We start from the raw sequence: 440,037 nt of genomic DNA, 5'->3' as shown, positions 1-440,037 counted from the left end.
ACTAGCCGTTCTCTTTATTCAAACGTGTTCTGTAAGGTGCTGCTGGTGATCTCTTAAAAAAAGTTAGGAGGGGTTCGTTTTAATTGGAACACTTTTTAAGGTCAAAATCGGTTGGGAGCAGAGCTGGAGAAATGAGACAAACTTCACGGTCCGGAAGCCCTCTGTCACTTTCAGCCAGATCTTTGTACGTTGATTGCTGTTGGATAGTTTGCCACTGCCAGGACCATTCAGTGATAGCACCCTTGAGTGTCTCGCTTGGTTGGATTGTGATCTGGGCTTTTTTTTTTTTTTTAAGCAGAAACTCATCTGCATAAGAACATAAGAGAAGTGTATGGGCTCTTATCTGGGAGAACCATTTGATTCCCCACTCTTCCACTTACAGCTGCTGGAATGGCCTTGGGTTAGCCATAGCTCTCGCAGGAGTTGTCCTTGAAAGGGCAGCTTCTGGGAGAGCTCTCTCAGCCCCACCCACCTCACAGGATGTCTGTTGTGAGGGAAGAAGATACAGGAGATTGTAGGCCGTTCTGAGTCTCTGATTCAGAGAGAAGGGCAGGGTATAAATCTGCAGTCTTCTTCTAAGCCCTGTACATCAGGGGTGTGCGGCCTAATGTGCAAAGGAGTTGCATACAAAAAAAGCCCTGATTGTGATGCATCTTTCCCCCTCTGCCTTTGGAATGCAGATCCGTCAGCCTGGGCCTGCGTTTCCCTCCCTGTCTGCACCCGTACTCAGGGCTTTTTTTGAGTAGGAACACAGTTCCGGCTGGCTTGGCAACAGGGGGTGTGGTCTGATATGCAAATGAGCTTCTGCTGGGCGTTATGCTAAACAATGGTGATGTCTGGGGTTGTGGCCTAATATTAAAATGAGTTCCTGCTGGGCTTTTCCTACCCAAAAGGCCCTGCCCATACTGAACATCGCTGTATCAACAATGGGGCCTTTCTGTGAGTTTTGCAACCTTAGGTTTGTGAGTCTCGTTCCAAGGAAAAGCCTGAGGGAAATCGGACTCAACAGCAGCCACGAATCTTGCGATACAGCTTTTAAGTCAAGAAATAAGGTTTCTTAAATCCTGTGCGGCCTTACTCAGGGTTGGAATGATACCTGTGATGCTCCCAGGATGTTTTCAGCTTGATGCATTCTGTCAGCCATGGCTGACACCCTGGTAGTTTCAAAACCTGCTGGTGGAAGTGGGACAGGGATTGTGCATTTTTGTTTTCCTCTGGTGGGTTAGGAAGTGAACCAGCTGCTGCCTGCAGCCCTGCCGTGGCTGTTCAGTAGGGTCCGTAGTGGCATGACGAGTCAACTTCCACAGGGAGCCAGTTTGCTGTAGTGGTTAAGTGTGCGGACTCTTATCTGGGAGAACCGGGTTTGATTCCCCACTCCTCCACTTGCACCTGCTGGAATGGCCTTGGGTGGGCCGTAGCTCTCGCAGGAGTTGTCCTTGAAAGGGCAGCTGCTGTGAAAGCCCTCTCAGCCCCACCCACCTCAGAGAGTGTCTGTTTGGGGGAAGACGATAAAGGAGATTGTAAGCCACTCTGAGTCTGATTCAGAGAGAAGGGCGGGGTATAAACCTGCAGTCTTCTTCTCAAAGGAAGGATTGGCCACGAAAAGAACGACCAGTTCCTGACATCTCAAAAGCCACTTGTGCCTTTTTAAAGAGCTGAGTGACACCCCCGCCCCCAAAGTTGGGAGGGGGACTCATCTGGTTGTAATTCTGCAGTGGCTACAAGAACCAGGGAGTTTGGCCAAAGGCCCCAAAACATCGTGGAGGCCTTGCATTGGCAAATCTAGGGAAGGGGGTCAGGAAACTCAGAAGGTGCTCATGGGTAAATCCAATTGGCTCGTGGTCTGTTTGTTGGAAGGAGGGCAGAGGACACACAACGAAAGGCAAAGGGATTGAGCGTGGTGGCCTGTGAAGAGCAGGGAATCTGGCTGTCCGTCCTGCATTCTCCACAATGTTACACAATGGTCACAATAACCCCATTGATACGCTGCTTTTAACTTCCTGTTACATCCCTGTTTAACTTTGCTGTTGGGAACTCTACCACGTTAGTGTTTCTCCCCTCCCCTTTCCTCCTGCACAACACTCGTTGCAAATGCACAACCAGCTCTCCGGGAAAAGGCTGCTTTTTCTTACAAATAAAGGAAAAAAAGAACCACCTTGTGTGATGTATTTCTTACCGGAGTGGGGGGAGCTACAAACAACCTGTGGACAGAGGGGAAATGGATAGAGAAAGTGTGCAGATTTGGAGGTCGGTGTGTGTCATGTATGCCACTCTGAAGCTACGTGGGTAGGCCTTCCTGTGATGATCCCCAGCTCTACAGGGCCAAAGGCTCCAGGAAAGCTTGGTCTACATCATTTTCATCAAGCCTAGGCAACAGAGTGTCAAGCCTTGGTGTGGCACCCTCCCACACTGCCTTCTGAACATGACAGTAAAACTACTAATCAACTACTTATAATCAAGATTCAAGATCAATTCGAACACCCCTGTAATTGAGACAGCGAAGTCACCCGTATTTGCCTGCACAGGAAACAGCCCAAACAATGCTTTCTAAACAAAAAGAAAAACCACTGGTTTCACAGTTTCTGCAGAGATTAAACCTTCCTACGTGGGTAGGCAGCTGAGGGAGGGACATGATTACTCTCTTGAAGTATTTGATAGGCCGTCATGTAGAGAAGAGCAGGGCACTGCTCCTGCTGGCAGCAGAGGACAAGACTCACAATTTTGTTGTTTAGTCGTACAGTCGAGTCCGACTCTGCAACCCCATGGACAAAGTCACGCCAGGCCCTCCTGTCTTCCACCATCCTCCAAAGTCTGCTCAAATTCGTGTTTGTTACATCAGTAATGCTGTCCAGCCATCTCATCATCTGCCGTCCCCTTCTTTTGCCTTCTGTCTTTCCCAGCATCAGGATCTTATCCAGTGAGTGCTCCCTTCTCATTGGGTGGCCAAAGTATTTGAGTTTCAGCTTCAGCATCTGACCTTCCAGGGAACAGTCTGGGTTGATTTCCCTTAGGACTGACTGATTTGATCTTCTTGCAGTCCAAGGGACTCTCAAGATTCTTCTCCAGCGCCACAGCTCAAAAGTATCTATTCTTCTGCACTCGGCCTTCTGAAGGCAAAGAAGGATAGGCCTTACCCTGCTATTAGGCAAATTGAAGCACCCACCTCTGGCAGCTGTTCTTCATTGCTGTGAAAAGCTCCCCAGCAAATCCTGCGTTTTTGAAGAGCTAGAATCAGGGCAAGAACTCCTTTGCATATCAGGCCACACACTCCTGATGTAGCCAATCCTGCTGAAGCTTACAGGGCTTTTAGTACAGGGCCTACTGTAAGCTCCAAAAGGACTACATCAGGGGGTGTGTGGCCTAATGTGCAAAGGAATTCCTGCTATAAAAAAAGCTCTGGCTAGAACCAAGTCCACTAGCACCTTAGAGCTTCAAAATGTTATTCCTTGAAAGACCAGTTGGTCTTGAAGATGCTACTGGACACTAACCTAGCTGTTCTGCTGCAGACCAAACATGGCTACCCTCCAAAACTAATTGCATTTTGGGGAGTATTTTTTAACCGCAGGGCTAAGGAATCAAAGGAATACTTGCACGTCTCCCCCACTGTTGGGTCAACTCCCCCCCCCCCCCCCCGGACCTGCTTTACCATACCTGTGGAAATTTGAACCAGAACCTCAGAATTTCAGAGCAGGTCTACAGTGCTTGGGTGAAGGAACCTTTCCTTGGCTGTCTTTGTACCCACCTTGCATTGCAGCAGCAGTGGCCAAACTGTGGCTTGGGAGCCACATGTGGCTCTTTCACACATATCATGTGGCTCGTGAAGCCCCTCCCTGCCATCTGCTGGCTTGGAGAAGAAGAAGAACTGCAGATTTATTCCCCGCCCTTCTCTCTGAATCAGAGACTCAGTCTCCTATATCTTCTTGCCCCACAGCAGACACCCTGTGAGGTGGGTGGGGCTAAGAGGGCTCTCACAGCAGCTGCCCTTTCAAGGACAACTTCTGCCAGAACTATGGCTAACCCCAGGCCATTCCAACAGGTGCAAGTGGAGGAGAGGGGAATCAAACCCGGTTCTCCCAGAGTCCATGCACTTTACCACTACACCAAACTGGCTATATCAGGGGAGGGGGAGTGGTCTAATGTGCAAAGGAGCTCCTACTACAAAAGGCATGTCTCTCTTTAAATCATTTCGCCAAGACAGCTGACGGTTTGGAGAATGCATTTAAAGATAAAGTTGCTTTCCTTCCACCTCTCCTTCCCCATCTATCTGCCTGCCTGCCTTCCAGCTCTCAAACATCTAATGTTAATTTCTTGTGGCTCTCAAACATCTGCATTCGTTCTACATGGCTCTTATGTTAAGCAAGATTGGCCACCCCTGCATTATAGCTTGCTCTGCAGCGGCGTGTGGAATATGCAGTTACCTCTGTTTTCCCCAAAGAGCCCCGTGGCACAGAGCGTTAAAGCTGTGGTACTGCAGTCCTAAGCTCTGCTCACAATCTGAGTTCGATCCCTGGTGGAAGCTGGGTTTTCAGATAGCTGGCTCGAGGTTGACTCAGCCTTCCATCCTTCTGAGGTCAGTAACATGAATACCCAGCTTGCTAGGGAAAAAGTGTAGATGACTGGGGAAGGCAATGGCAAACCACCCTGTAAAAAGTCTGCTGTGAAAACGTTGTGAAAGCAACGTCATCCCAGAGTCGGAAACAAGTGGTGCTTGCACAGGGGACCTTTCCTTTTTCCCTTCCCTATCCAGAGCCCAAGGGGATATGTGTGTGTATGTGAAGAAGGAAAGGCAAACGGGAAAGGATGCTGGAGGGGGGGGGGTGCCTCCTTGTCCTGTGTTTGAAAGAGAAAGAGGAGGGAAGTAGCTGAAGTAATTTTTAAGGGCAGGATAGGGAGATAATCACAGCATTAGATTGCCGCTGATCTAGATGCAAAATCAATGTGGACCTCAGCATGAAGCTCTAGAAATGAGACAGTATCACACAAATTACATATCCAGCACTTTGCAAACATGTGCTTGGACACATAAGACAACTCCCATATTTCTGGCAGCCCTGCTTGGTCCTGATCCAACAAAGCTAAAGGGAGAAAAGGGTGTGAGTGGTGTCAGTGCAAAACTTGGTGCATCCTCTGGAATTTCTAAAGTCCGATAAAGAAAGGCAGTTTTTGTTGCAATGAGGACTGATTTGAGGGTATTCCCCAGAGGAAAGGGAAAATAATGGAGACATTCCCAAGTCCCTCAGCCTTTTCTCATAGGGCTTGGTCTCTGGAGCCTGGAGACCAAGCCTAATGAGGAAAAGCTGAGGGATTTGGGAATGTTCAGTCTGCAGAAGAGGTGGAGGGGAGAAATGACTGCTCTCTTGAAGTATTTGAAGGGCTGTCACTTAGAGGAGGGCAGGGAGCTGTTCCTGTTGGCAGCAGAGGAGAGGAGTCGTAATAATGGGTTTAAATTAAGAGTGGGAAGATATCGACTGGATATTAGGGAAACCCTTTTTTACCATAAGAGTTGTTCAACTCTTGGCTACCTAGGGAGGTGGTGAGCTCTTTCTCACTGGCAATCTTTAAGCAGTAGCTGGATAAACACTTGTCAGGGATGCTCTATGAGAGATGAGAGCCAGTTTGGTGTAGTGGTTAAGTGCGTGGACTCTTATCTGTGAGAACGGGGTTTGATTCCCCACTCCTCCGCTTGCACCTGCTGGAATGGCCTTGGGTCAGCCATAGCTCTCGTAGGAGTTGTCCTTGAAAGGGCAGCTGCTGCAAGACCTCTCTCCGCCCCACCTATCTCACAGGGTGTCTGTTATTGGGGGTGGGGGGAAGGTAAAGGAGACTGTGAGCTGCTCTGAGACTCTGAGACTTACAGTATAGGGTGGGATATAAATTCAATATCTTCTTCCTTCTTCTCTAGGCCAGGGATTTGATCTCATTTGTTATGAGGGCTGGATCTGACACAAATGAGACCTTCAGACCAGGCCATGGGATAAAACGTAATGCCAGGCAGCAGAGGTATAAACTTTATAAAGGACACAAAAAAAATTAAAGATCTTTTTTAAAAAAAACTTAAAACATGCTTAAAATAGTAGCACTCATTGGTCTGAAAGGTGCTTTCTTTGTATCTCTCCCATGGGATCCAGGGAACTGGGCAAAGGAAGCTCTGGCTCTTTTTTTTCTTGCCCAAGGAACCAGGAGGGGGAGGAGCCTCAGCCAATAAAAGGAAGAGAAGTTTGGCTCACTAGCTCTGCTGTGTGATCGATAGGGTCTGGCAAAGCAAGCTCTCCTTTTCCCCTGGAGAAAATGGATGCTTTGGAGGATGGATGCCATGGCTTTGAACCCGTCTGTGGTCCTTCCCCTCCCCAAACCCCACCATCCCCAAACTCCACCCCTAGGTTCTTCCGCCCAGGAGGTTCCCAACCTGCTGGCCTTCGAGGAACCACCATCGACATCACCAGTGCAATGACATCACCTGTGAGTGACATCATCGTGCCACCGACGTCACGCACCAGCCGCTATAGGCATTTCCGGGGAAACTCTATGGTTTTCCCAGATGCTCTAACAATTTGGGAGGGAAAGCTCTATGGTATAGCCAGAGGCTGTGGGGGGACTTGGCAACTCTATCCACCACCCATATCTCCAGAGATTTCCCTACCCAGAGTTAGCAATGCTAAGGAGCGATAATGCCTGCATAGTTTCCCTTGTAATTTTGTATAACAAAATTCTCTATAGAATTTTTTTCTTAAAGATGAAAACCAAATATTTAGGGAAAGGGTCTAGTATCATACAGCACTGGGGAGCAAGGATCTTCTCAGCACCTACAGTCTCAAAAAACCAACGTTGGCAGTGCCCCAGCAGGCCCTTGTCCAAAGATCTCGGCCTGGGAACCTTAATTTTTTTTGCCACTTGGGGTGGGGCCTTTGGGGTCTTCGTTGGGAAGAAGCCGCCAAGGTCTGTTTCCACTCAGGCTTCCAAGGCCTCAGCCTCTGTGTTGGCACCTCGACAGCATGAGGCGTGGATGTTTTGTTTCTCCTCATCTGTGGATTTTTGTCCCCGAGCCAAGGAGCCGAGATGCTGGTGGGAGGCCTCAGTAATTGGAACATTTGGGATGCATTTGGGAGCCAAAGGGCTGGGATGGCCTTTCGGCTTTGATGGAGTTCCTGGAGGAGGACCCGTGCCAAGGCTCTGTAACCCTGCTGCGGTTGAACGGCCCGGTTCTGGGATTCGGCGGCAGCCAGCTGCAGTCTGGAGCCAATTAGGCCTGCAAGTGAGTTTGAAAGGGCTTGGCCGAGCCCCTCAGTGAACATCTTTGTCACCTCAGGGGCAACAAAAATGGTTGCCCATCAGTGGCTGAGCTGTAGTGTCGCCCAGTCTATGTTGGAAAATACCTGGAGACTTTGGGGGTGGATCTAGGAGAGAGTGAGTTTGGGGTAGGATTCCATGTCTCCCAATCACTAAAGCATCCCCGCGTGAAACCATAGAGTTTTCAGCAAATTCCTAGAGCGTCCTGCACGATGTGCCTGGTGCAATACGTCACTTCCAGGTCATCATGAGACGTGGCCACAGGCTCTGTGGGGGGCAGGGATCCCCCTGGCAGCCTCCTCCCTGCTGGCGAGTTGGGGCCCACCAAACTGGTGGATCTCCCACTCCCAGTGGGAACTTGGGAGCCCTAGTTTGGGGAAGGGAAGCGCCACAGCATGGTACAATGCCATAGAGTCCACCCTTCAAATGAGCCATTTTCTCCAGATGAGCTGATCTCTGCCATCTGGAGAGCACCTGTAAAACCAGGAGACCTCCAAGCACCACCTGGAAACTGGCAACACTACAACAGCTGTGGCCATGATCCATTTCTTGAAGTGATTCATCTTATCTGTAAGCTTTGTTCCACCTCAGAGCTCAGGTGAGGGGCAGTGCTTCCTTTGACGGACAATATTTTGTAATGGTTAGATTGTTGGATTATGATCAGGGAAGATCTGGATTCAAATCCCCTCTTGGTAGGAAAACTCACTAGGTGACCTGAGGAGATGATAATCTACACTGCCTTGAATTCATTGGAGAAAGGGCAAGATAGAAATGTACTATACCTTCAGGAAGTCACAGGAGTGCACCACATCCTCAATGTAGTGCCCATAGGCATGATGGCACCTACTTCCTGGAGCCCGCTTCCTTCTTTCCCAAAACAACTCTTCCTCAAAGCTCACTGTTGTAGGAAGTTTTTCAGGAGACTCCAGGAGGGCATTGCTTTTGGGTCCAGACTCCAAGGCAGTATCTATTCAGGGGTGGAATTCTAGCAGGAGCTCCTTTGCATATTAGGCCACACCCCTGATGTAGCCAATCCTCCAAGAGCTTACAAAAAAGAGCCTTGTAAGCTCTTGGAGGATTGGCTACATCAGGAGTGTGTAGGCTAATATGCAAAGGAGCTCCTGCTAGAATTCCACCCCTGTAATCTATTCATAAACAGCTGCAGCTCTTCATGGGAAGATGTCTGGCTTGAAACCTCCCAATATCTAGTAATTGCCCCCTCATGGCAGACATTTTGTGATGGTGCCCCCCATCTCAAAATTCTAAAGGTATCCACCTTGGTTGACAAGGTTGGGAACCACTGCTGTACGCTTTTCCACCGACCTGTCCTGCCCTGGTTTCCAAGGGTGGATGTATGAGGCCCTCATTCCACAAGGTTTCTGTCAACTTCTGTCTCTGTTATGGGCCCTGTAAGATAGGTGGTGAGAAGTCACACAGCTTCAAACATAAAGAAGCTGAGAAAAGCAGGACGGGAAGACTATTCTCTGTATGGTTTCCTTGGATTGAAAATGAAATTGCGTGCCAAACCGAAGCCAAAAGAGTAATGCGTCAAAAGAGTAAGACCACAGTTTTACATTATTAGCATCAAATATGGAGATACAGAAATATACAGAGGTTACATACAGACTTTTAAAAATGCTATCCTTTTTAGGAAAGCTGCTGTTTGGAATCCCAAAAGACCACTGAGAGGAAAACAGGGCCAGCATGATTAAATACTATAGCAACGTTTCCCTCTGCAAAAAGTCTTGTGGCAAAAAAGCAGACTTTTATCCACTGTTGGTGGTGATGCAGATATATTTATGCATTTTGGCAACAGGTAAATAGACATATAAGCAAAATTACCCACACAACCTGAGCACTGGAACTTGATATTTTTTTCATAATTGGCAAAACCAAAGTTTAAGCTCCAGTACATCAGAATTAATTCATATTTTAATAGCCATGGCACGGCTAGTCATAGCCTCACATTGGGTAAATAAAACCCCATCCACATTAGAAGCCTGGTATCAAAGGCTGTGGGAAACGTTCATATTATGCAAAATTGTTTATAATTCATATGACATACCTTATGATCAATATGAAAGACATGTAGTGTCTGTTCGGTACCCCTTACTCACTTTTTCTTTCATTCCACAGAATCAATATTATAGAAAGTTAATTTATTTTTGATAGTCCGGTTGCTTATGTATATTATGCAACCAATTGTTAAACATCAGTTAGTTTTATGTAACACACAGTGAAGGTGAGACTTTGAAGGATTGTATTAGATTAGCTATAGCAATGTATCTATGCTTCCATTGGTGTTCTGTTTGATTTTCAAATGTAATACTGTTGAAATTAAAACAAAGATTTTAAAAGTCTCCTCTGCGTATCTTCATACGTGTCTCATATACAAAGAGTTGGTTTTTATACCTCCTCCCCCCCCCCCCCGTTCACTACCCAAAGGAGTGTCAGAGTGGCTTACAATCACCTTCCCTTCCTCTCCTTACAATAGGCACTTTGTTGTAAGGCAGATGGGCTGAGACCCCTGAGAGAACTATGACTGGCTTCACGTGGAGGAGTGGGGAATCAAACCCAGTTCTCCAGATTAGAGTTCACCACTCTTCACCACTACACCACTACCAGTAAGTGGAAGGTAATTAAAATAATGGCATTATCATCTGGCTTTCACTTAAACACAACAAACATCCAGTGGCACCTTAAAGATTAACAAAATCTATTTCAATATTAGTTTTTAAAGTATCACTGGACTTTTATTTCACTATAACAGACTGTAATGGTCACCCTGTTTCAATTAACATTTTGTTTCTTATTTGGTTCTTTTAAAAAGAAAAACTTTTAGAGAAATGGGGAAATTATGGTACTAGAACAGCACTATGAAGACCATTTTCTGACCTTTTTTTTCCTTGCAAAAGTCTGTTTCTGGAGGGCTGAGGGCAGTGGGTTAGCTGCCGTGGGCAGGATAACGGCAAGTCGAGATGCTGTTAGAAGCACAAGAACAGGAAAGGTTCTTGGTTTTGGTAAGTCCATAGCCCCAAACTAACCAGTACATTTGTCTAGTGATGTCAATATATTCTCTGCTTGACAGACCTCTAAAGGTCATTTAAAACTCAAGCGAGTTTAATGGAACATCGTTACACAATCCTCACATTTCCAACCGGCAAGAAGTCCTGGGGTAGTGCTATCTGAGGTAATTTGTCTTTGCCAGAAAAAACTATCCAAGTCTTAAAGTGGTTGTGTAATGTTTCTTTTATTTGTGAGAAGAGCATAAATGGAGGAAAATAGACACTTCTATTTGGCAAGAGTTTTGTTATTCCACATCAGATCCCTGGGGAGGGGGGACCACAGAAAGGTCCACCACTCCAATGGGCTTCAAGCCAGTATCTGTCTCCTTTGCCTTCTGTCTGTGTCCCAAATTTGAAGCCTGCCCAACAAACAAAAGCCATTGTGCCAGGGCACACACACCTGCCCCTTCCTCCCTTCTGAAAACAAGAACACCTTCAACACAATACCTTTCTTAAGGACCAATCAAAAGGGTACATCTAGTGTGTAAGCTTTTGAGGTTTTTAACATTTTTTTTTAACATCCCCTCAGATGACCAGTTTGGGTGAATTCAAAACGCTCACAAACTGTTCCATGTCATTTTGGTTGGTATTCATGTTCTTATTATTCCTCAGGGCTTTTTTTCTCTGGGGAAATGCAGCAGAAAACTCTTAGTGAAAACAAACTTCTCAAAAAATGTTTAAAAGTTCATGAGGGGCACTTGTGTGTTTCTCCATCATTTCCCTCTTGAAAGTTCCCACAGCTCTTTTTCCACACAAAAAAAGCCCTGATTCTGATGCAACCAGGAAGGAACTCATTTTCATATTAGGCCACACCCCCTGATGTCACCATTGTTTCACCTAGGGCTTTTTTGTAGAAAAAAGGAATTCATTTACATATTAGGCCACACCCCCTGATGCCAAGCCAGCCGGAACTGCATTCCTGTGCGTTTCTGCTAAGAAAAAAATTCCTGGATACAATTAATAATACATTAACATACTAATAATAGTACAGAAATAGTAAAATGCTGCTAGTAAAATATTAATAATAGCTGCCCTGAGCCTGCTTCGGCGGGGAGGGCGGGATATAAATCTAATAAGTAGCAGTAGTAGTAGTAGTAGTACAGAAATTGTGTTCTTGTTGGATTTTGGAGTTTTCTTCAGACAGAGCTGCCAACTGCTTCTTCCCAACTCTCATGAATACCTAATACAGCCATCAGGGGACTAACTTCTAACAATTATCACTCATCATTATAGGTCTCTCCATCTTGGCAACATGAGAGTATCTCATGTATCTCCATCCATCTTAGCTAATTAGACTAGGTTAGAAATCTATCTCTATCCTGTCTAGAATGGAGTTCCTTAAGGAAAAGGACTCATGCTAGTTTACCAAGATAAAGAGGTTCCGTGTGTAGCTTTGTTTTTGCTAAGGTTGCCAACCCCTAGGTGGGGGCAGGGGATCCCCCGGTTTGGAGGCCCTCCCCCCACTTCAGGGTCGTCAGAAAGCCCCCCAAGTTTCAAAAAGATTGAACCAGGGGGGCCAATTCTAAGAGCCCCCAAAGAAGGTGCCCCTATCCTTCATTATTTCCTATGGAAGGAAGGCATTGAAAAGGTGTGCCGTCCCTTTAAATGTGATGGCCAGAAGTCCCTTTGGAGTTCAATTATGCTTGTCACAGCCTTGATCTTGGCTCCACCCCTAATGTCTCCTGGCTCCACCCCAAAAGTCCCCAGATATTTCTTAAATTGGACTTGGCAACCCTAGTTTTTGCCTGCTCACACTGCACACATTGGACTCTGCAGTGCTATGTGCCTTGAGCATTCTAATTCCATCATACACTCCATTGGCCAGTCAGGGTTATCCATCATGACGGTCTTCATTTAGGTCAATTATACAGTTGCAATGCTAATAAGGGTGCAGCTACAACAGGCATTCCCAATCAACTACAGCCAGTGTGGAGTACAGGTTGAACTGGGATCTGGGAAACCCAGATTTGAATCTACACTCCTTCATGGAAGCATGCCATGTTCATCTCATCAGCTGGGAGCACTGGCAGATTTCCTAGGCTTTCCCAGGCCTGTTTTGTGAAATCCTTTAAGTGAGGATTAATTCTGGGACCTCCTGCAGTCCAAGCATGTTCTGGGATGTTGAGCAAAGGCCCTCTCTGCACTGCCAATATAGCATGCAGATGTTTCTAGAGCAACCTGCTCAAAAATTGCCCTAGAAATATCTGTTTTACTGTGCATAGCTCTTGATCAAGAATGGAGTAGAATTCTAGCAGGAGTTCCTTTGCATATTAGGCCACACCCCACTGATGTAGCCAGTCCTCCAAGAGCTTACAAAACAGAGCCTTATAAGCTCTTGGACCTAATATGCAAATGAGTTCCTTTTACCAAAAAAGCCTTGCTTGTGAATGTAAAGGATTTTACAGGCTTATGGTTTTATCCCATTCTGTTTTGTAATCTGCCTTGAACAGGTCTCTGGAGAGGTGGCATATAAATTTTCCAAAAACAAACAAAACTTTGCCTGGGATATCATTACCAAGTCATTCACAGCAGCTCATCCATTCATCACACATATTTTGGGATCTCTCAGCTTATGGGTCTAGTGCATTCCACATTCCTGCTTTCCTCTTATTTACTAGGAGGAAAAGAGTCACACCAAAAGAAACAGGAATAATACAATATGAGAGAATCTTATGCCAAATGGCTGAAGCACCTCAAGGTGCTGGATGAGGATCTCCAGGGCTTTTGTGTAGCAGGAACTCCTTTGCATATTAGGCCATGCCCCCTTGATGTAACCAAGCCTCCAAGAGCTTACAGGGCCTACTGTAAATTCTTGAAGGATTGGCTACATCAGGGGTATGTGGCCTAATATGCAAAGGAGTTTCTGCTACAAAAAAAGCCCTGAGGATCTCTCTCTTATTTGGGGATCTGATGTGGGATGGGAATCATCTTTATTTCTGTTTGTTTTTTTAAAAAATAATTCACCTTTATGCCTGTACAATTGCCATTGTTCCCTGTGCCCAACATGTAAATACAGATGGCATGAATTTTGCAGTCAAGGTGTTTGCCACTTGAATGTGGCTTGTTCGAATGTGACTGTCAGACCTGAGCTGCAGGATCAAATCTACATGTTTTTTGAGGGAGGGGGCAAAATTAAAAAATGACGCCCCCTTATGGGCCCATTCTATCTTATGGGCCCATAGAATAGAATGGACTCCATACCAAATTTGGCGCCGCCCTCTGGCAGCGCCTGGGGCAAGCACCCCCCCCCTGCTCCGCCCTAGATCCAGCCCTGCTGAGCCGATCAGTAAGTCTGTTAGTTTCTGCGCTGAATGATTCAAATACCTGCTGAAAAAGTTTGCATCAGTTTCCCCCCCCCCTCCAGACACAAATAGATTGGCAGCTATTAACATCACCGGGTACTACAAAGAGGAGCCTGGAAAAGCAGGGTTTTTTTTTTAAAAAAGAGCAGCATTTATTTATGCATGATTTATAGGATCTGTAACCGACTGAACTGTCTATTTAAAACAATGGAGGACTGGCACAGCAAGTACAGAGGAGAGTAGAACTCAATCGAGCTGTATGAAAAGATACATGCTTGAAAAAATGACTGCGCTATGAAGGAATAGTTTATTTCAGCTTGATAAGCAGCCGCAAATGGACTGACAAATCGATGAACGGTCAACTGAAAAACTGGCTCCCTGTTTGCGACTGGCCAACAGGATGAGAGCTGAACTGTTGGTGTTCAAGTGTTCCTACTTAGAAATTTTGCAAAGATACCGAAAGCATCTAGTGCAACGTTTCCTCTAAGTCACAGAGTCTTGTGATCAACAATTCTACTTTGTGAGCCACTGGTATCAAAGTTGTGACTACTGCATAAATTATTGTGTTCTGTGGTCAATTTTTCTGAGCTAAGACAAAAATGTGTGAGCTGGAGGCTAAAAATCCGTGAGCTAGCTCACGCTAACTCAGCTTAGAGGGAACACTGATCTAGTGTCCTCTGTTCCAAAGGGAACCAGCCTAAACGGTGCTGCCCAAGAAACTTTTCAGGGCTCACAGAAGTGGGATCATAATTCCCCTCTAAAAAATGTGGATAGTTTAATACAAGCATTGTTGCCTCGAGGAGGCATACTTATTCCATCCACTCACAGCTTCTACAGGTTTGGAAATAGTGTCCACTGCTAGAATTATCATTTTCTAAGGTCTCAGAAAAATCTCTGAGAAAGAGTAGAGCAATCTTCTTCAATATTCAAACACACTATTAATAACACACAAACCTCTTGTTTAACACACTATTACAGTATAATACACAAATGAAGTTGCCAGGTCTGTGTTGGAAAATACCTGGAGACTTTGGGGGTGGATCCAGGAGAGGGTAGAGTTTGGTGAGGGGAGAGACCTCACCTCAGCATGGTCCAATGCCATAGAGTCCACCCTTCAAAGCAGCCATTTTCTCCAGGAGAGCTGATCTCTGCCAGCTGGAGATCAGTGGTAAAAGTGAGAGATCTCCAGGTCCCACCTGGAGGCTGGCAACCCTATCACACAAACTTGCTGTTTGCTGCTGGAGTATATATTTGGGTGGGCATTGTAGAACAAATATGTTTTGCACATTCACATTTTAATCAAACAAACCTGAGCTAAGTTCTAAAACCAGTGATGAGTTTTGAAGAATAAATAGATACAGTAGGAAAAATAGAATCTTCTGTGATGTCTACTTGTGTAAGTGTGGGGAACAGGGCTCTCACACCATGAAGCATATGGAAATGCTAGCAGCATTTTTATCAGTGATATTGTAATGTAGTGAATTTAGCCATGGGTAGATGCAACTCTTTTTTATTTTGAATCGGGACAAGGAAACACACAGAAAAACAGGGAATATATACATTCAGGAAACACCAAACCACACCCGTTAAGTTGGCGGGAAACCGCCCTATTGGTCTCTTCAGGATCCTATTATTTGCATAATGAAGATACATGCCCAGCGCCTCGATAGGCTGGTTCACTGAGAACAGCCAATCGGAGTGTAGGTATTAGGATCCTGGAGGGCAGAAGCATGCTTTGTTACAGAACTATGTACAATACATAGCAGGTATATTGGAGGTTATGTTTCTAACACAATTCTTTCCACATTCTTAAAAGTACTTCCTATCTCTCAAGGCTATAAGACTGAAAGTGCAAGGCCAGCCAGAAGAGGGCAGTCATGACTATCTGAAAAGCATAACTGCCTTTGGGGGAAGGTTGATGCTCCTCCAGCTAATGACAGTTTTTTTCAAAAAAAAAAATAAAAACACATCTTCCCTATACGGTTTTAGGAGATGAACTCAAATCAGTGATTCCCTGCAGTGTATACCTCCACCCAGTACATATTTTGAACAGGGGCTCTCAAACACTACTATACCTTTTTAGCATTTCAGATGCAATTTCATGTGTAAAACAAAAGGGTAAAATCAGGACCTTTTATTTTTAGAAAAAGCCCAGCAGGAACTCATTTGCATATGAGACCACACACCCCTCATGTCAAGCCAACCGGAATTGCGTTCCTGTGCATTCCTGCTTTTTAAAAGCCTTGGTTACAATCAGAGGTGGAATTCTAGCAGGAGCTCCTTTGCATATTAGGCCACACCCCTTTGATGTAGCCAATCCTCCAAGAACTTACAAAAAAGAGCCTTGTAAGCTCTTGGAGGATTGGCTACATCAAGGGGTGTGGCCTAATATGCAAAGGAGCTCTTGCTAGAATTTCACCCCTGGTTACAATCTAGCTAAAGGTAAGTAGTTTAAGAAGAGGTGTAATTGAGTCACAGTTAAGTCATGGTGACTGCTTCCATGGTGTCTTCCAGGCAAGACATGAGCAGAGATGGTTTGCCCTTGCCTTCCTCTGCTTAGCAACCCCAGTCTTCCTCGGTGGTCTCCCATCCAAGGACTTATTGTGACCAATCCTGTTTAGCTTCTCAGCTAGGGTTGCCAAGTCCAACTCAAGAAATATCTGGGGATTTTGGGGGTGGAGCCAGGAGACTTTGGGAGTGGAGCTGGGAGCAAGGGTATGACAAGCATAATTGAACTTCGAAGGGAGTTCTGGCCATCTCATTTAAAGGGACCGCACATCTTTTAACTGCCTTCTCTCCATTTGGAATAATGACGGACAGGGGCACTTTCTTTGGGGGATGATAGAACTGGACCCCCCCAGTCCAGTCTTTTTGAAACATTGGGGGGGGGAGTGTTTTGAAGAAAGGCAGTTTTTTGCTGCCTCTACCTCAAAAAACAGCCCCCCTGAGCCCCAGACACCCACAGATCAATTCTCAATTAGACTTTATGGGAATTGGTCTCCATAGAGTATAACAGAGTGCCCAGCAGACATTTCTCTCTCCCCCTCCCCCACTTTCTGATGACCCTGAAGCGGTGGGGGGCTTTCAAACCGGGGGATCCCCTGCCCCCCACCTGGGGATTGGCAGCCCTATTCTGGCCTTGACAAACACAAGCCAAGTATTTTTAAGCCCTAGTAGTTTCAGTGGGACATTAACTAGGTACTTAATCTCCTAGGGAAACCTGTGGTACTTACCTTTGATAGGATTGTGCTATTATGGGCAACGCAACCCTACAGCTGTCTTTAGGTATTTTCAAATCATAGGCAGGCAGATTCAGCAGGCTTGGCACTTGCAAGCCATCTGGGGGTGATCTTGTTGATCCCTCCTAGTCCAGATGGCCTCTGGGCACTAAGAGCTAGGGAGTCCAAAAGAGTGGTTGCTGCGCAGGAATACCTGTGCTGGTTGGAACCTCTGTTTTGCCCTCTTTTTCAGTTCTGCTCCAGTCCGCTCCTCTTTTCTAGGGGCAAAATATTTATTTGTTTATTATTTCAATTTGTACACTGCCCCCTCCCCTCAAAGTGGGGCTCAAAGCACTTCACAACAATATAAAAGCAGAGGTAATAAATATAATCAGGGCGCTTTTTTTGGTAGCAGGAATTCCTTTGCATACTGAGTCACACACCCCTGTTGTAGCCAATCCTCCAAGAGCTTACAGTAGGCCCCGCAAGAAGAGCCCTGTAAGCTCTTGGAGGATTGGCTACATCAGGGGTGTGTGGCCTAATACACAAAGGAGTTCCTGCTACAAAAAAAGCCCTGAATATAATTAAAATAGTATAAAAATACAAAGTAGAAAATGGAAACAATTCACAGCTGATAATGGTGGATCCAGCATTGAGCCCCCCAAAATACACTTACCCAAAGAACAAAGACCTGACAGAAAAGCTCACCTTTACAGGCCTTGAGGAGCCTAGGGAGGTCCCATAGGGTCCAAGTCTCATCAGGGAGGGTATTCCACCAGGATGGGGCTACAATTGAAAAGGGTCTTGCCTGGTAAACATCAAAGATGAGAGCCAAGGGCCCGGCACCACCAGTAGGCCATAAGGCAACAACTGATCACAGCTGCTGCTGAGGAGGTAGTAGAGGGGCAATCACTTTACATGTCTTAGTAAAGGAGAAGAATGCAATGGAAAAACCAGGATGATACAGGAGAAGGACACTCCCTCAGATGGTTCAAGCTAGCCCAATCTTGTTGGATCTTGGAAGCGATGCAGGACTGGCCCTGTAGTACTTGGATGGGAGACCACCAAAGAAATCCAGCAACTTTCCACCACCATCTTAAAAATGACACTGCTTAGAGAGAAGTTGTACACAGCTGTACTCAGAATCATACTCAAGTCTATAGTGGGTCTTGTTCCCTAGAAAAGCATTCTTAGGATTATGGAGTTGTATAACATTTTGAGGCTTCTTCCAGCAATAACCCAATGACTGGATGTTTTCCTGATGTTTGTAACCAATCAGTACTTTACCAAAATAAAGAGCCTTCCACTTTGGATTATTTTTTCATCAAACCAGTCAAAATGCATCCCTAGATTTGGAATTCATGGACCAGAAGGTGCCTTCTCTTTTTTAAAGTATTTCTACAGGACCATTTTAAAGCATTATTCTCTCTTTTTTAAAAAACCATATCTACAGGAACTCCTCTCAAAATATACTCTGCTGTTGAGACATCTTCACTCAACCAAGTAAAGCCTTCTGAAGATGGCACCCTGCAAAGGGGTAAGATCAACAGTTGCCTGTTCCCCACCGTTCTCTGTTGTGGCTCCCAGCAGGGGAAATTAGCCTGCCCAGCAGGGTGAGGGAAGCTCTCACACTTTTGTCACTTCACAGAATGTATGAAACAGAACTCTTCAGAAGGAGAAATCCCATCCAGTAAGTTGCCGCTTGCCCCAGCTTCTCCTTTTTGACTCTTTCTAATCATCCAGTTTCCTCCCCTCCCTTCCACTCAACTGACTGCTTTCCCTTTTTTCTCAACTGTTCCTTAACCCCTGCATTTTTGCATAGCTAACCCAGCATAATTTAGTTATATCAGAACATAAGTAAAGCCATGTTGGATCAAGCCAATGGCCCATCCAGTCCAACACTCTGTGTCACACAGTGGCCAAAAAAACCCAGGTGCCATCAGGAGGTCCATCAGTGGGGCCAGGACACTAGAAGCCCTCATACTGTTGCCCCTCCCAAGCACCAAGAATACAGAGCATCACTTGTCTCAGACAGAATGCTCCAACTCTCTCCAGCTTACCTTATTGTAAGCTAGCTTTAAGAAATAGCCATGCAGAACTCACACAATTGAAGAGTGTACGAAAACAAGAACTGGTACAGAATCCCACATTCAGATTGCTGAGTGGAGTGGGTCGTAGGGACCATATCAGGTCTTGTTCTACCTACAGTAGCATCCAATTTGTGTTGAGACTCAATTCAAGGTTGCGAGTATCGACTTCTTAAGCCCCACTTAGCGTTAGATCAGCATAGAAGGACTGCCTATTGCCATATGAACCTATGTTCTTCAGGGGTCCTTCTTTGGATGCCCATCTGAAGCTAGATGGAGGGCAGTCTGAAAAAAGCCTTTCTCAGCTATGGCAGCAAAATTACAGAACTCCCTCCTCAGGGAAATTTCTCTGCCCCCTCGATTGTTGTGTTCTGCCAGTGGATGAAGACTTTTCTGTTCTGTGTGGCATTCCCCCAGTGACCCCGCTTCCTGCTTATATAGGAAGTATACATATACAATTTATGCATGTTAATAGTTTGTATGTTTACTTTAATGGTTGTTTTCAATAGAGTTGCCACGTCCCCCCTAGCCACTAGCAGGGAATGGAGAGGAGTAGGGTTGCCAGATCCAGGTTGGGACACTCCTGGAGATTTGGGGATGAATCCTGGGGTCCTCAGTGGGGCACAATGCCATACAGTCCACCATCCAAAGCAGCAGTTTTCTCCAGAGGCACTGATCTCTGTAGTGTGGAAATGAGCTGTAATTCCAGCCAGGGCCTCCCCAGGTCCCACATGGAGGCTGGCATCCCTAGTTTTCACTTGGTTTTATGATACATATTTTTAAAAGTTGTTTTAATGGTTCTGATTGTTCACAGCTTTGGGAACCCTAATTTGGATGGAAAGGCAGCATAAAAATGTTTATATATATATATATATATATGAATCAGGTCTCCTCTTGGAAAGTTGTGTGTGGTGGGTGAACTCTCTCTTCACTCCATGTTTTTTTCTGTCAAAAAGAGCCCCTTGGGCTGATTTTACCTCATGAAAGAAAAAAGAATGGTCCCTATAGGAGCTAAAAACAGCCATGGGGAGGGCCCATTTTCAGTCATAGAAATGGCACCACGGTGGAGTACTAAAAGAAATCTGTGCCCCACTTTGGTTTTTTTTATATACATTGGAGGATTTTGTCACAGATTCCCGCATGTCAAGTGTAGTTTTGTCTTTCTCTTCAGAAGGCCTCTAGAGAATGGAATTTAAGAACAGAGGGCTAGGGGGGGAGGGGAGGGCAGTTACTGAATATAATATTTTGCACATCTTCTTCTCTGCAAGGATAGCTTAGTGGCCAGAAAACAGCAGCCCCATTTTGTGTTGTCCCTTGAACAAAAGCGTGATCTTCAGAAACCAGCCGGTGGTGTTTTTTTCCGAGTTTGACAATAAAAGCATTTGCTACTGTCCACAGATGACGGTGCTGTTAAAACACAAGAACAGAGGCTTGGGGTGGTTTTTTCTTTTCTTTTTGGTCTTTTTTAAGTGCCAACTTTATAGTGTACAGACTGAGGACACTTTCTTCCCCTCTGCTCTTCCTCCAAATGTGAAGGGCTCCATCTGATAGATCCTCCTTTTTCATACTTTGCCATTCAGCACAACGGCATCCTTCTTGCCATTCAATATATTTTATTTCACCAGCAGTTATGTGTTAAGAATGTCCTGAGAGCACATAGCTCTGAGTCACAAAAGAATGTGCTAGAATAAATGGTGTTAGTCTTTGTTGCTGCTGGACTGCTTTATTGAAGGAGCTGTAAGCATTTGTCTGAAATTAATTGGAGCTGGAAATACTCACAATTTACAAAATGAAAGAAAAAAAATGTAACTCAAAATTGTGACAGAGATGTACTACTAAACGGCTAAAAGCCTGAGTTGCAGAATTCTGGATTCAAATTGTTTTCTTTTAGGCAAGAAATTGAAAGTCTTCAAGTTTTTCTATGCCTTGACTCCATCTTCAACCAAAAGAGAAGCTGCAACCAAGAAATCAGAAGGAGATTTGGACTGGGAAGAGCGATCATGGAAGACCTAGGAAAGATGCTTAAGTGTGGGGATGTGCTGCTGATGATCAAGTTAATTCAGACCATAATATTCCCCATTACTATGTCTGGGCTGTGAAAGTTGGACAATGGAGAAAGGAAACAGGAAGAAAGTTGATTCATTTGAAATGTGGAGCTGGAGGAGAGTTTTACAGATGCTGTGGTCTGCTAAAAAGACAAATCAGTGAGTTCTAGATCAAATCAAGCCCCAACTCTCCCTAGAAGCTAAAATGACTGACACTATCGTACTTTGGTCGCATTATAAGAAGAGAAGAATGCCAGGGGTGGGGAATAATGCTAGGAAAAGCTGAAGGCAGCAGGGAAAGACCCACCGTGAGGTGGGTGGACTCAGTCAAAGAAGCCAGGGCTCTCAGGGCAAGACCAGAGCAAGGCTGTTAATTATAGGATGTTTTGGAGGTCATTAATTCATAAGGTTGCCATAAGTTAGAAGAAGAATAAGAAGGAGGAGGAGGAGGTGGTTTGGATTTATACTCCACCCTTCCCTTGGAATCACAGAGTGGCTGACAATCTCCTTCCCTTCCTCTACCCACAACAGATACCCTATGTGGTAAGTCTATGTGGTGAGTGGGGCTGAGAGAGCTCTGAGAGAACTGCTCTTGAGAGAACAGCTCTGAGAGAACTGTGACTGACCCAAGGTCACCCAGCAGGTGCATGTGGAGGAGTATGGAATCAAACCTAGTTCTTCAGATTAGAGTCCACCGCTCTTAACCACTACACCAAACTGGCAGCAACTTGACAGCACTTAACACACCCACCCACCCAACCGCACACCCACACACACACATGCACGCACACACATACACACACGTTGCTATTGTCTTAGACTCCCACCTACAATATGGGGATGAACATAATACTGGCATCTCACACAGGGCTCTTGTAATGATTTTTAAAATCCAGAATGTGAAGCCTCTTTAGATACTTGAAATGTGATTTGCAAATGAGCATGGCTATCAAATGCAATTAACCTACAGACACCCTCACTAAACACATTGACTTAAATACAGGCCTATCATCTGCAATGCAACCCAAGTAAGATTTCGAGCTGCAACCTCAGTGGCTGTGAACTGGGGAGGAAACCACTCCCTCAATCCGGTTTCCAGTTATGTATCCATCCATGCCTTTTCTGCCTGCCAGACAGAGGCCAGGATTTTAAAAATAATGGATGAAAACCCACAAAATCTTCAGAAGCAAAATCTAAACAATCAAACAACCAAACATAGCCTTCTTGGAGATGTGGTGAAAATGTTGGGAGGCAACACTGAACATGGCCACAATCAAACATGTGGCGCTCCATCCCCCAAGGGCGCATCCCTTGAAAAACCATCCTGGTTTGGCCACTGGCATGGTAATCTCACTCCAAACTTCTTCCCCGGTTCTGAAATGAGCCCGAGGTTCCTGAAGAGGGCACTGCACCCAGGTTGCGCTCCCTGCGGGTGCGTGTCTGGACTGAGTACAGGCCGCAATGTGGAACACGTTAAAGGGGAAGGAGACGTTGCCTTTGAAGTGCATCTCTTTGATGTCTCTCTCTCTCTCTCTCTCTCTCATAATAAATGGAACCTTATTTTCTCTGTCAAACGGGAATCACCCCCCTGCAGCCCCAGGCACTGAAACACTTAGCTGCCCCCTTCTCCTGCTTACAGTTCACATGCCAGCAAGCCCAACCTGGCGGAGAGAGGGAGGGGAGAGAGAGCGGAGCCCCTCATGCAAGCCTGGCTGCTGTTTCTCTCCTGCTAGGCTGGAATCCGTGACACAGAGGAACCTTTGGAAGCACCCCCGCCTTTTTAAGCGCTGAGCACCCTCACTTAGGCTGCGATCACACACACTAAATAATGCACTTTCAATCCACTTTCCAACTGGGTTTTACTGTGTGAACTGGCAAAGAAGATGAAGAAGAGATTGGACTTATACCCTACCCTTGGCTACCCAAAGGAGTCTCAGAGTGGCTTACAAACAGGGCCGGATCTAGGGGGCGGGTAGAGGGGGGTGCTTGCCCCGGGCGCTGACGGAGGGGGGCCACCAAATTGGGTGTGGAGTCCATTCTATTCTATGGACCCAGAAGATAGAATGGGCCCAGAAGGGGGCCTCATTTTTTTTATTTCCTCCCCCCCCCCACTCAAAAAACATGTAGATCCGGTCCTGCTTACAAATCTCCTTCCCCTCCCCACAACAGACACCCTGTGAGCAGTGTTCCCTCTAAGCTGACTTAGCGTGAGCTAGCTCACAGATTTTTAGCCTCCAGCTCAACACATTTTTGTCTTAGTTCAGGAAGGATGACCCCAGAGCACACGAATTTATGCAGTAGCTCACAACATTAATATCAGTAGCTCACAAAGTAGACTTTTTGCTCATAAGACCTTGCAGCTTACAGGGAGCGTTGCCCGTGAGGTAGGTGGGGCTGAGAGAGCTCTGACAGAAACTGCTCTTGAGCAGAACATCCTTGAGAGAGCTTGTGGCTGACCCAAGGTCACGTCAGCAGGTGTATGTGGAGGAGTGGGGAATCAAACCCGGTTCTCCCAGATAAGAGTCCATGCACTTAACCACTACACCAAACTGACTCTGTTATCTAGTTGGAAAGTGCATTGAAACTGAATTGAAAGTGCATTATTTAGGTGTGTGTGGTTGCAGCCTTGATGTGCCCAAGAGCAGCCTAACTACGTGCCCAAGGAAGGCAAGTGAACTTGACACAAGTGGCAGATTTGGATAGCCATTAAAGGTAGCAGAGTGAAAAACAGGATCTGCAGTATGCGCCCATGGGCCCTCCCACACTCTTCTCTACCTTCCATTGTATTTTATGTTACGTGTGTTTCTTATTTGATGCTGTTAGAGCTGCAGATTTCATTATTATTAAATAATAATAATAATAATATACAAAGGGGAAAAAAAACAGTCAACCACATCATCAGTGCCTGCAGTAAAATTGTTCAAACTGACTATAAAGAACATCACAATACAGTTGCAGCTGTGTTGCCCTGGAATCTTTGCAAGAAGGATGGCTTGCCGTCAGCCAAAAATTCATGGGAGCACACACTAGACAAGATCTTGGAGAATGTTGAAACAAAGATTCTTTGGGACTTCTGATGAGACAGAGAAATACCCAGAACCAGGGCTTTTTTTTGGAGCAGGAACTCCTTTACATATTAGGCCACACCCCTCTGATGTAGACAATCCTCCTGGAGCTTACTAAGGGCTCTTAGTACAGGGACTACTATAAGCTCCAGGAGGATTGGCTACATTAGGGTGTGTGGCCTAATATGCAAATGAGTTCCTGCTATAAAAAAGCCCTGCCTGGAACATTACACCCCTGATATCAAAATTGTAGAAAAATTGAGAAATGGGGACTGATTCCCCACTAGGTTTCTTGCTCTACCTCAAAAAACAGGAAATAGCAGGGGACTTTGGGGGTGGAGCCAGGAGACTTTGGGGATGGGGCCAAGAGCAAGGTTCTGACAGCACCATTGAACTCTGAAAGGGAGTTCTGGTCATCACATTTAAAGAGACTGTGCTCCTTTTAAAAACCTTCCCTTTATTCCTCAGAGCCCCAGATACCCACTGATTGATTCTCCGTTATACCCTATGGGGACTGGTGTCCCTAGGGTATAATGGAGTGCCCTGCAGAAATCCCACCCCCCACTTTCTGATAACTCTGAAGTGGGGGAGGGCCTCCAAACCAGGGGACCCCCAGCCCCAACTGGGGATTGGCAACCCTAGGCTACAACCTTTCAACCTGGCATACTGTCTTTTAAAAATCTGCCGGACATTTTTAGACAGAAGAAGCGGGGCTTTTTCTGAGCAGGAACGCACAGGAACACAGTTCCGGCTGGCTTGGTGCTAGGTGGTGTGGCCTGATACGCAAATGAGTTCCTGCTGGGCCTTTTCTACACAAAAAGCCTTATGTGAAACAATGGTGACAGCAGGGGGTGTGGCCTAATAGGCAAATGAGTTCCTGCTGGGCTTTTTCTACCAAAAAAGCCCTGAGAAGTAGTATTATAAATATGATTCCCCCCACCTGTAATCTGAACTGAGACGTTTGCCAGCCTCCAGTGGGACCTGGAGATATCCAGGAATTACAGGTGATTTCCAGGGGACAGAGATCAGTTCCCATGGAGAAAAATGGTTGCTTTGGAGGATAAACTCTAAGGCAGGGGTGTCAAACTCATTTGTTACGAGGGCCTGATCTGACATAAATGAGACCTTGTCTGGCCATGTCAGGCTGGGCCATGTGTGTTCCTATTTAAGATTAGGTAGCAGAGATATAAACTTTATAAAGAACACAGAAAAACACAAAGATTTTTTTTAAAAATATATATATAAAATAAAACATGCTTAAAACATTAGTATAAAATAAAACATGCTTAAAACATTAGTACTCATTGGTCTTAAAGGTGTATTCTTTGTATTTCTCCAATGGGATCCAGGGAACTGGGCAAAGGAAGCTCTGGCTCTTTCCTTCCTTCCCCAGGGGACCAGGAGGGGGAGGAGCCTCAGCCAATAGAAGAAGGGAGGCTTGGGTCAGTAGCTCTGCTGTGAGATTCAGAGAGCCTGGCAAAGCAAGTTCTGCTTCCCCCCCCTCCTCCCCAAGGGAGGAGCCAAAGCCAATGGAGAAAGTAGAGGTTTTGCTCTATAGCTCCTGTGTGATTGAGCAAGCCTGGCAAAACAAGCTGTGATGCAGAAGGAAGCAAGAGAGAGGAAGAAGGAAGCAGATGACAGCCAGCTGCTTGGGGGCCTGATAGGAGCCTTTCGGGAGCCTGATTTGGCCCCCGAGCCGCATGTTTGACACCCCTGCTCTAAGGCATTATACTTTGCTGAGCTCCTTCCCCTCCCCAAACTCTGCCCTCCAAATCCTTAGAAATTTCTAATCTGAAGTTGGCAACCCTATGAACTGGTATAGTCCACTCTACTGTACCAGGATTCCACCACCTCATTCCGCTGTATATAGACTGGAGCCGGAGTGTTTGGTGAAACAAACTCTTACTGACACTCAGTGGAAATCACTTGGAGTGTGCGTGCACAGGAATGAGTCACCCATCTCCACAGACACCCTGGCTATTCATGTGTGTGCACTCAGCATGAGTAATACATAGGAACGGAGTGCGTAGGCTGCCCTGCTAGCGACAGTTTCAGTAACACACAAGACCACAATAGCACATTTACCAGTAAAATTGAAGAATTGACCTACTAGAATGGAAACTAAAAAGAAACGGGGGAAATTCCACATAGTAGTCTCACTTTTTCACATGCAGATGGGTTGCAGAGTCACTAGCTTTGATACTCACAAAACACCAGAAGCTACACGTGAGAAGTTTCTATGAGAACAGTAGGACCACAAACAAAGTACCTGGGGTGGGGTGGGGGGATAACCTTCCCAAGCAGTAAAAGATTGATAGAAACAATGTGGAAAGAGAGACCCTATCAGGGAATCCTTCTTGGGTTGCAAGATCTGTCTTATTCTGCTGATTGGAAAGGTTCCCTAGTGGGGATGGAGAGTGCTGTCAAATCCCATTGGACTTATGGCAACCCTATAGGACCCACTGTCAAACATGCATCCCGAAAGCTGGATCAGGTTCTCCTGCCCGGGAGGTTCCCAACCCACTGGGCCACATTGGGCCAGTGGAGGGAACCTCCCCCAATGTTGCTGGTGTGATGAAATCACCTGCGAGTGATGTCATTGTGCCGGCAACGTTGCACATTGGCCACTCTAGGCGTTTCTGGGAAAATTCAATGGTTTCCCCTGACGCTCTAGTATTTTGGGAGGGAAAACTCTATGGTACTTTATGGGAAAACTGTATGGTACAATGATGTCATCGCTCCGTGCATGATTCACGCATGCAAAAACAGTCCTTCTCCGGAAGCCATGCCGGAATCAGGCCCCTGGAGGGCTCCTATCAGACCTGTGAGCAACCCACTGTCATTGGCTTCTTTCTGCATCACAGCTTGCATTGCTAGGCTTGCTCAGTCGCACAAGAGCTACAGAGCAAAGCCTCTATTTTCTCCATTGGCTGACCAGCACATGAAGCAACTTACGTACAGAAGCTTGCACTGCCCAGCCATTTCATGTTTTCCCCAGGATCGTAGGCTCAAAGCATTGACCATGAGATTTCTGTAATGAATGTCAATAAATCAAAAGCAGGTTTGGAACTTACAGAGACACACCTGAACAACACCTGAACAGCATACCTAAGATTGCTACTGTACAGACATTGTCTCCAGGTTTCGATGCAATAATTCAGAGCAAGAGGTGTCAGTGCTAGTCTTCTAAGCATGTTTTATTTTAAGCTTTAAAAATCTTTAATTGTGTTTGCATCCTTTATAAAGCTTATATCTGCGCTACCTGGCATTACATTCTATAACACCTGCCAACCATAATTGGCGCACATCCTCTGAGGTTCTGTAATTTCTTGTGTTCAGGGCCTCTTTTTTTGGTAGAAAACACCCAGCAGGGACTCATTTTCATCTTAGGCCACACCTCCTGATGTCACCATTGTTTTGTACAGGGGGTTTTTTTGTAGAAAGAACCCAGCAGGAACTCATTTGCATATTAGGCCACACACCCCTGACACCGAGCCAGCCGGAACTGCGTTCCTGTGTGTTCCTGCTCAAAAAAAATCTTCATGTGTTGCAGGAACCAGTCCCTATAAACATGTTCTACGGAAGAACCGCTAGGTGAAATTCTCTGGGACAAATGACTGGGTGCGTTCACATTCACTCTTACGAGTATTCTATGAACAGCTTCTTGTTATAAAGTGTTCGGTGAAGTCAATAAAATGTCAAATCGTACTCTCTTTCTTCTTTCTCCCCCTCCCAGGACAGTTGTATCTTTCACACCTGGTTTTATGCGTTTGATATTAAAGAGATTTTTTGGGGGGAGGGGGAGTGGGGAATTTTTTTTCAATGATTTATATATGTATGTCCACATATGTGTGAGGAGACCATAAGTTTAAAAGTGGGCCATTAAGGTTTTTTTTTAAAAAAAAATGCATGTGGAGACTCTGTGCAGATGTGTGGATGGAGCAGTGGGCATAGTGTGCCTGCCTGTTAGGGTTGCAAACTCTGGGGTGGAAATTCTTGGAGATTTGGGGGCGAATTCTGGGGAGGGCAGGGTTTGGGAAAGGGAGGGACCTCAACAGGGGATAATGCCATAGAATCCACCCTCCAAAGCAGCTGTTTGCTCTAAGGGATTGGATCTTAATCATCCAGAGACCAGTTGTAATTCTGGGAGATCTCCAGACCCCCACCTGGAGGTAGGACTTCCAAGCCCCTGGTCTGGTACGGCAGGAGGAACCTCCCCTGACATCACCGGCACGATGACGTCACCCGCGAGTGACATCATCAGGCCGCCAACATCGCACGCCATGCGCTCTAGGCATTCCTGGGAAAACTCTATGGTTTTCCCAAATGGTCTAGCAATTTGGGAGGGAAAACTCTATGGTACACTCATGGGTGATGTCATCACACCACTCACATGAAGCGCGCACGAAAGAAGTCCCCTGTCAGAGGCTGGGGGGGACTTGGCAACCCTACCTGGAGGTTGGCAACCCTGTAGCATAGGTTTATTGTAATATGGATGGAAGCAGGCCTCATTTTGGACAGGAGCTCACAGGAGGAGAGCTCCAGAACCTCTAGATTTTATTGTGCTCTTTCTTTCTTATCCCCCCCTCCAAATATTTCTGGGCTCCATTGTTCAAACCCCCTGGGAGAATTTTGCTAAACTCTAAGGTCTAACAAACTTTCTAATATTTTCCCCCACAAATAAATGGGAGAATAGCCAAAACATATAAAGCAGACAGATGGAAATCTTCCTCATGCCACTGTGGCCACATAGGAGAAAATAATATAAAAAGTGTGATGGGAGTAAGGTTTTATTGTGACAATTCTAATTCAAGAAGCATTTTAAGGTAGATGCTGAGCCGATATAATCTGGTACACCTTCTGGAGATGTCAAGGATATGTGGTGTAGGCAAATAAGTTATGCAAATGAGTTGTGCTAATGAGCTCTGGCACTTCTTTTTCTAAGAAATGACCCCTGGGTAGAAATCTTATTAGGGCTCTGAATCAGAGAAGGAAAGTTAACACTAGGATGATGCTCCAGGGGTATCCTTCTTCCATTTGTGAGGGCTGTTGACCAATCCCATTGCAACGTATCCACCCACATGACCAGAAAAAACTCTGTTTTCTGGGGCCGCTGCCAGCTGAGCTGTGGCCACTAACCTAAGACTCTTTCAGTGGTCAGATGCTGAGCCTCTCTGGCCCTTGCTTGTCTTTGGTTTCATCTTATATGGGACCTCTCTTCCCAGAGGGCCAGTTTGGTGTAGTGGTTAAGTGCATGAACTCTTACCGGAGAGAACCAGGTTTGATTCCCCACTCCTCCACTTGCAGCTGCTGGAATGGCCTTGGGTCAGCCATAACTCTCTCCAGGGCTTTTTTTAATAGCAGGTTTAAGAAAGAAAAAACACAATAACATTTAGAGGTTCCAGAGCTCCGATCCCGTGCGCTCCTGCCCAGAAGGAGGCCTGATAGTGGGAGATCTCCAGGTGCTACCTGCGGAGGGGGGGCGGTAACCCTATAAGAGAGTGAAATGTGTCCCTTATCCTTTAGAAGAATACATATACTGTAGCCTGCTTATGAGCATGTGAGGAAACTTCCTGCCTTTGTACTCCTCCTGGGCTGCTTTCCTTTTTCAAGTAAGCCACTTCTCCAAAGACAGAACAATTCCAGCTGGTCCCTGCAATTCCTTCTTGCTTCCTCCTGATGTAGTCAATCAATTAAGGCAACTGCAGAGAGAGAGAGAGAGAAAGGCAGAGGCCATTTCCCCCTTATCCCATTCCTTCCCCCCTTCCCCCCCTTCCTCCATCCACATCAAACAGAGTGTAATTGGATGAGAATTTCCTCTGTCGAAAATAAATAAAATCTGTGGCTCCTAAAGCCAGAGTGGCAGCTCGTCAGACTCACAGTCACTGGCAATTTCGGCATGTCTTTGGGGGAGGTGACGGAGCCATCTTGAGAGAGCGTGTGGGTGGGTGTGAAACGCTGAAGTATAGTTTGTGCAAAACGCCATTGCCGGAGGCAACACCCCCTACTGCTGCTGCCCGAGGGCAATGCCACAGCCGGTCCTTGAGCCCCAAGGAGTCTGCTGCCGAGAAACCAGGGGCCAAGCAGAAATGACAGCTGTGATTAGATTCTCTAGAATGTATAATTTGATTCTCTAGATGTGTAATTTGGTCTCGAAAAGCAACTCGAAGGGAGCTTGGTATGATTCACTGGAGAAGCCAATAAAGCTAGGACAAATTGAAGGCAGCAGGAAAAGAGGAAGACCCGACATGGGATAAGAACATAAGAGAAGCCATGTTGGATCAGGCCAATCTGTCTCACACAGTGGCCTAAAAAACCAAGTGCCATCAGGCGGTCCACCAGTGAGGCTAGAAGCCCTTCCACTGTGCCCACAAGCCCCAAAAATACAGAGCATCACTGCCCCAGACAAAGAGTTCCAACAATACCTTGTGGCTAATAGCCACTGATGGACCTCTGCTCCATATGCGTATCCAATCTCCTCTTGAAGCTGTCTCTTGAAGCTGAGGGATGGTGGCTCAGTGGTAGAGCATCTGCTTGGGAAGCAGAAGGTCCCAGGTTCAATCCCCGGCATCTCCAAAAAAGGGTCCAGGCAAATAGGTGTCAAAAACCTCAGCTTGAGACCCTGGAGAGCCGCTGCCAGTCTGAGAAGACAATACTTACTTTGATGGACCAAGGGTCTGATTCAGTAGAAGGCAGCTTCATATGTTCTATGCTTGTAGCTGCCACCACCTCCTGTGGCAGTGAATTCCACATGTTAATCACCCTTTGGGTGAAGAAATACTTCCTTTTATTAGTTCTAACCCTACTACTCAGCAATTTCATTGAATGTCCATGAGTTCTCATATTGTGAGAAAGGGGGAAAGGTACTACTTTCTCTACCTTTTCTATCCCATGCATAATCTTGTAAACCTCAATCATGTCGAGTCCACCCTCCAAAGCAGCCTTTCTCTCCAAGGGGATTAACCCTGTCATCTGGAGATCAGCTGTAATTCTGGAAGATCTCCAGCTCTCACCTGAAGGCCAGCAACCCTATGCGCTGATCCGTTATCTTCAGAGAATCCATAGATATGGGACAATGTTCCCATAGCTATACCACCTCAGAATGCAGATAGGGGAATTGCCTGCTCAAACAACCCCCTGAATACAACCAAAATGGTGTATTTGGAGTTTCAAAATGTCATATTTCGGATAAAATAAGATAGACCTGCATCATACTTTCTGGCTCTGGCTCACACTAAATAATGCACTTTCAACCCACTTTCAGTGCACTTTCCAACTGGATCTTGCTGTGTGAACTGGTGAAATCCAGTTGGAAAGTGCACTGAAATTGGATTGAAAGTGCATTATTTGTGGATTGAAAGTGCACCTCTAACTTGTTAACTTTCCATGAGTGGATTTTAAAAAAAAAAGAGCATTCAAAGACACATGTACACACAACACACACACAAACACCATCTGAATTCCAAAGTTATAATAGTCCCCAAGGGTTTTTGACAATTGAGATCTTGGCTGTGAGTCACCATAGCCTTCCTTGATTCAATGGGAGTTAGGGGATAGTTTTCTCCCAGATCAGAGGATGTGGCTTTAAGAGAGGTTTAAGTCCAGGCACCTCTTGTTTTCCTTTCATCAGGCCTTGTTAGCCCACCGCTGTGAACCCTGACCACCAATAACTCTCCAGGGTCTCAAGCAGAGTTTTCCCCCCACCAGCCTGGTGTCTGAAATCTACTAACAAGAGATGTCAGACACTGAACCAATGCCTGGATATGTACTTGGAAGCTGAGTCACAGCTACTCCCTAAGCAGTGACTGAACAGTGGTATTTATCATGTGGATATAGGTACATTTTGGAGAGTTCTGTGGCAGAATCTATGCTCATGCTACTCGCACAGGCACAAGTGGTTCACACATGAAGTTACCTTATACTGAATTAGACCCTAGGAGCCAGAGGTCATTCAACATCACCTGCAACTTGGTCCCTTATTGAACTGGAGATGCTGAGGATTGAACCTGGAACCTTCTACATGCCAAGCAGCAGTTCTTCCACTAAGCCACAGCCCCTCCTTGGGTGTCATTAGACAGTTGAAGAATGAAGGCTTGAAGGCAGATTCCTGATGTACATAGGACAAGTACTTCAGGAATTCTTTTTCTGTAGATCTCATAGGCTGAAATATATGATAAGTAGGTATTTGAAGCAGCAGTTTTACATTGGATCCTCAAGGCAATCTTACCTTAGGAGTCCATTTAACGTGTGTCCCAAAAGTTTATTTTTTATTAGGCCTTTGAAATAGGTGGCCATTTTAAATAAGTCTGGGAGGTAGGCTGCCTTGTTACTTGGATCCCATGATCCAGGAAGGCCTACCTCAGGAGTTCTTAAAGATTTCAGGTTTTCACGGCTGGTAACATCAGGAGTTCTTATTCTGTAGATCTCATTGGTTGAAGTGTATTTTAAGTAGGTCTTTGTCAGGTAGCAATCCATTTTAAGTAGGTCCTAGAGAAAATCCTGCCTTCACAGACCATTTTACACCCACCGCCCACCTATCTAAAGTAGGCTTTTGACATAGGAGGGCATTTTAAATAGATCTGTGAGGTAGGATGCCATTTTAAGTAGGTCCTATAGGTAGATGCCTATTTTAGATAGGTCACTGTGGTATGAGTAAGGGTGCTCAACTATCATCTATGTTTTTCCTTTTACTATTTGTTTATATCTTTGCCAGAGGTTAGGTTCTCTGCTTTTTTGGTGTAGTGAGAGAGCCACTTTGGTGTAGTGGTTAAGTGTGCAGACTCTAATCTGGAGAACCAGGCTTGATTCCCCACTCCTCTACTTGCACCTGCTGCCCTTCAGTCAGCCACAGCTCCTGAGAGAGCTGCTCTCTCAAGAGCAGTTCTTGAAAGAGTTCTTTCAGCCCCACCCCCCCACCTTACAGGGTGTCTGTGGTGGGGGGAGGAGGGGAAAGGAGATTGTAAGGCACTCCAAGACTCCGAGTGAAAGGTGAGGTATAAATCCAATCTCCTCTTCATTTTGTGGCTGATCTTCTAGATAGGCTAAGTTGTATGATTTTATATGGATCCAGAGGGTAACCATGTCAGCCTTTGGTAGAACAGCTAAAGGCAAGACCAGTAGCACCTCAGAGACCAACAAGGTTTTACAAGGCATAAGCTTTTGATACAAGTCAGAATGGAGCTATCTTAGTCTTTATATCCCAGTCAGAAGGTAGGAGGGATGTAGCAATAAAGGAAGTCAGGATGCAAAGGTACAGGACAAAATGTAATTTGCTTGATTAGAGTGGAGGGGAAATGCTTAGGGGCAGAAAATTAGCATCTGTAGTGAGATAAGAATCCTCTGTTCCTACTTAGCCCTGGGGAGGTTTTATATGTAATTTATATGTAATTTAACCAGTATTTATATGTACAACATGTGTCATTTATATAGTCATGATTTAAAACTACTATTTAAAAATGAGTGCATTTTATAGGGAAAATTTGGCATGATGACAATAAAGAAAATATTAAGACTATGTGCTCAGTTCATACAAGGCAGAAGCAAAATTGAAATGGTAATTCGGGGACTGAAATGTTAGTGAGGAAAGATTTGGAATCATCTCTAGGAAGGATATTCTGCCTTAGGAATCTACATTTTGTAAGCCCCACACTAGGGTTGGCATTTACCTAATGGCAGTGGGCAGCCTCCTGCCACCACCTTCAGTCTCTGGCTCATACTTATCTAAGCAATGGGAGAAAAATGGGGGAATGGTATCTATGGTGATGCTCTAACTATTTCTTCTAATCTCTATGGTGAAAACCATGGAGACTGGGGAAACTTTTAGAAGGGCACGGAGGAAGTGATGTCACCCATCCAAATCCTGCTTCCCCAGGCTCTGCTTCCAAAATCTCCCAGCATTTCCCGAAGTAGCACGATGACATCATCTGGTAGTGGCATCATCATGCAGACACTCTAGGATTCGTGGTAAAACTCTATGGCAACATTACCTGCATGATGACATCACTTCCAGGTGACATCATCACTCAGGGCACATCATGTGGCAATGGGACTCTGAGAGCGGAGATCCCCCCAGCAGTATGCTCTGTGCCAGCAGGTTGGGGCCCCCCAAACTGGCAGGAGTTTGGCAGCCCTATGGTAGCAAACACTGATTCACATAGAACTACCAACCTCCAGGTGGAGCTTGGAGTTCTCCCAGAATCACAACACCTCTCAACTACAGACAGCTCCCCTGAAGAAAATGGCTGCTTTGGAAAGTGGGCTTTATGACATTATACCCCACTAGGTCCTCCCCTCCCCAAACTCCACCCTCTCCAGGATCCATTCCTGAGTCTCTGGGAATTTTCCAGCCCAGAGTTTTCAGCCCAAATCCACAGTGTGGCACCGATGAACACCACGGTGTTTACCAATATTGATAATAATGCCATAGAATCCATCCTAGCCATAGAATTGGTACCTAAAGTTTCTGTCCCTTTCAGGAAAAAGTTCCAAAGAGGCGATGTTACAGTGACAAGGAAATGAATGGCAAGGCCATCCGTTGATCAGGGCTGCAGGCTTCAGCATCAAAGGGCCACTGAATGCTCAGGTTCTCACTTGCGGGATAGGGCAGGGTATAAATTGAAATTGAATTGAATCCTCCGGTAATAGGGTTGGCAGCTCCAGGTTTCAGCAGGGATTCCCCTGGTTTTGGGGGCTTCTGCCCACCACCTGCCAGCTGGCTGGTAGGGGAAACCCCTAACAGCGACATTGCTGTGGGACATCCCCAATACAATGACATCACTTGGAAGTGACATCATCATGTTGGGGACATCACACGCCGACACCCTGGTTTGAGGGCAAAATTCTATTGTTTAAAGCCTGTTTTACCACATAGTTTTGCCCCAAATCCAGAGCATTACCACATGACATCCCCAACATGATGACATCACTTCCAAGTGAAGCACTATATTGGGGACATCCCAGAACACCCCCACCCCAAATTGCCCCACCAGAGCAACAAAGGGACCTGGCAACCATATTCAAAGAAGCCATTTTCTCCAGGGGACCTGATCTTTGTTATCAGGAGATTGGTTGTAATCCCAGATCTCCTGGAGACCAGGAACCCTACTTTATGTAGGATTGGGGGGAACGAGCAAGCCTTGAATGAGCTTGGCACCTATCTAGTTTCTGTCCCTTTCAGGAAAAAGTTCCAAAGAGGTGATGTCACAGTGACAAGGAAATGAATGGCGAGGCCATCCGTTGATCAGGGCTGCAGGCCTCAGCATCAAAGGGCCGCCAAACTCTCAGGTTCCCATTTACAGTTAGCCTCTTTGGGATCTTGCATGGCCACGTTCCCTGGGGTTACCAGAGCAACAGCACGCTCCAACGGATGCTTTGCATTTTTATTCACACCACATATGTTTTCACTCTAGCCCAGGAATAATAAGAAAAACCTGTGAACCCAGATCAGCTCTTCGTTCCCCGCCCCCAGCTCCCAGTGCTCACCCCCAAGGCAGCAGCTATTTCTGGCTTCTTCATGTTCTCAGCTCAAGGCAATTAGTCACTCTGGTCACTTAGAGATGATTCCCGACTCCCCGCCAGGTGTTGCTAAATGTCCTGGCTTTGTTGCAAAACTCACTGTCCCAAATGGCTTTCTGGAAAGAGATAAATCAGGAAATCTGTGAGGAGTGACATGTCACATGAGCTCTGGGGGAAATCAGTGGCTGACCTTTGTGGGCAAGGGTATCGCAAGTCAAGTTCAAAGATAGCGCATGTAGGGGTCCCAGGAGGTCTCTTATCCGGGGACTGACCATACCCAGACATCCTCTGCTTCTGTAAGGCTGCTGCGTCATGAGCATACTGTGAGTTACAGCACATATGTAGCCCCCCCCCCACTACCTTGGTGTGGTTTTGCATCCGGTCCAATAGTTTTCAGAGTTCCTCTCTTGACTCATCCGAGCAGAGCACCCACAGATTCCTTCAAAGGATTCTAGAATTTGTCTTAAGTAGGGTTGCTGACTGATCACTTCTGCAATGGGATGGCTAATTTCCCCCCTTTAAGGGAGAGTTCTTTCCCTAGGGTTGCCAGCTTTTAAGATGGCCCCTCTAACTGCTGACTTCTTAATATCAGATTGACGGGCAGCAAATACCTGAGCTGATTCCATGCGGGATGGTTTTTCCAGGGATGGACATGTTGCCAGAGCAATTGTCCATCAATTCGCCCTTGCAGCAGAGATTCTGCTGTTTCAAAACAATTTATTGTAATAGCATATTTTCGTTTGTCATTAAATGTTAATACACATATATCACATTTTCTCCATCCCACCCCCACCCTTTTGTGACCCCCAACAGTGCATGTTCCCCCTTATCAAACGTCTCCATATTATTATTTAATCTAATTTGTTATAAGGTAAAAAGCTTTGTCTATTAGAAATCTTTCTTCAAAAAACTCAAAAGTTATAATCCATCTTCATGGTATTTCTTCTTAATCATTGTCTTTTGAACTATAATCCATACAACGTTTCCTTAGAGATTAATCATTGTCATAGATCACCAAATGTCCTTTAACATTCCATTGTTTTTCAATAAATTTTTGAAGCTATCCCCAATCGTTTTTAAATTTCTCTAAATCTTATTCTTTTAAGATTCTCATAAATTTGTCCATTTCACTCCAATGCATAAGTTTCAAAGTCCATTCCCATATTTCTGATATTTTGTCTTGTTTCCACATTTGCGCATACAATGTCCGTGCAGCTGAAAGCATATACCAAATTATTTAACTGTTGTCTTTGGCAACAGTGATTCTGGACAGCCCAGGATAATCTGATTTCTTCACCATTTTTATCCATGGCTGCCCTTTCACACCAGAGGTGTACCGCATTCTCCTACCCATTGCTATGCTGCTCTCATGAGTCTCTGTCCGCCCCTTTTAAGAAATAATCATGCATGTGTAGCACTGATCAAGAATATCATAATGCTAACTTCCTTCCACTTTTTACAAAAAGTACCACTGAACGCAGGGCCGGATTAAACCCTGTGGAGGCCCCTAGGCAGCCACAATCTTGGGGGCCCCTTGCAAATTATCTCAGAGTTGGAGCGGCCACCCCGCTGCCTTGTGGCCTCTGCTGCAGCCACCTTCTCAAAAGCCCCCTTGACAAAGCTGCAGGGGAGAGGCAGAGAGAGGCAAACTTGGCAATGATGCCAGCATCAGCTGCACCAGGCAAGTCAGGCAAAGAGCAGCTCAGTTGTTGGCTGTGGGTGCAGGGTGTGAGGGCTGCAAGCAGGGGAAAAAACGGCAGGGGGGAGAGCTGGCCCGGGGCCCCTAAAGGTGTGGGGGCCCATAGGTCAGTGCATACTTGGCCTAATTGTTAATCTGGCCCTGACATTGTGGCAAATTCCTACCTGCCGCAGTGTGTAATGAATGTTTTTCTCCTATATATGTGAGCTCAGTTTAGCACTGACCAAGATGCTGCCAAAACCCGCTCTCCCAGCTTTCCTGCTTTTGTATTGCCATATTATAGTAACTGCACTCCACCCCCCCAGCATTGCCAGTTCTAGATTGGAAAATACAAGGAGATTTAGGGGGTGGAGCCTGAGGAGGGAAGAGTTTGGGCAGGGGAGGGACTTCAGTTGGATTTAATACCATAGAGTCCACCTTCCAAAGCTGCTGTTTTCTCCAGGGGAATTGATTTCTGCAGCTTGGAGATCAGTTGTCATCCCAGGAGATCTCCAGCCAACACCTGGAGACTGGCAACCCTACCCCAAAACAACCCTTGGCAGGCAGTTCACTGTGAAAATGCAGAGGGCAGGGGGGGGTAACTCCCATGCAAACACATGGCAAACAATCACTTTCATACACAAGAAAAAGATTATCCTGATAATGTTATGCCAGCAAACATAATTTTTCTACACACAGGTATTTAAGAAGCAAAGGTATTTAAAAAGCAATGGTCTGTTCATGGTATGGAGGAATGATGCCATGTGGAAATGAGAAAAGTGCATGAGTTGGATAGCTGCAATGGAGAAAATCCTCTATGCCAGGGGTGGCCAACAGTAGCTCTCCTGATGTTTTTTCGCCTACAACTCCCATCAGCCCCAGCCAGCATGGCCAATGGCAGGGGCTGATGGGAGTTGTAGGCAAAAAACAGCAGGAGACCTACCATTGACCACCCCTGCTCTATGCAGATTCAGCTCAGCTGATGTTATTTACCTTCACAAAACACTACACCTGCTATTTCTACACATGCTATAAAGGGACAGGACATTCTTGTCCAAACCTAGTGGTAGGATGGCTAGGCCTGGTCTGGCCATCAGCAGGAAAATGGGGTGGCAGGGAAGTGGGTTGTGGCAGTAGCATGGCATCACTTCCTGCAAAATCTTGAAGTGATGTCAGTTCTCCATAAGAATCACTGGAACTTTCTGATAATTTCTAGAGATGCATTATGTCACTTCCAGGTTTTCCTGTGAGGGACATCACAGTTTAGGCCTGACAGCTATTTTTTTAAATTTCATTTTTCTAGGGTTGCCAGATTCCCTCATTGCACTGGCGGGGGGATTTGAGGGGCATTCTGGGATGTCCCTAATGTGATGACATCACCCAGAAGCAATCTCATCACATCGGGGACATTACGTGGCAACACTCTGGTTTGGGGGCTAAACTGTTTGGTAAAACTAGCTTCACACCTTGGAGCTTTGCCCTTAAACCAGAGCATCACTTTGCGACATCCCTGATGCGATGACTCTTGGTGGTGTCATTGTGTCAGCAATGTCATGCAGTGATGTCGCTATTTGAGGGCAGCATTTCCCTTGCTGGCCAACCAGCCAGCAGTAAGGAGAAGCCTCAAAAAACAGGGGAATCCCCTTCCAGGACCCGGAGACTGGCAACTCTACATTTTTCTCCTTCCACTGCTCATAATGGCAGGGAACATACAAGGAGCTAGTTTAGAACCCCTCTCTTAGCGCAGTTTTTATGGACACTGAATTTCTACACAGCAGGAACATTTCATACATCTCTCTCCCCACCTGTAACCTGAAGTGGTACATCCCACTGTGCCATCTCAGGATCTTTACCTCATTTTCCTTCCTACCTAAACCGAGCCTAAGCACATGATGTAGAACATAGTTAGTATCTGGTCAGGGCTCTTTTTCTAGCAGGAGCCACTCTGCATATTAGGCCATGCCTCCTGATGTAGCCAATCCTCCAAGAGCTTAGAAGGCTCTTAGTACAGGACCTACTGTAAGCTCCAGGATGATTGGCTACATCAGGGGTATGTGGCCTAATATGCAGAGGAGCTCCTGATAGAAAAAGAGCCCTGACTCTGGTTGGTTGTGATGGGTAAGATACCTTTCAAGTAAACTTCTCTGTGACTATTCTCATTGAGGAACTAATGACAAAGTTTCCAAGGAACATCTAAAAGTATGTTTGAAAGTTCTGTCTGAGTTGACCTTGTTGTGACTTCAGCACATCACCATTCCCATGTAAGAACAGTCGTGCAATCTGACCAAGGGGACCCTGGCTTCCTCGTTTTCTGGATAAAAACCTAAAGCAATAGATCTACTGGCAGAAACTAGTTTCTGCATATGGACTACTACATTCCATACTACTGACCATTGTGTTCTGAGATATTTCAGATGTTGTGGCTCCATCATTACATAATTTATATCAAATAGTTATTGTACCATATCTTTCATTCCTCTCCTGGACATATTTATCATCTTTTGACAAAGGAAATTCCCAAAACAGTGCACATTGAACTCCGTAGAGAATTTAAGAGAACTTAATATGGGAGATGCAATATTATTTATAATCAGTTTATTGTGGAATCATTTGACTTTGACATTGATAGACAATTTCTTGGAAGGTTATTTCACTGCCACAGGAGGTGGTGGCGGCTACAAGCATAGCCAGCTTTAAGAGGGGATTGGATAAAAATATGGAGCAGAGGTCCATCAGTGGCTAATAGCCAAGGAATATATGTGTGTGTGTGTGTGTATACACACACACACAAACATATATTGGCCACTGTGTGACACAGAGTGTTGGACTGAATGGGCCATTGGCCTGATCCAACATGGCTTCTCTTATGTTCTTAAGGTTCCTGTGAAACAAGTGGAATCCCTTTTATACTAAGTGAAGTCTTCAATTTTAGTTCTGTTTCCAGTGAACTGTTGTCTTTGAATACCATGGACTATATTGATATTCTATTCTATTTTGTATGAATTTATGCTTGCCTCTATTGCACTTTGTGATTTATACTGTTTTCCATTGTTTGACTCCTTTTCGTTATACTACTGGTTGCATATACAAGGGAGTGATTTTTGTGTTCCTTGGATAAAAACCTAAAAACAGATCTACTGGCAGAAACTAGTTTCCTCACACGGATCACAGTTGTTAGAGGAGGGCGAACGTGTGCCAAAAAAGCCAATTCTTTGAGGCACTCCTGCTGACAATTTAATGGGAAAGGTTGAAATGATAGCCAAATTGGCTATTGCTACATCAGCAAGAAAAGTTAGTTCCTGGCCCGTGCAAGAGAAGGAGAGTGAATTGAGAAATAAGCATGATGGGAATTGCAGTCTTTGTATTAAGTTTGGAAGAAAGAAGAAAGCCTAATGAAGCAGCTTTGGAGGACCCTTGGAACTTTCTCAAAACTGGGGAAGAACTGACAAAAATTATTATGTTTGCTTGGCAATCTTAGCATTTGACTCCCCGCAAAGATCTTATTAATATACTACTGCATTTCAGATTTTTCTCAACAGCAACTCACCCTTCCTCTTTTGATTTCTCAGTCTGAGACTCCCTTGTATCAGCTCCCAAGAGTCTGTTGTTAATTTCTTATCATCATCTCCATTGTTGTGATGAAGTTATTTAAGGGATACAAGCCCGGATCATCAGTTCCGGATGTTGCCCAACCGCACATCCAGCTGTCTGCTGTATTTTGAAATCTGAACCAGTTTCCCTCTGTGTTGTGTTGAACAGCGGCATATTTGTCAAACTCGTCATCCGCCTAAATTTCCGTAAACACTTGGACATTTTTCCAAATGGATCCAGCTAGTTAAATAAAATGGCCTTTGAAAAGTGTTCGTCTGTCCAAAAATTGTTGTTCTTTATCCTCCCCAGAATGTAGGACATTCCAGAAGCAGAGGGCTGATGAGGAGAGATTATTGGAGAGTTAAGATTGTAATATTGATTTGCAAATATACAACTTCATTTGGAGAAGTCAGGGTAACCACCGGAAAACAGCCATACAATATTAGTTCAGTGCAACCAGTTCTGCCTGGGGCTGTTTCCGCTCAAGAAAATGGTGCAGGCAGAAGGCTGAAGCTCCTCCCCCCACACCATGGTCCCCATCTGAACTGGGCCCTCCTGATGTTTTGGGGGATGTTGTTTTCTGCATGCCACCTTTGGCCTTGAGAGTCTCAGAGTCAGGGAACCCTGACTCAACTTGTGCAAAATATCTCATGCCATTTGAGCTTTGCTCTTGTCTGCTAACCTGAGTTCAGAAGAAGAAGAAGACAGTCAATTTATACCCCTCCCTTCTCTCTGAATCAGAATCAGGGTGGCTTACAATCTCTTTTGCTTTCCTCCCCCACAACAGACACCCTGTGAGGTGGGTGGGGCAGAGAGTATTCTCACGGAAGCTGCCATTCCAAGGACAACTCTTGCAAGAGCTATGGCTGACCCAAGGCCATTACAGCAGCTGCAAGTGAAGGAGCGGGGAATCAAATCCGGTTCTCTCAGATAAGAGTCCATGGACTTAACCACTACACCAAACTGGCTCTCAGACATTTACCCAGACGATTCATTCATATGACTACCCTCTAGGACAGGGGTGGCCAACGGTAGCTTTCCAGATGTTTTTTGCCTACAACTCCCATCAGCCCCAGCCTTGGCCATGCTGGCTGGGGCTGATGGGAGTTGTAGGCAAAAAACATCTGGAGAGCTACCATTGGCCACCCCTGCTCTAGGATATTGGCCTGCATCCCACCAGAACTTTCCCACAGATTGAGAGATTTTCTCCTAAGGAGTGCAACTTTCTGGGCTGTTCCCCCTCCCAGTGAAGGTCTAATGCCCCTGAAATTAGGGATCATTTGGAGGTTCAGTGGGAGAAAGGAAATGAAAAAGTCATACTCTACAAGTAGAAATCCTTATTTTTTCCAGGAAAGTTCTGATGGATCACAGCTGTAAGCCTCAAACAGAAGTTTTTTGTTTTTTTAAAAAAAGGAAGTTTGAGCTCAGATCAGACTTCATGTAACACCATCCTTTAATTAAATTAACAATGGTGGGAGTAATTGTCCAAATGGCAAGCCATTCCACTAACTATCATTAGTTGTGTCCGGGGTGAAATTCTAGCAGGATCTCCTTTGAATAAGGCCACCCCCACTTGATGTAGCCAATACTCCAAGAGCTTACAAAAAAGAGCCATATAAGCTCTTGGAGAATTGGCTACATCAGGGGTGTGTGACCTAATATGCAAAGGAGCTCTGGTTGTGTCTATGTGTGTGTGTAAAGTGCCATCACAACCATCTTATGGCAACCCCAGCAAAGGGCTTTCAAAGCAAGGAAGAAGCAGAGGGGGATTGCCATTGCTTTCCTCTGCTGAGTCTTCCTTGGTGGTCTCTCAACCAAGTACCAACCCTGCTTAGCTTCTAAGATTTGATGAGACTTGGCCATACTATGCTTCCTTCCCTTCCAACTATCATGAGTTAGGTTCTATAAAACCAGAACCTGAAACCGTGTTTTAGAGTTGGTTTATTTATTAACCTTGGTTTATCTTTAACCATGGTTTGGTATTATGGTTTCTGATGGATCCCAGCTGTCAGCAGCAAACAGAAGTTTTAAAAAGGAAGTGATGTCATTGCATCGGGGTGACACTATTTTGGGGGTAAAACTCTATATAAAAACAGCTGCAAAACAAAGAAGTTTTGCTCCAAAAGTAGACCGTTGCACCCCATGTCACTGACTTGATGATGTCACTTCTGGAAGGGACATCAGTGCATCGTCAATGACTGTCTGGGGGTGGGGTTTTCTACTGCAGTTGTTTGATGAGGTTAACCTTCTTTATGTTATTCTAGAGGATACAGTTATGCCAACTGGACAGACCAGCAAAAATTGGGATGTATGCTTACAAGTGATAGTAAAGACTTCTTCAAGACTGGTTGCCATGTTAGTCTATCTGTAGCAGTAGAGAAGAGCAGGAATCCAGGAGCACCTTAAAGACTAACAAAATTTTGTGGCTGGGGAGGAGCTTCCATGAGTCACTGCTCAGCACTGTATTTGAAGAAAAGTGAGCAGAGACTCATCATGAAAACGCCTGCCCTGCCACAAGCTTTGTTATTCTTTAAGGCAGGGGTGTCAAACATGCAGCCCGAGGGCTGGATCAGGCCCCCAGAGGGCTCCTATCAGGCCCATGAGCAACTCACTGTCACCTGCTTTCTTCTCTCTCGCTCGCTTCTTTCTGCATCACAGCTTGCTTTGCCAGGCTTGCTCAATTTCACAAGAGCTATAAAACAAAGCCTCCATTTTCTCCATTGGGTGGCCAGCACACAAAGCAACATGTATAAAAGTTTGCAGTGCTCAGGCATTTCATGTTCTCCCCTGGGTCTTAGGCTCAAAGCATTGACCATGAGATTTCTGTAATGAATGTCAGTAAATCAAAAGTAGGTCCGCAGCTTAACAGATACACACCTGGACAACACCCGAGTACCCTACTCAAGACTGCTAGTGCGCAGACATTGTCTCCAGCTTTTGATGCAATCATTCAGAGCAAAAGGTGTCAGATATCACAAACTGTTAAATAAACAAAATATTGCAAGAGTGCTAATCTTTTAAGCATGTTTTAAAGTTTTTTTTAAAAAACAGAACCTTTGTGTTTGTCTGTGTCCTTTATCAAATTTGCATATCCACTTGTCCAGATATCCTACCTGGCATTACATTTTATTACACACGTGGCCCGACCCGACAAGTTCTCCTTTATATCAGATCCAGCCCTCATAACAAATGAGTTTGACACCCCTGCTTTAAGGTATTCTTTAAGGAGTCTTTAAGGACTCTTGCTCTTTTCTACCACTAAAGATATCACGTGTCTTGTGTGTACTCATATCCACAAACATCTATGAATGTTGCAGTCTCTGTAAAGGACAAAATGAGATCTATTATCTTGCTATTCTAGTCCAGCCAAGAGGCTGGACATTTGATTTTTGTGCTGTTGGTTATCTGTGCTTGATTTGTACAGTTTGTTTGCAATTTCATATGCAAAATACCTTATTTCCATTCTGACATCACACAGCCAATATCGTAATGCTGTAAAGTGACGTCAGTGTGCACATCTGCATGCACATAACATCCCAATTGCAAGATGTCATAGTCCTGCTGTACACCACATTGGTCAAGCCACACCTGGAGCTGTGCTGAAAGTGACGATTCTCCGGTCTGTGTAAAGCTGTTCTTTCTGTTGCAATGCCTCTGAGGAAGCAGGTGTGATACAAATAAAGAAGCCTGTCTTTTCTTGAGGTTGAGTATAATGACAGTGAAGCTGAAGCTGCAAGCTAGAGGCAATTTAGGCCGAAGGCTGGACACAAAGAAGGACTTTAATCAGACTACATCTTATTTAAACACTGTATGCTTCTATCTTTAAGAACTGGGGCCTTTTTGTTCCATTGTAAAATGACTAAATGATCTAAGATGTTGCACTGTCAAGTGAATCAATGTAAATGTTTCTAAGATATATACTATGGACAGAATTTCCAAGCAAGCACTTTGGCACTTTTGAGGTAGCGCTTTAGATTTTTGTATAAGTAATTAGTTCAGTTCAATTACCTTTATTTATTTACTTATTTCGATTTATATCCCGCCCTACCCCACCGAAGCGGGCTCAGGGAGGCTTACAATATAAAACTCTAACAATAAATCAGCTTAAAATATATTAATAATTAATACAATAAAATACATTTCAGTCACATGAACCTTAGCAAGGATTCTATTGTTGTTAAGACACTTAACTCAGTATAAAATACAGCATCATAAAATTAGCCCAAAGTTAATTTAAGAATATCACTATGTAAATAGACAGCTGCTTGAAGAAACCTAGCCACAGTTTCAGTGACATTTATTTCGGAATTGTTGAGAAGAGATAATAATTTGTAGGAAGAAGGTAAATCAGAGATGCCACTTAAAATTGGAGATAAAATACTCTGCTGAATGTTAGAATAATAAGGTCATAAGTAATTAGTTTTCTCAGTCTGAAGAAGAGGCAGCTGAGGGAGGGACATGATTGCTCTCTTGAAGTATTTAATAGGCCGTTATGTAGGGGAGAGCAGGGAACTGCTCCTGTTGGCAGCAGAGGGCAAGACTCACAATTGTTGTTGTTTAGTTGCACAGTCGAGTCCGACTCTTTGCGACCCCATGGACCAAGTCACACCAGGCCCTCCTGTCTTCCACCATCCTCCAAAGTCTGCTCAAATTCGTGTTAGTTACACCAGTAATGCTGTCCAGCCATCTCATCTTTTGCCATCCCCTTCTTCTTTTGCCTTCTGTCTTTCCCAGCATCAGGGTCTTCTCCAGGGAGTGCTCCCTTCTCATTGGGTGGCCAAAGGATTTGAGCTTCAGCTTCAGCATCTGACCTTCCAGGGAACAGTCTGGGTTGATTTGCCTTAGGACTGACTGATTTGATCTTCTTGCAGTCCAAGGGACTCTCAAGATTCTTCTCCAGCACCACAGCTCAAAAGCATCTATTCTTCTGCGCTCGGCCTTCTTTATGGTCCTACTCTCAAAGTCATACTAATTGGCTTAAATTATGCATGGAAAGATACCTTCTGGATATTAGGATTCTTTTTCTTTTCTTTCTTTTTTTTTAACAGTAAGAGTACTTCAGGAGTGACATTAACTGCCTAGGGAGGTGGTAGGTTCCCTGGCACTGGCTGCCTTTAAGTAATGGCTAGATGAACATTTGTCAGGATGCTCAAGGCTGAACCTTCATTGAACAGGGGATGGGACAAGATGGCCTCTATGGCCCCCACCAATTCTATGAATATGCATCATGGAAAATATATCTGGGTCCCACTGAACAGGGTGCAAGCAGCTGCTGAAATTCAGGGCAGATCAGAACGTCACAGAATTCTTTTCTCCTTCGAAAATGAACTGGGGAAAGTAAGTTTGCTACGCACCATCCTTTGGCCTTTTCCTTCAAAATATTAGGGGATTTCTGACAAGTAATTATTCCTATAAGTATTACTTTTTTTTCTGAGACACTCATCTGCAGCTTGGTCAAGCCACCAAAATGAAGGGCGGGATTACATAACAAGAGATTTAAGCACTTGTCACTTTTTCTCATGTTGAAACGAAGCACCTCGAAAATTCTGCTTAATTATTGCCATGATTTCCACACAAGGACCGACTTGTCCATTGTCCCTGTTGCTGCTTTGGCTATTGATACCCTGCAATGGCAATGGAGTTTTCCAGAGGGGAGGGTTCCCTTATCTGCCCCAGCTCCCCATCTTCAGCTGTCCCTCCCACATGTTGCTGGAGCTTGTTCGTCTTTTGAAAGAAACAATCAGCAATGGAATAGCACTGTGCCACTATAATGTTAAAACAAACTGTGTTATGGGTCCTCTGAACTCTGAGCATTTGTTCTTTAAAAAGTATCTATTTTTAGTTGTTTATTTATCATACTTTGCCTTTCTCTCTTGGGCTCAAGGCAGATTATACAGAGCTAGTCAATACAATTGACAGGGCAGGGTATTTGATAAACTATACAACAGGATTAAAGGTAAAGGTAGTCCCCTGTGCAAGCACCAGCTGTTTCTGACTCTGGGGTGACGTCACATCACGACGTTTTCATGGCAGACTTTTTACGGGGTGGTATGAATCTAAAAATAGCACTGAAACAAAGCACAAGTCTTAACATGATACATTAAATTCTGCAAAAAATCACATAGTAAGACCCTGGTTTCATCAGCCTAACCAAAGTAGTAGAGACCACAGTCCTTAATCATTTATCTTTGTGAATCATTTGCTCCATAGCCTGCATAGAAAAGCCCTCTTAAATAATTCAGTTTTGCATAGTTTGAAGAAATCCCTACTCAGACTTATGCGGTGACCATGTGTGGATTGCTTAGACTGAATGGATGGTCAATCTTGTCAGATGAAGGTTATTAAAATAGCACAAATCATTCCCTAAGCTAAGCTGTAAAAAAATAACCTTTTGTAGGAGATCCCAACATCTTAACCATTTGACCTAGCAACATTCTCTATTTTTTACATGGGTTTTTTTAAAGATAACTTGGAAACAAAAAGAGCCCCGTGGTGCAGAGTGTTAAAGCTGCAGTACTGCAGTTCTAAGCTCTGCTCATGACCTGAGTTCAATCCCCGGTAGAAGCTGGGTTTTCAGGTAGCTGGCTCGTGGTCGACTCAGCCTTCCATCCTTCCGAGGTCGGTAAAATGAGTACCCAGCTTGCTGGGGGGGGGGGGGGGCGGGGAAGCATAGATGACTGGGGAAGGCAATGGCAAACCACACCGTAAAAAAAAAGTCTGCCGTGAAAACGTTGTGAAAGCAACGTCACCCCAGAGTCGGAAACGACTGTGCTTGCACAAGGGACCTTTCCTTTCCTTGGAGACAAATATTCAGATTAAGGGAAAATTTGGAAAGACAATGATGACTGTCAAAATCCACTGTAGCCTTGTGTGGAAGCTTGTTACATTTCACAAGAAATACTGTGCTGTTATTTCCCAGAACTGACTTCAGGACAATTACTGGAACAGGAGATTGTCATAGCTCCAAATTCTTCTTTGTTAATAGGCCTGTGAGAGGGAATATTGCATGAAACAGCAAGGATCATGCTGGTGTATTGTCATGGATGTCATGGTTGTAATGTAGGATTAGGAACGGGGGAGACCACAGTTCAAATTCCCACTCAGACTTACGAGGTGACTATGTGTGGACCGCTTAGATACTCCCAGGCTCAATTCCTTCACAAGATTGTTTTAAGGATGGTATGCTGGCAATAAAATAAACCTACACAGACATAACAAGACAAAATAAAAATTCTTCGTCTGGATCCACATTAGCGTTTCCATGAGTGCAGCCCACACAACATGATCTTTCAGCTTCCGCTGGGGACATAATGGCTCCTTAAATTCCTGTTCCTGTGGGCCAAGGTGCCCTTACAAATAAGATTGAGGGGGTATTTTGGGTTGCTACAGGAGTGGAGGAGGAGGGAAAATCACAATTTGTGGCTGGGGGGCTTGTCCCCATGGAAACGCTAAGTGTGGATCCAAGTAATTATCCTCAGAAGTAGTTACTTAATCTGTCCACTATGTATTGCATACTTTTTAATGTACTGTAATTTTTTTATTATTATTATGCAATTGGATAAAGCAGGCTATCGCTTGCCCACAGCTTCCTTGGCTTTTGTAAGGTGGATGTGAGGGTGATCTGGCTGCGACATCTGTCACCTCATTGATCGCCAAGGTTGATTCAGCTGATCTGGCTGGCTAGGCGGGTGTCCCCTCCCTCCCTCACCACTCCATGTGCATTCCTCCTGAAGCTGCATGCTCAGTGAAAGAGGAAAACCATCCCAGATAGAAAGAGTATACCATTCTTCACGCAGTGGTATATGATAGCTGTGCTCCCGCTAGAACCTCCAAACAAGCCCAAGGTCCATTTGTAGGCTTTTGTAAGGGAGCGGAACTCACATTCCTAATAAAGGCAGGTATTGATACATGAGCGGTGAAAAAGTGCTTTGAAAGCCTGCATCCTTCATAGGATTGTGCTCTGCCCAAGAGCTTCTGCTTTCTAATTCCAGTCATGCTGTTGGACCAAAATTTTTTCCACTGTCATTCTAGTGAACACTGCAAAGTAGGGATGCCAGGTCCCACTCATAGAATACCTGGGGACTTTAGGGGTGGAGCCAGGAGACTTTCTCATTCCCTAAAATAAAGAAAAACACAGCAGTGCAGTTCCCCTGAATACAGTTTTCATTTCCTTGTCCCCCTGCAGCTGGGTGTACTTCCACTAAATGAAAGTGAACACTTTTGTGATCTCACTGGGGCAATTTACTCATGGGAGCTGCTGAATGTAACCATCTGCTGTATTTCAATCAGCTTCTACATACCAACAGGAAAACAAAAGCAGAGTAGTTTAAGGGGTGGAGCTTTCCTCCAAATAAAGAGAGGGACATTGCTTGCTTCTCTGTGACTCTGACTATTTGCCCCACCCATTCAGCTTTCTTCTTGATCTACCATCCAAGTACTAACTACAGGATTTAAAGGCACGCACACAGTCCAAAACACAGGCAGTTTGCTGGCTTCTAAGCCTGCTGAGATATAGAGGCACATGGTGGTTGTTGGGGCTGGACTTCCCACCACTGGCCTGCTGGCTGGCAGTAGGCAGGAGCCTGAAAAAACAGGAGTTCCCCTCCCCAGACATGGGGACTGGCAAGTCTACTGCAAAGGACCTGAAAAAAATAAGACATTTTAATATGAATATGTTTAAAGTTAGGCTTGCCAGGCTGAGGAGATGGAGAGCGGGGACATGGGGGGGGGAGCCTTCAAAATTCCTTATTACCACTGCTGCATGTCTAGGAATAGAGCCCAGGATTGCTCAGCCAGGAGGTATAGCTAGCAATCAGGAAGGCTACAGTCCCCTGTGCAAGCACCAGTCGTTTCCGACTCTGGGGTGAGATTGCTTTCACAGCAGACTTTTTACGGGGTGGTGTGCCATTGCCTTACTCAGTCATCTACACTTTCCCCCCAGCAAGCTGGGTACTCATTTTACTGACCTCAGAAGGATAGAAGGCTGAGTCAACCTTGGGCCGGCTACCTGAACCAGCTTTCGCTGGGATTGAACTCAGGTCACGAGCAGAGAGTTCAGATCACAGTACTGCTGCTTTACCACTCTGCGCCATGGGGCTAAAGTAGGCCCTGCTTATTACCCTCTTTGACTTCTGTTCCATCCTCTGGCCCTTTCAAAATTCTCAGTAATCCTACCATTATTTTTTTTTTGTAAGAAATTAGAGTTGCTGTTTTTTTCTGGAAGCAAGATTTGTGCTCAGATCCTGCGCTGCACTATGGGGAGTACAAACAGACTGAGCCTTGCCACCATCTCCAGGATTTATTATGTTTATTGGTATTTATAGACCCTCGTTTCCACCTAAGGCTATTCGTAGAAGGAAGGTTTATTTGTGATTCAGCCACAGATCTTTGCTACAATAATGATAATCAAAAAGACAGGGATCCAGGAGCTGCTGAAAGGATAGATGGAAGGTGAATTAGCTATGGCTCTGAGTACTGGAGGCTCCACGGTGGCTGCAGAGCCTCTATGCAGGCATAACCTTCACCCTGCTTTGGGTCAACTTCAACCAGCTGTCTCAGATTTACAGATTGACCTGACCTAAGTGGGCTCTACCTCTAAGGGCACTGACAGGGTACCATCACTAAAAAGACAACATAAAATAATGGCAATAAAGGCTTACATAATTCATTGAAGTATCGTTCACAAAAAATGCGAGCTACGGTCAAACAGTGCTGGAAATCAAATTGACAAAATCAATTACAGACATATACAGAAATCTTGTGAAAAGTGCTAGAAGTTATGGCTGAATAGGACAAGTGCCCGGGTTGCTCCTTGTTTAAAAAATGTCAGCTTTGGAAATTTAGCTTCAGAAGTGCTGATAAAAATCAGCATTTAGCAATGCAATATGAAACTGCCTTAATCTGGAATCAATCTTTAATCCACAAAGAATTAGCCAGTTTCATTGAAAGCAGAAGCCTATAGTGCTCTTATAGAACTTTGATGGCCCCCACTTTAGCTAGGGTTGCCAGGTCAAAGACAAGAAATATCTGGGGATTTTGGGGGTGGGGCCAGGAGACTTTGGGGTGGAGCCAGCAACAAGGTTGTGAGAAGCATAACTGAACTCCAAAGGAAGTTCTGGCCATCACACCTTTTAAATGCCTTCCCTCCATTGGAAATAATGAAGGATAGGGGCACCTTCTTTGGGGACTCATAGAATTGGACCCCCTGGTCCAATCTTTTTGAAATTTTGGGGGGGTGTTTTGAGGAGAGGCATTGGATGCCATACTGCAAATTTGGTGCCTCTACCTCAAAAAACAGCACCCCCCAGAGCCACAGATACCTGCAGATCAATTCTCCAGAGCCAGTTTGGTGTAGTGGTCAAGTGTGTGGACTCTCATCTGGGATAACTGAGTTTGATTCCCCACTCCTCCACTTACCTGCTGGAATGGCCTTGGGTCAGCCATAGCTCTGGCAGAGGTTGTCCTTGAGAGGGCAGCTGCTGTGAGAGTCCTTTCAGCCCCACCCACCTCACAGGGTGTCTGTTGTGGGGGAGGAAGATAAAGGAGATTGTGAGCCACTCTGAGACTCTGTGATTTAGAGTGGAGGGTGGGATATAAATCCAATATCTTCTTCTTCCATTATACCCTATGAGAATTGGTTTCCATAGGGAATAATGAAGTCCCCAGCAGACATTTCCCTCCCCCTCTCTGCTTTCTGATGACCCTGAAGCAAGGGGAGGGCCTCCAAACCAGGGGATCCCCTGCCCCCGACTGGAGATTGGCAACCCTAACTTTAGCCAAGGTCCATGCCCAGAAAGTCCTGCACACATTTTTGGGGCAGACATTTAGTTGAGGTTTACTCAAAAGCATGGCTGCCTGGATTTTTAAATTTTTCTGTCTTTACCCAAGACTCCCTTAATCACATATGCCAGCCTCCCTAGGCTCCCTACCAATATGGGACTCTAACTAGGGATTATTTCCATGGCTTTCCAAGAAACAGGAGAGGGGTTTTTTTGGGCGGGGGGATTGGTCACTCAAAAACAACTCCCCCGGGGGCTCCCGATTCTGACAGGGTGCAGAAATGTGCAAGGGGTGATTCAAAACCCTGGGGCAAAGATCGGCTTATGCGCATACTGGCAACTGGATTTTTTTAAATGGCACACGGACAGAAGTGTGCAATCTGACTTCCCAAATGGCTTGATTTTGCAAGAGAGTTCAGACATCAAGAAATGCACAGTGAAACCAGTTCAATCCATAAAGACCAGACTTTCTCCAGTTTTGGGAAAGTTGGGGGTGAGAATGGGATGCCAACAACTGGGGAACCGGATATAGATGTCTCTATCTGAACAAGTGTTTTTAATTTGGAGGGAAGAAGCAACAACATTGGATCAAATGGCCCATCTGATCGCAGCCTCTCTATTGGCTGTTTCTTACAAATACATGTACATGCAGGACGTGCATGCATGCCCTGTAACATTTGAACAGGACTTAGAGAATCCAACCTCTCTAGAAGTGAAAAGCTACTTTACTTCCCCACCGACATAGCTAGAGAACATGGAAAGAGGGAAGTTTGGCATCTTGTCCCCCAAATACACTGGGGGAAAGTCAGAAACAGGTGGATAGATTTGTGCTGCTTCTGACCTTCTGCAAACTCATTACAAAGTTGTGAGACCTTCCATTTACTTCGAATCAGGGGTGGAATTCTAGCAGGAGCTCCTTTGCATATTAGGCCATACACCCCTGATGTAGCCAATCCTCCAAGAGCTTACAAGGCTCTTTTTTGTAAGCTCTTGAAGGATTGGCTACATCATGGGGGTGCGGCCTAATATGCAAAGGAGCTCCTGCTAGAAATCCACCCTTGCTTCAAATTATTTGTGTGTTTATGCCAGAGGACTTGCTGGATGAGACAATGACCACAGAGGAGAACTGACTCCAAACTAAGTCCTGCCAAATGTTGCCAATCCCTGGTTATTAATAGTTTAATGAGCCTACTATATGTTACACGTATAACCTGCCCATCACAGAGTTCAAAATGCCACATGTAAGGTCTGCTTTCTCCATCCAGGCTAGCATTGCCAAGCCTGTGATTCCCAGGAGCTGTTGAAGGAAGGCTGACCCCAGGAAGGGGAAACATTATTGCCTTGACATTGCCGCTACCACTGTGACACTGTAGGAACTTCCCATCTCTATGGTAAATACGCATGCGACTGACTGGGTCAGTTCCTACAGTGATGCAGAGGGGTATGATGTCACTTCTGAACTATCCCACTGAAGTCTACCTATGTGTGCCACAACACTGGCTTGAAAGAACCATCCCTTCTAATTTATAGAAGTTACTTTGCCTGATCACCTGGAATCAATTCATCATCATCACAGGCGACCAGATGAGCAGCCCTCTATAAACCAGCCCTGCACTGAATCATATTCTGGAATCTCAAACATCTACCACATATTTTCCCACAAAGACAACCACAAGTATGAGTCCTTCCTCTCTTAAAGAGCAAGAAAAAGGCCACTGTTCATTTGAACCTGCTGGCTTATTTCAATGTATGGGAAAAAAATCAGCGTTTAAAAAAAAAATTAGCACTGTGGTTCACCAACAGCTTTCAGGTCCACAGAATTAGTTCTGATTGGTGGCATGGTCATTGTGGGGAGGCATATGGCAAACTGTTCTATCATGTGGACTCCTTGATTATGAAGGCCCGAATGACGTGAATCACTTCATGTATGCTTATCAGCATTTTAAAAAGGACTTTTAGGGTGATAACAGATGGGCAGTTTGGGGTAACTGAGAGATGTTCTGAATTGGACTGGCTCAAAAAGAGCCTCCCTGAAGCTTCCGCATGCTCCCTGGAGAGAAGGCCCCATTCCGTCTGCAAGGTGACTTGGAGCATTCAGACGGAGAGGCACCTCAGGAGCTGGACTGCTCCTTTTCTCCCCTGAAGAGTCAAGTGCTCGTGCGCTCATCTGCTCCAATGCTCCTGTTAGGTTTTACACACACAAAAAAAGCCAAAAATGACTTTGGGTGGCTTGGCAGTTTCACACCACCAAGGCACCTCCCTTGCACCCTTCCACTTCCAGACGCAGCCGGGGCAACTGGCTGTCAGCTCAGAAATTTGCTACCACTTCAGAAGTGGTAGATTTTTGAGCCGGCCTGAGGAGGCCAGAGGGCAGGGTGAGTATGGGATGGGGACTAGCAGGAGATGTTTGTGTGTGGAAGAATTTTTTGGGTCAATTTCAGAGCCATCTAAGTGTCGGCCTGTAATCACCCTTAGTGTTCAAAGTACAGTCAACAGTTGGCATCTAATTTAATGGCAGATGAATGGGAAACTGGCTCAATTGAGTGTACTGAACATATTTGATGGCCATGTAGCAGCTGATGATAGGGTTAGAACCAGCAGCCTTTGTATCTGTGCTATTACTCCATGTAGTGAACCTACCCAGGATTAGAGGACTGAACATTCCTTAGGCCAGAGGTCTCCAAAGCGGTGCCTGTGGGTGTCATGGCATCTGTAGACACTTCTTGTGGTGCTCACTCTGTGTTTTTAGGAAGTGGGTGGGGTCAGATGGGGTTTTCCCCAGCAAGGCTTCCAATTTTTTAAAAAATGTTGCTTTGGCAGCAACTACCACCAGAGCACAAGGATCTTCACTGCATGACGGAAAGTAAGCTGTGGCAGCCATTTTGTTGGCTGGCTGTACCTCCCATGGCAGCCATTTTGTGGCAGTCATTTTTTAGCTATACCTACCACACTGTATCAGATTTCCAAAGGTGCCCTCAGGCTCAAAAAGGTTGAGGACTCCTGCCTTAGGCTATAATGTCTTCTTAGGTTCCATCCACCCAGAGAACTCATTGGTTTCCACTGATCAGAGGCTTCCAGGCTAGGCATGGTTTCAGCCAAAACAACAGCCAACCTTGAGGGCACCCATGAGACCCCAGGGAGATGTTACATTGACATCCCACCTTGTCAAATTTCCAGAGCTGCCTAAGGCCCAGCATCCTGACATATAGCCAGTTTTAGAATCATAAAAGTGGAAGGGGCCATCCAGGCCACCTTGTCCAACCCCCTGCCCAATGTAGGATTAGTCCAGAGCATCCCTGACAAGTGTTTGTGCAGCTGCTGCTTAAAGACTGCCATTGAGGGGGAGCTCACCACCTCCTTAGGTAGCTAATTCCACTGTTGAACAACTCCTGCTGTACAAAAGTTTTTCCTAATATCTAGCTTGTACCCTCCCACCCTTAATTTAAACCCATAATTACAAGTCCTCTCCTCTGCTGCCAACAGGAACAGCTCCCTGCCCTCTTCTAAGTGACAGCCCTTCAAATATTTAAAGAGAGCAATCATGCCCCACCCTCAACCTCCTCTTCTAAAGTCCCTCAACCTTTCCTCATAGGGCTTGGTCTCCACACCCCAGATCATCCTCGTTGCTCTCCTCTGCACCCACTGCATTCTCTCCACATCCTTTTTAAAGTGAGGCCTCCAGAACTACACACAATACTCCAGGTGTAGCCTGACCAATGCAGTGTACAGAGCGACTATGGCATCTTGCAATTTGGATGTTATGAGTCTGTTGATAAAAGATCACGTTAGCCTTTTTTGTTGCTGTATCACACTGGCTGCTCATATTTAACTTACAGTCCACCCATGCACCCAAGATCTTGTTCATTCACACTGCTATCCAGAAGTGTATCCCCCATCCAGTATGGGTATTCCTAATTTTTGTTACCCAGATGTAGAACTCAGCACTTATCCTTGTTAAATTGTACCTTGTTCACTTCCACCCACTTTTCCAGTATGTTCAGATCTTGTTGAGTTCTGTCTCTATCGTCTGGTGTGTTCACTGCTCCTCCCAGTTTCGTGTTATCTGAAAATTTAATAAGTAGCCCCTCCACACCCTCATCCAGTTCATTGATAAAAATATTTAAAAGTACTGTGCCCAGAACCAAACCCTGTGACCCCCTACTGGACACCTCCCTCCATTCAGAAGAAATGCCAGTGCTTTTTCTGTAGCAGGAACTCCTTTGCATATTTGGCCACACACCCCTGATGTAGCCAATCCTCCAAGAGTTTACAATAGGCCCTGGAATAAGAGCCCTGTAAGGCCCTGTGCGGCCTAATATGCAAAGGAGTTCCTGCTACAAAAAAATCCCCGTGAAGGATAATTGACAACTATTCTTTGAGTGCAGTTCTCTAACCAGTTTCCTATCCACTATCCTAGAGTCCATTTTGGGCCATGCAAATCAATCTGAACTTTTATGTCACCAGAAAGCTATGTTTTATTTGAATATATCTGCATAATCTCTGAAACTTAATCTGCTTGCTTTTCTGAAATGCTGAAGGAAGTCAAAGAATGTTTACTTTTAATAAACAAAAGAACTAGTTAAAAGGAAAGGCCGTGGTTAATTTTTTCCTGCTCCGTTGCAGATAACGGTAACTACAAGCCAGACCCAGAATAACTTTGTAAAAAACACACGTGTGCTTTGAACTCTCAGCTCCTTGGATTAAAGTCAACCCTCAACAATTTATCTGAAACTCTTCAATAGTTCAGCTGTCAATTAAGGTTGCAAATCTATGCGCACTCAGTGGAGAGAAAGCACCCCCCCCCCTCAGAACACATTGGAATTTACGGTGGAATAAAATACGCAGTGCTGGGGTTGCATTGCTCACATCTCAAGCGCACAAAATGGATTTCTAGATTCCATCAAAGCATTCTGTGCAATTCCGAAGGCCACATATTCCCTAGCAAACAGAAGCCAGCTTCATGAAGGGAATGCCTAACTGTCTCTGATTCCCTGGGAGGAAGGTGAGACCCACTGCATACCTCTGCCAATTTTATTGCGAAGAACACAAAGGGACTTCATCATGATAACTGCAAGACACCGAAACGGGTGACTCCCAAGTCCATTCTGCATGATGTGCCATTTTACTGCCGATTAACCACCTAAGGCCTTGCACGCAGTAAGGGCTGCCCTGCGATCTTCACCGACCGGGTTGTGGGCAAGGGTCAGCACGGCAGACCCCTGTCAATTAGCTTGGTGAGGGAAACATCCTCCGGCAGCCAGGCGTCTGGCTGAAGCATCTGTGCCTAAGGGCTTTGATGGGGGGGATACAAAGGAGAGAGGAAAGGAAAGCAATCTGGAACCCATAAGCTCCCTTGATGTTTGCATTATTGTGAACGGTTGTATTGGCCTGTGCATGGCCCCTCCTCCAGCACTATTTACCCTATCCGTAAAGGGCATTAACAAACTTAAAAAAAAAAATTATGTCCCTCCTCTCTTTAGCCCTAACGTAAGGAGGGGCGGTGAATAAGCAGATCTTTGAAGGCCGGAAAAGTTCAGAAAGCTTCTGAAGCCCCTGCAACACCCACGGCTGGAAGAGTTCCATCCCTGAGATTCCTCTGCATAAACCTCAGGTTGTCTTGCTCGGATGCACTGCGGCCTATCCGGTCCACATTCCACCACCCAGCAAGAACGAAGGGAAGCCAGTTTGCTGACAATGAAAGAGGAAAGCATGTGCCCAGATTCACCGGAAGACAGCTTGGTCACCAGCGAGGAAGAAAGCGAGAGGTTGCCCAAGAAGGGTCTTCGCAAGAGGAGCCAGCTGGGCAAGCTTCTGACATCTTCAGCTCCGCATGAATGCAGCACGCCTTCCCCACAGGGTAAACGCAGCAAACGTAGTCCCGTGCCACAGACCTTCGAGGACATGCACACACAGCGGGTGATCGCCAACGTGCGGGAGCGCCAGCGTACCCAGTCGCTGAACGATGCCTTTGCCGAACTCCGCAAAATCATACCCACACTGCCTTCTGACAAACTCAGCAAGATCCAAACACTCAAGCTGGCTGCCCGCTACATTGATTTCCTCTACCAGGTCCTGCAGAGTGATGAACTGGACCACAAGATCTCCAGCTGCAACTTCCTGGCCCACGAGAGGCTCAGCTATGCCTTCTCGGTCTGGAGGATGGAAGGGGCATGGTCCATGTCAGCATCTCACTGAGATCCGGTTGGAAGGTATGTTTGGTTTGCAGCCTTTCTCCTCCCTCTCCAGTGCAGTTCTTCCTCTTTAGATTTAAATCTGATAGCAGAGCTCCATTAGGGTTTAAACCACAGACCATATTTTCCAGGGCAGAACTCGGTTCTGGAAATGTTTAAAATAGTCGAGAATACAAGGGGTCAATTTAGGGCATGAGCTTTTTCATCATCAGTGAGTCATCACAGAGAGACTCAAGGCAGCTGAAATTAGGGAAGAAGGATTCCGGGTTTTAATGTATGACATGAAACCTAAACAATTTTTAGCCACAAAGAAATTATCAGTAAAGAGTCAAAAGCTGTATGATAGTGGGGTCATTGCCATACAGGGTACACAATTCTTTTTGTCAGACAGTTGCCTCTGGTTAAGCAGGTTTTTCTGGACTACAAAAACACTTGCAAAACCTACTTACTGAGAGAAAGTGTGTTGAGTATACATGTCTCTCTCATAACACTCTTCAGGGCCTGGAGGGAGGCTATAAGAAGGACCACCAACAGATAAACAGAAGATCTAATATAACCTGATCCACCTATGCTTTAAGATTCTGTATAGCACCTAATATCTTGTTTTAAATTGTTGATCTTTTATGTTTTATCATTTTATACTTCTAACTGAGATTGTTGGTTTTACTATGACTGTTAGCCGCCCTGAGTCTGCTTTTGGAATGGGTGGAATAGAAATCAAAGGTAAATAAAATAGACAAACAAACAAAAAACAAACAAACAAACAAACAAATAAATAAATAAATGATTTGTCCACAAATTGCATGGAATACAATAAAATACAAGAGCTTGAACCTGCAGACAGGCCCTGGATTTTATTTCAAATACGGTTTTACCCCTTCTAAAGTAAGCAGAGCTGTATTTGAGTTTGAGTAGAACAAAGATATAATAAGCAAATGATACTCCTCTGCTATAAAATAACCCTTTTTGATCAGACAGCCTGCCTGTCAGCTTTGTATTTTTTATTTGTTTGCTAAGGTCAGTCATCAATAAGATGTAATGGATGTCCACTCCCACCTACATTTATATAACCCTTATAAAGTAGGCCGGGGGAATTTCCATATGTAAAACACATTATTTAATGGCCTAATACAAACACAAAAATCTACGATTGCTGCCCTGTATGTTTGGTTTCTCTTTTGTATTCTTCCCTGCATTGATGGCATTTATGTGCATACAAATAGCATGGCAAATATGTTTTGTAGAACTGCTCGCAAAAAGTGGAAGACAGTAGCTATCTTTCACCCTTACAGTGCTTCTATAAGAAAGGCAGGTGTTATACCCACCTGATAGATGTGGAACGGATGCTGTGGCATAGCAGTCTTCCAAAAGCCACCAAATAGTCTCATACTAGCTGAGTTACCCTGTCAATTCCCCACTATCTCAACTTTGTCTACTGGACAATACTGGCAAAATGGATTAGCACAAACAAATGACGAATGATGTTTTCTTCTCTCAGTGCACAGAGATTCTCCAAACTTTAAAAAACACACATTCAGTATCATATACTGTGAGTAAAGATCACCTCTTGTTCCATACTCATAATCCCCATTACTCGTAACCCCCATTAGTCTTCAAGTTTCAGCTATGAGCACATATGGTTGCTGTTAGAGATGCTATGCATTAATTTTTATTCCATTGAAGTTTCTTTGCTGTGACTAAGTATAATTGTCAGTCAACAGCTAATTTTATTCCCTGATAATATTATTGTCAGGGCCGTTTTTCTAAAGGCAATGAAAGGACGTGGAAGTTGATGCCCAATGAAGTCAATTGCATGTGTGATGTGCAGCAGTGATTCAAACCTGCGCTGTACTGCTTAGGAGAGCGTGTTTTTGTATGGGAAGATATATAGTTAAACTTCTTGCACATATGTAGTACATTTGCTGACTCCCAGGTGACTGACTGTAAGATTGAGCCTCACTGCTTACATCAAGGACCAGCATTTAGAGTGGTCAGATGCTAGGAACTGTGAACAGAGGGTGGGATACAGGACACAGAAGAGTAGTTATGAAAGATAAGGTAGAATTTGTGTTTTGTGTACTGTCTAATCAGACCCTATAATTATCCAGATCAGCAGGAGAAAATACCATGTTTGTTTTTCTGGATAAATTATACAATGCCAGCATGCAGAGAAGTGGAAATAAAAGGGCAAGTTTTATACTTTTCTTGTTAGTTTCCAGGTTCAAATCCTCACAAAACAGCTGCAAAAAAGGAGAATTTCTTTTGATGCAGTTTCCCCGTCAAACTGCCATGATAATAAAGGAGCAAATTACACCTGGTGGAATTTCCCCATTCTTTACAAGGTTCATTGCCGCCTTCATATGGCTAAAGGTTTTCAGGGTATTTTATATACACATTAAGCAACTCTCTATGAAAAAAAAAATGAAATGGGAACATTTCGTATTTGTTATGTTCCATTATCAGAAAATCCAGCAGTCTGTGATGCAAATTAAACACATTTCATTGATTCCTTTGCTAGTGCCTGATTTATTCTGAAAGTTTTAGTAATTTACATAATTTATTCTGATTCCGCTAATCATCATGTGAAGACTGAAGAAATTATTACCAGGCTCTGTGAATCTTATTTGGCAAGCGAATATTCATAACTTTAATTACTAGAAAGGTGTTTAGAATTTTTTGAAGGAAGCAAGTCCCACTGAAGTCAGTGAGACATTCAAATATAGACTTGAGCCTTAGCAAACAAAAAATACCATAGTCTAAAGTCTTTCTTATGTAGACGCATGACACACATGTAGCAGTAACATTAAACAATCTTAAGTATTTATTTTGCGTTTAACGTGTTGGACTGGTGTGCTTGGAAGTGATACATTTCCTTTTAAAATGTAAAGTAATTAATCAATCTAATTGAATTATATTATATTAATTCAGATCATTAATTTGACAACCGAAACCATTTCAAATCAATTCTCAACTCTAAATCTTGCCTTTAAAAAATTCACCCTTGCCCTTTCAAAAAGGTCAATGAGACAGATCGGGGAGGTTCCACAAACTAGGGGCAACCCCCTTACCTGCAAGGGTTTGAGCATCTGTGAAAAATGACATGCAAATACCTCAGACTTCCAACATACACTCATTGAAAAGAGATGAAAAAATGGGAATTTATTCATAAGCGGGGCTGTGTCAATCAAGGTTGAAATTCAGGGTTTTTTCTTCTTACACTATAACAACAGAGAGCAATACTGTACTTTTACCTTTAGCTTCTCCAGGCATAATCCTTACTGAAATATTCTACCAATTTATTCCCTGTTTTGTAGCTCACAATTCTCCTAGCATCTGTTGAAGCAATTGATAACCTGCAAAAATACTGGCTCTGTAAATTTTTTAAAAAGAAACCATAACTTCTGAATATTACTTCCTGACTAGTGTATCCTATTCATTGCCTGATATCTGCTGGCATGGAACTGGGACAACTGAACCAGAGGGAAAGGTGACCACCCACTTGTATTGCTTTAGGCAGCACAGTGCCAGGGAAAAAGGAGACCTTTTCAGTCCAGTCTCTGACCTCTTTTCCTCTGGCCATCCTTCTCTCCCATGGGATGGTTGACCCACAGTCTCTCCTGATGCCCTCTCAGCCTCCCCCGAGTTTGCCCATTTCCGTATGCTGGGAAGTTATTATTTGCTCCAGGAGGAAGGGGAAATGCAGACCTCACCAACCCAGGACCCCCTTTCTCTTGACCTCGACCCTCAAGCTGTGATTAGGTTAGCTCACACACCATAGGTCAGGAGGGTAACAACCCTTGGTATGGGCCATTTGTTGAGGGTCTCCCTGACAGTCTCTCCTGCAATGAGAACTAATATGAAGCAGAGAATGAAGACCTATACAGAGTTAATTTTTGCCAGTGTTTTTCAGATGTGGGTGGCTCGTACTTCTTGGTACCTTGACAAAGATAATGGGTATCATCCAATCAGCACATTTGAGCTGTGGAACATTCAACTCTAACAAATGTACTGTGGCATGTATCTGTCAGAAGCCACAGTCTACTTCACTAGATGTAGGAAGCGTTCCTCTCAGTTGGCAAATATAAAAAGAAGGAGAGAAAGGAAATCTAATTGGCACTGTAAAGTAATCAGGATCGTGTATAAGTGATAGACCTTAATTTGAAGATCCATGTATTAAAATGAATTCTTGAGTAAGTAGCGGTGAATGTCAGATCAATTGTTATAGATGTATTTTTTAATGATGGAATCCTACGCACTGTTACACCCTTCTAAGCCCAAGGACTTCAGTGGACTCAAATGATTGTAACTCTACTTTGGATGGCAGCGTAATTGTTTTCTCTTTGATTGTTAACCTCCACGAGCAAATCTATGGAGAAGCACAGCTCCCGTGCATTTCAATGGACATCAGCTGCTCTTGTGATTTCTCCAATTTTTTTGTAAAATATTCCTTTATTTATGTGCTTAGGATTTACAGAAATTACAAAAAAAAGGTATCATTAATCACATTCGTTACAAAGAGCAAGTCCTTAAATATATACATTACAAATCTATACAATGCAAAATAGCCAATTTTCAATTAAAACATTTCATATAATCTAATATAAAGTCCAGATCTTCCTAGTTGCACAGTATCTAGCTGCTTCTGTCAATTACAGTAGAACAATTTGACGTATCTTTATATAGCTTCTATAACATGTTCTTTTAGCTTATGTCTAGTCCAGTTTCTAATAAATGAAGTCCAATTTCACTTGATTTCTCCAGTGTTAAGCACAAATCCAATTTTTGCCTGCCTTGTGGCCTCCATGTTGTACCATGTACTACTCCCACATTAACCACATTGCTTTGGATGTTGTCAGGAGCTACACAACCACCATATAATCAGAGTTCATCGATGTGACAGACATTTCTCTAGATTCCAGCACAGTTTATTGCATTTTAAAAATCCTTCCCAAAGGTTTAAGGTATTACCCAAGAAGTATATTTTTTAAAAAAAAGCAAAATGTCATCACCAAAATGATAAAAAGAGTACACAGTTGAGTGAACTATCAAGCCAACTTCTTTCTCCCTAGCCATTAAAATCAGGAACAAACAAGGGTGTTTCCATTGTTTGCAGAATGTACATAATAAGACTTGCACTCAAAGAAGATATCAAGAGGTGAATGGCCCTGCAATTTCAATATCTGTACGGTGAATTGACTATTTATAACTGTGCTTTTGCAAAAAAAATGAGATTAAAAGCTGAGGAACACACATAAAGGTTATGGGGTGTTGTGTTTGTATGGGGGGAGGGGGACTGATCCTCCTATATGCTCCCAAATGCACCCTCACTAATCTTTTGCAGACCCATCAAGTTAATGCAACTTGCAAGCCTGCTAGCTGTATGGTTGCCATCTTCTGCAAATAAAAATTTTCCACATGTGTTCAGCTTCCACTCATGCCAACCAAAACCCCGATTATCCTGGGTGCTAGCTTGTTGGAATGAAAGATGTATACCCATTGGAAAATCCACACATTGCCCAATTCACACCAACTGCATATACTGGGTGCGTTGTGGGGACCATATTCTCCCAATATGAGTGGCTAGCAGGTTTACAGATCATGTAAAAAAAGGACTGCCATGAAAATGTCATGATGTGACATCACCCCAGAGTTAGAAACGACCGGTGTTTGCACAGGGGACTACCTTTACCTTTACTATTGGGTGGAATACAAGCTTGGAGGATGTGAGGACCCACATGGTCAATCATCATCCCTTTTTGTCCCAAATTTAAGGCAAGCAAACTTGGCACTGACTTGCCTTCTCTGATTATTACAGCCTCCCAGTGAAGGACTCAGATCTGCTTGTTCCAGAGGAAAAGGCAAGGAACATGCAAAGTCCTACCTCACATAGCACTAATAATTTCCATAACATCCTATCGTTCAGGGCTTTTTTGTAGCAGGAACTCCTTTTCATATAAGGCCACTCCCTCCTGATGTAGCCAATCCTCCTGGAGCTTACATTAGGCCCTGTACTAAGAACCCTGTAAGCTCTTGGAGGATTGGCTACATCAGGGGTGTGTGGCCTAATATGCAAAGAAGTTCCTGATACAAAAAAAGCCCAGCTATCATTAACAGCCTTCCTCAGGACCTGCAAACTGAAGGCCGTGGCTTCCTTTATAGAGTCAGTCCATCTCATTTTGGGTCTGCCTCTTTTCCTGCTGCTGTAAGCTTTTCCCAGCATTATTGTCTTTTTCAGTTAGGTTTGTCTTCTCATGATGTGACCAAAGTACAATAGCCTCAGTTTAGTCATTTTAGCTTCTGGGGAGAGTTCAGGCTTGATTTGATCTAGAACCCACTAATTTGTCTTTTTGACAGTCCATAGTTTCTGTAAAATTCTCCTTCAACACCACATTTCAAATGAATCAACTTTCTTCCTGTCAGCGTTCTTTAATGTCCAACTTTCATGTCAATACATAGTAATGGAATACTATGGCATGAATCATATTGATCTTAGTCTCCAGGGTCCCATCCATACACTTAAGAATTAAGAATTCTTAATTAATAATTAATGGCTGCCCTTTCCTGATAATTTCCTGCAAGTTCTCTCCTTCTCTGCCCTCTCCCATTATGGATCTCAGTACATCTGCCATTCACTGCTATCTTCAGTTTAGCAAACAATTAAAACATCTTCAAAAACCCATCAAGATATGTAAACAGAAAATCAGGGCTGTCAGAGATAATAGGCTTTTTAGTTGCTTGCCAGCCTTTTAAGCAACTGGTCAATTAATTGAAAATGTGTTAGCATATTATCCGAATCTTGTTTTAGGACCCTTTTTTGAGATTTCAGGAAGGAAATATACGATCTTTTGCATTCTGATGAATAAAAACTGTTGCTTGTTAATATGCAGGTTCACCCAGTACACAGTTCCCACGTTGCCTGAAAGAGGAGAGGTGTGGATTTTCATCTTCGGTGCACCAGAACCTCAAAAAACCCGAGGTTTCGTTTAACGTGTGCAGAAGAGGAACATATGCGCAAAATCCAAACACTCCTTTTTTCAGGCAACATGGCAATTTCATTGATCAAGAGGACTGTGGATAGCATGCACTCTCAGCATGCAGAATTGCCAAGCTTCAGGTACATGCAATTGCAACACTAGGTGCATGCAACCGTAATAGCTGAGAAAACCTAGGGAAAGGCCATCTTCTGTACCTTATGTTTTATTCTGTATAGCTATATGCACATATTGCAGTGAATGTGGATATACCCTGCACATGCCTCTGTTTGAAAGAAAAGGCCAGTGTGCATTCACTTTAAAAATAAAATCTGTACTTGAGTAAAGTGAGGTTTGAATTGTGGGCTCAGCTGTATGTGCATCCGTAAGAATTAGTCAATACATGTACAAAGAATAGCCATGTGTATGTTGGACATGGACTGTGTACATTCCTTTCAAATGGGGAGGGACAGTGGCTCAGTGGTAGAGCATCTGCTTGGGAAGCAGAAGGTTCCAGGTTCAATCCCTGGCATCTCCAAAAAAGGGTCCAGGCAAATAGGTGTGAAAAACCTCAGCTTGAGACCCTGGAGAGCCGCTGCCAGTCTGAGAAGACAATACTGACTTTGATGGACCAAGGGTCTGATTCAGTATAAGGCAGCTTCATATGTTCATATATGTTCAAATACGTATGGGGCTAAGTAACATATCAGATCTCAAATGGCTAATAATATTAACAACAATAACAACAACTCTTAACTTTCAGACTAAAAAGCGTCACCAATAAATCATTGAACACTTTGATGAACTTCCATCACCAATATGCAGTTTATGTATTATATTGCTTTTAGAAAATTATTCGAGCTGGGGCTTGCTATTTTTATTATTTCTTTATTTCTTTATTTATTTTTGTTAACAGATTTTTACATCCCACCTTTATGGCCAAATGAAGCCATCAAGGTGGCTAGCCATTAAATACAAAACATTATAAAAATAATGTCAAGAATTAAATCCTGATTTAATATACATATGTGAAAAACACAAAAATAGCCATTACAGGGCAGGTGTAACTTTGCCTTCCATTTTTTTTGCAGCAGCCATTCTCACAGCCAAACCCTCCCCCTGGCAAAAAAAAACAACAAACCCGTTCAAACAAAAATGTATCTTGCCCCTCGGGGACTGCTGTCACAAACAAAACTCCAATATACACACAATTCTGTCCTCTGAGCTAATATCATATCTATGGATTCAGATCCTGGGCTTTGGTTAATATCTGAAAGGAAGGAAATTTCATAGCTTGGGGGAGGCGGTCACTGAGATCGCCTCTTTGTGTGACCGGGAGCTGCCGAGTGCTTTGGTACTTCTTATCCATTGTGATAAATTGTGACAGGGCTTTTTTTTGTAGAAAAAGCCAAGTAGGAACTCATTTGCAAATTAGGCCACACCCTCTGACACCAAGCCAGCCGGAACTGTGTTCCTGTGCATTCCTGCTCAAAAAAGAAAAAGCCCTGAATTGTGATGGGACAGCTTATTTGTCCCAAAAGTGCAGATTTAGCCTTAGGCAATGAACCCCCTCTCCCCACCTCTCTAATCCAAGTTTGGTCCTCCTCAGCATTTTAAATTTAAGACTTCTGAAGTGTCTGTGATTGTGTAGTGTGGAGAGTAGCTGGTTTCTAGAAAAAAGATGCACTGGCGATTGAAAACATTAAAAAAAAAAGCACCTTATTCAAGGAAGCTGTCGCTCAAACTGAATCCTGTGTGTTGGAAGCTCAGCAAATTCACAGGAGTTGTTTCTCAATGCTGCTTTGTCAGAACATCTAATAGCACACCCGGTAGTGTGCCACAACCAGGTCTGGTTCTGGACTGTCAGGGACCCTAGGCAAGGCTAACTTCTGGCACCCCCCTCCTGCACTGATAAAATCACCAAGTCACGTCGGGGTGCCCAATTTGGTCTCCCCAGAAGGCCGACACCCTAGGCAATCACCTACTTTGCCTAGAGGCACAGCTGGCTCTGGTCACAACACTCAGAAAGGCAACCAAACAAGGCCACTGATAGGGGAAAAAAATAGGCATTTTCTGTAATTGTGGAGGACATCTCAGACATGCAGATCCCAGATCTTACCTTGATGCTGCCTCTAACCACTACACCACATTAGCCCTGATGTGCATCTTTAGAATTTAATCCTCTCCCCAGTCTAGCAAAATGCAGACCGTTTGCGGGAAAGGTAGATTAAAAATCAAATAAATCAAACAAATCAAATTCTACGAGTTTTGACTCATTTGTAGCTAAAAGAGTTTGGCCAGACATATGATTTGGCCTGCACCCTAGATCTCCAGATCCGTGGTGCTTAGTCTTGGGCAATGGATCCCAAATAGTGGGTCACAAGACTCTTGCTGGTGAGTCACAAGGCCAGGAGGGAGAAGCTGGAACATGGTGAGCTGGGAGAGGAAGTTCTGGAAGGCTCAATGGCAAATTTGGATTTGCCTCAGCAGAATGCAGCCTTGAAATAGCTGTGAAACATACTAATACTATGAATTTATAAATGAGTGTGTGTGTGTGTGTGTGTGCGTGCATAAAGTGCCATCAACAGGGATTTTTTGTAGAAAAAGCCCAGCAGGAGCTCATTTACATATTAGACCATACCCCCTGATGATACCATTGTTTCACACAGGGCTTTTTAATAGAAAAGGCCCAACTGGAACTCATTTGCATATTAGGCCACACAGCCCCTGATGCCAGCTGGAACTGCGTTCCTGTGCGTTCCTGCTCAAAAAAAAAGCCCTGGTCATCAAGTTGCATATGACTTATGCTGACCTCAGCGAGGGGCTTTCAAGGCAAACAAGAAGCAGAGGTAGTTTGCCATTGAATTCATCTGCAGGTGTTCTTTCCAACCACCGACTCTGCTTAACTTCCCAGATCTGATGAGACTGGACTAGATGATGCCACCTTCCCCTCCCCCCACATATTTATAAGTATGAACAAATAAAAAAATATTGAAATGTTCAGTGCTAGCTGATGTGAGTTGGCAGCAGGGTTTTTTTGTGGCAGGAACTCATTTGCATATTAGGCCACACACCCCTGATGTAGCCAGTCCTCCTGGAACTTACAGTAGGTCCTGTACTAAGAACACTGTAAGCTCTTGGAGGATTGGCTAGATCAGGAGGTGTGGCCTAATATGCAAGGAGTTCCTGCTACAAAAAAAAGCCCTTGTTGGCAGCATTTACATATGGAAGGGGGGAAGTAGCATGAAATAATTGTGAGAGTGAGACTTCAAAAACACGGAGTCAGTTTATGTCAATCCTACTTTTTTTTTGGGGGGGGGGGGGAATGAGAAGATCGGCTGATGAAAGAAAATAAAATTCCGGGGGCTCTGCTTCCTGGGTAAGGTGGTGCTGGTGGGTCATTATAAATTCAATAGTCCCTTCAATGAGGGGAGGAAAAAGGGAAAGAACGTGACTTTCAACCCTTCACTTTCTGTCAGGGCCGAGCTACTGGTGATGGTGGCCATGCCTGCTGGTGCCATTTTAGAAGCATTTGTAGTTCTTTAAAAATTGCCACTTGGCCCCAATCAGGATCAGGTGCAGAATGTGGTGGTTCCAGGAGTTTTCTGCATCTGAAAAGGTGTGTGTCGGGGTGGGGGGACGAGCACCCAGGGCTGCTGCATCGCATGCCCGATCCGGAGTGGGACCTCAAGTCACAACAATTTTTTTAAAACTATAAATACTTCTAAAAAGGTGTCTGCAACCAATGGATGGACCTGTGTCTGCTGTCACTTGTAGTTTCCAATAATTTTTTTTAATTTGTTCAGGGTGACTCATGTCGACCAAAAGGGTTCAGAAAAATTCTTCAATATCAAAAATTAATTTCTACAAGGGAATGAAGCTGAGCAGGAAAACCGGTCTGTTTCCCTGTTTCGCTGTAAGCTTTATCTGAACATTTGATTCTTGGAAGTGTTAGAAATTTAGAATGAGACGTTATTTGAGAGTGGAAGTTGTATCATAAATTGAATAAGCCATGGCTTAGATAAAGCTTGCAGCGAAACAGGGAAACAGACCAGTTTTGCCTATCAGCTTCATTCCCTTGTGGAAATTAATTTTTGATATTGAATAATTTTTCTATACCCTTTTGGTCGATGTGAATCACCCTGAACAAATTAATAAAAATCATTGGAAAATTTTTCATATACTTTTTGATTGGTTCTTCAACGGTTAACTCTTCTACAGCAGTCAGTGGTACACGGTGCCAATGCTTGCTCTCCAGTTCCACATCCCGTGTGACTCTTTCTTCGGTTGTCACTTGTAGTTTGGCACTCAGCCTAACCAATCTTGCAGGGTCATTTTAAGCATAAAATGGAGAAAACACCTTGTACGGGTATCTTGAGCTTCTCAGAGGAGAGAACATATGTAAATGTGAAGAACAGAAAGGATAAATATTAAATGCACATTAACCAGTTTTTAGTCTGTTCATGCTGGTAGCAAGTCATATGATTCATTTTCGTAAGAGGCTTGCACTTGGGTGATAGGGGAGAGCAGACCGAAACATTGTTATGGGGCACAGTAGTGGCTTCCAGTAGCCCTGGGGTTAGAAGATTGGTTCAGGCTGCTGAGAAGACTGCTTGCATCTAATTCTGGGTTCCAACACCTCCCTGAGAAACCCAGAAGCCAAAGCCAGCTTGACTGTAGCAACTGTTCCACCAGAGGCTGATAAGGATAGCACATAATTCTGCTAAAGGCTTCCATTTTGTAAACTGCTTTGCTAACCTTTAAAGTTGAGTTGTGACTAATAAATGCCTACAATAACTAGGAATAGTTTCCTGTAATACTGATGTAGTGCTAAACTTCTAAGCAGCAGTGGTTTAGATAAGAAGGGAACTGAGCAGTCGCTGTAGGGCTATAGGGTGGTGATCTGGGGAATTTCCTAGTCTGCATGATCACTCCCTGCAGGGCTTTTATTTTTTTGAAGCAGAAACTCCTTTGCATGTTGGGCTACACTTCCCTGATGTATCCAAACCTCCAAGAGTTTACAAGGCTCTTCGTACAAGGCCAACTGTAAGCTCTTGGAGGATTGGCTACATCAGGGAGGTGTAGCCTAATATGCAAAGGAGTTCCTGCTACCAAAAAAGCCCTGATTTCTTGCAGTCCTTCCATGGTAGCTAAAAAAAGAGGCCGTGCAGAACTAAGAGGGGATTTTCTGCATAGGCAGGTATGCAGAATAAAATTGGGATCCGCCTTCACTGCCGGTAAGGAGCAAATTCCCTATGCCGTAAAAAATGTTTGGGTGTGTTGTAACGTTTTTGCATGCTGCTATTAAGGTGGCAACATGAAGCCAGATCATACCCCCTTCTCCTGACAAAGCCGAGGGATTTAAATTGGGAAAGCAGCATAAAAAAGTTAATCCCCTGTGCAAGCACCAGTCGTTTCAGACTCTGGGGTGACGTCACATGCGACGTTTTCTTGGAAGACATTTTTACGGGGTGGTTTGCCACTGCCTTCCCCAGTCATCTACACTTTCCCCCCAGCAAGCTGGGTACTCATTTTACTGACCTCGGAAGGATGGAAGGCCGAGTCAACCTTGAGCTGGCTACCTGAACCCCGCTTCCACTGAGATTGAACTCAGGTCGTGAGCAGAGTTCGGACTGCAGTTCTGCAGCTTTACCACTCTGCACCATGGAGCTTTAATGAAAGCAGCATAGAGGAGGGGAAAGTTCAGTAGTTCTGCTTGGGCTCTCTCTCCCTCCTTCCAGGCAAGTGCTACTGATATATTAAATAAATATGGAAAATCCAATCACGCATCTCACCAATTATGTTTGGTTCAGCCTTTGGCTTGCAAAACCAAAATGAAAAACATGGGTATCCTCATCTTAATGACGGCAGCATTCAATAGCTAAAAGACATAATAAGTAATCATCCTATACTGCTACCTCTGCTCATTGATACGTATTTAGAACAAGCAGGATATTTCCCCCTCCATACTGGTTCTCCCAGCAACTGAGGTTAGTGGATGGAGCAGTGAACTAAGATCTGGACATCTAGATTCAAATAATGCCCCTGCCATGAAGAAGAAGAAGATTGCAGATTTATACCCTGTCCTTCTCTCTGAATCAGAGACTCAGAGCGGCTTACAATCTCCTTTATCTTCTCCCCCACAACAGACACCCTGTGAGATAGGTGGGGCTGAGAGGGCTCTCACAGCAGCTGCCCTTTCAAGGACAACTCCTATGATCGCTATGGCTGACCCAAGGCCATTTCAGCAGCTGTAAGAGGAGTGGGAAATCAAACTTGGTTCTCCCAGATAGGAGTCTGTACACTTAACCACTACACCAAACTGGCTCTCTACAACTGAAACTGTCTGCCTGACCTGGTTGCAGGTCTCTCTGCCCAACCCACCAGGCAGAATTGTTGTGAGGATAAAATGGAAAATGGAGGACCTATAGCTTTACTAGGGTTGCCAAGTCCAATTCAAGAAATATCTGGGGACTTTGGGGGTGGAGCCAGGAGATTTTGGGGGTGGAGCCAGGAGACTTAGGGGATGGAGCCAGGAGCAAGGCTGTGACAAGCATAATTGAACTCCAAAGGGAGTTCTGGCCATCACATTTAAAGGGACGGCACACCTTTTCAATGCCTTCCTTCCATAGGAAATAATGACGGAAAGGGGTACCTTCTTTTGGGGCTCATAGAATTGGACCCCCTGGTCCAATCGTTTTGAAACTTGGGGGGTATTTTGGGGATGGGGGCTAGATGCTATACCGAAAATCTGGTGCCTCTACCTCAAAAAACAGCCCCCCCAAAGCCCCAGATACCCATGGATCAATTCTCCATTATTTACAATGGGAATAAATCTCCATAGGGAATAATAAAGTTCCCAGCAGACATTCCCCTCCCCTCCCCCTGCTTTCTGACGACCCTGAAGCAGGGCGGGCCCTCCAAATCGGGGGATCCCCTGCCCTCACCTGGGGATTGGCAACCCTAAGCTTTACTCATCAAATGTATTTGTTGATTGTGCTGGCTGACTCTACTGTTTAATTCACCTTGAGTCTCATGGAGAAAGGGGGCTATAAATAATATAAGTAAATAAATACACCAATCACAGCTCCTCAGGATAAAAAAAATGTTCTCCGTGGGCAGCCTCCCTCATCTTCAGCTGCAAGGAAGAGAAAAGAAAGCTTTCACACATCCTAACCATTCCCTCTGCAGCTGGGCTTCTTGTCTGGATAGTCCATCAGCAGCGCAATGCTAAGCTACATTACGCTTTTCTATAACCATTGAAAACAATGGGCTTAGAAGGGTATAAGTACTTAGGATCATAGAGATCAGGGGTCGTTTTGTAGAAAAATAGGTGGTGGAGCTTATTAGCATAACTCATTAGCATATATTCCCCCCCCCGCCAAAAGCAACCCAATGTAAGAAAGGAGAGCCCCGGGCGAGCGAGGCCTGCTTGGTCTGGCTTAGGGTTGCCAAGTCCAATTTAAGAAATATCTGGGGACTTTGGGGTGGAGCCAGGAGACTTTGGGGGTGGACTCAGGAGACATTAGGGGTGGAGCCAAGATCAAGGTTGTGACAAGCATAATTGAACTCCCAGGGAGTTCTGGCCATTACATTTAAAGGGACGGCACACCTTTTCAGTGCCTTTCTTCCATAGGAAATAATGAAGGTTAGGGGCACCTTCTTTTGGGGCTCATAGAATTGGACCTCCTTGAAACTTGGTGGATATTTTGGGGAGAGGCACTAGATGCTGTACTGAAAATTTGGTGCCTCTACCTCAAAAAACAGCCCCCCCCCCGAGCCCCAGATACCAGCGGATCAATTCTCCATTATTTTCTATGGGAATAAATCTCCATAGGGAATAACAGAGTTCCCAGCAGACATTTCCCTCCCCTCCCCCTGCTTTCTGACAATACTGAAGCGGGGGGAGGGCCTCCAAACCGGGGGATCCCCTGCCCCCACCTGGGGATTGGCAACCCTAGGCTGGCTAGAGATCCAACTGGTCCAAGCAGGCCTCACTCGCCTAGGGCTCTCCTGCCCACCCCCAGTCAAAAGGCCAGTAAGCCACCCGCCACCCAAAATCACATAAGAAGTGGAGAAAGGGTGACACAAGCTTCTCCAGGGTTCAATGAGGGCTGCTGGGGGTGTGGCAAAGGCAAAGCCCCTGGTGGCTGGCTGGCTGCCCTCTCCTAATTTTCCGTGTTTCTCTTTTGGGTTGCACACACTCTCTCCTAATCTACCTATGATTCAATGGACAAGGCTGGTGGGGAGGAAGAGGGGAAACCGTCAGAAAGGTTCAGCAGCAGTGCTCCTGTGAGCTCCTGCTGAATCTGAGGCCTGACGCTGATGTAGTCCTTGATAGCGCAGCTGACAAGAGGAGCAGAGAAGGGAATGGGCAGGAGGACCAGTTGCTGCCTATTCTCCTGCTTGAACTCGGGAAAGAAAGGACCATGTCTTGGGTTCCAGGGTAAGAGGTGGTGACAGTGCAAGACACAATAGAAGACACACAAGTTGTATGTTTTGCTCTGAGAATTTCATTTTAAATCAGATAGGGAAAGGAGCAATAGTAGAAAAAGTCAGATGAAGGTTCCACGCTGGGGCTATTCCCCATAATCAAGATTAGAGTTGTCACCATGACCTGGATAATCCAGTCAAGCCCAGTCTCATCAGATTTTGGAAGCTAAGCAGGGTCAACTCTGGAAAGTACTTGGATGGGAGACTTCCTTGAAATACCAACTCCAGAGGGCAAGGGGAGGCTTTATTTAGCCACCTCTCTGAATATCCTCTGAGCCCCCAGTAGGGGTCAGTCACCCAAGGTGTCCCTGACTTCCAGGTGCAGACACAATGGCTGTGTTCAGATGGGCAACAAAAGCTGCCCCAGGGACAGCAGGTGAGTGCTCCAAAAAAGTGCATCGAAACATGCACAGCTGCCTACTGTCCCGCTCCTGGCCTGTCCCCGACTTACTGGGAGCCAGCTCAAAAAGGCAGAAGGGGCACATGAGAGCTCTGAATGCTCCCCCAGGATGCCTGCAGCCTGTTCCTCTTCCGCAGGCCATCTAGGCACTCCAGGGTGCTCCAGTTTCTGCTCACTCACTTCTGGGGCTGCCCAATGCCTCCCTGAGCCGGTTGTCTGTACTCAGCCACATAAATACAAAATACAAAAAAAGGATTAAAATCGAGTAGCGCCTTAGAGACCAACAAAAGTTCATAACCCCAAAATCTTGTTGGTCTCTAAATTGCTACAGGACTCAGATCCAGCTGTTCTGTTGCTGATAGGGTTGCCAATCCCCAGGTGGGGGCAGGGGATCCCCCGGTTTGGAGGCCCTCCCCCCGCTTCAGGGTCGTCAGAAAATGGGGGGAGGGGAGGGAAATGTCTGCTGGGAACTCTGTTATTCCCTATAGAGATTTATTCCCATAGAAAATCATGGAGAATTGATCTGCAGGTATCTGGGGCTCTGGGGCGGCTGTTTTTTGGGGTAGAGGCACCAAATATTCAGTATAGCATCTAGGGCCTCTCCCCAAAATACCTCCCAAGTTTCAAAAAGATTGGACCAGGGGGTCCAATTCTATGAGCCCCAAAAGAAGGTGCCCCTATCCTTCATGATTTTGTATGGAAGGAAGGCATTGAAAAGGTGTGCTGTCCCTTTAAATGTGATGGGCAGAACTCCCTTTGGAGTTCAATTATGCTTGTCACCGCCTTGATCTTGGCTCCACCCCTAATGTCTCCTGGCTCCACCCCCAAAGTCTTCTGGCTCCACCCCAAAGTCCCCAGATATTTCTAGAATTGGACTTGGCAACCCTAGTTGCTGACCAATATCGCTACCCTGTGAAATGATCCCCACAATCAATTCATTGCATTTCTGGGATTAGTTGTAGTCTGAATTACTACGGGGGATCCACATGTCAGTGGATATTGTTCTTTGGAAGTAATTTACCTCCTGGGTTTTCCAATCAGTTCAGGGAGTTCTCTTCCACTCTGACCATGAATCTGCTTCCTCCTCCCAATTCCTATTGTATCTCTGTAATTTGTTTCCCAGTTTGAGCTGATTAGCACCTAAATATCCCCTAAAAGACAAAATAGAAACGGTGCCAATTCACAATAGTGTAACAGTACAATAGCCTCAATTTTGTTTGTTAAAAAATGGCCACGTCAGCAAGCAGTTCTGAAACTGACAACCAGAACAATGCTTTCTGACATGTGCCCAAAATCTTCACCATCTGGACCATATTGTGAAAGAGTCCTGCATAAACCATCTGCACATCACAGAGATCATTCTTCTAGTCTAAGCATAAGGGGAGGAAATCACAACAAATCACCTCCTTGCGGGGGGGGGGGGGGAATGACTATAATGAGGAAGAAATAGATTATTCTAATTTCAGTTTTGCTTTCCCTCATGCAAACAGAATTGGGGAAATCTTCGTTTTCATTTTCCTTGTGACGAATTTTTCACATTAAACGAACGTGTTGTATTTCAGTTTTATTTTTGCACCGGCTGCTCTTCAACTGCAAAAAAGTAAGAAACAGGAAACATCAGCAATGAAAATTGGTGGAACAGAGAGGCTTGCAAATGAAACCATACAGGAAATAAAAAAGAAAAAAATTATATTTGTGGATCACTAATATTGATTAATGTCCTGACCTGGATAGCCCAAGCTGGTACAATCTTGCCAGATCCTGGAAGCTAAGCAACGGTGGTCCTTGCTAATATTTGAATGTGAGACCACCAAGGAATAGCAAGGTATTCTCTCTGAGTCTGAGCTTCTCTTGCCTTGAAAATCCCATAGGCTCAGCTAGGACTTGATGGCACTTCCCACAACAAATCCTAATGAATAGAGTGTGAGAGGCACCCCCAGACATTAAACCCAGTTTATGGCATACTTTCACAATTTCTTTTATACCCATTTAACAGTTTCCCCTCCAAGGAACCTTAGAAATTATGATTTAGCAAGTGCCCTGAGAAATTTATGAAATATCTTTTATCTCCCCTCACAGAACTACATTTCCCAGGATCCCCAGAGGAAGAGGAAATGGCTCCTAAACCAGTTTAATTTTGCCATGTAGATAAAGCTGTATATGTTTGGAAATCAATCCACTGAGTTAAACGTGATAGTTAGCATTTATATAGTGCTTCTGAGCACTTAAAGCAGTTCACACTCATCGGTTCAAGTAATTCTTACAACTTACCCTGTAAAGTCGTCCAATAAAATTGTGTCAAGTTTCAGAGAGCAGCCATGTTGCTCTGCAGTAAAACAGCTAGATTTGAATCCAGAGGCACCTAACAAACTAAAAAGATTTTTGAGGTATGAGCTTTTGAGAGTCCAAGCTCCCTTCATCAGGTATCTGACAATAAAATTAAGTTTACATTGCAGTGGCAGACTGAAAATATAACTCTCCAGCTGGCAGAGATCAGCTCCCCTGGAGAATATAGAAAAATTATAACAAATCACCGGTCAACAATAAAGTATTCACACTCTCATTGTGTGTACATGCAATTGATCTAGTGCAATTAAAAGACAAAATAGAACAAAGGAACAATAAGGTATTTGCACTCCCCCAGTATATGCACTTCACAATTTCTACATAGGAACCCGCCTTAACCAAGTTCATAAGACAGTGCTACAGAGTGGTCCTTAAAAGTTCCACTTGTGACGTTGTAATGGAGAGAATAAGAAGAACTGTATAGAAAGGAGTCCTCACAGTTTCACTTATCTCACACTTCGTCAGCCTCTTTTCTCACCATTTTCTGGAGCCACAGTAACTTTGTTTCAAACACGGATCAATGCAGAGTGTGAATATTTTATTGTTGACGGGTGATTTGTTATAATTTTCTATTGTACATCGGTACCAGTTATTTATATTATATCCCCTGGAGAATATGGCTGCTTTGAAAGGTGAACTCTATGGCATTATACCATGCTGAGGCCCCTCCCCAAGCCCCACCCCCTTCCAGATTCACCCCCAAAGTCTCCAGGTATTTCCCAATACAGATCTGGCAACCCTAGCCTTTCCTGCCCTTTTAAAAGCTTAGTGTTTGGAAGCATGCAGATGGAGAAAGCCGAGCTCGGATTTTCAAAATGAATGCGAAATGAAATCCCAAATTCAGTATGTGCAGGATCAATACTGCATTAACAGAATGCATTCAGATTAGGCTGAACAACTTTTTACCCCAGTTCAAAAGCTGCTGGCAGGTGGTATTAAACTGAATAGTTAACCCTGCACAAGCAGGGAGGGGGAAGGGAACATAAGCACATAAAAGTAGCCATGTTAGATCAGGCCAATGGCCCATCCAGTCCAACACTCTGTGTCACACAGTGGCAAAAAAAAATTATATACACACACACACTGTGGCCAATAGCCACTGATGGACCTCTGCTCCATATTTTTATCTAAACCCCTCTTGAAGCTGGCTATGCTTGTGGCCACCACCACCTCCTGTGGCAGTGAATTCCACATGTTAATCACCCTTTGGGTGAAGAAGTACTTCCTTTTATCCATTTTAACCTGTCTGCTCAGCAATTTCATCGAATGCCCACGAGTTCTTGTATTGTGAGAAAGGGAGAAAAGTACTTCTTTCTCTACTTTCTCCATCCCATGCATTATCTTGCAAACCTCTATCATGTCACCCCGCAGTCGACGTTTCTCCAAGCTAAAGAGTCCCAAGCGTTTCAACCTTTCTTTATAGGGAAAGAAGGAAATCTGCATTTATCAAATGGGAGCTTTTATTATTTGGGGGCAATCAGAAATCCTTTCCCCATATCTGGGGAAGTGTTTTGCATGCAGTGCTTCCCCTCCACTTCAGTTTTATTGGGGTGTGATGCCTTTTTATGACCCTCAGGTTTTTTTGGGGGGGTGGGGGTGGAACCAGGGCACTTTTTTGTAGAAAAAGCACAGCAGGAACTCATTTGCATATTAAGCCACACACCCCTGACATCACCATTGTTTCACACAGATCTTTTTGTAGGAAAAAGCCAGCAGGAACTCATTTGCACATTACGCCACACCACCTGACACCAAGCCAGCTAGAACTGCGTTCCTGTGCGATCCTGCTCAAAAAAAAAAAGTTCTGGTCCCAAATGGGAGGGTTGAAATACCATTGATTCCTGAACTGTGGGAGAACCCATGGTTGTCACAGATTTAAAGGGAAAGTTCTACAGATTCATCTCTCTTTGGAATCACATATATAGAGTGTTATATTGGTGTCCTAGTAATTCTTGTTTGGGAATAAGCCTTAACAAGATCAAAGCAACTTAATTTTCAATAAAGATGTGTGAGGATTTATTTTCAAAAGGCATCTTGGATTGTTAGAGTATGTGGAGGGGGTACTGTACACCCCACCCCACCTGGTATTAAAATCTGGATTTTTACAATATGAATATCAGGTATTGGTTTCTAGATTCGCCCCTGAGAGCAGGGCCAGTGCTAGGGTTTTTGGTGCCCTAGGCAAGCTGCCCACTAGCGCCCCTTCAGAAATTTAAAAAAAAGAGAGAATTGTAGGAGAAATGAAGAAACTTGAAACTATTTACATTTTTAATTTACTTTTTAAATATTTTTATTTATTTATTTTTTTAAAAAAAGTTGTGAGATTAAGCACTAAAAATTGTGAAAATGCTACTTGATTCTTTTAGCTGGAGGTGCCAGGGACAAGACCTTGTGCATGTGAGAAAGATGCTCTACCACTGAGCTATGGCTCCCACCCCATGGCTCTGTTGAAGTAGAATAGGAAGGATGAGTGGCAACATACAACTTCAACAGGAGCCAATTTTTTTGAAACTGTAATTGGCTTTTCTTCAGCTTTTACAGTTGGTTAATTTATCCCTGCTGGGCTCTGAGGAGCGCACTGCTCAGGCAACGTCTGCTTTCATGTTCCCCGGGTCTGTAACAGACCCAGGAATGCAAAACCGGCCAGGTAGCGTCTGTGCTGCATGGAGCCTGCTTCCCATTGGGGAAGGCAGGCTCCAAGGAGCACGCATGCTGCGCATGCGGAGAGGGGCTGCCTACTTGGCCTACTCCCATGCACTGGCCATGCCGGAGAGATCCTGGAAAGTCTTAAGGAGAAGACAATGTTCACACTGAGCAGTTGGAAGATCTTGGCCTGCCCGTCTTCTGCTCCCTTAACACAATTCAAAGTAATTTTTTTGTTTGTTTTTAAACAAGGCGTGTGGGAGTGAATGCCACACATATGGCCACTAAGATGCAGGGTAATAATATTTGTCATGAGCAGAACCAGAGGCTACAGTTGAATACAGTCAGGGCTCTTTTTTTTTGTAAAAACAGCCAGCAGGAACTTGTTTGCCTATTAAGCCACACCCCCGGATGTCACCATTGTTTCATACAGGACTTTTTTGTGGGAAAATGCCAGCAATAACTCATTTGCATATCAAGCCACACACCCCTGACACCAAGCCAGCCAGATCTACGTTCCTGTGTGTTCCTGCTCAAAAAAAGCCCTGATATACAGTGCAATTCCAGAAAAACATGAAGGGTGTTAAGGAAAGTAACCATTCGTGGTCGGAGAAAAAAGCAAGAAGAACAAGCCACAGGGTGGAGGGAACAGCTTGTTATGTGCAAAGCATGTCTGATTCATTCCACTTCCCAGGATTTCAAAAGAAGAGGTTTCTTCCCACTTTAAGATTTTGGCTGTGCACCTGATGGTGGGAAGTGCTGTCAAGTTGCAGCAACTTATGGCAACCCTGCAGGATTTTCAAGGCAAGAGGCCTGCCTAGAGACTCCCACCTAGAGACTTGCCATTGCCTGCCTAGAGACTCCCACCGATGTACTAAGAAGGGCTGACTCTACTTAGGTGCTGAGATCTGATGAGATTGGCTGCAACTAGATGGCATTAATATGGACCATACACCTTGTTGCTGGGCTCATACATACCCATGACTACTTCTCCTTTCCCTTTCACATGGAGAATCCAACTAGAAATGGACGCTGCACTCTTATGCAGAGGTGTATCTTTCTGAACCTCCAAGTGGTCTGTAAATGTGTTTAGAGTTGCACTGTCACAATACTCAGCTATGATGTCAGAACATGGGCTTGGTAAATCACCAGTGCTAGTTTTTCACCAATCAACCAGGACTTTAAACTTGGGCACGAACCCTGGTCTAAACTCCTGCTGGTTTAAGAACCGAAACCAAGTCTAGCTAATCTTTGGCTGGTTACAGACAAGCAGTTTAAAGCAACCCAGGGATGTCTTAGAAACCAACCAGAAACGTGCATCCATATCTGCCGCCCACCCCAGTCCCGTACTCACCCTGTCCTCCAGTGTCCTCAGAGTGACTCAAGAAGCTACCACTTCCAAAGTGATAGCAAATTTCTGAGCTTCACACCAGTAGCCTCTTCTGTGTCTGGATGCGGAAGCACACAAGAGAGGTGAATTGGTGGTGTAAACCCACCAAATCACTCTAAGCACTTACCAATATTCTTTAAAAAAAAAAAAAAAAACCTGCCCAGCATGAGCGCATGTGTGCATGACCACTAAAAATGTATGGGGGAAAAAACCCAAACCACACCAAGGGAATGGTGTGCTACAGTCATCTGACCGTGCTAAGGCGCCCCGTGGGCGGGGTAGGAGCACCTTGTGGTGGAACGTGTGGAGAGGATTTGACTGCTCCTCTTTGAGCCGGCTGGTTCCAAACACCTCCCATGCACCCAGGGGTGGAATTCTAGCAGGAGCTCCTTTGCATATTAGACTACACCCCCTGATGTAGCCAATCCTCCAAGAGCTTACAAGGCTCTTTTTTGTAAGCTCTTAGAGATTGGCTACATCAGGGGTGTGTGGCCTAATATGCAAAGGAGCTCCTGCTAGAATTCCACTCCTCCTTGCGCCCCAAACAGCCTGTCTGGACTCAGCCCTTGTTGCGCCGTACAGATGGCAAGGACAATCGGAGAGACTTTCTCGTTGGCATTCTCCATGAAAGAAGGCAGGGATGAGCAAAGGGTTAGAGGAAGCGCAGCAACGAGTCAGACTTGTGAATACCCCAGCATAATGTTGGGCTGCGGGAATATCTGAAGGCAGCTTACGATTTGTAAGTTATGAAGCAGGGCTTTCTGATCTAACAGGCACCAGCATCCCCAAAGGCTCACTGACTAAGAAGGGAATTAGTCTACAGGGAGCGCAATTCCTCTCTTTCACAACTTTGATCTACATCCTTAGTCTATGCCCTCCGCTAAGCACATCCCCCTTTCTCACACTCCACCCAAGAGGACGGTGGGAAACTCTCCACTCCCTCACATATAGCACAGAAAAAATGGCTGCAAACTCTCACGGGGGAGTTTAAATCCTCCCACACTCCAGATTCAGTGGGTAGGTTATGTCTCCCCCCCACCCTGATTTTCCACATTAAAGCCTTTTCCTTTTCACTCCTTTGACACAAGGGGAAATGCTCCTGAAAAGAAAAGAAAAATAGCCCTTTATTCCCTACCCACTTCCAAGATGAAGAGGGGCTCTCTCAGCCCCACCTACCTCACAGGGTGTCTGCTGAGGGGGAGGAAGGTAAAGGAGATTGTAAGTCTCTCTGAGGTTCTGAGGGTGCAGTCACACTACACCAACGGAAGCATTTTATATCTGGATTTTTGCTATTCTTACTGTTATGTATGTGCCTTGAAATATGTGATTCCTGCCAGCTCATTAGAGCCAGGAGAGTAGAGCTTGGGAACTGGAGAAAAGTGGGAAGTGGGATCCAAATACCTGCTGCCCTACACCAATCACAGATCCCTGCCTGTTTGAATGAACCAATGGCAAGCTTGCGCGGGAGCTTAGAGTTGTATATAGGTTTGGCCTGCAGGTCGTCAGTCTTGTTGGGAGCAGTCATTACCATGCTGTCGCTAATAAAGAGCTGTTATCACGGTTACCTCGTCTCCTCAATGCTTTAAACCCACTATATAATACTTACACAGTAAAAACCCAGATGTAAAACGCATTAGTTAGTGTAGTATGAATTCACCCTGAAATTCAGAGTGAAGGGTGGGGTATAAATCCAATCTCTTCTTCTTCTTCTTCTTCTTCTTCTTCTTCTTCTTCTTCTTCGCAGGAGTCGAGTTGCACATTTAAGACCAACAAAGTTTTATTCAGAACGTAAGCTTTTGTGTGCTAAAAGCACACTGTACCTGATCCCCTCGTCTGAAGAAGTGTGCTTTTAGCACATGAAAGCTTACATTCTGAATAAAACTTTGTTGGTCTTAAAGGTGCGACTTGACTCCTGCTTTGTTCATCTGCTTCAGACCAACACAGCTGCCCACTTGATTCTTCTCCTCTTCCTCCTTCTTTTCTCCTGGGGCAGCAAAGCCATTTGAACTGACCTTGGTTTGAGGAGGAAAGACTGATTGGACATCTGATTGGAAATGGATTAAATAATCAAATCTCATCAGATGTGTTGTTACGGGATCCCAGAAGGGTATTCCATGACACCTTCTGCCACTCACCAGCTTGGGCTGGTACACCAGCCCAGGACTTTGCTTGCAAATCAAGGTCTGGTCGCCATTACTCTTGCTCTGAGTCTGATCACATCCTGGTTAGATTACTGCAATGTGCTCTCCATGGGGGCTGCCTTCAAAGGCAGTTTGGAAACGGCTGTTGGATCAAAAGGCAGCTGCAAAGTTGCCAGCTGGTAGAGATTATGAGGAACGTATCTTGTCATTGCTGAGGATGCACAGCTGCCAACATGTTTCTGGGCACAGTTCAAAGTGCTAGGCCTTTAAGCTAGGCCTTTAAGTACCAAAATTTACAAGGATAGCATGCTGTCACTGGAGCCTACCCAGCAGTTGAGGTATTCATCAGAGACCATCTCTCTGCTCCAACTTTGAAAGATAAGGTGGGTGGCTATTAGAGATGGGGTCTTCTTGGTGATAGCCTCTTGTCCCTAGGCAAATGTGTTAAGTTTTATTTATTTATTTATTAGATTTATATCCCGCCCTCCCCCGACAGGCTCAGGGTGGCTACCAACAGTTTAAAAACATTAGCAAACATATTAAAATTAGATCTATAAAAACATTTCCATATATATTAAAAATCTGAGATGGCAAGCTTCTGTTTTCCATTATATTAATTCAGTGAGATTGTCGATGCTGAAGGTAATAGCCACCTCCCCCTAACCATTAAAGGTGAGTTTGAAAAGTTCGGTCTTACAGGCCCTGTGGAATTGTGGCAGGTCCCGCAGGGCCCTGATGTTTTCGAGGAGGGCATTCCACAAAGTGGGGGCTGTTACCGAGATTGCTTTGGCTCTAGTGCTGGTCAATTGAGCTTCTTTCGGTCCAGGGGTCTTTAGAAGATTTTGAGACCCTGAACGTTATTTCTCTCTGGGGTATGTATGGGGAAAGGTGGTCCCGAAGGTAGACAGGTCCCAGGCCATATAGGGCTTTAAAGGTTATAACCAGCACCTTGAAATGAATCTGGAACACCACAGGCAACCAATGTAACGCTTTCAGCACAGGTTGAATGTGCTCCTGTACAGGTAGCTCCATTAACAATCCAGCTACTGCGTTTTGCACCAGTTGCAGCCTCCGAAGTTGAGTCAAGGGAAGCCCCATGTAGAGGGTGTTACAGTATATTCTCGAGGTGACCGTTGCATGGATCAAGTTGCCAAGTCGTCGCGCTCCAGGTATGGAACCAACAGCCTTATTCGCCTAAGATGGTAGAATGCGGATTTGGCAGTGACTGCTACCTGGGCATCCATTGTCAGCGAAGGCTCCAGGAGCACCCCCAAGCTCTTGAACTTCGATGCTGGCGCTAATAGCATCCCATCAAAGGATGGCAAGGGGATTTCCTTACCCAGGCCACTTCGACTCAGGCACAGGACCTCTGTCTTCATTGGGTTCAATTTCAGTCGACTCTGCCTGAGCCATTGCACTACGGCTTACAATGCCAGGTCCAGATCTTCCAGGGCACAGCTAGACTCGCCCCCCAACAATAGATAGAGCTGAGTGTCATCCGCATACTGGTGACAACCCAGCCCGTATCTCCGGACAATCTGGGCAAGGGGGTGCATGTAGATGTTAAACAACATTGGGGAGAGGACTGCCCCCTGAGGGACCCCACATACAAGAGGATGCCTCTGGGACAACTGCTCCCCTATAGCCACCCTTTGTCCCCGGCCTTGGAGAAAGGAGGTAAGCCATTGCAGGGCAGACCCCTGAATCACCACGTCAGCGAGGCGGAGGGACAGAAGCTGGTGGTCGACTGTGTCAAACGCAGCCGACAGATCTAACAACAACAGCACTGCCAAGCCGCCCCGATCCAGATGTCTCAAGAGATCATCCATGAGGGTGACCAGTACTGTTTCCGTCCCATGGCCTGGCTGGAAGCCAGACTGAAATGGGTCTAAAACAGAAGCGTCATCCAAGAATCCCTGTAACTGTACTGCCACTGCCCTCTCAATGAATTTACCCAGAAAGGGCAAGTTTGACACCGGCCGGTAGTTTGCCAATAAGGTCGGGTCCAAAGATGTTTTTTTGAGGAGAGGGTGTACTACTGCCTCCTTAAGGGGCATGGGAAAGGTTCCTTCAATCAGGGACCTGTTGATAATCACCTGCAATGGGGTTCACAATTCCATCCAGTAAGCATGTATCAATCAGGACGGGCACGGGCCCAGATCACAGGTAGTGGGATGTACAGTACAAATGACCTTGTCAACTTCCTCCAAGCTGAGTGGAGTGAAATGGTCTAGGATCAAACTAGAAGATGCACTTGGGGCCTTGAGTTCACTCACTGTGTCAAGATTGGCGGAGAGATCTGCAAAAAAATCTGCAAAAGCCCCACAGCCAATTTTCAATTCCTTATTGTTTGGTCTGCTCTGTGGCAAGTTTGTAAGCATCTGAATTGTTCTAAATAATTGGGCCGGGCGAGAATTCGCAGATGCAATCTAGGTTGCAAAGTAAGCCCTCTTTGCAGCCTTAACTGCCATCTCATAGGACTTCATGAACAGCCTATAAGATGTTCTTGTTGCTTTGTCACGGGCACACTGCCGTCTTAGCCATCTTAGTTGCCGTTTCATCAGCCGCAACTCCGGGGTATACCATGGTGCAAGCCTTGAGCGGCAATGAAGAGGGCGCCGGGGAGCAATCTCGTCGATGGCTGCGGAGAGTTGTTGATGCCACATTTCCGCTAGTTCATCCAGTGAGTCGCCAGGGGGCCAAGGATTCCGCAGAGCCATTTGAAGCCACATAGGGTCCATCTGGCTTTGCAGGCGAACCAAAATATGCTCACCGCCTAAACAGGGTTGTGGCGGCACAGCCATACGGGCCTTCAGGGCATAGTGGTCCGATCATGGCACTGCCTTGGCAGTAATCTGGTCCACTGTAACTCCCACCACAAAGATCAAATCCAGCGTGTACCTGGCCTGATGGGTGGTAGTTGTTACATATTGGGAGAGTCCAGTGTCGCCATGGATGACACCAGGTCCGTTGCCTGTAAGGACTTTGCGTTATCAGCATGGACGTTGAAGTCACCCAGGACTAAAAGCTGTGGCTACTCCAATGCCCAGCCTGCTATGGCCTTCATCAGGGATGGTAAAGCACTGGCTGGTGCAGTAGGCAGATGGTACACTAGCCAGATAGCCAAACTCTCCCCCACATCCCATACCAGGCCGGCGCACTCTATGCCAGTAATCATTGGGAATGGGAGCGCCCGGAAGGAGTAAGTCTCCCATATAAGTAGTGCCACCCCTCCCCCCACCCACTAGACCGTGACTGGTGAAGGACTGAGTACCCAGGTGGAGCCATTTGAGAGAGAGCTACCATCTCTCCATCTCGCACCCAGGTCTCGGTCACGTAAGCCAGGTCCATTGCCTGCTCCTGCAGGAAGTCTCGTAGGATTGCAGTCTTATTAATAATGGACCTGGCATTGCACAACACCAGGGACGGAGGTGGGTAATTTCTCTTGGCCCCACTACTTGCTACCATTGGGATGGGACATAGACTGGAAGGATAGCAAGCATTCCCATATCTCAGTCTCCTTCCCTTTAGTTTTTGCCTATTCCCACCGCTACACTTTCCCTGCCCCAGGAGCACTGGGATTCCCTGACCAGACATCAGCATTAGGTGATCTTTGCCTCAGTCACAGATCAATCACACTGTGATAATGTCCTCTTGGATCTCAGGTGAAGAGTTTTCCCCCCTGGGTGTTTGGTAGTAGCTAGCACCTATATTTTTGCCTTCTTTTCCACATTTTCTCTTGCTTTTAATGGTTAGTTTTATTGCTTCCATCTTATAGTATATTCCCCTGCTTTTGTTAATTCTGTTCTACTACTTTTATTTTGCGAGTTTTGCTAGTTTTGCTGTATTAATTGTTATGCACTTTTCACTGAGTGAGCAGGGAAGAAATGTGTTTAAACAGGCAAGAAGGGGTAGCTCTCATGCGTTGAGGATTTTCCATTGTTTCTGCAAATGCACAGGATTGCCCAAAAGCAACAAAATGCTTCTGCATGGGAGTTTTCTGCACACTTTCCTCCTGTGGCTGCCATTTCCCCTGCAATTTTACCCTGCTGCTTTAAAAACAAGAAAAATCACTATGGCACTACAGTGTTGAAATTGCTATAGCACTATAGCAATTACTACTTTTCTAAAAAAACCCCATCTAGTGTTAACATTGGGAATATGGAGGGCAGGAGGGGCTGAGAGCAGGGAAATGGCACTGATGCAGGTGGGACCATTGCAAAGCAAGAAGATTTGACTATTTCTATTTGGACAGCATGACAGTGTGCTAGGGTTGCCCAGTCCAATTTAAGAAATATCTGGGAACATTGGGGGTGGAGCCAGGAGACTTTGGGGGTGGAGCCAGGAGACATTGGGGTGGAGCCAGGAGCAAGGGTGTGACAAGCATAATTGAACTCCAAAGGGAGTTCTGACCATCACATTTAAAGGGACCGCACACCTTTTAAATCCTTCCCTCCATTGGAAATGATGAAGGATAGGGGCACCTTCTTTGGGGGCTCATAGAACTGGACTTCCTGGTCTAATCTTTTTGAAACTTGGGGAGTATTTTTGGGAGAGGCACTGGATAATATACTGAAAATATGGTGCCTCTACCTCAAATAACAGCCCCTCCCAGAGCCCCAGATACCCGTGGATCAATTCTCCATTATTTTCTATGGGAATAAGTCTCCATAGGGAATAATAGAGTTTCCAGCAGACATTTCCCTCCCCTCGCCCTGCTGATAACCCTGAAGCAGGGGGAGGGTCTCCAAACCAAGGGACTCCTTGCCTCCTCCTGGGGATTGGCAACCCTACAATGTGCTTGTACTGGACTGCTTCCGAAAAGTTTAGCACAAATCAGCTCTGGGAAAAGAGCTTATCAAAGAAGGGGGAAAGATGATTAAAACATATTACAAGTTTGCAACCACAAAGTTGTATGGATACTCTAAGTTACTCAGGTTTGGAAACCAAATCCAGGGGGTGGAGGGTAAGGAACCTTGCTGTGGAGGTATCAAAATCCAGTTTATTTTGTTTTTATCCCACCCTTCCTTTAAGGATCTCACGTTAGCATACACAGCTTTCACCTTTCCCCATTTGTCCCCCAGAATCTCTGGGTGAGGTAGTGGTTGACCAACATTCGCTCCGTGAGATTCGGAACCACTCCCCTATTTCAGTCTTGGATGTAGGACCAAGAGGAAATTGTTTTCATGATAGGAGATATTAATTTATTGTTTTGGTCCCTCTTCCATCTCTAGTGAAACATTAGCTTTGAATCTGTTTCAAAGACATGCTGGCGTCCAAGTTACTCAACCCAGCAGATTGCTTATATAAATGAAATAAGGCTAAAACTGTGTTGCTGTGTCTATTTGCCATTCTGAAATGCTTACCAGCTGCTTAAAAAAAAGGTAAAGGTAGTCCCCTGTGCAAGCACCAGTTGTTTCCAAGTCTGGGGTGATGTTGCTTTCACAACGTTTTCACAGCAGACTTTTTACGGGGTGGTTTGCCATTGCCTTCCCCAGTCATCTACACTTTCCCCCCAATAAGCTCGGTACTCATTTTACTTACCTCAGAAGGATGGAAGGCTGAGTCAACCTGGAGCCAGCTACCTGAACCAGCACTTTTATTACAGGGCCTACTGTAAGCTCTTGGAGGATTAGCTAAATCTTGGGGGTATGGCCTAATATTCAAAGGAGTTCCTGCTAAAAAAAAGACCCTGCTGCTTACACATGTGGACCCCTTATGAAAGCAGCTGTGTGACTAGCTTTGGAGCCGGCCATTGTTGCTGTGCTTTCGATGCACAGTCATTTGTCATTGCCTCTACCATAAAAAGATTCACCACCTATTTCTGCACTTGAAGTCAGGGTTCAAGGCACATGAGCTGACCAACCTATTCCCCCCCCACACACACCCATTCAGCTGGTAATGCTCAAAGGCAACATTCCCCCCTCAGATTGGCTGTTGCCAGATTGTTGAAATCAAATCAGACAATTAGCTTGGGAAGTGGAGGGTGGCTGTTCTGATTAACGGTGCAGGTATCGCTTTTCTTCCCTGGAGCTTTGTAGCTGCTGCGGTCTATTTCCAGTTAGGCTGAGCTTTCCCAAGTGAATGCCAAGTTTAAGAATTCAGGTTTGCAACACATTTTGACACATTGAATGCTGGGTAAGGAGAAGTTTTACCAGCCATAGAGAGCAGACAACTGTAGTCAACTTTAACTTGGACTGGTGCATCCAGGAATAACCTTTCGGGATTTTGGCTGTGAAACTAAAGCAGATCTTTGGATCAAAACCGGTTCCTCTTGCATCTACCACTTTTCTATACACATATTGAATGGCTTACAGCAGAGATTTTTACCTGACTTAATGACTATGTTGAAGGACTGATGATAAGAACTATTTCCAACAAACAGTGAATTAAAGATAGACACGAGTTGGTTTTCACAGAAATGTTTATTAAACCCCATTATCATGGAATTGTTTCTTCTACACAATTGTAAATAAGCAAGGTATTTTCTTGCTATTTTATTAAGTGCTACATGGTTCTGTATTCATTCATTCATTTGTTCAATTTTAACACGGTCAAGGGCGAAGCACAAATCAGGAAAAAATTACAAAAGCTAAAAAACAAAGCTAAAACACTTACAAAATATTCAAATGTCGCATAAGATAACAGTAGAAAATAGGGTACATAAAATAGCAATTAAAATTTGGCTTCAGAACATAATATATCTTTGCGGGCTTCACATGCAATTGAAAAGACCCTCGCACAAGGACCTGTAGTCTGTGTGTTCATTCCCATTAGAAACTTCCTAGTGACCTCAAAATTAGAAAGACTGGAATGGCCTTGAAATCTACTTATTCAGGGACTAATTAGCCTTGCCCGTACCTCCTGGTAAAATTGGCACGTGAGGAAAACATGTTCATCATTTTTGATGGCCCCTGTATGGTTCTGTATTGAAGTGGTTGTTTACTGTTGAACCAGGGTCTCTTGGGCTACCGGATGCTCATGATTGTAAAGAGGTGCTCACTTCCAAGTCGTATCAGTAATTCTCACCTATTTTTCGGCATCATCATATTAGTTACACATTTCAAGAACCTCTAATGGCTGTACAATAGTTCTTTAAAACCCTCCTGTCTCAGACTTAAATCAACAGGCACGGTTAGGGACAGTTATTAGTTACTTTGTGCTATCAAATCACAGCTGAAGATCCCTTATGAAGATCCCTTAGGATTTTCAAGACAAGAAGCATTGAGTTGGTTGCTTTCACCTGCCTTTTCATAGTGACCCTGGTATTCCTTGGAGGTCTCCCATCCAAAAACTAACCAGGGCTGATTCTGCTTGGCTTTCAAGATTTAACAAGATGAGGCTAGCTTGGGCTGTCCAGGACAGGGTGAGGGAACAGTAGACAACAGAAATCTTCCATAAAGAACAGAGCCCTATAATACCCTCAAAACATTAATTACAGCAGGAGCTTTCATAAGTCGGAATATGTTAGTTTTTCCAGCAAATGTGTTAGTCTTTTCAGTTGATACAACAAATGTGTTACGTCATTTCAGTCCTGTTTGCAAATGGACAAGCACAGCTGTCCTCTTGGGATTTGCCTGATTGGGAATCTTGGACCCAACAGATTCAAAATCAGGAAGTATGTAACATTTTCAAAATTTCAGAAACTATAACCAATACTCACCCTGTACCGTTTAGTAACAAAAACAACAGCCCAGTCCACCACGCTTCTGAAGAATTCTGGAGAACTTGAAAGCTTGTATGCAGTGCTACGTGGGCTGGTCTGTGTGGGTTTTCTCCACCCAAAATACTAGAACTTGAGGGCATCTAATGAAACTGATGGGCAATAGATTCAGGATGGACACACACAAAAAATACTCAATGAGTGGAATTTGTGGGATTTGCTACCCAAGAATGTAGTGATGGCCACAGCTTTAAAAGGGGCTTAGACAGATTAATGGAGGATAGGTCTATCAGGGAATAGGTCTATTGGGGGCTACTAGCCATGGTGACTAAACGGAACCATGTTTAGAGGCACTAAACCTCTGAATACCATTGCCAAGAGATAATATCAGGGGAAGGCCTCAGCCTCTATGCCCTGTTGGCCCGCCAGAGGAGCTGGCTGGCCACTGTGTGAGAGAGGATGCTGGACAAGGTGAACCACTGATCTGATCCAGCAGGGCTCTTCTGATGTTCTTATGAAGGCCTAGGCCTCTCTGCCCTGTTGTTGGCCCTCCAGAGGAACTGGTTGGCCACTGTGTGAGGCAGGATGCTGGACTAGGTGAACCACTGGTCTGATCCAGCAAGGCTCTTCTGATGTTCTCATGAAGGCCTCAGCCTCTATGCCCTGTTTGTTGGCCCTCCAGAGGAGCTGTTTGGCCAATGTGTGAGACAGGATGCTAGAAAAGATGGACCACTGGTCTGATCCAGCAGGGCTCTTCTGATGTTCTTATGTTGTTATTTTGGGTTGCTATGGAACAATGTGAATAGCTAATTCTTTAAATAATGCTATTTTGGATTGATTGATTGATTATACCAAGGGAATTTTTTTATAACAAACTTTTTACAAATAGTCTTGCAACAAAGGAGTGTAAATGATGTAAGTATGTCAGACGTTACAATGATAATCAGGTAGTAAAATAAAAATAACCATAAAAAGTCAAAGTATAACACAAAATAATAATTAGGTGGGAAAAGGTTGGTACAGAAAATAATACATCAATACAATATAAAGCAACAGTTCTTGTTAGGAGGCCAATTTTTAGTAAACTTGTATTTTTCTATGAATTCAAAAAAGGGAAAACATTTTTTTCCAGGTCATATGAGTTAAATAAGGAATTTTCATTTATTGAGATGCAATCAGATATTTTGTCCATGGCTAGAATTTCCCAAACTCTTTGGAGACATTGTCTAAATGATGAGATAGATGGGTGTTTTCCAAAAGCAAGCCAGAGACATTTTGGCAGCTACCAATGATATTGGGATTAGATCTTTGCATAAACTAGGAATGGAAAGATTGTCCCAGATGTTGAAACCAAGGGAATTTTGAAAAAGAGGATTAGACATATCTGCCTTGCAAATGGACTAAATCAACAATTGCCTGCATGGGTGCCTCCTCAGTTGTGGCCCCCCACATTATAAAAAGGTCTGCCTGAGGAAGTCTGACATAGATTATTTGAAATTATTGTTGATTTCGTTAAATTTATTAAAAATATATATATATATATCCATGCTTTTAAAGTTGGAGCCCCGTGGCACAGAGTGGTAAGCTGCAGTCCAAGTCTGCTTACAACCTGAGTTTGATCCCGGTGGAAGCTGGTTTAAGGTGCTGGCTCAAGGCTGACTCTGCCTTCTATCCTTCCAAGGTCGATAAAATGAGTCCCCAGCTTGCTGGGGGGAAAGTGTAGATGACTGGGGAAGTCAGAAATGACTGGTGCTTGCACAGGGGACTATCTTCACCGTTTAGTGCCTTAAAGACTAACGAAGTTATATTGAGAATGTAAGCTTATGTGTGCATGCACACATACTGTTCCCTATTTCATTGTCTGGCAATGCACATGAAAGCTTACATTCTGAATAAAACTTTGTTGATCTTAAAGGTGCCACCGGACTCCAACTTTGCTCTGTTGCTTCAGACCAACACGGCTGCCCACCTGGATCTATCGACATGCTTTTAAAGAGCAGATTTACTTATATCCATTTGTCCTCAACTTTGTAAAAACTTTTTACCAGTTGAAGGAGGCTGGCAATTGGAGGCGATGTGGGGGGCGGGGGAGGTCTTTGGCCTCTGTGCCCTGCTTGCTTGTATGCATCTTGGGGACCCTGGAAGAGCCAGTGTTTTGGCCTGTTCTAGCAAGGATTAATTTTCTTTGTGTGTCTTTCATCACACTGCAAGCTTGCAAACAAAATGTAAAAATCCAGGAGATGCAAGTAAAATGTAAGATTGGTGGCAATGAAATGAAAAACATCATAGAGAATACCAAGGGTGGAATTCTAGCTCCTTTGCATATTACGCTACACACCCCTGATGTAGCCAATCCCCCAAGAGCTTGCAAAAAAGAACCTTGGAGGATTGGCTACATTGGGGGTGTGGCATAATATGCAAAGTAGCTCCTGCTAGAATTCCACCCCTGGAGAATACCATTAAACTCGGGTCACAGGATTTCATGTAGATAGTTTCACAGGGAACCCGTGTAAGTCTGCAGTAAAACGACAATATTTCAGTCCAGTAGCATATTCAAGACCAGATCTGAATGCTACCTTTCCTGTGCCATCCAGATGAGCAATCAGTCCAGTCAAACTGGGTCACTTGCAATTTTAGTCTGCGGGGAAGGAAGGGGAGGGAATGACTTGCCTTTCTCTTACCATATCAAAATGCTCTTAAAACTCTGTTGCTTTTTAGAAGCAGACAGGAGGGAAAGCCTTGCTTCCTGTAATATGTCTGCTCATTGCTTTTGTCCCACTGCTGCCTCTGGCCAATCAGGGTTGGCAACTCATGGAAAACTTCAACACCAGTCTCCATGTGCCATTGCAAAAGGGGAAAAGTGTGTGCTGTTGAGTAGAGTTGTCAGCCCCCAGGTGGTGGCAGGAGATCTCCTGCTATTGCAATGGATCTCCAGGTGACAGATATCACATCACCTGGGGAAAAGGTCTACATTGACAGGTGGACTCCATGGCATTAGACCCCATTGATGTTTCTCCCCTGCCAGGGTTTCCAGATATCCCCTTTTTAGATGGCATGTCCTCTTTTTTTTTTGGAGTCCATCCTCTTTTGGTCTCTTTTTAAAAAAAAATGAAGAAAAAGTCTTCATCCGGGGTTGGAAGGTTAGGGATATTCCCTGTTCACATCTTAAATAGCAGGAGTATTTTATTTATTTGTTTGTTTGTTTTGTAGATTTATAGTCCACCCTTTCCCATAATTTGCTCAGGGCAGATCACAACATAGTAAAACAATTAAAACCAACAATTTAACAGTTAAAACAATTAAACCATTAAATCAAAATTAATTTAAGGCAGCATGAATGGTGTGAACACATAAATTAAGACATGATTGATGAAGGCAACTTAGATAGCCAAAGGATGTCAGCAGTATGGGCCCGATTTTTAGCAATCAAGATGGCAATCAGTGCTCGGAGGCCAGTTGGATGGTGTATTGAAATGAGGACGCCTGCTTGCCTCCATCCATAGGCCTGGCGGAACAGCTCCGTTTTACAGGCCCTCTGGAATGGTAACAAATTTAAGATGAGATTTATCAAAGTGATCACTAGTCTGTATTAGTCAGTCAGGAAATATATCCTCTTTTTCATTTTCCAAAATATGGTAACCCTATCCCATGCCCAAACACCACCTACCTTAGGCTTCAAAATCTCCATGTATTTCCCAACCTGAAGATGATGACCTTAGTGCAGAGACACATAGAGACCCCTGTGTGTCCCTAATGCAGTGACTTTTGAAGTATGGACAGGTGCTCTAAATCAAATCATTATCTAGAAATGGGTCACAAGACTAGGAAAGATCAAAAAGAATCAGTTGATCTGGGAGCAGAAGTCCGAAGGGCAAATTTGGGGTTGTCTCTGCAGAGTGTGCCCAAATGACTGCAAATGAAGTCTCTTGACTATTTACAGAGATGAAAAATAAGTCTAAACTTGTTCAGTGTAAATAGATGCAGTGGCGTAGTGTGGGTTGCCAACACCCAGGGCAAGGCAAGTATTGTGCCCCTAACCTGTGGACTGTTAGCACTCATTGAATCCCTTCCACCAGTCCAGTATTGAACCCCTTACCCCCCGCCCCCCAGCACATGTATTGTATTTTAAGAAAATACTGATGTAATGAAAGTAAAACAAATTTAATGCTGCAGCTAGGTTACTCAGTCTTTCTTGACTTATTGCAGATCTCTGATACGTTTTGATTATTTTAAGTTTTGAGAAACTTCTTTCACAACTGGCAGTTGAAACAGTGATCGTTAAAAAGGTTCTTAATGTCACAACAATACTGATGTAATTAAAGCAAAACAAATTTAATGCTGTAGCTAGCATACTCAAATTTATTTCATTTGTGCAAATTTGTAATAATAGTATTGAAATCTACATTGAATCTCTGTCAGTTGATAGTATTGTTAGGTTACTCAGTCTTTCTTAGCTTACTGTAGACCTTTGATATGTTTTGATTAATTTAAGTTTTAAGAAACTTCTTTCACAACTGGCAGTTGAAACAGTGATCGTTAAAAGGGGTCTTAATGTCACAACAGTTAGTCAAACTCTCTTGCAGCTTCCACTTATATACCCACCAAAGCAAATCTAAAGCTGTCCACTTAGCAATCTGCTCATCAGGACTGACTTCCTTATACATGACAACGTGGCACCAAAGGCGATTTATGTCAGCGAACATAGTTGTAGCATTCACTTAGTGTAAAATTAAGAATTTAAATATGATTTTTATACAAGTTATGGAACATTACAGTACCAGTATCTTCAAACGGGAAATCATGCTATTGATAGGCATTCTGTATGTAATTCATCGATAAAGATTTCATGAAGACAGTATGGCTATAAGTAGCAAGAAGAAAAATACTGTAAAATGTTATGTGGCAACGTTTATTTGTCCCCGTCATGTTGGAAAACTGTGTAGAATGTTTGAACATTGGGAGATTTTCTGTGTGATGGGGAGGGTGCACTATTTTTAAATTCTTGTCCTTCCTTCCACGTTGCACGCCTAAAAATTTTGCACCCAGGGCAAGTCCCTCCCCCCGAGCCCCCTCATGCTATGCCAGTGAATTGATGAGAGATTCCTACTTTTGATCCTGGGGAAGAGTTTCACGTAGACCTTCCAAGGCAGCTCACAAGCCAGCATTCCATACACAACTGGAAAGTAAAGTAGAGTTTGGCTTGAATCCCACAGTGAATTTCTGCTGATGGAAAGAGTGGTGGTGGTTTTTGCTGTTCCCCACCCTACACACACACATACAATACTGCACACCTCCAGTTGCCCCTCATACTAGTCTTCGAGTTCTTTGTCTCCAGGAGTAGCATTTGGGGGCTCATCTTGGACTGCAGAGGGATGGGGAGGCAAGGAAGTCTCACTGGTCTGATGGAAAAACCTTCTGCGAGCAAAGAGATGACACAGGATCCGAACCTTTGCAAGTGGGTTTAGAACTGGATCCTTCTTCAGAAAGTTTAATACCTTTAGTATGCAGTTTATTAGCCTTGTCTGTTCTTTCCCTCTAGTCTCTCTGTACTGACCTCTTTAATTCTATCTATCTATCTATCTATATCTATCTATCTATCTATCTATCTATCTATCTATCTATCTATCTATCTATCTATCTATCTATCTATCTATCTATCTATCTATCTATCTATCTATCTATCTGTCTGTCTGTCTGTCTGTCTGTCTGTCTGTCTGTCTGTCTGTCTGTCTGTCTGTCTGTCTGTCTGTCTGTCTGTCTGTCTATCTATCTATCATCTATCTATCTAATCTAATCTTCATCATCATCAATCATCTATTCTCTCTCTCTCTCTAATCTCTATCATCTATTTTATTGTCTGCCTTTCTCACTGAGATTCAAGGCAGATTACATAGTTAAGACAAAACTTGTATTTTAAAAATAAAGTATAGGCCCATCTTCACATACCTAAGTCTTCCTGGGTGGTGTTCCATCTAATCAGAACCACTTGGCTTAGCTTCAGAGATATGATGAGACTGCGATAGCCTGGACCATCCAGGTCAGGTATCCTGGGATAACAACAGCCAAAAAAGTGCTGCTCACTGAAACGGCATGGTGGAAGGACTCAGTGCTGTCCCAGCAGTCTGAATCATTCAGGCCCCTACAGTAATGCTATTTTATTTTTAATGGCGAGAAGGCCCATTTGCAGATCACTTAAGTTTGGTGTTCATTAAAATGGTGAAAAAAGTTAAAACATATTAAAATCTGAAATTATACTGCCACTTACAGGACATAGCACTGGGCAATCAACTTGGTAGAATGCATCCTCCTCATCTCCCCTTTTTCTCTGCCTATTTTCATTTGCAGAAATTCATTTCCTTGTTTTACACATTCCTGCAATTTCCTGAAATGTCTGCATCCACTGCTGGACACAAAAGCACTTAGAGGCTATCAAGGGCATTTAACAGTTTGTCTTAATGGCTGCATCAGGAGGGTGTGGCCTAATATGCAAAGGAGTTCCTGCTACAAAAAAAGCCCTATATATATAGGCATTGGGAGCAGCACATTTCATGGTGCATGCATTTCAAGATGCATGCTTTGGGAGCAGCAAGGACCTTTTTTGTAGAAAAAGCCCAGCAGAAGCTTAGTTGCATAATAGGCCATACTCCCTGATGTCAAGCCAGCCGGAACTGCGTTCCTGTGCATTCCTGCTCAAGAAAAAGCCCTGGAGCAGCACATTTCAAGGTGTTCAGTGGGACTATCTTGTGTCAAAAGACTGGAAACCTCAGCCCTCATGGAAGCAGGAAGCGATATTGTTTGGCCAAGACCTGTCCAGAGGGGTGGGTGATTGTGTGCATAAGCCCAGAGCTTCTCTTGGGCAAGCAGTCACCACTCCATGTAAAGTTGGCAGCTTGGCGGAGCAAAGCGGAGGTTTCTCTTTCGGCCTCCAAGGCTGGGCTTCAGCAATCCAGTTCCATGACAGTGTATGCTGGGGTCTTGGACTGTCTGTGGGGATGGGCTTGGGCAAGGCGGGGCAGCCACTTCTTCTGTCCAATTAAGGGCCATCCAATGCCGGCGTGACCAGGCAGGGTGGTGGGCAAGGCTGGGTCTCCAGTCAGGGGTAAGTAGGATGCCAATCCCCATGTGGATCAAAACATAGATGAAACCACAGCGTATAGATAATTATCAACACAGAAACCGCTGTGCTAAAGCATTACAAACGTCTATGTTATGTCAATATATACAAATTTATCATCACTCATTCATCTTTCTGCTAATTGAAATTGACAACCTAACGCGAATGAGAGCAGCTGCCTTAGCACTGGTTCCTAGTTCATAAATGCGGTCAGTGGAAGTCTGAATGCAACACAACTACAGCCGATTTCGTGTTGCCTCACGGGTTGGATTGGAGGATTTCTGCCTTGAAGAAAAACTGTCGCTTCATGGTATCACCTGTGTCTGGAAAAATTACAAAGGACAGCAGGAGTTGGTACCTCATCTTTTATTTTTAAGCATCTGGAGTGGATATTTATTTATGTTTATGCGCTTTGGACTTTGAATACAACAGAATGCTGAATTGTAGTAACACGATGAATGAGTGATGATAAATGTGTATATATTGCATAGCATGGACGTTTGTAATGCCTCAGCACAGCATTTCTGTGTTGATAATCCCCAGGTGGGGGCAGGGGATCCCCCAGTTTGGAGGCTCTCCCCCCGCTTCAGGGTCATCAGAAAGCAAGGGGAAGGGAAGGAAACGTCTGCTGGGAACTCTATTATTCCCTATGGAGCCTGATTCCCATAGGAAATAATGGAGAATTGATCCATGGGGGGGGGCTGTTTTTTGAGGTAGAGCCACCAGATTTTCAGGATAGCATCCAGTGCCTCTCCCCAAAATAACCCCCAGATTTCAAAAAGATTGGACCACGGGGTTCATTCTATAAGCCCCCAAAGAAGGTGCCCCTATTCTTCATTATTTCCTAGGGAAGGAAGGCATTTAAAAGGTGTGCAGTTCCTTTATATGTGATGGCCAGAACTCCCTTTGGAGTTCAGTCATACTTGTCACACCCATGCTCCTGGCTACACCTCCAGTGTCTCCTGGCTACACCCCCAAAGTCCCCAGATATTTCTTGAATTGGACCTGTGACCAGCCAGATATCTCCATTTCTACTCCTGTCTGACCAAGGGAGAGTGGACTGTTGAAAGCTTCTGTCCTAAAACTTTCTCTGAGGTGTTACTAGAATCAGATCTGTTTTACTGCAGACCAACATGGCTGCCCTCTGAAACTGAAAAGCAATTTCACTACAGATGTTCCCCTGCCCAGCTCTCCATCACCCTGCCAAGGGGTTTCAGTGGTCCCTTGATTTTCTGTTTATCAGATCAAGAGCCTTACATTCATGTTTAGGGTTGCCAGGTCCAGTTCAAGAAAAATCTGGGGACTTTGGGGGTGGAGCCAGGAGATTTTGGGGGTGAAGCCAGGAGACACTGAGGTGGAGCTGGAATCAAGGTTGTGGCAGGTATAATTGAACTCCAAAGGGAGTTCTGGCCATCACATTGAAAGGGACCACACACCTTTTAAATGCCTTCCCTCCATTGGAAATAATGGATAGAAAAACCTTCTTTTTGGGGCTCATAGCATTGGACCCCCTGGTTCAATCTTTTTTGAAACTTGGAGGGTATTTTGAGGAGAGGCACTGGATGCTATCCTGAAAATTTGGTGCATCTACCTCAAACAACAGCTCTCCCAGATACCTGCAGAACAATTCTCCGTTATACCATATGGGAATTGTTTTCCATAGGGAATAATAGAGTGCCCAACAGACATTTCCCTCCCCCCACTTTCTGATGACCCTGAAGTGGGGGGCCCCAGGGGATCCCCTGCCTCCACTTGGGGATTGGCAACCCTATTCGTGTTACATGAAGGCTAGGGAAGATGTAGCGAGTTCCTTCAACCTAAAGGGTTAGGATGATAGGTACTTAGCATGGGTTAGGAGCCGTTAGACGTTAAAAGCAAAATAAAATTACACAGCCTTGCCCAAGCTATGGTGGAAAATAATATTGGTCTGGTTTATGATCCCTGGAAGGAACTGGGATCTCAGCTGCTTTCATTTAAAGTAGAAAGGAAACACAGTTCAAAGGAGCCCGTCTCTCATCTCAAAGGGTTTTGTGTGTTTAATTTCCTTTGGAGAAAAATAAAACTGAGTCAGAAAGGAACTGGAATTGGGGCGGGGTTGGGGAGAGAAGTACTTAGTATGTGTCAGGTCAGCAAATCAAAAAAGCATAACCTTTGGATTTGAAATTTCCCAAAAGAATGAAATCTTCCTGGGGGCAGATTATCCTACATCTTAAAATCCCTGGAAAGTTTTAAGATTATGCTCCTGGGTCTCTGTAGGCGAGAAAAGCTCTTAATTCAGTAAAACAGCTCCTTTGTAGACTTATAGATGGGGAACGGCATTGTTAATTGTATTGCATTTTTAGCCACTGCCCAAATGTTATCAATTTACAATAAAAGTGATTCAGTTTTTTTTTTTAAGATGATTTTAAAACAACAATCGCAAAGCTAATTTCCTTGCACACTGGATGTCAGTGGGTGAGGGCGTTGCTAGTTAAACCTCTAATAGATTTCTTTATGTACTTTAACCCTCAGAGAGAGGACACTCAGTCAAGCAAACCTGCATTCAAAGCAGTACAGGACAGATTTATTTTTCATGCAATAGCCCAGGGGTCCCCAGGTATTTTTAAACAGTGAGTGAGGGACATTACCCGAACTCTGAATCATGTGAAACTTTAAGGCTGAGTAAAGTTGTTAATGGGGACCCCAAAAGGAAGCTATATACAAACTTTTCATTATAAGAGTGTGGAATTATTGTATTGGATAGAATTTCTTTCCCTGAAGGAGATAAGACTTACCTGATGAAGGGCCACTGAGTGAAACACGCTTCATATCCAGAAATTGCGTGGTGTGGAGTTATATCATATCTTGAAGCTACTATATACATCACATCATTCTTCAAGAATAGTGACTCATGTGGAGATAACATTGAGCACTGAAAAGAGACTGCTTGTTTGTAAGGACTTTATTGGAAGGAGATTTTTTTTTTTTTGTAGCAAGCATCGTGCCAATATAAAATATTTGGAAGCGTTTGTATGTACTTGTTAATTATGCCTTTTTGAATTTCGAATATTTTATATTAATTCATTTGTGTAGCGTTTTTGTGAACACAGGCTTTTGTGAGTTTGGTTGAATCATTTACGCTGTGTTCCCCCTCCTATTACATTTGAGTCGGCCATCTCTGTGTAGGCAGGTTGGAGGCCTCAAAATTGGGGGAAACTCCGCCGGGGGTGGGGGAATGGGAACCCTAATTCAGATATGGCACTGAGTTTTGTTTAGTGTGTGTCTTTTTCTTTTTAGGTAAACGCAGCAAGAAAGCCACCATGCGCCATGCTTCTGCCTCAGACAAGAGCAACGATGGGACGCCTATTGAGAGGAACTGAAGGCCCCTTTCTAGGTGCTTTTCCATCCCCAACATGATGGAAAGGAAGCTCAATGTGGATCCAGGAGTGGAGACTCCCATGCTTTCATGCGGTGGCTTTGGGAAGCACGATGCCTCAGAGCAGTGACCTCAATAGGCACGGATGACTTTGCTTGTAACAAGCCGATCTCAAAACGTCTACGGAACTCTTTCAGGAGCTAATTTATTTTTTTTTTTGAATTTGCAGGTTTTAAGAATACTCTTTTTTTTAATCGCTTTCTGTTTCCTAAGAGAGTTGGCTTTCTTCTAGAACTAAGCCCCAAACCCACAAGGCCTTAAAGCTTTTCGAAGTGAGCTGCCTCTTGCCCGTTTCCAAAAGCGGCATTGCTGGAGAGCTTACCCAAACATTAATCTGGAAGGCTGGTTCCCCCTTAAGGTTGCCAGATCTTAGCTCGCTGACAATATAAGAGTTTTTACCCAAATGCCATAGAGTTTTTACAATAGAGTTTTTACCCAAATTCTAGAACGTCCTTGCACATGACATTCCAGGTGACGTCCTTGTGCCAGGCATGTTGGGCGCTGATGGAACTTTTCAGGCCAGCTTCATGCCAGCACGTTGGAGGCCCCCAATGGGAGGCTGAGAACCTATTCCCTCTTCTCTTCTCTGTGAGGGTGAGGGCTGGCCCTTGTTACTTGGGCCAAGGGAAATGCATTTTGTACATGCTGAGGAACACAGCCTTTCAGAATTATCATTTCATATTCCAGCTATGCTGGTATTAAAAAGAGGGTCCACACTAGGCTCAATCCTTGCTTAAGCCTGGGTTTGCTTTTCAGAGGGTAGCCAACTATGGTGGTATGCAATGGGACAGCTAGATTCAAGTCCGTAGCACCTTAGGGGCCAACAAAGCTTTTGGGGACTGACTCTCGAAAACTGATACCCCGAAAACGTTTGTTGGTCTCTAAGGTGCTACAGGACTCAAAACTAGCTATTCTGGGCTTTACTTTACTCATTTGAAGACAGTTTGTTAGTTTAATTTCACAGTTAGGGTTGCCAATCCCTAGCTGGGGGTAGGGGATCCCCCAGTTTGGAAGCCCTCCCCCTCGCTTCAAGATCACCAGAAAGCTGGGGGGGGGGAGGTAGGGAAATGTCTGCTGGGCACTTCATTATTTCCTGTGGAGACCAATTCCCATAGGGTATAATGGTGGATTGATCTGTGGGTATCCGGAGCTCTGGTGAGGGTGTTTTTTGATGTAGAGGCACCAAATATTCAGCATAGCCTCTCCTCAACAAAAAAAATTAGACCGGGGGTCCAAGTCTATGAGCCCCCAAAGAAGGTGCCCCTATCCTTCATTGTTTTCAATGGAGGGAAGGCATTTAAAAGGTGTGTGGTCCCTTTAAATGATATGGCCAGAACTCCCTTTGGAGTTCAGTTATGCTTGTCACACCGTGGCTCCTGGCTCCACCCCCAAAGTCCCCAGATATTTCTTCAATTGAACATGGCAACCCTATTCACAGTGGTTAATTAAAAAAACAAACAGTATTAACGGTGCTGTATTATTAACCATAGTAAGTGGAATGAAGGTATGGCTGCCAGTCTCCAGGTAGTGGCTGGAGATCTCCCACTTTACAACTGACCTCCAGATGACAGAGATCAATTCACCTGGAGAAAATTGCCACTTTTGAAGGTGGAGTCTCTGGCATTATACCCCAGTGGTGGAATTATAGCAGGAGCTCCTTTGCATATTAGGCCACATACCCCTAATGTAGCCAGTTCTCCAAGATCTTACAAGGTTCTTTTTTGTAAGCTCTTGGAGGATTGGCTACATCAGGCATGTGTGGCCTAATATGCAAAGAAGCTCCTGCTAGAATTTCACCCCTGCTTTCCTCACCAAACCCGTCCTCTCCTCCGGCTTCACCCCCAAAATCTCCAGGTATTTTCCAACCCAGAGCTGGCAACCATAAATGAAGGGGAATCAGATGGTTTAGCTGGTGTAAAGGTCATTTTCTCTCCCTTGGGAATCCTGGGAATTGCAGTTCTGTATGAAGGGGTGGTGGTGGTTCGGAGTCCCTAACGAAGAATTTTCAGCACCCTCACCAAACCATAATTCTTGGAATTTCTTGTGGGAAGCTGTGATTTGTAAAAGTAAAATAAAATAAAATAAACAAAGTAAAATTTGTTGTTTGGTTATGCCATTTATGAATGCAACAGACTGCAGAGGGGATAAATGGATTCAAGATTGTTTCCCTTACTCTGTCTGACAAGCTGTTTGAAAGCTGTGACAATACTGAATCCTGCCCCCACCCCCACCCCAGTGGACTGTTTCCACCTGGAAAGGGGAATCCTTCCAGTAACTGCAATTTGGTTTTTATTGGAATCATTTTAAACGAGAAATTTGTTATTCAACCCCTTGTTGTCTTTATTGACTTTGTAAACTAACTGTTCAGTGATGGTACATAGAAGATAAGACAAGGGATATGGTTATTACCAATATATACCGCACCTATGTCAGGGTAAACCTAACCATTGGGGAACCATTGCTGCCAATTTCCAGGTGAGAACAACAAAAAACAAATGCACCGAAGAATAATGTCTTATGTTCAAACAGTACACAATTATTATATATTCTACACCATACATCGTAGCATTGGAAAAGGTGCAGAAAAGGGCAACTAGAATGATTAAAGGTTTGGAATACTTCCCCTGTGAAGAAAGGGTAAAACGCTTGGGGCTCTTTAGCTTGGAGAAACGTCGACTGCGGGGTGACATGATAGAGGTTTACAAGATTATGCATGGGATGGAGAAGGCAGAGAAAGAAGTACTTTTCTCCCTTTCTCACAATACAAGAACTCGTGTGCATTCAATGAAATTGCTGAGCAGTTGGGTTAGAACGGATAAAAGGAGGTACTTCTTCACCCAAAGGGGGATTAACATGTGGAATTCCCTCCACAGGAGGTGGTGGCGGCCACAAGCATAGCCAGCTTCAAGAGGGGGTTAGATAAAAATATGGAGCAGAGGTCCATCAGTGGCTATTAGCCACAGTGTGTGTGTGTGTGTATAAATTTTTTGGCCACTGTGTGACACAGAGTGTTGGACTGGATGGGCCATTGGCCTGATCCAACATGGCTTCTCTTATATTCTTATATAAATACAGAAAAAATCATGATACACTTTTCTCATTAATACACACTGTCCACACACCCTTTTCCTTCAATCACAATAGCCGCATTCCCAGGATCCTATATAAACACTGTCTCTTCAAATCCACGTGCTGACATTGCTTCCCCAGGAAATCATAACTTGCTTATGCTGAACAACCTCTGTGCTAATGCTGGAATAAAGCACGAAGAGCAGAAGAATCCACAGAACAATATAAACACCAATGAGAGATAGAGAACTCTTCCTTTCTGGAACTTCCCAATGGTTTTGATAGTCTTTGTCTGCTCAATCTCTTGTAAAATCACAATAACACACTCCCACATGGATCAACACATAGTTTTCCAAGTTTCTGCACATAGAGATTATGCGCTGATCCATGTCGGTAGGCGTTATTCTATTACAGTCAGCTTCATATCTTGGACGCTGGCTTGTGATATGGAGCATATGGAGCAACTGTTGGAGCTGGAAATAAACACAACTGCTTACTACTGTCTCCAATGTTTGTTCAAGACACAGGAGTGGAGGATGGATAAAAATTTGGCAACCCTACCCCCAGGGCTTTTTTGGTAGAAAAAGCCCAGCATGACCTTATTTGCATATTAGGCCACACCCCTGATTTCACCACTGTTTTACACAGGGCTTTTTTGCAGAAAAAGTCCAGCAAAACTCATTTGCATATTAGGCCACACCCCCTGATGCCAAGTCAGCCAGAACTGCGCTCCTGTGCATTCCTGCTTTTTAAAAAAAGGCCCTGCCTACCCCCACATTTTAGATCATATGTGACTCATCAGGAGCCTCGCTCTCTCAGATTGATGCTCTAGCTGTACAAACCAAATAACTGGCATTATATAATAATGACATGGCTCCTAAATGAGCATTTCAAATGCACAAATCCCTTTGCTCAAAAGGGTTTGTGTATATTATACTGTGTTAAACATTGGGATAGTTCTGGTGTGTAACAATGGACACAACAAATGGTTTTAAGTTATCCTTCTTAAAATTACCTATAACTATATAAAGGAGAGAGCCTTTGGATCCTTCACCCAAGGTTGCCAACAGTTTGGTGTAGTGGTTAAGTGTGCGGACTCTGATGTGGGAGAACCGGGTTTGACTCCCCACTCCTCCACTTGTACCTGCTAGCATGGCCTTGGGTCAGCCATAGCTCTGGCAGAGGTTGTCCTTGAAAGGGCAGCTGCTGTGAGAGCCCTCTCCAGCCCCACCCACTTCACAGGGTGTCTGTTGTGGGGGAGGAAGGTAAAGGAGATTGTGAGCCGCTCTGAGACTCTTCGGAGTGGAGGGCGGGATATAAATCCAATATCTTCATCTTCTTCATCTTCATCCTGCCCTTTTGGCAGAGGCTGAATCTGATTGTTATTTACCTCCATGCAATGAAACATTCCACCGGCCCATTTTTGCATATAACATTGCTATTTAAACACCCCCCTCTTTCCAGGCTGTTAACAATCGACTCTAGTCCATTAAAATCCCATTCCTTAACTATGCCAGAATCTGTGTTTCCAGACACCTTTACTAAAATTTAAGACTAAGCCAAAAAACACAGTATTCAGGTTAAATCTTAGCATGAGTCTAGGGTTGCCAAGTCTAGGCTGGGAAATTTTGTCAAATTTGGGGGGCAGGGTAGAAGCTGGGGAGGAACCTCAGTGGGCCATGCAGAATCTGCCTTTCAAAGCAGCCATTTTCTCCAGGCGAACAGATTCCTGATGTCTGGAGATCAGACTTACAGGGGATCTCCAGGCTCCAGCTGGAGGTTAAACAACAAAAAATGCAAGCTAGTGAACAATTTACTAAGAAGTATATAGAAATCAGTCAAAATGTCCAAAACATGTACATTGAAGTCCCAAAGTAGTGTGGTGACAAGCCAATCGATTAAGTACTTGTTTCTTTCCAGTCTTCATCAGACCAGGGACCAATATTGATTAAATTATATAGATTCCTTACACAATTTTCAAAAAAGAGGGATGCAGAGCGTCTCCAGCAGCAATTTCACATCGGCTACAGCTCAGTAAGTGGCTTCTTGTGCAAGAAAATTGTGTAAAGAATCTATATAATTTAATCAATATTGGTCCCAGGTCTGATGAAAGAAACAAGTACTTAATCGATTGGCTTGTCACCACACTACTTTGGGACTTGAATATACATGTTTTGGACATTTGGACTGATTTCTATATACCTCTTAGTAAATTGGTCACTAGCTTGCATTTTTTGTTGTGTAATCCATTATAGAGCCAGTTTGGTGTAGTGGTTAAGTGTGCAGACTCTTATCTGGGAGAATTGGGTTTGATTCCCCACTCCTCCACTTGCACCTGCTGGAATGGCCTTGGGTCAGCCATAGCTCTGGCAGAAGTTGTCCTTGAAAGGGCAGCTGCTGTGAGAGCCCTCTCCAGCCCCACCCACCTCACAGGGTGTTTGTTGTGGGGGAGGAAGGTAAAGGAGATTGTGAGCCCCTCTGAGACTCTTCGGAGTGGAGGGCGGGATATAAATCCAATATCTTCTTCTTCTTCTTCTTCTCAGATTGTGTTCTATTCCAGCTGGAGGTTGGCAGCCCTAGCGTGAGTAGCGTCGCAGATATTTTCCTTTCCCAGCTCTTTAACAGCAGCTCAGCGCAGTAGAAAGTGGTGGGGGAAGCTCCATTTGCTCCATGGGCTGTTGCTATTAGAAGCAGAGGAGGAGGGCCATTCAGAACACAACAACTCCATAGTAAGATAGCTAATAATTTTACTAGGCACACAAGTCTGGGCCCTCCTCCTACAGAGACAGTCCTCTAATCATTGTACCACAGAAGGGCCAGCTTGCTGCTAAGACCCTGCTCCACAGTTTATTCAGACTCTTGGGTCTAGTTCTGCTGAATACTCCCAGCTTGTTTCCATGCAAGTTCTCTTGGAATAAAGAATTCCAGATCTGTCCTGGGCAATCTGACCATCATGTCCTTCAAGAGATTCCTGACCTGAATAGTCCAGACAAGCTTGATCTCATGACTTGTCGGATCTCAGAAGCTAAGCAAGGTTGACTCTGGCAAGTACTTGGATGGGAGACCTCCTTGGAATGCCAGCAGTCGGGAGGCAGGCTTTATTCAGCCACCTTTCTGAATATCCTCCAGGCCCCCAGTAGGGTCAGTTCACCAAAGGTCATCATGACTTCCAGTGCACACACAGTCACACACATACAAATTACAAAAATGCTATATATCCCTCATGAGCCAGGGCTGGTAGTCTCCAGATGATGGCCTGCAGATCTCACAGAATTACAACTACGTAGTTTCCAGTTAAAAGAGATCAGTTCCCTAGAGAAAATGGCTGTTTTGGAAGGTGGACTTTATAGCATTGTACCCCAAGCCCCCCTCTCCCCAGACTGCGCTCCCAAAATCTCCAAGAATTTTACAACCCAGAGCTGGCAGTCTTATCTAGGACACCAAAGCACAGCCCAGATATCTTTGGACATTTAGTTTTGAAGCTGGCATCCTTTTGTATTTTAGGCTGTTTGGACAAACGCAGGTATGACTTTTGGCCTCTGACCTCCTACATCAGCCCCTCTTTTCAAACATACTTCATGCCATCTTTTCAAATGTACTTCATGCCATCTCCATCCTCATAGTGCCGAGTTGAGTAGCAACACAAAGGCAACTGCAGTAATTTCATGCATTGTGATATCAGAAGTAATAGAACCAATCATTAAGCTTCACACATTGTGACATCAGAAGAAATTGAACCAGTCAGCTTCGTCTTATTTTATCTTTTAAACCCTCCTCCCAGTTACTAAACCTCACACATTGTGACATCAGAAGAAACTGAACCAATCAGTTTTGTCTTATTTTACCCTTTAAACCCTCTTCCCAAGCACTGAGCAGCTTATAGTTACGCTCTAGGAAGATTTTTCAGATTCCCACTCATGTTTCTCAGGCTGACCTCGAGAGGGCCATTCTTTTTCTCTGTTCCACTCACTTTAACCTACCTCATAGGATTGTTGTGAAGGCAAAAGGAGGCAGGAAGACCAATCAAGGCAGGCTAAGATTTTAAAGAAGTAATATTCTCCAGCAGTGAGGCCCTCCTTCATTACTCAGAGGCAGGAAAATGGTGCTGTAGGCATGAGATCAAGGCCTCTCATGCACAGAGAAATTCAGCATTTTTATTTCGATGGTGTGGAAAGACAAAAACAGCAAAAGGTAACTGAGTTCACTTCCCAATCTGTCCTCTTATCCACGTGCTCAAGAATGAATCATAACACACTGAGTTTTGAACTCAGGAGGAATGGACCCGTGAGGAATGGAAAAATCCATTGCAAAATAAAACCCCAGATGCTTGCCCTGAGGGTATGCCTGTCATCTGACCAGAAAGAAAGCAGCTGTTTTAGGGACAGTGGTTAGGAGGGCATGGGGGGGGGGGGGTGGAAAGTACACCAGCAATGTCTGGTGTACAAAGAAGCAGAGAAGAAGACCCTACAGGCAGGGGTGGCCCTAGACTCTCTGGCACTCTAGTCAAGGCTAACTTCTGCCCCCCCCCGCCCCATACTGATAACATCACTGAGTTACACAGGAGGCACCCAACTTGGTGCCCCTAGAAGCCTGGCACCCTAGGCAATTGCCTTGTTTGCTTAGTGGCCAGGCCGGCCCTGCCTACAGATGGGCAGCAGCCTTCTCTCATGTCAAGTGTCATTCCTTGTTTGTTTCAGATTGCTAATTTCAGTCCTAAATGAAATCAACCCTGACTGTTCCCTGGAAGGTCAGATGCTGAAGCTGAAGCTCAAATACTTTGGCCACCCAATGAGAAGGGAGCACTCACTGGAGAAGATCCTGATGCTGGGAAAAACAGAAGGCAAAAGAAGAAGGGGATGGCAAAAGATGAGACGGCTGGACAGTGTTACTGATGTAACTAACATGAATTTGAGCAGACTTCGGAGGATGGTGGAAGACAGGAGGTCCTGGTGTGACTTTGTCCATTGGGTCGCAAAGAATCGGACCTGACTGTGCGACTGAACAACAACAATTTCAAGGAAATATCTTGCTTCTTTTCAGAAGTTCTCTCAGCTAGTGATGTAGTTAGAATACTGTCTCTTGCTTCTCTTCTTCACTATCAAGTATGTTGGTTCTTAAATAAAGCTTTATTTTAGGGCTACCATATTTTGAAAAGCAAAAAAGAGGATATACTTCTTGACTACTTCAGATAAGTGATCACTCTGACAAATCTCATTTTAAATACCCCTACTATTTAAGCTGTGATAATTGCTACTAACTAGGAAGATTCCTAACCTTCCGATTCCAAAAGAGGACATTTTCACGAGTTCGGGTTGCCAATCCCTAGTTAGGATGAAATAAAGACGGGTTTCAGTGTGAATATGAGCTGCAACAAAATTCACCAAAATGAACAAATAACAATTTTTATATCTTGTAAACTTGCACAATATAAATCTCAAACATACTGAACAATAATTACAAGTTACATTCGCAGAGACCAAATAGACCGCTCGTAATAGCCAGCTTCCAGGATTATATGGAACTACTGTCTTTAAATCTGCACAGCTTTGGTACTGCTTCAAAGGAGCTCCCAACTTCTATAATGTAGAAGTTCCATGTGAGCCAATACCTGCTTCTAAAAAAATAGGGAGGATTGATGACGGAAGAAACATTGAGGAGTTCAATGGACGTGAAGGAACAATGAGGTGTGGACGATGTGGCAGTCAGAAAGGAACTGAGCAGGAGGGCGCTTTCCCCTCAGCTCCAGGCCCCACACCCAAGTGTGAGACTTCACAGAAACCACAAAGAAAATCTGTCATTTCCCCCTCCCCTCATGAGTCCCTGTGTACCTCTCCTCCAACCAAACCTCTGGGGGTCTGTATGCATTCACCCACGATTCTTAGTTACAGTCATGGAGATTAGATACTACTTGTCATGAAAGTGCTGGATAAACTTGGGACAGTCATTCTCTCTCCCCCAACCTCCCTCATAGGGTTGTTGTGAATATACACAAGAGGAGGGGATAACCAAGTCCCTTGCCCTGAAGTTCTTGGGTTTTAAACAATGCACTCAATAACTGCAACAAGCTGAAGTGGTGCTTTATTGAGCTTGGGGTTGACTTTGGGAACACAAAAGATGTGGTAGCTTTTTGACAGGCCGTTTTCCCACTGACCTTACTCCGGAGCGACGTCCCTCTTCACCGAGCAGCATCTGCGCGGATTTCCCACCAACTGCTGCGCACAACCAGGAAGTGCCGCGGCTTTTGCGTCGCAGATGTAAACCGCTAAAAACCAGTTTACATCTGCGACGCAAAACCCGCGGCTCTTCCTGGTTGTGCGCAGCAGTTGGTGGGAAATCCGCGTAGACGCTGCGCGGTGAAGAGGGATGTCGCTCCAGAGTAAGGTCAGTGGGAAAACGGCCTCAGTCTTGGATAGTACTATGGCTGACAAAAATGCACTTTTCCTTGGCAGGAGATACATCCATGGGGAAAGTTTCACCTGTTGAAATGCTGCCCATGCATTTCATGCAAATGAGGGAGGACCAGTAGCCCTGACGGAAGAAAAGGGGTTACCCTTTGAGTTGGTTTCACTTCAAAATTTACCTAATGTCCTTGGGCCAATCATTCTCTCCTTGCCTAAACTACCTCACAGGGTTGCTGTGAGGATAAAAGAGTGGAAGAGAGATCCATGAGAGCTACCCTGGAAACTTAAACCAGGCTCCCATATTCCAAAGTAAGATGTAATTCCACAATCAGATCTTTCCTGGAAATCTGGATTATGAGAGTTACCTCAGCCCTGTTATAGTGAACACACATACAATCCATTTTTATTTTTCTTTATATCAGCACTCAGTATTTCTTGTGTTACATTCCCTTCAGGTATAGCTGAATATGCAGGGTTGCCAATTCTGGGTCAGGAAATACCTGGAGATTTGGGGGGAGGTGGAGCCTGGAGAGGGTGGAGTTTGTGGAAGTGAGGGGCCACAACATGGTATAATGCCATAGTGTCTACCCTCCAAAGCGGCCATTTTCCCCAGGGGAAGTGATTTTTGTTGTCTGGAGGTCAGTGGAGATCCCAGGAGATCCCCAGCCAGCACCTGGAGACTGGCAACCCTAGAGCCTGGACCACATGTATCTGGTAGTGGTCCCCAGTTTCATTTCTAAAAGGAATATGAGCTGGCTCTTCCTTATAAATAAGTGTACTTATGTATATACACGATGTTGCTTGCATTCAGTGTAATGGGAATAGGGAACTTGGTCTTGGGTGTTATGTTACAAATTCCTTGGGAGGCTTTCCTCAGTGAAACAGACCTTTCCTCCCGCCCTCCCCCCCAAAAACAACAGTCGGAGCAGTCTTGCTGACAGTTTCCTCCTGAGCAGTCAGTGTGCTAATGATATCACAGCAGTGAAGGGCTGCAGAGGCCCCAGCTGGGCAATCACCAGTTTTCAGTAGGATTGCCAAGTCTAGTTCAAGAAATATCTGGGGGCTTTGGGGGTGGAGCCAGGAACAAGGTTGTGACAAGCATAACTGAACTCCAAAGAGAGGTCTGGCCATCGCATTTAAAGGGACCACACACCTTTTAAATGCCTTTCTTCCACTGGAAATAATGAAGGATATAGAAGCACCTTCTTTTGGGGCTCATAACATTTTTTAAACTTGGAGGCATCGGACGCTATGCTGCAAATTTGGCGCATCTACCTCAAATAACAGCCTCCCGCCCAGAACCCCAGATACCCACGGATCAATTCTCCATTATTCCCTATGGTAGTAATCAGTCTCCATAGGGAATAATGGAGTGCCCAGCAGACATTTCCCTCCCCCCCACTTTCTGATGACCCTGAAGCAGCAGGAGGGCCTCCAAACCGAGAGGTCCCCAGCCCCTACCTGGGGATTGGCAGCCCTAGTTTTCAGCCTAGTAAATGCAGCATGTATTCTGACCACTTCTATGGAAATCCTCTTTCCTCTCTGAGTTATTGAGCTCAGCTGACACCATAATAAAGATTAATTTCACTGTGACATCAGCAGTGTCCAGCCAATTGCTGAAAGAGATTTTTCCCTCACCACAGTTTGATGGGTAGTAAGCTCAGGGCTGACAGGAGAAAAATTCTACTTTCCACAGACAGTAAGTAAAATGTGGCATTTGCTGCCAGAGGATGTAGTGATGGCATTGGCTACAAGAATAAATGGCTTAAAAGGGCGATTAGATAGATTTATGGAGGATAAGTCTATCAATGGCTACCAGCTACAGTGACTGAGAGGAACCTCCACTTTTAGAGGCTTCTAAGCTTCTGAATCCCAGAGCCAGGAGGCAACATCAGGGGAAAGCCTTGGTCTCTATGCCGTTGTCAGCCCTTCAGAGGAACTGGTTGGCCATTGGGTGAAGCAGGATGCTGGACTAGATGGACCACTAGTTTGATCCAGCAGGGCTCTTCTGATGTTCTCATGAAGGCCTCTACCTCTATGCCCTGTTGTTGGCACTTCAGCTAGCCACTGTGTGAGATAGGATGCTGATGGACCATTGGTCTGGTCCAGCAGGGTTTTTCTTATGTTTTTAACTACCAAGAAATCCCTCTGGATCCTACAGTCACCTTAGCAACATGCACCTTATGTGCAATTAATTCTGTAGCTGCCCCAGTCTGAAAACTCAGGCTTAGGGATTTGGGGGTGGAGGTTCTTGCGGCTTTTTAATGCCAAATGCAGAAAGTGGAGTGAGTGAAAATGCAGAAGCTGTGTGAGAATAGCAGAAATCCAGTTGCAAAATGCATAATTTAGTGTAGTGTGAACACACCCTTATTTTAAACAAATAACTCCAGACAGAAGGAACAAGCCTGTGTGTGCAGCCTACCACCTCCTAGCTAAAATCAGTCACTTCCTGCATTTTTACTTTGTTGTTAGCTACTGAGGAACATATGGGGTTGCCAACCTCCAGGAAAAGCCTGGAGATCTCCCAAAAGTACAACTGATCTCCAGGAGACAGGTGACAGTTCACCTGGAGCAAATGAAAGCCTGAACTCTGTGGCATTATAACTCTGTATAACTATATTATAACTATAATATATATTATAACTATAATAATGTTATGACTTTCCCTAAACCTCACCTTCCTCAGGCTCCAAATCTCCAGGTATTTCCCAACCTGGGGCTAGGGAGAGATATAATATAGTATAATATAGCTGCAAGCATGAACATGTGTTCCTGCTGGTTAATAGCAATGATCCCTAACCCTGATGAAAACGGGGTATTCCGATCTTCCAAAGCCCTACATTCCTTCCCATGTATGGCTGTACTTTGCCACTGTGATGAAACATTTTTGACTGGGTAACTATATGAGTGCTAGATGCAAAAAAAGCCAAATAAAACTGTCATTTTTCAGACTACTTTGGTAGTAAGCAAGGCTTTTTGGGTGGCACTACTCACTGACACTAACTGATAGATCTTTTGGGGAGGGGGTGTCCCAAATCAGTGCAACCTTTAATAGGGTTGCCAACTTCCATGTGGAGGGGATGGAGATCTCCGGGGATTACAACTGCTCTCCAGACATCAGAGATCAGGTCCTCTGGAGAAAATGGCTGCCTTAGAGGGTGGCATTATACCCAGCTGAGGTCCTGCCCTTCTCCAAAACCCAGCCCCCCCCCATTCTCCACTCCAGGTATTTCTAGGGTTGCCAAGTCCAATTCAAGAAATATCTGGGGACTTTGGGGGTGGAGCTGTATGAAGGAGAGGGGCACCTTCTTTTGGGGCTCATAGAATCCGATCCCCTGGAGAGGCACTGGATGCTATGCTGCAAATTTGGTGCCTCTACCTCAAAACACAGCCCCCCCCCCCCCCCGAGCTCCAGTTACCCATGGATCAATTTTCTATTATACCCTATGGGAATCAGACTCCATAGGGAATAATGCAGTGTCCATCAGAAATTTCCCTCCCTCCCCCCTCCTTTCTAATGACCCTGGAGATACCCTGCCCCCACCTGGGGAATGGCAACCCTAGGTATTTCTCAAGTTGGAGTTGAAAGAGCCCTATTTGTATACGAGTACTGTCCCCCCTTTTAAAAAAATATTATTACAAAAAAGCTCTGGTGTTAGGGCCAGATTGGGCTGCACGGACGCTAAATGCCAGCTTTCAAGCTTGTGCGGAAGTCCCTTAATAATGCTGATCCCCTCAAGGGTCGCTCTCTGTCTGGCATGCCTTTCTAACAAGTTAACAGGCTGCCTGGAAGCAATTATAAAGGCCGCCAAAACTCCTTTTCATCTCACTTCCTGCTGCTGCTGCTATGGGCCCGCCTTTGAATGATGCCGTCTTTCTGTTCCTTGTAGGGGAGGCTGGTGGAGGTGTGTGTGTATGTGGGGGGAGGTGGCTAGCGCCTGAACCCAGTGACCTCTCTGCATACTAGACCAGTCACCAGTGAGTCAGGTTTTAACACATTTTTCATTCAGTGTTCCATCTGGCCCAGGAAAGTCCCAGGCTGCCCAATCACCTTTGCCAGCTGAATCTCCAGGAATTCGTTGACAGTCTTGCATAAATCCAGCAAGGCCTGAAACCAGTTGGCTTTTCTCTTGACAAATCAACCGGGCAGGGAATATGCCTAATTCTCCTCTACTGCAGTCATTCCTGAACGAAGAAATACATCCATTCCTCAATCAAGGGCTCCACCCATAAGGTCCCCACTGGCAGGGCTCATTTTGTAGCAGGAGCTCCTTTGCATATTAGGCCACACACCCCTGATGTAGCCAATCCTCCAAGAGTTTACAGGGCTCTTTGTACAGGGCCTACTGTAAGCTCTCGGAGGATCGGCTGCATCACAGGGGTGTGGCCTAATATGCAAAGGAGCTCCTGCTGCAAAGTGAGCCCTGCCCACTGGTGTCTCTATAATTCAGTCTTTTGATTCAGGTATGTCTGAATGATCCAATCGTGCTCTTGTGCAGAGACACAGGGCCGCAGCCAGCGGTGGGAGAAGGCACAAGTACAGTGCCCCCTATAGAATCTGAGGAAGACTGGGTGGGGTTGCTGTAGATTCTTTGGGGGACACTGCCTCTGCACCCCCTGCTGGCTACAGCCCTGCAGACACATAAGAATTACACTCCAAGAAGGGTGTCTTGTTTGTCTCTGTCTTGCTCTAGGCTTTCCTCCTTTTAGCTAGGAAGGTATTAGGCCACTGTGAGATTCAGAGTGAAGGGTGGGGTATAAATCCAATCTCCTCCTCCTCTTCTGTCATTTCTTTACTGCTTAATACATCACGCGAGTCCTTATATTATGCTTCATTTCTTTCTGATGGTTCTAGACTCCTCAAATCCAGGGCTCACTTTGTAGCAGGAGCTCCTTTGCATATTAGGCCACATCCTCCTGATGTAGCCAATCCTCCAAGAGCTTACAGGGCCTACTGTAAGCTTTTGGAAGATTGGCTACATTAGAAGGGTGTGGCCTAATACTCAAAGGAGCTCCTGTTACAAAGTCAGCCCTGCTCAAATCCTTATGCATCGATTATTGAACATCCGATTCTATGGTTGTATTGGCTCATTCTGTGTAACCCACCTTGAGCTGCTGTGAGAAAGATAAGACAATCATGCAAATTAAACAAATAAATGAATAGTCATGGGGCTCTTCCAATTAATGGCAAATCAATCCAGTTGAGAGCCAATGTGGTGCAGTGGGTACAGTGCCGGATTAGGATTTGAGAGGCCTGGGTTCGAATCCTCGTTTGTGCCTTAGAAACTCGCTGAGTGACATTGGCCCAATTGTAATCTTTCAGCCTAACCTACCTCACAGGGCTGTTGTGAGGACAAAATAAAGAGGACAGGAGAATGATGTAGGCCGCACTGGGCCCCCATCAGGGAGAAAGGCAGGGTATAAATAAATAAAAATGAAATAAACAGGAATGTGGCTTTCTGCGAGCCATGGAGTGCTGCTGAATCAGGAGCTTGCTTTGGGTGCAAGGGACAGAGTTTGATCATATGAACGTAAGAGAAGCCATGTTGGATCATGCCAATGGCCCATCCGCCAGTCTAACACTGTGTGTCACAGTGGCCAAAAAACCAGATGTCATCAGGTCCACCAGCAGGGTCAGAATTCCAGAAGCCCTCCCACTGTTGCACTCCCCCCACCCCCAGCTCCAAGAATACAGAGCATCACTGCTCCGGAATGAGTATTCCATCTATAAAGGTAAAGGTAGTCCCCTGTGCAAGCACCAGTCGTTTCCAACTCTGGGGTGACATTGTTTTCACAACGTTTTCACGGCAGACTTTTTAACTGGGTGGTTTGCCATTGCGCTCCCCAGTCATCTACACTTTCCCCCCAGCAAGCTGAGTACTCATTTTACCCACCTCGGAAGGATGAGTCAACCTCAAGCTGGCTACCTGAACCCAGCTTCCGCTGGGATCGAACTCAGGTCATGAGCAGAGCTTAGGACTGCAGTACTGCAACTTTACCACTCTGCGCCACGGGGCTCTATACTGTGTGGCTAATAGCCCATGATGAACCTCTGTTCTGTATGTTTATCCAATACCTGCTTGAAGCTGCCTGGGCCCGTAGCTGTCACCACTTCCTGCGGCAGTGTGATCATGTAAAGTTTGCTTGATGACCAGGTTCATGCCAACGTTCCTGGCATCCTTGGTTTCTACCTAGTGACAGCAACAAATTACTGCAAAAACACTCCATCGAGTCAGATCCGGAATGAAACCGACTCCTTACAAAAATCAACCCTGCATAAAAAGCTGGTGTCATGCTCAGGTGTTTCAGAAAGGCGGGCTGGTGTCAGAACAGGTGACCAAGAGCCTGTCTCTCAACTATTAAAAAAAACAAAGAACACAGCTGGTTGCGGCAAAGGCTCAATTTACTGGTTGGTTTCAATCCAGCAGTTTTCTATACATAGTCTGTACAATGTGTCCTTCCCTCACCCCTTGCCCCGCCCCCAGGCAGTGATGCAGCCCCCTCCTCCCTCACCCCTCCCCAGGCAGTGAGATTTACAGCTTCTTTGAATAAGACTAAATTTCCCACAGTTCTGCATAGGGGAAGAAAAAAAAAAGCGCTGAATCCTTGTGCAGACCATTTCTGAGGGCAGCCAGGTTGGTCTGTAGTGGAACAGTAAAGATCCGAGTCCCATAGCACCTCAGAGACCAACGAGGTTTTCAGCGTGTGAATCTTCGAGAGTAGGGATGGGCATGAACTGAAAAATTGGAGGTTCGGGGATTTCTGTGAACCCCGAACTTGCATGATCTGGTCTATTTCACTGACTGGTTCGTGGTCAAGAAGGAAGCTCCAACGTCATTTAAATGCCCTTGAAGCCCACCACCTGCCCAAGGCCCAACCCAAGTGAGCTCGGAAGGCATTTAAATGCCTTTGGAACTCACTTCTGGCAGGGTCACCAAACCCAGTAGTAACCTGCAAAGGTATTTAAATGCCTTCATTGCCCGCATGAACCTCATAGAGGTTTGTGAGCGGATCTTGGGGGAGGGGAAATACCTTCTCCTGAACCCCTGGTTTGTGAAGCATGAACCAGCCTAATTCATGCTGAATTCTGATTCATGCCCGTCCCTATTTGAGAGTCAAAGCTCCCTTCTACAGATCAACATGGCTATTCTAACTGTTGCGCAGGCCATTATCACGGAGGCCTATTGCTCGCGTGCAATACTGACTGTCCCGTAGACCAGTCGCTCCCAACCTTTTTGGCACCAGGGACCGGTTTCATGGAAGACAATTTTTCCACAGACCGGTGTAGGGCGGCGGCGCTGGGGTTTTTGTCACCCTAGGCTCCCCCCACCCTGGCCCCATTCCTGCCCACCATGGGGGTCTTTAAATGGGGTGGAGACTGGGGCTTTTTCTGTCACCTCCCCACTAGGTGGCCAGGTGGCAGGTCAATCTGCCTCCCCCTTTCATTTAAAGACATCTGCCGACCATCCAAGTGAGGCCATGCTGCCTCTTTTGTCTGTCCAGGTCCTGGGAGGGCGGGAGTGGTGCAGCGACTCTGCGTCACTCCACAACCCAGTTGCTATCAGGCCGCGGACCAGTACTGGTCCGCGGCCCAGTGGTTGGGGACCCCTGCCGAAGACCATACAGCAAAATGGGAGCATGAGTTTTAGTTGTCTGCAGTGATCTACAGCATGCTTTCTTCCTACACACAAGTGCTTTGTTGGGGGAAAGGAAATTGGTCATTCTGGTGACAGCCCTTTGACGGGGGGAAAAATCAGCTACCTTTACATAAGGCCACGAAAAAGTGACAGCTAGCTACATAGGAGACAGAGCCTCCTCCCGTATGGACGATGGAGCATTTGCAGCAGTGTTTTGCAAATATATTCAAAATGACTGGAAATTTGGGGAGGGGGTGGTGGGTTGAACAAAGAAGCAAAACCAACCTGCGTAAAACAAATGAGAATCACCAGAATCCATTTTTTTTTGGTTGGGATAACAAAGGGGCAAATTTGTTCATCTCCTTCCCCACCCTTTCCCTTGTAAGTTTGTTCTTTGGAATAAGACTGCCTGCTTTGATGGATCAGGGCAAAAAAACCAACCGGCAATAGGCACCCTGGAGTTGTGTATGTACATAGCACGCCTTGATGCGGGAGGAACCGCCGTGTCAAAATCCACAAGGATGTGCGCGTGTCTTCCTCCCACATGTTTTACGGAAAGTCGACAAAAGTCTGTATATAGTGCAAATCGGGGGGGGGGGGGGATTCTAGACCAGGAATGTAAGGCTGGGACGGCGCTTAGTAGGAAGTGGGGCATGTCACTGATCCAAGAAGCTGCCACTTCCTCGACTCTTGAGTTTTGCCTTTTAAAAGTTCTCCCTACGACTCCCAGGGTAAGGTGACCCCGTTTGCTTGGAAAAGAGAGTTCAGCAAGGAACATCCTGGGCTCCTTCCGTGCCAGATGGCTCTTGTGGACCATCTTTGATTCTGTAGGGGAAAAGGCACCGCTCCAGTATCAGAACGCAGCTCTCCAGCTTTGCAGTCTGAACCCAGACTGTGTGGGTACCACCAGGTGGTCTCTGATTTTTTCCAATCCGAGTTTATTCCTAGTGGTTTGGGGCAGCTGCTTGCAGGGTGGAGTTCCACGCACAGTGGGCCCCCCTTGGGGAGGGGGGGGGGCTAATCCGCTGCAAGCCCCTGTCTGAATTCTGAGGCAGTCCTTCTAGCCCTGTGGCTCAGGTGAGCACAGGCTGTGCAGCGAGTAGGAGCCAGGATTCTGATATGGGTCACACAATGGAAGCTGTCAGAAGGTGGATTTAGACATCACTGGGTCATGAGCTCCTCTTCTTCCATTGGCTCATCCTGTTGCCTAAAAACACAGGGAACACAAAATCAGGGAAAATGCACCTGGCCAAAGCATGGCACCTGCAAGACCATATTGCCAAGGGCACAGCCAAGCCACAGATTTAAACTGGGTTAACAGTTATTTCCTCTCCCCAGGGAACTCTGGGAAATTGAAGTTGTCTGTATGTGAGAGGGGCAGGGCTTTCAAAGAAAGTTCCAAACCCTTAAAGAGTAAAGGCAGTCCCCTGGCAAGCACCATTACTGACCCATGGGGTGACGTCACATCATGATGTTTTCTTGGCAGGCTTTTTATGGGGTGGTTTGTCATTTGCCTTCCCCAGTCATCTACACTTTCCTCTCAGCAAACTGGGTACTCATTTTACTGACCTCATAAGGATGGAAGGCTGAGTCAACCTTGAGCTGGCAACCTGAACTCAGTTTCCCCTGGGATCAAACTCAGGTTGTGAGCAGAGCTTGGACTGCAGTACTGCAACTTACTACTTTGCGCCATGTGTGAGCCGGAGGCTAAAATACTGTGAGCTAGCTCACATTAACTCAGCTTAGAGGGTTGCCTCTACTTTGGCCCCCCCACCAGGCAAATCCCACAACAGACAGCCTGGACAACGTTATGCTACTTGGCCATTTTGCCAGCTTGTCTTGGCTCAAAAGGGGAAGACGCCCACTCACCGTTTCTCCGTCATCACGGAAAGCGAGGCCAGTGCCGTCACGGTCTCCACCTCCTCTGTGTCACGATGCTGTGCTTCTAAGAATGAGTAGCCCACAGCTGGGACAAAACGCCGCACCGAGGTCCAGTACTGGCCTGGAACAGAAAGGCAGGATCAAGCTTGGGGTCATACAGATGGCAGCTGGTCTAGATTGGACTCAATTCACTCCCAGGTAGGGGTGCCAGCTCTGGGATGGAAAATACTTGGATGTTTTGGGGGTGGAGCCTTAGGAGAGCGGGCCTTGGGGCAGAATGCCACCAAGTCCAAGTTCAAAGGCAGTCATTTTCTCCAAGGGAACTGATTGCTGCTGCCTAGAGATCAGTTGTAATAGTAGGAGATCTCCAGCCACCACCTGGAGGTTGCTAAGCAATAGCCATCACACCATTCATATCATATAAATGCTGTTATTGCAAAAGTTACTCAGAGAGAAAGCAGGTTCGTGACATACAACCTGGAAATATAAAATAGGTGACATACAACCTGGAAATATAAATTATGTTCACAGGCACCGAAGATTACATATGAGTACAAACAAATACACTTCTCACTGTTTCCCCAACAAAAAACAATATGTCCATACAGGGGTGGAATTCTAGCAGGAGCTCCTTCGCATATTAGGCCACACATCCCTGATGTAGCCAGTCCTCCAAGAGCTTACAAGGCTCTTTTTTGTAAGCTCTGGATACATCAGGGCTGGATGGCCTAATATGTAAAGGAGCTCCTGCTAGAATTCCAGCCCTGTGTCCATAGAAGGAGTCCACAGACTTCCAAAAACTCTGATGAAAGGGACATCAAACTTTGATGAAAGAGACAGCTGTGTGTGTGTGGGGGGGGGAAATCCAGTCAAGATGCCTTTTCCAGATATTAAACAAGGACATTTCAAATGTCTTCTTCGGTTCAAACAGCTGCTTCAACAGAACCTGATTTCTATATTTCTTACATCTGACACAAAGTTCACTGTGCTCATAAAGAATCCTAAGTAGAGATGGGCATGGAACGCAAAAACGGTGGTTCGTTTTATGGTTCATCGGTTTGCCCAATTCAGTGGTTTGTTTTGATTCATAGGTTTTTTGATTTTCGGAATGAACTGTGGTTCATTGTGTTCGGGAAGGCCAGAAAGCACGGGTGCATTGCAATGTGCCCAGTGTGATGATGTCACCTGGAAGTGATGTTATTGCACCAGGCATGTCTCCAGGGGATGCTCCATCACATGATAGAGCTCCCCCCCCCCACCCCGTGGCATGCCCAATACATGTCCTCATTCCAGGCATGTCATGGTGTGTGAGGAGAATCCCCTGCTGATAACAAGACAGATGAACCGTCCAAAACCCCAACCTGATTCATTTTGCAAATCATGCATAGTGCAAATACCCAAACCGATTCAGAATGACCCACAAATCAGCTACTTTAGGCACAAACTGCGGTTCATGCTTTGATTCGTGCCCATCCCTCCTGATCCTAAGTCTATAGACGCCTATCGACATATTATTTTTTGTTGGGGAAATGAGAAATGTATCGGCTTGTGCGTATATGTAATCTTTGGTGCCTGTGAGCACAATTTGTTACAGGGGTGGAATTCTAGCAGGAGCTCCTTTGCATATTAGGCCACACACCCCTGATGTAGCCAATCCTCCAAGAGCTCGCAAAAAAGAGCCTTGTAAGCTCTTGGAGGATTGGCTACATCAGGGGTGTGTGGCCTAATATGCAAAGGAGCTTCTGCTAGAACTCCACCCCTGATTGTAGATATGATTTGTTTGGGCATCGACAGAAAAGCTAACAAGGTGCACAAAGGAAAAAGCAGTATTGTGGTCTGACGTCCAATCATCCCTCCCTCCCCATCTCCCACCCAGTTGGACAGGAAGGACCGCCTTCTCACTTACTTTGCACCTGGATGACGTTCTCCAAAGAGCGCACTGCGTTAGCGTTGGGTTTCTGCTGCAGGGTCTCCTCTGGGAGGGGTTCCAGCTGTGGAACATAAGGCAAGACAGTTCAAAATGTGCCCTGAAGAATCCATAAGGTGTGGACATGCTTTGTGCACAGGCCCTCACAAGGAGCCCAGCTGGTCATTCGAGGATGCACGTTTGCTCATAGAAGAAAACAAGGGATTATTTGCTGGTAATGGTTAGATCTGAGGGACTGCCTCTCCTAACATGTAATCCAAAGGGTGCTTTGCTCAGCTAATAACCATCTGATGGCGATCTGCGGCCCGGAGGTTGTCTGGCTGTCCTCAACCAGAGCCAGGGTCTCTTCAGCCCTGGCCCCATCCTAGTGGAACACTCTGTTCAAGGAGACATGTGCCCTGTGAGACTTGAAACAATTTCACGGGGCCTGTTAAGAGTTTTCCTCCCAAATTGCTAGAGCGTCCGGGAAACCCATAGAGTTTTTCTGGAAATCCTAGAGCGGCTGGCATGTGACGTCATCGGTGTGATAATGTCACTTCTGGGTGATGTCATCGTGCAGGCAACGTCATGTGGGGATCCCACAGTGGACTGGCGGGTTGGGGACCCCCAAATAGGAGAACCCCCCCCCCCCATGAGAGCTTGGCAGCCCTAGTGCCTGTAAGACGGAGTCGTTCCACCAAGCACATGGTTGAGGATTAGTGGCAGCTCTCAACCACGGACCAATCCTGGATCTGCTTTGTTGTGCCACCTAATGTGGAACTGCCAACACTCAGATTGTTAATTTTAATCTAAATTGTACTTAATTATATGCTGATTTTAAGAACATAAGAGAAAGCCATGTTGGATCAGGCCAATGGCCCATCCAATCCAACACTCTGTGGCCAATATATGTGTGTGTATACACACACACACACACACACATACTGTAGCTAATAGCCACCGATGGACCTCTGCTCCATATTTTTATCCAATCCCCTCTTAAAGCTGGCTATGCGTGTAGCCGCCACCTCCTGTGGCAGTGAATTCCACATGTTAATCACCCTTTGGGTGAAGTACTTCCTTTTATCCGTTTTAACCTGACTGCTCAGCAATTTCACTGAATGCCCACAAGTTCTTGTATTGTGAGAAATGGAGAAAAGGACTTCTTTCTCAACTTTCTCCACCCCATGCATAATCTTGTAAACCTCTATCATGTCACCCCACAGTCGACGTTTCTCCAAGCTAAAGAACCCCAAGCGTTTTAACTTTTCTTCATAAGGAAAGTGTTCCAAACCTTTAATCATTCTAGTTGCCCTTTCCTGCACTTTTTCCAATGCTATAATATCCTTTTTGAGGTGCGGTGACCAGAATTGTACAGTTTTTCAAATGAGACTGCACCATCGATTTATACAGGAGCATTATGATACTGGCTGATTTGTTTTCAATTCCCTTCCTAATAATTCCCAGCATGGTGTTGGCCTTTTTTATTGCATTCGCACACTGTCTTGACATTTTCAGTGAGTTATCTACCATGACCCCAAGATCTCTCTCTTGGTCAGTCTCTGCCAGTTCACAACCCATCAACTTGTATTTGTAGCTGGGATTCTTGGCCCCACTGTGCATTACTTTGCACTTGGCCACATTGAACCTCATCTGCCACGTTGATGCCCACTCACCCAGCCTCAACAGATCCCTTTGGAGTGCCTCACAATCCTCTTTGGTTCTCACCACCCTGAACAATTTAGTGTCATCTGCAAACTTGGCCACTTCACTGCTTTACTCCAACTCCAGATCATTAACGAACAAGTTCAAGAGCATGGGACCCAGTACTGAGCCCTGCGGCACCCCACTGCTCACCGTCCTCCACTGTGAATACTGCCCATTTATACTCACTCTCTGCTTCCTATTGATTAGCCAGTTTTTGATCCACAAGAGGGCCTGTCCTTTTACTCCATGACTCTCGAGCTTACTAAGGAGCCTTTGATGAGGAACTTTATCAAAAGCTTTCTGGAAGTCAAGGTAAACATCTTTGTCCACATGTTTGTTCACCCCCTCAAAGAACTGTAACAGGTTAGTGAGGCAAGATCTTCCCTTGCAGAACCCATGCTGAGATCTGATGTTGTGACACACCCTGAGCCTTAATGCATAGGGGAGGGCAGGCTATAAGTCCTATTATTATTGTTCTTGTTGTTGTTATTATTCAGAAGTGCTTTGCATACAAGCGTCTTCCCCACAGAGATTTTATTCCTGAACCGCCTCACCACCAAATATTGCATTTCTTTTTCATCAGGCCTTCTTTCCCCTCCCTGTCTTGTGGCTCTCAAACATCTCACATTCATGTCTTGCAGCTCTCAAGTATCTAACACTTATTCTATGTGGCTCTTACGTTAAGCAAGTTTGTCTGCCCCTGCGATAGGCTCACCTCATTACCCAGCAAAGCAGAAATGCAGACTTCAGAAGCGTCACAGATGGCTGTCAAGTCGTGACCCCCCTCCAAGGCGAGGACAAGAGCACCTCTGGCCACTGTCATCAGCTGCCTGGTCATGTAGCCAAAACCTGCAGGGAAATCCCAAACTCAGACATCAGGGGGAGCAATTCCTGGGCAAGCAGGGCAGTTCCCAACTCTGCTTCCTCTAGGCCCACCCTTGCTGAACCGACAAAACACACTGCTTTCCTATTCAGATCCATCTCATCCCCTCTGCACCCACCTACCCATGGTCGTTTCATGCGATGACCTTTTTCAGTGTAGGTGTCAGTCCACAGACCGTGGCCGTGCTATGCAGGTCATCTGAGTATTTTCCTACTACATTATGTTGCACCCAGACGAGCGATTGTATCGATGCAGGAAAAACAGAACCCTCTGAACTCTCCCCTCAGCTGCTCGTCTGACATGCAGGGAGATGCCCCCTCTGGCCAATGAACTCCCCCCCCCCCCACACACACACACCATTACAGCATTGTGCTATTAATAAGGTAAAGGTGATAAATCCCCCATGCAAGCAGTGAGTCGTTACTGACCCATGGGGTGATGTCCAATACTCCCTCTAAGTTGTAGAATCTTGTGAGTGAAAAATCTACTTTATCAGCTACTGGCATTAAAGCTGTGAGCCAGAGTATAAATTAGTTTGCTCTGGAGCCATTTTTCCTGAGCCAAGACAAAAATGTGTGAGCCAGAGACTAAAAGACTGTGAAGCTAGCTCACACTAACTCAGCTTAGAGGGAACACTGGTGATGTCCCATCATGCCATTTTCTTGGCAGATTTTTTGTTGCAGGGTGGTTTGCCATTGCCTTCCCCAGTCACGTACACTTGATCCCCAGCAAGCTGGGTGCTCAGAAGGATGGAAGGCTGAGTCAACCTTGAGCCGGCTACCTGAACCCAGCTTCCGCCAGGATCAAACTCAGATTGTGAGCAAAGCTCGGACTGCAGTACTGCAGCAGATGCCAAAATGTTTTCTGCGCATCGACAGCGTGGCGTTCCTTTGCCCTGGCACGGGGGGGAAATGACTTACATTTAGCTGAAACTTTGTACCCTCCTAGTGGGGGAGGATGGCCGTCGGCTGCATCGAAGCCCGCGGACACCAGCACCACATCCGGCGAGAACTCGTGGGCGATGGGCATCACGACTGTCCTGTAAAGAGGGGGGGGGGGATAAAAGAGAACCAGGTTGAAGCGCCTCATTACTACTTGTGCTGGAATGTTGAGTGTTCTGGTTTCCATTCCTGGCACCAGGCCTCATCTTGGGCAGGAGCTCACAGGAGCAGAGCTCTGGAAGCTCTAAATTGTATTGTGCTCTTTCTTTCTTAATCCCAACGCCCCCCCCCCCCAAATACTTCCTTTGGGCTCCATTGATCAAACCCCCTGTGAGAATTTTGCTGAACTCTTAAGATTTGACAAACTTTCTAATATTTTCCCCCACACAAAAAATGGGGAGATAACCAAAACACATATAGCAGACAGATGGAAATCTTCATCATGCCACTGTGGCCACGTAGGAGAAAATAATTCAAAAAGTATGATGGGAGGAAGGTTTTATTATGACAATGATGATTCAAAAAAGCATTTTAAGGTAGATGCTGAGCTGATATAACTGAGTACACCTTTTGGTGATGTCAGGGTGTGTGTGGCATATGCAAATGATTCATGGAAATGAGTTGCACTAATGAGCTCCGGCACCTCTTTTTGTATGAAATGACCCCTGCCTGGCACCAACCCTTGACTCTATCTATGTTTGAAGCACACGGACCTGCCTTATACTGAATCTACCAGACCATCAAGATCAGCTCTCTCTGCTCAGACTGGCAGTGGCTCAGGCAGGGGCCTTTCAAGCAGCTACTGACAGATCCTTTTAGATGGCAGGGAGATGGCAGGGATTGAACCTGGGACCTTCTGCATGCCAAGCAGAGGCTCTTCCATTAAGCCACGGCCCCTCCCCTCTGTTGCTTCTAAGCACACCATTGGATAGGCTGTGTATGGCAAACAAGCTGGTTTTATTCAGGGTGGTGCTTAGTGTTAGAGTTTATTCTAAGGCAAGGGATGGTGGCTCAGTCGTACAGCATCTGCTTGGTAAGCAGAAGGTCCCAGTTTCAATCCCTGGCATTTCCAACTGAAAAGGGTCCAGGCAAATAGGAGTGAAAAACCTCAGCCTGAGACCCTGGAGAGCCACTGCCAGTCTGAGTAGACAAGACTGACTTTGATGGACCGAGGGTTCGATTCAGTAGAAGGCAGCTTCAAATGTCCATATATTAAGAACATAAGAGAAACCATGTTGGATCAGGCCAATGGTCCATCCAGTCCAAAACTCTGGGTCACACAGTGGCCAAAAAACCCAAGTGCCATCAGGAGGTCCACCAGTGGGGCTAGAAGCCCTCCCACTATGCCCTCCCCCAAGCACCAAGAATACAGAGCATCACTGTCCTGGACAGAGAGTTCCTACAACACGCTGTGGCTAGTAGCCACTGATGGACCTCTGCTCCATATGCTTATCCAATCCCCTCTTGAAGCTATCTATGCTTGTAGCCACCACCTCCTGTGGCAGTGAATTCCACATGTTAATCATCCTTTGGGTGAAGAAGTACTTCCTTTTATCAGCTCTAACCTGACTGCTCAGCAATTTCATTGAATGTCCATGAGTTCTCTTATCGTGAGAAAGGGAGAAAAAAATACTCCTTTCTCTACCTTTTCTATTCATTCAGACTGGGCACTGAATTCTGCTTCTTTGGGCCTGAACCCTCAGAATTTTTAAAACAAGTCAAACTTGCTTTCTTCATAGCCACACAGCATCTTCAGGGAACTAATTTTCAATCTTCAGGGAACTATGTTGACTTTCAACAGCTAGCACTACCTGTTTTTAAGTTTACACTGTTTTAATTATTGAATGATTGTGTTTCTGTTGTCGTCACGATCCGCCCTGAGTCTGCTTGCAGGGAGGGTGGGATAAAAGAACCAACAAACAAACAAATTAATGAAGCGCCATGGGGTCCAGTCAGGGTCTGGACCACAGTGCATGGCACACCGGGGCTTAGGGTTGTCAATTCCCAGGTGGGGGCAGGGGATCCCCCAGTTTGGAGGCCCAACCCCTGCTTCAGCGTCATCAGAAAGTGTGGGGGGAAATGTCTGCTGGGCACTCCTTTATTCCCTATGGAGACCGATTCCCATAGGGGATAATGGAGAATTGATCCATGGGTATCTGGGACTTGGGGGACCCTGTTTTTTGAGGTAGAGACACCCTATTTGCAGCATAGCATCCAATGCCTCTCCCCAAAACACCCTCCAAGTTTCAAAAGGATTGGATCAGGGGGTTTAATTCTATGAGCCCCAAAAGAAGGTGACACTATCCATTAATTCCAATGGAGGGAAGGCATTTAAAAGATGTCCAGTCCCTTTACATACGAAGGCCAGAACTCCCTTTGGACTTCAATTATGCTTGTCGCAACCTTGCTCCAGGATCCACCCCCAACATCTCTTGGCTCCACCCCCAAAATTCCCAGATATTTCTTGAATTGGATGTGACAACCAAGGTCAAGCCCCCATCCCCCCCCCAAAGCTGTAGTCCCAATTTGAATTGGGCCCTTGTAATGTTTAGAAAATGTGGATCTGGGGAAAAGCAAATTAAAAATATGTATTTTATGTTCTGGACCTGAGAAACATAGTTTTATTTATTTGAAAGCAAGCTTCTAGCCCAGGGGTGGCCAAATTGTGGCTTGGCAACCACATGAGGCTCTTTTACACATATTGTGTGGCTCCCAAAGTCCCCACTCCCCTTGCCGGCTTGGAGAAGCACATTTGTCTCTTCTCCAAGCAAGCCAGCCAGCCAGCCATCAGGTTTCCTTCCTTGTTTTGTAACCCTCAGACACCTGACATTTATTCTATTGGCTCTTACATTAAGCAAGTTTCACCACTCCTGTTCTAGAATCCCTGAGTCTCAAAATCTTGGGTGCGGTTATCCCTAGGACTGCAATCTCACCATGTTTTCCCCTTTTTTTACCAAATCCAAGTCTCAGCAAGAACCGCAGGCAGAGTTGCCAATTCCCATGTGGGGGCAGGGGATCCCCTGGTTTGGAGACCCTCCCCCCACTTCAGGGTTGTCAGAAAGCGGGGGGAGGGGAGGAAAATGTCTGCTGGGAACTCTATTATTCCCTATGGAGATTTATTCCCATAGAAAATCTTGGAGAATTGATCTGCGGGTATCTGGGGCTCTGGGGGGGGCTGTTTTTTGGGGTAGAGGCACCAAATTTTCAGTATAGCATCTAGTGCCTCTCCCCAAAATACCCCCCAAGTTTCAAAAAGATTGGACCAGGGGGTCCAATTCTATGAGCCCCAAAAGAAGGTGCCCCTATCCTTCATTATTTCTTATGGAAGGAAGAAAGTGAAAAGGTGTGCTGTCCCTTTAAATGTGATGGGCAGAACTCCCTTTGGAGTTCAATTATGCTTGTCACAGCCTTGATCTTGGCTCCACCCCTAATGTCTCCTGGCTCCACCCCCAAAGTCTCCTGGCTCTACCCCCAAAGTCCCCAGATATTTCTTGAATTGGACTTGGCAACCCTATAAATGAAATAAATAAAGAGAGCATGGAGAAGGTGTGAGCAAGAGCTTGCAGAATCCCAGAGGCCAGAGGAGTCACTGAATAAGACTGGAAAGGATCAGAAAGTACAGCTTCAATGCCTTGGGTAGTGTTTTTCTCCCTCCTGATTGCTAGAAAAATCAAAAAGGCAATGGGAAACTTTGCTTTGTTTAGCACAGCTGAGGGCCTCAGCTCCTTTTCTGAGGTTATCGGTGTGAGGCGTTTTCTGTTAGGCCCCTGGTTTTAAAAAATAAAATTCTCACAGGCTTTTGGCAATTAGTTTTTATGTGGGTTGTGGCTGATTAGTTCCCTCAGTAAACCTTTTTGCTTTTTCCTACTTGATTTTTAATGGCTGCTAAAATCATGTAATGCTGTTTATATACTGTTTTTTTTTTTTTAAAGCTCTTACCAAATGGATTCAAGTTTTAAATTTTAGGTGCAACTCCCCCCCCCTCCTGTTAATGTTATTCCTGATAATTTTAATAGATTTTTTAACGTTTGTGTCCCACTTTGACAAACTTATGGATGCAAGGCAAAACAAAAAGATTAATTTATAATCAAGTCAAAAGGGGATAAGCAAGTCCCCTTTTTGTTTGTTTTCCTCCAGAAGAAAGCCCGTGTTAAAAATATTTCAAGATAAATAGATGGAACCCATTGCTTTAGTCCAACGGTGGCCAATGGTAGCTCTCCAGATGTTTTTTTGCCTACAACTCCCATCAGCCCCAGCCAGCATGACCAATGGCTGGGGCTGATGGGAATTGTAGGGGGGGGAACATCTGGAGAGCTACTGTTGGCCACCCCTGCTTTAGTCTCTGGGCATAGTTCTTTAGTCTATGGGTATAGCCCAGGCTAGCTGAGTCTCGTCAGATCTCAGAAGCTAAGCAGCAGTGGTTGGCCCTGGTTAGTACTTGGATGGGAGGCCACCAAAAAGGAAGTCTAGGGTTGGGTAAAACACCTCTGAATGGCTCTTGCCCTGAAAACCCTATGGGACTGACCAGGCCTCGTTTTGGCCAGGAGCTCACAGGAGTGGAACTCTGGAACCTCAACATTTTATTGTGCTCCTTCTTTCTTACCCCTCCCCCCAAAAATACTTGCTTCTGGGCTCCATTGTTCAGACCCCCTAGGAGAATTTTCCTCAACTCTGAGATATGACAAACGTTCTAATATTTCCCTCCACAAAAAATGGGAAAATAACTGAAACATAAAAAGCAGACAGATGGAAATCATCATGCCATTGTGGCCATAGAGGAGAAAGCAATTTAAACAGTATGATGGGAGTAAGGTTTTGTTATGATAATTATAATTCAAGAAGCATTTGAAAGTAGATGCTGAGCTGATATAATTGAGTCCACCTTCTGGTGATGTCAGGGGTGTGTGGCATATGCAAATGAGTTGTGCTAATGAGCTCCAGCACCTCTTTTACTACAGAATGGCCCTGGGACTGACACAAGTTCACTATGAATTGATGACATTTTCCACCACATCCCTAGATACACACAGCCCCAGATTCAATGTTTTTATGTTTCCCCCGTTCTCTTTTAGATCTCATCACAGAATTCTAGAGTTGGAAACCTTCTTCAAGGCCTTGTAGCTCAATACAGGGAACCCAAAGACAGAGCATCTCCAACATATGGGTGCCTGGTGTCCCTCTGAAGACCTCCTAATGAGGTACAGTTCCCCTCCTCTCAAAGGTTCCATTTCTGAAACATCAGAAAATTTCTTCTAATGTTCCAATGAAGTCAACCTCCCTCAAACTTAAGTATGTTCCAGGGCTGGATTAACAATTTGGCCAAGTAGGCACCAGCCTAGGGGCCCCCACGCCTTTAGGGACCATGGGCCGGCTCCCCCCCCCCATTTCCCCCCGCTTGCAGCCCACCCTCCAATCTGCATGGGCTGCCAGCAACTGAGCCATTCTTTGCCCAACTTGCCTGGTGTGGCTGCTGGTGGTGTTGCCATGTCTGCCCCTCTCTGCCTCTCCCCCACAGCTTTGTCAAAGGGGATTTCGAGAAGCTGCCTGAAGGTTGCAGCGGGGCTGCGGGAGCATGGTAGGTGTCCTGACTCTGAGATAACTTGCAAGGCCCCCCCCCCCCCGCCGAGATTTTGACTGCCTAGGGGCCTCCACAGGGTTTAATCCGGCACTGGTGTGTTCATTTTGTCCCCTTTCCCCCACCAGTTCCTCATCTTCTCATCCTTCGGCTTGCTTTCTAGAGCTGCTTTCATGCCCTGCAAGCTCTCCTGGAAGCCAGCAGCCTGGAGGCCTCGTTTCCACGGGGAGGCTGTTCTCCAGTGCTCCCCATGGAACAAAGAGAGTACGAAGAGCTTGGCACCGTTCCAAGTGACACCAAGGGTAAGCTGGCTCCGATTCTTTCAAGCCGCCTCGCCATGAAAGCTTTGCCTCACCGCCCCCCCCCCCGCCCAGTTCTCTCTTGTCCAGAGAACCCAACAGGCCCGTGATCTTGGCCGCTGGGGTAAGATTCCCAGCCTTCTTGAGAAGACCATCCATCAGCTGGGTCATGCTTGGCAAGCAGCTCAAAGAGGCACGAGATCCACAGGGCCTGGGAGCTGCATTTCTGCGCGCAGCGAGGAGGGGCGAAGTGGGGGGGGGGGAGAATCCTATTTATAGAGTTCTTTCATGCACAATCAAAGCACATGTGTTGGGCAGCTGTGGAAGGGTGGGCCTGCTGCCAAAGCCCATGTTTGGCATGGCCCGGGTTTGTGATTCCAAACTGGGCCTTCGGCCAAACGCAGAGCTCTTGTTAACCCCGTTCATGGGCCCTGAGCCCTGAGGGGGCTGGCCACGTGGCAGAGTGAACTTCCAAGGTACACCCCCCCCTTACACTTTCTGCAGCACTGCTATTCCTTCCTGGGCCACAAAGGTAATGTGATGGGATGTCCTGAGCTCTGTTGGGATTGCTGGCTTGGAGAAGAGCCCCAGCATGGCTCCTCCCACATGAGATAGTATATGCTTATATATATCTAAGTATATTATATATATCTCTGAGAGCTAGTTTGGTGTAGTGGTTAGGTGCACGGACTCTAATCTGGGAGAACCAGGTTTAATTCCTCACTCCACCACATGCAGCTGCTGGAGTGACCTTGGGTCAGTCACAGTTCTTGAAAGAGCTGTTCTCTTAAGAGCGGAAAGAGCTCTCTCAGCCAAACCTATCTCACAGGGTGGGGATGGGAAGGAAAGGAGTTTGTACGCTTTTTTTGGGGGGGTTACACTGCTCAGGAAAGAACTGTGTACCCTGATCAGCCTGTCCAGAGGAGAGAGACTCTTCAGAAACATGGCTTTTTTGGGGTGGGAGCGCACAGGAGCAGAGTTCCACCTGGGCTGGCTAGGGCTTTGGCAGGCATACTTGGGAAGGTCCGAGGAGGCCTCCCTGATGGCTTCAGCACTGGGAAGGCACGGGGGAATTCCTGCTGGGCTTTTTCTAAGCTTGACATGTGGTAATTGCTGAAGACAACTTTGACTCTCGAAAGCTTATACCTTGGAAATTTTGTTGGTCTTTAAGGTGATAATGGGCTTGGATCCTGCTCCTCTCTGACACAGTTTAATTTATATGACAGCAGAAGCCAATTGCATTAACAGCACACAGGCAATGGAAGGCACTGCGAGACATAGATGGGCTTTCTCAAGGGCTCGCCTTGACCTTTTTCCACCTGCCGTATTAGCTGGTAGGTTCTCCCATCTACCAAGGCAGAAACGATGTTGTCTTTGTTCAGAAAAAGTAGCTGAAATGTCTCACATATCCTTCTTCACTGTGAACTTTATCAAGAGGAAAGATTGCGTCTAATCACCCCACTTTTATCTAAATTCAAACCCTTGGGAGTTTTATATAAATTTTAGAACTGAGGTACTTCAGAAATTTTTATTGGACGATACACAGAGCTCAATAACTCAGGCAGTAGCAAAATTTTGTTACATTGTAATTTGTAAGAGGAAATATTTGGAAGAGCCTTGACTTCATCGATTGTACGCTTATGAGTTGTTGTCTTCCTTTATTGCTGTTCTGGTCTTTGACTGAAATAAATATTGATTGATTGGGAAGCCGCATTCAGCCAGTAGCAAGCAGGGGATCCCAAAATGCATTTGAAGCTCTCCTTCATTGCATCTCCCTTCTTCTCAACATAATTAAAAGGATGACCAAGGAAGAACGAAACGCAGTGCCGGAAATGAAGGTTCAGTGACTGAGGTTCAAAACGGGGAGCCTACCTGAAAGCAGCCAAATATTCGGGGTCCCCCATTGGTGGGTCGAGGCCGCCTGTCCAAGCCACGTTGACGGTGAAGCCCTCACCAGCACCGGAGCCCACCTGAACGAAAGAAACACAGGGCACTTAAGTGGGGCTTATCCAGTTCTATTCATGAGAAGCCCTCAGAGAGGAGAAGGTACCCTCGCCACATCTGGTTATTGTGACACAAGAAGAGCATCCATTGCTGAATACCCAGAGAAGTGGTCTTCAGCCCGTCGGTTGGGCAAGTTGCAGAGCCCACACACTGCAACACGAGCACGCACACAGCCGCCATTTTGTTGCTACGTTCTGGAAGTGGCACGTAGAGTACAAGGGCTTTGTGCCTTCTGCCTCTCTTCACGTGCACCCAGACAGGAGGAGCGAGAAAGAATGGTGAGATCCGTCAGCGGGGGAGAGGATTCCACTTTAGCGCAGGCAGGCTCTGAAGCCTTTGGCCACACCACACCTGGTCACGTGACTGAGGTCACGAGATTTCCTGTCGTGTGTTTGATGGGGATCCTGCTGCTGTCTGGGGGCGAGGGTTGTTAAGGCTGGGTCCCAGGACCAGAAACAGTGAAGAGGCCTGACTTAACAGCAGAGGATCTCAACTGTTTGTATCTCAGGGGTGGAATTCTAGCAGGAGCTCCTTTGCCTATTAGGCTACACCTCCCTGATGTAGCCAATCCTCCAAGAGCTTGCAAGGCTCTTTTTTGTAAACTCTTGGAGGATTGGCTACATCAGGGGTGTGTGGCCTAATATGCAAAGGAGCTCCTGCCTTGTAAGCTCTTGGAGGATTGGCTACATCAGGGGTGTGTGGCCTAATATGCAAAGGAGCTCCTGCCTTGTAAGCTCTTGGAGGATTGGCTACATCAGGGGTGTGTGGCCTAATATGCAAAGGAGCTCCTGCTAGAATTCCACCTCTGTTGTATCTTATGTCCCACTGATAACTCAGTAAAAGAACCTGGTTGCCCCCGTGACAGCAGCAAAAAGCCCACTTTTTTCTTCAGTAAGGACATTTATACGTTTACAGGCACTCTGTAATTTTATTTATCATTTACGGTAAGTCTGAAGGGCATAAACAATTGCCATAGTACTGTTGGAAGCAAATTTTCTTGCGACAGATTTGATGGATAATCTCTGGCAGCCTGCAGGTAAGAAGTGAAATGCCAATTGCACTTGATGGTGGGCAGGGGGAGCAGGGGATTCAGAGAAACACCTCATGTTCCAGCTTACTCCTAGCATGGCAAAAAGCCACACACGGCAGACAGGGTTGGAAGGAGATTGCCCATCACACTAGCTGGTGGATAGGGGGATGGAGGGAGGGAGCATTCTGAGCAATTGCAGTGAAAACCTGATGTCCCACCTGGACTAGTTTTCGTGGTACACCTACCAGTGGTTGGAGAACCACTGACCTAGAATGTGCATCCTGGCATCATGTACACAGCAGGCACACTAAGGAATCTTGGGAAACTGATATACTGTCACAGGAGACTGATGCGACCGGCCACTGAAACAGACTAACGCAGGGATGGCCAAAAATGTCAGATGTTTTGAGAGCCACAGGACACGAACGTCAGAATTAATCCCTGTGGGGAAGCACCCAGACTGGAGAGGAGCTGGTTGAGGGCAGACATGCTTGCTGTCTTTAAGTATCTGAAAGTCAGAAGAAGAAGAAGAGGAGGAGGAGGAGGAGGAGATTGGTTTTATACCCCCACCCTTCACTACCCAAAGGAGACTTAGAGCGGCTTACAATCTCCTTTCCTTTCCTTTCCCCACAACAGACCCCCTAGTGGGGCTGAAAGAACTCTCCCAGAACTGCTCTTGAGCAGAACAGCTCTGAGAGACCTTGTGGCTGACCCAAGGCCATTCCAGCAGCTGTAAGTGGAGGTGTGGGGAATCAGATTTGGTTCTCCCAGGTAAGAGTCTGCACACTGAACCACTACACCAAAGTGGCTCTCTTAGAGGAGGGCAGGGAGCTGTTTCTCTTGACAGCACAGGATGGGACTCACAATAATGGGTTTAAGTTACAGGCAGGAAAGTACTGGCTGGATATTAGGATGTTTTTGCACAGTACAAATGGTTCAGTAGTGGAACAGGCTGCCTAGGTAGGTGGTGAGCTCCCCTTCACTGGCCATCGTCAAGGAGGAGGAGCATTCATCAGGGATGCTCTAGGCTGACCCTGACTCTATGATTCTCTTAAAAGGGGGGAGGGGCTAATTTCTAAAATGAGATCAAGTCACATACCCCGGTTGGAGCGCGAGAGAGAATGAGATCCACACTTGAGATTCCCTCCATCCTGAAAGCACGGCCACATCAAACTGAACTGTGTGACAGATGAAGGGAAAGGAAGCAGGGCGGGGCAGGGTGGAGAAGCCTGGCGTGATATGCCACAGCCTTGCCAGGGATCCATGAGGGGAGGGAAGCATCATAAAGACCCCACCCCCAGCCCCTTTGATATCTCCAGCTCAGAGGGGAAGATGGGAACCAGATGCGAGCGGACCTGGCTCTGGCCACTCTCAGCGCTAAGCCCCTTTGAAAGCAGGCTGTAAAACATGATGGATGAAGAGTTCTGTCTGTTTTCCCTTCTCCCCCCCCCCCGCCCCAGCTAGGAAACCCCATCACCTCCCTGCCAGCTAGCACAGTGAGAGGGTCTTCCAGCTCTGGGAAAAGGAGCCTCCTCCAAGAGCACTTCTCAGAAGCCATTTAGAAAAGGCACTTTTGTCCTGTAATTGGTTTTTTGCTTTCTAAAAACTTGCCAACACTGTTCCCCTATTAAAGAAGCCACGGCCCTCAGACTCAGATAAGGGCACTTTGGAGAACTCTAATGCATAGTCGGAAGTGACTGGCCGGCGTTTAACAGGCACGAACACAGCAGTACAAATGCTCAGAGAGGTCAGTTACGTGAATGACAGCTGTGTCTCCAAGGACCACGTGCACTGCTCTGGGCCTGTAGTACTGAAGCCCTGATAGTGTGAACTGCTAGCCACAAACCAACCAGCCTTCCTTCCTTCCTGAACATAAAAGAAGCCGTGTTGGATCAGGCCAATGGCCCATCCAGTCCAAAACTCTGTGTCACACAGTGGCCAAAAAACCTAAGTGCCATCAGGAGGTCCACTGGTGGGGCCAGGACTCCAGAAGCCCTCCCACTGTGGCCCCTCCCAAGCACCAAGAATACAGAGCATCACTGCCCCACATAGAGAGTTCCAACAATATGCTGTGGTCTAATAGCCACTGATGGACCTCTGGCTCACATGTCTATCCAATCCCCTCTTGAAGCTGTCTATGCTTGTAACCACCACCACCTCCTGTGGCAGTGAATTTCATGTGTTAATCACCCTCCCTCCCTCCCTTTCCTCCCTCCCTCCCTCCCCCTACCTACCTATCAATGTTCCCGCTAAGCTGCAGAGTCTTGTGAGCAAAAATTCTACTTTGTGAGCTACTGGGATTAAAGTTGTGAGCTACTAACATTAAAGTTGTGTGCCACTGCATAAATTATTGTGCTTTGGGGTCATCCTTCCCCGTGGCGCAGAGTGTTAAGGCTGCGGTACTGCACTCCTAAGCTCTGCTCACGACCTGAGTTCGATTCCCGGTGGAAGCTGGGTTTTCAGGTAGCCGGCTCAAGGTTGACTCAGCCTTCCATCCTTCCGAGGTCGGTAAAATGAGTACCCAGCTTGCTGGGGGGAAAGTGTAGATGACTGGGGAAGGCAATGGCAAACCACCCCGTAAAAAAAGCCTGCTATGAAAATGTTGTGAAAGCAACATCACCTCAGAGTCAGAAACAACTGGTGCTTGCACAGGGGACCTTTCCTTTCCTTCCTGAGCTAAGACAAAAATGTGTGAGCTGGAGGCAAAAAATCTGTGAGCTAGCTCACACTTACTCTGCTTAGAGGGAACACTGCTACCTACCTACCTCATCTATAGTCTGCCTTTCTCATTTGGGCTCAAGTCAGATTACATAGACCGAGTCAATACAATAGATAGAATGGGGTATTTGATAAACAATACAATAGGATTAGGGTTACAAATGGAACAAAGTTTTTGGGAAAATATGCATTTGTAATCCTACTTCTGCAGGCAAGGACAGTTTTGTTAGTGAGGTCAAGACACAAGCAAGGGCCCTCTGGGAGGAAGTGTGAGGAAAGCCAAGGACAGGACAGCAGATTGGGAGGGAGGCCCTGGAAATCCTAGAGCACAGGTGTCAAACATGCGGCCCAGGGTCCGAATCAGGCCCTCAGAGGGCTCCTAACAGGCCCCCAAACAACTGGCTGTCGTTTGCTTCCTTCTCTCTCTCGCTTCCTTCTGCATAACAGCTTGGGGAGGAAGTGGGAAGGGAGAGCTTGCTTTGCCAGTGTCTCTCAGTCACACAGCAGAGCTACTGAGCCAAGGCTCTCTTTCTTCTATTGGCTGAGGCTCCTCCCCCCTCCTGGTCCCCTGGGGAGGGAGGGATACAAAGAAAGCACCTTTAAGACAAATGAGTGCTAATGTTTTAAGCATGTTTTATTTTAAGGTTTTTTTTTAAATTTTGTGTTTGTCTGTGTCCTTTACAAATTTTATATCTCTGCTACCTCATTTTAAATATGTACACATACGGCTCAGCCCAACAAGGTCTCATTTATGTCAGATCCGGTCCTCATAACAAATGCGTTTGACACCTCTGTCCTAGAGCATAAAAGGTGCGAAAGTATGGAAGAAGAATATGCAGCGGACACAAGAGCCTTTGTGAAAGACAGGTGTGACACAGAAAAGGCCTCAGAAGGAGATTCTGACTTCAGCTCTGAAAGAGCACAGCATGTTCCAAGAAGGGGGAGGGACTGCCCCAGGGCCGTACAAAGCCAAGGACCCCCAACTTATTGGCTCATATTGCCCAAAGTTAAGTGGATAAATAACGTCGTGCCCATCTGACCTTTCACCTTTGGCCTCTAGAGCAGCATCTGACAACAGTGAAATAGGAAGCCTCTTGGCCTATCCAGCAAACTGATATTTGTGGGTCTTACTTTAGCATTTAATTTATCATTAAATGTTAAATACCTTTTGTATAGGAGGAGGGTCCCCCCCCCCACTCAAGATTATGTGTTTACCTCTCTGAGGCCATGTTTGCCCAGCATACATCAGACACCTTTGGCTGTCTAATGAAGATGCCAGCAGATCTCCAGTTTGGGACCTCCAATCACACGGACATTTCCCCACGCAAGCTGTCCCCTGAGATATTATACGGAAGTTCACCTCATCAGCTGCTCCGCTTCCAGGGAAGAAGTTGCCGTCATCATGGCGGTGCAGGGAGATGTAGAGGACATTTGGGTCCCGGTAGAAGACCTGCTGTGTTCCGTTGCCATGGTGAACGTCCTGAGAAAGGGGCAAGGAGAGGTGAGGGAATGTAGGAGGCCTATTGGACGTCTCCACACCACACACACACACACACACACACTCTAAAGCTCAAATTTGTATGCCCACCACTTCCAGATGCATAACAAGGAAAATATTTTGGGACTTGAGAAAGGGGAGGAAGACTTGTTTGAAACACCAGGACTCACCCAGTCAACGATAAGGATCTTGTTGATTTTCCCTTTCTGCTGCAGCTGCCTGGCTGCGATTGCCACCGAGTTGAAGAAGCAGAAGCCCCTGTTGAGGAGGAAGGAAGTAGAAAGAGAAGTTGGTCAACAGCAACTGGAACTGGCAGTGCTCTGGCGTATTGCCCTCTCCTGTGGGACACCTGAACTCCTCCCTTATCCACTGCTACAGCCCTTTCCTTCTCCCCTTGTGCAAAACAGCACTTTTATAGCATCCACACAAAGGGACCTGAGCCTTAAGAGACAGACATGCAGAGCCAACTTGAAAGCAGGGGAAGGAGGTGGAAATTTGTTTCCCCTTTCCCGTTGGCACAGCAATACTTACATTTTCCTTACATTTTTATCACACAATAATAGCTGCAATAACCACCATAGTACAAATAACAGCCGCCTTATATAAGCATGCGCATATAAACCATGATCTTTTGCCACTATATCATCTACAGTATCTAATCATACATAGATACAAAGACAAAAACTACATATATAAAAAACTAATCCAAATTGATTATTGATCAGAACTTACTTGCATTAAAAATTACTTCCTTTCAATTCAATTTAATTCAATTTATATCCCGCCCTCCCCGCCAAGGCAGGCTCAGGGCGGCTCACAAAAAATAAAATCACAAACAATAAAACAGTAAAATTTCACAACATGATTACATCGTAATTTAGTTTTAACTAAATTCAACAGTTAAAACAATCCGGTGCTAATATCAATTAGGCATTGTTTCACTTCTGATGGCTTCATATATAGTTAATTTTATATTTAACACCTGCCCAGTTATCACATTCAGCTAAAGGCATTTTTACTCCATTGTGTTGGGAGGGATGTGGAGGAAGAGGGGTTTATTTTCATGTGTGGTGGACGTGCCCGAAAATCTCCCTTTTTTGGTCTCAGGTCATTACTGAAATTTATTTTATTACTGGTGTCCGGATCCCACAATCCCCTAAAATTTGCCTTCTCAATCTCTGGGAGGACTTTAGGATATTGGAGCGGAAGAAGGAGTTGATATCCTTGCTGCTGACTGCAGCAAAGTTTGCAATAGCAAGGAATTGGAGGTGTCATGTTCTCAGGGTGCAGGCAGGAGTCCAAAGCCAGTCCAAGGTCAAAGTCCAGGAAGTCAAGCAGGAGCCAAGTCAACAATGCAGAATCACAAACCGGAATCAGAAGTCAATGTCCAAAAGCCAAAAGGTCAGGGTGCCAAGGAAATCAAGCAGGTCAGGATCAAGCATCAGGAAGGAGCGTGGATGCAAGCCAGAGAATAGACTTGTTGCTTCCACAAGGTTACCAGGCCCCGGGTGGAAGCTATATGGGAGTCTCAATCAGCCTGCTCCCTGGGTGGCAGTGACTCTGCTAGAACTCAGGGCTGAGAGATCTGAAGCATTGGTGTGCCTCATGTCTTCGCTCTGAAAGTTCTTTCCGGAGCCTGCTTCGAACTCTTGAGATGGGAGGAGGAGAGCTTGGAGATTGATCGTCAACAGCTGACACTGGTGCCTGGAGAGTGATTGATGGGCCAGCTGCTGTTTGTTCAGCTGTGGAACTGGCTGGCAACTCTTCCAGGTCTGTTAACCCTTCCAGCTCCTCCTCATCAGGGCTCATGACAGGAGGTTAAATTCACTTCCCTCACTAATTGTCTGGCTGAGTAAGTGCTGGGAATATTTTATCTTGGATAAAATTGCTCACAGTCTGGGTGGTAGGTTGAGACCAGGTTGCAGGTCTACCCTTCTTCTCAAGTGGTCCTCTCTTCTAGATTATTTTGCTTGTGGCAATTTGGTCAGGGTGTGTCTAATTCTAGTTTATTGGTTTGGCATTAATAAGTGCCAATTATTTTTATATCTTATATTAATATGTAACAACCTATTTGTAAAATGTCGATTTTGGCTTTTTATAATGGTTAGCGTATGTATGATTTCTGAAATAAAATCGTTCTGAACTTTTAAAAAAAATGTATTTCACAACAGCAGTACATGTCTTTTGATTACCCCACTGGTGGAAAAAATCCGTCTTCTGAGGCCCTAAACAGTCTGGGGCCAACATATCTACAGAACCCCCTCTCCTGGTATCCACGGGGTATTTTTGTAGCAGGAACTCCTTTGCATATTAGGCCACACATCCCTGATGTAGCCAATCCTCCTGGAGCTTACAGTAGGTCCTGTAATAAGAGCCCTGTAAGCTCTTGGGAGGACTGGCTACATCAGGGGGTGTGTGGCCTAATATGCAAAGGAGTTCCTGCTACAAAAAAAGCCCTGGGTATACCTCTCGAAGAGCATTATGCTATGGAGATAAGAATCTCCCGGTGATCTCTGGCCTGAAGGATATCCAGCTGTCCTTGACTACAGCCAGGATCTTTTTGGACCTGGCGCCAGCCTAGAGAAACTCTCTGCCTAATGACATCCATACCCTGCAGGACCGAATGCAGGGCCTGTAAGACAGAGATGTTCTGCCAGGCTGATGGTTCAGGACATCAACGGTTAATATAAAGCCTCCTTTATCTCTCTGCCCCTCCAAGGGATAGGATATAAACACTTTAACACCATCTGGAACAGTTTCATTGTTGTTTAAATTTTTAACCTGTTTTTGATGATTATTTATTGGAACAACAGATGGAATGCTGTGAACCGCCCTGAGCCCAGCTTGGGGGACGGAAGTCTAGAAATCAAATAAATAAATATGCTAAAGCCTGAGCACTGAAATATTCGGGAAGCACTTTGTATATGGGATAGTTTGTGTGAGGCCTGAGTTCAAGACTTCTTATCCAGGACCACCCCACCAAATGACAACTGGCATGTGTGAAGATTAGGCATGAACGCAAAATGGTGGTTCGTTTCGTTTCATGGTTCACTGGGTTACCTGATTCATTGGTTCGTTTTGTTTTTTGTTTTCTGATTTCCTGAACAATTAGTGGTTTGTTGGTTCATTCAGTTCGGGAGGGGCTAGAAAGCACAGGTGCATTGTGATGTGCCCAGAGTGATAACATCTCTTCTGGATAATGTCATTATGCCGGGCACACTGCGGTGTGCAAGGAGGATCCCCCACCAATAATGACACAGTCCCTCACAACAAGCAGTTTCGTTTTTATTTTATGTGCAGCTCCATTTTCTGAACTGATTCGTAACAAGCCACGAATCGGCCATTTTTAGCATGAACTGGAGTTCGTGTTTTGATTCGTGCCCAGGCCTAGTGAAGATCATGAATAAAACATCCCAGGAAGAACATCCACATCACAACAATGCTTTTTCATGGGAGGTTGTTTATTATCCCTGACCTTTGAGATTCATCCCCTGTCTTTCTACTTATCCAGGGTATGTTAAACCCAGAATCAGAAGATATTGAGCAATAAAACTGTTGTCTATGCACATCTGTACTTCTGCTGGAGTCTTTGCAGGGTAATAGTTCAGAAAACAGCTTATTTGGTCTGGCTTTGATAGATACCCATTTAGCGTTTTATCCCATCTGGGTGCAGAGAGGAAGGAGAGGCATGGAAATTCTTTCTTTGTCTTGTGTTGAAGAAAAAGAAGAGAAGCTGCCCCATTTCACAACCTGACCCTCATCCTTATCCTTTCTACCAGATGTTAAAATCTAGCTTTTCGGAAAGCTGCTTAGCTTTGATTATTCTGCAAGCGATTGTTTCTCCTTAATGGACAAAAGTAGCCACTCGCAGAATTAAGCAAGACCCAGTGGCTCTCCCAAAAGCTTGATATCATGGGTGCTGGCCAGGGTGAGGTTGGGATCATGTGGGCAGTGACATCTTCATTTTTCTCCTCCAGCTTCTCATCAGAGGGAAAGGCAAGAGCAATGCAGCCAGTCTCAGTCACTCTCTTCTGCCTGGTGGAATAGACTCTGCACTCTTCCACAGGAGTCCCAAACGAGAAGGATTCAGATAAACAAGGTGTGAGCCAGGGCTCAGATGTACAAGTCATTTCAGCTGAGAACGACATCCATAACGCTGTCTAGAATGCTAACAAGGAATATGTATCATCCACAACGGTAATGTGATGGTGCCACCCATAACAGCAGATGACCCTGAGACTTGAAGAAAAGAAGTCAAGTAGAGGAGCTGTCCTTACATGGCTGTCGAGGGATCCGCGTGGTGTCCCGGCGGTCGGACGACAGCGAAACCGTTCTGCAAGAGCAAATTTAAAAAAATGCCAGTTGAGCGAGCAGCTGTTATGGACAGTATTATCCCACACCACTACTAATCTAAAACCTACAGAGTGCTGAAGAACAGATGGACTCACTGCAATGTAACAAAACTCAAACCTTAATGTCATCCTAAATGAAGAGCTAGATCTGAGGCCAACAGCACCTGAACAACCAACAAGAATTTCAGAGCATACACCTTTCGATAGCCAAAGCCCCCTTTGTCAGATCTAGGTCTTCTATTTATTAATTATTATTATTATAATATCCCAGGTGACTGACAATCAATTCAAAAACATTCACAATTACAATTTAAAACGATAAAAAACAATTTAAAATACAGTTTAAGGTGCTGTTCAACCTCAGTATAGTTTGTGTGAGACCCGAGCGTACGCCAACTTCAAAACTTCTTATTCAGGGCCACCCCACCAAATGACAATTGCCACCTGTGAAGATTAGGCACGAACATGAAAATGGTGGTTCGTTTCATTTCATGGTTCACTGGGTTACCTGATTCGTTGGTTTCTTTTTGTTTCATGTTTTCTGATTTCCTGAACAATTAGTGGTTTGTTGGTTCGTTCAGTTCGGGAAGGGCTAGAAAGCACAGGCGCGTTGCAATGTGCCTAGCGCAATAACATCACTTCTGGGTGATGTCATCATGCAGGGCACATCGTCCTATGGCAAATGGCTACCCACTAAAATGATCATAAATTGAGCAGCATTCATCAGTACTTCTTTTAAATCGTGGAGTCATTAGCTGAAGAACTAGACTTTTTCTTGATGTTCCCTCCTCCTTCTCTCCCTCATCCCTCTCCTCTTAGATTGTACGGTGTCCTCTTTTTCATGCAAAGAGACAAAGGAGGGGAAAAAACCCCCAATGGTGCAGTGAGAAGAAAATTTTATTCCAAAATATTAATAACCCCTACTCATTTCACATTAAGCTCCCCCAGGGAGATCTGTGGAATATACAAGCAGCCATTCTCCCACTAAACCAGCTTTGAATGCGTAGGGGTTATTAATATTGTGGAACACAAAACAGGTGCACATTACATGTTGTTTTAATGTTTAAAAGTTTTAATGCCTGATGTTCACAACCTTGGGGAATGTGATTTGGGTGGAAAGACGGCTTATAAATGCTTTCAAACAAAATGATAAATAAAAATAAGAGAGTCAGAAAATGCAGTTATTTATTTAGATATTTATGCCTTGCTTTTCTCCCCTCTTGCACTTGATCCTCACAACAACTCTGCAAGGTAGGCCGAACTGAGAGAGAGTGACCTGCCTGAAGCCACCCAGTCCTGGGTCTCACAGTTGCTAGCTTGACACTCTGATCCAGGCATTCCCCATCCTTGTAGAGCCTGTGGGTCCATCTTGAATTCTGCCACAGCATGATGAGTGCAGCGACAAAATGGCACCTGCAGGAGGCGGAGCCACCCACAAAATGGCAGCTGCAGGAGGTGGGGCCAGCCCCAAAATGATTGCCACAGCTTGATTTCAGTCACACAGTGCAGATCCTTGTGCTGTAGTGGCAGCTGTGACCATAGCAACATTTTCAAGAAATCTGAGCAGCCGATCAAATCTCCAATAGCCAATCAGAAGCCTTGAAGGGCAAAAGCCCTACATGGCCCTCCCCACTTCCTAAAAACAATTTGCAGGTACCAGAAAAGATGCTGGTGGGCACCATGGTGCCCACGGCCACCACGCTGGAGACCCCTGTTGTAACCACTACACCACCTTACCGCTAAAATGGATAAGTAGCTCTGGGCAATACAGGTGCTCCCTCTCCTGTAAACGTCAGCCTTCCACAGTAGCTGCATTCGTGTTTTCAAAAAATACCACTCGGGGGGGGGGGGGGAGAACAATTCTTCTTTGTTGTTAGCCGCCCTGAGCCTGCTCCGGCAGTGAGGGCGGGATATAAATAAAATGTGAATGAATGAATGAATGAAAATATTACCTTTAGGAGACAGTCTTTCTTACAATACAAGAAAACGTGGGCATTCAATGAAATTGCTGAGCAGTCGAGTTAGAATGGATAAAAGGAAGTACTTCTTCACCCAAAGGGTGATTAACACATGGAATTCACTGCCACAGGAGGTGGTGGCGGCTGCAAGCATGGCCAGCTTCAAGAGGGGATTGGATAAACATGGAGCAGAGGTCCATTAGTGGCTATTGGTCACAGCATATTGTTGGAACTCTCTGTCTGCAGCAGTGATGCTCTGTATTCTTGGTGCTTGGGGGGGCACACTGAGAGGGCTTCTAGTGTCCTGGCCCCATTGATGGACCTCCTGATGGCGCCTGGGTTTTTTGGCCACTGTTTGACACAGAGTGTTGGACTGGATGGGTCACTGGCCTAATCCAACATGGCTCCTCTTATGTACAATCCTAGCAGGGAAAATAATCCTGCCTATAAAAGGTTCTCTCTTACCTTGAGCTGGCGACTGGCCACCTTGAAGGCCAGCTCGGTGACGCTGCCTGCGGCCCATCGCGCTGCGTTGCTGGAGTGCAGTTCATTCCAGATGGTATCGCTGTCCACCTGGGCGCAGGGAAGAGACAAACACAGGTTATCCAGCGCTGCATTTGGAGGGCAGGGAGGAGGGAGGGGGAAACCTAGCCTTCCATTTCTCTGCATGGAAACTTTTCCCTTGGAGCAGAAATACACAGCCAAAGGAAGGGACTGCAAGGCTGAAGAGCCAGTGAAAAGAACACTGGACAGAGCACAGGCATCGGACCAAAAGAGATCCAAACCCAAGTCTCAGCCTCGGGTGTCATCGTCTTTTGAACCCAGCTCCCCATTTGCAATGGAAATACTGAAGGGTCTGACCTCGGATGGTTGCTGTGAATCGCACACCAGAGCTGCCCGCTGTAAAAGCGAGCTATGATCAAAAGGTGACCGTGTGGCTAGGAGGCAGCCGTGTTTCCAGCTAATTCCAGTTTATTTATAACCCAGCTTTATCCCCAGTGGGGACTCATAGCGGCTTACGTTGTCCTCCTCTCCTCCACTTCATGCTCACAACAACCCTGTGAGGTAGGTTCAGCTGAAACTGTGCAGCTGGCCCAAGGTCAAGCAAGCTATGGCAGCACGGGGATTCGAACCCCTGGATCCTAGTCTGAAATTAATCTAACACCTGCAGGGTCTCCCACAGACTCGTATCTACTAACCCCGGGCTCAGGGACACAGCGGTGACTCTCGTTATGCCCTTCTAGGTAGCCTGGGCTGGGGGATAATTGGGGCGGAGAAGCAGGAGGAATCCATTCTTTTTACCTTCTTGATTCTATTTGGACTTTTTTTTTTTTTTTGGTCCTCAAAAACAAAACATCTTGGTTTGATCAGGATCACGTCATCGGCAAAAGAAAGAGCCGGAAAACCTCAGAGATTCTCTTCTGATCAACTCCATGTGTGAGCAGAACCCCCCTTCTGCCTGAATGCTCCAGGCGCAGGCCGGCTCTCCCTCTCTTGCTCTCCGGGTGCAGGGGAAGGCGGGAGGGCGGGGAGAGAGGAGCCGAGGCCCCTCAGCTAGGACGAGGGCAGGAAGAAAAGGGATGAAGGTACAGAGAGTGAGAGAGAGAGAGAGAGAGCCCAAGAGGTTAAGAAGAGAAGGAGAACAGGGATGGGTTGGGAGGCAGCGTCCTGGAAAAGAGAGCGAGAGAAAAAAAATAGAAAAAGAGAAAGGCACGCCAGAAGATGAACGAAAGTGAACGTGACAGAGAGCCCAGAGGGGAGGGACACGAGAGACACAGAGAAGAAGGGAGCAAGGGGTCCCCCACCACCACAAAACTAGCCCTAGCCCCACCCCTTGGGCAAGAGATCAGGCCTGGCTAGGGAGCCAAAGAGGGAATTGTGCTGAGATGAGATGCTGGATGACTGTAGGGACCGCCACACTGAAGTAAGGATTCTCCAGTTGCTGTGGGGCTCCCGCATCTCCGAGGCTGTAAATCTGTGTTTGAGCCACTTTTGACTGCAAGTAGTTCTAATGTTCTGTGAGCCCCCCCCAAAAAAAGTCCTCCACATAGAAAGTTAGCATGTCAGGAAGGCGAGGCTGAAAATCTTCACATCTAGCTTTCTATATGCGGGGATCTTTTTAAAAAAAAATGTGGAAGGGAGCATTGAACCACGGAAGCCCCCTCACCTGCAGTCTCAAGTGGTACAAGCCAGGTGGGTGCCTGCCACTTCAGTGACAACAAGAACTTGGTACCTGGGACAAAAGGGTGCATTGGTGAAGGAAAGGGCCATTCAAGGAGTTCTAAAGGTGAGGTGAATCGCTTAGGGTCTGGCTCCAGAAAATGGTTTAAAATTTCACTCCCTAACTCCTGGGCAGGAAATACCCGTGTCCAGTAGATTTCAGTGACATGTTCAGGGTCTGAAAATCTGCCCAGAATGACCTTCGGGGCTCATTTATGGCTGCTCAGAGACAGGGCCGGCCCTAGACTGTCTGGCACCCTAGGCAAGACTAACATCTGGTGCCCTCCTGCACTGATAACGTCACCGAGGCACATTGGGGGTGTCCAATTTGGAGCCCACAGAAGGCCAGCGCTCTAGGCAATCACCTAATTTGCCTAGTGGTAGAGCCGGTCTTTGGCAGGGATGTGACTCCTATCTTGGACCTCACAGTTTGCTGGAGAACTCTACAGGCTTAGCCTAAAAGTCTACAGGAACCGCTTGACCTGCCAACAGACTACGTTGGCATTGATCCATAACCAATTTCACCCAAGCTGGAAATTCCAGGTAGGGTGCAATGCGTAGGAATCCCTTGATTTGCCCTGCAGGGGCTCCTACCTTCCCCTGTCTTCCCTGACCAATCCTGTTGAGGTAGAGCAAGAACAGACCAAAGGGCTCTGGGTCGAATCGTCAAGTTAATTTCCCCATGTATTTTAGTAGGTGGTTTCCAGTCAGACCAGCAAGCAACCGGACGTCAAGGGATCTTTTTTTGCGGGGTGGGGGGGATAGGAACGGGCCTGCCTTCCCGAGAAGGAACTTACCCCAACTCCGCCACAGGGCAGCATGACAAACATCCGCTGGGAGAGGATTCCTGCGGGAAACAGACACACGATGAGAGACAGAAGGCAACCAGGGGTGGCACCTAAGTGCCTGTTGCTGACTCATCAGCAGCTCAGTGACACAGCAAAATGTAAAGCGCTTTTTGGTTAGAGGCTTCCCCCTCATAGAATTCTGGGAAATGTAGTTTTGTGAGGGAACTCCGTGTGTGTTGTGTTTCTTCTGAAGAACCCCTGGCATCTTTGCACATATACCGTTCCAAGGATTCTTGAGGGAAACTGTGGCCATTATCGTGGTTCAAAACCAATTCCCATCACTTACATCCATTCTGTGACTGGGAGCACGGAAGACTTTGGAGAAGGAAAAAATTTAAAAACACTTGACAGGGAGCACCATTTGGAATGGAGGAACAGGAATTTGCTTGTGTTTGAGGTGGGCTGTTTAGATTTACTTATTATTTTCATGTATAGCCCACATTTCTCCTTGGGACTCAAGGAGGATTAGAGCTACAATTAAAAACAACAACAACCCTTTACAATCCATTAGTAAAGAGATTACAAGATGCAATAACATTTGAATCTCATAGCAAAGTCCCCTAGAAAGACAAAATCCGATAGTGACCTCCAAAATATATCCATATATATCCCTAAACAGATAAAGGTAAAGGTAGTTCCCCATGCAAGCACCCAAGTTGTTGCCAACATGTGGGGTGATGTCACATCACAATGTTTTTATGGCAGACTTTTTTTACAGGATGGTTTGCCATTGCCATCCCCAGTCATCTACACTTTACCCTCAGCAAGCTGGGTACTCATTTTACTGACCTCGGAAGGATGGAAGGCTGAGTCAACCTGGAGCCGGCTACCTGAACCCAGTTTCCATTGGGATCAAACTCAGATCGTGAGCAGAGCTTGGACTGCGGTTCTGCAGCTTACCACTTTGTCACAGGGCTCCTCTGTCCCTAAATACAGCCCCTTCAATATTTCCAGGCTCAGACAGCTGGATGTCCCCCGTTCACTCTGAAATTGCTGCATCTCTGTTACAAGAAAGGGGCGTGCCTTTGTCATCCCCCCTCCCATTAAAGTCAAGAAGGTGCTCACTGAGAGGGCAGGCAGGTTCCCCGTCCCCTTTGCACCAGGGAACGGGCAGCAAAAAATTATTTTAGAAAATTGTATCCCATCTTTCCCCGAGCTTAGTGATAGACTTTAAAAATGGATGTAACGGAGGAGAGAACTACACTGTAAGCTGCCTGGGGTCCCCAATTGGAGATAATGGAGCATAATAAAATGACTGTGTAATAAAATGTCCGTAAAAACACTTCTGGGGAGATTTGAGCAGGTCTGCAGGATCCTACCAGGACCGATGGTATTGCTAATGGGCCATCCTTTCCCCTCTGGTTTGGTGTAGTGGTTAAGTGCATGGACTCTTATCTAGGAGAACCGGGTTTGATTCCCCACTCCTCCACCTGCAGCTGCTGGAATGGCTTTGAGTCAGCCATAGCTCTCATAGGAGTTGTCCTTGAAAGGGCGGCTTCTGGGAGAGCCCTCTCAGCCCCACCCACCTCACAGGGTGTCTGTTGTAGGGGGAGAAGATAGAGGAGATTGTAAGCCGCTATGAGTCTCTGATTCAGATGGATACATGGGAATATCTTTGGAAGAACTCTATGAAACTTTCGACATGTCAGAGTATTAAAGAGAACTGTTTTAAAATGATGTACAGATGGTATATGACCCCTAAAAAGTTGGCAAAGATGAACAATAAGATCCCAGATAGATGTTGGAAATGTAAAAAACATGAAAGTTCTTTCTACCACATGTGGTGGACTTGTGAAAGAGCAAAAAAGTATTGGCAGATGATTCAACAAGACATTTCTAAGATCTTGGGATATTAATTTAAGAAAGTAGCAGAAACATTTCTGTTGGGATTACAAATGGAAACATTTGCAAAAGAAGATAGAACTTTGATTTGGTACTTGCTTTCAGCGGCTAGGACATTGTATGCACAGTTATGGAAGCAAGAAAAAATACCAGAAAAATGGGATTGGATTACAAAAGTAATAACATGAAGTGAGATGGATAAACTAACAAGAATCTTAAAAGACTATGATTTGGAAGTTTATAGAAAGGAGTGGAAAAAGTTTAGAGGTTATGTAGAAAAACAATGGAAAATAAAAAGACATTGGACAATTTTTTAATAATTATTAAGTATTAGAAAAAAGAAGAACATGAATCTAGGCTTATATGGTTCATATGGTTTAAGGGTACCTTTAAGAGTTAACATTTTAAGTTTATAACATTGGTGGGAGTCAAGTAACGGAGGAGGGGGATTTAGAAAATAGCATATGGGGAAGATAAAAAAAAAGTTATTAATGGATAATGTTACCATATGTTATTAATAAAATTATTTAAACACAAAGATCAAATGGCAAAATAGTGTAATAAACTGGAAGACCATTTGGTCTGGATAGCTTACATTCTGAGTAAAACTTTGTTGGTCTTAAAGGAACTACCTGACTTCTACTTTGTACTTATACTAAGCAAGTTTGGCCACCCCTGCTCTACACTTTGGAGCATACACCAGGGGGCAGTGTTGCACTGTTCCTTACCTGCTAGCTTCCCGTTGTCCAGCTTCAGGCGATTGAGGGGGTTGGTTCCGTACAGCAGAACATGGCGTTCGCTATGGACCGACTGCAGCTCCTCCAAGGTGGCTTTGCGGCCCCGGAGACACTAACAGAGAGACAGATTCGGTGTGAACCAGAGAGCCAAACCAGAAAGTGAGGCCTGGGATGGCAGGAGGCCATGACTGACATTTGTGGTTGTTCTAGGAAGCAGCAGAAACAATGAAGGACTTTGCCTTACATTGAGTGCTTGGAGCACAACAGTCTACAGCTGCAGCCAGGTGGTAGAATTCCAGCTGCTCCGGGCTCTCCCCTCCCCAAAAGTGGGGCCGCTAGTACAGGGGAGCAGAATTGGGTTACTGTTACTGTTATATTGTGGCAAGTTGTGAATTTGGCGATGTTCCCTTATTGAACTGTTTAGTTATTTTCCCTTGGTCCCTTAGGGCCCAAAAGCACGTGCAGTTTTAGTTTCATTTTCCTCTGCTGGTTATTGGCTGTTATTCCCCCCCTCCCCAAGTTGGGGCCAAGAAAGGCCCTGCTTTTTGTTCCCACAAAACTTTCAATTCTTCTGGCAAGGTGGGCTTGTGGGGTTATTACAGTTATGAGTCCTGCATCTCACCGACAGGACAAGACTCAAGGAAACGGAACATACAGTTATGCTTTATAATGAGTAACTTCACAAACGTGTGAACCTGACTTATACTGAGTCTAGCGTTACCTGGTCCCGTCTTCTCCCCAGCGGAGGGACCTGGGTGGCGTTCTAAGTTGCGGCTTCCCTTTAAATGGTTGGGGAAAAAGCACATGCCTGCTCTGCAAGCCACTAATTCACTGCTTGCAGGGCATGAGTGGGTGGCCCCTGGTCTTTTCAGGCAGGGCTGTGGACGTCTGTTGAGGGTGGGGCTTCCATCCTCTGGCCAGTTGGCTGGCATCTGGGGGGAGTCCCAAAAATCAGGGGATCCTCAGCCCCCACCGGGGAACTATATAAGATAACCACCGGAAGCAATATACGTTTTAAGTGAAATTAAACAAAAACAGAACTAAGGAACACTGAACATTCTTGAAATTTTCCCCTCAAAGTCTCTCAACAGTCATAGAGAATGACAGCCTCTTCAAAGAGGACTTAGTGAAGACATGGGTGAAGTCTTTAATTTCATAGTGTTCCACTCGTGATGGTACGGAGAGAATAAGGAACTGCTTTTAAAAGGACTCCTCACGGTTTCGGTAGTTAGTTCTTCCTCAGCCTCTTTCTCCCGACATTACACAGAGCCACAGCTCTACTCTTTACAACATGGATCAACGTATGCTCTGATCTGCTGCTACTACCAGCTCTTCACGAGTGGAACACTAAGAAATTAAAGACTTCACCCAAGTCTTCATTAAGTCCTATTTGAAGAGGCTATCATTTTCTATGACTGTTGAGAGACTTTGTGGGAAAATTTCAAGAATATTCAGTGTTCCTTAATTCTGTTTTTGTTTAATTTCACCAAAACCCCATATTTACACGCTTTGTGCGAAAGTTTTATTGCTTCTAGTAGTTATCTTATATAGCTTACTTTCACACCAGTTCCAGTTGTATTTACTATCCCACCAGGGGACTGGCACCCCTAACTGAGGCAGAACATGTCACTATCGTCCAGGGGTGGTCAAACTGCAGCTCAGGAGCCACATTCGGGTCTTTCACACATATTGTGTGGCTCTTGATACCGCCACCCCTGTCGGCCAGCTCGGGGAAGGCATTTCTCTCTTTAATTTACTTTAATGCATTTAAATGCTCTTAAAATCATAGTTGCTTTCTTTCCACCTCCACCTTCTCCCATCTATTATCCTTACTTCCTTCTCTCCCTTGCGGCTCTCAAACATCTGACGTTCACGTTTTGCGGCTCTCAAACATCTGATGTTTATTCAATGCGGCTCTTACGTTAAGCAAGTTTGGCCACCTCTGCTATAGCTGGCAGTGGCTCTCCAGCGAGACGTCTTTCACATCGCCCAATCCTTTTAGCTGGAGATACTGGGGACTGATGAACCTGGGACCTTCTGCATGCCAAGCAAATCCTCTACTGCTGAGCCACAGCCCTGATCACCACCACTAGGTCATCTGAGTCAGGGTTATGTCCACTAGCTGGCAGCTGCTCTTCAGGATATCTGGCAGAGAAAGGTCCTTCCCAATACCTATTGCCCAAGGTAAGTGAAGATGCCAGGGACTGAACCTGGGACCTTCTGCATGTAATGCTGGTACTTTACCATTGAGCCACTCCGTCCTCTGCTTTCCAACTGCTAGCAACCTGGGAGGGAAAGTGGTTTTTCTGATCCCCCTCCTTCTCCCCTTCACCTACCAGGCTGCCATCAACCCTAAATGGCTGTTTCCCTGGTTCTGTGATGCAACAGAAGCATATGGATGTTGCCTAGTAACCACAGAGCACAGGGAAGTGTGCTACTGCAGTTGCTGAGCACTCACAACTCCTCCCTTCTCCCCATCACTAGAAAATAATAGTCAAGGATAAACCAAACTGCCCAGAAACAAATGCTAGAAAAACCCTGATTCACAGTTCAAAGAACTTAAAAGGAGGTGAATGGGGGGTATTCTAAAAGGGGATTTATACAACACAATCTATATGGGGTTTTCACTGTTCTTACAGAAATCCCTGTTCAAAAATTTCTCTTAATGTGCAAATGTGTGGGGGTTTTTTGTGAGACACACATCTGCTCAGCATCTGCAAAACAGGAATCCTCAGAAAATTTGGTACTGACTACAGCATGGGATTTACTGGGACTGAGAATGTGGGTTGCGCAACGGGTACACAGCCTTCTGAATTCATGAGGCTACACTGCAATGCGCAGAGCATCACTGCCCCAGACATAAGAACATAAGGGAAGGCAGGGCTTTTTTTTGTAACAGGAAAAAAGGAAAGGTCCCCTGTGCAAGCACCAGTTGTTTCCGACTCTGGGGTGACATTGCTTTCACAACGTTTTCATGGCAGACTTTTTATGGGGTGGTTTGCCATTGCCTTCTCCAGTCATCTACACTTTCTCCCCAGCAAGCTGGGTACTCATTTTACCAACCTCGGAAGGATGGAAGGCTGAGTCAACCTCGAGCCAGCTACCTGAAAACTTAGCTTCCACCAGGGATCAAACTCAGGTCGTGAGCAGAGCTTAGGACTGCAGTACTGCAGCTTTAACACTCTGCGCCACGGGGCTCTTGATCACACCTACTGATGTAGCCAAATCTTCCAAGAGCTTACAGGGCTTTTCTTACAGGGCCTACTGTAAGCTCTTGGAGGATCAGCTACATCAGGAAGTGTGGCCTAATATGCAAAGCAGTTCCTGCTGCAAAACAAGCCCTGAGGGAAGCCATGTTGGATCAGACCAACAGCCCCTCCAGTCCAACACTCTGTGTCACACACTGGCCTACACCCAAGTGCAATCAGGAGGTCCGCCAGTGGGGCCAGAACCCCAGAAGCCCTCCCAAGTACCAAGAATACAGAGCATCACTGCCCCAGACAATGTTCTATTTATATAGCTTGTGGCTAGTAGCCACTGATGGACCTCTGCTCCATATGTTGATCCAGCTCCTTGCCCTCACCTGCATAACCTGATCTCGTCAACTAAGCAGAGTCGACCCCGGCTAGTATTTGGATGGCCAACCTCCAAGGAATGTCCCAGGGCATGATGTATATATTCTGAAGCAGGGGTGGAATTCTAGCAGGAGCTCCTTTGCATATTAGGCCACGCCTCCCTGATGTAGCCAATCTTCCAAGGGCTTACAGGGCTCTTTTCTGTAAGCTCTTGGAGGATTGGCTACATCAGGGGTGTGTGGCCTAATATGCAAAGGAGCACCTGCTAGAATTCCACCCCTGTTCTGAAGACAGGTACCGTTTTCGCACACAGCTTACCTCGCAGTCACAATCCTTTTTTAAAAAAAATTTATTCAACACCACAGAAAGACGAACATAAAATAAAATTGTATACACACAAAATAGTCAAAAAAATCCTTCTTAAAAATATGTGTACATATATCCTCAAAAACCCCTAAACAAATTGTAACCAAATATTTCGAATTACAACCAAAAGGCCTGCCCAAAACTAACCATATTTACATTAGTAACAGAAATTTATAACTCTCACATTTCAAGAGTGAATTTACATAGCAAGGATCGTTGTCTAACTTTTCAATTATCGGAAACCATTTTGCAATAAACTTTTCATGGGCCGTGTAGGGGTATATAGAATTAAGACCTGATGCAATTTTTTCCATGGCCATATGGTCCCAAATTTTGGAAAACCATCGATCAACACTTAAATAATTAGGGCTTTTCCGTGTGGTAGCTATGACAGATTTCGCTGCTGTCAGCAGAGTTACCAACAATGAGCGATGCCTAGATGGAATTTTCGAATCTAACCAGTTATACAATAATATGAAATCTGGAGTATATGGAATGCGAACACCCGTAATTTCTGACACCTTTTGGATAATACATTTCCAGAAGCTTACGACTTTCTCACATTCTCACCAACAATGGAAAAAAGAAGCTTTCTGGCCACACCCTCTCCAACACAAAGGGGAACAGTCTGGTAAAATACGTGCTAAACGCATAGAAGTATAATACCACCTTAAAAGTATTTTATAATTTAACTGCAAAGTGTTGAGTGAATTGGTGTTAAAAGCTTCTGATGACCATATAGAATCCCAATGGTCTGCATCAAGAATCATATCATAATCTCTATGCCAACAACATAAGAAGGCGGCTGTCTAAAATGATCTACCAATAACATGCGATACAATTTAGAGATAGTATGTTTACTGTTTTGGTTAAAATTCATCACCAATCGTTCAAAATCAGTTTTAGGACATAATTTAGCTGCTAACAACATTGGGGAGTTTAGAAGGTGTGTTAGCTGAGTATACTCAAACCAAGAAGGAAGGCAATTTAGTTTCTTTCTCAGTTCAACCATCGACAAAATTGAGCTCCCAACAATTAATTGAAACAAGAATTTTATTGAGTTTCTGCTCCAAAAACCGTAAGAGTCCTGCTTTGCTGCTGGAACAAACCAGGGTTGCCTCAAAAAGGCAGCAATTAAAGAGATAGGAGGGGCCAATCTCTTGCGATTGTTATCCCATATACTCACTATTGCTTTCAAAAAGGGGCTCTGTAACAGCCAGCTTGGTCTGGATGGCAGTCACAATCCTGTTCCCTCCGCAGCGTCCGGTCGGATTTCGCACCATCTGCGCCGGAGTTACAGGAAGTGCCACAGCTTCGGCGTAGCAAACGTAAACTGGGTTTTAGCGGTTTACGTTTGCTACGCAAAAGCCGCGGCACTTCCTGTAACTCCGGCGCAGATGGTGTGAAATCCGACCGGACGCTGCGGAGGGAACAGGATTGTGACTGCGAGGTTAGCTGTGTGCGAAAACGGTAAGGGATTGGGCTGCCTAGCTGAACAATTTGGACTTTCTTTTTCGTGGCACAGATCTGGAGTTCTGCCCTGCGATTTCCTCCACACGCTTCCTGAAGCGCAGTGGAACAGTCTGTGGCAAATGCCTTTCCCTTTTGGTCGACCACCCCCTACCTCGCATTGGCTGCGTAGTCCACGTTCTTGCAGGCGGGACCAGATGCTCTGGATCCGGCCCGCGTGTTCAGGGTGGTTGCTGTTGTCCCCGCACGTGCACTGATGTTTCAGCATGACAGAGTCGTACACAATCCCTGTGACGAAACCAAAAACCAGAGATCAGGAAGGAACAGGGGCCTCTAAGTTGCTCTCAAAGCTATAGCTTTCTCTAGGCTCGATGACTGGACCACTTTTGACTACATGTGGTGGTGGGAGAGGGAAATCTCTTATGTGAAAACTGAGTTGTTAAAAAGTTCTCCACAGACTGAAGCCAAAGCAAACTAGGGAGAAGAACGTTAATCAAGATTTCTGTGTACAGGGAGGGAACTTATTTGTTTTTAAGATGTGGGCATCATTCAAACACATAATTCACACACACACGCCCAGAAGAGCTGGGGTTCAAGAAGGGCTATAGCAAAGTTAGGACCAATGTTCCCTCTAAGCTGCAGAGTCTTGTGATCAAAAATTCTACTCCGTGAGCTACTGGCATGAAAGTTGTGAGCTCCTGTATAAATCAGTGTGCTGTGGGGTCATCCTTCCTGAGCTAAGACAAAAATGTGTGATCTGGAGGCTAAAAACCTGTGAGCTAGCTCACGCTAACTCAGCTTCGAGGGAACACTGGCTAGGGGGTGAGAGCCAGTTTGGTGTAGTGGTTAAGTGTGCCGACTCTTATCTGGGAGAACCGGGTATGATTCCCCACTCCTTCACTTGCATCTGCTGGAATGGATTAGCCATAGCTATTGCAGGAGTTGTCCTTGAAAGGGCAGCTTCTGTGAGAGCCCTCTCAGCCCCACCCACCCTCACAGGGCGTCTGTTGCGGGGGGAGATGATATAGGAGGTTGTAAGCCACTCTGAGTCTCTGATTCAGAGAGAAGGGCAGGGTATAAATCTGCAGTCGTCTTCTTCTTCAAGAAGGGATCTAGCAAGCTTAAGATTGTCTACGCTGACTGGCAGTGGCTCTCCAGGATCCCAGGCCAAGGTCTTTTAAAATACCTAGTAATGGTAGAGCTGCTGGGGGTTGAGTCTGGGTCTTTCCACAAGCAAAGCAGATGCTCTAGCTCAGGGGTGTTGAACTCATTTGCTATGAGGGTCAGATCTTGACTTTGTCAGGCCAGGCCATGTGTGTCATAAAATGTAATGCCAGGTCAGGGAGATATAAACTTTATAAAGGACACAGACAAATATATACACAAAGCCTAATCCACCTCACCGGCTTGCTGAGCCTCAGTCAACAGAAGGAAGAGAGGCTTGGCTCAGCAGCTCTGCTGTGCAACTGAGAGAGCTAGTTCTCCTTCCCCCACTTGCTCCCCAAGGGAGGAGCTTTGCTCTGTTGCTTCTGTGTGATTGAGCAAGCCTGGCAAGGCAAGTTGTGATGCAGAAGGAAGCAAGTTAGGAAGAAAGAAGCAGACAACAGTGAGTTGCTCATGGGCCTGATAAGAGCCCTCCAGGGGCTTGATTTGGCCTCCGGGCTGCATGTTTGACACCTCGGCTTTGGCTTGAATGATCTTGAATGAAGCTGCTTCACATGGAGTGAGACCACTGGTCTTATCAGGATCATGACTGTCTAAGACGGACTGCAGCCAGACTTGCCAGGCCAATGCGCTGGAAGGGGGATTTTGGGGGGCGTTCCAGGAGTGGGTGGGGATGTCGCACATCCGTGGTGTCCCGGGAGTGACACTCTGCTTTTTGGGCAAAATTTGATGGTTAAAATTGGCCTCACACCATATAAGTTTTGCCCCCAAAGCACACTGACATCACTTCCGGGTGACGCCAGTGTGTCACATGTGGCCTCACTGTTTAGTGGGTGGAGGGGGAATTTCCTCCTGCTGGCCACTTGGCCAGAGGTGGGCAGGAGCCCACAAAGGTGGGCGATCACCTGGGGAAAGGTATCCCTAACAGCAGCTCTCCAGGGTCTCAGGCAGAGAACTTTCACACCCCCAACTGCCAGCTCCTTTCCACTGGAGATGCCAGGGTTTGAACCTGGGACCTTCTGCGTGCCACGCAGATGTTCTGCCACTCAACCATGGCTCCCATCCCCTACTATGCATCACAGAAGGGGATGGATTTTTGGCGGCAGTTCTGTGAAATGTCCCAATCCACCCTGAACTATTTGCCTCTACCAGCAGCCAGTATCATAATGCCCCTGTATAAATCAGTGGTGCAGCCTCATTTGGAGTGCTATGTACAGTTCTGGTCACCGTACCTCAAAAAAGATATTACAGCATTGGAAAAAGTGCAGAAAAGGTGCAACTAGAATGATTATTATAGCACTGGAACACTTTCCTTATGAAGAAAGGTTAAAACGCTTGGGGCTCTTTAGCTTGCAGAAATGTCGACTGAGGGGTGACATGATAGAGGTTTACAAGGAGCTGGGGATGTTTAGCCTGGAGAGGAGGCGGGTGAGAGGTGATAAGATCACCATCTTCAAGTACTTGAAGGGCTGTCATATAGAGGAGGGTGTGGAATTGTTTTCTGTGGCCCAAGAAAGTAGGACCAGAACTAATGGGTTGAAATTAAATCAAAAGAATTTCCATCTCAACATTAGGAAGAACTTCCTGACCATTAGAGTGGTTCCTCAGGGGAACAGGCTTCCTCGGGAGGTGGTGGGCTCTCCTTCCTTGGAGGTTTTTAAACAGAGGCTAGATGGCCATCTGACAGCAATGAAGATCCTGTGAATATAGGGGGAGGTATTTGAGAGCTTCCTGCATTGTGCAGGGGGTTGGACTAGATGACCCTGGAGGTCCCTTCCAACTCTATGATTCTAAGATTATGCATGGGATAGAGAAGCCATTGGCCTGATCCAACATGGCTTCTCTTATGTTCTGATGCATGGAAGGAAGCAGACGCCTTACCTGTGGTGAAGCGCGGCTTGGTGGCTTGTTCTTGCACCTGCAGCGGAACGGTCTTGGAAGAGGAGTCCTGGGACGGCAGGGGGGCTGTAGTGGCCGTGGGCAATGACCTGGCCCGGAAGAGTGGCCGGTGCCCTCCACGGGTAGTCGAGGCCAGCAGCGTGTCAGCGGGAGGCTGTCTGCGGAGGAGCTGGTGCTGCTGCAGGGACTGCTGCTGTTCCCACAGGTATTGCTGTGCCCGCTAAGGGAGACAAGGTGAAGCTTGCGTCAGCCGCAGAACCTTTCCGGTCCACTCGCTTCTCTCAAAACAAAACGGGGAGATGCTCCCGAAATGCAGAGCCTCCTTTGAGGTCCACGTCTTGGTGTCTGCTGCCCCCTAGTGCGCTGGCGTGGGATAGCTACAAGCTCCTTGGATTGCACAAATGGGAAATCTACTCTTGTCAAAAGGATATGAAACGGTTCTGGAATCTTGAGTGCGAACTGGAAGAAGCTAAGGAAACATCGAGCAAAACAGGCTCAAGATATCGGTGAAAATACACCAAGCTGCGTTTAAAAATATTCGTGGGAAAAGAAGGAATGAGAGGAGGGCAGGAAGTTAGTTCCCATGGCTCTTTCTTATACGCCCAGGGAAATGCTGATCGCCTATTTGAGGTCAGGCAGCAATTCTTCTCCAGGCCAGGGATACTGGAGACTTTTGCCATCTAGGCATGGAGCAGGGGTCATGGGCAATGCTCCCTCTAAGCTGCAGAGTCTTGTGAGCAAAAATTCTGCATTGTGAGCTACTGGCATTAAAACCATGAGCTGTTGCATAAATTAATTTGCTCTGGGGCCATCCTTCCTGAGTTAGAATACAAATGTGTGAGCCAGAGGCTAAAAAACTGTGAGCTAGTTCACGCTAACTCAGCTTAGAGGGAACACTGGTCACTGGGGATGTGACTGTGTGTGTGTGTGAGGTATTTAGGAAGTTTCTGCATTCTGCACTGACCTAGATGACCCCAAAGGTCCCATATAACTCTATGCTTCTATGACTTTTCATAAAATGTGGATGACAGAGAAAATTGTCTTGCGATGTTCACAACGTTACAGCACTCTCAGCTTTCTAAAGATAAAAATGACAATCCACTTCATTGAAAATGTCAAAAATGCCTCCTTGCAAAAAAAAAAAAAAGGGGGGGGGGACATGCGTAAAAGGTAAAGGTAGTTCCCTGCGCAAGCACCAGTCATTTCCGACTCTGGGGTGACGTCGCATCGCGACGTTTTCACGGCAGACTTTTTATGGGGTGGTTTGCCATTGCCTTCCCTAGTCATCTACTTTCCCCCCAGCAAGCTGGGTACTCGTTTTACCGGCCTCAGAAGGATGGAAGGCTGAGTCAACCTGAGCCGGCTACCTGAACCCAGCTTCCGCCGGGATCGAACTCAGGTTGTGAGAAGAGAGCTCGGATTGCAGTACTGCAGCTTTATCACTCTGCGCCACGGGGCTCTTCCTGGAACATGTGTAGATAGTTACAAAAGGGAGAGGCATGTTTTCTTTAAAAAAAAAATGTAAAAACCCACCTTAAGGAAAAGACACTCTGCACATGTTCATGAAACACATTTTTTTTTGGGGGGGGGAGCAGAGGCTGTTACTTGGACTCCTGCTGCTGATGCCATCTGAATGAACACTGTCCCAAAGAAACAAGTTATTTGTGAAATAGTGTTCTGTGCTGATTTTAAAGCTGCATGAGATTTTGGGTGCTGCTCAATGCAAAGGGTTTGCCAGAAGATGGAGCTCCTATGCCTTCCAGAAGATGGGACCACAGCGTCTGGAACAAAATGGTGGAAGCTACTGCCACCACCATCAAAAGATGTCCAAATGGAGTCAGGGCTGTAGGCCTCAAGGGGCTGTACAAAAACGGAGACTATATACTGAGCAACTGTCTCATCCCGAGCTAGCTCAGTGGTATCACGACCAGGGATGTTCATGAACCGCATTTTTGTGGTTAAGTTAGCGGTTGAATCACAAACGGAAATGCCAGTAGGTAGGGCTTTTTTTTGTAGCAGGAACTCCTTTGCATATTACTCCACACACCCTTTATGTACCAAACCTCCAAAAGCTTACAGTGCTCTTAGCACATGGCCTACTGTAAGCTCCAGGAGGATGGGCTACATCAGGGGTGGTGTGGCCTAACACGCCAAGAAGTTCCTGCCACAAAAACAGTCCTGCCAGAATGCAACTTAGGTATGCAACGCTTCCACCTCCTAACGAATTCTCCAATCCCTAATGGACACTTGTGGTACCTGCTGAAGGACATGTTCCTCTTGCGCCTGACCCAGCCGGGGACTCCTTTCAGCCTCTTTGGCGCTGCCTGGTGGCGAAGCCTCTGCCTGGCCCTGGGGCAGGTCCACCTGATCGTCCCCTGCCTCGGATTCCATATCTTCTGAAGAGGGGATCTGCTGCAGCCGCGGTTTCTCGCTGGACTTGGCCATGCGCTGCGGGAAGGAGGTGGGCGGGTGAGACTGAGTCGCAGGAGACTGGAAACGTTCAAGCAACCACAGCAGGGTACAGCCAAACAAGGCAACTGGCCACAGATTATTAACATTTCAATGATTCACAGGTTTGTAATTATTCTGTTTATTCTATGCCTGCTAGTCCTGGAGAGGCTGTCCCGCACCTGAACACTTGATGTCTGGTTCTAGCTGTTTCATTCATAGCATTCCTGGTCATTTCATAGAAAAAGAGGTGCTGGAGCTCATTAACACAACTCATTTGCATATGCAAACAGCTTGACATCACCGGAAAGTGGACTAAATTATATTAGCTCAGGATCTGACTCTTTTCTGTTGGGATTACAAATGGAAAAAGAAGATAGAACTGTAATTTGGTACTTGCTTTCAGCTGCTAGGACATTATATGCGCAGTTGTGGAAGCAAGAAAAAATACCAGAGAAATAGAATTGGATTATAAAAGTTATGACATGGAGTGAAATGGACAAATTAACAAGAATATTAAGAGACTATGATTTAGAAGTCTTTAAGACGGAGTGGAAAAGGTTTAGAAGATATGTAGAAAAAGAGTGGGAAATAAAAGGACATTGGACAATTTTTGATAATGATTAAGTTTTAGAAAGAAGAATATAAATTTTTGTTTTAATAGTTAAGGGTACCTTTAAATATTAGCATTTTAAGTAAATAACACAGGCGGGGGTCAAGTAACGGGGGGAGGGGTGGGTAGAATGTAATATATGGGATAGATAAATGAAGTTATTAAAGATGTAAGAAATAGATTACCATATGTTACCAATAAAAATTGTTTTATACAAGGATCTGACTCTTCTTGAATTATTATTGTCCTAATAAAACCTTACTCCCATCATACTTTTAAAATTACTTTCTCCTATGTGGCCACATAGCTGGCAGTCGTCACGGCCAAATACTTGCTTCTGGGCTCCATTGTTCAAACCTCCTGTGAGAATTTTTGCTGAACTCTTAAGATTTGATGAACTTTCTAATATTTCTCCCCACAAAGAAATGGGATAGTGACCTAAACATATCAAGCAGACAGATGGAAATCTTCCTCATGCCTCTGTGGCCAAAGAGGAGAAAATCATTTCAAAAGTATGATGGGAGTAAGGTTTTATGAGGACAATTCTAATTCAAGAATTATTTTAAGACTGACGCTGAAGTGATATAATTTAGTCCACCTTCCAGTGATATCAGGGGTGTGTGGCATAGGCAAATTAGTGATGCAAATGAGTTGTGCTAATGAACTCCGGCACCTCTTTTTCTACAAAATGCCCCCTGCTCAAGGATCAACCCGTGTGCACAATACAGCTGGCGGGAAAATGGCCACCTGAATCCTGCATTCCTTAAGAACGTAAGAGAAGCCATGTTGGATCAGGCCAATGGCCCATCCAGTCCAACACTCTGTGTCACACATTGGCCAAAGAAACCAGGCGCCATCAGGAGGTCCATCAGTGGGGCCAGGACACTAGAAGCCCTCCCACTGTGACCCCCTCAAGCACCAAGAATAAAGAGCATCACTTCCCCAGACAGAGAGTTCCAACAATACGCTGTGGCTAATAGCCACTGATAGACCTCTGCTCCATGTGTATATCCAATCCCCTCTTGAAGCTATGTATGCTTGTAGCCGCCACCACCTCCTGTGGCAGTGAATTCCAGGTGTTAATCATCCTTTGGGTGAAGAAGCACTCCCTTTTATCTGTTCTAACCTGACTGCTCAGCAATTTCATTGAATGTCCACGAGTTCTTGTATTGTGAGAAAGGGAGAAAAGTACTTATTTCTCTACTTTCTCTATCCCATGCATAACCTTGCACCTGGCCCCCGTGACCTGTTAACACCTGGCCCCTGTGATGCTGCATGGAAGATACACTGTCCTTCGGGATTGTGCGCAGGAGTCCACATGTTCTCTCCCCCCTCCAGCCCGCCAATGACCGAAGAAACCAAACCGGCCCCTACCTTGCCCAGTTGCGTCTGCTGCTTCAGCCGCTCGAGGAAGAGGGTGTGGTGCTGCTGGTAGGCCAGCTGTTGCTGCAGAGTTCTGGGGCTGGTGGGCAGGGGCTCAGAGCGTGTCCGCCCCAAAGGTTTGTGGTGGGCCGGCATCGGCAGCCGCTCCGGGGGAAGCAATGGGCTGAAGTGCAAGGGGACTGCTCCCAGCCCTGGAACTGCACGGGGAGAAGAGAAATGGAGGAATGGAAGCCTGAATACACTGGCACACCAGGCAACGCAGGAAGACAGAGACACCCTTTGAATCCAGAATGCGAAAGCTGCTCTCACACATTCTGGCCCAGCCCTTTGTCTTAGGATTAATTATAATTATTGTATGGCATTGTGTGTAGTAAAGCCAGGAGATCCTAAGACTGTCTGGCACCCGCACGTTTTAGCTCTTTTAGGAAGAAGAAGAAGAAATTGGATATACCCCGCCCTTCACTCCGAATCTCAGGGCAGTTTACAATCTCCTTTACCTTCCTCCCCCACAACAGACACCCTGTAGATGGGGCTGAGAGAGCTCTCAAAGAAGCTACCCTCTCAAGGACAGCTCTGCGAGAGCTTTGACTGACCCAAAGCCATTCCAGCAGCTGCTAGCGAAGGAGTGGGGAATTAAAACCTGGTTCTCCCAGATAAGAGTCCGTGCACTTAACCACTACACCAAACTGGCTCTCTGCAGAGCCTTGTGAGCACCTGGCAAACTTGCAGGCACAGTGGGGATCTGAACACAGCTCTCCCATCTCCTAGTCCAGCACTCAAACCACAACACTAGACTGGCTCTGTGGGACTGAAAGGAAACCAAAGTCCACTTCCTAGACCTAAATTTTCATCCTAACCAATGCAAACATTGGGTTTCCTTTACAGGTGAGGGAACTACAAAACAAAGAGATGCCAAGTGGCGCTTTGTGAGAACAATTCAATTTTTCAAGTTCCTAGTCCTCAAGATATATTTTTTTAAAATGATGACTTTCTGCTGATTCCCCGGAATCACAGAGGTCTGAGTGGGTATTTGAACACACCATCTGACACAGCAATATGTCCCCACAGCTCTTGTCCTTCTTGCTGTTTCTCACCAACAATACATGACAAGATTTAAAAGGATCAGGCAGGAAGCGATATCACACCTCCTGTGGCCAAATTCTTGTCCATTATACTATCTCTGAGACACTCTCCTGCTAAGTGTTAATATGACAATTTTCTGATTTTACTAGTGGCTCAATTTTCTTTTATCATTCTGTCATTGTTATTGATATTTGCAGGGGTGGAATTCTAGCAGGAGTTCCTTTGCATATTAGACCACAAACCTCTGATGTAGCCAATCCTCCACGAGCTTAAAGGACTTTTCTTACAGGGCCTACTGTAAGATCCTGGAGGATTGGCTACATCAGGGGTGTGTGGCCTTATATGCAAAGGAATTCGTGCTACAAAAAAAAAGCCCTGTCTGGGTGGAAGTAAGAACTGAGTGACTTAGCTTGTGTAGCTGCACACTTCTTCGGAGAGCCAGTTTGGTGTAGTGGTTAAGTGTGCGGACTCTTATCTGGGAGAACCGGGTTTGATTCCCTACTCCTCCACTTGCAGTTGCTGGAATGGCCTTGGGTCAGCCATAGCTCTGGCAGAGGTTGTCCTTGAAAGGGCAGCTTCTGTGAGAGCTCTCTCAGCCCCATCCACCTCAGAGGGTGTCTGTTGTGGGGGAAGGAGATAAAGGAGATCGTGAGCCGCTCTGAGACTGATTCAGAGAGAAGAGCGGGGTATAAATCTGCAGTCGTTGTCTTCTTCCTGCTACAAAAAGAAAGCCCTGAACATAACCCTCACTCGGCTCTTGTATCTTGCCTTAGAACTTGACCCTCTGCTTCCTGGCTGAACTGCAGAATCTTTTTACATTGCATGTACTCAAGTTTGTCACACTCAAGGAAAAATTAATTTTGCTGCCTCCGTTCCCCGCCTCGTTATATAAAGGAGGAACTCTGTATTCCCTTCCCCACCCCCACGCACAACTCCTTTCTCCTGTTGCAAAAGCAAGAGGACAAAGAGAAAGAACTTCGGGAAGGGGTCAGAGGTGCAGAGTACCCTGGTACCTTAAGAGCCCCCTCCCCCCACCCCCGCCGCCCACTGGAAGCTGACATATGTCATGCAGGTTCAATTCTGTTTGTGCTAAAGCTACTCATACAGTTTAACTAGCTAACTAACTAAAAAAAGAAAGAAAGCTGGCCTTGTCTTTGATGTTTTGCGCTCCTTCCTACAATTGTCACCAATTTAGGGAGGAAGTGTTTCCAACTATTTTATTTTCCTGTTTTGAACTCAGCTGATAGGGAGTCTCATGGTGAACGCTTACAAGAAAGAACCAGCAGGTAGTAGTAGCAGCTAGGCTGGGGTTTTTTTTCCCCTGGAGAAGGGCACTGAGACAAGCTAGACACAACCTGTATGTTACCTGAACCCAGATTCCACTGGGATCAAACTCAGGTCGTGAGCAGAGCTTGGACTGCAGTACCTCCCACCCTGCCACAAATTTGTTGGTCTTTAAGGTGCCACTGGAATCCTGCTCTTATCATGTTGTGCTCCAGTATCTCACTGATGTTATGATCGCCCTGGTCCTTCTCGGAGTAAAACTGCTGTTTTCTTTTGTCCATGTGAAAAAGGACCCACAATGCGTTTGCAGTGACCCATTTCCCTCCGATGATGGGAGGCGGTACACACCGGTCACGAGAGGGGCGTGGCTGAGCGAAGGTTCCAGAATGATCACCGGCTGGAGGCGAGTGGACAGGGGGCTCCCCGGCTCATGTTGCTCCAGGTTGGTTGGCAAGAACATGGGCGCGTGGGTGCTGGTCAGGACGGGCACCTTGTGTGCCAAGCCTGGGAGTGTCCGATGGTCTCCATCTCCCTGCAGGGAGGAGGGAAGGGAACAGGTTAAGGAGCATCTTCCTGAGTTCCAGAGTGCCCAGTTCCAAAACGTGCGAGGTGAACACAAAATGCTATCGTCTCTTTCCGCACTTATCAAAGAACAGGGGTTCCAAATCTGGTGCCCATGGGTGCCATGGCACCCACCACAACTTTACCTGGTTCTCACCAAGTGTTTTTTTTAAAGTGAGGGAGACCAGAGGTGCCACTTGCCCAGCAGGGCTTCTGATTGACCGTTAGATTGGCCGATTGAGTGGGCAGATAAAAATAACATTATTCCACAGTGGCAGCTGCCATCACAGTGTTGCCTTTATTCTCTCTCACTTCTCCTTCCCAGTGTATTTTTAAAATTTCCCCTTTCTTTCCTCCACTTCGACTTCCTCTGTGTACATGGCTCCACCTTCTGCAGCAGCCATTTTGTGCCTAGCTCTGCTTTCTGTGGTGGCCATTTTGTGGTTGCATTTGCCAGCGTGTACTGGCATTCCAAAGGTGCCCATAGGCTCCAAAAAGTTGAGGATTTCTGCTTTAGAGACAGACAAGAGATATTTAAAAAATCCTTTCCCTCCCAAAGTTCTGACGGCAGCTGATACAGATTCTAGTTCATAGTGTATACTGGGGTCCCCCACCCTTTTTGAGCCTGTCAGGCGCCTTTGGAATTTTGACACAGCATGGAAGGCATAGCCACAAAATGGCTGCCAAAGAAGGTGGAGCCAGCTGCAGCTTACCTTCAGTCACACAGCGAAGGACCTAGTGCTGTAGTGACAGCCCAATGCTGAGGCAATATTTTTAAAAAGCTGGACTGCCAATCAAGTCTCCAATAGCCAATCAAAATCCTTGCTGCGCAAAAGCCCCATGTAGCCCTGCCCACTTTCCAAAAAACACTTGGTAGGTACCAGGAAAGGTGCCAGTGGGCATCATGGTGCCCTCCAAGCACTGTGCTAACCCCTGATGAGTACATGCATTCCACTTTTATATTTGGTCAACAGATTTACCAGATTTTCACACCATAAAAAAAACCCCACCTGTTCATCAGAAACCAAAGCAGGAAAAAATAAATAGCTCTTAAAAGAACTGTTTCCAGCTCATGACTGAATTGTGATTGAAACTGTCATTCTAATTAGATACTAAAGGGGACACTCTTTGTGAAATCAGTCTTGACTCATATAGTGTAAGAATCCAGTCCTAATATATTGGATCAAAGGTCCATTAACTGTGACATCCTGCAGCTAACCAGGTGTCACCAGCAGGCCTACAAAGCAGGGCATGGAGGCTAAACCTCCCTCCCATTCTTGCCTTAGCAACTAGGTATTCATAGAATCTCAGAACTGAAAGGGACCCCCAAGGTCATCTAGTCTAACCCTCTACACAATGCAGGAAATTCACAAATACCTCCCCCCTACCCAGGGGTTGTTTTGTAGAAAAACAGGTGGTGGAGCTCATCCAGGATTGTTATGCAGCTGCACCTGCTATTCAATGGACAAGGAGGTGAAACTCTCAGGAGGAGGAGGTGGAACTCTCAGAAAGGTTCAGGAGCTGCTCTTCTGTGAGCTCCCACTGAATCCAAGGCCTGCCCCTACCACACACCACCATGCTCCATATCCAGAAGATGGCAAAAAGCCTTCCAGGATCCCTGGCCAAACTGGCCTGGAGAAAATTGCTGCCCAACCCCAAAGTGGTGATCAGCATTTCCCAGAGGGCGTACGAAAGGGCCATGGGAACTGAGCACTGATGCAGTCCTTCCTGCCCTCCTTCCCATGAACTGCCCAAGTCCTCTGAATCAGCATCGCTGTCAGATGACCATTTAGCCTCAGTTTAAAAACCTCCCAAGGAAGGAGAGCCCACCGCCTCCCGAGGAAGCCTGTTCAGGGGTCTGTTGATTCTGAACACAGAGGCCCCTTTAGCTGCCAGGCCTGATAACAACTAACGGGCCTATCCTCCATGACTGTTTCTAATTCCCCCTGATCGGCTCGTGAAAGTAAGCACCCCCACTGCATCTGGGGGTGATGAGCCCCCCATGTGAATGATGCACTGTGTGCAGAAGTGCTTTCTTCTGTCTGTTTCATCCAGGGCTTGTTTTGTAGCAGGAGCTCCTTTCCATATTAGGCCACACACCCCTGATGTAGCCAATCCTCCTGGAGCTTACAGGGCTCCTGGAGAGTCAGTTTGGTGTAGTGCTTAAGTGCGTGGACTCTTATCTGGGAGAACCGGGTTTGATTCCCCACTCCTCCACTTGCAGCTGCAGGAATGGCCTTGGGTCAGCCATAGCTCTCACAGAGTTGTCCTTGAAAGGGCAGCTTCTGTCAGAGCTCTCTCAGCCCCATCCACCTTACAGGGTGTCTGTTGTGGGGGGGGGGGGAGGTAAAGGAGATTGTGACCGCTCATAGACTCTGAGCTTCAGAGTACAGGGCAGGACATAAATCCAATATCATCATCTTCTTCTTCTTCTTCTTCTTCTATGTCAGGGGTGTGTGGCCTAATATGCAAAGAAGTTCCTGCTACAAAAAGAGCCCTGCTTTCCTCCATCCCCGGCCTGCCAGTGAAACTCTGTAAGAGATGAAGACCAGGTTGCCCGTAAACCAAACATGTGGGATAAAAAAAGGGGCCCAACATCCCTCTCCTCCTGTTGGTGCCCTTTCAAACCTACCCTGGTGGATGCCGTGGAAGGGGCCGGCAGTCCCAGGGTGAGAGCCGGGAGGGAACCGGTGGTCTGGAGAGCAAACTGGGCCAAGGAGCTTTCCTGCATTCTCAGGCGCTGAGCTAGAGGGGTCTGCTCCAAGGAAAGAAAAGCAAAAGTCAAGTCCAGTGGTTTCCACATGCCACAGCATCAGGGAATTCGTCAAGGGGGTGTCAAAAGCATCCATGGATGGACCATTTATGCCTCATTTGCTTTGGGGATTTCTGGCATTGGGGGAAGTCCAATTCCTTAGGAGATCCAGGTCTCCACTTTGCAAACCCCTTCCATGGGGGAGGGTAGTTTCTTCTCCCCCACGCCCATGACTCCTTTTCAAGGCGGTCCTTCGTTTTGTAGGCATGCAGGCGAGATAAAAATTATGCTGGCAGGATGCAACGGACTAAAAAGATGGGAGTGGGGGGTGGGGGGGCGGAGAATCAAGAATTGGTAGGCTTAGACAGATTCCTCACTGGCAACTGTTCCACCCCCACACTTCTCCTTGCGCCAACTCAAGCCACCAGGAACTCTGCGGCACTTCTTGCCTTGTGGCGCCTTCCCACTCCTGTCGTGGCAACCGGAACTCCAGAAAACCAACATCTTGTTGCCGCGATGGGAATGGGAAGGACCCGTGGAGCAACTGGTGGGGAATCCATCGCTTGAGCTGGAGCAAGGAGAAGCCTGGGGGGGGGGGGGCGGGGGGAGCCAATGCCGGTGAGGACTCAGTCAGAAAGAAGAAAAGAGCAAGGACTGGTTCACCAAAAGTTCTTCCAGAAGAACATTCCCTGCAGCAGCTGCTGCTGCTGCTCTGGTGGATGGAAGAGAACTAAATGAGAAAATGAGACACTTTCCCCCTGTGGGTGGGTGTATTTTGCATGCGAAAGGGCTGACTGATTTTGCCCCTAAGTGTTTAGGGCTAGAAAGCTCTGTAAAAAGACCATAAAGAAGAACGCAAGAACAATATATAGTGTTGGATCCAGGGCTGGCCCCAGACTGTCTGGCACACTTGGCAAGGCTAACTTCTGGTGCCCCCCCCCCGCCCCGCAGTGATGACGTCACCGCGTCACACGGGGGGCACCCAATTCATCTTCCCCGGAAGGCTGGCGCCCAAGGCAATTGCCTAGTTTGCCTAGTGGCAGGGCCAGCCCCGGTTGGATCCCATGGAAGTTTTCCAAGGACAGAAGGGGGAGAGGCGATTTTCACTGATTCCTCCCTTCCTCTGCAAGCTATCAACTCTGCCTACCTGTTTCCTTTCCCCCCAGGAACAGCATTTGCTGCCTGGCCTGGTAAATGTCCACAAGCATTATTGGGTCACAGTATTTTCTATTAGCCTATATTAGACCGGAAGTAGCCATACTGGCTTTCTGTGACAGATTAAGACTTCTGGTACACAAAAGATTCTGTACCTGGTCGCCTAGATGTGTTTCTGACCCACCGTAGGTGACCAGCTGAGTAACGGCTGGCACAACTGTTAATGATTTGCTGAGTCCATTGAGCCAATCATAGATCTGTATCTCCTCTCTGTGGTCTTATTGTGTGTGTGTGTGGGCGGGGGGAGCTCCATACCTCTTGCGTGAGTCCTGATGCAGCCGGCAAGGCTCCGTGTTCTGGCACCAGGCTGTCGTTGGGTGAACTGCACCCAGACACTGGGGTGCTGCTGCTGCTGGGAGATGAGTCTGCAAGGGACACGGGGGGGAAAAAACAGCCTTGGATACAGGAGGAGCAAAAAGCAAAAATGCGAAATAGAAACGGCCACGTATAAAGTTGTGAAAGAAGCTTGGAAGAAGACTGCAAAAATGGATCTTGAAACAGTCATGTGTGCATGGCTCAAGCTGGGCATATGCTATTCTTCCACGCTTCTATGGGGTTGCTAGGCAAATTCAAACACACACACTAAATAAAGCACTTCCAATGCACTTTGAAACTGGATTTTACCACGTGGAATGGCAAAATCCACCTGCAAATGGTCACTGAAGTGGATTCAAACTGCATTAGTTAGCACAGGGGTGGCCAAACTGTGGCTTGAGAGCCACATGTGGCTCTTTCACACATCTTGTGCGGCTCTTGAAGCCCCCACCAACCCAACGGATGGCTTGAGGAAATGCATTTAAAGTTGCTTTCTTTCCACCTCTCTCCTCTCTCCCCATCTCTTTGTCTTCCTTCTTTCCCATCATTCCTTCCTTCCCATCCATCCATCCCTCAGACATCTGGGGTTGATGTCTTGTGGCTTTCAAACGTCTGACATTTATTCTATGCTGCTCTTATATTAAATAAGTTTGGCCACCCCTGAAAAGGAATCTGAGGTAATTCTATTGCTTTCCCCTCCCCTTCTCCTAAAGCAATTCACGCCAACACGTTCTTTTCAGAACTCACAGACACACACGCAATAAGCTTATTGTTTCTTCTTTAGAAGGGCTCAATATTTTGTGATTTGGTGGGTAAGGCAGGGCGATGTAACAAGTTATTGGCTATTTAGAGCAAGGGAACTTTGTTTTAAAACAGGTACAGTTTCACACACAGCTGTACTGAACTGACAGGGTGTGTCTCTCAGAGAAAGGGAAATAATGGTTTAATTTGGAATGCCTCCTTACACCTAAGAAGAACGTCAGAATTGTTACAAACATAAAAAAAGCAAAAGTAAAAACTTTTCTCCTTGTGCTGACAAGGCCCTGCTAGACTACCACTCCCTGGCTCCACCAGACAAGGGATACAACACCTGCTTTCAGGATGCCCAACATTTCCCCCACAAGCCCTTCCAAAGCGCCCTCTTACCGATGGCTTCCGTTGGCCGCCTCTTCAAAGAGGGAGGGGCACTCTCCTTCCGGGTCAGGGGATTCTTGCGCCGCTCGCCTGCCTTCTTGGTCTTATAGCGCAACTTGAGGTTGGGCTCCGAGGCTGAAGAAGATACAGACAAGAAGGTTAGGACCGCTATGCTGATCAGGCCAGAGGTCCTTCTAGCTCTCCGTCCTGTTCTCAGGGATTTGTTTGGAGGTGGTTGGATGCTCAGAGATCCACAAGACTTTTTGTCAGCTGGTCTGAGGTAAGCGAATCTTTAACTCAAAGCAGAATGTGAAGATGAGGGAGATCCTTCACCAACGTTCCCTCTAAGCTGCAGAGTCTTGTGAGCTACTGGCATTAAAGTTGTGAGCTGCTGCATAAATTAGTTTGCTCTGGGGCCATTTTTCCTGAGCTGAGACAAAAATGTGTGAGCCGGAGCCTAAAAAATTGTGAGCTAGCTCTCACTAACTCAGCTTAGAGGGAACATTGTCCTTCACCCTCTTCTGGGCTCAGCAGAGCTTCAGCTGCTCAAAGTTAGTACTGTCTACTCTGATTTATGGCGGCTCATCAGGGCCTCAGGCCGAGGTCTTTCCCATTACCTCCTGCCTGGGCCTTTTAACTGGAGATGCCAGGGATCAAACCTGGGACCTTCCGCATGCCAGGCAGATGGTCTACAGCTTATCCCTCGAACAGATAACCCAGAGCCTGCTCCCATGTTTGACACCAAGCGGAAAAAAATACACCCAGGCAGTTGCTAGCTTTTCAACCTGCTTTTCTGTCTGTGCCTCTTACAGGACCTCCAACATGCAGGGAAACGGGTGGATGATCCCGCTGTGAAAGATGTAGGAGCAGGACTGCACAATTTATTTATTTATTTATTTATGCGTGGACTCTTATCTGGGAGAACCAGGTTTGATTCCCCACTCCTCCAATTGCACCTGCTGGAATGGCCTTGGGTCAGCCATAAGTTTCGTAGGAGTTGTCCCTGAAAGGGCAGCTGCTGTGAGAGCCCTCTCAGCCCCACCCACCTCACAGGGTGTCTGTTGTGGGGGGGGAAGATATAGGAGATTGTAAGCCGCTCTGAGTCTCTGATTCAGAGAGAAGGGCAGGGTATAAATCTGCAATTCTTCTTCTTCTTTATTCATTTTATCAGATTTATATTCCACCCTCCCCTGACAGGCTCAGGGCAGCTAACCGTAACGAAATAAACAACATAAAACATTAAAAACAAATTATGCAATACAATCAATCATACAGTTTACAATCATTAAAACCAAGATGTGCATTTCTGATTACTTGGAAGTTCTTGATTCAGTTATGATGATTCAGTGGGATTATCGGTGCCGTGGAGTAATATTTTATTTTCAAATTTATTTTTTAAATATCTTATGTTTCATCTATTTAGGTCCATCTTGATTTTCACAATTTTTATGTGGTTGTTGTTGGCCTGCATTGTGCTGTGTATTTGGTCATGAACCGTAATAAAGCAAACTGAACTAGCTACCTCCCTTCAGCTGCTAAAAGTGAGTTTAAATAATTCGATTTTACAGGCCCTGCAGAATAGTGAGAGGTCCCGCAGGGCCCTGACGGTTTCAGAGAGGGCATTCCACAAAGCAGGGGCTATTGCTGAGAACACTCTGGCTCTGGTGATGGACAGTCGAGCCTCTTTCAGTCCGGGGATCTTAAGGAGGTTTTGAGACCCCGAACGGAGTGCTCTCTGAGGCACGTATGGGGAGAGGTGGTCCTGAAGGTAGGCAGGTCCCACGCCAGATAGGGCTTTAATGGCTATGACCAATCCACACACCCCGCCCAGTCATCTAGGCAAACTCCACCCCCCCCCCAGCCCTTGCACCTGTTTTTCTTAACGGAAAGTGCTCCGGGGAGTCTCCAGAGTTGTTGGCGACGGCAGGGAAGAAGCTGGGGAGCACAGGAGCAGGTTGCCCTTCAGATTCCATCGGCTCCAAAGACCTGGAGGACGGAGGACAAACAGACAGAGAAAGAGGCTTGCTGTTTCCGCACACTTGGGACAGCGCAGCCTAGCAGCTGAGAGAGTGAACTGCAAGCCAGGAAGCCCTAAGGCAGGGGTGGCCAAACTTCCTTAACGTCAGAGCCACACAGAATAAATGTCAGATGTTTGAGAGCCACAAGTCATGAACAGATATCACACGCACGTGTTTCCTTCTAGAGTGGTTGTGTTGCGAAGTGCCCACAGATGTATTTTATCCTTCTGTGCAAAGAAAGTATTTTCCGCTACCCAGCAGGTCCCTAACCCTAACTGTATTAAAATTTCAGCAAGGGATCCTGTGATCTTCTCTCAAGCGTGCCCGGCAGATCTTCATGACAGCATGAACCGTGAATCACTTTAGAAGGGCAAATCCCCCTAAACCTGGGGCGGCCAAACTTGCTTATTGTTAAGAGCCACATAGAACACTGTCGCACCCCGGGCGCCCCTCCCGGTCCCCCGGTGCAGCCGCTGTCCCTCTATCCCGGGCGGCCCCCCTCGGGTACTTTGTGGGTGTTCCCCGGAGGTCTCAGAAATAGGGGTGGGAGCCAGGTTACTTCACCACAGTCCCCCGTTCCCCTTCTGGCTGTGCAACGGCTCCTGTCCCTCTCTCTCTGGAGGCAGCCTCAATAAGCACCGGCCAGCTTCCTCCCCGACCTCCTGCCTCCCTCCCTTTTATCCTCCCGTCCCAGTCCTTCCCCCCTCCTGGGCTCCACCCCCCTTCAAAGCCCCGGACGCCCGGGAGAGGCGTGCCGGGGCTGGGCTGCCTGGGCGTGCCTCAGGCGTCCTGGGCCTCTGCAGCATGCTGGGGTGCGGCGTTTCTCGCCACCGTGGGTCAGGCGGCTCTCCTCCTCTTTGCCTGGTGCTGGGCTTGGCTTCTCCCTCCTGCTCCCCAACGTCTCGCTCTGGTCATGCTCCTCGGACCCGGAGACGAGCACGTTAGCTGTGGGGCGTTGCTTGGACTGCCATCCGGGCTCCGTCGGCCCAGGTGAGCGGCGGGGCTGCTGCGGGGGCTTGGGGAGGTGGGGGAAGCTCTCGGTGCAGCAACGGGGGGGGGAACAGCTGGCGAGCGTAGGGGAAAGGAAGGAAGGAAGGAAGGAAGGAAGGAAGGAAGGAAGGAAGGAAGGAAGGAAGGAAGGAAGGAAGGAAGGAAGGAAGGAAGGAAGGAAGGAAGGAAGGAAGGAAGGAGAGAGAAGTGGAAAGAAAGCAACTTTAACTTTAAATGCGTTCTCCAAGCTGCCAGCTGACTTGGCTTGAGAAGTGATTTAAAGAGAAAAATGCCTTCTCCAAGCCGGCCGACAGGGCGGTGGGGCCTTCGAGAGACACACAATATGTGTGAAAGAGCCACATGTGGCTTCCCTGCCCTAAATCCTGGTGGTGATTTGGACACGTGTATCCTGCAGATAGACACGAAAATGACTGTCATCTGAAACCAGGGCTCAAGCACCCATGTCAATATTGCACACGCCATCGGAAGCTGCTCTGATAGGAACTGCCAGGAAGTCATAGCGAAAAATTAATTTCATCGCCAACGGTTTTACAGCTTTGCACTTCTGCTAATTACACTTGTCGGGAGATATAAAAAGCAGGCTCAGCCAGGGCCTATCTTGTTTGCCTTCTAAAGTGGTTCACGGCTCTTGCCATTATGACGATTTGCCATGTACGCTTGATATAGGATTGCAAGACACTTTGCCCAAATTTTCATACGCTTCTGATTCCAAACCAAATCCTTCCTCCTCCTGCTAATTCACAACCATTACTGTTCATTCCTTGGACTGTTACAGAAGGAAAGGAGAAAAGTAAAGAGGAAGGCCCGGATGGGGAATTTGTCAGCGTTCAAAAGTAAATGCCAAATAATGTACTTTAGTGATCGCTTGCAAGCAGTGGTCGTTTTGTAGAAAAATAGGTGGTGGAGCTCATCCAGGGATTGTTATGCAGCTGCACCTACTATTCAATGGACAAGGTGGGAAGGAGGAGGTGGAACCCTCAGAAAGGTTCAGGAGCTGTGCTCCTGTGAGCTCCCGCTGAATCCGAGGCCTGCTTGCAAGTAAGATTTTGCCACTTCACACAGTAAAATCCAGTGGCAAAGTGCACTTAAATGCATTATTTCGTATGTGTGTGAAATCACACATTAACGTCCCATTGCAATATACTTCTTTCCAAGGGTTGACAGTTCAGAAGGCAAAACAGGCCTTGCAGGCTTGAGCAACGTGAAAAGAAAACCTGCCATGCCTGCTTGACCCGAAACGAGAGTAGGGCAAAAGAAATACGCGGTGGGATCACAGCTCTCAGTGACTCGAGTTCTCTCTCCTGAACTATCAGCTACCTTCAGCCAGAGCAACGCAGTCCTCTCTCATCCTCTGCAGTGCCTTGGCTGACTGAGAAAGTGGAAGGGTGAAACCCTTTGGAGCAATTTGGGAAAACCCTCTAGGCCCTGCAGCGCAGAGTGGTAAAGCTGCAGTACTGAGGTCTGAGCTCTCTACTCAGAACCCGAGTTTGATCCTGGCGGAAGCTGGGTTCAAAGTTGACTCAGCCTTCCATCCTTCCAAGGTCAGTAAAATGAGTACCCAGCTTGCTTGGGGGAAAGTGTAGATGACTGGGGAAGGCAAGGGCAAACCACCATTTGTCTGCTGTGAAAACGTCATAATGCGATGTAATCCCATAGGTCAGCAACGACTCGGTGCTTGCACAGCGGACTACTTTTACCTTTTTTTACCCTAAACAGAATTACAATCGGAGGTTGCCTGGGTATTCCACCACTGAACTCAAGGGTGAAAGTATTTTCCGGTTTTCAGAATCGTGATCCTTCTGAGGTCTTTGGTTCATATAGTTCTTTTATTTTTTCATCTGTATGTTTACAGCTTTACCTAGTGTACTGCAGCCTGAAGAATGCGAATGCAATGGATAGTCACCTAGGCAATCCAGTGTTGCTGTTGCTGAAATATCAGCATTCTGTCGTAATTCTGCCAACAGTTGTTAAATTCTGGCATCCAGTGTTTTTTTTGTTAATCATATTGAGATCAAATTGTTTCAAAATACAGAACAGCAGGCCAAGTATTAACCATTGCTTCTTCTATATAGTTTTCCCTTTTGTTACGATTTCCAAGTGGTGGCTGGAGATCTCCCGCTCTGACAACGGATCTCCAAGTGACACAGATCAGATCCCCTGGAGAAAATGGCCACTCCGGAAGAAAGACTCTCTACGGCATTGTACCCCACTGAAGTCTCTCCTCCTTCCGAAACCCTGCCCTCCTCAGACTCCACCCCATCCCCCAAAAAAGATCTCCAGATTCCCCAATCCAGAACTGGCAATCCTACAGCACACGCGTGTTTGCAAAATGTGTGTCTACAACTCGATCACCTGTAAGGCATGACGGGAGCATTGGTCCTTTCGAGAGCGGCCTGCTGCTTTTTCAGAATCACTTCGGCCAACTTCTGCTTCACGACCCTGCTCGCCACAGCACCTGTTGAACAACAAGGAAAGAGGTCATTGTAATGGCCACAGCACATTTTTCACCAACTTCAGTACCCTCCCCCCCCCAGCCCCCCTCCCCCGGGATCTAATTCCTTTTTGGCAAAACAACAACACGGGCCTAAATATGCTACCAGCCTGCTGACAATGAACTCTACAAAATATCATACTCCATTTAAGGAACCCTTCTGCGTGTTCCCTGCCACTTCTGACTTACGGTGACTCTACAAACAGATGACCTTTAAAACATTCAAATGTTAAAAGCCTTGCTCAGACCTTGCAAACTGAGGGCCCCGTCTTCCTTAATTGAGTCACTTTTTAAAAACAGAATATGTATTTAATGGAAATAAAGATCACAATTTACTTTTTTAAGAAGGAGGCAGGAAATGTATTAGCTAATCTAGGTATGCTGTAGCCACATAAGCTGCTCTTCAGGTGGCATCCCTCTGTCTGGGTATGTTCTCTTTTTAACATATGATAAGTTTATTTTAAAAATGGCAAGTTATACAAAACTTTGTTGGGTGAAGCAGTATCAAGTAGATTAATTCCATGTATAACAAAATTCTACTGTGCATAAAGTACCATGGTATAACATTGCAGAACATCTTATTTAGCATTTATGATAATGTCCAGTTTGCCAATCAATAGATAAATAAATAAATATCTTATTAAGGATAAATTAACTGCTAATTGGGCTAGAATTGTTGACACTTAAGCTAAGAATAATACCTTGCTCCATCCCAAGCAAAACAAAAGGGTCTTGGGTCTTCCTTGACCGAGTGACTTGGGTCTTTCTCTTTTTCATAAGAACAGAAGAGAAGTCATGTTGGACCAGGCCAATGGCCCATCCAGTCCAACACTCTGTGTCAAGCAGTGGCCAAAACCCACGTGTCATCAAGAGGTCCACCAATGGGGCCAGAACTTCAGAAGCCATCCCACTGTTGCTCCCCAAGCACCATGAATACAGAGCATTGCTGCCCCAGACATAAGATCCACTGGTAAAGGTCCAATCCCCAACAAAGTTTTTGGAAGGCTCTCCTTTGGGACCTTCCTTATTTTTTAAAAAAAACAAAAAACCTCACACAAATACTATAAGAATGTTTTAAATCTCCAGGATTTTCTCCTCCAAAAAGAACTAATTCAGGTAGGTGCTAGTTCCCCTGGAACAACAACTTCTTCTTCTTCTTCTCCTCCTCCTCCTCCTCAAGTCGACTTCTGGTGACCCCTAGTGGGGTTTGAAGGCAAGAGACATCTAGAATTGGTCTGCCATCGCCTGCCTCTGCATCACAACCCTGGTATTCCTTGGAGGTCACCTGTCCAAATACTAGCCAAGGTCAACCCTGCTTAGCTTCCAAGATCTGACGAGATGGGACTAGCCGGGGCTATCCAGGTCAGGGCTCTCCCTGGAACTTCTCAGTGTTGGCAGAACTGGGGACCATGGAATTCTACAGTTGCCATGCAACTGCCAGAGTCATCATAATGGAGTGGAGAGAAGGAGGAGAAGAAAATGATGATGATATTGGATTTATATCTTGCCCTATACTCTGAATCTCAGAGTCTCATAGCGGTCACAGTCTCTTTTACCTTCCTCCCCGCCCCCACAACAGACACCCTGTGAGGTAGGTGGGGCTGAGAGAGCTCTTACAGTAGCTTCCCTTTCAAGGACGACTCTGCGAGATCTATGGCTGACCCAAGGCCATTCCAGCAGCTGCAAGTGGAGGAGCGGGGTATCAAATCTGGTTCTCCCAGATAAGAGTCCACGCACTTAACCACTACACCAAACTGGCTCTCCAGAGGTAGAAGCAGGAGCTGTCCTTTGGCCATCAACTGTTTAAAGAAGCACTGGTTAATAAGAGATTTGGCTAGAGAACAAAATGACAGATTATGAGGAGGGCAGGAAGGAATGAGTTAGCATTCAGCTCTCTTTGTTTGTTCTTTATAGATCTAGAGTAATGCCAATTGCCACTTTGGAGTCAGAAAGGAATTCTTGTCCAGGCCAGATTGGCCCAGGGATCCTGGAGGCATTTTTACCTTCCTCTAGACACACAGTAGGGGTCACTGAGGGAGTGTATGTAGGCGAGTGGAGGTAGCTGTGAATTTCCTGTACTTGAACAGGAGGCTGGACTAGATGACCTTTGGGCCACTTTTCAGATCTGGTTTTCTCCCTAAGACCACTGAGAGGGATTGAATAGCAGGAAACCAGCAGCTTGAGGACTTCTGAATCCCATGAGATTCCAAAGAGGCGGAAATCCTCTTTCTTTCCTTCACAGGGGACCAGGAGAGGGAGGAGTCTCAGCCAATAGGAAGAAGAAGAAGAAGATGATGACATTGGATTTATATTCTGCCCTCCACTCTGAGAGCAGCTCCCGATCTCCTTTATCCTCCTCCCCCACAACAGACACCCTGTGAGGTGGGTGGGGCTGAGAGAGCTCTCCCAAAAGCTGCTCTTTCAAAGTCATCTCTGCAAGAGCTATGGCTGACCCAAGGCCATTCCAGCAGCTGCAGGTGGAGGAGTGGGGAATCAAACCCGGTTTCCCAGATAAGAGTCCGCGCACTTAATCACTACACCAAACTGGCTTGGCTCACTTGGAGCCTTAGCTCAGTCAGAGGAGTCTGCAATCTTTACAGCCGGGCTCTGCTATCCTACACTGACAGCAGCTGGCAACAGCCCTTTGGAGGCACCGACGGGCGTGGGAAGCGGCTGCAGGGAATTCCCAGGGTGGCTGTCGATGGATCTCGCTTGGCAAGTCTCTGAAGCATTGCCCTGCTGATGCCTGAGGGCACGTGTGTGAGCCCAGCTGGAGCAAGGACAACAGGTGCAATGGCGCAAGAGGAAAGGGTGGCTGGAAGTGGATCAGGGACTCAGTGCTAGGCAGTTAGCCGGAGGAGCTCTGCAGGTGACCATGTTGGCCTGCGGTTTTAAGACATTTCCATCTCAATTCCCCTTCGCAGGGATTCACCGGATGTTCTTTGACACCCTTGTTTTTCCCTGTCTCTGATTTATAAACTGGGAAGTATATTGACCTAGATCAGTGGTGCACAATCTTTTGGCACCAGGGACCAGTTTTGTGGAAGACCATTTTTCCATGGACTGGGGAGGGGGGGGGAAGGTTTCGGGATGATACAATTGTGCACTTTATTTTGGTACGGTGGTTAAGTGTGTGAACTCTTACCATTACAGAGGGATTGTGAAATAAAAAGATAATCGATTCTTGTATGTGTCCGAAATTGATTTGAAAAATAAGTAAAATCCCGCCCCTCAGGATGAAGATAACGCCACACATCAATTAGGTCAAATTTTTGCACTGAATTTTTAAGGCTGGTATAGTTAGGGCAAGATAGATTGGATTTACGCCGCTTAGGCCAGGCAGTTTTCCTACCAGCATTTAGATCCATTAAATAATTCAGGTCTGCACCCAAGATAACCAATCCAGGATGAAAATCCTGTAATTTAATAAACAAATCATTGACAAAACTAATTTGACCCACATTAGGCGCATATGCTGAAACTAAAGCGACTGCAGTGCCATTTAAAGTGCCTTTGATGAAAATATAGCGACCCCGAGAATCTTGCTCTACGTTTGCGCACGAAAACTGGCAGAAAGAAGGATTGCCACCCCCCTAGCTTTGGAAGAGCCCGGGGCAGTAAAACAGTGAGGAAAGAATTTAGATTTAAAGAGAAAACTGATGTTATTCTTTAAATGCGTCTCCTGGAGGAATACAATATCAGCTTTAAGATGCTTCAGATAATTATGAATCCGTTTGGATTTAATTATGTTTTGTAAGCCCCTACAATTTAAAGTAATCACCTTTAGATTAGCCATTGTAAGACAGAAGCCATGAGGTAAGGTAAGAGGATAAACAAAAAGTAAACAAGCAGAAAGGTTCATATACTAACAAAGAGAAGCATCTCCAACCAAAGTAAAAATCAACACCACAAGTAATATATTTAAAAGACCCCGTAGGGAAGGTAAAGTGCAGAATCAAAAGTGAATACAATTCATTATACACACAGCAAAAACAGTAGCACCAAAAAAATTCATAAAACCATTAGCATTTTAAAAGACCAGTAGTAAGCAGTAAAAGCTATGACTCACAATTTAAAAAAGCACAAATACCTTAACAATTGATATCAAAACAATAACACTTAAGTGCAAACTGCAGCAAGATAAATAAATAACACCCATTAGTAACCCTGAAATGAAGAACATGCCCTTAAAACCTTCACTATTAACCTGTGCACCAAAAGGCAGTGAGCTACAAGAACACGCAAGATCCAAAAGGATCGCCTTCATGAATTTAAATATTAAAACTATCAAATGTAACTTAACTACAGCCATGAAATTAAAAAAAATATATAATGTAAAACATTGCAACCCCCTACCACCCCGCTCCCCCCCATACCTTAAAAATGACCAAAACGCAGGAATACAACCATAAATATAACACGCATGAAACAGATGCTTAATGATTAAAAACCCATAAAAACTTTTAACCAAGTCGCAGCTTTCCCACCCCCCTCCTAGTATCCCGCCCCCAAAACTAAAAAACCCAAACACCACCCCCCAAATGGAAAAGCTGTGAAAGCCTTTTAGCCACGGCCCCCACCCCATCAGGAGACAAGAAAACCAAGGGTCCCACAAACCCCTATACCCTTACCTCCCCCCTAAAAACCATAGGGAGCGAAAGCATAGCATAAACAAAAAATATAATTGAACACAGGCACTAACATATAATTGCACCAAACAATAGAACAGGTTACATTGTACACTAACATGTACAATGTGAGTTACAATGTAGATTTTCAAAGTCTCTCTCCTCTAACATCCGGAACTGTTTGCTTGCTGGATTCAAAAGGAGAAGTAAAATCACGCTTATGCTTGTTAGACTGTTTCCCAAGTTCCATGGGGACTTCCAATTCCAACAAATGCAGCAACTGTAACCCTGCATCAACGTCCTCCACAGACCATGAGTTCTCTTTATGCTGAACTTGTAATTTTCCAGATGGGGGCCATCTATAACGAATATCTGCCTCTGCCAGTCGATGAGCAATGGGTTTCAAAAGATGACAGTTATTCAAAGCTTCTGCTGCTAGATCTGGAAAAATCTGGATCACCTTTGTATTATATAATAAACCTCCTTTTCCCCAAGACAAAGCTAAAATCTTGTTTCTCAGTTTCACATTAGAAAGCTCCAAAATCACATGTCTAGGGTCGTTAGGGCGTGCTGTTGAATAAACTCCCACACAATAGGCACGAATAATTGGGAGGGGAGCCATATCTTCAGAGGGAATCACCTTTAAGAGCCAGTTTTCTAAAAACATAGTGAGTGGAGTATCTCCTTCCTCCTCCAGATCAAACCCACGACATTTTATATTCCATTCTCTAACCTTATTTTCTAACTGAAGAATCTGTTCAGTAGCCCATTTTTCATGAGATTTCAGACTACGAATGCCCTCTTCATTCACCATACTTGTTTCATATGCTGCTTTGGCAGTTTTAGAGACATCTTGCATGGATCCGAAAAACTTCCATCTGATCTGTTACTGAGCTCAAGGAAACACGAATATGTTCAAAAATCTCCTCTTTAAAAGCAGCAATAACTGAATGAAAATCCTGTGCCATGAGCAAATCACACGGCGGCAGCGACAGATTAGCCGCAGCCATCATGGGGCCTGAGGTAGAAGTGGAAACATTCAGGGCCGCCGGAGCTGAGGGCTGAAGAAATTTCTTCATAGAAGATGCACCTACATTTGAAAGTTTAACTTTCTGCTCATTTAATTTACCCATCATCTAAAATGCTAAGATGTTGGTCAGACCATGCTGCTGTTCTCTGTACTCTTAAACAGAATGTTCCCAAGGATAAAAGTTTCGCCTGGAGGTTTGATAACTTGTTGTTGCAAGATGAAAACATCGTTAAGCAGCTAGAAAATCTTACTTGTGATTTTTTTTATAAATAACATCTCCAGTGAAGTCAGCATCCCAGTCATTTGGGATACGTACAAAGCAGTACTCCAGGGGGCACTGTATATCAATTGCTTCTGCTTATCGCAAGAAGCGAGACAAAGTGTGTTCTGAACTGATTGGTAATATAAGAAAATTAGAAGCACAGCATAAAGCAACGTGTTCGAACAAGGTATATAAATTACTTTTAATTGAAAGAAGGAAATTAGAGGTTCTTGAGGTTCACACAATAAAAAGGAGTCTTCTTTACCTAAAACAAGCATGGTGGTATGCTTGTCCAAAATCTTCCTGTCTTCTGGCTTGGAAAGTCAAAAAGCGTGAAATGAATTTTGGGGTGAAAGGACTCTTCTGGAATTTTATGCACATCCTCTAAGCAAATCGTAAATATTTTTTAAAAAATTTATTCTAATCTTTATAAATCAACTTGTCCTCCCAATGATTCTATTGATGGTTTTCTCCAATCAATTCCTTCCCTTAAATGTATTTCTGATTCTCATCGTTCTTTTTTAGAACAACCTATTGAGGAGCAAGAACTTTCATCAGCAATTTAAAAAATGAAATCAAATAAATCCCCTGGGGTGGATGGTTTTTCCTCTGATTTTTACAAATGTTTTCAATCTTCTCTATCCCCTTATTTGCTTGACACTTTTAATTATGCTTTGGAGACAGATCATCTTCCAAAATCGTGGTCCTTGGCTAAAGTCATTGTTATACCCAAGCCAGATAGGGATCCGACTGACCCGAAAGATTATCGTTCGATTTCATTAATGAATCATGATTACAAGGTATTTACTAATATTTTCACCCAGAGGCTTAACAGGATTATATGAGAGTATATTTCTGTTGAGCAGACAGGTTTCATACCGTCTCGTGATATGACTGACAATATCTGAAAACTTGGCAGCACTATTTCGTACAGTCATAAGCATAAGTTACCTAATGTGTGTGCGTTGGTTTTTAATATAGAGAAAGCATTTGATACTGTAGAGCCTTCTTATCTGAAAGCTTTATTACAAGCAATGAAATTTTGCTCTGTCTTACAAGCATTATATTTATCTCCCTGTGCTTTTCTCTGTGTTAATGCCCTCAATTCACCTGCTATATCCTTTTCCAGGGGTACATGCCAAGATTGCCCCTTGTCACCTCTGCTCTTTGCACTCGCAATAGAGCCGCTATCAATTCTAATTAGAAATGATAATCTTATTAAGGGTATTCCCGTAGGGCGTTCTAGTATAAAGATTAGTTTATTTGCGGATGACATGGTTCTTTTTATTTCAGATCCAATAGCTTCTCTCCCCAAAATTTATTCACACCTTGAGTCCTTTGGTAGTGTAACAGGCCTTTGAATCAATCAAAATAAATCTATCCTATAAATCTGGATCCTGATGTTTCTTCATTCATTAAAAGGAAATATCATTACAGTTGGGTGAATACTAAGTGGAAGTATTTAAGTGTTTTTATTCTACTTTCAATGTCTGACATTAAAATTCAATCATAAGGAGCTTTCAAAAACTATTTCTGACCTTGTTGCACACTGGTTGACTAAACACTTGTCACTTTTGAAAAGAGCTTTAATGGTTAAAATTATTCCCTTGCCCAAAATGTTGTTTTATTTTCGTGCTCTTCCTATTGATCTCCCCCTTTCTCTTTTGAGAAAATGGCAGAAAGATATTAACAATTTTATTTGGCAAAATAAAAAACTCTGTATATGTTTTTCTACTTTACGTTTATTCAATCAGGCAGGTGGTCTGGCAGTTCCTGACGTTCTGAGGTATTATGAAGCCATTGTGTTAACCAATGTAATTAAGTTCTACCGATCCTCCTATGTTGCTGAATGGAAGACGATAGAAAACTTATGTCTGTTGCACTATAGTTTTAGGGAAGCTCTTTGGAACAGTCTTCGTAGATGTTTTACCTCTTCCTGTAACCCTTTTTTAAAAGCTTTGTTTAGGGTATGGAATAGATGCTCAGCTAGGATTGCCCCTCCTACTTCATTACTAGCGGAGTAATTACTCGCCTTTTATACCAGGTACTATCGTCAACTCATTTAGTATCTGGTGTAAATCTAATCTCACCAGATTTTTTGACATTCTGTCACACTGACGTCTAAAGCCTAAGATCTCACTTGATCATATTTCCATTGCCATTTTGCCATGGATGGAATACTTACAAGTGCAAAGCTTCTTAGCTCATTATTCCTTTAAGCCAGTGTTGAGAGCAAAGTTTTTAGACTCTGAACATCTTTTGTGTACTGATCAAAGGTCTGATCTCAAAAGTTCATAATTTGCTTCTTAAAAGGGACTATTATACTTTCCATCTTGTAGGAATGCATGGCAATCAGAATTATCTTGTAGATTTGATGACAGAGATTGGCTCAGCAATTGGCAATCCCATTCTCTTAAATCAAGATCAATGAATATTAAATTACAGGAATATAAAATGTTAGCTAGGTGGTACCTAACACTGGTACGTTTGTCTCATCTTTTCCCATCTAGTTCCCCCCTCTGTTGGAAGGGGTGTGGCAATCATGGCACGTACCTTCACTGCTGGTGGCTGTGTCCATTGATTAGGCCTTTTGGTCTTTAATTCAGTCAAAGGTTTTATTGTTAACAGGCATTGTAATACCATCTGACCCTAAGGTTATCCTTTTAAATATTTGGGGGGATTTCCTAATTTCTAAGTCACAAAGGGAATTTATTTCCCCGTTATTCACTGCCGCCAAATATGCTATAGCTTTAACTTGGAAAAAACCTGAGTCTCCCTCCATCCAAACTTGGACTTCTAAACTTTGGGAATATTTCATTTTAGATAAATTAGTTCGTTTTCAATCCTATTATGGGTCTAAGTCTTCTTCTATGTTGCGTAAATGGGAACCTTTTTTGAAAAGGAATTTTGGTTCCTGCCGTCACACTTCAACGTTACCACAAGATGAATATCTTTCATTAATAACCTCGCATTGATTGTTTTCATAAATGAGGCCTTGCATCTTATGTATGTATCTATATGTGTGTGTGTATTGTATCTGAGTTTATTGTAACTGGTCCTCATTAATTTATCTATTTAGTTATTTAGTTTAGATTTGCAAAGTACCTTAGGTAGTGCAGCATTATTATTATTAGTAATATTTTTGGTAGCATTGTGTTTATTGCAATGTTCTTTTTAAGCCGATATTCAACCTTGTAACGTGATAGCCTAATCTCAAGGTTGAAATCTTCTCATTGTTTCTGTTTTGCTTACCATTACTTATCGTCATTCAATTTTATATTGTACTTGCTTATGAAAGTTTCAATAAAATCTCTTATAAAATGTAACCCCCCCCCCTTATCTGGGAGAACCAGGTTTGATTTCCCACTCCTCCACTTGCAGCTGCTGGAATGGCCTTGGGTCAGCCATAGCTCTCACAGAATTGTCCTTGAAAGGGCAGCTGCTGTGAGAGCTCTCTCAGCCCCACCTACCTCACAGGATGTCTGTTGTGGGGGAAAAAGAAAAAGGAGACTGTGAGCCACTCTGAGATTCTGAGTGGAGGGCAGGATATAAATCCAATGTCGTCTTATTATTATTACTACTTTGTAATATATAATGAAATAATTATACAACTCACGGCCCGGTTATTAACAGGCCATGGACCGGGACCGGTCCACGGACAGGGGGTTGAGAATCCCTGACCTAGATGGCTGAAGTGCAGTGAGAAAGACTGGTATCCATCCATCCATCCATCCATCCATCCATCCATCCATCCAATCTATCTACCTACCTACCTACCTATTGATGCTTAAAATTTTGATGAGCCCAGAATATGGAACAGAGAACAGGGCAGCTTCTCTTAATGCAATAAATGAGATAAACAATCAGTTAAAAATGCACGCACACATGTAAGCAAAGGACCTGTACAGTCTATCAAAAGATGCACAGCGTGAAGCAGAACACATGGTATTTAGCTACGAATGGAAATATGCAAGTGAGCACACATTCATTGTTTTAAAGTCACAATCTTACTCGGATCCTGTAATCCTCAGGACCACTTGCATTTTTGTTTCTTTTTTATATATGGGGCCATGAAGTTTGAAATGACAGACAACAGGGACTCACAGATTTATCTCACAGACCTCCCCCCCCCCCCCCCCCCCAGTTCTTCCAGATCTCTGAAGATTCTCCTCTTGACTGTACTTGGGAATCACGGTATTTGACTTAAGAGGCAAACCTGCCCCTTTTAAAAGCAACAAGCAGCAGCATGCCGCCATCTCTGCATAGGTGGGACTGGCACCACTGCAACAGCAATGCAGCTTTTTCAGAAACAAAAGCAGAGCATCCCGTGGGGCAGAGGGACAACTTTCCAAGAAACGGTCATTTTAAGGAACGGAAAAACCGCTACACAGAAAACTACGGTACGTTGCAGGATGGTGCAGATCCTGCTCTAACCACTAGATGGCGAAAATGTATAGAGAGCCATGAACTTGGCAGCTTTAATGTAAAAAAAAAATCATTACAATTTCCCACAAGAAATACAAAATATAACAACAATGGTGGCAAGTCGCCACATAAGCATCTATAAAGGGCTCCTATATATCTAAAAATATGTTCATGTGTAGTTCTTATCTATATGCCGTATGTTCAAATACTGATAAGGTTGCAAGAAGATCTTCAATATACTGGATTACTGGAACTGGGCATTTATCTCTCCAGTGTTTTAAGTGAGGGCACAGAGGGCCCATTTTCCCTGGCCATCAGTTAGCCTCCAAGAGACATGCAAGTAGTTAAAACTTTGTGGGTTCTATTTATGTATTTATTGCCATCAAGTCACAGCTGACTTGTGACCCCACAGGGTTTAAAGGCAAGAGATGTTCAGAGGTGGTTGGCCATTGCCTGCCTCTGAATAGCAAGCTGGACTTCCTTGGTGGTCTCCCATTCAAGTACTAACCAGGGCTGAACCTGCTGAGCTTCTAAGATCTGATGAGATTGGGCTACCCTGGGCTATCCAGGTCAGGGTAGAAGTCGGGCATCCTCTAAGATCAAGGGATATTCTAAGACAACGGTAGCCAAACTTGCTTAATGTAAGAGCCACATAGAATAAACGTCAGATTGTTTGACAGCTGCAAGACAGCAAGGGAGGGAGGGAGGCAAATAGATGGAGAGAGGAAGGAGAGAGAGGTGGAAAGAAAGCAACTTTAACTTTATATGCATTCTCCAAGCTGCCAGCTGGCTTGGCTTGCAGAAGTGATTTAAAGAGAGAAATGCCTTCTCCAAGCTGGCCGATGGGGTGGTGGGGGCTCAAGAGCCACACAATGTGTGAAAGAGCCACATGTAGCTCCTGAGCCACAGTTTGGCCACCCCAGTCTTAATACACGCAGTTAGCTATATGTGGAACCAGATGTGCCCTGCAATGGGCCAATTACCACTAACGACTGAACAGCTTTTTAGAGACTGTCATGTCTTCTTGGATTGGCAAACAGCTCTCCGGGGTCTCAGGAACAGGTCCTTCCCATCACCTACTGCCAGACTTTTTAAAAATGGAGATACCAGGGATTGAACCTGGGACTTTCTGCATGCCAAACAGAGGCTCCAGCCCTGAGCTACGGCCCCTGTCATGATGACCTCTTGGCTGAGTGGAGCAATGTCTGTTCTCTGGAAAACTGGGGAAGAGACTTCCCCCAGAGCAAATGGATCTGGAGTGTTCCCAATGGCCTGATGTGAAGGGTTCAACAGCGGGAAGGATTGCCACCAAAGTTAGAGTGGGAGGGCACACCTTCTTTTTCAGAAAGACACCGGGCACTTCCCCCCTTGAGCGTTCTCTCGCATCAGTGTTGACAAAGAGCTCTTTCTAAGAATCCACAACCCTGCTGCTACTCGGAATAGAGATGGATTGGTAAGATTCACAATGAGCCTGCATGGGCATAAAGCCCCAGCAAGTCACAGCTGGATTACAGCAGGCCTCAGATTCAGCAAGAGCTCACAGGAGCGCAGCTTCTGAACCATTCTGACGGCTCCCCCTCTTCCTCCCCAGCTACCTTGTCCATTGAATAGTAGGTGCAGCTGCATAACAATTCCTGGATTAGGAGAGCAGGCAGCCAGCCAGTCACCAGGGGCTTTGCCATGCCCCCAGCAGCCCTCATTAACCCCTGGAGAGGCCCACACTGCCCTTTCTCCACTTCTTATGTGATTCTGGGTGGTGGGTGGCTTGCTGGCCTTTTGACTGTGGGGGGGAGGCCCAGGAGAGCCCCAGGTGAGCGAGACCTGCTTGGGCTGGCTGGATCTCTCTCGCTAGCCCAAGCAGGCCTCGCTTGCCTGGGGCTCTCTTTTCTTGCATCAAGCTGCTTTTGGCTGGTGGGCGGGTGGCATAAGCTAATGAGTTATGCTAATGAGCTTTGCCACCTGTTTTTCTACAAAACGACTCCTGGATTACAGTGACCCTATGGGGTGTTCAAGGCAAGAGACATTCAGAGGAGCTCACAGCAGGCCCTGTAAGAAAAGCCCTGTAAAAACTCTTGGAGGATTGGCTGCATCAGGGGAGCGTGGCCTAATAGGCAAAGGAGCTCCTGCTACAGAAAAAGCTCTGGTCTTTAAGGCTGCTCGTGGACTCCGGCTCTTTCTATTTATCCATGAGTGAGACTCGTCCTGATGATTAAGCAGGGTGTAGCAATCGCTTCTAGAGCAAGAGGTGGATCCGCAGTGAGGGACAGGTGCAGATCCCCCTACGCATGTGTCACAGCTGCGGTGGTGGCGGAGGTGGGAGGGCATGTCCTGGCTGGTCCGGAGGCCACAAGGTAGCCCGAAAACTTTCTGGTGAACCACCAATGTATGCACTTTCCCTAGGCCCAAGGATCAGGGCATCTCACATTCTGATGATAACACATGCACATATATGAAGCTGCCTTCTACTGAATCAGACCCTCGGTCCATCAAAGTCAGTATTGTCTACCCAGACTGGCAGCGGCTCTCCAGGGTCTCAAGCTGAGATTTTTCACGCCTACTTGCCTGGACCCTTTTTAGTTGGAGATGCCAGGGATTGAAACTGGGACCTTCTGCTTCCCAAGCAGATGCTCTACCACTGAGCCACCGTCCCTCCCTAAATGACAGAACAGTCTCTGAGGTGGAGACAGAGACACAGGGGTGGGGTGGGGGGGAAGGGCACACAAAATACACACTGCAAGATTCAGGGCTTTTTTTGGAGCAAGAACTCCTTTGTATATTAGGCCACACAGCCCTGATCTAGCCAATCCTCCTGGAGCTTACAGTGGGCCCTGTACTAAGAGCCCTCTAAGCTCTTGGAGGATTGGCTACATCAGGAGGCGTGCCCTGTGTTAAGAGTCCTGTAAACTCCAGGAGGATTGGCTACGTAAGAGGGGTTTGGCCTAATATGCAAAGGAGTTCCTGCTACAGAAAATACACTTGCAGGATTAATCCATGCAACTGCCAAGATGGTGAAATCATTTGACTAGCAAACCGTTTTTTCCCCCCGTTTGCAAGGAACGCTCTCCTCTTCAAAGCGGCGTGACCCGCCCCACGCCGACACGCCTGTGCCTTTTCCCAGACGAGTTCCATGGCGGTGTGGCAGAACAACAGATGGGAGCTCCCTATCTGCCTCAAATCGGCACTGCAGGCGGTGAACTGTTACCACAGCAGACAAGCCCTTGGTTTACAAGTTTCTCAATGCTTGTGGGATTTTTTTTTTTTTTTTGCCATGTTAGAATCTTTGCATGTTTAAAAAAGAAAGAATGAAAAAGAAAGCACACTGAGAGTTATGAGAATAATGTTCAACTGGCCCGACGGTCTTTCGAGATTTGTGTGCAGGGCTCTTTTTCTAGCAGGAGCTCCTCTGCATATTAGACCATGTCCCCCTGATGCAGCCAGTCCTTCTGGAGTTTACAGTAGACCCTGTACTAAGAGCCCTCTAAGCTCTTGGAGGATTGGCTACATCAGGGGCCGTGGCCTAATTTGCAGAGGAGTTCCTGCTAAAGGAAAGAGAGCAGGCAGCGATGCAAGGGTCTTTTTTGGGGGGGGGGGGAGACAACACTAGATGAAAAGGAGGGCTGCTTTCCTTATTTTCCTCTTCTTCCATTACCTGGCTTAACCCTCCTTTGCACATCGAGTCAAAAACAAACTCTGAAGGGTTCTAAGAAAATATATGCAAAACTTCCCCATCTCCAACCTGTAACAGTTCACATTTCGTAAGCGTAAAGCAGTGGATTGCTCTGTGATATTTTGACTCCACCCGTATTGTGGGGTTCAAACAACCACCACCATGGCTTTTTTTGTAGCAGGAACTCCTTTGCATATTAGGCCACACACCCCTGATGTAGCCAATCCTTCCTCCCAGAGCTTACAATCCTCTCGGAGCTCCTCCCTGTACTAAGAGCCCTGAAAGCTCCAGGAGGATTGGCTACATCAGGGGTGTGTGGCCTAATATGCAAAGGAGTTCCTGCTACAAAAAAAAGCAGGACAACAGCAGCAGCAAAAAAAAGTCTGCTAAAACAGCAACGAGTTTATTGGACCCCAGGAAAATGCATGGCAGGGAAGCACTAAATCAGGGGTTCCCAAACTTTTAAAGTATAGTGCCCCACAAGGCCAAATTTACTGGATACAGTGACCCACTTAAAAAAAAAAAGTATGCAAAAGTCAATAAAATTGCAAAAAGTCTGGGACCACTTTCATGGCTTTCCTAACCAGCTTTTTGGTAGAGACCCACAGGCTGGGAAATGCTGCTTTCTAAATTATCCCTTTAGGGGATAATTTAAATTCTCATCTAATAACCATCTAACAATCTAAATCATCGCCTAATAATCTAAGTTATCCTGCTGAGGATTCCCTAAAGTTGCCAAACTCCCTCTGTCCGGAGGTATGGGTGGCACCATTTCTTCAGAGCTTCCAATTTCAAACATTCCATATGTTTTAACCTCAAACTATAGGTAGGTTTACATGTTAAAAGGTGAATTAGTTGGATGGGAAAAACTTCTGAGAAAGAAATGCCCTCGTTTTGGCCCAGGCTTATAAACAATAGCGTGATTAGCAGAGATTCTCACATTTTGACACGTTACTGCTTTATTGGTTTCTCATGCTCATGCTACCCAGATTAAAGGTTTGCTCAATTTGTTAATTTTGCTGTTCTGTCACTGGATTTTAAATTTGTACCATTTTGCATTCTAAACCACTGCCTATCAGCTATATGTAGCTCTGCTCACTGTGCCTGATTCCACGTCTGATGAAGTGTGCTTAGAGCACACGAAAGCTTACACTCGGAATAAAACTTTGTTGGTCTTAAAGGCGCTACTTGACTCCTGCTTTCTTCTACTGCTTCAGACCAACACAGCTGCCTACATGGACCTCTCTAACTGAGTTACATCATCCACTCCCCCATCTTCCAGACCTCTTTTAGACCTAAATTATCTCAGAAGCTAAGCAGGCTAACGTTTAGATGGGAGATCAGCAAGGAAATTTGGGGTTGCGACACAGAGGCGGACCCATGGCAAACCACCTCTAAGTGTCTTTTGCCTTGAGAACATCACAGAGTCACCATAAGTCAGTTGTGTGACTTGAGGCCACTTTCCACCACCAAGTGGCCCTCAAGATGTTAACACCACAAGAGAAACTTCTTGCGAAAACAGCAGCTAGGAAAAGGAGAAACGTCAGCCATTCCATATGTTATTCATGCCCACTAGAACAGGAGCGTTGAACTCACTTGTAATAAGGGCCAGAGCTGACATAAATGAGCCCTTGTCAGGCCAGGCCACATGTGTCATAAAATGTAATGCCAGGTAGTGGAGATATAAACTTTATAAAGGACACAGACAAACACAATTAAAGGGTTTAAAAACAACAACCACCCTAAAAGATGCTTAAAAGATTAGCATTCTTGCAGTTTTTTGTTTAAGTTTCTGATAACTGACACCTCTTGCTCTTAATTATTCCATCAAAATCTGGAGACAGTGTCTGTGCTGTAGCAATCTTGAGTATGCTGTTCAGGTGTGAGTCTGTAAATTGCAAACCTATTTTTGATTTATGGACATTCGTTACAGAAATCTCATGGTCAGCACTTTGAGCCTAAGACCCAGGGGGAAACATGAAATGGCTGGGCATTGTGAGCTTTTGTACACAAGTTGCTTCGTGTGCTGGTCAGCCAATGGAGAAACTAGAAGCTTTGCTTTGTAGCTCCTGCGTGACTGAGCAAGCCTGGCAAAGCAAGCTGTGATGCAGAAGGAAGCAGATGACAGTGAATTGCTTGTGGGCCTGATAGGAGGCCTCTGGGGGCCTGATCCAGCCCTTAGGCTGCATGTTTGACACCCCTGCACTAGAAGCTTTGAATTAGCAGGAAAAGTGCCGGAGGGAAAAATGCCATTATATGGTTGGCACCTATAAGAACCCACAGAATCAACAATGGCAATTTGCACAGATTGCAGACAGTCTCCTTCTACACTTGCACCCCTGGACTGTAAGCCATAATCCTCACCTCAGTTGTATTCTTTAGTTTTACATTCAAGGGAAGTGCAGTTGACTAGTCCCCCATTGGCCACTAGTGGGGGATGGGAGAAGGATAGGGTGGCCAGATCCATGTTGGGAAACTCCTGGAGATTTGGGGATGGAGTCTGCGGAGGACAGGGATCCACCTCAGTGGAGTAGAATGCCCTACAGCCCAGCCTCTAGTCTACACCACGTTTCCAAGGGAACAGATCTCTAGCTGTAACTTGGGGGGGGGGACCCCTAGGTCACACCTGGAGGTTGACACCCCAACTCCCTGTCAAATTTATTTCACATTAAAAATTCTGACTCTACAGGTATCTATTTGATCTCAGCAGCAGAGAGACAATGGTTTTAGCAAGTGCAAGTGTGTAAAAAGATCAAATTCTGGGGAAATCCAAGAGAAAATTTGTTTTATGTATTACTTTCGCCCTTTGTGAGGAAACTCAGTGCTTTCTGAACTGCACTAGCCCCCAATTCATTTTCAGGCACAAGGACAAATGGCTGCTAAATCCATTAACAAACAGGGCCCCAAAGAACTCCTGAAGGATCTCCAAAGGAACTGGTTGGCTACTGTGTGAGACAGGATGCTAAACTGGGTGGACCACTGATCTGATCTAGCAGGGCTCTTCTGATGTTCTTATGGGGAAGTTCTCGGCTTTTGTGCCCTGTGGTCAGCCATCCAGAGGAACTGATGGCCACTCTGTGAGACAGGATGCTGGACAGAATGGACCACTGGTCTGATACAGCAGGCTTCTTATGGGGAAGGCCTTGGCTTCTGTGCCCTGTTGTTGACCCTCCAAAGGAATTGGTTAGCCACTCTGTTAGACAAGATGCTGGTCTAGATGAGCCACTGGTCTGATCCAGCAGAGACCTTCTTATGTTCTTATGGGGAAACCCTTGATATCTGTGTCCCGTTGTTGGCTGTCCAGAGGAACTGTCTGGCCAACTCTGCGAGACAAGTTGCTGAACTAGATGGACCACTGGTCTGATCCAGCAGAGACCTTATTATGTTCTTATGGGGAAAGCCTTGGTCTCTGTGCCCTGCTGCTGGCCTTCCAGAGGAACTGGCTGGCCATTCTGTGAGACAAGACGCTGGACTAGATGGACCACTGGTCTGATCCAGCAAGGCCTCAGTCTGTGTTCCCTGTTGTTGGCCCTCCAGAGGAATTGGTTGGCTGCTCTGTGAGACAAGATGCTGGACTGCATGGGCCACTGGTCTGATCCAGCAAGGCTCTTCTTATGAGGGAAAGGCCTCAGTCTCTGTGGCCTGTTGTTGGCCCTCCAGAGGAATTGGTTGGCCACTCTGTGAGACAAGATGCTGGACTGGATGGGCCACTGGTCTGATCCAGCAAGGCTCTTCTTATGAGGGAAAGGCCTCAGTCTCTGTGCCCTGTTGTTGGCCCTCCAGAGGTATTGGTTTGCCGCTCTGTGAGACAAGATGCTGGACTAGATGGACCACTGGTCTGATCCAGCAGGGCTCTTCTTACGGCCCTCTCTGAACATAGGGAGGATCAGAGGATTCCTTAAAGTTGCTGAACAAACCACTGTACCGAGGTATGGTTGGCACCATTTCTTCAGAGCTTCCAGTTTCAAACACTCCAGGTTTTTTAAATCTCTCTAACTGAGGTACAACACCCATTCCCTCCCTGGACACAGAGTTCTATCAGCCAGAGGGAATTCACCTTCAGAAATCTAAGGCCTAAAAAGACAATCAGGCTGCCAAGATGACAATTCCTGAAGATCTATTAAAGCATTGGAAAAAGTGCAAAAAAGGGCAACTAGAATGATTCAAGGGTTAAAACACTTTCTCTATGAAGAAAGGTTAAAACACTTGGGGCTCTTTAGCTTGGAGAAATGTCGACTGAGAGGTGACATGATAGAGGTTTACAAGATTATGCATGAGATGGAGAAGGTAGAGAAAGAAGTACTTTTCTCCCTTTCTCACAATACGAGAACTCATGGACACTCAATGAAATTCCTGAGCAGTCAGGTTAGAACGGATGAAAGGAAGTACTTCTTCACCCCAAGGGTGATTAACACATGGAATTCACTGCCACAGGAGGTGGTGGCGGCTACAAGCATAGACAGCTTCAAGAGGGGATTGGATAAACATATGGAGCAGAGGTCCATCAGTGGCTATTAGACACAGCGTATTGTTGGAACTCTGTCTGGGGCAGTGATGCTCTGTATTCTTGGTGCTTTGGTGGGGGCACAGTGGGAGGGCTTCTAGTGTCCTAGCCCCACTGATGGACCTCCTGATGGCACCTGGTTCTTTTTGGCCAATGTGTGACACAGAGTGTTGGACTGGATGGGCCATTGGCCTAATCCAACATGGCTTCTCTTGTGTTCTTATAACAAGGACAAAGGGACTTAGTGGTACTTACTCCGTTTACTTTTGTCTTTGTTCAAGAGCAGCCGCAGCTCCTGCTCCTGCTTCCCAGCCGTGGGCTCTTGGGGAGGTGGCTCCATCGGTACCTGAGAACAGAGAGAGAAAAAAGAGACTGGACCAGCATACCAAGGACGGAGCAAGAACTCTTGCAGTCTTCAAAGAGAGTGTTTGGGAGGTGACCTGCCTGGATTTAGCATAGCATAGTGTTTAAAATGTTGGCTTGGGGATGTGGGAAACCCTGGTTCGAATCCCCCACTCTGGCATGGAAGCTTACAAGAGGTTTGGCTACATCAGGGGTGTGTGGCCTAATAAGCAAAGGAGATCCTGCTACAAAACCCCCCCTGCATACAGAAGCGTATACCTAGAATTAAACTTCACTGGACATTAAACTTCAGAGGTGCCACTTGACTCAAACTTTGCTCTGCCATTTCAGACCAATATGGCTACCCACCTGAATCTGTATTCATTAACAGGCCTCAGATTCAGCAGGAGCTCACAGGAGCACAGCTCCTGAACCTTTCTGAGGGTTCCCTCTCTTCCTCCCCACCTACCTTGTCCATTGAATAGTAGGTGCAGCTGCATAACTATCCCTGGATTAGGAGAGTGGGCAGCCAGCCAGCCACCAGGGGCTTTGCCACACCCCCAGCAGCCCTCATTAACTCCTGGAGAAACCCACACCACCCTTTCTCCACTTCTTATGTGATTTTTGGTGGCGGGTGGCTTGCTGGCCTTTTGATGGGGGGTGGGGCGGTCCAGGAAAGTCCCAGGCAAATGAGTCCTACTTGGGCTGGCTAGATCTCTTGCCAGGTCAAGCAGGCCTCGCTCACCCGGGGCTCTCCTTTCTTGCATCGGGTTGCTGTTAGCTGAGGTGGGGGGCATCATATACTAATGAGTTCTGCCACCTATTTTTCTACAAAACAACCCCTGTTCATTACGGACCAACAACATTCATTTTGGGGGTCTCAGCTTCCCTGAGTCAACGTTCCCTATGTCAGATCACACCCATGGCAAGGAGGATTGAGTGGGTTCTGGTGGCACTACAAGTAAACTGATGGTGCTTGATTCTTATCCCTTCATGGCACTAATCATTCTACAACAGAGGAACGGGGTAACAGTTCCCAGTCGGGTCAGGGATTATACAGCATGGTGAAGTGGCTAATGGGTCGGACTAGGGTCTGGGAGATCCAGGTTCGAATCCTCACTCTGTCACAGAAGCTGGCTAGGTGACTCTTGAGCCAGCAGCTCTCTCAGTCTAGCCTACCTCACGGGGTCATTGTGAGGATAAAATGGAGGAAAGGAGAACAACATAAAGCATGTTGGGTGCCCGTTAGAAAGGTAGGGTACAAATTTTTAAAAATCAAAATAAATAAATAAAGTCTACAGGAATGCAACCACAGCTCCCAGTCTTCTTGATTATCAGCTCCGGGACGTGAGACTGAAACGAGTGTCAGTGACCGATTGCGCCAATGGGATCAAAATCACACGAGTGTGTTTTACAGATGGGCTGTTCTCACATTCAATAAACTGTTTCCTTGCCCAGAGTCTTTTGGTGGAGGAAACTCACTTCAAGAGGGGATTGAACATATGGAGCAAAAGTCCATCAGTGGTAGTTAGCCACCAGGTATAGATGGGAATGCTACGTCTAGGGCAAAGATGCTCTGTATTCTTGGTGTTTGGGGGGGGGGGGGGCAACAGTGGGAGGGCTTCTGGAGTTCTGGCCCTGCTGGCAGACCTCCTGATGGCACCTGAGTTTTGGCCACTGTGTAACACAGAGTGTTGGACTGGATGGGCCACTGGCCTGATCAAACATGGCTTCTCTTGTGTTCTTATATCTGGGGCAGGGATACTCTGTGTTATTAGTGCTTGGGAGGCAACAGTGGGAGGGCTTCTGGAGTTCTGGCCCTGCTGGCAGACCTCCTGATGGCACCTGAGTTTTGGCCACTGTATGACACAAAGTGTTGGACTAGATGGGCCACTGGCCTGATCCAACGTGGGTTCTCTTTTGTTCTTATGAAAGAAATCAAAGCAAAACTTTGTCTGTGGAGCAAATCTGACCAGCGGCTGGCTGCTCCTTGGCCATATGGGGCGCTGTTGCTTCACCTTCCAGCGACCCTCCCTCCCTAAGAAAAATGCAGAGGAACATACCCGCAGGTGATGGAGCTGTTCTACTTGCTGCTGGTGCAAACTAGCCAGGAAAAGCTGGTGCTGCAGTTGCTGCGTCTGCTTCAGGGCCAGCAAGGCAGTGTCGGGGCCGGGTTTGGCGAGGCGCTGTCCGATCCGCAGGTCCATGGGGATGGCCTGTGGGACCCGCAAGGAGACGCAGAGCTTCACGGCAGCTGTCAGAAGAGAAAGGGGATGCACATTAGTAGAAGGTTCATAAAGGTAAAGGTAGTTCCCTGTGCAAACACCAGTCGTTTTTGACTTTGGGGTGATGTCGCATCATGACGTTTTCATGGCAGACTTTTTACGGGGTGGTTTGCCATTGCCTTCCCCAGTCATCTACACTTCCCCCCCAGCAAGCTGGGGACTCATTTTACCAACCTTGGAAGGATGAGACAACCTTGAGCCAGCTACCTGAACCCAGCTTCCACCGGGTTCAAACTCAGGTCATGAACAGAAAGTTTGACTGCAGTACTACAGCTTTACCACTCTGTACCACGGGGCTCGAGGTTCATAGCCAGGGCTTTTGGGGTAGCAGGAACTCCTTTGCATATTAGGCCACACACCCCTGATGTAGCCAATCCTCCTGGAGCTTACAGTAGGCCCTGTACTAAGAGCCCTGTAAGCTCTTGCAGGATTGGCTACATCAGGGGTGTGTGGCCTAATATGCAAAGGAGTTTCTGCTACAGGGAAAAGCCCTGTTCGTAGCTGTCAATCTTGGCTCCCCCTCCCCTTCCCCGCCCTGACTGCAGGATCGAAACAGGACATGACAGTTTGCAAAGACTTTGAGATGTGCCTCCACCCTTCCCACCCACCCACCCAGCCTAGCTGCCTGACTTCCCAGCTGTTATCTACACAGAAGGACTGAATTCCTAAGAAGCCTATCGGGGGTATAGATCAGAGATGGGGGATCAGCTTCCTGTAAAGAGCTACCAGCCGCCAGCTACTGATCTTTGATCATAACGAAGCCACAGAACAGGGCTTTTTCGGAAAGATGCAACCAGACACAAAATGTGCAGTTACAGGGCAGGGGAGGGAAGAATGTCTCACCCCCCCACCCCCAAAAAAATAACATTTGAGTAGCTCAGAACTTCCAGTTGTGAGCCCAGACCTGGATAGGCCAGGCAAGCCTGATCTCGTCACCAGGGGTGGAATTCTAGCAAGAGCTCCTTTGCATATTAGGCCACACACCCCTGATGTAGCCAATCCTCCAAGAGCTTACAAAAAAGAGCCTTGTAAACTTTTGGAGGATTGGCTACATCAGGGGTGTGTGGCCTGATATGCAAAGGAGCTCTTGCTAGAATTCCACCCGTTTGTCACATCTTGGAAGCTAAGTAGGGATGACCCTGGGCAAATACTTGGAAGGGAGACTTCCAAGGAAGACCAAAGCTGGGATACAAACCCCCTTCCTGAAAAAAAAAAACATTCTAGCCCCACTAGGGGTCGCCATGAGTCACCATGACTTCCAGGAATGCACACACACACACAATTTTTAAAAGTCCTTCCAGCTGTGCAAAAAATCCTCACAGAAAAGCAAGTTGTCCAGACTCTTACTGAACCCCAGACCCTGTTCAAGGACACCCACTCCTCCTCCCCCACAGAGACCAATCTTTCAAAAACACAGGAAATTGCCCTAGAAGATGGGGGCTCTATTGGATGGAACCTGCCTGCGAAGGAAGGCTGTGAGACAAAGCCTGCTGAACTGGGCTTGTGCTTCTGGGCTCCTCTCTTGCTCCTAGTTTTATTTTATGCATTTCCTTGCTCCAAATAAATTTTTTATTGAATGATACTTCTTGTGCAACACCTAATTACTCTCCCCTCTCACACACGCATCATTGCTGTCAAATCCCAGTTTAGGATTTTCTCTGGCTCTTATGTATGCCTCTTAACAGTGCAAACGTGTGCATTTCTGCTCAGAAGCCCCCCACTAATCATTATAATTAATAATTAGCATGGCAGTGTTTGTATAGAAGAGCCGGATCATCCTAAGATTGCCGGGCAGCCAGAAGTTCTAGCTCTTTTCGTGCTAGGTGGTGAGATAGGGAAGGAGGAGATGATGATGATATTGAATTTATACCCTGGCTCTTCACTCTGAATCAGAGTCTCAGAGCAGTTTACAATTTCCTTTACCTCCGCCCCCCACAACAGACACCCTGTGAGGTAGGTGGGGCTGAGAGCGCTCGTACAGCAGCTGCCCTTTTGAGGAGAACCTGTGTGAGAGGTATGGCTGACCCAAGGCCATTCCAGCAGGTGCAAGTGGAGGAGTGGGGAATCAAACCCAGTTCTCCCAGATAAGAGTCTTAACACTACACACTATACACACACACACAAGCCCAGCAGCTCATTTGCATATTAGGCCACACCCCCGATGTCACCACTGTTTCACACAGAGCTTTTTTTGTAGAAAAAGCCCAGCAGGAGCTCATTTGCAAATTAGGCCACACCACCTGACACCAAGCCAGCCGGAACTGTGTTCCTGTGCATTCCTGCTAAAAAAAAAAAAAGGAGCCCTAAATATAGCATACTGATGGGGGAGGGAGCCCAATACGAAAGGGGTCATTCAAGGCAGAAACCGTGAAAGCCACGGATCCACAGAAAACACTTATCCACAAAGCTACCATCAATTCTTCAAAAACAACAACAAACCATGTAAGCAAAGATCCATGCCTCAAATTCTTGCTGTGAAATAAACGATGCTGGGGATACTGGAAATCTGAGGAAAAGTTACTGCGTTTGCATGCTTCCTCATCGCCGAAGCCTAGGTTTGTTGTCCTGAACTGTTGCCAACAAGATAGCTAAAGAGCGAATCACAATCAGAGAAGAGGAACAAGTCGCCCTGCAGACAGCAAAAGGATCTCTGTCTAGGAAACAAGGAAGCCCATGGCAGACACTGCTTTCCTGTTTCCCAAACCCCGTTCAGAAAACATGAGGACTAGAGGCTTTGCTTGTTATTCCCCATCCCCATGGACTGAGAAACAAAAGACTGCACAAGCAAATCTGCCTCCCTGCAGAATTCAAGGTGAAAAGAAAAACGCCACTGGTGGCAAACTGCTGAAAGATGCTAGTCTCACAACCAGTGTTCCCTCTGAGCTGAGTTAGCGTGAGCTGGCTCATAGATTTTTAGCCTCCAGCTCACACATTTTTGTCTTAGCTCCAGAAGGATGACCCTAGAGGACACTAATTGATGCAGCAGCTCACAACTTTAATGCCAGAAGCTCACAAAGTAGAACTTTTGCGCACAAAACTTTGCAACTTAGAGGGAATATTGCTCACAACCATTTTTCACTATCTGGTTGAACTCCCACAATTTTATCCGCCTCTGTGGTTTGATGAATGGAACTGGGTTTGGGATCAGTGGAATACCAAGCCTGGATACTTTGATACGAAGGTCTTGTTTTCTGAGGACAGTAATAATTCTCCCTCTCTTTTGCTTTTCACTCCATCTGTTTTGCACTAGCACCAGTCTGGAATCTAAATGCACTTTGTTTAGGACTGAGCTGCCTCCACCCTTCATCCCTCCTGTCTATTGGCCCACAGGTCCTTAGACAGAGCACTGGAGCCATTAGACCGTCAACTGGCTCTTAGGCACGGCTCTTTGCTCATGCTGTAGGCTAGTATTGCATCCTCTCTTCCCCTTCTGTCTTAGTTTTATCAGTCTAACTGTCCCCAAATATCAAAGGGTTATTCTCTTGGCTAAGAGGGAAGGCAGCATGGTCTACCCAGGGGTGGCCACACGGTGGCTAGGGAGTCACATGTGGCTCTTCCATACCTGAGTGATTCCCCACTCCTCCACTTGCACCTGCTGGAATGGCCTTGGGTCAGCCATGGCTCTTGTAGGAGTTGCCCTTGAAAGGGCAGCTGCTGTAAGAGCTCTCTCAGTTCCACCCACCTCACAGGGTGTCTACTGTGGGGGGGGGGAGTTAAAGGAGATTGTAACCACTTTGAGATTCAGAGTATAGGGTGGGATATAAATCCAATATCTTCTTCTTCCTTCCTTTCTTCCTTCCATCTTGTGGCTCTCAAACATCTGACGTTTATTCTATGTGGCTCTTATGTTAAGCAAATGTGGCCACCCCTGGTCTAGCCCAGTTTTGCCAGATCTTGGAAGCTAAGCAGGCTCAGTATTTGGAGGGGAGACCGCCAAGGAAGACTCTGCTTCCCACTTGCCTAGAAAGCCCCTTGCTGGAGAGTCACCATAAGTCAACTGCAACTTGACCTGACAACATTTTACACACAGAGATTCTCTTGACTAGACTAAACATTCCCTCTCTGCTGTTCTGGCAGGGAGATTCCAAGGGTTACCCTACTCGGAGAGACTGTGTGCATGTGTGTTCAGGCAGCAGGGCTTTTCTTTGTAGCAGGAACTCCTTTGCATATTAGGCCACACACCCCTGATGTAGCCAATCCTCCTGGATCTTACAGTAGGCCCTGGACTAAGAGCCCTGTAAGCTCTTGGAGGATTGGCTACATCAGGCGGGTGTGGCCTAATATGCAAAGGAGTTCCTGCTACAAAGAAAAACCCTGGTTCAGGGCAAGGATCCCAGCATGGCACCTGTGAATGGCATGGTGCTCACCAACACCTTTTGTGGTGCCCATCAAGTGTTTGTAGAAAGTGGGTGAAAAGCTGCGTAGAGCTTTTGCTCTGCGGGGCTCCTGATTGGCTGGGCAGATTTTTTTTTCTCCCAGAAGCAGCAACCGTTGCAGAACTAGGCTCTTCACAGCGTAAGTGAAGGTAAGATGCTTGAATGCAAGGGTGGGGGATGTTCATTTTTAAAGACATGCTGAAGAGTTGTTATTAGACTTATGCACAATGTTCCTTCTAAGCTGAGTTGGTGTGAAATAGCTCACTGTTTTTTAAACCCCCAGCTCACACATTTTTGTCTTAGCTCAGGAAAAATGGCCCCGGAGCAAACTAATTTGTGCAGTGGCTCACAAGTTTCATGCCAGTAGCTCACGAAGCAGGCATTTTGCTCACAAGACTCCACAGCTTAGAGGGAGTACTGGGAGTATGACCTCACTGCCTGACAAGCTGCGATTGGGTCCACCCCTTGTGGCAGCCATTGTGTTGTTGCGCCTGCTATTCTGCGGCAAAATCCCAAAAGCACCCATAGGCTCAAAAAGTATAGGGAAGCCGGGTCTGCATCAATTGAAACAATGGCTCGTGTTAACTGAACTTTAAAAGAGGAAAAAGGACTGTGATTACTAAGTACTGTCTTAGTAGTGAAATATAAGTAGCTGAATTAATATAGTAAGTTTATGTGAGTTAAGATAAGATTTGAATAATCTTTAGTGATGATTCAATGACTATGAATTCTGTGTCTAATGTTTAATAAGTAATAGTTGAATTTTCAAAGTGAAAAGAAGAATTGATTATGGTTATTTGATTAATTATGTAATATTGATGATTAAGAATTAAGAACTAAGAAAAGGAATAAGAATAATAGTTATATTGGAGTTAAGATAAAGTTAAGTGAATGATAATTTTTAGTTAAGGTTCTATATATGTGAATTTTTACTTTTAAAAGGTTTTGAATTTGTTTTGTATACCGGCGGAGGTCACGAATTGGAGGGTGGGAAATTATGTAATGTATTGAAGAAATATATTTAAATTCTGATAGTAGAATACTTTTCAACATATTGCAAAAAATAAAAATGTCTGTTACACTGAAACAATAGCTCATGTTTTCTTTTATTGTGTTTTGGTCGCCCCCTTTGACAGATATAGCAAGTGACGGCCCCCTCTCCCATGTGTCTCTTGCTTCTATGTCTTCCCCGCCGGCTAATACCAATTTTTGTATCACGTGGTCAATCGTTTGGCGACAGTGGCTTCTACGAGGGATTGGAAATAGAGGGTGCTGTTTGTGAGAATGGTTCCACCCGAGACCACTGGATCGTTAAACAAACAGGAAATTATCTTGTTAAAGCCCCATGCTCTTTCAGCGAGACTTAAATATAGCTCGCTTTCTTTCACTCGAGGCCTATGGCTATAACCACGTGGTGCGCATTCGGGGCACGCTCGATTATACCAAAACTCAGTCCAGAAGTCAGCAGCGTGAGAAGCTGTGCTTTTGTTTTGTTTGTCTCTAGTCTTTATGAACGTGAAGCACTGAAAGGCTTGGCTGGAGCAATCCTCAAAACTGGCAGATGGCCGAGAGAAGGGTTTTGCAAAAAACAGTTTCCTGTCCCCTTTCCGTATTTCCACACACAATTTGCATAGTTTTGCCCTCCCGGGGATTGCTCTGGGAACACTTTGCATTGTCTGGAGACACATTTTTGCACTTTATCTGTCTATACGAGGGACGCCCAGCGCAACTCATTCCCAGTCCCGCTGTGCTTCCTTGTGCACGCTCCAGCTGCTATGGTGGAGGGGAAGCCAGCCTCAAATTCCACTCTGAAAAGCGAAAGCCACTAATAGCATCTTCTCCTGCCAGACGCTCACGAACAAGCCCACCAAAACCACCCTGGTGGAGAGCGATGGGCTTTCACGGCTGATGGAGGCTGACGCTTTGGGTTCTAAACTGATCTTCGGGAGCGCAACCAATATGGGAAGACAAAACACACACGCAGCACCCTATCCACCCCTCGAGGACGGATCAAAACAAACAGGCTGGGGAAAGCCACCGTGTGAAGGAAAACACAGCAACCTCAGCCCTGCCCAAGAAGACAGGCTGGCTGGCTTGAGGCTATCTTGGCTGAATTACTCAGGCTTGCCTTTGTGTCTCAGGTCAGCGGTATAAATAAAGTTCAGAACTGTTAATGAGGGACAGTAACTTGATCAGGGTGTATCCTCTTCCCAAGGACACATGATTACAAACAGCGTTTATAACAATAAACCAAATCATAGAGATGGCATTAACAGTCTTACAGGACCCAGCCTTTCAGCTTACACAGAGCATCCAAGCTAGGAAAGTCCCTACAAAGACAAAAGCTGGTCCAAAGCTACATTGCTGTCACGAGCTTTCTGTCTGGCGAAGGGTTCTGTGTGGCCTGTAACCTTGCCAATTGCTTGCATTCTTGCCACTGGAAAAGGGTTCTGTGCAATCTGTAACCGTGCCAATTGCTTGCATTTTTGCCAATGGGGAGTTATGTTTAACTGCAGCAGAAAGATTTGAGTCTACTAACTTAGCATCAGGTAAGAAATTATCTGGACTGGATGGCCCAGGTGAACTTGACTTCATCAGATCTCAGAAGCTAAGGAGGGTCGGCGCTGGTTCGTACTTGGATGAGAGACCACCAAGGAAGTCCCGAGTCTTCTTTCTAGGTTGCTAATTCTCAAATAGCGTGTGTGTGTGTGGGGGGGGGGGGGTAGGTACAAGGCTGAGAGATTATTTCAGTAACTAAAAAAATATGCCCGTCCGTAACCAAAGTGAACATCCACAAAGGAGGCTGCCTGCTGCTTCCCAAATGAGTCACTGCTCTCCAACTGCCTCCATCTAATAATCAGGGAAAAGGCACAATTAGGGCAGGAGGCCCCAACATGGTGCACCTTTCCTGATGTCTGCAGAGTGTTCTTAAAAAGTGGGCAGGGTCAGGTGGAGCTTTTGCTCAGCAAGGATTCTGATTGGCTGGGCAGATTTTTAAAATGGTTCCCTGGGCAGCAGCTGCTACCACAGCACAAGAATCTTCACTGTACCAGCCATTTTGTGGCTGGCTCTACCTCCTGCAGTAGCTTTTCTGTGGTGGCCGTTTTGTGGGTGTGTCCACTGTGCCATGTCAGAATTCCACAGGCACCCATAGGCTCAAAAAAAGGTTGAGGACCCCCTGAAATAGGGATTCATGAAGGAACACACTAGAGGGCAGGGTAACAGTTGTTCTTCACACCATACAAGGCAAACTCCTTTAAAAGTATGCGCAAAATGTGTTTTCCATTTTAGCTCAGGGGGAGAAAAGATTAGCTCACATTCAGAAGTTCTGAAAACAGTGGCCTCCACCTAGAAAAGCTGATTTACAGCATCTTGTCACACTCTGACACATTGGTCTTAACTCTTCCAGAGCTGGCATACACCTTTAATATTCAAGAAGCAACCATGTGACAGGAAGCTGTCACACCAGTCACGTGACAGGAAGAGGAGGGGTTAGATTTCGCCAATGAGGAAGATCAGCAAATCTGTCTGTGTCAGGAGCAGGTGGGGGGAAGGTAGATGGGAGAGCTTTGAAAGTGGTTAGGGTGCTAGTTCTAAAAACGGCTAGTTCTAAAGGGGCCTCCCACCACCAACCAGCTGTTCCTCTAAGCATGTAGGCAGACAAAAACAGGAAGCACAGCATCTTTGCCCTGTATTCATTTGCACCGCCAAGAAGTCCTTGCAACCGCCAACAAACAGCACTTCTCTCAGGCACCAACAGTGGATAGAATCCCACCGGAGAATCCTGACCCCAGGGATGAAGACCCTGGCTCTAGCAAGACTATGAAACAGGACCTTTTCCTTTCATTTCCAGGGCTCACTTTCAGTGCAAGACACTTAAAATGCATCTATAAATGCAACTGCGGCCGTAGCTCTATGGCGGGTCAATCTGCTTGGCATTCAGAAAGTCCCAGGTTCAATCCCTGGCATCTCCAGTTAAAAGCACTGGGTAATAGGTGGCATGATCTTCACCTGAGAGGTTGCTAGTCAGAGCAGACAAGATCAACCTGATATACCAAAGGATAAGTATATAGGCAAACCTTGATATACCAAGAGATAAGAACAAGGCCAATTCAGGTGTTCATGCATATAATCAGATAAGGAAGACACCCACATGGGGAAAGTAAATAAGGTGCAATTAAGGACACAGTTTGGGGGGGGGCATATTTTGGGAACAAGAACACATCTTTCCACCCCCAATGAAGTCCCTGAATGCCTTGTTTTGCAGAGAACGGTTGCCAATCATTCCTATGAGTAGAATTGCAAGCTCTGGGTTGGGAAATTCCTGGAGATTTGGGGGTGGAGCCTAGAGACAGTGGAGTTTGCGGAGGGACCTCAGTGGGGTATGTACTGCCACAGAGTCTACCCTCCAAAGCAGCCATTTTTTCCAGCGGAACTCATCTGTCTTCTGTAGAGCTCCAGGAACCACCTGGAGGTTTGCATCCCTACTTAAGAGGAAAAGGAAACTGCTGCCCAAGATAAACCAGATTGGACAATGACTCCATGGACCAAGACCTAAGGCTAAATCCCCCACATGAAGCTTGCTGGGTGACTTTTATCCAAAGAGGTTTGAAGCCCATTCTCAAGGCCTCATGTTGAGATGGCAAGCCCACCTGCTTGATGGCTTCTGACCTCCCTGCCTGCACCATGTGGTAGAATTCCTAATGGCACTAATCAGTGTGACATCATCAGGCCTGGCCTTGTGACATCACCAGGCCATGCCCCCAATACTCTTTTTGTTTGCAACTCTAAGCCTCGGCAAGCTACAGTCACTCAGGAAGGGCAGTAGTGGCCAGCATGGGCAGGGCAACTTAGAATAAGTCAGCTTCATCCATGGGCCCTCAGTGATGGCCAGAGATCTGGCAGAGGGAGAACAAGCTCTACAGTCCCTGCAAAAAGCTGCCCTAGGAAGCCACCTAGCAGGCTGATAGCCCAGCCTAACCCAGCGCTGTCAGAGTCTGGAAGCTAAGCTGGACCGCCCACAGCTAGTATTTGGAGGGGAGACCACCAAGGAAGATGGGGGGCTGCTACATAGAAGAAGAGAAGGATTAAAATGTGTTATTTGCTGCCAGGGGATGGAGCAATGGCCACAGGAATAAACGGCTTTCAAATGGGGATTAGATAGATTCATGGAGGATAAGTCTATCTAATAGCCATGGTGACTAAGGGGAACCTCTACTTTCAGAGGCACTAAACCTCTGAATCCCAGAGCTAGGAGGCAACATCAGAGAAAGGTCTCTGTGCCCTGTTGTTGGTCCTCCAGAGGAACTGGTTGGCCCCTATAATGAGACAGGATGCTGGACTAGATGGGCCACTGGTTTGATCTAACAGGGCTCTTCTTATGTTCTTATGAAGGCCTTGGCCCCTCTGCCCTGTTGTTGGCCATCCAGGGGAACTGGTTGGCTGCTGTGTGACAGGATGCTGACTAGATGGGCCACTGGTCTGATCCAACAGGGTTCTTCTTATGTATTTATGAAGGCCTTGGCCTCTCTGCCCTGTTGTTGGCCATCCAGGGGAACTGGTTGGCTGCTGTGTGAGACAGGATGCTGGACTAGATAGACCATTGGTCTGATCCAGCAGGGCTCTTCTGATGTTCTTATGAAGGCCTTGGCCTCTCTGCCCTGTTGTTGGCCATCCAGAGAAACTGGTTGGCCGCTGTGTGAGACAGGAGGCTGGACTACATTGACCACTGGTCTGACCCCTGTACCATGTGGTAGACTCCCTAATGGCATGTATTGCCACTAGTCAGTGTGACATCATCGGGCCTGGCCTTGTGACATCACCAGGCCACGCCCCCAATACTCTCAGAGTTTGCAACCCCTAACACTCGGCAAGCTGCAGTCACTCCAGATAGACAAAAGTGGTCAGCAAGGGCTGGGCTTATGTTCTTATGAAGGGAACGGCAGACCATCTCTGCTCTAACATGGATGGCCCAGGCTAGCCCGATCTCATCACATCTCAGAAGCTAAGCAAGGTCGGCCATGGTGAGTACCTGGATGGGAGACCACCCAGGAAGTCGAGGGTTGCTAAGCAGAGGCAGGCAATGGCAAACCACCTCGGAACATCTCTTGCCTTGAAACCCCCACAGTCCTGGGATTGCCAGGAGCTGGTTATGACTTGAAGGCACACAATTATTTCGACAGTTCACTCAGCAAGGGAAGGCTCACTTAGGCCGTATCTGTTCATTATTTCAACACTGCCTAAATCCAGCTGAGCCCCAACTGCCTCTTGGTTGCTGGTTTATTTACTTTAATCTTGTGCCCAGGTCTCATTAACCAGGGCCTGCTGAGAGCGCTGGGACATTCACAGATTTATGGTGCCCTCTGCCAGTTCCTATTAGTGGCTTTCCATTTGGGGCTGTGCCACTCTGGTGCCCGCTGAGCATGGCAGAACGCTTGTGAGCTGTCACTACAGAACGCAGCTGAATCTTTGTATGCTGAAGGACCATTGAGGGATACCTCTCAGTTAGGGTTGCCAACCTCCAGTTGGAGCCTGGAGATCTCCTGGCTTCACAACTGATCCCCAGGCTGAAGAGATTGGTTTCGCCGATGAAAAACGGCTAATGTGGAGTAAGGTGGATAAAAATTGATAATTTTTTTTAAAAATAAATAAATAAAATCAGATTTTTAAATTTAAATCAGATTTTTAAAATTTAGATTGGATTTTTTAAAAAGAAAATGAGTTTTGAGGAACATAAGGGTTACTTTTAATTATGTAGCACAAGGCTGTATATGTTTTAATTGGTTTTTTGGTATATGAATTCCATTAATCCGTCCACAGTGCCTGCTCTTCCAGAGATTTCCTGGCAGTTTTTCTATCTAGAAAATGTTATCACAGATGCCTGGTTTTGCAGTTCGCAAAACTGAATTTGTGTCTGCAAAGATCACATGCCTCTTCCTCACAGCAAGAAAGTCATAAAATACAGAGTTAAGAAAATACAGGGTTAAGAAACCTCAGACCTCTTGGTCCTCTTCAAATCTATGCACACAAAATCAACCCCTTATTCAGGGCTGCTGCTGCTGCTTCTTTTTGGTAGAAAAAGCCCATCAGGAACTCATTTGCCACACCCCCTGACATCACCATTGCTTTACACAGGGCTTTTCTGCAGAAAAAGCCCATCAGGAACTCATTTGCCACACACCCTGACATCACCATTGCTTTACACAGGGCTTTTTTGCAGAAAAAGCCCATCAGGAACTCATTTGCCACACACCCTGGCATCACCATTGCTTTACACAGGGCTTTTTTGCAGAAAAAGCCCATCAGGAACTCATTTGCCACACACCCTGACATCACCATTGCTTTACACAGGGCTTTTTTGCAGAAAAAGCCCAGCAGGAACTTATTTGCATTCCTGGGTGTTCCTGCTTAAAAAAAAAAAAAAAAAAGCCTTGCCGTTATCTCTTAAGGGCTAACTTTCAGGAAGTTCAATGGATATAAGACTGTTTGGGTGGAACAGGTCTGGATAAGGAGGAGATGTTAAGAGGTAAGTGTGAGGATGGGGGGGCAAGCAGTGCAGATGACAGTGAAACTTTTTGAGCAGAATACTCCAGAAATCATGAGATCTTTATGAGTGCATCCTTATAAAAGTGTTAGCAAATACAAGAATACATATGCTATATAATGTTATTGTTTAGTTAGATAAAACAATATAAATGGTTAATTATATTTTTATCCTTCCAATTTAGTACATCAGAAAAGTTGCCCAAATATGAACAATTAACCTATTGAACTGGAGATGGTTCACCTTGCAGTGATTTCATACTTATCTATATACAGACAGCACCAGCGCTGGGGAGCCTGCACAAGGCCAGGACCCCAGGTCAGGAGCTCCCACCACCCCTCACCTCCTTGGTGAGGAGGCCAAGCTCGGTGGTGGCCACTATGGAGCTTGCAGGGTCAGCTCAGCTTGGAAGCACAGACATGAGGGGTGGAGCGACAGGAAGTGAGCAGCGTGTGTGGGCACTGAGTGTGGAAGCCCCATGGCAGTGGCCATCAAGCTCGCTATATCCCTCGCCTCAGAGGCGAGGGCAGGTATAAGGGTCAAAACCGGCACCTCCCCCCAGGGCTGTGCTCCTGGCAGCCACCTCAGGCTGCCTAATGGACACACCGGCCCTGTATACATGGCCAGCCTGTCCATTAGGCAGCCCTAGGCAGCTGCCCGGGGTGTGTGTGCTGATTTGGGCCCTCCCCCGCTTACCCCCTCAGTGAGGGAAATAGGGCAGCTTGGCAACGCAGCACGGCCTTGTCTACATAGCTAAAACTAACCTGAAAAGTTATTGTTCTAAAACAAAACCATCTGCGTAGCAAATATTAAGGCCAGGAAGAATTAGCCTTTATGTAGAAAACCATGATTTAAGTAGAGTCTTACTGATTAGTGATTCAAATCAAACGATTTAAATCAAATCCACCCTGCTGTGGAGGGTGGACTTTATGGTTTCATATCTCGCTGAGATCCCTCCCCTCCCAAAATCTTGCCCATCCCAGATACGCCCCCCTCAAATCTCTAGGAATTTTCCAGCCAGGAGTTGACAACCCCGCTCATGCTACACTAACAACAGCCCTAAGACTTTAGCACGTGAGAAAGGCCCTTGGAGTTTAATTTGGGAGTGACTAGCTGCTTTCTTCAGTGAGCAAAAGGTGCCAGATTCCCCCCCCCTCCCCAGTAATGAAATTGAAGTGTGAAGTCTTAAGGAGGCTTGACTTAGTTTTTATTTCTTGAGTCCCAGTGAGAAAGGCAGACCATAAATTATAAAAACACATAATTTCCTCTAAGGAAGGTCAGCTAGTTTTCTGCTAACAAGAATTTGCTTTGAAGGAAAGCCCCAGGGGGGGAAAGCAGTTTTAGGAGGGCACTGTTTTGAGCAAAGAAAGGGAAGTAAGGGAGAGCAGCTCTTGAATTTCCCTACCTGCCAATTTGCAGGTTCAAACTGCCCCTCTTTTCCCACTTCCTCCCCCTGTCCTGGGCCATTCAAGACGGGTGTATAAGACAAATTATGTATTTTAGAGGTCACTAGGAGAAAGCAGGAGAGGAGTGGAATTTGGATAAATGTCAGATGTTTGAGAGCTGCAAATTGTGAACGTAGGAAGGAAGGAAGGAAGGAAGGAAGGAAGGAAGGAAGGAAGGAAGGAAGGAAGGAAGGAAGGAAGGAAGGAAGGAAGGAAGGAAGGAAGGAAGGAAGGAGATGTGGAAAGAAAGCAACTTCAATTTTAAATCCATTTGGTTTGAAGAAGTGATTTAAAGAAAGAAAAGTCTTTCTGTGGGGCTTGAAAAGGGGGCTTGAAGAGCCTCACCATATGGGTGGAAGAACCACAATTTGGCTACTCCTGCACTATATCAAACTAGCGCTCACAAAAATCATCTGCATACGTTCACACATGTGGAATGAGGGACGCCAGCTCCAGTTTGGAAAATTTCTGGAGATCTGGAAAGTGTAGCCTGGAGAGGGCAGTGTTTGTAAGGGGAGGGGTATACAGAGAGAGAGAGACCCTCTGGTGGAACCGTACAGTCACATTTCCAGCCTCATAATGCTATTGCTTCAATCAGTAATAAGCAGGGGTCATTTTGTAGAAAAAAGAGATGCCAGAGCTCATTAGCACAACTTATTTGCATATGCCACACACCCCTGACACCACCGGAAGGTGTAGTAATTATATCAGCTCAGCATTTACCTTAAAATGCTTCTTGAGTCATAATTGTGTCATAATAAAACCTTACTCCCATCATACTTTTTCAGTGACTTTCTCTTATGTCGCCACAGTGGCGTGATGAAGATTCCCATATGTCCGCCTTATATGTTTTGGTTATTTTCCCATTTGTGTGTGTGTGTGTGTGTGAGGGGGGGGTATTAGAAAGTTTGTCAAATCTTAGAGTTCAGGGAGTGAGATGGATAAACTAACAAGAATTTTAAGAGACTATGATTTGGAAGTGTTTAAGAGGGAATGGAATAATTTAGAGGATATATAGAAAAAGAGTGGAATTTGAAAGGACATTGGGCAATCTTTTAACAATGAATTTAAGAAAAAGGGAAATTTAACTTTGATGGGTTAAGGGTACCTTTATAAGTGAACTTAAGTATATAACATCGGCGGAAGTCTAGAAAAGGAGGGAGGGGGGAATTAGAAAAATATCATATGGGTTAGGGATTGTAACGATATAATTTGACATTGTTACCATATGTTATTAATAAATTGTTTTAAACACAATAAATCTTAGAGTTCAGCAAAATTCCCACAGGGGGTTTGAACAATGGAGCCCAGAAGCAAGTTTTTGGTGGGTTTTTTTTGCGGGGGGGGGGGTGTTAAGAAAAAAACAAAGAGCACAATAAAATTGAGAGGTTCTGGAGCTCCGCTCCTGTGAGCTCTTGCCCAAAATGCCTGGTAGTAAGTGTAGGCAAAGCGTAGGTTTTCTTCAAGCAATGGCAGAGTGTGCTTGCTGCCTAATAAGTATATTAAGGGTCACAGTCAGTCACACTATTAAGTGTACCAAGGATCATGGTCAGTAAAACGTTTTAAAACAAGTTGTCCACTTAAACAGCCCTATCCTGGACAGCCCAAAAGTCAAAGGCGACTTGAAGGTATTCACACACCCATAGACACGCATTTATACATCCCCTGTATGAGATCCTCATCACCAAGAAAACCAGCAGCTCAGGAAGTAGCATCTAGCCTAAGCTTGGCATGCTAGATTTTTCTCTCTGCTTTTGTCCATAAAGAAACCCCAAACAATGTGCAAAAGTAGTCATACAACAATAAGCATTTATGGCAGACAGCAAGGTGTCTATTAAAGCTTTTATACAAATTCAACCACATGTCACAAAATTAGAAAACGATACACCTGTTGAGCATCGACATCCAATCGAAGTCCACTGAGAATCCTCAAAGTAGATCAGTCTATACATCTTGCAATCCCGAACTGATATACAGATCAGTGAAGTGGGTACCTTGTCTCCACAAGGATGCAGTGCATAGGTCCATGAACAACAGAAGGTCTCAATGGATAACAATGAAAACAATCTAATGCTGATCCTGGATATTCTAGGTCAGGGGTGTCAAACATGCAGTCTCGAGGCAGAATCAGGTCCCCAGGGGCTCCTATCAGGCCCCCGAGCAAATGGCTGTCATCTGCTTCCTTCTCCGTCTCTCTTGCTTCCTTCTGCATCACAGCTTGCTTTGCCAGACTCTCTCAATCGCACAACAGAGCAACTGAGCCAAGGCTCTCACCCTTCTGTTGGCTGAGGCTCCTCCCCCTCCTGGTTTCCTGGGGAAGGAAGGATAGAGCCAGAACTTCCTTTGCCCAGTTCCCTAGATCCCATGAGAGAAATAAAAATAAAAGCACCTTTAAGACTAACGATCGTTAATGTTTTAAGGATGTTTAAGGGTTTTTTTTAAAAAAAAAAATCTTTGGTGTTTGTCTGTGTCCTTTATAAAGTTTATATCTCTGCTACCTAATCACAAACAGGTACACACATGGCCCAGCCCAACCAAAATGGCTTGGCCCAACAAGGTTTCATTTATGTCAGATTTGGCCCTCGTAACAAATGAGTTTGACACCCCTGTAGGTGTTTCACTTTAGTTTCTTCAGAGGCTGTTTACATAACAATTTTCTATATTTGCAACCACTAGTTCAAACACCTCTTCTTCAACAAGGAGCACTGCGTCCTGGTGGAAACAAGGTACCCACTTCAGTGATTTTTATATCATTTCAAGATTGCATGATATACAGACTGATCTACTTTGAGGATTCTCAGTGGACTTTGTTTGGGTACTGTTTTGTATACCTGCAGGCAGATGTTCTACAGGTGTACCATGCTGTAATTTGTGACTCGTTGCTGAATTTGTATAAACACTTTAATAGACACCTTGTCTGTTGTAAACGTTTACTCTTGTATGACTACTTTTGCCCATTGTTTGCTTGTGGTTTCAGTGCTGTACAGTGTGCTTCCCAGTTTTTGTATTTGTCCACAAAGAAGTGTGCAACTTCCCTATGATGTGAAACAGCCTCAACGGGTCTGGAGAAATCCTGCCCACTTAACAGGTGGTGGAAAGCGATGTCAAGCTGCAGCTGACTTATGGCAACCTCTCATCCGGTTTTCAGAGCACGAACAGAGGTGGTTTGCCATTGCACAGTGACTTGGGTATTCCTCTGTGGTCTCCCATCCAAATACTAACCAGGGCCGACCTTGCTTAGCTGGCAAGATCTGGCAAGACAGAACTTTCACCTGGGCCATCTATGTCATGGCAACAGAGGATTAACGGGATATTCTTAACCAGGTGATGCATTGGAGCATTGTGTTCAGTTATGTTCACCTGGATTATTGTGTTCAGTTTTGGGCACCACATTTTAAGGATATAGACAAGCTGGAACGGGTCCAGCGGAGGGCGACAAAGATGGTGAGGGGTCTGGAGACCAAGTCCTATGAAGAAAGGCTGAAGGAGCTGGGGATGTTTAGCCTGGAGAGGAGATAGCTGAGAGGTGATATGACTTTAAAGATGCCATATGACGTCTTTATGACTTTAAAGACGCCATCAATGTTTGTAATTTTTAATGTAATTGATTATATATATAATGTAACTGATTACATTAGCCTGGCGCTGGCCTGGATAGGGCGATTCATCAAATATAATAAATAACAATAATAATAATAATGATCACCATCTTCAAGTACTTGAAGGGCTGTCATCTAGAGGGTGGTGTGGAATTGTTTTCTGTGGCCCCGGAAGGCAGGACCAGAACCAATGGGTTGAAATTAAATCAAAAGCGTTTCCGGCTCAACATTAGGAAGAACTTCCTGACCGTTAGAGCGGTTCCTCAGTGGAACAGGCTTCCTCGGGAGGTGGTGGGCTCTCCTTCCTTGGAGGTTTTTCAACAGCTAGATGGCCATCTGATACCAATGAAGATCCTGTGAATTTAGGGGGAGGTCTTTGTGAGTTTCCTGCATTGTTCAGGGGATGAACTAGATGACCCTGGATGTCCCTTCCAATTCTGTGATGTGATTTATCTCCCTGCCCATTCCTGCGCACTAGGCCTCCATGCAAGGGACACAACGTTTTCCTCCAGGCCTGCTGTCAAACCTACATAGCACAGCTCAACTTTTTGTTGTTGTTGTTGTTTAAAGCCAGGGTTTGGGAAACGAAGTGAGCAGAGAGCCTCGTAGCTCAGGGAGGCCGTCTTTTCAGCTTTGTCATCCGAGGACCTTTTCCCAGCAACTCTGACAAAGCTCTTTCTTCATCTATTTGCATCTCGTTTTGCTGAGCTGGATTCTGGAGTGGGTGGTTTAATGAGGCATTATCTTCCCTCCTGCAAATTCTCCCAACAGCAGCTGCTGCCTCAAGGCGGGGGCTGGGCAGCCAGGAGAGCCAGAAGCTGGAGGGAAGCAAGCTCTAGGATTCCTGAAAGTTAAAATTCTTCTAAAGGGGTTGAGAGAAGGAGGTTGCGTTCCCCGAGAGTCTAGGTTAAAGATGACACGGATGTTCCATTTCTCTCTGTGGCTGGAACGGAAGCATGAAATCTGATAGGATTTCTGCTTTCATTTTTTTTTTTAAGTACGTTTCTAGGCCTCATGATCATGGAAGAATGTCTGCGGTTATCTGGGGATATGGAAAACTGAAAGGAGTTGGGGAAGGCCCATCCAGCAGTCTGGAGCATCCCAAATTTATATTCCACAGCTCTGTTAACTGCTTCTTTGCTTCTGCAGCTCAGTGAATATAATATTCTCTTGTCTGGCATGTTCCTATTCCACACAATCATACAGAATCAAGCTATCTGGTTCATCTTGGCTGCTTTCACACTCATTAGATAATGCACTTCCAATGCACTTTTGTCCCATGCAGGAAAATCAAGATGCCAACGATGGTTAAAACTCATTGAAAGTGCATATCCAACATGTGTGACAGCAGCTCTAGGCTGGCATGTTTTCCCCCCACAGAAGTCAAGCACCCAGCTTGGGGAGAGAGGAATCACAAGCCAAGCATAGAGGCAAAAAGATACTACCTGCTGTTTGCTCCCAGTGATCCCAATATATACTACCTTTGAACATGGAGGTTCCATTTTGCCCTCTCTCACATGATGCTCCCTACATGCCTAGGTATAAGGGTGTATTGCCGTGCACACTCTTTTGGGTAGCAGAGAACATCAGCCAATACATTCTTAATTGTTGGATATGCAGGCCTTTTTTATTTAGCAGGAAGTCCTTTGCATATTAGGCCACACTCCCTGATGTAGCCAATCCTCCAAGAGCTTACAGTAGGCCCTATAAGCTCTTGGAGGATTGGCTACATGGGGGGGGGGAGAAGGAGGTGACTATCATTCCAGTTGTCATTGGGGCCCCTGGAACAGTGCCCAGAAGTCTCAAGGAACACCTGGGCATTCTGGGCGTTGAGTAAATAACACCAGCTCAGCCCCAAAAGACAGTGTTGCAGCAAACAGCAAGAATCCTGCAAAGATGCCTCCACAGTCCCTAAGAACTTAGGTAGATCTTAAATTGCAGAACACCATCTACCAATCAAATATGTGACTGTATCATCAACATCATCATCATTGCTTTTTTTGTAGCAGGAATTCCTTTGCATATTAGCCCCCCCCCCAATGTAGCTAATCCTCCAATAGCTTATAGCGGGGCTCCCCAACCCCCGGTCCATGGCCCAGTACTGGTCTGTGGCCTGTTAACAACCGGCCACGGAGTGAGGCAGAGAACTTCACCTAATTTAAAGACCCCCATAGGGGGCAGCCTGGGGCAGCAAAACCCCAGCATCCCCACTCCCACTGGTCTGTGGAAAAATTGTCTTCCACAAAACCAGTCCCTGGTGCCAAAAAGGTTGGGGGGCACTGGCTTACATGGCTCTTACTACAGGGCCTACTATAAGCTCCAGGAGGATTGGCTACATCAGGGGTATGCGGCCTAATAGGCAAAGGAGGTCCTGCTACAAAAAAGCCCTGTTTTTTTATTATTAATTATTATTATTTTGCCATCCTATGCTGCCTCTCCAAGGGACCCTGGATCAAAACAGGCAGCTAAAGCTTTTGTGGCACAAAACTAAACAACATCAACTGATATTTAATGCCAGTGTAACCTGCAAGCCACAGGACCCAGCTCGCGAGCTGGCAGCCCTACCTCTGCCTCCCTGGAGGTCCTCAAGAGGAGGCAGGCCAGAACCGCCTGTCAGGGATGCTCTAGCTTTTCACTTGTTAATAAAAACACCCGCAGCAGGGCTGCTGGCACGGGAGGCAGACAGTCCCTGCTCCGTTCCAGAAAAGGAAAGAGAGCAGTTTTGATTAACAGGCCTGCCCTGCTACAAAGCCTCAGCTGTCATTCTGACCGGACTAGCTGCTGAATTAAAAAAAAAAACAAAATAGGATACTTTCCCTAGTTTTCACGCCACTCTGTGCCTGTGCGGGAAGAAGCTGTGTTTAGGGTTGCCAATCCCCAGGTGGGCGGAGGGGATCCCCCGTGTGGAAGCCCTCCCCCCCCCCACTTCAGGGTCATCAGAAAGCGGGGGAGGGGAGGGAAATGTCTGCTGGGAACTCTATTATTCCCTATGGAGACATATTCCCTATGGAGACATAGGAAACAATGGAGAATTGATCCGCAGGTATCTGGGACTCGGGGGGGGGCTGTTTTTTGAGATAGAGGTGCCAAATTTCCAGCATAGCATCCAGTGCCTCTCCCCAAAATACCCCCCAAGTTTCAAAAAGATTGGACCAGGGGGTCCAATTCTATGAGTCCCAAAAGGAGGTGCCCCTATCCTTCATTATTTTCTAAGGAAGGAAGGCATTTAAAAAGGTGTGCGGTCCCTTTAAATGTGATGGCCAGAACTTCCTTGGAGTTCAATTATGCTTGTCACATCCTTGCTCCTGGCTCCACCCCCAATGTCTCCTGACTCCACCCCCAAAGTCCCCAGATATTTCTTGAATTGGACTTGGCAACCCTAGCTGTGTTGTATGTTGGTGCACACAGAGAAGGGCCTGGCACCCAAACTCCAGGGCTGTGCCTCCGGCAGCTGTCAAAGCCAAGCCCAGAGGACTTGGCAAAGCAGCCAGGCTGGGGCGGCTCCCGCCTCCGGCCTGGCCTAGCCCTGCTCCGACCGACGCGCAAGCTTGTCGGCTTTTTTGCGGCGCAGGAGGGCAGAGCAGGCTGGGAAGGAAGCCGAGAGACAGCGCCTCCCCCGCAGGATGCGCCGGGTTCCGACTGCTGGGCCCGATTACATCAGCGCGGTGGGGGGAGGATGCGGCAGGCGGCGGTGTCAAGGGAAGCCGAGCAAAGATCAAAGGCGGAGAAAGGAGCACCTCGGCCCAATTAACGTGCATTTGTATGAAGGAGGGGAGGATCCCGCGAACTGGTTGGGCTGGAAGCTCAGCTCCCCTGCAGGAGGGTGGCGGCCTCCTTAAGCCGGGGGCACCGGCCCTTTGCAAGGAAGCCTCTGAGAATGCAATGCACACCAACGTGATCATATGGAGTCCAGGGTTCCAATCAGTGTTCCCTCTAAGCTGAGTTACTGTGAGAGCCAGTTTGGTGTAGTGGTTAAGGTTGTGGACTCTTATCTGGGAGAATGGGGTTTGACTCCCCACTCTTCCACTTGCACCTGCTGGAATGGCCTTGGGTCAGCCATAGCTCTCATAGGAGTTGTCCTTGAAAGGACAGCTGCTGTGAGAGCCCTCTCAGTCCCACCCACCTCACAGGGTGTCTGTTGTGGGGGGAGAAGATATAGGAGATTGTAAGCTGCTCTGAGTTTCTGATTCAGAGAAGGGCAGGGTATAAATCTGCAATTCTTCTCACAGATTTTTAGCCTCCAGCTCACACATTTTTGTTTTAGCTCAGGAAGGATGATCCTTTATTGTAAACTGAAATCTGTTAATAAAAATCTTTTTTTTAAAAAAGGAAGGAAGGATGACCCCCAGAGCACACTAATTCCTGCAGTAGCTCACAACTTTAATGCCAGTAGCTCACAAAGTAGATTTTTTGCTTACAAGACTGCAGTTTAGAGGGAACATTGATTCCAGTGTATTTTAGAATAGTGTATCAAAATGTTTTTTGTATAGACATACACAAATAAGGGATATTGGCTGTTTATCTCATTACATATACTTCACCCATTTCCACTATATTTTAGTGTATTCTTTTTTTCTAATGGCAAACTAGAATTATGTTTATAATGTATGTCACATGTTAAAAAGTAAATTAGGAAGGCAAGAACGTCAATAGGAAATACACGTCCTTTTGTTTTACCTACACTTGTAGCAAGAGCAATTAACAGGCAACTTTAATGGCCTTTTATTGGTTTTCCATGCAAATGCTATCCAGACCAAATGGTCTTTCAGTTTGTTTGTTACACTGTTTTGCCAATGGATCCTAACTCTGTATCACTTTACATTCTTCACCACCCTCAGCTATATGCAAGTTCTGCTCACTGTACCCCATTCCCTTGCCAGAAGAAGTATATTTGCATATGAAAGCTTACATTCTGAACAAAACTTTGTTGGTCTCAAAGGTGCTACTTGACTTCAACTTCGATTCCCTCTAGGCTGAGTTAGTGTGAGCTAGCTCACAGTCTTTTAGTCTCTGGCTCACACTTTTTTGTCTCAGCCCAGGACAAAAGGCCTTCAGAGCAAACTAATTTATGCAGCAGCTCACAGCTTTTAATGCCAGGAGCTCATGAAGTAGAATCTTTGCTCACAAGACTTCATGGCTTAGAGGGAGCATGGGACACATCCACTGCATATAGGGTTGCTAACCTCCAGGTGGTACCTGAAGATCTCTCGCTATTACAATTGACCTCCAGAGAGTGCTTCCTCTGGAGAAGATGCCTGCTTTGGAAGGAGGAATCTCTGGTATTGTACCCTGCTGAGGTCCCTCCCCTTCCAAACCCTGCCCAGGCTCAATTTCACCCCCCCCCCCAAAAAAAAAATCTCCAGGTATTTCCCAACTCACAGCTGGCAACCATAACTGTATTCCATGCACCTGAGCACTGCTATCCATGTGCCCAAGCACTGCTATCTATTCCCTAACATTATCTTCAGTGGTGAGGGAGCATGCCTTGGCTTGTAATTGATTACGGTTGCCAACAGACCCAGAGAGAGAGAGAGAGAGAAAATGAGCTTAAGTATGTGCAAGTGGGCTGCTGAAACTTCTTCATGGATGGAGGTAAATAACATAACCTGCATTTGAAACGTGGTGTTGGGAGGAGGGTTTTGCAGATAAGAGTGAATTGCCAAAAAGACAAATCAGTGGGTGTTAGATCAAATCAAGCCTGAACTCTCCCCAGAAGCTAAAATGTCTAAACTGAGGCTGCCGTACTTTGGTCACCTCATGAGATGATGGACTCACTGGAAAAGACAATAATACCGGGGTAAGCTGAAGGCATCAAGAAAAGAAGAAAACCCGATAGAAGATGGATAGACTCAATCAAGGCAGCCAGCCCACAGTTTGCAAGACCTGAGGAAAGCTGTCAGTGATATGATGTTTTGGAGGTCGGTCCGTCATTCATTCATTCATTGGGTTGCCAAGAGCTGGAAGCGACTTGACAGCACTTAAAACACAAAAAGGTAAAGGTAATCCCCTGGGCAAGAACCAGTCATTTCCGACTCTGGGGTGATGTCGCATCATGATGTTTTCATGGCAGACTTTTTACGGGGTGGTTTGCCATTGCCTTCCCCAGTCATTTACACTTTCCCCCCAGCAAGCTGGGGACTCATTTTACCGACCTCGGAAGGATGGAAGGCTGAGTCGACCTTGAGCCGGCTACCTGAACCCAGCTTCTGCCGAGATCGAACTCAGGTCATGAGCAGCTTGGACTGCAGAACTGCAGCTTTACCACTCTGTGCCATGGGGCTGCTCACAACATAATCTGATAAATAACATCCCATTAAGCCTTGGTTAAAAGGGACAGGACATCCCCAGCCCCTAGTTTTCATTCATTCATTCACTGGGTTGCCAAGAGTTGGAAGCGACTTGATGGCACTTAACACACGTACACACAGCATAATCTGATAAATAACATCCTATTAAGCCTTGGTTAAAAGGGACAGGACATTCCCAGCCCCTAGTTTTCATTCATTCATTCATTCATTGGGTTGCCAAGAGCTGGAAGCGACTTGACGGCACTTAACACACATATACACAACATAATCTGATAAATATCATCCCGTTAAGCCTCAATTAAAAGGGACAGGATGTCCCCTGCCCCTGCTTTTGCACAAAATATCTATTCTGAATAAGAGTCCTAGAAGCTAACACCATGTTTTGTTGGTTGGGTCTAATAAAAAAAAGAAAATCACCCGACTTTTGTTTTTGGGGTGTTTCCTGCAGTGTCACTCCACCCAAGTCAAAAAGTGGGCTGAGCGTCCATTGCGGGGGAGGCTAGAACAACTGGCTCCGCTCTGCCCAAGGGTGCCGACCAGCCGAGAAAAGAGAACAGCTAGGCCTGTCCCTTTAAGAGTGCTCTGCACAGCAGTAACCAATTGAAGCTTTTCATGGCTCTGAATTATCACCAGTGAAACAAGCTGCTTTTAAAGGGACTGCTACAGCCTCCAGTTCTAAAGCTGCCAAAATCCAGAATGGGTCAGGCCTAATTTTGGCTGTGAGCTGCAATTCAGGGGCAGGAGGGGAGGGGGGTTTAAAGACCTACTGATTCAAAGTTTTGCTAGTTTTCAACATCTGGAATTCTCTGAAATACTGTCATTCCCCCCACCCACCCAAAAAAAAAGGCTCCTGTACTTTTGGAAGCTATGTTAACAGTCAGAAATATACCCCACAGTATCTTCTAACAATATCCCAGGTTGACAGCATTATTTCATGCAGGTTTTACTGATGCTTTCTGATGTTGGTGCAGAATTTTGTTGGCATTCTCTGCTTTTAACTTTTTTCTATAAGCCACCTTGAGGACGATTTTATTCCTGCAAATCGTAAAGGTTATAATAAAGTTAAAAGCAGAGAATAAAAATACCTCAACACATACTGCAACCAAAATTCAGAAAGAGCATCAGTAAAATAATCCAGGCCATTAAAAAAAAACCTGAGGGAAAGAATACAAAATACAAAATGCAACTGCACCCGATGCAACAGAATAAAAACAGATATAAAACAGCCAAAGTATATTTTTTAAAAAATGGAAGGTCAGCATGGCATGGGTCAGCAGTGGGATTCAGCCACCACAAACAAAGAAGCTCTCTAGAGAAATACACCCTTTAAAGATAAGGAGGAGGAGGAGAAGACATCGAAGATGACAATAAAGATGACGAAGAAGACGATGAAGAAGACTGCAGATTTATACCCCACCCTTCTCTCTGAATCAGAGACTCAGAGCAGCTTACAATCTCCTTTATCTTCTTCCCCCACAACAGACACCCTGTGAGGTAGGTGGGGCTGAGAGAAGTCTCACAGAAGCTACCCTTTCAAGGACAGCTCTGCGAGAGCTATGGCTGACCCAAGGCCATTCCAACAGGTGCAAGTGGAGGAGTGGGGAATCAAACCTGGTTCTCCCAGATAAGAGTCCACACACTGAACCACTACACCAAACTGGCTGTTGACGGCTATGCCATTAAAAGGCACAGGAGCAGGTCAAACTGGTTTGGGGCCTCCATCTTTTAAGGAAGGGGGAGGACGCCAGCCAAGCTCTCTCTGCACAGTTACCCCATTAGCCTCTCCAAGGGCTCGCAGAAAGGACGGCTCATTTTCATCATGCCCCTAAAGGCGTTCCCATCTTTCTCAACTCCTTTCAACCCTTCTGGTTTAACTGGCAAGGCAGAGGACACCACGCCACCAACAACTCTGGGCCAGAAGCAGAAGGCAGTGTGCAGTTATTAGAGAGAAAGTGGGCAGGGATTATCAGCGGGAAAAGGCGGTGGCGGAAGAGGGTCCCTCCCTGCCACCCGTCCCAGAGTGTCACATGGACACATGAGGCTTCCTTACACTGACCAGTATTGCCTAATCAGACTGGCAGCAGCTCTCCAGTATCTTAAGTCAAGGTCTTCCACATCACCTGATCCTTTTATTTGGAGATGCCGGGGACTGAACCTGGGACCTTCTGCATGCAAGGCAGATGCTCTACCACTGAGCCATGGCCCCTCCCCTCTCTCACTTCAACTCTGTCAAATCCTGAAGGAGAGCTCTGGGTGTGGATCTCAGCAACCTGAAGCAGCTTACAATGCTGCCCCCCTCTCTGCTTTATCTTCACATCAACCCTGCCACCAGGGCTCTTTTTCTAGCAGAAGTTCCTCTGCATATTAGGCCACGCCCCCTGATGTAGCCAATCCTCCTTAGAGGGCTCTTTGTACAGGGCCTACTGTAAGCTCCAGGAGGATTGGCTACATCAGGGGGCATGGCCTAATATGCAAAGGAGCTCCTTCTAGAAAAAGAGCCCTGTGTTGTTAGGTAGGGTATCTGTGTGTGTGTGTGTGAGAGAGAGAGAGAGAGAGAGACAGACTGACTGACTAACTGAGACTGGTCCCAAGATCATCTAAGAAGCATCCAAGGAAGGGTGGAGAAATTCTTTTGTCCACGACTTTTTGTAGCAGGAACTTCTTTGCATATTAGGCCACACACCCCTGATGTAGCCAATACTCCAAGAGCTTACAGGGCTCTTAGTATAGGGCCTACTGTAAGCTCTAGGGGGACTGACTACATCAGGGGTGTGTGGCCTAATATGCAAAGGAGTTCCTGCTACAAAAAAGCCCTGCTTTCGTCAAATATAGTTTATTTCAGTAAATGTCCGATATCATTGCATATTACAATTGATTTAAGCATGATAACACATAATATTAAGATTGTCAAAACAAACACAAAACAGATTAATGTTCACATAGAGATATTCGTGGGTGTAACTGAGCAGTTAATATTTTATATTATATCAACAGTTTAATGTTTCAAGCAGTCCCAATAAAATATCTGCTAATGTGTATCATTGGACATATTAACATTAAATTAACACCATTTACCATAGGCATTAAATTAACACCATTTACCATATGGATGGAGAAATTCTTGAAAGTATATCAGGTCCAGTTTTTATTTTTTTAACCTAGGGCTGCAACTGTTTATCACTGGATATTAGGCTACTGCTGCACCAGAGTAATCATTGATCTGAATTGTCCACACAAGAAAAGTCCACTTGAGGAGGAAAGTGATAGCACACCATGAGCATCATATCTGCTAACATCTAGATGCAACCTACAAGATTATGCAAGGGACAGAGAAAGTAGAGAAAGAAGTACTTTCTCCCTTTCTCACAATACAAGAACTTGCTAAGCAGTCAGGTTAAAATAGATAAAAGGAAGTACTTCTTCACCCAAAGGGTGATTAACACATGGAATTTACTGCCACAGGAGGTGGTGGCAGCTGCAAGAATAGCCAGCTTCAAGAGGGGATTGGATAAACATATGGAATAGAGGTCCATCAGTGGCTATTAGCCACAGGGTATAGATGGAACTCTCTGTCTGGGACATAAGAACATAAGAGAAGCCATGCTGGATCAGGCCAATGGCCCACCCAGTCCAACGCTCTGTGTCAGATAGTGACCAAAAAAGTGATGCTCTATATTCTTGGTGCTGGGGGGCCACAGTAGAAGGGCTTCTAGTGTCCTGGCCCCACTAGTGGCACCTGGCTTTTTTTGGTCACTGTGTGACACAGTGTGTTAGACTGGATGGGCCATTGGCCTTATCCAACATGGTTTTTCTTATGTTCTAACCTCAGTTCCTATGTTCTTGAGACAACACCCCTCAAAACCACTTCTCAAAGGGTTCATCATCTGACGAAAGCGTGCCCTCTGTGGGATCTGAGAGGCACAGAGGATGACAACTAGGGGGAGGGACTTTTTGGTGTTAGCCCCTTGCCTTTGAAACAACTTCCCAGCTGAGGCCCACCTGGCACTAAACTTGCATTCTTCAGGTGCCAGGTCAAGATGGCCCTCTTCACAGAGGACTTCAAAGATCTTTTCGGACATTCAGGACATGATTAGTGAGGCAGTGCTGGTAACTGTTCTTGCTCTTTTTACAATTTTTAAGGTTTCTACAGTTGTTTAATGTTTTATATTAACCCCTATTTATTGTATTTTACTGTTTTGTATTGTTGCAAACCTTCCAGAGAGCTTTGGCTATGAACAGTACAGAAATGCAATTTGAAATATGACGTGGGAAGCAGTCACATGATCTGGAAGGTCCATGAGAACTGTGCTTGCTGGTGATGCAACACGGAATCCCAATCACTAGAAAATCTGTATCGGTGCCAATCAAATTACACCAATTGGGTCTAAGCGAGTTCATATTCTAACCTATGTACATTGTATACTATTACAAACAGCATTTATAACTATAAACCATTCATAGAGAAGGCATTAACAGTCTTACAGAACACAATCTTTCAGCTTACACAGAGCATTCAAGCTGGGAAAGATGGTAAAGGTAAAGGTAGTCCCCTGTTCAAGCACCAGTCCTTTTTCGACTCTGGGGTGACGTTGCTTTCACAACGTTTTCACTGCAGTCTTTTTACAGGGTGGCTTGCCATTGTCATTGCCGTTGTCTACACTTTCCCCCCAGCAAGCTGGGTACTCAGTTTACCAACCTCAGAAGGATGGAAGGCTGAGTCAACCTCTAGCCAGCTACCTGAACCAGCTTTCACTGGGATCAAACTCAGGTCGTGAGCAGAGGTCTCCAACTGCAGTACTGCAGCTTTACCACTCTGTGCCACGGGGAAAGATGGTAAAGGTTTGCTATGCTGATAAAGTCCCTACAAGGTGAAAAGCTGGTCCAAAGCTACATTGCTATGTTAAGAACATAAGAGAAGCCATGTTGCATCAGGCCAATGGCCCATCCAGTCCAACACTCTGTGTCACACAATGGCCAAAAAAACCAAGTGCCATCAGGAGGTCCATCAGTGGCGCTAGAAGTCCTTGCACTGAGCCCCCCCCCCCCCCAAGTACCAAGGGTACAGAGCATCACTGCCCCAGACAGAGAGTTCCAAAAATAAGCTGTGGCTAACAGCCACTGATGGACCTCTGTTCCATATGTTACGAGCGTTCTGATTGGTGAAGGGTTCTGTGTGGCCTATAACCTTCCCAACTGCTTGCATTCTTGCTAATGGGAGAAAGGTTCTGTGCAACCTGTAACCTTGCCAATTGCTTGCATTCTTGCCAATGGAGAGTTACGTTTAACTGCAGCAGAAAGAGCTGAGCCTAACAACTCAGCATCAGATAACAAATTACCTGGACTGGATGGCTCAGGTGAACCAAACCTCATCAGATCTCAGAAGCTAAGGAAGGTCAGCCCTGGTTCATACTTGGATGGGAGACCACCAAGGAAGTCCAGAGTCGCTACACAGTGGCAAGGCACCTCTGCTCGTCTCGACTTGCAAACCTTACGGGGTTGCCATGGGGCAGGTACAATCTGAAGGCACTTTCCACCACCACCAAACTTAAGCAGCTTCTTGGCCACTGTACCTTGATGCTACCTCTTTGGCAACAGGAGAAACGATGGAGGTGGTGAACGTCGGGTGGCACAGAGAAGCAACTCGGAGATGCCAAAGGGTGGGGAGCTTCTGCCTCCAGCTGCTGTTGCCACATCTTTGGCAACCACCAAAGCTTCTGCTGAAGGCATTCGGGACTTGCCAAGCTGTGAGAATTTCCTCCCCAAACACATCAAAGGGGTGAATTAAAACACACACACTTTTACAAAAACACATTTTGCTGACATTGCAACACACGCAACACTTGTGTACTCCTCCAGAGACCAAACACTGATGCCGGTGAGACGCAGACAGACGCAGAGGACTTGTGGGTTGCAGTTTTTCACCGTTCTAGAAGGGACGCGGTTCAACCAGGCTCCTCACTATGTTCTGGCAAATGGGAAAAGATCGGCTCTGTTCAAAAAAACTGGCTAACAGCTGAGAAACGGATTTAAAAAAAAAAAAAAACGGCCAGTTTTTCACCTTGGCAGGAAAGGAGAGCAAAGTTCCAGGCCAGATTCTTGTATTTATTAAATTGCCCAGAGAAGCAGGGACGAGTGATGCGTTGAGCATCGAAGAAGACAGACTCGGTCCAGACAGGTAGACAGGTCACAAAAAGCAATCCAAGGTCCGTGTGACCCCTTTGGAGTCTATGGTCACAAAGAGCCCATTTGTTAAAGGCAGGCACAGGCATGCCATTGGGCCGCTGAAGACACTGGTCCACGCATGCTGCTGCCAAATTAAATGATCAGATGGCAATGCCTTGTGAGTTGAACTGTGGGGCTTGAGCGAGGCATGCTGCATGGATGAGCTGTGTACTGCATACCTATATGGCAGGGGTGGCCAAACTGTGGTTTGGGAGCCACATGTGGCTCTTCCACACATATTGTGTGGCTCTCAGAGCCCCCACCACCCTGTCAGTCAGTTTGGAGAAGGCATTTGTCTCTTTAAATCACTTATCCAAACCAAGCCAACCAGCAGCTTGGAAAATGCACCTAAAGTTAAAGTTGCTTTCTTTCCACCTCTCCCTCATCTATTTGCCCTCCTTCCTCCCTCCGTCCTTGTCTTGTGGCTCTCAAACATTTGACATTTACTCTATGTGGCTCTTACGTTAAGCAAGTTTGGCCTCCCCTGCTATATGGCAATGGTGACAGTTTCATTTGTGCTTCTATTTAGAGGAATTATTTAGGAATACTAAACTGAACTCCCCTTTAGAAGCTAAAATGGTCAAACTGAAGCTATCATATCGAAGCTTTATGAGAAGACCAGAGACACTGGAAAAGACAATCCTGCTGGGAAAAGTGGAAGGCAGCAGGAAACGAGGAAGACCAAGAGGCGAGCCAGTTTGGGGTAGTGGTTAAGTGTGTGGACTCCTCTCTGGGAGAACCGGGTTTGATTCCCCACTCCTCCACTTGCAGCTGCTGGAATGGCCGTGGGTCAACCGTAGCTCTCGCAGAGGTTGTCCTTGAAAGGACAGCTTCTGGGAGAGCTCTCTCAGCCCCACCCACCTCACAGGGTGTCTGTTGTGGGGGAAGGGGATAAAGGAGACTGTAAACCGCTCTGAGACTCTGATTCAGAGAGAAGGGCGGGGTATAAATCTGCGGTCATCTTCTTCAAATGAGGTGGATTGGCTCAGTTAAAGAAGTCCCAGCCCTCAGTTTCAAGACCTGATCAAAGCTGTTAATGACAGACATTTGGGAGGTCATTAATTTACAGGATTGCTGTAAGGAGAAAGTGCCTTGGTGGTACTTCAGACACACACATAGTTTTTATGTGTTTGTTTTACTCACAACGGCAGAATTTGCCCAAGGCAGCAAGCGTTCACAAGTTAAAGCAGTGTTTTAAAAAAAATATGCATGCATATATATGTAGCAATTAAATAAAGCATATTGACATAGAGAAAGGTAGGTCTAATAGAGACAGCTAGTGTGGTGCAGTGAAGAAAGCAACAGACAAGAACCCTGGACAAGTCAAGTTCAAATCCCCCACCTCTCCCATGGAAGCCAACTGGGTTATCTTGGGGCTCATCGCAAACCCTCAGAATCGCCTACCTCACAAGGCTGTTGTTGAGGGGAAACAGAGGAGGGGAAGAACTATGTTATAAGCTGCTTTTGAGTCCCAACTGGGGAGAAAAGAGGGATACAAATAAGTAAATGCAAACGCACCCATAAATGCAAATGCAAAACAAAACAAAGTCTTCACTAGCTGATGGAAGGCAATGACAGCAGGAGACAGATGGATCTTCCTGGGGAGGGAGGAGGGCTTTTTTTGTAGCAGGAACTCCTTTGCATATTAGTTCACACACCCCTGATGTAGCCAATCCTCCAAGAGCTTACAGGGCCTACTGTAAGCTCCAGGAGGATTGGCTACACCAGGGGTGTGTGGCCTAACATGCAAAGGAGTTCCTGCTACAAAAAAAAAAGCCCTGGGAGGGAGTATCAATATGAGGTACAGAATATAAGTTTTGTGAGCTATAGTGGGCTTTGGTAGATCTTCACCCCCCTCCAACAATTCTTATTGCTTTAAAAAAAAAATGCAATATTAAATGCACAAAAACCATCGATGACAACAACAGGGAGGAAACACAGTGGATTGAAAAATAAAGTCCAAAAAAAATCACAAACACCAATAAACAAGTTATCAGATGAAGACTAAAATAATAAAATTTCTTTGTAAATAGCATGTTTAGCAACGGAGTCAATATAATCAATGGATCATTGTCAGTTTTCTCAAGAATAGGGAACCATTCAGTGAAATAGTTTTGATAAGCCTGGGAAGGATGAGATTGATTTAATCTTGTCCGTAACAACGTAGTCCCAAATTTTAGTAAGCCAGGAATCTGTAGAGCGGCCTCTAGAACAGGGGTGTCAAACATGTGGCCCGGGGGCCAAACCAGGCCCCCAGAGGACTCCGATCAGGCCCCCAAGCAACTGACTGTCATCTTCTTCCTTCTCCCTCTCTCGCTTCTTTCTGCATCACAGCTTGCTTTGCAAAGCTTGCTCAATCATACAGGAGCTGCAGAGCAAAGCCTCTGTTTTCTCCATTGGCTGAAGCTCTTCCCTTGGGGAGGAAGGGGGGGGGGGAAGGTAGAGCTTGTTTTTTCCAGGCTCTCTCAATCTTACCGCAGAGCTACTGAGCCAAGCCTCTCTCCCTTCTATGGGCTGAGGCTCCTCCATCCCGTCCTCTGGGGAAGAAAGGAAAGAGCCAGAGCTTCCTTTGCCCAGTCCTCTGGATCCCATAGGAGAAATACAAAGAAAGTACCATTAAGACCAATGAGTGCTAAAGTTTTCAGTATGTTTTAAGTTCCTTAAAAATATTTAATTGTATTTGTCTGTGTCCTTCGTAACGTTTATATCTCTGCTAAAGGTAAAGGTAGTCCCCTGTGCAAGCACCAGTCGTTTCTGACTCTGGGGTGATGTCACATCACAACGTTTTCACGGCAGATTTTTTTATGGGGTGGTTTGTCATTGCCTTCCCCAGTCATCTACACTTTCCCCCCAGCACGCTGAATACTCATTTTACCGAGCTCGGAAGGATGGAAGGCTGAGTCAACCTTGAGATGGCTACCTGAACCCAGCTTCAGCCAGGACTGAACTCAGGTCATGAGCAGGCAGCTCAGACTGCAGTACTGCAGCTTTACCACTCTGCACCACGGGGCTCTTACCTCTCTTATATCTCTGCTACCTAATCTTAAATAGGTATACACATGGCCTGGCCCAACACGGCCCGGCCCAACCTGACATGGCCCGACCCAGCAAGGTCTCATTTATGTCAGCCCTCATAACAAATGAGTTCGACACCCCTGCTCTAGGATCTTTCCAGGTTTGGGCTATGACCAATCTGGCTGCCGTTGTAAGCAAGAGATAGATTCATCTTCCTGGGGAGGGAATATCAAGATGAGGTACAGGCTTTTGTGAGCTTTAGTAGGCATTTTCTAAAAGAAAAAATAAAAATGTTTCATAGGTTGCAAAGTTTTGTGTAAAGGATGGAAGGGAAAATACACCAGACAGATATTTCGTGGCTAATCCTCATGAGGCAGATACCTGATCTACGGGGCTGTCAGTTACATATGTATGCAATCGTGCACCATACAAAATTTCCCATCCTCAGTGTGGCGAGTACCTTTCACGGGACCGACCCGCAAAACGGAAGAGCCGGCAGTCAGATTTAAAACAGATTCTGATAGGGTTGCAGCCCTGAGAAACTGCCCCCAATCAAGTCAGGTTTTCCAAGATTGGCATCTTTCCCCCAAAGCGGATGACTTGGCTGGTGTCAGATCTGATGGTTCACAGTGAGCCAAAGGATTATCAGCAGATTCTTTTTTTTGCAGACATTGGAAAACTTGAAAACATGGGTCGACCGGCCAGCCAGATGAGCAGATGACGGGAACAAACAACGCAGTCCGTGGCTCCAGAGCTGTGGTATTCGAACAAGAGATGGGTGGGAGATACGTCCTCCTGAGGCCTAAGGCCAGATTCCCTTCCCGCCACACTGTCTGCAAGTTGTGACCGACAACATGCCCCGGAACCCTTTTCCTTTCCGCTTCCTCTCGCTCCGCAGAGATAGGAGGTTGAAAGAACAGGCACCGGCCATAGGTCATCTCGGGGGCCCCGCAAACACGTAATTGTCAAAGCAAAAATTTCAAAACAAATACCAAAGGACAGGGCAGGCCCAACCACAAAAGCAATCTCGGTAGCTATCTGGCAGGGCATCAGAACTGAAGGGACTCTAGAGCAGGGGTGGGGAACAGTGGCTCTTCAGATGTTTTTTGCCCACAACTCCCATCAGCCCCAGCCATTGGCCATGCTGGCTGGGGCTGATGGGAGTGGTAGGTATAAAACATCTGGAGAGCCACTGTTCCCCACCCCTGCTCTAAGCTCACTGGGGAATCCGTCAGAGGAGAATCCAATCCCTTCCACTCCAGACGCCTGGGAGCAAAGCGAGTGGAAATAATCACGCTACTCTGTTTTGGTGTAGTGGTTAAGTGTGCGGACTCTTATCTGGAAGAACTGGGTTTGATTCCCCACTCCTCCGCTTGCACCTGCTGGACTGGCCTTGGGTCAGCCATAGATAGCTCTTGTAGGAGTTGTCCTTGAAAGGGCAGCTGCTGTAAGAGCTCTCTCAGTCTCACCTACCTCACAGCTCACAGGGTGTCTGTTGTGGCGGGGGGGGGGGAGGTAAAGGAGATTGTGACTGCTCTGAGACTCTGAGATTCAGAGTATAGGACAGGATATAAATCCAATATCTTTTTCTTCTTCCCAAACTGTGGGACATTTTTAGACCGCCCTTCCTCCACTGCACTCACTGAAGTACTCAAAAGTCTCCTTTTTTTCATTTTACCCCCACAACATCCCTGCAAGGTAGGTAAGGAGAGAGAGTCAGAGAGAGAAAGAGTAAACTTCCCAGATTTCTGGGAAACTTCCAGTAAACTTCCCAGATTTCTTGTCTCACACTCAAGCAACCACACTGAACACACACATGAAACTGCCTCATGCTGAATCAAGATGGGTAGCCATGTTAGTCTGCAGCAGTAGAAAAGGGCAAGAGTCCAGCAGCACCTTAAAGACTAACAAAATTTGTGGCAGGGGAGGAGCTTTCTTAAGTCACTGCTCTATTTTTCAGATATAGCTGTTTTCTTCACTCCCTAAACCTTCAGGTATTTCCCAACTTAGAGCTGGCAACTCTCCCTTAGGGATGCCAACTCTAGGTTGGAATATTCCTGGAGATGTGGGGGTTGAAGCCTAGGATGGGTGGGGTTTGAGGGTGGGGAGAGGCCTCACCACAGTATAATGCTATAGAGTCCATCCTCCAAAGCAGCCATTATCTCCAGGGGAACTGATCTTGGTCTGGAGATACGGCGATCTCCAGGTGCCATCTGGGGGTTGACAGCAGTACCCTCCACATACAAAAGGACTGTCAACTTTATGTTGGAAAACTCCTAGAGATTCTGGGGGTGAGGGGTAGAATCTGGGATGAGCAGGGTTTGAGGCGAGAAGAGGCCTGAGCAGGGTATAATGCCCTAGAGTCCGCCCTCTGAAGCGGCTATTTTCTCCGGTGGAACTGATCTCTGTCAGCTGTAGCCCTGCCTGGAAGCTGGCAACTGTAAAATACAGTAACATCCCAGAATGAAGGGTGTGTGGAACAGGCAAAAATAATCTTCAGAATTGGCTTGAGCCAGCCCTTCCCAAGGCAGAGCCCTATTTCTCAACCAGCTGGGCCTTTGACGCAGCTTTAGCAAACAGGGGAGGCTTGGCCGCTCTGCTTCGCCTCCTTAGGAGAACTCGGCACCCCACGCTGTGTGGCAATACACTCCCAAGCCCGCGCCTGACATGGCGAGCACCTGAGAAAGCAGGAAAAGCCTCATGCAAAGTGCCAGGGCTTGGCCGCTTGACAGATTCCCTGTTTTATTGCGTGGGGCGGGAAGGAAGGCCCTCGGGGTGCTCCCAGCTTGAGATGGAGGAGTTCCAGAGAGACGGAGCGGGGGCCAGTCCCTCCTCGGGAGATATCTGGCCGGCAGCTCAGCAGGAGGAATGCTGCTCTCCCACTCCTTGGGCCCATTGTTTTTGAAGCACTTCTGACAGGAAAAATTCGGTCTAGGGGCAAAGTGGCACGATTGGGGTCCCACATTGGCCCAACAGGTGAGAGAAAAGCCCAGGGTCGCAAGTGCAAACTCAGGGATGGAGCTTAGGAGTCAAAAACACCAGCGCATGAGATTTAGGGGAGCATTCCTTTGGTGTTTAACATAAATTTGGAAAGGAAGATCACTCGTAGGCTTGACAGTGTGGCACAACTGGGCGCCATCTGCATACTTTACTGTCAGCCCGGCTTGTTTGTTTTTGGCAAGGGTTTGATTTTGAGGTTGATGCGTGTGGTTCTGTGGTCGAAGAAATGGAATTCATAAGCAACAGGGAATATAACTGTGGGTCAGGCATAAAATGGAGCCACCCACCACGTCGAAGCATCCCACACAGATTCAGAAAAGGGCAATTTTAGATACATTTCTTTCTTTCTTTTATCCTACCCTTCCTTCAAGGGATTCAAGATACAGCATGCCAGTCCAGTCCAACACAGGGGTGTTGTGAGGGTAAAACATTTTACCTTCCTTCATCTTACCCTCACAACACCCCTGTGTTGGCATCTCCACTAAAAAAGGGCTCAGGCAAAAAAGCACGAAAAACCTTAGCTTGAGACCCTGAAGAGCCGCTGCCAGTCTGGGGAGAAAATACTGACTTTGATGGACCGAGGGTCTGATTCAGCAGAAGGCAATTTCATATGTTCATATATGTTCATATGTGAGGGAGGTTAGGCTGTGAGGGACTGACTTGATTCAAGATTACTCCACAAGCTTGGTGGCACAGTAGCGATCCAAGCCTGGGTCTTCAAGGAATTCAGGAAAGAGTTTGCCAGCACCCACCCCCCCTTCCTCCATTTTACCCTCACAACAACACTGTGAGGTAAGCTAAGTTGTGAAAGACTAACTGAACCAAGGTTACCCCACAAGCTACATGGCACAGTGGAGATTTGAATCTGGGTCTCCAAAAGCCTACTTCACTACTGCAACCACTACCCCAAGCTAGCTCTTGGAGCAACAGCCTCTTTAAAACAGACTATATAAACAGAGAGACAAGAATAAAGAAGAAAAAGGAGGAGATTGGATTTATACTCTGCTCTTCACTACTCAAAGGCATCTCAGAGTGGCTTACAGTCTCTTTCCCTTTCCCTCCCCACAACAGGCATCCTATTAGGTAGGTGGGGCTGAGAGAGCTCTGACAGAAACTGCTCTTGAGAGGAACAGCTCTGTGAGAACTTGTGACTGACTCAAGGTCACATCAACAGGCGCATGTGGAGGAGCGGGGAATCAAACCTGGTTCTCCCAGATAAGAGTCTGTGCACTTAACCACTACACCAAACTGGCTCTTAATGTAGTGGGTCAAGAGTTGGACTAGGATCCGGGAGACCCTGGTTCAAATCCATACTCCACCCTTGGGTAACCTTTGGGAAGCCACTCTCTCTCAGCCTAACTTACCTCACAGGGGTAGTTGTTGAGAGGCTAAAATGGACACGCAGTGAGCTTGCAGGGCAGACTGAAGATTCAAACCTGATTCTCCCAAATCCTAGTACGACACTCTAACCACTACACCACATTCACTCTTGAAATACAACAACCATCAGCATAACATCTATCAGCACTTGCATCTAGCCCCTTCTTCACAGAGGACAGGAGGGGGCGTACATGGGGTTTTCCCCTCCATCACATCCTCCAACTCTTCCGTTCCAGATCTGAACTGCCCACCAGTTCTTTTCATTTTTTAAAATAACCAGAATAAAGACTGTTGTGTGCAACAGCTACAAAATACCTAGGAACCCCCAAGGTTTTTCTTCTTTTATCTCTCTTTTTGTAAGGATTGGAGCTTGAAAGCCCCTGGGCCAAAGGAGGCCTTTGATCCAGAGAAACACCCCCACACACACACACAAAAAAAGGTCTCACTGCCATGTAAGTATTTACAATCACTTCCCTTTGTTGCCATTAAAAGAGTTTGGACAAAATTTGCAAGATTTGTTAATGAAAACTAATCTCCGGCCAGATCAGAAAGCGGCTGAACCAGATTCATTTTTTCCCCTGGCTTCTACGATTTCCTCTTTTTGAAGCTCCAGGAGGGAGCTGTAGGAGTCCTTGGCTGGAGGCCGCCTTGGGGAGATGCCATTCCGGGACAGAGTCAGTGACGGCAGCAGATTTCGAACGTCAATGCAGCCTCGTGAAAACTGGTGAGGTTTTTTTTTTCTTCTCTTTTTTTTTAAAAAGCCTGGATTGGCTCAGCATCTGCCTTGGCTGCACTATCTAAAGAGCGAGAATCAGCCCCGAAGATAAACACTATGTTGGAGTAATAAATACTGGCGGGTTCAGACCAGAAAAGAGCAACAACAACAAAATGGGGACTGCTGCATCAAGGGCCCAGAAAGAGTGTTGGCAAACCTTGCAAGGCCGTTGGAATTAGCGGTCCTACATACAGACAGCGTGGGCAGTGAATTAGCATGCAAAATGGTGAAAAAGTTTTTAGCAGATTAAAAGAATAGCAAATGGGGGGGGGTGTCTAATTCCATCCCATAATCTTGTCTGATGATGTGTGCTTTTAGCACACGACAGCTTACATTCTGAATAAAACTTTGTTGGTCTTAAAGGTGCTACTGGACTCCAACTTTGTTCTACTGCTTCAGACCAACATGGCTGCCCATCTGGATCTAGCTGCAAGACAACATCAGATATCCTAAAATCCCAGAGTCTGCTATCAGTTGCTGAATTCACTCACATTTTTTTCCCTGTAGCTTCCCCTTTGAACATGTATTTGCCCTACTGACCACATTCACCTCTAACTCACATTCACACGTACACTGCACCTTCGGGGGTGGCTGTATAGTTCTCCCTACCTATCCTCACAACAACCCTGTAGGGTAAGAAAGGCTGAGACACAGGGATGGGTTCAAGGTCACCAGGCAAGCAAGGATTTGAATCTTGGACTCCCTGGCCCTTGCCTGACATGCTCACGACTATAGAGAGACTCCAGGCTCCCTGACCCTTGCCATGACTAGAGAGCCAGTTTGGTGTAGTGGTTAAGTGCGCGGACTCTAATCCGGGAGAGACGGTTTTGATTTTCCACTCCTCCACTTGCAGCTGCTGTAATGGCCTTGGGTCAACCATAGTGCTCACAAGAGTTGTCCTTGAAAGGGCAGCTGCTGTAAGAACCCTCTCAGCCCAACTTACCTCACAGGGTGTCTGTTGTGGGTGTGGGGGGGGGGGGAAGTAAAGGTGATTGTGACTGCTCTGAGACTCTGAGATTCAGAGTATAGGGTGGGATATAAATCCAATATCATCATCATCTTCTTCTAAACCCTGCTTAGAATATTTCCATCTTGCCTTTTCCTCTAACCACGGAGGCATGAAGCCAATACAGCGAGTTCTCCACAGGCACAGCATAGCTGAACTGCAAACGCTATAAAAGATAATAAAACAATAACCAGACAACCTCCTCTTTATGGCCCATCAAGAATTACCACCAGACTTGCGTCAAAACCCCTCTCAAATAACGTTGCTTTGCAGCACATCCAAAAAAACCCTTGCTCCTGTGCAGGCACTCGATTTTCTTGGGCGTGTTCTTCCTGAGGGACGGTGGCACAACCAAAGGTGCTTGCATCCAGCAGTTCTAATGGGGCACTCCTTGGATTCCTAGTTTGCTTCTTGAGCTAAGAAGAATTACTTTTCCCAATTATGGACAATAGTCAAAACTTGTACATGAGCAAAATCAATCCACCCACTGTGTAGCAATCCTATTTCCCCAGAACAAAAATCCATAATTGCATCTGTTCTCATCCCAGCCTCAGCTGACCGCAGCTAAGGTACCAAGACTGTAACCCTCTCTTACAATGGAGGCTCAAGTAGCGGCCAGTGCCAAGTCAGCTTTCCACCACCTACGGATGGTGAGGCAGTTGGTCCCCTTTCTCGAACACGACGACTTGGCAACTGTGATCCATGCTACGGTCACCTCGAGGTTGGATTACTGTAATGCCCTCTACATGGGGCTGCCCTTGTCCCAAATCTGGCATCTCCAGGTAGTGCAGAACACCGCTGCCAGGCTGTTAATGGAAGTTCCTTTACGGGAACACATTCAGCCTGTGGTGAAAGCGCTGCACTGGCTACCAATAATGTACCAGATTCACTTCAAGGTACTGGTTTTAACCTTTAAAGCCCTATATGGCCAGGGTCCTTCATACCTTAGGGACCACCTTCCCCCATATATCGGTCCAGATCGCAAAATCTGCTGGTAGTCCCCAGTGTCAAGGAAGTAAGGCTTCAGTCAACTAGAGCCAGGGTCTTTTCCGAGGCTGCACCTAGCTGGTGGAATGAGTTGCCAGAGGACGTTAGGGCCCTGCGAGAGCTCCCACAGTTCCGCAGGGCCTGTAAAACGGCACTCTTCCACCTTGCTTTTCCATAAGGATAACTTACAGCAAAGGATTAGACCCATAAATCGGAATTTAACATCATTCTGGACTTCCCACCACGCTCTGGTGACTTGGGGTCCTATGGAGCATCTAACACTGACCACTGATGATAAATCATAAATCATAGTACTAGCATGATAAATCATAGTACTAGCATCCATTGTTATATTGTTTTAACTGATATTTCTGATATTTAACTGATATATTAATATTATTAGGGTTTGTAGAATCTTTCGGGATCAAGTGCCGTGTTCTACTGGAGAAAGTTTTCCTTCCAGACGTTTCGTTCTCAGCTGCGGAGAACATCCTCAGTGGCGTTGCAGCCGGAGCAGGCGCTCAGACCTTCTTGGCTGCTGTGCACTCAATGCTGCAACACCACTGAGGATGTTCTCCACAGCTGAGAACGAAACGTCTGGAAGGAAAACTTTCTCCAGTAGAACACGGCACTTGATCCCGAAAGATTCTACAAACCCTAATGATGTTACCAGCCGTGAAAACCTGAAATCTTTGATATATTAATATTGTTTTATGCTTTGTCTCATGCTTTATGTATTATCAATGTTTTTTATCTTGTTGGTCATTTCGACCCTAACCTGTGAGCCACCCTGAGCCTGGTTCGGTGGGGAGCGCGGGATATAAATAAAATTAAATAAATAAAGATAAAAATCACAAGAGCTGGTGTGGCGCAATCGTTAAAGCATCACACTAGAATCGGGGAGGCCCAGGCTTGAATTGCTGCTTGTGCCATGGAAGCTTGCTGGGTTGACCTTGGGCTAGTCACTACCAATGTTCCCTTCAAACTGCAGAGTCTTGTGAGCAAAAGTTCTACTTTGTGAGCGACTAGCATTAAAGTGGTGAGCACTGCATAAATGATTGTGCTCTGGAGTCATCCTTCCTGAGCTAAGACAAAAATGTGCGAGCTAGAGGCTAAAAATCTGTGAGCTAGCTCACACTAACTCATCTTAGAGGGAACGCTGGTCACTACCCTCTCAGCCTAACCTAACTCACCAGGTTCTTGTGGGGATAAAATGGAGGAGAGGAGAACAGCAGGATATAAGTAAAATAAGTAGAATCTGCCCAACTTTAACCTCTTCTTGCCTGTCTCAAACCTGAACAGAAATCAAACAATGAACCTCCTTCTCCTTCCCAACATTCTCATACTTGGAAGCTGTCAGGGCTTTTTGTGTAGGGGAGAGGGATCCAGCAGGAACTCATTTGCATATTAGGCCACACCCCCTGGCACCAAGCTAGCCGGAACTGTGTTCCTGTTCGTTCCCGGTTAAAAAAAAGCTCTGCCTTCAGAACATCCATGTGAGGTAGGTTAGGCCAAGAATCTGTGACTGGTTACTCAGTGGGTTTCATAGCTAGGAGGATTTGAACTCAGGACTCCCAGATCCTAATTCAACATTCTAACCTGGATGTCACAGCATATGTCTGCTAAGCAGCCCCACAAGCTAGGGGCCGTGAGGGGGAGGGGGCCATGGGAGGGGTGGAGCCATGGAGGTGAGAGCAGGAAGCTGGAGAAGTTGGGGGCCACCCCTCCTCTTCCCTCCCCTCCATGTGGCTTAGAGCCAGCCAGTAAGATGATTGGCTCACCCTTCAAATGGAGCAGGACAGACAGCGGCTACTCTTGGGTTCTCCGCCTGGGCAATCAAATTGCACGGGAAGAGGAGGAGGAGGACAAGAAGGAGAAGACGACTGTAGGTTTATACCCCACCCTTCTTTCTGAATCAAGAGTCTCCGAACGGCTTACAATCTTCTTTATCTTCTTCCCCCACAACAAACACCCTGTGAGGTAGGTGGGGCTGAGAGAGCTCTGACAGAAGCTGCCCTTTTAAGGACAACTCCTACAAGAGCTATGACTGACCCAAGGCCATTGCAGCAGCTGCAAGTGGAGGAGTGGGGAATCAGACCTAGTTCTCCCAGATAAGAGTCCACGCATTTAAACACAACACCAAACAGGCTCTCAGGAGGGGAGGGAGAGAGGCCCAAAAACCCTGTCGGGGGCTAGGCCTCATGGGCCCCTGGTTAGCTCCAGGCCTGATGCTAAGCAGTCTGGGGGCAAACCCTTTCCCAACCCAGGGCATTCTTGTTCCCTTTTGCTGCCCAAAGGCGAGGGAGAAACTGTGGCCCCTGCTGAGGAACAGTGACACTCCCGGACAGATCCCAGTAGACAGCCGTGTTGGTCTGAAGCAACAGAACAAAGCAGTAGACAAGTGCACCTTTAAGACCAACTAAGCTTTATTCAGAAGGTAAGCTTTAAGACCATATGAACGAGCATACGAAAGCTTACCTTCTGAATAAAACTTAGTTGGTCTTAAACTTAGTTGTCTACTGCTTTGTTCTACTCCCGGACAGAGTCTCCCCTTTCCAGGAGAGTGTTTTGCTTTCCCTCTCCTCTGCACCCAGGAGGGACGCTCCCCGGCTCTGACTCCGCATCCAATTTCAAGTCTTGTGTGTTTTTTTGCACAGCAAAACAACAGAGGAGCGTCGACATTGAGGCCAAGGACCGCTCTTGCAATCTCCAACACGCCCCCCCTTCCCCCCAGGAAAGGGACTTCCACAGCCACGGTTCATGGGAATGAAGAACCCCCCTGCCCCTGTGCTTTTTTAGACTTTGCTGTACACTGAAATGTTTATTTCTGCGTTGAAAGACAGCTACGTTTCCCCCCTCCTTCCTTGTCCACAAAAGACAAAAAAGGAGGAAAAAACCCACCAGGGTAGCCAGCAAATGCAGCCTCTTGGCAGATGGACTGGCAAGAATCGAATCGCAGCAGCTGCACAGAGAGGGACAAGAGGAGGAGGGAGGAGATTTTTCTGTTTATTTGGCTCAGGAGTGCACAGCCCCTCCCCTGCTGACCTGTCTCCTGGCTCGCTCAGCTGGCCGACACCACTTCTATACCGAAGCACTCCTTGGAGAGAGGCTGAGGCTCAGTAGTCCCGGGTTCAATCCCCTGGCATTCCCAAAATACTAGCACTCGAAGGCACCCAATGAAACCGATGGGCAGTGGGTTCAGGACGGACAAAAGGAAATAAAACTTTACACAGAGAGTGACTGGGGGGGCAACAGTGGGAGGGCTTTTAGTGTCCTGACCCCGCTGATGGACCTCCTGATGGCACCTGGTTTCTTGGCCCCTGTGTGACTGGTTGGACTGGTTGAGGCATTGGCCTGATCCAACATGGCTTCTCTTATGGTCTTAGGTTCTTATGATTCAAATGTGGAATTTGCTGCCATGTGGATGGGGTGATGGCCACAGGAATAAGCAGCTTTAAAAGGGGGTTAGGTAGATTCACGGAGGATAAGCCTGACGCTGGCTACTAGCCATGGAGACTGAGGGGGATCTCCACGTTCAGAGGCACTAAGCCACTGAATCCCACAGCCAGGAGGCAACATCAGGAGAAGGCTTCGGCCTCTGTGCCCTGTGGTTGGCTCTGCAGAGGAACTGGTTGGCTACTGTGTGAGACTGGATGCTGGACTAGATGGACCACTGGTCTGATCCAGCAAGGCTTTTCTTACAAGTGGAAGGCCTCAGCCTCTATGCCCTGTTGTTGGCCCTCCAGAGGAATTGGTTGGCCACTGTATGAGACAGGATGCTGGACTAGATGGACCACTGGTCGGACCCAGCAGGGTTCTTTTTATGTTCTTATGGGAAAGACCTCTGCTTCAGAACCTGGAGAGCCGCTGCCAGTCTGAATAGACAACACTGACCTTGGTGGAACGAGGGCCTGAAGCGGTATAAAGCAGGTTCATGTTTATAAACCACTGGAATCTGGTCATTCCCCTCCCCAAGTAGGAACAGGAAGAAGATAGGGCTATCTATGTAGCATGTATTGGAGGTGTGTGTAGAGGATCTCTGTAGCATAACGTGGCATGCTGTGTGTGTGTACATGACAGATCTCACGTCCGCTGCCCAACATCTAGTTCCTTCTTTCAGATCACTTCTTATAACACTGTATCTGTAAGTCTTACGATGCAATGGATATCTGAGATTTACCATGCTCAAAATGAAAACATATGTGTGCCTGCGCATGGGCACACTGGTGTGTGGCATCACATCTGGGCATGTATGTGCCATCAGGTCACAGTTGACTTAATGGTGACCCCAGCGAGTGGCTTTCCAGGGAACTGAGATGCAGAAGCTGTTGCTTTCCCCTGCAGAGCCTTCTCCTTGGCAATCTCCCAAGGACTGCAACACCTTCATAAGAACATAAGAGAAGCCATGTTGGACCAGGCCAATGGCCCATCCAGTCCAACACTCTGTGTCACACAGTGGCCAATATGTGTGTGTACACATATATCTATACATACACACACACATATATATATGTATACACTGTGGCTAATAGACACTGATGGACCTCTGCTCCATATTTTTATCCAATCCCCTCTTAAAGCTGGCTATGCTTGTAGCCTCCACCACCTCCTGTGGCAGTGAATTCCACATATTAATCACCCTTTGGGTGAAGAAGTACTTCCTTTGATCCGTTTTAACCTGACTGCTCAGCAATTTCATTGAATGCCCACGAGTTCTTGTATTGTGAGAAAGGGAGAAAAGGACTTCTTTCTCTACTTTCTCCATCCCATGCATAATCTTGTAAACCTCAATCATGTCACCCTGTAGTCGACGTTTCTCCAAGCTAGAGCCCCAAGCGTTTTAACCTTTCTTCAACGGGAAAGTGTTCCAAATCTTTAATCATTCTAGTTGCCCTTTTCTGCACTTTTTCCAATGCTATAATATCCAACAGGCTAGGTTGTGGCCATTGCCTCCTCAGCCTCTTCAGGCTGAAAGCAGACAGAACCTCTGGGAACCAATGGGCTTTCTTTGTAGAACAAAGCCAGCAGGGACACATTTGCATATTAGGCCACACACCTCTGATGTCACCATTGATTCACACAGAGCTTTTTTTTTTTTAGAAAAAGCCCACCAGGAACTTGTTTGCATATTAGGCCACACCCCCGATGTCAACATTGTTTCACATAAGGCTTTTTGTGTGGAACAAGCTCAGTGGGAACTCATTTGTATATTAGGCCACACACCCCCTGGTGCCACCATTTGTCTCATGTGGGACCTTTTTGTAGAAAAAGCCCAACAGGAACTCATTTGTATATTTGGTCACACACCCTGATGCCACCATTGTCTCACACAGGGCTTTTCTGTAGAAAGAGCCCAATAGGGACTCATTTGCATATTAGGCCACACCCCCTGGAACCAATTCATCCAGAACTGCGTTCCTGTGCATTCCTACTAAAAAAAAAAAAGCCCTGGGGGTGCTGGTGAAGGGAGAGAGTACTCTCCTCCCCCTAGGAGCAAAGGGACCCAAGAGTCTTTTCTCCTAACTTGAGATGCTGATTCTTGCCAACCCACCTGCAAGATAGCAGCCTGCTTTTAGAATCATAGAACCATAGAAGTAGAAGTCCAATCCCCTGCATAATGCAGGAAACCCACAAATACCTACCTACTCAGTTCTGGCTGAATTGGCATCAGGGATGTGGCCTAATATGCAAATGAGTCCCTGTTGGGCTTATTCTACAGAAAAGCCCTGTGTGAGACAATGGTGGCATCAGGGGTGTGACCTAATATGCAAATAAGTTCCTGCTGAGTTTTCTTGGGGGGGTCATGACCCACAGCTTCAGGAGCATCACCTTAACTTAGGAGCAATCCAGATGTCAGTATGAAACAACCCACCTTTCTGTGTCGTTTTTAGGACAAAAGCGTGCATGATTTTCTCCCCCTCCCTTAGCACAAGCTGCAGTGCCAGTCGACGTTTCCCATGGCAAGGCAGGTGGATCGTGCCAAGCCCGCTGCTGGCACACGTACCCTCAGCACCGCCCGTCCCACCGTGCCCTGTGCCAAAGGGCGCTGCAGTGACGCACATCCTGCAAAAACCATCTTAAGGCCGTGCGGGGCTCTAACATGTCGAGGCCGCCATGGGGCCCCCCTCTGCTGAGCCCGGCACACGTTTCGGCTGGCGTTCCCAGAGCCCGTCCTGCGCCAGCACACACAGCTCCGCACTAAGGCAAAGGGCAAGCGGGAAGCGCCCAGGATGTCTCGGGTGGATTAATTGGAAACACAGCCCCGGGGGCAGCCGGGGGGGGGGGGGGCGTGTTGCAATCGCGTTCAGATGACTCCACTTTCAGGAACAAATGCATTCATTCTCGGCGCTGGAAGCAGTTCCCCAAATGGAAGGGTGAATTTTTGCTGAATTAGCTCATCTCCCTCCCAACGAGAAGGCAGTGAACGGCACCAGAGGGACCGTGCGCAGCCCGGCCTCTGGCTGCCGCAGCTGGGCTCCAAAAGACGTGCTTGCTTGCATCAGAGGGAAGGCCACACAGAGGCGGAACGACCTGGCTTTCACAGCCAGCCGTGTTTGGAAGAGCTGAGAAGCTCTCGGGCCATTATTTCGCTGGAGGCCTGGAATGTCACCACGGCTGAGCTCATTCGCGAGGCGAAGAAAAAGAAGAAAAAAGGGTGCCCTCTGACATATGAGGGGATCTATTCTTTTGTCAATGAATAACAGCCATCAGCCCCCCCCCCCACCTTCTCAGGATTAGGAAGAAAGGCTTTGAGGTCAAAGATCAGGACTCCCAAAATGGTTAGCACCAGTGTTCCCTTTAAACTGAGTGAGTGTGAGCTATCTCACAGATTTTTGGCCTCTGGCTCACACATTTTTGTCTTAGCTCAGGAAAAATAGCCCCAGAGCAAACTACATTATGCAGTAGCTCGCAGCTTTAATGCCAATAGCTCGCAACTTTAATGCCAGAATTAAGAAGTAGAATTTTTGCTCACAAGCTCCACGGCTTAGAGGGAACATTGGTTAGCACCACTGTTCCCTCTAAGATGAGTTATTGTGAGCTAGCGCGCAGATTTGTAGCCTCCAGCTCACACCTTTTTGTCTTCGCTCAGGAAGGATGACCCCAGAGCACACTAATTGATGCAGCAGCTCACAACTTTAATGCCAGTAGTTCACAAAGTAGAATTTTTGCTTAGAGGGACTTTGAAGCTTAGACTTTGAAGACTTTGAAGCTTAGAGGGAACATCGGTTAGCACGTAACAGCAGATATGCATACAGGCAAAGAACCAGCATATCTCCTGTTGAAACCCTGGCTGTTATTTTAATAACGGATTCAGGTGGGCAACTGCGTTGGTAGGAAGCAGCAGAACAAAGTTTGAGTCCAGCGGCACCTTTTAATGGCACCATTTAATAAGTGAGCTTTAGCTTTCAAGAGTTATAAAATCATAAGCCCAGGGCTTTTTTTGTAGCAGGAACTCCTTTGCATATTAGGCAACCCCCCCCCCCAATGTAGCCAATCCTCCAAGAGCTTACGGGGCTCTTCTTACAGGGCCTATTGCAAACTTACTTAAGAGCCACAAGGCACGAACATCAGATGTTTGAGAGCCACAAGGAAAGGAAAAGAAAAGAGATGGGAAGCAGGGAGAGAGGTATAAAGAAAGCAACTTTAACATTATATGCACTCTCCAAGCCGTTGGCTGGCTTGGCTTGGCAAAGTGATTTAATGAGACAAATGCTTTCTCCAAGCTGGCTGATGGGGCAGGTAGGGTGCATTTCCCGGCTGCCTGAACGGCCATGTGCCCAGTGCACCCACCCCACATGTGCAGGAGCAGTCTGAATGCTTCTCTCGTGCACATGCACTCTGTGCCTCTCCCAGCAACAGGGCGGGGGCTGCGTGAATGCCGCAGCATGGATCAAAAAGAATCGGCTTTTTCACGGCCGGGATACTGCCCAGCCAAATCTTTGGTGTGATCCCACCCATTGTGTCTGTGAAGTGCCCTTGGAAACCTGCAGGCAAGACTGGGGGGGGGGGGGGGACTTTCCGCTTCACTGCTCCACAGCTAGAACTGGATGTATTGAAGGCCAGTAAGAATTAATTCCTTGGCAAATATCAATGAATTCCAGGTGACCCTGCTGAGGGAAGCTTTTGGAATTCCCCTTTTGTCCCCCTTTTCCAGCTGCCCCCACCTCCTAAACGATTTATATTGGAATGCAAGCTTGCAAAACATGTACATTTATTATGCAAACAGTGAAAATTTCTATGGGGGTGGGGGGAGGAGGAGAAGCTGCATAGCAAGCTGCAGTAAACCCCTCCCCCATTTCTGGACTTACCTATCCACCCTGATTCTGCTTGACCAGATATTGCGCCCACCTCTTCCAATTTACGCTCCAAAGAGCTGGGTCAGGCAGAGTTAACCCAGTCGTTCAGTTCAGGCCTAGCGTGCTTGTTTTAGCTACCCTTACTATGCAAAGCCAGATTTGGTTTGCAGGCGATCATTCAAATCTCAGTCTGGCTTAACAGATGCTGACTCCGCCACCTTTACTCTCTGGGCAAGAGTCTCTGGAGCCAGGAAACATGTCAGCAGCGTGATGCGGTGGCTAAAAAGGCAAATGCAATTTTGGGCTGTATCAACAGAAGTATAGTGTCCAGATCACGTGATGTGATGCTGGTATCGCTTTCCTCTGTTCTGGCAAGACCTCACCTGGAGTATTGTGTTCAGTTTTGGGCACCACATTTTAAGAAGGATATAGACAAGCTGGAATGGGTCCAGAGGAGGGCAACAAAGATGGTGAGGGGCCTGGAGACCAAGTCCTATGAGGAAAGATTGAAGGAGCTGGGGGTGTTTAGCCTGGAAAAGAGGCAGCTGAGAGGTGATATGATCACCATCTTCAAGTACTTGAAGGGCTGTCATCTACAGGATGGCGTGGAATTGTTTTCTGTGGCCCCGGAAGGTAGGATCAGAGCCAGTGGGTTGAAATTAAATCAAAAGAGTTTCCGGCTCAACATTAGGAAGAACTGCCTGGCCGTTAGAGTGGTTCCTCAGTGGAACAGTCTTCCTCAGGAGGTGGTGGGCTCTCCTTCCTTGGAGGTTTTTCAACAGAGGCTAGATGGCCATCTGACAGCAATGAGGATCCTGTGAATTTAGGGGGAGGTGTTTGTGAGTTTCCTGCATTGTGCAGGGGGTTGGACTAGATGACCCTGGAGATCCCTTCCAACTCTATGATTCTATGTGGAGGCAGCAGGGGGAGAGCAATTCAGAATGTGCATAATTTGCATGATGCTAAGCCACTGTGAGAATTCACTGAGGTTAATAAACCGATTACCCTGACCTGGATGTGATCTTGTCAGCTAAGCAGGGTTGGTCCTGGCTAGAAGTTGGACGGGAGGCCTCCAAGGACTGCCAGGGTCACACACTGGATTTGGTTTTTGGGGCCGGGATAACACCTGATCTGACAGCTGCCACTCCAATTCCATGGTGAGATCATTATGCCCTGAAAGACCGAGTTGACTTACAGCCCTCCTCCTGTTTAGGCGACGGGCAGATTTATGCTCGCCCGCAGAGCCAATTGGACCCAGAGCAACTTCAAGAAGCTCCATGGGATCCGATGCCCCCTGGTGGGTCGTTAGATGAGCTAGTTGAGGACTTGTACTCCTGATTCTCTGCTACCATCGACATTGCCCCGCCCCCGGCGCCCTCTATGTCGCTGTACCAAATCAGCCCCATGGTATACCTTGGAGCTGAAAAGGATGAAACAGCAACTTAGACGGCTGGAGCGAGTGTGGCAGAGATCTTATGACAAGGAGTCTAGAACTTCTTATAGAGCATTTATGAAGGCCTATGAGAAGGCAGTGAAGTCCACTAAGAAGGAATTCTATGCGGCCTCCATTGCGTCGGCGAAGTTGTGCCCGGCCCAATTATTTAGAACGATTCGAACACTGACTACATTGCCAACAGGCGATCCAAAAGTTAGAGAATTGGATATAGGCTGTGAGGCTTTTGCGATCTATTTCGCAGATAAGGTCTCGACTCTCTGCCAGAGTCTTCCTGCCACAGTTGATACAGTACGGGAGCTGGAAGCCTGTTGCCCATCTATGGGTCCCATATTGGACCACTTCAGCAGTCTTACTTGGGAAGATGTGGACAGGATCTTAGCCGTAGTGAAGCCGACCACTTGCGAACTGGACTCATGTCCATCCTGGCTTATTAAGGCAGGTGACGAGGGCATCCAAGACTCTTTAGCTGATATTAACCATTCGTTGGAAACAGGGACTTTTCCAGCTAAACTTAAAGAGGCAGTGGTCCGTCCGCTTTTGAAAAAGCCATCTTCAGACCTGATGGTCCTGGCCAATTACCGCCCAGTCTCAAACTTACCGTTCCTGGGTAAGGTAATTGAGAAAGCGATGGCAGAGCAATTTCAAGGTTTCCTGGAGGATACTTCTACCCTTGATCCCTTCCAGTCCAGCTTCCATCCTGGTCATGGGACGGAGACAGCTTTGGTCACCCTCACAGAGGACCTCAGAAGGCAACTGGATCAAGGCTGGTCAGCGCTGCTATTGTTATTAGATCTCTCAGCAGTGTTTGACACAGTCGATTATGATCTTATGACCCATCGCCTTGTCGATGCCAGAGTTCAAGGGGTGACCTTACAGTGGTTTTCCTCCTTTCTCCATGGTCGGGGACAAAGGGTGGAGATTTGTGAGCAGACCTCTTGATGGCATCCACTTGAATGTGGTGTGCCGCAGGGAGCTATTCTCCCACCAATGATGTTTAACATCTACATGCGCCCCCGTGCCCAGATTACCCGAGGTTTTGGGCTGGGTTGTCACCAATATGCAGATGACACATGCACAGCAACACCATTTGAGAAAAGAATCTGGCCTTACAAAAATGCTCCCCTGCATACCTTTTTGGCACTTGGAACACGTGCAGGAGGATGGGAGACAATGGCTGAATTCTTCTTTCAATTTTATCTATCTATCTATCTATCTATCTATCTATCTATCTATCTATCTATCTATCTATCTATCTATCTATCTACCTACCTACCTACCTACCTACCTTCCGACCTACCATTCTTTTTCTAGCAGGAGCTTTTCTGCATATTAGGCCACGCCCCCTGGTGTAGCCAATCATCCTGGTGCTTACAGTAGACCCTGTACTAAGAGCCCTCAAAGCGCTTGTAGGATTGGCTACATTGGGGGGCATGGCCTAATATGTAGAGGAGCTCCTGCTGGAAAAAGAACCCTGTATCTATCTATCCATCTATCCATCCATCCAGCTTTCTCCCTAATGGGGACCCAGAGTGGCTTACATCACTTCCCTCTCCTCCATTTTATCCTCACAAAGCCCCTGTGAGGTAGGCTAGGCTGAGAATGTGGGACTGGCCCAAGGTCACCCAGCGAGAGCTTCTACAGTGGAGCAGGGATTCAAATCTGGGTTTACTGGGGTCCTAGCCTGACACTTTAACTACTACACCATGTCGGCTCTCTGTGCTGTAACATTTGGCCCTCTGTAGTAGGAGTTTCGGGTGTGCCCAGTCCAAGCACTGAATCAGCCTAAAATCTCATGTATTGGTGTACGACTATGCAAAACAGACCCTGCGCAGGAGTTCCCAGACTCCTCGTGACACTCTAGGGAAACAAACACAGCTTCAACATACCTAAATGCGCCGGCAGATCCTGCCCAAGATGTGACCTCCTTCTCAGCCAGCGTTCCGTCGCAATTGCTTTTCTTTTGGGCTATGAATGATATCAGTCATCTCCCAAGTTCAAGCAAGTTCGGGCTCTGCCATTAACCCCCCCCCCCCCCCTTCGCCCCAGTCTTGTGTTTATGATCCAGGAGCCAGTTTTTAATCTGTGTGGAACTGTTCCAAGCCAAGCTGACTGGAATGGATTCTTCCAATCAAGATGGAGAGGGCCATTGCGCCTTACAGGCTGAACGTGAAAACCCAGATTTAGAAAAAACAAAAAAACCCACAAGAAAACAGGGCTATGAAGGGGACTCTAGGGCTGCGACTTCCTTAACTACAGTGACCTCAGGTCTAATCAGCTTCCCTTCACCTTATGAACACTGAGAGATTTTTATCAATGGAACGCCTTCGGGGGATCACAGCAACAACACGGAGTTTCCATCGTTGGCTACAGAACCCAGTGGAAAGTTTCACATCTCTGATCTCGCTGGCCATGAGAAAAGGGCAATGTCAAAGTTCCCATTAGCTCAGGCTTGCCAAAAGCAACTCACCTACGGTGAATATCACGCTCCTCCAAGTGAGCAGATATTGATTAAAAAAAAATGGAAGGTTTGCCACAAATGGCACACAGAGGTCTATGCAGGCAGATGGGCTTGTATGACGCTTGCAGACTTTGTTTGCAAGGCTGCATGAGGAGGGAAACAGATATAACCTTCAGAGAACGGCAAAGCCATTTGGGAAGCAATTCACTGCCACCCAAATATATCCTTTCAACAGCAAGCTTCAGGGTTAGGAGAATGTACATATCTTGCAACTTTTTCAGCGTGATTAACTTGAATAGAAGAAAGCTAGAAGAAAGATGAAAAGGAGATTGGATTTATACCCTGCTTTTCACTTGGGAGTCTCAGAGCAGCTTACAATCTCCTCTATCTCTCTATCTATTTAGATTTATATCCCACCCTACCCCACCGAAGCGGGCTCAGGGCAGCTTACAACATAAAACTCTAACAATAAATCAGTTTAAAATACATTAATAATTTATACAGTAAAATACATAAAAAAACATTTATCAATATACCATGCTACATCTTCCCTAAAAGTTGGTTCTTCAAGTATTCCAATGTTCAGATATGCTGACGTTCACGAATTTGGATATTCAGATATCGGTCAGTTGTATGCCAACCGGAAGAGGGTTGTCTTACAGGCCCTGCGGAACTGTCTGAGATTCTGCAGGGCCCTCACCTCCTCCGGGAGCTGGTTCCACCAACAGGGGGCTGCAATCGAAAAGGCCCTGTCCCTAGTTGTTTTCAGATGGGCCTCCTTTGGCCCTTTCCCTTTCTCTCCCCACAACAGACACCTTATGAGGTAGGTGGGGCTGAGAGAACTGCTCTTGGGAGAACAGCTCTGAGGAAACCGTGACTGGCCCAAGGTCACCCAGCTAGCTGCATGTGGAGGAGTGGGGAATCGAACTCAGTTCTCCCAGAGTTGAGTCTGCGCACTTAACCACTACACCAAACTGGCTCTCTATAGAATACAGGGATGCTGTAGTGCTGTTTCAAAATGATGCATTAAAAAAAAAAAAGTGATTTGCTCATCTATGAATAAAAACATATACTACGTTTAGGTTTTTTTGTTTTAAGGTGGGCAACCAGTAGGGAGATGAGGGCTGAAGAGGGATTACTAACTAAACAGCATCTGATTTACTGCTGCGTGTCCATAAGTTACAAAGCCAGGAAGCTTTGCTCCCAAAGCTGGTAAAGAAGCCCACCTTATCTGATTCAATCTTGCACATCCTGGGAAGAGAAAACGATCATCGCCTACCAGCCAAGAATCACGTATGTTGCATGTCTGTGTCTGCACATGTCATAACCAAAGATTTTCAGAGCTGGAATTTATTCTCTTGCTCAGATTTTGATTCTCCTCCTCCAACCAGGCATCCAAAGGGTTCCATTATATCTTCTGAATAGGCATTTGAAGCCGGAAGATGGTCTCTAACCTTCCCAAAGCTGTGACCCGTCTTTAATTCCCAGTTGCGGGGGGGGGGGGGGGGGGAATCAAGGGACCCGTTGAGTTGCAAGCATGTGACAGGAAGTCATGCAACATCAATGTCATGTGACAGGAAGAGGAGAAGCCAAGGGTTATGACCTCAGGCAAGAACTGTAGGCCAACCATGGGCAGGAACCCTGCACTGTGTGCCAGAAGGTGTATCAGAATGCAGAACAAGCTAAGGGTTAGACCACGGATGGCCAAACGTGCTTAATGTAAGAGCCACATAGAATAAACCTCAGATGTTTGAGAGAAGGAAGAGAGGGAGGGAAAGCAAGCAACTTTAAATGCATTCTCCAAGCTGCCAGCTGGCTTGGAGAAGTGATTTAAAGAGAGAAATGCTTTCTTTAAGCCAGCCAAGGGGGCAGGGGGGGCTTCAAGAGCCACCTCAATATGTGTACAAGAGCCACATGTGGATCCTGAGCCACAGTTTGGCCACCTTTGTGTTAGACCCATGGAGGCATCACCTGCACTATCTTGGCCACCTGGTGCTTTCCGTAGCCTTCGGGCTAAGAGGAGGTGGCATTCTTGCTTTCCATACATGTGCGCCAATAACAAGCACTTCCAAAATGCGGCTCCCACCACCCCCAAAAGGACGGCTCTGCAGGGGCTCTCAGCATTAGAGCTGGGGTTCTGTGACATGCCCAAGGGTCAGAGCTAACCCAAAGTTGCTCAAGGCAAATAAACAGGACACTGAACCCTGGTTTGAGTCCAGCCCTGTATTCATTATGGCACGCTGGCTCTTCCCAAGCAAAATGCAATAGTGAAGTGCATATGGAAATCCATATGAAGATGTGGGCGAAATGGGTTCATTTGCAACTCTGGCAAAACAAACCGTAAATATAAGCAAACGCTTTCTCTTTCTTTTGCTCTCACACACAAAGCAGCAAGTATCGCCTCTCAGTCTTTGCACGAAGGCTGCAGAACAGCTCAGCCCATTTGCATTCATGAGGTATCGGGTCACACTTTACATTCACTGACCTCCGTATTAAAATTCTGCAAAAGGTCTACTCGGTCTCCTGATCCTCTGTGATATCGGAGCAACATGGCTAACAGCAGCCAGGTGGGTGTGGTCAATCCCCCATGACATCAGAATGAATCAGCCAGTCACTGCTAGATGACCCTTATGGTCCGTGAATTTTTGAAAGCATCAGTACAGGTGCAGCGGCGGTATCTTCCTTCGGCGAAAATGCACAGAGGAAACCACGAACCGACAAAAGCTCCAAGTGCAGTCACAGCATCTCTGTGCAGACTTGCAGTGGAATATCCCAGGAGCATGTACAACAATTTAATTATTTCTCTCCGGTGACATTTTTCATGAAGAACAGCCCTTAAGCAAACAAACTCGTAAATCATGCCAAAGAATTCTTTGGTTTATCAGCTCCTCATTTTTTAAAAAGTGATTACCATTTGTCCTAAGTGTCTTTGGAATGAGCTTGTGAGTTTTCCCGGGACCCCATATATGTGCTAAAGACACGCACGTGCAAATGTTGCATGTAGTCAAAATAGAGACCGCATGCTCCCAGGCTGGAATTTTGGAATGCATTCATCTTAGAATCATAGAGTTGGAAGGGACCTCTAGGGTCATCTAGCCCAACCCCCTGCACAATGCAGGAAACTCACAAACACCTCCCCCTAAATTCACAGGATCTTCATTGCTGTCAGATGGCCATCTAGCCTCTGTTTAAAAACTTCCAAGGAAGGAGAGCCCACCACCTCCTGAGGAAGCCTGTTCCACTGAGGAATCGCTCTAATGGTCAGTAAGTTCTTCCTAATGTTGAGCTGGAAACTCTTTTGATTTAATTTCAACCCATTGGTTCTGGTCCTACCTTCCGGGGCCACAGAAAACAATTCCACCCCATTCTCTAGATGACAGTCCTTCAAGTACTTGAAGATGGTGATCATATCACCTCTCAGCTGCCTCCTCTCCAGGCTAAACATCCCCAGCTCCTTCAACCTTTCCTCATAGGACTTGGTCTCCAGACCTCTCACCATCTTCGTTGCCCTCCTCTGGACCCGTTCCAGCTTGTCTATATCCTTCTTAAAATGTGGTGCCCAAAACTGAACACAATACTCCAGGTGAGATCTTACCAGAGAAGAGTAAAGCGATACCAGCATCACACCAGTGATCTGGACACTGTACTTCTGTTGATACAGCCCAAAATTGCATCTGCCTTTTTAGCCACCACATCACACTGTTGACTCCTGTTCAGCATACGATCCACTAAGACCCCTAGATCCTTTTCGCACATACTACTATTAAGACAAGTCTCTCCCATCCTATCTTAACAGAAGAGGAATTCTAATGTTCAATCTGCTATTTTATAATAATGATTTTCTCTGTTCAATGGCTCAGTTCGGACAGCACATGAAACCATGGATTAATCAAACCGTAGTTCACAATCATGGAATGTAGACCACCCCGCTGACTGTGGTCAGTTAATCATGCCAGAATATAAAGCCATGGTCTGATAATGGTTTATTAACCACACTTAAGTCATTTATAGTTTTGTGTGATGGAAGAATGTAGACACTCTGACTTAATCCAGGCCAGTTCCACATGGTTAACATTTATTTCATTTACATTTCCACCCCCTATAACAGGGACCCAAAGCAGCCCACACTGTTCCCTCCCTATGCTGGGAGTGTTTCACTGGTCCAAAGTCTTCCAGCATCCTTCTATCGTATGGTGGGGATTTGAAACAGGGTCTCCCAGGTCCTAGCCTGGCACTGCAACTACTATACCACATTGGCGCTCACAAATAATAATCAACTACAGCTCCTTAAGAAGAGCCTCATGGCACAGAGTGCCATGGCACTACAGTCGGAGCCCTCTGCTCACGACCTGAGTTTGATCCCAGCGGAAGCTGGATCAGGTAGCCGGCTCCAGGTTGACTCAGCCTTCCATCCTTCCAAGGTTGGTAAAATGAGTACCCAGCTTTGCTGGGGGGGAAGTGTAGATGATTGGGAAGGTAATAGCAAATCACCCTGTAAAAATCTGCCATGAAAACGTTGTGAAAGCAACATCACCCCAAAGTCGAAAACGACTGGTGCTTGCACAGGGGACTACCTTTACCTTTACAGCTCCTTAAAAATAAGAGTACGCCTCAGTTCAGAGATAACTTGAAACATATTTGAGCTATACTTATTTGGATAGCCCAGACTAGTCCAGTCTTGTCAGATCTCAGAAGTTCAGCAAGGCTGACTGTGGTCAGTATCTGGATGGGAGACAGGGTGGCCAGCGCCCCGGGTGGGAGTTCCCCCACTTTTGCAGGCTCTTCCCAACCCACAAATGCCCCAAAATGTGGCGTGATGACACCACCGGGAAGTGACATTGTCATGCTGCTGATGTCACCTGGAAGTGATGTCATCACACTGCTGATGTCGCATGGCAATGCTCTAGTTTTGGGGCAAAACTCTATGGCAAAGTTGGGCTCAAACCATAGTTTTGCCCAAAAACTAGAGTGTCATCATGCATCATCATCAGCATGATGACATCGCTTCCAGGTAAGGCCATCGCACCCATTCCCGGGAAGGACTGAAGATCCCTCCCCAACAGGAAGCAGGGAGGACCTGACAACCCTAATGGGAGACCACCAAGGAATGCCAGGATGCACCACAGAAGCAGGCAATGGCAAACCACCTCTGAATGTCTCTTCAGAGAGCCAATCCGGCGAAGAGCAGCAGCCTCTAATCTAGAGACCCAGATTTGATTCTTCACTCCTCATCCACGTGACATCTGCTGGGGGACCTCGGGACAGACCCAATTCTCTGCAAACTCTCTCAGCCCCACCTATCTCACAAGGTGCCTGTTGCGGTGAAAGGAAGGGGACTGTAAGCCGCTTTGAAACTCCTTTAAGGTAGAGGAAAGCAGGGTATAAAAACCATCTCCTCTTCTTGCCTTGAAAACCCTACTGGATCACCATAAATCAGCTGTGACTTGAAGGGGGTGGGGGGGAGGAGAGGACTCTGGCTAGTTCATTAAACCAGGATTCAGCTTTCTTGGATCCTGGTCTGTAGAGACAAAGCTACACCTCTCCCTCTGGCCAGAGCAAGAGTAGTGTCAGAGGACTACGTGATAAATACAGCCAGGATTCTATATCCACACACTGTGAGAAGCCATGCAATTCGCACTTAATAAAACAATTTCAAGATACGATTTCAGATTCCCTAATGAATCTTCTCCCAGAACTGAATCTGAACAATGATAATCTTATCAACTTAACTCGTCATTCTTGTTTGCATCTGTTAAAACATTTCGTTTATATGTTATGCTTGCACTAGCAGTATAGACCGTCAGAAGAAATACAATGGGCCCTGGGGAAAAAAGGGGGGGGGGATGATCATGTACACGTCAGGTACAATAAGGACAGGGGGGAGTGGTGACAGACAAGAGTGCAAGGCCACTCCTGTGGTTGCCACATCTTCCAATGAAAATTGAGGGATTTGCCAACACGTTGGGCTTTTATTATATCTATGACGATGATGCCTGTTTGCTGTTCAGCCTCTGCCTTATATGCATGGACTGAGAAGTCTCATTCCATTCTGTCGGACAAATGCATATAAAAGTTCACACCCTGAATAAGCCTTCGTTGGCCCTTTAAGGTGCCACTGGCCTCTAACTTTGTTCCAGTTAACCTCAGTTAGCGAAGCCACTGACATTCAGACCACACCACACTAACCACAAGTTAGTTTTCAATAAACCAAGGTTTTGCATTATATCTGAAGAGAGCTTATCTTGTGCTGCCCGGCCAAACGTTCAAAAACGCCTCTTATATTTCTCTAGCTCTGTGAAAACATTCTTTATTCTTCACAGATTGTGGGAAATGGGCCCGAGGCATTTGAGGGAAGGGGGGGAAGAGCAGTGTGAAAGGACACGCACATTCCACAAATGCCCAGATCTAGTAAGAATAAACGATGTAGATTTACGGCCTGGATAATTCACGGCTGATCGCAACATTGTTGATTTGTAGATGCGGGATTCGTGTGGGAAGGGAGGGGAGGACATAGTTTCTAAAGCCATCTGGCTTTCCCAAAATAACAGATGCCAAGACTGTCACCCAGCTAGAGAAACTCGGTTCTGTCAATGGAAATAACCAACCAAGTGTATAGATTTATTTATGAAGAGGGGAAAAACTGAGATTTTGGCTTGTGTGTGTGCGCATGCATGCACACCTGGAAGTGATGGCAACCTCTGGTGACTGACCCCTACTGGGGGCCTGGAGGATATTCAGAGAGGTGGCTGAATAAAGCCTGCCCCTATCATCCTGACTGCTGGTATTCCAAGGAGGTCTCCCGTCCAAGTACTTGCCAGAGTCGACCCTGCTTAGCTTCTGAGATCTGATGAGATCAGGCTGGCCTGGACTATCCAGGTCAGGGCTGGGGGTGGGGGGCTGTTTCAAGATGATGTGGCTATGAGTGACAAGCAGAAAGCACCATACTGCTGTTATGCAACCACTTGGGACTCTACAATTTCATAAGGTATTGTCTATAACAGGGGTGGCCAAACTGTGGCTCGGGAGTCACATGTGGCTTTCGCACATATTGTGCAGCTTTTGAAGCCCCCACAACCCCATCAGCTGACTTGGAAAAGGCATTTCTTTCTTTAAATGACTTCTGCAAACCAAGCCAGCCAGGAGCTTGGAGAATGCATTTAAAGTTGCTTTCTTTCCACCTCTCTCTCCCTCCCATCTATCTTGTGGCTCTCAAACATTTGATGTTCATGTCTTGCGGCTCTCAAGCACCTGATATTTATTCTATGTTGCTCTTACATGAACCAAGTTTGGCCACCCCTGGTCTAGAATATGCTTTCAAGCACCTTTTTTGGAACTGTAAGGACTAGAAAGTCGTTTCCTCTTCTTAAAAAAATGAAAAGTGATTCTAAGCAACAGGGATCAAAACCAGATCTCAGTGATAATCTTGGGTCTCCAGCACCTTCAGAAGTAGAATACAAACAGCTGCCGGTTTTCTGAAACATACATCTATCACTGTATCTCTGCAGCTGCTGTGAAGAGTCTGAAGAGCTTGGTGGCAGCAGAGACTGAGGGACTCTGGAACCAAATGGTCCAAGAAGGATGGCTAACTCTGGCTGCATCTACACATCACTGGGCATCGTGCAAAGAAGTCACTGGCACATGGACCACCTGGTACACTTGGGATTGTTCAGCTGTGAATGTTTTCTAAAGTGCAACAACAGCATAACCACCAGCAGCACAGGGGCATCACCTCCAGCCAATCTCCGTAACTGTGCAATGCACTGACAGGGATTTCTCATGTGCACCTAGGTCTTCAATCATTCCATCTAATGGTAAGGGGCCTAGGAAGGAAAGGTCCCCTGTGCAAGCACCAGTCATTTCTGACTCTGGGGTGACACTGCTTTCACAACGTTTTCATGGCAGACTTTTTACGGGGTGGTTTGCCATTGCCTTCCCCAGTCATCTACGCTTTCCCACCCCCACCCCCCTAGCAAGCTGGGTACTCATTTTTCTAGCCTCAGAAGGATGGAAGGCTGAGTCAACCTCGAACTGGCTACTTGAAAACCCAGCTACCGCCGGGGATCGAACTCAGGTCATGAGCAGAGCTTAGGACTGCAGTACTGCAGCTTTAACACTCTGCACCACGGGGCCTAACCGCTGTGCTAATTGCAAAACTGCAAAAACGCATCTCCTTTAGTTAAGGCAAGGGTGGAGGGGGGGGGTGGAATTCTACAAGCAGGGTGGAGGTAGAATTCTCCCAGTAGGTGGAAAGATGATTTTGCAGATTAACCCCAAAGAGGAGTGGGGAAGATTCCCCCAAAGAACAGCCTGCTGAGGACTGAAGTTATCCCATGAAACATGGAATGCTGACAGCCACGAAGTGTCAGTTACAGGGAAAGGGCCCAAATCAGCCTTCTCAAACCTAAAAGCTCAAAGAAAGCTTGGAGAGGGGTTCCTAATTGCCCCCCCTCCCTTTCAATTCCTCACAGTGCCCAGCTTGTCTCTTATCAGGCTGAGTTAATCTTGCAGAGGCACTGTATCACAATAACTGGATGAACATATGGAGCAGAGGTCCATCAGCCACAGTGTATTGTTGGAACTCTGTCTGGGGCACTGATGCTCTGTATTCTTGGTGCTTGGGAGGGGCAACAGTGGGAGGGCTCCTGGTGTCCTGGTCCCACAGATGACAATGTTCCCTCTAAGATGAGTTAGCAAGAGCTGGCTCACAGATTTTTAGCCTCCAGCTCACACATTTTTGTCGTAGTTCAGGAAGGATGACCGCAGAGCACAATAATTTATGCAGTAGCTCACAACTTTAATGCCAGTATCTCACAAAGTAGAATTTTTGCTCACAAGACTCTGCAGTTTAGAGGGAACATTGACTGATGGACCTCCTGATGGCACTTTTTTTTTTTTTTTTGGCCACTGTGTGGCACAGCGTGTTGGACTGGATGGGCCATTGGCCTGATCCAACATGGCTTCTCTTCTGTTCTTATAATGCAAAGCACAACTATCTATATTTGCAATGATGCAATATTATCGGCAGCCTGCATTCAATGCTACCTTGATGAGGATGTGCAATGTAGCTACCTGGGCCTCTGTTGCACTGCAAAGCTAAGTAGGGCAAGTGATTTCTAAGCCTGCAGGAGTGGTAAAAGTGTCAGGAGACCAGGGTTGCCAGTTCTGGGTTGGGAAATACCTGGAGATTTTGGGGGTGGAGCTTAGGAGGCGGGTTTTGGGGAAGGGGAGGGACCTCATCAGGATATAGTGACACAGAGTCAAATATCCAAAGCAGTCATTTTATCCAATCCAGAAGAACTGATTTCTGTAGGTTGAGGAATCAACTGTAAAAGCAGACCTTCAGGTGCCACCTGGAGATTGGCAACCTGGATATTGTGAACTTAAGAGGAGATATTGTGAACTTAGGGGATGGTATTTATGAATTTCCTACATTGTGCAGGGGGTTGGACTAGATGACCCTGGGGGGTGCCTTCCAACTCTATGATTCGAACCCTATGATGCACATTCAAATCCAAACTCTATCATGCAAGCTTGCTGGGGGACCTTGAGCCAGACATCCACTCTCATTCTAACCTACTTCATAGGGTTGTTGTGTGGATGAAACAGACGGGAGAATGGGTGCAGGTCTTCCTGTAGAGAGCCAGTTTGGTGTAGTGGTTAAGTGTGTGGACTCTTATCTGGGAGAAAAGGGTTTGATTCCCCACTCCTCCACTTGCAGCTGCTGGAATGGCCTTGGGTCAGCCATAGCTCTCTGCAGGAGTTGTCCTTGAAAGGGCAGCTGCTGTGGGAGCCCTCTCAGCCCCACCCACCTCACAAGGTGTCTGTTGTGGGGGAGGAAGATTGTAAACTGCTCTGAGATTCTGAGTGGAGGGCGGAATATAAATCCAACGTCATCTGCTTCTTCCTACGACTGCACTACTAGACACCAGTGACAAGTCATCCACTAGCAAACTGCCCCCCTTTGGGGGAAAAAACCCTATCACCCCCCCCAAAAAAAACCCCCAACAAAAACTATTAAAGTAAAAGCTATTAAAGGTGCAAGCACCAAGTCGTTACCGACCCATGGGGTGACGTCACATCATTAGGCCCTCTTATAAAGACCCCTGTCAAGCTAACAGCTGGATGTCGGGAAAGTACCGGTAGCATTTTCCCAGCACTCCAACCGCAATGTTTTCTCAACTCTTCCTTCAGCTAATGGAGCCGTTGCAACTCCTGAATGGAATGCGGTCGAGCGAGCATCCTGCCCCCCCCCCACTCCCATGATGCAAAAGCGATGAATGACAACTTCCCCTAAATCACCATCTTCCCCCAAGTCCTATCTGTGGCTAGGCACTTTCCTGGTCATCACAACCCTTGAAGACAGGTCCAAACCAGTGTTCCTTCTAAGCGGAGTTTTAGCCACCAGCTCACACATTTTTGCCTTAGCTCAGGAAAAACAGCCCAAGATCACAATAATTTGTGCAACAGCTCACAACTTTAAGGCCTGTAGCTCACAACTTTAATACCAGTAGCTCACAAAGTAGATTTTTTGCTCACAAGATCACGTGGCTTAGAGGCAAACACCTGCTAGCTTTTACATTTGGCTGTAGGTTCTTCTAGCCCAGGGCTCTCTTGCTACAACCCGAGATCTTTCACAGCCTTCCAGGATTTCGCCTAATCCACCAGTTAACTGTAAATCTGAAGCTTCACAAAATGTCCTCTGTTCCTCCTGAAGAGCTTGCTTGGGTTTTTCACTCTGTCAACATATTACCCCCATTTTGGGGGGAGGGGGGGGGCTTGCTTACCATACAGCTTGAAGAAGAGTTCTGCAGGGCTCAAATGCTTGCTTTTTATATTGTTGCCATTAACTTAGTAAGAGCCCCGTGGTGCCGAGTGGTAAAGCTGCAGTACTGCAGTTCAAGCTTTCTGTTCACGACCTGAGTTCAATCCCGGCGGAAGCTGGGTTTTCAGGTAGCCGGCTCAAGGTTGACTGAGCCTTCCATCCTTCCGAGGTCGGTAAAAAGAGTCCCCAGCTTGCTGGGGGGGGGGCGGGAAATGTAGATGACTGGGGAAGGCAATGGCAAACCACTCCGTAAAAAGTGTGCAGAGAAAACGTCATGATGCGACGTCACCGATGATGAGTCGGAAATGACTGGTGCTTGTGCAGGGGACTACCTCTACCTTTAACTTTAGCTTACTTAGTATTGATAAAGGCACCATAGTATCTATCGGCTGTTGTTGGAATCATAGCATTGAATTCAGGGTGATATAGTGGTTACGAGGGTCAGACTAGGATCTGGGAGACCCAGGTTCAAATCCTGACATGCCATGGAAGCTTGATGGGTGGTATCAGGCCAGGCACACATTCTCAGCCTAACATACTTCACAAGGATAAAACAGATGTGACTGATGTAAGCTGCTTTGGGTCCCCATTTTTGGGGGGAGGGGTGAGATCAGGGGTGGAATTCTAGCAGGAGCTCCTTTGCATATTAGGCCACACCTCCCTGATGTAGCCAATCCTCCAAGAGCTTACAAGGCTCTTTTTTGTAAGCTCTTGGAGGATTGGCTACGTCAGGGGTGTGTGACCTAATATGCATAGGAGCTCCTGCTAGAATTCCACCCCTGGGTGAGATAGAAATAAAGTTAATAATAATGATGGGACTTGAACTTGTTTTTCTGCTGAAGGTTGAAAATAAACAAAAAGGATTGCAATAAAACAACAGAAAAACCAAATAATTTAAGATAGATTTCCTCACTTGCTCTGAACATACACCTACCTAGAGCAAAATTTAGAGTCACATTCTCTCATCCTAACCTACCCACCTCACAGGGTTGTTGTGAGGTTAAAACAGAGGAAAGGAGAATGATGTAAGCTGTTTTGGGTCCCCAATGGAGAGAAAGGTGCAGTATAAATGAATCAAACCAAAGCAGCAAAACTACCTACACTTTTTCCCTACACCTTGCCTGAATGCTATCCATTTTAGGAATCTTTTCTTAAGGTGGAAGGGGGGAATCCCTCAATGCCTATGCATCTCCCACTCTGCAAAGCCAATGCGGGAACACTTATTAATTTGCAATACCCTACCCTCAGTGCTCACACAGTGTGGCTCATGTATATAACTTACCAAGCAGTGTTACAACAAGCGAGACTACTTAATCCAGTATTGTCCACTCTTTTCTGAGAGCAGCTCTCTGGGATCTCAGGGGAGCGAAGAGGCCTTTTCTAAGGGCCAGGGGGCCAAAGCAGGAGATGAGGAGCTTTAAAACACTCTTCCATCAAACGCAAGCGAGAGGGTTTGTGCAGCCTCGCTTAGCCTCGGGGGCAAGAGGGAAAGAAAGTTAGCTTCCCCCTTTAGAGGGAAAGAAAGTTAGCTTCCCTTTAAGATAATAAAACAAGGAGTCCAGTGTTGGTTAGCAAAATCAAGAAGTTATTAAGGGCTAAACACTCATGTGGTCTTTTTCTATCCAAACCACCTAAGGATTCTTTAACAGAACACGCATGCAATAGAATTTGAGAAACTCCACATGAATGATTTACCACTGAGTCAAAGCCCTTACATGTAATGCATGCACACACTTTAACTGCAATTCCCTCTCCTTTGACCTGTGAAGATTTAAGGTTTAATGGCTGGGAAAATTTTCAATATAATCTTAGCTCTGTGAGGATCTGCAAGCACTAGCTAGAGGGAAAAGGGCTAGCTAGCCTCTTCCATTAGTCTTTCCCACATGGCTCAGGGGAGCTGCAAAGAAACCTGAGGAAGCTGCAGCACAGCCTTCCGCTCCTTTTCAAACACTACTGCAAACCTGGATCAGCTACATTGAGCACAAAGAAATGGAACATGCAGGGCAAAAGACTGAGAGGGAGAAGAGAATTTCTGCAGAGTTGAACCACAAGGAAAAAAGAAAAGATGCACTGATCTCCGGAAGAGTAGCTGCATCAGTCTATGGCAGCAAAAAATAAAGAGCTGTAAAGATGAACAAATGTTTACTGTTGCATAAACAGAGAAGGGGCTAGAACTGCTTAGTCCAGGGGCATCAAACATGTGGACCAGGGGCCGAATAAGGCCCCTGAAGGGCTCCTATCAGGCCCCCAAAGCTACTGACTGTCATCTGCTTCCCTTTCCCTTTTGCATAACAGCTTGCTTTGTAAGGCTTGCTCAATCGCACAGGAGCTACAGAGCAAAGCCTCTATTTTCTCCATTGGCTGAGGCTCCTTCCTTGAGGAGGAGGGGTGAGAGGCAGAGCTTGCTTTGCCAGGCTGTCTCAACCCCACAAAAAAGCTTCTGAGCCAAGCCTCTCTTCCTTCTATTGGCTGAGGCTCCTCCCCCTCCTGGTCCCCTGTGGAAGGAAAGAAAGAACCAGAGCTTCCTTTGCTCAGTTCCCTGGATCCCATGGGAGAAATACAAAGAAAGCACCTTTAAGACCAATGAGTGCTAATGTTTTAAGCATCTTTTATTTTAAGGTTTTTTTAAAAAAAAATTAATTGTGTTTGTCTGTGTCCTTTATAAAGTTTATATCTCTGCTACCCAATCTTAAATAAATCAATATGGCCCGACCTGACAGGGTCTCATTTATGTGAGATCCAGCCCTCATAACAAATGAGTTTGATACCCCTGGATTAGTCCTTAACGATTCATGTGTAAACTTCCTCTCCCCTGTATGCCATGGTGCTGCTCCAAATCTGGCCCATGCATACTTGAGACGGCATGGTGTGGCATAGTGGTTACGAGTGCTGGACTAGTATCTGCAAGGCCCAAGTTCAAATCTCCACTTGTGCCATAGAAGCTCACTAGGTGGCCTTGGACCAGTCGTATTTTCTCAGTCTAATCTACCTTACAGGGTTGTCATGAGGGTAAAAATGGAGGTGAGGAGAACAACGTCATAAGCTTTGGATCCCCACGGGGAGAAAGGCAGGGTCCAAATGAATGAATTAAATATAAATAAAAAGACTGTGTGAAGTGACTCCCCGTGTTCCCACACTCGGATTCCTGCAGTACCCACCCAGACTTTTCATTTTTTTGCACTTTTAGGGGGAGGGGAAGCAATAGAGATATTGTTAAGGTCCTTCCATTCTGCTCCCATGAGGACAAGGAACTTGGCAAGATGCAAAGCTGAGATGTTTCTGTTCAAACTAGTGTACTTTCTCAAAAGGAAAACAACTCTGAACAAAAGACAACTCTTCCCCAAATGCTATATACAAAAAGGTTATTATCATGCATAACTCTAACCTGAATGCGCATTTAAGATAACTCCCACTTTTTATGGTGGATTTGGGGGAGAACATTGTTCTAGCCTTCCTGCAATGGCTGGGGTTCTAAAAACTGCATTTCACACTCCACAATCAGATCCTGTGTGCCACAAATCCCAACAACAAAGCCAAACACACACCAGTGCTGCAGATCAGGCTTCTGGCCAAATATGCCCTCTCAGGTTGCACTCAAACCACTTGTAACCGACCCACACATATGAACATATGAAGCTGCCTTATACTGAATCATGCCCTCAGTCAATCAAAGTCAGTATTGTCAGACTGGCAGCAGCTCCCTGGGTCTCAAGCTGAGGTTTTTCACGTCTACTTGCCTGGACCCTTTTTAGTTGGAGATGCTGGGGATTGAACCTGGGACCTTCTGCTTACCAAGCAGATGCTCTACCACCGAGCCACCATCCCTCCCAATCTCCCAAGTGCACAAAATGAAAAGTCTGGGTGGGTACTGCAAGAATCCAAGGGTAAGAACTAAGGGAATCATCTCACAAAAATCAAATCACACAATGTGACCAGCCCTCCGGGCCCCTAGGGTGAGCTAGGCCCCTGGAATCCAGTTCCCCATTGACAGCCTTGATTCTCACGCACAGCCCAGCCCCTACAGCGAGCGAGAACTTGGCACCTTCCAACCCGAAACTGGCTTTCTTGTGCCTAAGCAAATGAGCTTGCCAGACGCTGCTCTGGGAGCCGGCTTCCTACAAGGCAGCTGCCCTAGGCCCATCTGGCAAAACGGTTCTCCTCTTGCCTCCTTTAACTTGTCTCAACGAAGCAGCCAAAGGAATGTCTCTGTTGGAAAGTCTGGCAGGAAGTAGGTGGGCCGGGTGCTTCTCTCCCCACCCCCCATTGCCGCACTTACCCAGGATCTGCACTCTTCCTGATCACAAAGACCACCCTCCAGAGATGTGCAAAGCTTAGGGAAACTCTGTTCAGAGACCCACTATGTTCCTCTAAGAAGACAGGGTTAATTACTCTCATCCCATGGCTTGCGTACATCTCTTTGGTCTATTTTGGACAAAAAAAAAACAGGGGACTGACATTCCCACCCTTCCAGGCCTCTTCTACTCCCTAAGTGCTCATATAGTTCAAACCACTTTTCCTATTTTTTTAAAAAAACATACACAACAGTCTATAAATAGCTATCTGCTGTTCCACGGGGGTAACACTTGCAATTTCTATAAGGCAGAACAACAGCAACAAAAGATCCAGTAAAAGCTGCAGTACTGAAGTCCAAGCTCTCTGCTCACGACCTGAGTTCGATCTTGGTGGAAGCTGGGTTCAGGTAGCTGGCTCAAGGTTGACTCAGCCTTCCATCCTTCCAAGGTCGGTAAAATGAGTCCCCAGCTTGCTGGGGGGGAGGAAGTGTAGATGACTGGGAAGGCAATGGCAAACCACCCCGTAAAAAGTCTGCCGTGAAAATGTTGTGATGCGACGTCACCCCAGAGTCTAAAATGACTGGTGCTTGCACAGGGGACTACCTTTGCCTTTTTTTAGGGTTGTCAGTCCCTCCTGGTTACAGGTGGGGGGATGGGGAGGTGGGGCAGCAGATTCAGGTTGGGAAACTCCTGGAGATTTGGGGTTGGATCCTGGGAAAGACAGGGACTTCAGTGGGGTACAATGGCATACAGTCCATCATCCATTTTCTCCAGGGAACTGATCTCTGCAATATGGAGATGAGCTGGGATTCTGGGGGGATTCCAGGTCCCACCTGGAGGCTGGCATCCCTAGGAAGCAGTAAAATCAAATTTTCTGGATAGAACTGTAAAAAAAACTATTAAAAACCCCGCCCTGAAATAAAGTTCATGGCTTTTTTCTGCCCTCGTATCGCCTATAAGCACCCACTGAAATGCAGAGTTCCTTTCTGAGTAAATGGAGTTCTGCCAATGCAAAGAGGAGTTCCGGCCATGGGATATTCCTCGAGCAATAGTGAATGTTTACCCCTTCCTCTTTTGAAATACCATTCTTTAGCAATGCTATTAGCACCAGTGCTAAACTTTATGGAAGCAGAAATTGCTTGTCGGATACAAGGAGATTTTCCTTCCTAGGCGTATACTGCAATTTTTTGACACTTTGATGATGATGATATTGGATTTATATCCTGCCCTTCGCTCTGAATCTCAGAGCAGCCTACATTCTCCTTTACCTTCCCACCCCGCCCCCAACAACAAACACCCTGTGAGGTGGGTGCGGCTGAGAGAGCTCTCCCAGAAGCTGCCCTTTCAAGGACAGTTCTGCAAGAGATATGGCTGACGCAAGACCATTCCAGCAGCTGCAAGTGGAGGAGTAGGGAATCAAACCTGGTTCTCTCAGAAAAGAGTCCACGCACTTATCCATGACACTAACATTATCCACTGGCTAACAGTTTGGCTAACAACAGTGGTTTTTATGCTATATGGAGGGCAGGATACATGGCTGTGATAAATGCAAGGCATATTAGCCTTCCTTCCTTTGCTTTTCAGAGCTCCTATGATCAGATGATCTGGGGCAATGACTAAAAGAACAATACACTATGTACTAAAGAAAAACATGTTAGACAGAAATTTGGCAACCAAATAGGTTATGTTCAGGTCATCGTCTAGCATCAGACAGGGGATATTATCCCCTTGGAGTTTATGAAATGGAGAGCGTGTTAAAAGCGGTAAGATCCAGTGGTTCCTAAAAGCAGTAAAAACCCAACATTCCAATATTTTGTGAGACAGAGTATTTTATTTTACTCTGACCACAAGGGCAAAGACAATCTGAATGCAGAATACAACAAAATCTCCCCTGGAATATTTCGGATGGGATGGAATTAAGCAGGGCTTTTTCTGTAGCAGGAACTTCTTTGCATATTAGGCCACACAACCCTGATGTAGCCAATCCTCCCAAGAGCTTCCAGTAGGCCCTGTACTAACAGCCCTGTAAGCTCTCAGAGGATTGGCTACATCAGGGATGTGTGACCTAATATGCAAAGGAGTTCCTGCTACCCCCCCCAAAAAAAGCCCTGTCATTAAGGCAAGCTAAAACAAATGCCTTAACAAGGTGGGAGGGGGCAATAGGTGTCTTATGTATAATGGCAGAGTCCGAGGAGGTAAAATACTAAAGAACTGATTTGAGCACACTCTGTGGAAGCAAATCACCGTACATCTGCCTTCCCTAGCAAGATGTTTCCAGTTACAAACCCTGGCTGCCTTAATCTAGCATCGACTGTCTTCATCCTTTGAGATAAACGAGAGTTAAACAGGGATCAATTATAGAAAAGCCTCTCCTAAATCTGATTTGTTCCCAGCCCAGGATTGTATTGGTCTCGATCCGTACTGCTAATCTTTTGAGTGCCAAAGGGAAGAACAGAATTTTCCAGCAGATGATAGGACACTAGCTGGCCAATAGTTGACCGGATCAAGCCAATTGCCCTTTTTAAAAACTGGAACGATGAGAGAATGCTTCCAAACGTCTGATTTATCTGGGAGAAACCAGGCGCTAGAATTCTTCCCCACCACAACGGATTTAGCTTGAGAAGCTCAATCAGGTCTTTATTTGGGCCAGGGGCTTTGTTGGCTCTCATCTGACAGATCTTATCACATACATCTTTTTTCCAGAACGGGGCCCAATTAGGAAGGTCATGAGTATTAGCTTACTAGCACAAAGAAAACAGATGAGAAACATTAGATCTCAGACTGCTAGCGTGACTCTTGAGCTCCACATGAGAGTCTTGGGAAATGGGTTTCTTGTACATTCGGTATATATGTCCTCACTCCAAATAGTCTCTAGCCATTTACTTGATTGATCTGGCCATTTAATTGATACAGTCGATGTGGGGTAGTGGTCAGAGTGACAAACAAGGATCTGCGAAGCCAAACTTTGAATCCCCATTTGTGCCATGGAAGCTTATTGGGTGATGACCGGTTAACATAGTGGTTAAGAGTGAGGAACTAGGATCTGGAAGACCCAGGGTCGAATTCCTGCTCATGCTGCAGAAACTCACTGGATTACCTTGGACCAGTCAAACTCTCTTAGACTCATCTAGGGGTGTTGTGAGCACAAAATGGAGGAAAGGAAAAAGTTAAGCGGCTTTGGGTCCCCTCTGGGGAGAAAGCCGGAGTATAATATATAAATAACTTGCAGGGTCGTTGTAAGGAAGAAAAGAAAAGAGCAGGACTTTTCTGTAGCAGGAACTCCTTTGCATATTAGGCCACACACTCCTGATGCAGCCAATCCTCCAAGAGCTTCCAGGGCTCTTCTCACAGGGCCTACTGTAAGCTCCAGAAGGATTAGCTACATCAGGGGTGTGTGGCCTAAGATGCAAAGGAGTTCCTGCTACAAAAAAAAAAAGCCCTGGAAAAGAGAATAATGCAAGCAAGGCAGGGTATATAAATCAAGTAAACGTGTCTGTGAATGGCCCCCATTAATAGCCATTGACTCTGAAAGCCTTCCAGATTGAACACAGTTGGGGACTAGATGTTCTATTGATCTCACTTGCTACAACAGAGTTCCTTGTACCCATGTTGACAGCCCCAGCGAGCGAAATCACCCAAAAATACGTCACTGCTTTTTTCCCCTCCTTCTTCTTGAGCTATGCAAAGAGGTCACGGACCAGAAAGCAGCCTTCATTATTCACTATCGCATCGGGCCGCTCTGCCTTTTTTCTGTTTTGCTGGAGGCCAAGGCCCCCTTGTCCTTGGCAGCCTCCGTTCATTATCTCCATTCCCAGTTTGGAGAAAAGCATCATTACCGCCTTGTTCCTGGCCGGTGAACTGGGCTCCCCGAGCTGGCAGGACAGCAGGTTCGCTCTGCCCAGGAGGTGTCCTGAGAATGCCTTTGGGTGCTTGACGCCAGGTGGGGCGTCTTCATGGGAACTTGCAGGGCTTTTTTGTAGCAGGAACTCCTTTGCATATTAGGCCACACACCCCGGATGTAGCCAATCCTACAAGAGCTTACAGAAGGCCCTGGACAAAGAGCCCTGTAAGCTCTTAGAGGATTGGCTACATCAGGAGGGGTGCGGCCTAATATGCAAAGAAGTTCGTGCTACAAAAAGCCATTTGGACAAGGCAAGAAGGTGGAATCTGGGTGGTATTTAGAATTCCACCTCATCCTTCTCTCAAACACTGACCTGACTTTAAAGGAAGGACGAGGCAGGCGGTTGAAAAGCATCAGCTCCAATTCAGAATCTTTTTTCCTCCCTGAAAAGTTTCCTTTGCCTCAATCTTTTGGGAAAGTTTCTGAAGCACATCTGAAGCTTTGTACAGAACTCACTGGATGTACATTCAGAGGTGCAGCTAGAACATCCCCCCCCCCACAACCCTCCCAAAACACATCTGTCTGTCCCTGTCAGCCAGCATTACAGGAGGGGCCTTTGGACCAGCTGTGAAATGTGGAAGAACTTTCTCATGTTAAAAGGGGGCAGGGCGCCCTTCGTCACAGAGGGTCTCCTTCCAAGTGTTTGCATTCCTTAAATTGCGACAGAGATGGTCATTAGCTTAGGGTGTGACTATGCAACAGGCCCAACATGTGCCGAGGTCATGAGTGGGTGACTGGACTCAAAGTCAGACCTACATCCGTACATCAGGGAAGAACTCATGTTTAAAAATGCTTGTTTGCTTGGCACTGTAAGGCGGGGGGGGGGGGAGAAGGAGTTCCCAGTTTCCCTACCAAACTGCTTTCACCAGTGGAAAGGGCACAGCGTTTCAACTCTTTTCCTAGACTCCATCTGTTCTTCTCTCATACAGTATAAGCCTGCATAGAACACCATGTCCATGTTGAGAGCCAATTTGGTGTAGGGGTTAAGTGCGCGGACTCTTATCTGGGAGAACCGGGTTTGATTCCCCACTCCTCCACTTGCAGCTGCTCTTGCAGAGCTGTCCTTGAAAAGGCAGCTTCTGGGAGAGCTCTCTCAGCCGCACCCACCTCACAGGGTGTTGTTGGGGGAGGGGTGGGAAGGTAAAGGAGAATGTGACCACTCTGAGACTCTGAGATTCAGAGTATAGGGTGGGATATAAATCCAATATCATCTTCTTTTAATTTTTTTGTGGTGTCTAATACAGTGGTAGATGCACACTAAATAATCGATGAAGAGAATGAAGCCACACCCTGACCTGGATAGTCTAGGCCAGCCCTATCTCATTATCACCTCTCCGAAGCTGAACAGGCTCAGCCCTGGTCAATATGTGGAAGGGAGACCACCAAGGAATTCCAGGATCACTATGCAGAGGTAGGCACGGACAAACCACGTCTGTTCATCTCATGCCTGGAAGCTTCTTTGGGGTTTTTTAAACAGAGGCTAGACAGCCGCCTGAGACCAATGCTGATTCAGCGAACTTAGACAGATCATGAGAGGGAAGGAGGCAGAGGGAGGTACTTGTGATTTTCTTGCACTGTGCAGGGGGTTGGACTAGATGACCCTCGAAACCCATTCCAACTCTAGGATTCTATAAGTCAGCTGCCAAGCTGGCTTGATGTATATAAAGCTTCCTTGTCTGGAGTACTGTTCATAGTGTCCTTTAAAAAATGAACAAATACTCATGACTTGGGAGAGGGCATTTAATGGTAATTCTGCATACAGGGGGCCAGTGAGAACCACTGCTCTGTAATCTTTCCCAGCCCCTCTATGAATATTTATACAGGGATATCAATAGCACCTTACAGAATTACACAGCCAAATATAAGTAGGTAGATGAGGGGAGGGGGGGAGAGAGATAGAGAAAACAAGAACACAAGAACAAAGGAGTCCAATAGCACCTTTAAGACCAACAAAGTTTTATTCATAATGTAAGCTTTTGTACGCATGCAGACGTCATCGGACAATGATAGAGAGACAGATAGAGAGAGAGAGAGAGATGGTAGAGAAACGGAGAGATGAGAGAGAGAGGAGAGAGAGAGAGAGGAGAGATAGAGAGATGGAGAGATGATAGAGAGAGAGGAGAGAGAGAGAGATGATAGAGATGGAGAGATGAGAGAGAGATAGAAGAGAGAGATGGTAGAGAGATGATAGAAAGATAGAGAGAGAGAGATGAGAGAGAAAGAGAGAGGAGAGAGATCAGTTATCAGACCAGTTCCTGCCCACAAAATTATAAATCTCAATCTGATCTGTTTTGATTGGGAAGAGATGGGTCTGATGATACTCCATGTCTCCAAAGCAACCCAAGGTACATCTTGGCAGCTTTGACCTGCTCTGGAGCAAAGTTCTGCAAGAGGACAGAATATCATGTACCTAAAACTCCAATAATTCAGGTCTGTCCTAACATTTCATGAACACCTCTAAGGAAGATTTTGCAACCTCTCTCTTGCTCAACTGTTCTTATATAGTCATCATTCCTTCCTTTGTCCCCCCCCCCTCCAAGCGCTTGTGTTCTCCCCCCCCCTTAAATCTGCTTTTCTGCAGCTTAATCCCTTTTATCTTCCTCTTCTCAGAACAGATGTCTCCTTACCTATTTTTAAATACTTGGAAAGTGTCGACATCTTAATCTTATCTCTCAAGAACAAACATTGCCACTTCTTTTGGTTTCTCCTCTTGAAGGCCCTTGAAAGTCCTTCTTGGTTTTCCCTCCAAAACCCTTGGGGCTTGTCGACACTATAGAAGTCTCCGCGGTGTTTCATGTCAAGTCTTCCCAACTGGTCCACAATGGCCTTTCCTAGTTATTAAATAAACTATTTTGCCTTGGACCACCCAAATGACAGACGAATACTGGATGGGTTCACTTAACCCAGGGGTGGCCAAACTGTGGCTCTTTCGCATATATTGTGTGGCTCTCTAAGCCCCCGCTGCCCCATTGGCCAGTTTGGAGAAGGCATTTCTCTCTTTAAATCACTTATCCAAGCCAAGCCAGCTGGCAGCATGGAGGATGCATTTAAAGTTAAAGTTGCTTTCTTTCTACCTCCTTCCCGCAATCTATTTTCCTTCCTTCCTGTCTTGAGGCTCTCGAACATCTGATGTTCATGTCTTGCAGCTCTCAAACATCTGACATTTATTCTATGTGGCTCTTACATGAAGCAAGTTTGGCCACCCCTACCCTAACCGCTGGCTCAAGGTGTTCACCTGTACAAAAGCCAATGGTTTTCTTCCCCTCAACAGTTATCAGAGGAACAAACAGGTTAACAGTGCAGTCCTGTCCAGTGTTACTGCAGACTGAAGCCCACTGAAAACAATGGCTTGAGATAGGAGTTACCGGGCACGGAATTAATTCCAGGTGAGTAGCTGTCTAGCAGTAGAACAAAACAGGAACCCGGCTGCAATTTAAAGACTTAATAAAATTTATTCCAGCATAAGCTTTCCTGAGGCAGGGCTCACTCCATGTACTAGGGTTGCCAACATCCAGGTGGGGCCTGGAGACCACCTGCAATTACAACTGATTCTCCAGACAATAGAGAACAATTACCCTGAAAGAAATGGCTGTTTTGGAGGGTGGGCTTTACGGCAGTTCACCATGCTGAGGCCCCTCCCCAAACCCCACCCTCCTCAGGCTGCACCCCCAAAATCTCCTTGTATTTCCCACCCAGAGCTAGCAACCCTACCCCAGTGGATGGGATAAAGAGAGCTTATGCTGGAATGCATTTTGTTAAGTCTTTAAAGTGCCACTGGGCTCCCTTTCTATTCTGCACAGGATTGCACCATAGTTCTTTTGTTTCAGCTAAATGCCTACTTGACACTCAAGCGGTTCATTAATCCATTCCTCTAGTCTAACTGAATGAAACTGCCTCATTTCAGTGAAGGGGCTGAATGTCAAGACAGTGTGCGTTTGCAATAAAAAAGGCCAACGCCATGCTGGGAATTATTAGGAAGGGAATTGAAAACAAATCAGCCAGTATCATAATGCCCCTGTATAAATCGATGGTGCGGTCTCATTTGGAGTACTGTGTGCAGTTCTGGTCGCCGCACCTCAAAAAGGATATTATAGCATTAGAGAAGGTGCAGAGAAGGGCAACTAGAATGATTAAAGGACTGGAGCACTTTCCCTATGAAGAAAGGTTGAAACGCTTGGGACTCTTTAGCTTGGAGAAACGTCGACTGTGGGGTGACATGATAGAGGTTTACAAGATAATGCATGGGATGGAGAAAGTAGAGAAAGAAGTACTTTTCTCCCTTTCTCACAATACAAGAACTCGTGGGCATTCGATGATATTGCTGAGCAGACAGGTTAAAACGGATAAAAGGAAGTACTTCTTCACCCAAAGGGTGATTAACAGGTGGAATTCACTGCCACAGGAGGTGGTGGCGGCTACAAGCATAGACAGCTTCAAGAGGGGGTTAGATAAAAATATGGAGCAGAGGTCCATCAGTGACTATTAGCCACAGTTTGTATATATGTGTATGTATATGTATGTGTGTATGTGTGTGTGTGTATAAATATAATTTTTTGGGCCATTGGCCTGATCCAACACGGCTTCTCTTATGTTCTTAAGGGGCTTTTTTGAAAGAAAAGGACCATTTCTCTTAAATGTAAAGCAACTTACAATATAAATAATTAAGCAGGGGTTGTCAAGCTCATTTTTTATGAGGATGGAATCTGACATAAATGAGATCTTGTCGAATTGAGGTATGTCGGGTTGGGCCAGGCCACACGTGTACCTATTTATGATTAGGTAGAAGAGATAGAAAAAAACGCAAAGATTTTTTTTAAACCTTAAAACATCCTTAAAACATTAACACTCAGTCTTAAAGGTGCTTTATTTGTATTTCTCCCATGGGATCCAGGGAACTGGGCAAAGGAAGTTCTGGCTCTTTCCTTCCTTCCCCAGGAGACCAGGAGGGGGAGGAGCCTCAGCCAATAGAAGGAAGAGAGACTTGGCTCTGTAACTCTGCTGTGCAATTGAGGGAGCCTGGCAAAGCAAGCTGTTATCCAGAAAGAGGCAAGAGAGAGGGGGAAGGAAGCAGATGACAGCCAGTTGCTCAGGGGTCTGATAGGAGCCTGATTTGGCCCCCAGGCCACATGCTTGACACCCCTGAATTAAAGGCTGTCAAGTCACAGCCAATATGGCAACCTTGTAGAGTTTTTAAGGTAAGAGATGAAGAGAGGCGGTTTGCTATTGACTTGCCTCTGCAACATGACTCTACAATTCTTTGGTAGCCTCCCATCCACGTACTCACCAGGACTAAGGTGAGTATCTGAAGAAGGGAGCAGCGACTCACAAATGCCCATCCCCTACCAAAAATTGTGTTAGTTGTTAAAGCACTACTGGACTCTGGCTCTTTTCTACCAAATAGGGCCATCCTTGCTTAGCTTCTGTGATCTCTGGGATAGAAAGGAGAACTTATGACCAAGGCTTTTATTTTTGTAGCATGAACTCATTTGCATATTAGGCCACACCTCCTGATGTAGCCAATCCTCCAAGAGCTTAAAGGGCTCTTATTACACGGCCTACTGTATGCTCCAGGAGGACTGGCTACATCAGGGGTGTGTGGCCTAATATGCAAAGGAGTTCTTGCTACAAACAAAGCCCTGCTTATGACCTACAGAAATAAACAAGGATTGGGGAGACATCGGGCATCAGGGAAGCACTGTTGGGAAGGAAGTGCTGGCTGAGATGCAGGCCGGATCCAGCAAGGCCGTGCTTATACACTGGTGTGCTCTACCAGCTTAGTCTACTGTTTCCTTCATCAATGTGGAATTAGTCCACACCACTGTCTGTAGAAAACTCTTGAGAGTCCCTCGAACTACAAGAAGATCAAACCAGTCAGTCTTAAGGGAAATCAACCCTGACTGTTCCCTGGAAGGTCAGATGCTGAAGCTAAAGCTCAAATACTTTGGCCACCCAATGAGAAGGGAGCACTCCCTGGAGAAGACCCTGATGCTGGGAAAGACAGAAGGCAAAAGAAGAAGGGGAAGGCAAAAGATGAGATGGCTGGACAGCGTTACTGATGTAACAAACACGAATTTGAGTGGACTTCGGAAGACAGTGAAAGACAGGAAGGCCTGGCATGACTTGGTCCACAGGGTCACAAAGAGTCAGACTCGACTGTGCGACTGGACAATAAAATTGTCTGTAGCAATAGGCAAACACGAAAATTATGCATAAACAAGTTCATGGGCCAACAGTATTCAGAAACGGGATTTCAAGATGCCTCGAAATGGCTCTGGTTGGGATTCCAGAGGAAGAAGACGACTGCAGATTTATCAGAGACTCAAGAGTGGCTTACAATGTCCTATATCTCCTCCCCCCACAAGAGATACACTGTGAGGTGGGTGGGGCTGAGAGGGGTCTCACAGCAGCTGCCCTTTCAAGGACAACTCCTACAAGAGCTATGGCTAATCCAAGGCCATTCCAGCAGCTGTAAATGGAGGAGTGGGGAATCAAACCCGGTTCTCCCAGATACGAGTTCACACACTCAGGGCTCTTTTTCTAGCAGGAGCTCCTCCACATATTAGGCCACACCCTGCAGATGTAGCCAATCCTCCAAGAGCTTAGAGGGCTCTTAGTACAGGGCCTACTGTAAGCTCCAGGAAGATTGACTACATCAGGGGGCGTGGCCTAATACGCAGAGGAGCTCCTGCTAGAAAAAGAGCCCTGTGCACACTTAACCACTACACCAAACTGGACAAAGTCTATTACTAGCAAACAAGTTTGGGATCCTTCAAAAGGCATGCACATCTCCTAGTCCTGGACAGAAATGCAATCGAGAGCTCCATCCACAAACCATGGCAACCCGTCGTTTACCACGATGTGAATGAGCCTCAAGTCCGCAGCTCCTGTGCATGACTCCTCCTTTTCCTTTGCACATAGTAAAACAATTAACAAGCTGAGATAGAACTAATTATCTCACAAGGCACAAAGGGAAGGAAGAGCAAGGCTCACTAAAAAGCAACTGCAGGACCCATTCAGGTTCATCTGTGTAGCAGTAAATCTTTGCTGACACCTCTGGAACTGCTTAAACTTTCATTTCATACATTCTGGGTAAGAGTGTGACTTGCATTGGAAAAAAAAATCACAAAATCCCGCAATCCTCTCTTTCACAAGAAAATCCAATGATCTGGGCGATGGCTTAGCAGCAGGGTACCTGCAGGAGGTCCCAGGTTCAATCCCCAGCTTGTCCAATAAAAAAGATCAGCTATTAGGTGATGTGAAAGACCTCAACCTGAGACCCTGCAGAAGTGCTGCCAGTTGGAGTACACAATACTGACCTTGATGGATTCAGTGTTAAGCAGCTTCATATGTTCACCTGCCAAGCATGCAGCTGGTTATAACTCTCTACCCATTGCTTCTTTTAAAAAAAAAATAAATGACAATTTGGTGCCCATGCAATTGAAATTCTAGATTCCGTGCCTCATAAAAAGCATGCAAGTCAAGCAAATTTTGCTGGATTTCTGCTCTGCTGCATAATCTGTTCAGAATTTATTCCAGATTCAGAGATACGCCATGCGCTGACCACTGGGAATCTTATTCTGCCACCTCTCAAGCTTGGAAGGTAACTGCAAGCACAGCTCACGCTTAGCCACACACCTCTGCCTTCATAAGGGACTAGCAAATCACACATGATAAAAATGAAAGCTAGACACTTCAGGAAGCTAAATTCTACACCCAATCCCAATTTCTACCCATTTATCACAGTTTCATTTTTAAACTGGGTCTTCCTCCAAGGGGCTTAGGGCGGTATAGTTGGCTTTCTAACCCACCCACCCTTTTATCTTCATAATCCTGTAAAGTTGGTTAGGTAGACCCTACCCTGGATAGCCCAGGCTAGCTCAATCTTGTCAGATCTCAGAAGCGATGCAGGATTTGCCCAAATTAGTATTTGGATGGGAGACTACTAAGGATTACCAGAGACAGGCAACGGCAAACCATCTCTTGCCTTGAAAACCATAAATTGGCTGCAACCAGGGCTATTTTTGTAGCAGGAACTCCTTTACAAATTAGGCCACACACCCCTGATGTAGCCAGTTCTCCTGAAGCTTACAGTAGGCCCTGTACTAAGAGGCTTGTAAGCTCTTGGAGGATTGGCTACATCAGGGGTGTGTGGCCTAATATGCAAAGGAGTTCCTGCTACAAAAGAAAAGCCCTGAAGAGAGGGGGGATGGGATAAAGTAATCCAGTGAATTGCTAGATGGGAAAATGAAAATTGGATCTAATCGGTACTATTCAAAAACTCTAACCACTGAACCACACTGCCTCTTAGCACTTTTTCCACACATTTCTACAAAATCATAGATACATGCAATTCTACAGTACTATAAAGTACTTAAAATGCCAAAGAACTTAAAAGGTCATCTGGGAAAAACCAGCTGAATATTCCTGGGCCAAGGAAGGCCAGACTGAAAGCCACCCGGGACCGGGCCTTCTCTATTACTGCTCCATTACTGTGGAACCAACTCCCTGAGGAGGTGAGGGCCCTACGATGTTTAGAGGGATTCCGTAGGGCCTGTAAGACCCACCTTTTCAAGATGGCCTTCAACTAGCGGAAAACTGTGACAAATCTAGATATGCTGCTAGAAATGCTTTTATTCTTGAAATGTTTTTACTTCTGAAATTTATTGAAACCTGTTTATAACGCCATACTGTTATGTTAATTTTAATACTCTGTAATTATTTTAACCATGTTTTATAAGTATAATTGATGTAATGTATGTTTCATGTTGTGAGCCGCCCTGAGCCTGCCCCGGCGGGGAGGGCGGGATAGAAATAAAAAATTATTATTATTATTATTATTATTATTATTATTATTAAAAATAACTATTGAATATCACAAGGAAATTATGAGCTTTCACCACAAATGAACACAATGAGACTGCCTTGTACTGAAAGACCCTTTGGTTCATCAAAGTCAGTACTGTCTACCTAGACTGGCAGTGGCTCTCTGGAGTTGCCAGGGATTGAACCTGGGACCTTCTGCATGCCAAGCAGAGGCTCCATAGCTGAGCCATGGCCCCTCCCCAAGCACAAAGGAATGACTAAGATGCTCTCACGTGCCCTCCAAGCACCAAAACACAAATAAAACACTATCTTTCCCCTTGATCCAGCAATGTGCAAACTTGCTCCCCACAAAATTGCTCCCAACATGGTGAAATCAAACAGCCAACGCAAACATCAAGGAAGCAGATTTGTAAGCAATTCCTTCTGATTCCAGTTCTACCCTAAGCTGAGTTCCACCTTTCTAAATCCACTGAAGTCAAAGGCTTTGAAGGGCGTAACTCTCTTTGGGATGACACTGTCTCTCAGCCATGAGTTCGCTGGTGTGCCTGGAGGACACGCAAGATGGAACCTGCGGTGTGGGAAGCAGCACTGAGAAAAGCGTGTGACGTGGGCGTTGCACTGTAAACTCATGCACACGTGAGCGTTCCCACTGGGAAACAATTGGCTTCCCAGAGCTGGCATCACCGCAGCTGGGTACCAAGACGATAAAAACAAGAGAGGCAACTTATGCCCAGTTATCTGCTCCCACGTGTGAAATTAACAACAACAACAACATAAAACCACTAGAAAGTGGGCGCAATCGGTCAGGTGCTAATCCTACTGATTTTCATGGAAGAGATAAAGCGCTTTGTTCCCAGGGCAATAAACGGAACTTAACTTTGTGTGTCGGCTGCATCACAATCGGTGGGGAGGAAAGGTCCATCTGAGGAACATCAAGTCCTGGGGTTGCCAATCCCCAGGTGGGTAAGAAATATACACAAACACAGTAAAAACTTGCACACTTTAATTCATTCTAGACACAATTTTTTTCTTGTTTTTCACATATGCATTTCATTAGAACTCAAATAATATTTCTAAACAAAATTCATAGGACTCTAACCGAGTTCAAAGTTCATGAATCATTTTGTTGGTTCCGCACCTGTTGAACAGAGGACTGCTACCTCTACATTACTCAAGCAGTACGATATACCTGCATCTATCAGAAAACAGGATTAAAGGACAGCAGGAAAATATACCTAGTGATTATGGGACTGTATATGGACTATATTGGAACCAACAAAATTATTCATGAACTCTGAGCTCGGTTAGAGTCTCATGAATTTTGTTTAGAAATATTATTTGAGTTCCAATGAAATGTATATGTGAAAAACAAAGGAAAAAAGGGTCTAGAATTTAGTCAAGTATGTAAGTTTTCACAGTATTTGTGTATATTTCTTATCAATCTTTACACTGTGGTTTTCAGTTTGTTATAATCCCCAGGTGGGGGCAGAGGATCCCCCCCCCCCCGGTTTGGAGGCTCTCTCCCTGCTTCAGGGTCATCAGAAAGTGGGGAGGGGGGAGAGGAAATGTCTGCTGGGCATTCTGTTATTCCCTATGAAGACCAATTCTCATAAGGTATAATGGAGAATTGATCCATGGATATCTGGTGCTCTGGGAGGCTGGTTTTTTTTTTTTTTAGGTAGAAGCACCAAATTTTCAGTATAGCATCCAATGCCTCTCCTCAAAACATCCTCTAAGTTTCAAAAGGATTGGACCAGGGGGTCCAATCCTATGAGCCCCCAAAGAAGGTGCCCCTATCCTTCATTATTTCCAATGGAGGGAAGGCATTTAAAAGATGTGCAGTCCCTTTAAATATGAAGGTCAGCACTCCCTTTGGCGTTCAATGATGCTTGTCAGAATCTTGCTCCTGGCTCCACCCCCGAAGTCCCCAGATGTTTGAATAGGACTTGGCAACTCTATCAGTCCTACAGAGAACAGCGATGACTGCCACACTCATGCATGGTGGCGGTGGCAGTGGTGGAAACGTTTCTATAAGCAAATGAAATCCATGCTGAAGATGTGTCATAGAAGGAAAGGGAGCGAGAGCAGAGGCTATATTTAGCTTTGAGAACTTGTTTAGTCTAGGGAAAAGTACCTTTTTTTACCCCAAGGTGCTTCACGTGGAGTTGACAGAAATTTTCCTACAGGGCATTCTCTCTGCAGAGTCACACAGATTTTACTTGAGAGCCTGCTATTTATTTTATTTATTTGATTTGATTTTCAGCCTGCCCTTCCCATAAAACAGGCTCGGGGTGGGTTACATCACAAAAACACTCAACAGTAAAAACAGTGAAAGACCAATTTAAAATACATAAAATCTAAAATTACAAAGACTAAGATGGCAGATTCTGCCTCACAGACGTGACCTATTGTCCAGGTCCAGCAGATCTTGTAGCACTGGGATGGAATGAGGGGGGAAGGCTGGTAACAAGTGACGCCTACTGCCTCAGCTGAAAGCCTGGCAAAAGAGCTCTGCTTTACAGGCCCTGCGGAATTGAAGCAGATCCTGCAGGGTCCGGATCCATGACAGAGCTCCAAGTCATCACAAGCAAGGAGAACGCTGTGTTTCTGTTGTGCAAAACTGTCTCATGAAACACGGTGAGGGGACAGCGAGCAATCCAGCACAATGCGGCGGGCAGAGCATCAGCGAGGCCTCCTCTGCTACCCAGCTCCTCAGGTAGCCTTTCTAATTCCCAGCGGGGGACCCCCCAGTTTTACAGGCTTCCCCCCCCCCCAACCATCTGGCCAGTGGGGGAAGCCTGACCCCCAGAGCTCTAGCTTGCCAGCAGGTTTAGGGAATAATGGGGAATTGATCCGTGGGTATCGGGGGCTATGGGGGGGGGGCTGTTTTTTGAGGTAGAGGCACCAAATTTGCAACATAGCATCCAGTGCCTCTCCAAGTTTCAAAAGGATTGGGCCAGGGGGTCCAATTCTATGAGCCCCAAAAGAAAGTGCCCCTATTCTTCATTATTTCCTATGGAAGGAAGGCATTTAAAAAGGTGTGCTGTCCCTTTAAATGTGATGGCCAGAACTCCCTTGGAGTTCAATTATGCTTGCCACACCCTTGCTCCTGGCTCCACCCTCAAAGTCCCCAGATATTTCTTGAATTGGACTTGGCAACCCTATCCTCAGGTGACACTGGGCCAGTCTCTCTCTCTCAGCCTCCCCTAGCTCATACGGCTGCCCCTAGCTCATGTGGCTGTTCTAATGATAAAACAAAGGACAGAAGTGTCACAGAAGCCACCATGAGCTCCTTGAAAGGAGGGAGGGTTAGAAAGGAACAGAGCCAGCCCAGGGCAAATCAGGAAGGCCCGGAAACCTGAAAGGGCAGTTCCCACGCATGGGCCATCTGCAGCTGCGGGAGGGAACCATCCCAGGTGGCAGACATTCTCCACCGTGGGCCGGGGAGATAGCGTTTGAGAAGGTTCCACCCTAAACAACCTGTCCTGTCCTCCCCTGCACAGCAATCCATTATCACCGCTCAGCCCGTCAAAGTTTGTTCAGAGCATCTTTATCGCCTCAGTGCCCAAGATCCCCTCCAGCCGAAGCGCCATTCAGAAAGCTGAACAACAGGGCTTTATTTCCTCACCCAGCTGGGCTGGGCTGCAGGCCTTCCCTACTATGTGCACTAGACGCTTGCAGAATGCCAAGGGATTTGCAGATATTACGCAAGGTTGTTAACCGTTTATGGCTCATGTTAGTGAGGGTTTACCCACAGCTCCTTGGGGATCTCAGGAACAAAGCCCTCCACAGTAACCAGTAGATAACATCTTCCTTAGAGTTTTGGTCTAGGATCTGTAGGGTTGCCAATCTCCAGGTGGGGCTTGCAGATGTCCTGCTATTACAGTTGAATTTTAGACTTCCTCTGGAGAAAATGGCTGTTTTGGAGGGTGGCCTCTGTAGCATTGTACCCTGCAGAAGCCCCTCCCTTCCCAAGGCTCCACCCAAAAAACCTTCAGGTATTTCCCAATCCAGAACTGGCAACCCTGGGAAACCCAAGATTGAATCTCCACTCAGCCAAGAGATTCTGGACTAGTCACTCTCTCTTGGCCTAGCATCTCTCCCAAGGCTGCGAAGGCAAAAGGAGGAGGATTCTGTACATCGTTCAAAAGAAAGGCCAAAAATAACAACAAAATATATCGGTGATATGTGTGGGCTCTGCTTGGGACCTGGAATGGGAAATAACACCCCCACTTCCCCAGCTCTTTGGCAGGGAAAAGGAATTCTTCAATTCTGAGTTCGATCCCAGAGGAAGCTGGTTTCAGATAGCCGGCTCAGGTTGACTCAGTCTTCCATCCTTCCGAGGTTGGTAAAATAAGTACCCAGCTTGCTGGGGGGAAAGTGTAGATGACTGGGGAAGGCAATGGGAAACCACCCCGTAAAAAAAGTTGTGAAAGCAGCGTCACCCTAGAGTCGGAAACGACTGGTGCTTGCACAGGGGACTACCTTTACCTTTAAGAGCCCCGTGGTGCAGAGTGGTAAAGGTGCAGTACTGCAGTCGGAGCTTTCTGCTCACGACCTGAGTTCGATCCCAGCGGAAGCTGGTTCAGGTAGCCGGCTCCAGGTTGACTCTGCTTTCCATCCTTCCGAGTACCCAGCTTGCTGGGGGGAAAGTGTAGATGACTGGGGAAGGCAATGGCAAACCACCCCATAAAAAGTCTGCCGTGAAAACAGCGTCACCCCAGATTCGAAAACAACTGGTGCTTGCATAGGGGACTACTTTTACCTTTTATGCACCTCCAAGGCTTGAAACAGGAAAGTACTAATGGGCAATGTTCCCTCTAAACTGCAGAGTCTTGTGAGCGAAAATTCTACTTTGTGAGCTACTGGCATTAAAGTTGTGAGCTACTACTCTGGGGTCATCCTTTCTGAGCTAAGGCTAAAATCTGTGAGCTGGAGGCTAAAAATCTGTGAGCTAGCTCACACTTAGAGGGAACACTGCTCATGGGAAGAGTTTTGTTGCGGATCTTTTTTTCTATTTTTAATGTGTGCGTGCACCTGGAAGTCATGGCAACCTCTGGAACTGAGGTTATTTCTAGAGGATATTCAAAGAGGTGGCTGAATAAGGCCTGCCCCTGCCTGCCAACTGCTGGTATTCCAAGGAGGTCTCCCAGCCAAGTACTTGCCAGAATCAGCCCTACTTAGCTTCCAAGATCTGATGAGATCGGGCTTGCCTGTGCTATTCAGGTCAGGGCAGTTCTGTTGTTATTGTTTTTTGGTGGGCAATGAGGTACTTTAAAGAATCAACTCAGTTTAAATGCAACATAAAATACATATTGCTCCATTGTTTCTGTGGTGTCATCTTAGATTAGATTTACCAAATTTACACGCTGCCTACTCAGAAGGCTTGACATCTTTCAGAGAGGAAAATAAAACTGCATGATAAACTGGCATTTTAAAAACAATTGTGACAGCATGGTGTTGGCGGAAAGTACCATCAAGTCGCAGCTGACTTACGGTGATATAAAGGGGTTTTCAAGGCAAGAGAGGTTCGAAGGAGGCAAGGCTAGAACAGTAACATGCAGAGAAGCAACTGGCACATTCACTGGCCCAGCAAGTAAATCCTGCTTCACTTGTAGAAGGAGAAATGACTGAGTGTTCCAATCACCCTCAATGCAGAGATGCACCGATCTACCCACCTGCAGGCAAGGCCAAGCAGACTCATACAGAGACACAGCAGGCAGCATCCTGGGAAATGGAATAACTTTAGATACACAGAAGCTGTTAATTATTCAACTGATATCTCACAGCACAAGCACACGATTTGAGAATCAAGGCAGCAAACAGTTTTGGTGTAGTGGTTTGGTGTAGTGGTTAAGTGTGTGGACTCTTATCTGGGAGAACCGGGTTTGATTCCCCACTCCTCCACTTGCACCTGCTAGCATGGCCTTGGGTCAGCCATAGCTCTGGCAGAGGTTGTCCTTGAAAGGGCAGCTGCTGTGAGAGCCCTCTCCAGCTCCACCCACCTCACAGGGTGTCTGTTGTGGGGGAGGAAGGTAAAGGAGATTGTGAGCTGCTCTGAGGCTCTTTGGAGTGGAGGGTGGGATATAAATCCAATATCTTCTTCTCCAGCTATAAAAGGAAGCAGAAGTCCGTGAAGACAGATTGCATTTTTTCTTCATTTCATTAAATGCAATCAAGGGTAGGTTAGCTAAAATGTATGTGCATTTGCTTTAAACACCCTCCTACCCCCCTACCCCCGAAAAAAGCAGTGTGCAATGAGCTCATCTGCAAATGGGCAAGCTCCCACAGACAAGAAACACCAGTGGAAATCATCTGGGTAAACGCACCTCCAACACATGTGAGTGAGTCTTTGCAGAGAAATCGCCTGGTTTTGAAGCTTCCCAGGTTGGTGTAGGGATTGGTAACTACAGAAGAGAGAGAGCACTGCTGCATTCCAGGCACATGCTCAAATTAGGCCCAGAAGATTCAAGCAGTACACAGTGTCTCCTAATTTATAGCTGTCTAGTCAAATGAGCTCGATGGTCATGAATTTAAAACATCTGGGTCGGAGTTCGGCCTTGTTGACGGCCCGCGCCTCTTGGTTTACAGCTGTTCTTTTATTCTCCCCTCCCCTCCTCAACAGAGTCTTGAACTCATGGCTGTTGTCGGGCAGCACAGTCTTGCTCAACCAACAGCGGGGCTAAGAATAGATCCCATCCAGAAAAATCACCCATATCCGGGACTGGCGGAGGCGGCTAAAAGAGGAGTGGCTAAAAGCGGAGTGACATCAACAGGACATGGGGAGGAAGCCACGTACGGTGCACGCCTTGGAGATCCTGGAACCACATCACCGGGCAGCTGCTCTTGTGTAAGCTTACAGGATTCATGTAGCATGTGAATGTGTGAGATCAGATGGTGTGTTCTGCTCTTAAAGACAGATATGGGGAATGCCCCTTCACCCTTAAAAGCTGGGGTTCTCCACTTGCAGAACTGTGTCTGCTCCACACAAGATCCCATGCTTCTTACTGCAAGGATTCTCAAGATAGAACCCAGGGCTCTTTTTCTAGCAGGAGCTCCTCTGCATATTAGGCCATGTCCCCCTGATGTAGCCAATCATCCTGGAGCTTACAGTAGGCCCTGTACTAAGAGCCCTTTAAGCTCTGGCTACATCATGGGGGCATGGCCTAATATGCGGAGGAGAGAACCCTCCGGCACCATACTGATGATAGTTTGGAGAAAGTGGGTGGGGCCAGATGAGGCTCCTCCCCAGCAGGGCTTCTAATTGGCTATGGAGATTAAAACAACATTGTCTCAGAGGCAGCAGCCAACTCAGTTTTGGTTTTATTCTATTGCTCTTTCCCAGAGTATTTTTTAAAACTCCTTCTCCCACCCCCTGCATTTGGGTTTCCTTTGTGCATGCATATATGTGTGTGAATGTGTGCACATGCGCATACATACATGTGTGGCTCCACTTCACATGGTGGGCTTTCTGTGGTTGATGCCACCTTTCATGACAGCCATTTTGTGCTTGGGCCTACCACCCTGTGTCAGACCTCCAAAGGTGTCCACAGGTTCAAAAAGGTTGGAGATCCTTGTTCTATTTATAGCATCTTCTCGGGATACAAAGACAGAACCCTGCCTAAAACACAGGAAGCACAGCCCACCAAGAAACTGGCTGCAAAGTGGAGATGCCGTTTCACACACCAGTCCACCAGACCCGTGGCCCATCTGCAGCATGGACCCACAGCACAGGGGTCAGCACATTCCTCACATGGTTTCACAGGTCGCAGTGAATCCATGCACATTAAATTCTCCATCTGGAAGCCCTCCACGTTTGCTGAACATATTGGAAAAGGGCCATTGTTTCTGTAGCATCCTCAAGTCAAGAGTCTGAAGTGGTCCAGAAATCCCCAACCCTTTTCAACCTACGGGCATTTTTGGAATTCTGACACAGCATTGTGGGCACAGCCACAAAATGGTTGCCACAAGAGGCAAAACCAGACACAAAATGGCCACCACAGCTTACCTTCAGTCAGTGCTGGGGTGGCAGCCGCTGCCAAAGCAACCTTTTAACTAACCTGCACAGCCAATGAAATTTCCAGTGGCCAATATGAACCCTTGTTGGCCAAAAACCCTTCCTTGTCCCACCCACTTTATACTGGGTAAAGCCTGGTTTAGCCAACTTCCTGCTTAGGGTAGGGAAATCAAGTTAGAGCATTCCTGACAGAAGGTGGCCTAGCCTCTGTCTGAAGCTCTCCAATGAGGGAGAGTGCACCCCTCATCGGGATAATTGGTGCCATTGTTGAATTGTTTCCAATGGTACCAAGTGTGTCCAATTGAAATCAACCTTCCAGGAACTTCAGTCCATTAGACCCGGTGCCTATTCAAGAAACAGGAAGCCTTTTCGTACTCTTTAACAGTTCCAAATGAACTTGTCCACCATCAGAATGTGCTTTCCCCCTTATGCAAGAAGCGAGGACAAACCCAAGAGCTGCAAGCAAGCCCTGACCGCTCCACAGGATAGGAGGATGTCAAGAGACTGGGGTGAACTATGGCCAAGCTACTGTGATGTGATAATGCCAGAGGAACTTGCTGGCAGCCAGTTTGGTGTAGTGGTTAAACATGTGGACTCTTATCTGGGAGAACTGGGTTTGATTCCCCACTCTTCCACTTGCAGCTGCTGGAACGGCCTTGGCTCAGCCATAGCTCTGGCAAGAGCTGTCCTTGAAAGGGCAGTTTCTGTGAGAGCTCTCTCAGCCCCACCTACCTCACAGGGTGTCCGTTGTGGGGAAAGAAGATAACAGAGATTGTGAGCCGTTCTGAGACTCTAATTCAGAGAGAAGGACGGGGTATAAATCTATGGTCATCATCGTCTTCTTCAGCCTGCTTGAACACAAGTGCGAATGCTGTGGATTGGGGACTTACGCAGGATTTGGGGAAACAAGGATCTTCCTGTGCAACTTAAGTGATATAATTTCAAATAATCATATCAAGAAACACACTTTTGACTTAGCATGCTCTGCTCCACCTTACCCTGGCTCTTCCATTCCCTCTTTTCTTTTCCTTTGAGATGTCTCTTTTACTTATAATCCTCCACATCTGCTCAGTATCTCTTTCTGCCTCGCCCAGGGCAGCAGGCTATCACAGGCAGCAAATAAATTATTCCCAGTGCGAACACTGCGGTCCCAAGCAAACTTCCTCCTTCTAAGCCCACCAATTCCAGCTGATTTAGAAGAATTTAGCTCTACCTTAGAACAGCAGAGAAGAAATCACCCATTTCTTTTAAATCCGCCTCTCTTTGGGTACACATGTTTGCCTCCCCTGTGCTCGCATATCTAGAATCTGCACCCCGTAGAGCTGTTGGCGGAGAGTGATTTTGCACCCCGTTGACTAAGAGCAAAAAGATGGCATTTTGTTTGCACCCAGCTGGCTCGGGAAGATGACAGCATTTTGTTTGCATTTGGCTGGCTGGTGTGCGTAACACATTCCTGCATCACAGAGTTCGGTGTAATTGAACTGTGGCTTACACTATGTACAATCAAGTTTAACAGGGAGAGGCAACAGTCAAGGCAGGGGGAAGCAAACCGTCCGGAGCCTGCCTCGGTGAAGAGGGCGGGGTATACATTTAATAAAACCTAAACCAAACCAGGGACTCACCAAGGCTGCTGGGCTCCAGTGCATTTCTTTCCTAGAACCTGAAGTTAATGGGCAAACAAAATGGGATCCATCCAGACTTTTAACTTCAGGGTAGTAGCTTACGGGGTCAAAACCAGAAGCCTATTCACCTAGCTAATACATAGGCATTCATAAATCTCTACATACTAAAATTATACAAAATATTATGTTGCTATATGCCATACACATTATGCTGATATGGCAGAGTAGTGTAGTGGTTAGAGAATCTAGCTAGTCTGGTCTGAATCCCTGTTCTGCCATGGAAGCTTGCTGGGTGACCTTGGGACAGTCACACCCTCTCAGCGCTGTTGTGAAAATAAAACAGAGGAGAGGAGAAATGAAACAAGCTGCTTTGGGCCCCCGATGAAATTTGCACACACACTGAAACGTGGATAGATCCAAGTGGGCAGCCCTGTTGGTCTGAAGCAGCTGAACAAAGCAGGCGTCAAGTTGCACCTTTAAAACCGACCACCTTTTATTCAGAACGTAAGCTTTCGTGTGCTCTCTAAGCACACTTCACCAGACGAGGAGATCCCACTATATCTGATCCCCTCGTCTGACGAAGTGTGGTTAGAGAGCACACGAAAGCTTACGTTCGGAATAAAACTTGGTTGGTTTTAAAGGTGCAACTTGACGCCTGTTTCACACTGAAATGCGGGCTTTTTCCACTGAGAGCACTTGAGGGCACAAGAAGGATCTCAGGAAGGGGCTGTGGTTCAGTGCAAGAGCCTCTGCTTGGCATGCAGGTCCCAGGTTCAATCCCCAGCATCTCCAGTTAAAAGGACTAGGTAGGAGGTGATGGGAAAGACCTCTGCCTGGGACCCTGGAAGAGCTCTTTCCAGCCTTAGGCAGTACCCATCTCGAGGGACCAATGGTCTGATTCAGCTTAAGGCAGTTTCAGGTATCTATTCATTTTTCGCTTGATAGACAACCTTCAGAGGGGAAGGTTCAGTGGTAGAGCATCTGCTTGACGTGCAAAAGGTCCCTGGACAACACTGAACTTGATGGACCAAGAGTCTGATTCAGTATAAGGCATCTTACATGGCAGAACACCCACTTTGCTTGTAAAACGCCCCCCCTCCCCTCCCCAATGTTCAGTCCCAGGTGCCTCCAATGTTTCAAAAAAGGAACTCGGGTAGCAGGAGACGGGGATTTCAGAGATCTGTGGCCAGTAAGCAAACGAGGAGTACCAAGTAGAGAGATCAGCGGTTTGCATTAGGTAAGAGCAGGGGTGGCCAAACTGTGGCTCAGGAGCCACATGTGGTTCTTTCACACATATTGTGCGGCTCTCAAAGCCCTCACTGCCCCATCAGCTGGCTTGGAGATAGCACTCTCTCTTTAAATCACTTTAAGCCAGCTGGCAGCTTGGAGAATGCACTTAAAGTTAAAGTTGCTTTCTTCCCACCTTTCCCTCCCTCCCTATCTATTTGCCTGCCTGCCTGCCTTCCTTCCATGATGTTCATGTCTTACAGCTCTCAAACATCTGATGTTTCATGTCTCGTAACTCCCAAAATGATGTTTATTCCGTGTGGATCTTACATTAAGCAAGTTTGGCCACCCCTGGGTAAGAGGAACCTCCCCACAGCCCATATTCTTGTAACAGGACCCTTGGAAATGATTTCTGTTCTCTGATTGCAAGGTAGGGTTTGCCAGATCCCCCTGGACCACCAACAGGGGATGGGGGAGTAGGGTTGCCATCTTTGGGCTTGGAAACTCCTGGAGATTTAGGGATGGAGCCTGAGGAGAACAGGGACCTCAGTGGTGTACAGTGCCTTAGAGTCCACCCTCCAAAGCATCCGTTTTCTCCAGTGGCATCTCTGTAATTCTAGGGGATCCCCAGATCCCACCTGGAGGCTGGCATCCCTCTCAGATGCAAGGCCTTCCATGCTGTTGCCACTTAACACTCATTTAGCAGCAGCATTAATAAGAACAGAAGGGAGCGTTGCTCAAATTAGCAGGGTTTCCCTCTAGAGCAGATGTTCACCGCCCCCCCCTCCTCCCGTCAGCATCCATCTCTCTGCAGATGGCAATTTGAGAATCAGCCAAGTGGGGAATGGGGAGGCGGGCCGTCTGTGAGCTATTATCTCCCACAGAACACAGGAAGGCTTGAGTTTTAATAGCAGATACTTGCATTGCCTGTCTCCTCATCCGTAACCTGTGCATGGATTTGCCAACATCTGAGCATAGCATTAGGGGTGGGCAGCTTGCCACAGACTGCATTTGAAGACAGCATTTAGTTGCTGTGTTGGTTTTCTTTAATGGCTGGGGGAAGTCACTGGGCTGGGTCCTACCCCTAGCCTACCACCCCCACTGGGCAACCTTTATTTATTTACTTATTAAAATAGTTAATTCCCCACCTGTCCTTTTGACTCCAGTTTGAAGCGAATTGAAGGCACCTAAAGGGGAGGGATAGTGGTAGAGCATCTGCTTGGTAAGCAGAAAGTCCCAGGTTCAATCCCCGGCATCTCCAACTAAAAAGGGTCCAGGTATATAGGCATGAAAAACCTTAGCTTGAGACCCTGGAGAGCCACTGCCAGCCTGAGTAGACAAGTCTGACTTTGATGGACTGAGGGTCTGATTCAGTATAAGGCAGCTTCATGTGTTCATGACAGTTAACCGATTTTGTCTACCAAGTGTGAAACTGCAAAAAAAAAATGAACTTGCAGGGGGAGGGTGGAATCACTAATGATTTTACAATGAAAACGGCCAGAAAAATAAAGTTTTGAAGTACATTGGCTTTATTTATAGCATTTTTGCAGTCAGCTTGGTCTCCACAATCTTTTTAAAATGCAACAGTTCAACAGGATAACATCAGAACAAACAACCCCTGAAATGGTACAAAATAGTGGGCCAAGTTGTGCAGGATTTTTCCTCTATTTTGATATTAAAAATACCAAAGGCGGGGGGGGGGGGGAGAGACGGTCACATTTTGGGGCATGGTGGAAACACACCAGCAAAGGCCATTGTGCAATTTCAGACATGTAGAAAAGGTAATTGATGACAGAAACTTCTTTTATGCCTCTTAAGCTTGTGTATCCTGGATACAACTGTACATTGTAGGTATGTGGCTATGGGGTCCCACACTGCAAGTTTCTGCTCTCCCCCCCCCCGCCCCCAAATGGCACTCGGGGCCTTTGCTGTGGTTGTCAAGTCACAGCTGACGTATGACAACCCCTTTCAAGGCAAGAGACATTCAGAGGTGGTATGTCATTGCCTGCTGCCACATCACAGACCTGGTATTCCTAGTTGGTCTCCTATTAGGGTTGCCAGCAATGTTCCCTCTGAGCTGCAGAGTCTTGTGAGCAAAAATTCTACTTTGTGAGCTACTGGCATTCAAGTTGTGAGCTACTGCATCAATTATTGCGCTCTGAGGTCATCCTTCCTGAGCTAAGACAAAAACGTGTGAGCTGGAAGCTAAAAATCTATGAGCTAGCTCATCCTAACAGTTTAGAGGGAACACTGCCTACGGGGGATGACGGTTCTCTTTCCTGTGATCTTGAGAGTTTTTTCCCCAAATGCTAGCAGAGGTGGCCAACAGTAGCTCTCCAGATGTTTTTTGCCTACAACTCCCATCAGCCCCAGCCAGCATGACCAATGGCCGGGGCTGATGGGAGTTGTAGGCAAAAACATCTGGAGAGCTACCGCTGGCCACCTCTGTGCTCGAGCATCCCCTGCATGACATGCCCAGTGCGATGATGTCACTACTGGGTGACATCATTGCGCCGGACACGTCAGGTGCACCAGTTCCATGGTGGCGGGTTGGAGGCCCCAAAATTGGGAGCGGGGGAAATCAGGGGCGGGCTATTGGGAACCCTATCTCCCATCCACATATAGGCCGAGGACGACCCTGCTTAGCTTCTGAGATGTGATGAGACCCGGCTAGCCTGGGCCATTCAGATGAGGAGGGCAGGGCCAGCACATGGGAATAGGCCACTACCCTGCCTGGGGGCACCACCAGGCACCCCCTTACTCCCTCACATTCTTTGGAGGCTTCCTTTCAACCTGAAAGCAGCGGGGCACCGATAATATACCAGCAGGGGTCTTCCAGCAGCAGAACCCCTAGCGCTGGGCCGCTTTCAACCTGAAATTGGCGAGGCGCGGCTAAAATGCCTAGCTCTTTCAAGGAAGAAGCCTCTGAAGAGCCAGGTTGCCCTGTGTGATGTGGCGCGCACGCGAAATGCCGGGGCTGGGGCGAAGTGCAGGGGTCCGTCTCCAGCGGCAGAACTCCTAGCGCCGGGCCTGGAAGAGGGGCACAATTTGGAGAATCCATTGTGTTCATTATTCTGCTTTCAACTAGCAGGGAGAGACCCACAGTTTAGGTCACAACCGAAGCTGAACCTCAGCCTCTGAAAGTGTCAACCCCGCCTCAAATTCCACCCAGCCAACATCTGGGACTGGCAAAGCCACCCCTGGTGTGTGACTATTCCTACCAACGAGGCAACCTTCGGCTCCCCTTTGTAAATGCAGGGAGGATTAGACGTGTCTCAGAAGGGGGTTTAATCCCTATTAAATTATTCCCCCTTTGCAAACGCTGATGGAGAGAAGGCTGTTTTGCATCCTGTGCAGACACGTCTAGTTAGACAAGGACACGCGCTTTTCTCTTTCCCTTCCCCTCGAACGAATGCTCATTCCTCACTGACTTCCTTGGCTATGAGCCACGAAAGCTGATGAGCTTCTGAATTGGAAAAAGAGATGAAAGTCTGAAGAGAAATACGAATGGTATCCCTCTCAAGACAACTGGGGGAAGAGGAAAAATTCTCTCTTCCTTCTGATGCTCAGAAACCAGAAACACTGGGGGGAGGGGGGCAGAGAAGATCACATCACAATCTAGATAGGTTTTCCCATCACCACCACCACAAGGTATATCCAGACGGCAGCTGTTGCACTCATAAGCAGGGCTTTTTTGTAGCAGGAACTCCTTTGCATATTAGGCCACACCCACCAGATGCAGTCAATCCTCCAAGAGCTTACAGTAGGCCCTGTACTAAGAGGCCTCTAAGCTCCTGGAGGATTGGCTACATCAGGGTTGTGTGGCCTAATATGCAAAGGAGTTTCTGCTACAAAAAAGCGAGTCATAAGAAACAGGTGGGGTGCGAGTCATAAGGAACAGGTGGGGTGGAAATAATAGAAAATCTCATCTTTAAAAAAGATAAATTCCAGAGGGCTAGCCCTGCTAGTCTGTTATAGGCAAAAGAATTCTCATGGCATCTTCAAAACTAAATGTTCTAAAGCACAGGCTTTCACAGACTGCAGAGCAATTAGTATAGCAAAAGAATTCTCATGGCATTTTCAAGACTTGCAAATGTTTTACAGAGTAGACTTTCACAGACTAGAGCACAACTTGTACAGCAAAAGAATTCCAGTGGCATCTTCAAGACCAACACATTCTATTTATTGTGGCATAAACTTACATGTACTAGAATGCACTTTCTAGTTGAGAAACTGGACTTTGGCCTTCAATCATATATCAAATTAATCCCCCTCCCCAAAAGTTCCCATGGAATCTCACAGGGCGACCTTGGACTAATCACTCTTTTCTCAGTCTAACCTACCTCACAGGGTTGTTGTGTGTAGAAAAGGGAGGAAAGGAGCAGAGGGAAGTTACTCTGGGCTCTTTGAGGAAGGAAGGAATACAAGTGTATTAGATAGACTCAGGGGTGGAATTCTAGCAGGAGCTCCTTTGCATATTAGGCCACACCTCCCTGATGTAGCCAATCCTCCAAGAGTTTACAAGGCTCTTTTTTGTAAGCTCCTGGAGGATTGGCTACATCAGGGGTGTGTGACCTAATATGCAAAGCAGCTCCTGCTAGAATTATGCTCCTGGATAGACTACCTTTATAATCTCAGACAGGAACCAGATTCCAAAATTAGAACCTGTTAAAATGGTTTGGGGGCTCAGAAACATAGCATGGGCTCCCACACTCCCACTCCCATATGGATTCCTGCCCCACTCTCAGCTGTAGTCTGCGGTGACCTCCAGATCAGCACGCTATTGTGAGTGCTGCGCCCCCAAACCATTATTTAAAACTGTGGCTCTCAAACCACACCCATAATTATAGTTTTCCCATTCAAACATCATTGCAAACTGGCTAGAGAAACACAGATTGTGGAGGAAGACACATATACAGGACAAGAGGGGGGAAATGCAACAATCCAGCATAATGCTCTGAACGGCTGAGAGCCAGTGCTTCTGAGGGTGTGCTCACAAGGACTTTCTGCAAAGCAAAAGGAACCGATTCCCACGGTGAGAGATGGCACATTTCTTTGACACCTGGATCGACAATATGGTGAACTGGCAGTGAGGATGCCAAAGGCAAAGTGACAACCTCCCTATCCAGAGCTCCTTGCGTGCTCCAATGCACGTACAGGGCTCCCTCCTGAGCATCCTTCCCATTTATTCTAATGGAAGAAAGTGGTTGTGCATATGTACAATCAACCCACTGAGACGAAAGAGCTAAGTTTACCTTTCTCCATTGACAAAAACAGAAAAATTGAACCCAGTTCTTCATTCTGGCTGAAGAATGGAGCCACGGAGTGAGTTCCGCTCACTGTCTTTTCCCAGGCATTTAAAAAACCTCTCCTGCTACCCTCCCAGCTTCTCAAGGGTCCTACGTGGCCAGTAATGGGTCGCATCACTGACACATCTAACTGTACTTAAGAACATAAGAACATAAGAGAAGCCATGTTAGATCAGGCCAATGGCCCATCCAGTCCAACATTCTGTGTCACACAGCGGCCAAAATATATATATACACACACACACACACTGTGGCTAATAGCCACTGATGGACCTCTGCTCCATATTTTTATCTAACCCCCTCTTGAAGGTGGCCATGCTTGTGGCCGCCACCACCTCCTGTGGCAGTGAATTCCACATGTTAATCACCCTTTGGGTGAAGAAGTACTTCCTTTTATCCGTTTTAACCTGTCTGCTCAGCAATTTCATCGAATGCCCACGAGTTCTTGTATTGTGAGAAAGGGAGAAAAGTACTTCTTTCTCTACTTTCTCCATCCCATGCATTATCTTGTAAACCTCTATCATGCCACCCCTCAGTCGACGTTTCTCCAAGCTAAAGAGCCCTAAGCGTTTCAACCTTTCTTCATAGGGAAGGTGTTCCAGCCCTTTAATCATTCTAGTTGCCCTTTTCTGAACTTTCTCCAATGCTATAATATCCTTTTTGAGGTGCGGCGACCAGAACTGTACACAGTACTCCAAATGAGACCGCACCATCGATTTATACAGGGGCATTATGATACTGGCTGATTTGTTTTCAATTCCCTTCCTAATAATTCCCAGCATGGCGTTGGCCTTTTTTATTGCAAACGCACACTATCTTGACATTTTCAGTGAATTATCTACCACGACCCCAAGATCTCTCTCATGGTCAGTCTCTGCCAGTTCACACCCCATCAACTTGTATTTGTAGCTGGGATTCTTGGCCCCAATGTGCATTACTTTGCACTTGGCCACATTGAACCGCATGTGCCACATTGACGCCCACTCACCCAGCCTCAACAGATCCCTTTGGAGTTCCTCACAATCCTCTCTGGTTCTCACCACCCTGAACAATTTAGTGTCATCCGCAAACTTGGCCACTTCACTGCTCACTCCCAACTCTAAATCATTTATGAACAAGTTAAAGAGCATGGGACCCAGTACCGAGCCCTGCGGCACCCCACTGCTTACCGTCCTCCACTGCGAAGACTGCCCATTTATATTCACTCTCTGCTTCCTATTACTCAGCCAGTTTTTGATCCACAAGAGGACCTGTCCTTTTACTCCATGACTCTCAAACTTTCTAAGGAGCCTTTGATGAGGAACTTTATCAAAAGCTTTCTGGAAGTCAAGGTAAACAACATCTATCGGTCTCCTTTGTCCACAAGTTTGTTCACCCCCTCAAAGAAATATAACAGGTTAGTGAGGCAAGATCTTCCCCTACAGAACCCATGCTGAGTCTTCCTCAATAACCCGTGTTCATCAATGTGCCTACTCATTCTGTCCTTGATAATGGTTTCTACCAACTTTCCCGGTATTGAAGTCAGACTGACTGGCCTGTAATTTCCCTGATCTCCTCTGGAACCCTTTTTAAAGATGGGGGTGACATTTGCTACCTTCCAGTTCTCAGGAACAGAGGCAGATTTCAATGAAAGATTACAGATTTTTGTTACTTGAGAGAGTCAGTTTGGTGTAGTGGTTAAGTGCGTGGACTCTTATCTGGGAGAACTGGGTTTGATTCCCCATTTCTCCACTTCCAACTGCTGGAATGGCAGAGATTGTCCTTAAAAGGGCAGCTACTGTGAGAGCCCCCCTCAGCCCCACCTACCTCACAGGCTGACTGCTGTGGGGGAGGAAGATATAGGAAACTGTAAGCCGTTCTAAGTCTCTGATTCAGAGAGAAGGGCGAAGTATAAATCTGCAGTCTTCTTCTTTCTTGCTGCAACAGAGCCAGTTTGGCGTAACAGTTATGTGTACGGAGTCTTATCTGGGAGAACCGGGTATGATTCCCCACTTCTCCACTTGCAACTGCTGGAACGACCCTGGGTCAGCCATAGCTCTCGCAGAGGTTGTCCTTAAAAGGGTAGCTGCTGTGAGAGCTCTCTCAGCCCCACCCACCACACAGGGTGTCTATTGTGGGGGAAGATGATAAAGGAGATTGTAAGCTGCTCTGAGACTGATTCAGAGAGAAGGGTCTTCTTCTTCTTTTCTAGACAGGCCGGCACTTTCTGCTCCCTTCCAAGCACACTTAAGAGTTACAGAACATTCAATTATATTTCTAGGGAACCAACCTACCACTTGAATGAAAAACTGGGCCAGGGTCATTTACCTAGCTCAGAGGTAAAACTGGAAGCTGATTGCCCAGAAGTGGAAATACATTAAGCTATTTTAAAATAGACATTCTGCACCCCACACTGGGGGAGGAAGGGGGACCAGAAAACCCTGGAAACGTGGAACATGCAGCCTCTTAGATCCCCATGATAGCTGCCTCTTCAAAATTTGCTTCCTCCATTTTTGCATTAGCTTAGCGCACCAGTCAGGTGGGAACTACTGTGCCAAGTTTTTGCTTTTAATTTTTATTTTGAGTCACTGTTGTTTGTTATGCTCTCCCTTGCCTCCGAAGAGCATTCAAATGCCGCCCTGGCGAAAAGGCAGCTGGCACACTCAGGTGGCGCTCAGATCTTATTATCCAGGCTATAAATAGCCGCTGAAACCCAGATGCCCAGCTGCTAATGGGTCTTGGAAAATTCTCAAACACCTTGAAGGGGCGGTGCAGACCAGTAGCAGGTTAACCCTTGGCAGGACGCATTGGACGGCGGCAAGTTCTTTGGGAAGCAGAACACTGCAGGAACAGCTTCTCTGTCGAAGAAGTCTGGGGAAGGGGAGCGACTGCAAAAGGGATTGGGGAGAGACTAGCACTGGAAGAACGGAGATTGTGGCAGCCCTGATCACACACTTGGCTCCAGCTGAAAAACACCAGAGAACAGGCCTGCGGATCTCACGGAATCCAACTCACCAAGTATGGGGGAAACCATACCTTGCTTCTGCTTTCTTTCTCCCACACTCTGGGGCAAAAACTGGCAGTGTTCTTTCATCTTTTATATGACACTGGAGATGAGTCAGGTTTTTGGGATATCATATGTGGACAGAGCAGGGAAACGCCGGATAGGTCTGTGCAACATGTTAAGCATGTAATTACATGAAAAAAACATCTGGCCCTCACAGCATATGAGTTCGACACCCCTTCTGTTATTAAAACAGAAACTTTTCCCTGTTATTAAAACAGCCGTTCCCAGCCTTTCCACTATAGTGACCCACAAGTCCAAATTTACTTGGTATGGTCAGAGTGGGGAGGGGGGGAGTTGTAGCAGGAACTTTGCATATTAAGCTACACACCCCTGATGTAGCCAATCCTCCAAGAGCTTACAGGGCTCTTCTTACAGGGCCTAGTGTGTAAGCTCTTGGAAGACTGGCTACATCAGGGGTGTGTGGCCTAATATGCAAAGGAGTTCCTGCTACAAAAAAACCCCCTGTGACCCATCCAGGGCTGGCCCAAAGGATTTGGACCCCCAAGCAAACTATGCCCCTGGCACCCATCTAGTTCAGCATTCCGTTTTCTGCAGTGGCTAACCAGATGTTTTTGAGAAACCAACAAACACCACACAAAGTATACAGCTGCCCCTCCTCCCATGAACCCCATGCAAGTAGCATCAAGACACACAACCGCCTTTCCATATGGAGGTTATATTTCGGCCTCTGACCACCTTCTCCTTCTTGATTACACCCACTAATCCACCCTAAGCTTTTGGGAAACTCACTCAAGAGTGAGTTTCTAGCACTGATGTGCTAGAGCAGGGGTGTCGAGCTCATTTGCTGTGAGGGCCAGATCTTCACCTTGTCGGGCTGGGCCGTGTGTGTCGTAAAATGTAATGCCAGGTCAGGGAGATAGAAACTTTATAAAGGACACAGATAAACACACACAACACACTCAGCCTAATGCACCTCACTGGCTTGCTGAGCCTCAGCCAACAGAAGGAAGAGAGGCTTGGCTCAGTAGCTCTGCTGTGAAACTGAGAGAGGCTGACAAAGCCAGCTCTCCTTCCTCCACTTCCTCCCCAAGGGAGGAGCTTTGCTGTGTAGCTCCTGTGTGATTGAGCAAGCCTGAAAAAGCAAGCTGTGATGCAGAAGAAGCAAGAGAGAAGGAGAAGGAAGCAGATGACAGCCGGTTGCTTGGGGGCCTGATTCAGCCCCTGGGCCACATGTTTGACACCCCTGTGCTATAGTCTTCATATGTAGGGCCAGCGCCAGCAGGTGCCACTGGGGGAAATGAACCCTATACAACAGCAGTTTCCAACCTTTTTGGCACCAGGGACCGGTTCCATGGAAGACAATTTTTCCACCAGCCAGGGGAGGGGGCGACGGTTTTGGGATGACACAACTTTGCACTTTATTTCTATTATTGCGTTGTAATATGTAATGAAATAATTATACAACTCATGGCCCAGTTGATAACAGGCCACGGACCGGGACCGGTCCATGGCCCAGGGGTTGGGGACCCCTGCTATAGAATCTTCAGCACCTATATATGCTGCAGATTCTTGAGGGGGCACCGACCCCAGTGTCCCCCTACTTGCTACAGCCCTGTCCATATGAAAAGTCAGCTTATGTCAGAACACTGCTCCTTTGGGGGCTCACAGTGAGGGCAGCTGTGCCATTTGTGCAATGTTTGTTGGTTTCTCAAAAACATCTGGTTAGCCCCTGTAGCAAAATGGAATGCTGAATTAGATGGGTACCAAGAGCATTGATTGCCTTGGGAGCCTAAACCCCCATGGGCCAGCCTTAGTGAGTCACCGTCAATGCTCCCTCTAAGCTGTGGAGTCTTGTGAGCAAATATTCCACTTCATGAACTACTGGCATTAAAGTGGTGAGTGAGCGATTTGGCTACTGCCTAAATTAGTTTGCTCTGGGGCCATCCTTCCTGAGCTAAGACAAAAACGCGTGAGCTGGAGGTGAAAAAACTGTCAGCTAGTTCACACTAACTCAGTTTAGAGGGACCGCTGGTCACTGTGCCAAGGGAGTTTGGACTGGTGGGTCGCCATACTGCGAAGGCTGGGGACCAGGGCCCTAGAAGATATCCTAGAAGCTGTGGTGCACCTTAGGTCGATGGGTCAATATGGAAAGAACTGCCTGTAAAGCAGAACAAACCAAGGGAAGGGTGTGGGGGACAAACTCATCCAAAAATATACTGAGAATGCTACAAGGGACAAGCTACTGTAAATAATTCTTTTGTATCAAAAGAAATACACTTAATTAAGGTGTTCACAATCAAACAACTAAAAACAAAAGGCCTGATTAACCGGCTACAATACGAGTCAAAGAAGAAGCTTTACATATGTTATCATAATTTCCTATACAAAACGGATGAAAAATATCAAACGCCCAACTCAAGGCCATATGCATTTCAGCCTCAGAGGCCTTCCTCAGGGATCAATAGTATTTAACATAGTTTTCAAACACATATCTGGAAAATAAACAGTATAAATAAATCCCGACCAGCTAACGTTATCTGAAAATACAGGATTTATAGTGTATGTTCATGTCACGGGGGAAACTTAGCATTCTCTCTCTCTCTCTGGCAACTGGTCTTTCATTACTCATCAAGTTATCATGGAATCCATGAGCAACCTCCAAGGGGTTCCTGGCACATGTTGGGACGGGGGAAGGATGCCTTGTAAGAGATAGGATATAACTGGGGACGGGGCGGGGGGCAGGCTACCATTGCTTTCAGCAAAAGACAAGTCCAGAGTTAGGTTTTAAAATCTACATTGTGGTCTTCCAGCCTAAATGTTTGACAGAGTAATGCAGGCATGCCAAGAGCCATTTCCTGACTCGACTAGTCAGAGTTAAGAATCACTTCCAATGTGGTGTAGTTAAGAGTCCCATTTTGCCAGAGTTCCCATGACAGAGTACTCACTCAGACACCTGTTCACAGGTCCATTCAGCAGAGACAAATTGGCTCAAAACATCAATTGTTTATTTGGGACAGCTGGACAGTGTTACTGATATAATTCATGTGAATTTGAGTGGACTTCGGAGGATGGTGGAAGCCAGGAGGGCCTGGTGTGGCTTGGTCCACGAGGTTGCAAAGAGCCGACTCGACTGTGCGACTGAACAACAAATCCCACCAGAGAATACATAAGGCAACCCTGTACTACACTGATTAAATTCATTTTACAAGTAATTTTATTTTTAAAGGATATTTTAAATTATTCTTTTGTACGCATGCTATAAATGAATTTGTGATAGCAGACTGGACTTTGCATTAGACCCGTGACGAAGCGTGCAGCAAAACGCGTAAGGATCTAGAAGATCTGGGGGATAAAAGCAAAGAGTGGGTTGTAGATGAGTAACCTTTGCTGAGTCTATTTGCAAGGCAGCTGTAATGCAATGGGTGAGGTGGGGGGGAAAGAAACAGGATGGTTGTCACACAAAAAGAAGATGAAGCGGAAAATCTCTTCCTCTTCAAACTGCAGGCATTGGGGGGGGGCAGAATCATGCGACTGAGAGCTGTGCTGCGAAAGAAAGAAACCATTTTCTCACGCTAATGTGCTAGAAAACTAGCATATCAGAGCAGCTAGAACCCTTTCCCTTGCCTTGATCAGGTCTTTTTTTCCCTCTGTGAAGGAAACATTCAGTCATTAGATTTCTCACGCCACCCTCCACCCCCCGTCTGGTCAGGCTAAAGCCAGTCTACAAGTCATAGAAATAGCTGACAAATAGCTGACTTTTCAGGCCAGCAGTCCCCAACGCGGTGCCAGTAGGCACAAGGGTGCCCGCCAATACGTTTCCTGGCAGCCACCAACTTTTTTTTAGAATTGGGGCAGGACCAGACAGGATGTCTGCCCAGCAAGGCTTCTGATTGGCTGTGCAGATTTTAAAAAAGTTGATATGGCAACAGCAACTACCAAAGCACAAGGATTTTTACTGTGGGATCCAGAGCTTTTTTTGTAGCAGGAACTCCTTTGCATATCAGGCCACACACCCCTGATAGAGCCAATCCTCCTGGAGCTTACAGTAGACCATGTAATAACAGCTCTGTAAGCTCTTGGAGGATTGGCTACATCAGGGGTGTGTGGCCTAATATGCAAAGGAGTTCCTGCTACAAAAAAGTCCTGCATCAGGGAATGGCATTCGGACAATGACATTTATCCCATGTCATTGATCTAAGGAAGAAGGTAATCAATTGCCAGTTCCTATTGAATGATTCGATAGTGGAAATCACCAGAGACATTGCAAAAAATTTACAGGATATTCTGAAAATTAAATCCAATTGTGTTTTGTTATAAAATTCATGTGCTTACCTTAACCATATGCATTTAACTTTTGCATATGATCTTAGTCTTATATATTGATCTCAAATATTCTTTTACAATGCCAGTAAAGGTCTGTCTATCTGTCTGACTCAGACAAGCCAAAACCAGAATGTCAAAGAGCTACACGCAGCCCTTGAAGGCATCACTGCTCTGGCCACTACACTACACTGCCTCTCTACCATGTAAGATAAAGCTGGCCCAGCATGCAACAGGCACCAGATGAAATGGGAGAAAACTCAAAGGTAAAGGTAGTGCCCTGTGCAAGCACCAGTTGTTTCCAACTCTGGAGTGACGTTGCATCCCGATGTTTTTGGAGCAGACGTTTTGCAGGGTGGTTTGCCACTGCCTTCCCCAGTCATCTACACTTCACCCCCAGCAAGCTGGGTACTCATTTTACCGACCTCGGAAGGATGGAAGGCTGAGTCAACCTTGAGCCGGCTACCTGAACCCAGCTTCTGCAGGGATCAAAATCAGGTCGTGAGCAGAGCTTGAACTGCAGTACTGCAGCTTTACCACTCTGCCACAGGACTCTAAAGGGCTCACAGAAAACTCATAGGCTATATTTAAAAAAAGCAAAAAGGTCACAGAATGGCCAACCAGGAAGCTTTGCCCTGCCCTCCTCTCACTTTGAGATTTCAGTAAACATTGTTGGGATGTTTGCAAATGCTTTGCGAGGTACCCATGATGAAAAGCAGAGCTGCTTCCCCTCCCCTTCCCCACAGCATACCACATTCCTCACTCTTGCAGAGCACACAACCTACACATCCCCCTGGCTATTAATATCAGCGATGAATAAAAATGATTACAAAAGGGGAACGTGAGCAGAGTTTTCCACGGTTTCGCCTGAGCTCAGCAATGGTTGCGCAGGGCTTAGGAAACTGCTCTGCCAGCATCCTGTTCCACGCTGAACTCCCTGACCCTCCTGAGGTCTCCTCTGACCCTGAACCGACTCCTTGCAATTACCCACCAGGATGCAAAACCTTCTTGCCAGCGCTAAGTCCCACAAGGCAATCTGTAGACACAACACGGAGCAGGGAGCGTCTGACGCATTTTCCTCAAGGAATCACTATGACAATGGAATTCCCCAGCTTCTCTGACAGTAAAACTCATCTGCAACAGCACAAATAGAATGGACTCATCATGAGCAAAGCCTTTTTTTTTTTAATGCAACCTCATGTACTTAGCAGGAGTAACCAAGTATAGCTCTAGTGAATCACCATAAACTCTATGGTTTCCAGAGAAGTTTGGGGTTTCTGGAAGAGTCTTAGGTGTGAATTAGCTAGGCAGGGTAGTTCTAGGAACTGCCCCAAACTCTATGGTTTTACCACAGAGTTTCTACCAATTCTTAAAGTTACCCTGATGAGCCCTATGGTGCAGAGTGGTAACTGCAGTCCTGCAATCCAAGCTCTGCTCATGACCTGAGTTCGATCCTGCCAGAAGCTGGGTTCAAGTAGCCGGCTCAAGATTGACCTAGCCTTCCATCCTTCCGAGGTCGGTAAAATGAGGACCCAGCTTGCTGGGTGGAAAGTGTGGATAACTGGGGAAGGCAATGGCAAACCACCCCATTAAAAAAGTCTGCTGTGAAAACGTGATGCAACATCACCCCAGAGTTGGAAACGACTGGTGCTTGCACAGGGGACTACCTTTTTTAAAGCTACCCTGTTTGGCATCCCTAATTCACATCTAAGACTCGTGTGGAAACCTGAGGCTTCCTTAACTTTTCTACTCAGACCTACTCTTCTGGGGACCAGCCGATAAAGGTGAGACACAGATCCACCTCCTGCTAAGTCCCAGCAAAATCTTTCAGGACCCTTTTAGGGAGGCCCACTGAAAACAGAGACCTTCTGGACAGTGTTCCCTCTAAGCTAAGTTAGTGTGAGCTAGCTCACAGATTTTCAGTCTCCAGCTCACACATTTTTGTCAGCTCAGGAAAAATGACTCCAGAGCACAATAATTGATGCAGCAGCTCACAACTTTAATGCCAGTAGCTCACAAAGTAGAATTTTTGCTTACAAGACTCTGCAGCTTAGAGGGATCATTGTTTCTGAGGCCATTTGCTACCTCTCTGCAGTGTGTCTTGCTGCAATTGTGCTGAAAAAAAGGAAAGGCAGCAAGTGCAACCTGCCATGCTGAGGAGGAAAAAAAAGCTGTACTCCCTGCTGAGATTGCCTTTTCTATACCGCTGTGCACAGGCACTGTCCTCCTTTGAAATCTGGCCACTCCGCTTAGTTGTGTGTGACCCAGGTACTGATGGCTGCTTGCATGAGCATGCCCTAAGGTGCTCCCTTTGAGTCTAGAAGTCAGAAACTTTGATCTAGCAAAACAGGTATGGGAAAAAGGCTGCGAGAGAGTTAACAGGCCAAGAACAGCACAGGCCCTTGTGAAGCAGCTATAGATTTTCTTTATCTGGAAGAGCAGGCAGGGCTCTTTCGCTGCGTATGTATAATTGAATTTCTCCAAGCTTTACAACCGCGAGATAAGGCTTCCCTGGCCTGGATCAAACCAAAGACCCATCTAACCCAGCATCCTGTCCCCAAGCAACAGCTAGCCAAAGACGTCCAGCAATCCTACAAGCTGAGCATGAAGGCAAAAGCTCCGCTCTCTGATACTGTATTGAGAGACAGTCTGGTGTAATGGTTAAGTGTGCGGACTCTTATCTGGGAGAGAACCAGGTTTGATTCCCCACTCTTCCACTTGCACCTGCTGGAATAGCCTTGGGTCAGTCGCAGTTCTCGCAGAGGTGTCCTTGAAAGGGCAGCTTCTGTGAGAGGTCTCTCAGCCCCACCTACCTCACAGGGTCTCTGTTGTGGGGGGGGGGGAGATAAAGGAGATTGTGAGCCACTCTGAGATTCAGAGTGAAGAGAGGGATATAAATCCAATATCTTTTTCTTCTTTAGTTCCTCCAGCAACTGGGAGCTACTAGCTTCTGGCGTCTGAACTTTCTCACCCTTCTGTTGTGGAAAGGGGGAGGGACATAACACCTGGCCAAAGTCTCTCTTCACTACAATTCTGAAAAGTGCAAAAATGGAGACCTGACCCTGAAGGTCAAGGCTAATCCAGTCTCATCAGATCTCAAAAGCTAAGCAGGGCTGAGCACCAAGGAAGTCCACAATCAGCACTGGAGAACCATCTCTGTTCTTCTCTCACCTTGCAAACCCTATGGGGTTGCCATAAGCTGACTGTGACTTGATGGTGATTTCCAACAGTGTAAGAGGGGAAAGACCATGGCTCAGTTGCAGAAACATTTGCCTTGCATGCAGAAGGTCCCAAGTTCAATCCCTGAAATAGCCAGTTAAAGGGACTAGGTAGATGGTGATGTGAAAGGGCTCCACCAGAGACCCTAAGAGCCACTACCTCTCAAAGCAGACGAATCTTAATAGATCAAATGACACTGTAAGGCAGGGGTGGCCAAACTGCGGCTTGGAAGCCACATGTAGCTCCTTCACACATATTGTGTGGCTCTCGAAGCCCCCACTGCCCCATCAGCAGGCTTGAAGAAGGCGTTTCTCTCTTTAAATCTCTTCTCCAAGCCAGCCAGCGACTTGGAGAATGCATTTAAAGTTAAAGTTGCTTTCTTTCCGCCTCTCCCTCCCCCCATCTATTTGCCTCCCTTCCTCCTCCCCCCTCCCTCCCAACTTGCATCTCTCAAACATCTGGCATTCCTATCTTGCATCTCTCAAATGTCTGACATTTATTCTATTCAGCTCTTACGTTAAGTAAGCTTGGCCACCCCTGCTATAAGGCAACACTGGCTGCTCAATATGCATTCCGGAGCGCTTTCAAGCATTATTTGCATTAAGTAACGTAAACAAGTCAGAGCTGAGCCATCACCCCGCACCCACCGATATCCCAAACAGACCAAACTGATCTGTTGGAATTAAAACCCTGAACATGTTTGGTAACATATGCAAAACCGAGAAGGCTTAAAAGATACTTGGTTGTTTTTTTTTATTTTCCCCTCTGCACTTCAGGTGGCTCAGCAAATAGGAAACACTGAAGTATGCAGAGAGGCACGGCTGAAGCCAGAGAGCCCTGGAAGTCTTCCAAGAAATCTCCTCTCCCTATGAGGTTTCCAGATCAGAGAGCTTAGAACAACCCAGATCCAGGGGCGGGAAGGGGGGGGGGGGCTTTCTCACAGCTCATGGGGAAGGGAAATGGAGCTTTACTAGTGATGAGACCAAAATAAGCACCTTTGCACATGATGTGAAAGGTGGGAATGAACTGCCAAGCCAAGGATGCCAGATGTTTTTACCCTCTGTGGTTTTTACCCTCTGTTACCCTGGTTGCATCATCTTGGGATTCTACATCATATGCAGAACAACCCAAGGAAGGAAACAGAAACCTCCTGGGTGTGTCTGCTTGGGATGTGTTTTACATTGGAGTTGCCTTACATAACCCCTGGGAAATTAATTTGCTGACGATAGAAGGGCACCAGAAAAATAAATAAATAAATGTGTGCATCACATGAACTAGAAAATGACAAGAGAACACACACACACACTCCCCTGCTTTATACTGAATCAGACAATCAGTCCAGCACAGTTAGTATTGTCTGTTCAGACTGGCAGAGGCTGTCCAAAGTTTCAGGCAGGGCCGGATTAACAACTGGGCCAACTAGGCACTGGCCTATGGGCCCCCACACCTTTAGAGGCCATGGGGTGGCTCCCCCCAACTGCAGCCCTCCCAGCCAGCAACTGAGCCCGACTTGCCTGGTGCGACTGCTGCTGGTGTCATCACCAAGTTTGCCTCTCTCTGCCTCTCCTCCACAGCTTTGTCAAAGGGGCTTTTGAGACGGTGCCTGCAGGCTGCAGTGGGGGGCCACGAGTAGCAGGGCAGGTGCTCCAACTGAGATAATTTATGAGCCCCCCTCCCAAAGATTTTGACTGCTTAGGGGCCTCCACAGGGTTCAATCCAGCACTGGAGAGATCCTTCATATCACCTACTGCCAGGTTTTTTTCTTTTACACTGGAAATAATGGGGACTGAACCTGGAATCTTCTGCATGCCGAGCAGATGCTCTACCACTGAGCCACGTCCCCTCCCAAATATATATAAATATATATAATTGATCTCTCTCTCTCTCTCTCTCTCTTTGATGCAACTCAACAGATGAACATATGAAGCTGCCTTATACTGAATCAGACCCTCGGTCCATCAAAGTCAGTATTGGTGTAGTGGTTAAGTGTGCGGACTCTTATCTGGGAAACCGGGTTTGATTCCCCACTCTTCCACTTGCACCTGCTAGCATGGCCTTGGGTCAGCCATAGCTATGGCAGAGGTTGTCCTTGAAAGGGCAGCTGCTGTAAGAGCCCTCTCCAGCCCCACACACCTCACAGGGTGTCTGTTGTGGGGGAGGAAGGTAAAGGAGATAGTGAGCCGCTCTGAGACTCTTCAGAGTGGAGGGCAGGATATAAATCCAATATCTCATTGTCTACTCAGACTGGCAGCTGCTCTCCAGGGTCTCAAGCTGAGGTTTTTCATGCCTATTGACCTGGACCTTTTTTAATTGGAGATGCCAGGGATTGAACCTGGGACCTTCTGCTTACCAAGCAGATGTTCTACCACTGAGCCACCGTCCCTCCCCAACAGCAACAGTTACCCAGTAGGTACCTTTCCTTAACCAAAGCCAGACTCTGGGTCCATTCAGCTCAAGCTTTGATAGCTGCTGTTTTCATGATCTCAATTAGCCAGTTTTTATTATGTTCATGGACCAGCAATAGACATTAGCAAAAATATTTGCAGAAAACCATTACATAAAAAGAATATCTCTAGTATATTTCACCAGGTTAACACTGAACCAGACAGCTGCACAGAATCCAGTGACTCTATTCCGTGGTTCCAAAATCAGCGTCTGCTAGAAGAAGGGAGGTATACTGTTCTGCCAATCTTTCCAGGATATGGGGTGAGGACAGGGACAATAAATGCGTATCTGAGATTGTCACAGAAATGAGGAAAGACCGCCCCTAGCCAGGTTAACTGAGATTCTTTAAACTGAAGATACATAGGATTCAAGCCCAAGACCTTCTGCATGCAAAACATGTGCTCTACCACTTCATTCTGGACGCTTCCCCTCCACAGCACACACTGAGAAAAGGAGAGCTCTTGTGATTATGGAGTTTTTATGGGAAGGAAATCAAACCACCCCTCTCCCCAACAATTTGCTTCTATCATGCATCCAGTACAATGATCAACCAGAAGCCCTCGAGTGCACCCGTCGTCACCGAGAGGTCCTCAGCGCGTTCTGAGAACTCTTGATCGAGCCCTCTTAGCAAAATCAAACAGACCCTGCCTTAGAAATCCATGACAACCCAACAAAACGTCCCTTTTCTCTCCTGGATGTGTTTGAGCTGCCTGCCAAAGGCCAAAACGTATTGACTTAGCTTCCGCACCAAGCAATTAAAAGTCAAGTACCTGGGCAACCCAAACACACACTCGCACTCGTGCTTGTAAAGGTTGCAATGACAGCGTCGCACTAGATTGGTCTACGATCCCTCTGCATGCCGCAGAAAGGCTACCATTTGAAATACAACAGCAACTGCAAAGTAACTGTCCTTCTGATTTATTTTCCCTACTGAGCACAGCGGTTCACATCCCAGGTACAGGACAGAACTGCTGAAATTTTAAAAATGGGCAACGGACAGCACAAGACGCTACACAGCTCCAAATTGCTGTGGAGCACAGCTTCCTGTGTTAACGAGCAGGCGTTCAGGCACACAGCTTAGAGGGAAAACTGCCCCAAAGACAAGCAGAGGACCCGACAACTTCAATGCAGCCTGAATAATCTCATAGTTGAAAACTTCGCCCCCCCCCCACCTTTACAGTCACATTAGAATAACATGTTCTCATCTTTCATGACGATTCTAACTAGCACACGTGAAGAATCTTAAATCCAAATCCACAATCATATGCAGGGCCAGTCCCAGACTGTCCGGCGCCCCAGGCAAGGCTAACTTCTGGCGCCCCCCCACACACTGATGACATCATTGAGTCACATGGGGGGGGTGCCCCCAGAAGGTCAGGGCCAGATCGGACATAAATGAGACCCTGTCGGGCCAGGCCATATGTGTTATAAAATATAACACAGGTAGTAAAGATATAAACTTTATAAAGGACACAAACACAATTAAATTTTTAAAAACTTGAAAAAAATATGATTAAAAGATTAGCACTCTCGCAATATTTTGTTTATTTAACAGTCTCTTACACCTGTTGCTCTGAATTATTGCATCAAAATCTGGAGACAATGTCTGTGCTATAGAAATCTTGAGTATGCCGTCCAGACTTGCTTGCGGGCCACATGTTTGACACCCCTGACCTAGGCAACTGCCTAGTAGCAGAGCCAGTCCTGATCCTATGCTGATTACTCTTCTGCACTATTATCAGCAGTCACCTCAAACCACGAGGAAAGGGGGATATAAAGGTTTTACCAAATAAATAGATTGATCAATAAATGCAATGTATCAGGCTCTGAACCGGATGGTCCCGGCTAGCCCAGACCTTGGAAGCTAAGAAGGGTCAGCCCTAGCTAGAACCAAGGAAGTCCAGGGTCACTACACAGGGGCAGGCAATGGCAAATCACCTCTTTTGCCTTGAACACCCTATGGGTAAGTCAGCTGTGACCTGGCCTCACTTCCCACCATCACCTGCATTGGACAGGACTGTTAACAAGAGCCCCGTGGTGCAGAGTGTTAAAGCTGCAGTACTGCAGTCCTAAGCTCTGCTCATGACCTGAGTTCGATCCCCAGTGGAAGCTGGGTTTTCAGGTAGCCGGCTCGAGGTTGACTCAGCTGTCCATTCTTCTGAGGTCGGTAAAATGAGTACCCAGTTTGCTGGGGGGGAAAGCATAGATGTCTGGGGAAGGCAATGGCAAACCACCCCGTAAAAAGTCTGCTGTGAAAACGTTGTGAAAGCAACATCACCCCAGAATCGGAAACGACTGGTGCTTGCACAGGGGACCTTTCTTTTCCTTTACAGAGCTGCGTCTTCTTACTAAAGTCAGTGGGCTTAGTGCGGAGTAACTCTGTTTAAGACAGCACTGGAAATGTTAAATCCCTTGAGGAAGCTGGAAACGGCTTGAAAGCTATTAACAATGCAATCTTGTTTGCTCAAAAGAGGGGGGAAAGTACGTTTTATTCAAATGGGGGCCTATTCCTATTTTTTTACAGGATCTTAGCTTTTAGTCCCATGCCCCGCTGAGCAGTTCTCACTCCATTAACCCGTAGATTCCGGTGAGCAGCCCCATTGGTTTGAAGCAGGGGTGGCCGAACTGTGGCTCTTTCACACGCATTGTGTGGCTCTTGAAGCCCCCACTATCCTGTCAGCTGGCTCGAAGAAGGTATTGATCTCTTTAAATCATTTCTCCAAGCCAAGCCAGCTAGTGGCTTATAGAATACTTTCAAAGTTAACGTTGCCTTCTTTCCACCTCTCCTGCCTTCCCTCTCTTGTATTAATTTCCTTCTATCCTTCCTGTCTTGTGGCTCTCAAACTTCTGATGTTCCCGTCTTGCGGCTCTCAAACATCTGATATTTATTCTGTGTGGCTCTTACATTAAGCAAGTTTGGCCACCTCAAGCAACAGAACCAAGTTGGAGCCCCAGTGGCACCTTTAAGACCCACAAAGTTTAATCCACAGTATAAGCTTTCATGTGTCCGAAGAAGTGTTCCATTAACCCATGACAAGGGTTATATGCCTTTTCCCAGAGATTGGCCTGAGGGATCAGAGGAACACACAGTGCATCTGCCCCAGGGATCGCACACACTCTGTTCCCACCTGGGGCAGAAGCCAAACTCAACCGTGGCTTGCCAAAGAAAGCAGGAGCCTTGGTTTGAAGGTGGCACAGAGCATTCTCTCTCCTGGTGCCTCGGACCTTTGCCAGGTCCAAAAGACCCTGCCCTTTGCCAACTGCTAGCCGAGGCTCTCTGGCACATAAGCTTTGATCCTTCAAGTTGTAACCTGCTACAAAGGTACAGCAGGAACATAGAAAAGACAGAGCATGACTAAAAGGGAAAGAACAGGGTCAAACTTCAGGCTCCAGTAAGGTCCAAAAGCACAGCTGCTCTTAAGCCCCTGTTCTTCATTCACTTCAAAGTGTGTCCCCATTGAAACCCTGGAAAAATAATAAGCATAACCTAGATCTCCCCATGCCAACAGAAACAGTCCCAGCTAGATCACAGCAGCTCTAAATCACAACATAACCCAGAGGCACAGGTCTTATAGGTCAAGTGGCTGAGGAGAGGGTGGAGTGAGACAAAGACTGGGCCCAGACAGCTCAAGCAAACAAGCCAAGTCACATTTCACAGAACAGAGCACAGTAAACAAAACAAAACCCCAGGATCTCTCTGTAGGAGTTAGGGAGCAGCGTCTAGATCCAAAGATGTAAAGAGTCCTGCAGCACCTTTAAGACTAACAGATTTTATTGTAGCATAAGCTTTTGAGAAACACAGCTCTCTTCACCAGCTGTAGAGAGTTCTGTTTCTCGAAAGCTTACGCTACAGTAAAATTTGTTCATCTTAAAGGTGCTACAGGACTTTTGATCATTCTGCAGCAGCACCAGACTAACACGGCTAACTCCTCTGGATCTACAGCAGGGATGCACAAACTGTGGCTCAGGAGCCACATGTGGCTCTTTCACACACATTGTATGGCTCTTGAAGCCTCTGCTGCCTCATCAGCGAGCTTGAAGAAGGTATTTGTCTCTCGAAATCATTTGCAGCTGGCTTGAAGAATGCATTTTAAGTTGCTTTCTTTCCCCCTCTCCTTCCCTCCTCCATATATTTCTTTCCTTCCTGTCTTGCGACTCTCGAACATCTGATGTTCATACCTGGTGTCTCTCAAACATCTGACTGTTATTCTCATGTGACTCTTACATGAACCAAGTTTGGTACTCTCTGATCTAGAGGCAAAAAACCCTTCCTTCCTAGAGAGCCCGGCCAAGAGCAAAGCAAGAAGGCGGATACGGCCTGACGGAACAAGAACACTTCCGCACTAGACTTTTAATCCTGGTTCAGCCATGTCCCCAAACTGATTTTCTACACTAGAATCTCAGAATTATTGAACTCATAGAGTTGGTTTCTATGATTCCACGATTCAAACGTAGACTGTCAGTTTGGGGACAGGGGCTGAACCCGGATAAAAGGTCTAGTGCGGGGCCTCTAGAGAAAACACTCACAGCCATCCCCGCATGGAGCTCGCCTCAGCTCACGGGGTGGGGGGGGGCTCCCTTCTTTTCCTGCATTTTACAGGGGGTTGGACTAGATGACCTTGGAGGTCCCCTCCAACTTTATGATTCTATGATTCTTCCTCGGCGTTCAATACGCAAACGCATCGCGGCAAAGCCGAACCACTAAGCGGGGGCTAAGCTTTCCAGCCCCACCCCCTCCCTCCCCACACACAAACACACACACAACCCCCGCTTGTCCTCCGCAGCCTTTCCGCGCCCAGCACGAGCAAAGGGACGCCCGCACGCCGCTGGCCTCCTTTCTCTCGCCCTGGGTCGCCCAGGCCGAGTCACGCGGCGAGGACGCTGCAAAAGGCCTCGCCTTCGTCCCTCTTTCCCTTCCGACGCCGCCTCGACCGACCGACCGACCACCCCTGGCCAGCGCGGCGACGGGGCTCCTTTGCCAGGGCGCAGCAGCCTCTCCTCCGTCTCCCTCCTTCCCTCGCGCCGCCGCGGCTCTCTTACCTCGGCTGGAGGCGCCGCTCTCGCCGGCCGGGCTCACGCCCTTCTCCTCCTCTGCCGCTCGCCCTGTAATCCCATCTGCGGAGGAGAAAAGAGAATCGGAGTCGGGAGGAGCGCCGCCGCCGCCGCTGCTGCTGCTGGTGCCCAGCGCGGGGTGCAGCCCTGGCATGGATGAGCCCTGCCCGGCTGCCTCCACCGGGGCAGGGGCGCGCAACGGAGAGGCGCCTGGGGTGCGCTCACGGCCGGCTGGCGGGCAGCGTTGCGCTCTCGACGCCGCCTCCGCCCGAGGCCATGAGGTCGCGGGGGAGAAAGGAGAGGCTTCAGCGGCCGGCGGCCGAGCCTGCCCGCTCCATCAGTGGTGAGAAGAAGCCGCTGCAGCCGCCTTTTTCTCTCTTTTTTTTTTGCAGGCGGATCCACCTGCGCCCTGCGAGAGCGCACACACCCCCTCGGCGGGCCGCCGCTCCTGGGCCCCCGGGAGACAGGGGAGGAGTTCGGCCGGCGAGGAGGAAACAACAGCGGGAAGGAAAGGCAGGCGGCGAAAGGGAGGACTAGGCAGGGAGCGCAAAGAAAGGCGCCCGCCCGGAGAAGGAAGAGAGCGGGGGGAAGAGTTGCATTGTTTGGCAGAGGCGCTCGCCATTGGCCCAGCCGCTAGCCAATCGCGAGGCCGCCCCGGAAAGTTGGCTGCTCGAAGTGCTCCATCTGCTGCCTTGCGAGCGCTGGGCCGGGAAAGAAAGCCGCGGGAGGGGAGCGGTCGCTCCAGAGCAGCGGGTCCCGAACTTAGCGATCTACAAACTGTCAGCGCCGTGGGAGCGGAGGCCCGCGGTGTTAGGAGGATGGCGCTCCGCGGAGAAGGGCGCTGCGAGGCTGCAGTTATCGGCTGCGATCCCACATGCTGAATAATTCACTTTAAAGGGTGCTTTTACACATGCTAAATAATGCGCTTTCAGTGCACTTTCCAACTGTATTTTGCCATTTCACAGAGTAAAATCCAGTTGCAAAGTGCTTTGAAAGTGGATCGAAAGTGCATTATTCAGCAAGTGTGAAAGCACCCTTTCAGTGCCTTTTGCAACTGGATTTTACTGTGTGAAACGGCACAATCCCGTTTGAAAGCGGATTGAAGCTGCATTATTTAGCATGGGTACATTCACACTACACTAAATAATGTGTTTTGCAACTAGCTTTTTAGCAGAAAGAAACACATTATTTAGTGTGAATGCACCCTATTAATGTCCTTTCCAGATGGATTTTGCCAGTTCACACTCACTAAATAAGGTGCTTTCAATCCACTTTCGGTGCGCTTTCCAACTGGATTCTGACAGTTCACACCGTAAAATCCAGTTGCGAAGTGCACTTAAAGTGCATTACTTATTGTGTGTGACCACAGCCATGGTAAAATCCAATTGGAAAGTGCATTGAAAGTGTATTGAAAGTGCATTAGTGTGTGGCATCACAGCTTTAGGTAGATTGTTCCAGGCAGAAAGCCCCACTCGTCTACTGTAGCAAAGCAACAATGGGAATCCACAGCAGCTAGGGGTTGCCAGGTCGGGGAAGATAGATTTCTGGAGATTTGGGGGTAGAGCCTTGGGAATAGGGTTGCCTGCTCTGGGGCTGGGAATACCTGGAGATCTGAGTGGGGGGAAGGCTTGGGATGTGAGTTGGAAAATTCCTGGAGATCTGGGAGTGGTTCCTGGGGAGGGTGAAGTTTGGGATGGGGAGGAACCCCAGTGGGGTACAATGTCATACAATCCACCCTCCAAAGCCACCGTTTTCTGCAGGGAAACTGATTTCCCTGGTTTTATGTTTTATTAACTTACTGTTTTAAACTGCTGCTAATTGATGTTTTAAAGCCAAACTTATGTTAGATTTTATATGCTGTAAGCTGCCCTGAGCCACTCCGGTGGGAAGGGCGGGATACAAATCGAAATATAAATAAATAAAAATAAAATAAATAAAAATTTCTGCTCAATTGTGATTCTATTAGAGCTGAGTCTCATAGCACCTTAGAGATCCAAAAATTTCCAGGTAGAAGATTTCCAGAGTCAAAGCTTCCTTCATTAGACCACAGTAAAGCAGAAGTGGAGCTTTAACTCCAGGGCCCACCTGGAAGTTAGCAGCACTACTTGGGAGGGAGGGGATTGGAGAGGGGACCTCATTGAAGCAGGGCTGGATTAACAATTAGGCCAAGTAGGCAGTGGCCTATGGGCCCCCACACCTTCGGGGCCCCAGGCTGGCTCCCCACCCCACCCAGGTTTCCCCCCTGCTTGCAGCCCTCCCAGCCAGCAACTGAGCTGCTCTTTGCACAACTTGCCTGGTATGGCTGCTGCTGGTGTTGTCACCAGGTTTGCCTCTCTCTGCCTCTCCCTTGCAGTTTAGTCAAGGGGGCTTTTAAGTAGGTTCCTGCAGGCTGCAGCGAGGGCCATGGGTGGCGGGGCAGGTGCTCAGACTCTGATATAATCTGCGAGGGGGCCTGCAAGATTTTGACTCCCTCGGGGCCTTTACAGGGTTTAGTCTGGCACTGCATTGAAGTCTAACACCAAAGGGTCCACCCTTCAAACCAGCCCTGTGCTCCAGAGGAACAGATCTCTTTCATCTAGAGATCAGATGTCATTCTGGGAGATGTCCAGGAGCTGCCTGGAGGTTGGCATTGGCAACCCTAGGTAACATTTACTCCAGCATAGATGTTTGTGTGTCAGAACTATGCAGGGCAACTCTATCAAAATTACTAAAATGTTACGCCCAATCCAAAGTGAACGGGGTGGGGATATAGACCATTCACCAAGTGCTGCCAAATTAGTTAACATTTGTAGTGAGGAGTCCCAGGCTGTGATCACACACACTAAATAAGGCACTTTCAATCCACTTTTGATGCACTACAACTGGATTTCACTGTGTGAACTGGCAAAATACAGTTGGAAAGTGCACTGAAAGTGGATTGAAAGTGCATTATTTAGTGTGTGTGATTGCAGACCCAGTTGAAAGAAATGGAAATGAATGATCTGGGATAACTCTGCATAGGATTGCGATGTATACAGTTTCAGGGCAGGGGCAGATAGCCTGTTGCAGCAAAAATCCTGTGGTACCTTCAGCTTTATCCTAGCAAAGAAACTTTCATGCACTAAGAAATTTGGCATCTTCCCCACTCCTGTTATTGAACATGGATTTGGGATCTCTTCCTTTAAGTGATGACTGTCTTAGCAAAACCTTGGCCTTCCCACCCATGCAAGGTATTAAGTAGCTAAGCAACTGTCTCTTTGCTTTTCTTGTTTAAATTTGGGTTTGACATCATTACATTTCCTGCATTTCATGGCCCTTTGCCCCTGCTGAATGTGGGTGTGTGTTTAAATACCTCTTGTGCTAGAAAAAGAGGGCTATAAACTTTCAAGGGCCATACTTCCTAGGGTTGCCAGTCTCCAGGTGGGGCCTGGAGATCTCCTGCTTTTACAACTGATCTCCAGCTGGCAGAGATTGGCTCCCCTGGAGAAAACGGCTGCTTTGAAGGGTGATCTCTATGGCATTGTACCATGCTGAGGTCCCTCCCCTCCTCAGACCCCGCCCTCTCCTGGATCCACCCCCAAAGCCTCCAGGTATTTTCCAACATACACCTGGCAACCCTACAGACTACCCATCTATGAATTAAAAGAAGGCAATTTCAGCCTTAATTTCTAAAGAGGATCTATGTTAATAGTGCCATCCTAAATAAACTTAAAAAGGTAAAAGGTAGTCCCCTGTGCGAACACCAGTCGTTTCCGACTCTGGGATGACGTCGCATCAGGACATTTTCACAGCAGACTTTTTTACAGGGTGGTTTGCCATTGCCTTCCCTAGTCATCTACACTTTCCCCCCAGCAAGCTGGGTACTCATTTTACTGACCTCGGAAGGATGGAAGGCTGAGTCAACCTCGAGCCAGCTACCTGAACCCAGGTTCTGCCGGGATTGAACTCAGGTCATGAGCAGAGAGCTTGGATTGCAATACTTCAGCTTTACCACTCTGCACCACGGGGCTCTTAAACAAACTTACAACCTTCTAAATACATGGAAGTCCATAGGCTCAGAAGGTGTAACTGTCTAGGACTTGTTAGTGTGTTGCTGCAGAAACAAAGAGGCATTTTACAGCACCTTAAAGTCTAACCAGACTTTATTTCAACATAAGTTTATTTCAACATAAGTACATATATCCTTAAAGGCCTAGATTGGGGTGGCCAAACTTGCTTAATGCAAGAGCCACACAGAATAAATGTCAGATGTTTGAGAGCCGTAAGACGTTAATGTCAGATGTCTGAGGGGGGAAGGAAGGAAGTTTAAGTGCATTCTCCAAGCTGCCAGCTGGCTTGGCTTGGAGAAGTGATTTAAAGAGAGAAATGTCTTCTCCAAGCTGGCCAATGTGGTGGTGGGAGCTTTGAGAGCCACACAATATGTGTGAAAGAGCCACATGTGGCTCCTGAGCCGCAGTTTGGCCACCCCTGGCCTAGATAAAAACCCATAGGGCGTCAGAATTCTTTCCTCTTTCTTTCAGTCCATTTCTTGGCCTCATGGTTGCAGACGGACACATGTCAAGCTGAAGACTGCAAAGGTGGTGCAAAGCGACAGTAGTTCCAGATGGCACCTTTTGCCCCAGCCCCACCCAACACTTGCTGTGTTACATGCCACGCCTTTGGCATCAAGCCCTGCCCATTGTTGCGAGAACCATCATTAACACAGTCATAACTCCCTTCAGGCAGGCTCCCAAAGCTACAACCTCCTTCCACCCAGGAAGCAGTACCAGGAAAAGTTAAGAACAGCTCCAGATCTTTAAGGGCACCGCTGCTGAAATGCATGAGACCTCACTGCTCAGGTAGACTGCTGTTATTCAGCAGGCTAATCCAAAAAAAAATGCAGACCCATATGGCAGGCAATGCAGACCCATATGGCAGGCTAATCCAAAAAAAATGCAGACCCATATGGCAAATGAAGAGGGAGGTCTGCTTTCTAGGGTTGCCAGCTCCAAGTAGGGTTCCATAGAATTTTCCCCTCCCGAATGACTAGAGCGTCCTGGAAAACCATAGAGTTTTTCCAGATTGCCTAGAGTGGCCATTGCGCAACATTGCCAGAAGCAGTGATATCACTTCCAGGTGGTCATTGCATCATGCGCACTATGCATGCACACAAAAGTCCCCTGCTCCAGAATGCAGGGGACTTGGCAACCCTAGCTCTAAATTTGGAAAATCCCGGAGATCTGGGGGTGCAGCTTAGATGGGTTAGTGGGAGGGGGCTCAGCAGGGTGCAATGCCATAGAGTCCATCCAATAAAACAGCAATTCTTCTCCAAAGGGAACTGATCTCTGTCACCTGGCGATCAGTTGTAATTCCAGAAGAATCAGGGCTTTTTTTGTAGCAGGAACTCTTTTACATATTAGGCTACACATCCCTGATATAGCCAATCCTCCAAGAGTTTACAATAGACCCTGTAAGAAGAGCCCTGTAAGCTCTTGGAGGATTGGCTACATCAGGGGGTGTAGCCTAATATGCAAATAAGTTCCTTCCCACAAAAAAAGCCCTGCACAAGATCTCCAGGCTCCACCTGGAGGCTGACACCCTTAACTGCCCAGCATGAAATGTCTCCTTCCCCACCAGCTGCGTTCAGTGCTGAGTGTAGCCTGTTCCCATGTTGTAGTGAGTGCATGTACAATCCTTGCATAACAGCAGGTCTAGTAGTACCTCAAAGACCAACAAAACGTCCAGGGTTTCAGCTTTCAAAAGTCAAAACTCCCCATAACTCTCAAAAGCTTATATCTTGGAGCAAGGGTCATTTTGCAGAAAAAGAGGTGCCACAGCTCATTAGCACAACTTATTTGCATCACTCATTTGCCTACAACACACACCCCTGACATCGCCGGAAGGTGTACTAAATTATATCAGCTCAGCATCTACCTTCAAATGCTTCTTGAATGATCATTATCATAATGAAACCTTACTCCCATCACACTGTTTAAATTTCTTTCTCCTACGTGGCCACAGTGGCAGGATGAAGATTTCCATCTGTCTGCTTGATATATTTTATTATATACTGCTTGGTTATTTTCTCCTTTTTTGTTGGGGGGGGGGGAGGAAATATTAGAAAGTTTGTCAGATCTTTAGAGTTTAGCAAAATTCTCACAGGGGGTTTGAACAATGGAGCCCAGAAGCAAGGGTCTTTAATGGGGGGGGGGGAGAGAGAGAAAGAAAGAAAGAAAGAAAGAAAGAAAGAAAGAAAGAAAGAAAGAAAGAAAGAAAGAAAGAAAGAAAGAAAGAAAGAAAGAAAGAAAGAAAGAAAGAAAGAAAGATGTAGAGGTTCCAGAGCTCCATTCCTGTGAGCTCTTGCCCAAAATGAGGCCTGCCTTGGAGATCTTGGCTGCTGTTACACACACAAAATACTCCACTTTCAGTCCGCTTCCAATGCACTTTCCAATGGGAATTTGCTCATTCACACAATAAAATCTAGTTGGAAAGTATTCCGAAAGTGGATTGAATGTGGAGTATTTAGTGTATGTGACTTCAGCCCTTGTTGGTCTTTCAGTGCTACTAGACTGGAATCTTTTCCTTTATGTCCCACTACACACCCCAGACTCTATCCCCAAATCTCCAGGAATTTTCCAACACAAAGCTGGCAACTCTAAAGAAAGCAGATCTGCCTACACCATCCCTTGCTTGCATGTGAGTCTACCTTTTCTGAGTGAGCCTCTTGAATAAAAGCAGTCTATCCCAGCAATAAAGTCTTGGACATTTTCCAGCCCGGAGCTGGCAACCCTAAGAAAGCAGGAAGGAATCTTAAGGTGCAGAGCTTTTTTTGGAGCAGGAACTCCTTTGCATATTAGGCCACACACCCCCTGATGTGGCTAATCCTCCAAGAGCTTACAGGGCTCTTCTTACTGACTAGCTTTCTTACCCACCGTGTGCCAGCCATGAGCTAGATCATCTGCCTGTTGCCAAGATGAGCAAAAAGTGCTATAACCACATGATGGTTTAGGCTGCAGGCTTTTGGAAGTGGAAAGAGGGTTTAACTATCCTTTACATAAGCACAACAGGCTTATCCAATAGGTACAGCGTTGCCTGGCACAGAAACAGAAGCGCAAGTTGTAGGTTTTTATCCCCCTCAGTTGTTATTATATAAAAAAAATAAAACAATCATACAATGTATACTTAGGTTTAACTATAAGGTTTCCAAATGCACATTAGGAAATTCCTGGAAGTTTCAGGGTGGAGCCTCAGGAAAGTAAAGTTTGAGGAGGGAAAACCTTAGCCAGGCATAGGGCTTTTTTTTTGTAGCAGGAGCTCCTTTCCATATTAGGCCACACACCCCTGATGTAGCCAATCCTCCTAGAGCTTACAGGGCTCTTAGTACAGGGCCTACTGTAAGCTCCAGGAGGATTGGCTACATCAGGGGGGCATGACCTAATATGCAAAGGAGGTCCTGCAACAATAAAAGCTCTCCCCTCCCCTACCTCCACCCCCAAATCTCCAGTGATTCCCCAACCTGGAGCTGCAGCCCTAAACGGCCTGCCCTTTCTGGACCCCACAAAACCTGCTCCTCATCCCTCAACCCCATTCTCTTCCTTCCCTGACATCATCACATTTACAAAGTGCCATAAAGTGAAGCAGGCACAAGAAGTGAGCTGAAAAAAGTCTTTACGCAAAGGCTGAGTCACCACCTGGCACCCTCTGAGCCGAACTGGCCTGCCTTTTCCACAAGGCGAATCTGAGTCATCACCTGTCATTCCTTTGCAGGCAAAACTGCTTGAATTCAACTCACAATTGGCTGGAAATGGTTGCTTTAGAGGTGGGAGGTGGGGTGGGGAGGCAGTCTTTTCCCAATTCACCTTAGGCCCCTTTCCAGAGAGCCGGCTCGGGTGCTGGCTAAGAGTGTGGGGCTAGGGCAGGGGGTGGCCAAACCGTGGCTCGGGAGCCACATGTGGTTCTTTCACACATATGGTGAAGCTTTTCAAGCCTCCACCACCTCACCAGCTCTTGGAGAAGGCATTTCTCTCTTTAACTTCTCCAAGCTGAGACAGCTGGCAGCTTGGAAAATGAATTTAAAATTGAAGTTGCTTTCTTTCCACCTCTCTTCCCTCTCCCTATCTATCTATCTATCTATCTATCTATCTATCTATCTATCTATCTATCTATCTATCTATCTATCTATCTATCTTCCTTCCTTCCTTCCTTCCTTCCTTCCTTGTGGCTCTCAAATGTCTGACATTTATTCTATTCTCTGTGGCTCTGAGAAATAGTAAATAGTAGCAAATAGTGGTGATCATTTTCAGCCATTTTCAACCTCCAGATAGTGGCTGGTGATCTCCTGGAATTTCAGACGATCTTCAAGCTGCAGAGATCAGTTCCCTTTGAGACAATGGCTGCGATCACAAATGCACTTTCAATCCACTTTCAGTGCACTTTCCAACTGGATTTTGCAAGTTCACACAGTAAAATCCAGTTGGAAAATGCACTGAAAGTGGATTGAAAGTGCATTATTTAGCATGTGTGATCACAATCGATGGTTGCTTTGGAAGGTGGACTCTACAGCATTATGTTCCACTAAGGTGTCCCCATTCCCCAAACCCCACCTTCCCCAACTTCTGCCCACAAAATCCCCAGGAATTTCCCAATCCAGAGATGGAAACCTTAACCCAAGAGTTAAGCATCTGTTATTCAAGAACTGCATGTCTCTACAAGTCCGCGCTGGTGCAAATGGCACTATGCGCGAATGGGCAAGACCAGCAATGTTTCGTTCCACTGCTGTCATTTCCTGCACATGGTCTCCCAGGGGGGACTCAGCAGACCAGCGACACTTCAAGTGGCCACTGTGCTGACGTTTGATACCTCCCGACTCATCAAAACACTAAAGCGAAAGCAACATCAGCAGGGCAGGGAAATAAAATCAGCCCAAGCAGCTCTCGCGTTGCTATTTATATAAGACGGACCAAAGCTGAGGCATTTAGAAAGAAAGAGAGCTTAAGTGGAATTGCAGATGTGGGATTTGGAGCAGAAAACAAAGCAGGTATGTGATCAGCATGAAGAATAAGAAGATAGATGAAGAAGGTATTGGATTTATATCCCACCCTCCACTCTGCATCTCAGAGCGGCTCACAATCTCCTTTACCTTCCTCCCCCACGAGAGACACCCTGTGAGGTGGGCGGGGCTGAGAGGCCTCTCACAGCAGCTGCCCTTTCAAGGACAACCTCTGCCAAAGCTATGGCTGACCCAAGGCCATTCCAGCAGGTGCAAGTGGAGGAGTGGGGAATCAAACCCGGTTCTCCCAGTTAAGAGTCCACACACTTAACCACTACGCCAAACTGGCTCTCTGAAGGATGGGCTCCATAAACGGGAAGAAACTGAGGTGGAGAAGTTTTCAGATGTCGGGAATCAACCAGCCAAGGTGCCTGTGGTGGCACAGAGAGGTAGAGTTTGGTTTCCACTGTGGAAATCTCTGGTCTGAAAGATTGTTTGGGTCAGCTGGAAATCTTAATAATTCTCTTTGCATGAAAAGGAGGGGGGGGACTTCACTCAAGGCCTGACTCCAGGGCAGAGCACCTGCCTTGCATGCAGAAGGTCCAGGGTTATAATAATAATAATAATAACATTTTATTTATATCCCGCCCTCCCCACCGAAGCAGGCTCAGGGCGGCTAACAACATAATCAATCTATGCAATAAGTTATACAACCTATACAATAAGTTATGTTCAGTCCTGAGTATCTCCAGTTGGTGAATTCTGGCGAGCAGAGGGCCGGACTGGCTTTGCAGTCTTTGGAAGACTGAACTAGATGGACCGACAGCCTGATTTCAAATGGCAGCCTTCTATGTCACTTAAGTAAATCTAATCCTACATTTTCTCTGTTCCATTATAGCGGGAGTCCCCATCCTTTTTAAACCTGTGGGCACCTTTTGAATTCTGATACAGAGTGGTGGGTGCAACCACAGATGGCCATGTGGGAGGCAGAGTCTACCATACTTGGGCTGCCAGGTCCAACTCAAAAAATATCTGGGGACTTTGGGGGTGGAGCCCGGAGATTTTCCTATTCCTTAAAATAAACAAATAAATAAAAATATACCACTGCAATTCCCCTGAATGCAGTCTTAATTTCCTCCTCCTCCTCTCTCTCTCTCTCTTTCTCTCTCTCTCTTTCGGCCTTCAATGGTTTCCCCAGCAGCTGCAGTTCCACTAAATGAAAGTGAACACAAACTCACAAAGCAGCCAAAATAAACTCACTTGCAAGCTCACACTTTTGTGGTCTCACGGGGGCAATGATAAATTGCATTATTCACAGGAGTTGCTAAATGTAACAATCTGCTGTATTTCAATCAAGTTCTTCAGAATAACACAGGAAAATGAAAGTAAGGAAGACAGAAGTGTAGGCCTGCTCACCCCTCCCCATGTAGCTTTTGTTTCCTGCTGAGATTTAAAGGCAAACACACATCCCAAAACACAAAGAGTTTGCAAGCTTCTTCTAACTAGATCTAAGCCCAGATCTAAAGGTACATCATGGCTGCTGGGGTGGGGCTTCTCCCTTGCTGGCCAGCTAGCTGTCAGTGGGGTGAGCCTGCAAAACTAGGAGATCTGCTGCCCAGGCCTGGGGGCTGGCACGCCTAATATACACAGAGGAAGCCCAAGTGCAAGAGATAAGAGAAGTGGATTTTAAAAATACACTGTGAAAGGGGAGTCAGCGAGAGAACAAAACCAACATTATAGTGGCAGCTGTCATTGAGATGTTCTTCAAATCTGCACAGTCAACCAGATCTCAAATGGACAATTAGAAGCTCTGCTGGGCCAAACCCCACCCATGTTCTGGTCCCCTTTATTACAAATTTAGAATGGTATACCTAAACGGTATGGCACAGAGCCCAATGTCAGAAGCTAAGCTGGGTTGGTAGTTGGATGGGAGTCTACCAAGGAAGACCCTGCAGGGGAAGACAACAGCAAACCACTTCTGCTTCTCACTTGCCTTGAAAGCCTCTTGCTGGGATCACCCTAAGTCAATTTCAACCTGGTGGCACTTGGGAGACATGGATAAAGGAAAGAGGCATGGTACAGTGGTACAGCCCAATCTCACCAGTTATCGGAAGCTAAGCAGGGTCAGTAGCAATGTTCCCTCTAAGCTGCAGAGTCTTGTGAGCAAAAAAATCTACTTTGTGAGTTACTGGCATTAAATTTGTGAGCTACTGCCCAAGTTGTTGCATTCTGGGCTCATCCTTCCTGAGCAAAGACAAAAATCTGTGAGCTGGAGGCTAAAAATCTGTGAGCTAGCTCACACTACCTCAGCTTAGAGGGAACACTGGTCAGTAAACCACTTCTGTTTTTCACTTGCCTTAAGAACTTCTTGCTGAGGTCACCCTAAGTCAGTTGTGACCTGGTGGCACTTTGGAGAGATGGATAAAGGATGGAGGCATGGTGCAGCCCAGTCTCACCAGTTATCGGAAGCTAAGCAGGATCGGTACTTGGATGGGAGACCACCAAGGACGTCTCTGCAGAGAAATGCAAGGGTAAACCACCTCTACATCTCACTTGCCTTGAAAGCCCATTGCTGGGGTCACATTTAGTCAGTTGTGGCTTGACAGCATCTACATGTGTCTTGCAAGTCTAGTGTTGTTCCTATATATCCTTTGTGAGACAGCTGTTCCCTCCCACCAATACCTCACTTGAGGCGCACATAATGCACTGGATCTCTCCTTGGTAGTTTGCTCTTCTGCCCTTATCTGGCAACAATATGAGAGAAAACTTCTGGCCAGTGGCCCCAAGGCTGTCTGTGATGTCAGTCTCTTTGATCATCGTGTCCTTGTGTTAGAAGAGCATCCCCCCCCCCCCTTTGACAAATGAAGTTGCACAGAAGAGGAAAGGGAGATGATTTAGAGCAGGGGTGGCCAACGGTAGCTCTCCAGATGTTTTTTTGCCTACAACTCCCATCAGCCCCAGCCATTGGCCATGCTGGCTGGGGCTGATGGGAGTTGTAGGCAAAAAAAAATCCGGAGAGCTACTGTTGGCCACCCCTGATTTAGAGCAAGGGTGGCCAAACTTGCTGAATATAAGAGTCAGATAGAATACACGTCAAATGTTTGAGAGCCACAAGATGTGAATGTCAGATGTGGGAGGGAGGGAGGAAAAAAGGAAAACAGATGGGGAAGGAGAAGTGGAAAGAAAGCAACTTTAACTTTAAATGCATTCTCTAAGGCCAGTGGCAGACTTGGCTTGAAAACGTGATTTAAAGAGAAAAATGCTTTTTCCAAGCTGGTTGAGAGGGCAGTGGAGGCTTTGAGAGTCACACAATATGTGTGATGGAGCTGCAGTTTGGCCACCCCTGATTTAGAGTGAAGCTGGAGGATCTTAGCGTACATCTGTGTAAATAAAAAAAAAACGCTAAGAGACACCATAAATTTTAAACAACAAGACAGTGTAATGTAAAGGTCGGAGGTGTTCTGACAAAGCTTGCACATAGAACTTCAAATAGAAAAGAGCATGTAGCAAAAAAAATTAACAGTTCAAAAGCAGTCTTTCCAATCACAAAGGAGTGACAATATTCCAGTATTTAGTTCACGGAACTAAAAGAAGTCCTTCCAAAGACGTTTGTTCTAAATATCAAGACGTTTCATTCGTCTTTCTTCAGTTTGGAGGCTTATTTATCACTGGAACCCAATCTTTATAATACATTCACAGGAGACCAACAAGGTTCAGAACCTGACATATACACCCCTGATTTAGAGGCAGGAACACAGAGTCAAACTACACTAGATTGTGGTAGGGAAGTACACTAGGAAAGTACCAGGAGGCATGATTCCAAGTACCCTGACCCGGATAGCCGAGGCTAGCCTGATCTCAGATCTCAGAAGCTCAGCAGGTTCAGCCTGGGAGGTATATGGATGAGAGACCGCCAAGGAAGTCCAGGGTTGCTACACAGAGACAGGCAACAGCAAAACCATCTCTGAACATCTTTTGCCTTGAAAACCGTATGGAGTTGTTATAAATCCCACCGGGAACCAAGCAGCCGATTGAAAATGATCACCTTCCCTCAGGCTCTGATTGGTTCAGGAAGAGTGGACAAGACAGGCATAAATAGCGCTTGTCTTTTCCTCCCTTCCAGAGCTGTTATGAGCCTAGGAGAGGGGGACTATTTCAGAAGAAGGGTTGGTTTGATCTCCCCATCTGGAGCTGGAAACTCAAGCCTTCTCCCACCTGCTAAGGAAAGCTGTCAAGCCTGACCTAGCCACAGATTTGGTGTGGAAATCCACCGCCTTACGCCGATGAGGCAAGCAACTGTACATAGCAGCAAAACAGAGAGGCGCTGAGGCTGAGACAGTTTCCAGCTTCCCTCTCCCGAATTTTGCAATGTGCAGATCAGTTCTTAAGGTAGTTGTTTCCAAAAGCAGAGGAACTGTACTTAAAACATAAGAACATAAGAGAAGCCATGTTGGATCAGGCCAGTGGCCTATCCAGTCCAACACTCTGTGCCCCACAGTGGCCAAAAAACCCCAAGTACCATTAGGAGGTCCACCAGTGGGGCCAGGACACTAGAAACTATCCCACAGTGCCCCCCCCCCCAAGCACCCAGAATACAGAGCATCACTGCCCCAGACAGAGAGTCCCAACGATAAGCTGTGGCTAATAGCCACTGATGGACCTCTGCTCCATATGCTGACCCAATCCCCGCTTGAAGCTATGCTTGAGCCATCACCACCTCCTGTGGCAGTGAATTCCATGTGTTAATCACCCTTTGAGTAAAGAAGTACTTCCTTTTATCAGCTCTTTTATCACTTCTAACAAACCAGTGCAGTGTTGTGTGTCGTTTAATTAAATGATAGTTTACCATGGATCCAGCACAGGCCTGACCGTCTTCCCTGGGTGACTGTGTGGATAACATGGAGGTGCTGAGCTCCTGGGGCAATCAAAATGTAATAAACATTGTGTGCGGTTCTCTGGCTACTCATTTGCACTTCTCTTTTCCTAAGAAAGAACGGCACAGCCATAAGCAAAGAAGCTCATTGGCCAAGAGCAAGTTTTCTTTTTCTTCTGCAATATCCTCTCTAACTGGAAGACAGACCTGCGTGAGCTGGCTGATGAGAACACATCATGCTCCTTAGAGAAGACAACGGTTCAGCTTGCTCGAGCCCCACCCATCTAGCCGGACAGCCCTGTTGCTCTTCCTTTTTAATGGATTCTTCAGCCCTCCAAAGCTGTCTGTCCAGACCAGACCAGAGGTGGCCAAACCGAAGCAGAGGAGTCCGGATGTGGTTCACATGGCGGGAAGTTCAAGAAACTTGGTCAAAGGTCACAAAGAAAACTCACTGAGATTGCTAGAGCTGCAGAGATTTCCCTTCACTCCCTTCTCCCTGCCACAGTCAGGACAAAGCCGAGAGCCCAGGAGGTAGCAAAAAGTGTGATCTCACCTGGCATGGTTGATCAAAATCTTTCCAGCTTGGTACCGAAACGATAGCAGGAGCGGAGTTCCAGCTAAGCTAACTTTTCCCTTCCTCTTCCTGCAGCTGCTATAAAGCTGGGGCACAGGGCTGCCAAGACCCTGGTGGGGGTGAGAGATGCCACAGCTTAGACCAGAGGCAGCACAATTGCTTTTTAAAGTAGCATTGCAAACAAAAAAGCCCTTTTTTCTGTAGCAGGAACTCCTTTGCATATTAGGCCACACACCCCTGATGTAGCTAATCCTCCTGGAGTTTACAGTAGGCTCTGTACTAAGAGCCCTGTAAACTCCAGGAGAATTGGCTACATCAGGGGTGTGTGGCCTAATATGCAAAGGAGTTCCTGCTACAAAAAAAGCCCTGGTGCTGCTTCGCTTCTTTAGAGTTGCCAGACTCCAGGTCCGAGCAGGGGGTGTCCCATTTTTGTGAGCTTCAGCTTGCTGCTGGCCAGTTGGGGAAACCCCTCCCCCAAACAGTGGCATTGCCATGTGACATCCCTGGAGCGATGACATCACTTTGCGCTGGAGACATCACATGGAGACCCTCCAGTTTTGGGGCAAACTCTATGGCTTTGAAGCAAATCTGCCAGCTGGAGATCAGTTGTAAAAGTGGGAGATCTCCAGGCCTCACCTGGAGGCTGGCAACCCTAGCTTCACCCCCAAAATCCCCAGGAATTTCCCAACCCAGAGCTGGCAACCCTAGCTTGAAAGGTGTAACTCCATTTAAGGTTGCACTCAGGCCTTTTTTTGTAGGAAAAGCCCAGCAGGAACTCATTTGGATATTAGGCCACACCCTCTGACATCACCATTGTTTGTAGAAAAAGCCTAGCAGGACCTCATTCCCATATTAGGCCATGCCCCCTGACCCCAAGCCAGCCGGAACTGTGTTCCTGTGCGTTCCTGCTCAACAAAACCCCTAGCTGCGCTGTTAACACTCCAGTATAATACATAACTCCACAAAAGTTAAGAGCTATTGAATATTACCTGGAGAAAAATTACAGTGCTTTCAGATAAGTGAATGTTAAGAGGAATGGCAGGAGATGCCAACAAGGCACAGCTAACTTATGGCATCTCCATAGGCAGGGGTGGAATTCTAGCAGGAGCTTCTTTGCATATTAGGCCACTCACCCCTGATGCAGCCAATCCTCCAAGAGCTTACAAAAAAAGATCCTTGTAAGCTCTTGGAGGATTGGCTACATCAGGGGGGCATGGCCTAATATGCAAAGGAGCTGCAACGAGAATTCCACTCCTGCCCATAAGTATTTTCAAGGCAAGGGACATCTGGAGGTGGTTGGCCATTGCCTATCTCTTGGGCTTCTCTGCAGATCTCCCATCCAAGCACTAACCAGGGTTGACCCTGTTTAGCTTCTATTGATCTGACAAGATTGGGCTCGCCTGGACCATCAAGGACAGGGCAACAGGACTGTCAATAGGACATTATCTTGGTGGGAGAGAGGTTTGGTTGAAGATGCTTGGCAAGAGGGATTCCGTGTATGCTCCTTTCACTTTTGCTTCTGGAGTTGCAGGTTTCTGCATCGTTCCCGAAACCTGCAGAACCTGTTTGGCCAGATGCATGGGAACAAAACTGTGTTTACACCAGGAGAAACGCAGCCTCTCCCAAACCATTTGGAAGCTTTATTTAAAAAAAAAAATACTGCCTCCCAGCATCTGTTCCCGGGTTGTATGAATAATTAGCACAGGCCATTAAGAGAACATCAAGGGAGACTTTATCTCCTCTTTTAAAAAAACGATCCTCCAACATCCAGCGGAAGAGACAGAAGGAACGACTATAAAACTGCTCCAGGATGGTTGTTAAGAGCTGGCTCTCTGCAAAGGCCCCGTTTTCCTTGGCCTGTCTGGTTATAGTTAAAGCCTCTGACCTACTTTCTAGATCATTTACTGACAGAGACATTAACACACGCCCCAAACAATATAAACCGAGCCATGGTCCCTTTCTGCTTTTGCTTTTTTATGGCCACTGGCACTTTCTGGGAAAAAGGCAGCTCACACATGGAACACAAGCTGTTTTCTGCAGCCGAATTTGGTGTGATTTTCAGGCAAGACCTCCACCCTGGAGCAAAAGTGGACACAGCCCCAGTCGCCAATCCTGCTCCTTGCCCCCCCCCCATCAGTAATATAATTATGATTTTATTCACCATCCAGGCAGGGGTGCCTGTAGCTTTAAGTGCTGCACTAAAAGCAGGAGTTTGGTCACTGTCCATGGGGTTGCCAACCTCCAGGTGGGGCAGGTATACAGCACACAGCATCCACGAAAAACCAGCCTCAAGTATGAAAAGTATTACCAAATTCATCACAAATAAATATAAAGTATTTAGACAAAAGTGCATGAATCACACCCGACCCAAGGTCCTTTCATTTAAGTCCAAGATCCTTATGTTTTAAAGTGATGGTCTGGGGTAATAGACGAGCCGTGAAGTAAGAATCCAATGCTCCCAAACTTCTTGCGCTTTGCTGCTAGTCGCAAAGCGCAAAGCAGCAAAGCGCAAATCCGCAACAGGGATGCACATATTGCCCTGTTTCACACGAGGCTTCTACAAGCTTCCAAATTATTCAGATCCTTCATATATGGCATAAAGCTCAAAATTTCTGCAAAATATCAACAGCATGAAAGGACTTTGGGTCGGGTGGAATTCATGCACTTTTGTCTAAATATTTTATATTTATTTGTGATAAATTTTGTAATACTTTTCATACTTGAGGCTGGTTTTTCATGGATGCTTTGTGGTGTATACCTGCTTCACTTTTCCACGTTACTCTTTGGGTTGCTGTATAACCTCTAGGTGGGGGCTAGAGATCTCCTGGAATTATGACATCTCCAGACTACAGACGTTAGTCTCACTGAAGAAAATGGATGCTTTGGAGGATGGATTGTATGGCTTAATATCAGGGGTGGCCAAATTTGCTTAATGCAAAAGCCGCACAGAATAAATGTCAGATGTTTGAGAGCAGGGAGGAAGGAAGGAAGGGAGAAGGGAAGGAGGGAAGGAAGGAAGATTGCGGGGAGGGGGAGGTTTAATTTTAAATGTATTCTCCAAGGGCTCACTTTGGCAGCACATATACAAAAACTGGAACAATACAAATGCATTCTCCAAGGTGCTGGCTGGTTTGGCTTGGAGAAGTGATTTAAAGAGAGAAAGGCCTTCTCCAAGCTAGCCAACAGGGAGGTGGGGGCTTTGAGAGCCACACAATATGTGTGAAAGAGCCATGGGTGGTTCCTGAGCCACAGTTTGACCACCCCTGCTTAATATTCTGCTGAGGTCCCTCCTCTCCCCAGCCCCTCCCCTCCCAAGATTCCACCCCCCAAATCGCCAGGAATTTCCCACCCCAGCGCTGACAACCCTACCTAAGAAGTCAAGTTTGTAATGCTATATTTATTATTTAAGTAATTTTTGGTTGGCTGATAACTGCTGGATCTGGATTGTTGGTTCTATTGCTGCAGCGCACGTGGTGTCTGTTTTATAACATAAACACGGCCAGGAATCCATAGCTGTACAAAAGCTATTCCAAAGAAGATATTCCATCAGTTAGCACTACAATAAATTATAATATTTATCTCAATTATCCTGCGTCATTATTATACATCATAGTCCTAATGGGGAACAAGTGAAGAAAGTAATTAATAGCTAGGGCTTTTTTGTAGCAGGAATTCCTTTGCATATTAGGCCACACACCCCTGATGTAGCCAATCCTCCAGGAGCTTACAGTAGGCCCTGTACTAAGAGCCCTGTAAGCTCTTGGAAGATTGGCTACATAAGAACATAAGAGAAGCCATGTTGGATAAGGCCAATGGCCCATCCAGTCCAACACTGGCCTGGACTTGTCACACAGTGGCTAAAAAAAGAGGTTCACAAGTGGGGCTAGAAGCCCTTCCACTTTGCACCCCCCTCAAGCACCAAGAATACAGAGCATCACTACCCCAGACAGTTCCAATAATATACTGTGGCTAATAGGCACTGATGGACCTCTGCTCCATATTTTTATCCAAACCCCTCTTGAAGCTGGCTATGCTTGTAGCCGCCACCACATCCTGTGGCAGTGAATTCCACCTGTTAATCACCCTTTGGGTGAAGAAGTACTTCTATTTATTCTTTCTAACTTGTCTGCTCAGCAATTTCATTGAATGCCTATGAGTTCTTGCATTGTGAGAAAGGGAGAAAAGTACTTCTTTCTCTATTTTCCCATCCATGCATAATCTTGTAAATCTCTATAATGTCACCCTGCAGTCGACGTTTCTCCAAGCTAAAGAGCCCCAAGCATTTTAACCTTTCTTCACAGGGAAAGTGTTCCAAACCTTTAATCATTCTAGCTGCCCTTTTCTGGACTTTTCCAATGCTATATTATACTTTTTTGAGGTGTGGTGACCAGAATTGTACACAGTATTCCAAATGAGACCACACCATCGATTTATACAGGGGCATTATGATACTGGCTGATTTGTTTTCAATTCCCTTCCTAATAATTCCCAGCATGGCATCGGCCTTTTTTATTGCAATCGCACACTGTCTTGACATTTTCAGTGAGTTATCTACAATGACCCCAAGATCTCTCTCTTGGACAGTCTCTGCCAGTTCACACCCCATCAACTTGTATTTGTAGCTGGGATTTTTGGCCCCAATGTGCATTACTTTGCACTTGGCCACACTGAACCTCATCTGCCACGTTTATGCCCACTCACCCAGCCTCAACAGTTCCCTTTGGAGTGCCTCACAATCCTCTCTGGTTCTCACCACCCTGAACAATTTAGTGTCATCTACAAACTTGGCCAATTCACTGCTTACTCCCAACTCCAAATCATTAATGAACAAGTTAAAGAGCATGGGACCCAGAACTGAGCCCTGCGGCACCCCACTGCTTACCGTCTTCCACTGTGGATTGCCCATTTATACCCACTCTCTGTTGCCTATTAATTAGCCAGTTTTTGATCCACAAGAGGACCTGTCCTTTTACTCCATGACTTTCGAGCTTACTAAGGAGCCTTTGATGAGGAACTATCAAAAGCTTTCTGGAAGTCAAGGTAAACAACATCTATTGGGTCCCCTTTGTCCACATGTTTGTTCACCCCCTCAAAGAACTGTAACAGGTTAGTGAGGCAAGATCTTCCCTTACAGAACCCATGCTGAGTCTTCCTCAATAACTTGTGTTCACCAATGTGCCTACTCATTCTGTCCTTGATAATGGTTTCTACCAACTTTCCCAGTATTGAAGTCAGACCGACTGGCCTGTAATTTCCCAGATCTTCTCCGGAACCCTTTTTAAAGATGGGGGTGACATTTGCTACCTTCCAGTCCTCAGGAACGGAGGCAGATTTCAATGAAAGATTACATATTTTTGTCAGGAGATCTACAAGTTCACCTTTGAGTTCTTTCAGAACTCTTGGATGTATGCCATCCGGACCTGGTGACTTATTAGTTTTTAATTCGTCTATCAGTTGTAGGACCCCTTCTCTTGTCACCTCAATCTGACTCAGGTCTTTCAACACCCCTTCCAAAATTAGCGGTTCTGGAGTGGGCAAACACTTATCCCTTTAAATCACTTCTCTGAGCCAAGCCAATAAGGAGAGGATCGTTCAAGTTCACAAGTCCATAGGGCTTACAATGTTGATAAATCCTTGGCCCCATAGTTGCGGAAAGATTCCAATCGGACCTAAAATTGCAGCAAAGTCTCTCTGAAGAATAGATGAGTGACATTGCTCCCAGATCTGGCCAACATTTTCAATCTTCATCAGATCCAGAATGTTCTATGCTTATTAATTTTTGTGCTTAGTTGCGCTCAGGAACTCATAGGAACTCAGAATTCAACAGGAACTCATAGGAGCACAGCTCCTGAACCTTTCTGAGGGTTCCCCCTCCTCCTCCCCATCTTGTCCATTGAATAGTAGGTGCAGCTGCATAACAATCCCTGGATGAGCTCCACCACCTATTTTTCTACAAAATGACCCTTGGTTGCGCTTAATTAATAATACAAAGCACCAGTCATGAATAAAGTTGAAAGAGGTCCAAACAGTCCAATCTTTGGTATAGCATTATTCCGGGTCAGGGCTTTGTTTGTAGCAGGAACTCCTTTGCATATTAGGTCACACACCCCTGATGTAGCCAATCCTCCTGGAGCTTTCAGTAGGCCCTGCACTGAGAGCCCTATAAGCTCTTGGAGGATTGGCTACATCAGGGGCGTATGGCTTAATATACAAAGGAGTTCCTGCTACAAAAAAAGCCCTGTGCCTAGCTAATTTTCCCCCTCCTCAAATTTTACTTTCCCGAGGCTCCACCCTGAAACTTCCAGGAATTTCCTAATCATTTGCAAACCTTACAGTTAAACCTAAGCATATGTTGTATAATTGTTTTATTTTGTTTATATAATAATAACTGAGGGGGATAAAAACCTACAACTTGCGCTCCTGTTACTGTGCCAGGCAACGCTGTACCTATTGGATAAGCCTGGTGTGCTTATGTAAAGGATAGTTAAACCCTCTTTTCACTTCCAAAAGCCTGCAGCCTAACCATCATGTGGTTATAGCACTTTTTGCTCATCTTGGCAACAGGCAGATGATCTAGCTCATGGCTGGCACACGGTGGGTAAGAAAGCGAGTCAGTTTCCAAAGGGAGATGTCACCTCTGAGGAGAAAGCAGATATCCCGAGTACAGCATTCACATACGGTCACATTTGCTTTTTCCTGGATGGGAGTTACAGTCTGCCAGGCCAGGGCTGGATTAACAATTAGGCAAAGTAGGCACTGGCCTATGGGCCCCCATGCCTTTAGGGGCCCCGGGCCAACTTTCACCCCTGGTTTTCCCTCGCTTCCAGCCCTCCCAGCCTGCACGCCCAACCAGCAACTGAGCCGCTCTTTGTCCAACTTGCCTGGTGCAACGGCTGCTGGTGTCGTCACCGAGTTTGCCTCGCTCTCTGCCTCCCCCCCCAGTTTTGTCTGAGGGGCTTTTGAGAAGGTGCCTGCAGGCTGCAGCGGGGGCCAGGTGCTCCAACTCTGAGTAAATTTGTGAGGGGGGCCCTGAGATTTTGACTGCCGAGGGGGCCTCCACAGGGTTTAATCCGGCACTGTGCCAGGCTTTCCCTCTCACTCTTGCACACAAATAGGGTTACCAACAGTGCTGGCCCTAGACAGTCTGGCATGCTAGGCAAAGCTAACTTCTGGCGCCCCACCCGTTTTGATAATGTCACTGAGTCACCTAGTGGGGGACCCAATTTGGTGCCCCCAGAAAGCCAGCACCCTAGGCAATTGCCTAGTTTGCCTAGTGGCGGGGCCAACCTGGTTACTAATCTCACAGTCACAATGGGACTTGATTTCTTCTAGAATTACAGGAGGGAATGGCCATTTCGTAGGGCTTTATCTACATATCAATCCTGCAAGGTAGGTTTGGTTGAGGGAGAGACTGACTGGTCTCTCCTCAGGTCCCTCCATTTTATCTTCACAATCACCTTGTGAGGTAGGCTAGGCTGTGCTAGAACAACCAGCCCAAAGCCACCAGTTCTTCCCTCCTCCACATAATTCTCACAACAACCCTATGAGGGAGGTACATCAGAGAAAAAAGCTGGCCTGATGTCGCCCAACGAGATTCAAATGCCCAGTCCCACACTTTAGCCACTATAGTGTTGCCAACCTCCAGGAATGGTCTGGCAACCTCCCAGGTTTATAACTCCTCCCCAAACAGAGATCAGTCCCTCTGGACAAAACAGCAGCTTCAGAGGGCACACTGTATGACATTATACCTCTCTGAGATTCCTCCCCCCCCCCCAAGCCCCACCCTCACCAGGCTTCACCCCAAATCTCCAGGAATTTCACAACTCAGAGTTGACAACCCAAACTCCACACTGGTCTTAGGCCACTAATCAGGGGTGTTGAACTCATTTGTTATGAGGGCCGGATCTTGAACTTGTCAGGCCGGGCCATGTATGTCATTAAATGTAATGCCAGGTAGGGAATTATAAAGCACAGACAAGCACAGACACAGAGCGTAATCCACCTCATTGGTTTGTTGAGCCTCAGCCAACAGAAGGAAGAGAGGCTTGGCTCAGTAGTTCTGCAGTACAATTGAGAGAGCTGGGCCAAGCTAGCTCTCCTTCTCCCACTTCCTTTCCAAGGGAGGAGCTTTGCTCTGTAGCTTCTGTGCGATTGAGCAAGCCTGGCAAAAAAAGTTGTGATGCAGAAGGAAGCAAGAGAGGGAGAAGCAAGCAGACAACAGTGAATTGCTCAGGGGCCTGACAGGAGCTCTCTGAGGGCCTGATTTGGGCCCGGGGCCACATGTTTGACACCCCTGCACTGAGGCATAGCAGCAGTACCAGAAAACAGATGGCTGATCTGCCCACCTCTCTCTCTCTCTCTCTCTCTCTCTCTCTCTCTCTCATCTTTTGCAGAAGCATTCCACCTTACTTATCAGAGAGACAACTGTCCATTTAAGATCTGCCATCAGAGAGACAACTGTCCATTTAAGATCTGCCATCTCCAAGCATTGAAGATAAGAAGATATTGGATTTATATCCCGCCCTCTGCTCCAAATTTCAGAGTCTCAGAGCGGCTCACAATCTCCTTTATCTTCCTCCCCTGCAACAAACACCCTGTGAGGTGGGTGGGGCTGAGAGGGCTTTCACAGCAGCTGCCCTTTCAAGGAAACCTCTGCCAGATATATGGCTGACCCAAGGCCATTCCAGCAGGTGCAAGCGGAGGAGTGGGAAATCAAACCCAGTTCTCCCAGATAAGAGTCCGCACGCTTAACCATTACACCATACTGGCTCTCAATAAGCAGGGGAACTGTTCCAGAGAGCCACTCTTTGCTCTCTCTGCTTGCCAAGGTATCGGCAGCTATTTTTGGCATCCCCACCAGCTTATTCTAGTATCAGTTTCCAAAGCGCCCACTTCCTCTTCTCCCCACGAAAGTCACCACTAGAAAAATGGGCTTTCTTTCTACAGTGCCTGGAGGGAGGGACCGCGGGGGCCCTAGTTTTAGCACACCAGCTGGGAGACACACAGCGGTTGGTGGGGGAAGGGCAGAGAACCAAGCACTGTGAGGCCAAACAGCAAGATTGTGAAAGCCACCAGGCTATTTTGAGCGGGGATGAGGAATGTGACTCACTCACGGTTGTGCAATCTCTAGGCTGAGAGCCACAGGGGGGGGGGGGGGGATGTGATAGAAAGAGGCCCACTTGGCCACAGGAGAGCAAATCTGGACAAAGTATTATTGAACACCCGAAGCTGCTGCTACTGCCTTATATTGAATCAAGTTTGAACTTTGACCTGGATAGGCCAGGCAAGCCCCATCTTGTCAGATCTTGGAAGGTAAGCAGGGCCGATCCTGGCAATTACTGAATATTGTTCATTAGGCTTGCCTGTGCCCTTTATAACGTTTATATCTCTGGACCAGGCACTGCATTTTATGGCACGCACGGCCCCAGCTGCCAAAGTGACAGTTATGTCAGTTCCGGTCCTCCTAACAAATTACTTTGACTCCTCTGCTCTGACACCTGCCAGTTCAGCTCTGACATCTGTTCACCAGCCATGATCAGGCAGTTGATTTTTCAGTAGACTGTTCATCTAGAGCAGTGATCCCCAACCTTTTTGGCACCAGAGACCCATTTTGTGGAAGACATTTTTTCCAGGGACCGGGGGGGGGGAGGGGAGGTCCAGGCGGGCGATGGTTTTAGGATGATACAATTATGCACTTTATTTTTATTAGTTTGGCATGGTGGTTAAGTATGCAGACTCTTATCTGGGAGAACTGGGTCGATTTCCCACTCCTCCACTTGCACCTGCTGGAATGGCCTTGGGTCAGCCATAGCTCTCACAGAGTTGTTCTTGAAAGGGCAGCTGCTGGGAGAGCTCTCTCAGCCCCACCCACCTCACAGGGTGTCTGTTGTGGGGAAGGAAGGTAAAGGAGATTGTGAGCCGCTCTGACACTCTGGAATTTGGAATGGAGAGAGCAGGATATAAATCCTATGTCGTCTTATTGTTATTACTACATTGCAATTTATAATGAAATAATTATACCACTCACGGCCTGGTTGCTAATAGGCCATGGACTGGTACCAGTCCATGGCCCGGAGGTTGGGGACCCCTGATTTAGAGCAAGGGTGGCCAAACTTGCTTAATGTAAGAGCCACATAGAATAAACATCAGATGTTAAGGAGCCACAACACATGAAGAAGACGACATTGGATTTATATTCCGCCCTCCACTCAGAGTCTCAGAGCGGCTCACAATCTCCATTATCTTCCTCCCCACAATGGACACCCTGTGAGGTGGGTGGGGCTGAAAGGACTCTCACAGCAGCTGCCCTTTCAAGGACAACCTCTGCCAGAGCAATGGCTGACCCAAGGCCATTCCAGCAGTTGCAAGTGGAGGAGTGGGGAATCAAACTCGGTTCTCCCAGATAAGAGTCTGCACACTTAACCACTACACCAAACTGGCTCTGAATGGCAGATGCTTGAGGGAGGGAGGGAAGGAAGGAACGAAGGAAAATGGAGGGAGGGAGAGGTGGAAAGAAAGCAATTTTAAGTTTAAATGCCTTCTCCAAGCCAGCTCAGAGAAGTGATTTAAAGGGAGAAATGCCAATGGGGCGGCAGGGGCTTTGAGAGCCACACAATATGGGTGAAAGAGCCACATGTGGTTCCCGAGCCTCAGTTTGCCCATTCCTGATCTAGAGCATCCTTATATATACATTCATATAATACTCTCTTCACTCGGTAATCTGGGCTGCATTCGCAAAGCCAGGCATCCTCCTCAACTGTGTCTTTTTTGCACATGGATTAAGGAAGAAAAGATGGTCTCCTGCTGATGTTATAAAAGCATGGGAAGGACTGGCAGATGAAGGGTTTGAGGGGGCAGAGAGCACAATGTAGGTCAGATGGAATCACAGCAGCAGCAGCAGCAACTTGAAGGATGCAAACAGTACCAGAGGCACCTCCCATGTTTTTCATTCATCCATGCACTGTTTTAAAATGATGTACAAGGATTGCAGGGTGCAAACATGGTACATCTGCCTGGACAGGAGGAGGAAAGTGATGGTGGGAACAGGAAGGTTTGCAGTACATCCTAAGCAATGTTACACCCTTCTCAGCTAGGGCTGCCAGTTCAGCACCTGCAAATAGTATGAGCTTTCAGGAGAAAGAATGCTTTAAATAAATAAAAAAAAAACCCAGCATCACAAGCGTCATGATGTCACTTCCAGTGAAAAACCAGAAGTGATGTCACGGTCACCCCACAATGCTTGAAACCCCCAATTCTTTATGGTAAGGTCAGATATGAGGAAATTCCAAAGGTTTCACAGGGGAGCTCTGATGTCACTTCTGGGTTTTCACTGGAAGTGATGCATGCAGCGCTGTTTCTTCCCCTGGAGGATTCAGTCTGATGCTTTGAAGAATCCCCTCTCTATGGTAAAGGCCATAGAGATTTGAGGGAATTTCTAGAGTGTCACAGAGTTGTTGTGAAATCACTCTGGAAATCATTGGAAGCGACATCACAACACGCTTGGTGCTGTCCCCCCTCCTTTTCCTCCTGCTGCCCAGAGGAAAGTGGTAAAAAAAAATCTCCTCTTGAGGAGATACTAAGCCATCTGTGAATAGGTTTAGCACCACATATATATGTTTGATTAGCAATTCCGTCAGCATTGTAAATGAAGTTAACTTCATGACCAGGGCATTTTTGGTAAAAAAAAGTCCAGCAGGAACTTATTTGCATTGTAGGTCACACATCCCTGATGTCACCATTGTTTAGCACAGGGCTTTTTTGTAGAAAGAACCCAGCAGGAGTTCATTTGCATATTAGGCCACACCCTCTGATGCCAAGCCAGTAAGAACTGTGTTCTTGTGCACTTCTGCTCAGAAAAAGCCCTGTTCATGACACTTGTTAGAATTGAATTACAAAAGCTGCACATCTTTCTGTATTAGTAAATGGAACTGACTTCCATATTTGTAATCTAGAGCTGTATGACCTGAAGAAGACACATGATGAAACAGGATTTTTTTACCAGTTCCTGTGTGGATTCTAGATATACCCAGTGCTTAAGTTGCTTTAGATAAGACCTCACCTGGAGTATTGTGTTTAGTTTTGGGCACAACTTTTGAAGAAGGATATAGGCAAGCTGGAAGGGTCCAGAGGAGGACAACTAAGATGGTGAGGGGTCTGGAGACCAAGTCCTATGAGGAAAGGTTGAAGGAGCTGGGCATGTTTAGCCTGGAGAGGAGGCGGCTGAGAGGTGATATGATCACCATCCTCAAGTACTTGAAGGGCTGTCATCTAGAGGATGGTGTGGAATTGTTTTCTGTGGCCCCAGAAGGTAGGACCAGAACCAATGGGTTGAAATTAAATCAAAAGAGTTTCCAGTTCAGTATTAGGAAGAACTTCCTGACAGTTAGAGCGATTCCTCAGTGGAACAGGCTTCCTCGGGAGGTGGTGGGCTCTCCTTCCTTGGAGGTTTTTAAACAGAGGCTGGATGGCCATCTGACAGCAATGAGGATCCTGTGAATTTAGGGGGGAATGTTTGTGAGTTTCCTGCATTGTTCAGGGGATTGGACTAGATGACCCTAGAGGTCCCTTCCAACTCTATGATTCTATGATTCTAGATTGCTTACACACCGTGGTCCTCTGGTTTTGTTAGCCCAGTGGAAAGCAGCAGGAGGACCACAGAGAAAGAGAATGCCTGCCACCTCCGGGTAAGTGAAAAGCTCAGCTCAGCCCACTGAAGTCAATGGGTTTCGAAGGGAGTGACTCTGGTAGGCCCCACCCAAAAGTTCAAAATAACTTCTCCAGGATGCTTCTTTGCATATGTTCTGCAAGCCGTATCATCATGCAAAAGCCAGCAGACCCAAACACCGTTGTACCGACTGGCAGAACCAGCTATAAAGAACTGTTCACACCTGTCTTGTCTTAACAACATCCCAGCACTTTGTAATTCAAAATTGTGCAACCACCGTGATCCATTGCGAAGATACACACTTGCAACTTTGGAATGCTCGCTGCTTCCTTGTAAGTGTGGGAAGAGGGCTGGATCAAGTCAAGGCGAAGAAGCCCTGTGGCATCACCAAAAAGGACTGTTTAATAATTTTTAATAATATTTTGGGAGCACCATGCCCCTCTTCTTCTTGGCTTGCCAACCTCCAGGAGGCACCTGGATATCCCCTACTTTTTAGAATGGATCTCTGGACTACAAAGATCAGTTCCTCTGGAGAAAATAGCTACTTCAGAGGGTAGATGCTAAGACATTAAATTCTGCTGAGGTCCCTCCCCTCCTCCAACCTCACCCTCCCCAAGCTCCACCCCCAATCTCCAGAGATTTCCCAACCCAAAGCTGGCAACCCTATAATAATCTGAGGTTCTAAACCAGGGGTGGCCAAACTGTGGTTCAAGAGCCACATGTGGTTCTTTCATACATATTATGTGGCTCTCAAAGCCCCCACCCCCCACCTCATAGGCAGGCTTGGAGAAGGGAGGCGTGTGTCTCTTTAAATCACTTCTCTTAGCCAAGCCAACTGGCAGCTTGGGATATGCATTTAAAGTTAAAGTTGCTTTCTTTCCAACTATCCCTCCCCCATCTATTTGCCTTCCTTCCTCCCTCCCTTCCTCCCTCCCACTCTCATGCCTTGTGGCTCTCAAACATCTGGCCTTTATTCTATGTGGCTCTTATGTTAAGCAAGTTTGGCCACCCCTGTTCTAAACTATAATGTTCTTTAAATCTAGCTCTATATAGTACTTGGGAACAAGGTGGCCTAAGGCCTTCCTCATTTCCTTCACAGCTTCCTTATTTCCAGGTGAGGTGGTCTATACATTGATCCCACTCTCACTATGGCCCTTTTTTAAAAAATGTAGAATTTTATTTCCCTCCCTCCTTCCACATGTGGGAACAAGATTTTGATTCCTGGACCAAACCTCGCCACCTGGAGGCCAGGGTGATGCTGTGCACTCTGCAGAGATGCTCTCCACCCTTCCCACAGACAGATACACAAGCAGATGTATCCACAGATACACAAGAGTCAGTCTGGTGTGGGGAGCCATTTTGGTGTGATGGTTAAGAGCAGGCAGATTTTAATCTGGAGAACCAGGTTTGATTCCTTACTCCTTCACATGCAGCTACTGGGTGACCTTGGGTTAGGCACAGTTCTCTCAGAGCTGTCCTCACAAGGGTGGTTTACCCTCAGAGCTCTCTCCACCTCACCCACCTCACAGGGTGTCTGTTGTGGGGAGGGGAAGGGAAGAAGTTTATAAGCCACTCTGAAGGTGCATTAAATAATGTGTTTTGCAACTGGATTTTTGCTATTCTTACACAGTAAAAATCTAGTTGCACAACTCAGTATTTAGTGTAGCATGAATGTACCTTGAGACTCTGAGTAAAGGGCAGAGTATAAAACCAATTTCTTCTCCTCCTCCTCCTTCTTCGCTGAAACTCTCTCCATGAGGGCTTGAAACTTGCTCAGTGTCTGCCAAATGTAACCTCCTGCTATCATGGCTGGGCAGCCACTATCATAGCCTGCATTTGAGGGAATATTGCATGCAGCCAAACATCTGCACCTACAAAGATTCCTAGACCCACACTGCACATTTCTCATGTCCCCAAAAGATTGAACAGTATATCCTTCTTGATATCTGTATCCCTTTTCTGAAGGCATCTCTTTTCTTTACATTTTAAACTTTTCTCTCTCTTTTAAAAAAGTTTAACAATCAGCTTCTGGCAAGTAGGCGCTCAGGTTTACATCTTGCGGTGTGTGCTGAACCAGCCACTTACGAAGTCACCACGGGTCCAGACGTCAGTTTGGCAAATACCACAAAAGTCTCTAGAAGTCAGTCACTGTTACAAGCAGCCAGGACACAGGGTGAGCGTCGGGGACTTTCCGAGAGCAACAAAGGGTAAAATAAGGTCACCTTCTGATTTATCAGCTCATTTGTTAATTACGTTTGTCCCAGACTTCCTTCCAACAAACTCAGGATCATATGCATTTTGTACTCACAACACCCTTGCAAGGGAGCATAGATTAACTCTGCACCAGGCCTGTAGCTAACCAGTGGCCCACAAGGCCTGGCTCCCAACAGGTTTTTGGGTCACTTCACCCCCCCATCCCAGGGTTGCCCCTCTCCCGCTCCTGTGCGACTTAATTGCACCCAAGAGCAGTCACTGCCTGTCCTGCCCATATAAAGGGCGAGCCAATCATCTTATTGGCTGGCTCTAAATCACATGGGCAGAGGAAGAGGGGTGGACCTCAACCTCCCCAGCTTCCTGCTCTCACCCCCATGGCCCTGTCCCTCCATGGCCTTCCCATGGCCCCCTCCCTACTGGGCTGCTCTGCATATGCAGCAATGTACACTGGGTGGATCTATGTCCCCAGCATGTATCCGTTTCTGCAAAACAGAAGCTCCGGTTCTCACAGCTCAGCAGCAGCTATCATATTCTGCATTTGAGGGCGGATTGCACAATTCACCAAACAGACATCTGCACGTTTGAAGATGCCTAGACCACCTTGGACATTTCCCAGCTCCACCTAGAACTGATCTTAAAATCCTGCAAGTCATGCAAAATGAGCCTTCTTCACAAGTTACAGGGAACGCAAGTACAACCTGTTTACAGCGTACACGTCTTTTGCTATGGGTGCACTAAATAATTATCACGTTACATTCAATGCATGTACAGCTAAATGTGTGACAGAAACCTCACATTCATCCAGGTACTAATCCCGGGTTCCATTTGTAAAGCGAATGTTTGTCGGCTCTCTCACACAAACAGCGGCATGCACATGTGCGTCTGTTGTAATGTGAACAGGGCTGCTATCACACATGCATAGTTTTCTCTTTAATTCCCATGTGTGTGGTGCCTGATTAGGATTGGTACTGCTTAGTGCGGGCTTCAGCTTTCACCTTTGCACCATTTTCCCATTCTGAACCAGTCCCGGATGGCACTATTGGACCTCTAGAGGAAAACCACATGTATCACAGTGAATTAGGTGGGTTATCCCAAATAGCCCCCTTGGGGCTGTTTCAGGTTGGGGAAATGGCACAAGGGAGGTGGGGCCTGGAGATAATATGGAATTATATCTGGTTGCTAGCTGTGTTCCCTCTAAATTGAGTTAGTGTGAGTTAGCTCACAGTTTTTTAGCCTCTGGGTCACATATTTTTATCTTAGCTCAGGAAGGATGACCCCAGAACAAATTAATTTATTCAGTAGCTCACAACCTTAGTTTGGTGTAATGCTTAATGTGCGGACTCTTATCTGGGAGAACCGGGTTTGATTCTCTACTCCTCCACTTGCACCTGCTGGGATGGCCTTGGGTCAGCCATTGCTCTGGCAGAAGTTGTCCTTGAAAGGGCAGCTGCTGTGAGAGCCCTCTCAGCCCCACCCACCTCACAGGGTGTCTGTTGTAGGGGGGGGGAAGATAAAGGAGATTGTGAGCCACTCTGAGACTCTGAGATTTGGAGTGGAGGGCAGGATATAAATCCAATATCTTCTTCTTCTTCTTAACGCCAGTAGTTCATCAAGTAGAATTTTTGCTCACAAGGCTCCACAGCTTAGAAAAAACATTGGTCGCTAGATGAAAGAGATCAGTTCCCCTGGAGAAAATGGCTGCTTTGGAGGCTGGACTCTATGGACCTACTGAGGTCCCATCCCTCCCTGGCTCCAACCTCAGCCTCCAGGAATTTCCCAGCCCAGAGCTGGCAACCCTTCTTGAAGCCCCTTTCCCACTTGCATGGTGTTCATGATCCTAATCAAGCACCACGTGCATGAGAACAAATGAGAAAATCACAACTCGCATGTGAGTCTCTTACACCTGATACAGACTGAACCCCCAGACCCCACCTGTGCACTTCCTAATGTGTGTGAAGAGCATCTGACCAGCACAGAGCCTCACTAGTCCACCTGCTGAGAGCCAGTTTGGCGTAGCGGTTAAGCGTGCAGACTCTTATCTGGGAGGACAGGGTTTGACTCCCCACTCCTCCTCCACATACATCTGCTGATGTGACCCTGGGTGAGCCACAAGTTCTCTCAAGGCTGGTTTGCTCAAGAGCAGTTCTGTCAGAACTCTCTCAGCCCCACCTACCTCACAGGGTGTCTGTTGTGGGGAGGGGAAGGGAAAGGAGATGGTAAGCCACTCTGGGACTCCTTCAGGTAGTGAAGGGTGGTATATAAATCCAATATCTTCTTCTCAGGGCTTTTTTTGGTAGAAAAGGCCCAGCAGGAACTCATTTGCATATTAGGCCACACCCCCTGATGCCAAGCCAGCAGGAACTGCATTCCTGCTCAAAAAAAGCCCTGTTTCTTCTTCTTCTGTACAGCTATCCAGGCCCATGATGCTCCATCACACCCTACCTTTCTATCTTTCCCTTCACCAGGATGTCTGACTGCTTTTCCAACTCAGCTCAGATCAGGTTGACCTGCCAGACGTGTGGGCAGCTTGCTGGTTCGAGCCCAGGGTTGGTTGATGTTCTTTATTTATTTATTTTTTAAAAAATCCTTTGCCGATGTGTGGTGCAGGGGAAGAGTGAGAGCAGCGATCGCATGCCCTGCCGTTGCATGCCCTGCCTTGCACAATGCATGCCAGCTGTGCTGAGAAAAGCCAGGCTTCTCCTGAGCAGGGACGCAGGGCTGGGCAGGGCATGTTTATCAGCCAGGGAATTCACACACACAAAGCCTGGGACCCCGGGGTGGAATTCTAGCAGGAGCTCCTTTGCATATTAGGCCACACCCCCTGATGCAGCCAATCCTCCGAGGCTCCTATTACAGGGCCTACTGTAAGCTCTTGGAGGATTGGCTATATCAGGGGGTGTGGCCTAATATGCTAAGGAGTTCCTGCTACAACAAAAGACCTGTACAGATCTCCTGGCCCCACCTGGAGGACGGCAACCCTATCAAATGCTCTGTGGAGCAGCTTCTTAATAGTGGCAGCTAGGGAAACTGCTCCAGGGCAGGTGGCAGAGAACAGAAGGCTCCGTCTAGGCATACGCATGTGCTTAAAGTGGGCACTGTGCATTAGTATGGAAAAGAGCACCCGGGCCAGGGCTGGAAGGTTTGCAATTTGGCCTGCAGCCCTCCGGCTTTTGGCAGCAGCCGCCCCTCGCCACGTCGCTTGCTGTCACCTTTCCCCCTGGTGCTTGAGTTTCTCTTTCCCACGGCTGCAGGAGATAGAAAAACACCTTATTTCTCCCTCTCCCCCCCCCCACCCACACCTCGCAAAAAAATGGGAAAATATGATCGTAAAACCACAAAACGCTGGCAGAAGACAAGCGGAGGGATCTGAAAAACACTTGTTCCGAATGCCGGCCGAGTGAGCAGTCAGGATCGGAATGCCACAGTGGTGGACAGTCCGTGTCTGGATGGAAAAGGGTAACTCATGGCTGGAGTGAAAACAGCTGTGTTCCAGCTGTGCCAAGCACTTTGCAGGCAAACCGGTGTACCAGGGCCTTCCAGAGGAACTGGTTTGCGGAAGCATGAATGTCGGCAATGCAAATAGCCTTCTTCAAAGGGTTTCTAATTGTCCTTAATTAGACTAGTGAGTGCAGAAAACAACATCCATCGCTTTATCTCCCAAGATTAAAAAAAAAATTATCCCTATAACTAATAGCGAAGGCCAAACCGCAGGCTGTTAGGGCATTTAAAACAGCTGAAAAGATACACATAAAATGCCAAATTGAAACCTACGCATTTGTTGGCAAATATGCTATGCTAATGTTCTAATTTGCCCCCCCCCCAAAGGGGCCAAATTAACTTAAACGCATAGTAGAAAGAGTGTGTGTGCTGGACATGAACGACCTGCCTTCCTTGCCTTTGGCTGAACTGCTGTGATGTCACAGAACCCTGGAACTAAGAACTGCCTTTATGGAAAAGCCATTGGCTGAGCTGTTGTGAGGTCACGGAAGGTGCTCAACATTCTGATGCTAAGAGCACCTGTGATGGAATAGATAAAAAGTGTTGGATACGGGGGAGCGGGTTGAATTCTCTACCTGGCTGTGAAACTCACAGGGGGACTTCAGATGCCTGATCTAACCAACAGAAATTTACTGAAAATAAAATTGCCCATGTTGCCCAACTTGAGCTCCTCAAAGATAGGACAGGTTAAATTTGCTGTGCCCCTTTCGCTTGCCTTGTTTCCCTGATGTTCGATACTGATGGAGAAAACTGAACAGTTATGTGTATGAATTTAGCAGATGAGATCCAAATATCCAAAGAACCCCGTGGTTTTTTTTCAGGGGTAGAATTCTAGCAGGAGTTCCTTTTAATATTAGGCCACACACCCCTGATGTAGCCAATCCTCCAAGAGTTTACAAGGCTCTTTTTTGTAAGCTCTTGGAGGACTGGCTACATCAGGAGTGTGTGGCCTAATATGCAAAGGAGTTCCTGCTAGAATTCCCCTCCTGGCTTTTTTTTAAAAGATTGCACAGCCCTACATCAGTAGAGGGGGCTGCAGCTCAGTGGTAGAGCAACCAGGATTGCCAGCTCTGGGTTGGGGAGTGGAGCCCAGGGAGAGTGGGGTTTGGGAAGAGATCTCCTCCTCCAATCTCGACAGAGTATAATGCCATATTATCCACCCTCCAAAGCAGCCTTTTTCTGCAGGGGAACTGATCATGGTTGTCTGGAGACCAGCTGTAATAGCGAGAGATCTCCAGGTGCCAATCCTACCTAAAGCAAGATGGCCTGAGAGAGGGAGAGCATCAGCTAAGGTTGCCAGCCTCCAGGTGGAGCCTGGAGATCTCTCTCTTTTACAATTGATCTCCAGCTGGCAGAAATCAGCTCCCCTGGAGAAAATGGTTGCTTGGAAGGGTGGACTCTATGGCACTGGACTGTACTGAGGCCCCTCCCAAATCCTGCCCTCTCCCAGATCCATCCCCAAAGTCTCCAGTTTGGTGTAGTGGCTGTGTGGACTCTTATGTGGGGGAACAGGGTTTGATTCCCCACTCCTCCACATGCACCCTCTGAGCCCAATGTTCACACTGAAAATGAGAAACTTAATGCTGTGATTAAAGAATGTAGAACAGGGTTCCTAAAAACTGAGCCGTTAAAACTGAAGAAGGAATTGAAACGTCATCAAAATCTAGAGAGATGTCTTTTTAAGAAAGCGGCTGCATTGAAGCTACGTTCTTTAGGAGCACCTACTTTGTGAATTTCAGTTGGACTATTTCCAAGTTTGGACTTATATTTATTCATTTGGGGATGGGGGTTTTTTTTTGCCCCCTTGGGGTTTCTGATACTTTAAAAGGCCTTAGCACCGCTGGCCTCTGTCAATATTGTATTGTTTACTATGTGTTGTACACAATCCTTGTAATATATTTTTGAAGACTGTAAGACGGTGTATTACTTGGTAGCTTTGATCAGTCTACAAGTTTTCTCAAGGCTGTTCTGCTCAAGAGCAGTTATGGGAGAGCTCTCTCAGCCCCACTGACCCCACAGGCTGTCTGTTGTGGGGAGGGGAAGGGAAAGGAGATTTGTAAGCCACTCCGAGACCCCTTTGGCTACCAAAGGGCAGGGTATAAATCCAGTCTCCTCCTCCTCTTCTTCTTCAGGGATTTTCCAACACAGACCAGGCAGCCCCGGCATCAGCAGCAATTTCAGTTTGGAAACAAGCCTACACATAACACAGCTTGAGATTGTGGGGATAACCCTCCAACGTGTGTGCCTTTTAAAAAATGCCTTTGTGAGATGCGGGGGAGAGCGGAGATTTGGATCTAATCTCTGTTGCTCTTGAGACGCAGCCACTCTGGCTAAACAAGCTTATCTGTTATCTTCAAGAGCAACCATCTTCCATCTGCTAAAGTGGCTGATAAATCAGCTCTCACTCGAACTGGCAATTAAACTTTGCCGGCCAATTAATTGGTGGGCTGGAGAAGGCGGGGGCTGCCGTGGACTGCTTGGCCGAGATCCAGGGACAGATGATTCCTCTCCCCTCCTCGACTTTAATTAGCTTTCTCTTTGATGTGCCAGGGATTTCAAAATGACAACTGATAATGATGAAACTCAAGCTATAAAAGGCTGATTTCGGACAAAAACAGATAAAATCCCTTCAAGCTGTTATTTGCGTTCTTCTCATAGTTGCCAAATATACTTCTGCTGTTTTAACCATTCCTTAGTCTGAGTGCCAAGCTGCACATTTTAATTCACTAATTTTAGATCCCACTTTTCTCCCTGCTGGGGACCCAAAAAAGGTAAAGCACCAGTCGTTTCTGACTCTGGGGTGATGTCACATCACGATGTTTTCACAGCAGCCTTTATAACGGGGTGGTTTGCCATTGCCTTCCCCAGTCACCTACACTTCCCCCCCAGCAAGCTGGGTACTCATTTTACCGGCCTCGGAAGGATGGAAGGCTGAGTCAATCTTGAGCCGGTTACCTGAACCCAGCTTCCGCCAGGGATCGAAATCAGGTCGTGAGCAGAGAGCTCAGACTGCAGTACTGCAGCTTTATCACTCTGCACCATGGGGCTCGTGGGGGACCCAAAGGGGTTTACATATCGTTCTCCTCTCCACTGCTGTCTCCTCACATTAACCCTGTGAGGTAGGTTCCCCACTAGCATTCTACAGACCCACGGAGGGGAAGTTAAGGGGGGGAGGTCTTTGGTGTAGCACTAATGTGCAACATCTAGGGATGCCAAGCCCCACTGGCGGTTGGTGAGCGACTTTTTCCTCACATGCACGGAGAGATGACATCACCTGGAAGTGACATAGTCACACTGGGCACATTGTGTGAGGACACTCTAGCAATTTAAGAACATAAGAGAAGCCATGTTGGATCAGGCCAATGGCCCATCCAGTCCAACATTCTGTGTCACACAGTGGCCAAAAAAACAGGAGGTTCACAAGTGGGGCTAGAAGCCCTTCCACTTTGCCCCCCCCCCCAGCACCAAGAATACAGAGCATCACTGCCCCAGACAGTTCCAATAATATGCTGTGACTAATAGCCACTGATGGACCTCTGCTCCATATTTTTATCCAAACCCCTCTTGAAGCTGGCTATGCTTGTAGCCGCCACCATGTCCTGTGGCAGTGAATTCCACATGTTAATCATCACTCTATGGTTTTGCATGGGAACACTCTTGCATTCTGAGGGGAAACTCTATAGTTTTCCCCCAAATTGATAGAGCATCCCCATGCAAAACCTTGCAGGACCTCGCCCAATTCCGCAAGGCCTGTAAGACCATACTCTTCCGGCTTGCTTTCGGCTGACTTTGAGACTTGTAACAGCGGGAGGAATCCAGGGAATACTGACATCATTGAACTTGAATAATATCAGAATTAGCACCAACTGTTTTTAAATTAAACTGTTTAGACCAATTCCGCAGGGCCTGCAAGACCTACATCTTCAAAATAGCCTTCACTTAATACCGAGCCAAGAAAGTTTCGCTGGATATGTTTTAATCACTGAATTTTATAGAAGACCTAAGTTATAGCACCACAATGTTAATTTTAATACAAGTTGTTTTAATGATTTAATGATGATTTTATATAATTGTAATTGTAATTATCATGTATGGTTTTTTATTGTACATTGTAGTTATGTGTTGTGAGCTGCCCTGAGCTGCCCTGGCGGGGAGGGCGGGATATAAATAAAAAGTATTATTGTTATTATTATTATTAAATTGTTTTAAATTTAATTGATTTTATTATGATGATGCACTGTTTTATGAAGATTGTGGTAAGCCGCCCTGAGCCTGCCTTGGCAGGGAGGTGGGGTATAAATTTAATAAAACCTAAACCTAAAACCATAGAGTTTTCTCTGAATTGCTAGAGTGTCCCCACATGACGTGCCCGATGCAATGATGTCACTTCCATGTGACGTCATTGTGCCGCGCTTGCTGCACATGATGGAGCTCTTTGAGGGCAAGGATCCTCCCAGTAGCCCACTCCGTGCTTGCGGGTTGGGTTGGGGCAGGAGCTTGGGAAGCCTAGCAACATCACTTCTGGTGTCAAACCAGAAGTGACATACACCCCAGCACAACTTCAATGTCCTCCTTTAGCTGTGGGTTCTCAGGTTAGAGCACTCACTCGGGCACCTGTTCTCAGATCCATTCAGCAGAGACAAACTGGTTCAAAACATCAGCCGTTTATTTGCAAGGATACAACTCTCGCAACAGATAGCTTCAGACAGCATACAGAACTGGAAACTGAAATGAGCTCCACCCAACTGGACCAAACTAAATCACACAGAGATTATGGGAAGCAGGCTGTTCCATTACATACATAAAAATGTAAAGGTAGTCCCCCTGTGCAAGCACCAGTAGTTTTCGACTCTGGGGTGACGTTGTTTTCACAATATTTTCACGGCAGACTTTTTATGAGGTGGTTTGCCATTGCCTTCCCCAATACATACATACATACAATAGATATACCACAAATACAATTATGCCACTTCCAAGTCTTTATTTGAAGTGACATCATGGGTTGGCAGAATGTCAAGAAGATTCTTGCCCCCCCGCCCCCCGGGCTCATTTTGTAGCAGGAGTTCCTTTGCATATTGGGCCACACACACCTAATGTAGTCAATCCTCCAAGAGCTTCCAGGGCTCTTCTTCCAGGGTCTACTGTAAGCTCCAGGAGGATTGGCTACATCACAAGGGTGTGGCCTAATATGGAAAGGGACTCCTGCTACAAAATGAGTCCTGGTCCATCTGTCCCCCCCAAAAAAGCACAAAAGCTCTCTCAGCCAGCTACTGGGGACAGCTGGCAACCTTAGTCTTTGCAATTGAGCAAGCCTGACAAAGAGAGCTGTGATGCAGAAAGAATCAAGATAGAGAGGAGGGAGCAGATGGCAGTGAGTTGCTTGTGGGCCTGATTGGGGCCCTGTGGGGGCCTGATCCAGCCCTTGGGCTGAATGTTTGACATCTCTATAAGTCCATTGTAGTTAATGGATTTAAAATGGTGTAACTCTGTTAAAGGAAGCCCCACGGCATAGAGTGGTAAAGCTGCAGTACTGCAGTCGGAGCTCTGCTCACAACCTGAGCTCGATCCTGGCAGAAGCTGGGTTCAAGGAACCGGCTCAAGGTTGACTTAGCCTTTCATCCTTCCGAGGTCAGTAAAATGAGTCCCCAGCTTGCTGGGGGGAAAGTGTAGATGACTGGGGAAGGCAATGGCAAACTACTCTGTACAAAAGTCTGCCGTGAAAATGTTCTGATGTGTCATCACCCGAGTCGGAAATGACTGGTGTTTGCACAGGGGGACTACCTTTACTTTTTAAACTCTGTTAAAGGATTACACAGAGAAAAGTGTTCAGATTGCTTCACATGCAATGTCTTGCTCTAACCTTTAAAAACACTTTTGAGGCAGGACTGCATTTATTATACCTATGTTTCTGAGGTGTGGGTGGTGGCTGCACTTTCACACTACAGTGAAGAGTGCACTTTCAATCCACTTTTTTGCAAGCAATTTTTGCCATCTCACACAGCAAGATCCAGTGGCAAAACGCATTGACTGCGAATTGAAAGTGCATTATTCACCATGAGTAAAAGTCACATTAAGTGGCAGGGCTAAAGCTCACTGCTGGATACATGGCAGGCGACTCAGATTGAGATGCCCTCATGCCCTCATTCGTAATTTACTTGGTTTATGAAGAGTAATCTTATGAGGGCAAATCAATTGTCTATTTTCCTCCTACAGCTCATAAAGCATATTGCCATAAGGGTCTTCTTTCCCCCATTTTTAATTTATTTTGCTTTTTATCCTCTCCTTTTCTTTCCAGCAGGGATCCAACTCTGCCTCACAGCAACAACCCTGTAGGATATGTTAAAATGAGAGAGAGAAAGTGACTAGTTCAAGGTCACCTAGCAAGCACCCATGACATAGAGTTGCCAGGTCCCCCCATCCTCCGTCAGGGGATTGCGGGGGGGGGGGGGGGGTAGAATTGCCAGATCTAGGTTGGGAAAGTCATGGAGATTTGGGGGAGGAGCCTGGGGCAGACAGGGACTGTAGAGGGGTACAACGCCACCGAGTTCACCCCCTAGGGTTGCCAAGTCCAATTCAAGAAATACCTGGGGACTTTGGGGGTGGAGCCAGGAGACATGGGGATGGAGCCAGGATGAAGATTGTGACAAGGATAACTGAACTCTAAAGGGAGTTTTGGCCATCACATTTAAAGGGACTGCACACATTTAAATACTTTCCCTCCACTGGAAATAATAAAGGATGGGGCACCTTCTTTTGGAGCGCATAGAATTGGACCCCTCAGTCTAATATTTTTGAAACTTGGAGGGTCTTTTTAGGAGAGGCATTGGATGCTCTGCTGAAACTTTGGTGCCTCTACCTCAAAACACAGCCTTCCCCAGAGCCCCAGATACCTGCGGATCAAATCTCCATTATTCCCTATGGGAATTGGTCTCCATAAGGAATAATGAGTGCCCAGAAGATCCCTCCCCCCACCTCTGCCCCCACCTGGGGATTGGCAACCCTAACCCTCCAAAGCAGCCATTTTCTCTACAGGAACTAATCTCTGTAGTCTGAAGATGAGTAGTAATTCCAGGGGATCCCCAGGGTCCCATCTGAAAGCCAGCATCCCTACCATGGCAGAATGGGGGTTTCAAACCTGGTCCTCCCATATCTTAAACAGACACACTAACCACCGAGTGAGTGAGTGAATGAGTGAGTTTGTTTATTACAGCCATGGACAAACGGTATAAAATGTACATTTGCAAAAATATATACAGAAAACTATTACATACACAAACCACTTCAGCCAGTTTGGTGTAGTGGTTAAGTGTGCAGACTCTTAACTGGGAGAACCAGGTTTGATTCCCCACTCCTCCACTTACAACTGCTGGAATGGCCTTGAGTTAGCCATAGTTGTCACAGGAGTTGTCCTTGAAAGGGCAGCTGCTGTGAGAGCCCTCTCAGCCTCACCCACCTCGCAGGGTGTCTGTTGTGGGAGGAGAAGATATAGGAAATTGTAAGCTGCTCTGATTCAGAGAGAAGGGCAGGGTATAAATCTGCAGTTTTCTTCTTCATACTGTCAGCAGGACACCATACAGACTGCACAATATTTTTTCCCCAAAAAACAACTTCTAGTTTCCATGTTTGTTTTTAAAGTAAAATTGCTGGGTTCTCATATAATAATTAGTAATTCTTTAATAATTAATAATAACTGTGTGCTTAGTCACGTCAGCTCCTAGGCAAGAGATGAGCAGAGGTGGGTGGCCGTTGCCTCTACCAGCGACAGCAGTAGTCATCTGGTGGAAAGCAGTTACCATGACAGAACAACAAACCAGTAAAAAGTCTAATATTGTCACATTCTTTCAACATGTGGCACACTTGCTCGGCATCTTTCTTTTTTTTCCAACAGTAAAAATTGATTAAGTTATAACCGAGTGCAAAAATTTAACTGCTGACTGTGAAACTTCCAGCTCATTATATTTATCTGTATTTGCACAATTGCTTCAATGGATTGAGTGGTTTGTGAGACGAAATGTATGCTTATCCTTAGGACGATAGCATGTGCGGAAATGTCGACTCACCTTAACTCTATAGCTGTGTGACCAGATACAGATCTTTTTCTACCACTGACCCATGGCATGCTGGTTGAATCACAGAAGACCCAAACTTAACAGGAAGGCTTAAAGAATCAGAAGGGTTTCCAGACGTCAACTGGAAACTGTGGTGGTGGTGGTGGAAAATAGCCAACTCATGGTGACCCTGTTTTCAAGGCAATAGATGAGCAGAGGTGGTTTACTTTTGTCTCCCTCAGCATCACTACCCTGGTATTCCTTGGAGGTCTCTCACCCAAGTACTTAACAAGGCCGACCCTGATGAGCTTCTGAGATCTGACTAGGGTTGCAAATCCCCAGGTAGGGGCAGGGGATCCCCTGGTTTGGAGGCCCTCCCCCTGCTTCAGAGTCATCAGAAAGCGGGCGGGGGGGAGGGAAATGTCTGCTGGGCAATCCATTATTCCCTATGGAGACCGATTCCCATAGAGCAGGAGTGGCCAACAGTAGCTCTCTAGATGGTTTTTACCTACATTGGCCATGCTGGCTGGGGCTGATGGGAGTTGTAGGCAAAAAAATCTGGAGAACTACCGTTGGCCACCCCTGCCATAGAGTATAATGGAGAATTGAACTACAGGTATCTGGGGCTCTGGGGGGGCTGTTTTTTGAGGTAGAGGTGCCATATTTGCAGCATAGCATCTGATGACTCTCCTCAAAAGACCCAAGTTTCAAAAAAGTTGGACTAGGGGGTCCAATTCTATGAGACCCCAAAGAAGGTGCCCCTATCCTTCTTTATTTCCAATGGAGGGAAGGCATTTAAAAGGTGGCCAGAACTCCCTTTGGAGTTCAAGTATGCTTGTCACAAACTTGCTCCTGGCTCCAGCCCCTATGTCTACAGGATCCACCCCCAAAGTCCCCAGATATTCCTTGAACTGGACCTGGCAACCCTAGATCTGATAAAATCTTATGAGGGTTACTCCCACTGCACTCTGTACTTCTTACGCATCCAGCTTCTAACAGTTAGAAACATACTGTTACTAAATTAATACTGCATTTTTCAAGTGATTATGTCCACAGTTAGCCATTTATTTGAACATTTTAGGCCTCTTCCCAAAAAGACTCACCAAGTTGCAATGTTTTCTAGGAAGTGGCTTCTAATGGACTGAGTAAAACTTACATCTGAGTCAGCATATTTAGGCCAGGGCTGGTCAAAACATAGGCAGCTTTCCAGCTACAGTAAGTCCTATTATAATCAATCAAACATGTTGACTGCCAGAAAAACAATTCCTCTGATTTCAGTGGGGATGAGCCACACAACCCTAGACAATCTTTAAAAATCTGCCAGACAACCTTCCCTCTCCTCAACTGCAGCCACGTCACATTTGATGAAATGAAAAAGAAATCCAGAAATGGGTGTGCAAAAGGAAAAAGAAAGCATCTCACAACACTTTTGCATGGCTGAATAGCTGAAGACAGGGCTTTTTTGGTAGAAGAAGCCCAGCAGGAACTCATTTGCTTATTAGGCCACACCCCCTGACATCACCATTGTTTCACGCAGGAGTTTTTTGTAGAAAAAGTCCAGCAGGAACTCATTTTGCATATTGGGCCTCACAATAAGCCAGCCAGAACTGCGTTCCTGTGAGGCTTCCCAATCCCCAGGTCCCAGAGGGGGATCCCCCGGTTTTACAGGCTTCCCCCCTCCCCCAGCCAGCTGGCCGGCAAGGGAAGCCCCGCCCCCACAGCCATCACGCACCTCCATGAACGATTCCCATTGGGAATGATGGGGAATTGATCCGTGGGTATCGGGGGCTCTGGGGGGGCTGTTTTTTGAGATAGAGGCACCAAATTTTCAGTATAGCATCTAGTGCCTCTCCCCAAAATACCTCCCAAGTTTAAAAAAGATTGGACCAGGGGGTCCAATTCTATGAGCCCCAAAATAAGGTGCCCCTATCCTTCATTATTTCCTATGAAAGGAAGACATTTTAAAAGGTGTGCTGTCCCTTTAAATGTGATGGCCAGAACTCCCTCGGAGTTCATTTATGCTTGTCACACCCTTGTTCCTGGCTCTGCCCCCAATGTCTCCTGGCTCCACCCCAAAGTCTCCTGGCTCCACCCCCAAAGTCCCCAGATATTTCTTGAATTGGACTTGGCAACCCTATTCCTGTGTGTTTCTGCTCAAAAAAAAGCCCTGGCGTTCCTGCTTAAACAAAAAAAAGAGCCCTAGCTAAGGACACTTTGGTTTAAATGGGCATTGGTGACTTTTGGTGACTGTTACAGGGTTGCTAGCTCTGGGTTGGGAAACACCTTTGGGGGGTGGGTGGAACCTGGGATGGGTTTGGGGACAAGCAGGACCTCAGTGGGGTATAATTTCTCCAAAGTAGCTATTTTCTCCAGGGGAACTGATCTCTGTGACCTGGAGGTCAGTTCTAATTCCAGATCTCCAGGGTCCACCTGGAGGGTGGCAAGCCTACCTACTGGCTACTAGACTTCCCATTTACCCACCCAAGACAGGGAATTATTCATCCCAAGCTCCAACTTCCTCCAAGGAGGAAATGTAAAGTAAGAAAAAAAATGACCTCTGCAAAATAACACTCTAGGAACTCCCCCCATCTCTTAAGGTCTTTACCACAGAGACTAGGGAAGGCAGCCTAGAGCAGGGGTGTCGAACTTGTTTGTTATGAGGACCAGATCTGATATAAATGAGACCTTTGTGGGCCAGGCCATGTTGGGTTGGGCGAGGCCATGTTATGCCTGGCCAAGTCAGGCCAGGCCATGTGTGTACCTATTTAAGATTAGGTAGCACAGACAAAAACTTTACAAAGGACACAAACAAATACAATTAAGTATATATATTTGTTAAAGACTTAAAACATTAGCACTCGTTAGTCTTAAAGGTACTTTCTTTGTATTTCTCTCATGGGATCCAGGGAACTGGACAAAGAAAGCTCTGGCTCTTTCCTTCCTTCCCCAGGAGACCAGGAGGGCGAGAAGCCTCAGCCAATAGAAGGAAGAGAGGCTTGGCTCAGTAGTTCTGCTGCATGATTGAGAGAGCCTGGAAAAACATGCTCTGCCTCCCCCCCCCCCCTTCCTCCCCAAGGAGGAGCCTCAGCCAATGAAGAAAATAGAGGTTTTGCTCTGTAGCTCCTGTGCAATTGAGCAAGCCTTGCAAAGCAAGTTGAGATGCAAGAAGGAAGCAAGAGAAAGGAAGAAGGAAGCAAATGACAGCCAGTTGCTCGGGGGGCCTGACAGGAGCCCTCCAAGGGCCTGATTTGGCCCCCAGGTTTCATGTCTGACACTCCTGGCGTGGAGCATCACCTGGAAGTGACATTACAACCTCCTCAAACTTTTCCATCCCAAGGCATCGCCATTCCAAAACTCCCAGGCAGTGTTTTGAACCCTAGTCACCTACCTGCTTAGGTAAAGGCTGAAGGAAAGGCTTGGCACTTTTGAATACAAAAAAGAAAAATTGTCTTTTGCAGACAGTAGGCAAGAAGAAGCAGGGAGGGGATATTTCCAGGGTGCTGAGTTAAAAACCCTGCAGCTGCAATAGATTTAGACACAAGCTAAGTATGCTACAGTTTAAGGTCCTCCGATCACGAGAGTCCTCAAAATACCATCTCGCCTGCTTCAGCAGTGTCTGTTTGGGAACTTGTTTGTTCCCCTTTGCTCAGCTTCAATCACAGCGGAAAGCACCCTCAAGTCACAGCTGATTTATGGTGACCCTGCAAGGTTTTCAAGGCATAGACCAGGGGTGGCCAACAGTAGCTCTCCAGATGTTTTTTGCCTACAACTCCCATCAGCCCCAGCCATTGGCCATGCTGGCTGGGGCTGATGGGAGTTGTAAGTAAAAAACATCTGGAGAGCTACCACTGGCCACCCCTGCAATAGACATTCAGAGGTGGTTTGCTATTGCCTTCCTTGGTGTAGCAAACACTGGACTTCCCTGGTGGTCTCCCATCTAAATACTAGCCAGGGCTGACCCTGCTTAGCTTCTGAGATCTGACAAGATAGGGCTTGCTAGGGCTATCCAGGTCAGAGTGATTGGCTTTGATTATTTAAAGGTAAAGCTAGTGTCAAGCATGGTAGAATTCCATTGGTAATTGATTGTTTTAGGGTCCTCCATAAAGCTGGCCTGTGAAATGTCATGGAGGACTAAGGTCTGTTAACTCTGTTATTCTCCCCCCCCCCTTGTTGCTTTATGGCTTGCAAAGCAGAAGTAGAGAGAAATGAAACTAACTTGAGAAAGGATAATCAGTACCTTCCCATACATTCCTGTTAGGGAGTGCGACACATCTTGGGAAAGCAAGGACGGAGTCCTGATAACGCCATGAGAATGTAGACATTTATGATAGTTTATGTGTGAGAGCGTATCCCTCGCCCCCACCTTTTGGAATCCTTTTGAAGTATGCCTTAAAGGTATTGTATCAATGTATCTTTAGCATCACTCTCAAGAATCTGTTACACTGAAAGTATTGGTCTATCAATAAACGTAGTTTTGTATCAGACTTGACTGGTCATTGAAACCGCATGCTTGACAGCTAGTCCCGCGTGCAAGCACCAGTCATTTCCGTTTCTGCGGTGACGTCATATCACGACGTTTTCACAGCAGACTTTTTAATGGGTGGTTTGCCATTGCCTTCCCCAGTCATCTACACTTTCCCCCCAGCAAGCTGGATCCTCATTTTACCAACCACAGAAGGATGGAAGGCTGAGTCAACCTTGAGCCGGCTATTTGAACCCAGCCTCTGCTGGGATCGAACTCAGGTTGTGAGCAGAGCCTAGGACTGCAGTACTGCAACTTTACAACTCTGCGCCACGGGGCTGCTCTTCAATATTTACAGCTAAACAAATATTGTTAAAATCCTCACAAGGAAACAGAGCTTCCTTACAGAAATGCCATGTGCCTGAGAGGGAAACAGGGAGGAGGAAACCAGACTACGAGAGGTGGCAGACAGTTCTGTACATCCCTAGAGTCCTGTCCACACATTACAGTGAATGCACTATGTACAATCCATGTGCAGGGCATGCTTGACCTTTCCACATGGAGTAATTCTCATGCTACATTCCACGTCTGCACAGCTGAACATGTGTCTGAAACTGCACATTTATCCAGGTACTGACCCCTTAATTTCTTAGGTGAAGCAAATACATGTTGGCTTTTTCTTGCAAAGAGAAAGAGAACCAGTCCCTTTCTTGCACTCTGGGTTTAGGGTACTTTCCCAGTAAGGAACAACTAAACAATGTAGGGCTTCTTTGTTCAGAAGAAAAAGATGGCTGGAGATCTCCTGGGATTACGACTGATCCCCAGGGGATGGAGGTCAATTCACTTGGAGCACATGGCCATTTTGGAAGGTGGACTCTTTGGCATTATACTCCAGAACAGCAGGGCTTTTTTCGAGCAGGAACGCACAGGAATGCAGTTCCGGCTGGCTTGGCATCATGGGGCATGGCTTAATATGCAAATGAGCTTCTGCTGGGCTTTTTCTACAAAAGAGCTCTATGCTAAACAATGGTGATGTAAGGGGGTGTGGCTTAATACGCAAATAAGTTCTTGCTGGGTCTTTTCTACAAAAAAAGGCCCTGCAGAGAAGTCTTCCCATGCCCAAACCTAGCCCTCTACAGGCGCCACTCCCAAAATCTTCAGGTAGTTCCCATCCTACAGCTGGAAATCCTAACTATAAACCATGACAGAAGTTTGTGAGGAATGGTATGGAGTCCCCCGGGAGCCGTTTCATAGAGAAAAAAGCGCCGGAGCGTATTAGCACAACTCATTTGCATAACTCATCTGCATATACCACACACCCCTGACATGACCAGGTGTATTAAATTATATCAGCTCAGCATCTACCTTAAAATGCTTCTTGAATTAGAATTGTCATAACAAAACCTTACTCCCATACATTTTAAATTACTTTCTCCTGTGTGGCCACAGTGGCATGAGAAAGATTTTCATCTGCCTATCATATGTTTTGGTTATTTTCCCATTTTTTCTGTGTGGAAAAATATTAGAAAGTTTGTCAAATCTTAGAGTTCAGCAAAATTCTCACAGGGGGTTTGAACAATGGAGCCCAGAAGCAAGTATTGGGGCGGGGGGAGGGTTAAGAAAGAAAGAGCACAATAAAATTTAGAGGTTCTGGAGCTCTGCTTCTGTGAGCTCCTGCCCAAAATGAGGCCTGGAGTTCCCCCCACACATACACACTTCCTTTTTTCTAATGACAAAATTGTGTAGTTATCCAACGAAATTAATTGTCAGCAAGTTCAGGACAGCAAAAAAGGAAACACTTCTCCCCACTGTACATCCATAAATTGCATGTGGAACTCACTGCCACAGGATATTTATATTCATAACATATGTCCCATCTTTTGACTCCAACAAGTACTCATGGCAGTTATGGTCAGGGCTACTGATTTTCAAAAATTAATGGAGGCAGATCAATCAACAGCTATGAGCCACGAGAATTCAATGGAACCTCCATGTTCAAGGGCAGTATTCCTCTGGCTACCAGGACTAAAAACAGGGAAAGCTATCTCCCTTCATGTCCTGCTTGAGAAGACCTGACACTATCTGGCTGGCTGCTGAGGAGCATCCTGGACTAGACGGACCTCGGTCTAATCCAGCAGGACAACTTGTCTGTTTTTAAAAGAACAGCTATGTCTCTTTATGTAGGCTCAGGGGCAGAAGGAATAAAAGAGAGAGACAGAGAGAGAAGCTCAGTTTGCAAGCTGGGCCTAAAAAGCAACCCATAAAATATACAATGTCATCCATTCTGATGACCCAAAAGGGCTACCAACGATTCAATTTCCTCCTAAAGGCATCTTCCGCAGTCTGGCCGGCTCCTGCCCAGCAGTTCCTTGCCAGCTTTTGTTGTTTCTTACATAAAATGATTCTGAAGTCTCACATAACATTTCGCCAAGGGAGCATCCACAATCCCAGAAAGGAATTTAGAGGACTGTGTGGAATTGGGCAATCCTGGCTGTTCCACAGTGTCTAACTGGGTACAGTGTGAAGAAAAACAACAACAGCAACAAAGAAGATATTTAAATTTACCCCCCAGGATCTTAGTTTCCAGGGCACGCTTAAATGAAAATAAATTTAAAAGCAGAGCATGGCCAGAGCACTAAATTGCAACCATGTATTATATCCTTTGTGGAGCATTTGTTTGTGTCCAAAGTTCTGCACGGCATTTCTTTATTCCCCAACTAGCTTGATGGCCAGTAATGTTCCCATTTTACTGACAGAGGACTGAGGCCAAAGACTTGTCAGAGACAGACTCGCTCAATGTCATCAGCAGGGCTTTTGTTGAGCAGGAACACACAGGAATGCAATTCCAGCTGGCTTGGTGTCAGGGGTGTGGCCTAATATGCAAATAAGTTCTTGCTGGGCCTTTTCTACCAAAAAAGCCCTGTGCAAAACAATGGTGATGTCAGGGCATGACCTAATATGAAATGAGCTCCTGATGGGCTTCTTCTACCAAAAAAGCCCTGGTCGTCGGATCTCAGGAGCTAATCAGGGACAGCGGTGATTAGTATTTGGCTGGGAGACCACCAAGGAATTCCAGGGTCGCTATGCAGAGGCAGGCAACGGCGGATCACCTCTGTCAATCTCCTCTCTCAAAAACCCTACAGGGTTGCCGTAAGATGGCTGCCACTGGGCAGCACTTTGCAGAAACGCATGCTTGTGTAGGGTTGCCAGCTCCAGCTCTCCAGGAATTACAAGTGATAGGGTTGCCAGGTCCAATTCAAGAAATATCTGGGGTCTTTGGGGGTGGAGCCAGGAGACATTGAGGGCAGATCCAGGAGCAAGGTTGCAACAAGCATGATTGAACTCCAAAGGGAGTTCTGGCCATCACATTTAAAGGGACTGCGCACCTTTTAAATACCTTCCCTCCATTGGAAATGATGAAGGATAGGGGCATCTTCTTTGGGAGCTCATAGAAACTTGGAGGAGAGGCACTGGATGCTATGCTGAAAATTTGAGGCTTCTACCTCAAAAATCGGGGGGCCCGCCTCCTATGGGATGCTGTCTCCCTAGGGAATAATGGAGTGCCCAGCAGACATTTCCCTCCTCCCCCACTTTCTGATGATCCTGAAGCAGGGGGAGGGCCTCAAAACAGGGGAATCCCCTGCTCCCACCTGGGGATTAGCTACCCTAAACTGATCTCCAGACTTCAGAGTCATTTCCCCTGGAGAAAATGGCTGCTTTGGAGGGTGGATTTTGTGGCATTATACCCTGCTGAGGCCCTTTCCCTCCACAATCCCCCCCAGACTCCACCCCCAAAACCTCCAGGAATGTCTTGACAACCTGGGGTTGGCAGCCTACTAACCTTGAATAAAACAAGGGAAACCAAATCCCTCCACTCATTCCAGCTTCTAAAAAGAATGGCTAAGAGGGGCATCAAAAAATATGGGGCAGTGAACCTCCTCCCCCCACTCCAATAATTCAGTCATTGCCATTCCCAATTGTTTTGTGTTCCATCATGACTGGAACAGAAAAAAAAAACACCTTTAATTAATAACCTTCATTGGTCTGTGACTGAAAAATTACATCATTTTTACAATCTCAGCACATATGCACATTCATCCTGTGCAGTCGGGTTGCCAACCTCCAGGTGGGGCCTGGAGTTCTCCCTGAATTACAACTTTTCTCCAGTTGACAGAGATCAGTTTCCCTGGAGAAAATGGCTGTGTTGGAGGGTGGACTTTATGGCATTATACCATGCTGAAGTCTCTCCCCTCCCCAAACCCCACTCTTCCCTGGCTCCACCCCAAAAAACTCATAAGAACATAAGAGAAGCCATGTTGGATCAGACCAATGGCCCATCCAGTCCAATACTCTATGTCCCACAGTGGCAACCCTCCCCCCCCCAAAGAAACAAAACAAAAACCCAGGTGTCATCAGGAGGTCCATCAGTGGGGCCAGGACATGGCAATGCTATCTGGAACGGATTCCATCTCTCCCTCCCCCCGCTCCCCCCCCCCATTCATGTGGAATAGATTGTGGGGGAAAGTATTATTATGGAAAATGAGCTTTCCCTACTAGCAGTGGAAATATGATGTGTTAGGACTTCACCCTACCCTGACTTGGATGGCCCAGGCTAGTCTGATCTCATCAGATCTTGGAACTTAAGTAGAGTTGTCCCTGCTTCGTACTTGGATGGGAGATTTCCAAGGAAGTTCAGGGTTGCTACATCGAGGCAGGCAACAGCCAGCCACCTCTGAATGTCTCTTGGCTTGAAAATCCTCTGGGGTCACCATAAGGCAGTTGCGACCTGAATAACACTTGACACACAGAGAGCACTTTACCGTATATCTGCACCACATACAGGAAGAGGTAATCTGCAGAGGAGATACAGCAGACCAGAGAGGAGTGCTTAACCCTCCACACCCCTGCCTTTTTATTGATTTAAAATATTTCCATGCCATCTCATATCCAGGCTCTTGCTGAAGCCAGTGTGGTGCCATGATTAGGGTGTCAGACCAGGAGATCTAGGTTCAAAACACCACTCTGCCATGAAACTTGATGGGTGCTTTCACAAACGCTACATAATGCACCTTCAACCCGCTTTCAATGCACTTTGCAACTGGATTTTACCGTGTGAAATTGCAAAATCCACTTGGAAACAATCACTGAAGTGGATCGAAACGGCATTATTTAGCATGTGCAAAAGTCCCTGATGATTGACTTTGGGGCCAGTCGTGCTCTTCCCCCCCCCCACACACACACACTGAATAATGCACTTTCAAGGCACTTCCAATGCACTTTCCAACTGGATTTTGCCACTTCACCCTATTCCGCCTTAGCCCTTTGTCCCGGTCTTGTTCTCGAGTTCACACAGGACAGGAAGCAAGCAGGGAAAACGCAGCCCCGTTCCAGAGATGCCAATGCAGAATCTGGGGGAAAGCCGCCTTGAGGAGCCCTGCACAGAAGGAAGGCATGTGGATTAAAAGTGCATTATTTAGTGTGGCCGATGGCAGAGTCAGGCTAATCAATTTCATGTTTTAAGAGCAAGCAGAGGAGAGGAGAACCACGTGCGCAGCCCTGAGCTCTTGGGAGGAAGCATGGAATAAAGCCTTATTCGATAGAGATTCATTCTAAGGAAATGCGAGCACACGTTATCGGTAAGAAGCAAACAGCCTACATCTAAAAAAAAGCAGTAGAGGCAGCAAAAGGGGGGGGGGAATCAAAATCAAAACAAGAGAGGAGGGAAGCAAATATGCATGCATCATGTATCCCAAAAGGTCTGGGAAAACAAGAATGTTTTTATCTAGCGCAGAAGAGGCACTGGGGAACAGGGGGAGGGAAGAGTTCCACAGCGGGGGCCACTTCAGTCCAAGGGAGCCCTATCTCTGATGGCCACCCAATTCAGCTCGAAACATGGCAGCACATACAGCAAGGGTTGCGATAGGGATCTACATGACTGGACCAGTTCCTACGAAAACAGGGAGTCTTACAGATACTCTGGGTTTCAAAGATAAGGCCTAGCAGCACTCTGAGTTGCTGCCAGAAATGGATTGTAATCAGGGGTCGTTTTTGTAGAAAAAAAAGGTGATGGAGTTCATCCAGGGATTGTTATGCAGCTGCACCTACTATTCAATGGACCAGGTGGAAAGGAGGAGGCGGAACTGTCAGAAAGGTTCAGAAGCTGTGCTCCTGTGAGTGCCTGCTGAATCCAAGGCCTGATTGTAATAGGCCTGTAACTTGGGTGTGGGGGGACATTTGGGAAAGTAATCCCCTCTGCAATATGTCATGCCCCACCTCTGAATTCCTGACTTCCATTTTATTTTATTTTTTAAAAAACTACCTCTCTAGCCCTTTTTATTGCAGAGACTGAAGGGGAAATGTGCAAGTAGCTGTCGTCCGGATTACCTGTCGAGGACTAGGAGATGGGCAGCTGCAGGTTTGTTGGAGTTGAGTCAGTTAACCCCTTCTTGACCAAATGCATTGCTTCTTTCTTGTTTCTCTATAAGTGACAAGTAAGAAAACTGGGCAAAAACAATTTGGAGGTGGGGATTTGCACTGAGCATTTTGCCTCAGGAATGGATGGGGACATGTGAGTAGGGTTGCCAATCCCCAGGTGAAGATCCCCCCATTTGAAGGCCCTCCCCCCGCTTCAGGGTTATCAGAAAGTGGAGGGAGGGGGGAAATGTCTGCTGGGCACTCCATTATTCCCTATGGAGATGGAAGCAGAGAGTGAGTATAAATGGGCAGTCTTCGCAGTGGAGGACGGTAAGCAGTGGGGTGCCGCAGGGCTCAGTACTGGGTCCCATGCTCTTTAACTTGTTCATTAATGATTTAGAGTTGGGAGTGAGCAGTGAAGTGGCCAAATTTGCGGATGACACTAAATTGTTCAGGGTGGTGAGTAGGCTTCCCAACCCTCCCGCCCTGGCGGGGGAAACCAGGATTTCCACCCTCTTCTCCCGCTCCCCAAAAAACCGAAGCGGGGGGAGGGGGGAAACGGCGCCGGGGTGCCCTCCTTTCCCCTCTCCTAAGACCTCATTTCCCCTCTCCTAAGACTTCAACTTGGCGAGGGAAAGGCCATTGACCATTGCAGGGGCAGCGGCAGCCCGTCCCTGATTGGATGGGGGTATGGCAAAAGGGGGCCGGGGAGAAACCATGCGGGAAAAGGCGCTCGCCTCACCAAGCCTCGCCTCTGCGGCGCGAGGCGCTCCCCGGCCCCGCCTACTAAATCGCCGCTCTCTTTTCCGCCTCCCTCCGCCGGCGCCGCCTCCTCTCAGCTACTGGAGCGCGAGGAAGGAAAGGGGGGGGAGAGAGAGGAGAGCATTCCGTTGCCAAGGAGACGCGGATTGTTTGCTCTCCCTGCCGCCGCCGCAAGGCTCTTCTCCCTTCAAACTCTTGCGGCCGGCAGGAAGCCGGTAAAGGGGCACGCGAGGTTCTTTCGCCTCCATCTCCCCGTGGCAACGAAGCTGGACGGCCGGAGGGAGCGGCGAGGGTGAGGAGAGCCCCCTTTCTCGTGGTGGTGGCGGGGGAAGCCGACCCTGTCTTTCGCAGCCTCGCACAAGGCAAAGGGATGCGCGGCATTTTCACATCCTCTCCACAGCCCTGCGAGGTCGGCCGGTGCCAGCCTAGGGTTGCCAATCCCCAGTTGGGGACGGGATCCCCGCGCTTGGGGCATCAGAAAGAGCCTGTCCCTTTAAATGTCATGGCCAGAACTCCTTTGGAGTTCAATTCTGCTTATCACACCCTTGCTCCTGGCTCCGCCCCCAATGTCTCCTGGCTCCACCCCCAAAGTCCCCAGATATTTCTTGAATTGGACTTGGCAACCCTAGTGGTGAGAACCAGAGAGGATTGTGAGGAACTCCAAAGGGATCTGTTGAGGCTGGGTGAGTGGGCGTCAACGTGGCAGATGCGGTTCAGTGTGGCCAAGTGCAAAGTAATGCACATTGGGGCCAAGAATCCCAGCTACAAATACAAGTTGATGGGGTGTGAACTGGCAGAGACTGACCATGAGAGAGATCTTGGGGTCGTGGTAGATAATTCACTGAAAATGTCAAGACAGTGTGCGTTTGCAATAAAAAAGGCCAACGCCATGCTGGGAATTATTAGGAAGGGAATTAAAAACAAATCAGCCAGTATCATAATGCCCCTGTATAAATCGATGGTGCGGTCTCATTTGGAGTACTGTGTGCAGTTCTGGTCGCCGCACCTCAAAAAGGATATTATAGCATTGGAGAAAGTTCAGAAAAGGGCAACTAGAATGATTAAAGGGCTGGAACACCTTTCCTATGAAGAAAGGTTGAAACACTTAGGGCTCTTTAGCTTGGAGAAACGTCGACTGCGGGGTGACATGGTAGAGGTTTACAAGATAATGCATGGGATGGAGAAAGTAGAGAAAGAAGTACTTTTCTCCCTTTCTCACAATACAAGAACTCGTGGGCATTCTATGAAATTGCTGAGCAGACAGGTTAAAACGGATAAAAGGAAGTACTTCTTCACCCAATGGGTGATTAACATATGGAATTCACTGCCACAGGAGGTGGTGGCGGCCACAAGCATGGCCACCTTCAAGAGGGGGTTAGATAAAAATATGGAGCAGAGGTCCATCAGTGGCTATTAGCCACAATGTGTGTGTGTGTGTGTGTGTGTATATATATATATATATTTGGCCGCTGTGTGACACAGAATGTTGGACTGGATGGGCCATTGGCCTGATCTAACATGGCTTCTCTTATGTTCTTATGAGACCGATTCCTATAGGCTATAATGGAAAATATATCCGTGGATATCTGAGGCTCTGAGGAGACTGTTTTTGGAGGTAGAGGCACCAAATTTTCAGCATAGCATCTGGTGCCTCTCCTCAAAACACCCTCCAAGTTTTGAAAAGATTGGACCAGGGGGTTCAATTCTATAAGCCCCAAAAGAAGGAATCGCTATCCTTTGTTATTCCAAATGGAGGGAAGGCATTTAAAAGAAGTGTGGCCCCTTTAAATGTGATGACAAGAACTCCCTTTGGAGCTCAATCGTGTCACACCTTGCTCCCAGCTCCACCCCCAAAGCCTCCTGGCTCCACCCCCAAAAGTCTCCAGATATTTCTTGAGTCAGACCTGAGTTGGTGGAAGTGATTTGTAGGAAGGCGCAACCTAGGAATCTCCTATTTTAGTAACAAAGGCATGGATTAATCATTATCTCCCCAACCCATTACCATTTGTTGTTTTGGGGTTATTTGAGGAGCGTTAAGGGGGTGGGCAGGATGTTGTGCGTGATGTCGTCATTTGGGGTTGGGGTTTCCCTGTTGGCCAACTGGCTGCTAGGGCCAGGCCAAGGCCCCCCAAAATCAGGAGAACCCCTGCCAGGACTGGGGGGGGGGGGCGGTCTGCCAACCCTGAGAATTCCATTGGTGCTTACAAACTCAAAAAGTTTGGAGACCCCTGATCTAGATAATGTCTGGAGTTGCATGACCAACACCTGCTGTGATGGTATGCCCCAAAGAGGATATTCAAGACCAGGGGTGGCCAAACTGTGGCTCAGGAGCCATATGTGGCTCTTTCACACATATTGTGTGGCTCTTGAAGCCCCCACTACCCTGCTGGCCAGCTTGGAGACAGCATCTGCCTCCTTAAAATCACCTCTCCAAGCCAAGCCAGCCAGTGACTTGGAGAATGCATTTAAAGTCAAAGTTGCTTTCTTTTCACCTCCCCCCATTTCTTTGCCTTCCTTCCTTCCTTCCTTGCAGCTCTCAAACATATCTGAGGTTCATGTCTTGTGGCTCTCAAACTTCTGACATTTATTCTATGTGGCTGTTATGTTAAGCAAGTTTGGCCACCCCTGTTCAAGACCGAGGACATTTTCTCACCTTCAAGGCAGCTGAAATATATGGCAGCAGCTCACTAGCTCAAAGAGGAATTAAACAGCTCCTGCTTCCAACCAATCACACTCTGCCCTCACCCAGGAAGCTGCCATCAGTTAAGATGGGCAAGGGTCCAGCACACTTGCCATCTTCTTCCAAATGCAACAACGGAAACTCATGCAAACAACTGCAAAAAGATTGTACTCAGATAACGTTCAGGGATTGTTCTGCAAACCAGTAGCCCAAATCAGTACCGCCATGGGTGATTTTTATCTGTGCAATGTCTCACAAACAAGTCACAGCATGCCTCTTGGTTATCTCCCAAGGCTCAGATGGAGAAAGCCGCTTGCTACTCCGAAGAACTCGGGAGAATGTCCATAGGATATAATGGAAAATTGATCTTTGGTATCTGGGGCTCTGGGGGGGCTGTTTTTTGAGATAGAGGCACAAAATTTGCAGCATAGCATTCAGTTCCTCTCCCCAAAAGACACTCCAAGTTTCAAAAAGATTGGACTAGGGAGTCCAATTCTATGAGCCCCCAAAGAAGGTGCCCCTATCTTTCATTTCCAATTGAGGGAAGGCATTTAAAAAGCACGCAGTCCCTTTAAATGTGATTGTCAGAACTCAGTTGTGCTTGTCACACCTTTACTCCTGGCTCCACCCCCAAAGTCCGCAGATATTTTTTGAATTGGACTTGGCAACCCTAAAAAGTGAAAAAAGGTAACGGTAGTCCCCTGTGCAAGCACCAGTCGTTTCCAACTCTGGGGTGACGTCACAGCATGACATTTTCATGGCAGACTATTCTACAGAGTGGTTTGCCATTGCCTTCCCTAGTCATCTACACTTTCCCCCCAACAAGCTGGGGACTCATTTTACTGACCTCGGAAGGATGGAAGGCTGAATCAACCTTGAGCCAGCTACTCGAACCCAGTTTCCACTGGGATCGAACTCAGGTCATGAGCAGAGCTTAGACTACAGTACCGCAGCTTAACACTCTGTGCTGCGGGGCTCATTACTGGCAACCCTAGATGTAGCCAATCCTCCAAGAGCTTGCAGGACTCTTAGTACAGGGATTGGCTACATTTGGGGTGTGGCTTAATATGCAAAGGTGTTCCTGATACAGAAAAAGCCCTGGTAACTCTAGTTAAGCACCACAGTCCAAGTCCGCCTCTCTTCTATTGCAAATTGCACTCTCTCTTTATTGCTTTGATCTTATTTACCAGGCATTGGGTTTCTCAAACCTGAGTTTGCAATAAGAATGTGCAAAAGTATTTTTAACTGTATCTGACATTTCATATTTTTGCATTAATTCATTTTTAGTATTGAAGATTAACATATGAAGCTGCCTTACACTGAATCTGACCCTTGGTCCATCAAAGTCACTATTGTCTACTCAAACCGGCAGCAGCTCTCCACAGGGTCTCAAGCTGAGGTTTTTCACACCTTTTTGCCTGGACCCTTTTTAGTTGGAGATGCCGGGGATTGAACCTGGGACCTTCTGCTTACCAAGCAGATGCTCTGCCACTGAGCCACCATCCCTCCTTGTTTCCCATTGGTCTCCATGTCCAGCCATAGCTGTTTCCTGTCCAACTGGAATGAAATTTCTGGGGATTGTATCTCCCAAATTAAGCATCATGCCTGCAATATTTAAGGAAGATAAGGAGAAAAGAATCCCAATTTTATAGATACTTCCCACTCCCCTAACCCTGCTGTCTTTCTTTTCTGCCAAGTTGGGATAAAATTTTGAAGGGACTGTACCTCACTCCTAAGAAATGCTACCTGCTGAATTTCAGAGCGATGTAAGAAAAAATCTAATTTTATAGACAAATTTCTCATTTTATATTGGGTTAAATGTTACAAAAAAAATTGACTTGGCAGCAAAAAAGCTTTATGCTGTATCTCTGACTCTCCACTCTTCCAGGTTATGGGGAAACTGCTGCTCAAACAAATGACAAAGATGATCTAACTCCAATGGTAACAAGAGAAAGAAATGTTACTTACAAAAACAGAAGCATATCTTACATGACATATTCATGTAGGCACATTTAACTTACTGTAAACAGATTAACTTCCAAAAAGGTTAACTTGCTACAGCTCCAAGCTCAAGTAAGAGAGAGAAGAAGAAAAGAATTAAAGAAGAAGAAAAAGATGATGATGATGATGAAATTGGATTTATATCCTGCGCTATACTCTGAATCTCAGAGTCTCAGAGCGGTCACAATCTCCTTTACCTTCCCCTCCCCCACAAGTAATGTATGGTTGTAAGAGCTGGACCATATGGAAGGCCGGACGCAGAAGAATAGATGCTTTTGAGCTGTGCTGCTGGAGAAGAATCTTGAGAGTCCCTTGGACTGCAAGAAGATCCAATCAGTCCTAAGGGAAATCAACCCTGACTGTTCCCTGGAAGGTCAGATGCTGAAGCTGAAGCTCAAATACTTTGGCCACCAAATGAGAAGGGAGCACTCACTGGAGAAGATCCTGATGCTGGGGAAGACAGAAGGCAAAAGAAGAAGGGGACGGCAAAAGTTGAGATGGCTGGACAGCGTTACTGATGTAACAAACACACATTTGAGCAGACTTTGGAGGATGGTGGAAGACAGGAGGGCCTGGTGTGACTTTGTCCATGGGGTCGCAAAGAGTTGGACTTGACTGTGCGACTGAACAACAACACCCCGCACAACGGACACCCTGGTAGGTAGGTGGGGCTGAAAGGGCTCTCACAGAAACTGCCCTTTCAAGGACAGCTCTGAGATAGCTATGGCTGATCCAAGGCCATTCCAGCAGCTGCAAGTGGAGGCAAGCAATGGCCAAAGAGGCTCAGCATCTGACCAGTGAGAGGGGTGGGGCCACCAGCCCAGTGTACCCAGGCAGAGAGTTCTCATAATCCTCTCCCTCCCAGATCCTCTTGCATTCAGAGTTATAATATCCAACACTTTCTGGGGGAGCAGGGGCAGATAGGCAGCACCCCAGCAAGGCAGCCAAGGATATAGGAAAGGGGAAAACCTAAGAGTCTGGGTAAATAGCAGTACTCTCACACACATAGAAGCAAAAAGAGCAAATCACTCTCTCATGCACAGATCAGCCATATAGTAGCTATGTAAGTTGCAAAGCACCAGAAACCCCAGAAATCATCACTCACAAGGACAAGAAAGTTAGAACAGGCAAAGAGACATTAGTGGTGGGGTGAGTGGGTAGGAATGATGTTGCTTATATAGAGTGTCGCCCACAAACCAGCCATGGTGATGAAAGAAAAAACCTATGGGGGGTTATCTATGTTGCAAAAATCTGTTTGACAGTGACAATTGGAAAGGTCCCCTGCTACTTTCATTCTTTACTAAGGCTGCTTTCCTTTACCTTCCTCTGAGTCTGAAGGCAACTTGAACTCTCTAAACTAGACAGCCGAACCACTAATTTAATTTAATTTAATTTAATTTTAAACTTATACCCTGCCCAATCCTGCAAGTGAATAGAACAATGAATATTAACTAATGTAAGTGGGTGTTGTTAGTTTTCCTATTCATTCCATTGCAACAATCAAAGCAAATGAATTGTTTTCATTTCCCCCTCATTGGTTAATGTTAACACACAAACCCTATCTTCTGCCAAATATTTGTCCTGCACCTAAGGTTGCCATCTTCCAGGTGACGGCTGGAGATCTCCTGGGATTACAACTGATTTCCAGGCGACAGAGATCAGTTCACCTGGAGAAAATGGCTGCTTTAGAAGGTGGACTCTGTGGAAATATACCGCACTGGAGCCCCTCCCCTCCCACCCCCAAACTCCACCCTCCTCAGGCTCCAACCCCCAAATTTCCAGGTATTTCCTAACCCAGAGCTGGCAACCTTACATGTTTCCTATGTCTTATTCATCATTCAAGAAATCCCTGGATGAAACATTTCTGAAATTTCACTCAGGATTTTTTTTTGTAGCAGGAACTCCATTGCATATTAGGTCACACACCCCTGATGTAGCCAATCCTCCTGGAGCTTACAGGGCTCTTCGTACAGAGCCTACTGTAAGCTCCAGGAGGATTGGCTACATCAGGGATGTGTGGCCTAATATGCAAAGGAGTTCCTCCTACAAATAAAGTCTGGGATATAATATCTGAATATCCATATAGTTTGTCCCAGGGACAGTCTTTGAATACGCACAATTAGGAATTTGTGTCAAGGATCCAGTTTTTGGGAAACATCTACGGACTCCCTTTGGTGTGCATGGGGTTACTTCAAACTTTGGTCTAGCACATGCCAAAAATCTACCTCTGAATTGGTTCCAAGTTTTCTTTGCCTAGATTTTGAAAAGTTAACAACCTGTCAACCTAGCAGAGGCCATTCCCTGCCCGTCTTCCCAACCCTGTTTCATCTTTCCATCTATTCAGCAAGGGAAAGCAAACCAAACAGAGACCTGCCAAAAAAATAACAGAGCCGCACAGCAAGCCGTCTCGGATGGAAGGCGGGACTGACGCAAGTCAATTTCCTAAGCGATGCGGATCATTTCATTGGCCATTGGCCACACGCTACCCAATACGGCGGGAATCGGACTTTCTTTGGCAACCAGATCAATGGGGAGGAGAGGGGGCCCATGAAGGTCTTGGAAAACACTACCAATGTCAGTTCACTTGAAACCTCTGTGTCTGCCACATTCAGCTCACTCACACAGCTCAGTTGAAACCTTTACATCTGCCACGCTCAGCTCACTCAGTGGTTGCACGTACCTGGCTCAAGACTAAGAGCCCTGCAAAAATGCAACTGGGTCTTCTCACCATTTGATCTCGAAATGGAGGTCAATGTCAACCTGCCAAATATCTGCACAGAAGGCTCCTGTTAATGATAGATGTTTACAAGATTGCGCATAGGATAGAGAAGGTAGAGCAAGAAGTACTTTTCTCCCTTTCTCACAATATGAGAACTCGTGGCAATGAAATTGCTGAGCAGTAGGGTTAGAACTGATAAAAGGAAGTACTTCTTCACCCAAAGGGTGATTAACATGTGGAATTCACTGCCACAGGAGGTGGCGGCTACAAGCATAACCAGCTTCAAGAGGAGATTGGATAAGCATATGGAGCAGAGGTCCATGGCTATTAGCTACAGTTTATTGCTGGAACTCTCTGTCTGGGGCAGTGATGCTCTGTATTCTTGTGCTTGGGGGCACAGTGGAAGGGCTTCTAGCCCCTCTGGAAGACCTCTTGATGGCATTTGGGTTTTTTGGCCACTGTGTGACACAGAGTGTTGGACTGGATTGGCCATTGGCCTAATCCAACATAGCTTCTGTTATGTTCTTATGTTAAATGCAGTCAAAATCCGGAATCCCTCCCCTGCCCCACAAATCTGCCTCCCCTGGATCTCAAAACACTGGAAATTAATCCATCAGTTACCACGATCTCTCTGTGAAGCTTGAAGATTTCCTGGAATTATGACTGACCTCCAGATGACAGAGACTAATTCCTGGGGGGGGGGGGGGGTGGCAGATTTGGAGGATAGACTGTGTGGCACTGCACCTTACTAAGATTCTTCCCCTCCCCAAACCTCCCCAGCCTCCACCTTGAAATCTCCAGGAATCTGCCATCCTGGAGTTGGGAACCCTAGTTTGGGGCCCAGTCTAACATGCACCTTCAGTGCTTCTGCAGTTGTGTCTCAAGCTTCTGCCCACTGTGAAAAAATTAAGCAGCATCTTCCCAAGGGCCTTCCACCATCAACTACTCTAACAAGAGGCTAACTGGACACAAGGGTAGCATACCTGGTGGTTAGATGGTGGGACATACTGAGATGAAATGAGTGGACATGCAAGAGGCTACAGGTAGCCACAATGGTCCAAACAAAAACCACAACCAAAAGCCATGTAGTACTGGTGCAGCCAAACTTGCTTAATGTAAGAGCTACATAGAGTAAACATCAGATGTTTGAGAGCCACAAGGAAGGAAGGAAGGAAGGAAGGAAGGAAGGAAGGAAGGAAGGAAGGAAGGAAGGAAGGAAGGGAGGGGGGAGGGAGGGAGGGAGGAAGGAAGGAAGGAAGGAATTGTACCCTCTATGGCAGGGGTGGCCAACAGTAGCTCTTCAGATGTTTTTTGCCTACAACTCCCATCAGCCCCAGCCATTGGTCATGCTGGCTGGGGCTGATGGGAGTTGTAGGCAAAAAACATCTGGAGAGCTACCGTTGACCATTGTATCCCACTGAGGTCCCTGGCATACCCAAGCTCCACCCCCAAATCTCTAGGAATTTCTTAGCCAGGAGTTGATGACCTGATCCTTGGGAAGTCAACTGGCTTAAAACTAGAATTTTAGGTACCCTTGTCCACTGGTGGGATGTGAGGAACTTTCCAGGAGGTCAGAGTGGTGATATGGTGATTGCGCCGCTTGGGAGCAGTGACCATAATGTTATTGATTTCACCGTTTGTATAAATAGGGAGTTGTCCAAAAAGACCGCCACAACCACGTTTAACTTTAAAAGGGGTAAATACACTGAGATGAGGAGGCATGTGAGGAGGAAACTGAAAGGAAAGGTACATACAGTCAAAACCCTCGGGGAAGCTTGGACGCTATTTAAAACTATAATCCTAGAAGCTCAGATAAAATACATACCACAAGTTAGGAAAGGCACAAACAGGCATAAGAAAGGACCTGCATGGTTAACAAACAAAGTAATGGAAGCTGTAAAAGGTAAGAAGGACTCCTTTAAGCGGTGGAAAACCAGTCCAAGTGAGATTAGTAAAAGGGAACACAGGCTGTGGCAAATCAAATGCAAGACTGTGATCAGGCAGGCAAAAAGGGACTATGAGGAGCATATTGCAAAAAACATAAAGACCAACAATAAAACTTTCTTCAAATATATTAGAAGCAGGAAACCAGCCAGGGAGGCAGTGGGGCCCTTGGATGACCATGGGGTAAAAGGATCACTGAAGGAGGATAGGGAAATGGCTGAGAAGCTAAATGAATTTTTTGCCTCTGTCTTCACTGTGGAAGACGAGAACTTTTTGCCCTCCCCAGAACCACTAATTTTGGAAGGGGTGTTGAAAGACCTAAGTCAGATTGAGGTGACAAAAGAGGAGGTCCTACAACTGATAGACAAATTAAAAACTAATAAGTCACCAGGTCCGGATGGCATACATCCGAGAGTTCTGAAAGAACTCAAAGTTGAACTTGTGGATCTTCTAACAAAAATCTGTAATCTTTCATTGAAATCTGCCTCCGTGCCTGAGGACTGGAAGGTAGCAAATGTCACCCCCATCTTTAAAAAGGGTTCCAGAGGAGATCCGGGAAATTACAGGCCAGTCAGTCTGACTTCAATACCGGGAAAGTTGGTAGAAACCATTATCAAGGACAGAATGAGTAGGCACATTGATGAACACGGGTTATTGAGGAAGACTCAGCATGGGTTCTGCAAGGGAAGATCTTGCCTCACTAACCTGTTACATTTCTTTGAGGGGGTGAACAAACATGTGGACAAAGGCGACCCGATAGATGTTGTTTACCTTGACTTCCAGAAAGCTTTTAATAAAGTTCCTCATCAAAGGCTCCTTAGAAAACTTGAGAGTCATGGAGTAAAAGGACAGGTCCTCTTGTGGATCAAAAACTGGCTTAGTAATAGGAAGCAGAGAGTCAGTATAAATGGGCAGTCTTCGCGGTGGAGGACGGTAAGCAGTGGGGTGCCGCAGGGCTTGGTACTGGGTCCCATGCTCTTTAACTTGTTCATAAATGATTTAGAGTTGGGAGTGAGCAGTGAAGTGGCCAAGTTTGCGGATGACACTAAATTGTTCAGGGTGGTGAGAACCAGAGAGGATTGTGAGGAACTCCAAAGAGATCTGTTGAGGCTGGGTGAGTGGGCGTCAACGTGGCAGATGCGGTTCAATGTGGCCACGTGCAAAGTAATGCACATTGGGGCCAAGAATCCCAGCTACAAATACAAGTTGATGGGGTGTGAACTGGCAGAGACTGACCAAGAGAGAGATCTTGGGGTCATGGTAGATAACTCACTGAAAATGTCAAGACAGTGTGCGTCTGCAATAAAAAAGGCCAACGCCATGCTGGGAATTATTAGGAAGGGAAATGAAAACAAATCAGCCAGTATCATAATGCCCCTGTATAAATCGATGGTGCGGTCTCATTTGGAGTACTGTGTGCAGTTCTGGTCGCCGCACCTCAAAAAGGATATTATAGCATTGGAGAAAGTCCAGAGAAGGGCAACTAGAATGATTAAAGGGCTGGAGTACTTTCCCTATGAAGAAAGGTTGAAACGCTTGGGACTCTTTAGCTTGGAGAAACGTCGACTGCGGGGTGACATGATAGAGGTTTACAAGATAATGCATGGGATGGAGAAAGTAGAGAAAGAAGTACTTTTCTCCCTTTCTCACAATACAAGAACTCGTGGGCATTCGATGAAATTGCTGAGCAGAAAGGTTAAAACGGACAAAAGGAAGTACTTCTTCACCCAACGGGTGATTAACATGTGGAATTCACTGCCACAGGAGGTGGTGGCGGCCACAAGTATAGCCACCTTCAAGAAGGGTTTAGATAAATATATGGAGCACAGGTCCATCAGTGGCTATTAGCCACAGTGTATGTGTGTATATAAAATTTTTTGCCACTGTGTGACACAGAGTGTTGGACTTGATGGGCCGTTGGCCTGATCCAACATGGCTTCTCTTATGTTCTTATGTTCTTATGCTGTTGCTGGGCGATGTGCTGATGTCACTTCCTGTGCACTCCAGAAATGGTCAGTGAGTCACTGGCAATGCCAGGGATGCTCTAGGATTTGGGTAACACTCTATGGTTTAACCATGCCAAAGTGTCCCTGGTATCCCCCAGAGATAAACTGATGTCACCTCTTGGTGCATAGGGAGTAGCATCAATGCATTGGGTTGCTACTGACATCTCCTCTGATTTTGCTGCCATTTTCCCTCCCATCGGCCAGTTGAGCAATGTTGTGGAGTCCCCCGCCCCCAGCAGGGGCCTGGCAACCCTATTTAAAATGCTGTAGATTACAAGTCCCTCCCTGTGGGTGCCTGTACCTTAGGGACGTGGAGAAACAGAAACCTAAGTTGGGGGGGGAGGTTCTGCTACTGGTGCCCAAATGCCTGACAGTGACGCAGAAAGTCTGAATACTCTGCTCCATGCTCCGTCTCTCACAGGGGCCTCCCACCCCAGACGTCTCATATTGTCCCCTCATGTGGTCTGATTTCTACACTGTGACACCAGGTATAATTTCCCAAACTGGTTTCAGAATGACAGCACCCAAACATGCTACCAACTGCTCCTTTGAGGCTGCTTCTCTGAGGACCTGTGGATGGGTTAGGTTGTGGTTTTTAAGGCAGGCTACGTATCAGAATGGTGGATGCAGGCCATTTTTTGTAGCAGGAACTACTTTGCGTATTAGGCCACACACCCCTGATGTAGCCAATCCTCCTGGAGCTTACAGTAGGCCCCTTGTACTAAGAGCCCTGTAAGCTCTTGGAGGATTAGCTACATCAAGAGGGTGTGGCCTAATATGCAAAGGTGTTCCTGCTACAAAAAAAAAAAAAACCCTGGATGTGGGACCATGAACATCGTCTTGGCACAGATGGGGTTTCTTCTAGGGCAGGCTTGCAAGTAAATGCTCTTCCAGTCTCCTGTGTACCATGGGGTTGCCAATCCCCAGGTGAAGCCTGGCGGTCTCCCAGATTTGCAACTGGTCTCCAGTCTACAGAGATCAGTCCCCCTGGAGAAAATAGCTGCCCAAGAGGGTGGGGTCTATGGCATCACATCCCTGCTGAACTTTCCCCCCCTCAGACCGCACTCCCAGGCTCTGCCTCCGAATCTCAAGAACTTCCCAACTCAGATCTGGCAACACTAACCACCTTAAGATACAAGGAAGTCCTTCTTCACCCAAAGAGTAATTAACACATGGAATTCACTGCCACAGGAAATGCTGGCAGCTACAAGAACAGACAGCTTCAAGAGAGGATTAGATAAACATAATGGAGAAGAGGTCCATCAGTGACTATTAGCTGTAAGGTATATGAAATACTATGTCTGGGGCAGTGATGCTCTGTATTCTTGGTGTTTGGAGGCAACAATGTGATAGGGCTTCTGGAATTCTGGTCCCTCTGGTGGATCTCCTGATGGCACCTGGGTTTGGGTCACTGTGTGACATAGAGAGTTGAACTGGATGGACCGTTGGCCTGATCCAACATGGTTTCTCTTATGTTCTTAAGCAGCTGCCTTATATCCATGTATCCTGGCCACGTTTTTGATTCAAGGTGTTCTTACAATCTCACAAGGCATCCCTTATTTTGAAGCTCGTCCAGTGCCAACTCTACATCTTGACATCATTAAGGAGAACTTTATATATAAAAAGGTAAAGATAGTCCCCTGTGCAAGCACCAGTCGTTTCCGACTCTGAGGTAAGGTTGCTTTCACAACATTTTCATGGCAGACTTTTTTTTACAGGGTGTTTTGCCATTGCCTTCCCCAGTCATCTACACTTTCCCCCCAGCAAGCTGGGTACTCATTTTACCGACCTCGGAAGGATGGAAGGCTGAGTCAACCTGGAGCCGGCAACCTGAACCAGCTTCCGCTGGGATCAAATTCAGGTCATGAGCAGAGGGCTCCGACTGCAGTACTGCAGCTTTACCACTCTGCGCCACAATCTCACAAGGCATCCCTTATTTTGAAGCTCCTCCAGCGGCAACTCTACATCTTGACATCATTAAGCAGAACCATATAACACAAGTACTAATCATGGCTGACTTTGTTTAGTTTCTGAGGTCTGATGAAATCAGGACAGCCTTGGCCATTCAGGTCAGAGTAATTGTTAATGGTTCCTTAGCAAGTCATATATGTTAGGTATGATTCGGTCACTGAACGGCCTGCATATCAAACTAAGAAAATGGGATTTCCCCCCCCCCCCGATTCCTTAGTGAGAGAGAAGAAAACATTGCACAAACAAGTTCCATCTAGTCTGTAGCACATCTACATTACACATTTTAACTGGTTTCAGAACTCAATAGACCGTCATGGACAAGGGTCATTTTGTAGGAAAAGAGGCGCCAGAGCTCATTAGTACAACTCATTTGCATATGCCACACACTATTGACATCACCGGAAGGTGTGCTAAATCATATCAGCTCAGCATCTACCTTAAAATGATTGAGTTACAATTGTCATAATAAAACCTTACTCCCGTCATACTTTTAAAATGACTTTCTCCTATGTGGCCACAGTGGCATGAGGAAGATTCCCATCTGTCTTGCTTTATACGTTTTGGTTATTTCCCTCTTTTTGTGGGGAAAAATACTAGAAAGTTTGTCAAATCTTAAGAGTTCATCAAAATTCCCACAGGGGGTTTGAACAATGGAGCACAGAAGCAAGTATTGGGAGGGGGGTGGGATAAGAAAGAAGGGGCACAATAAAATTGAGAGGTTCCAGAGCTCCACTCCTGTGTGCTCCTGCCCAAAATGAGGCCTGGTCATGGCTGCCTGCTTACCAAAGAACCTGTAAAGCAAATAGAATTGCCAACCTCAAGATGGGGGCTGAAGATCTCCCGAGAGTACAACGGCTCTCTAGGCAGCACAGATCAGCTTCCTAGGAGTAAATGGACAGTCTGGAAGGCGGACTCTATGGCATTATATCCCACTGTAAGTCCTTCGCCTTCCTAAACCCTGCCCTCCTCAGACCTCCCCACCACCACCAAAATCCCCAGGTAGTCCCCAACCTGGAGCTAGCAACCTGAAATGTAAATTGTTAGCAACCATTAACAAGGAAATCTCAATCTCAGGTATAATGGGTACGTTCACACTACACTAAATAATGTGTTTTGCAACTGGATTTTTAACGGTGCAAGAATAGCAAAAATCTAGTTGCAAAATGCATTATTTAGTGTGCTGTGAATGCACCCAATCCCTAAATCTGATGGCGTCTTAGTGGCCTTCATCCCCATTCCTTTAACAGTCAAAGAGTTAAGCAGGAGAAATTTCTCTTGCCGTGGGTATTAAGCAACAAGGAAATGGCTAGATTTCTAGACAACAGAGAGTGGTTCACACATTATGCAGCAGCAAACCTGGGTCTGCTCTTGAATGTTCAGATAATAGGGAGCCTCAGGCAGTCCTGGCAAATTAACCTCCATGGTACATTTCCTCTCCTCGGTATATTTCTTTCTTGCATCTAGAGCCATTGTCCCCATCTGTCACAGCTGCAGTCTTTTTTTACAAATTGCTTAATCGTATCCCTGAAACAGGGAAATGTGTACAAAGGCATTTGAGTTACTGCTAAAAGCATCCCCAATCTCTTATAGCCCTCATTTGACTCCAAGAGACCAAATCCCCCATCATGCCCCGTCCAGTGCTCTTCTTTTTTTTGTAGCAGGAACTCTTTTGCATATTAGGCCACACACCCCTGATGTAGCCAATCCTCCTGGAGCTTACAATAGGCCCTGTACTAAGAGTCCTGTAAGCTCTTGGATGATTGGCTACATCAGGGGTGTGTGGCCTAATATGCAAAGGAGTTCCTGCTACAAAAAAAAGCCTTGGTCCTGTCAATAAAATGAAAATTGCAGACTTGAGCAGCCTCAGTTTGCCTCTGGGAAGTGCAGGGAAGAAAGAGGACATTTTAACCCTTCCATCTCTGCTTGGTTTCATTATTTGAAGCACTGTGTTAGCGTTTTAGAGAAGAAACAATCTGCCTTTTTAAAAAGTATATATGCATTGTTTCCCCATTTAAAACAACCAAGCAAGGACCCTTGTTTAAAAAAGCAAAACCTAGCAGCGGTTGAAGGATTAAACTCTCTCTCCCTTCCCTGCAAGGAAAGGAAAAGTCCCCTGTGCAAGCACCAGTCATTTCCGACTCTGGGGTGACGTTGCTCTCTTGTTTTCACAGCAGACTTTTTTACGAGGTGGTTTGCCATTGCCTTCCCCAATCATCTACACTTTCCCCGCAGCAGCTGGGTACTCATTTTACTGACCTCAGAAGGATGGAAGGCTGAGTCAACCTCAAGCTGGCTACCTGAAAACCCAGCTTCCGCCGGGGATCAAACTCAGGGCATGAGCAGAGCTTAGGACTGCAGTACTGCAGCTTTAACACTCTGAGCCACGGGACATGATCCCAAGGTAAATTGAGGCTGCGCAAACCTGTCACTTGTGGTTTGAACTCTTATTTATACAGATACTTCAAATACAACAAATGGTTAAATTGCAACATGAAGGACCTCACTCTGTTTTGTATAGCTGAGCTCCTACGAAGTTCTGCACAGAAAGAAAGCGAACCATATCGTGAGCTGGCATCCCATCTTGTCTGCCAGCCCTCAGCTCTTCACACAGCCTTTCTATCACCACCTTTCCTTTGCCCTGCAGGTTCTTACCTGTCGAGGCATCCATGACTGGATCTCCAAGCCAGGCCCACACAGCATGTTCGTCTCCGTCCGTGCTGTGCCAACTCTTAGGTTAATCAAGCTAATGGCTCCGAAGCAGGCTTCGGTGTCTCAGTCCTATCAGGTGTCTTGCACATGCCTAGACATTCGGCACTCGGGAGAGTAAATGAAGTAGGAAACTCCTTCTCCATCATCGATAGGTGCAACTGAGGCTAATAACCTATCAGGGCCCGCAAAGGCACAAAGCCAAGTTAGCACACGCACGAAAAAGATCTGGGGTGAGCACAAAAGGGTGACTCTCCTGTCCCTTTGATAGCTCTATAGGAAATAGGATCTTACCAGGTGAATCTTTTCTCACCCCTGCATGACAATTTGGAAGACAAACCAAACTCTACTATACCACTATCAAGGGCATAGAAATTAAGCACTGGTTTCCATTAAAGTGTTTTTATAAACTGTATTCCAACAACGAAACTTTCGTAGGGCTGCCAATCCCCAGTTGGGGGTAAGGGATCCCCCAGTTTGGAGGTCCTCCCCCTACTACAGGTTCATCAGAAAGCAGGGAGGGGGGAGGGAAATGTCTGCTGGGCACTCCATTATATTCAATGGAGACTGATTCCCATAAGGTATAAAAGAGAAGTGATCTGTGGGCAGGGCTTTTTTGTAGAAAAAGCCCAGCAGGAACTCATTTGCATATTAGGCCACACCCCCTGATACCAAGCCAGCTAGAATTGTGTCCCTGGTCAAAATAAAACCCCTGTCTGTGGGTATCTGGCTGTTTTTTGAAGCAGAGGCACCAGATTTTCAGCATAGCATCCAGTGCCTCTCCTCAAAATGCCCCAAGTTTCAAAAAGTTTGAACCAGGGGATCCAATTCTATGAGTCCAAAGAAGGTGCCCCCATACTCCATTATTTCCAATGGAAGGAAGGCATTGAAAAGGAGCATAGTCCCTTTAAATGTGATTGCCAGAACTCGCTTCAGAGTCCAGTCATGCTTGTCACACCCTTGCTCCTGGCTCCACCCCCTGGAGTCCCCAGATATTTCTTGACCTGGCAACCTTAACTTTGGGGTTCTTTGGAAACATATTGGAGGAGGGTTGCCAACCTCCAGATGGAGCTTGGAGATCTCTAGGCATTCAGGTGGAGCCTGGAGAAAATAGCAGCTTTAGAGGTCCTTCTCTTCCTCAGACTCTGCACTCTGTAGGCTCCGATCTCAAATTTCCAGAAATTTGGAAGTGTTTTTTGAAGAGGGGCTCCAAAGACTATGCTGAAAATTTGGTGCCTCTACCTCAAAAAACAGCCCCCCAGAGCCCCAGACTTACAGATCAATTCTCCATTATACCCTATGGAGACACGTCTCCATAGGGTATAATGGAGCACCCAGTGGACATTCAAAACTCCAGCACCACTTTCTGATAACCCTGAAGTGGAGGGAGGGCCTCCAAACTGGGGGATCAATTCTCCATTATACCCTATGGAGACACGTCTCCATAGGGTATAATGGAGCACCCAGTGGACATTCAAAACTCCAGCACCACTTTCTGATAACCCTGAAGTGTAGGGAGGGCCTCCAAACTGGGGGATCCCCTGCCCCCAACTGGGAATTGGCAACCCTAGATGAGGTTTGGGGAGGAGAGGGACCTCAACAGGGTACAATGCCATACAGTCCACCCTCCAAGGCAGCCATTTTCTCCAGGGGCTCTGAGCAATGGTGATCCATGCTACAATCACCTCAAGATTAGATCACTGTAATGCTCTCTACATGGGGCTACCCTTGGCGCTGACTCGGAAACTACAGCTAGTGCAGAACGCTGCAGCGCAGCTGTTAATGGGGCTCCCCTGGTGGGAGCACATTTGACCAGTGCTGAGAGAGCTACACTGGCTACCTATTGTGTTCCAAGTCCGTTTCAAGGTGTTGGTATTGACCTTTAAAGCCTTCTATGGTCAGGGGCCTGTCTATCTGCGGGACCACCTTTCCCCGCACGTTCCCCGGAGAGCACTGCGTTCAGGGACAAAAAATCTGTTGTCCATCCCTGGACCAAAGGAGGCTAGGTTGCAGCTGACACGAATATGGCCTTCTCAGTGGCAGCACCAGAATTGTGGAATGCTCTCCCGGAGGCCATAAGGACCCTGTGGGATCTCTCTACTTTCCGCAGGGCCTGTAAGACCGAACTGTTTCGACAGGCCTTTGAGATCTAACTGGGAGAGAGCTGCCACCCTACATCATTATAGAGTACCATGATCACCACATATACTATATTATATTGTAGTGATACAGCACCATGAAATGCAATGTTTTAAATGATTTTAAACTGTAGCTTTTATTGGTTAAGTTGTAAAACTGAATGTTGTTAGCCGCCCTGAGTCCGCTTGCGGAGAGGGCGGGATAGAAATTTAAAGTAATAAATAAATAAATAAATAAATAAATAAATGAATGAATGAATGAATGAATGAATGAATGAATGAATGAATGAATGAATGAATGAATAAATCCGTGTAGTCTGGAGATCAGCTGTAATCCCAGGAAATCTCCAATCCTCAATTGGAGGCTAGCAGCACAAATTGACACTGATTGGCTAGCGCCTGTGTTGTCACCAGGAAACAAACCCAGCACTTGACGATTGATCCCCTCTCCAAGCACTTTCCTGTATTTTGAAACACGGTGATAACTGAATGGGTAAATTAGAGCTGCCAACCTCCAGGTGGCACCTGAAGATCTCCCAATATGACAACTGCACACCAGACAACCAAGATCACTTTCCCTGGAGAAGATGGAGGATGGATTCTATGACATCACACTCTGCTGAGGTCCCTCCGCTCCCCAAACCCGACCCTCCTCAGGCTCCACCCCCTAAATCTCCAGGTGTTTCCTAACCCAGAGTTGGTAGCCCTAATAAACAGAACTGCAGCCAGGGCTTTTTTTTGTAACAAGAACTCCTTTGCATATTAGGCCACACACCCAAGATGTAGCCAATCCTCCAAGAGCTTACAGGGCTTTTAGTAAAGGGTCTACTGTAAGCTCCAGGAGGATCGGCTACATCGGGGGGGGGGGGGTGTAGCCTAATATGCAAAGGAGTTCCTGCTACAAAAAAAGCCCTGCCTGCAGCCACTTTTTAAAAAAGAGAAGCAAGGTTGGGCGGCTTACCTGAATCATAGAGACCAGAGGAGCGGCTGAGCCAGCATTCTACTCGCCAGTCATTTCAGCTGCAAAACTGGGTGGAAGCTGGTCTGACCCGATAACAGAGGGACCTATCCCTGCCTTACTCTTCACCCTTGGTGCAAGAACAGACATGAGGGTGTGTGCTCTTTGGGATTTGCACGTGTGCATGCCCTGCGTACAGTTATATAAGCATTCTTTTCCACGCTCCGCATTGTGCACCATCCCTGCCCATGGGCACATGTGTGATGGGACCCACGCTCTTTCACCCAGGATTCCCCTCCCCCCTTCCCCGCTCTTCCTTTTGCCAACAGCACCCTGGAAGCCACACCCTGTCCCAGGAAATGAGTTTGTGCAGCTTGGCGCTGGGCCTTTCTTCTCGCTCTGTTTATTTAGTTTCTGTTCTGCCAGAGTTATTTTTAGGCAGTCATGCCTAGGGTATTTTGATGAAGGATATCCGGTCTGAGCCGCTTTCTGGGAACCCCGTGTGCTTTAATTACTAACAGCCCCATTCAGTTTGCTACAAACAAACAGAGACTGTGGCTGGGCCTGGGTGAGTCAAACAGGAAACCTCTTGCAAGGCACGGAAAGCCTCTCGGACGAGTCTTAGCAGCCACCGCGGCCACTCCTGGGGCTCCAGAAGGCCAGAGAGAGAGCACTGGCAAACGGTTTGCCAGCAGCCGGAACAGAGAACAAAATGCTTCTGCTCCAATCTGAACATACCGAGACGTGACAACAGTTGTGGGTTTGGCTACATGCACATGACTGCCAATGGAATGCTAACTGTCGTAGTTGTGTCCACGGCGACACGTTCTTGAAAACACAAAACCTGCATTTATTATAACATGGGAAGGGCTCGTGAAGTAGGGTTGCCAGCCTCCAGGTGGTTGCTGGAGATCACCTGGGATCAGTGTTCCCTCTAAGCCGAGTTAGCTAGTTCACAGATTTGTAGCCTCCAGCTCACACATTTTTGTCTTAGCTCAGAAAGGATGACCCCCAGAGCACAATAATTTATTTTATGCAGTAGCGTGCAACTTTAATGCCGGTAGCTCACAAAGTAGAATTTTCGCTCACAAGACTCTGCAGTTTAGAGGGAATATTGCCTGAGATTGCAATTTATCTTCCAGTGGCCAAAATCAGTACCCTTGGAGAAAATGGCCCTTTTGGAGAGTGGACTCTATGGTATTATACCCCACTGAAGTCCCACCTCTCCCCAAACCCTGCCCTACTCAGGCTCCACCTCCCAAATTTCCAGGTATTTCCTAACGTGGAGCTGGCAACCCTAGTCCATCTGGGTGGTTAGCAAGATAGCCCTCAGAGTTTGCAAAGCAGAGTGAGAGAGAGAGAGACAGACGCCCCTTGTTCCTAGCCCCCCACATCTGGTAAGTGGCTGATGCACTGCGTCTGAATATGGAGACACCGCTTAGGTCTTATAGCTAATAGATGCGGTATTACCTATTTTTTTAATTAGCTATTTCTCCCCCTAAGAGGGCAGATGGCATAGAACAGAGGTGGCCAAACTTGCTTAATGTAAGAGCCACATAGAATAAATGTCAGATGTTTGAGAGCCGAAAGACATGAATGTCAGATGTTTGAGAGCTGCAAGGAAGGAAGGAAGGAAGATGGGGGAGGGAGGGAGAGGTGGAAAGAAGGCAGCTTTAACGTTTAACGATGAATTCTCCAAGCTGCTAGTTCGCTTAGCTTAAAGAAGTGATTTAAAGAGAGAAATGCCTTCTCCAAGATGGCTGATGGGATGGTGGGGGCTTCAAGAGCCACACAATATGTGTGGAAGAGTCACATGTGGCTCCCGAGCCACAGTTTGGCCACCCCTGGCATAGAATACCGTAACCTGATCTCATCAGATCTCAGAAGCTAAGTAGGTCCAATACTTGGAAAGGAGCCCTCCAAGGCAGACTCTGCAGAGAAAGGCAGCAGCAAACCACCCCTGCTACTCAGTTGCGTTGAAACCCCCTTGTTAGGCTTGCCGTAGGTCAGTCGTGATTTGACAGGGCCTATGTATGCACATAATCTTTTTTTCTGAAAACCATCTAAAGCACAGGGCCATTCATTCTTCTTGCAGAGACATGCACTGTGCATCAATTAATTTAATGAATTTCCAGTTAATTATATGCTTGTGGGATGCTGTTGAACCAATTCCCAATCACTGTGGGCATGGTGTGATGGTTGAAATGTTGGACTAGAACAGACCTGATCTGTGTAGTCTTGAGATCAGCTATAATTCCAGGAAATCTCCATGCCTCACTTGGAGACTGGCAGCACTAACTGACACTAAGTGGCTAGCGCCTGTGATGTCACCCTGAGAGAGCCAGGTTAAAAATCCCATCTCTCTTCACTTAAACTGGGATGAGGGGAGAAGGCCTTTCACATTGTCTTTAGCTTCCTGCAGGAGAAGTGGGATTGGGGGTGGGGCAGAGAAAAACTTATCTATCAGTGCCCCAGTACAGTGGCTGTGGGGAGTCTCACCCCTACCCCTCCAGACCAAACAGAGTTGTCAAATCCAATTCAAGAAATATCTGGGGACTTTGGGGGTGGAGCTAGAAGACTTTGGGGGTGGGGCCTGGAGCAAGAGTGTGACAAGCACAATTGAACTCCAAAGGGAGTTCTGGCCATCACATTTAAAGGGACCGCACACCTCTTGAATGCCTTCCCTCCAATGGAAATAATGAAGGATAAGGGCACCTCCTTTTGGGACTCACAGAATTGAACCCCCTGGCCCAAATCTTTTGAAATTTGGAGGGTGTTTTGAGAAGAGGCATTGAATGCTATGCTGCAAATCTGGTGCCTCTACTTTAAAAAACAGCCTCCCCAGAGCCCCAGATACCTATGGATAAATTTTCCATTATACCCTATGGGAATTGGTCTCCATAGGGAATAATGGAGTGCCTAGCAGACATCCATCCCCCCTCTTATCTGATGACCCTGAAGCAGGGGGTAATGCCTCAAAACTGGGGGATCCCCTGCCCCCAACTGGGGGTTGGCAACCCTAAGACCAAAAAGCTGCCATTTTCTCCAGGGGAATCTGATCTCTTGCCTGGAGGACAGTTGTAATCTTGGGTGAACTGCAGGCCCCACCTTGAGGTTGGCAACCCTAGAATGGCTTTCTGCCTCTGGAGACAGAACATCTTGGACAAATCCTGGGTTTCCCCGTTGTCAATAGGGTGGGTGGCCAACCTCCAGGTGGGGCCTGGAGACAGGGCTGCCAAGCTCCAGGGTGGGGTCGGGGCTCTTCCGCTTTGGGAGTCTCCAACCTGCCAGCCTGCAGTAGCTAACTCAGCTTAGAGAGAACACTGGTGACATCACTGCACTGACGATGTTGCATGCCGGCCGCTCTAGGGATCCGGGGAAACTCTATAGTTTTTCCTGGACACTCTAGCAATTTGGAAAGAAAAATCTATGGTACCAGAAGCTCCTAGAGTGGCCAGCGCACCATGATGTCATCATTTATGAGTGACGTCATCATGCCACACACGCTATGCACATACAAAAAACGTCCCTTGCCAGAGGCTGCAGAGGACTTGGCCACCCTACCTGGAGACTTCCTGGAATTAAAGCTGCTCTCTACACAAAAGGAAACAATTCTCTTGGAGCACATGGCTGCTTTAGAGGGTGGGCTGTCTGGCGCTGTACCTGCCAGGGCTTTTTTTGTAGCAGGAATTCCTTTGCATGTTAGGCCACCCCCCCTCCCCAATGTAGCCAATCCTCCTGGAGCTTACAGTAGGCCCCGTAAGAAGAGCCCTGGGAGGACTGGCTACATCTGGGGTGTGGCCTAATATGCAAAGGAGTTCTTGCTACAAAAAAAGCCCTGGTTCCTGCTTAGGTCCTTCCAAACTCTCCACTTCCAAATCTCCAGGAATTTCCAAACCCAGAGCAGGCAATTTTGGTGTTGGGCCTTGAGAATCTTCTGTGTAATGCTCTAGAAGTAGAACTGGGGAGAACACATTTAAGCACCTCCCCCTCCCCCAATAACTTCTGCCTGCATTGGAGACTTTTGCATCCCCAGTGCCAACAGCACAATGAAACGCTTGTGAGATTGGAGTCCCCGGAACCGAAACATACCATGTTTGCACACAGTTATGTGCCGATCTCGGATCTGACTAATTTCAGCATCTCTGGGGGAAAGCACGGAGTCTGGTAAACAGTCCAGCTGCTGCTTTTCCCGCCTCCACATTTGCTAACTGAAATCTGGTTGTCTATTTTTAACCCTCAAACACCCACGCTGCTGGGCGCCCTGGCGCTTGAGAACAGAGTAGGCTACCCTTCTCCCGGCTCTCTTGGGAGTTTGCCAGCTTCTCTCTGCTTGCCGGTGCTTCTTGATGCTTAGCAAAGCAAGAAGAATGCAAAGTGAAGCAAAAGTAGATCTTGAGAGAAAGGGAGGGGCGAAAGAGCAACTCCTGGGTCTTATGGTTGCCAACCGCCTGGTGGAGCCTGGCAATCTCTTGGATCACTTCTCCTGGAGACAATGGCTGCTTTGCAGGGTGGATAGTATGGCAACGTACCCAGCTGAGGTCCCTCCTCCTCCCCAAATCCATCCCTCCTCAGGCTCCAAACTGGGAGCCAGTGTGGTGTGATGTTAGGAGTGATGGACTCTAATCTGGAGAACCAGCAGGCCTTTTTCTGAGCAGGAATGCACAGAAACACAGTTCTGGCTGGCTTGGCAGCAGGGGTGTGGACTAATATACAAATGAGTTCCTCCTGAACTTTTTCTGCTAAAAAAAAAAAAAAAGCCTTGAGAACTGGGGAGAGGAAGGGAAGGCAATTTTAAGCTGATTTAAGGCTCCTTTGGTAGTTGAAGGGTGGGGTATAAAACCAATTATTCTCCTCCTCCTCCAGGTACTTCCCAGCTCAAAGCTGGCAACTCTACTTTAACCTTTTTTCCTGGCCTTTTTTTGTAGCAGGAACTTCTTTGCATATTATGCCACACGCCCCTGATGTAGCCAACCCTCCAAGAGCTTAAAAAGGTAAAGGTAGTCCCCTGTGCAACCACCAGTCGTTTTCAACTCTGGGGTGACATTGCTTTCACATCGTTTTCATGGCAGACTTTTTACGGGGTGGTTTGCCATTGCCTTCCCCAGTCATCTACGCTTTCCCCCCAGCAAGCTGGGTACTCATTTTACCGACCTCAGAAGGATGGAAGGCTGAGTCAACCTTGAGCCGGTTACCTGAAACCAGCTTCTGCTGGGATTGAACTCAGGTCGTGAGCAGAGGGCTCCGACTGCAGTATTGCAGCTTTACCACTCTGCACCACTGGGCTTTTAGTACAGGGCCTACTGTAAGCTCCAAGAGGATTGGCTACATCAGGGGGTGTGGCCTAATATGCAAAAGAGTTCCTGCTACAAAAAAGCCCTGCATCTTTCCTCTCCTGGGGCTGCTAAATCCAGCTTTGGAAATAACTGGAGATTTAAGGGTGGAGCTTGGGATAGTGAGGTTTAGGGAGGGGAGGGACCTTGGTGGTATAATGCCATGGGGACCACTTTCCAAAGCAGCCATTTTCTTCCAGATAAGTGACTTACATCATCAGGAGATCTCCATCCCCCCACATGGAGGTTTGCAACTCTATCTTCCTCTGATGAAAATGCTGTTGCTCAGTTGCTTGTCCCCTCCTGTAGGCAAAAGCTTTCTTCAACAAGAAAGTAACAGGGGAGGACAGAGTTCCTTCCTTTCCCTCCTTGCTGTTCTCCACCATGAAAGAGCAATTCTATCAATTATATGGTGGCCAAGTCCAATTCAAGAAATATCTGGGAACTTCGGAGGTGGAGCCAGGAGACTTTGGGAGTGGAGCCAGGAGCAAGGGTGTGACAAGCATAACTGAACTCCAAAGGGAGTTCTGGCCATCACATTTAAAGGGTCCACACACCTTTTACATGCCTTCCCTCCATTGGAAATAATGGATTGGGGCACCTTCTTTGGAGGCTCATAGAACTGGACTTCCTGGAGGGTGTTTTGAGGAGAGACACTGGATGCTATGCTGAAAATTTGGTGCTTCTACCTCAAAAAATAGCTCGCCCAGAGCCCCAGATAGCCGTGGATTTATTCTCCATTATACCCTATGGGAATCGGTCTCCACAAGAAATAAAGCTCCTTTGGTAGTTGAAGGGTGGGGTATAAAACCAATTATTCTCCTCCTCCTCCAGGTACTTCCCAGCTCAAAGCTGGCAACTGTACTTTAACCTTTTTTCCAGGCCTTTTTTTGTAGCAGGAACTTCTTTGCATATTATGCCACACACCCCTGATGTAGCTCCAAGAGCTTAAAAAGGTAGCAGACATTTCCCTCCCCCGCCCCCCGCTTTCTGATAACCCTGAAGCGGGGGGAGCACTTCCAAACCAGGGGATCCTCTGCTCCAAGCTAGGGATTGGCAACCCTAATCAGTTATATGTGCAAAGGCAGGGGAAAAGCTTTTTAATTTTTTTTAAATCAACACAAAACAACATATGTTATTGTAGATATGTGGTTTGGCCTTGGGGGAACTCATTATTTCTAAATTACAGTGGGAGACACTCTTCATTCATGTATCCAAAAAAGGGTCACCTTTTACACTAAAGAGTAAAAACTAGAGTGTTTCTCCTGGAGCTAGCCTCCAGGTGAAGATGAACATATATGAACATATGTAGCTGCCTTCTACGGAATCAGACCCTCGGCCCATCAAAGTCAGTATTGTCTACTCAGACTGGCAGCGGCTCTCCAGGGTCTCAAGCTGAGATTTTTCACACCAATTTGCCTGGACCCTTTTTTGGAGATGCCAGGGATTGAACCTGGGACCTTCTGTTTACCAAGCAGATGTTCTACCACTGAGCTACCGTCCCTCCCCAAAATTATATACTTTTGCAAATTTATGAAAAAAACCAAGCCACAATAAATAATGCCAATAAATATGAATTTGCAAAAGTATATAATTCCTAATATGTCTATCAGCACAGATTTAGAATATCATAATCCAGTGTCCATTTAAAGGCCGTATGATATGTAACCATTGGGAAAATACTTTTGTTCTTAACCAAGGAAAAATACTTGTTAGGTTTCAAATGTCTGTAAAGCATCCAAAGTGCATTGTGTGACACAAGAACACAGCCAGACCATCAGGTTTGCAGCCATGTTGAATTCAAGAACTGTGATTGTTTCGTAATATGAATATTTTGAGACCAATATGCCACATGGCCACTATAATTATTATTGATTGTAGTCTGTTGAATATGATGCCTGTTTTATAGTACAGTACATGATTTTACTGTATGAAATTATTTTATTGTATTTATTGTTGTGATTTTAATATTGTTGGAAGCCGCTCTGAGCTGTTTTGGGAGGAGTGGCAGGGCTTTTTTGTAGCGGAACTCCTTTGCATATTAGGCCATGCCCCACTGATGTAGCCAATTCTCCTGGAGCTTACAGTACAGGGCCTACTGTAAGCTCTTGGAGGATTGGCTACATCAGGGCTGTGTGGCCTAATATGCAAAGGAGTTCCCGCTACAAAAAAAATCCCTGAGGAGTGACATATAAATGTACAGAAATAATAAATGAATGAATGAATGAATGAAGAATTGCAGATTTATACCCCGCCCTTCTCTCTGAATCACTCAGAGCAACTTACAATCTCCTATATCTTCTCCCCCACAACAGACACCCTGTGAGGTGGGTGGGGCTGAGAGGGCTCCCACAGCAGCTGCCCTTTCAAGGACAACCTCTGCCAGAGCTATGGCTGACCCAAGGCCATTCCAGCAGGTGCAAGTGGAGGAGTGGAGAATCAAATCCGGTTCTCCCAGATAAGAGTCCACGCACTTAACCACTACACCAAACTGGAGAGCCAGTTTGGTGTAGTGGTTAAGTGTGCGGACTCTTATCTGGGAGAACCGGCTTTGATTCCCCACTCCTCCACTTGCACCTGCTAGCATGGCCTTGGGTCAGCCATAGCTCTGGCAGAGGTTGTCCTTGAAAGGGCAGCTGCTGTGAGAGTCCTCTCCAGCCCCACCCACCTCACAGGGTGTTTGTTGTGGGGGAGGAAGGTAAAGGAGATTGTGAGCCGCTCTGAGACTCTTCGGAGTGGAGGGCGGGATATAAATCCAATATCTTCTTCTTCATCATCTTCTTCTCAATGAATGTACAGACCCAGCATCTCCCTTGCTCTCCCTCTCATGCTCTATCCCTTTCTAGGTGCCGAGTCTCTCTCTCCATTTTCTGGCCTCTCCCCACCCCCACCAGCCAATTCAACAGTCCTTAAATTCCCCAAACCCACACCTGGAGTCAGCTTTCCCTTAACGTGTTCTCACCCTATTGCTGTCCCTTCATTCATCACTCACATAATTCTCAAGGTGAGCAGCTCTCCTTATCCACTCCTTCATTCTTCATGAAAAGTGCTTGTGCCAGTCCCAATTAATCCATAAAGTGCTTATCGATGCAATCTCTTTGTAGCAGTGTCTTGCCAATTCTTACATTCCAGTAAAGGCATGGACCCGAATATAAGCCTCTAACAGTATTGTCAATTACATATCTGTTTCTCTCAACATCTTCATCAAAGAGGCACAATCAGAAGTCCAACTCATACCAATTAGGACAGCAAAATCTCAAGCTCTTTTGTGAAGATGAATCTCGGAGATGATTGTATTGATAAGCACTTTATTGATTATTTGGGACTGGCACAAGCACTTTTCCCACTCCCCAAACCCCATTCTCCCTATGCTTTATTGCCTTGTCACCAAGATTTCCTCAGCTCAAGAGTTTGCAACCGTACATGGAGTCCCTGCTCTGTGCATTGCTCCTGCTTGGAGAGAGGCCTGCTCAGAACAGTGACTCATGCAGAGAAGCTATAGGCAGCCTCCTCTGTTGATGGGTGCTTCAGGATCACACTGCTGGACTAGATGGTCCGCCGATCTGATCCAGCAGGGCTCTTCTTATGTTCTTAATTAAATTCCCACAGTCTGTCCAACATTTCTCGAACTGCATATACACTTTGGAAATTGCTGCCCAACCCTTGAACACCGTCTGCACTACTGAAACAGTATCTGCACTGTTCTTTGTTGGTCTTCAGCAGGGCTTTTTTTCTTTTTTTGAGCAGGAACACACAGGAACGTGGTCCCGGTTAGCTTGGCATCAGAGGGTGTGGCCTAATATGCAAATGAGTTCCCGATGGGCTTTTCGTACAAAAAAGCCCTATGTGAAACAATGCTGATGTCAGGGGGTGTGGCCTAATGTGCAAATTAGTTCCTGCTGGGCTTTTTCTATCAAAAAAGCCCTTATCTTCAGAAGGACAATACTAATGTATTTGCTTGATCATGAGGAGAAATACAAACTTCTCTGTTTTGCTGCAAATGAACCACCAAACAGAAAGAATGAGCCATTAGCAATAACAATACTCATGTGTGTCTTGTGGTTGTGGTTGTGTGTGCATGCATTAGCTGTGGGTAATAGCCACTGATGGATCTCTGCTCCATATGCTTATCCAATCCCCTCTTGAAGCTGGCTATGCTTATAGAACCACACAGAATGCTTATATGAATCACAAGTAGAACCACGTAGAATGTGTCTTGTGGTTGTGATTGTGTGTGCATGCATTGGTGTGTACCAGTAAAAACAATAAGGATACAAATATTACGTCACAGCCACAAGATAACTGCTGGAATACAATTCAAAAATCAGAACCTGAGGATGAATGAAGGGAAGGTACCAGCTGGATATAAGGAAAAGCTTTTTTTACAGTAAGAATTGATCAGCAGTGGAATCAGCTACTGAGGGAAGTGGGGAGTTCCCCGTCACTGGCAGTCTTTAAGCAGCAGCTGGACAAACACTTGTCTGGGATGCTCTAGGCCACGAGTGGCCAAACTGTGGCTTGGGAACCATCAGGCCCGGCGCTGGCCTTTCCAGTGCCCCAGGCCGAACTCAGCCCCCTGCCGTTTTTAATTTTTTGCACGCACATAGTACATACGTCTAGTGATGTCATCAGGTCGTGCACAGTGGGCAGCCCCCCCCCTATTCTCGGCTCTCTCCCGCTTTAAAACGGGAGAGGGCTGGAACCGGAACCCCCCCCCCCCACACACACACACACACCTTGCGAGGCTTGCAAAGCCTTGACAAGGGCAGGGAGACAGCGGGCAAGCTCAGAGCCGCTGACTCTGAGTGTGCTCACTCCTCGCCTCCCTGACCTTGCCGAAAGTTCACTGCCACACCACCACCAAGCTTCGTTGATGCTGGGGGGGAGCATGGCAACAGTGGGGGGCCGGGAGTATCAGCGAGGTGGGGGGGGCGAGAAGTGGGCACGATCACAGCATCCCAGCACAAACTGCTGCCCCTCCACTCCCGCCTCCCCCCCCCCGGGCGCGATCACAGCATGCCGTGCCCCTATCAGCTGTGACGTGGCGTGCTTCTTATCCTTTTTCTTCTAAGAATGTGCTGGAGGACGCTTCTCCCCCCTCCTTTCCGGAACCGGAACGGAGGGGGAGCCAAGCCTTCTCCAGCACATTCTTAAAAGAAAAAGGATAAGAAGCACACCGCGTCGCAGCTGATGGCGGCATGGTGTGCTGTGATCGCGCCAGGGGGGAGGCGGGAGTGGAGGGGCAGCCGATCATGCCAGGAGGGAGGGAGGCGCCCTGTGGAAGCCAGTGCCCTAGGCCATCGCCTAGTTTGCCAACTCCCATGCGCCAGCCCTGGGAGCCACATGCGGTTCTTTCACAAATATCGTGTGACTCCCAGAGGTCAAGGAGGAACTCAATGCAGGCTTACTCTCGAGTAAGCTTGCTTAGCATCGGGACCTCGGTCAGCCTCTGAGCACTGACCTATACATAGGCAAAAATTTCTACCATGTGTGAATTGGGGAGGGAGGGGGAAATAGGCCACCCCTTCTGTAGGGCTGATCCTGCACTGAGCAGCGGGTTGAACTAGTCCCACTGCATCATGCAGTCAACCGGATGTCACGCTGAGCAGCCCTCACTGTGCTACGAGCCAGCATTGGAGGGCCACACAGTTCAGTGATGCAAACAGTGGGTATTATGAGATCACCCACAGCATCATCCACCAAACTGGACGTCAAGCTGAGCAGCTCTCACTGAGCCACAAGCTGGCATGGTACATAAGAACATCAGAGAAGCCATGCTGGATCAGGCCAATGGCCTATCCTGTCCAACACTCTGTGTCACACAGTGGCCAAAAAAATCCAGGTGCCATCAGGACACTAGAAGCCCTCCCACTGTTGCCCCTCCTAAGCACCAAGAATACAGAGCATCACTTGCCCCAGCCAGAGAATTCCAGCAACACTGTGGCTAATAGCCACTGATGGATCTCTGCTCCGTATGTTTATCCAATCCCCACTTGAAGCTTGCTATGCTTATAGAACCACACAGAATGCTTATATGAACCACACGTAGAACCATGTAGAATCTATGCTTATAGAGCCACACAGTTCAGTGATGTAAACAATGGGCATTATTAGATCACCCCCCTGCATCACCCAACAAACTGGATATCGAACTGAGCAGCTCTCACTCTGCTAAAAGCCAGCATGATAGGGCCACACAGTTCAGTGACGAAAAAAAAGAGGCATTACTAGCTCATCCACTGCATCATCCAGGAAACTCGATGTCAAGGTGAGAAGTCTTCACTGTGCTGGAAACCAGCATGATAGGGCCACACAGTTCATCAGTGATAACAGGGGGTATTATTAGATCACCCATTGCATCATCCAGCAAACTGAATGTCAAGCTGAGCATTCCTCACTCTGCAAACAACCAGCATGGTAGGGCCACACAGGTCAGTGATGCAAACAATGGGCATTATTAGATCACTCACTGTAGGGCTGGCCAAACTGGCTCGGGAGCCACATGCGGTTCTTTCACACATATTATGTGGCTCCCAGAGGTGAAGGAGGAACTTAATGCAGACTTACTTTCAAATAAGCGTGCTAAGCATTGGGACCTCAGTTAGCCTCCTAGGTCTGATCCATAGGTAGGCAAATATTTCTGCCGTGTGTGAAGTGGGGAAGGAGAGGGAAATAGGCAGGTTTGCAAGCTCTTCTCCTCTGCCACAGAGGTTGTCCAGAGACCTAGGGCAGGGAAAGAATGCAAGAGCCAAGGAAACCACTGGAAGGAGGGACAGAATTAAAGAGGGCAGAGCAGGGTTCCCTCTTAGTTTAGTAGCTCTTGTTGGAGCTGTATTTACTAACCTTGGTGTCAAGGTAATGAGAGATGCACAATGATGCAAACAGGGGTCAGTTTATGTGGTGCCTGTGTATTTCTTTCTCCCACTGGTGGGGGGGGGGGGAAATCTCTATAAGCTTTCCCTATGCTGCTCTTATGGGGACTGTTATTCCCAGCATTTGTTTCTTTTAAAGTCTCCTTCTAGCATGTAGATAGATCTAAGTGGGCAGCCATGTTGGTCTGAAGCAATAATAACAAGGTAGGAGTCCAGTAGCACCTTTAAGACCAACAAAGTTTTATTCCGAATGTAAGCTTTTGTATGCATGCATACTTCATCAAACAATGGAATGGGTACTCTGATGAAGTCTGCATGCATACAAAAGCTTACATTCGGAATAAAACTTTGTTGGTCTTAAAGGTGCTGCTGGACTCCTACTTTGTTATATTTCTTCTAGCACGGTCGTATTGAAAAATATATACATATGTATTTTATCTTTCTATGCAAAGAAAGTATTAAGGAAGACATGTGTGCAATATTTGTTCCTGTCTTGTGGCTCTCAAACAGCTGCTGTTTATTCTGTGTGGCTCTTGTGTTAAGTAAGTTTGGCCTGATAGGAGACCTCCAGGGGCCTGTTTGACACCCTGAGTGTTTTCAAAGGAAGAGACATTTGTAGGTGGTTTGCCATTGCCTACCTCTTCATCACAACCCTGGTATTCCTGGGATGTCTCCCATCCAAATACACCCTGCTTAGCTTCCAAGATCTGGCTGGATTGAGCTAACCAGGTCAGGTTTGAATCAGTTTCCTTCCAGTCGATTGTCACTTGTGCAGCGCTTTGGAACTGAGTTTGGCCCCCTTTTTCAAACAGCTCCCTGTCCTTAGCCATGGCCTGATGCACACCGATTTGAGAAGGCCGCATGTTTCCATGCACAGAGAGAAAAGCTGGAGATGCTTTGCATTTTTTGTGTGTCTGGCTGTTATTAAAATCCTGGGAGCAGGGCTAGGAAGAAACAAACGCGAGAGAAGAAACCCAATTTTCAGATGGAGCTGGCTGGACCGATTAGCACCTTTTGCAGATTTTTTTTTTTTGAGAGCTTTTTTCAAGCATCCTGGCAACCTTTGGGCCCAGGGGAGGAGGTGCTGTTTCTGAGCACTTGTTTCCTAAACTCCGTCCAATCGAGCCCGAAGAGAGCCAAGTTAGAAGGTTTCCACCCATCCCATAAGGGAGCCCTTCGACAGCCAAAGCCCATTTGGAAAGTCAGGACTTTTTTTATTGTGACGTTCGATCTACAGGTCCGTTTTGCAAGGGCTTTTCTGATACCAGTGACCCTGAACGAACCACACCCTGTTGGGGCGTTTTTGAGAGCTGGAGATGACGTTCTCGCAAGACGGCACGGCCAACGTGCTGAATGTCACTCATGGCTTCGCAAACTGTGGCACTCAGGAGCTTCCCCAAGACAGGAAAAGAGTCCTTTGAGATCCCTCCTCTGTAGCTAGTGTGCGTATTGGAGTGTTCAGTAAGAGACTCCCTGGACAAAAGTAGGATCTGGGTCATGTCTGGGGCAGTGATGCTGTGTATTCTTGATGCTTGGGGGGAAACAGTGGACAGGCATTTCGGAAAGAATAAGAGAAGACTGGATTTATATCCCACCCTTCACTTGGAGTCTCAAAGCAGCTTACCATCTTCTTTCCCGTCCTCTGCCACAACAGACACCCTGTGAGGTAGGTGGGGCTGAGAGAGCTCTTGAGAGAGCTACTCTTGAGAGAGCAGCTGTTTCGAGAAACTGTGACTGATCCAAGGTCACTCAGCAAGTGCATATAGAGAAGTGGGGAATCAAACAGTGGGAAGGCTTCCAGAGTTCTGGCCCCACTGGTGGACCTTCTGATGGCACCTGGGTTTTGGCCGCTGTGTGACACAGAGTGTTGGACTGGATGACCCTATTGGCCTGATCCAACATGGTTTCTCTTATGTTCTTAAAGCCACTGGTGGACCTCCTGATGGCACCTGGGTTTTGGCCACTGTGTGACACTGAGTGTTGGACTGGATGACTCTATTGGCCTGATCGAACATGGCTTCTCTTATGTTCTTAAAGCCACTGGTGGACCTCCTGATGGCACCTGGGTTTTGGCTGCTGTGTGACACAGAGTGTTGGACTGGATGGGCCCTTGGCCTGATCCAACATGACTTCTCTTATGTTCTTATCAAAGGAATCAAAGCAAAACTCAGTCCCTGAAGCGAATTGTTTGCATTTAATGTTTAAATCATTTGGATATAATAGGGTTGTCAACCCCCTGGCTTGGAAGCCCTCCCTCTGCTTTAGGGTTATCAGAAAGCGGGGGGGTGGGAGGAATGTGTTTGAAGCACAACCACACAGGAACGCAGTTCCTGCTGGCTTGATGTGAGGGGGTGTGGCCTAATATGCAAATGATTCCTTGCTGGGCTTTTCCTACAGAAAAGGCCTATGTGAAACAATGGTGACATCAGGGGGCATGGCCTAATATGTAAATGAGTTCTTCTGGGCTTTTTCTACCAAAAAAGCCCTGGTCATCACCAAATAAAGTAGGTAATTAATTGTCATTGTACTGAGATGAAGGTCACAGCAATCCCTTCAAAGGCTTGGATGTCACATCTCCTGACTTGAAAACCATCCCTCCCAACTCAGATGTGTGAGTGGCTTGTGATTACTCAGAGTTCAGGGGAAAGCACCCCACACATGCTCAGAGGCAACAGCATGTTTCCTGCCATTCTGTTCAGCCAAACAAGGTTGCCAGGTCTCCCCTAACTGTCAGTGTAGAATGGGGGGGGGATTAGGGTTGCCAGATCCAGGCTGGGTATCTCCTGGAGATTTGGGGATGGAGCTTGGAGGAGAGAAGGGACCTCAGCGGGGTACAGAATCATAGAATCCACCTTCCCAAGCATCCGTTTCCTCCAGGGGAACTGATAGCTGTAGTCTGGAAGTAAGCCATAATCTGGGGGGGAATCCCCAGGTCCCACCTGGAGGTTGGCATCCCCATTTCCTCCAGCCTATGGCGCCTTCCCCCCAATTTAATTATTCTTCTTCCAGCAGAAGGAGAGAGGTTCCTTAAGCTTGGAGGAATGTATCTAGGGTTACTAACCACCTGGTGGAAGCTGAAGTGAAGATCTCCCAGAATTACAGCCGATCGCCAGACTACAGAGATCCACGCCCCTGGAGAAAATGGCTACCTTGAAAGGTGGACTCTACAGCACTGTACCCTGTGGAGATCCCTCCCATCCTCCACCCTCCCTAATCTCCAGGAATTTCCCAAACCAGAGTTGGCAACCCTAAATGCACTCTGTAATCATCACGTTCCGCTGAGCAAGTCCCGCCACCAAAAATATCTTCCAAGGTCAACCTCCAGCGTGCCTTGGCAGAACGGTTCCTGGTCCCCGATTTGGCCAGTTATGTTTCATCACGAAGCTATCCTAAGAAAACAATGGTGTGCCTGCAGAGGGTTTCCTCCTCCCCTTTCGGTGCGTGTTCAGGGGATGAGACCATAAGGCCGGGTCATGTTTTGTGGACCTCCTTCGCTCCCCATAGCAACGGGCCACTCGGCTGCCCAAAACGACGATCCTGGGGGAGGCCTTGAGGAGTGGGAGTCCTTCCTCAGCAAAGGGGTGGAGGTGGGAGGGGGGCAACAAGCTGGCCAGGAACGCGGTCAGCCTTTCCGTGTAAGAGTGGCGCAAGTGAGAGAGGAGCACACGGCCCACACAAGCTGTTTTCCTTGGAAAGCCGACGCCAAGGGAGCCCCAGCTGTGGAACTTGCTTAGGCAGAACATTGGCCGGGCCGGGAACGAGGCAGGTTGAAACAATTCGAAGCGGGGATGACGCAAATGTCTCAGGTTGCGTGATCTATGATGATTTCTGGAGAGACAGATGAAGTGGCTTCCCGCCGCCAAGTTGGGCTCTCTCCAGCATCCATCTCATACTGGAGTTACCCTATCCAGGCCAAAGGGTAAATCAAGGATCCTGGAACAGAGCACCTCTCAAAATGGTTTGGCAGGGAATTCCCTGTTCTCTCCTGGGGTGAGGGACCTCTTGGACTATGCAAGAGGAAGAGGGCATAAACAGGCCCAGCGCTAGGGGTTCTGCCGCCCCCCCCACTACAATTGCACGCTGAAAGTGACATCATCGTGGTGGCACACCCCCTGCCCAGCCTCCTGCCCACTTCACAGGGAGCTGAGCAGGGGCTGCCTGCCTTGTTCTTCCTTCGCTCCAACTGAGCAAAGGAAGGATGCTGCATCGCCCCGCTCCCCCACCCAGCCCTCTCCCACTTTGGAGGCCGCTGAGCAGAGTGAAGGAAGGATGAAGCAGAGTCAGGGTCAGAGCAAACAGGGACGGGGAGGGGGTTCCCCCGCAGCAAGGTGGCACCCTAGGTCACCACCTACCTTGGCGACTACTTCTAGCCCAGTCACCACCCTGATGATAGCACCTAGGATTGCCAAGTTCCAGGTGGGGCTAGGATAGAATCCTAGAATCACAGAGTTGGAAGGGGCCAGACAGGCCATCTCGTCCAACCCCGTGCTTCATTGATTTTGTGTATACTATTTTGCAGAATTTATTCTGGCTTTGTTTGTCATCTGGGCAGGGCAAGGAGTTCTGCAAAGCTCCTTCCAGCTATGAGGAAATCTTGCTTGAAGGGAGAGGAGGTCATAGTCAAACTGCAGAGCGTGTGCTTTTCGCGTTAAGATCTGAGGTTCAGGCTCTGACGGCCTCCGAGTAAAGTGTCAACAGGCACTCAGAAAGGCCTCTGACTGCAGTTTTGGAATGCCATGGCCAGTCAGAACAGGCAACCCTCAACTGAATGAGCCAGCGGTCTTATTCGGTCTAAGGTTGCTTCAGATGTTCCTTCACAAAGCCTTTCCTAGCAGAGTATAACTCTGCTTAGTTTGATGCCATTCGTTCACCCTCTCTTGCTCCTGAAATTCCAGCAAGTCTTGCTCACCCATTTCCATAAGAAGAGCCCTAGGGTTGTCAGGTCTGACTCAGGAAATATCTGAAGACTTTGGGGGTGGAGCCAGGAAAGTTTGGGGGTGGAGCCAGGAGCAAGGTTGAGACAAGCATGATTGAACTCCGGAGGGAGTTCTGGCCATCACATTTAAAGGGACTGCAATCCTTTTAAATGCCTTCCCTTTTTTTGGAAATCATCAATGGTGGCACCTTCTTTGGGGGCTCATAGAACTGGACCTCTTGGCCCAATCTTTCTGAAACTTCGAGTTTTGTTTGAGGAGAGGCACCAGAGGCTCTGCTGAAAATTTGGTGCCTCTACCTCAAAAAACAGCCCTGCTAGAGCCCCAGATACCTACATATCGATTTCTCATTATACTTTATGGGAACCCATCTCTATAGGGCATAATGGAGTGCCCAGGGGCTCTTTCACACACATTGTGTGGCTCTTGTGTGTGGCTCAACCCACTATCCTGTCAGCTGGCTCGAAGAAGGCACTGATCTCTTTAAATCATTTCTCCAAGCCAAGCCAGCTGGTGGCTTATAGAATGCTTTCAAAGTTAGTTGCCTTCTTCCCACCTCTCCCTCCTTCCCTCTTCCTTCTGTCCTTCCTTCCTTCCTGTCTTGCGGCTCGCAAACGTCTGATGTCTTGTCTTGCAGCTCTCAAACATCTGATGTTTATTCTTTGTGGCTCTTACATTAAGCAAGTTTAACCACCTCTGATCTAGAGTAAAGGGCTTTTTTTGTAGCAGGAATTCCTCTGCATATTAGGCCACACACACACACACACACAGTGTAGCCAATCCTCCAAGAGCTTACCGGGTTCTTCTTACAGGGCCTACTGTAAACTCCAGGAGGATTGGCTACATCAGGGGGGTGTGGCCTAGTAGGCAAAGGAGTTCCTGCTGCAAAAAAAGCCCTGATACGGCACTATCTTTGCAGCTGTGTAGACAAACCCAACCAGCTGTGAATGATTGCTACAGTGCAACAATCTCAAACCAGCCAGTAACATGTGGATACAGAGCCAGAGGGATGCCTTGGTTAAAATGTTTTCTCTCTGTGCAATTCATTCCTCTGCAGATCTCAGACCAAGAGAGCAGAGGTTCTAGAGAGAGAAAGAGGCTCTCTGCAAAACTCAGAACTCTTGCCTTTCCCGTCTACTGGAAGCATAAATCTTAGCAGGTTTCCAGAGGGACGGTAAATATTTGGGGAGAGTTGCTATGATTTCCCCCCATCCACCCCAAGCCTCCCAAAATGTTGTTTGGTTGCCGTCATTTGCTTATCGTTCCCTGGGGCAGGCTGACAACTGCAAAACCTGGTTCTCAGAAAGGGGATGAAAGAGAAAACAAAACAGCCCTGCACACAAACACCAAGAATCCCCCCCACACACAAAAACACCCCCCTAACAACAACAACATATGCTCCTTTGAAAAGTGAATGCTCAGCACGGCCCAGCTTCCTGCGACAGGGAGAGTGAACAGGAAGTCCCTGCTTCCTGCTCGCAAAGCATTATGGGTCCTATCTAAGGCCTGAGATCAGAAAACAAACACCACTTTGATTAAACAAACAAAGGGGGCCCAAAATGCGTCCGGCATTCAAGCCTGGGTCAACACTAGGGTTAGGGAAATGAGGCCCAAAATAAAAGCGAAAACACCAAGCCTGGATCTTGTGAAAAGAAAAGAAAAGAAAAGAAAAGAAAAGAAAAGAAAAGAAAAGAAAAGAAAAGAAAAGAAAAGAAAAGAAAAGGTCTTATCCAATTTCCTTTCTTTGCTTCCATTTCCCCTTGCAGTACCATAACTGTAAGGTTCAGGATCGCCTTGTTTGGCAAGGCTGCCCAATTTCAGATCAGCACAGATCTTAACGGGCTTGAAGGGCCAAGACAATGATCATTTGGACCATCCATAAAATGCAAATTGCAACTTGTCCTTTAAAAACATGTCATGTTTGTTTTTTAAAATGCTCCAAAGCAGAGCAAGGGAGCTGGTTTTCAAACAGCAAAATTGCATGGAAGATGAAGAGTTAAACCTTTCTGGCATGCCCCCCCCACCCCCCAAAAGGCAAATTGAGGCGGAATGAACCAGTGGCTTGCACTTGGTTGGTCCTTCCATTTGATTAAGTTTCCAGAAAGTCAAGAAAATACTGTCCTAGCTGGACAGGCATTTAGGAAAGAAGAGGAGATTGGATTTATACCCCACTCTTCACTTGGAGTATCAGAGCAATTTACAATCTCCTTTCCCTTCCTCTCCCCCAACAGACATCCTGTGAGGTAGGTGAGGCTGAGAGAACTCTCTTGAGAGGGCAACTCTTTCAAGAAACTGTGACGGATCCAAGGTCACTCATCAGGTACATATAGAGGAGTAGGGAATCAAACCTGGTTCTCTCAGATTAGAGTCCATGCACTTAACCACTACACCAAACTGGCTCTCAGGATAAGGGGCTCAGTGATAAAGCACTTGCTTTGCATGGAGACTCCAGTTGTAATCCCTAGTACCTCCAGTTAAAGAATCACAGCTGCCCAGAAAGCTAGAATAGCCAGCTTTTTAAGTGGTCCTTCTAGCTGTCCTTTTAATATCACTTTGATACCAGGCGAAGCTATTTTGATACCAGGCGAAGCTATTTTACTATTCGCCATGAAAAGCATCAAGGGCTCACTTCCACATGTTTTTTAAAGGGGCGGGACCAGTTTTTCCCCCCAAGCCAGTTGAGAACCTGACAGGGGAAGCATTCTGAAGCAGCGCAGCCCAAGAAAATGGTCATGCCACATGGTGTCCTTCAAATGTTCCTAGACTGAATAGAAAACTTCTAACTGAAGAATCTTGTCCTACTTTGATGCTTTCTTCTCCAATCCACCTTCTCCATGCCAGCCCCGATATACAAACCCTTGCACAGCACAAGGAAGGAAGGAAGGAAGGAAGGAAGGAAGGAAGGAAGGAAGGAAGGAAGGAAGGAAGGAAGGAAGGAAGGAAGGAAGGAAGGAAGGAAAATAGATGGGATGAGGGAGGTGGAAAGAAAGCAACTTTAAATTTAAATGGATCTCCAGTTGACTTGGCTTGGTGAAGTGATTTAAAGAGAGAAATGCCTTCTCCAAGGCCAGCCAACAAGATGGTGGGGACTTCAAGAGCCAAACAATATGTGTGAAAAAGCTACATGTGACTCCCAAGTTGCAGTTTGGCCACCTTTGGCCTATATACTGCTTTAATAGGAAAGGAAAGGTCCCCTGTGCAAGCACCAGTCGTTTCCGATTCTGGGGTGACGTTGCTTTCACAACGTTGTCACGGCAGACTTTTTACGGGGTGGTTTGCCATTGCCTTCCCCAGTCATATACACTTTCCCCCCAGCAAGCTGGGTACTCATTTTACTGACCTCAGAAGAATGGAAGGCTGAGTCAACCTTGGGCCAGCTACCTGAACCAGCTTTCGCTTTGATAGAGTTGCTGACAAAGAAGAAGAAGAAATTGGATTTATATCCCGCCCTATACTCTGAATCTCAGAGCGGTCACAATCTCCTTTACCTTCCTCCCCCCTCACAACAGACACCCTGTGAAGTAGGTGGGCCTAAGAGAGCTCTGACAGAAGCTGCCCTTTCAAGGACAACTCCTGTGAGAGCTATGGCTGACCCAAGGCCATTCCAGCAACTGCAAGTGGAGCAGTGGAGAATCAAACCCAGTTCTCCCAGATAACAACCTGTGCACTTAACCACTACACCAAACTGGCTCTCTGGAGGGAAAGAAAAGTCCTGCCCCTTTAAGAAAGGTTTAATATGTAGAAATCAGCAGCTGACACATTTCATGGCATGAAGGAAAGTTACTTTATTTGGTAAAGAACCTGCTAATATGCCTCTATTAAAGGTAGGGTTACCAATTTGATGTACCAGTTAAAAGCAGTGGACTTTAATCAGGAGAACTAGGTTTGATTCCCCACTCTTCTTCCACATGAAGCCTGCTGGTTGACCTTGGGCCAGTCATAGTTCTCTCAAGACCGGTTCTCTCAGAGCTCTCTCAGCTCCACTTGCCTCACAGGGTGTCTGTTGTGGGGAGAGGAAGGGAAAAAGAGTGTAAGCTGCTCTGAGACTACTACTGCTTCTTCTTCCTCCTCCTCCTCTAGCTAGCATCAGAGGATCCCACACAATTACAATTGATCTTCAAATGACCAAAATAAATTCCCCTGGAGAAAATGGACTCTATGGCTTTATACCTTACTGAGGCCCTTCCCCTCCCAAACTCCACCCTCCCTGGGCTCCACCCCCAAATTTCTATTTCTCAACCCTGAGCTGGCAACCCTAATTAAAGGGACAAGACCCTTTTCTCTAGGCCCTTGGCGACCTTATGCTTTAACTGTCATGTTACTCTGTTAGAGGTCCTTCGTCCTTCCTACATAAAACCTCAACATCCCTGGGGGGAATAGAAGTGACTGCTAAATCAGTTGCAATGTGCAGAGCGGTGGCCGTGATCTGAAGAGGAGTTTTCAGCTTGTTTGTATCCCCGAGCTTTGATCTGAGCGATTGCTACGCTTGCTGTTAATTTCAGTCTTCGGGCCGTGACTCTTCCCAAAGCTGACGGAGTGGGGACAAGATGCAAAGCACCCCCTTTGCCCAAATGTCTTCTGAGGGGACAGAGTGTTAAAGCTCCAGTACTGCAGTCCTAAGCTCTGCTCATGACCTGAGTTCGATCCCTGGTGGAAGCTGGGTTTTCAGGTAGCTGGCTCGAGGTTGACTCAGCCTTCCATCCTTCCGAGGTTGGTAAAATGAGGACCCAGCTTGCTGGGGGAAAGTGTAAAAGACTGGGGAAGGCAATGGCAAACCACCCCATAAAAAGTCTGCCATGAAAACGTTGTGAAAGCAACGTCACCCCAGAGTTGGAAATGACTGGTGCTTGCACAGGGGACCTTTCCTTTCCTTCTGAGGAGAGGAACAATTTTCTGCCAGTCCACGTTTCCAGATTACCCATGTTGAGAAATTGACACTGCTTCCTGATTTGAATGCGATCATTTGCTTAAGCTGCTAATATTAGCTTGCATGTATTTTAATAGCAGCACTGCGCCAGGTGCTGCAGAAAGCGGCATGCATTACAGGTCTTGCTCAAAAGTCTTCTACCTCCCTCCCCCACAACAGACACCTTGTGAGGTGGATGGGGCTGAGAGGGCTCTCACAGCAGCTGCCCTTTCAAGGACAACCTCTGCCAGGGCTATGGCTGACCCAAGGCCATTCCAGCAGGTGCAAGTGGAGGAGTGGGGAATCAAACCTGGTTCTCCCAGATAAGAGTCCGCGCACTTAACCACACCAAACTGGCTCTGAGGCAGAACACAGGGGCTGATAGGATGGAAGGGATGTGAAATTGTGTAAAATGCAGTGCCGGATTAAACCCTGTGGAGGCCCCTAGGCAGTCAAAATCTTGGGAGGCCCCTCGCAAATTATCTCAGAGTCTGAGCGCCCACCCCACCACCAACAGCCCCCACTGCAGCCTGCAAGCACTTTCTTAAAAGCCCCTTTGACAAAGTTGTGGGGGAGAGGCAGAGAAAGGCAAACTTGGTGATTCTATCAGGCCCCCAAGCAACTGGTTGTCAGCTGCTTCCTTCTCCCTCTCTCTTGCTTCCTTCTGCATAACAGCTTGATTTGCAAGACTTGCTCAATCACACAGGAGCTATAGAGCAAAACCTATATTTTTTCCATTGGTTGAGGCTCCTCCCTTAGGGAGGAAGGGGGGTAGGCAGAACTTGCTTTGCCAGACTCTCTCAATCGCATAGCAGAGCTACTGAATCAAGCATCTCTTCCTTCTATTGGCTGAGGCTCCTACCCTTCCTCATCCCCTGAGGAAGAAAGGAAAGAACCAGAGCTTCCTTTGCCAAGTTTCTTGGATCCTGTGGGAGAGCTACAAAGAAAGCAACTTTAAGATCAATGAGTGCCAATGTTTTAAGATTTTAAAAAACTTTTAATTGTGTTTATGTCCTTTATAAAATTTATGACTCTGCTACCTAGTCCTAAATAGGTACACACATGGCCCAGCCTGATAAGGTCTCATTTATGTCAGATTTGGCCCTCATAACAAATGAGTTTGACACCCCTAAGTTAAAAGGATCTGGTGATAGGTGGACAGGGCTGCTAGGTCTCCCCGGGCTACTGGCAGGGGGTTGGGGATTAGGGTTTCTAACTCCAGATTGGGAACCACCTGGAGATTTTGAAGAGGAGCCTAGAGAGGACAGGGACTTCAGTGGGATACAACGCTGTAGAGAATCTTTCCTCCAAAGCATCCATTTTCGCCAGGGGAATCGATCACTGTAGTCTGGAGATTAACTGTAATTCCAGGAGATCCCCAGGTCCCACCTGGAGACTGGCATCCCTAGAAAGACCTCTGCTAAGCAGTGTTCCCTCTAAGCTGAGTTAGTGTGAGCTAGCTCCGATTTTTAGCCACCAGTTCATACATTTTTGTCTTCGCTCAGGGAGGATGGCCCCAGAGCAAACTAATTTAGGCAGCAGCCAAATCGCTCACTCGCAACTTTAATGCCAGTAGCTCACAAAGCAGAATTTTTGCTCACAAAACTCCATGGCTTAGAGGAAGCACTGCTTCTAAGTGGAGACCCTGGAGAGTTGCTGTCAGTCTGAGTAGACAAGACCGATTTTGAAGGACCGATTTTGAAGGACCAAGGCAGCTTCTTGTGTTCACCCCTTTGGGTCCAGACCAATGGGATGAAGAGTACCATTCTGTGCTTGGAACCTGCGGAAGGACCATTCGCACAGTCTTCCCTGCCCTCATGTTTTTTGAGGGAGATAAATCATGTCCTCAATAACGTATGCCGCGGGGCAGAGTAAAAAGGAGGAAACTGGGCCCTGTGAACAACTTTGTACCAATATAAATAACTCTGCGCATTGTGCAACACCAGTATTGGACTATTAAGTTAGCACATTTAAAGAAGGAAACATGAGCTGAAACACATGCCTTCCTCTCCTCGAAGCTGAATTTGGACTCTTAACCTGGTTGTGGTTACAGATGCAGCTGTTCATGTTTTTGAATACAGAATACAGAAGTACTTTGCTGTCAGGAGAAGAAGGAAAAAACCTCTAAGTGGTAGAGCCCCGTGGCGCAGTGGTAAACTGCAGTATTGCAGTACAAGCTCTGCTCACAACCTGAGTTTAATCCTGGCGAAAGCTGGGTTCAAGTAGCTGGCTCAGGGTTGGCTCAGCCTTCCATCCTTCCAAGGTTGGTAAAATGAGGGCCCATCTTGCTGGGGGGGGGAAGTGTCAATGACTGGGGAAGGCAAGGAAAACCACCCGGTAAAAAGTCTGCCAAGAAAACGTCATGATGCGACGTCACCCCAGAGTCAGAAACGACGGGTGCTTGCACAGGGGACTACCTTTTAAAGTGGTAGATAAGGTATGTCAGCATATCTTGGACAGCATACCTTGACACTCAAGTCGAAAGTCAGACCAGACAGTCCCAGTGTTCTCTCTAAACTGAGTTATTGTGAGCTAGCTCACAGTTTTTTAGCCTCTGGATAACACATTTTTGACTTCGTTCAGGAAAAATGGGCCCAGAGCAAACCGAATTATGCAGTGGCTCACCACTTGAATGTCAGTAGCTCACAAAGTAGAATTCTTGCTCACGAGAATCGACAGTTGCCAGGGTCCTTCACTTCCCCAAGGAGGGTTGCCAGCTCCGGGTTGGGAAATTTCTGGAGATTTACAGACTGTGCCATGGAGTAAGTGGGTCTGGGGACTGGAAGGACCTCAGCAGAGTAGAATGCCATAGAGTCCGTCTTCCAGAGCAGCCATTTTATCAGGGGGGATGGATCTCTGTTGTCTGGAGATAAGCTGTAACAGTGTGAGATCTCCAGGCCCTACTGGAGGTTACAGCAACCAAAAGAGTAACATGGAAAAAAGGGACGCAGACATGAACAAATGGCTATTAAAACAAGAAATGCGCTGGATCTTTAAATTCAACTCCCTAAACGGACTTAACAATGATTGGGACCTCTTCTGTTTTCTTTAGTTTCTAGTATTTTGTAATTTTTTTTTGGGGGGGGGGTGTCACTGTGGATGTATTCTCTGTAATGTTAAGAGCTGTAGTAATTGTTAACACCTGTGTGCACATATATAATCATGTGGTGCATGGCTATGTGATGCCGTTGTTAGTCTGCAGAATATTTGAGCTATTTTACTATGTATGAATGAGTTAAACGATTTTGAAGGTATGCAATTTTTCTTAACACTGTTTTTAACAGTTTTGTATGTAAGGATTGCTGGTGACTATTGATATTGTTGTATTTATACCGCTTGTAGAAGCCTCGTGTGAAACAGGGCAATATGTGCATCCCTGTTGCGGTCATGTGCCTTGCTGTTGTTCTTTTCGACACTGGCTACTGCTGAAAGAAGTCTTGGAGAGTTAGACTCTGTCTTCTCGGCCTGCCTTACCACACCCCGGACCTACCACTTTAAAGAATAAGGACACTTGCTGTAAATGAAAGGATGTTGGATCTGGGTGCGATATACACTGCACTTTTGTATAAATTCTTTATGCTATATTTATAAATCTGGAAATTTTTCATATTTGAGGCTGGTTTAATGTGGATGCCTTAGTGCAGGGGTGTCAAACATGCAGTTCGGGGGACGAATCAAGCTCCCGGAGGGCTCCTATCAGGCCCCCCAAGCAACTCACTGTCATCTGCTTCCTTCTCCCTCTCTCTTGCTTCCTTCTGCATCACAGCTTGCTTTGCCAGGCTCTCTCAATCGTACAGCAGAGTTACTGAGCCAAGCCTCTCTTCCTTCTATTCACTCAAGCTCCTCCTGGCCCCTAGTTAAGGAAGGAAAGAGCCAGAGGTTCCTTTGCCCAGTTCCCTGAATCCCATGGGAGAAATACAAAGAAAGCACCTTTAAGACCAATGAGTGCTAATGTTTTAAGCATGTTTTAATATATATATAGATATTTGTGTTTATCAAATTTATATCTCTGCTACCTAACCTTAAATAGGTACACACATGGCCCAACCAGACATGTCTCGGCCCAACCTGGCATGGCCTGGCCCAACAAGGTCTCATTTATGTGAGATCCGGCCCTCATAACAAATGAGTTCGACATCCCTGCCTTAGTGCATCTTACCTGCCCACCTGGAGGTTGGCAACCCTACCCTCAAGCTTAGCAGTTATTCCAGGAAGGGAAATTTTTGGAGATTTGAGGGTGGATCCTGGAGAGGGCAGAGTTTGGGGAGGGAATGGATGTCAACAGGGTATGATACCATAGCTCCCCTCCTATACTCCAAAGCAGCTGTTCTCTCCAAGGAAACTGATCTCGGTTATCAGGAAATCAGCTGTAACTCCAGGAAATCTCCAGGCCCCACCTGGAGCTTGAGCAAACACAAGAACTAAACACTGTGTGATTTATTTATATTAGCGTGTTGCACATATATTAATTCACACACATATACAATCTAATGTTTACAGTGTTAGTCCCCGAAGCCGTAGTACACTTTTAAACTGCGTTTTCAATAGCAAAAGTCCATAAAAAGACTCTGGTCAATTTCCAATGGTGATTTCTCTAGCGCAGGGGTGTTGATCTCATTTGTTATGAGGGTGGGATCTGACAAAAATGAGACCCCGTTGGGCCGGGCCACATGTGTTGTAATGCTAGGTAGCAGAGATATAAACTTTATAAAGCACACAGACAAACACAATTTAAAAAAAAGGGCTTAAAACATTAGCATTCATTGTTCTTAAAGGTGCTTTCTTTGTATCTCTCCCATGGGATCCAGGGAACTGGGCAAAGGAAGCTCTGGCTCTTTCCTTCCTTAGGCAGGAGGAGGAGCCTCAGCCAATAGAAGGAACAGAGGCTTGGCTCAGCAGCTCTTCTGTGCAATTGAGAGAGTCTGGCAAAGCAAGTTCTCCCTCCCCTCCCCAAGGGAGGAACCTCAGCCAATTGAGAAAATAGAGGCTTTGCTCTGTAGCTCCTGTGCAACTGAGCAAGCCTGGCAAAGCAAGGTGTGATGCAGAAAGAAGCGAGAGAGGGAGAAGGAGGCAGACGACAGCCAGTTGCTTGGGGGACTGATAGGAGCCCTCCAGGGGCCTGATTTGGCCCCCAGGACGCATGTTTGATACCCCTGCTCTTCTGCTATTGTGTAGAATGGCAATGACAGGCCTCCCGGGTTTGATGTGGCATGTTTCAAAAGGCTCTCCCTCCTTCAAATTACGGTACCCATACTGAATTTCGAACTGTAAAATAAACACTCCATAGTTCTCATAGCAGTGCAATCACCAAATAATTACACAAGGTACAAAACTTTTCACCCACTATGGAAAGATTATTTTACAGTTCCAAATTCTGTTCCAATGTAGCTTGACTAGTGTTATAGGCAACCTGTGAATTTTCAGCCTGTATCCCCTCTGGCTTTCTGGTAATGTTGTTTCAAGCCTTTTATCCTTTTGATTTTCAAAAAGTTTTATTGGTTTTAAGAGAGAAAAGGGATAGGGAATGGGATAAAAGAAAAAAGAAAAACACAATACATTCTGGTATTATTTTGCATAGGAATACTTTCAGAAAAAAAGTCCAACTCTGCTGTTTCCAGAATTTTTCCCTCCAAATCCATCTTCATGGGAATTTCCTGAGTTTTCCATCTCTGTGCCAAAAGAACCCTAGCTGCTGTATTAAAATGTGCCAGCAAATGTCTCATCTCTTTGGAATAGTCCTCCGGAAATATGTTCAATAAAAATAGTTCTGGATTGAAATGCATCTGTGTCTTCATGATCTTCTGTAACATTTCATGTACCATTTTCCAATAGACTTTCGCAATCTCACATGTCCACCACATATGATAAAAGGAACCGATCTGTTTTGTACATTTCCAACACTTATTGGACATATTGGTATACATCTTACAGGGTTTCTGTGGGGTCAGATACCATCTATAAAACATATAGATTTTCTTTGAAAGTTACTGACCTAGTTAATTTAACATTAAGTTTCCATAGTTTCTCCCAGTCTTCTAATGCTATATTGTAGCCAAAGTTTTTTGCCCATTGAACCATACAGTCCTTTACAACTTCATCTTGTGTCTTCATTTGAAGGAGATATGCATATATTTTAGAAATCAACTTTTCTTGTGGACCCAACAAAATTTTGTCAAATACATGTTGCTCTGTAATAAAGCCTATCACCTTAACTTTGACATATCTAGATTCAATTTGGATTCTCAACCACCAATTCATTTTAATATTCACATTTTCCAATTCTTCTTTGGTTTTCAATTGATTATCCTTTCCCAACAAGTCTTCATATCTATACTTCTGATTTTGTTTTAGAAGGTTTGGATGTGTAAATGCTTCTACTGGAGAAACCCATCTTGGAATTTTTTGGTAAATTCTCGTCTTTAACCATGACCAAGTGTGGTACAGAGATTTTCGAAACCAATGATTCTTAAAATAGGAATGGCCTTCGAGTCTTTGATACCACAAATATGCATGCCATCCCATAGTTAAATCATATCCTTCTAATAGCATTTGTCTCTTGTCATTCAAAAGAATCCAGTCTTTTACCCATAAAAGTACAGATGCTTTGTAATATAGCTGCCAGTCTGGTAAGCCTTTTATCCTTTTGTACGTCTACTTATCAAACTATTCTTGTGGATTATCAGCTCAGTTTATGGCCCAAGTTTAGGCAGATGGATCTCTCCTTTTGACCCCGCTGCTGTTCTGCTCATTATCTCTCCCCCCAGCCCTTCATCTTGCCACTGGATTTCCTAACACAATTTACTAAGGCCATTTTTTGCAAAAAAACCCCAAACTCGATTCTTCTTTGTTAGTAAAAAAAGAGCTTTTTAAAGGTAGGAAAATATAAGTAGTCGATGAAGGCATTAACACTTTCTATTTCAATCCTCTCTTATTATTCTACACTTTACAGATCAAGGACAACCTCTGCCAGAGCTGTGGCTGACCCAAGGCCATCCCAGCAGGTGCAAATGGAGGAGTGGGGAATCAAACCTGGTTCTCCCAGATAAGAGTTTGCACACTTAACCACTACACCAAACTGGCTCTCCCTTCATCAGGGACAACTATAATTTCCTACCTTAACAAATCTGAAGAGGTTGCTGTTTCTGTTAAGTATAAATCTATACCCCACTATTTGGAAAGTGGCAATGTGCTGATCTCACAGATCTCAGAAGCTAAGCAGGCTTGGTGCACAGATGGAAGACCACCGAAGACGACTCTGCAGAGGAAGGCAGTGGAAAGCTGCCTCTGCTGCTAAAGCCTTTCCTGGGGGCACCATCAACTGGCTGCAACGGGATGCCACTGTACCCACACATTCCGTTTCATTTAACACCCCCCAACAGAAAGTTACATTGTGGTTTACTTGATATCTTCCTGTTTATATAGTTTTTAAAAGTTATCTTATTTTCTTCTTTTTTTAACAAGAATTTGATGATGTCTTTTTCGGAAAAAATTGAAACTACTCAGCGAGGCAGGGTTATCTCTTCTGTCGCCTGCGAGAATATCTTTCCAGATGCTCAGCAGAAGTATTTGCTGGTCTGGTTGCTCTCTTCTTTCCACTGTGTTTCGCAAAACGTCTCCTGCCTTCCCACTCACTTTTTCCTTTTGCCATGTCTTCATTTATCTTGAGTAACGGGTGGTAACTTAGGTAACCAAATACAGAAAGGCATGCATGGTCTATCAGATACCAAAGGTTAGTCCCCTTTAAAATACCACTGTATGCAAGGAAGGCCCCCTCCCGGGTACACTTTCAGGAGAAAAGCAGTGATTTGCATAGATGTGTGCCCTTCTCAAATGACTCAGTTTAACAGATATATGCATAGAACAAAGCAGGAGTCAAGCATTACCTTTAAGACCAACAAAGTTTTATTCAGAATGTAAGCTTTCGTGCGCAGTTAGCACACGAAAGCTTCCATTCTGAATAAAACTTTGTTGGTCTTAAAGGTGATGCTTGACTCCTGCTTTGTTCTACTGCTTCAGACCAACACGGCTGCCCACTTGGATCTAGATATATGCATATTTTGTAAGCGGGTACTGAAAACGAAGGCCAGGATACCTCTTTAGGACCAGCCCACAAAATCTGCCCGCTGGAATGAACTCTCTTAAAATGGCCACAAGTTTGGTCAAGAGAACTCCTGTCTTTGCTCCTGCCAAAATGAAAGTCTTTGTTTTGATACCGCTTTCAGGAAGCAGCTGTGCTGATCCGCAGTCAACTAGATTTAAGTGCAGTAGCATAAGAACGTAAAAACATAAGAGAAGCCATGTTGGATCAGGCCAGTGGCCCATCCAGCCCAACACTCTGTGTCACACAGTGGCCAAAAAAAACAGGCACCATGGAGGTCCATCAGTGCCCCCCCAAGTACCAAGAATGCAGAGCATCACTACCTCAGACAGAGAGTTCCACCAGTACGCTGTGGCTAATAGCCACTGATGGGCCTCTGCTCTACAGAACACAAGAGAAGCCATGTTGCATCAGGCCAATGGCCCATCCAGTCCAACGCTCAGTGTCACACAGTGGCCCAAACCCAGGCACCATCAAGAGGCCCATCAGCGGGGCCAGAACTCCAGAAGCCCTCCCACTGTTGTCCCCCCTAAGCACCAAGAATACAGAGCATCACTGCCCCAGACAGAGTGTTCCATCTATATCTTGTGACTCATAGCCACTCATGGACCTCTGCTCCATTAGCAGCTTAGAGACCAATCAAATTTTGGAGGTATGAAGCTTTCGAGAGTCAAAGCTAAGTCAAAGGTGCATGAAAGCCTATACCCTGGAAACCTTGTTGGTCTCTGAGGTGCTACTAGGCTTGGAACTAGTTGTTCACTAGCTTTCCCTCTAGGGTTCTCAGCCTCCCACTGGGAGGGGGGGATTCTTCAAGTTTGGGGGCCTCTAACCTACTAGCATAGAGCTGGCAGCAGTGGGATCCCTGCCCCTGAAAAGCTCCATCAACACTTGACATGCCTGATGCGATGACATCACCCAGAAGTGACATCATCATGCTGGGCATGTTGCACATGGGTACCATAGAGTTTTTTATCCAAATGCAAGAGCGTCCTGTGTGCAATGTGCCCAATGCGATGACATTACTTCCAGGTGACGTCGTTGCGCCCCTTGTGCAAAACACGTGAAAGATACTTCCCCTGCCGGCAGCCAGGTGAGACCCAGCCATCCCAGGGCTTTTTTTGTAGCAGGAACTCCTTTGCATATTAGGCTACACCCCCCTGATGTAGCCAATCCTCCTGGAGCTTACAGTAGGCCCTATACTAAGAGCCCTGTAAGCTCCAGGAGGATTGGCTACATGAGGGGGGTGTAGCCTAATATGCAAAGGAGTTTTTTCTGCTACAAAAAAAAAGCCCTGGGCAACCCTATTTCACATATGCTAAATAATGCTGTTTCAATCCACTTCAGCAACCGTTTGCAAGTCGATTTTGCCATTTCACACAGTACAAATTCAGTTGCAAAGTGCATTGGAAGTGGATTGAAAGTGCATTATTGGGTGTGTGCGAAAGTGCCAATTTCAACAAGAGTTTCACAGTAGAAGCAAAGGGGGCTTTGGCTCCCAAGCACATAAACCCTGAAACTCGTTGGTCTCTAAAATGCTACAGGACTCCAATCTAACGGCTCTCCCGGAGACCAGCATGGCTCCCCTCTAATGCTAAGATCAGTCGCTGAGGTTGCAGTCCAACCAGCCAGGCCAATCTGGAAATTTCCATTTTTTGTTTGTGTGTTTAGCTATGATGTATTGTTAAACAAACACTCATAGAAGAAATGTCCTGTTTGAGAGGAACCAAATAAACAGCATCCTGCCCAGCAAACATTTTTTTTTCTCCAGGCCCTTCTGCATTGGGGGGGGGGTGTTATCCTAAAATGCTCTGCTCAGGGCTTTTTATGCAGAAAAAAGCCCAGCAGGAACATATGAACATATGAAGCTGCCTTATACTGAATCAGACCCTCGGTCCACCTAAGTCAGTATTGTCTTTTCAGACTGGCAGCAGCTCTCCAGGGTCTCAAGCTGAGGTTTTTCATGTCTATTTCCCTGGACCCTTTTTAGTTGGAGATGCCGGGGATTGAACCTTGGACCTTCTGCTTATCAAGCAGATGCTCTACCACTAGGGTTACCAAGTCCCCAGCTTCCTGGAATGGGGGTCTTTTGCGTGCTTTGAGCGCACGCTGGCACGATAACATCACCCAGAAGTGATGTCATCAAAATGGTGGAGTCCATGTGGGGCCGCTCTAGGTGTTTCCGGGAAAACTCTATGGTTTCCCCAGATGCTCTAGCCATTTGGGAGGTAAAAACTCTATGGTACCCATTGTACCATAGAGTTTTCCTCCCAAATGGCTAGAGCGTCTGGGAAAACCAGAGTCTTCCTGGAAGCGCCTACAGCGCCCAACATGGGGGCGCCACCATTTTGATGACATCACTTCTGGGTGATGTCATTGTGCCAGTGATGCAGGGGGAGATTCCCCCTACTGGCCCAATGTGGACCGGCGGGTTGGAAACCTCCTGGGCGGGGGATTCCCCGTCCAGACCAGGGGCTTCGCAGCCCTACCCCCTGATGTCATTGTTTTGCACAGGATATTTTTTGTAGAAAAAGTCCAGCAGGAACTCATTTGCGTATTAGGACACACCCCTTGACACCAAACCAACCAGAAGTGCTACCAAAAAAATGCCCTGGTGGGATCACACGAGAGGTTTGGTACAGCAGTATCCCAGCTCTGAGAAAGCTAGTTCTCTTTGATCTGTACCACAGCATTCACATGGCTCCCACCCTGCTGTCTGGCGTGACAGGGGCTGCACATGCACAAGAGGAGCATTCCAACTGCTCATGCACATGTGGGGTGGATGCATTGCATGCCCAGCCATTCAGACAGCTGGGAAACATGCCCTACACATGAACATAAGAGAAGGCCCATCCAGTCCAACACTGTGTCACACAGTGGCCAAAAAACTCCCAAATGCCATCAGGAGGTCCACCAGTGGGGCTAGAAGCCCTCCCACTGTGCCCCCACCAAAGCACCAAGAATACAGAGCATCACTATCCCAGACAGAGAGTTCCGACAATACGCTGTGGCTAATAGCCACTGATGGACCTCTGCTCCATATGCTTATCCAATCCCCCTCTTGAAGCTGGCTATGCTTGTAGCTGCCACCACTTTCTGGTTTTCTAGGAAGTTCCAAATAGCTATTTAATCTGGTTCCAGCCCAACCTAAGACAGGGTAGGTACAGGTAGGTCTCAGGGAGAGATGTGCACAGGTGACTGCACACATTAAATCCAGATGTGAGGTGTAGGCTTGGAAGGAGCAAATGTCTCATGTGATCACACCTGTTGTCGCACAATTATGGGGGGGAGCTGTGAGGATTTTCAAGGGAGTGGAAATCTCATTCCCCACTGCCTTCCAATTCTTCCCCTCTTTTTTACATGGAGGAGAGCATGGTGGGTTCAGTCAGCTCCCCTGTTGCCACCTGATGTGTGTGTGTTTGGGGAGGGGGGTGCCAACAGTGTCTCTTCCCCCATCCAGCCTGTCTGCCTCTGACCTTCCTTTCTAGCAAAAAATGGGTGGAGTCACAGCCAAGTAGCAATAAAAGCAACAAGAAACTGTGACAGAAAGCACAAAAATAAAATGAAATTAATTTTAGTCACCATCCTTGTACATTAGACTGTGCTTTTTAATGCTGTTGGTTTTAAATCTGTTTAGATGTATATTTTGCTTTTATGGCTCTGCTGTAACCTGAGCCCACTCGGAGAGGCAGGCTACAAATAGAATATAACAAATCAAATTAAAAAGTCAGTCAAATAATGTTCAAACAGTATCCTTTTGGCTGACTTCTTTGGATACTGTTTGGACATTATTCGGCTGCCTTTTTGGATATTATTTGGATTGTTATTGGGTAAGGCTGTATAGATAATGGGTATTAGAACAGATATGAGAAATACATTCATAATTGCTTTTTAAAGAATTTTTGCACTTTCTGTCACAGTTTCTTGCTGCTTTCATTGCTCCAACTGCCCCGAATGGCAGAGAATATCTCAAGACATATCATCAAGAGATCTTGTTCTTCTTTAACTTACCTGGGGTTTCCCCTGGGTTTGCAGAAGAAATATCCCCTAGCTATACATGGCCCCATGGTGTGAATTTTTTGATCCACAACCTGGAGGTCATACTGAGACTTCAAGTATTGTTATCAAATAGTGGTAGGTACTCATTTAGATCATATCGAAAGTTAGATAGCAGCAATGTGGTCTGATGTGCCTGCTCTTATTCTAAATGTCAAGACATTCTGTCCTGTTGCGACCTACCCAACCAAGGCATTTGACGTTTTCACTTCTCGAGATTTTAGGGTTGTCTCCATTTTTGTTCTGAGTAATCACGGAAAACAAAAACAAAAACAAACCTGTTGAATGTCAGCAATTCCTGCAGGTCAGGCTTCTGTCCTAAAACAGAGGGCCCTTACGATAAACCTTTGGCTCTGGGCATTTTCTTATCAGCAGACAAATAAAATTGGTGGAAGTTCTGCGGGGGGCTTCAGAACAGAACAGACAGCTGGAGGGGTTGAGATACGCGGAGAGATTGAAGAAGTGGGCCCTTCAAGGGGTGGGTGTGAAGGACTGTGATAACAAACGGGTTAGTGTGCTCAGGTCCTGGGAGGAGGAGCAGGGAGAGACTTTCTTCCAAGAAACTCTGAGCAAGGACTTGGATATCGCTCCGCAAGTTCATGCCACATATGCATAAGGACAGTTTTGCAATCCTTTATCTTTAAAACGATAAATCCAGTCTCCTCCTCCTCTTCTCTTAATCTCTGGATAACCCAGATCAGTTCCCCTGGAGAAAATGGCTGGTTTGGAGGATGCGTTCTATGGCATTATACCCTGCTGAGGTCCCTCCCCTCCCCAAACCCCACCCTCCTCAGGCTGCACTGCAAAATCTCTAAATCAGGGGTGGCCAAGCTAGCTTAATGCAGGAGCCACATAGAATAAATGTCAGATGTTTGAGAGTCGCAAGACACAAACATCAAATGTTGGAGAGCCACAAGACAGGAAGGAAGGAAGGAAGGAAGGAAGGAAGGAAGGAAGGAAGGAAGGAAGGAAGGAAGGAAGGAAGGAAGGAAGGAAGGAAGGAAGGAAGGAAGGAAAGCAAATAAATGGGGAGGGAGGTGGAAAGAAAGCAACTTTAATTCTAAATGCATTTCCCAAGCCACTAGCTGGCTTGGCTTGGAGAAGTAATTTAAATGCCTTTTCTAAGTTGGCTGATGGGGGGGGGGTGCTTTGAGAGCCACACAAGATGTGTGAAAGAGTCACATGTGGCTCCCGAGCCATAGTTTGGCCACTCCTGCTCTAGATATTCCCAAGCTAGAACTGGCAACCCTATTCGCCAGGTATATTGCCAGGGCTGGTGCTACTGTCTGGCACTCTAGGCAAGGCTAACTTCTGGTGCCCCCCCCCACCCCTGCACTGATAACGTTACAGAGTCACCCAATTTGACGCCCCCAGAAGGCCAGCGCCCTAGGCAATCGCCTAGTTTGCCTAGTGGCAGGGCCAGCCCTGTATATTGCCATTCAGTCTGCCTTCCAGAACAGCCGTTTTCTCCAGGGAAACTGATCTCTCTATCATTCAGAGATAATTATAATACCAGGACAACTCTAGGCCCATTCCAGAGTCAAGAGACCCGAAGATCCTAAGGAAGTCTTAACAGAAGTAAGCTGCATTTAATTTAGTGGGGCTCACTCCTAGGAAAGTGGCCATGGGATTGCAGCCCCAGTCGGCAAAGAATTGGGGGGGGGGGGGGACCCAGGCCAGTATTTTATTTTTAACCTTTTAGTTGCCTGAGAGTCATGACCACAACTTGCTTAGAAAAGACAAAGCAAGAGAGCAAGTGGGGCCTAACAAACATTGTTGGGTTTCTAGATTTCAGAAGAAAAACGTGAACAGAGCAGGCTTTGAATATCTCTCTTGGGAGGAAACAGTCATTTCTGTGCTCGGGGCAAGCTCCCAATTCTGCACTCCTCCCTCAAATGTGGTACCACACTGTTTAAAAGAAACCATCTGAAACACCTACATGTCATAGGGCTGCCAATCCCCAGGTCTGGGCAGGGGTTCTCCTGCCCGGGAGGTTCTCAACCTGCCGGCCGGTGGGGGGAACCTCCCCCAATGTCACTGGCGTGATGACATCACCCGGAAGTGACATCGTTAAAATGGCGGCGCCCATGCGGGGCCGCTCCAGGCATTTCCAGGAAAACTCTATGGTTTTCCCAGACACTCTAGCTATTTGGGAGGTAAAAACTCTATGGTGCATTTTAAAGTTCCTTTCTTTCCTGGAAATGCCTAGAGCAGCCCCGCATGGGCGCCGCCATTTTGATAATGTCACTTCCAGGTGACATCATTGCGTTGCGTGTGCGTTGCGTGTGCACATGAGAGAGAGTCCCCCACTGCGGGAAGCTGGGAACTTGGCAACCCTATCATGTCGTAGGTCAAGAAATGTAAACCCCAAACCAGAAGATACCTTTGGGTTGATCCCATGTGTAGCAGAAGGACCAGTAAAATTCAGGGCAAGTTAAAACACAAGAGCTGCTTTCGAGCTGTGGTGCTGGAGAAGACTCTTGAGAGTCCCTTGGACTGCAAGAAGATCAAATCAGTCAGTCCTAAGGGAAAACAATCCAGCCTGTTCTTTGGAAGGTCAGATGCTGAAGCTGAAGCTCAAATACTTTGGCCACTCAATGAGAAGGGAGCACTCCCTGGAGAAGATCCTGATGCTGGGAAAGACAGAAGGCGAAAGAAGAAGGGGATGGCAAAAGATGAGATGGCTGGACAGCGTTACTGATGTAACAAACACGAATTTGAGCAGACTTTAGAGGATAGTGGAAGACAGGAGGGTCTGGCATGACTTGGTCCACGAAGTCGCAAAGAGTTGGAATCGACTGTGCGACTCAACAACAACAACAAAACAAGAATACAATGGCAAAACTGGGTCTATAGGGTGGTGTGAATCTGCAGAAACCACACACACACCCCTTCTGCAAATGGAAATGTCATTCTGGTAGAGGAGATGCACTGGTAGATACATGCCAGAGCTCTGCAGCTGGCTGTGCTTTACTCTGTTGACTGGCATTCAAATGTGGTTGCCATTCTGTTATCACTGCACAACAGCAGTCTTTCACTACTGGATTTTTCCTGTGGAGACAAGACAAACCAGTTGCAAATGACTGCTGCAGAGCAACGGTAGCACAGAATCTGGTTTTGTAGCGACGCAGCCTTGGACTGCAGGCAGAGAGCCAATAAGAAGCTATAGCAATACTACTCTGCCTGACATGCTGCCCTCGCTAAGCCTCTCCAGAGGGAGAGGTGTGTTAGTTATTGCAGCTAAAATAACCAAGGGACTTAAAGGCGAACAAATTTATTGTGGCCAAAGCTTCTGTGAACTGAAGTTCACCATGCAATATTACCTTCAGTTGGCAGGGAGATTTATGGTTCCTCCACCACCGCCCTTCTTCTATTTGCAATTTGTAACTGTCTCTGCCAACCAATACTCCCTCTAAGCCGTGGAGTCTTTGAGCAAAAATTCTTCTTTGTGAGCTACTGGCATTAAAGTTGTGAGCTACTGCATAAATTAGTTTGCTCTGGGGCCATCCTTCCTGAGCGAAGAGAAAAATGTGTGAGAGCCGGAGGCTAAAAAACTGAGCTAGCTCACACTAACTCAGCTTAGAGGGAACACTGCTGCCAACTAAATCAAACACTTCATGCATCTGATGAAGTGCTCTTGGCTCACAAAAGCTTATGGCATGATGCATTGGTTTTTATAGGACCATAAGACATTTTATTATTTCAGCCCCTCAGCATTTTGATTTTTGTCCTTTTATCTACCAGCACTTTATGTCCATTGTTCCAAACCTAAAAGGAACCATTACATAGAGGAACACTTGTTTTAAAAACTGTTGACTCCACTTTTGTCTAGGTTACGCTCAGGTTAAAAAAGGTAAAGGTAGTCTCCTGTGCAAGCACCAGCCATTTTCGACTCTGGGGTGACAGTGCTTTCACAACATTTTCACGGCAGTCTTTTTACGGGGTGGTTTCCCATTGCCTTCCCCAGTCATCTACACTTTCCCCCCAGCAAGCTGGGTACTTATTTTACCAACCTCTGAAGGATGGAAGGCTGAGTCGACCTGGAGCCTACTACCTGAACCAGCTTCCGCTGGGATTGAACTCAGGTCGTGAGCAGAGGGCTCCGACTGCAGTACTGCAGCTTTACCACTCTGCGCCACAAGGCTCTGTATGCTCAGGTTAGGAGACTGCTATTTATTTAAATAGATATTTATATATTTCTTTTCTCTCTCATGGGGACCCAAAGCAGTTTACAACACCTTACTCCCTTCCCTCTGTTTATCCTCATAACAACCAACCGACATGTCAGGGTCCTACCCATCTGCTATTTAAAACTGAAAAACCACCTAGGGAGATCATAGCCAGTGTCCTGTCTGCTCAACACCACTGCCTACTCCCTCCTAGGCTGAATTCTTCCCCACCAGCACCCCTCTCCCCGCAGCTATCCCCACGGTCTTGTGTGCTGCCAGGTTGGTTCTGAAATTCTGACCAGTTGGAATGTTCATAAGCATTCCGTGACACCTCATCAAGTCAATGGCTCCTGAGGACTCCTTTCCTTTCAACCAGCTGAAGCTGGTGTTCTCCCAAGTCAGCAGCTATAACAGTTTCAAAAACTGAAAGCCTGACCAGAATCTGCAGGTGCACTGGCAAAAACATTACGTACGTCTGCGCCATCAAATCACAACTGATATATGGCAACCACAGCACAGAGCGTTGAAGGCAAGCGAGAAGCAGAGGTGGCAGCAAAAACATTATTCTTCTAAAAAACTGAAGTGTTCACTGCTCAAAGAAGATGACAAGGTTTGCAGAGGGAAGAACATAAGAGAAGCCATGTTGGATCACGCCAATGGCCCATCCAGTCCAACACTCTGTGTCACACAGTGGCCAAGGAAGGAGAGCCCACCACCACCCAAGGAAGCCTGTTCTGGGGCCACAGAAAACAATTCCACACCATCCTCTAGATGACAGCCCTTCAAGTACTTGAAGATGGTGATCATAACACCTCTCAGCTGCCTCCTCTCCAGGCTAAACGTCCCCAGCTCCTTCAACCTTTCCTCATAGGACTTGGTTTCCAGACCCCTCACCATCTTCGTCACCCTCCTCTGGACCCGTCCCAGCTTATCTATATCCTTCTTAAAATGTGGTGCCCAAAACTGAACACAATACTCCAGGTGACGTCTTACCAGAGCAGAGTAAATCGATACCATCACATCACGTGATCTGGACACTATACTTCTGTTGATACAGCCCAAAATTGTATTTGCCTTTTTAGCCACCGCATCACACTGTTGACTCATGTTCAGTGTATGATCCACTAAGACCCCTAGATCCTTTTCGCACATACTACTGCTAAGACAAGTCTCCCCCATCCTATAACCATGCATTGGATTTTTCCTACCTAAATGCAGAACTTCACATTTATCCCTGCTAAAATTCATTTTATTGATTTTAGCCCAGTTTTCCAGCCTGTCAGGGTCATCCTGTATCCTGTTTCTGTCTTCTTCTGTGTTTGCAACCCCTCCCAATTTAGTATCATCTGCAAATTTAATAAATTTAATGATGTTGCCTCCTGACTCTTGGATTCAGATTCTTAGTGCCTTTGAGGGTGGCAATTCCCCTTAGGCACCATGGCTAGTAGCTATTATCCTTATCCTCCATGAATCTATTTAATCCCCCTTTCAAGCTAGGTTTGCCAATCCTCAGGCCCCAGCACTTTTCCCCACTTTCCCAGGCTCCTTCCCAGCCCCAGTCAGCTGGCCAGCAAGGGGAAACTCCGCCCCCACAGCTGCCATGTGTCTTTTGCCTTCAGAATGCTAGGAGAAAGCTTGCAAAGGTTTCCTTTTCGGCTGGTGTGTGTGTCCTTAAGGCTGAATGGGGTGGGCAGGCAGAACAACGTGGCTGCAACCAGTAGCTGTGAAAGCACCCCAGACCCTCCGTTTGTTGTACAAGTTTTTTAGAGGTCGTTTGCATCGTAAAGGGTGAACTTGAACCTTTGGTTTCCCTGTGTTATTGGAAGTTCAGCAACTTGTGAGTAAATTGCCCCAGTGAGACCACATGAGTGCGGGATTGCAAACTGTTTTATTTTTGCTTCTCTGTGTGTGTTTGTGTGTGTGTGAGAGAGAGAGAGACAGAAAGAGAGATTTGCAGCTGCTTGGGTGTGGAAATGAAGACTGTATTCAGAGGAACTGTACTGCTGTGTTTTTATTTATTTTAGGAAAAGTCTCCGGGCTCCACCCTCAAAGTCCCCAGATATTATCCGAGTTAGACTTGGCAACCCTATTTCCAGCTGTTTATTCCTGTGGCCATCACTATAGCTTCTGGCAGTAAATTCTGCCTTTGAATCATTCTCGGACTGATTTCTCACTGGCATTGCTCAGCCCCCAGGTTTCTGTTCGCTCCGGCGCAAGCAATCGATTTCCCACCAGTTGCTCTGTGGGCGCATTTTGATGTGCGGCTCCATTCAGTTCCCTTTGTGGCTTTACGATGCTGGCTTTTAAGGATTAAGAAACTGCAAGGGAAACCGGAGGGAACTGCACATCAAAATGCACCCGTGGAACAACTGGTGGGAAATCGATTGCTTGTGCTGGGGGAAAACAGAAGCCTGGGGGTGGAGCAATGCTAGTAAGAAATCAGTCTCTGTGCAAGGTAGTGTTTCCTTTTCTCTGTCCTGAACCTTTTGTCTGATCTTTCCACCCTGTTGTGTATGTGGACTTTATGTTTAGAAGTAGTTCCTGCCTAGGGTTGCCAAGTCCAATTAAAGAAAAATCTGGGGACTTTGGGGGCGGAGCCAGGAGACTTTGGGGGTAGAGCCAGGAGACATTGGGGGTGGAGCCAGGAACAAGGATGTGACAAGCATAATTGAACTCCAAGGGAGTTCTGGCCATCACATTTAAAGGGACAGCACGCCTTTTTAAATGCCTTTCTTCCATAGGAAATAATTAAGGATAGGGGCACCATCTTTTGGGGATCATAGAATTGGACCCTCTGGTCCAATCGTTTTGAAACTTGGGGGGTATTTTGGGGAGAGGCACTAGATGCTATACTAAAAATCTGGTGCCTCTACCTCAAAAAATAGCCCCCTCAGAGCCCCCAATACCCACGGATCAATTCCCCATTATTCCCTATGGGAATCGTTCTCCATAGGGAATAATAGAGTGCCTAGTAGGCATTTCCCTCCCCCCCCCACGCTTTCTAAAGGAGGGGAGGGCCTCCATACCAGGGAATCCCCCCTCCCTCTCTCTCTCACACACACACAAACACTTACCGTACTTGGTCTTCTTCCAGCAGAATGTGCTTGCTGGGAAAACGAAAGCAAGGCTCCACAGGAAAAGAAAGGGAGGGGCCGTTCTCCATGGAAACTGTTACTTTCCCATGAAGCCCTTCCTGTTTCCTGTGCAGCCTTAAAGGGACACATTTTAAAACGGATCAGAAGCTCTACAACATGATGCCTAAAGGTATGTTCTCTCCCCCCCCCGCCCCCAGATTTTTTGAGAGCGGGGGAGGAGGATGCAATTTTGGGGGTCCCCCACCAGGGCGGGGGGGGGGGGTTGGGAAGCCTATTCCTGCCTGGCTCATTGGAGCCTTAAGGACTAAGCTTGGGGAATGGGAACAATGGGAAGCGGGATCCAAATCTCTGTTTCCCTGGACCAATCACCAGCTCCCTGCTGGTTCAAATGACCCAATGACGCTCTAGCATGAGAACTTTGCTTGTATATATTTGGCCCCATTGGCTCAGTTCAGTAGTCTTAGTTTAACCATTGCCATACTGTAATCACAATAAAGACCTCTGATCGCTGCAACCTCACCTCTTCATGTATCGAAGCCACTGTTGAACACATCCCATGCATATTTTTAGTAAGAGCCCCGTGGTACAGAGTGCTAAAGCTGCAGTACTGCAGTCCTAACCTCTGCTCACAACCTGAGTTCAATCCCTGGGTTCAGGTAGCTGGTTTAAGGTTGACTCAGCCTTCCATCCTTCTGAGGTTGGTAAAATGAGTACCCAGCTTGCTGGGGGGAAAGGGTAAAAGACTAAGGAAGGCAATGGCAAACCACCCCGTAAAAAGTCTGCTGTGAAAACATTGTGATGCGACATCACCCCAGAGTCGGAAACGACTGGTGCTTGCACAGGGGGACTATCTTTACTTTTTTATGCATAATTTTAATTGACCTCTTATCATGTCCCCCCCTTAGTCCTCTCTTTTCTGAATGGAAAAGTCCTAGACTCTTCAGCCTTTTCTCAAAGGGAAGGTGCTCCACACCCCTATAATCTTGGTTGCCATCATCTTACCTTTTAGAGATACAGTGACCAGAACTGTACACAGAATTCCAAACGAGGCCACACTGTTGATCTACACAGGGGTACTACAGTATCGGCTGTTTTATTCTCAGTCCCTTTCCTAATAATCCCTAACACAGAGTTTGCCTTTTTCACCGCTGCAGCACACTAAGTTGACACTTTCATTGAGCTGTCCTATGGTTGCCAGCCTCCAGGTGGGACCTGGAGATCTCCCCCCTTTTACAACTGATCTCCAGCTCCCCAGGAGAAAATGGCTGCTTTGGAGGGTGGACTCTTGGGCATTGTACCCTATTGAGGCCCCTCCCCTCTCCAAACCCCACCCTCTCCCAGATCCACCCCCAAAGTCCCCAGGTGTTTTCCAACACAAACCGGCAACCCTAAGCTGTCCACTAGGACCCCGAGATCTTTTCCCTTCTAAGTCTCAGCAAGTTCAGATCCCATTAGACTCAAAATTCCAAAAGCGCCCACAGGCACAACAAGGTTGCCTTACCCAACCCACCAATCAACGTATCCACTGTACTCCTGCGACGATGAAATGCTGTACACCAGGGGTGGCCAAACTGTGGCTTGGGAGCTACATATGGCTCTTTCACACTTATTGTGTGGCTCTCAAAGCACCCACCGCTCCATTGGCTGACTTAGAGAAGCCATTTCTCTCTTTAAATCACTTCTCCATGGCAAGCCAGCCAGCAGCTTGGAGAATGTATTTAAAGTTAAAGTTGCTTCCTTTCCACCTCTCCCTCCCTCCATCTTCCCTCCTGCTCTGCAGCTCTCAAACATCTGACATTCCTGTCTTGTGGCTCTCGAACATCTGATGTTTATTCTGTGTGGTTCTTACGTTAAGCAAGTTTGGTCACCTCTGCTGTTCGCTAATTTTACACACACAAAGTATTCAGTATTCACTTAAATGTAACAGCGGGCTGGCGGTGACCACATGGAAATCTTTCCATCTGCAGCTTTCGTGTTACAGCATGCCCACCCCCACGCCCCAGCACAGAATGTAGCCGCCAGTCGCTCTTTAGGGACATGGTGAAAGCAAGCCCCGGAGGCCCACCAGAAAACACAGTACAAAGGAAGACATAAACATCCTCTTCCTTTTGTGTGCCTTCCTTTCTTTGGGGCCGATCCCCAAAGAATTCACTAAATTAGGAACTGGACAGGGACAGCCTCACCGCTTAAGGATGGTCAATTCCCATCCCCATGAAATACCATTAACCAGGGGTGGAATTCTAGCAGGAGCTCCTTTGCATATTAGGCCACACACCCCTGATGTAGCCAAAAAAGAACCTTGTAAGCTCTTGGAGGATTGGCTACATCAGGGGTGTGTGGCCTAATATGCAAAGGAGCTCCTGCTAGAATTCCACCCCTGCCATTAACCACCCTGAAACGGATGCCCAGGGATGGCTGGAAACAAGACTGGTTTCCATAGTCTTATGACTTTCGGAATGCATGAATTTACTGGGCATCTGATAGCATTGCCGACAGTGGGGGGGGTAGAGATTTGGGGGTAGAACCTGGGAAGAGCAGGGTTTGGGGAACCTGTGGCATAATGCCGCGGAGTCTCCACCCTCCAACGCTGCCATTTTCTCCAGGGGGATGGATTGCTGTAGTCTGGAGAGGTGTTGTAATTCTAGGAGATCTCCAGGCCCCACCTGGGGGATGAAAACCCTAGTATCTGACAAGGCATTGAAAGGATGCTGAACCTGGGCTGCTGATAATGAAGATGCAGACCTGGCCGAGGATGCGGTCCTACTTCAGGGATGGAATTCTAGCATGAGCTCCTTTGCACATCAGGCCACACACCCCTGATGCAGCCAATACTCCAAGAGCTTACAAAAAAGAGGATTGGCTCTTGGAGGATTGGCTGCATCAGGGGTGCGTGGCCTAATATGCAAAGGAGCTCCGGCTAGAATTCCACCCCCGCTGACCATGATCATTCAGTGGTCTGAATCAGTATAAGGCAGCCTCACATGTTCACCTGTTTTAGGGGAAAGATTGTAGCTCAGTTGGCAGAGTTATGCCAAAGTTCCTAGGTTCCATGCTGGCATCGCCTGTTAATATGCAAATGAGTTCCTGCTGGGCTTTTTCTACCAAAAAACCCCCTCCTCAATCAGATTAATTTTTTCTCCCCAAAATTCTCCAACGTTGACGAACTTTAGGAATGTTTAAGAAAACCACGAACAAGATAGACTTGATTTGTCAAGCTGGTCAAGAAGACCAATGAACAATGAACAGGAAAGGTTGAAAGAGCTGGGGATGTTTAGCCTGGAGAGAAGGCGGCTGAGAGGTGATATGATCACCATCTTCAAGTACTTGAAGGGCTTTCATCTAGAGGATGGTGTGGAATTGTTTTCTGTGGCCCCGGAAGGCAGGACGAGAACCAATGGGTTGAAATTAAATCAAAAGGGTTTCCAGCTCAACATTAGGAAGAACTTCCTGACCGTTAGAGCGATTCCTCAGTGGAACAGGCTTCCTTGGGAGGTGGTGGGCTCTCCTTCCTTGGAGGTTTTTAAACAGAGGCTAAATGGCCATCTGACAGCAATGAAGATCCTGTGAATTTAGGGCGAAGTGTTTGTGAGTTTCCTGCATTGTGCAGGGGGTGGGACTCGATGACCCTAGAGGTCATCCAATTCTATGATTCTATGAATATTTGATTAATCAATAATGTTTTTTTTAAAAATTAAAGAGGCCAGGAAGTCTATATTCTAAGATCGTCACTATTTCCAAATTCAGAATCTCCCCCTCCCCGCCACATGTGTTTCAGATTTATGCACAATTTCATTTCAGCCCCAGCATGGGTTACCCAGATGCCAAGCACCATGCAGCGTGATCAATCATCCAATGCAAACACAACTTTCTTTTTTTTCACAACAAACTGCTCCCCCCCCCCCCGTAAGATACATGGCATCCGCACAATGCACAAATCTCCCGTCTCCGTTGTGACACGTCACGACCGTTCCAAGAACTCTGACCCTCTCCGCAAATCCTCCCAGCCACCTGCCTTTGTCATCTGGTTTTATTTCGCAGCTTGAAAGGCTTCGCCCAAACAGATTTTTAAAAAGCAAACAAAACACACATTGTCATCAGCCCTGGGGTTGCCGGAGGGATTGGGCTGTGGGTCAAAATAAATAAGGATGGGGAACTCTCCCAAGATTATATGACAGCGGGCCACAAAGGTAAGTGATCGGTGTACCAACAAGGAAAAGGGGATCCAGATAAATGCTATAATGAAGTAACAGCCTAACCAGGCCTCGGATTCAGCAGGAGCTCACAGAAGTGCAGCTCCTGGACTTTTCTGAGGGTTCCCCATCCTCCTTCGCACCTACCTTGTCCATTGAATAGTAGGTGCAGCTGCATAACAATCCCTGGATTAGGAGAGCAGGCAGTCAGCCAGCCACCAGGGGCTTTGCCACACCCCCAGCAGCCTCATTAACCCCTGGAGAAGCCCGCGCCACCCTTTCTCCACTTCTTATGTAATTTTGGGCGGTGGGTGGCTTGTTGGCCTTTTGACTGAGGGGGCGCGGCCCAAGAGAGCCCCAGGCAAGCAAGGCCTGCTTGGGCTGGCTGGATCTCTAGCCAGCCCAAGCAGGCCTCACTCATGCAGGGCACTCCTTTCTTCCATCAGGTTGCTTTTGGCTGGAGGGAGGTGGCATATGACCCCCCTGAGCCTAACTACATGTTATGATTTTTCTGGGTGCTCCATGAGTATTTGCTCTCAGGTAGGAGCCTGGAGTTCAATGCAGGGAACTAGGTATACTTAGGGCTGTTTTTTCTTTCTTTTTTTTGTAGCAGGGACTCCTTTGCATATTAGGCCACATACCCCTTATGTAGCCAATCCTCCAAGCGCTTCCAGGGCTCTTCTTACAGGGCCTACTGTAAGCTCCAGGAGGATTGGCTACATCAAGGGGGTGTGGCCTAATATGCAAAGGAGCTCCTGTTACAAAAAAAGCCCTGGGTATACTGTATCAAAGTACGTGAAGACCTCAACAAGGCAAATAGCACTCCCCAGAGGGCATTTCTGGTTAGGAAAACAGCAAAGGCAGGGAGGAAGAAGCCACAGGCCCAATCCAAATGAGGCTCATGTGGGCCTAGGAACTGAGTCCCTAGCACTAACTCGCAAAACACCCCTGACTGTGTAGACTTGAAAGAGGACTTGTGTAAAAGAAATCTGACACGAGTCTAGGTCTGCAATCCTAAACACTTACTGTGGAGTAAGGTTTACACCAGGGGTGACCAAACTGCGGCTTGGGAGCTACACGTGGCTCTTTCACACCTATTGTGTGGCTCCCAATGCCCCCACTGCCCCATTGGCCAGCTTGGAGAAGGCATTTGTCTGTTGCAATCCCTTCACCAAGCCAAGCCACTTGACAGCTTGGAAAATGCATTTAAAGTTAAGGTTGCTTTCTTTCTACCTCTACCTCTCTTATCTATCTATCTGTCTGTCTTCCTTCCTTCCTTCCTTCCTAACATCTGACATTCGTGTCTTGCAGCTCTCAAACATCTGACGTTTATTCTATGTGGCTCTTACATTAAGCAAGTTTGGCCACCCCTGGTTTAGACTGATCCTGCATAGAGCAAGGGGTATAGAATCACAGAACTACAGAGCTGGAAGGGGCCATATAGGCCATCTAGTCTCTGTTCAGTGCAGGATCAACCTGGAGCACCCCCGACAAGTGTTTGTCCAGCCGCTGCTTAAAGACTGCCAGTACAGAATCATAGAAACTAAATGACTTGTATGGCCTCTTCCAGCTCTGTGATTCCATGAGTAAGCCCCATGGAGTTCAATGAGACATCAATAAGGGTGCACCACATGTTTCTTAGGCTGCAAACTTTTGCAGAAGAGGAAAATGCACTTGATGGGGTACAGATTTTCGAAGGATCTAGGAGGCCCAGGTTCGAATTCCTGCTCTGACCTGGAAGCTGACATGGAAGGAGAGGAGAATGACATAAGTTCTTTCAAAGCAGAGTCAAGTTGCACCTTTAAAACCAACAAAGCTTTATTCAGAATGTAAGCTTTCGTGTGCTCTAAGCACACTTCATCAGACAGTAGGATGGAATGGCAAGCAGTCCTAAATAGAGAGAAAGTGGGCAGTGAATCAGCATGCAAAATCATGGAAATGTCCCTTAGCAGATTAAAAGAATCACAAGCCGGGGCCTAGCGACTGCTTGCCATTCCATCCTACTGTCTGATGAAATGTGCTTCGAGGGCACGAAAGCTTCCATTCTGAATAAAGCTTTGTTGGTCTTAAAGGAGCTACTTGACTCCTGCTTTGTTCTACTGCTTCAGACCAACATGGCTGCCCACCTGGATAAGTTTTTTCAGTTCCCCGCTGGGGAGAAAGGAAGGGAGCAGCAAAGTAAAGAAGTAAATGAATGAACCAACATGCAGGAGACCAAGTGCACATTCAAAACAAAAACAGACAATGTACTTAGAGTTTATTAACTTCCAGTGTGCAGCCAGATCTCCATCTACAGCTCCTTTGCCTGTTAGCATCCCTTCTAGGATTTCACCTTTGAGAAGGACAGCCCCAAAGCACTCCAACAGATATAAGGGTTTTTTAAAAAGAAGAAGGGGAAGAAAGAAGAAGAAGCCCAACACCTATTCTGCTAATTGTTTGGTTTGGTGGGGTAAGATGATCTACTGGCAGAGGCTGGCTTGCTAAAGAGAGCTGAGCTATCACGCACAACCCTTAAAGCAGACAGAAGACAGCCTTTACAGCTGCCCCTGGATCAGCCAAGCATTTCTTCCTGGTGGAAGGATTTTGTGTAACTCAGAAACCTGCATCCTCACAAAGCTTGTAAACGTGGCCTGGATAAATCTTACCACGGTCCACAGAAATGCACTGATCGTTGACTTCTGTGACTCGGCGGCTCAGGGTTTTGCGGGAGTTCCTCGTAATTGTTTATCTTGACCGATCTATCTAACGGGCTTGGTGCCGGTAATAACCTCCCCCCTTTGTTTTGTCTACAGGGCTCACACCTCTGACGAAGCAGAGCCCAGCTCACGCAAGCATACACTGTCATCAATTGGTTGGGCTTTCAAATGCCAGAAGCATCTACCCAAAGCTGGAACTTGTGCTACAGCGATCCCTCGTCACTGGATTTTTTGGTGTAGACAAGACAATCCAGTTAAAAGCAATTGCTAAAGAACAATGGTAGAGTGATCTCCACGTGTGGTTGCTGACCACATTTCTATCTATCTGGATTTTTTATCTGTCTGGATTTTACAATATCTGTTTGTCTGTCTGTCTGCCTGTGTGCCTGTCGTCCATCTGTCTGTCTGTCATAGGGTTGCCAAGTCCAGTTCAAGAAATATCTGGGGACTTTGGGGGTGGAGCCAGGAGACTTTGGGGGTGGAGCCAGGAGACATTGGGAGTGAAGCCAGGAACAAGGTTGTGACAAGCATCATTGAACTCCAAAGGGAGTTCTGGCCATCACATTTAAAGGGACCGCACACCTTTTAAATGCCTTCCTTCCATAAGAAATAATGGATAGGGGCACCTTCTTTTGGGGCTCATAGAATTGGACCCCCTCATCCAATCGTTTGAAACTTAGGGAGTATTTTGGGGAGAGGCACTGGATGCTATACTGAAAATTTGGTATCACTACCTCAAAAAACAGCCCCCCCCCCAGAGCCCCAGATACCCGCGGATCAATCTTCCATTATTTTCTATGGGAGTAAGTCTCCATAGGGAATAATAGAGTTTCCCTTCCTCCCCCCGCTTTCTGATGACCCTGAAGCAGGGGGAGGGCCTCCAAGCCAGGGGATCGATCTATCTATCTGTCTATCTATCTATCTATCTATCTATCTATCTATCTATCTATCTATCTATCTATCTATCTGTCTGTCTGTCTGTCTGTCTGTCTGTCTGTCTGTCTGTCTGTCTGTCTGTCTGTCTGTCTGTCTGTCTGTCTGTCTATCATATATAGATAGATAGATAAATGATAGATGATACATATATGATAGATAGACAGACAGGCAGATGGCTTGAATTCAGCAGGAGCTCACAGGAGCACAGCTCCTGAACCTGCAGCCAGGGTCTGCATGCAGTGGGGAGTTCTCTCTCTGCTGCATATAGATCCTGGGGCATATGCAAATGAGATATGCTTCTGAACTCTTGCACCTTTTTTCAACTAAATGACCCCTGGATGGACAGACAGACAGACAGATGGTCTTGACTGCAGAGCCATGAGGCAACTCCCAGGTTCACAGGACCGGCATAGGAATCAGGCCCCTGAGTTCAAGAGATGCTTTTTCTCACCCGGTTCTGGAGCAAGCACAACAGCAGGCCACGCTCAGTTCGACAGCTTCCACCTCCCCCTTGTGTACATCCTGTCTGTTGGCTGTGAGAAATGACGGGAGCCACAAATAGACACCGAGAGAAACATCCAAAAACAGAGAGACCCGACTCGGCCTGTCCCGAGTCCGCTCCAAAACATATACACAACAGACACCCTGCAGGCCACTCACCCCGACGAAATCCATGCATCCAGGGGGCCTTCAGTCAAGAAGACTATGTCTCATCGTTCCAAAGATCCTTCCTTCTTTCTTTTCTCGTTGAAGGAGGCAGCAGTGGCTTTCGTAAGCCACAATTGTTACTGAGGTTCACTGAGAATGAGAGAGAGAGAGAGAGAGGAAGAAAGGGGAGGAGGGACTGTGCGAAAGAAAGGGCCCAGAGGCCGTATAGAATGACAATAGAAGGAAATGCTTTATCAAACCTAGAAAGCTAAGCCAGCCAAGTTTACCCTGGGAACAAGGGGAGGGGGGGAGAGAAGGAAATGTCCTGAAGAAAGAACAAAGTTAACTAAGCTGCGCTGGTCCCCTCCCTTGGCGAGAGATGCTTGCCGCTCGCAAAGCCCACGCCATGCGCAAGGCAGCTAATATTTACAATACCTCCTTCCCGTTACAAAGAGGAAGATTAAAAAGGAGGAGGAATGGTTTGTCTGGAAAGCGAAAAGAGAGAGTGTGTGTACAGACTGGAATCCAAGCCGCTTTTCTCATACACACCCCGCCTCCTTCTCTCCCTCCCCCCCCCCCCATTCCATCCTTCTTCCAAGTTCTTGTGAGTCAAACGTTAGCAATGTGTTACCGTAATGTTACCAATCTGGTATGCAGAATCGGAGAGGGATTAGCTAATAAAATGTGTTTGTGATGGCGAGACAAGGGGGGAGTAGGGATGTTGTCACCACAGGGCACGGGATGGGTGGGAGTGTGAATCTGTGTGTATCACACTTTCCCCAAATAAACACATGGTTCTTTCTTGTGTGGCTCTCAAAGCTCCAGTGTCCCATCAGCTGGCTTGGAGAATGTATTTAAAGTTGCTTTCTTTCCACCTCTCCCTCTCTCCTCCCACTCCCATCTTCCTTCCTTTCTGCCTGCCTGCCTGCTTTCAAACATCCGATATTCAAGTCTTGAGGCTCTCAAACATCTGATGTTTATTCTATGTGACTCTTACATTAAGAAAGTTTGGTCAGTGTCACTCCTGCTCTAGGTCCCATCCTCATTTTCCTCATTCAGTTTATGTTGCTTTGGGGAGGAGGGTGCTCTGTTCTATACACATTTTGCTCCCTCTAGTGGTCAATTCTATATTACATCCATTTATGTCCAGCATAAAAAACCTGTGGTTTAAATCTATAAGGAGATAGGCCAGACATAAAGCAATGCAATCACTATTGAGCACTAGAGGGCGCAAAACACAGGTGTAACAGAACACACACACACACACCCTGAAGCAACAGGAGCACACAAGTGAGGAAAATGAGAATGCCTTGCGTCTGGGCTTTTTTTTTGAGCAGGAACGCAGTTCCGGCTGGCTAGGTATAAGGGGGTGTGGCCTAATAAGCAAAGGAGTTCCTGCTGGGCTTTTTCTACCAAAAAAGCCCTGCCTTGCGTAAACACTGGACTGAGACTCCATGAGCCCTCTTAGTGAGGTTTCATATTAAAATAAAATTGTGCAGCAGAACGTTTGCACTGGGAATTTGAGAATTTTGCACAGGAGGCGTGTGTATTGTCATCATTTCTTTCTAATGCTGAAGTTAGTAGCTGATTGCTTATGAGGAGGGTAGGCAATGGGCAGCCATCCTTTTGGCAGCTGAGCAAAAAGAGAGGGAGGAAGTGTATAGCCTCTCCAGCACCTTGGTGACTGCCGCTGATCTTCCACTGTCGGACTCTATATGTGAGTGGATTTTGAACTTTTTATCAGGTCATTCACAAAGGGTTAAAATGGACGGATATACTTCTTCCGTGAAGATCTTAAATACTGGCACTCCTCAGGGATGTGTCTTGAGTCCACTTCTTTTCACTATTTACATGTCTGATTGTGTTTCTAGTAGTCTGAGTAACAAAATCATTAAGTATGCAGATGATACAACGTTAGTGGGGCTCATCTCTGAGAATGATGAGTCTGTGTATAGGAGGGAAGTTCATCAGCTGTCCCTCTGGAGTAAAAAAAATAATCTTATTTTTAATGTAAATAAGACGAAGGAAATTATAGTGGATTATAGGAAGAGTAGTCTGGACATTCAGCCGTTGTTTATTGATGGTGTTATGGTAGAACAGGTGACAGAATGGAAGTTTTTGGGAATTACTATGAAACAGGATCTAACATGCGGGGCAAATACTTTAGCTCTAGAGAAAAAGGCCCAGCAACGACTATACTATTTAAGACTCTTAAGATCACAACAACTGTCAGGGACTCTGCTGGTTGCCTTTTATTGTAGTTCCATTGAGAGCATTTTATCTTATTGCCTCTGCATGTGGTTGGGAGCTGCACGGAAGCAGAGAGAAGGGTGCTCCAAAGAGTGATGGTAAGAGCACAGAAGATTTGTGGATGTTCTCTCCCCTCATTGGTGGATCTGTATAATATGGGATGTAAAAGGAAGATACAAATGATCTTAAGGGACCCTTCACATCCGGGCCACTTGCTATTTGAGATCTTACCATCAGGTAGGCGATATAGAGTGTTGAAGGCTAAGACAAATAGATTCAAGGGCAGCTTCTATCCAAGTGCCGTGGTTAGGCTAAATGCAGGGTTATGAATGGTTATTTGTTTTTAGATGCATTTGGATGGTCTATGTATATGTCCTTTTTCTTTGGGTGTTGATGTGTTGGTATGTTTGTGGAAGAGCACCTCATTCGTTGCTCTAATTTTCTTTTTTGAGAACAATGACAATAAATTTATCTATTATCTATTATCACTGCTCTGTCTGCACTTAGACCAAGGGTGTCAAACATGAGCCCTGGGGGCCAAATCAGGCCCCCAGAGGACTCCTACCAACTGGCTGTCCTCTGCTTCCTTCTCCCTCTCTCTAGCTTCCTTCACAGCTTGCTTTGCAAGGTTTGCTCAATTGCACAGGAGTTACAGAGCTTCCTTTGCCCGGTTCCTTGGATCCCATGGGAGAAACACAAAGAAAGCACCTTTAAGTCCAATGAGTGCTAATGTATTAAGCATGTTTTATTTTAAGGTTTTTTTTAAAAAAAATCTTCAGTTGTGTTTGATTGTGTCCTTTATAAAGTTTATATCTCTGCTACCTAATCTTAAATGGCCCGGCCCAACGTGGCCCAGCCCAACAAGGTCTCATTTATGGCAGATTTGGCCTTCATAACAAATGAGCTCAACATTCTGCACAGGGGGAGTGGAAAGACTTTGTAGCTTCACCCACTGACCTATTTATGTACACGGAGTGCCTTCAAGTTGCAATTGACCTATGGCGACCCCAGCAAGGGGCTTCCAAGACAAGGGAGAAGCAGAAGTGGGTTGCCATTGCCTTCTTCTGAAGAGCCTCCCTTGGTGGTTTCCCATCAAAATACCAAACCTGCTTAGTTTTTGAGGTCTGACAAATATCAGGCTATACCATGCCGCCTTCCTTTCCCATCAGGCCTGTAGCTACAGGGGGCTGTGGGAGCCCTGCCCCCTGACTTCTAGTGTCCTGGTCCCACTGGTGGACCTCCTGATGGCACCTGGGTTTTTGGCCACTGTATGACGGAGTATTGGACTCGATGGGCCATTGGCCTGAGCCAACATGGCTTCTCTTATGTTCTTAAGTAAAAACCAGGGCTTTTTTTGTAGCAGGAACTCCTTTGCATATTAGGCCACACCAGGGGTTGTTTTGTAGAAAAATAGGTGGTGGAGCTCATCTAGGGATTGTTATGCAGCTGCACCTACTATTCAATGGACAAGGAGGTGGAACTCTCAGAAAAGTTCAGGAGCTGGGCTCCTGTGAGCTTCCACTGAATCTGAGGCCTGGGCCACACACCCCTGATGTTGCTAATCCTCCAAGAGCTTACAGGGCTCTTCTAACAGGGCCTACTGTAAGCTCCAGGGGGGTGCGCCCTGATATGCAAAGGAGCTCCTGCTACAAAAAAAGCCCTGAGTAAAACAAATGCTTTGCAAATGCCATAAGTATCTAAGTGTGTTCTTTCTCTAAAGAGAATCAGCTAAGATAATGGTGAACGCCAGAAAACTCCCGCTAGTTGCTTATGCTGTCCATGGAATCATACCTGTTGGAACTGGTGCAAGTCCTATGTAACAAAGAATTCTATATGAAGCTTTACAGAGTTATTAGGATGAGCAGCCATCAACAAAGGTTTGGGATGGGACAGGGATGGAATTCTAGCAAGAGCTCCTTTGCATTAGGCCACACCCTCCTGATGTAGCCAATCCTCCAAGAGTTTACAAAAAAGAGCCTTGTAAGCTCCAGGAGGATTGGCTACATCCGGGGTGTGTGGCCTAATATGCAAAGGAGCTCCTGCTAGAATTCCATACCTGGGTGGTGGAGGTAGAGAGGGAGAAGGAAAGATAGGCAGTCGAAGCTGAAGTTGGCTCCAGCTGCAGCCTCTTGGCAAACTTGTTCTTTGGGAAACTGAACCAGGATTAGCAGTTACACTATCTGCTTACAAGGGAGTGGTTTTCTTCCTCTATGCTCTTTTCTTTTTCGTACATTTGTAAATGCACAGATATTATGAAACGGCCATAAGACTCCAGTGCTGTTAGCTGTACAGAACGAGACCTTTTAGAATTTCCCAAGTCTCAGAGAAAGAAAGGGGGGGGGGGAACCATGATGTAACACCAATTGAGAAATGGTTGAAATGGAATCCTGGATTATGGAAGGGGGGGAAATTGCTTAGGCTTAGATGGTCTCTTTTGTTTGGAAGATCCAAACCAGGGTTGCCAGCTCTGGGTGGGGAAATGGCTAGAGATTTTGGGGGTGGAGCCTGCAGAGTAGAGGTCTGGGGACGGGTGGGGCTTCCGCAAGGTACCCTCTAAAGCAGCCATTTTCTCTATTGGAACTGATCTCTGTTGCCTGGAGACCAGGGGTGAAAATCTAGCAGGAGCTCCTTTGCATATTAGGCCACAGCCCCTGATGTAGCCAATCCCCCAAGAGCTTATAAGGTTCTTTTGTGTAAACTCTTGGAGGATTGGGTACATCAGGGGTGTGTGGCCTAATATGCAAAGAAGCTCCTGCTAGGATGCCGCCCCTGCTGGAGACCAACTGTAATAGCGGGCAATTTCTAGGTCCCACCTGATGGTTGGCAACCCTGGAAGAGAGACTAAATCAACAATTCACGAAATGTCCCTTCCATTGCTTGATCAGTGTTAAGTTTAGAAAATACATTTACGGTGCATTTCTGTGACCTTTTGTTTGAACTGCCAGCATTGAGGAAATCCAGGCGGATGGATGTGTGTGCATTACTCACAGGGATATGCTGAGTCACCATACAAATCTGGACGGGATCCCACATTCTCTTCCTGGGAACTCATGCTCCCCTTGATTGGTGGCAGGACCTTTTTTTTGAGCAGGGATGCACAGGAATGCAGTTCCGGTTGGCTCAGCATCAGGGGTGTGTGGCCTAATATGCAAATGAGTCCCTGCTGGGCCTTTTTTTTTTTACACAAAAAGCTCTGTCTTCAGCTATTAAGTCACACAAAAGTGTAGTGAGATGGTTTCTTTTTAGAGAGCCAGTTTGGTGTAGTGGTTCAGTGCGCAGACTCTTATCTGGGAGAACCAGGTTTGATTCCCCTCTCCTCCACTTGCACCTGCTGGAATGGCCTTGGGTCAGCCATAGCTCTCATAGCAGTTGTCCTTGAAAAGGCAGCTTCTGGAGGAGCTCTCTCAGCTCCACCCACCTCACAGGGTGTCTGTTGTGGGGGCCTCTTCTCCTTCTCCTTTTCTTCTTCCTTTTGCACATCCATTTGTGGATTTCTTTTTCATTTCAGCAAACCGGGAGATCTCCTGCCCCACCTGGGGATTGGCAACCTTACCTATAGTGGAATCATTAAAGGAGGGGGTGGGGGAAAAGCTCACACAAGAGAAAGCGCTCCCTTCTATTGGAGAGATGTAGACAATTTGCTGTAGCAAAGGAAGGGACTGGCTTTCAAGGTTGCTATGCCCCGGGCCTTGTTGCTTCGAGGGGAAGCTTTGGTTCCTGCAGACTCCTCATGGAGGGGTCTAGAGAACAAGCATTTTGGAGCCCCCCACCCCACCCCAGACAGGTCAGAGCTTCTCATGGGAAAAGGGCAACGGAGAAGAATCTATTCAGGCCCAGAACAGAAGCGGCAGTGCTAAATACGGAGTTTGCCCCCCCCCCCTTGCCTCTTGCCCCCCCCCCACGCACAGACTGTTTCAACCCTGATGAATGAGGCTTTGAACATCCCTATGAATACAGAATGGAAGAAGCGGCGCATTACTTTACACCCCTGGGGGATTCCTTTTTCAGCCCCCCCCTTTTTTTTCTTATTTGGCAGAGAGATTTGCTAGACAAGGAGGTTAGACAAAGCCGAGGCTGGCTTCAGCTTAGAGCCAAGACGAAACCCTCTCTTGCCCTTTCTCATTGTCCGCTTTTCCACATCCCCCACTCAGCTTACCTTCCTGGGTATCATGTGCTATGGCATGAAAAGGGGTTCTGTGTTGTGGGAGATCAGAAAAGGGCCGCTTTGCGTCTCCTCTGTGTGGAGGAAGCAGGATGGGCAGAGCTGGGCTTTTGTACAATTAACGGCCGTACTCATGCGCAACCAGGGCTTTTGGGGGGGGGGGAAGACCAGCAGGAACTAATTTCATACTAGGCCACACCCCCTGATGGCACCATTGTTTCGCACAGGGCTTTTTTTGTAGAAAAAGGCCAGAAGCTCATTTGCATATTAGGCCACACCCCCTGACACTAAGCCAGCCGGAACTGTGTTCCTGTGCGTTCCTGCTCAAAAAAAAGCCCCATGCGCAACTGCTGTGGACCGAAAGC

The 440,037-nt window shown here is 46.5% G+C and overlaps 2 protein-coding genes across 3 annotated transcripts; one reads left to right on the top strand and one right to left on the bottom strand.

The window, feature by feature from the left end:
- Positions 1–57,121: 57,121 nt before the first annotated feature.
- On the top strand, positions 57,122–100,589 carry LOC132581778 (twist-related protein 2-like). The gene is made up of 2 exons (XM_060253184.1): positions 57,122–57,839; positions 100,259–100,589. Exon 1 carries the CDS (start codon positions 57,256–57,258, stop codon positions 57,823–57,825), a length of 570 nt encoding a protein of 189 aa, XP_060109167.1. The 5' UTR covers positions 57,122–57,255; the 3' UTR covers positions 57,826–57,839; positions 100,259–100,589.
- Positions 100,590–118,505: 17,916 nt separating this feature from the next.
- On the bottom strand, positions 118,506–433,387 carry HDAC7 (histone deacetylase 7). 2 transcript variants are annotated; one of them, XM_060252700.1, is made up of 26 exons: positions 433,273–433,291; positions 311,740–311,814; positions 197,607–197,797; positions 195,457–195,547; positions 176,547–176,649; positions 173,036–173,151; positions 171,178–171,300; positions 169,972–170,081; positions 168,382–168,504; positions 165,537–165,720; positions 162,813–163,018; positions 160,634–160,825; positions 158,360–158,597; positions 155,469–155,602; positions 149,895–150,015; positions 147,274–147,323; positions 144,722–144,829; positions 142,224–142,279; positions 138,117–138,204; positions 137,809–137,928; positions 132,569–132,666; positions 124,802–124,920; positions 123,714–123,847; positions 121,292–121,376; positions 119,374–119,506; positions 118,506–118,711 (listed from the first exon to the last, which is right to left on the bottom strand). In XM_060252700.1, exons 1-26 carry the CDS (start codon positions 433,289–433,291, stop codon positions 118,666–118,668), a joined length of 3,063 nt encoding a protein of 1,020 aa, XP_060108683.1. In that variant the 3' UTR covers positions 118,506–118,665. The 2 variants fall into 2 exon arrangements, with proteins under 2 accessions (XP_060108683.1, XP_060108684.1); XM_060252701.1 differs by lacking the exon at positions 311,740–311,814 and having other exon boundaries at positions 433,273–433,387.
- Between the last annotated feature and the right edge of the window lie 6,650 nt (positions 433,388–440,037).

Source organism: Heteronotia binoei, chromosome 13 (genome assembly GCF_032191835.1).
Source record: "Heteronotia binoei isolate CCM8104 ecotype False Entrance Well chromosome 13, APGP_CSIRO_Hbin_v1, whole genome shotgun sequence".
Lineage (NCBI taxonomy): Eukaryota > Metazoa > Chordata > Lepidosauria > Squamata > Gekkonidae > Heteronotia > Heteronotia binoei.
Note: the sequence above shows the minus strand (reverse complement) of the source record. Positions and strands in the feature narration are given on the sequence as shown.

Bases quoted from the DNA above. Each gene is read 5' to 3' on its own strand.
- LOC132581778 (XM_060253184.1), top strand. From the start codon at position 57,256: ATGCACTGCGGCCTATCCGGTCCACATTCCACCACCCAGCAAGAACGA.
- HDAC7 (XM_060252700.1), bottom strand. The intron at 144,830-147,273 runs GTAAGTTCCTTC...CCCTGCGCCCAG, and splicing joins TGCCCTGTGGCGGAGTTGGG to GTGGACAGCGATACCATCTG. The intron at 118,712-119,373 runs GTGAGTGGGCGT...CTGTGTTTTTAG, and splicing joins TCCGTGATGACGGAGAAACG to GCAACAGGATGAGCCAATGG.